Source organism: Bos mutus, chromosome 19 (assembly GCF_027580195.1).
Source record: "Bos mutus isolate GX-2022 chromosome 19, NWIPB_WYAK_1.1, whole genome shotgun sequence".
NCBI lineage: Eukaryota > Metazoa > Chordata > Mammalia > Artiodactyla > Bovidae > Bos > Bos mutus.
The window spans coordinates 31,577,186-32,153,901 of record NC_091635.1 but is presented as its reverse complement, the minus strand read 5'-3'; the positions used below and the strand labels follow the sequence as shown (position 1 = coordinate 32,153,901).

General features: G+C 45.9%; 7 protein-coding genes, 1 long non-coding RNA gene and 1 other non-coding gene across 11 annotated transcripts; 4 read left to right on the top strand and 5 right to left on the bottom strand.

Annotated features, from left to right (window-relative positions):
- Positions 1 to 72,245: 72,245 nt before the first annotated feature.
- LOC138984057 (U6 spliceosomal RNA) lies at positions 72,246 to 72,352 on the bottom strand. Its single transcript, XR_011461412.1, has one exon. It is a non-coding gene; the product is annotated as a U6 spliceosomal RNA (small nuclear RNA).
- A 67,613-nt stretch (positions 72,353 to 139,965) lies between these two features.
- On the bottom strand, positions 139,966 to 163,632 carry LOC138992028 (uncharacterized). 2 transcript variants are annotated; one of them, XR_011467832.1, is made up of 3 exons: positions 162,640 to 163,632; positions 151,579 to 151,705; positions 139,966 to 140,094 (listed from the first exon to the last, which is right to left on the bottom strand). It is a non-coding gene; the product is annotated as an uncharacterized lncRNA (long non-coding RNA). The 2 variants fall into 2 exon arrangements; XR_011467831.1 differs by lacking the exon at positions 139,966 to 140,094 and adding an exon at positions 148,089 to 149,859.
- Positions 163,633 to 171,682: 8,050 nt separating this feature from the next.
- Positions 171,683 to 190,155, bottom strand: LOC102280438 (ADP-ribosylation factor 2). Its single transcript, XM_005905949.3, has 5 exons — positions 190,017 to 190,155; positions 186,721 to 186,887; positions 183,145 to 183,255; positions 176,351 to 176,475; positions 171,683 to 173,473 (listed from the first exon to the last, which is right to left on the bottom strand). The coding sequence occupies exons 2-5, from the start codon at positions 186,866 to 186,868 to the stop codon at positions 173,150 to 173,152; spliced, it is 708 nt and encodes a 235-aa protein (XP_005906011.2). The 5' UTR covers positions 186,869 to 186,887; positions 190,017 to 190,155; the 3' UTR covers positions 171,683 to 173,149.
- A 14,030-nt stretch (positions 190,156 to 204,185) lies between these two features.
- Positions 204,186 to 354,486, top strand: NSF (N-ethylmaleimide sensitive factor, vesicle fusing ATPase). The gene is made up of 21 exons (XM_070389994.1): positions 204,186 to 204,255; positions 222,799 to 222,884; positions 224,830 to 224,929; positions 227,499 to 227,538; positions 235,079 to 235,245; positions 238,405 to 238,512; positions 238,838 to 238,913; positions 241,353 to 241,508; positions 280,776 to 280,975; positions 298,066 to 298,231; positions 299,248 to 299,322; positions 299,509 to 299,696; positions 306,826 to 306,921; positions 313,816 to 313,972; positions 317,197 to 317,330; positions 328,084 to 328,150; positions 330,124 to 330,203; positions 347,866 to 348,000; positions 349,039 to 349,152; positions 352,315 to 352,370; positions 352,827 to 354,486. Exons 1-21 carry the CDS (start codon positions 204,244 to 204,246, stop codon positions 352,870 to 352,872), a joined length of 2,259 nt encoding a protein of 752 aa, XP_070246095.1. The 5' UTR covers positions 204,186 to 204,243; the 3' UTR covers positions 352,873 to 354,486.
- Positions 354,487 to 359,699: 5,213 nt separating this feature from the next.
- WNT3 (Wnt family member 3) lies at positions 359,700 to 412,839 on the bottom strand. The gene is made up of 5 exons (XM_005905953.3): positions 412,760 to 412,839; positions 368,802 to 369,043; positions 364,732 to 364,997; positions 363,670 to 364,157; positions 359,700 to 359,872 (listed from the first exon to the last, which is right to left on the bottom strand). Exons 1-4 carry the CDS (start codon positions 412,837 to 412,839, stop codon positions 363,678 to 363,680), a joined length of 1,068 nt encoding a protein of 355 aa, XP_005906015.1. The 3' UTR covers positions 359,700 to 359,872; positions 363,670 to 363,677.
- A 28,433-nt stretch (positions 412,840 to 441,272) lies between these two features.
- On the top strand, positions 441,273 to 465,220 carry WNT9B (Wnt family member 9B). The gene is made up of 4 exons (XM_070389992.1): positions 441,273 to 441,364; positions 459,142 to 459,395; positions 459,946 to 460,211; positions 460,998 to 465,220. The coding sequence occupies exons 1-4, from the start codon at positions 441,285 to 441,287 to the stop codon at positions 461,469 to 461,471; spliced, it is 1,074 nt and encodes a 357-aa protein (XP_070246093.1). The 5' UTR covers positions 441,273 to 441,284; the 3' UTR covers positions 461,472 to 465,220.
- Positions 465,221 to 499,660: 34,440 nt separating this feature from the next.
- GOSR2 (golgi SNAP receptor complex member 2) lies at positions 499,661 to 520,244 on the top strand. Of its 2 annotated transcripts, XM_005905954.3 has the most exons (6): positions 499,661 to 499,762; positions 507,782 to 507,846; positions 509,488 to 509,596; positions 510,580 to 510,712; positions 513,673 to 513,813; positions 517,454 to 519,750. In XM_005905954.3, exons 1-6 carry the CDS (start codon positions 499,734 to 499,736, stop codon positions 517,613 to 517,615), a joined length of 639 nt encoding a protein of 212 aa, XP_005906016.2. In that variant the 5' UTR covers positions 499,661 to 499,733; the 3' UTR covers positions 517,616 to 519,750. The 2 variants fall into 2 exon arrangements, with proteins under 2 accessions (XP_005906016.2, XP_070246092.1); XM_070389991.1 differs by lacking the exon at positions 513,673 to 513,813 and having other exon boundaries at positions 517,454 to 520,244.
- A 24,337-nt stretch (positions 520,245 to 544,581) lies between these two features.
- On the bottom strand, positions 544,582 to 545,714 carry RPRML (reprimo like). Its single transcript, XM_005905955.3, has one exon. The coding sequence runs from the start codon at positions 545,467 to 545,469 to the stop codon at positions 545,104 to 545,106; it is 366 nt and encodes a 121-aa protein (XP_005906017.3). The 5' UTR covers positions 545,470 to 545,714; the 3' UTR covers positions 544,582 to 545,103.
- A 25,421-nt stretch (positions 545,715 to 571,135) lies between these two features.
- Positions 571,136 to 575,250, top strand: LYZL6 (lysozyme like 6). Its single transcript, XM_005905956.3, has 4 exons — positions 571,136 to 571,483; positions 572,425 to 572,583; positions 573,500 to 573,578; positions 575,181 to 575,250. Exons 1-4 carry the CDS (start codon positions 571,345 to 571,347, stop codon positions 575,248 to 575,250), a joined length of 447 nt encoding a protein of 148 aa, XP_005906018.1. The 5' UTR covers positions 571,136 to 571,344.
- The last annotated feature ends 1,466 nt before the right edge of the window (positions 575,251 to 576,716 follow it).

Here is a 576,716-nt window from a genome sequence, read left to right as displayed (position 1 = left end):
TTTCATCCTTATCTCAACCGTATGAGTTAGGTATTGCCTCCATTTGACACATCCTTCACAGAGACGTGAAATGTAAGAGGGAATCTAGTCAAATACTCCTGTTCACAGAGAAACTGAGGCTCAGAGAGGAAAACTGACTTACTTGAAGTCACACAGGCATAGCTGTGAATGATGTCAGGTTTGCTGACTCCCAGGCTGAAGGTTTTTCCACCCCAAAAGCTGCCAAAAATGATCAACCCTGTGCCTAACCCCTTCCTTCTAGGTCACATCACGGCTGGGGCTCAGGCCCATGGGCTCATAAGCATTGTGGGCACTTGGGATGCTGCCAAGGGGCACCTTCACCCTCTAAACTCCTCCTTTGCAGCTGAATCCCACTGGCTGCTGATGCTTGCCAAGGAGCCAAATGTTAGAGAGGGTGAGAAATGGATTTTCCACTTGAGTTCATCCTCACTGGTCGTTGGTCAATGTCCTGCTCCTGCTCAGTCACACAGTTCTGTCCAACTCTTTGCAACCCCATGGACTGTAGCCCGCCAGGCTCCTATCCATGGGATTCTCCAGGCAAGAATACTGGAGTGGGTTGCCATTCCCTTCTCCAGGGGATCTTCCCAATCCAAGGATCAAACCCTAGTCTCTTGTGCCTCTTGCATTGACAGGCGAATTCTTTACCACTGGGAAGCCCCTAGTGGGTGTTCTGCTGCTGCTGCTGCTGCTGCTAAGTCCACAAATCTATGCCTTCCTTAAGAACTGGATGGACCCAAGACATGCCCCTACGCAGGGCTGGGCATATCAAATCCTGACGGCTCCCCTCTCCTCCTCTGTCCCTGGACTGTGGCCATGCCAGCTGTCTCCATGCCCCACGGCTCACTTTAATATATACATATATATTTATTTGGCTATGCTAGGTTTTAGTTGCAGCATGCAGGATCTTCAGTCACAGGATGCTAACTCCTAGTTGCAGCATATGGGATCTAGTCCTATGACCAGGGATTGAACCTGGGGCCCCTGCATTGAGAATCTTAGCCACTGGACTACCAGGGGAGTCCCCAACACGGCTTACTTTTTTGCCCTCATTTCCCTTCTGCCCAGGCTCCCCTCAAAACCTGGCTCCACATTATTTGTCAAAGAAGCAATTGGGAAATGGCCCCGAAGTGCCTGGATACAGACATGGCAAAAGAGCCTCCCCTCACAGGGAACACAGAGATGTTGAGGTTCTCCCTCTCGAGGCCTTGGAACAACATGGGACGGACTTGGGCTGCGACAGTGAGAGGACTTTCCCAAGGGCCACAGCTGTGACCAAATGTGCGCTTGAAAAAAAAAAATGCTTGCAGGGATTATTTTCAAAATGGCAACAATAGCTGTGTTAGGAGGGAGAGGTTGTAATAATTTTCCCCTCTGGTTTTCAAACTTTGTGTAATACTGCTAGATTGCTTTTATGATAACAGCCATGAAACCAGCTCTCTCCGTGGAACTCACTTTCCCAAATAGCCCACCAGGCCTTGCTTTCTCCACTTCTCACACTCAACCAAACCCGCTGTTCTGAGTCACACTCGAGTCTCCCTTTGAGGACCTGTGGCTGTTGGGTTGGAGATTCAGGGTGCTCGGTCCCTGGCCCTCCCCTGGGGGTAGAGACCATATTTTACCTGTCCCCTTGGCATCCACACAGATTCATGCTCATCCTCTCTCCCTCACTGACATATACAAGGCCCCTCCCATGCACACGCACATTCTCACTCACGCACATGTGCACACACTCTCCCCCAGTTCTCTGTAATCAGTACAGTGTGATGCTCACAACAGGGGCCCCAGAGCGGATCCTTCCCACCTTTCCTGATACTGGCTGACTTGTTGAGGGTTAGAGCCGAATATTGGATGAACCCCACCTAGATTCGGGTTTCCCTGGTGGCTCAGCGGTAAAGAATCTGCCTGCCAATGCAGGAGACGTGGGTTCGATCCCTGAGTCAGGAAGATCCCCTGGGGAAGGAAGTGGCAACCCACTCCAATATTTTTTGCCTGGGAAATCCCATGGACAGAGCAGCTTGGCGGGCTACAGTCCATGGGGTTACAAGAGTCAGACAACGTAGTGACTAAACCACCAACCACGACCACCCACCTAAGTTCAGATGTTCATACTGACAAAACTACCTGAGTTATCTCTCATCTGGCAGAAGTCAAGGAGATTTTAGTGGCTTCAAATATTTTCTGGTAAAAGCTAACAAGAGAAAGTCTTAGAGTTGAAGTGCCTGAGTTTGAATTCTGGCTCCACCATTCACTGGCAGCATGACCTTGAGCAAGTTACAGAGCCTCTCTGTGCTCAGGAATAATTTCGGCTTCCCAGAGCTGTTAGGAGGACAGTATGACTTAATATTTGCAAAGCAGGTAGAACACTACCCAACAAGTTGTACATGCCATATAAATAAAAGAAGAAAGTAATTATTTAAATGAAACTGCATTAGCTGACCATTCATTCACTGCATCTTACTCATTCAGTACAAGTTTACTGAGCACCTACTGAGCTCATTAGGCCAGACATAAAGGGCACACATCCCACGACCTAGCAGGAAGCACACACACACATACACACACACAACGACAACAATAGGAGAAAATTTTTTTTCTTTTAGAAAAGCATCATAATTCTAAGCAGAAATTTGCACATGATTCAAAGAAAGTTCAGAGAAAGATCATTTACCTATTACCATATAAACTCAAAAACAAAAACCTACGGTTCAATCCTTTGAATCTGTTTGAAACCTTGAATTGTTTCTGTTTTGTAAATTTAGACCCATTGGTACACCCAAGAGCGACTTCTCTTTCACTTTTCACTTTCATACATTGGAGAAGGAAATGGCAACCCACTCCAGTGTTCTTGCCTGGAGAATCCCAGGGACTGGGGAGCCTGGTGGGCTGCCGTCTGTGGGGTCGCACAGAGTCGGACACGACTGAAGCCACTTAGCAGCAGCAGCCTTTGGGAAAATATTCCCGTTCAGTGCCACCTATTCTGGATGTTTTTCCTCCTGCTTCCCTCCCTGGGTCTCCCTGATCACCCAGAAAATAAATTCTGGGTTCGCCCCTAGTTCCAGTTAAGGCGTGGGGGAGGGGATATGGGTTTAATCAGACCAACCTTTACTCATTTTTAAAAAACTAACGTAACTATTCGGGAGAGGGACAAAGAGAATAGAGGAAACCTAGGTAACTAATAACGTCTCAATTGATGACCAGGCAGCAGTTGCATTTTTAAATCTTGGTGGTTTAACTCAAGTCACTTTGTGTGCTACATACGTACAGCTGGTTTAATAACTGATGGAAAAATGGAAATCAGTCAATCCGCACCCCTCCCCCAAATCCATTCTTTTGCGTGTAATCGCTTTTTAAATGCGCTGAATCCCGTCAAGCCGCTGTCTGTGCTCAGGCTGTCCACTCTGACCCTGCGGAGTCGGGATCGTCAGACGAGAGCCTCACACGGCTCCTGGCGGCGGCGCCGAGGCCCACCCACTCCTCTCTCCTGCTGCTGCCTGCGCGCCTACACCCCGCAAGGCGAACCGCTTTGGGAATCGCCCGGGACCTGCAAGTGGCGGCCGTCACTAGCTGCGGGCCGGGGTGTCGACCCCCCAGACCTTCCTCGGGGCCCAGGGGGAGCCCTCGTCACCCCCGAACTTCAGCGGACAGACATGAGATCTGTCCGGGCGAGAGATCTGTCCGGACGTGAGATCTGGCGACTTTCCTAAAGTCCGGGAGCAGGAATCGCGTCGCCAGAGCCCGGACAGGAGCAAGCAGGCACAGGGACCCGCGAGTGCAAAGGACCGGAGACCGAGCGCTGCGATCCCGCGAGCTGGCCGGCAGCGGTGGCGACGGCGACGGCGGCGGAGGAACGGTAACTACCGCCGGATGCTCGGTCGGCTCTCCGGAGATTGCGATATTGATCCAGGGCTCGCAGGCGCGGGGGACATTTATCTCCCCGGACTTTAAGGGGCAGGAAGGAGCTCCCAGGAACAGGGCGGGGGCGCGCTGGGGCAGATGGGGAATCTTCCGCCGCCTCCCGAGCTTTCTGTCCCGGGACCCGGGTCTACACGGGACGGGTGGGAGGAGGAACCCTGAGTCGGTTCCCAAAGCCTAGAGCGATTCCCCTCGCAGAGCTTGCTGCCCGGGTGGGCGGACCCCCCCCCCCGACCCCTACCCCCCAACACCAGCCAACATCCCCGCAGCTTCGCCACAATGATTTTTTTTTTTTTTTTCCCACCTGAGTTCTCCCCTTACCGCTCAACGCCGGCTCCAGAGGTCCAAGAAGAGGGTGTTGGCCTGCCCCTTAAACCCCGGCCGCCCCCGGACCTGGGCACAGTTCTGCTCAGTGACACCCAATCACACCCCCCGCATCACACCCACTGCCCACGGAGCCAGCCCTGCGCGCCCGGAACTGGGGGCCCCCGGTGCTCGAGGGCTGACTGGCTCGCTCTTACCTTGACAAGCCGGAGCTGCGGGCACCGTCCCATCCTCGGGCTCGCTCGGTCACCGTGCTGGATGCCTGGGTCCCCGGGACATCCCGGCGGGGGCGGGCTCGGGCTGCGCGGGGTGGGCGCCGAGCTTCTGTGTCGCCGCCGGTGGCGGAGGTGCCCGGCTCCGCGCTCTCCGGCTCCGCAGCCCGGCCCGGAGGGCTCTCGCTCTCCCCTTCCCGGGCAAGTCCAGCCGCCGCTTCCTGACTCAGCCCGGCCCGCGGCCGCCTCTCGCCCGCCGCGAGCCCGCCTCGCCCCCGCCGTCTCCCCCTCAGTCCGCGCGGATACTCGCCGCGGCTCCCCGCACCCTCGCCTGGGCGTCCCTTCCCCTCCTTTCCTCTGCCCTCCCCTCCGCTCCCTCCTCAGCGCCTCGCCCCTCCGCTCCCTCCCCCGCCCCGCCTCCTCCGCCCCGGCTCGTTCCGGGGGCGGCTCCCCGCGCCCTAACGGCGCTGACCCCCTTTCCTCGAGCCGGGTTTGCGGCAATCGGCGGGGTGCACTGGCAGCGCTGGCGGCCGCCGCAGCCTGGGGAGAAGCTGGGGCGGGGGGTGGGGGGGTGGTGTGGGAGAGGAGGCAGCTTCCCTCCTTCCGCCGGATTTCAGGTTGGGGACCGAGGAGTCCAGGAGAGTCCGAGGGGGTCCTGGGGGGCTCAGGTGAATCTATAAGAGAGAAGCTATTGGAGGCTGGGGAATAGGGAGCCCGGACTGAGCAGTGCCGCCGCGGAAGCCGGGTGAAGCTGGGCGCTGCGTTCGGGCAGTTCTCTCCCTGCCGCGGGGCGGGGAGAAAGTCCCCGCCGCCCCCACCTCAGCGGGGCGAGGGCCAGATCCCCGCGCCTTTGGCACTGACACGCCAGGAGCGCGCTGAGGTGTGACAGCTCTGAGGGAGGAACCCTTCTCATTCATTCATTCGTTCGTAAATTCATTCTACTAACTAAGCGCCTCCCCAGTTTGGTCCCGCCAAGGAGGTGAACCTAGGAACCCCAAGAGCAGGCGAGATGGCGGTGCCGGTCTGGACTAGCTGCCCTCTGACCGCGGAGGAGGGGGAGTGTCGAGCGCGCATTGCGCTACAGAGGGGATAGTGGCTGGGAATCCAATGGACTGGGCGAGGAGTAGGCCACAGCGCCCCCTCTCGGCCGAGCGCCCAGGGTAGGGTCAGCCGCCCTGCCAGATCTCCTGGCCTCCATCCACCTTGGCTCCCTAGCTCCCCATCCCGCCCCCAGCATTGGGAAGCAGCTCCCGACTTCTCCAGCCCCTTAAGACTTTCCCCTCCAGCTCTTCCAGATGGACAGAACTTTTGACTTCGATGTCTTCCTTCCTTCCACTAGAGCCGAAAGGCGGGTAAAAAAATGTAACTACCCGGCAGATCCTCCTGCAGCACCAGGAGCAACCCCTCACCAGGAAGCCTGAGCACCCAGGGTGGACCACACTCCCAGAATGGTGGTCCGCTGACTTTGCAACCCAACTCAGAATCTAACCTCCCTGGAGATTCTGTGCACTGCCGCGCCCACCCGCCTCCTTCCTTCCACCCACTTCTCAGCACATTCATGGGTCCAACTGCTTCTTAATTTAGACTGGGAGTTATTGTAAGATGCCTTGTGAGGAAGCTGAGGTGCATAGACGGGTAGTGGCCTGTCCACACTCACATAGCTAGTAAGCCTAGTTCTTAGCCTCCTGATTTCCAGTTCAAAGTGTCCCCAGGGCTGGGACTTGATGGGTCTGGGGCTCTGAAGTGGGGAGGGGCAGTGCCCAGGAAACCAACTGGTCACACTAGCTTAGCTACACTGGGTGGCACTTTCTAAATGAAGCTCGTGGTCCCGAGTCTTGAAAACACCCAGTTGGTTGTGTGTGTGCTTAGTTGCTCAATTGTGTCCGACTCTTTGTGACCCCATGGACTGTAGCCTGCCAGGTTCCTCTGTCCATGGAATTCTCCAGGCAAGAATACTGGAGTGGGTTGTCGTTTCCTTCTCCAGGGGATCTTCCTGACCCAAGGACTGAACCAGGGTCTCCTGCACTGGCAGGCAGATTCTTTACCATCTGAGCCATTGGAGCTGGTCATGCTGAGCTTGACACAGACTCACCCCAACCAATCCCAAAGAGATGGATGTACCAACTAGGTTGCCAATTTATTGTTTTCAACAAAAATGAAATGCAAGGTAGTCCAGTATTCTTTCCTGGAGAATCCCATGGACAGAGGAGCCTGGCGGGCTACAGTCCATAGGGTCGAAAAGAGTGGGATAAGACTGAAGTGACTTCGATGCATGCACACACTAGATTCTGGAGTCAGCCTGAGTTTGAGTCTTGGCTCTTCTGCTTACAAGCTGTATGAACCTGGAAACTTATCTAATACTGCCTCAAGTATCTCATCTCTATAATGGAGCTAGGAATACCTCCCTCATAGGAGGAATGATGCCTGGCTTAGTGAAGGTTAGCTGTCATCACCACCATCACCACCACCATGATCATCATCATCGAGTGGACCAGACGCTCAAATGCATGGCCAGCGAGGTCCCTCCCCCTAGGCAGCTCTTTGTGGAAAGTCGAATTCTTGATGAGATGGTCACAGCAGCGATGGACTGTGGAATCAGAGGAGAGGAAGCTGGCAGGTCCTAAGGGAGGTGTGCCCAGCCCTGCAGAGCCCTTGCTCCCCAGCCTTGCTTGACCTTGGAGCTGACTGTCCAAGGACCAGACAGCTCCAGATTTCCAGATTCTGTTTCTCTGTGCTTAATAAACACCATTTCGCCTTTCCGAGCCCCTTCTGTCCTCTCCTTGACATGATCTTTAAATATGCTAATGCCATCGATCAGGCTGTAATCAAGTCTTGCTCTTCCGGACTGTTTTTTGGCCTGGGATCCAGACCTTCTCTCTCTAAAGGGGAAACCACAGAGAGCACGGTTCATCCCCCTGCCCCTTCCCCTCCAGTTGACTGTGTTGGTTTCACTGACTTAACCTCCACACTGACCCCACCCCTGAGTGGGAAGAGGGGGCCTTCTGAATCTCTCCACGACCTACTTATTTATAGTTTTGACCACCTCAGGGGGGTTATGACAGCCTCAGGTTTAATACTCCTTCTGTAAAAGGATTCTATATCCCTTTTTATTTGTCCTGAGATTGCCTCCTCCCACTTTCAAGGGCCCTTTCTGCCCTTCCCCTCCTCAATCCCAGCTGCTTCAGCCAATCAGCCTAATGGCTCAGGCTGGTCTCCTTAGCAGCCTTTTCAATCCTCCTCAGGACTGCTTTTTGCTCCATTCTAGCATCTCCTTCCCAGACAGACCTTTTCCAAACTCTCTTTGGACCCCTCCCTTGTCCTCTGTTCTTCCTGTCTGACCCCAGACCGGAATCAGCTTTCATTCATTGAACCAGCCAGTTTTGGAAGACAAGAGAAATATGAGGAATCCAAACAGAAATAAAAGACAATGCCATGTCCTTCCAAACAGTAGGAGAGACAGATATGAGAACAGGTAGCGACGGGAGGGACCCAGTGAAAGGGGACTGAGCAAGCCCTCCTCTGCTGTTGGCTTAACCAGTGTGGTCCATGGTCTGGAGCTGTATGTCTCAGAACACTTGTGATGAAAAACCAGTTCTTGAATTTTAAATTTCTAATCTGTTGCAGAATGATACAATTGCAAAATATAGTAGGAATTGAATTATTAGAAAAAGGAAGCAATGAGAAAGACATACAAACCCAATATTCAGAACATAATAAGAATTCAGTAACTGTAATCTATTATAATTTCTGATCTCATGACTTACAAAAATAAGAAAAAAAATAAATAGAAAGGAAAAGCCCAATTTAAAAAATTATTAGATCCAATAGACATAAAACTACTCTATCAAATTGCTTAAAATTTTTTACATGCTTACTCTCAATTTCTACACCTACCTTGTCATGACTGGCGACAAATAGTTTGCAGGCAGATCATGCTTGGATAGCGCTAGAATGCTTCTGAAGTATGAGGTCAGGAATGTGGCCTCATGGAGGGAGCAGGTTATAAAATTGCATGAACATCGGGGGACATGGTGTTAATTACTCAATCAATCTGTGCATTCATTCAACAAACATTTAATGAGCAGCAACTATATCCCAGTTGCCATTAGATGCCAAAGCTAATAAAGATGAATATAACAGGGCCATAGCCCTTAAGATGTTCAGACTGGAAGGGGAGACAAGCTGCTTTGATGAATAATTAAAACCTAGTGAATTTAGGTCAATAATAGACCAGGCATCATGGGCATAGAGGGAGAAATATGAATTCTGCTCAGGGCCAACGGGGAAGGTCTATCACGTAAGTGATATTGTGCTGGGGTCTGAAAACGGAGAGGCAGGTGTTGAATTCCATGTAGCTTGCCAGCACTCAAGGGATGGGGGTGCAATGACTGGGTGATATTCATTCTCTCACTTAGAACAACAGATAATAACAATACTAATGAAGATTTGTGGGGCAGTTTGTGCCACGTAGCTCTTTTACAAACACTTTCTCATTTAATCCTTATCTGAGCTCAGAAGTTGATAGCTTGGCTGGGGTCACATGACAGGATTCCATCCCATGTCCCCAGCTTCCACTCCACGGAGCAGTTGACTTGAGCCTAGACCTTCAGGGAGCTGTGATATCACCTAGAGGAGGCCCTGGCTCCAGGAAAACAATGCTCTAAGACAAGTCTTTCCCTTTTTGTTTTCCAAGTGGATGGAAAAACAGAGGCAAGCTACATGACAGAGCTTAACAGTGACAGCAGACACTGTCTGCCAGGTGGGGCGCTGGGTCAAAGAGGCTCCTCAGGTGACCTGCCTACTCCTCCTCCTGACACTGAGTTTATATCAATCAAGGGCAAATGTGCTTACCGTGGACACCATTACCATATTTTTGCATGTATTAAGTGTGGCCAAGAGGGCCATTGAAGTTGTTTATTTTTAAAAGAAGTTTTTTTTTTTTTTTTTTTTTAAGGTGCACTGCAGTAAGAAGGGTTGACACCCTGGGAACATTCTGGAAGTGGAAACAGATCAGAGGTGCCAGTCATAAGTGCAGAGTCAAAAGGAAGGGCACATACTCACATATCTTTACAGAGGAATATCATCTCTCTAGCCTAGACCAGTGGTTCTCAGCTAGGAGGGCTCCTGCCTCCCAGAGGACATTTAGCAAAGTCTGGAGACATTTCTGGTTGTCACAACTGGGAATGTTGCTGACATTTGGTGGGTAGAGGCCAAATATACCACTAAACATCCTGCAAAGTTCAAGACAGCCTCCACAGCATAGAAATGCCTCATTCAACACACCCACAGTCCTAAGATCGAAGCAGTGAAGCCTAGACAAGAGTTTGGTACCATGGACAGCAGAAACCAGGCTTTCCATGGGGCTACACTCCAAATCCAGACATTTGACTCTGTCTGAAAATCATAGGAGGACAAGAGTTTCCTACTCTATACTTCCTGAATTCCATCATTTCCAAAACACTGAGGCCCCAAGGAAGGCACTGGGGTGAAACCAATGGTGGAGACATCCTGCTCAAGGCCACCTGGCTGGTAATTAGTAAACCCAGGATTTGAGGACTCTGGGGTCTTTGTGAATATTCCTCATCCCTCCACCACGTTGGCAGCCAGCCCTCCTTCTCCTCTGCCTCCCCTAATTAGGGGTTAGGGTCAGGGTTAGGGTTAGGGGTTAGGGGTTAGGGTTAGGTATAGTTTGTCCCTTTTTTCCTATTCATAAAATCCCATTTATACCTAGGAGAGTTCTCATAGAAACCTGCTGGTCTAATAAGTAAGGTGGTATTATTTCCATTTTACAGATCACTAATTCAAGTATAGAGGTTAAATATACAATGTGCCCATCTGTCCGCTGAAGAGCTCTGAGCTCCTGGAGGGCAGACAGCTTCCCCATTCATCTCAGCCGTCTCAGCCTCCAGCAAAGTCCTGTGTTCCAGCAGATACCAAAGGAAGTGTTTTCAGTTAATGGGCAGTTTTACCAGTGGATTAGACCCCAGGCTCCTGCATCCAGGGCCTCTGTAGCATCCATCCTCTTCTGAGTCCTTCTCATCACCAGTGAGGCACCCGTTCTTCTGAAGTTTGACCTTACCATTCCCCCTCCTCTCACAGACAGTTACATCTTCTTGGTGAGAGCCACAGAAATGAGCCTCAGTCTGGCCTTTTCCCTTAGAGGTTCAGGTCAGAAGAGATTCTCCCTCAGGGTTCCTAGGAATACCTTCACTGTCTCCAGAGAAGCACATAAAATCTGGCCACCCTGACCTTCACTGGCCACTTACAATTCACAGAACAAGACAAAACGGCTTCTCAATCAACTGCAATATGTGAACCTCATGTGGACCCTGATTCTAACAAACCGTAAACAAACACCCTAATAAACAATTGGAAATATGAATTCTGATGAGATATTTTAAAGTGTGATAATGGCACTGCGGTTATATACTTAAAATGAATCCTAATCTTTTAGAGATACAAACTGAAATATTTACAGGGGAAATGACATGATGTCTGGGATTTGCTTTGAAGTAATATGAAAATACATCATGAGAAACACTGGGCTGGAAGAAGCACAGGCTGGAATCAAGACTGCCCGGAGAAATGTCAATAACCTCAGATATGCAGATGATACCAATCTTATGGCAGAAAGTGAAGAGGAACTAAAGAGCCTCTTGATGAAAGTGAAAGAGGAGAGTGAAAAGTTGGCTTCAAGCTCAACATTCAGAAAACTAAGATCATGGCATCTGGTCCTATCACTTCAGAGATGGGGAAACAATGGAAACACTGTCAGACAATATTTTGGGGGGCTCCAAAACCACTGCAGGTGGTTATTGCAGCCATGAAATTTAAAAACGCTTACTCCTTGGAAGGAAAGTTATGACCAACCTAGATAGCATATTAAAAAGCAGAGATATTACTTTGCCAACAAAGGTCCATCTAGTCAAGGCTATGGTTTTTCCAGTGGTCATGTAAGGATGTGAGAGTTGGACTATGAAGACAGCTGAGCGGCAAAGAATTGGTGCTTTTGAACTGTGGTGTTGGAGAAGACTCTTGTGAGTCCCTTGGACTGCAAGGAGATCAAACCAGTCCATCCTAAAGGAGACCAGTCCTGGGTGTTCATTGGAAGGACTGATGCTGAGGCTGAAACTCCAATACTTTGGCCACCTCATGTGAAGAGTTGACTCACTGGAAAAGACCCTGATGCTGGGAGGGATTGGGGGCAGGAGGGGAAGGGGACGACAGAGGATGAGATGGCTAGATGGCATCACCGACTCAATGCACACGAGTTTTGGTGAACTCTGGGAGTTGGTGATGGATGGGAGGCCTGGCATGCTGCAGTTCATGGGGTCGCAAAGAGTCGGACATGACTGAGTGACTGAACTGAACAGGAAAGGAGGAAGTGGATGAGGATAGTGATGAAACAAGACTGGCCATGAGTTGTTAATTGTTGAATTTGGGTGATGGGCACATGGCAGGATATGGTAACAATTTTGTCTATTTTTCTGTATTCATAGCGTGTGAGAGCTGCCTGAGACCTCTTAGGGACTGTATGGGCCAGAGATTCCAAACCATTTTCTGTGCAACTCCCAAGATTCTAAAAAGTTGCCCCAAGGACTGATGCTTGAAATGGGGTTGGGGGAGAAGCTGGTGATAAGGAGACTGGATAGGGGGCTCTGAAACTTCACTTTTGCTTGAACCAGTTTTATACTGGGGAAAGGATTTCACTTTGGGAAAACGATTCCACCCAGAAGAAGCAATTTTTCTAAGACAAGCTATGTTAGGACAGGGCTGGACAGAGCCCAGTCTCCTGCTCTTGGCCTCCTTTGCTCTGTATTGATGCCCCACAGCCCCTGCAAGATACAAGGGGGAACCTGAAGCCTAGGTTTAGTGAGCCACAGCCCAGATAGGGGCAGGGCTGTACCATCCATCCCCCAAGGTGCTCGTGGGCATGCAGCCTCCGTGGGCCACGCATTGCCGGATTTCCAAAGCCAGGCCTGTGGCTCTGAGCCAGCCTCAGCTTTGCCGGCTGCCATCTGGCCAAGCCCCAGTGGTTCAGCTGGATGCCAGCCAGCACCTCCAGGCATGCCTGAGCCGGAGAAGTGCTAACCAGGGCGCAGCCCACCGGACACATGGCAGCAGCTCATTCCAGAAGAAGGCCTCACACTTGCTCCTTCCTAAGGCCCTACTGTGTGAGAGGACTGGCCTGAGACTGGCCAGACCGTTCTATCCCGATGTGATCAGGGGAAGGGGTGATAAAGGCTGGAATTATTGGATACCACCAGCATGCCGCTTCCCTGGTGGCTCAGTGGTAAAGAATCCATCTGCAATGCAGGAGATGCGGGTTTGATCCCTGGGTGGGGAAGATCGCCTGGAGAAGGAGATGGCAACCCACTCTAGGACTCTTGCCTGGGAAATCCCATAGACAGAGGAGACTGGCAGGCTACAGTCCATGGGGTTGCTTAGAGCTGGACATGACTTAGCAACTAAAGAAGAACAACAACAACTATAATCATCAGGCCACACAGGAAAGGAGAACAGAGGGCTCCTGAGTCATGAGGCAGAGGAGGGAAGAAAGAGAAATTACCTGTGAGACAGGTAGGAGATCCTGTCACAGGAAACAGAGCCTGGGAGGACTCGGGAGGGCATGAAGGAAGGTCAGAGATGAATGAGGCCAGGGCGGCTGCACAAGGGATCTCCCGTTTGCTCCTCCACACCCCACACTTTTCCCTCCCTGCAGAGCAGTCCAGGGCTGACTAGTGTGAACTGCACCAATGGGCTTCCTCACCCTCCCACTTCCTGTTGGATTTGGCCAATAGGAAGCCCCGGCTGAAGATCAAAGGAAAGGAGGCGGGTGAGTTGGGATATTTAGCCCACCAGCTTTCTCCCTGTGGGGTATCTGTGGGCTGAGTAAGTCCCTTGACTGAGGGTCCACGTGGCTCTCCTGGCAGCCTCTCTCTATGACTCTCCTTCAGGGTTCTGGTAACGTTCATCCACGGTTAACTACAAGAAATCCTATGGCTTCCCCACTCTGTGCAAATTTTTGTAAACAGTTCCTTTAATAATCCTTCTCACTTATCCAGATTCGGGTGGGCCATTCATTTCCTGGCTAAGACCTTGATCGATGCAGGCTGCTCAGAAGCTGACTTTGCAAATGTGATTGCACAATGAGCCTTTTTCTGCATGTAACCCTAGTGAACTGGAGGGATGTCAAGGCCTCCCCAGGGTGCCTGACTGGACTGAGGAGAGGGAAAAGGGTGAAGGAATGTGAGACAACCCAAAACAAAGGAGCAGAGACCCCAGTGGGGGGGCATCTAATTAGAGGTGTGGCTGGTGGAGGTGTCAGGAGCAGACCTGGGGGTCCCCCCAAACCTCGGTAGAAGGATGTTGTTATAGGGCAGGGGAGGGAAGGAGGTGGAGGGGTCCAGGACAAAGAGCCACAAGGCCAGGCTCGGCCCATCCCTCTCCAGCTGTGCTGAGGAAAAGAGCTGTGCATGGCACAACTCCAGGAGTGCCCTGGGTGTCTGGGCCCATGGCTGCTGGATTCCCAAGGATGAGCCCCTCTGACTGGACAGGAAACTCCTGCCCAACCTACCTTCCCACCTGGCTCTGGATTCTCCCTGGTAAATATCTGGAGGAAACCAGAATGAATCCTGGACACTGCCAAGCTCCCTACCTTGGCACTTTTCGTCAAGCTCTCTCTGCCGGCTTCCTGGAGTGCTCTGGCCCTCTCTAGGATGGCTGGATTCTCCTCTTGGTGGCCATAGCACTCCAGGCCCACTTCTCTCCTCCATCAGTTGCCATCTTATCTTAGGGTTGTGTCCCCAGACTTGCCTCCTAGCCCTGGCCCAGCCGTTCCCTTGCTGTGTGATTTGGGGCAAGTCACATTTCCTCTCTGGATCTTAGTTTCCTTGGCTGTGAAAGGGTAGTAGCAGCAGGTGGGTGGTATGACAGGGGACCTTTCCTGTCCCTTTGAGGCTTGCATAAATCCATGGATCTGTGTCTTTTGTCCCACTGATAGATGATGCAAGAGAGAGAGTATGCTTCACTCACTCATCCTTGTATTCCCCACAGCACTTAACAGAGGGCCCAGTCGGTAAGTGTTGGATGGATGGATGGGTGGGTGGGTGGGTGGATGGATGATAAATATCCCTGGAATGGAGGAAGGCAATTCATTCCGTGGTCCTAAGTTGATAGAAATGTCCCCTGGGAACTTCCCACCACCTCTGCCCACTCCCTGATTAATCCTGCGCATTCTCATTTGTAACCTCTCCTAAGAAAACCATCCCTTGACAGGTGCTTCGGGAACCAGCAGTAATTGTTATTCTTTAAAGAAACATGGGCTTCCCAGGTGGCAGAGTAGTAAAGCATCTGCCTGCCAATGCAGGAGACTCATTTTACTCCCAAGCTGCCCAAGCTTGGGAGAAAATAAAAGTATTCATTATATTTCCTTGTATTCTCTCTGGATTATTTTTAAATCCACAAGTTGCTTTTATAACAAAAGCTTTTTTAAAAGAAACTTTTTAAAAGTCATGATTTTTTTTATGACTTAAAAAGTTTTAATTCATGATAATTTTTATTTTGCTTCCTAGGAGGGGAACTGAGTCGGTGAGAATTGAGGCAAAGGTGGGGAGAAAGAAGAAGACTCATTGTTGATTTAAAATTCTTTTGTGCCTTTGGACTTTTGTACTATGCGCGTTTACCATCTATTAAAAGATAAATACAAATGTAAGAAATCACTAATCTGGGACTTCCGTGGTGGACTGATGGTTAAGAATCTGCCTTGCAATGCATGGGACATGGGTTTGATTCCTGGTCGGGGAACTAAGATCCCGCATGCCAAGGGACAGGTAAGCCTGTGTGCAGCAACTATCGAAGCCTGCGCACCACAAATAGAGAGTCTGTGTGCCTCAGCAAAAGATTCTGCAAGATGTAATGAAGATCCTGTGTGCCCAACTAAGCCCCCAAATAAATAAATAAGATAGACAAAAACAAAGCATTAACCCACGTATAAATATTCTTACAGAGAAATGAAATGGTTGGACGGTTGGATGGCATCACTGATTCAATGGACATAAGTTTGAGCAAACTCTGGGAGATGGTGAAGGGTAGGGAAGCCTGGCGTTCTGCAGTCCATGGGGTCACAAAGAGTTGGACACAACTTAGTGACTGAACAACAAAAACAGAGAAACGAGGCTCTTTTACATGCAATAGCTCACTTAATCCTCACCACAACTCTAAGCAGCCATGACTACTCCTGTTTTTAGATGAGGAAACCAATACTCATAGAGGATTAAAGGTTTGCCCAAGTTCCTTAGTTGGTATGATGTGGCACTGAGACTCAGACTCTGGGTCTCTGGTCCTAAAGCAGGCTGCCAGTGAGGCTTAGTTTGCCAAATATACTTCCCTTACAGAAAAACAAATTGGCATTTTGATGTATGACTCAGTCTCTGGGAGGTTTGTTTATTGTGAGTCAGCCCCACTGAGCTCTCTTCCATTGGAGGCAACTGAAATAACAAAGTTCCCAATGGTGCAAAGTTGAGACTGAGACACAGGGCTGAGGAGACCCCACCAAACCTCAGACACAGCACTCCCCGCACCAACCATCACACCTCAGCTCCTCACCTGGACTCCTTGGAAATTTTACTTTAAACCTTACTAGCTCTAGGAACCCCTCACCAGTACCCTAGGCTAGCTCTTTGGGCTTCCTCTGGGCACTCAAAACACCCCTGTCCACAGTCTGCTTTCCCTGCTCCACCCTCAGTTCTATGCCTGTTCACAAGTCCACTCCGGTGCTCCTATCCCTGAGCCGAGAACACAGCAGGGGCTCAATAGGTATTTGTCAAATGAATAAACCAGTGGCCAGGTCCCTTCTGCCAGGTCACCCTTCTTGTCTCCTTTTCTATGTCCTGCACCTGTGCTGGAGTGCAGGAATATAGGAGATGGGTCCAGATGACACCCGAGGACTCTGTGCTTAGAAACTCCAAGTCTATCTCAGGCCAGCGTGTGGCTCATCTGGTCAATGAAAGTGTCCTCTTTCCCAGGCTGTCCAGCCCCCGGTTCTAATTTCCCACAAGGCCCAGGGCCTTGGGAAGGGGGCGGGGGGCGTTCTCGTGAGTGGATGAGACACTGGCCCCTCTGTTCCCAGGGTGGCTGAGCTCGGTGGGGTCGTGGTGGTGGTGGAGTGGGGGTAGCAGTGTAGGGGGGGTTGCTGTGGGAAGCCTCAAGTGGCTCCAGGCCACCCTTGAGCAGCGTCGCCTCTGAAAGCCTCCAAATTGCTTATTTCTGCGTCTTTGCCTGCTCTTCTCTCTTCCTCTGCACCTCTTTGCCACTCCTCTCGGAACTCCCCGCCCTAACCCCCCAAGCTGAGCCACTTCTCCCAGAATGACAAGAGGAGACGAGGCAGAAGGAGACCAAGTTCTTTTCTCTCTGGAGCTTGTTCAGATTTCCATAAGCCGCATACCCAACACCCAGCCCCCACCCACTGCAGCCCCTGCCCACCATCCCTCCAACTTCCCCTCCCCAAGGGCTCCTCCCCTCTTCCACCCTCCTCTCCTCTCTCCACTGCCCCCACCTCAACCGCCCCCATCCCAGTTTGGCAGCGGAATTTCTGCACCCCAGCAATTTCAGCATGGCAAAACCCTGGAAAAGCCCTGCGCCGTTAATGAGCTCAAGCTGACCTGGTCTCCCGGCCGAGGCTGCTGCATTTAACAACACCTCGCTCCAGCACGGCCGTCATTGACTTCCCAAACACTTTTTCATCATTATTCCATGCAGCCTTTCACTGGGCACCTGCTATGAACGAGACCTTCACTGGGGGAGGGGGTGGCGGGACTGGGGACACCACCCTCTTCCTTGTGGATTTATAATCTTGCAGGAGCAGCTGCAATGCATGTGAGAGGAGAGGTCACCCCTAGGAAACCAACACAACTGCAGTCTGGTTTGGGTCATGTGGCCAGCCAGCTTTGTGACCTTGAAATAGTCCCTTTCTCTCTCTCTGGACCTTGGTAATTCTATTTGTAAAACAAAGAGTTGAATTACCTTGGCACCTTCCAAATTGTAGTTTTGTGATCCTTTATAAGATGGTGAAATAAATTTAGTGAGACAGAACCAGCATTCAAAAAAAAAAAAAAAAAAAAAAGGGAGCAACAACTATATTAGAATCAGAGTGATACACACAGTAGAGGTAAGTATTTCATAAAGAACTGGTCATATGTACCTGTGTGTATTTTGTATCCATGTGTGTTTACATGTCTCTATAGTTGATGCTTTTGAACTGTGGTGTTGGAGAAGACTCTTGAGAGTCCTTTGGACTGCAAGGAGATCCAACCAGTCCATTCTGAAGGAGATCAGCCTTGGGATTTCTTTGGAAGGAATGACGCTAAAGCTAAAACTCCAGTACTTTGGCCACCTCATGTGAAGAGTTGACTCATTGGAAAAGACTCTGATGCTGGGAGGGATTGGGGGTAGGAGGAGAAGGGGACGACAGAGGATGAGATGGCTGGATGGCATCACTGACTTGATGGACGTGAGTCTCAGTGAAGTCCGGGAGTTGGTGATGGACAGGGAGGCCTGGCGTGCTGCAATTCATGGGGTCGCAAAGAGTCGGAAATGACTGAGCGACTGATCTGATCTGATCTGATAGTTGAATATATATATGCATGCATTGTGTGCATATATACACAACGTATGTTGAGTGTGTGCATGCATGTGTGTGTGTTGGGTCATAATACAGAGTGGTTTTCTTATAATAGGTCACATCGAAGTATTTTGGCAAACACTAATGTATATGCTCCCTAAGGCTCTTCTGGCTTACATGGTTCCAAACGCAGTTAAAAGAGGAACATGAAGGATCACCATGGGGCACAGAAGGGTTCACAAAAGAGATTGTGAAATTTGTTCTTTCAAAAATGAGGGAGAGACCAAGAGAGGAGGCTGGGAAAAGTCTAGAAAATCTGCTGGATTCGGTGATGCAAGATCAAGCCCTGAGCCTTTGGAGTGGGAGCACTGACTCCAAGACCCTAGACTACCAGAGAACTAACCCTAGGGAGTACCAAATAGTGAGAACTCACACAAAGGAAACCACTTGATACAAAACCCGGTATCACCCAACTACCAGTAGCACCCTGTGCAGAATGCCTCATCTAAACAACAAACAAAATAAAAATACAAACCCAATCATCAGCAGACAGGATTACCACCTCACTCAGCCCTGACATAAGAGGAAAAACAAACAAACAAAAATTCAGCACAAATCTCATCCTATAAGAAGCTTACACAAACCACTGGACCAGACTTAGGAGGGCAGAAACCAAAAGGAAGAAAGAATTCGACCTTAAAGCCTGGGAAAAGGAGACCTCAAACACAGTAAGTTTAAAAAAAAAAATAATGAAAAGGCAGAGAAATACTACACAAACGAAGGAGCAAACTAGAAACACAGAAGTCCAAATAAATGAAGGGGAAATAGGCAAACTACCTGAAAAAGAATTCAGAATAATGATAGTAAAGATAATCAAAAACCTTGAAAACAAAATGGAGAAAATGTAAGAATCAATTAACAAAGACCTAGAAGAATTAAAGAATAAACATATAGAGACAAACAACACAATTACTGAAATTAAAAATACTCTAGAAGGAGTCAATAGCAGAATATCTGAAGCAGAAGAACAAATCAGTGACCTGGAAGATAAAATGGTGGAAGTAACTTCCGAAGAGCAGAATAAAGTAAAAAGAATGAAAAGAACTGAGGATAGTCTCAGAGACCTCTGGGACAATATCAAATGCACCAACATTCGAATTATAGGGGTCCCAGAAGAAGAAGGGGAGAAGGCAATGGCAACCGACCCCAGTGTTCTTGCCTGGAGAATCCCAGGGATGGCAGAGCCTGTTGGGCTGCTGTCTATGGGGTCGCACATAGTCGGACACGACTGAAGCAACTTAGCAGCAGCAGCAGCAGCAGAAGAAGAGAAAAAGAAAGGATTTGAGAAAAATTTTGAAGAGATTATAGTTGAAAATTTCCCCAACATGATAAAGGAAATAATCGATCAAGTCCAAGAGGCACAAAGGGTCCCATACAGGATAAACCCAAGGAGAAACACACCAAGACACATATTAATCAAACTAACAAAGACTAAACACAAAGAAAGAATGTTAAAAGCAGCAAAGCAGAAGCAGCAAGTAACATACAAGGGAAACCCCATATGCTTAACAGCTGATCTTTCAGCAGAAATTCTGCAGGCCAGAAGGGAATTGCAGGATATATTTAAAGTATTGAAAGGGAAAAATCTACAACCAAGATTACAGTACCTGGCAAGGATCTTATTCAAAATTGATGGAGAAATAAAAGCTTTTCAGTCAAGCAAGAGTTAAGAGAATTCAGTACCATCAAACCAGCTTTACAACAAATGTTAAAGGGACTTATGTAGTCAAGAAATACAAGAGAAGAAAAAAGATCTACAAAGTCAACCCCAAACAATAAAGAAAATGGCAATAGGAACATACATATCAATAATTACTTTAAATGAAAATGGATTAAATGCTCCAACCGAAAGACACAGACTGGCTGAATGGATACAAAATAAGACCCATGTATATGCTGTCTGTAAGAAACCACTTCAGACCTAAAGACACATATAGACTGAAAGTGAGAGGATGGAAAAATAAATTCCATGCAAATGGGAAGCAAAAGAAAGCTGGAGTAGCAAGCCTCATATCAGACAAAATAGACATTAAAGAAGATTACAAGAGATAAGGAAGGACACTACATAATGATCAAGGGATCACCCCAAGAGGAAGACATCAGATCAGATCAGATCAGTCGCTCAGTCGTGTACTACTATTTGCGATCCCATGAATCGCAGCATGCCAGGCCTCCCTATCCTTCACCAACTCCCAGAGTTCACTGAGACTCACCTCCATCGAGTCAGTGATGCCATCCAGCCATCTCATCCTCTGTCATCCCCTTCTCCTCTTGCCCTCAATCCCTCCCAGCATCAGAGTCTTTTCCAATGAGTCAACTCTTCGCATGAGGTGGCCAAAGTAATGGAGTTTCAGCTTTAGCATCATTCCTTCCAAAGAAATCCCAGGGCTAATCTCCTTCAGAATGGACTGGTTGGATCTCCTTGCAGTCCAAGGGACTCTCAAGAGTCTTCTCCAACACCACAGTTCAAAAGCATCAATTCTTCAGCACTCAGCCTTCTTCACAGTCCAACTCTCACATCCATACATGACCACAGGAAAAACCATAGCCTTGACTAGACGGACCTTTGTTGGCAAAGTAATGTCTCTGCTTTTGAATATGCTATCTAGGTTGGTCATAACTTTCCTTCCAAGAAGTAAGTGTCTTTTAATTTCATGGCTGCAGTCACCATCTGTAGTGATTTTGGAGCCCAGAAAAATAAAGTCTGACACTGTTTCCACTGTTTCCCCATCTATTTCCCATGAAGTGATGGGACCGGATGCCATGATCTTCGTTTTCTGAATGTTGAACTTTAAGCCAACTTTTTCACTCTCCACTTTCACTTTCATCAAGAGGCTTTTTAGTTCTTCTTCACTTTCTGCCATAAGGGTGGTATCATCTGCATATCTGAGGTTATTGATATTTCTCCTGGCAATCTTGATTCCAGCTTGTGTTTCTTCCAGTCCAGCGTTTCTCATGATGTACTCTGCATATAAGTTAAATAAGCAGGGTGACAGTATACAGCCTTGACGAACTCCTTTTCCTATTTGGAACCAGTCTGTCATTCCTTGTCCAGTTCTAACTGTTGCTTCCTGACCCGCATAACAAATTTCTCAAGAGGCAGATCAGGTGGTCTGGTATTCTCATCTCTTTCAGAGTTTTCCACAGTTTATTGTGATCCACACAGTCAAAGGCTTTGGCATAGTCAATAAAGCAGAAAGAGATGTTTTTCTGGAACTCTCATGCTTTTTCCATGATCCAGCAGATGTTGGCAATTTGATCTCTGGTTCCTCTGCCTTTTCTAAAACCAGCTTGAACATCAGGAAGTTCACGGTTCACATGTTGCTGAAGCCTGGCTTGGAGAATTTTAAGCATTACTTTACTAGCGTGTGAGATGAGTGCAATTGTGCGGTAGTTTGAGCATTCTTTGGCATTGCCTTTCTTTGGGATTGGAATGAAAACTGACCTTTTCCAGTCCTGTGGCCACTGCTGAGTTTTCCAAATTTGCTGGCATATTGAGTGCAGCACTTTCACAGCATCATCTTTCAGGATTTGAAATAGTTCAACTGGAATTCCATCACCTCCACTAGCTTTGTTTGTAGTGATGCTTTCTAAGGCCCACTTGACTTCACATTCCAGGATGTCTGGCTCTAGGTCAGTGATCACACCATCATGATTATCTGGGTCGTGAAGATCTTTTTTGTACAGTTCTTCTGTGTATTCTTGCCATCTCTTCTTAATATCTTCGGCTTCTGTTAGGTCCATACCATTTTTGTCCTTTATTGAGCCCATCTTTGCATGAAATGTTCCTTTGGTATCTCTGATTTTCTTGAAGAGATCCCTAGTCTTTCCCATTCTGTTGTTTTCCTCTATTTCTTTGCATTGATCACTGAAGAAGGCTTTCTTATCTCTTCTTGCTATTCTTTGGAACTCTCCATTCAGATGTTTATATCTTTCCTTTTCTCCTTTGCTTTTCACTTCTCTTCTTTTCACAGCTATTTGTAAGGCCTCCTCAGACAGCCATTTTGCTTTTTTGCATTTCTTTTCCATGGGAATGGTCTTGATCCCTGTCTCCTGTACAATGTCACGAACCTCATTCCATAGTTCATCAGGCACTCTATCTATCAGATCTAGGCCTTTAAATCTATTTCTCACTTCCACTGTATAATCATAAGGGATTTGATTTAGGTCATACCTGAATGGTCTAGTGGTTTTCCCTACTTTCTTCAATTTAAGTCTGAATTTGGCAATAAGGAGTTCATGGTTCAAGATCCTGGTCTTGTTTTTGCTGACTGTATAGAGCTTCTCCATCTTTGGCTGCAAAGAATATAATCAATCTGATTTCGGTGTTGACCACCTGGTGAAGATAGAGTCTTCCCTTGTGTTGTTGGAAGAGGGTGTTTGTTATGACCAGTGCATTTTCTTGGAAAAACTCTATTAGTCTTTGCCCTGCTTCATTCCGTATTCCAAGGCCAAATTTGCCTGTTACTCCAGGTGTTTCTTGACTTCCTACTTTTGCATTCCAGTCTCCTATAATGAAAAGGACATCTTTTTGGGTGTTAATTCTAAATGGTCTTGTAGGTCTTCATAAAACCGTTCAACTTCAGCTTCTTCAGCGTTACTGGTTGGGGCATAGACTTGGATTACTGTGATATTGAATGCTTTGCCTTGGAAACGAACAGAGATCATTCTGTCGTTTTTGAGATTGCATCCAAGTACTGCATTTTGGACTCTTCTGTTGACCATGATGGCCACTCCATTTCTTCTGAGGGATTCCTGCCCGCAGTAGTAGATATAATGGTCATCTGAGTTAAATTCACCCATTCCAGTCCATTTCAGTTCGCTGATTCCTAGAATGTTGACATTCACTCTTGCCATCTCTTGTTTGACCACTTCCAATTTGCCTTGATTCATGGACCTGACATTCCAGGTTCCTATGCAATATTGCTCTTTATAGCATCGGACCTTGCTTCTATCACCAGTCACATCCACAGCTGGGTTAGAGGAAGACATAACAACTGTAAATATTTATGCACCCAACATATGAGAGCCTCAATACATAAGACAAACACTAACAGACATAAAAGGAGAAATTGACAGTAACCCAATAATAGTAGGAGACTTAAACACCCCACTCACACCTGATGATCTGTTTTGACAGGTCATCAAAACAGAAAATTAATAAGGAAGCACAAGTCTTAATTGATACATTAGATGAGGTGGATCTCATTGATATCTTCAGGACATTCCATCCAAATGCAGAAGAATACACCTTCTCAAGTGCACATGGCATATTCTCCATGATAGACCATACCTTGGGTCACAAATCAAACCTCAGTAAATTTAAGAAAATTGAAAGTGCATCAAGCATCTTCTCTGACCACAAGGCTATGAGACTAGATACCAATTACAAGAAAAAAAACTGTAAGAGACACGAACACATGGAGATTAAACAACATGTTTCTAAATAACCAAGAGGTTACTGGAGAAATCAAAAGGGAAATCAGAAAATTTCTAGAAACAACAGTGAAAACACAACAAACTCAAACCTATGGGATGCAGGAAAAACAGTTCTAAGAGGGAAGTTTATAGCAATACAATCCTACCTTAAGAAACAAGAAAAACATCGAATAGACAACCTAACTTTACACCTAAAACAATTGGAAAAAGAAGAAAAAAAAAACCCAAAATTAGTAGAAGGAAAGGAATCATAAAGATCCGAGCAAAAAGAAATGAAAGGAACAATAGTAAAGATTAATAAAACTAAAAGCTTGTTCTTTGAGAAGATAAACAAAATTGACAAACCTTTAGCCAGACTCATCAAGAAAAAGAGAGAGAAGAATCAAATCAACAAAATTAGAAATGAAAAAGGAGAGGTTACAACAGATAATGCAGAAATACAAAGGATTATAAGAGACTATTATGAATAACTATATGGCAAAAAAATGGATAACCCAAAAGAAATGGACAGATTCTTAGAAAAGTTCAGTCTTCCAAAACTGAGCCAGGAAGAAATAGAAATTATGAATAACTCAATTACAAGCACTGAAATTGGAGCTGTGATTAAAAAAAAAATCTCCCAAAAAACAAAAGCTCAGGACCAGATGGCTTCACAGGAGAATTCTATCAAACATTTAGAGTAGAGCTAGTGCCTATCCTTCTAAAACTCTTTCAAAAAATTGCAGAGGAAGGAACACTTCCAAACTCATTCTACGAGGCCATCATCACCCTGATACCAAAACCAGACAAAGACAATGCACAAAAAGAAAACTACAGGCCAATATCACTGATGAACACAGATGCAAAAACCCTCAACAAAATTTTAGCGAACAGAATTCAGCAACACATCAAACAGCTCATACACCATGATCAAGTTGGGTTTATTCCAGGAATGCAAGGATTCTTCAATATATGCAAATCAATCAATGTGATACACTATATTAACAAGTTGAAAGATGAAAACCATATGATCATCTTAATAGATGCAGAAAAAGCCTTTGACAAAATTCAGCACCCATTTATGATTACAACTCTTCAAAAAATGCACATAGAAGGAACCTACCTCACATAGTAAAGGCCATATATGATAAGCCTACAGTAAACATTATTCTTAATGGTGAAAAACTGAAAACATTCCCCCTAAGATCAGGAACAAGACAAGGGTATCCACTTTCACCACTATTATTCAACATAATTCTGGAAGTCCTAGCTACAGCAATCAGAGAAGAAAAAGAAATAAAAGGAATCCAGATCAGAAAAGAAGTAAAGCTCTCACAGTTTGCAGATAACATGATACTGTACATAGAAAACCCTAAAGATAGTATCAGAAAATTACTAGAGCTAATCAGTGAATTCAGCAAAGTTGCAGGATACAAAATCAACACACAGAAATCACTTGCATTTCTATATACTAACAATGAAAAATCAGAAAGAGAAATTAAGGAATCAATCCCATTCACCATTGCAACAAACAGAATTAAATATCTAGGAATAAACTTATCTATGGAGACAAAAGAACTGTATACAGAAAATTATAAGACACTAATGAAAGAAATCAAAGACTACATAAACAGATAGAGAGATATTCTATGTTCTTGGGTAGAAGAATCAATATTGTGAAAATGACTATATTACCAAATGCAATCTACAGATTCAATGCGATCCCTATCAAATTACCAATGACATTTTTCACAGAACTAGAAAAAAAAAGTTCACAATTCATATGGAAACACAAAAGACCCAGAATAGCCAAAGCAGTCCTGAGAAAGAAGAATGGAGCTAGAGGAATCAACCTTCCTGACTTCAGATTATACTACAAAGCTACAGTCAGCAAGACAGTATGGTTCTAGCACAAAAACAGAAATATACACCCATGGAACAAGATAGAAAGCCAAGGAATAAACCCATGCACCTATGGGTACCTCATTTTTGACAAAGGAGGAAAGAATATACAATGCAGCAAAGACTGACTCTTCAATAAATGGTTCTGGGAAAACGGGACAGCTACATGTAAAAGAATGAAATTAGAACACTTCCTAACACTATACACAAAGATAAACTCAAAATGGATTAAAAACCTAAATGTAAGACCAGAAACCATAAAACTCTTAGAGGAAAACATAGGCAGAACACTTGATGACATAAATCAAAGCAAGATCCTCTATGACCCACCTCCTAGAGTAATGGAAATAAAAGCAAAAGTAAACAAGTGGGACCTGATTAAACTTAAAAGCTTTTGCACATCAAAGGAAACTATAAGCAAGGTGAAAAGACAACCCTCAGAATGGGAGAAAATAATAACACATGAAACAGCTGACAAAGGATTAATTTCCAAAATATACAAGCAGCTCATACAGCTCAATCAAAAAGTGGGAAAAAGACTTAAACAGACATTTCTTCAACGAAGACATACAGATGGCTAACAAATACATGAAAAGATGCTCAACATTGCTCATTATTAGAGAAAAGCACATCAAAACTACAATGAGATATCACCTCACACTGGTCAGAATGGCCATCATCAAAAAGTCTACAAACAATAAATGCTGGAGACGGTGTGGAGAAAAGGCAATGCTCTTGCACTGTTGGTGGGAATGTAAATTGATTCAGCCACTATGGAGAATGGTATGGGGATTCTTTAAAACACTAGGAATAAAACCACCATATGACCCAGCAATCCCACTCCTAGGCATATACCCCGAGGAAACCAAAATTGAAAAAGACACATGTATTCCATTATTCATTGCAGCACTATTTACAATAGCTAGAACATGGAAGCAACCTAGATGTCCATCAACAGATGAATGGGTAAAGAAGTTGTGGTACATATACACAGTGGAATATTACTCAGCCACAAAAAAAGGAATGCATTTGAGTCAGTTCTGATGAGGTGGATGAATCCAGAACCTATTATACAGGGTGAAGTGAGTCAGAAAGAGAAAGATAAACATTCTAATGCATATATACAGAATCTAGAAAAGTGGTACTGAAGAATTTATTTACAGGGCAACAATAGAGAAACAGACATAGAGAATAGATTTATGGACATGGAGAGAGGGGAGGAGAGGGTGAGATGTATCGAAAGAGTGACATGGAAACTCACATCACCATATGTAAAATAGATAGCCAACAGGAATTTGCTGTATGGCTCAGGAAACTCAAACAGGGGCTCTGTATCAACCTAGAGGGGTGGGATGGGGCAGGAGATGGGAGGGAGGTTCAAAAGGAAGGGGATATGTGTATACCTACGGCTGATTCATGTTGAGGTTTGACAGAAAACAACAAAATTCTGTAAAGCAATTATCCTTCAATAAAAAAAAAAAAGAGAGAAAATGGGTAGAGGGACTTCGTTGGGGGTCCAGTGGCTAAGGCTCTTTGCTCCCAATGCAGGGGGGCCTGGATTCAATCTCTGGTTGGGGAAATAGATGCCACATACCACAACTAAGAGTTCACATGCTGCAACTAAAAAAAAAAAAAAAATCCCCTATGCCACAGCAAAGATTGAAGATCTCGAGTGCTGAAACTGAGAATTGGTGCAGCCAAAATAATAATATATATATATATATATTTTTTTTTTTAATGGGTAGGATTTCTACCAACTGAGAAATGTAATTCAGGGACAAAGGGGAGAAGGGGAAATGGCATTCCAGGTGAGCAAAGGCCCTGCAGGTGGACTCTGCTTGGTCTGTGTAGGGAACAGGGAGTCCTGTGACTGTGGAGCAGAGTATGACTGGGGGGGTTGTGAGGTTGGACAGGTGGGCTAGGGTCACAGCTTGCGGAGGCCCTTGGCTTCCACATGGAGGTTTCTCATAGGGGTGGTAGGGAGCCCAGTGAGGCTTTCAATATCCTAACAGCCCCATGAAGGATCCCAAGACTCCATGTTCTTCCTCCTCTTCCAGGAAAGGACTTTCTGGACTGAGTTATACTAAGATGTGGCTGACTGACAAGACTTTATGAACAAGCTGTTTCATGGCATAGTTGGTGTTTTACTGTTGGCAAGTGGCCCTGCGACAGAGGAACTTTAGAATTTTTAGGTCCGGATAGGACTTTAAAGGGAATGTCAAACTTGTTTCTTTTTTGTTTCCCTTCAGGGGAAAAATTAGTACCGAGGGTCTGAAAAAGAATTGTCACTCTGCCTGATGGTCCCTAAGGGGTTTGCAGGGGGAACAGAAAAGCCTGGTGTGCTTCAGTCCACGGGGTCGTAAAGAGTCGGACACGACTGAGCGACTGAACAACAGAGGGGGTTTGCATGCTGAGGAGTTGGCATTTCAGGAACCCTGATGTTTGTGAGGATATTTGGGGTAAAATGCTGGAAATTGTGAGTCCACAGTGTCTGAAAATCAAATACCTAGGGCTCATTTAATTTCTCTTTCTGCAAATAAGGAAACGGCAAACCGGAGAGAAGGGACCAGGCCGAGGTAACACAGTGGATTAGAATCCCTTCCTGGTCCACTGAATGGTGGTGTCTGCTGGGCAATGGGTGGGAGCATGAGGTGGAGGAAGGGGTGGTATTTCAGGAGGCCAACCAGGGAGTCCTCTAAGAAGGTGGCTGCCTACTCAGAAAGCCTGCACACTTAAAACAGCTCAGCCTGGGTCCCCTCCCTCGCAGAAGGCGGCCCCGCTCCTGCCCTATGGCTAATTCTTTGTCACGTTAGTTAAAGGTCGGTGATAAGGGTTCAATTCCCTGATCAGGAAGAACCCCTGGAGAAGGAAATGGCAACCCACCCCAGTATTCTTGCCCAAAGAATCCCATGGACAAAGAAGCCTGGCAGGCTACGGTCCATAGGGTCACAAAGAGTTTGACATGACTGAAGAGACTTAGCATAATCCTTAGACCCACCCTGGCACCCACCAGGGCAGGCCCTGGACCCCAAGCTTGCTCCCTCCCTGGCCCCAGCAAAGATTGGATATTAAACAAGGAAAGGTGAACCCCCAAGCTAACTATTTTTAGTCCAAGAATTGGTTGCCAGGCACATTAAGCTAATTCCCTGCCGTATATCAGGGAGGTGACAGGGAAGCTGTTTGCAGGGTCTAATTGCAGGGATTTATTGTAAAATGCAAGTTGTCAGCTCTGCTCCCAGGATTCAGTCTCTTAGCTCTGGGAATCTGAGCTTTTTGCCGATTCCTTGGGAGGAGGGGAAGGACTAAGGTGGAGAAGGGGCAGGCCCTGTGCCCTAGAATCCTGGGCAACCGTCAGCTGACTTTGCACCAAGGGTTCTTAAGCCCAGGAAGGGGACAGAGAAGTTAAAACAGATGGGTCAAGCAAGAGGGGCTGGGGTTGCTGGGCCCACAGTTTAACAAGACTCAACCTTGACTTTCCTTGTGCCTTCAGATCTGGAAAAGCCTCCTGTAGGGACCACGCTGACAGCTTTCCCTCTTGCCAGTGGACCATAGCACAAGAGGCCACAGACTTGGGTCACAGTAGATGGGTTTTTAGTTTTTCAGAAGGAGGATCCTCTTGACATGGGCATGATTGGAGGCAAAGAGGTGACAATGTCTGGTCTCGATGGTGATTTTTCTTCTGCCCAAAGGAAGGGAGGGGGAGAGAACATATCCAGCAGAGCCCACTAGGTGCCAGACACATGGGGGGCACCCGGACAGGGTCTTGTTTAATCCTTTGCGTGCATTACACATTGCAGAGATAAGGAAACTAAGGCTCAGGTGAAGAGACTAACATGAGATCACATGGCAGCCAGAGGAGCAGAACTGAAATTGTAAGCAGATTGTTCAATTCCAGAGCTCTGCTCACTGACCTGGGATCCTAGGAGCCAGAAGGAGGGGATCCTTTTCCCTTTCGTTCCTCCATACCCGGGATTCTGGGGCAAAAAGACATCCATCCATCGATCCATCCACCCAGCAAATGTGTCAAGTGTTGTGCCAGGCCTCTCGAATATAGAAATAGAACATGACAACAGCCCACAAGGATGCCACGTGCAGAGGCTGCTTTTTTGTTCTAATTTATTTGGCTGTCAGGTCTTCATTCTAGCATGTGTGATCATGAGGATATTTCACTGTGACACAAACTCCCATGTGCAGTCTCCAGAGTGCATGGGCTTAGTTGCCCGACCAGGGACGGAACTCATGTCCTCTGCATTGCAAGGAGGATTCTTAACCGGTAGACCCACCAGGAAAGTTCCCAACAGGTCGTTTTATCTAGCCTCCCTCCTGCCTCATCTCATCCTCTCCAAAGAGAGCAGTCTGCATTTCAAATAGCTCAGGAAAAGGGCTGCAGACTTCCCTATGTCAGGAAGATTTAGGAAGCTTCTTTATCCCAGGTAAGGGGTAGGAGAAGGACAGCTTAGACTCAGCATTTTGGGGAAGGCTGGACTCAGGCCTGCTTTCCTCATTTAGAAACATGGACTAATGATGCAGAACCACCTTATGGGAATGCTAAATGAGAAAAGGAAGGTTGAATGCTGCTGTCATGGGTTCAACTTTCCTGAGACAAGCTAAAATCGGGTTGATCATTATAGCAAAATTCTGTGATCAGGCATCCAGGTGTATGGTTATTCTTTACAATTATTTTTAAGTTATACATATACATATATATATTTATAGCTACCATGCTGCTGCTGCTGCTGCTAAATCACTTCAGTCGTGTCCGAATCTGTGCGACCCCATAAACAGCAGCAGGCTCCTCTGTCCCTGAACTTCTTTTAATTTCTACCATGTTAGAAATCAAACAGTATACATCCTGAAAATTGCCATTCTTTCCCTGCTCTAAGCCTCCTAATTCCTCTTTCCAAAAGCTCCCAGGTTATCCATTTCTTGGCACACTTCCAGAGCGTGCCTATCTACATAAATAAGCAATTATGGCTGTATATTCTTTTTGTTTCAAACACGATTTTGATTCATACGAACATGATTATGTTGTGATAAGCATGATCACCTTGCTCTTTTCCACTTGATTTATCTTGGAGACTATTCTAAATCAGCCCATAAAGGGTGTCCCCATTCATTCCTTTTTATGGCTGCATAATATTCCACTGGTTGAATGCACCATAATCTATGTGTCTTGTCCCTAAAGCCAAATATTTCTCACTTTTGGGTCTTATCAGCAGTGCTGCCAAAAAATAATCTTGTTCATAAATCTTTTGGCATTTATAAGAGAATATCTATAGGATAAAATTCATGTCCATGGCCCACGAACATGTGTGTTTGTAATTTTGGTGCTTATTGCCAAATTATCCTCCAGATAGATTGTACCCATTTACTGTATCTTTGGGAGGGTTACCCCAGAAGCAGACCCTGGGAAGGATTTACAGCAGGTAGTTTATTTGGGGGATGTTCCAATGAAGCTGTAGGAGGGGAGGTGGAGAGTGAGACAGGAAAGGGAAGGAAGTTGAGCAAGTAACTCCTGTGGTGACTGGAGCTTAATCCCACGGAGGAACTTGGGGAGTCCGTGTGGGATGCCTGCCTCAGAGTTTTCCCAGTGGGGATGTGAGGGTAAGATTCCCCCAGAAACGTGGGTGTCCCATTGCCCCACCCCTTCACCAAAGGCACATGGCTATTCTGGAAACCCAGTCCTATTATCCTGGATGTCCCTCCCCTCACCCCGTCTCGCCATCCTATCCCAGGCTGACACTTGATCAGCTACCCTTGCAGGGTCCCTCCCACTCTAGTACCTTCAAGCTGTAAACTAAATGCCTGCAAGGGAAAAAAGTGTTTCCATGATGGAAAAGGTTTGGGAAGCAATGAGTTCAAATTAAACAGGTTCCCTTGCTGCAGGACTCCTCAGAGCCGTTACTGCATGCACCACATCGTGACTGTCTAGGGAGGGGCTAGAGACTAAGGATTTCCCTTCCTACTCCTCCTCATCTTGAGGAGTTCTATGGAGTCCAGTCCGGAAAGGGCTCTCCTGTGGGATTTCCAGGTGAGTGCAGATTCTGGCGGCCCCATGGAGGCCCGGGCTGGCTGCCAGCCCCCTTCCTGCCACACAGATGCAGCGGCATCCAGATGGTGGGCTATCCATCCAGCCAGACAGGCCCAGTAATCTCCAGGGGGCTCCTGGCTTGCTTCCCTCCCCACCTGCAGCCAGGCAGGAGGTCCCATGCATGCTAAGCAGGCCTGTCCCTCAGTAAGGCCCCAGGATGGAGAGCTGCGAGCTAGACAGAAAGCCAACGAGAAAGGCAAAAGCATCTTTCACCAGCCAGGTGTGCATATCCAGCCTGCTTGTGTCAGGAGGGCTGCTTTCTGCTGTCCAGGCCCCATGCCGCACCTGGCCATGGGTCATTTCTGATTCTACTGGGAAGCACAGGGCCTCTGGAGCAAAAGTCTCTTACCTGGAAGCCCCAACTTGCCTCAAGGGGAGAGCAGAGCTGGACAGGAAGGGAAGTTCAGACCAGGAGAAACACAGACTAATGCCATCTTCCCTCCCTCCCTTCCCCCTCTCTTTCCTCCCTCCTTCTCTTCGCTCCTTCGCTCTATTCTTTCCCTCCATCTAACCATATCCATCCATCCATCCATCCATCCATCCATCCATCCAATTCCAAGTGCCTTGAGCCCCTGTTCTGCACCAGTTCCTGTGGGATTCACCAGATGTCTATTGCTGACAAAGGATTCCTTCCTTTCCTCCCTGCCTGCACGATTTCTTTTTCTCTCCTCCCTCTATTGTTTCCTCCTCCCTTTCTCCCCCCGTCTTCCTTTCCCTTCCCTTCTCCTTCCTTTCCTTCCCTGCCTTTCTGGTCCCATCTCCCTTGGGCATTCACTGAGTGCTCACGACAGACAGAATTCCAGCTCTGACCCTTCAGAGGGGAACTCAAAGCCCCCCACACTGAATGCACCAAACAGAGGGGCGGGGGGCGGGGGGTGAGTAGGATGCTTGTTCCCAGGGTAAACGCTCTGGTATTTAAGTGCCCGGAGAGATGGAATGAAGGAACAGGGCATAGATAGGCCCAGAGAAAGGAATCAAGTATTAGTGAACATGTGCTAAGGGCTGTTACATACGCTAAGTAATTTCCTTAGCTCACAAATGCCATGGAAGAGGTGCCTGTATCCAGACTTTTACCCTGGAGGTACCTGAAGTCCTGAGGCTCAGAGAGGTTATGCTGTTGACCCAAGGTCACACAGGAGTGAGAGGAGACCAGAGGCTGCTGGAGAGGCTGATGAACTGAGACTGAGGAGCAAGAGTGAGTCTGAGGAGGCTGGCTTGCCTGGGGCTGCGGGAAATCAGTCCAGTTGGGGAACAGATATGCAATGGGAGGAGAGAAAAGCTTGCTGAGCAAAGCTGTTGGCAAGGCCAGAGGGTGGAGCTGGTTTCATTGGAGACCCCAGGACAGAAAGTTTTCTGGCCAAGGGAGTGGAAGGGACACCATGGAATCCTTGTAAAAGACACTCCGACTGTGAAACGTCAGCTTCTCTTATTTATCTGCTACAGGTTATGTCATGGGTATTGATTCTCTTTTAATAAAATTTCATTCTGATATTTTAAAAAAGGAAAAATGAGGAGGGTGTGTGGGGAGAGAGGGAGCCTGGCTGCACATGGTGTGAAGTGATGCTTCTTCATGGGCAGTTTGGCACCTTGCCCAGGAGGAAGGGGGTGGTCCCTCCACCAGTTGTGGGAGGGCACTGAGGGCAGCCAAGGGCGCCTGAGAAAGACACAGAGATTGGGAAGATCCCCCGGACTTCAATCCCTGCCTTCTCCCTTCTCTCGCACAACCCAGACAGGGTCAGATCAGACCCCAGTCACGACTCCTCTGCTCAGAGGCCTGCATTCATGTCCCTCTGCCCGATGTAAGGGCTCTTCCCTGTGCCACCTGGGACACCACATCACATCTGCTAATCAAGGATAATGCCCCTTGGTGGATGCTCTTCCTGTTCCATAAGCCTGTTGTGATCACAGAAAATAAAAGCACTTTGCTGAACCTGAAGTTTCCCCCAAAAGGCAAGGGAGGGAGGAGGGGATGTTGAATCCCACCTGTCTGCAAGGCATTGTCCCCCATCGGATCCCTCCCTCACTCAAGCTCTCTCCCCACACCATCTCCACGTCCTACCCATTTTCTGTTCCTGAAATGGGGGTGGCATTGGTGAGGCAGGATGAGGCCCTGGAGGGGCTGAGTAGTTTCCCTTTGGTTACTAGTTTCCAAATCAAGTAGCCACCCTCACAGAGCCTAAGTGAGAGAGGTGGTTTGTTTCTCAAGGACTGCCCCAACTCATGCATTTCTATTTGTATTTAGATCTTAATTTTTAAAAATTATTTTTGGCTATGCTGGGTCTTCATTTCTTTGCAAGGGCTTCTCTCTAGCTTCAGTGAGCAGGGGCTGCGGCTCTTCGTTGCAGTGCTCAGGCTTCTCATTGCATCGGCTTCTCTTGCTGCGGGGCACAGGCTTAGTTGCTCCAAGGCAGGTGTGATCTTCCCAGCCCAGGGATCTAACCCGTGTCCCTTGCATTGGCAGGCAGATTCTTACCCGAGGAGCCGCCAGGAAAGTCTTAGATTTCTTTTCCATAAAGCAGCAACATTAAAACAGGGATACAAATTCTTATCTAACTCCTTTTTTTGTCCATTAAATTTAAAATAAAATTTCATTTGGAGCAAGATTTAAAGTACCCTCCACCCCCGAGTACAGATGGGTGCCTTCTGTCAGCAAAACTCTTTATCAATCTCTGCTTAAATTGATTCTGGCCTCTCCCTTAGCCTCTCTGGAAATACTTTAGTGTTCACAATCCATGGTCTGAAACTATTCATGGACATTTGTAAGCAGTTTGCTGTTCTTCTTTTAAAAAAGCCTTTCCCAGTCCCTCAGCTGCTATGCTAACCGAACCATCGAGTACTAATTATCCAGGCAGGAATTCACCTGCTTTCCTCCCTTCTGTACCTAATTCTGTCTTCTCAGGAAAAATTTGGCTTAAAAAAAATAATCATATCTGAAAGATCTATCATCCCAGGTCTACAGTCTTCTATTATTCAAGCCTTTCGGCTGAGAACCCTCATGGGCCCGTAAGATGGCTTCCTTCCAATCCTCTGTGCGGAGCTGGAGCCCTCTCTTTTCCAATCTCATCTCCCACCGCACCCTTCTTGAGTCAGCCTCACCAGCTCCCTGCCACGCCGTTGCCTCTGCAGTGTGCACAGTCTGGAATGGCCCTCCCCACCATGCCCCATTCAAGGCTCAGATAAGAAGTCACCTCCTGCGTAGAACTTTCCAGAGCCCTACAAATGACCTTGAATCCTCCTTCTGTTGAGTTTCTTTATCCTCTGTTTAATTAAGTGGTTAAGGATCAAAACACCTGGGTCACCATTCCTTCTCAGCCACTGCTCTGTATAAACTTCATGAGCTGCCTAACCTCCACCAGCCTATTTCCCCCCAAAAGATGGGGGATCATAATAAGAGTACTGACCCCATAAGACTGTTGTGAAGATTAAATATAGAAGTTCATGCCTCTGACCTGACACATGGCAAGGGCTCCCTAAGTACTAGCTGGCTACAGTGGCCCTGGCTATAGATAACGTGTAACTGTCCATTCCTTCCACTGCACAGGGAGTTCCTTGAGGACATGGATCAGTCCTTGTTCATCTCACAGTCCGTTCACTATCCATCAGGACAGCTCAGGTCCCACCTCACCTGTACAGTTGTCCTTGAATGCTCTAATCTTCAAGGTCCTTCTGTTCCTACCGTCATTCATCCTGCTCTATTTATTAGGATTAAGTTTGAGTACAAATAACAAAAAACAAAAATAGCAGTGGCTTGAAGGAGATGAAAGTCTATTTCTGATGCAGAAATTCATGCAGATAGATCAGGGCCCATTCCAGGACCTCACACCCTCTTGCTCTACCAGGTGTGACTGCCATTAACTTATGACTCCCAACTTCATGCTCCAATATGACAGCCCCCCTCCTACCACGTACTCCTGACAGCCAGTAGAGGAAGGGACAAAGAGGAGGGATAAAGTGTGCACTTGTGCAATCTCTTTAAAAAGTCCCAGAGGCACTCACAGGACCCTTCCACTTATATCCATTGGCCAGAACTGTCACGTGGCCACACCCACCTGCAGAGGATGTTGGGAAATGTAGTCTTTATTCTGGGCTGCCTTGCACCCAGCTAAAATTTCTCTTTCTATCCTAAAAGGGGAGAACGCACTATATTGTAAAGCAATTATCCTCCAATTAAAAAAAATTTCATTGAATTAAAAAAAAAGAAAGGGGAGAATGGATCTGAGGGGAAACTAACAATCTTGACCAGGTACTTCCATACAATCAATGTAACACAATTATTTTTATATAAAATTTTTTGAAGATTGTTTTAATTGGGGTAGTATACACATAACCTGTAATGTAATCTTACCCATTTTTAAGTGTATAGTTTGGTAGTGTTAAGTACACTCACATTGTTATACAATCAAGCTCTAGAACTTTTTTAATCTTGCAGAACTGTTACTCTGTACTCATTAAACAATAACTCTCCATCCCACCCCAGCCCCTGGTAACCACTGTTTTACTTTCTGTCTCTGTAAATTTGACTACTCTAAGTACCTTGTTTTTGGGGGCTCCAAAATCACTGCAGATGGTGATTGCATTCATGAAATTAAAAAATGCTTACTCCTTGGAAGGAAAGTTATGACCAATCTAGATAGCATATTCAAAAGTAGAGATATTACTTTGCCAACAAAGGTCCATCTAGTCAAGGCTATGGTTTTTCCAGTGGTCATGTATGGATGTGAGAGTTGGACCGTGAAGAAAGCTGAGAGCCGAAGAATTGATGCCTTTGAACTGTGGTGTTGGAGAAGACTCTTGAGAGTCCCTTGGACTGCAAGGAGATCCAACCAGTCCATTCTAAAGGAGATCAGTCCTGGGTGTTCATTGGAAGGACTGATGCTGAAGCTGAAACTCCAATACTTTGGTCACCTGATGTGAAGAGGACTCATTGGAAAAGACCCTGATGCTGGGAGGGATTGGGGGAAGGAGAAGGGGATGACAGAGGATGAGATGGCTGGATGGCATCACTGACTCGATGCACATGAGTTTGGGTGAACTCTGGGAGTTGGTGATGGACAGGGAGGCCTGGCGTGCTGTTATTCATGGGGTCGCAAAAAGTCGGACACCACTGAGCAACTGAACTGAACTGAACTGACGTAACTTGTAAGTGTGAATCATACAGTATTTGTCTTTGTGACTGGCTTATTTCACTTAACATAGTGTCCTCAAGGTCCATTCATGCTGTCATATGTGTTAACATTTAATTTTTTTTTAGTACCAATAGTCATTTCTGCTGTTCCTTTTTTTCCCCTGGCCACACCATGTGGCTTGCAAGATTTTAGTTCCCTGATCAGGGATTGAATCTGGGCCCCCTGCATTGGAAGCTTGGAGTCTTAACCACTGAACTGCCAGGGAAGTCCCTCTTTTGTTGCTTGGTATTGCACTTGCCCTCCCACTAGAACTGAAGATCATTATTCATTTGACAAAATTGTCTAGGAAGATTAATATAACAAGAATGGTAGGTACTAGAATGTAGGCTTGGGGCAAAGATAATGTTTATGCTCCTCTTTGCCCTACGACACCTTTCCAGGGCAGTATTAGTTCATATTACTGCTTAATAAAAATTTGTTCAATGATTGAACAGTCATGCTAGTCTACCATCACTATGATAGACCAGAGACCCTCTAGATCATTTTACCACTTTCTCTCATGCCTTCCAACTGTCTGGCTTCCAATTTTAGACACCCTGTCCCCAACCCCCTCCTGTGTTCCCTGCAATTCTCAACAGTGTTTTTCTTGCTTTTCCTCACTGCAGGGTGGAAGGTAGGGGAGGGCAGGGTGGTGGAGGAGGTGAGCTTGAGAAGAGTTTGGCTTCTGGCTCTTGACTGAGGAAAGGACAGATGGGGGTGGGGCCAGGGAGTCAGATGTGCCCCTCAGGGAGACCTAACATCCCACCACCATCCACTTCCTCTCTCTGCCTTCTCTCCTTAAGAAGATTAAGTGGGCCTACCGGAGGTGTACCTGCCTACACCTGGCCTTGTATCTGAACCTCCTGGGGGAAACTGCTAAAACAAGCAAATAAAACTAGATTCCTGAGCCCTTCTCCAAACCTACAGAATTAGAATTTCTAAGGATGAGTGACCAGAAATCTTAATTTCTAACAAGCTCCCCCTATGATTCTGATGTAGCCAGCTTGGAACTGGGGACCACTCATCTACAGAAAATAATGTCTGTGGAATTGCCCCCCGCCTACGTCTAATGTCAGTCCCAGCTCTTATTTGCCATGCAGCCTGGCCAAGTTATTTAACCTCTGTGAGGTTCATACCAACACCTGTCTTGTAAGGTGGTAGAATTACGTGAAATGATGCACGCAAAGTATTTAGCACAGTGCTTGGCATGTCCAGACCCCTAAGAAATGGGGAGCTGATGTTATTGTTATTATTACATTATTAATTAGTATTAATAATATTATTATTACCCAAGCACCTGACATAACCTAATTTTGAAGACAGTAGTTCCGAAGAATGCTGTTGCCAAGCAGGGCCCCTGGAGAGGGTGTCTCAAGTTGAAAGCCAGCCAGATAAAAGGAGCTATTTGCTAGAGGCTTGGCTCAATGATAGTGAAAGCACCAGGGAGACCAGCAAGATGAAAGGAAGAGACTCACCATTTGGTGATATTACCCCATGTAGTACACGTGCGAGTTTCATTCGCCCCATGTTGCTCCAGCGGCTGCCACCCAGCAGCTTTCTGCAGCAGCAGAAGAGAGTGGGAGGAGCTTCAGGGCAGGGAAATCATCTGGGGGATGTTCCTCTGGGCTGGAGCAGAGTGCAGCTGATGCCACTCCGGAGCCCCCTGCTCTTGGCAAGAAAAGGGAGGGAACTGGAGCCAGGTCCATGATGATAGAAGGATGGAGGGCCATGCAGGACTGGAGAGCGATTTGGGAGTGCAGTATCAAGATGTGGTGCTAATTTGCCTCCTTCAGGCTGAGTTCCCGGCTTCCCTGCCCATTCCCATTTCCATCACAGCATTTCCCACCAGCTCCCAGTATTTACTTGTCTGCCTTCTCCCACTGGAGGGCAGTGACTTGCCCAACCTCATCTTGCCCTTTTCCTCTGTCCTGCAGTCCTACTGGGCTCATCTTTCTGTTCCTCAAACCCACTGAGCTGTTCAGCCCCAGGGCCTTTGCATTTGCTATGCCTTTTCGTGGCTCTTTCTCCTCAGTCTTCATGTCTTCAGGACAGTTTCTCCCTAGACTGCCCCTATGCAATTAGGCCACCTGACTGCTCTCCATCACAGCACCTACATATTTCCTTTACAGTACCTACACAATCTAGAATCATCTTTTTAATTAAAAAAATTTTTATTTATTTGACTGTAATAGGTCTCAGTTGTGTCAGGTGGGATCTTTTTAGTTGCAGCATGTGGAATTTCACTTCCCTTGTGGCTCAGCTGGTAAAGAATCTGCCTGCAATGCAGGAGACCGGGTTTGACTCCTGGGTTGGGAAGATCCCCTGGAGAAGGGAAAGGCTACCCACTCCAGTATTCTGGCCTAGAGAATTCCATGGACTGTATAGTCCATTGGGTTGCAAAAAGTCAGACATGACTGAGCGACTTTCACTTTAGTTTCCTGACCAGGGATCAAACCCAGAACTCCCTGCACTGGGAGCACAAAGTCTTAGCCACTGGACCACCAGGGAAGTCCCTTATCTTGCTTATTGATGATGTACTTGCTTATGATCTGTCTTCTGTGGAGGGGAACATATGAGCTCCATGGAGGTGCGAGCTCCATCTGTCCTGTTCACCTCCATGTCCAGAAGCCTGTACAGGGTTTGATGCAGAAGGAGAGTTTAATGCCTGTTGTTGAATGGTTTCACTGTCCAGTCCTTAGCATCTCACAGTGCCAGGAACCTGGAGTTGCCTGACAAATAAATGGTCACCAAATCAATAGATGATACCCCCAGCCACTTCTGAATGGGTTTATGACCAAGAAATTTTCAGTGTGATTCTAGGGCTAGAAAAATCCACGTATTCAATGATATTTATTGAATAACTGTGACATGCCAGGCACTGCACTAGGCTCAGGGAACATGGTAGAAATCAGAGCCCCTTCATGGTCTAAATTACAGAGGAGAGGAAGTAAGTGGGGCAGTGAGGGAGCGGGGGGTATTTTTCTGGGAGGTGAATACAGATGCTCTCAACATCCAATTTTCCTCCCATCTTTTTTTCTGTATCTGGGATGTTCCAGCATCCCATCATTGCTGTGGTTTTGGTTTGGGGGTTTGCTGATAGGTTTTGAATGTTGGAGGAGGAACCCAAGGAAATTGCTCTTTCCAGGCAGAATCAGAGCAGGCAAAGCTCAGTGACAAATCTTCTCCCCCTCCCTGTCCCTGCCCCTCTGCTTCTGCCCACTTACAACCCAGCCTGCAATCAGGCACCTTCATTATGAAGACTGATGGTACATGGTTAGGGATCTGAGAAAGCTTCTGCTGTGTCTAACTTCCATGGTGTTCATTTAGAGCCTTCAGTAACCAGGCTGGTGCAACCCTGTTAATCGGTGCCAATCAGCCAGGCTGAATCAAAGGGTTCCTAGCAGGGATTGGAATGGGTCCTGGGAGCCAAGGACAGCCAGCTGGATGAGATGTCTTAGAGTCCAAAGCCGAGCTTTCCAACCAGCATGTGGGACACTGAGAAGCAGACCCCAACCAAACCAGTCTGTGGTGGAAGGGAAGCAGGGAAGACAGGGCAGGAAATGGTACAAGAAAAAGGAGCCTTGGAATTGCCCAAAGACACAGTCTGCCTTTGGAGGGGGTGAGGAACCAGAAAGGGCATCCAGTCATTCTATGCGCTCCAAGGGCTGAGCGACAAACCACTGTCTCCAAAATACTAATGCCAAAGGCTATTTGCTATAGACTGAATGTTTTTGTTCTCCCCCACTGCCAAATTTTGTATGTTGAAACCTAAGCCCCAGTGTGGTGGAATTAGGAGATGGGGTCTCTGGGAGGTGATGAGGTCATGAGGGTGGAGCCCTCATGAGTGGGATTAGTGCCCTTATCAAAGAGAACCCAAGAGCTTCCTCACCCCATCCACCAGGTGGTACAGGTGGTTTTTCGTGGTGGTTTAGTTGCTAAATCACTTTGCGATCCCATGGAATGTAGCCCATCAGGTTTCTCTGTCCATGGGATTTCCCAGGCAGAAATACTGGAGTGGTTTGCCATTTCCTTCTTCAGGGGATCTTGCTGACCCAGGAATAGAACCTGGGTCTCCTGCATTGCAGGCGGTCTCTTGCATTGCAGGCAGATTCTTTATCAACTGAGCCACCAGGGAAGTCCCAGGTGAAGATCCAGCAAGTAGACAGACATCTGGGAAACAGGATTTGCTGGTAATTTGATCCCGGACATCCCAGCCTCCAAAACTGAGGATGTTTGTTGCTTAAGCCAGGGGTCCCCAACCTTTTTGGCATCAGGGACCGGTTTTGTGGAAGCCAGATTTTTCACGGACCGGGGTGGGGGTGTGGGGGAGTGGTTTCAGGATGATTCAAGTACATTACATTTATTACGTGGCCGCCAGTCTGACAGGAGGCGGAGCTCAAGCGGTAATGTGAGCGACGGGGATTGGCTGTAAGTGGAAAATTCCCTGCTAACCAACCTGCTGCTCACCTCCTGTGGGACCAGGTTCCTAACAAGCCACAGACCAGTACCAGTCCATGGCCCAGGGGCCTGGGACCCCTGGTTTCAGCCGATCAGAATGTAATACTTTGTTACAGCAGCCCAAACAGACTAAACCACTGCTGCTTTGACTGGTGCCTGCAAATCTCTGAGATACAACAACCAAACACACAAATCCCGCTTGAACTGATCCCCCTGCATTTCAGGGTCATCTCATTCTTGGAAAGCAGGCTTTCAGCCTGTGGGAATTGGTGATAGTGATGCCCATGACCCTGGCATCCTTCTGTGTCCCCTCACCCCTCTATAGTGTCTGAACAGCCCCTGGGCTCTAGGAAACAACCTCTTCCTGGAAATGAGAAAGATTTGCCCAGAAGATCCACCCCGAACCCTGACATGCCAGAACTGGAGGGGGGCTTGAGATCTTAAGTCCAACCCCTCATTGTACAGAGGGGAACTGAGACTCAAAGAGAATAGAGACCTACCTAAGGGCTGGTGTTGGAATCTGGTTTTCCATACTCTCACCTCACAGTTCTTTTTATTTATTTATTTAAAAAATGTTTATTTATTCATTATTTGTATTTCTTTATTTATTGGCTGCACTGGGTCTTCATTGCTGCGGGTGGGCTTTCTCTAGTTGCAGTAAGTGGAGTTTCTCTTGTTGCAGAGCACAGGCTCTAGACGCACAGGCTTAACTGTTCCATGGCGTGTGGAATCTCCTGCATCAGAGATCAAACTCATGTCCCCTGCATTGGCTGGTGGATTTTATCCACTTCACCACCAGGAAAGCCCACAGTTCTTTTTATTTTTACACACTGCGCACTACACAGTGGGTGCTCCGTATTTATTGACTGAACAACTGAATGATTCAGAGGATGAATGGATGGCTGGATGAATGGATGACGGAGGGAGAGGTTGTTTCGTATCTTTAGAAAAGGAACAAGGACATCCTCCTGATTTCCTGTGGTGTACTTAGTACCACAGACTGTACCTTAGAAATTTATCAGGAAGCTAACTGATCAATTAGACGCCACCCAGAAGTGCATAACGCACTACACAGCGGTGACCAAATTGACTCCGGGAACAGCAGACTGTGCCAGACCAATTTAATTTCCTCTCCAGTGATAGAGTGACGGGCTTCATTGGTGAAGGGCGAGAAGGAGCTGTCATCCATCTTGATTTCAGGGTGGCTGGTGGTTCTGTCCTACATGACATTCTCATCAACTTGCCAAGGAAACGCTGTTTGTTCCAGCATCCCCCAGGGGGGCGGGGGACAAGCAGCCTGAGGCTTCACGCCCAAGGTCTTGTCCCCATGTCAACTCCTCTGAGGCCCTGGGTTCCCACCTAGATAGACACTGGCCTGAGAATACCTTCACACAGGGGGCTCTCCTGGCTGTTCACACACTGAAAGCATAGAGAGATTTGGATGCAGATGTGCAATTCACATACCTGTGGGGAGGGACACGTGTGCACTCGGCCTCACAGATACACACATGTTCTTTGCAAACATGTGTGTCCTACTGAGATCAGCATGTCAGTATGGCCCGTCCATAAACCCAAAGTCGCTGGCATTTAAGCCTGAGGGGTAGGGGAGGGGAAGATAGGATGGGCTGAACTGTCAATCAAGTGTTAGATCAGTGGCTTACATAAGTGCTGCCCAACAGAAATAGACTTCAAGCCACATGTATAATTTTACATTTTCTAGTGAATTTAGAAGTTAAAAAAAATATGATGCTAAAGATTTTTCTCTCTTTACTCTCTGTATCAACTTAATATATCCTAAATACAATAATTTCAATAGGTAATCAGTTTTTAAAATTTAGCTATTTTATTCTTCTGAAATTTTTGGCTTCTTCAAAATCCATTGCGTATTTCACACTTACAGCACATCTCAATGTAGATGCTAAATGCAGACATAAATGTAGTTCACTGGCTATGTTAGATGTCTGTTTGGATTTCATTAAATGTCCAGTTAAAAAGGTAGTTCTCATACCCAAATTGTTCCAAACATTCAAACATTTAAATTGTTCTAAACATTAAACATTTCCCAATAACTGAATACACTATCAGTTTTTAAAGTTTAAATTGATGTAAATGAAATTAAAAATTTAGTTCCTCAATTGCACTAGCCAGTTCCAAGTGTTCAACAGGCATTGTGGGTAACTGGCTTCCAGACTGGACTACAGGCCTGAAGCCCCAGCAGACTTAGGGTCTGCAAAGGCAGGGGCTACTGCACAGAGGGGCTCAGGGGCCCTAAGGGGAGGCCGGAATGGCCGGAACCAGGAGCTCGTGCTGGGGACCCATGGGAAGGATAGGCAGGGGTCAAGGCTCTGGGACCACTGGGCCATGAAGGGGCTTCATCCCACACGCAGTGGGAAGGGGTTGAAGGTCTTTGACAGGTGAGTGCTATGATGAGAGGGAGAAGGGTGACATAGAGGCAATGCCTGGGCTAGAGGAGGCAGGGGACCAGAGAGAGACCAGAGCAAGGGATGAGGTGATGACAAGCTGAGCCAGGGTCTGATAGGGCTATGGAAGGGAAAGGAAGGGGTCAGGAACCCCAGAAGCAGGAACCTGCAGTGTTGCTTGATGACTGCTCCAGAAGCAGCAGGAGGTAAAGAGAGGAGATTCTAAGACTGGAGATGGGATTGTTAGCCTCCTGTGGGCACCTTCTAGCTCCTGGACACAGCCTCAGGACCCCTTTCCTTTCTAGGAGGAACCCTATGACTTTGACAGGGTTCTGCCCAGATCCTGAGCAAGTCTTTCCATCTCGGCCCATATTCAGAAGCCCTCCCACCCACACCCACACCTTGGGGTCCCTAGAACCAACTTCCAGCCATTTGAGCAACCTCTTGCTGGCTCTAGCTCTTGCTGGGCAGGTCCTGTCCCTGGAGGGTTGGCTGCCCACCCCTGACTGGGCCCAGGGACTTCTGCATTCCTGGCAGCCATGGGGCAAGGCAGGAAATAGTTTTGGGGTGGGGGAGATTAGAGAAGACTCTGGTTTGGGATGTGCTGAATTTGAGGGACCTGAGGGAGGTTCTGAAGCCTTCCCAGTTAGCACTAATGGTAAAGGACCCACCTGCCAATGCAGGAGATGGAAGAGACTAGGGTTCAATCCCTAGGTCAGGGAGATCCCTTGGAGGAGAGCACGGCAACCCACTCCAGTATTCTTGCCTGGAGAATCCCATGGACAGAGGAAACTGGTGCGCTACAGTCCATGGGGTCTCAGAGTCAGACATGACTGATGCGACTTAGCAGCAGCAGCAGGAGTTCTGGAGGGGAGGCAAGAACGAGCTTTCATTATTGAGGAATGATTGAGGAATCATTTCCCTGGAGGAATCACATAGCCACTGTGCATACAGGACTCACTCTCTGTCACTGGCCAGTCCATGGGACCTACCCCAGAGACAGGCCACAAAATCTCTGCCCTTCTCCCCGTGTTCCCTAGTTCTTCCCCAAGAAGCAAATTAATTCCCAAATTGGGCTTCTATAAGGAAATTTGGTAGGAATCAGGATTGGTCCTGGGGATGGAAGTTCCAGGGCTTAGGAGGGCCATGACAGAGGAAGGCTAGGGGTGCAGAGGGGATTCAGACTGTCTTGAAGAGGGATGATTGGGTCAACAGTGATTCTCGGCACTTACACATGTCCCCTCCCTGGGTTCTTGTCATTTATTGATGCAAGACAAAATCCAAAAACACAGTGGCTTTAAAAAGCACTTTACTGTTATCATACCTCACAATTCTGTGGGTCAGGAATTTGGACAGGGCACAGAGGGAACGGTTCATCTCTGCTCCAGAAGGCTTATGGCTCAGGACAGGTGACTCAAATGGCTGAGAGCTGAAACCTGTGAAGGTGGCCTGGCAGGTCTCCCTTTTCCTGCTCAGTCTCCCCATGTGGCACCTTGGGCTTCCTCCCTGCATGGCAGCCTTGGGGAAGCTGGTCCTACACGACAGCTCAAGATCTCAAGTCCTTCAAGGCTCAGACAAGAGCTGCAAGATTTTTGGTCTCTTGCCTTAGAAATTCTGAGTGTTGCTTCTGTCACATTTTACGGGTCAAGCAAATCACTAAGGAAAGCTCAGATTCAAGAGATGGGGATGGGACACAGAAAAGGAGGGGTGGACGGCAGCCATCCTGGGGACAAGCTACCTGCTACCTGCCCGTCCACTAGGGCACCCCAGCTGCGTGTTTTACCAGCTTACACACATTTGTCAGCCCAACAACCTTTCTGTTACTGTCACTGCCTTCTGCATGGAGGCCACAGCCTCAGTGACACGTTGAAAAGCTTGTCTTACATACTTACCAGTTCTTTGAGGGCTAACCTAGAACTTAAGCCCTCAAGGAATTGAGATGTCTTTTTTATGCTTTGCAGCCCTGCCCTTGACATTTTGAGTTCTTTGCTTCCCAAATCAGTGCTCTTAACCCGGTCCCGTCAGCCTTCTGCTGCCAGCCACACACCACTCCTAGAAACATCTATCTTTATTAAGTATCCTGGGCCTCCCCCTCCCCTCACCCCCCAGCCCCGGGGTGGAAAGAGGTCTTCTTGACTCATCGTCACAGCTCTGGTGCTGGGACAGAGGAGGAGGACAGAGAGGTGGGCGGAGGGAGAGAACAGCGCAGGGAGCTGTGACCATCACCGTGGCAGGCCAGGTCTGGGGGAGACATGGGTGCTGGCGGCCACTTGGACTTGTGCTCTCGTCCTGTACACATGCCATCTCTGCCTTCCAGGCTTTCACTTGTTATTGTTGTTTACTCACTAAGTCATGTCTGACTCTTGCAACCCCGTGGACTGTAGCCTGCCGGGCTCCTCTGTCCATGGGATTTCCTAGGCGAGAATACTGGAGTGGGGTGCCGTTTCCTTCACTGCTGCATTTCAATGCAATGTTGTTGTGGCTTTACAATGCAAACTGTGTTGGAGCATTGCACCCTTCCCAGGAGAGGGGAAAAAAGATAAACGACAAAAGGAGTGGAGGGGAATAGCAGTATCTTTAAAGAATTATTTGTCAAAATAATTGTCTAAATAATGATGGCTAGAATAGATCTGCATTCAGATCCTTGTGCACTTGCACTGAGAAAGCGGTGTATCCGAATGTATTCTTCTGGCCCCCGGTGGAATGCAGGGGAACAATGAGGCTGGTCTATGCCAAGCAGAAACTGGTGATGGAAAAGATGATTTCTGTACAGGAGGGCAGGGGCTCGCCTCTATCTGGATCCCTTTCATTGCTCCACAAAGAGCCCTTTCTTCCTTCCAGGCTGTACTGAGTAATAACAACCAGGGACTTTTTCTCACCTCGATTTCTAAGCCTCTTCAAGTGTCACTTGGTTAGCAGTCAAATTCATACCTGGAATAGTGTCTTTGACCTTGGATGAGTCTGCCTAAGTGCTTGGCCCTTTTGTGGGATTTTGGGAGAAACAGCTTGGTTTGGAAATATGATAAGATTGAGAGCTCCCTAAAATATGGGTCAGTCATGCCTAATGTTGGGTTTTTGTAGAGTAAATAGCTTTTCCTATTGGCTGCTGTCAGATTGGAAAAACGTGTTGTCGCATAAGCCTCCTGCCCTGAGCTCCCACCAGCCACCACTGCCCAGGCTTCTCGGTGTTTCCTCATTCCCATGGTCACAAGGTGCTGTTTTGCTTGGCTTTCTCTCTGCCTGTCTTCTGATCCAGTCCAGGATCCGATCTTGGGTCCCAGGGGCTGTTTGCCCGGCTATTGGTCTCTGTTCACCTGAGCATGCCTCACAGCCCTGGCCTTGCCCTTGGGGTATTTTGCTTCTAGCATCAGTGCTCCTCACCTGGTCTCACCAACCTTCAGGCCCCCACTGTTTGAGTGACACTGTCTCACAGAGAGGGTGGTGGGTGGAGAGAACCCAGCCAGCTTGGAAATGGGCACTGGATTCGAATCCAGGCTCTCCCTGTCACTAGCCCTGGGACCTGGGCAGGGGATTTAGGAAGCTAGAACTTCTGTTTCCTCATCTCTAAAGCAGGGATAATAAACCCCACCTTGCAGGGCTGATGTGAGGTTTACAAGTTGCAGGGCAAGGGTCTGGCCCTCGAAGCACTCAGTTAAGTGACAGGTCCTGGTCCCTCCTCATCTCTGTTGCTGATGGTGGTAGTGGGGAACGGCTCTGTGCACCTTAGCTGCCTGGGAGGGCCTTTGTCAACAAGCCCATTTAGCTGCACAACCCAAAGAGCTGATCTGGAGGAGTAAGGGAGTCTGAGCATTTTGCTGAGAGCTCTGGTTTTCTCACTTAATCCTCAAAGAGCCCTGGGAGGGAGGCACTATTGTTATGATCATTTCACAAAAGAGAGAAGTGGGACTTGGGGCAGAAGGTAGTTGTAGAACTAAAGGCTGTAGGGCTGGGATCCAAACCCACAGCTGGAACTGGGCCCAGGATGAAGGTTGGATTTCAGTGGAACCAAGTAGATAAGAGGTGGTTTGATTTTTGAATCCAGGGACCCTTTAAACCCTCAGTCTGGGAGCAGGGTCAGAAGCAGAGCCTCGGGAGTGGGCAACCTTGCAGGTGGAGGCTAAGCAGCCCCCTTGATGGGGTTGGGGGATGCTGGAGATGCAGCAGGATTTTGGAGGCCTGGGGGGCCTATTTCACAGTGGTTGGCACAAGTCCTATACATCAACCCATCTGTCAGCTCAGAACAGGTCCCTGCACAGCAGCACCCAGGCCACCAGGAAGGAGGGGGAGACAGTGCTGGAGGCCAGTGGGAGGAATGGGTCCTCCAGCCTCTGCCAGCCCTACACTGGAGCCCGTCCTGTCTCGCCCATCACGTACTTCTCAGTCCCCCTCCTTCTTCCCTCCGACCTGCTGCCACCTCCCCAGTCACTCTTACCTCTCTCCCCAATACTCTGTCCCCTCATCTTCCGAAATCACTCCCTCCTTCCTCTCACTGGGCTCCGAGGTCCAGAGAGGGGCCTCACTGGCCTGGAGACACACAGCCAATCCACTGACAGGAATGTCTCCAAACACCTCAAGACCCTGTTTCCCACGCCAGTACTGCCTCATCCTGAAGTGGGAGTCTAAGCCTGTCTTCTTTTTCTTCCCCCGCAGGGGAGATGGTTCAGCCCCATAAAATGACAATGCTTGTCCTCCATTGATAGGCAGGGGCACTGCCTGGCTTTTATAGAACATTCACAACTGGTCTGCTCAGGGGAATGTGCCCTATCTCCAATCTCCCCAAGCTGTGAAACCAAAATGCAGAAACAAAAGCCCTTTCTCAGGGGCCCTTAATCTCCCGGCCAATCGTGGTCACGGAGGCCTCTCTCCCTGATCACACTTGCCGGGTTCGGGTTTAAAGCCGAGGGCACAGAAGACAGAGAGGGCAGCAGGGCAGGTGAAGACAGAGTGATTGTGTTGCCTGTTTAGTCTTGCCGTCCCAGCCAGCTGGGAGGGACGGGAGGTCTGTTTCACTGAGGTTAGCACAAGTTCTACACATCAAGGCTTGTTAATCCACCTGCCAGCTCAGCATGGGTCTCCTGGGCCAGGGGCACCCATGCTGGAGGAAGGAGTGGGAGCCAGTGGTGGTGGTGGGAGGGAAGCATAATAAAGTAGCAACTTTAGGGGACTTCCCTGGTAGCCCAATGGCTGAGACTCCAAGCTCCCAATGCAGGGGGCATGGGTTCAATCCCTGGTCAGGGAACTAGATCCTACATGCTGCAACTAAGACTTCGCATGTTGCAACTAAAGATCTCACATTCTGCAGCAAAGATCAAAGATCCTGTGTGTTGCAACTAAGACCAGGAACAAATAAATACTTTTAAAAAATAAAATAGCACCTTTAGCATCATATGGTACCCACCCCACCCCCACATCCCCCGATGGTGGTGGGGCTTGGAAATAGAGGACAGAGACACTTCAGTCTTGGATGCCCTCCGCAAGAGCAGACCCCAAGCCCAGGCTCTCCCACCCTGCATGGAAATTCCCATGCTGCCTGGTGACTGGGCAGGCTTTCCCGGAGTCCTCTGGGAGTTCCCAAATGAGCACGTGGGCCTCCTGGGTTGGGTTAGGCATTCTGCTCTGGTATGCGTTATTAATGAGGATGTCACAACTGGAGATCTATCTTTGGTGCTGAGAAACTCCCAGGCTTGAGGACAGTCATTTGTCACTCTCATTAACAAGTGCTGCCTGGTCTTGGACACGTGTGACAAATACAGTGGGTATGCCCACCCACAACCCCAGGCAAGGGACTTCCTGTGGGGCTGGAGGGGACAGAGAGACAAGACTTTCGGCTGGATGAATTCCCACCCAGCCCCGCTGTCCCTCCTGGCCGGCACTTGCTCTTGGCAGAATGAGTAGGGAGGCAATATGGCCGAGGGGTTAGCACCAGGCTTTGGTGTTGGATGATTTGGGTTCAAATTTGACTCTGCCACTTCTTGCAGGTAGCTTGATCTCTCTGAACTTCCATGTCCCCATCCGTAGGAAGGTGAGAATAAGAACAGTTTGACAGAGTTTCCAGCGGATCAAGTGAGGACACACTGTCAAGTCCCCAGTACCCAGGGCCACCTGCACACAAGGTGTCACACAGGGCAGAGCCAGAGGATGGCGGGCAAACGTTGCCTCACAAGGATGAGAAAATTCTGGGCTGATGGCACTGCTTCTGACAACCAGGGCAGCCTCTCCCTCTATCACTATTTTCGGAAAGACCCTCAGAGCATCTCTGGAATTCCAAAGCACCTTACCTCCCAATGCAGAAAGGGGGACAGGAAAGGGTGCGGCTTCATGCACTCAGGAACCCGGGCTCCCAGCAGGCCCCTAGCAGTGGCAGCAGGGGTGGTCTGCTGATATGCCCTGGGCAGGACACGGACGCTTCCTTGGAGGTGCTGGAAACTGCCAGGTTCCTCTCGCACAGACTCTGTAAGGCTGTCTGGAGCAGATGGCAGGGGTGGGTGTTCCCAGCTGGGGTGACAGAGCCTCATTTGCCTGGAAATTCCCTCCAGTTCCAGGGAATCCCTTCCAGATGTTCTAACCCACAGCCTGGCTGAACGAGAACAGTGGGGAGCTAAAGAGCCAGGGCTGGAAAACTGAGCCAGCCTTCTCTGCAGAGAAAGCAGCCACCCATAAGGTCAGGTCAGTGGCTCTACTGCCCTCAAACACTTGCCTACCACCACTTATACCAATCCCCAGGGCTATTTGATAGCCATTCCTTTGGATAAGTCATTCCGTCTCAGGGAGTCCTCTTCCGGACTTTAACCCCCCTGCAAGGGATACCTTGCCAGCAACACTGGACCACACTCAGGCCACCCCAGGGCCACTGAATGAGATTGAATTCTAACAAGATGTTGCACGAAATCATTATTGTCCCTTAAATATCCAGAATGCAAATTCTCAGGAGGCAGGGGGTTTTGTTTGTTCTGTTCACTACTATATCATCAGTGCCCAAAGAGTTCCTGGCTCAGAACACGTTGAAAGTTTTTTGAATAAATGAATTAACACTATTCGGAGCCTAGTTCCCCATAGCCCTGAGGGAGAGGTATGAAGGATGGCTAAGTTTTGATGTGGGGGGAAGGGGAAGGAATTAGAAGAGGAAGGTACCAGGGAGCAAGGCACTAGGAGGAGAGGGGGGCTGGAAAGAGGGAGAGGACGTGCCAAAAGTGTGCTGCGCTTAGTCCCCCAGTCGCGTCTGACTCTTTGTGACCCCATGGATTGTAGTCTGCCAGGCTTTTCTGTCCATGGAATTCTCCAGGCAAGAATACTGGAGTGGATTGCCATGCTGTCCTCCAAGGGATCTTCCAAACCCAGGGATTGAACCCAGGTCTCCCGCATTGAAGGCGGATTCTTTACCTTCTGAGCCACCAGAGAAACCCAAAAGTGTGGGGGCTTCTAAATAATCTTGATAGATACTCCCAGAGCCAGAAGGGAAAATACAACTTGGGAGGAAATGAGACAGGAGATGAGGAAATGGGATAAGTCCATTCTCCCGCTTTGAGGTCCACCTCCTCTGTCTCTACCCTCAATCTGATCCTTCCAGGGCACCTCCCCACACGTGGCTTCCTTCTTCAGGAGCCTCCCTCGAAATCCCTGACCCCCTCAATGCCTGCTAGGCACGCCCTATGTACCTTCTTCCTCTGAAGTAATGTTTGGACCTTCTGATTCCTTGTGTAGGCTGCTCCCTCCGTGTCCCCATGAGGGGCCTTGGCCAATGAAGGTGGGTCCTTGGAGGTGGCAGGCCCCACCACTGACCACCTAGTGATTGGCAAGTGGATCCCTTCATCAATAGCTGAGATCACCAAGGACCAATGAGATAAAGCAACATGGCCAAGTTCATTCAGGTGGAATGGCAGCCTAAGCCCCAGGGCTCTGCCTCTTGTACTGTTGCTACTCCTGTCCCACCTTTTTTGCTGTTGTTTGTTTTTTAAAATATTTATTAATTTACTTAGCTGCATCAGGTCTTAGTTGCAACAAGCTGGCTTAATTGCTCCAAAGCATGTGGGATCTTAGTTCCCCAACTGATCAAATCCACATCCCCTGCATTGCAAAGCAGGTTCTTAACCACTGGGCCACCAGGGAAGTTCTTGTCCTAACTTTGGACAGCTCAGGTGTCTCTCCTCTGGGTACTCTAGTATCTAGGACCGGGCAACTAGTAGGTGAGAGAATTGTAGAACGAATGAGTGAGACGCAAAGAGCCCCACAAGGAGCCAAGAAAATGACAAGGTGGGTAAAGGCCACTGTTTATCAACTCTCCCTCCACACCAGGCACTGGGCTAAGTGTTTTTCTCGGGTTATTTCCCTGAATCCTTAGAGTAACCCTATAGGGGAGCCACTATTGTTAGCCCCGTTTGCAGATGAAGAAACCGAGGCACAGGGTAATTAAGACATGAACCTAATCTTGTTGGAGCTAGGATTTCAAAATGGCTCTGCCTAAAATTCTAAAGCCCCCGTCCTCATCAGGAGGCTCTGCTGCCCTCTTTTCTGGTCAACTCTTTTCTTTGAAAGAGGCCACTGCTGCCTAGATGACTTCAGCACAGGCTCTGGGCCAAATGAGTTTTTAATTCACTTTGATGGTGAGCAGTGTGTCCCCACTGGCTTGTCCAGGAGTCTGAGACTTCAAAGAATTTTTCTGAATCCCGCTGGCCACCTGGGATGCTCGATTCACTCTCAATGGCAGTTTTCATTCAAATACCAACTCTTTTGGGGGGCTTCATGGACCCTTCTGTCTAAAATAGGATCCCACTGACCCCACCTCTTTCCTGTCATCTCCCCCTGCTTTATTTTTCTCCATGTTGTTGTTCAGTCTCTAAGTCATTTCTGACTCTTTGTGACCCCATGGACTGCAGCACACCAGGCTTCCCTGTCCAACACCATCTCCCGGAGTTTACTCAAACTCACGTCCATTGAGTCAGTGATGCCATCCAGCCATCTCGTCCTCCCTCATCCCCTTCTCCTGCCCTCAATCTTTCCCAGCATCAGGGTCTTTTCCAGTGAGTCAGTTCTTTGCACCAGGTAGCCAAAGTATTGGAGCTTCAGTTTCAGCATCAGTCCTTCCAGGGATTTTTCTCCATAGCATAGAGCATTGCCCGAGTGGTATTTTCTTCTTAACTGTCTCCGCCCTGGGACGTGATCTTCATGTGATCAGGGACATTGGTTAGTTTCCTGCTCTCTCCCCCAGTGTCCTGGGACATAGTAGATGCTCAGTACATATTGATCGATGAATAAATCATCACAACATGATACCGCAATTTCTAAATTGGAAGTCGCAGTGATCTGGTCAGAGCCGTGCCTCTAGGAACTTGTTAGTAAGAGTAAAAACCCAACATTTGCCAGAGATTTACGTTAAAGAAGGCTTCCCAGGTGGTGCAGGGGAAAAGAAACTGCCTGACAATAAAGGAGACACAAGAGACTCAGGTTCGGTCTTTGGGTTGGGAAGATCCCCTAGAACAGGAAATAGTAACCCACTCCAGTATTCTTGCCTGGGAAATTCCATGGACCAAGGAGCCTGGCAGGCCACAGTCCAGGGACTTGCAAAGAGCCAGACACGACTGAGTGACTAAACCACAACAACCTGCGTTTTGGGCCCTTGCAAAGTATGTCACCTGCTCTGATTTCAGACAAAGTCCTTGACCTTCGTCTGAAGGGGTTGGGCCAGCAGTATTACAACGGCAGGATGGCCACCCCAGGGCTTCTCTGGCAGCAGGGGCCTAGGCTCCCTTTCCTTCTCTTCCTCTCTGGCTCACTTTCGCTCTCCTTCCCACCGGCTGTGGATGAACCAGCAGGGCCACTCCCTCCATGCTCTGAGGTGACCACGCACCCTCAGGCTTCCTTGACAGCCTCCAGCTTCTCACTGACCTTGCAGGATTACGACTGAAGGCAACCCCTCTGGCTGTCCTGGGACAAGAAAAGACACAAGGAATTTCCAAGATCAGGCCAAACAGCATGAGAGACAGGCAGTGAAACACTGCATGTCAGATAAAGGGGTGACTTAATTAGATCTCAGATGTAAAATCTGGAGTTAAAACATCTTGCTTAAAGATATGACATTGTGACACTGTGTAAAATGAGCCATACACACACACTCACAAAATACTGTATATTTTCCATAGGCTCAAATATTTTTAAGTGTGGAAGGACCACACCAAATTCATATAGTAGTTGTTACCCCTGAAAGCGTGTGTGTGCTCATCGCTCAGTAGTTTCCGACTCTTTGCGACCCCATGAACTGTAGCCCCCCAGGTTCCTCTGTCCATGGGATTCTCCAAGCAGGAATACTGGAGTGAGTAGCCATTTCCTCCTCCAGGGGATCTTCCTGACCCAGGAATTGAACTGGTATTTCCTGTGACTCCTGCATTGGCAGGTAGATTCTTTTACCACCGAGAAGCCCTATCCTTGAAAGTAGAGCGTCAAAGGGGAGATGAGCTGTGACTATATAACAATGTACCAGGAGTTGGCCTGTGTGTATTTTTTTTAAAGGACAGACACTCCAAGTATGGGGGCCGAAGAGTGAGGTCAATTCCATCTTTCCTGCGGTTCTGTTAGCGCTACTCCCATGCTTCCAGTCACACAACACTATTACCTCTCTTATCGTAGATGGTGCCCACAGTAACGCCATGAGGGGTTGCGCAGGTGTAATTATTATTCCCATTTTACACATGAGGCAACAGAGTCAGAAAGCTTGAGGGACTTGCCCACAGTCACAAAGCCAGGAAGCAGCAAACCAGGACTCCTGGGTCCGCTGAACCGAGTCAGGTACCCCGTGAGGGTGAGCTGGTCCAAGCAGCCATTTATTCCCCGGGGCTATTCAGGCTTTGCAGGATTTAGAGAGTCCTTCCAGGCAAAGGCAGCTTCTCCTCGACTTGCTCAGAATCTCCAGAAAGACATGCATGGTGCCCCCCCTTGCCCTTCCGTCCCTGTCCTTCTCCTCCTGAACTCCAAACGTGATCCCCTTCTTACTGTTTCCTGATGCTAGATAGTCACACCACGACAGTAATAGGCAAAGTACTTCAGTTTCTCTTGACAGCAACTTCTCTTTCTGGGTGCCCAGCCAGGCTGTCCTTCCATCCAAATTAAATCTTTTCTCTCAAAAGATGAATCCTAGATCTGACACATCTGCTTCTCCTGATTGGCTCCCCCCTCTGGCTCCTCCTCCCTCCTGGTCAGTGATTGGCTTCCCTTTTCTGGCTCCTCCCACCTCTTTGGACAGCTTCCCTAACTTCGGCCAGAGACTGCTTCAGGCTGGACTTCCTGGTCTACAGGGTCGTGGTTCTGGAGATGTTGGTGCCTAACTGGCCATGCCAAAACCCACCAGAAGAACCTTTAAACACCTGAAGTGCTGACTCATTACGTCTGGGGTGGGGCCCAGAAATCTGTAGTTTATTTTAAAAATCCCGGGTGACGGTGGTATTCAGTGAAATTTGGAAGTCACGGGAGTCCAAACCTTTGAATCAGAAGTTCAGGGAAACCAAGACCCAAAGAGGTTAAGTTACTTGTCTAAGGTCACACAACTAATAAACTGAAGGCAAATATTTGGAGGCTACTTGTCCCTCTCCCCTGCACCAGGACATTCTCCCATGCTGTAGATACATATCACAGACACACCTATACACCCCACACATCCTATCCAAAACCAAGTTTCTAGGCTCCTGCCCTGGGGCCTTGACTTAAATGTTGTCTCTTTTCTTCTAGGCCACAGGACCCAAAGTCAGGGCCGGAGTGGTCCCTGTGGAGCAGGGAAAGGATGGCGGTTTCTTGGTGAAAGGTATCACTCTGCAAGGGCCAGGCCCTGACATCATTCTGCTGCCTGGTTGGGGCCCAGGTAACACACTAAGCAGTGGTGAAACCTGAGCTGCCTCTCCCTGTCCCCAGCTGTCCTGGGAGGCTCCAGTGGCCTGGTCCCTCAGCCACTTTCTCCAAGATTCGGGTGTCACGCAGCTGGGCCCCAAGCCAGGCTTCTGGTTCCCAGGCGCCCTCCCCCGCCCTCTCAAGCCTGTGGGATCCCAGGAGATTTCCAGTTCTCTCTGTAGGAAATGGCTGGGAGGCAGGGAGGGCATAGGAGGGTGCTGAGACAGTGGGGCCTCCTCCAGGGCCCCAGGAGGCCTTTCTATCTACCAGCCAGCCCTGAGTGGACAGGCTGGGTGGTCTTCCTGATCCAGTCACTTTGAACTGCTGCCCCCAGGCCCTTCACTGCCCCTCCCGCCTTGGCCCTTGTCCTGGTTCTCTCCTTGACATACCTGCCAGCGGTCACAGCTTCCTAAAAACTGCAGTCCCTGTGGCCCAGTGGTTAAGACTCTATGTTTTCAATGCAGGGGTTCGATCCTTGGTTGGGGAACTAAGATCCCACGTGCTCTGCTGCTGCTGCTGCTGCTAAGTCGCTTCAGTCGTGTCCAACCCTGTGCGACCCCATAGACGGCAGCCCACCAGGCTCCCCTGCCCCTGGGATTCTCCAGGCAAGAACACTGGAGTTGGTTGCCATTTCCTTCTCCAGTGCATGGAAGTGAAAAGTGAAAGTGAAGTCGCTCAGTCGTGTCCGACTCCTAGTGACCCCATGGACTGCGGCCTACCAGGCTCCTCAGTCTATGGGATTTTCCAGGCAAGAGTACTGAGAGTGGGGTGCCATTGCCTTCTCTGGATGGCCAAAAAAAAAACACCTTGCCCTCCTGAACTTTCTGGTGTCCAGGGGAATTCTGAGATCTAGTCCTTCTGTTTCTCTGCATTGTGACCACACCTGTTCCTCAGTGGGACCCATGTAGGGGAGGTGGAGAGAGCAGGCAGCAGAGCAGAAAGAAGGGCTATAAAATTTTGAAACTCACGGCTTCCCACGTGGCACCAGTGGTAAAGAATCTGCCTACCAATGCAGGAAACTCTGAGATTCACACAGAAAAAGAAAAGAATGGCTAAAATACCAACAATAATAATAATAACCCGACAATACCAAGGCCTGGCTGAGTGAACCAACTAGAACTCACATGCGTTGTTTGGAGGGGATGCAAAATGGGAAAGATTGAAGGCAGGAGAAGGGGACGACAGAGGATGAGATGGTTGGATGGTATCACCGACTCAATGGACATGAGTTTGAGCAAGCTCTGGGAGTTGGTGATGGACAGGGAAGCCTGGTGTGCTGCAGTTCATGGGGTAACAAAGAGTCAGACACGACTGAGCAACTGAACTGAACTGAAAATAGTAGAACTGAAAATTGAAAACAATTTGTCAGTTTCTTATGAAGTTAAACAGACACACACCATTCAACACATTGAACCAACTCATAGGTATTTATCCAAGAGAAATGAAAACTATGTAGATACAAAAACCTGTGTGTGAATGTTTATAGTGACGTTTTTCAAATAATCAAAAAGCCCCACTAAATGTCTTTCAACTGTAAATGGATAAACAAACTGGCATAACCATACAATGGGCTACCCATGCGTGTGTGCGTGCCAAGTCGCTTCAGTCCTGTCTGCCTCTTTGCAACCTTATGGACTGTAGCCTGCCAGTCCATGAGATTCTCCAGTCAAGAACACTGGAGTGGGTGCCATGCCCTCCTCCAGAGGATCTTCCCGACCCAAGGATGGAACCCACTGTCCCTGTGGCTCCTGCATTGCAGGCAGATTCTTTACCACTGAGCCACCAGGGAAACCCTGGACTATCCATATTCCACAATAAAAAGAAATGAAGCCTTGATTCATGCAACAACATGGATGAATCTCAAATGCATCTTACTAGATGAAAGAAGCCAGATCCCAAAAAAGTACGTGTCATGCGATTCTATTTATATGGCTTTCTGGGAAAGGCAAAACTGTGGGGATGGATCCATGCTTGCCTGGGCTGAAGATGGGGGAGGGATTGACTACCAAGGTGTGGGCGGGAATTGTGAGGAGAAGTGGAAATGTTCTGTGTCATGATTGTGCTGGCGATTACATGACTGTGTGCACTTATCAAAAATTTTTTTAAGTTTATTTTTGGCTGCGCTGGGTCTTTGTTGCTGTGCATGGGGTTTCTCTAGTTGCAGAGAGTAGGGGCTACTCTCTAGCTGCGGCATGCAGAATTCTCACCTCAGTGGCTTCTCCTTTTGCCGAGCGTGGGCTCAGTAGATGCGGCTCGCAGGCTTAGTTGCCTCACAGCATATGGAACTGTCCCGGACCAGGGATTGAAGTGTCCTCTGTATTGACAGGTGGGTTCTTAACCACTGGATCACCAGGGAAGTTCTGTGTGCACTTACCAGGATTCAAAGACATGTACACTACAAAGGCTGAGTTTTGTTGTTGTTGTTTAGTTGCTAACTCGTGTCCAATTCTTTTGTGACCCCCATGGACTGCAGCCCGCCAGACTCCTCTGTCCATGGCATTCTCCAAGCAAGAATACTGGAGTGGGTTGCCTTTTCCTTCTCCAGGAGGTCTTCTTGATCCAGGGGTTGAACCCGTGTCTCCTGCATTGGCAGGAGAGTTTTTTTTTTTTTCCCCTTACCACTAAGCCACCAGGGAAGCCCAGCCTAAATTTTACTGGATGTAAATTACACCGTAGGTTTTTTTTTTTTTTAATAGGCTCTCTCACTTCCCCACCTCACCTCCACAGTAGCTTTCTGCCACATGCCTGAGGCCATAGTGTAAAAACCATAAAACTAAACTATGACTAAATCCAGCGTGGGATCCAAGATTGGGTCCTGGACAGAAAGAAGGAAATTGAATGAGGAGCATAAGGAGACTATTAGTATTATCTTTGCAACTTTTCTGTAAATCTAAAATTCTTCCAACATAATTGAATAATTAAATTACACATCCAATATAAATTATATATTATACATATGTAATTTTTAATCATTTTGGAGTAATTAGTCCCAGCTTCTTTGCATAGAGAAATGAAGACATAGTCACACAAAAATCCATACACAGTTGTTCATAGTAACTTTAATTATAAGAAGCCCAAACTGGAAACCACCCTGTTGTCCTTCACAGGGGAACGGTTAAATAAACTGTGGCATATCCTACCATGAAATACTAAGCAATAAAAATGAATGAATTATTGATACACACAACAACCTGGATGAATCTTTAGAGAAATATGCTCAAGGAAAAAAACCATTCCTCAAAGATTACACACTATATGAAACCATTTATATAACATTATAGAGATGAAAACAGTGGTTGCCACCCATTAAAGAGAGACAAGGGTGGAAAGGGATGTAGGCGTGGTTATGAAATGACAACATGAGGATCCTCGTGGTAATGGAGATGCTCAGTGTCTTGACTGTAGCAATGTCAGTATCCTGGCTGTGATATTCTAATATGGTTTTGTAAGATGTTACCATGGGGGGAACTGGATAAAGGGCACATGGGATTTCTCTGTATTCATTCTTACAATTGCATGGGAAGCTATGATTATCTCAAAATTTAAATTTAAGTAAATTTAAACTTGGGAAAGGGAGAAAAAGGAAAAACAGCTGCTGCCTTTCCAAGATGAAATAAGAATGGCCAAGGCGTCCAGACAGGCACCTGGACTGACCAAGGATGGACTCATTGAATCAGAAGAAAGATCTGCTTTCTCACTCTGCATCCGGTCTCTTCCTTTCTCCAACACAGCCTAAAGCAAGTCCTCTCCCTCCTTTCCCCTTTTCCAAATGGGAAAAAGGGAATAAAGCCTCTAGTACTAAATCACAGATAATTGTTCACATGGTCAGTGCCTGCTCACAAGAGAATATGCATTTTAATGGGAACAAGCTCTTTTAAGCTAAAAAGCACATCTCCAATGGTGAAATTGCTGATGCAGCAAATAAAAGAGGGAAGACATTGAAGACAGTTGGAAGAAAGGGAGGACTCAGGAAAACCCATTAGGTTTGTCAGCTACGCTGATTCATAAGGCTAGCTGTGCCCAGCGAGCTGAAAGCAGAGACCTAAGCATGAGGGTAGGAGACAGGAGATGGCAGAATGTAAATTTCATATACTGGTACTTCCGTATTGGATGGGAATGATTAGCAGCAGAGAGAACTGGGATTTAAAAAAATAAAATACATTTATTAATTTGCCCAGAACCATCATCCGTTTTTGTTTTATTTTTTTGACCAAGCTTTGTCCGTTCCTGCTCTAGGTATGGGATCTAGAGGCGGGTGGCCATCTTGTTAAAAATGATTGGCCAAGGTGTGATCACCTGATCCAAGCCTGGCCATTCATGGGAGTTTCTTACTTCTGGGTCTCAATGATTGGTTGAGAGGTGATGGCCAGTTAAACTCCTTCCTTGTTTGTGTGTTTGGAATTGGAGAGGAATTTTGCCCTCAGGTCTTGGAACAGCAGCATGGGAAGAGAAATCGAGGAGATGGAGATGAGCAGGAGGAGATACCCACAGGTTCAGAGATAGACCGTAGGAAGGAGGCTGGTGGCCCCAGAGGCCCTGGTTCTAGTTGCCCTTGAAGCTGGCTACATTTCCTACGCAGCCAGTGGTTGGGCTACTTGAGCTGTTAAGTGCCCTTCCTCCCCTTTTCCAGAAGCTGGAGCAAAGCTGGGTCTATACTGGGGGTGGTGTGTGGCTTGTGTGGATGTGTAGGTGGCTTCGCATCGGAGAGTTCTATCCCAGGCAATGAACTCTAACAAAAAAGTTGCCAGGAGCCACACTGAGGCTCTGAAAGCATGCACACTGAAGAAGAAGGTGCTGAGCAAGCCATAACGTAGGGACAGCCTTAACATTTACTGAGTATCTGAGCTGAGCCAGATAGATATTATTAATCCATTTACAGACAAAAAGCAAAACAAAAAACTGAGGCTCATAAAAGTACAGCAGTTTGCTCAAGGTAACACAGTATAATAAGAGGCAATGCCAGACTGGTAATCAGTTTTTTCTGACTTCCAAGCTAGTTTCTTTCCAGTTTTCCATCCTGTTCTCCATAATTACCAGGATCACTATCTAAGCAAGTCTCACTTGCTCGGATTAAGCTTTTTTTTTTTTTTTTACTGTCTCAGACATCTTGGTTACTCTGAACCACAAAACCAGGGGGCTCCTGATAGCCCAGCAAGCCTTAGTGGGTAGTATTTGGTGTCAGATGGATACCAGATTGGGCTTTTCTGGCGGCTCAAATGGTAAAGAATCTCCCCGTAATGCAGGAGACACAGGCTCAATCCCAAGTTGGGAAGATCCCCTGAAGAAGGGAATGGCTACCCACTCCAGTATTCTTTCCTGGAGAATCCCCTGGACAGAGGAGCCTGGCAGGCTACAGTCCATGGGGTTGCAAAGAGTCATCAGATAGTGTCCAGCCTGAATATGGGGCCCTGGGAAAGTTCATTTACCTCCCGGAGTCTCAGTTTCCCTATCTTCCATTGAGTGAATAATAACACCATCCTAGGGTCGTCATGTGGATTAAACGCGACGATGAATGTAAGGTTCTTAGCGCAGAGCAAGTGCTCTGGCGAGCTCCAGGAGCGACCTCTGATCATTATGAAAGAGGAACCCAGGGCTAGAATCGGCTGTCACCCTGTCAGCGGTCTGACATCCCTCTTCCCCCAGGCTCTGACCTTCTCCCTCCTCTCAAGCTCAGCCCTGCCCAACCCTTGTCTAAACTTTCCCAATGGCACCTTGCCTAAACTTTCCCAAATGTCACTCTTTGGGTTTTTTTTCTTCTTCATGCTCTGTGTCTTTATCTAGGTGACATTTTTCTTTCCTTCCACAGGGACTGTTATGAGAACAGGAGCGAAAATAACAGCAGAGCCTCTGGTCAGGCTGCCCCCAAAAGCCGGAGGGCAATTTGGCCTGGAGGCGCCCAGAGGGAGTCCCCAGGGACGGGAGGGATGGCGAGGGGAGAGATCGAGCTGAGGGAACCCCGCGGGCAGCTCCATAGCTGAGTCGCAGGGCAGACGTCCCTCTCTAAGAGAAACTCCACTGACAGAATCTTTTGCTTTTTATTGGAGAATAACTGCTTTACGATATCGTGTTGGCTTTGCCATACAGTGCGAATCAGCCGCAAGTACACACACGTGCCCCCTCCTTCCTCAACCTCTCCCCCACACCGTCCCACCCTTCTGGCTGTCACACAGCACTGGGTCGCGTGCCCTGTGCCCTTACAGTAGCTCCCCACTGACTCTTTTAGACGTGACAGTGTATATATGTCAATGCCACTGGCTTAATTTGTCCTACCCTCTCCTTCCCCTGCTGTGTCCAAAGTCTGTTCTCTATGTCTGCATCCCTAGTCACGCCCTGCAAATGGGTTCATCAGAACCATTTTTCTAGTTTGCATATGTATGTGTTAATATACGAAAATTGTTTTTCTCTTTCTGACTTACTTCACTCAGTTTAACAGGATCTAGGTTCATCTACCTCACTAGAATTGACTCAAATGTGTTCCTTTTTATGGATGAGTAATATTCCATTGTCAGAGAAGGCAATGGCACCCCACTCCAGTACTCTTGCCTGGAAAATCCCATGGACTGAGGAGCCTGGTAGGCTGCTGTTCATGGGGTCGCTGATGGTTGGACACGACTGAGCGACTTCACTTTCACTTTTCACTTTCATGCATTGGAGAAGGAAATGGCAACCCACTCCAGTGTTCTTGCCTGGAGAATTCCAGGGACGGCGGAGCCTGGTGGGCTGCCGTCTATGGGGTCGCACAGAGTTGGACACAACTGAAGCAACTTAGTAGCAATATTCCATTGTACATATGTACCACAACTTCTTTATCCATTCATCTGTCGATGGACATCTAGGTTGCTTCCATGTCCTAGCTATTGTAAATAGTGCTGCTATGAACATTGGGGTATGTTTGTCTTTTTCAATTATGGTTTTCTCAGGGTGTATGCCCAGTACTGGGATTGCTGAGTCATATGTAGGTTTATTCTTAGTTTCTTAAGGAATCTTCATACTGTTCTCCACAGGGGCTGTATCAACTTACATTTTTGACCCTGCTGCAGTTTGCAGGATCTTGGTTCCCCAGCCAGGGATTGAACCTGTGTCCTCAGCAGTGAAGGAGCAGTGTCCTAAACACTGGACCACCTGGGAATTCCCTCCACTGACAGAATCCCAATATGGTGAGTCAATAAAATCCAGCTCTGGAATTTCTGATAAATCTGACACCTTCTACAGGAACTTGGGGAGCAGATGAAGATACCTTCCTGCACTTTCTGTCCACACATGACTGTGCTGGTTGGCTCAATGCTAGCCTCCCCTGGCTGGAGGAAGAGATCAAGATATGGAGCTGACAGTGGTGGGTCTCACCATAGCCAGATTCTCCCCAGGCTCCTATGTTGCTGTGGTTGGTGGACTCCCCGGTCTTCATGGCACTTGGTGCCCATGATTCATCAATTAGAACCTCCATGAAGGTTGAATGAAGTGACACAGACCCCTGCTCTCTGGAAAAATGAAGCACAGGACCTTCTGAGAGGAGGTGTGACCGATGGCAGGCACCCGCACCTGCCCATCCTCCAGGAACTGGCCACCCTCAGGCCTGGCTCCAGAGTGCTCCCAGCTTCCTCCTCACTCCTGGCTTTAGCTAACTGAAGCAAAGGAGGACACCTGACTGGAGTTAGCCAGCCAGATTCTTTCTGCCAGGAAGTCGAACTTTCTACCTGAGGGAGTAGCAGGTGAGAGGCACCAGAGTGGCCCCTGGGTTTCTTACTCCTGCTGTCTGTCCACAGTCCGTCCAGTGGGGGCTCCACTTCTGGTTATCGGCACCCCAAGGCCTGGGATGACAGAGCAGCCATCCTCTGGGAAACTGCCAGTTGGCGGTCAGTGGGTTGTCATGATGGCAGGAAAGGGGAACATGGCCTTCTAGAAATGGACCCAGAAACAAAGATGTGCATACCGAGAGTTTATTCGGGAGGTGCAAGGAACGCTAGTGTAGAGTGGGAAAATGCAACAGGGAAAGGAAGGCAACGGGTGAATGAGCTCAATCCCCAAAGAAAATCCCAGAAATGTGGTGAGCAACCTGCACACTAAGGGTGAGACCACCTGCGGGCTGAGAGAACTGGGGTATTTACATCTCAGCTCCCCAGTCATTGATGGAGACTAATGGGGCTGAAAAAGTGAAAGTGAAAGTGAAGTTGCTCAGTTCTCCGTGGGATTCTCCAGGCAAGAACACTGGAGTGGGTTGCCATTTCCTTCTCCAATGCGTGAAAGTGAAAAATGAAAATGAAGTCGCTCAGTCATGTCTGACCCTCAGCGACCCCATGGATTGCAGCCTTCCAGGCTCCTCCCTCCATGGGATTTTCCAGGCAATAATTGCCTAACACTTTGCAATTTTCAAACTGCATAGGCATCCTCTGTTTCTCCTCCTCATCTCATATGAGGGATTCTATCTTCAGTTCAACAGATAAGGAAACTGAGGCACAGAGGAAATAAATGACCTGCTCAAGGATCCAGAGTCCATTGCAGGCCTGGGTCCCCTGGCTCCTAGTCATGGCTTTTCTGAGGTCAGCTCCTGACTCTACCCACCATCCTGTTGTTCAGTCACTCAGTCATGTCCAATTCTGCGACCTCAGCAGCACACCAGCCTTCCCTGTCCTTCACCATTTTCCAGAGTTTGCTCAAACTCATTTCCATTGTGTTGATGATATCATCTACCCATGCATATCTGCTATATTTCAGAGGGTAAAGAATCTGCCTGCAATGCAGGAGATCTGAGTTCAATCCCTGGGTTGAGAAGATCCCCTGGAGAAGGAAATGGCAACCCACTCCAGTATTCTTGCCTGCAGAATTCCATGGACTGAGGAGCCTGGTGGGTTCCAGTCCATGGGGTCACAAGGAGTCAGGCACGACTGAGCAACTAACACTTTCACTTCCAACCAACAAGAGCCTATTCTATAGCACAGAGAACTCTGCTCAACGTTATGTAGCAACCTAAATGGGGAAAGAATTTTAAAAAGAGTAGATACATGTATGACTAGATCATTTTGCTGTATACCAGAAAATAAAACAACATCGTTAATCAACTGTATTCCAATATAAAATAAAAAGTTTAAAAAAGAATGTAAAGTTCACATTTTCATATGTTTATAGAAACACAATAATAAATAGCAGTTGTGATAGTAAAATATTAAAAAATAAAAGAACAAAATAAATGGAAAGACACATATCTCATATTCTTGGATTAGAAAAGTTAATATTGTCAAGTTATCATCAAGGTGGCAATATTGCCCTGTCCTGGGGCCACCAGTGCTGCCTCCCTCCTGCCATCCTAACCAGCAAACACTCCATTATTCTGTTATTTCACGACTCCATGCCTTCGTGTGTGCTATTCTCTCTTTGAAAACCCATCTCCATCTCCAACAACCAGGGGGTAACCTTGAAGTTGTCATCTCCCTCAGGCCACAAATACAAGAGGCCTGGGTCTCATCCCTGCAGGCTGGGAAGGCTGGCAGGTGAATTCCTTCCACCTGTGGCTACAGCTGCTCAGATTCCCAACTCCGTGGCTTATCGCCTAAAGTGCAGCCTAAACCTCCTCCTTCCCGTCCGCTTACTCCATTAGTTCAGTTACCTGCACTGGTGAATCCCCACATGCCTGTCAGCAGTGGCAGCTGGCAGCCAGCCCAAGGATCCCAAGCTTGCTGGCTCAGCCCCACTCCTTCTCTCTTGGGAGGGCCAGGACAGGAATCTTTCTGCCTAAAGAACCCTCCTCGGCCCTACTCCAAGTAGCCCCCTGTATGGGTCTGGGTCCCCTGCACTGGGTCTATCTGGATTCTCCATCCCCACCTCAAGGCTCCAGACTTCTGATAGCCAGGCAGAGGTGGGGAGGGGACAAGACAGGGGTGCAGGTGGGCCTGAGTAAAAATTTGAGAGTCAAGGAGGAATTGGATATCCTGCTGCCATTGCACCATTCAAACCTTTCTATCTGCAGCCTCCACCTTCTACATCCCTAAGGACACTAGAAACTGCACTTCCTGGGGCATCTGTGCACAGATTCTGTGCCGCACACTTAACCTGCATCGTCTCCTAGCAACCTCAACACACAACCTCCATCCTATGGACAAGAAAACGGAGAATGAAATAGATAAAGAATCAGAGAGAAGAGAGTCCATGTATCCATTCAAAGTGAAAGTGTTAGTTGCTCAGTCATGTCCAACTCTTTGCGACTCCATGGACCGTAGCCCGGCAGGCTCCTCTGTCCATAGAATTCTCCAGGCAAGAATACTGGAGTGGGTTGCCATTTCCTTCTCCAGGGGATCTTCCCAACCCAGGGATCAAACCTGGGTCTTCTGCATTGCAAGCAGATTCTTTAGCATCTGAGCCACGAGGGAAGCCCCACTCATTCACAGACTATTGATTAAGTCATTATGATGTGCCAGTTGCTGTTCTAGGCATGAGGGATAGACAGGCACAGGAGGGGGATAGATAATAAATGTCAAGTGATGGTAACTGCTCTGGAGAAAAATAGAGCAGTCAGGAGATGGGGAGTGATGGCAGAACTGCTTTAAAAGGGTAGCCAGGTGTTCTCACGCTGAGGAAGTAATATTTGATCAGAAACCTGGAGAAAGACATCATGCAAAGCTTTGGGAGAACATTCCAGGAGAATGGAGCAATGGGTAACAAAGGCAGAGGGACTCAGCCATTGATATACGTGTATCTATTCTCCCCCAAACTCCTCTCCCATCCAGGCTGCCACATAACACTGAGCAGAGTTCTGTGTTCCATACAGTATGTCCTTGTTGGTTATCCATTTTAAATATAGCAGTATGTGCATGTCATTCACAGTGGGAGTGATCTTGGAGTCTTTGAGGAGTGGCAGGAAGGCTGATGGCCAGGATAGAGTGAGGAAGAGGGAGGGAAGTGCAGAGGGTGGAAGGGGACAGGATGTACAGAGTCAGGGTTAGCCAGCTGCTACAACACATAGTCACCCAACTTAAAGATTTTTTGATGTGGACCATTTTTAAAATCTTTAATGAATTTGTTACAATACTGCTTCTGTTTGTTTGTTTGTTTTGGCCCCAAGACATGTGGAATCTTAGCTCTCCAACCAGGGATTGAATCCACACCCCCTGCACCAGAAGGCCAAGTCTTAAGCACTGAACTGCCAGGGAAGTCCCTCACCCAAGTTTTAATGGTATAAAACAATAAAGGTTCATTTTTTGGCTTCTGTAACAACTCAGTTAGTATCGTCAGAGTTGGGGTAAATGGTGCTTGTTCCACACACCCAGGAACCCAAGCACCTCACATCTGGGGGTTCTGTCAACTCCTCAGACACCTCACCAGATACCCTACATCCAGCTGGCAGATGGAGAAAGTGGAGAGAGGGCACACCCCTCTCAAATGCCTCAGCCAAAAGGTACACGTGTCACCTCCACTTGATTTCTATTAGCAAAAAGCAGTCTTACGTCCTCCCCATGACAGGAGGCTGAGGAAGGCTGCAGTGCTGAGTCTAGGATCAAGAGAAGGATGGAGGCTTCCGTGAGCGCTGGCAGCCTCTGCCATGAGCCCTGGGAAAGTGCTTGAATTTTATTTTTAAAGTGATGAGAAGCTGTTGGAAGATTGAGACCAGAGGAGTCAAATGATCTAGTTTGTGTTTCAAAGGCTCACTCTGGTTATTGGCAGGGACAGACTAAGGGAGGAGCTGGAGTAAAATTTATCCAAGTCACTTGGCTAGTTCAGAGCTTCGGCTGGCATTTAAACTCAACTGCTCTGACGCCTGAGCCCTGGAGCTTCACCCCTGTGTCTGCTGCCTCCTAAAGGCTGGTGCACAGATGTCAGCTTTTACCTGCATGGTTGCAGGAGCCAACCTGCCCATCCATCTTTCGGCCTCTTGGAAACAGCTCAGCACGGAAGGAAGGGGCCAGGTTTTAGAGGAAATCAGGAAGTGATGGGACCTTTATGACCTCACTCACTTTATGGTTTCCTATAAAATGATGATAATGTCATCTGTTCATATGAGCTTTAAATGCAGAGACATTGCATATGATGTGAAGTGCTGGGGCACAGTGACTGCAGTAAAGCATCCAGAATCCTGTAGGTCTAGTTCTATTAGCCTTGGGAGGAGGGTCCTTGACCCCCACTGTTTGGCTTTCCTTGTCCTGGAAGTCTGGGATCCTGTCCCCTGGTGTAAGGCTTAGCCTCCTATTACCATGCAAAGTCCCCTGAGAGAGGTGGCATGTTCCCAAGTTCCTGTCAGTTCCCCCTGGGGTAACAGCTTCAGCAAATCCTCCTGGAAGCCCGCTTGACTGAGGGTCTTCGGGCCCAGTCTTGGGGAGAGGGCTGCCAACCAGAAGGAAAATGACCCTCCAATGTGGGCCAAAGATTCTCTTTCCCTCTCAGGCAGTTTGTCTGGCTCTCCCACGCCAGGATTCACTTACATTCCTTGACTCCATTCTGGGGAGGAGAAGTTGGCCAAGTTCTGGCCCCTCTGGACCCGTAGTTGGACCTCACAACCTAGGACCTTGCCCGTGAGATGAGCTGGGACTGAAGGCTTGGTGTTGATGTCTGGGGCTCTGAGCTCAAGACTTTTGAGTTTTTCGGATAGATAATGTTCACAGAGATTCAAAGGAGGAAAGCTCCAAACAGATTATAAAAAGCTCTAGCCAAAACCTGCTCCTGGCGGGGTGCATTTTGACATGTTGAATAGTGATGGGCTAAAGAGCTCTGGGTGAATAAAGAGAGATTCTGACAAGTCTGTGCAGAAGATAAAGCTGGAGGGCACCGATGGGGGTAGTGGTTGTTCACGGGCTACATTAAGGAGCTGGAGTTAGAAAACCAGAGGGAGGAGCAGGGGAGAGTCAACCAGGAGCATTGAAGACAACCTGCCAAAATGTCCCCTTAGGACATGCAAAGCTAACCATTGCGATCTAGCAGTCAAGCGTGCCTTCAGTGTGGACAGAACGAGCCAGAGACTAGAAGCAAGACCAGAGATAAAAAGGAAAAGAGCAAAGGAGAAGGGATTGCTTAAAAAAAGGGTGAAAGATGCGGCATTTGAGTCTGCTAGAAAGTGAAAGTGTTATTTGCTCAGTTGTGTCTGACTCTTTGCGAGTCCATGGGCTGTAGCCCACCAGGCTCCTCTGTCCAGGCAAGCATACTGGAGTGGGTTGCCATTCCCTCCTCCAGGGGGTCTTCTCAACCCAGGAATCGAACCCAAGTCTCCTGCATGGCAGGCAGATTCTTTACCATTTGATCCACCATGGAAATCTTTTGGCCATCATAAAAACTGCTCCCACTATACAGCAGTATGTGTGGGGCAAAATACCACAAATACTGTGTCAATAAAGCCTTGAATTCACAGGCAGGTGAGGGCATTCCTCAAAGGCCTCAAATGAAGACAGAATAGGAAGTAAGAACACTGAGATGAGATTGAAGGTGGCAGCTCCCCTCAGGGCATTAGCCTAACTCCTTAGCATAGGGTTCTTTTTTTTTTTTTTTTTAAGCATAGGGTCTTGAGTTTTAAAATCCACATGAGGACCCAAGCAAGGTGGGAAATTTTAATTGAGATCCTAACATAAAACCTAGATCCTTGAAGGGCTAAATCTGAAGTGAAAAGGTGGCCCTATCAGTGAAGACAGAGAAGGAGATGGCAACCCACTCTAGTACTTTTGCCTGGAAAATCCCATGGGCGGAGGAGCCTGATAGTCTGCAGTCCATGGGGTCGCTAAGAGTTGGACACGACTGAGTGACTTCACTTTCACTTTTCACTTTCATGCATTGGAGAAGGAAATGGCAACCCACTCCAGTGTTCTTGCCTGGAGAATCCCAGGGACGGGAGCCTCATGGGCTGCCGTCTATGGGGTCACACAGAGTCGGACACGACTGAAGCGACTTAGTAGTAGTAGTATCAGTGAAGACAGACTACAGGAAGCACATCTGTCTTGGCCTGGGCTCTGAGTTAAAAAAAATTAGTCTCTTCCAAGAATTTAGAATTGAAACTCCTCTCCTCTGCTGGTTGAGGTTCACATGTACACTGGTTATGTGATTTGGATGGCCCAAACCAAGTAATTTACTGGGACCAGATTAGTAGTACCTTGGGGATCCTCTTTGGAAATGACACTCTTAATCCAGACCTCCCAGGATTCCCACAGATAAGAAAAGCCCAGGTGAACATGAGCTCATAACCTGCAATTATAAGATACATAAGAAAATAAGCTGGTCCAGGTGAAAATCAGCAGATAAAACAAATAGCAGACTAGATGTCCAGAGGACCTCAGATGCTGGAATTGTCAAATTCAGACTATAAACAAGCATGTTTAATTTACTTAAAGAAATATACTTTAAAAGATATAAAGCTCTCACCCAAATATGATTTTGTGTTAGGCTCACAAAACCTCTTTGGGGCATGCGGGTGAAGTTGCATTTAGCTACTTTTTTTTTTTTTTAATAAAGATTCAGAGCAGAGGCCAGGAGACCTGCTTAAGACCCCACAATTAGAACTGGCAGAATCGGGACATGAAATTCAGGTCTCCTGCCACAAAATCAGTACTTATTCCCCATATAGTCTACCTGTTTCTCAAATGCATCCTCAAGGGCCTTTTGCATCGGGGATGGCTAACCACAGGTGAAGTGGTCATGGGCAGTGGGGGCAGGGATGCACACTGGCATCCTCTGCTCTGATCATCTGGGGCATGGTTGTGCAATCTGACCCTTGGTACCTGGAGCTCCATCCTACTTATTCTAGTTCTGTATCAAGTGAGGAAAGACTGAGGAGGAGAGGTGTGGTGAGGATGAGGAGAAGGAGGAGAAACAAGAGCCAGGAAGTGGGAAGGATAGTGGTAAACGGACAGATGATTCAAAAGGCAGAGCCTGACATGAAAAGGACTGTCAGAGGGAGAAAAAAGTTTAGCTTGACATCACTTTCAGACATCAAAAATCTATTTGTGATCCATTGAATTGTATATCCCCTTCTTCCTTGGTAATAAAGTTGTATTTGAGCACATGAGAGCCTAGCTAGGAACCGCCATAACCAGCTTCTCTTACAGTTAGGTGTGACCTTGGGGCTGAGTTTTCATCAACAGAATGTGAGCAAAGAGAGGGGTTTAGTTCCCAGATGGAGCCTTAAGATGCAGGTGTTTCCAGGAAACCGAGTCTCAGTTTTTGACCCTAAGCCTATGGGTCAACAGAGGCACACCACAGAAGGAATCCGGGTTCCCATACGCTGTGTGAATAGAGCTGCCCACTGATCTGGACTGTTCAGCTCATTACAGGAGAGAGAATTAAGCTACTATCTTCTGAGTTGTTATTGGGTCTCTTTGTTACAGCAGCCTGCCTTACCCTAACTAATACACCCAGGCAAAAACACAGCCCATTACTGCTGTAAAAAATTGAGGGCGAATCAGAAATGTGTGTGCTGAGTGATGCAAAGTTCTGCAACACTTTAACATGAACCAAAGTTCATGCAGGCAGCTGCAAGGTCTAGCAGAGATGCTATAACAAATGTTTTCATGTTTGTTATGCATGGTTTTTCTTAGTTTGGGTTTTCCTTGAATTTTTTTTACACAGTTTCATTACAGATGGAAATTTGGCTTTTGTTTCAAAACTTACATAACTGATTGAATGTACTTCTGACAATGCTCACGTTTCTGTCATGAAGCATATTTTTCCCTCTGAGGAGTTGCAAGAGCAAAAGCTCTTTCTGGGGCACCCCATGCTACATTGATGGAGGGAAGTATGGGGGGCAGGAGGTACCCACCTGGCACTGGCCTGGCAGTGAGGAGTGTTTCTGCTCACTGGCAGTGTCCATCCTGGGCTGTCTCCCTCTGCTGGACTGTCTCCCTCTGCTGGACTGTGCCTCACGCCTGGTCCCTGGGAACCTCATGAGCTGCTATGTTGCTTCTATGTTTTTTTTTTTTTTTTTGAGATTTTGACTTTTTTTTTTTAAACTTTACATAATTGTATTAGTTTTGCAAAATATCAAAATGAATCCGCCACAGGTATACATGTGTTCCCCATCCTGAACCCTCCTCCCTCCTCCCTCCCCATACCATCCCTCTGGGTCGTCCCAGTGCACTAGCCCCAAGCATCCAGTATCATGCATCGAACCTGGACTGGCATCTCGTTTCATACATGATATTTTACATGTTTCAATGCCATTCTCCCAAATCTTCCCACCCTCTCCCTCCCCCACAGAGTCCATAAGAGTGTTCTATACATCAGTGTCTCTTTTGCTGTCTCGTACACAGGGTTATTGTTACCATCTTTCTAAATTCCATATATATGCGTTATTATACTGTATTGGTGTTTTTCCTTCTGGCTTACTTCACTCTGTATAATAGGCTCCAGTTTCATCCACCTCATTAGAACTGATTCAAATGTTTTCTTTTTAATGGCTGAGTAATACACCATTGTGTATATGTACCATAGCTTTCTTATCTATTCATCTGCTGATGGACATCTAGGTTGCTTCCATGTCCTGGCTATTATAAACAGTGCTGCGATGAACATTGGGGTACACGTGTCTCTTTCCCTTCTGGTTTCCTCAGTGTGTATGCCCAGCAGTGGGATTGCTGGATCATAAGGCAGTTCTATTTCCAGTTTTTTAAGGAATCTCCACACTGTTCTCCATAGTGGCTGTACTAGTTTGCATTCCCACCAACAGGGGGTGGGTGTAAGAGGGTTCCCTTTTCTCCACACCCTCTCCAGCATTTATTATTTGTAGACTTTTGGATCGCAGCCATTCTGACTGGTGTGAAATGGTACCTCATAGTGGTTTTGATTTGCATTTCTCTGATAATGAGTGATAAAAATATGGAACGCTTCACGAATTTGCGTGTCATCCTTGCACAGGGGCCATGCTAGTCTTCTCTGTATCGTTCCAATTTTAGTATATGTGCTGCCGAAGCGAGCACGCTATGTTGCTTCTAAAACTGAGTTGTGTGTGATGTGCCTGGTGAATAGACAGTAAGGCCCATTCCCATGACCTGCTGAGCAGAAGGTGCAGGAGTTGACCCCTAGGGAGGCCTGAGAGTGTCCCATGCAAATCATGCATGATTTGGCATGATTTGCAGTAGGGGGAAACTGAGGCCCAGAGGGAAGAAGTGATTTCCAGATGGAGCTTAAATCTCGGCTCGTCAGCAAGAATTTATGTTCTACTAAACCCCGCCACGGAGAAGGCACTGGCGACCCACTCCAGTACTCTTGCCTGGAAAATCCCATGGGCAGAGGAGCCTGGTAGGCTGCAGTCCATGGGGTCGCTAAGAGTCGGGCACGACTGAGCGACTTCACTTTCACTTTTCACTTTCATGCATTGGAGAAGGAAATGGCAACCCACTCCAGTGTTGTTGCCTGGAGAATCCCAGGGACGGGAGCCTCATGGGCTGCCGTCTATGGGGTCACACAGAGTCGGACACGACTGAAGTGACTTAGCAGCAGCAGCAGCAAACCCCACCAGCTCCCTACAGGTTTGTATTGTTGGCCTCATATCCAGGGCATGTATTTTGCATTAAAAAAGCAAATTGCAAACAAACATTCTATCCATTCTAACTGAAAATAAGCACAGCCCCGCAAAACACTGAACCCTAAACTTTTTTTTTGCCATGCAGTATGTGGGATCTTAGTTCCCCAACCAGGGTTTGAACCCATGCATCCTGCACTGGAAGCACAGAGTCAACCACTGGACTTCCAGGGAAGTTCCAGAACCCTGAGGTTTTTGAAACCAAGGTGTCCCAGCCCTCTAGAAGGAAGACCACCCCCCTATGCCTAGTGCAGGTAGATTCCTCCAGGATGGGCTCCTGGGTGTGGGGCCCAGAGTAGGTGGGAGACCTGCAGCTAGAAACCAGTAGCCTGGATTCTGGCCACAACAACAATGATTTCGTTTGCTCTGTGGCTACAGGACTCTCACGTGCCTCCTCTGGGCGTCGGTGTTTCAGGTGGGGGGCTGTTGGATCTGAGGACATTCTGTGATTTGAGCTGCTGAGGAAAGAAAGGATCTTATTGTATCCTCGGGCAGGCAAGCAAGACTCTGCTCCCTGGCCAAACCAGCCTAGAAGGGAGAAGAGAGAAGAGTCGGCTTTAGGATGGAGAGCAGCAAGAGGTGGTCCCAGCCACCTTGGACAGGGGCTCTGAAGGTGGCCACTGTAGCAGGGCAAAATCAGCTCATTGCACAAGTCTACAGCAGTGACCAGGCTGCTGGGAGCCGAGAGGGTCCTCACCCAGAAAGGTCTTCCTGGAGTGAGAGTTCCCCCGGTTGGGGGTGAGCAAAGCCTTGAGCAGAGAGAGAGCCCTCTGGGCTCATTTCCAGCCATGCATTTATTTCCTTCCTCATCCAACCCCTTCCTGGAAGCTGATAAGGCTGTGAGGGAAGCCCAAGCTCAGATTCCCCCTGCCACCCTTCTTTCCCTGGCACCAGCCATCTCCCCATCGTGGGGGCATTTCCGGCTCCCAGGACTGAGCTCCTGCCGCCTACTTTGGTCTGGAGAATCACAGCTTCTCATAAAACTGCAACACCCCCTCGAAGTGCCTCTGTCATAGCCCAGGATTCACAACCCCATCACAGGTTCTCAAAATCCAGCTTCCGATTCCCCACCAAGAGCAAATGCACCACTTGTTCACAGCAGTCAAGCCCAACACCCATGTCTGGTTCCCCTGGAGGAAGGGACCCTGTGTCACCAGTAGGAATGGGAGGCAGGGCCCCTGGGAGACAGCGGGCCTGCAGGGGCCGCTGGGGTTTCTTGCTTCCCCCTTCTGTTTCTGCCCGTCGCCTCCATGCAGCCTGGGCAGCTGGCTCACTGAAGGCCTGCCCCGTGACTCAGAGGCTGATCATCTCTCTCTAACCATGTATTTCATCAATTCCAGGCCCCCCCCGACCAGGCAAGAGCCCCCCAGCTGGCCTCCACCTCCTCGACCACCCACTCATTTCCAATCTCCCTGAAGCTTTGATTTTAGCTCCTCTTCCAAGAAGCCTCCTCTTGTTGTTTTCTTCTCCCCAGAAAGTAGTGCCAGGAGGCCTCTTTTTCCCCTTGCTCCGAGATTCCTCTTCCACCCTTCCTTTTCCTCCTGGTCCTCCTCTGCTTCCTTTTGCTCCTCTTCCTCCAGAAAGCCCTCCTCGATGAAGGGAGAGAAAGGAAAGAAGAGTCACCCATAACTGTCCAACACCATTGCATCGTCTCTGCTGGGCAGCATGCCCTGCCCACACACGCCACCACCAAGACACCTTCCTTTATGGAATCAGTGAAGCTTGTTCTGAAGTTTATACAGAAAAATCACCAAGCAAGAATAGGCAGAAACCTAAAACAGTAGTGAGGGGGTTTAGGATATTTAAAATACGATAAAGCTACAATGGTTAAAACAACACAAACAGGTCAACGGAACAGAAAAAAAAAAACTTTATAATGAAAACAAATTGCCACAGCAATTTGGTATGTGGTGAAGATCGTGTTTCAAATCACTGGGGATGAAATGGATTATTTATTTATTACATACCATGGAACAGCTGGAAATAAAAGTTGGATCCCTGTCTCACACCTTATAGTAAAATAAATGTCAGGTGCATCAAAGGCTTAAACATAAAAAAAAAAGAACAATAATATTAAAAGATAAAAAATTTAATTTGGAGGTTGTTATTGTTTAGTTGCTAAGTCGTGTCTGACTCTTACAACCCCATGGACTGTAGCCCGCCGGGCTCCTCTGTCCATGGGATTTCCCAGGTAAGAATACTGGAGGGGGTTGCCATTTTCTTCTCCAGGAGATCTTCCCGATCCAGGGACCAAACTCATGTCTCCTGCATTGGCAGGCAGGTTCTTTACCACTGAGCCACCTGCTGCTGCTAAGCTGCTTCAGTCGTGTCTGACTGTGTGCGACCCCATAGACATCAGCCCACCAGGCTCCCCCGTCCCTGGGATTCTCCAGGCAACAACACTGGAGTGGGTTGCCATTTCCTTCTCCAATGCATGAAAGTGAAAAGTGAAAGTGAAGTCGCTCAGTCGTGTCCAACCTTCAGCGACCCCATGGACTAGGAAGCCCAATTTGGAGGTAGGAAGACCTTTAAAAAATGTGATACAAAACCTAGAAGTCATAAAGAAGAGATCAGTGATTTTGACTACATAAAGGTCCAGAATTTCTGCCTTGGAAAAAAATACCCTAAGCAGAGAACAACCTGGCATCTCTTAGCCCCAGGCAAAGGGGTTGTTTTCTTGATATGTAAAGATTCCTCCAAATCCATAAGAGAAAAAAGCAACAATCCAGGTGCAAAACTAGCAGGTAAAGAACATAAACAGTTTTCAAGGAAGAACAAATGGCTCTCAGACATGTGAAAAAAATGCTCAACTTCACTCATGAAAGACATGCAAATTAGGCTACAAGAAGATAGCAATTTTTTTTTCACCTATCAAATCAGCAAAGATAAAAAACATTTGCTAACACACTTTTGTATATCTCCAGGGAGAGTGTAAATTGGTAAGATCGTTGAAGAAGGCAATTTGACCCTATCAAAATTAAAAATTCTTACCACGGTATACAGAAGCTTGGAAATATTTGATTTGGTAATATCATCATATATTTATTTATAAGATATATGATTCTTGTATTTCATAACTTCAATTCAGCAAGATATGGTATATCGTTTATTTAAATGCAGTATGAAAGTGAAAGTGAAGTTGCTCAGTCCTGTCTGACTCTTTGTGACCCCATGGACTGTAGCCTATCAGGTTCCTCTGTCCATGGGATTTTCCAAGCAAGAGTGCTGGAGTGGATTGCCATTTCCTTCTCCAGGGGATCTTCCCGACCCAGGAATCGAACCCGGGTCTCCCACATTGCAGGCAGACGCTTTACCGTCTGAGCCACCATGGAAGCCCATAAATGCACTATGCCCCCCCAAAATTCACGTGCCCTCTGACATAGAAATTCTATTCCCAGATATTTATCTTGTAGATTAAGTATAGAAGTGCATACTTGCAGGACGACTGTATTGAAACACCTCTTATAAAACAAAAGGTTGGGAAATGATCCAAACGGCTAACAGAGGATTAACTAAATGAACTGTCCAGAATATGGAATACCAGCAACTGTTTAAATATGGTTTAAAACGTGTGGCTCCTGGGGGACTTCCCTGTGGTCCAGCAGTTAAGAATCCACCCTGCAATGCAGGGAACTCAAGTTTGATCCCTGCTAAGAGATCTAAGATCCCACATGCTGGAGCACTCTGGAATCCACATACTGCAAGATGCAACAAAGATCTCATGTACTACTAACTAAGACCCAACACAGCCGAGTAAATAATACACAAATATACATAGTACCATTATTTATTTACTTTTTTTTTAAATGTGATTACTCTGCCAATCTGGAAAACTGGAAAAATCAAGGGGCAGAAGAATATGTATAGTATGTTACCTTTTATGGAAGAACATGAGTTATCTTCCCCCTACCTGCACTGACTGGCCTAGATTGTCTCTAGAAGGTTCTGTAAGAAAGTGGAGTGGTGATTGCCTCTGGGGTGGACCTGCGGATGTGAAGTGAAAGGAGCACTTTTTTTTTTCTTTTACAGGAGATCATTTTTGTAAGTTCTGGATTTTTGTTCTGATTCTAACAAATAAAACACAGGTTTTTTTATACAGTCTAATAGCTTTCCTGTTATGGTTGACCCTTATTTCTTGATCATCTTGTGTTGTTCTCGTTTCAAAGGTCACTCTGGGACTTCCCTGCTCGTCCAGTGGTCAAGACTCCGTGCTCCCCATGCAGGAGGCATGGGTTCAACTCCTGATCAGGGAACTAGGATCCCTCATTCCCCCTCATGACACACAGCACAGCCAAAATTTTCAAAAAATAATTTTAAAAACAAAAGGCCACTCTTATGGTCCATGTCCATCACTCTAAAAAACACATTTCCTGTGAGACGCCCACGGCCACCCCCATAACAGCTACAGGAAACCACACCTCTCAGGAAACTAATGAAGAAGTCTAGCTGCCCCTCCCCCGACCCAGCCCTGCTGCTGCTGCTAAGTCGCTTCAGTCGTATCCGACTGTGTGCGACCCCAGAGACGGCAGCCCACCAGGCTCCCCCGTCCCTGGGATTCTCCAGGCAAGAACCCTGGAGTGGGTTGCCATTTCCTTCTCCAATGCATGAAAGTGAAAAGTGAAAGTGAAGTCGCTCAGTCGTGTCTGACTCTTAGCGACCCCATGGACTGCAGCCTACCAGCCCTAGCAAATTCCAAACGCCCAGCTGTTTCAAAGCATGGGTAAAGTCAAGGCCTGGACAGATGAGGTTCCTTGGTAGATGTGTCTGGGGTGGGATTGTCTGAGGAGAAATCGGAAAGGGAATCTAACCTCTTTGGCATGAATCGTCCCTTCCCATGGGATGAGGTACCTCATCCCAGTAAAAGTGGGAACAGTTCCCAGCGAGCTTGTGATTGCCCCAAGGCACATGGCAAGATTCCTGTTTGATGTGGGAAGTCATTCCTGCTTCCACCCAGCATGTCCTAATCCCTTGCTTCACTATCTAGCCCAGGCTGGGGTGCAGGGTAGCCCCAGACGGTGGAGAATACACAGACAGAGACAGCACAGTCGCTACTTGGAACCACAGGGAGTTGAGAAACTAGGCTGATGATTCCCAAGCCTGACTGAGCAACAGAATCACTTGAGGAAACATTTAAAAATACAGATTATAGGACTTCCCTGGTGGTCGAGTGGTTAACACTCTGTGCTTCCACTTCAAGAGGCCCAGTTTCCATCCCTGGTCAGGGAACTGGATCCCACATGCCGACACTGAAAAGATCCTGCCTATGAAGATCAGAGATCCCACGTGTTGCAACTAAGACCTGGAGCAGTCAAATAAATAAACATTTTTTAATACAGATTTCCAGGAACTATACTCAGTACTTTAGAATAACCCAAAAGGGAAAAGAATCTGAAAAAAAAAAAGAAAAAGACACATATGATATATAACTGAATCACTTTGCTGTATACCTCAAACTAATACAATATTGTGAACCTACTATTTGTTGTCATTCAGTTGCTCAGTTGTATCTGACTCTTTGCGACCCCTGGACTGCAGCATGCCAGGCTTCCCTGTCCTTCACCATCTCCCAGAGCTTGCACAAACTCATGTCCACTGAGTCAGTGATGCCATCCAATCATCTCGTCTTCTGTTGTCCCCTTCTTCCCCTGCTTTCAATCTTTCCCAGCACCAGGGTCTTTTCTAATGAGTCAGCTCTTCAAATCAGGCGTTGGAGCTTCAGCATCAGTCCCTCCAATGAATATTCAGGACTGATTTCCTTTAGGATTGACTGATTTGATCTCCCTGCAGTCCAAGGGACTCTCTAGAGTCTTCTCCAAAACTACAGTTCAAAAGCATCAATTCTTTGGTGCTCAACCTTCTTTATGATCCAACTCTCACATCCATACATGACTACTGGAAAAATTATACTGTACTTCAAAGAAAAAAATCATACCCTTTCATCAGATAGCAAAGAATCTGCCTAAAGTGCAGGAGACCAGGATTTGATCCCTGGGTTGGAAGATCCCCTGGAGAAAAGAGTGGCTACCCACTCCAGTATTCCTGCCTGGAGAATCCCGTGGACAGAGGAGCCTGCAGGCTGCGGTCCATGGGGTTGCAAGGAGTCAGACATGATTGACTGACTAACTCTCAATCTTAAAAAAAAAAATTTTTTTTAATTTTAAAAGAAAAATACAGATCCCCAGCCTCCATTCCACCTACTGAAGCAGATCTTCTGAAGGATGGGGTCAGGAATTTGTATTTTAAAACATTTTTATAGATGATTCTGACGCGACCCACCATCTAAGACATGCTGACTGGGGCCCTTATCTATGCCAAGCCACTTATGGGACAGTTGGGGAAACTGAGTCCCATACAGTAGTAATTCACCAAGGTTCCCCAGAGAGGTGGTAGGGTGTTACCCACAGTTGAGCTTGTGCTGTGTGAAGGTCCCACACAGAAGTGCCTGGGAACTGATCTCACTTAGAACCAGCACCAGGTATCAGCAGAGTGGGAGGTGTCCTGGGTGGGGTGTGACTGGAGGGACCTCCAACCCCAAAACCCTTTGTGGAGCAGAAAGGGGAGTCCACATTTCATGAGCACCCACTCAGTGACCTGCAGTGTTCGTGCAATGCTCATCACAGGCAGGCATTCACACCTGTTACACGGAGGAGGAAACGGGGGCTGAGTAATGCCAAGAACTTTTGAAGGCCCGGAGGCAGTAAGGCACGAAGCTGGTTGTCAACCCAAGTGGTATAGCTCTGAGCTCCATCTTTTCATGGCCCCACCGCTTCTCTCCAGATGGGGTTCCACCTTGGCCACCCAGGAGACATGTGTTCCTTCATTGACACAGAGCAGCTTTCCAGGGCTATGAGCTTTGAAGCCAAACAGAACTGGGCTCAGCACCTCTTCTTTGTTGTGTGACTTTGGGCAAGTGGCTTAACTTCCCTGAGTCTTTACTTCCTCATTTGTAAAAGAGGGATAAATGCAGCTATTTCTTAGGTTATTGGGAGAAGTGATTTCATCATCAAAGTAGAATGATATCTGACAATTCTTGAGCTCTTCTGATGGTCCAGTCACTGCATGGAGCACTCTATAAACATTTACCTCCTTCTGTCCTCACCACAGCCCTAAGAGCCGGTGCTACGACTGCCCCATTTTACTGATGAGAAAACTGAGACTCAGAAAGGTTAAGTAATTTGTCCAAGGTCACACAGCAGAGTTGGGACTCAAGCTCAGAAATGGAGTTTTTAATCTACCACACTTAGAACTACATTTCAGTGCCATGCCTGGCACAAATGAACACTTAGCCAATCCTAGCTATTAGTAATATTAATATCCTGCTGCTGTCCTCGGAACAGAGAGAAAAGTCCAGGACGAGAGGATGAGGGCAGGTGAGGGCATGTGGGAACAGAGAGCATGTCCAAGACCCTAGGAGGCTGATGTAGGTCACTGTGGCCCAGTTCCTCAGGTGAAAATATGAGATCTGTGCTAAAAATAAAAAAATAAAAATCTCATGGTCCTTACTTCAACAAAGCAGTCCTTTTGCCTTGTTTTGTTCCTGCCTGGTAGGAGATTCTATTTCCAGATGCCTTTTGAAGAGTGATTGAGTAACTTAAGTGAGAGCCTGGCCATGTTATAAACACCAGGTGTAGACACGCTGACCCAGCCTGGCCTCGGGGAGCGCAGGCAAGTGTGAAACTGGCAGAGGTCTGAGAAACCCAGGCTGTCACTCACTGCTGAGCACTAATTGCTTTAATTAAGGTGCAGGAGCAGCTCAAAGGAGCACATGATCATGGTGAAGGTGTATAAACAGGATCTTAAATCAATTTATGGTTAGGGCTTCTCTGTATTGACATCAGCTGTTGGGTCTTTAGCTTGTGAGGAATGCATTCCTAGAGGAGAGCTTTTTCCTAAAGGAGGGTTAGGAGCAGAGCTGGGGTGGGAGGGGTCTTTGGAAAGCTGTTTGGAGAAGGTGTGACTTGCACACAGTCATGAAGAAATGTTATGTGGGGATGGCAAAGAAGAAAGAAGGGAGGGAGTTCTCTGGCAGTCCAGTGATTAAGACTCCATGCTCCCAAGGTAGAGGGCACTGGTTCTATTCCTGGTTGGGGAATTAAGATGCCACAAGGCACGGCTGAAAAGAAGAGAGGAGAAAACTATTTTTAGTACCTACTATGGTCCAGGTTCATTCAAATCCAGAACTCTGGATCATTCCCGAAACAATACTCTGAGATAAGTATGTGCTCCCATTCTGCAGGTGAGAAAACTGAAGCCAAGAGCCAGCTCTAAATCTCGCCCAAGGTCACACGGCTAAATAAGGGCTAAATAAGCAGCAAGACAGAACAGAACGAAGGAGAGATTTAGCCAAGCACTTCCCATGTCTGCTAAGTGCTTTGCCACTATTTTCATAAACTTCATCCTTATGAAAACACCACAGCACAAGTATGTGTATCACCATTTTCCAGAAGAGAAAACTGAGATCTAGAGAGTTTAAGTGGCTTGCTGGAGAGTAGTCTGTGTTACAACAAAATTCACCTTCTTTACCCGGTACCTCAGAGTCTCAGACTGCAAGGAAGCCATGAATCTCTAGTCTATCACGCAATGACAGAATAAATACAGAATAAAACACGTTTTCTGTTTGTGTATTGCTTTTCAAATGTTCATAAACTGCTGTTACATTGGATTAAAAAAGTCAGTCCTAAAGGGTAACGAATTCATGGTTGCTTTTTAAGCACCGTGTCCCTCATCGCCACCTGGTCCCAATCGATGGCTACCAACATACAAGCACTGAACCTAGGGGTGGGGGCGGGGTGCAGTCTGAGACATGGGTTGATGCTGTGAAAGGGTTTTCATCATGGGAAAAGTTGGGAAGTTTGCTTTACTCTTTTCTGGGAGCATGTCTGAGAGGAAAGTGGGTACTCTTCAAAAGGAATGCATCTGACAACTGGGGGTGGGGATGCCAGGCAAAGAGGCAAGATGTTTCTCCAACAAGGGTGGAGACAGAGGGGTGGAGAGGGTGTGTTCACTTTCCTGTGACGATGCTGATTCTGTGACAAACCACCCCCAGCTCCCAGTGTCTTATAACAATGAGCTCACAAACTTCCCGGTGGTCCAGTGGTTAAGAATCCGCCTGCCGGTGCAGTGCAGATTTCCATCCCTGGTCTGCGAAGATTCCACCTGCCCGGGGGGGGCAACTAAGCCCTTGTGCCACAACTACTGAGCCTGTGCTCTGGAGCCCACAAGCCGCAAATACTGAAGACTACGTGCCCTACAGCCCTTGCTCCGCAACAAGAGAAGCCACCGCAATGAGAAGGCTGTGCACCCCAATGAAGAATAGCCCCTGCTCGCTACAACTAGAGAAAGCCTGCATGCAGCAACAAAGACCCAGAGCAGCCAGAAATTAATAAAATTTTAAAACAAACAAACCAAAAAACCCCCAGTGAGCTCCTGAGTCAGCAGCCCAGCCATGGTGGCTGCTCCTGGCTGTGATGGGTTCAGCTCTGCCCCATCTGTTTCTTATCCCAGGACCTGGGTTGAAGGAGCAGTGGCTGCAGGAGGCGTGCTCTTCTCAGGCTGCAAGGCTGAAGCCGAGGAGGCCAAGTCATCCAAGCAAGCACATTTGAGACCTCTGCCTGGATGTGGACGAGCGACATTCCATCGGTAAAGCCACGGTCAGGGTGGCAGAGAGTGGTCAGCTGCACACTGACTTGGGGAGATAACACCTATTGAACATCACACCGTCTTCCATCCCACACCAGGGCTTCCCTGGTGGCTCAGATGGTAAAGAATCTGCCTGTAATGCAGGAGACCCAGGTTTGATCCCTGGGTCGGGAAGATCCTGTGGAGAAGGGAATGGTTACCCACTCCAGTATTCTTGCCTGGAGAATTCCATGGACAGAGGAGCCTAGAGGGCTACAGTCCACGGGGTCACAAAGAGTCGGACACGACTGAACGACTAGTGAGAAGGCTGGGAGGGCCATTCCAGGGGAGCAGGTCCCAAGAAGCCAGAATTTAAAAACCACAGTAGAGGAACTTCCCTGGCTGTCCAGTAGCTAAGAATCCATGCTTCCAATGCAAGGGATGCAGGTTTGATCCCTGGTCAGGGAACTAAGATCCCACAAGCTGCGAGGTGTAGCCAAATGAATAAATAAATAAATAAAAATTAAATTAAAAATTTCAAATTCACAGTAGCTTTAGACCTGGACATGCGTAGCCTTCACCTAACAAGCAGCAGGGATGAAGGCAGTTTGGAGTCCTTTGCTGAGCCCCATTCTGAACCTGCTCTGCCCTTTGAATTATAGCTTCAGGTCTGGAGCCGCAGGACAGCTTAGTCAGCCCCAGTCCAACCCTGCCTCCTGCCTTGCCACATGCCCATCTCAGGAGACTGCTCCCCGCCACCCCGCCAACTCGAAAAACATTCATTTCCCCCAATTCAAATATTTTCACCCTCTAGAAGACTTGTTAATATTGTATCTTCAGGAGCATTAAAAAAAATCGCTCTCTGCTCTGGCTGGAGCGGTAGTTCATAAATTATTGATTTCTGCTGGCAGGAGATGAGGATTCTATTCCTTCTTGAACAGAAAAGATATTGCCCTGGCTGGGGTCTCAGGAGAGGCACGTGGGGGCTGGTGCAGGAAGAGGGTCTTCACCCCTACACAGGACAAGGGAAGGAAGAAACAGGCTCCATTTCATCCACCCTAAACTCCCATTCCTGGCTTTCTCACCCTGGTTTGGGTGATGGGTCTGGCAGAATTCCTGGCCATCTGTGTTGCTCTGGGCCAGTTGCTTGGCATCTCTGGGTTGTAGGCAATGTCCCTATAAATACACTAGTACTGCCTGCAGTTCGGGGATGTTGGGAAGCCAGGTAGGAATAAGATGATGCTTGAAGGAGTCGCCTTTACCCACCAGGTCCTAAGAAGAGTAATTTTCTTCCTTCTTCCCAGGGCTTTAAGCTCCATGGGAATGGAGTACCCTGCACTTGAAGCCGCCACATTCAGGCTCTGAATTCAGGGCTGGATTGAGCTCAGGGCAAGAAAGATTTTCCACCTGGGTTCGCCAGGGAGGCCCCTCTGTGCTGCCTAGAGGCCCCCACAGGGCAAGCCAGCAGTGCCCCTGAGCTTGGCTTGCTCACACGAAAGCAGGAATGACCTCGATCAGGGTGTCTCGGCAGTGTTGGAGCCGGCACGGCCCGCTGGGCTCAGCCTCAGTACGGGAGCTGCCATGCCGTCTGCCTTCTCCATGCCAGCCGTCGCCCCAGTCTGTCATCCCCAGGGAATCTATTAGCATCTCTCGACTTGCACAAGGCTTGGTAAATCAGGCTCCCTGTGTGGCAGTATTCACTGGAGACCAGAGAAAGGGACCCGGAGACATGGGAAAAGGCAGCTCAGAGCCCCAGGGACGAGGGCTGGGGAGCACGATGAGCTCAATCTACCCGAGCCTGGCGGAGGAATCTGGACGTTTAACCCACTTTCCCTGCCACTGGCCACGGTCTGGCGTTCATGCAGGGGGAGGTAGCAAAGGAAGGACACAGCAGCCCCTGGTCAGTGAGGGGCTTGCACGATGGACACCCAGCCCTGGCCCAGCCTTGCCTCTCCCTGAGTGAACCAGTACTTGGGCACATCAGAAAGCCCAGAATCCGGGCATCTTAGCCCCCTGAGTGGAGAGACCTTGGAAGCCTGGAGTTTCTCAAGACAGTAACTCAGTGCTCAGTAAATCATTCCTAAATATCAAGTGCAAAAGCTTTGAATTTTGTGATGTAAATTAGGTCAGATGCAAGGATAACCCTGCAATGCCATTTTTGGTCATCGTTCTGATGAGCTTTGGGGGAAGGGGATGAGGGTTTACAACTACAGGCCCAGGAGTCATCCTGGAGCAACCAGAGGGAGAAGCAAGCATGTGTGCTCATGGGTGGAAAACCATAGACTGAAAGTCATTAATCTGGTTCGGTCTCCACCACTGAGTGAAGAAACCCAGACAAGGTAAAAGGTTTGGACAAAATCACACAACGAGTTAGGACCCAAATTCTTACCCAGTTCCTTTTCTGCTTTGTCATTCTCTTCCCACCCATGCAGCCACTTCAGGCCTTACTCTTCCCACCTGCAAAATGGGGACAATCACTCATCCCTTTCCTGCCCTCAAGGTCATCCAGGAGAGGGCGGTCAGGGGATGGAGTGACTAAAGAAGTATTCTGGCAGGAGGTGGGGCAGAGCTGAGCTTCGAAGGATGGGTGGATTTCAGTCAGTGGAGAAGAGCCAGTGGGGAGACAGCATGGCCAGAGGTGGGCATTAGAGAGTGAGTGAGTGAAGCGATAATGAAGGTAAATCTCAAAGTTCAGGCAGGGTCACTGTGGGAACTTCTCTGTTTCCTTTTCCCAGAATCCACAACTAAAGATTGTGGAAATCTTTGCAAAATGGTATTGAGGACTTGTCTTCAAACCCAGTCATTTGATGTTCTGTACCTGACTGCCTTTCTAGATTCCTGCCCCTTGACATTAAATGGGGAAAGCCATATCCCCTCTGCCATGCGCCGTGTGACTTTGTCCCCCCTACAGGCCACAGGCACTTGGATGAGGGGTGGACAAGCAACTGCTTCATCCCTAGGCTGACTCAAGGTCACCAGAAATGCTCTCTCTTGACAACATCATGGAGACACATAAACTATAGTGAGGACTGAAACCAAAAGCTATGACAGAGAGAGAAGGCAGAAGCAGTTAAAATAGCTCTGTGCAAAGTGGGCAGCCACCAAGGCCTGAAGAAGGCTAGAGTCCCTGCCTTTCAGCTCAGCATCTGAGGCCCATCTCTGCTACTCTGAGGCTGCCTGATTTTGTTTTTCTTTTTTTTAAAAAAAAAAAAAATTTATTTGTATCTATTTGATTGCACTGGGTCTTATTTGCACACACAGGATCTTCCATCGTCATTGAGACATGTAATCTTTAGTTGCAGAACGTGGGATCTAGTTCCCCGACCAAGGACTGAACCCCGGCCCCTGCATTGGGAGTACAGAGACTTAGAGATTGCCTGCTTTCTTTGACAAACAGCAACATACCCAGGTAGTCGGTGGGTCACGGTTCCTTGTAACAAGCATGCTTTGAACAGAACACAGCTCAGCTAGGGCAACCGGTCTGTAAAGCTGTGGCCCTGGCAGGGAGAAGCTTCCCTAGTGTCCCGAGTCTTGAATTAACATCAGAAACAATCTCCACAGAGGCCCTGCTTGTCTCCCACCCCAAACGCCTTGCTCCTTTTGACCTTCGCCATTGTTGTTCCCTGTACATTTAGAGCCCAGATCAACACTCACTGCCTCCAAGAATCTCTGATTACACCAACCTCACCTGACCACACCATCATTCAGCCCCAGATAAAAAGTTAACACCAGGTGAGGGGGACCATGAGAGGCAGCTCTTTATAACTGACTTTTACTTCCGTCAGCTGGCCTGAGTTCCATGGCTACCCGGAGCGATGCGGAGGGCTACCTTGTGTGTGCTAGGTCTCTTCAGTCGTGTCTGACTCTTTACGAGCCCATGGGCTGTAGCCCGCCAGGCTCCTCTGTCCATGGGATTCTCCAGGCAAGAATACTGGAGAGGGCAGCCATGCCCTCCTCCAGGAGATCTTCCCAACCCAGGGGTTGAACCCATGTCTCTTGAAGCTCCTGCACTGCAGGTGGATTCTCTACTGCTGAGCCACCCAGGAAACCCAGGGGTCTACCTTATCTCCCCCTTACTGCTGGGTGTGGACTCAAATCCAGCTCTCCCAAATCCCACTCTGAGACCTTGTCCACTTCATCCACTACAGTAGATAATTCATTGCTGGACATATAACTTCTCATAACAGCACTCAGAATTGTCTTCATTAATTCAACTGATTTATTTATTTTTTAAAAAATTATTTCTTTCTTTATTTTTTGGCTGTGCTGGGTCTTCATCACTGCTCGGGCTTTTCTCTAGTTGGAGAGAGCAGGGCTACTCTCTAGCTGTGGCGCTTGGGCTTCTCATTGCAGTGGCTTCTCGTTGCTGAGCACAGGCTCTAGGGTTTGAAGGCTCCAGTAGTTGTGGCACTTCTTGGCCTTTCATATAATATTTATTGAACACCTACTATGTGCATGGCTGCCTACCAAAGAATGTTCACATTCTTGGCCTTGGAAAAAATATGACAATAAACGAAGAAGCGCACCCTAGTAGCAGTGGGGTGAGGTAGGAGGAACAGCAGTGGGCCTGGAGAGAGCCGACCTGGGTGAGTACCAGATCCGGTCCACTAAGAGCCTGCAGAACCACAACTGTGAGATACATTAAAGATAATATATTATTTGCAGGATAAAGAGGCTCAGGAGGAAAATAATTTTGAAAAGCGCTATATAACAGGAGATATATTTAGACAGTTGGGGTTACATGTACCTATACACAGTTGATTGACAGTAAAAAGACTGTATCAAGCTATGATATCGGGGCTGTCACAGTTTAGGAGAGAAAAGAAATTGACTGAAATGCTGTTATATGGGGCTTACTATGCTGGGTACTTTCACCTGCGTTGGGCGATGTGTTATTTAGGCAGTGTATCAATTAGGATGGAACTTGGTGGGTTCCTGCAAGAAACCCCAAATAATAGTGGCCTAAACAGGATAGAAGGGCTTTCCAGGTAACTCTATCAGTAAAGAATCCTCCTGCCAATGCAGGAGATATAAGAGATGCAGGTTCAATCCCTGGGTTGGGATGATCCCCTGGAGGATTGTAGAAATCCACTCCAGTATTCTTGCCTGGAGAATCCCATGGACAGAGGAGCTTGGCGGGCTACAGAGTTGGGCATGACCAAAGTGACTTAGCATGCACACATGCAAAGAGAGAAGACAAGATACACAGAAAAGCAGCAAAGAATGCAGCTGGGACAAGATCAGGAAGACAATGCCATATGCCCGGGCGACCCAGAGAGACCTGAGGATGCCAGATCATCAGGACAACACCCAACACAACATCAGTAGTACCAGCTGTCCCCACTCCAAGATCCCTGGTTTCCATATTTCCTTGGGCAGGTAAGGAGGTGCAAACCCCTTGCCTTCACCCACATTGTATTCCCTTCACTGAGTCATAGTTTCTTTGTCATCTGCTCCCACTCAGAGTGACTCACCCATGTCAACAAATTCAACACACTTTCCCCACCCTTCCTGCCATTCCCAAGACTGGTTCTCAGTGCACTTGGGGTCGATGGGGGCAGAGAGTGGGGAGGACCTAGCTTTGGCTCCAGTGCTGACGTTGCTGGGGAGGGAGGAAGAAGGATACCTAGCAACAAAGCTTCTGGAGCTCCCGAAAGGGAAGACTCTTGGATTTCTGCTGAAGGCAGTGTAACATCTGGAAAGCAGTGTAGAAATTGGACTGGAGGCAAGAAATGAAGGAGGGTTGGATCTGCATGGTTGGCTTTCCTCTGTGAGGGCTTCCCTGGTAGCTCAACTGGTAAAGAATCTGCCTGCAATGTGGGGGACCTGGGTTTGATCCCTGGGTTGGGAAGATCCCCTAAAGAGGGAAAGAGCTACCCACTTCAGTATTCTGGCCTGGAGAATTCCATGGGCTGTATAGTCCATGGGGTCAGAAAGAGTCAGACACGACTGAGAGACTTTCACTTTTCCTCTGTGAAGGGCTAGACTCTCCCCCAGCTACTCCTCCCAGCATTTCTTCTTCTGTCCCCAGCCACGCCAAACGTGACAGAGTTTTCAGGGATGTCTAGGGGATGCGGAGTCCACAAGGACAGCAATTGAGAATAACAAAATTGATGGACTGAAGAGAAAAAAATTCCATTTCTCTTCCCCAACCCAATATTTACCAAACACCGAAGCCCCATTCTCCTTCCTCCCAGCAGGAAAGCAATTACACAACCTGACAGCCAGTCCCTGGGGCCTGGGCTGAGCTGGAGCTAATTACCAGTTACTAATAAACATTGAATTAATACTCGACCAAATTAGAACTAATTTGGATCAAACCATAATGGCCCAAAGAAATTCCCTCTCCATGGTCTCCTCCATACATATTCACACATTCACATCAACTTATATCTGAGTCTTAAAGTCTTGGCAAATTCGGGAATCTCAGGACAAAAACCCAACCCTTCACTGGGGCCCTCTGGAGCCCCCTCAGCTCTACTGCTCCCCAAACGCATTCGACTCACCAAGTTGAGATACATTGTAAAAAAAGATCTTCTGTCTTGACAATGTATGCGTATCCCCATCTCTCTGCAAATTCTGACTCAGTTCTGCTTCTGAAAGCACTTGTGAAAAAGCCTTCCTGGGGAATCCTTATCACACACAGAATCAGGGTTTATGTCTTATCCCACCTGCACCAGCCTTCTCTTGGCATCACTCAGGCCCTTCTTGAAGGCTTAAGTGTGAAACCTTTGTCTGGAGGAGTGAAAAATCTATTCTTTCTTCTCTCTTTTCTCCTTCCAAGGTAGTAAGGCTTTGGGGCTGGTCACACCTTTTCTCTTGAGAGTTAATATAAATTAAAGGAGGCTCTTGTTGGTGAGGCTGGCTCTGGTTAAGGTTTCGGGAAAGAGATGGTTGAAGGGTTCCTTTACAGTCCACATTGTCTAACCCAGTTCCACTGGTAGGAAACCAAATACAATTGAAAGCAACAGTCCCATGTGAGAATAAAGTATGCTCATGGATGGAGCATTTCCTGAGAGTATTTTCTCTCAGGAAGTTAAGACCAGGGAGTGAGGTGGATGAATGGGGTCCATATATGTCCAAGGTGAGTAAGGACCTAACCAAAACTTTTGATTCAGAGACTATGAGGATAAATATGCAGGAACTATGCTCAACCATCCAGTCAATTCTAGTTTAAATGAGAAACTGAGACCAATAGACATGAGACCTCCTCCTCAAGTAGCAAGTTAGTCAGGGATCAGTGTATTGGTGTGATAAAATATTAACCTTTCTAATCCCCATGATTGTTGTTATTGTTCAGTCACTAACTCATTTCTGAATCTTTGAGACCCCATGGACTAAAGCACACCAGGCTTCCCTTCACTATCTCCCAGAGTTCATTCAAACTCATGTCCATTGAGTCAGTGATACCATCCAATCATCTTATCCTCTGTCACCCGCTTCTCCTCCTGCCCTCAGTCTTTCCCAGCTTCAGGGTCATTTCCAATGAGTCAGCTCTTTGCATCTGGTGGCCAAAGTATTGGAGCTTCCAATTCCAGTGATAGAGCTAAAGCAATTCCTTTCCTCTGTGAGTAGAAGACCTTCACAAAGATACAGATGAAGGCACAGGCAAATTGCCTCCTCTTATCCCTCCTGCAAATGAATGGGGAAGGCAGAGAGATCTCTAGTTAACGGGAGAGTCCCACTTACAGCCTCTTCCCATTCAAGACAAAGAAGACACATGCTGAGAGCAGAGAAGGGGGGATGGGCATGGTCCCAACAGACCCAGGTCCTGAGAATGCAGAGGGCAGAGGAGGGACTGAGGAGGGACAGCACTTTCTCAGCAGTGACCTTCTGGAACCCCTGCTGAGGGGGCAGTTGGGTGTGACTATGACAAGTAAAAGTTGAGACCATGGCCATACAGTCTGGGGCTGGGCACTCAGACAAAAATTACTCACCAATCCTTTTTAAAGACACAAGTGAAAAACCAATCATATCCTTACATTTCAAACATGGCATTTGCACTTAAATTTAAACTGCACTGGTACAGTTAGGTTAACTGGTTTTTATGCAAGACCTTTAGGCTTTAAATAGTCTAGGGAAAGACATGGTGATTAAAGAAAAAAATTTTCATTATAAAGTGTTTTTTTCCTTAAAGGGCATAGATCTTAAAATGGGGCTTGTCTCAGGGACCCTTTTATCAAGGCAGCCAGAACCCTTTCCTCCTGTGCAGTTTTCTGAGACCCATCATTATACGGACTGTTTAGGATTATTCCTACGTGTCCTCACATGGGTGTTTTATTGTCTCCCATTTGATTAAAAGACACTTTATGGCAAGAACCAGGTTCCCTGTGTCCTTTGGGTTCTTCACAGTGCACAGCTGAACCATGAATAGAAGCTCAGCAGCTAATTATTTCTGGGACTGTTGTTCAGCACCAAGGACAGAACCTCTCCCCCTCTTCTCCTACTCCTGGGCCTTTTCCTGTTTCTCCTGTCTCCCTTCTGATTTCCTTCGAGACAAAGCTTCCAACTGCCTCACTGAGGGCTCAGCTCCATTCAAACCTACCTTTCTCCTGGGGGGACTGCATTAGGAGCCAGAAGCCACACAGTACCAGATGGGAGATCAGGTCGGAGAAGGACCCTGGAAAGGAAGCGATTTCACATTTCTTGCTGTGCTTGGAGTGAGAAGACTGGGCTTCCCTGGTGGTTCAGTGGTAAAGAATCTGCCTGTCAGTGCAGGAGATAACAGGTTTGATCCTGATCCAGGATGATCACACATGTCGAGGAGCAAGTAAGCCCCTGTGCCACAACTATTGACCCTGTGCTCTAGAGCCTGGGAACTGCAACTACTGAAGCCCTTGAACCCTAGAGCCCGTGCTCAGCAACAAGAGAAACCACTGCAATGAGAAGCCCATGCACCGCAACTAGAGAGTAGCCCCCACTTGCCACAACTAGAGAAAACCCCACAGAGCAACAAAGACCCAGCACAGCCATAAATAAATAGAATAAATAAACAAAATCAAAAAAACAAACAAACAAACAAAAAAAACAGCTTGGAGAAAAAAAGAAAAAGAAGAAGTCCCTGGATAATAAAAAAGATTAAAAAAAAGAGAGAGAGAATGAGAAGCCCACCTGAATTTTGTGCCCTAGACAGAGCCACAGTCCCCAAGCAGCCCTAAGAGCTGCAGCCACCCTTGCCAGTAATGCTGAGCATGTCTGTAGTCATGGGGTTATAGGCCAACAGGACACCTGGCCACTTGGGGTGATACTGGAATAGAGCCAGGACTGGTCTGAGCTGGGGAGACCCTTGACTTGGCAGGAGACAGACGGGATGAAGAATGTGTCTGGACTGCAAATGAGGACAGAGTCAAAGGCTGAAGATTTGGAAGGCAAACTCAGTCATGAGAGTCTGCAAAGCCCTGGACAGGGACAGGACAACAGCAGCCACTGAGACCTGCAGAGACAATTCAGAGAAGATTCAAAGTGAAAGAGGTGGTAGGTTCAAGATAAAGGTTGCTAGTAATACTATGGGACTGGGAATTTCCTCTGGCTTTCTGATACCGACTGTGCAGTAGAGGCGGGTCACCACTTTTTAAAGAGGGCGTGCCAATGGGACACAGCGCATGGGAGGAGCAAGACAGAATTTTCAGTGGGCAATAATCCAGCACCCATTAGAGGTCAGACAGTATGACTCGAGACCTGGAATTAGTAAGTTGGTGCTCAATCACTAAGTCATGTTCGACTCTGAGACCCCATGGACTGTAGCCCCGCCAGTCCCCTTGCCTGGATTTCTCAGGCAAGATTTTTGGAGCGGGTTGTCATTTTCTCCTCCAGGGGATCGTCCTGATCCAGGGATCAAACCCATGTCTCCTGCATTGCAGGTGGATTCTTTACCACCAAGCCACCTGGGAAGCCCCATGATAATTTCAAAAATCCATTTGCTTATTGTATCTCCATTGTGGTAGATGCCCCATGGGCTGAGATAAAACAATAACAACCAGCACAACACACACAATAATTCCATTAAATTTATTGCTTTTCCTCCTCCTTTCACATTCTGTCTGCCCTTCAGGCCCACTTGGAACCCTTCCTCATTCAGGAAGACTTCTAGGACTAAAGTTATCCTGGGTGCCAGACACTGGTTTGCTGAATGAATGTATGGATGGCCCTGGTGCTCATCAAATCTAGTGATCCTTAATTTTGTTTTGAACTGTATTGTCTTACGTTAGGTTACCTGGGAAACAGTCTCTGAAATGGAGATTTACACGCAGGAACTCTATAAAGGGTGCCTTTGGCATCAACAGGTGGGAATGAGGGCTGGGGAAGAGAGTGAAGGAAGTGGGATTCGGCAGAGAGAGGAGTTGAACTGGGCTGAAGTTTCAACAAAATTCTCTTCCAGTTCTACATGGGACCCAGGAGCTGGGATGAACTGATTTGTCCCATCCTGAGGCAAAAGGAATGGATATTTACACTCCCACACTCATAGCTGGATGCTGGCTGCCCTCAGGAAGCAGGAAGGTGGCATGACCTTGAGTGAGATGGCTGTTTCGGCTGAGGGCAAGTCCCAGAGAGGGATTCATCTAACAGTCATCATCTGCCAACACTGCCAACAGGTGGAAGAATGAAGGTCCTGAAGGTCACAACCACAGCACCCACTACAAAGACCAACAACTTAGATCACATAGGGTGGAAGGCACATGTCAAAATCCCAGGACGGGGGATAGTTTAAAGAGTTGTCCAAGATGTTCTGTTACAGCCTCCTCCCCACCCCCACCCCCCATACGCAGAGGCCATGATGATTAGGAACTGTCGATCTATTCCAACCTGCCCTGAGACAAAGGAGGCGATTTGCCCAGAGACACACAGCAGTGTGTGAGAGCTAGTATGAAAGGAGCCCACATATTTGTGGGCTGCTCTCTGTTGTGGTATGAACCCCGTTTCCCAAGTGAATACAAAAAAGCAGCGCCTACGCTGCATCTGCTACCCATCCCCCATAAGGAACAAAGCCCAGCAGACACCTGGTCCAGAGAAGATGAGGAAGATGAGGATGTGGTTGGCAGGTGGAGGTCAGAGAGGGGGTGTTCGTGTCAATACATGCATGTGGAATTGGGTTGGTTTTTTAAAAGCATTTATCGTGTATAGATATGACCTTTGTGCTGTGTATAGGCTACTTAACATGGAGAACAAATCTTCTGATTCTTAATTAACCTTTTCACTTGAACCTCTTGACCAAGCAGCAAATGGAGCAGCTGGTGAATTGGAAATGACAGCCTCACCCCCCGCTCCCATGCCCCAACCTGGCCAGCCACCTAGGCTCTAATTACCTCGGCCAAAGCTGGCAACTTTTTACAGGCTGATGAACAAATAATCTCCCGCTAATAGCTGTGATAACCACAGAGCCCAGACCTAACCACCTTTCTTTCCTGATTACCTTCTGTGAAGCCAGAGGGCAGACTGTAATAATATTTCTCTCTCTCTCCCTGCCCTATTCCCTCCCCTTTACCTCGCCCTCTCTCCCATTTCCTCCTTTTAATAAAAAGGAGACCATGTGGACTGAGGATCAGAAAAAATGACATAAGGAAGGGAGGCACTTGCCTACAGAAGACTCTCCCCACCGGAAACACCAGATGCTCTGGCCACATCCTTTAGCAGACCTGGTGAACAGCTGATATTTCTGGAGAGTGCACCTCAGTGGATTTCAAAGCATTTTGCAAGGCTGGCTCTTGGCCCACAGTCACGTGAATGGGTGGGAAGGTGTCATCTAGGTCTTTAGCCCCAAGGGCTCCCGGTAGAACTGAGCAAGGAGCTCCCTGCAGGGGAGAAAGGGAAACATGAGGGGACAAAGAAAGGGAGAAGAGAAGGATGGCAGAGGGATGCAGGAGAGGAAGCAAAGGTTAGGTAAGGGAATTTTTTATAGGGAGTCTGGACATAGGAAAGAGGTTCTTACAGTGCCCGGGTCTCTGCTCATCCCCCTGGGTTGGCTCATTGTTTCTGCACAAACTCTCTTCCCTGTGTCACTCACCTCAAAGTACAATAGTAACTGTAAAATCATTTAGCGAGTGCTTACTTTAGGCTGAGCACTTGAAATGCAGTATCATAAATGAACCTCAGGAAGCCCTATGAGGACTTTCCGTGGTCCAGTGGTTAGGGATCCTCCTGCCAATGTAAGGGACAAGATTCAATCTCTGATCCAGGAAGATTTCACATGCTGATGAGCAGCTAAGCCCACACGCCTCAACTACTGAAGTCCATGCGCCTAGAGCCTGTGCTCTGCAACAAGAGAAGCCACCACAATGAGAAGTCCACTTGCCGCAAGTAGAGAGTAGCCCCCACTCGCCAGAACTACAGAAAGACTGAGCACAGCAACAAAGACCCAGTGCAGCCAATAACAAATAAACCCTACAAGGTAGGCATCATTCTTACCATTTTACAAGGAGCTAAAGCACAGAGCAGAGACATTACTTTGCCAACAAAGATCCGTCTAGTCAAGGCTATGGTTTTCCAGTGGTCACACATGGATGTGAGAGTTGGACTGTAAAGAAAGCTGAGCACCAAAGAATTGATGCTTTTGAACTGTGGTGTTGGAGAAGACTCTTGAGAGTCCCTTGGACTGCAAGGAGATCCAACCAGTCCATCCTAAAGGAGACCAGTCCTGGGTGTTCATTGGAAGGACTGATGCTGAAGCTGAAACTCCAATACTTTGGCCACCTCATGCGAAGAGTTGACTCATTGGAAAAGACCCTGATGCTGGGAGGGATTGGGGGCAGGAGGAGAAGGGGATGACAGAGGACCAGATGGCTGGATGGCATCACTGACTCGATGGACATGAGTTTGAATAAACTCCCGGAGTTAGTGATGGCAGGGAGGCCTGGCATGCTGCAGTCCATGGGGTCACAATGAGTCAGACACGATTGAGCTGAACTGACTGAAAACACAGAGAGGTTTAGAAACTTGCCCATGGTTCATACAGCTCATTGGAGATGGAGCTGGGCTTTGGAGCCGGACAGTCTGACTTTAGAACCTAGTCCTTAACCATTCTGCCCAATTCTGCATCCCCCAGAGCTCTGGGTACCTCTTCTGTATACAGTTGATGTGACAGAAAGAGCACTGAATTTGAGTCCCAGCTCTATCTGACCCAACTGTGCAGCTGTGAGTCAGTTAACCTGCTTGTGTCTTGGCTTTCTTATCTTTGAAATGGGTATGAGAATACGTGTCCCACTTAATACACAGAGCAGGTACAGGGATCAAATAAGATCATATTGGTGAAGGCTCTTCATAAGCCCCAAAGGGCCCTGCACATGTCCACTGGCACCCTCCTCCCTTCCACTTTGTGAGGTCCTGCCAGGCCCATGGGTGGTCTTTACATGTGAGAGACCCACTCACATGTAGTAGGTGATCAGAAATTGCGTGCTTCCTGTTGAGCAAATGAAGAAAGAAATGGAGCACCCAGGGGCTTCCCTGGTGGTCCAGTGGTTAAGAATCTGCCTTGCAATATAGGGGACGTGTGTTTGTTCCCTGGTTGGGGAACTAAGATGTCACATGCTGTGGGGCCTGTGTCACAACTAGAGAATCTGTGCCACAATGAAAGACCCCAGCATGACACAGTGAAGATCCTAAATGCCACAACTAAGATCTGACGCAGCCAAATAAGCAAAGAAATATTAAAAGAAAGCACCCAAATCCTGTCTCCCTCCTCTGTCTCCCGACCCCCTGGTGCCCTCTACAGGATCTTTGCTCTCTTCCCCTCCACCTTCCTCCTGCTCTTCCTGCTCCTCTTTTTCTCCTCCCCAAATCCCAGCCCTGCCCAGGATTCACATTCTAATTTGAAGACACATGCCCTCTCTCTCCGACCCATCCCACACTTTGCTTTGAGATCAGATTTTCAAAAGCGCAATTGAGACCGCATCACAATCTGCTCAATAATCCTTCAAAGTGCCCAGAGGAGATGGTCTGAGCTTCTTAGCTTGGCTCTAAAGCCTCTGCAATCTGGCCCCACCTCTCTTTCCTGGCCTCATTTCTCATGACTTTTTTTTCTCCAGGATATTCCAGTCCTTGCTGACTTCTACTGTCAGTTTCTTTACTTGTAACACCCTCATGCTGCTGCTGCTGCTAAGTCGTTTCAGTCGTGTCCGACTCTGTGCGACCCCATAGACGGCAGCCTACCAGGCTCCTCCGTCCTTGGGATTCTCCAGGCAAGAACGCTGGAGGTAATGGCTAATGGCGCCTGCCATGTGGCTAATGCTCAATAAATGTAACCTATTGGACAGGATGTTCAGTGAGGACTTGCCCTGCTCTTGTGGAATCTCACCTGAGGCCCCAAGGCTCAGGACTTTAGATGTGAAGTATCAACACGTTCTGAAGGGAAATGCCGGGCCATCTAAGACGGGCTTATAAAGAACAGCCACACATCTCGGTCCATGTGGAAGAGAAGGCTAGATAGAAACAGAGATGATGGAAGGAAGACAGGTCATTTGAGACTCCTCAGCTAGTGGTAGGGGTTGGGGTAACCCCCACCTGTCTCTGTTTCCCCAAGCCAAGGAAGGGCATTCCACTGGCCAGACACCACTGTGGAGCTGGAATGAGAGAGATCTTGGGAAAACTTGACCTGTGAACCACATGGCAAGAAAATACAGAGACTCGGGATCAATTCACCTCTGAAGATGTCTAAAGTCAAGAGACCAGCTGGAGCAGGGTGTGTGGACAGCAGAGAAAAGACAGACGGTTGAGCAGAGAACAGTCCCCACCTGCAGGTTGGGTGGGGGAAAGACGCCAAGTTTCTCCGAGGATCAGGAGGTTGCAGTGGGAGATGGATGGGCTAGAGCTGTGTTGAGATGACCCACCCAAAGGCCCCGAGGACCATGTCCAGCGGAGGGCAGCCCTGGCAGGAGGAGTTTACGTGGGTGACAAATTGAAGGAAGGGGAGCACAGGGGAGGAGCTTCTGAGGGGTCACAAAGTGGTCAAGGGGCCATACTTCACCCAAGGTGGTAGGGTCCCTTCCTGACTGGTTACTGTTTATTTTTATTATCTTTTCCAGCCCTAACTCTCAAACCCCCTCCAGAGGAGGGCTCCAGGCCGATTTCCCACTATCTTCCCCCACACTGAGTGCATTTCCCTCTGCTTATATTCTTTCCCCTTCCTGGAATGCCCATTCCATTCATGTCAACCACTTAAAACACAATCAATTTCTTCAAGGCCAGGCTCAGTCCTTCTCCCTTGATGAAGCCTTCCCTGATATGGCCACCCAGACACCTGACCTTTCTGTGAATTTGCTACTTACAGCAACCATAGGTAGTTGATTCATTGTCTTCTTCTTTAAAAAAGTGGAACCTCTTAGTTTTAGCTGGGCTCATGGCCACTCAGGATAAAGATTGAATTTCATAGCCTCCTTTGCTGCCAGGTATGGCCTAGCAATAAACATACTAATGTTTACAATTAGATGTAAACATCAGTATTTAGAACCAGTTTGTAAGAAAGTTTCTTAAAAGTCTACTGATTTTTGTTCTTTGGCCCTCTTCTCCTTTGTTCCTTCCTCCTTTAAGATGCCTGGAATGCAGATAGAATGGTCGGGGGCTTAGCAGCCATTTTGGACCATGAGGTGACCTTGCAGATTGGGAGCTACATGCAAGGATAATGAATCCGATGGAGAAGTATGGGTTCTTGACACCGTGGGGCTACCCTACAAGTTCTGGGCCACCTACCTGTTCATTTTAAAAGAGAGAGAGACATACTTCCACCCCGTTTGCATGGGTGCTCTGTTGCTTCAGTCGTGTCTGACTCTTTGTGACCCCATGGAGTGTAGCCCACCAGGGTCCTCTGTCCGTGGGATTCTCCAGGCAACAATACTGGAGTGGGTTGCCATGCCCTCATTGAGGGGATCTTCCCGACCCAGGGATCAAAACTTCATCTCTTACATCTCCTGCATTGTCGGGCAGATTCTGCACCACCAGTGCCACCTGGGAAGATCTTCTATCGTGTTTAGGCCGCTGTTATTTTTGGTTTCTTGTAGGAACCTGCCAAGTCCAATCCTCATTGATCCACTGCCTAAATATTACACACTCTAACACAGGTGAAAGTACCCAGCATACTAAGTCCCATATGACAGAATTTCAGTCAGTTTCTTTTCTCTCCTAACCTGTGACATCTCTGATATCATAGCTTTATACAGTCTTTATACTGTCAATCAACTATGCATAGGTACATATAACCCAACTGTCTAAATATAGCTCCTATTATATAGTGCTTTTCACAATTATTTTCCTCCTGAGCTTCTTTAATCCTGCAAAGAATGTATTATCTTTAACATATCTCACAGTTGTGGTTATGCAGGCTCTTAGGGGCAACAGGTCAGGTACCCACCCAGGTCTGCTCTCTCTAGGCCCCCTGCTGTTTCTCCTCCCTCACCCCACTGCAACTAGAATGAGCTCCTTCATTTATTGTCATGTTCTTTTCATGGCCAAAAATGTGAACGTTTTCTGGTAGGTGGGTATGCACACAGTAGGTGTTCAATAAATATATGAAAAACTCCAAGAAGTAATGCATCAAAGTGAGTTTCTGAGATTCATCTCCACCAGGGACTGGCCAACTGGCCTGTAGGCAAATCTGGCCCACAGTCTGTTTTTGTAAAGCCCGTGAGCTAAGAATGGTTTTTATATTTTTAAATGGTTAAGGAAGAAGGAGAAGAAGAAAAGAGGGGCAGGGGAAGGGGAAGGAAGAGGACAGAAACGTGACAGAAACCAGCTGTGTGTCTTTAGCTAAAGCATTTAACCCCTCTGAGTCTTGGTTTCCACATCTATAAAATAAGAATGTTAACATTTACCTTGTAGGATATACAAAGTACTCAGCACAGCACCTAGCCCTGAAGTGCTTACTAAATGGAAGGCATGGATTTGATATGATTACACTGACCCCATGGACTGTAGACCATCAGGCTCCTCTATTCTAGCTGGGATTTTTCCAGCAAGAATTCTGGAGTGGGTTACCATTTCCTCCTCCAGAGGATCTTCCCGACCCAGAGATGGAACCTGAGTCTCTTGTGTCTCTTACATTTGCAGGCAGATTCTTTATCACTGAGCCACCTGGGAAACCCAGAGTTACCATATGACCCAGCAATTATATTCCTAGGGCTATATCCGAAGAAATAAAAACATACGCCCATACAAAAACCTGCACACAATTGGTAGATGTGAGGGGCTGGGGGTGGGGTGGGGTGTGGAATGGGGAGTTAGTGTTTAACCGGAACAGAGTTTCAGTTTAGGAAGGTTAAAAATTCAGGAGATGGATGATGGTGAGAGTTACACAACCATGTGAGTGTACGTAATGCCTCTGAACTGTGCAGTTAAATATGGTTAAAATAACATGCTTTATATTATGTGACTTTTAACACAATAAAAAATTTTTTTAAACTTGTACACAAATGTTCATTAGCAGCGTGATTCGTAATAGCCAAAAAAAAAAGGAAACAATTCAAATGTCCATCAACTGATAAATAAACACAATGTGGCACACCCAAATAATGGAATATTATTCGGCCATAAAAAGGAATGGAGCACTAACGCTACAGCATGGATGAGCCTTGAAAACATCATGCTAAGTGAAAGAAGCCAGACAAAAAGATCACATACTGCTTGAATCTATTTATATGAAATGTCCAGAATAGACAAATCCATAGAGACAGAGAGTAGATCAGTGGTTGCCAGGGGCTGGGGGAAGGCGCGTAAAGTAGGAGTGATGAAAATGTTCTTTTTTGCAAGGGGTGATGAAATGTTCTAAAATTATGTAGTAGTGACGGCTGCACAAGTCTGGGAATATACTGTAAACCATTGGCTCGTGCATTTCAAAAGGGCGAATCACATGGTATGTGAGTCTGAGTTCAATAAGGACATTATTTTTTTTACATGGGGTGGGCAAGACCTCCCCACCCACCTCGCAGGGTCACTGTGAGGCTCAGAGAAAGATGTTGTGTGGGGTTTTGGACATACAGTCATGTTAGTATAAACAGGAAGGCTGGGGCCATGGCTCTTCTTTACAGATGGAGCCGTTTTCTGCCCTCCCTTCTTTTCTGCTCTGACTTGGGACCCCTCAGGGAGAGAGTTGCTGGGGAGTTACATGCCATCTGGCAATGACAATATGTCTATCCACCCCAGAGCTGGGGAGGCAAGAAGGGTCTCCACTCGGGTCTCAAACTGGGAGGGACCTGACCCCTCCAGGATATTCTTTGGCGACCCTGTGCTGCCTTTCTCGAAGCAGAGGCCCTCGGGGCTCAGATTCCTGCTGGGGAGGAAGGGGCCCATGTAACTTCAGGTTTGGGAGTAACTGGAAGCAAGCTAGGGGAGAAGAGGAGGGCAGGGGGTGACAGACCATACTTTTGTTGTTGTTCTTGGCTGCACTGTGAGGCTTGTGGGATCCTAGTTCCACAATCAGGGATTGAACCCAGACCCTTGGCAATGAGCGCACAGAGTCCTGACCGCTGGACCACCAGGGAATTCCCAACAGATCATACTTTAAAGAAAAGTGACTTCAGCCCTTCCAAACCTTTGTGCTATGCTGTGCTTAGCTGCTCAGTCGTATCTGACTCTTTGCAACCCCATGGACTGTAGCCCACCAGGCTCCTCTGTCCATGGGAATTTTCCAGGCAAGAATACTGGAGTGGGTTGCCATGCCCTACTCCAGGGGATCTTCCCAACCCAGGGATCAAACTCAGGTCTCCCACATTGCAGGCAGATTCTTTACCATCTGAGCCACCAGGGAAAACTTTAGCAAACACCAAATGCTAAAATGAAATGATGACAGGGGACTTCCCTGGTGATCAAGTGCCTAAGATTTTGTTATTCAAATGTAGGGGCTCAGGTTCGATCCCTGGTTGATCCCACATGATGCAACTAAGACCCGGCACAGCCAAATAAATAAAAATTTTCAAAATGATGATGACTAATAGCTATCATGTCAGCATTTACTAACCACCAGGTACCATGCCAAGCATATAAACATGTATGTAATTATCACAAAGATCACAAAGACCTTATAAGGCAGGAAAATGGTCAGTTCCCTTTTATGGAGGAAAGGATTGAGGCACAGAAATTTCAAGTAAACTGCCTAAGCTTGTGGTAAAAATGACAGAACCTGGATTTGAACCTAGCAGTTTGGCTCTACTGCCTGTCCACTCAATCACTCTGTTATACTGTGTTAAACCCTACAGGTTACCCACAGTGGGAGACCAGGGTTATTACTAAGCCTGTTCCATGGCTCTCCCCTCCAGGAAGTAGGTTTCAAATGTAACCAAGCATCAGAATCATCTTGGAGGAAGAGGGGTGATGTGAATGTATAGAGTCTTGGGCCCACCCCTCTGAAACTGATTCACTGAGTCTGGACAGCTCAGGAATCTGCATTTGTGACCAGTATCCTTGATGAAAGCTGTTCGGGACACACTCAGAGACACTTGGCCTCCCTGAATCAAGAACCAACTTTGGGGCCAGCTAGGTATCACCCAGGACGTGGAGCCTCCCTAATGGGGCCATGCCACACTTAACCCAACTCCACTGTCCTCATCCAAGTCCCACCCGCCTTGAAAGGCCCAGGTCAAGTTCTGCACTATGTCCTTAGCCCTCTCCTGGAGTAGGAGACCACTCTGATTTTCCCATCCTGAAGCCCCTAACCCCTTATAGAGGAACCTGCTCTGTTTCCCAACCTCATTCTAAGCTGCCTGATGTTTCTACCTCGGCATCCTGTGGCTGCAAGGCCTTTTCTGGTGAACCAGATCATTGCACGTACCTTAAATGTAGAAGCTTTTCTTTTCCTTGTGTGTGTCCCCCACAGCTCACAGTAGGTTAGCATTTAGTAGTAATCTGTGGATTTGGTTGCAGACCACACGTGCCAATGTGCTCCCATGGCAATGATCAGCATTACCACGTGCATAGCTGGCCAGTTCAATGTCTGACTGCCCATGGGCCCAGTCCAGGGGTCTGCATTCTCCCTCCACCGGATCCAGATGCCTTTTCCATACCAGGCACCACTCTAGCACCAAGGATCCAGAGGATGTACCCTCTCTAAGGGCTGACGCACCCAAACAGCTCATTCTGTTATAGCATCTTTAGGTTCAATTTTGCTCCCTGGGGACATTTAACAGTGGTTGGAAACATTTTCAGTTGTCACAACTGGGGTGGTGGGGATACTGGCATCTAGCAGGTAGAGGCGAGGGACAATATTAAACATCCTACAGTGCACAGGAAAGCCCCTCAACAAAGCAACCCCCAGCCCCAAATAACAGTTCCAAGGTTAAGTCTGTTTGAACAGTATATGCCAAGACCGCAGCGTAGCAACGACTGATAATAATGATGAGAACCCAGAGAAAGGAACGATTAACTCCCAAGGAGCAGACGGTGGTTGGAAACGGATTCCCAGAGGAGATGCTCAGTACGTATGAATTGCTTGATGATCAATGGATGAGAAGACTTTACCAGGCAGAGGCAGGGAAGAAGGAGACTGTGTTCCTGGTAGCAAGGAGTGAAGGTGGCCGGCAGGTTTGGGAAGCTGTTGCTGAGTACGATGTGGCCAGAGTAGCTGGTGCTCATCATTCCCCAAGCACATCTGCTTCTGTCTTATTTTATCACTCATTCGATCAGCCAGCATGGCCCAGAGTGGCACAAGCAGCTCTGGCCCTGGTAGAATCATACCTTATTCCAAATTAGGGATTTCTGGGCAAGCAAGTACAATGTCGAGCTGAGACTGACCATTTAGGCGCAGACCATTTAGTCACATTGAGAGGTGAAACCCCCCTATGTCTGAAGCTGTGGCATCATCTGAGGTGGAAGACTTCCACCTAAGCTTCCCTGGTGGCTCAGTGGTAAAGAATCTGCCTGCCAATGCGAGAGACACGGGTTCAATCCCTGGTCTGGGAAGATTCTGCATGCCGTGGAGCAACTAACCCCAGGAGCCATGACTATTAAGCCCATGACTGCTGCTGCTGCTGCTGCTGCTGCTGCTTCTAAGTCGCTTCTACTGAGTTGAAGCTACTGAAGCTGGAGTGCCTAGAGCCCATGCTCTACAACGAGAGAAGCCACCGCAATGAGAAGCCCGCCCACCACAACTACAGAGTAGCCCCCACTTGCCACAACTAGAGAAAAAGCTCGTGGAGCAATGAAGACCCAACACTGCCCCCAAAATAAAGTAAAAATAAATTAAAACAAACAAAAAATAAAAGGCTACCACCTGAGGCTGCTGTCTTCTTTCCAAGAACAATGAATGAGGGGTTTTCTGCTAAGACATGTGATGGGCTTCAAAGAAACTTCATGCTTTTCAAAGTTAGGTAAGAATGAAAATGCATTACAAAGAATTTCTGAAAAAAGAAAAAGAAGCTATTCTGGTCATGTTTGTCTCTTTAGAGACAATAAGCAAAATAATAATAACCAATCTAGATAACCCAGTTTATTTTAAATAGATGGTTTTCCCGAATAAACTCAATCTTTGCTGTCTCCGCTCATATCTCTCTGTAGATGTCTCTCTCTTCCTCTGCCTCTCCATCTCTGTCTCTCTTCACATTGTCTGTGTGATCTGAATTTTTGTGTTTCTTTGAATGTGAATCTGTTGCTCGCCCTCTCTCTGCCTCTCTCTCTCTGTTTCAGTATTTTCCTGCAGTCCTGTTTCTGACCCTGTTTCTCTCCCCATGCCTTGAGCCTCTTTCTCCACCTCTGCCTTCAGCCTCTCTCAGTAACTGGCCACAGTTGATAACTAAAGTGTATTCTTATTATTGGTTATATTTACCAGCTAGAGCTACATGTTCCCCATTCTTGATTTTTAAAAGTAAATTGATGGAAATGCTTTCTATTTCTCTCCCCCTAAAGCTCCCTGGACGAAGCTGCATTTTATTTTCATCTCCCTCTGATTGATTTATTTTTCAGTTCTGTAGGTCACTCCTTTGAAAGGAAAAAAAAAAAAAAAAAAGCTTTCCACCGTCCTTTTACTGTATTTCAGAGATGGGCTGGCCCAGGCAGTGTGGGGGCATGGAGGTGGGTGGTGCTGGGGAGAGAGCAGCGAGGTTCTGGGTTGGGGATGCCCCAGTGCTCTGCCATCAAAGGTTTTCTTGGTTGAATTTATTTTATCAGAGCCAAAACCTGCTTTGAGTTTAATAGGCAGCTCAAGAGGAATATCTATGGATTCCTAATTCATCAACACGGATTTCTTCTCCTTCAGCATTGTCTGCAGTGGCTGGAAAGGGACAGAATATGATTGAAGACAGTCTCAGAGAGCAAATCTTTTACATCTTTAAAGGAGAGAGATTTTCAGCCTGGCAGGAACATTGAAATAGATCCAGAAACTCTTTGAAGCTCTGTACTTTCCTGCTTGGCTCAGACCTCGGATAACGCGGAATGCATTTTTTGCTTGATTATCAGGTTCGGCACTCCGACCTCTTGATGGAGGTGACTCTCTATCTTTTTGCCCTGGCCCTCATCCTGCCACTCCTGGACCCTCCCAGGGGTCATGATAAATAGAGTCACAGGACATGGAATGTCGGGGATCAAAGGGTCTAGTTTAATTGTTTTGCCCGATAAAGGAGAAAATGAATCTCAGAGGATGGAAATGATTCACCCAAAAACACAAGGCTATTTGGTGGTGGTCAATGTCCCCAGACCCATGCCAGGCCTGTTTGAACATCTATTAAAGACAATGCTACCTGACTGGGGTCTGTGGACTAGTTCCATCTCTGCTGACAGCTCTAGGATCTGGGGCACGCGGCCAACCTGGCAGCATGAGTGGGTCCATATGGCAGCCCTCGGGGACCATCCTAAGGCACACAGGACATCACCCCCCCTGCCCAGAGGGATCACAGATGAACACCTGCCAGAGTGAAGGGGCAGCAGGAGGGGGAACCACTGAAGCAATCACACCTGTGTCCACTTTCAGTCTCACTGAATTCAATTTCCTTTATTGACCTATCAGTGTAAGCCATGACATTTGCTGGAGCTGGGGACAATAGGAAGTTCAGAGCTTTAGGCTATAATACTGAGGTATGTGTGGGGTGACAAAGGGGCAGAGAACAAGTCCTTCCTCCCAACTGAGCTGAGCGGGGAAGGGGGTGAGTCCAGGAAGGTTTCCTGGAGGAGGTGATGTCAGGAGAAATAACTGGACTAACATTCCATTGGACCCTTCTTCCCTGAGCTCCCAGTCAGGGACTTCTGAGGAATGCCATGGAAATGAAAGTCATTTTGATATATTAGCAGTTCAGATCAAAGCACTCAGTGTTTTCATCTCAGACTCCTGACTCACTCACCAGCTGGCTGCTGGAGGAGTCACGTGACCTCTTGAGTCTCCCTAGAGAGGAGACTGGGGCTGGGGGAGTGTCCAGTGATTTGTGATCCGGGAACACAATTTGCACACTTTAAAGTGCTCCAACATTGTGGGCCATTACAGCCCTTAGGATTCCATTCAAGTCCTCTGCACTTGGAATACAGCTGAGATCAAAGCCATACCCTCTTCCTCGAGGGCACAACAAAGGATAGAAGCAGTAGGTCCTCAGATGATGTTCTCAGGCTCACACTGAGCCTCTCTTGGCCTCAGTTTCCCCACCTGAGAAATGGTAGTATGGGCCTTTTCCTCTAAGTTTTCTTCCTGCACTGATGCTCCTCAGGCCTGTGATGTTAAAACAGCAGCCAAGGGACTTCTGTGGCAGGCCAATGATTAAGAAACCTCCCTGCAATGCAGGGGATGCGGGTTCAATCCCTGGTTGGGGAACTAAGATTCCCACATGCCTCAAGGCAACGAAGCCCACGAACCACAAGGAAAGATCCTGCAAAAGATCCTTCCTGGCGCAACTAAGACCTGTCATGGCCAAAAATATAAATATGAAAAAAAGAGAAAGAAAAAGACAGCAGGTCAGGGGCTGAGCCTGTCAAATGGCCAGTGCTCAACCCGGACAAGTACAGGCAGATTTTACTTCTTTGCATGAATACCTTCTATATTTTGCCTGGCCTAGCTTGCCCTCAGGCAGGGACTGGTATGACCTCTGACCCCGTCTGCCACCTCAAGCTAAGCCCCTTGTTCTACCTCTCCGGTGCACCACAGCAGAGGTGGAGCCTTGCTCCATACAAGAACCGAGATGCTGGAAATGAGCTTCATCCCCAAAAAGAGAGAGCTAAGAAAAAAAAAAAGGTCTGCCATCTTCCTCAAAATAAAAACAGAGGCAGATGGCTGGGAGGGTTTCCATAGTTAATTAAATATGCTTTAGTCTCTAAGTTAATTACGAAATGATTCCTGCAGGGGGAAGCTCTGCTTTGCATGGAGTGAGTTCAGGTAAGTAGCCTAGGGAGGCTTCCTGTGGGACCCTTTGCATTTCTCCCCAGCATGAATAAAAGATCCTCATTCTCCCATCCTGGTCTGAGAGGCGACAATAAAGGCCACCAGTTCAGGAGTTGACAGGAGCCACTTACTTCTCCAGAGCATCTGTAAGGCGAGAGGTAGCAAACAGCAGAGTTGAGACTCTGTAATTTCCCGGCTGTGGATTTCTTCTAGGGACATTGTCAGAAACCCAGATAAAGATTTCCTGGACAAGGATATTCATCGCAGCATCATTTATAATCATGAAAACTAGGAAACCGCCTCGATGCCTGCAAATAGAGAACTGGCTACATAAATTCTGTACAACTAGACAATGAAATGCCATGTAGTCATTAAAATGCCATTTTTGAAGACTAGATAATGACATGGGGGAAAAGCTCCGGTTGTATAAAATGAAAAATGCAAAATTATATATAACACACTACCTAATCTTATAAATAGTTGTGCATGGGGCGGGGGGTGGGGCAGAGGCAGAAAGATGGCATGTTAAATGCTAATAATGATTATTGCTGAGAGAGAAGATTCTAGGGCATTTTATTTATTTCCATGAATACCTTTCTGTATTTTCTTAATTCTTCTCAATGAGTATGTATTACTCTCATAATAGGGAAAATAATAAAATATTGTAAATGCCAAAACCCCTTCTAATGGATTTCTGGGTGGACCTGAAAAATTTTTCACACCTCCTTAGGAGTAAATTAGCTTTACAAAAATGTGAGTTTCCAGGATCGATAAAGCCGGGCTAGAGTTTGTTTTCTAGAACTCTTGAGGGCAGGTGCCTTTCCAGTGGTGGAAAGAATGTGACGTGGCATCCGGCTCTGTCAGCCATGACAACTGTTCAGGGGTCTGGGAGAGAGGAGGCATGCAAGAGTTCCTGGAACCACCTAATCTACGCACCAGATGAGCCCTTGGGGCTGATGAGATTGACAAGGACACAGCTGAGATATTCCGAGGTAGGAGAAACCTTCATAGTCTGGAGAAGCATAACAAAGTGAAAGTGTTAGCTGCTCAGTCATGTCTAACTCTGAGACGCCATGGACTGTAGCCCGCCAGGCTCCTCTTTCCATGGAATTCTCCAGACAAAAATACTGGAGTGGGTAGCCATTCTCTTCTCCAGGGGACCTTCCCGACCCAGGGATCAAACCCAAGTGTCCTTCATTGCAGGCAGATTCTTTACCGTCTGAGTCACCAGGGAAGCCCTGAGTCAATAGTGAAATCCCAGTCTGGCCTCGTGACTAGACTCTGCTTGGTCTCTGGGACCTCCTTGGAATCTTCAGAATCTTATAAGGACAGTGGTAGCCAGGCTGACCTGTAGAAGCTGAGATGGTATGATTGACCTCACATGCCCACTGGCAAGACAGATGTAGGGGATGGACATAGAAAGAACATTCACAAATGTTCATAGGATCCAAACACCACTTGACATAGCAGTTGCCATCCCCTATCAATTTAGCAAGTTCCTGTGACCAAAACAACTCCCATCCCAGAATTAATAAGTAGGGGCCATGACCACGAGAGAGTAAGGAAGGAATTTAGGGATTTGTCCCTATGAAGTGCTGTCTGGTGATGGTATTATGTTGGCCCAAAAACTTGTTCAGGTGTTTATATGATCGTATGGAAACCTGAATGAACTTTTTGGCCAACCCAAAACTCCCTCTCTGTGGGCCATGGTTGCTTCTATATACAGAGCCACCCCATGAACAGGTGATAGTCTCCATCAGCGTCAGGCCTCTCTTGATGCTTCACTGTCAGACATGCTGCTCAGAGTTACATGTGTCCTCTCCAACCGCTAGAATCTAACCCGCAAATTAAGGAGAATACCAAGATTACATAAACACTAATTGTAAGGAGAATGAAGAACTCCAATTCTATCTAACTAACCACAATCACAAAAGGAATCAAAGAGGGACTTCCCTAGCCATTCAGTGGTTAAGACTTCACTTTCCAGTTTAGAGGGTGGGGTTCACTCCCTGGTTGGACAGTTAAGATCCCACTGGCCTCCCAGCCAAAACACCAAAACATAAAACAGAAGCAATACTGTAACAAATTAAAGAAAGACATTTTTTTTTAATTGAAAAAAAAAAATCAAAAGGAGTCAAAGAAATGTGGGATTAAAAAAATTGGGGATGTTCGTGAGAGTTATCAGCTATAATGCAAGACTCTCTCCAGAGGAACAAAAGAAGGGAGAGATTCAGGCAATATTGAGGAGGCAGCCTTGAGAACCTAATGCTCCCTGTAACTTCTTAAGCAGGGTACACAGCAGAATTCACTGCAATTCCATTTAAGAATCACCTTTGAAGCTTCTGCTACAGGAAGGAACAGCAATTACTAAAAGCACTCTCAAATCTCTCTCTCCCCAAACGCAGCATGACATAGTCCTGGCCCCATCACCAAAACTTCAAAACCATCTTTTCCTGTGAAGGCCATCTTAATTTTAAAAGTGAATTTAAGGAAAATATGACTCACGTTATGAATGGATTCTTTATAGCTAGCTCTCTTGGAATGGGTCTGTTATTAATGTGAAGCATGCCTCTCTCCAACTTCATGGTAACAAACTGAACTGTCCTTCCAACAAGCAGATTGTGACCTGAATCCAAAAATATGTGCCAACCTCAATGGCCTTTGGCTTTCGACCCATTCCATCACCATACACTGGATGTTGGCATTCCTAAATTGATATTCCTTCACCAGACTTAGACTTTTGCACACATATTGGCAAACATGTTGAGGTGTTGTAAGGTGATACAGACCACCAGCCAACAATCTCATTCTTAGAGCATTGCCATTCCATTTGACCTGCCCCGTATGACACGTTGGTGCAGTTGTTTGATGCACCAATTGGTTGCATTTATTGATGTAGAAAGTGAAAACAAAAGTCCCTCAGTCATGTCTGACTCTTTGAGACCCCATGGACTATACAGTCCATGGAATTCTCTAGGCCAGAATACTGGGGTGGATAACCTTTCCCTTCTCCAGGGGATCTTCCCAACCCAGGGATCAAACATTGCAGGTGGATTCTTTACCAGCTAAGCCACAAGGGAAGCCCAAGAATACTGGAGTGGGTAACTGATCCCTTCTGCAGCAGATCTTCCCCACCCAGGAATCGAACTGAGGTCTCTTGCATTGCAGGCAGATTCTTTACCAACTGAGATATCAGGGAAGCTGAAGGGAAGCAAAACCAGGAAAGTAAAAGTGTAAGTATTATTAATAAAAAACAGAAGTTTTCACAAACTTCATACAGTTGAGACTAAAATGAAAATCATCAGGATGCTGAAAGCAGCAAATCTCTAGCTTCAGTGAGGGTTCATTGGTCCAGAGCCCATTAACTGAAAGTCTTGGGAATTCCCCGGTGGTGCAGAAATTAGAGCTCACATTTTCACTGCCAGGGCCTAGGTTCGATCCCTGGTTAGGGAAATAAGATCCTGCAAGCTTCTTGGCACAGCCCCAAAAAGAGGGGGAAAAATCCAAAAATAAATTGTCATGAATTGTGTCTAAGAGGCAAGATATATTATTTAGGGAGTCCATCATTATTTTCAGCTCTCTGAAGTAAAGAACCACCTTAAAACATACAACAACAATCATTAACACATACAATGCAATAAGATTTTGTTCTAGTGCTTTAAATGTATTCAGTCACTTAATTTGCCCAAGAATCCTACAAGGTAGTTACTATAAATCATTCTCATTTTCATGTCTCAGGAAACTGAGACACAGAGAGCTCTTAGCCGTATACCAAAGAGCGGCCAATTTATGCCCATGAGACCAGGGTGGCTGTCTACATTCTTTTTTTTTTTTTTTTTTAATATTTATTTTTATTTATTTGGCTGCATAGAGTCTTAGTTGTGGCACATGGGAACCAGTTCCCTGACCAGGGATCGAACCCAGCCCCCCTGTATCGGGAGCACAGAGTCTTAGCCACTGGACCACCAGGGAATTCCCGGCTGTCTACATTCTTAACCACTAGGCCACACTGTCTCTTGTATAAAATAAGGGCATCATTCAATTTGGATACATTTGATATTCATAGATGCTTTCAGAGATGCGCTACATGTGAAAAATAATAATAATAAGGCAAAGTTCTACCAGCACAGTGTAATCCTTGAGGAAATCTTTGCTGCACTTGGCTTTCCTAAGAATGCTGTGGTCAACTTTCAGACCTCACATTAAAGCAGAATCGAGGAAGAATTTAGACAAGACCAAGACAAAAATCATTTCTGCCATGATCAAGGCCATGAGCCAATGGACAATCCTGTTTACACTTCAAGCTGAGTTCAGGTCCAGGAAATATGCAAACACTCCTACACAGGGCAGAACCCATGTGTTTAAATTAAATCTCTGAAAAAGTCTTCGGGAAGGGGCTGCTGGGAGGCAGGATGCCTGCCTGGGGCAGATGACTTCCCTGTTGCCGGGAGCATTTCCTGAAGCCTGGGGTGTGGCTGGAACATGAGGCTGGTCCACTTTGAGGATCAGGGAAGCCCGTCTACCCAGGAGGGTGAGAAGGATGAAGGATGTATCCGCGCCCCCAGAAGGTCTGATCTCAGATCTCCTGAAACAGGTGTTAGGGCCTCAGAGTGAACAGGTGATCCCTTCTTGAATATGAATCCTAACAGCCCTTCAACTTGGAAAGCAGATTGGCTAATAGTAAATATACATGGGGCTTCCCCGGTGGCTCAGCAGTAAAGAATCTGCCTGCCAAGGCAGGAGATGCGGGCTTGATCCCTGGTCTCGGAAGGAGACCTCCTCCAGATCCCTGGAGGAGGAAATGGCAACCCACTCCAGTATTCTTGCCCAGAGAATCCCATGGACAGAGAAGCCTGGTAGGCTATAGTTCGTGGGGTTGCAAAGAGTCAGACACAACTTAGCAACTAAACAACAACAAAACATACATGGGTGCCCAGTCTGGATAGCCTGGTACCAAGGTGGGTTCTTTCATGGGTCACAGACCCCTTTGAGAAGCTGCAGACACTCTGAGGGGAATACACTTGCATAGGTTTCTCATGTACCATCCATCCCAGAACCAGCACCCCCTCGCCAGGCAAATCCATGTCACTCCCCCAGACTAAAGAGTCCCTGCAGAGTGAAAGGGTATTTGGGACGTAAGCCAGGACAGCCAAAGGTGCGGAGCAACTTGGGTCACATGACCTGTACACTGGCTCAACGCCAGGTCCGGAAGGTTACAAAAGGTCTCCTCACCAGGCCTGTCCATCAGAGCCCCTCGCAAGCTGTTCTCATTCACACTCTCAGCATCTTGTGCGAGGCCTGGGGCGGCGACCTCATTCCTCCCGTGGCCATTCAGGAAAGGGGAAAGCTGGAGGCCTTGTCCATCTGCCCATCCTGGGGCCCGCCCTACCTGCTTGTCTCCGCACCTTGCCCCCCAAGCTGTGCAGACACCCCTCTCCATCTGCCTTTCCTCTACTCCTAGTGTGGGGGTGGGAGCAGGGGAGCGGGGGTGTCCACAGAAGGGGTTTCAGTCCTAGGAGGGACCCCCGACTCAAACCACTTGGAGAGAAGACGGGGAAGCGGACATTAGGGCCAGGGAAGAGTCTGGAGGGCCTGGAAGAGCAGGAGAAGAAGCCTGGGGGGAGGTCTTCAGGAAGAGGGTGGGGTAAGGTGAGGGTGGGGCTTCAGGAAGCCCCCTGGGGGAGCTCCACTACCTGTGCACTCAGTAGCTCCGGGGGGCTGTCAGCTGAGGCCCTGGGAATGTGAACTGTGAGAAGAGCACAGAGGTAGGGCCTGGGGTCATGGCCAGGATGGAAGCTGTGGATCCGAGAGATGTGGCTGAGGAGGGTCCCACAAAGGCCTGAATGGAGCTGTGGAGAATGGGTCCTGGAGTGGTATCTGTCCTGGCCTGCAGAAGGAAGTGTGGAAGAAAGAAGTCACATCCTGGGACTTCCCTGGTGGTTCAGTGCTTAAGAATCCGCAGTGCAGTGGACACAGGCTCGATCCCAGGTTGGGGAACTAAGATCCCACAGGCCTTGGAGCAACTGAAGCCCTTGCACTGCAACTACTGAAACCCACATCCCGCAACTGGAGAGTCCATGCAGCTAGAAAATCTGTGTGCTGCAAGGAAAGATGCCAGTGATGCAAGGAAGGTCCTGCATGCCACAACTAAGACCCCAGGCAGCCAAATAAATAAGTATTTTTTTAAAAAAGGGCAGATGCCGAGGGTGATGGCCAAGGCCCCAGGAGAATGATGGGAACTTCTGCTAAGCGGTCAACTTCCTAAGTCTGCTCCAGACGCGTGTGCTTCTTCATCTGACTCCTGGGGAAAGCACCGCCCCTGGGGGCTGGGTTTGCCCCTTGGCCGCTGTATCTGCCAAGTCCTTGTAAGTGGTGAGCACCTCACAGCTGAGGCTCCAGGTGATGGGATGGCCCCAAGGTTCATCACCCCAAGAACATGTTTCTTTATATATATATATAAATATATATATATATATACTTTTTTTTTTACTATGCTGGATCCTTGTTGCCACACAGGCTTTCTCTAGTTGTGGCGAGCAGGGGCTACTCTTCGTTGTGGTGCATGGGCTTCTCACTGCAGCGGCTTCTCTTGTTGCAGAAGTGGGCTCTAGAGTGTGGGTTTCAGTCGCTGTGGCTCACGGGCTTAGCTGCTCTGAGGCATATGGGATCTTCCCGGCCCAGGGATCAAACCCAAGTTCCCTGCATTAGCAGGCTGACTCCCATCCACTGTACCACCAGGGAGGTCTCACGTGTTTCTTGAACAAGTGTCTGCTGTGGACTTCTGCGTGGGTGAAGATGACCAGAGGAGCTAGGCCAAGGGCAGGGCATGATGACAGCGTAATTGTAAACAGGCCTGGCTGTGTGTGTCTGTGTGTCCAGCAGGGGCATTCATGGGGTGGGTAGAGTGCTGCCCAGCTTTCTGCACATTTGCACAGGGGCCCCCAAAACCAAGGGGCCACAACCTCATCCTTAGCTCACTTGGTCTCCAGCCCACAGGGTTACCCTCCTCCAGAGCATCTTCTAGAGCAAAGACTGTGGGAGCCACGCTCACACACCTTATATCAAAGCATTGAGAGCCAGGGATCACTAGCTTAAATCTTCTCCTGGATGTGCTAGGGGCCTGCCTGCTCAAATTCTGTGCAAAGCCCTCAGAAAGGCAGGCACTTGGACTTTCCTGGTGGTCCATGGATAAGAATCCACCTGCCAATGCAAGGAACACAGGTTCGGTCCCTGCTCCGGGAAGATTCCACATGCCGTGGAGGAACTAAGCCCGTGTCCCACAGCTGAGTCCACACTCTATAGCCCTCAAGCCACAACTACTGAGCCCAAGTGCTGCAACTACTGAAGCCTCGGCCCCTAGAACCTGTTCTCCACAACAAGAGAAGCCACCGCAACGAGAAGCTTGCTCACCGCAACGAAGAGTAGCCCCCACTTGCAGCAACTAGAGAAAGCCGGTGAGCACTAGGATGACCCAGTGCAACCAAACAAATAAATAAATAACTAAAAAAAAATAGGGAGGCACTTGCCCAACGTCACCAAGATCATGGAGGTAGTGGGAAAACATGGCCAAAGGCAGACAACAGACCGCTCTTAAGTCCTGGCTTCCTCCTGGAAAGTCTCTGATTGTCCTCAGCAAACATCCCCCTCCCCCCTCAGGACACAGCAGAACTAGTGAGGGCGGGGGCAGCGGGGGGGTGCACCGGGGTAGGGTAGAGACCCCACCCCACCATCCTTCCCTGCTTCTTCCTGATTTCCTGAGTGGGACTGGGAGGGAAAATGTTGCTACATGAGTAGCAAAGCTCAGGAAACTCATCCAAGTTCCAGGGTGCAGTTATTACAATTTGCATAGCTGAGGCAGCCAGTCAGCATTTTGCACCTGAAAGGAAGGAGAATCCTTGTACTCTATAGGGGTCTCTCTTTGCCATCATTCTTGATAATGAGAACCACCCGGGTCCCAGCTCTAACTTCCTGTTTCAGGATTTTCAGAGCAGAGGACTAGTGATCCAGAGAGTTGACAAGCGCGCCGAGTGACTCATTTAGCTGCACCAGGGCTTAGTTGTGGCACACAAGATCTCCGCTGTGGCATGCGGGATCTTTAGCGTGGAATGTGAACTCTTAGTTGCTGCATGCGGGATCTAGTTCCCTGACCAGGAATTGAATCCCAGTCCCCTGCATTGAGAGTGCGGAGTCTTAGCCATTGGACCACCAGGGAAGTCCCAAGTGCTACCCTTTGGGAAATTATAGCACTGATGTAAAGAGGACAATCCAATTAGGAGGCACAGCTAGCTTCAGTGACGGAATCTGTGAAATGGGAATCACCAGGATTATGTCAGTTGCCTAGAGGCAAACCTGGAAGAAATGGTTTTTTGAGGTTCTTTTCAGCTCTGGACCAGAGCAGAGAGGAAGTGAGAGAGGGGTTTTGGCAATTGGAACCAGTACACTCCCTCGGGGGAAGAGACTGTAGTGAAGGCAGATGAAACAGGCATGCTCGTCTTTCCCTTGAGTGCTGAAACTCATCTGGGGACTTGGTGTCATGAGGCCCCTGGGGCTCCTGGGGGCTGCCCACCCACTCAGCAGCTCTGGCAGGGGGAAATCTGTCAGCTGGGTTTGGCAGCTCTCCCAGCATCAACCCAAGAATGCTCTGAACTGAAATAAAATCTGCCTCCTCACTCCAGAGGATGGGCTCGCCTCTCCCCCGTGAGTCAGCCACACACGTGCAAAACCAGAATATGCAGGGTGGGCAGATGAAGGGAAGATGGGAGGGCCACCCCTGCCTGTGGAGTAAACTGGCTAATCCAAAGGCTTTAGTGGCAGAGAGACCTGAATCCTACCTCTATCACCTCCTGGCTCCATGACATTGAGCCAGTTTTATGGCCTCAGTTTCTTCATCTATGAAATGGGAAGAATAGTATCATTGTGGCTATTCTGAAGAGAGGTAACAGAGCATAGCAGCCAGCAGCTCAGCTCTGGAACTAGACTTCCTGCGTTGAATCCCAGCTGTACTGCTTACTACCTATATAATCTTGTGTGGATCACTTCACCTCTTAAAGACTCAGTCTCGCCACCTATAAAATGGGGGTAGTGATAACTCCTACCCGAGATGGTTACTGTGAGGATCCATGTAAAGCAGTCGGAGTACAGGCACACAGGAAGCGCCATGCACGTGCTCTCCATACAGAGGAAGGCTTGGGGGCACATAGAACTGTTCTTTGTCACCCTAGAGCAGGGGTGGGGAAGGGAAGTGGCTTCCCCCAAGCCCCAGCGAGAGGCCACTGTGCTGGTGCTTCCACGTCCAAGTCCTCCTCCTGCGGTCACCTCCCTCCTCTTCCGGTTGCTTTCCGTTCCCCACGAATTCATCCCCTCCTCCTGCTGCCCCACTCCTGCCAGAGATGAATTAGTTTGACAAGTCTGAACCAAGGTCCTCCCATACCATGAAACCCCATACAGAGTCCCCAGGAGGGGCCTTGGGAGGTAGGACAAAGGAAGAGGCTGAAACCCAGACCTCAGGGAGCACAGGGCACCTCCCTGGAGCAAGGCAGGTGCGGTAGCAGGCCAGGTGGCAAGCCAGTGACCATGCAGATGGTAACAGCACTTCTCCATGCTGGCTGCACCTTAGCCTCGGCCGGAGAGCTTTAAAAGTGCTAGTACCAGACCTTCCCCGGTGGTCCAGTGGTTAAGAGTCCACCTTGCAATGCAGGAGACACTAGCTCAATCCCTGGTCCAGGAACTAAGATCCTACATGTCCCAAAACAACTAAGCCTGCAAATCTGAGCATTGCAACAAAGATCCCATGTGCCTCAACTAAGACCTGATGCAGTGAAATAAATAAATATTTTTTAAAATACTGATGCCTGACTATGTATGAAATAGATAACTAATGAAAACCTATTGTGTGGCACAGGAAACACTACGCAATGCTCTGTGATGCCCTGAATGGGAAAGAAATCCAAAAAAGAGGGGATATATGTATTTGTATAGCTGATTCACTTTGCTGTACAGTAGAAACTAATGGATGTGAGAGTTGGGACTGTAAAGAAGGCTGAGTGCTGAAGAATTGATGCTTTTAAACTGTGGTGTTGGAGAAGACTCTTGAGAGTCCCTTGGACTGCAAGGAGATCCAACCAGTCCATTCTGAAGGAGATCAGCCCTGGGATTTCTTTGGAGGGAATGATGCTGAAGCTGAAACTCCAGTACTTCGGCCACCTCATGCGAAGAGTTGACTCATTGGAAAAGACTCTGATGCTGGGAGCGACTGGGGGCAGGAGGAGAAGGGGATGACAGAGGATGAGATGGCTGGATGGCATCACTGACTCGATGGACGTGAGTCTGAGTGAACTCCAGGAGTTGGTGATGGACAGGGAGGCCTGGCGTGCTGCGATTCATGGGGTCACAAAGAGTCGGACACGACTGAGCGACTGAGCTGAACTGAAAGCAACTACAATAAAAATTAAAAAGAAAAAAATGCTGATGCCTGGGCCCCAATCCACAAGGTCTAATGTAACTGCCCTGGGATGTACCTGGGCATTGAAAACTTTGAAAGCTCCCCAGATGATGCTCCCTTGGAGCCGGGGCTGGGAGTCCGAACTCCGGAACAGAGGTTCTTACAGTTCAAGACATATAAAAATCACCTAGAGGGCTTGTTAAAATGTAGACCACTGGGCACTACCCCCAAAGTTTCTAATTCGGTAGGTCTAGGGACTGGCTTAAGATATTGCATTTCTGGGCTTCCTTGATGGCTTAGTGGTGAAGAACCTGCCTGCCAATGCAGGAAACATGGGTTTGATCCCTGGTCCAGGAGGTTCCCACATGCCGCAGAGCAACTAAGCCCAGGTGCCGCAACTACTGAGGCTGAGCTCGACAGCCCGTGCCCTGCAACAAGAGAAGCCACTTCAATGAGAAGCCCGCACACTACAAGGATGACAGCCCCCCGCTCACAACTGGAGAAAGGAAACCCATGCATGCAGCAACCGGGCCTAACCAGGAATAAACAAATAAAATTATTAAAAAAGAAGCAGCTTTTTAAAAAATGCTGCATTTCTAACAAGTTTCCAGATGCTGCTGGGTCCCTGGGACTACATTTTGAGAAAACGTCTATGCTAGCGTGCCTCTGCATGCTCAGTCGTTCAGTCACGTTCGACCCTCTGTGGCCCCGTGGACTATAGCCTGCAAGACTCCTCTGTCCATGTTATTCCCCAGGCAAGAATTCTGGAGTGGGTTGCCATGCTCTCCTCCAGGGGATCTTCCCGACCCAGGGATCAAACCTGAATCTCTTACATCACCTGCACTGGCAGCAGGGTTTTATTACCACTAGCAGCACCTGGGAAGCCCCTATTCTAGGGCAGAGGTCAGCAAACTAAGGCCCTTGGGCCAAATGCACCCCGAGGCCTGATTTTTAATAAAGTTTTATTGAAACACAGCTATACCCATTAATTCACATATTGTCTGTGGCTGTTCTCATGATACATGTGTATATATATATACATATATATATATCAGATATATATCAGAGTTGAGTAGTATAACAGAGTAGTTGAGTATAATATCATATAATATAATATATCTATGTATATATATAAAACAGAGTTAAGTAGTAAGGACAGACTCCATATGCCTTGCACAGTCCAAAATGTTCATTATCTACCTTTTTAAAGAAAACGATTTGCCAACTCCAGCTGGCTGGATCTATGAAATCACAGGTGGGATCCTTGACCCATGAGTGGCTGCCTGGAGGACAGCTTCCCACTAACATTAAGCTGTTGCATGAGAAAGAATATCACCATTCTTAAAGCCACTGTATGCTGAGGTCTCTTTTTACATTGGGTTCAGTTACATTCTAACTCCTGGTTCCAGCATTTCCTGGCTGTTCCAGAGCCTCTCTGAGCCTTAGTTTCCCCATCTGTAAAATAAGAATGGCTTCCCTTGTGTTTCAGTGGTAAAGAACCCACCTGCCAATGCAGGAGAGGTGGGTTTGATCCCTGGGTCGAGAAGATCCCCTGGAGAAGGAAATGACAACCCACTCCAGTATTCTTGCCTGAGAAATTCCATGGACAGAGGAGCCTGGGGGGCTATAGTCCCACGGGGTCACAAAAGGGCCAGACACGACTTAGCGACTGAACAACAACAAAAATAAAAATGATAATATCAACCATATGGGTTTTTGGAAGAATTTAAAATATGAATCCCTGGTTCATAGAAAGGGTTCAGCAGATTCTAGTTTCCTTCTCTGGTGCCCAATCTGCGTGGGGGGAGGAGCGCACAATCTGACACGTCAGAGAAAAATTGCTAAAACCTCTACAGGCTTGTTTTGCTTTTAAACCAAAACCCACTCCATTTCCCCACCTCCTGCTGCAGATGAATACAGTTTTCTTTTATTTGGAGGCTGGCACAGCTGTTCACTTGGAGAAGTGTCCCTCTCCACTCCAATGAGCTGGTCTTGGAGCTACTTTACAATAACAGCCTCTCCAGGTGGGGAACCCCCTGATTGGGCCAGAGGTGGAGGAAACTGGCTTTTTAAGTGGCCACCCACAGCTCGGGAAGGGGCTGCACAGGAACACTTCACACCAAGGTCAGTAATTACACAATTTCTGCTTGGTTCCACTTAGTCAGTCATCAAGTGGGGTCGCCTCTCCCCATGACTGGTGGAGACTAGGCTGGTTAGTTCAAAAGCATGCTTCCATCATCTGCTGAATGTTGAATACCATGCCTCGGAACTAGGAAGGAACAGGCAGGGACACAGTAAGGAAGAGATCAAGAAACATCACCATCAGCAGCTCTTCTCAGGACCCAGCGAGAAGCCAGGAAGTAGTCATCGTGAAGACTCAAGGATGCCAGGGACCCTGATTTAAGTCCATTTCACACCTGGCTGACCACCTAGTCACCTGGAGAGTTGTTGAAAATACAGATTGCCAGGTCTACCGCAGACCATTGAGGCAGCATCCCTCAGTGAGGACCCAGGACTTATTTTTATCACACTCCCAGGGTGATTCTGGTGGTGCCAACATGACACTGGTCTGAGGATAGATTTTTGAGGAAACACTACACTGAATGTAATAAGAAGAAGGACATTGATGCCCACAGATCTGGCTTCAAATTCTGGGTCCAAGGCACACACAAAAAAAGACCTAGCATAAAAGAAAAAAATTGATAAATTGAACTATATAAAATGTCTTAAACTTCTACCATTCAAGGGATGCCATTATGAAAATGAAGAGACCAACCACAGACTGATATCTGTAACAGCATCTGCTCTGTGCCAGGCCCTCTTCTACAGGCTTATTTAATCATCACAACATGATGGGGTGGGGTAGATACACTTATTGTCTCCACTTTGAGGAAACTAAGTTCCAAACAAGGTTAAGACATGTGTTTGAGGGTGACAGCTAGAAAATGGCAGAGCACGGGACTTCCCTAGGGGTCTAATGCTCTGAGCTCTCAATGCAGAGAGCCCGGGTTCAATCCCTGGTCAGGGAACTAGATCCTACATGCCACAGATAAAAATCCTGCATGCCACAATTTTAAAAAGATCCTGTGCACTACAACTAAGACCCAGCGCAGTGAAATAAAAATAAATATTTTTTAAAAAGAACGAAAAGAGGCAGATCTCATCACCAGTACTATACACTGCCTTCCAACTCAAGCATAATTAATAACCAGAGCAGCTCATAAGAAACCTCTGGTCAGGATTGGCTGACAGTATACTCCAGTACTTTCTTTGACTGAAGTAGAATTTGCTGTTCAGTTTGCAGACCTTGGAACTCCTCTGGGGCCCCCAAGTCACTTTCACCACACAGGAAATTTGGGGTTCAGCATGTCTCCAGCCCTTTGTTGCTATTTGCAGACATTCTCACCTTCTGTTTGCAGCTGCTCAGAGTTCACCTGAGTGACAGATTCTTTAGCAACAATGTTCCTGAGAGGTTGGTGCCCTCTGAGATAGAGTCTGCAAGACACCAGCTCCTGGTGGATGCCGAGGCAGTGGCCCCGTTCCTGATGCCCACACAGTGCCCTGTGCCTGTTCTTCCTTCAGCAGTAAGTCATCACGGGGGGACTGGCCGGCTTCCTTGGGCAGCAAGAGTAGCTCTGATAGAAATAGATCTCCACTGGACAGAAATGCGAATGTCTCACTCTTCCTAAGTAGCATCATTAATCATCCTCCAGTGTCAACAACCCAGAAATGTTCAACAGCCTGAGAACATCCTTTCTCAGCCAAGAGTTCCACACTTGGAGAGCAGTGCTGTCAGTCAGGTTAAGACTACGATACCACTGCCAGCAGGGGTGCGGGTTTGATCTCTGGCCTGGGAAGTTCTGCCTGCCGCAAGGTTTTGGCCAAAAACAAACCAAGAAGGGCAGAGAGGGGTGGGTATATCTGAAGTCCTCTGAAACCTTCATAACAGCATGAGCAGCAGCCAGCTGAGAGTGATCCAAGGCACTGAGCAAGGGAAGCAGGCTGGATAAGAGGGTGGTACTATGGAGGGGCAGTTTGGAGCCACTGCCTCCAGAACCTTCTCTGGCCCTATGAAAAGTAGAAAGGAAGGGGGAAGAAGCCTGCTCAGGGAAGGTTCAGAGGTTTGATTGTGCCCCCACCATGGCTGATGCTGACGCTGAAGCTCCAATACTTTGGCCACCTGATGCAAAGATCTGGCTCACTGAAAAAGATGCTGATGCTGGGAAAGATTGAGGGCAGGAGGAGAAGGGGACTGCAGAGGATGAGATGGTTGAATGGTATCACCAACTCAATGGGCATGAGTTTGAGCAAACTCCAGGAAATAGTGAAGACAGGGAAGCCTGATGTGCTGCAGTCCACAGGGTCGCAAAGAGTTGGACACGACTGATTGACCTATGAAGGTTGGACACTGCTTTTGATAGGTTGGGCACTGTTTTATGTCCTCAGGATACAAAGGTTTACTGGCTGTGACCTCTCTTCTTGAGCAGGGCCAGGTCTAGGGGGAGAGAGGCAGACAGCAAGAAGGCAAAATAAGAAGTTAATCACTCTCAGGGCCAGCCCCATTTTCTTATGACTCTGAGCACAAGTGCCTCCTGAAATTTTGCTCCCTGGGTACTTTACTCATCTAATCCCATCTGGTCCTGCTCCTTGAGGTCTCATAGTCTAGGATGAGCAAAAGCCTGAAGGTGGGGTGCTGTGACCTCCCTAGCATGACATTCAAGGCCCTCAGGATTTAGCCCCATCTACCTGGTGGTTCAGTGGTAAAGAATCCACCTGCCAGTGCAGGAGATGCAGATTTGATCTTTGGGTCAGGAAGAACCCCTGGAGGAGGAAATGGCAACCCACTCCAGTTTTCTGGCCTGGGAGATCCCATGGAGAGAGAGGAGCCTGGAGGCCTACAGTCCATGGGGTCGCAAAGAGTCGGATACAACTGAGTGACCTAGCACACATGCACACAATTTAAGGACCATCTCTTGTCCTCTCTCCTTTAAGCCCTTGCCCAGATAAACCATGTTTATCTTATGAATAGCGTGCGCTTTCATGCCTTCATCCCCACCTGGGCACCCTCCCCTCCCCCACCATCCTAGCCAGGTTCCCCAGCTAGCCTCCAGGACTCAGCTCAAGCAGCACCAGCTCTCTGGTGTCCTCTCCACCACCAGAAACACAACTGGCTACCACGATGCCCAAGGCAAGGACAAAGATCCTCTTGGTAGTGCCAAGTATGGCTCAGGGGTGGGGAACAGATTATTGTTAAGTATGCACCTGGAAATTTCCTATTTTAAATAACCATTCTTCCTATCAGGTGTCTCACTGTGTAGGAGGCATGTCCTGTCATCAGGTAAATGTAGCAACATTTTTCATTACAAAATCTAAAACCTTTTTTTTTCCTCCCAAATGTCACAGTCTCTATATTTGACCAGCCTGGAGTTCCAGGTCTGCCAATCACTCCCCACGAGAGATGAGGGTTTCCCTTTCTGAACCCTGAAGCCCTCTGTGCATTGCACCATTAGCCCCAGCATCCTGGGTCAGGCTTGGAGTTTCCCCTCCCACCCAGGGCAGCCAGCTACCTGAGGGCACAGGGTATCCCTGTGATCTGTGGATCTCCAGACAGCTAGGGCTGACTCAGGGTCAGAGTGGGGATTGAGGGAAGGTCAGGGTGGCATCAAGGAGACCTCCACCCTCCCCCCGGCTCAGACCATGTCTTGTGACCAAGACAAGCATGCTAAGTCATTTCAGTTTTGTCCAACTCTTTGCTCCTCCTTGGACTGTAGGCAGCCAGGCTCCTCTGTCCATGGGATTCTCCAGGACAAGAATACTGGAGTGGGTTGCCATGCCCCCTCCAGGGGATCTTCCCGATTTAGGGATTGAACCCGGATCTCCTGAGGCTCCTGAATTCCAGGCAGATTCTCTTCAGCTGAGCCACCAAGGAGGCCCATGACCAAGACACAGGCAGGTGCCATTCAGAATGGAAAGGGCTGGAGGCTGCGTGTGAATCAGCCAGAGAGGGAGGGAGAGAAAGACACAGGCCCCTGAAGGGCTCCCCTGATGCAGAGCAAAGTCAAGTGCCTCTGGAAGGCGGAAGGGGCCATGAGGCTCAGGCATGCCCTCCAGGATGGCTCCAGACACAGGCCCTGTCTGCTCAGATGAGCATCTCCTCAAAGCATGCCAACAGATGTTTCATTGAGGAGAGGAATTGCAGAGAAATTACAACCCCTGCTGTGACTTCTCCCACGGAACCAAAAACAGCGCATCAATCCTACGCTCTCTGTCTCCAGATGGATTTCCCCTCCGCCCTGAGGGGGCTAGAGATGGGATGGACACTCGCCTGGGGAGGGGTCCTGGGGAGGACAAGCCCAGGAACTCCCGAGAAAGAGGCTCACCCCCAGACTGGATCTGCGGCTTTGGGGGAGAATCACAGTGTGTTTCCTCTACTGCCCCTATGACACTTCAACCCCAGGGGGTGGAGCACGGGAGACCCAGGGCAGGGGGTCCTTCTGCCCCCTTTATTCGGATGGGGAAAGTCAAGCAGGGGGAGGTTAGGGGTCATCAGCATCAGCTGAAAAGCCAACACTTCTTTCCCAGGGGCGCACCTGGAAAAACATCTCCGAGCCCCCATAATATAAGTAGAGAGGCTAAGACATGACTTGAGAAGCCTAAAGGAGAAAGCATTTTGTCAACACAATTATACTTTACAGATGCAAAGGGCGACATCAGGATTCTAAATACAGCTCTGATCACTTGGGCTTTGGTGGACCCAAATCGCCTGTAGCTGGCTCCCTTCCAGATCCACTGGCTCTCCCATTGCTGAGACTTGTCTGTGAGGACACAGAGGACCCCTTGCCTCTCCCTAGCCTGTCCCCTCCTCCTCTGCCCTCCTCCCAGGGCTGTGGGCAGGCTGCCCAGCACTGTCAGGCAGGGTGGCTGCTGCAGGCTCAGACACCCTGGGCCCAGGCTTGGCAGTGGGTGAGGGACAGATTGCAAGTTCTGGGGGAGGGGTGGCTGCATTCAACACACGTGGAAGGGTGTGACCCTGATGGGCAAAGGATGCTCCCAGCCCAGGCCAGGACCGAGACACCACTCCACCCAGAGCAGCTGGCCTGAGGAACTGAGCAGCACAGGGTCCCCAGGATCCCCCAAGGGGCTCCTATGTACAAGTCCCAGCTTGGTCAACCACGGCTTCTTGTTTCCCACGGCATCGGATGGAAGCTCTTTAGCCTTCTCGCCATGGCCCTCACTGCCGTCTCTGATGGTTATCAGTCACTTTCTGACCATCCAATAGTTAAGACTTTGCCTTTCAGGGCAAGGGGTGTGGTTCAGTCCCTGGTGGGCAAGCTAAGATCCCACATGCCTCAAGGCCAAAAGAACCCCAAACAAACCATAAAACAGAAGCAATATTGTAACAAATTCAATAAAGACTTAAAAAGAAGAGGACACATTCTTTTCAGCCTGACTGACTGTACCTACTGTGTCCATGCAGGGGACTAGGCACCTAGTGCGTTACCAATGTAAACAGTACACCTGCCCCCACGCAAGCAACAGGATGCTGCGAGAATGCCACCTGCAGTGGAACAGAGCTTGGGAGCTGGGATGGGGAAGAGGTTCTAGGAGGCAGAGACTGGAGACTGGCAGGGCTGGTGACATCTGTATGGTCCTCAGAGCCAGATCCCATCACAGCTCAATCACTCCCACCTCAATCACTCCTTTCCTCACTCATTCACCGTGGCTGAAATGCCCTCTATCTTCCAGTCGCTGCTTGCCTCTTGCTTTGCCAAGAATACCACCCACACGATTCTATGGAAGGCTCAGAAGATGAGAAAAGAATATTGTAATAGCACCTGTTGATGAGCACTGGTTCTGTGCCAGGAATAAGGTGAAACATTTACATGCCTAATCTCTTCTAATTCTACAACAGTCTCACCAGGAAGGTATTTTTGTCCCCACCCTATAAATAAAGGAAGTGTGTCTCAGAGAGGTAAAGTAACTTGCTCGACGTCACACAGCTGGTCAGTGGAGTTCTATTTCCCTCTAAAGCCTACATTTACAACCGTTGCTTATGCTGTGTCCCCAAACAGGTAAGCTCAAAACTCTGCTCCCCTATAGAGACCTCAGGATGTCCCCTACATCAGGAGCCCCCAACTTCTGGGATCTAATGCCTGATGATCTGAGGTGGAGCTGATGTAATAATAGAAATAGAGTGAACAATAAACGTAATGAGTTTAAATCATCCCCAAACCATCCTCCTAAGCCCCTGCTCCATGGAAAGATTGTCTTCCACAAAACTGGTCCCTGGTGCCAAAAATGCTGGGGACCACTCACATCTTCAACTTAGTTCATAGATGGGCTATCTAAACCATAGCAGTTACCAGAGAAAGACGCCAGATAGCAGGTGCCCTCTTTCCAGCCCTGAGAGGCACCCCGGGTCATGAACAGAGGGCTGACTAGAGTCAGAAGACCAGACCCTGATGCTATTCCATCATCTGGGATGAGGCCGCCTACTCAGACTGATGGTGTGGATTTGGACAACTTGTTTATTCTCCCTGGGCTCTGGTTTCCAAACCACAAAATTCTGTAAAACAATTATCATTCAACTAAAAAAAATAAAGTGGCAAAAAAAAAAAAAAAAAATGATGCTGTTGGTTTGGGGCAGCGGTTCTCAGGCAACACTGCTTCAAACACACACATCTCATGGGGCCCAGACAAAGAAAGGTGCCTTGGCCCCCAGCCCGCCTCCCTCCAGAGCCCCCAGTATCCCCATCTGTAAATTCATGAAAATGTGAGCAATTCTCTCAGCAAGGCAATTTCTTTCCACATTTTGCACCACAGGGTTTTTCTCCACTGAATGTGCTTCCCAAGCCCCAGCTCAGTGGGCGGGATGGGGTTTGGAGAGGAAGCTGTACTGGAAGGGGTCCCTTCTCTCAATGGGATCAACGGATGACAGTGATGGGGGAAGGGCACCCACCGAGTTTCTTCCCCTCCTGCTGGGGACAGTGAGAAGCATACAGTCAGGCAAAAGGGTGAAGGGCTTCCTTGTGACCACCACCCCCTCCCATATATATTCATAAGAGTTTTTCTATTTTAAGGACTCTCTATGAAGTTGACGTTAGTGGTAAAGAACCTGCCTGCCAATGCAGGAGACACAAGAGACAGGTTCCATCAGATTCCCTGCAGGAGAAAATGGCAACCCATTCCAGCATTGTTGCCTGGAGAATCCCATGCACAGAAGAGCCTGGTGGGCTACAGTCTCAGTTCAGTTCAGTTCAGTCACTCAGTCGTGTCCGACTCTTTGCGACCCCATGAATCACAGCATGCCAGGCCTCCCTGTCCATCACCAACTCCCGGAGTTCACTCAAATTCATGTCCATCGAGTCAGTGATGTCATGCAGCCATCTCAACCTCTGTCATCCCCTTCTCCTCCTGCCCCCAATCCCTCCCAGCATCAGAGTCTTCTCCAATGAGTCAACTCTTCACATGAGGTGGCCAAAGTACTGGAGTTTCAGCTTTAGCATCATTCCTTCCAAAGAAATCCCAGGGCTGATCTCCTTCAGAATGGACTGGTTGGATCTCCTTGCAGTCCAAGGGACTCTCAAGAGTCTTCTCCAGCACCACAGTTCAAAAGCATCAATTCTTCGGCGCTCAGCCTTCTTCACAGTCCAACTCTCACATCCATACATGACCACAGGAAAAACCATAGCCTTGACTAGACAGACCTTTGTTGGCAAAGTAATGTCTCTGCTTTTGAATATGCTATCTAGATTGGACATAACTTTCCTTCCAAGGAGGCTACAGTCTATGGGGTTGTGAAAGTCAGATATGACTGAAGCTACTTAGCATAATAGAATAGGGTGAAAAAATATCCACTTGATCCCTGTAAAACTATGCCCCTCGCCGCAGCACAGTCACTGATTAAAAGTGGGAGTTCTGAAGTCAACCTGTCCAGTTGCCCAACTACCCAACTCTCTGACATAGCTGTGTGACCTCAGGCAAATGACTTTACCTCTCTGAGCCTCACTGTCCTCACCTGTAAAGGGTGATAATTGTACAGCTTGGCAAAATGGCTCAATGAATAGTAGCCTCAGCGATTGTCTCACTGCGGGGGACACAGAGACGTGCTGCCCACATCCCCTTTCGAGAAGGGGTTTGCCACCAAGATTCAGGGGGCTAGGAGGGAGGGGCTGTGCAGGGTCAGCACACAGCCTCAGTTACAGAGAGCCACTTTGCCAGGTCAAGCCCTCCCAGAGCAGCCATCGTTGGGTGGCTGAGCAAGAGGGAATAAAGGTTTCATGGTGTGCCCCATTCCCAGGGTTGGCTGAGCTTTAGTTGGGACTCACAGTTCCACTTCTCCCTCTGTCCAGCCCCGCTGCTTCTCCTTCCCTCCACTGTTGAACTGAAGTGAAAGTCATGTCTGACTCTTTTCAACCCCATGGACTATAGTCCATGGAATTCTCCAGGCTGGAATGCTGGAGTGGGTAGCCTTTCCCTTCTCCAGGGGGTGTTCCCAACCCAGGGATTGAGCCCAGGTCACCCACATAGCAGGAAGATTCTTTACCAGCTGAGCCACAAGGAAAGCCCAGGAATACTGGAGTGGGTAGCTTATCCCTTCTCCAGTGGATCTTCCTGACCCAGGAATCAAACCAGGGTCTTTTGCATTGCAGGCAGATTCTTTATCAACTGAGCTATGACAGAAGCCCTCCCCCTACTGTTGATCCCCAGTAAAACCTGTTCCAACCTCTGTTTCTGGAGACCCCAACCCATGACACATTTTTCATTATTTTATGTGACTATAACCAGTGTAATAGGCTCTGGGTCCAGACATGGCCATGGCTCCCAGTTCCCCTGGGTTATCCCAGCAGATCCAAGATGTCTGCAAGCCACAGTGTTGGGGCTGAGGGGACCAAGGCAATGCCAGGGTTTGGTCAGCACTCCAGGTGGTCATTGCCTGCCCCAGAAATGGGCACCATGTGCCAGGTTCACCATCCCTTCAGCAGGGTTCAGTGGGATCCTTCCTGCCCTCTCTCCCTCCTTCCCTTTCCCTTCTCTCTTCTTTCCTCCTTCCTTCCTCCCTGTCTCCCCTCTCTGGCCAGGTGTTATGCCAGATGTCAGGGCTCTGGGATTATCAGAACAGGAAACCTACAGTCTAACATGAAAACAATGCAATTCACCATGGTAAGCGTTCAGCTGGAGGGTGCCACCAATGCTCACAGGGGCACCCAGAGCACGAGGGAAGCCTTCTGGGGAAGAAAATGTCTTGTTTTCCTCAAGACCTGAAGGGCAGGTGGCAGTTGGGCAGCCAAAAGGTGTAGAGTGAGATGTTCTAAAGAAAAGGGGGAGCTCACATCAGCCTGAACCAGGAAACCACGCACTTACTGGCATGTGGCAGGCAGCTGCCAGTGTCCTTGAAAACAGCTTTGCTTCCCAAGGATTCAAGTTTAAGGACTTAACGAAGAGCAGCCTTTGGACATGGCCCCTTGTTTCCTGAAGACAGTATTGAGTTGCCACCCCCTTTTTTTATTTGGCCATGCCATGTAGTATTTGGGATCCTAGTTCCCTGACCAAGGATTGAACCCATGTCCCCTGCATTGGGAGTGTGCAGTCTCAACCACTGGACAGCCAGGGAAGTCCTAAGGCTCCTTTTGAGCTCACCTTCTCCAGCTCATAACCCAGTGCCTTTCATCTTTCCCTATAGGTACAGCCCCCATAGGTCCACTCTCATGGTCTAGCCTGTCCTCTTTCCACACATTCTGCCCCTCAAAACACAACAGAACAGAAGCCCTTAATGCCCCTTTCAGCTGGGGTGGCAGGTGATGGGTCCAGGACTTTGCTCCAAAATATGGCACCTTGGCATATCGAATATTAAAAGAGCTTGAGAAAATGTCAGAAGCAGGCAAAGCTCTCCAATCTTCCCCTGTCCTTCTCCCCTGAATCAGGTCCTAAGACTCTCACACAAGAGGAAGGGTCTATACCTCTGTACACAGAGGAAAGGAAAATCCTTGTCTCCAATACAGAGGGACACTGAGAAGAATCTGGAAAAATGGGCCTCGCTAAGTTTCCCCCAGTTTACAACTCTCGCTCATACTCTTTGATTATATTTCAATATGGCTGTCCACTCTTCAGCAAACCTAGCATGAGAACACCCAGGCTTAAATTTCTATTATTATTATTATTTATTTCATTTTACGTTTATTTTTGGCTGCTCTGGGTCTTTGTTGCTGCGCAAGGGCTCTCCCTAGTTGCGGTGAGTGGGAGCTAGTCTTCACTGAGGTGCTCAAGCTTCTCATTGCAGTGGCTTCTCTTGTTGCAGAGCGCGGGCTCTAGAACTCCGGCTCAGTAGTTTTGGTGCAAGGGCTTAGCTTCCCTGTGGCATGTGGAATCTTCTCTGACCAGGACCAGGAATCCAACTGTGTCTCCTGCATTGCAAGGCAGATTCTTAACCACTGGACCACCAGGGAAGTCCACGACTTCCTTATGAAGGCACAGGTATCATGTAAAATGCAGGTTAAATAATCCGTGTGCTTTTCTCCTGTTGTCGCCTTTGTCGGTTGCATTTTCAGATCCAGCCAGGAACCCTAAGAGTTTTAAAGATTTTTTCCACCCTCCACAGTGTGTGTGTGTGTGTGTGTGTGTGTGTGTTAGTCGCTCAGTCGTGTCCAGCTCTTTGCAACGCCACAGACTATAGCCCACCAGGCTCCTCTGTCTGTGGAATTCTCCAGGCAAGAATACTGGAGTGGGTTGTCATTCCCTTCATGAGATCTTCCCAACTCAGGGACCAGACCTGGGTCTCCTGCATTGCAGGTGGATTCTTTACTGTTTGAGCCACCAGGGAAGCCCTCCACAGGCCTGGGGCTAATGTCCCCACACTTCACATGGTGCCTATAAAAAGCCACATCTCACATAACCTGAGAAATCCCACCCCCCTGCCCCAGTCCCTCTTCAGGCTTAGGGGGCTTGCTGTCCTAAAGCTGGCCAGGCAGTGACTTGCTATAAACAGAATCTTAACTTTCCACACAAAATTGAATATAAAGTCAGAGATTATTTCCAAGGATGGTAAAGAAAACCTTAACAAGTTGGTTTTTCAATGGTTACCCATGGTGGTGCCCTGGTAGCTTTACAGGAAGTGGGAGACTCAGCCCACCTAGTGATTCCTGGCTCCTCTTCATAATCCAGGATCATCCCTCCTTCCCCCCCTTTTAAAACAGCTTTCTTGAGATATAATTCACATACTTTACAATTCACCCATTTAAGCTGTATGGTTCAATGGCCTTCAGTGTGTTGACAAAGTTATGTGCCCATCACCACAATCAAGTTTAGAACATTTGGGGGGAGTTCTCTGGAGGTCTAGTGATTAGGATTTGAAACTTTCACTGCCGTAGCCAGGGTTCAATCCCTGGCTGGAGAACTGAGATCCCACAAGTAGTGCAGCAACCCCCAAAACTTTTAGAACCTTTTCATGACCCCCAAAAGAAACCCTGCACACCTTAGCTGTCAACCCTCCAAAGACCACGCTTCCAATCCTAGGTAACCACTAACCTATTTTTTGTCTCTATTTGATTTGCCTATTCTGGACTTTTCATATAACATTCCTCTTTTTTTGGCCATTGTCTAAATCACCATCCTCATTATCATGGTCTTCTGTAGAGCCCTCTACAAAGTCCTTTCATGTATATTGTTGTTGTAGACTAATTGCCAGAAAGGAAAACAAAGACAAAAAGCTGGCCCAATTTTTACCCCTTCCCTTTGTTATGCAAAATAGGCTCCGTTGTGGGTGTGGTGTCCTTATTCTGCCCCACCCCCTCATATTGGCTACAGCGAAGCTGCTTGCTTTAGTCAATGGGATGTTAGGAAACAGGAAGGAAGCGGAGGCTTGAGAACTGCTGCGTGCTTCCACCTCCTCCCGTGCCTCTAGCGCCTCTACTGCTCTAACTGCGCTGCCCTGTACAGAAAGAGGTACGTGGTCCAGCTGCCCCATCACCTCAGCCAGCCAACCACCAGCCCTGTGAAGGAGCCAGTTTACATCACAAAGGCACAATCTTGGGAACTAAAGAAATGTTTATTGTGGTATAACACTGAGGTTTTGCGGTTATCTCTTGCAACAGCGTTATTGTGGCAATAAATAACAATTATCTCATTTGTTTCTTACCACAATCCTGAGAGGATGGTAGAGAAGGAAAAAAAAAAAAGTCTAAAATTAAGACGTGAAAATACAGAAGAGGGAGGAAACTAATACGCACTGAACACCTACTCTGAGCCAAGTCCTAGGCTTGGAGTTTCCCCATATATTATTATCTTATTTGATTCTCACAACAACCCTGAGATCCCTGTGTTATTGGAAAGAATGCTGGGACTGTAGGTTACAGGGTGTGTGCTAATGTCTTATGTAATAAAATTTCTTCACCAGATCAGAAAAAAAGTCTGGAGGGATCTTAGGGTTGATGCAACAGCTCAACAAAGTCATCAAAAACCCAGTCTCCTATCTTTCTGCCCCACAACCCATGGGGTGTTAGCCTTTCTTTCCCAGGCTTATTACTTTACGGTTGCAGGATGTCTGCCACAGCTCCAAGCATCACATCAGCACTCAACCTCATTCATGGCAGGAAGATGGGAACACGACTTCTTGGCATGTAAAGAAAAACATATCCTCCCAGAAGTCCCCCAAGAGCCTCCCCTTTATAGCCTATTGCCTGAAGCTGGGTCACAGGTGCACCCTGAAACTAATCAGTAACAAAAAGAAATTACATGATCACGCTTAAATTAGACCACCTGTACTTTATTCACTGAGGTTTCAGGAGGGGCCCTCCCTCCCAGATCACGTTTCATCTAAACAAAATTGTTAGATGAGGCGTCCTGCACAGGCTGCTACTGGTGGTTGGGTGATGCTGGGTTTTGTATTCAAGTGGTTTTCTTTGTGTGAGTTCTCACTATCTGATACTCCCTAGGGTTAGTTCTCTGGTAGTCCAGGGTCTTGGAGTCAATGCTCCCACTCCAAAGGCTCAGGGTTTGATCTCTGGTAAGTGGTTTGTTATGGCATTAAGGGAGAGTAAAACAAATATCCAAAAACAAGAAATCAAAGATGAATCCCAGACAAATGGCAGTTACAAAATCAGGCAAATAATAATTAAAATAATGGAATATACACATATACACCCATGAGCAAACGGAAAACAGTCCAACAAAAATAAAGTACAGTAGATTGATCTGGTGAACAAAGGAAATCAAAAATTATATTTACCAATTAAGAACAAAACTAACTTAAGCACAAACTGGAAAACAAAACTAAAGCAAGGTGCCAAGTGGGGAATAAAGCAATAAAAACAAAACTAACAAATATGTTGAGAGGAAAGGAAAGAAAAGAAAGAATAGATATGCAAAGTTAAATAGAGGTAGATGAAGAAGATTTATATACATTAAAGATTAACTGCAAGGGGAAAAGAACAGCAGGAAAAGCAAACAAAGGAATAAATGTAGAAAAAATATAATTGGTTTAAAACAATTAAAAATTAAAATTATTTAAAAAAGAGGAAAAATTGGAAGAAGAAAGAAAAAAGGGGGAGGGGGGAGGAAAACTCCACAGAACTGCAAAAGCCCAATGTAGAGGCAGAGGTTTATAACAACAATAGAAAGTGTGACAATATACACATATACATATACACTCACAAGCAAAATCAAAACAGTCCAGCAAAAATTAAGTACAATGGATCGACCTGGCAAACGAAGGAAACCAAAAACTACATCTACCAGAACAAAACTAATTAAAGCACAAACTGGAAAACAAAACTAAAGCAACGTGCCAACTGGGGAATAAAGCAATGAAAATAAAACTAACAAATATGTTGAGAGGAAACAAGAGAAAGAAAAGAATAGATGTTAAATAGAGGTAGATAAAGAAGATTTATATACGTTAAAGATTAACTGCAAGGGGAAAAGAACAGTAGGAAAAGCAAAGGAATAAATGTAGAAAAAATAATAATAGGTTTAAGAAATTAAAAATTTAAAAAGAGAAAAGAAAAAAAGAGGAAAACTCCACAGAACTCCAAAAGCCCAATGTAGAGGCAGAGGTTTATGATAACAATAAAAAATGTGACTGAGGGGAAAAGAAAAGCTCAAAAACTTAATTGGATTTCTTAGTGCCAATAAAATCGACAACTACAACAGAGCAGGGGATAAAGGGAGGAAAAAAAGGGGAAAAAATCCAAAAGAATCTACAGAACAAGTAAAAACATAAGACTAATAAATGTTTTTCTTGAGTCTCTGCTGTCAGAGTCCTTTCCCCACTGAGAATCACAGTCCACCTTAGCTCCCTAGGATGCCCTCCAACAATGTACTAATGTCTGGACCTGCTGTGGGGGCAGCTCAGATTCGAATCTGGTCCTACTCCTGTGTGTTCTTGCCTCCAACGTCCACAGCCATCAGAGTAGCGCTTTTTCTTTTGTGGGAGCTCTCAGTGGCCTTTTGTATGTTCTATAGACACAGTCTGCTTAGTTGATCATGTGGATTTAATCTGCCACCTGTACAGCTGGTGGGAAGGCTTTGGGTCTTCTTCCTTAGCCACACTGCCCCCTGGGTTTCAATTGTGGTTTTATTTCCACCTCTATATGTGGGTCGTCCGTTGGGGTTTGCTCCTGAGGCTGCCCTGGAGGGCTTGGGTTTGCCCCCATGAGGGCCAGGTGTGGAGGTGGTGCAGCTGCTTGGGTCACAGGGGTTCTGGCAGCACCAGGTACTCAGGGGGGTTGGTGGCTGGGGCAGCAGAAAATACAGTGCTCTAGAAGGGTATGGCAACCAGTATTGGTCAATATGTTCCAGTATTCTTGCCTGGAGAACCCCCTCTCTGACAGAAAAGCCTGGCAGGCCACAGTCTGCAGGGTCGCAAGGAGTTGGACCGAAGCGACCCTATGCGCATAAACATAAGACTTTTTTCTTTTTGCCTGTGGCAGCTCTGCCTCAATGAGACTTGAACATGAAGATGTTGCAGCTGCTTGACTTGCAGGGACCCTGGCAGTGCCAAGTGTTCAGGGAGTTATGGCTCGTTTTTCGAGCCTCTCGTAGCTGGTGATCAGAAGGCCTCTTGGCCAGTGTTTCTCTGTAGCTCTGCCGGTTCAGGCACTTAGAGGGCTCCCTTGCCTGGGGTCCTTCTTGTTTGGCAGGTCAGGCACTTAAAGGAGCTCCCTGGGTGGGATCCTACTCTGTAGTTCAGTGCGTCTGGTGTTTGATGGGCCAGTCTCTCTGTTGTTCAGCTGCCAATGCTGGTGTGTGGGAAGATAGAGGCTATGGTGATGGCTCCACCCCCTACACATGACTCAGCAGTATCGCCTTGCTTCCATGGCTGCCTGGCTTTCCTCCACAGGCATCTCCCACCACGATCTCCTAGCTTACACCGCTGATCCGTCTTTCTGCAGTCAACAGCAGCCCTCACACTGGGATTGTCACAATCCATAAACTCCAGGTCCTATCCGCTGCCCCTTCCAGGAGACCCCCGTTGCTGTCCGGGGTCTGTATGGCTGTGGCAAGGACTGTCTGATCCTCATTCCATTTAGGCTGCCACTGATCAGCTGTTTCACTCTTAGCCTTAAATGTTTCTCCTCTGACTCAGACAATTGCCCCAATGTGGGGATCGGACCCCTGCTTCAGTTCCCGCGCCCACCAAGGGTAGTTCCTGTCCTACTAATACTCCTGTTTTTCCCCCCTAGTTCCTTTGTCCTCCCGAGTTTTGTGTGGTTCTATATATTCTTTTCCACTGGTCAGGCCCTCCTGTCTACTCTCAGCTCATGTTCTGCATGCACTTCTGTGTCTGAAGGTGTATTCCTGATGTATCCGTGGAGAGAGATGTACTCCACGTCCACCTACTCCTCTGCCATCTTGTTCTCCCGCATCGAAACAAAATTGAAGGAGAAAGGAGAGATTAGCTTTTGGCTAATCTAACAAGAGCGACGTCGACTTGTATTATTATTTCCCACTTTACAGATAATGAAACTGAGACTTGGGAGTTCAGATAACATGCCTGGGGTCACCCAGCTGAGAACTGGTAGAAATAAGATTCACGGGGCTTCCCTAGTGGTTCAGTGGCTAAGACACCTCTTTTCCAATGCAGGGGGCCCGGGTCTGATCCCTGGTCAGGGAATTAGATCCTGCAAGCTGCAACTAAGACCCAAGGCAGCCAAATAAATATGGGGAAAAAAAAAAAAAATCAAATCCAGCTCTGGCTGCAGAGCACTTTCTTTTACATGGTAAGGGCCTTTGACCAAATGGCCATGGAATTTGGGAATGCCAGGGCAGGGCTAGAACCTGGGTCCCAGCCAGGAGTGTTATTGTTACCGCAGCTGCCTGGTTCTCCCTTGCCTGGGCACATCACATGCACATTTCTGTCATCCAACTCCCTTCCTCCTTTTCCCTTTAAATATTTCCAGTGTCTCCAGAGTGGCCATGGTGCCACGATTTATGGCAAATCACAGGAGGTGCTCCCTTCCGTAATATATTCCAGCCTGAGAAGCCTCCAGTCACGGCTTCAGGGTCCGTAAAATGATTGAGAGTCCTACCTCTCTCTTTCTCACCGTAAATCCAGAAGCCCGTGCATCACATGCCCAGGAGTAAGGATATGTGTACCTGAGCCTGGTAACAGATAGCCCCCATCTACCCACCCCAACCCCTGCCTACTCGTCTCCAGGAGAAATGGCCTCAGCTCCTCCAAGTCAGCCAATTTTACCCTCTTCCTACCACCTTCCTGGCTCTTGGAGAAGTATTCCATGGATGTTTTTCTGTCCTGATGGCAGCTCATTAATCATGCTTACTGGTTGCCCTGGACCAACTTCAGTCGAAGGAGGTCAATTTGATATCGAGAAAATACCCTCATGGGTGGCTCCCTCTTGACCTTCATTCTCATCATCCCTGGGCCTGGGAATTGGTCAGTTTTACAAGCGCCTGTCACAGGGACCATGAAATGGGGTCCTACTCTTTGCCAATGGCTTCATCTCAGCAGAAAACACCCACATACACACACACACACACACACACACACACACACACCCTGATAGGTTCTTGGTGTCCACTCTAACCTCCTTCCCAGCTACCCCAGCCCCACTCACCGGGCCTGGAGAACTCCTCCCCTACCCTGCTGCTGCTGCTAAGTCGCTTCAGTCCTATCCAACTCTGTGTGACCCCATAGATGGCAGCCCACCAGGCTCCCCCGTCCCTGGGATTCTCCAGGCAAGAACACTGGAGTGGGTTGCCATTTCCTTCTCCAATGCATGAAAGTGAAAAGTGAAAGTGAAGTCGCTCAGTCGTATCCGACTCCTAGTGACCCCGTGGACTGCAGCCTACCAGGCCCCTCTGTCCATGGGATTTTCCAGGCAAGAGTACTGGAGTGGGTTGCCATTGCCTTCTCCGCCTCCCCTACCCTACCCCACCCTAAACAGATGAGCCGACTGGAACAGCGGCCAACCTGCTGGGCCTTCCTCCCACCTCCGTCCCAGAAGAAACCCACATCCTGAGTGCTGAATTTCAGAAGTTCTAGGAAAATTTCAAGGCTGAGACACACAGTTTGGACTTGAAAAAGACACAGAGACCAAAGAATTACAGAATGTAGAAGATAAAACCAGAATCGGGAGAATCTTTAAGGTCATCTAAACCAGTGATTTTCAAGCTACTTTACAGCAGCAGAAATCTGGTCTTCTGGGTGAGATTGAGGCAGGAGATAGACGGGCCCCAGGCTGAGCAGCTGGAGTTTGCTCCCTGTGAACAGACACTCCAAAATGAAGATAATGTAATAGCAGGAGCCCTGCCCAGATAACAGACTGTGTATTTCTTATTCTCAAGGTCAAGGAGACCTTCCCGACTATATATGCATAGAGAGCCTCCTCAGAGGTCAAAAGGGAGACGCTGTCTCCCCATAGTAAGTGATGTCAATCTACCCAAAGACCTCTTTGCTAGAATCCACCTTGGCTAAGAGATGCGTGTGCACGCACGGGAGGACCCTCTGAGAAAAACCAAATACTGATTCGGAACTAGGCAAAGCAAGATAACTGGCCAGAGAAAGCTGGGAAGAAATGCCTCATATAAGTGATTCAAACTGTTAGGACAAGCACAATGACTGGAACCGCCCACCCTGGCCAGGCACCATAGTAACCATTTGCATGAGTTGTTTTAGGTCAGGAGGTCCTGGTAAGGAACGTGGAACTAATAAGCCACCACCAACCGGAAGCGTTCTGGAAAGGTCAAAAGAGATACTACATGTGCAACCACCTCCCAGAATCCTTCTCGCTGGCATCCATCTTGGTTGAGCAAGGCGTGCACCATCAGGAAGGACTCTGAGTCAGAATGATTGGCTAAAGACAACCTAGAAACTAGTCCCATCACCATAAAACCCGAGACTGCGAGCCAGTGGCAGAGCACTTCTCCTGTGTCCCTTACCCTACTGCTCTCCGCCCGGGCGCCCTTTCCCAATAAAATCTCTTGCTCTGTCAGCACATGTGCCTCTTCGGACAATTCATTTCTGAGTGTTAGACAAGAGTCCAGTTTCGGGCCCTGGAAGGGGTCCCCGAAGGAAAGCTACATGGCTCAAAACAGTCTGGAGTTAAAGCCCCCCTCCAGGTCCTCCCCACCATTCTACACAGAAAAAAGAACTTTCTCCCCTAAACAAAGAAATGGACATTATTTTGATTACATTCAGCCCCCAGCCGATGCCAGTCTCCGGCCGGTCTCAGGAAATCCTTACCCCAGTTGTTGAAAACTAATCAAAAATAATCTTGAGGAAAAACAGACCCCCTCAAAACAATGTATCTCCGCATACATATGTTTTCTATACATACCTACTCTCTTGACTTGGTGCAGCAGCCCACTGATCTGACTGCTGCCCCTTCTTGCCTCACTAAAGGTGATCTGTTCCTGTAAAGTGCCAGTCTTATTCTTTTTCGGAACCTCGCCTTCTCTAACTCCCTTACCCTACAGTCCCCCTTCCTGCAACAAAACTACTACAAGGGCACAACGCTCTCTGAGTTGTGTGAGTTTATTCACACGTACCCTTTTTCCTCCCAATAAACACTTTACTTGTTTCAGTACTTGCTGTCTCTTTGTGAGAATGGCTTTCAGGGCCTTATCACGGGTCAGCGTGGTCTAGTTGCTGGGTCTCAGTGCTCTCACTGACCTGACTTCAATCTCTGGCCAGGAACGAAAATCCTGCTTCAAGTCACTGCAGGCTGAGGCCATCTGAGATCAAGATGTTTAGATAGGGGACTTTCCTGGTGGTCCAGTGGTTAAGAATCTGCCTTGCAAGGCAGGGGGCAAGGGTTTGAGCCCTGGTTAGGGAACTAAGATCCTCTATGCCTCATGTGAAATGAAAATATCTCCTGCCATATTAATAAACAAGAAATGTCCCAGCCATCAGCAATTTCTGGCCTCCTAATGTGAATAAGGGCTCCCAAACCTGCGATCCAGCAGATGCTGCCACCCCCCCACGGTGATTGCTGAGGAGCTGAGAAATGCAAGAAGCAAGATGAACAAGGAAACAGGATTGGCCCCAGATAGTTGAGGTGCACAAGAAAGGAATGAATTCAGTGAGCCCAGAGGCTTGCAGCTTCCGAAACATAGAATGCGAAATTCCTTAACTTGATATCAGATCTTTGATGTTCAGAGTGCCTGCTCCCTTTGCCCCAAACTTGTAAATAGTCTGACTTCCTGTCCTACCTCCTTGGAGCAGTTTTCTCTGAGTTACTGAGTGAGATGCTGTCTCCTGGGCTCAGAGTCTTAAACATTCCCACTAAATAAAATAACTCTCTACTTTAAAGTTGTGGCTATATTTTTCAGTTGACACTCAGAGAAACTAAGCCTGCTTGTCACAACTAAACAGCCACAATCCCATGTGTCGCAACTAAGACCCAACACAGCCAAATAAAAATTCTTTTTTAAAAAACAGGTGTTTAGATAGATAGAACCCAAAGACCTCAAGGCAAGCGAGACCACTGTAACGAAGCAGAGGTGATAGTTTTGGTGGACACCTTCGGAGAAGGCAATGGCACCCCACTCCAGTACTCTTGCCTGGAAAATCCCATGGACAGAGGAGCCTGGTGGGCTGCAGTCCATGGGGTCGCTAGAAGTCGGACACCACTGAGCGACTTCACTTTCACTTTTCACTTTCATGCACTGGAGAAGGAAATGGCAACCCACTCCAGTGTTCTTGCCTGGAGAATCCCGGGGACGGGGGAGCCTGGTGGGCTGCCGTCTATGGGGTCGCACAGAGTCGGACACGACTGAAGTGACTTAGCTTAGCTTAGCTTAGCTTGATCCTCAGCAGAATGCTGGACTCTGTGGGACACACTTTGAAAACCATTGCTGTAGTTGAGTCTTTCATTTTACCAGTGGGGAAATTGAGGCCCAGATAAAGGAAGTGACTTGTTGTGCAAAGGAGGCAGTCAAGCTGGAGCTGAGATGTTGAGCTCTGTTAGCCAAATTCAGGAGCCAAGGGTTGGTCAAGATCTCCATGCTAGAGTTGGGAGGAGGGGAAAGGGACAGACAGTTGGCAACTGGCTACCTTGAATAGAGCTTCAGTGGAAGGTTCTAGAGCCCAAAGGAGAGGTCAGGCTTTCCTTCTTTTTGCCTCACACCAGGCCTTGAAACAGTATTCCCAGGGCAATCTTTTAGCACATTTAACTCCCATCAGCCATTTCACACACTGAATAAAATATCAGTCTCTCACCAAGAATAGCTCCAAAGTGGAAAGTCAATCAAAGCTGATCCAAGGCGACATGAGGGCCTCGTTGCTATGATGCTGTCAGCCAGGGTACACTCACTTCCCAGAAGGAGCAGCTCAGATGGGCTGAGGGTCTGAGAACTGAGGAAGAGAAAGAATCATTGTCCTTCGGTCTCCCTACACCCAGCCTCAGGAGGTTTAGGGGAGGGAGAGTTTAAATTGAGGTGGTGTGGGGTGCTATTGTTATGCAAATGAGGAAGGGAAAGACCCACACAAGGGACCTCCTAAGGGCAAAGCCTACAGCATCTCAAAGCCAAGTTCTCAGATTGGTCTCCAGACTGTAGCTTGGGCACCCATTGGGAATTTGTTAGAAAAGTGTTTTCCAGGGCTGCTCCCAGACCAACTGAATCAGAAACTGTGGGGGTGGGGCCCAAAGGCCTGTGTTTCAACAGCCCTCCAGGGGCTTCTGATGTGCAAAGTGTGAGAACTGCTGCCTTAACACCTTGTTCCTGAGTTACTGCTGTGGCACTTGGGCTGAGGAGCCTCGCAAGTGAGAACGGGCTCATCATTTGTGATCAGGTCCTAAAGAGAACAGAATGAGCTGGTGAGGGTGAGGCTGCCAGCAGAGAGGGAAAAGACTCTTGTTTTCAAAAGAACAGAAGTTGGCCAGGATGTGAAGAAATTGGAACCCTTGTACTTTGCGGGTAGGCATGTTAGATGGTGCAGCCTCTGTAGAAGACAGCTTAGCAGTGTCTCCAAAAAGCAGACCTAGAGTTACCCTCCGATCAGCAATTCCATGGGCGTCCCTGGTGGCTCAGGCAGTAAAGAATCTGCCTGCAATGCTGGAGACCTGGCTTCAGTCCCTGGGTTGAAAAGATCCCCTGGAGAAGGGAATGGCAACCTACTCCAGTATTCTTGCCTGGAGAATTCCATGGACAGAGGAGCCTGGTGGGCTACAGCCCATGAGGTCACAAAGAGACATGACTGAGCAACTAAGCACTCTTCAGTGCTAATATGGAATTGCATAGCTATATCACTGCTAGGTTCATCCCCAAAGGATCAGAGGCTAGATGCAGGAGGGTGGGAATTTGGTCCCTCACACAGGGCTGCAGTTTCCATCACTTCACACATCACCGTTGCCATGGCACCCGACCTCGTATTCTGCACCCCCAAGACCTGAGGTGGAGCCCTGGAGAGGCCTGGGCCTCCCACGTCAGCCGCCTGATCTAAGGGGAAACCGGGTGGCCTGGGACACTGAGGACAAGGACCACTTGAAAAGAGAGTGACCCAGATATGAATCTGGGGAGCCTGTGGACACCCAGAGTATCACCAGTCTGACCTTACCCGGAAGACCCCCACCCCAGATCATGAGGACAGAAAATACAGGTTGACCCAGGCCCTCTGCCTGGATCCATCCAGCACCAGCTAGGCTCAGAGACCTTTCCCTCTGGTCTAGAAAACATGTCCCTTCCTTTCAGGGGCTTTAGTTTCCTACTCTATATATAAAATGAGGTGCTGACATGGGGCGTTTCCAAAGCCCCTCCTGGCTCTGACCTAGTGTTTGGAACCTGCTTGCCACTCAAAAGTTGTTAAAGAGGCCATGTGGGTGGAAAGGAAATTTGCTTCCTTTTGCATGCTGGCAACCAAGTGTGTGTGTGGCAGGGGAGGGTAGACGCCTGTTCAAAGGCCAACTCCCCACCCCTCAACCCTACAATCAGGGGGCAAGAGCTGTTATAGACAAAGGGAGGGGGCTACATGCAGAAACAGCAGAGTCAGCTTTGACAGTCATTTTGAAATTGGACATGCAATGGTCTGACCAGTGTCATCTTGATTGTTTTAGGTACAATTTATCTTCAGTTCCATGGTCAGTTTATTCCTATTTCCTTGAGGACAATTCTCAGAATATTCCTTGAGGCCAGTTCTCAGAATGGTGGCAGCCCATGTCATGGCTATGGTGTGGTCATCATACAGCTAACTTCTCCACCTGGTGCAAGTTTCAGGATGTATAAGACAGCTCAAAGCCTGGTTTGGAAAATTATCTATAACCCCTGAGAAGGAAATAAAAGTCCTTAGCTGTGCTTAATGTCTCAGTTCAGATCAGTTGCTCAGTCATGTCCAACTCTGTGACCCCATCGACTGCAGCCTGGACCTGATGGACAAGCTTCCCTGTCTATCATCAATGCCCAGAGCTTGCTCAAACTCATGTCCATTGAGTTGGTGATGCCATCCAACCATCTCATCCTCTGTCATCCCCTTCTTCCACCTTCAATCTTTCCCAGCATCAGGGTCTTTCTCAGTGAGTCAGTTCTTCACATCAGGTGGCCAAAGTATTGGAGTTTCAGCTTCAGCATCAGTTCTTCCAATGAATATTCAGGATTGATCTGCTTTAGGATGGACTGGTTGGATCTCCTTGCAGTCCAAGGGACTCTCAAGAGTCTTTTCCAACACCACAGTTCAAAAGCATCAATTCTTTGGCACTCAGCTTTCTTTATAGTCCAACTCTGACATCCATACATGATTACTGGAAAACCATAGCTTTGACCAAACGAACCTTTGTTGGCAAAGTAATGTCTTTGCTTTTTAAATATGCTCTCTGGTCATAGCTTTTCTTCCAAGGAGCAAGTGTCTTTTAATTTCAAGGCTGCAGTCACCATCTACAGTGATTTTGAGCCAAAAAAAAAAAAAAAAAGTCAGCTGCTGTTTCCATTGTTTCCCCATATATTTGCCATGAAGTGATGGGACCGGATGCCATGATCTTAGTTTTCTGAATGTTGAACTTTAAGCCAACTTTTTCAGTCTCCTGTTTCACTTTCATCAAGAGGCTCTTTAGTTCCTCTTTGCTTTCTGCCATCAGGGTGGTATCATCTGCATATCTGAGGTTATTGATATTTCTTCCAGCAACCTTGATTACAGCTGTGCTTCATCCACCCCAGCATTTTGCATGATGTACTCTGCATATAATTTAAATAAGCAAAGTAACAATATACAGCCTTGATGTACTCCTTTCCCAATTTGGAACCAGTCTGTTGTTCCATGTCCAGTTCTAACTGTTGCTTCCTGACCTGCATACAGATTTCTCAGGAGACAGGTCAGGTGGTCTGGTATTGCCATCTCTTTCAGAATTTTCCACAGGTTGCTATGATCCACACAGTTAAGGGCTTTGGTGTAGTCAATAAAGCAGAAGTAGATGTTTTTTTGGAACTCTCTTACTTTTTTGATGATCCAGCGGATATTGGCAATTTGATCTCTGCTTCCTCTGCCTTTTCTAAATCCAGCTTGAACATCTGGAAGTTCACGGTTCACATACCGTTGAAGTCTGGCTTGGAAAATTTTGAGCATTACTTTGCTAGCGTGTGAGATGAGTGCAATTGTGTTGTAACTTGAACATTCTTTGGCATTGCTTTTCTTTGGGATTGGAATGAAAACTGACTTTTTCCAGTCCTGTGGCCACTGCTGAGTTTTCCAAATTTCCTGGCATGTTGAGTGCAGCACTTTCACAGCATCATCTTTTAGGATTTGAAATAGCTCAACTAGAATTCTATCACCTCCACTAGCTTTGTTCGTAGTGATACTTCCTAGGGCCCACTAGACTTCGCATTCCAGGATGTCTGGGTCTAGGTGAGTGATCACACCATCGTGGTTATCTGGGTCATGAAGTTCTTTTCTGTATAGTTCTTCTGTGTATTCTTGCCACCTCTTCTTAATACCTTCTGCTTCTGTTAGGTCCATACCATTTCTTTCCTTTGTTGTGCCCATCTTTGCATGAAATGTACCCTTGGTATCTCTAAGTTTCTTGAAGAGATCTCTAGACTTTCCCATTCTATTGTTTTCCTCTATTTCTTTGCATTGATCACTGAGGAAGGCTTTCTTATCTCTCCTTGCTATTCTTTGGAACTCTGCATTCAAATGTATATATCTTTCCTTTTCTCCTTTGCCTTTTGCTTCTCTTCTTTTCTCAGCTATTTGTAAGGCCTCTTCAGACAACTATTTTGCCTTTTTGCATTTCTTCTTCTTGGGGATGGTCTTGATCACTCCTGTACAATGTCATGAACCTCTGTCCATAGTTCTTCAGGCACTCTGTCTATCAGATCTAATTCCTTAAATCTGTTTGTCACTTCCACTGTATAATCGTAAGGGATTTGATTTAGGTCATACCTGAATGGTCTAGTGGTTTTCCCTACTTTCCTCAATTTAAGTCTGGATTTGGCAATAAAGAGTTGATGATCTGAACCACAGTCCGCTCCTGGTCTTGTTTTTGCTGACTGTATTGAGCTTCTCCACCTTTGGCTGCAAAGAATATAATCAGTCTGATTTTGGTGTTGACTATCTGGTGAAATCCATGTGTAGAGTCTTTTCTTGTGTTGTTGGAAGAGAGTGTTTGCTATGACCAGTGTGTTCTCTTGGCAAAACTCTGTTAGCCTCTGCCCTCCTTGCTTCATTTTGTACTCCAAGGCCAAATTTGCCTGTTAGTCCAGATGTCTCTTGACTTCCTTACTTTTGCTTTCCCGTCCCCTATAATAAAAAGGACATCTTTTTTGGGTGTTAGTTCTAGAAGATCTTGTAGGTCTTCATAGAACCATTTAACTTCAATTTCTTCAGCATTACTGGTTGGGGCCTAGGCTTGGATTACTGTGATATTGAATGGTTTGCCTTGGAAACGAACAGAGATCATTCTGTCATTTTTGAGATTGCATCCAAGTACAGCATTTTGGACTCTTATGTTGACTACTCCATTTCTTCTAAGGGATTCCTGCCCACAGTAGTAGATATAAGGGTCATCTGAGTTAAATTCACCCATTCCAGTCCATTTTAGTTTGCTGATTCCTAAAATGTCGATGTTCACTCTTGCCATCTCCTGTTTGACCACTTCCAAGTTACCTTGATTCATGGACCTAACATTCCAGGTTCCTATGCAACATTGTTTTTACAGCATCGGACTTTACTTCTATCACCAATCACATCCACAGCTGGGTGTTGTTTTTTTCTTTGGCTCCTCTTCTTTCTTTCTGGAGTTATTTCTCCACTGATCTCTGGTAGCATATTGGGCACCTACTGACCTGGGGAGTTCATCTTTCAATGTCCTATCTTTTTGTCTTATCATACTGTTCATGGGATTCTCAAGGCAAGAATACTGAAGTGGTTTGCCATTCCCTCCTCCAGCGGACCACATTTTGTCAGAACTCTCCACCGTGACCCATACGTCTTGGGTGGCCCTACACGGCATGGCTCATGGTTTCATTGAGTTAGACAAGGCTGTGGTACTAAAACTAACGTGATTAGTTTTCTGTGATTGTGGTTTTCAACATCTGCCCTCTGATGGATGAGGATAAATAAGAGGCTTATGGAAGCTTCCTGTGGGAGAGACTGACTGAGGATGAAACTGGGTCTTGTTCTGATGGGCAGGGCCATGTTAAGTAAATCTTTAATCCAGATTTCTGTTGATGGGCAGGGCTGTGTTCCCTCCCTGTTGTTTGACCTGAGGCCAAACTATGGTGGAGGTAGTGAAGATAATGGTGACCTTCAAAAGACCCCAAGCATGCCCTGCCACACCCAGTGCCCCCAACCCTGGAGCAGGTCACTGCTGACTCATGCCTCCATCCGAGACTCGTGGACACTCACGGCCAAGTCTGGGTCAGTCTCTTGTGGGGTCACAGCTCCTTTCTCCTGGGTCCTGGTGCACACAAGGTTTTGTTTGTGCCCTCCAAGTGTCTGTTCCCCAGTCCTATGTAAGTTCTGGCAGCTCTATGGTGGGGTTAATAGCGACCTCCTCCAAGAGGGCTTATGCTATACCCAGGTCTGCAGCACCCAGAGCCCCTGCCCCTGTGGCAGTCCACTGCTGACCCATACCTCCACAGGAGACACTCAAACATTCAAAGGCAAGTCTGGTTCAGTCTCTGTGGGGACTCCTAGTGCACACAAGGCTTTGTTTGAGCCCTCGAATTGTCTCTGGCAGGTATGGGGTTTGATTCTAAATGCAATTTCACCCCTCCTACCATCTTGCTGGGGCTTCTCCTTTGCCCTTGGACATGGAGTATCTTTTTTTGGTGGGATCCAACATTCTCCTGTCGACAGTTGTTCAGCAGTGAGCTGTACTTTTGGAGTTCTTACAGGAGATGAGTGTACATCCTTCTACTTTGCCATCTTGTAGACTTCTGCTAGTCTCCTGGAGACATGGTAGTCGCCTGTGGCTCACACTGGGGACATGGATGCTGGCAGCTGCCCATCTTGGGAGCTCAAGCTGGTGTGGACACTTAATGTCTACACTATTATTATTTGATCTGCTTTGACTATTTTCTTTTGTTTCAGCATGTCCTCACTTCTGTGATTAAACTTCTTGGTTGCTCAGTCATGTCCGACTCTTTGTGACCCCATGGACTACAGCCTGTAAGGCTCCTTTGTCCATGTAATTCTCCAGGCAAGAATACTGGAGTGGGTTGCCATTCCCTTCTTCAAGGGCTCTTCCCAACCCAGGGACTGAACCCAGGTTTTCTGCATTGCAGGCATGTTCTTTACCATCTGAGCCACCAGGAAAGCCCTTGATTAAACTTATTCTTTGGCTAACATTTTTCCACAGACAAAAGGCAGGCAGAGGACATGGGAGACAAGGTCTCACTCACTTTCACCAGGACTTTCAAGAGAGGATCAAGGCTTATGGGGGGCAGGGCTGTGGAGGGCTGAGTGAGAACAGAGGCAGGGCAGGAATGAACTGGAACTGAGGGTGACAGGAGGCCTCCCGTCCCCATAAGGGGATTGTCCCAGTTTCCTCCCTTTGCATGCTCAAAGAATGGCGAGTCTATCCACAAATACCATGGGAGGCCTGGCATATAGGAAACTCTCAATTATTGTTAAGGACAATCATTAATGATTGTCAGCAGCCCTATATTATAAGTAGTCCTTTTGCTTAACCACCAGGATGTGATGAGATGTTTCAAGTGCTACATCATCAAATCAAGAATTGCTGAGTCACTGAATCTACCTGGGACAGGACCATCCAAATGGAGCAGTCTGGGACTTCCCTGGCTATCCAGTAGCCAAGACTTCATGCTTCCAAAGCAGGGGACCTGGGTTCAATCCCCGGTTGGGGAACTAGATGCACATGCCAGAACTAAGACCTGACAGAGCCTAAATAAATAAGTAAATAAATAATTTTTTTTAAAAAAAGGAGGGACTTCGCTGGTGATCCAGTGGATAAGACTCTGCACTTCCACTGCAGGAGTGAGGGTTCAATCCCTGTTCAGGGAATTAAGATCTCACATGCTATGCAGTGTGCCCCCCCCAAAAAAAGGGTGGGGAGCAGTCTCCCTTAATCACTGAGTCAGTACAATGTACCCTCCCGAGTCATGCCTTTACCCATGCTCCCCTTGCAGTTTCTAGATTTTTCCAAAAGTCAGATCTAAGGTCCAATCCATGGAGATGCTGTGTGACCATTATTTCATCTGCCTCTCCTAACAACTCTATGAGTAGTTCTCAGCATATTGTATAGAAGAGAAAACTGAGGTTCCCGGAGGTCACACAGCCTGGTCTCACACCCCAGTCTTTTAGGTCCTAGGGGCCCATTCTGCTCACCTTCTGGGGTAGCCTTCCAGTTTTCAGATCAGTGCAACTTCCCTCCCTCAGTGCAACCTGACCTTCCTTCACCGTCCTTGATAGCACATGCCACACTGCATTGTCATTTCTCAGGACACCTAGACTCTTAGACTTGGGAGTCCCACAGACAGAGATGAGCCATGTCTAATCTTCTTCCTGCATCCTGCACCCACTGCAGGGCCAGGCTTACCTTGGGTGCCAATCAGGGGCTCCACATGGGTCCATCTATTGGAGGCACTTGCTACTTGCCGGGGATCATAACTGCCACAGAGACAGACTTCATAAAGGAAAGTGCATTCTGAGGTTCAAGTTTCCATCTTCCTTTGGGTACCCAGCTGTCTCTAAAGTTGGGAGTGGTCTATTTTCCACCCTCCCAGTGATTCAGCTGCCCATCTTCTCCTGTCCCCCAGCATGGTCTAGAAGAGCAGTCCCCAACACTTTTGACACCAGGGACTGGATTTGTGGAAGACAAGTCTTCCACGGACGGGGGTGGGGTGGGGGATGTTTTGGGGATCATTCAAGTGCATTGCATTTATTGAGTGCTTTATTTCTATTATGATTACAGCAGCTCCACCTCAGATCATCAGGTATTAGATCCCGGAAGTTGGGGACCCTGGTCTAGAGTGAGGGCTTCTGTCCCGGGTCCTGAACCCATGGGAGAATCAGGAGAAAACTCAGGCCCATCTTCAACTTTTTCACACACAAACAGTGTTGCCTATATCAACAGTTTGGCATCTACAAAAGTTCATACTGCTGCTGCTGCTGCTGCTAAGTCGCTTCAGTCATGTCCGACTCTGTGCGACCCCATAGACGGCAGCCCACCAGGCTCCACCGTCCCTGGGATTCTCCAGGCAAGATCACTGGAGTGGGTTGCCATTTCCTTCTCCAATGCATGAAAGTGAAAAGTGGAAGTGAAGTCGCTCAGACGTGTCCGACTCTTCGCGATCCCATGAACTGCAGCCTACCAGGTTCCTCTGTCCATGGGGTTTTCCAGGCAAGAGTACTGGAGTGGGACCATGAAGAAAGCCTAAAAAGGCATTTAGACCCCAAATTAGGTATCACCCAAGAAGTTTGGGAAGCAACTAGTGTGAAGAGCAGAGGGCAGGGCTCTGGGGTTTCTTGGTAGAAATCAGGGTCATAGTGAATCCTGGAGGGGACCCCAAACCAGCCCTCCCCAGGCCTTCCCTGGCCACCCTGATATCGCCCCTTTCACCCCAGGGTCTTCTTCAGCCTACTTTTTTTGTTTGAGGCAACCTCTGTTGCCCCCTAATAGTCTTCTCTGCCATGGAGGTATATCTCATATGAGTTGTTTTCCATTTGCCTCATTAGAAAGCCTTTTAAAATGTGTTTTCAGGCCTGTGTTCAGTACAATATGTCTCCATATAAAAATTTTCAGGAAAATCACTGCGATGTTGATTATTTTTATTCCCTCCATCCAGCCTTACCAGGCCTGGCCCAATGCAAATCATGCAAGAACATCACAAACCATAAAGCAAATTCGGAGCTTCCAAGAACCCTACCTGCCCAATTATCTCCATTCTTCCTCACTGACTGGGACCCCTGGCTAGCAACTGTGTGGCTGGACCAGCGGATAGACTGTGAGATATCAGTGTGGCTCAGACGGTTAAGCGTCTGTCTATAATGCAGGAGACCCGGGTTTGATCCCTGGGTTGGGAAGATCCCCTGGAAAAGGAAATGGCAATCCACTCCAGTACTATTGCCTGGAAAATCCCATGGACAGAGGAGCCTGGTAGGCTACAGTCCATGGGGTCGCAAAGAGTCGGACACCACTGAGCGACTTCACTTTCACTTTCTCCCCTCTCCTAGACCCATACTGACCTTGACCACAGTGAAGGTCACCCTTCAGAGGGGTTATTTTCTCAATTTTACAGATGAGGAAAAAGAGGCCTGGAGAGACCAAAGTGTCCATCAGGGTTGCCCAGCGCATCCATGACCTGGACTCTGGACTAGAGAAGGGGCTTCAGAAATCACTGTTGGTGTGTGACTCTCTTCCATTAAAAAAAAAAAAAAATCCAAGAAAAAAAAAAAACTCTTGGAAGATGTATACAGGACTTAACATTGCTGTGGAGTTTTCCAGATGCTGCAGTTCGATCAGCTCAAAAAGTTTCCCAGAGGACAGAGCCAGGGACAGCGACGAGGACAGGGCTGACAGCTGGGCTCCAGATCAAGTGTCTGAGCTCAGACTGCTGACTCTTTGCAGTGACTCCAGCTCCCGGAGAGGAGTGATGTATCTGACGGAGGGGTCGCAGGAAACAGCCGAGCCTCCCGATGCACAGCAGGCTTCTGCAGGAACCTTTCCTTTTAGAAGCAAGACAGACAGCAGCAGGGATTTTTCCTCTGCACATAGGAGCTTGACGTCCACAGATGACTGCCCCCCATCCCCCAGCCATGTCCTCAGGTCATACGTGGCCCTGTTCTCCCCTTGGGCTTTCTCTGCCCATCCTCCTCCTCTGCCCTGATGCTGCCTGCACAAACTCAAGAGCATTTCAAATCAGGACTGACAACCCCTGGGCTGGTCCCCAGCTCAGTCCTGTGACAGAGGCAGGTACCAATGTGCCCAGGCCAGTGCCTTGTTTGTAGTAGGCATTCAGAAGCTTTTTGCTGAGTTAAATCATGGTTGGCATTCAACAAGTTTTTGGCTGAGAAAAAAATCTTGAGGGTGATCTCAAATCTGGAAGAGCAAGTCTGTTGGAAGAAGATGTGTTGGAATCTGTTTGTTCCAATGAGCAATGGACCTTTCCCAGCAGAGGAAAACTTATCAGAAAGCTAAGACGTTTATACTTGAGGCCCTCTACTTGCAAGGGCCCCTTCCAGGTCCTGCATCTAGTTTTGTGTCCATAAGTTTGCATTATGTTTCTTACAGAAGCCATCCAAAGTAGTGTAACCTTCAGGCTTCACAACACCTGGATCCACCCCTGGTCCTTGTCCTCCATCTTTACAAACTCTGCCTATTTGAGAGCAGAATCCAAGAATTGGGTGGAATCCTAAAAGAGTATCTGGTACATCCCTCAAGCAGGTAGATCCATCAACTCCCAGGAAGTCTTTTCTAAGGGATCTGCAAGGGGAGATGTTACCTTCACATTGCCCATTCTAATGTCTGACTCCCATAAAACCAAGCAAGTTCTCTTTATGTCTGACTGCTGCCTCCTCCTTAAAAAAAAAAAAAAATTTATTTGTATGTGTCTGGTCTCAGTTGCAAAATTTGAGATCTTTTGTTGCCATGTGTGGGCTCCTCACTGTGGCATAAGGGCTCCAGAGCACATGGGTTTAGCAGCTGTGGTATCTGGCTCTGCAACTGTGGCACGCAGGCTTAGTCCCCCTGCAGCACGTGGGATCCCAGTTCACCAACCAGGGAATGAAGCCATGTCTCCTGTATTGGAAGACTGATTCTTAACCACTGACCACCAGGAAGTCCCCACCTCCTACTGTAACTGAACATCATTTCCTCTTTTCAGGCACTGTGGATATAGAAACCGTATTTTTCCTTTCCCTGAGAATACTGGCATCTCCCTCAGAAAACCTAGAAGACAGATGGCGGAGACAAGGCAACATCCTTATCACACTGCATTCTCCTCCAGGAAGACTGTCTTTCCTATCCTCCCTTAAAGGTAATTTGGGACCATGTGACAGTGTTCTGGCCAATGGGTGGGTAAGAAGTGATATAAACCTCTTCCAGTCTTGGCCTTTACAAACATCTCGTGTGATCTTCCAGTCCTTCTCCTCTCCTGCAGAACCTTGAAAACGATGTGTTCCAAATGACATAGCCATGAGATGGATGTAGCCTGGGTCCCTGAGCCACTTTTGGAGGAAGCTACCAAGCAGGGACAAGATGGTGAAATGAAAGAGGAATGAACCTTTATGGTGTTAAGATACCGAAATTCCACCATTTTGTTGTTACTGCAGCATAGTCTAACCTACCCTGATTAATACGGTCTTGGTCTCTCCCCTATCCACCTCTCTCTCAAGTTTAGGATGCCTCTTCCACGGTAATTTGTTGTGTTTGTTTGTTTTACGTACCATGGTAATTTAGAAGTTCATATTGGGACTTTCCTGGTGGTCCAGTGGTTAAGACTCCATGCTTCCAATGTAGCGGAGGAAGGTTCGATCCCTTGGTTGAAGAACTAAGATCCCACATGCCTTGTGGCTTAAAAAAAAAAAAAAGAATTCTTGTTAACACAATAGGAGAGTGGGGAATGGGGCATAAATCACTTTAAGGAAAATTAATTCAGATGAATCACTAAACCATCCCTGAGTCTCCTCTCCCAGCTAAACATCACCAACACCTTTCAACTTTTCCCTGGATTCAAAGTCCATCCCTCTGATTAGCTCAGGCTCCTTTCTCAGGATTTCCCTGTTTCCCAGTTTCTCTTTAAGAACACGTGACCCAGATTAGAACGATCACTCTGATAAGAAAAGAATCCATAACATATTTGGTATAGCATACAGGAGACCTCCTCTTGTTTTTCCTTATGTTTATAGCTGAAAAAACACCACATTGCATGAAAAAATCTTTAACCCCACAGGTTAAACTTGGCAAATTGAACAGATGGATTTATCATTGTTTCTGAAACTCCACTAAAATGTGTGTCAAGGTATTAAAAAAGTTATAAGGCCACAAGAAGGAAAAGAATGAGAGAAAAAAAAAAAAAAGATGTCAACAGAGTTTTGGAAGATGGAAAGCAGGTGGAGGAATTATCAGAACTGAGAAATCTGAATACCATGTGCCTACACAGGGGGATGCTAATAAGAACAGAGCCAATTCAAGCTGTGGAATTTTGGCAAGACACAGGAGTTGTAGCACTGACTGGGAACTGCAGAAGACAAGGATGAGCTGTAGAACTGGAAACAGGGCATGCTCGGGCCACCTGGAAACTGGGGGGTCAGTAGAAAGATGCCCCAGGTCCCCACACCCATTTGGTACAGCCAAGTGATACCTTTCCCCACCCCAGCAGGGGGTTTATTCAGTAGAGAAATGGAGAGTCTAAAGCCCAAATCAACAGGAACAGTAGAAGAGCACCAGAGGGAAAATAGGAGAATTAAATGAAAGCCTATCTACAAATGGTTTTACCCCCTCCAGCCCCCAGCGGCACATAGCTCCAGGGATATTGGCAACTGACCTGCATGACCCCACCCATTCATCCACCTCCACCCCAGAGAGGCTGTTGCTGGATTCTTCTTTGAAGAAAGTCAATAGCCCCTAGAAAAGACTGGCTCCTGACATTTGGGGAGACCCCAAAAATGGCCCCTATATAGCTCCTATGGTGAAACTCATCAAGTGACAAATGACATCCATACAGAATGGCTTCTTAAGACTTTACTCTTAAATATTAGTGGACTGCAAAGGACAACCAAGAACTTGAGAAATGTCTCCAACATGAAAGATAGGAATTGAAACCAGCGGATCCACAACCGAAGAGAGGAAAGTGGAGGAAATAAAACATCAAAGGATTGACCATGCATATCTTTAGAGAGATGAGAGATTTCACTAGTGAAACTAGAACAAAAGATAATACGAGAAGGAAAAATCCAAAGCAGACAGTGGTGATGGCTACACATCTCTGTCAATTTACCAAAAATCACTGCATGATACACTTAAAATGGATGAATGTTATGTTATGTAAATTGTACTCCCAAAATACTGTTATAAAAAAGGGAATAATCAGGGACTTCCCTTATGGTCCAGTCGCTAAAACTCCATGCTTCCAATGCAGGGGGCTCGGGTTTGATCCCTGGTCACAGAGCTAGATCCCACATGCTGCAACTAAGACCTATTATAGCCAAATAAATAAATAAAAACATTTTCTTAAGGGAATCATCAGAAACAAAAGGAGAAAACCTTCAGATATTGGAAATATGATAGCAGAAATAAAATAGTCAATGGAAGGGTTTGGAAGATAAAGACAAGGAAACCTTTCAGAAAGTGGAAAAAAAAAGTATGGAAAATAATGGAGAGGAAAAAAATAGAGAAAATAGAAGCTCTACCTAGAAGGCACGACACAAGAAAGACAGAATAGAGAGAATGGAGGGGAATTTATTATCAAAGACATAATACCACAAAATTTCCCAGGATTGAAGGACTTGCATTTCCAGGTTTAAAGCCCATTGAGCATCTAACACATGAATGGATGGAGGCCAACACTGCTTTCATGGTGATGCGCATGAAGATAAAAGAAAATATTAAGAGTTTCCAGAGTTGGGAAAAGAAGAGATTTTAAGAAAAGGAGATCAATACAATGAATAGCATCAGACTTCTCACTGACAACTTTTCACTCTAGAGGTCAGAAAACAACAGAGAAATAAGTCCCAAATTGCCTCCTTCAATGGTAAAAACAACAAACAACAAATTTTAGACAGTCTGTCCTTGATGAGATCAAGCATTGTGCATGTGTGTGTGGGTCTGTGTGTCTATGTGTCTGTATATCTGTGTATGTCCGTGTCTTTGTATCTGTGTCTATCTGTGTCTGAATTCTGTGTGTATGTCTGTGTGTTTGTATGTGTGTTTGTGTTTGTATGTCTGTGTGTGTATGTGTCTGTGTATCTATACGTATGTGTCTGTCTGTGTGTCTATTTGTGTGTCTGTATTCTGTGTGTGTGTCTGTGTGTTTTCTGTGTGTGTAGCTATGTGTGTTTCTATGTTCATCTCTTCCGGTGTTCTCAAAGACCCTCTCTCTCTGGGCCCCTCTCTTCTTTCATGTCATGATTTCTGCACTCTCCCCTCCTTTCTTTCCTCTTCCTGCAGAATGAGAGGGATCTTTTCCCTAATTGCTTCCTTCATTTATTGTCATTTTCTGTTCTCTCTTCTCCATCTTAAGAGCAAACATGTGGAACACTTTGTGTCTCCGATTACAAAATTGAAATGAAACTGATTTCTGTTTTCCCCCTCTGTGGTCTGTGGGAGGCCTCCCTAGATCTCTGCCTGGGAAACCCTGTCTCGTTTCCCTGTTCAGTGGGTGCAGTTCACGTTTTGCGGGTCACCTCAGAAGGGAATAAGAGGTTTAGCTAGCTCAGAGCTCAAATCCATCGTGCACATTTGGAGATAATTCCAAACAGTCTGTCCTGGTTCATTAGGAAAAGAAGAGCTTAGAGTGGGTCCTCACTAGGAAAATGCCCCCTCATTCTAGATCCTTCTATCCAGTATGGCAGGAGGAACAGACACCTAAACCAATAACCATCACTCACTGTGACCACTGTGGACGTCACAGCAGCGTGGAGGAGGTCGGAATGCCTTCCATCCTGGGGCCCTGAAGAAGGCATCCCAGAAGAGGGGTCCCGGGAACTGAGTCTTGAAGGACGCCTGAGATGTCGTCCAATGGAGAAGGCCCAAGGCAGGGGAGAGCAGGCTCGGCAGAGGGAATGGCCTGTGCAAGGGTGCTGGGCTGTGTCAGGACATTTCTGTGTGACCCTGGGAGTTCACACAACTGTGTGAGCCTGAGTTGGGGGAGGGTAACCCAGCTCTCCCCTCAGAGCTCCCCGGGCCCCCGTGGCAAATGTCACCCTGTCAGAGAAGAGACAGCAGTGTCTGGTCCTGCAGGTTCCGTGGTGTCCTGTGAGTGACAGCTCTGTCATCAGCAGAGCAGAGGCTCACGGTCCCTGGATGAAGGACTCCTGAGCTGACAGCCATGCTGTCAGCCACCAGCCCCAGTGACTCCCAGACAGACTCCCAGATTTCCTCTACAGCCCCTCTCCCTCCCCTAGAACTGCCAGCTGTCCCTGGAGGCTGAGGGCTGAGGCAGCTCTGTCTCTGTGGGGGCTGGGTTGGGCTAGTCTTCAAGGCCTGAACCACTGTCTCCATCATCACGATGGCACAAAGAGCAGCAGGATGGACAAATCACAGCTTTGGAGAATCCCGTCCAGGGCTCACTGTATATCCCAACTCTGTGTCCCCAACACTTTCCTCTCCCCAGTGCCTGGCATGTGGCAGGCCCTTCATAACATATTCATTTAATGAAAACTATGCCAAGAAAAGTAACAGAGAAAGAGACAGGGAGATTGATTTTCAAATGGGAGATGAGATGTTGGGGCCCGGAGGACCCCAGGCACACACAGTGTCCCAGATCACACCTATAGGCACGTGGTAAACCCCAGGCCCTGTTGCAACACCTTATATATTAACTTCGTGGACCCTCATAACTCCATTTTGCAATTGAGGAAACTGAAAGAAAAGGGGCTCAGAAACTTGCTCCAAGTTAATGTGCTAATGGACATGGCAGCTGGCTGCGAACCCAGAAGAACCTGCTCCTCTAACCATGCAGGGTGGGAAATCCCACAGCCGGGGGAGGGAATATCTTCAAGGGACACAGAGGAGACAGAGTCCCTGGGGGACAGGGATCACTGACCAGGAGGGTGAGACGGAGCCCATCCCCTCATGATCTGCTCTGCACAGGCTCTGGCCCTCCAGACTTTGCATGGGCTTTCTGCAGACGAGACCCTGCGCCCATGGGCTCCTGCAATGTGCTGGCCGGAGAACTGTCCATATGGAGGGTGTCAGTTTCCAGGGGGCCTTGGTCTCTGCTGTCTGCTACAAGTCAAAGGAGCTCAGCTCTCAAAGGCTCTGACACCATCTCTTTTTTGTTGCAAAAACAGCTGGACAGACAGTTGGCTCACCATGCCCCGTGCCCAGATCCCAGCCATTGGCCCCCTACTCCCAGAGGGTCAGCTGAATGAGGCTGGGTCCCCACAGTGGCTTTCAAAGGCCACCAAGGACTTGCCTCTCCAGAACCCACCATAACTTCCCTCCCAGTCCTTGCTCACTAGCTAGCCTTGTCTTCTCCCTGGTCAGAGGTCCCCAACCCATCACCTCTACTCTATACTGAATAGTAATCACCCTCATGTGAATATCACCTTGTGCCTGACACCCTGCCAAGCCCACTGCTCAGCTCACCCTGTTGAGTCTTTGTTACTGCATCCTAGAGGGCAGGTCTTATTCTCTTCTGTGTGTGGGAGGGAAGGGAGGCTGAGGGCATCCCCCGGTCACACAGCGCTAGCTGGTGGGCTGGGATTCTGGTCTGACCTCCCCTGTTGGAGCCAAGCCACGTCCTTCAGCCTTTGTCTTCTTAGTGACACACGAAGCCTGGAGCCCCTCTCTTTTGGCCCTGGCTTAGATGCTTTCTCAGACTGCATAGCTCCATCTCATATGAGAAACAAGATCAAAATAAGGACGTTTCCAAGAGCAGAGATGGCAGCCTCCATCACAAGGGAAGAGGCCTGGGGAGTGACCTGAGTGCTAATATGCCCCAAAGGGATTGAAGGAGCTGCAGAGGCACTGCCTGCTGCAGGGGTCAAAGGGCATGGGCAGGCAGGAGAGGCCTGGGCAGAGGAAGTGGTGAGACCCACTGCTCCGTCCACTGGAAAGGGCAGAAAAGGCAAAAAGGAGGATTCTTGATTTAGTAGGGAATTGGTCCTATGAGACGGCTTCCCAGGTGGCTCTGTGGTGAAGACTCTGCCTGCCAATGTAGGAGCCACAGGAGATGCGGATTCGATCCCTGGGTCGGGAAGATCCCCTGGAGAAGGAAATGGCAACCCACCGCACTGTTCCTGCCAGGATAACCCATGGACAGAGGAGCCTGGCGGGCTACAGTCCGTGGGGTCACAAAGAGTCAGACACGACTGAGCAACTGAGCGCGCACACACGGTCCTATGAAAAACCAAATGCGTCGGTGGGAGGCCTTTTGTGGGGCACGCACTCAGTACGCACAGGAAGTGGAAACTCAGGACATACAGGAAGTGGAAACTCAGGCTGGACCCACCGACTGTCAAACTCCCAGTGTGGTCCCACCTGCCCCGTTTATCACAAGCAGGATTCTGCGGGCCAGAGCGCCATCTACAGGGAACACGGCTTCAACGTGGAGGCTTCTGGGGCTGGTCCTAATGGCTGTCAATCATCAGTTAGTGTCTGGTAATGGCTGTGGGCTCCACACCAGCACCCAGACTGCTCTATAAAGCTTAGGTGAGTCACATAGGCACCGCCCTTTCCAGAAACCTTCTGAGTGCTTTGGGAGGACATTGTTGTACCCATTTTGTAGACAGAGAAACTGAGCCTCAGAAAACTAAAACCTAACTAATTGGCAGTGGAGCCAGATGAGATTCCAGCTCAGGCCCTTTGACAAAAAACTCTGTGTACTTTCCTCTCCTGTCACGGAAGAAACAGAAGAAGTGTGGTGGATGGGATGGAATGAATGAGGTGAAAATCTGCTGGTTGGAGGGGTCAAAGAGCAAGAATTCGTGGCTGTCACAGGCAGAGAGGACCTTGAACCTGTCAAACCATATCCATCCCAACCAGGGAGAGCAGACACCCCCAGACAGCCCGTCCTCCTGGATCTGTCAGCAGATTAAAACACAGGAAATTGAGCTATTTAAATGGAATTGTTGGAGTGAGGTGGGTTTAAAAAAAAATTTCAATAACTGGCAAGATAATTGAGCATCTTATTTTTTCAGTCCCTTTGGTGCCGGTCTTCACAGCAAGTCCTTGTCAGCCAGAACTTGGAGGCTGAGGCTGTCTGCCCTAATGAGGCAGAAGACACTTGAGCTGCCTGAAATCACTGATTTTTCTGAAATTGAGAACTTCTCATTTCCTGAGCGCTGTTCTGTTAATTGGCCATCCAGATTCTCCAGCTTGTGTTTAAGTGTCATTGATACAAAACAAAGTAACCCAATCAAGTGTACAAAGACGGTTGGCTTCTATTAGCCACGCGGGGAGGGTTCACTCAGAAGTGGTTCCTAGTGAATTTATTTATTCCTGGGACAACTTGTTTTTACCACCCAACCTAAAATCCCCCAGGAGTTTGTTCTAAGAATAGAAGATACCTGCTCTAATATCCGAGGCTAATTGCAATATTATCCTAATTGAAGTCTAATTACTAGGAAGATCTGCCTTGCCAGCCAATGTTTCCTCTTCAATACCCAGAGCTCAGGTAGATCCTACCATCCTGAATAACTTCATTATTTGATTATCTATAATGCAACTCTCTTCCTTTCTAATTTACATTTTACATATTTATACTGCCTAATTAGTCACCAAATATTTATCTGCTGCCTTCTGCATACTCATCCCTACAATGTTTGCTTTGCATTGGGAAGCCTTAAAAAGAGTAATATTTGCTTCTTTGGAGTGTATTAGTCTCTTCTGGAGTCTCTGTTTAGATGAGCAAGTAACATATATTGAGCAGTCTTTGTGTGTAAATCATTTGCCTGGAAATCCACATATCTGAGACCAGATGAATCATGGAGAATTCCTAAGATCAGTGAAAGGAGAAAGAACTAGACATGATATTGCCCTGGGACTTTTCTCTACATGACCCAGCCAGAAAAGCAGAAGGGGAGCATTTTGATTTCATTCACGAACTCAACACATATTTGTTAAACACCTACCCAGCATTAGGTCCTAGGAGGCAATTTTGAAAAAAAAAAGAAAAAAATCCCTATCTTCAAGAGTTGACAGCACAGTGAGGAGGCCATATATATATATATATATATATATATATGTATATATGTATATATTAATATATATATATTTTTTTAATGCAAGTCACAGCATGGAACAGGGTCAAGGTTCAGGAGTGAGGAGAAAGTTGGCTGTCAGGAAGTCATAAGAAAGAACCATTCTGCTAAAAGAAGAGTGTCCTGTCAGGTCCTACCTGTTTGGTGCTGGCCTCAGTCCTCAGCAGGTTGAGAAAGTGGTGGAGATAGGCCACTCCTCTGGACTCATTTCTGACCCTCGTTGTTGAGAAAAAGAAAAGATGGTACCTCGGGGTTCTCCAGAGGAACAGATTCAGTAGGATACAAAGTGATGTATGAGAGGAGATTTATTGTGAGAAATGGTTTACTTGATGATGGAGGTTGGGATAGGCCATGTTCTGCTGTCTGCAAGCTGGAGGACCAGGGCCTGGCAGCATACAGGAGGCCAAAGGAGGGACAGCTTGGTTTAAGTCCTGGAGGCCAAGGTCAAGGACCAGGAGCTCCAATTCCGATGTCTGAGGGCAGGAGAGATGGATGTCTCAGCTCAAGAAGAGAAAGAATCCGCCCTTCCTCCACCTTTTTGCCCTGTTATACCCCTTGTCGGGTTGGATGATGCCAGCAAGCCCATGTGGGTGAGGATGAATCTATTTTACTCAGTCTACTGAGTCAAGCACAAATCCTTTCTGGAAATACCCTCAACAGACATGCCCAGAAATACCATTTTATCAGTTAGCTGGGCATTCCTTAGCCCAGAGAAACTGACTCTTAAAATGAACTTTCGTAGATCAGTTCATACTGGTACAGCCCCCACCTGGAAGGACTTCCTTCCCTCGGCTTCCTGACCAGATCCAAGCTTCCCAGACTTTAACCGTCAGACTCCTTTCCCCTGCATTCTCGGTCTTGATGCTCAGTCTGCCTGTCCACCTTTGGCACCCTTCCTTGGTTAATTTTTAGCTTCTTCCTTCCCTTACAAAGCTAGTCAAAGCTATGGTTTTTCCGTAGTCATGTATGGATATGAGAGTTGGACTGTAAAGAAAGCTGAGCGCCAAAGAATTGATGCTTTTGAACTGTGGTATTGGAAAAGACTCTTAAGAGTCCCTTGGACTGCAAGGAGATCCAACCAGTCCATCCTAAAGGAGATCAGTCCTGAATATTCATTGGAAGGACTGATGCTGAAGCTGAAACTCCAATACTTTGGCCACCTGATGTGAAGAACTGACTCATTAGAAAAGACCCTGATGCTAGGAAAGATTGAAGGCAGGAGGAGAAGGGGACGACAGAGGATGAGATGGTTGGATGGCATCACTGACTCGATGGACATGAGTTTGCATAAGCTTTGGGAATTGGTGATGGACAGAGAAGCCTGGCATGCTGCAGTCCGTGGGGTCACAAAGAGTCGGACAGGACTGAGTGATTGAACTGGACTTCCCATACAAAGGCATCAGTTACCCTAAGTCAAGACTTTGCATCATCCATCCAGCCCCAGGGAACCACCCCTGCTGCAGGCAGGTCTTGGAAGGCAGGACTCCTTTGTACCTGGGTCATCCCAGCTTCAGAGGCAGGACCCACCCACCCAGAAGAAAATAAGGAGGTACAGCTTTTTAATAAATGCAAGGGTTGCACCAGGAGCTTGTGACTAGACTCAGATTTTAAGAGGATGTGAATGAACAAAACTAAAGGACAAAGTATAAGAATGGATCATTTCAAAAATGTTTATTAATGAGATGAATATGTGTAAGACATTTAGCACAGTGCCTAGAACACAGTTAAATATTCAACAAACATTAATTCATATTATTATCAGTAGTAAGTAGTATTGTATCTCAGAATGTTGAGAGCTTGTAATAAAATGTAAATGTAGCAAAGGCAGGCTTTCAAAGCTAAATTTTGTCAGGGCAAGAATAATAGTTCAAGGCAGATGACGTGATGGTAATAAAAGACTGAAAAAAGTTAAAGCCTTATTTCTCCTAATTTTCTTCCATTTCCTTTGTTAAAGAGAATAATATTCAACCTGGAAAGGTTAACAAACATGACTATGGAATAATTGGGACCAAAGACAGACAATGCAGTACCCAAGGAGAGCTCTACTGCTTGGCATGAGCTCTTGATGCCAACTAAATGTTTCTTAAAATTTTCCAGTCTGATTGTAGAACCTCTACTGGTAAATATTGAGAAATCATAAAGCTGAGAGGGATGGGAAAAAACTGGAGATGGGGGAACATTGCTCAGATTTGACAGAGAATGGATTCTGGAAATCACAGATTGGTATGTCTGCTGTTGACCTGTAGTCAGCTAGGTTTTGAAAAAAAGAGTAAAAAGTATTAGTCACTCAGTCATGTCCAACTCTTTACGACCCTATGGACTGTAACCTGCCAGGCTCCTCTGTCCATAGAGGTCTCCAGGCAAGAATACTGGAGTGGGTAGCCTTTCCTTTCTCCAGGGGATCTTCCAACCCAGGGATCGAACCCAGATTTCCCGCATTGCAGCTGGATTCTTCACCATTTGAGCCACCAGTTTTGCATTCTTATCAAAGATAGCAGATGTTACTCATGGCCAATGTGGCTTATTAAGGATAATTGGTCAAATTGACCTCATTTCCATATTGACAGAGTGGTACATGAAGACATTGCTATACAAACTGTCTACTTAATTTTAGCAAAGCATCTGACAGAATTTGTCAGGATTCCTGATGGGTGAGATGAAGGAAAAGGGCTAGATTTAAAGTGTGACTAGCCAAAGTGTGGGTGGCTGAATATCCACATCTAAAGAATCAAATGGTGCCCTCTCCAGGGCACATTATAGGAGCTCAGGAAATATTTGTTTGTACAAATAAGTCAAGCCAGAAGGAGGTTTCTGATGGCAGGAAGCTAGTCTCATGCAATAGGTCTAATAATCAATTGAGATGGTGACTCCCAAGTCATGATATAAAATTTGCAGAAATCCAAACTTGGCAGGAGAATTGATACATTCAATGACAAGATTCAAAATGAAGCCAACAGTTTAGAGCGATGGGCCAAGGCTTAGATGAAATAAAGAGACAAACGTCAGTTATTAGTAATAGGGTCCACATGGGGTCTCACTGATAAGACAGCTCATTATGCCAACCTCGCAAACAAAGAATAAATCACAGTGATCCTTGAGACTGACCATATTGCCCAAATGGCATCCTGTTATCTCACTGGTGCCTATCTTCTCAGAGCTGTGAGACCACCAGATTCCAGACCTCTGGCTACATAACCATCCCTTCAGAGAATTTTTCACTGGTAGGGTATAAGAAGGACTCTGTCAGAAAGGGAGGACGCTGGTTCTCCTTAAGTGCCAGTTACCCTCTCTTTTCCCTCTAATAAATTTCCCTTTCCTTGCCTGACTGCCTGGCTAGCTCTCTTTTTCTTTGCACTCGCCTTACATTCAGGTTCCTAAAAGTAGCTGCACAGATAATGTAGAAGAGGGACACGGCTTCACCACGGTTCATAGAAGAGATCTGACAAAGAGACTGGAAATGTCAGAAGCTAATGAGCCTTATTAGCATGAAGTGGCTGCCAAAGCACAGTGACAACCTTCAGCTACACAGGAGGATGGAGGAAGAAGTGTCCCCATGCTGCATCAACAATAGTTCATACTTACCGAGTGCTTACTGTATGCCAGTACTGTGCTGTGCTCCCATGTTTTCTTGATGCTTCTTGTGTCGTTTTGATCAAAAAGGATGTCTACTGTACCGGAAGAGGGAAAAGTACGTATGTAAGATTGAGTGGAAATATAATGTGTGGAGTCAGTGAATTGAAGGAAATATCGTAAGACACAAACAGCGCTGGTGGGAGAATCTGCAGGGTGTTTACATTCCTGGGACCTGAAGAGAGAGATGAGCAGTGAATCAGGTTAAATTTCAACCCAATGAAGCCTTTGACCTGACTAAGGCTGAATTATGTAGACCAGCTAGGCTGTCTCAGTGTCTCTTTCTCAAGAGAATGGATTGCAAATGAAAATGGCTGGAATAACAGTAGCTAGATTGTGGAGTCACAAGACATCCAGTGAGACCTGCCCTGGGGGTTGTTTGACGGAGGGGTTTGTGCTGTGAATAAAGGGTGAGATTAAGAGTCTACTCTTGAAAAAAATGCCCTGGGGAATTCCCTAGTGGTCCAGTAGTCAGGACTCTGTGCTTCCACAGCAAGGGGGCACAGGTTCAATCCCTGGTAGGGGAACTAATATCCTGTATGCTGTGCAATGTGGCCAAAAGAACGAAAGAAAAAAAAAAAAGCCATTAAAAAAATAGGTGTATACGATTAAAGAAACATGAACAAATATTGTGATACAATTTTGGGGTTAAAAAAAAAAACTGCTATAAAAGATGATTGATAGATATCCCTGACCAGGGTTCAAATCCATGGCCCCTGCATTGGAAACACCTGCTTAACCACTGGGCCACCGGTAAAGTCCCAGTTGAGGACATTTAAATATGAACTAGCAAGGAGACGATATCAGGAAATGAGTCCAGCTTTTCTCAGATGTGATGATAATCTCCTGTTTATGTTCAGAATGTCTTCACATGTAGGAGATCTGGGCTGAAGTTCTTGGGGGTAAAGGGTCATGATGACTGCATTTCATTTTCAAAGGACTCAACAAAAGAAGTATATATAGAAAGATCTAAAGAGCCAGTGGAACAAAGTGAACAACTGTGGCATCTAGGTGAAGATTTTCTAAATAGTGCTTTCAACTGTGTGTTTAAAATTTTTCAAATAAAAATGTTGAAGGAAGGAAGCAGAGACTTGGGCATGAGCCCATCAAGCTGATGTTGGCTGCCACCCCATTCCCATTACCACACCCCCTCTGCCAGGGACCAAAGCTCCATGAGGAAAGCCCTGTAGGCAGAGATGGCAGAGACCCTTCCTCTGAGGGTTTGTGTGTATCTGCTAGGCTGACTGGGCTTCCCTGGTGGCTCAACAATAAAGAATCCACCTGAGATGCAGAAGACTCAGGAGACCTGGGTTCGATCCCTGGGTGGGGAAGATCCTCTGGAGAAGGGAATGGCTACCCACTCCAGTATTCTTGCTTGGAGAATCCTATGGACAGAGGAGCCTGGCGGGCTACAGTCCATGGGGCTGCAAAGAGTCGGACATGACTGAAGCAACTGAGCATGCACACACTAGACTGATTAGCAGTTGTGACAGCTTGCTATTTCGGATTGTTTTCCTGTGCTCTAGCCAACGCCAAGCCCACCTAAAGAGGCTGGACAGCAGAGCCCCTCCAAAGGTGAGACTCAGTATAACCCTGACGATAACTCAGACAGAGATATGCTGCTGCTGCTACTGCTAAATCGCTTCAGTCATGTCCGACTCCGTGTGACCCCATAGATGGAAGCCCACCAGGCTCCGCCCTCCCTGGGATTCTCCAGGCAAGAGTACTGGAGAGGGGTGCCATTGCCTTCTCCACAGACAGAGATATAGAGGCCCAGAAAAGTTTGTACTTTAAGCATGGTTACACAGCTGATCTGTAACAGCAAGGATTTGAATCCAAAGGGCCTTAATTCTAGGATCCAATCTGTTAACTATAACATTGGGCTGCCATCTGACAGAATATTGGGCCCACCGCTGGTCCCCACGTTTTAGGAAGGATGCTGAACAGATCAAAACGAATATGGCAGGGAAAGACCAGGAGAACAGGAACACTGGAAATCTTGTCCTGTGAAAAACCTTAGGGATTTCTGTATGGGGTAACAATGACTTAGGGAGAATGCAGTGACTGTCCTTGAGTGGAGAAAGAGATGGCACATGGTAAAGCAGAGAGATTTATTCTGCATGACAGGATAAAGACAAAGACAGACTTCAACTTTCAAGGGGTTAGAGTCATCCCAAGCTAGAATGGGCTGCTTTATGAGGTACTGAGCTCCCTGACACCCAAAGCATTCAGACAGACCCTGGACAGCCATCGATGAGCCTTTCTACTCTGAGACGCTACTCACCCTCTCCTCTCAGTGCCTAGAGCACTGCTGAGCCCCACGGAGTCGGCACCCTCGTCGCTACTGGTTTCATGATTATAAACTTCATAGCTTTACTGAATATGCACACATCCCACAATTCACCCATTGTAAGTGAACAATTTGCTGGTTCTCAGTAAATTTATGGTTATGCAACCATTGCCACAATCCCGTTTTAGAACACTGTGATTATCTCTTTTACTTCCCAGGAACATTCATCATCAGCCTCCAGGGTCAGTCCAGGTCTCCACTGGCCTCAGCGCATCTCAGTGCCCTGGCTCTTCCCCTCCATCCCCTCCTCATTCCCAGGGCGTGTCAGCTGACACAGTTCTTCGAGTGCTGCTGTGTCCCTCCCCAGTGTCTCCACTGGGCACTTTTGCTGCCTTCCCTCCCCCTCCCCTGACCTCTGGAGGCCAGAGCCTATGGCAGTCGTGTGGACTGGAAGGACAGGACCCTGGAGCCCCAGACCTGCATTTGAATCACGACCATGCGGCCACCATCAAGTCACTTTGTATCCTTGAACCTTGGTTTCCTGCTTTGCTGGGTGTGACAGTTAGAGATGATGTGTGCACAGTGTCTAGAACAGGACCCACCATGCTCAGTAAATAGAGATTAATTCTTCACAATCAACAACTGTTGCTGCCACCTTTATTATTATTGGCACTCACAATTCCTGTTTCGTCTTTCTCTTCCAGGCATATTCCTAGCCGTAGTTTTCTGGGTCATTCTTGGTGACCAGGCAAGAAAATGATTCGCCCACGCTTGGGAACCCGCGTGGCCCACTCCAGGGCTGTGTCAGTCAGGTGGAGCAGCAGCACCACCTAGCGGCGACGGGTGCAGTAGCAGGCCGCATGCATGCACTCTCAGGGGTGTCCAACTCTTTGTGACTACATGGACTGTAGTCCATCAGGTTCCTCTGTCCTTGGAATTCTCCAGGCAAGAATACTGCAGTGGGTAGCCATTCCCTTCTCCAAGGGATCTTCCTGACCCAGGGATCGAAGCTGGGTCTCTTGCATTGCAGGCAGATTCTTCCACCGTCTGAGCCACCAGGGAAACCCTCCTATGCTGTCTATTAGAGTACCATAATGAAAAACAAAATAGGAGGAAAGTTCTTAGAGTGATACACCTCAAAGACCAGCTGGTGGTTAAAAAGTAAAGTTTAAAGTGTCCAGTGCTCTTTGCCTGGAGAACCCCAGGGACGGGGGAGCCTGGTGGGCTGCCGCCTATGGGGTCGCACAGAGATGGACACGACTGAAGCGACTTAACAGCAGCAACAACAGCAGCAAATCTAGATAGAAAGGAGACCAGTGGCTAGTAATGGCCTAGGGTTGACAGGTATGAAAAAATGGGAGTGACTGCTACAGGCTGCAGGGTCTCTTTTCAGAGTGATGAAAATGTTCTAAAGTTGATTGCAGGACTTCCGTGACGGTCCAGTTGTTAAGACTGTGTTTCCAGTGTATGGGGCGTGGGTTCCATTCCTGGTCAGGGAACTGGGACCCCATGTGCTGCATGGTATGGCTAAAGAAATAAAATAGGACTTCCCTAAACCATACTCACAGAAAACTAGTCAATCTAATCACACTAGGACCACAGCCTTGTCTAACTCAATGAAACTAAGCCATACCCGTGGGGCAACCCAAGATGGGCGGGTCATGGTGGAGAGATCTGACAGAATGTGGTCCACTGGAGAAGGGAATGGCAAACCACTTCAGTATTCTTGCCTTGAGAACCCCATGAACAGTATGAAAAGGCAAAATGATAGGATACTGAAAGAGGAACTCCCCAGGTCAGTAGGTGCCCAATATGCTTCCAGAGATCAGTGGAGAAATAATTCCAGAAAGAATGAAGGGATGGAGCCAAAGCAAAAACAATACCCAGCTGTGGATGTGACTGGTGATAAAAGCAAGGTCCGATGCTGTAAAGAGCAATATTGCATAGGAACCTGGAATGTCAGGTCCATGAATCAAGGCAAATTGGAAGTGGTCAAACAAGAGATGGCAAGAGTGAATGTCGACATTCTAGGAATCAGCGAGCTGAAATGGACTGGAATGGGTGAATTTAACTCAGATGACCATTATATCTACTACTGTGGGCAGGAATCCCTCAGAAGAAATGCAGTAGCCATCATGGTCAACAAAAGAGTCCGAAATGCAGTACTTGGATGCAATCTCAAAAACGACAGAATGATCTCTGTTCGTTTCCAAGGCAAAGCATTCAATATCACAGTAATCCAAGTCTATGCCCCAACCAGTAACGCTGAAGAAGCTGAAGTTGAACGGTTCTATGAAGACCTACAAGACCTTTCAGAACTAACAGCCAAAAAAGATGTCCTTTTCATTATAGGGGACTGGAATGCAAAAGTAGGAAGTCAAGAAACACCTGGAGTAACAGGCAAATTTGGCCTTGGAATATGGAATGAAGCAGGGCAAAGACTAATAGAGTTTTGCCAAGAAAATGCATTGGTCATAACAAACACCCTCTTCCAACAACACAAAAGAAGACTCTATACATGGACATCACCAGATGGTCAACACCGAAATCAGATTGATTATATTCTTTGCAGCCAAAGATGGAGAAGCTCTATACAGACAGCAAAAACAAGACCAGGAGCTGACTGTGGCTCAGAACATGAACTCCTTATTGCCAAATTCAGACTTAAATTGAAGAAAGTAGGGAAAACCACTAGACCATTCAGGTATGACCTAAATCAAATCCCTTATGATTATACAGTGGAAGTGAGAAATAGATTTAAGGGCCTAGATCTGATAGATAGAGTGCCTGATGAGCTATGGAATGAGGTTCGTGACATTGTACCGGAGACAGGGATCAAGACCATCCCCATGGAAAAGAAATACAAAAAAGCAAAATGGCTGTCTGGGGAGGCCTTACAAATAGCTGTGAAAAGGAGAGACGTGAAAAGCAAAGGAGAAAAGGAAAGATAAAAACATCTGAATGCAGAGTTCCAAAGAATAGCAAGAAGAGATAAGAAAGCCTTCTTCAGCGATCAATGCAAAGAAATAGAGGAAAACAACAGAATGGGAAAGACTAGAGATCTCTTCAAGAAAATTAGAGATACCAAAGGAACATTTCATGCAAAGATGGGCTCGATAAAGGACAGAAATGGTATGGACCTAACAGAAGCAGAAGATATTAAGAAGAGGTGCCAAGAATACACAGAACTGTACAAAAAAGATCTTCACGACCCAGATAATCACGATGGTGTGATCACTGACCTAGAGCCAGACATCCTGGAATGTGAAGTCAAGTGGGCCTTAGAAAGCATCACTACGAACAAAGCTAGTGGAGGTGACAGAATTCCAGTTGAGCTCTTCCAAATTCTAAAAGATGATGCTGTGAAAGTGCTGCAGTCGACATGTCAGCAAATTTGGAAAACTCAGCAGTGGCCACAGGACTGGAAAAGGTCAGTTTTCATTCCAATCCCAAAGAAAGGCAATGCCAAAGAATGCTCAAACTACCGCACAATTGCACTCATCTCACACGCTAGTAAAGTAATGCTTAAAATTCTCCAAGCCAGGCTTCAGCAACATGTGAACCGTGAACTTCCTGATGTTCAAGCTGGTTTTAGAAAAGGCAGAGGAACCAGAGATCAAATTGCCAACATCTGCTGGATCATGGAAAGAGCAAGAGAGTTCCAGAAAAACATCCATTTCTGCTTTATTGACTATGCCAAAGCCTTTGACTGTGTGGATCACAATAAACTGTGGAAAATTCTGAAAGAGATGGGAATACCAGACCACTTGATTTGCCTCTTGAGAAATTTGTATGCAGGTCAGGAAGCAACAGTTAGAACTGGACATGGAACAATAGACTGGTTCCAAATAGGAAAAGGAGTACATCAAGGCTGTATATTGTCACCCTGCTTATTTAACTTACATGCAGAGTACATCATGAGAAACACTGGGCTGGAAGAAACACAAGCTGGAATCAAGATTGCCGGGAGAAATATCAATAACCTCAGATATGCAGATGACACCACCCTTATGGCAGAAAGTGAAGAAGAACTAAAAAGCCTCTTGATGAAGGTGAAAGTGGAGAGTGAAAAAGTTGGCTTAAAGCTCAACATTCAGAAAACGAAGATCATGGCATCGGTCCCATCACTTCATGGCAAATAGATGGGGAAACAGTGGAAACAGTGTCAGACTTTATTTTTCTGGGCTCCAAAATCACTGCAGATGGTGACTGCAGCCATGAAATTAAAAGACGCTTACTCCTTGGAAGGAAAGTTATGACCAACCTAGATAGCATATTCAAAAGCAGAGACATTACTTTGCCAACAAAGGTCTATCTAGTCAAGGCTATAGTTTTTCCTGTGGTCATGTATGGATATGAGAGTTGGACTGTGAAGAAGGCTGAGAGCCGAAGAATTGATGCTTTTGAACTGTGGTGTTGGAGAAGACTCTTGAGAGTCCCTTGGACTGCTAGGAGATCCAACCAGTCCATTCTGAAGGAGATCAGCCCTGAGATTTCTTTGGAAGGAATGATGCTAAAGCTGAAACTCCAGTACTTTGGCCACCTCATGTGAAGAGTTGACTCATTGGAAAAGACTCTGATGCTGGGAGGGATTGGGGGCAGGAGGAGAAGGGGACGACAGAGGATGAGATGGCCGGATGGCATCACTGACTCGATGGACGTGAGCCGCAGTGAACTCTGGGAGTTGGTGATGGACAGGGAGGCCTGGCGTGCTGCGATTCATGGGGTCGCAAAGAGTCGGACATGACTGAGCGACTGATCTGATCTGATCTGGTTGTCCGGTGGTTAACAGTCTGCCTGGCAATGTTGGGGACAAGGGTTCGATCCCTGGTTGGGGAACTAAGATCCCACATGCTGTGGAGTAACTAAGCCCTTGCACCCCAACTACTGAGTCCGTAAGCCTGTGGCCACAACAGAAGATACTACATCTTGGCAGCAAAGATCCAAGTGCTGTGACTAAGACCTGACACAGCCAAATAAGTGAATAAAATTGATTGCAGCGATGGTTGCACAACAGGATATGACTGAAGAAAATCTGTGAATTCATGGAAATGTATCTCAATAAAGCTGCTGCCAAAAAGGGTGAAGAGTATCAAAAATTTCAAAGGAAAAAAGTCTCCAGAGCACGTTGTCAGATTTTATGTGTACTGTTTGACAGCCTCCAGATACCTGTGGATAAAGAACTCAGGTTTTCTCAAGTTATTACACTTCATGTCACTTGAAACTGACCTCCACAGGAGTAAAAAGCCACCTGTCTTCAATCAACTCACATGTGAATATTCTTAGCTCTGTTAAGGTATTGTTTCAAATAGATCACATCACATATATAGAATTGACTCATGGATCCCCCAATTACCCCTGTATTCTTGGAACCCACACAGAGCTGTCTCCCAGGTAAGCCCAGGAACTTCCTTACAGGTGCGGATATTGGGGGGGGGGGGGGGGGCAGTGACTTTGATTCCAGATTCAAAGCTCTCTCCATTCTGAGAGGGTAACCATACATCCCCGGGTATGCCTTGTGCCCCTGCATAATTATTAGAAGCACCCCTTTCCGTCTCAAGGTAATAAATTTCAGGGTCACCTGTGAGGCAGTCTCTTCCCTGGGGCTCTGCCTCACCTGTCTACAGGTTGATGCCTCAGGACTGATACTGTGTTCAAGCCAACAGCACCTCAGGGCTTCAGGAAGCAACTGCCTAGGACCCACACCTGCCCAGAATAGGCAAATCCACAGACACAGGAAGTAGATAATGGTGGCCAGGGGCCATAGGAAAGGGAGGATTAGGGAATAGATTCAGGTTTTCTTTGAGGGGTGATGAACATAGTCTAAAATTAGTAGTGCTGGTCACACAACTCTGAATATGCTAAAAATAAGAAAATTTAAAAAAAAATAAGTGTGGGACATAGCAACATGCTTTTTTAAACAAGCATCCCAAGTGATCTTATTATCACTTCCCAAGTTAGAAAAGGACAGGGGATTCAATGGGATTAGAAGGTGAACAGAGTGGGAGAGATTAAATATAGTCCTATCCCATCTCACTTAACGGCTCCTATAAATAATGCTGATCAGGCAATTTCCTGGAGGTCTGGTGGTTATGACTGTGTTCTCACTGCCATGGGCCTGGGTTCAATTCCTGGTTGGGGAACTAAAATCCCACAAGCCACATAGCACAGCCAAAAAAAAAAAATGCTCATCAATTTGTGGCCAGCACTGCTGTTCAGACTTGAGACATCAAAATATCCTCAGGGAAACACGAGGCAAGGAAAACAAAGGTCTGAGACATTTCGTCCTCACAGCCCTATGAGATAGGCATTATTATGCCCATTTAACAGTTAAGCAAACGGAGGCTCAGGGATAGGGAGGCAAAGAATGACAAGCCTGCTGCCAGGCAGGAGTGAGGACACAGGTGGGATGTGAATATGACTTTCAGGGACCCAAGCCTTTGCTCAAAGGCACTGCACTGAAGTGCCTCCACTGATCCACTAACCATAAATCATCAGCTCCAGATTCAGAGAAAGACCTCAGTACTTCCAAGAATCATGGAAGGTAAGAATGAGGAGCACTGCTGAAGGCAGGAGGGCCCAGACAGCACTCTGGGATGTTTTGCCTCTTGTACAAGTGCCCTGGGGTTTTTAACAGCAAGTCTGCTGAGATGGAGAGGGGAAGGAATTTTAAAGACGCTCAAGACATCCGCAAGCACATGGCTGTCCTCTCCTCCTTCCAAAGCAAGTCTTTATTGTCCAACCAATCAACAAGTATTTGATGAGGCCCAGCACGGTACCGGGCACACGCACTAAGCATAAATACAAAAGTGTAAGACACACTCCCTGCCAATTCGAGGCGCACAATCTAAATATTTCTCAGGACTTAATTGCATGGTTTAAAAAATCAAATCTGGACTTTGTTGCCAGTACTGCAAGGAACATTCTTTAAAGTCAATGTCTTAAGGAAAAACATTACACTCACATTGATCACATCATGACATTTCTTCCGAGTCATAGCAACTTCGTGGTTATCAACAAGGTTTACTTTTGTTAAAATTCATTTTACACTCTCCTCCTCTGTAATTTAAAACGAAGAGTTTTTGTTTTTTTTGAAAAAGCAACTTTAAAAGGTAGGAGTGGAAGAGCTTAGGTACAAATTTGGGCAACAGCTGTCTGGGCAAAACAGCTCTAGACTACTGAGCAAACCCAGCTCGTTTCCGGGCCGTTGTTACCTCTATTTTGAGGATAACATAGAGCACGTTTCCACGTTTGCCATGATTCCATGGCATGGAAAATTCCATGATTGCCAACCAGAAGAGGGAGTCCCAGTGCCACGGAGAGTGGCCTGGATGAGACATCCTTCATGGCAAAATTTAGCACCAACCAACTTGGCTGCCGGGCGTCTCGTTGCCCAAATTTAACCCCTTGATTCTCTCACAAACTCTCAGAACTCCTCGGTGTGTGGTTCTACAAAGAGCAGCTAACCCAAACTGCAAGTTGGACTGACATACTGTACATGGTTCTGCTTCCATCTGGGGAGCCAAGCTCCTGCTTCAGGCGGAGAACATTCGGTGCAGAGCAGAGGAGTCTGGGCAGCAGCCTCAGAGAGGTGACGAGGAACATGAAGGCATCGCCCCTCCTTAACCCAGCCTGGGACGTGGCGGGGCATCCCTGGCAAAGAGCCTTGCCACGCGCTGGGTGCCCACCCCAGAGAGTCTCCATTTGGCAAATAAGAGTCAAAGGAAGGAAGGATTCAATGATTTTCTAGTGTTACAGGGTCTAGTGTTATGGGTTTTTTTTTTCTTCTCATAGAATAAGATCATTGATTTCTCTCAGTAACGTACATTAAACCAAGACCTCTGGGCTAGAAAATAAGTTCAGATCTGAACTTTGTATCTGTGGTAAGCAAGGGCCTTTTTAATTTGAGCCTTCTTTTTTTTTTAACAAAAGGATGCCAGAGTCTAACAGGATCCCCGGGTGTGCAGAGACCCCAGGCCTGAGCCAAGATCACACAAGTGAAGGCAGTCCACAGCCCACCCTCCCCCAACTTGCCCGTCACAAAGACCAGTCCGGCTCTCGGGCATGGGGGAGCCCTTGGGACGCCCCCATGGACTCCCCCATGAACTGCAAAACTGGTCATCAAAGCTACTGAAATGGAAGGTAGTGTAGAAAATGTAACACTGGTTGTTCTTAACATGTAAGACTGGTTTCTTTAGAGCGTGTATAAGGCACTATGTGAGAAAGCTGCTCCCACGCCCGCCACACACCCACACTCGGCTCCTCACACGCACACACGCACACACAAGAGGCCAGCTGACTTTGCCACGACGCACGGGGAGCGCGGCACCTCCCGTCACTTCTGGTTTTGAGCTGGTTGGAGAGCCAGTCCAGGCCTTCATAAAGCCCATCTCCACTGGTGGCGCAAGTAGCCTGAATGTACCAGTTTCTCTGGCGGAGGGAATGTAAGCCAAGCTTGTCTGTTATCTCTGCTGCGTTCATAGCATTGGGAAGATCCTTGGAAGAGAATATTCAGAAGTCAGTTCAGCCATGTTCCGTCCACGTAATGAAATACCATGCTCTTCCCCAACACCTGCCCTTAACCCACAGTCTTATCTCTGGCCGCCTAGAAGCTCAGGCCTCAAACCTTCAAATAGCCCTTAATTTTTCCTTCCCTCTCTTTCTCTCCACTCTCACAGTTCCACGCTGGGAAAGACCATTGGCTCTACCTGCAAAACATATTTAGAGTCTGACTGCTTCTCACTTGGAGTACTGAAATTACTTCTGAGTTGGTCTCCTCGATTCTGCTCTTCCTCCCTGAAAAGTCTATCCTCAACCTGGCAGTCCGTGAAGTCAGATCAAGTCCTTCCTTCTATTAACACCCTTCGACAGCTTTGTCTCTCTCAGTGTAAAGAGCCCAAGTTCTCAGGACGCTCTGCAAGGTCTTTGTGCCCCCGTGACCCCTCCTGATGGTCCTGCTTCATTGTTTTAAATATAGCCCTCACCGCAAGTTTACTGTATTACAAAACTGACTGACTTAGTATGTTTATTACCTGCCTCCTGTAACTAGAATGCAAGTTTTACCGTGGAAGCAATCTCTGTCTATCTTGTTCTCTGACGTATTCCTAGTGCCTAGAACTGTGTCTAGCATGTAGTAAGCTGAAACCGAATTTTAATAAATTAGCATGAAAGAACAAGGTAGATCTGAGGACTTTCCTGGCAGTCCAGTGGTTAAGACTCCAAGCTTCCAATGCAGGGGCTACAGGTTTTGATCCCTGATGTGGGAAATACGATCCCACATGCCACGAAGCACGGCCAAAAAAAAAAAAAAAAAGAACAAAGTAGATCTAGACAATGATTTGGAAGGACATCAAAGATATGCTAAGAAGCAGGTTGCAAAACAGAATGCAGAATAAGCTCTGGAGAGAGATGTAAGGAATTTAACAATGGTTTTATCCTGAAAAGCGGGGCTAGAATGTTTCACTCGATACTGTGAGTTGTCTGTGGATCTATACCCTGAACGTGTCCTGGTTCTATAATTAAAAAGAACAAACGTTTTCTTTTATCAAAGTCCACGTGCACTAATGAACCTCAAACTGACATCCAGTCTAACGGTGGGGTAATGGCCAAGTGAATGATGATGCGCCCACCATTTAAAATAGTGCTTACAAAGAGCTAGATGAGAGAACATGCCTCTGATAAATCTGAAATGATGAAACAGGACGCAACACTGTCAAAATGGTAAGATCTCAATTACATAACGAATGTATTCGTGAAGGAGAAAGTAGGGGGAAATGCATCAAAACCTGACTGTTTATCTCAGGCTGGCAACTTCCACAGGATTCCACCTTCTTCTCCACCCTTACTTCAGCTTCTTGTCCTGAGGCTGGATGGTTCCACATCTTCCTCCCAGCCCCACTTTTACTGCTTTGTGTTATTTACACGGAAGCCGAGTTTCCTCAAGGACTGGCCCCATATCATCCAATTTCATCTCCCCCTTTGCTGACCCCCACCCCACACCACTCCACCCCAGCTGCACTGGCTGCCTTGCTCTTCCTAGAACAGTCTGGCTCCCTTCCTGAGGGCCTTCAGGGGTCGTCTTTTTTTTTTATTAAAATATAGTTGATGTACAATATTATATAGCTTGCTGCTGCTGCTAAGTCGCTTCAGTCGTGTCTGACTCTGTGCAACCCCATAGACAGCAGCCCACCAGGCCCTGCCATCCCTGGGATTCTCCAGGCAAGAACACTGGAGTGGGTTACCATTTCCTCCTCCAATGCATGAAAGTGAAAAGTGAAAGTGAAGTTGCTCAGTCGTGTCCAACTCTTAGCGACCCCATGGACTGCAGCCTACCAGGCTCCTCCATCCATGGGATTTTCCAGGCAAGAGTACTGGAGTGGGTTGCCATTGCCTTCTCCGACTATATAGCTTGCTGCTGCTAAGTCGCTTCAGTCGTGTCCGACTCTGTGCGACCCCACAGACGGCAGCCCACCAGGCTCCCCAGTCCCTGGGATTCTCCAGGCAAGAACACTGGAGTGGGTTGCCATTTCCTTCTTCAATGCATGAAAGTGAAAATTCAAAATGAAGTCGCTCAGTCATGTCTGACTCTTAGTGACCCCATGGACTGCAGTCTACCAGGCTCCTCCGTCCATAGGATTTTCCAGGCAAGAACACTGGAGTGGGTTGCCATTGCCTTCTCCGATTATATAGCTTACAGGTATACAATAATTCACAATTTTAAAGTTATACTCCATTTATACTTATTATAAAATATAGGCTGTATTCCTTGTGTTGTACAACATATGCTTATAGCTTATTTATTTTTTAAATGGAGTGTAATTGCTTTACAATGTGGTGTTAGTTTCTGCTGTACAATGATATGAATCAGCTGTATGTATACATATATGCCCTCCCTCCCACCCCACCCCCACCCCACCCCACCTTCCTAAGTCATCACAGAGTGCTGACCTGAGCTCAGCTCCCTATGCTATATGGCAGCTAGGTGTCATCTGATCAAACGTCCTCTTATCAGAGGGGCCCTCTGATCCTTCTCCACACCTGCCCCTTCTCCCTTGACTCCCCCCCAGACATAGGACATATCTGTTACTGACTGACACTGACGCTCTACCCACTAGGAATGCAAACTCCATGGGCTCAGGGATTTCTGTCTGTCTGGTTCACTGCTGAATCACCAATACCCCAAACAATGCCTGGATCTTAGTGAATGCTCAGTGGATGTTTGCTGAGCGAGTGAACGAATGTAAGACCCAAACTAAAAAGGAGGTGAAGGGGAAGGTTATGGGCGGGACTGGCGAGAGGAAGGCAGGCAGCTAATTAAATATCTCTATTTTTAAAGCGAATCCAGTCCCAGGATTCAGAAAGCTAGTGACATACCTGTTTATTTACAAACACCAATAAGACCGCATCTCTGAGCTCGTCTTCAGCTAACATTCTGGTTAGTTCTTCTCGGGCTTCATTGACCCGCTCTCTGTCATTACTGTCGACCACGAAAATCAGACCTGAATGGAAAGCAGCAGCGTGTTAGTAATCTGAACCTGGGGAGGGTAGCTGTTCACACGTCCTGACAGCCTCTGCCTGCTTACATGTGTGGCTTCACCGAAAGCAATCAATACGGAAGCATATATAGAATCTCCAGAGTTGGGGAGCCTGCTGGACACCCCACCAGCCTTTTTCAGAGGCACCATGGCCCCTCAACAGATCAACAGTAACAAGAGTAGACAGAGAATACAGCCACTATGGAAAACAGCATGGAGATTCCTTAAAAAACTAAAAACAGAACTACGATATGACCCACCAATCTCACTACTGGGCATATACCCAGGGAAAACTGTAATTTAAGACACACGTACCCCAATGTTGACTGCAGCACTATTTACAATAGCCAGGACATGGAAACAGCCTAAATGCTCATTAACCCAGAAAGGGATAAAGAAGATGCGATATATACATACAATGGAATATTACTCAGCCATAAAAAGGAATAAAACGGGCTCGTTTGTAGAAACATGGACCTGGAGGTTGTCATATAGAATGAAGTAAGTCAGAAAGAAAAACAAATACTGTACATTAATGTATATATGTGGAATTTAGAAAAATGGTATAGATGATCCTACTGGCAAGGCAGACATAGACACACAGATATAAAAAACAAATATATGGATACCAAGGGGGGAGAAGGGGCAGGAATTGGGAGGTGGGGGTTGACACATACACACTACTGATACTATGTATAAAGGAGAGAACTATCGAGAACCTACTCTATAGCGCAGCCAACTACTTAATGCACTGCGGTCACCCGAACGGAAGGAAGTCCAGAAGGGAGGGGATGCAAGTCTATGTACACATTTTGCTGTACAGCAAAAACTAATACAAGGTTGTGAAGCAACTACACGCCAATAAAAGTGTTTAAAAGAATAAAGAGAGAAAAGGTTAGGCTCATGTTTAGTTACTTCATTTCTACATCATGCCTACACGATAAAGACCCAATAAAAATCTACGAACATCCATGTTCAGACAGTCTTCCCTGGTTGGCAATGCTCTGTGTATGTGGCACCTCTATGGGCCACAGGGTAACAGCCCTGACCCCACGGGAAGAGGAGACACAAGCCCTGTGAACCTTGTGTGCCCCCGACATCCATCTCTTCCTTTGGCTGGTTCATCTGTATCCTTCTGCTATGTAATAAAACTGGAGCTCTAAGTGTAGCGATCTGAGTCCTGCGAGTTGTTTTAATGAAGACCGAATCTGAAGGGGGACTTCCCTGGTAGTTAAGACTCCGGGCTTCCAATGCAGGGGGCCTGGTTTCGATCCTGGTCTGGGAACTAGATCCCACATGCCGAAACTAAGACCCGGTGCAGCCAATTAACAAACAAAAAAAAGAACCTAAGGGACACTGCTGCTGCTGCTGCTGCTGCTAAGTCACTTCAGTCGTGTCCGACTCTGTGCGACCCCACCAGGCTCCCCCGTCCCTGGGATTCTCCAGGCAAGAACACTGGAGTGGGTTGCCATTTCCTTCTCCAATGCATGAAAGTGAAAAGTGAAAGTGAAGTCGCTCAGTGGTGTCCTGGGAACTGCCATATTTGTGAACAGCTGAAATAAAGTGAGGGTGGTCTGGGGAGCCCTGAATTTGCAGCTGGCGTCTGCAGTGAGGGCGTCTTCTGCCCTTAACCTGTAAAGTATGGCCCAACCCCAGGCAACTGGTGTCAGAAATCTTTGCAGCATCCCACACTACAGCCCAGAGAAATCCCAGGAAGCAAGAGATGGGTCAAAGAACGGGACTGCCGCATCGTATCTAAGCAAAGGTGGCTGAAGCCTGCACAGACCTGGTCACTGCCACACTGGCTGGTGGAAGAGCTGGGGCCACGGGGTCTCTAGAGGCGGTGCCCAGGAGGAACTCAGCACACAATCCACATATAGGAAGGGGAAGACGCTCTGAGCAGTGATCCATGTGACATTAATGGCGGTAAGAACCGGGTGGTTAGCTGACAATAAGCTCTTTGGCAGACAAAAACAGGAAGTGGCTGCCAGAAGAACCATTTAATAATAGTGACCCTAGGCTGTATCAACAGAAGAGAGAGCAGCTCAGTCTCTAAAATATGGGCAAAAAAAGCCTAGGCTACAGTGCACCAGTCAGAACATCCTGGGTGTGTTACGTGGTCGGTGCTGACCCCACACTCTAAGACACAGACGAATTGGAAGGGTAAAGACTGACGAGGACGGCAAAAGAATTAGATACTATGTCATACGAAAAACAATTTATATAACTGGGAGTACTTTGCCTAGAGCAAAGACTCACCGAGGGGACTGATGGCTGTCTTCAAGTATCTAAAAGCTATGACATAGACAGGTTCAACTTGTTGGAAGTAGATGGAAGATCAGTGGGTACAACTCCAGGAGGTTGAGGTGATAAAGAGCCAACAGGGGACTTGCCTAGTGGTCTAGCGGTGAAGAATCTGCCTTGCAATGCAGGGGACTCAGGTTCAATCCCTGGTTGAGGAACTAAGATCCCACATGCCACGGAGCAACGAAGCCCTCTCGGCATGACTAGAGAGAATGAAAGACCCACGTGACGTAACGAAGATCCCGTAAGCGACAACTAAGACCTGATGCAGCCAAAGAAGTAAATAAATTTTTAAAAATTAAAAAAGTTTAAAAAAAAAAGAGTTAACAGAACTGCAGGTGCCGTGGGCTGCCTCAAGAGGCCTGCCCCTCACTGGAGATACTTGTGAGCAGCTTCAGTGGCCACTTGCAGGAGCCCACAGAAGGGACTCTGCTGGTGGGAAAAGGGTAGTGGAATGAGATGACCTCCGGGTTCCTTTTCACACTGAGACCTCACCACTGTGTCTAGGAGGGAAAACTTGTGCTGGCCCTCGGCCCTTTCCACACACCCCTTCCCCAACCCCTGACACCCCCACGCTTCCCAGGCCCACCCAACAGCTGCCTGACCAGCTGCCCGGAACAGCCCATTCCAGCAGACGGGAGTGCCCACAGCTTCTGTCTGGGGCTTACATGAGAGTCAAAGTCATGTCCGTTACATCACATCAGACCCAAAAAATGCAGAATGTTCAAAACTCCCCTCAAAGACTTGATAGGCTGCCAGTAAGTCTCTGGACTCCGATCACAGCTGAGCAAAGGCGGTTTTCCTGAATTCTTAGGAGACCCTTAGTCTCCCATGCAAAACCGACAGGGGAGAAGCTGACATATGATTCATTGGCCATTCCCAATAAAAAATAAAGGTTTATAAATATTAGGTCCCATTTTATATTCTTTTTATTTAGATCCTTGTGTGAGAAACAAAAGAACCAGCACCAGACTCACTACACATCTGAACTAAGAAAACCTAAAAAAAGGTAAAATTACCAATGAATAGTGTGCTGTGATTTGTTTTTAGAAGTGGGTAGAAATATGTATCCACAACTGGCTGTATACGCATAAAATATCTTTGGACAGATAAACAAGAAATAAAAATGGGAAGAGGAACCGGGTGGTTTGGGGGCAGGAATGAGGTGGTGACTCTGCACTGTGTATTTTCACTTCTTTAAATTTTAAACCATATAAATACATTGCTATTTAGCAAATTCAAATACCTGAACCTAAATCAAGGAGAAAAATCTTTCCACATCACAACTAATGGCCTATCGAATGCACTATTTTATGCCTTCTCTAAGAAAATCCACCTGCCAACGCAGGAGACACAAGCGACACGGGTTCAATCCCTGTGTCGGAAGATCCCCTGGAGCAGGAAATGGCAACCCACTCCAGCATTCTTGCCTGGGGATTTCCATGGACAAGGAAGCTGGTGGGCTACAGTCCATGGGGTCACAGAGTTGGACACAACTGAGCGACTGAGCACACGTGATAAATCAACTAAGAAATCCCATAAATAGTTCACATTCCAATCTACACCTACTTAACTATCTTAATTGAGAGCTAAGCTATCATTAAGTCTGTTCTGCTCAACATACTGATGGAGAAGAAAATTTAAAATAAAAAAGTGAGCCTGTCTCTTGCAAAGGTGCAGGAAAAATAAGGGCAACATCTAAGATTACTAGTGGCTGCAATGTTTGAACTCACCAACTCAAACAGAAAATCCATTCTTCAAAGAGGCCCCATTTGCTTATTTTATCAAGAGTCCAAACCACCCACTCGAAGGTCCTAGAATATAGCCAGTTCCCTACCATCAAAGCAATGGCTATTGAAACTCAATAAAATTAGGCTTGCTATAAATAGAAGATTGAAAATAAAAAGGCATTTCTACTTGTTGACTGAGTGTGACAACTTTTAAAAGGGTGGGAGAAGGGAACCCTTCAGAGAATGAGGACATGAAACCTCTAATATTTTGGACTCTGGATAGTTAATTTTATGTGTCGACTGGACTGGGCCACAGGGTGCCCAGACATTTGGTCAAACGGTATTCAGTAGTAAAGAACCTGCCTGCCAACGTAGGATACATGGGTTCAATCCCTAGGTCAGGAAGATCCCCTGGAGAGAGGCAAACCACTTCAGTATTCTTGCCTGGGAAATCTCACGGATAAAGAAGCCTGGCAGACTACAGTCCATGGGGGTTGCAGAAGAGTTGGACACAATTTAGTGATTCAACAGCAACAACTAAGTGTCAAAACGTATACTGTCTGCAACAGATTGAAGCGTAAAACATAAAAATCTAAGCGTCATCAGGGAAGAATTCCATGCCTGGAGAATTCCATGCACAGAGGAGCTTGGCAGGCCACAGACCACGTAGTCACAAAGACTTGGACACTACTGACTAACACTAACATCATGGAAGGCTGCTACGGTCATCAAACTGTTTCTCCGAAAATCAATAAAGGGAAAGAATTATATCTTTTTTCTGCCTTTCTTATATAAACTATATTTCAGAGAAACCAAATATTTGATAAAAGAATTCTTTATTTAGAAGGATTTCAGCTAATAAATGCAGATGGAAAGACAGAAAACAGTGGAGGGATAAACTGCTGTAGAATAAGAGACTAAAGAGACGTGACAATGAAATGCAATGTGTAAACTTTGATTCCCAATGCAAACAAGTCAAATGTGGACTGGAGAAACCTGAACAAGGACTGGGTAAAAGTGAAGTCGCTCAGGCGTGTCCCTCTGTGACCCCATGGACTACAGCCTGCCAGGCTCCTCCACCCATGGGATTTTCCAGGCAAGAATACTGGCGTGGGTTGCCATTTCCTTCTCCAGCAGAATCTTCCCGACCCAGGGATTGAATCCTGGTCTCCTGCATTGCAGGCAGACCAGACTCTTTACTGTCTGAGCCACCAGGGAATCCCCCAAGAGCTGGGTACCAGACAGTAAAGAAAGGATATTAATTTTGGAAGTGGGATAATGCAAAAAAAAAAAAGCTTTAGGGACTTCTATGGTGGGCCAGTAGCTAAGATTCCATGCTCCCAATGCGGGGGACTGGGTTTGATCCCTGGTCATGGAACTAGATCCCATGTGCCACAATTAACAGTTTGCATGCTGCAACTGAAGATCCTGTGGGCTGCAGGAAGACCTGGCTCAGCCAAATAAATATTGAAATCAAAAACTTTTATCAGTTTAAAATAAACACTGAAGGACGATGAGTAAGAGACATCATTTGCTATCACGCACTCTGGGCAAAATGCTGATAACTTTTGAAGCTGGGTGTAATGGGTACATGGGGATGTGTTATGTATCTTCTTTGTTTTTTATTTTCAATTTCCCACTAACAAAAGTGAAAAAAGAAAAGATAAATGCACTATTCTGAGGAAAGACGTTCTAAATCTACAGGTTGAGGCAATAACTACAAACAGACTTAAGTGTTAAAGGTCATCACTAAAATAATGATATACAATATAAAGGGGTGGTCGACCTGGGTATTTGGACTGAAAAGACCGACAAATATGGGTCATTACTATGAAACATATGCACTGAAAACACCCACTATCAGTAGTAGAATTTTCAAAATGAAAAGACTCCAAGTAAATTCTGAAATGAGTATGTGGATGCCAGATGGTTTGAGAATGAGGGTGTAAAAACTATCTGAACAGCTTATGGATCTCTGGATAGGCAATATCTATAAGGTTATCCAAAATATAATCAATGGAAAAACTCAGAGAGACTGACATGGGACACATTAAAACTCCAACGTTTAAAAATCCAGTAATAAGGAAACAAGGCATTGATCTAGGATATTTGTGCCTGTTCATGTACTTGTGGGATAACAGGGAAGCTGGGAGGGACTATGGCCACACAGGATGCTGGGTTGGGGGTTCCAACCATCACTGTCTATCTCTTTCTCTCCTTAGGCATGATTTTTCAGATATGCTCAACCGGCTTTAAGGAGTTTACAGAATTCAAATCCTTTAAAAATTGGTACTTCATCTAAGGCACTTTCAATTAACCAAAAGATGGAACTCATCAGGACAACCATTTTATAACTGTTCTGGATTAAGAGGAGATGCCTGTGTAAAGCATTAAAGCCCAAGTATTTTTCCAAAGAAGGCAGGGACCACTTCTCAAACCACCCCCACCACCCCCCGGTAAATTTAAGTGGGTCATCGAAAGAGAAGGAATGACTGAAAGTCCAGATAGAGCAGACTGCCCCAAGGTTTTGCTTCAAGTACCCATCTTTAGGTGCGTTTAACAGAAATGGTTGCAAGGCAAGAAACTGGATAATCTCTACCTTGTGTGTTCTGGAAATAATGTCGCCACAGAGGTCTGATTTTGTCCTGGCCGCCGACATCCCAGACTGTGAAGCTGATGTTTTTATATTCTACTGTCTCCACGTTGAAACCTACACGGGGAAGATGCGGAAAGTGTTTAATGCAGACTTTTGCTGGCTCAACAATTCAAAATAACTTCAGCTAACATTTGGACAGTATTTTTCGTTTATGAAGCAGCTTGCCAGTCAAAGATCTACAGCTTACACAACACACCGTGTTAAGTCAGCTTGCTCTCTGTGCATCTTGACAGGTGTCTCCCACCTGATGCCTCCTCTCCCTCTCCCAGCAGCTCTTCCAGCAGACTTCAGAGCAAACAGAAGCCATCAATAGGGCTGCTTTCTGCCTCCCACCACACACCACAGAAACCCACTTACCGCTTCATCCACACTTCTCTCCCTCCCTCTTGAACAAGGAAGCAGCTAATGCTGATTCCATCCACCCATGTGCTGGATCTGGTCCACCCGTGCTGTCTGGAACCTTCTACTACTGCTCTTCTCTGCCCCATTTGAAATCTCCAACCTGTTCTCCTCAGCAGGCTTAGGATGTAAAAGTACATTCTTCAAAGAAACCCTTCCTTGACTCCACGTCATCACCTGCAACCACCCCTTTCTCCCTTTTAAAGTCAAACTTTGTTACCTCTCAGCCGTTACACCTTAGTTCTGCTTCACCATGCTTTATGGTTTCACTGAGGTCAGCAAGGTTGAGAAATCCATCAACAGCTCTCCAGTGCTTACATAATTTGATTTTATATCTGACACTACTGTTCATTCCCTCCTTGAAACTCTTCCCTGGCTTCCCATTTTCCTTATGTTTCTCTGGCTGTACCTTTTCAATCTCCTTAGTGAGCTCAGCCACGTTTGACTGGTCTTCGAATGATCAGGATCGTTTACAGAGAACTGTTGCACATAACCTAATCATCCATCAGTGGAAATTTGTTAAACACAGAGCCACATACTATCTAGTTACTAAAACTGGAGGTTGATCTGTATTGGTTATTATTTAGAACAATGATTTATTTAGAACACGGCTTAGAACAATGATTCTCCCCCCTCCCCAATTCAGTAGGTTGCCTGGGCTTCCTCTTGCAGAGTCCTCTGGGGGGTAGGCTGGACTTCTCTTCTCCAGGTGATCTTTTTATTTTCAAGAAGCACTGAGCTCCCTCATGTGGTGGTGGTAGTGTTCCAAAAGGGCAAACCCCAAGGCACAAGCTCTTATCCAATCTCTGTGTGAATCACATTTGCTGATGTGCCCTTGGCCAAAGCATGTCATATGGCCATGCCCAGTATCACTGTGGAAGGGGACTGTGAAGGCTGTGGCTACTGAGGGGCATGATTCACTGGGGGCCATTAGTTCAATGATGTACCGCAAGACCGGTATTCAATCCATTCACCAAATGTTTACCGGACATCCACCATGTGCCAGGCAATTTGCTAGGCACTTGAGAACAGCGGTGAACAAGGCAGACATGACTCCTGCTCTTATTTACGCTTTTGGAAGAGAGGCAGTGAGTGAGCAATGACAAATGTGCTGAGAGTTACTCAGAAGTTCAGGTTGCTATGGAAACTTACAACAGGGGAAAACCATCCAAGGGACCAGAAAAGGGATCCCTGAGAAATGCTGCTTAAACTGAGACTGAAAGAATAAGCTGACATTTAGCTACATAAGCCGTGGGGTCGGGGTGGGCGGGGGTGGGGGTTGTGGGTGTGGTAAGGAAGAAGGTAGGAAAGCATTCCACAGAGAGGTAAAGACATAGAAGAGAACCAAAGATGCTGTGTAATGCAGAGGAAGCTGGAAAACAGCACACATATGACTTCACAGAGATATTCACCAGGACTTCCCTGGTGAGAGGGTAACAGGTAGGGAGGCCAGAGGTTCCTGTGCGGCAGGAGGAAATAAACTGCAAGTGGCAGACTTTTTTTTTCCTTCTCTGTTGATGAAACTGGTTCTGCCTAAGACTAACCTTTTTTTTCTTTTCTCAAACCTTGGGTTGATAATGGCTCAACAAACCAGTATTCATGTCAGTTATTTATGATTGGGGATGACATACCTTTTGCCATTCTATCTCAAATATGCATACTGTGGGACAGGGGCCTGGTGAAACTCCCTCAGCCTTGAGGTGTCTCTCTTATCGGATTAGAAGCTTGCCAACAGACATAAAATGCCTTGCTAAAAACTAGCAAGGGGGCACTCTTTCTGTCCCCTTCTGATATCTATGTCAGAAGCTTTCCCTGTCTCTGTTATACCTTAATGAAACTTTGCTACACAAAAGGCTCCAAGTAGTCAAGCCTTGTCTCTGATCCCGGATTGAAATCCTCTTCTCTGGAGGTCACGGATCCTGGCATAACACACGGCTTACAGTAGCAAACTTTCAGTGGTCTAGAGGTTAAGAATCCACCTGCCAATGCAAGGGTCGTGGGTTTGATCCTTGGTCTGGGACAATCCCACATGCCTTGGAGCAACTAAGCCCACGTGCCACAACTACGAAGCCCATGCTCCAGAGCCCGTGCTCCGCGACAAGAGAAGCCGCTGTAGTAAGTCCGAGCACCACAACCAGAGAGCAGCCCCCGCTTGTTGCAACTAGAATGTGCTCAGCAATGAAGACCCAGTGCAGCCAAAAATAAATTAAAACAAAAAAAGATATTCACCAAAATCACAGGTGTTTTGTTTTTTTTTAACATTTGTTTAAATTTTTTCTGTATGTATGACATTACAGAAGGATGAATTATTTTTATGAAAGGAGAAAAACAAGTAATTATCCTATTTCCTTTTTGGACTAATAACATTTTTTACAGCTATGGGTATGAGCATTTTCTCTGTTTGGTTTCCTCCTCATTTAAATGTTGCAATCTCTGAAGTTGCTCAGTTGGTTCCTGTGCCTAATCCAACTTTCAGAACACTAATGACATTCACATGCCCCCCTGGGGAGCCCACTCTCACTCAGGAGTTTGGATTTAGAGGCAGCTCAGGAGGCACAGACTAAGTTCTGCCAAAACTGCCTTTGCAAAAGCTGTAAATGGCCGACAAAACACAGAGCTGGTTTGCAGGACTAACTACACCGTCAGACTGTCCTCCAGCAATGGAACAAGTCAGATTCATCGGTGGGCCACCACCTCAAGTAGCTGGTGTGAGCCAAAGTGAAGGGGAAAAAAACCATGCCATGTCCTTCTCTTTTTTCCACACTACATCTTTAAATGCCAGGAACATACTTGGCGTGGAGAGACGCTTCCACTTGGAAAGGCTCCTGGAAGAAAGATTGATTTTAATCATCATTCTCTTTTCCTTTTTTTTTTTTTTGGTCAAGTCGACAGGGTTAAATTTGTTCCACCTAAATCTGTTTGTATGACTCTCCTATAAACCTAGCAATGTGCCAGAGATACCAGGAAGCAATTAGGAAATCGTATATTACCCGGTTTTGGCCTCAAGAAGTTTATGAGGCGGACAAGATTCTCTAAAGTAAGAATTCAGCAACACAAGAAGCTTGTAAAAGCACAACATACTGCAGTGAACACTGGTCCTGTCTCAGGCCGTTAACATACCTATCGTGGGGATGGTAGTCACAATCTCTCCCAGCTTCAGTTTGTACAAGATGGTGGTTTTTCCAGCGGCATCCAAACCCACCATAAGAATCCGCATCTCCTTTTTCCCAAAGAGACTTTTAAACAATTTTTCAAAAACGTTCCCCATTGTTACTGAATTCTGTGACCTGAAGGAAAAGAAAGGCAAGTCAAAGAATGGTTCTTTGCAGAGATATGGACACACAAATACGAGACATACACACGAAATACGAGCCTCCACTGGAGGTGGCTCCTAGCAAAACTTCAACAATTTCAAGTATAGTTTGGCTAGGAAGGAGCTGAGTATCTTGGTTTCATAGGGGAAACTCAACTAAGCCGTTTGATGCCTTGCCAAAAAATTCACTTTTCCACTGCAGCATCCAAGTGGGGTATGGGAAGCCCAGTCTCAATGGTGGCAGGCTTTTGTCACCCTAAGTATGGAAGCAATGCCACCACAGATACAACTAATACTTCTGAAATGAGAACTTATGAAGCAGAGAACCAGTCTATTCTACACACAGTGAAGCAAACTCGTTAAGGCAGGTTAGATATCAACACCTCTTAGAAATCTAATAGTTGCCTTTGGCCAGTAGACAGTATCAAGACCCAAAAAAGAACCTAAAAAATTTCAGAGGTGAGGAAATAACAGCACTGGGAAACTGCATGGCTAACAAAGAAATTAATCAGGTAAAGACTGGGGGAGAGGCCACAGCACCCAGTGTTGACCATCGCCTCACTTTTTAAAAAATTACATTTTCTTTTTTTAGTAGAGTATAGTCGCTTTACAATGTTGCATTAGTTCCTGCTGTACATATATATTCCCTCCTCTAGGGCCTCCCTCCATCCCCCATCCCATCCCTCTCCATCATCACACAGCACCAAGCTAAGCTCCCTGTGCTTTACAGCAACTTCCCACTAGCTAGCTATCTTACACATGGTACATATGTCATTTCAGCCTCCCAACTGGCTCTACCCTCCCCTTCCCCATGTGCATGTCCATTCTCTAAATCTGTGTCTCTATTCCTGCCCTGCAAACAGATTCATCTGCACCATTTTTCTAGATTCGACATATATGCATTAATTTACAATATTTGTCTTTTTTTTTCCCAATATTTGTTTTTTTGCTCCTTCTGACTTACATCACTCTGTATAACACTCCAGGTCCATCCATATCACTAGAAATGACCCAATTTCGTTCACTTTTATGGCTGAGTGATATTCCATTGTATACATGTACCATAGCTTCTTTATCTATTCATCTGTCAATGGACATTTAGGTTGCTTCCACGTCCTAGCTATTGTAAACAGGGCTGCAATGAACATCGAGGGAAGATGTGTCTTTTTCAATTATGGTTTTCTCAGGGTATATGCCCAGCAGTAGGATTACTAGATCATATGGTAGCTTTGTTTTTAGTTTTTTAAGGAACCTCCATACTGTTCTTCATAGTGGCTGTAGCAATTTATATTCCCACCAACAGGATCACCTTACTGTTAATTATTAGCTTTTGAAACATAATTTACATAGATATAAACATACATGATAACATAGAGTTCAGTGAAATGTCATGAACCAAATCAAAAAAAGATGATTATCATCGACCCAGATCTCCTTGTGCATCTTCCCAATTATCACTCCTCCAAAGATAATTGCAATAATCAACCCTGGTTATTCAAAGGAAGGACTGATGCTGAAGTTGAAGTTCCAATACTTTAGCCACCTGATGCAAAGAGGTGACTGGTTGGAAAAGACCCTGATGCTGGGAAAGATTGAGGGCAGGAGGAGAAGGGGGCAACAGAGCATGAGATGGTTGGATGGCATCAGGGACTCAGTGGACATGAGTTTGAGCAAACTCTGGGAGACACTGAAAGACAGGGAAGCCTAGCGTGCTGCAGTCCATGGGTTCAAAAAGAATCAAGACATGACTTAGCTACTGAACAACAACATATTGACATATAACTGTAAAAATGTTCAATATTTTATTTTTCAGTAGAATACATGAGAGACTCTATAAAGGAAGGCAACAGTCAAGACAAATTTGTTGTTCAGATTAGCTTTGCAGAAATTTACATCTTTAATCTCAACAGATCAGCCTATTTGAAGTGTGGGCTTGACATTCTAATTACAGACTTAAAAGTAGTACTGTCCAATACTGTAGAGCAATTATCCTCCACTAAAAAGTAGTACTGACTACAACTCTAACCTTGTTACTGAAGTCTACAAAGATTCTTCAAAGAAAAATAAAAAATCCTGTTTCCCTTTAAACTGCTAATTATGGGGAAATTTTACTCCTTGGCAGAGCAGAGGTGAGAGGGAACAAGGACAGTCCATCTCCCATTCATCAGTTCCCTAGGGACCTTAGAGGTGAGGTCACCAAATTCCAGAAGCCCCACCTCTGAAATTTAGTCGTGTCCTACAGTTGCTAAACTTCATGGATGATGTCCAAGCACACATTTAATCCTAAGACATGAGAAAAGGAGCAGAGCATTTAACCTGAACAAAAATTAGATACAGGGAAGCTGCTACAACCAAAGAATGATAATAAATGCTTTAGTTATTCATAGGAGGCCATACAGAAAGCATACAGAAGTCCAATGCATTGCAGCACTCAAAATCCTGTGGGCGACAAAGTTAAAGATTCCTTGTCTTTGTTTTAGAGAAAAAGACAAATCTCACAGATGTGAAAAACCGTGAGGAACATTTTGCGGAAGGGGAGGTACATTTAAGATGTCCTATGAAGCAAACACTCGATTCCTCCTCCCAACAGCACAGTACACATCCTAGCTTCAGACGCCCAAAGCCCGCTGGGCTGCTAGAGACCCTCTGGAAGACGCCGCCGACCCCGGCGCCTCTCTGGCACGCTCGCCTTCCTCTAACACAAGCACCAACTGTCCATCAGGGAGAACTGCGGGGAGATCTCCAGGACGCGAACCAGCGCGGGTGACCAAGTGGGCGTGCGCAGCCGGCGGGCACGCGCGCTGGGTCCCCCCGGGGAACGCGCCCGAGTGTCCTTTCTGCCCAGCTGCTAGGCCGCTTCCTCTCGACCTGCGGGCCCTCGAGAAAGCGAAGGCGCCTCCTCACCACGACCCCCCAAACCCCATAGCGGACTAGCCAAGCCTCTAGAGTCCCCCAGCCCCTGCCCTACAGAGTGCGAAGAGACAGGGAGACCCACCCGTTTCTGCAGGCAACCCGCTGCTCTCCAGCCTCCCTTTCTCTGAAGCTGCGAGAACCCACCCAGCCCTTGAGTGCCACAGCCCTCTCGCCCGAGCCCACGACTCACCAATCGCCCAACTGACCACCGGTACCAATACCACTCCCTTTAAGGTTTCTGAGCCCCTATGTAAAATGGCGACAGGATCGGGGCGGGAACAGTAGCCAACCAATCACCCACCGCTTCTTGGAGCTTTTGTACCAATGAGTTCCAGGTTCCATGAGTGACAACAAGTCTGGCCAATGTAAAGGACAATAAAAGCCTGGGAGGGAGGAGGCCCGCCCCTTGCGACCTAGGCGACGGCACGAAGCTCTGGAAATGCCGGTTTCATCTTCCAATGACAGCTCACCGCGTCCCGGCGAGACACGCCCATGTGCCCCGCCCCAAGGCTGCGTGCGACCAATCAAAAAAGCAAAAAGATTTCCGATTTGCTCCGCCAATCAGCTCGAAAAAATTCCACGGATTGAATTAACCCCGGGAGCATTCAGACCAACTGGGTGGGGCATGTGGGCGGGACCACGCTCACAGAGATATTTAAGGAAATTTGCCCGGGTTGAGCTAAAAGTAGAAAGTAGCTTGAGGCGGACTTCTGTGTGGGAAACGTCCAGTCATCGGCACCGAAATTAGGCATAAGGAAGATTTCCTGTTCAGTCTGAAGCTAAACAGTCGCCTTGATTTTGAACAGATTTTCAACAGTTGGGGAAAATACTAGCCACCTGCACCTTCCTTCAGACGCACAGAACCAGAGTCCTCACTTCCTGAGAAATCCAGTCGATAACTCAGCCCCCAATGCCATCTTGTTTCACTAATGCCCGTAAATAGTTGTACCTAATGGTACATAATCTGGAAAACTAACATCTACTGAACACGTGAAATTTGTCAGGAAATATATCAAGGACTTGACATGTGTGACCAAAACGCCCCAGTGTGTTAGTTGGAGTCTACTATTATTTCTATTTTATAAAGGAGCTGGGCAGAGTTTTAAGCCTAGGTCTGTATAACATCTTAATATTTTTAACCTAATACTTTCCTGGTCACAAAGTATGTGCATGTGTGCTAAGTCGGTTCAGTTGTGTCTGACTCTGCGACCCTATGGACAGCCCGCTAGGCTCCTCTGTCCATGGAATTCTCCAGGCAAAAATACTTGAGTGGGTTGCCATTTCCTCCTCCAGGGGATTTTCCCAACCCAGGGATCGAACCCACATTTCTTATGTCTTTTGCACAGGTGGGTGGGTTCTTTGCCACTAGCACCACCGGGGAAGCCCTAATGACTGTATGCTGTGCTGTGCTGTGCTTAGTCGCTCAGTTAGTCCTCCCTACTCTTTGGAACCCCTTGGACTGTAGCTAACCAGGCTCCTCTGTTCATGAGGATTTTCCAGGCAAGAATACTAGAATAGGTTGCTATGTTCTCCTCCAGGGGATCTTCCCAACCCAGGGATCAAACCCAGGTCTCCTGCATTGCAGGCAGATACTTTACTGGCCTGAGCCATCAGGGAAGCCCAATGACTGTATTCAGTTCAGTTCAGTTGCTCAGTTGTGTCCAACTCTTCGTGACCCCATGAATTGCAGCACGCCAGGCCTCCCTGTCCATCATCAACTCCTGAGTTCACTCAGACTCACATCCATCGAGTCAGTGATGCCATCCAGCCATCTCATCCTCTGTTGTCCCCTTCTCCTCCTGCCCCCAATCCCTCCCAGCATCAGAGTCTTCCAATTAGTCAACTCTTCACATCAGGTAGCCAAAGTATTGGAGTTTCAGCTTTAGCATCATTCCTTCCAATGAACACCCAGGACTGCTCTCCATTGGAAAGGACTGGTTGGATCTCCCTGCAGTCCAAGAGACTCTCAAGAGTCTTCTCCAACACCACAGTTCAAAACCATCAATTCTTCAGCACTCAGCTTTCTTCACAGTCCAACTCTCACATCCATACATGACCACTGGAAAAACTACAGCCTTGACTAGATGGACCTTTGTTAGCAAAGTAATGTCTCTGCTTTTTAATATGCTGTCTAGAAGGCAATGGCAACCCACTCCAGTACTGTTGCCTGGAAAATCCCATGGATGGAGGAGCCTGGTAGGCTGTAGTCCATGGGGTCATGAAGAGTCGGACACTTACTGAGCGACTTCACTTTCATGCATTGGAGAAGGAAATGGCAACCCACTCCAGTGTTCTTGCCTGGAGAATCCCAGGGACAGCGGGATGGTGTCCCTGGTGGGCTGCCATCTGTGGGGTCCCACAGAGTCGGACACGACTGAAGCGACTTAGCAGCAGCAGCAGGTAGGTCATAACTTTCCTTCCAAGGAGTAAGCGTCTTTTAATTTCATGGCTGCAGTCACCATCTGCAGTGATTTTGGAGGTCAGAAAAATAAAGTCAGCCACTGTTTCCACTGTTTCCCCATCTATTTGCCATGAAGTGATGGGTCCTGATGCCATGATCTTAGTTTTCTGAATGTTGAGCTTTAAGCCAACTTTTTCACTCTCCTCTTTCACTTTCATCAAGAGGCTCTTTAGTTCTTCTTCACTTTCTGCCATAAGGGTGGTGTCATCTGCATATCTGAGGTTATTGATATTTCTCCCGGCAATCTTGATTCCAGCTTGTGTTTCTTCCAGTCCAGTGTTTCTCATGATGTACTCTGCATATAAGTTAAATAAGCAGGGTGACAGTATACAGCCTTGACATACTCCTTTTCCTATTTGGAACCAGTCTATTGTTCCATGTCCAGTTCTAACTGTTGCTTCCTGACCTGCATACAGGTCTCTCAAGAGGTCAGGTGGTCTGGTATTCCCATCTCTTTCAGAATTTTCCACAGTTTATTGTGATCCACACAGTCAAAGGCTTTGGCATAGTCAATAAAGCAGAAATAGATGTTTTTCGGGAACTCTCGTTTTTTTGATGATCCAGCGGATGTTGGCAATTTGATCTCTGGTTCCTCTGCCTTTTCTAAAACCAGCTTGAACATCTGGAAGTTCACGGTTCACGTATTGCTGAAGCCTGGCTTGGAGAATTTTGAGCATTACTTTACTAGCATGTGAGATAAGTGCAATTGTGTGGTAGTTTGAGCATTCTTTGGCATTGCCTTTCTTTGGGATTGGAATGAAAACTTTTCCAGTCCTGTGGCCACTGCTGAGTTTTCCAAATTTGCTGACATGTCGACTGCAGCACTTTCACAGCATCATCTTTTAAGATTTGGAAGAGCTCAACTGGAATTCTATCACCTCCACTAGCTTTGTTCGTAGTAATGCTTTCTAAGGCCCACTTGACTTCACATTCCAGGATGTCTGGCTCTAGGTGAGTGATCACACCATTGGGATTATATCAGTCGTGAAGATCTTTTTTGTACAGTTCTTCTGTGTATTCTTGGCACGTCTTCTTAATATCTTCTGCTAGGTCCAACCATTTCTGTCCTATATTGAGCCCATCTTTGCATGAAATGTTCCCTTGGTATCTCTAATTTTCTTGAAGAGATCTCTAGTCTTTCCCATTCTGTTGTTTTCCTCTATTTCTTTGCATTGATCACTGAGGAAGGCTTTCTTATCTCTCCTTGCTATTCTTGGGAACTCTGCATTCAAATGGGTATATCTTTCCTTTTCTCCTTTGCTTTTGGCTTCTCTTCTTTTCACAGCTGTTTGTAAGGCCTCCTCAGAGAGCCATTTTGCTTTTTTGCATTTCTTTTTCTTGGAGATTGTCTTGATCCCTGTCTCCTGTACAATGTCACGAACCTCCATCCATGGTTCATCAGGCACTGTCTATCAGATTTATCAGATTTAGTCCCTTAAATCTATTTCTCACTTCCACTGTATAATCATAAGGGATTTGATTTAGGTCATACCTGAATGGTCTAGTGGTTTTCCCTACTTTCTTCAATTTCAGTCTGAATTTGGCAATAAGGAGTTCATGATCTGAGCCACAGTCAGCTCCCAGTCTTGCTTTTGCTGACTGTAATGAGCTTCTCCATCTTTGACTAAGAATATAATCAATCTGATTTCAGTGTTGGCCATCTGGTGACGTCCATGTGTAGAGTCTTCTCTTGTGTTGTTGGAAGAGGGCGTTTGCCATGACCAGTGTGTTTTGGTAAAACTCTGTTAGCGTTTTGCCCTGCTTCATTCTGTATTCCAAGGCCAAATTTGCCTGTTACTCCAGGTGTTTCTTGACTTCCTACTTTTGCATTCCAGTCCCCTATAAAGAAAAGGACATCTTTTTTGGGTGTTAGTTCTGAAAGGTCTTGTAGGTCTTCATAGAACCATTCAACTTCAGCTTCTTCAGCGTTACTGGTCGGGGCATAGACTTGGATTACCGTAATAATGAATGCTTTGCCTTGGAAACGAACAGAGATCATTCTGTCATTTTTGAAATTGCATCCAAGCACTGCATTTAGGACTCTTTTGTTGACTCTGATGGCTACTCAATTTCTTCTAAGTGATTCTTGCCCACAGTAGTAGATATAATAGTCATCTGAGTTAAATTCATCCATTCCAGTCCATTTGAGTTCGCTGATTCCTAGAATGTTGATGTTCATTCTTGCCATCTCCTGTTTGACCACTTCCAATTTACCTTGATTCATGGACCTAACATTCCAGGTTCCTATGCAATATTGCTCTTTACAGCGTCGGACCTTGCTTCTATCAGCAGTCACATCTACATCTGGGTGTTGTTTTTGCTTTGGCTCCATCCCTTCATTCTTTCTGGAGTAATTTCTCCACTGATCTCCAGTAGCATATTGGGCACCTACCGACTTGGGGAGTTCATCTTTCAGTGTCCTATCTTTTTGCCTTTTCATGCTGTTCATGGGGTTCTCAAGGCAAGAATACTGAAGTGGTTTGCCATTCCCTTCTCCAGTGGGCCACATTCTGTCAGACCTCTCCACTATGACCCGTCTGTCTTGGGTGGCCCCACAAAGCATGGCTTAGTTTCATTGAGTTAGACAAGGCTGTGGTCCATGTGATCAGATTGGCTAGTTGTCTGTGATTGTGGTTTCAGTCTGTCTGCCCTCTGATGACCTCTCTCAGCGCCTACCATCTTACTTGGGTTTCTCTTACCTTGGACGTGGGGTATCTCTTTATGGCTGCTCCAGCAAAGCGCAGCCGCTGCTCCTTAGCTTGGAGGTGGGGTACCTCCTCTCAACCGCGCAGCTGCCATTCCTGTGCCAGCCTTTCCCTTCTCCAGGGGATCTTACCAACCCAGGGATCGAACCCAGGTCTCCGACATTGCAGGCGGATTCTTTACCAGCTGAGCCACAAGGGAAGCCCAAGAATACTGGAGTGGGTAGCCTATCCCTTCTCCAGGGGATTTTCCTGACCCAGGAATTGAACTGGGGTCTCCTGCATTGCAGGCGGATTCTTTACCAACTGAGCTATCAGGGAAGACCTGATACTTGAGACAGAGACAGAGGGCTGTACATTAAATGATATTAAAAGTTTACACAACCCAGGTTTACATGGACAAAGGAATTAGCGGGTCATGGGTCACCGTCACCCGTTACTAAATTAGTAGACAGGTTATCTTCTAAGGCATAGTCTTGGTGATGCTACGAGACTGTTGCTATTTATGGTTGAGCAGGTATTTCTGTTAATAAGGAGGTTTGATGCATGCCTAATCCCTGGTAGCTCAGACGGTAAAGCGTCTGCCTACAATGCTGGAGACCTGGGTTCGATCCATGGGTCAGGAAGATCCCCTGGAGAAGGAAATGGCAACCCACTTCAGTATTCTTGCCTGGAAAATCCCATGGACTGAGGAGCCTGGTAGGCTACAGTCCATGGGGTCACAAAAAGTCAGACACGACTGAGCAACTTCACTTTCACTTTACTTTAATGCAGCTACACAATCCACAGTAAAGGGGAGAGAGCAGGCGAAAGGGCAGAGAAAATTTTCTATGCTTAAATTTCCTTTGACTTGCCTTAGAACTACAAATTTTTATTTCATCATAGTTCAATATTTAGATTTTTTAAAGCTTTTCCCTTATGGATTATGCTGTAGTGAACATCTTTTTTTCCCTTTTCTACATTTTTTCCTAGTTAAAAAAAAATTTCCAACAGTGAAATCACTACATCAAAACATTAAGATTTTTAAGGATCTTGATATATATTACTTGCCAAACTATTCTGAATAGATTATACAAATTTCCATTCCCATCAACCAAGTGAAAGCCGAACTTGCTTTATTATCTGGTAAGTTCTTTTTAAAAGGAGGGGTTTTAGTGTCTTTGTTTTCTTTTCCAATTTGATAACCAAAAAAGGTGTCTTATGTTGGTTTAATTTTCAGTTCTTTGGTTACTTGGTTTATTTCCCCCCAAATGTTTACTAATATTTTTATTTCCTGTACTAAGAATGAGCAACTTGTGTCCTGATAACTTGCAAGAAAAGATGTAAAGTGGTTTTGCCGTCAACTATTCAGTTTGTTTATTTGAATGGAATTATCATAAGCTGAAAAAATGATGAAATAGCAAAGATTAGATTTTTTTACCTACCACTGTTTGTGCCTATGGAAGGAATGTTTAGGCTGGTAGCTTTTTGCCTCCAGTGCTCACAACTGGAGAAAATGCATTATTTTCACAAGAGCTGCGTCCAGAGTCCTAGCCTGTATGGCACTCAATTGCTAAAGGTCTACAACTATATAGATACATATATACACATATCTTTATATATATTATATATATGCTTCATACATATCTATATGCTTCATATATGTAAGTAGGCAGTCCCCAGTTTACAATGGTCTGACAATGTTTTGACTTTATATGATAGGGAATCAGTATTCATTCAGAAGAACCATACCTAAAATTTTGGGTTTTGATCTTTTCCTGGGCCAGTGATATGTTATCCATTTGGGCAAATTCATCTAACATCAATCCCCCCAGGTCTCACAAGTTCTATGGTCAGCCACACATTCACGAGGGTAAGCAGCTGTACACCTAAAACCATTCTGTACCCATACAACCATTTTATTTTTCACTTCTAGTGCAGTAGCCAATAAATTCCATGAGATAGTCAACACCTTATTTCAAAACAGGTTTTGTGTTATATGTTTTTGCCCAAATGTAGGCTAATGTAAGTATTCTGAGCATGTTTAAAGTAAGCTGTTGTTGTTCAGTCGCTCAGTCATGTCCATTTCTTCGATCTCATGGACTGCAGCATGCCAGGCTTCCCTATCCTTCACTACCTCGCAGAGTTTGTTCAAACTCATGTCCATTGAGTCAGTGATGCCATTCAACCATCTCATCCTCTGTCGTCCCCTTCTCCTCCTGCCCCCAATCTTTCCCAGCATCAGGATCTTTTCCAGTGAGTCAGCATTTCGTATCAGGTGGCCAAAGTATTGGAGCTTCAATATCAGCATCGGTGCTTCCAGTGAATATTCAAGGTTGATTTCCTTTAGGATTGATTGGTTTGATCTCCTTGCTCAAGGGACTCTCAAGAGTCTTCTCCAGCAGCACAATTCGAAAACACCAATTCTTTGGTGCTCAGCCTTCTTTATGGTCCAATTCTCACATCTGTACATGACTACTGGAAAAACCATAGCTTTGACTATACGGACTTTTGTCAGCAAAGTGATGTATCTGCCTTTTAATACCTTGTCTAGGTTTGTCATAGCTTTTCTTCCAAGGAGCAAGTGTCTTTTGATTTCATTAAAAGCATCTTTTCAAATTAAAAGCATCTTTTAATTTAAGGTAGGCTAGGCTAAGCTATGATGTTTGGTAGGCAAGGCATATTATTAATAAATCCATTTTTAACTTATGATATGTTCAATGTATGATGAGTTTATTGGAATATAACCCCATTGTTGGGCAAGGAAGAGCTATATATATATTTTTTTAAATAAGAATACATATGGGGCAAGTCCCCTGGTGGTCTAGTGGTTAGGATTCAGCACTTTCACTGCCATAGCCTGGTTGGGTTCAATCCCTGGTTGGGGAAGTGAAATCCTGCAAGAAAATATATGCGAAGAGGCTAGAAGGGAAAGAGACCCAACTTACTAGTGATTGTATTCACGAGTTGAGGTTATGACATTTTAAGATTGAGAGAAAATGTTGTGCTAACTTTATGATGCAAAACTCAACTTACTTTTTAAAAAAATACAAAATTTTGACAATTAGGAAGAAAGTATAATAGAAATCATGATTGCTGCTCAGGGAAATTTAATAAACACAAACTGTGGCAACTCCATAAATTGCTTATGACAGTAATGGTTGAGTGGGGTTTTTTTCCTTAATAGAATACACGTCTCTCTTCAGTGTTACTTGTACAGCATGGAAAAGTACAAAGTGCTCTTGGGAGAAGCAGAGGGATAATTTCACCCAGAGAAATATCTTATTTGGAGATAGCTCCCCACGCCACCCCCGTTAGACTTTAAAATTGGTTAATAGTGTGATTAGTATTAGTTCCAGCAGTGTTGGTAGTGGTAGTTCACATCTGCCGTATAACTGCTGGGTCAGGTGCTTGAATGTATTCGGTACTATGTGAAAGTTATTTAATTCTCACATGAAAAAATTTCAGTTTAGAGAGTTTAAATGTAACACAGTATTCCTGGACCACCTTCCCCCAGTATCACTAAACTTATCCCTCTGTTCTGGTCATGATCCTGCTCAAGAGATGTCTTCTCCCTCCCTTGAAAAGCCCTGCTATACATATTCCTTACCCTGGAAACAAACTTCTCCAGAAAGTCTCCCTTAGATGAAATCTTAAGACACACCTTCAGTTTTTCACAGGAGCCCTCTGGAGACAATACAGTCATCTCCAATGTAATTTGTGGGGTTTCTCCAGTGGCTCAGTGGTAAAGAACCCATCTGCAATACAGGAAATTTGGGTTTGATCCCTGGGTCAGAAAGATCCCTGGAGAAGGAAGTGGCAATCCACTCCAGTATTCCTGCCTAGAAAAATCTGATAAACAGAAGAGCCTGGAGGGCTACAGTCTATGGGGTCACAAAAGAGTCGGACACGACTCAGTACTAAACAACAACAATATAGTTTGTGGGTCTTGGGTCTTTGGCGTCTCAAGGTTCTAGGCAACTCAGCTCCGCCCAGGAGACTGTAAGTTCCTTTTCTTCAAGATGCATAAAAACTCATCAGACCCCAGTGTCTGAATGATTCCTTTTCTGAGAGATGCAGGCACCTCTCTGGACCCATGTTGTTATTATGCAGGGTTAGGCAGCCTGGCAAGTGCACTGGGGCTTGCAATGAAGGATGGCTGGTTTCCATAGCAACGTTCATCCCTTTCCAAGGAGGATCCTATCATCTCTCCTGCCCACTCAGACTTTCCAGAATGAATTGATTTTTTGTGACTCTAGGTGTTTGTCCTTGATCCTCCAAAGAGAAAAGACTTATTCATCAAAAAAAAAAAAAAAGAAACCAGCAATAAAAAACACCTGACTGCAGTTAAAATGCTGCATTGCATCAGCTGGTCTTCCTTTCTCTGAAAACTCTGTATCCTTTCTCCATTTTGTTCTGTTCTCTAGCCTTATCCATCATTTTGAGAAATAGGTTTCTCTGACAGAAAACAAACAGATGGCGACTTCATCTTCCTAAAATTGGCTATGATGGGGCCATAATAGGAAGTTTTCAACAAGGCTTCCTGAAAGCCTGGACTGAGGACATGGGGGGCTGACTGATGGGCTATGATTGGAGGGGCAAGAATAAGGATCACTATCCACAAGAAGATGTTACAGTCTCCGAAATTTTGCCCTTAGAGATTTGTTTCTTTATTGCTTTCCTGGCAATATTCTCCTAAACTGCATACAGTCCTGAAAGGAGGAATGTTATTATGTTACTAATACTGAAAGTACTTGGGAAAGAAAGGAGGAGCTGTAGAGGGAAGGGTATTAAAAGTTTTATGAAATTCACCTTTGTCTGCTTCACAAGGATCTTTTTCTTGTGCAAGGGGGCAGTGTAGGTCCTTCTTTCTGTCACACACACACACACAAACACACACACACCCTGAAGATAGCTTCTGACAGTCACATTGCACAGCACTGTTCCCCAAAACACCTGCATACAGTCCTGTTGGAAGATCTCTGAAACCCACACCTTGATGTGACTAAAAACTCCTTTCTGTCCCCAGTGCCATTTGTTTAGCCCCAGGATTCCAGACTAAAGTTAGTTTTCCCTTAACTAATGTGGAAATCAGCAAAACATCACATTCTTTGTTAAAGAAACTGGATAACAGAGCATCAGTTCACTTTATGTAGCTCACTATTGCTCTCATTCCTCAAAACACAGAACATGTTTATTTCCCCCTGGTTAAGTTGTTAGCATCACTGCTACAACCACAATGTCCGAAAGTTACTCAGTCCCATTCTAAGGAAGCAATTATTAAGTGTTGTTTAACTGGACATAATTTGAACATAGAATTATATCCATGGAGGGGCTTCCCTGGTGGCTCAGTGGTAAAGAATCCACCTGCCAATGCAGGAGACACAGGTTCGATCGCTGGTCCGGGATGATCCCACATGCCATGAAGCAGTGATGCCCGTGTACTCTAGAGCTTGGGAACCTCGACTATTGAGCCTGAGTGCTGCAACCACTGAAGCCTGAGTGCCCTAGAGCCTATGCTCTGCAACAAGAGAAGCCACTGAGAAGCCCTCACACGACAACTAGAGAGCAGCATGCCATCTCCACAACTAGAGAAAAGCCCACGCAACAATGAAGACCCAGCACAGCGCCCCCAAGCCCACGCCAAAATCCAGAAAATTAAATATGTATATATATTCATGGAGTCTCCAAAACTTTGAATCAGGCCTCCACCTCTAAATGCTGGTTACCTATCAGGGAGCAATGAGTAATACCAAGTTTACAGCGTAAGAGTTTGGAATCACTTCCTTGTTATCAGCAGGAAACATGGTGTATTAGTCAGGCTTCTCCAGAGAAACAGAACCAACAGGCTGTGTATATATAGGGAGATTTATTTTAAGAAATTGACTCATGTGATGCCAGAGGCTTGGCAAGTCCAAAAATCTGATGGGAGACACTGGAAAACTGGAGATTCAGGAAAGAGCTGCCATTCAAGTCCAAAGGCATTCCACTGGAGAATTCTTTTTAAGTGGATATGAGCCTTTTGTTCTATTCAGGCTTTTAGTTGATTAGATGAGGTTCATCCACAGTATGGAGAGCTATCTTACTCAAAGTCCACTGATTTAAATGTAGATCTCGTCACCAAGTACCCTCATGGAAACATTTAGAATGATGTTTGACCAAGTATCCGGGCACCATGGCCCAGCCAAGTTAATATGTAAAATTAACCATCACGGTGGGCCAGAGAGTAGCTGATCAGCAAGAGCTGACCTTCTCCCCACTTACCTCACTGTTCTCTATCTTGGGTATCGCTACCTGCACTTCAGCATGACATCTTCTCTTCTCACCCTTCAGGTACCTGGTCCCCCTTTCCTCTCTGAGCCTATCCCTAGTCCTCTCTCCCACCTCCTCTCACCTGAAAAAGCCCCCTAGACCTTAGAAATTTACCTTAGTTATTTACATTGTAGGTTAAATTTAAATCATTGTAAGCTGTCATACCTAGTTTCTCATTGAAAGGAAAGCATATTAAAAGAGTTTCAGGAATCAATGACAAGCTGATGGAGATTTTGTTTTTTGCTTTTGAGGAGAGGAAAGACTAAGTAACAGAAATCAAGACAAAGAGAGACAAACAGATTTTACCAAAGACAGAAATCAGGTGGGATGTCACTGGTGGTCACATGATTAAGAATTTGCCTGCCAGTGCAGGGTACACATGTTTGATCCCTGGTCCAAGAAGATCCCACATGTCATGGAGCAATTACTGAAGCCCGAGCACCTAGTGCCCGTTCTCCACAAGAGAAGCCATCGCAATGAGAAGCCAGAACACTGCAATGAAGAGTAGCCTCCACTTGCTGCAACTAGAGAAAGCCTGCTAGCAGCAACAAAGACCCAGCACAGCCAAAAATAAAAATAAATTAAAACATAAAATAAGAGACTGGTGCTTTATTTAAAAAAAAAAAATAGAAATCAGGTAAATTCCAGGGGGCTAGATAATCAAGCAGATGGCCTTTTCAGGATATCACCATTGGGGTAAATCAGCTCTTGCTTTTTTCTGTCTTTCTTCCTCAGGATGGTCAAGATTCTAGTTGGTTGGGAGAGAGAGCATCTGACTGACTGAGTCTGGGTTTTGTGATCCTTCCCAGGCCAGGGGAATGCTGGGTACTTTGTCTGACAATGCTTTTGAGGCTACGTGAACCCAAGTACCTGTGACCAGAAAAAAAGGGGAATGGATTTGGGGCAGAAAAAATGTGTGCTGCCTATCAACCCTGATTGCAAGGATTGCTCAGAAGGTGACACAGAATCACCAACAGTCCCACTGTTTCTAGGATGACCCTGGAATATTAGAGCAAGGCACAGATGGAATGCACAGACATGTGACAACCTGGAGTGATATCTCAGAACCCTCACTCCCCTGCTGGAGGCTAAGCACCTCAAGGACAGGAGCTCATGTCTGCCTGTTATTTCTTTGGTGGACCCTGCAGAGAGCTGTGCACTTGAGTCCCGTGAATTGATACCCTTTGTGAGAGGATACAAAGAACCCCCTATCATGGGTACATATGCTTGCAAGCTGACACACAGGAACCTTTCCAAGCATCCAGCAAGACTATCTTTCCTAGATGAGAAACACTGCTCCTTGTTGGAGAGACTGAAGACATTTTCACTTGCAATCTAGCTTACCCAGCAAAACAACACAGCAGTGGCGTATATAAATACAGTTGCTTATTCTCCCGCCTTGAAAATAACACCAGATCAGTGTACTGACAGCCAATGTCATCTTTTGGATCTGGTAATCATTTTGGCAAAATGTCTTTGATTTATACATTCAAAGTATCAAAAAATGCAAAACAACCTGTTAAGCTCATTGAATTATACCTCTCACTTCCTAAATAAGGAACATGGGGCTCAAAGACGGGGAGAGAGTAGCAGAGCAAGGAAAAGTACGAGAATCTAAGACTTCTGACTCCCGAGTCAATTCTAACTATTTTTATAGTTTTTCCAAGTTAATAGGTCAGAGTTCAACCAGTTCCCTGTGTTTCTTGATGAACTCTCTGATCTACCGATGATTAGTTAACATCTAATTTGTCCAAGAGCACAGTCTGGTTCTCAAGTGCAGTGTGAAAGTTTATGACACTCACCTGATTTTTTTCTTCTGCCCTCCCATCCCCCACAATCTTATTGTTATTGGTTCTCTGTTTCAAGTCGCTAAAGCATGGCCAGCTCTTATAATTCTTTCCTTTCCTCAAGTTGGAAAAAACTATTTCTTCTAATTAACTATGAAGGGAGGTAGCAGGGCACAGTGGTCTAATTAACTGTGAAAAAGTTAAGACATCATTTCTTATTGTCTTGTGTAAATATAAAGAGAAATATAGTGGAGACATAAAAGCATCAGAGTCCCTATTTGGGAGAATCTCTCTTCTTACAGAGCGCTGTTATTATTACCTGTTCTGAGGAAATATTGTGGTAGACAGAAGACGTTCAAGGTTTAAAAAAAAAAAGACCGAATTTCAGGCACAATTCATTCAAATTCCATATTTATACTGTCTAAAATGAACACCGGGTAAATGACAAAAGGTTGTTAAGAGATAAACTTACCTTTATACATAAACATACTTAATAATAAAATTATATAAAGACATAGAAACTATCACAATTCACTATACATTTGAATGAAATCTTAAATCTGAGCTTTCCAGGCAAAACAAATTAAATGTAAACATCAAGGTCGATCATTTCCAGGTGCTAGGAAACAAGTGCGCCCACAATGAAAAGCCTGAATTCACAAAGAACTTGAACTCAGAACCCGCTACACATCACTGATCTTCCCAGGGGGAAGGCCAGTACCTGCGCTGGGGGCTCTTCTGTACGTTTTCACCCAAGCGGGTCTGGAAGCATAAAGTTAAAAGGTCATTAAAGGGTAGAGATAAGCAGGAGCTCAATGGTTAAAAGTATCAAAATCTTTGCTACATAGTCCAGAGCAAACAGCCAGCTGTGATGAGATTCGCAAAAGGAGCCCTGCTGAAAGTCACCAGCAGACACGTGCTACATGGACAGTCACTGGCCCCCACCGCCCCCGGCAGCTCGAGTCCAAAATGGCGCCCCGCCCGCCCCTGACAGCCGCCGAACCCGCGCGCGTCCGGCGGAGCGGGGGCGCCGGCGCTGGGGACGCGGCCGGGCGCGCGCGCGCGCGCGTCAAGGCGGCTGCGCGCCTGCGCGAGGGCGGGCGGCGGGCGCGCGCGGCGGGGGCGGGCTCTGCCTAGTGCCGAGCTGCAGCGACGGAGCCGGACGTGTCCGCGAAGATGGCGGGCCGGGTGAGTGCCGGCCCGGGAGCCGTGGCTCGAGGCGGGGGTGCCAGGCTCGCGGGCAACGGGAGGTCCAGACGGCCTCAGGGGAGGGGAGTGAGTCTGAGCAAATGGGGTGTTGGAGGGAGCGGCAGGCCAGAGAAGGTGGGAAGTGGGGAGTGGTGGCAGGGGACTAGCCCTCCTCAGAAACTCCTTCCCCCTTAGGAAGCTCGAGGGGAGGAGACCCCCTAGCAACCCAGGTCTCCCGGGTCTCCTTTAATTCTCCCATTCCATCCCTTGGGGCTTGTCCCCTTAGCTTCTTAGGGTAGTCTCAGGCTCGTGGCCGTCCCAGCCCGGGTCGGAGGGCTCGAGGGGTTTCTCCGCACCCTTTTACGAGGAGGGCTTGTTAGGTGCCTTCTCTGGAACAACTGCGGGGCATCTGTCCGCTCCACTGGGTCAGGGGCTGTGACAGGGACCATTAGGAACCCCATTCCTGGTTGTTCACAATCAGAGGTCTCGGGAAAGGAGGAGGGGGGTGCAAATGACTTTGGCTGTTAACCCTCGGCCATCAGGGGGACGTGTCACTGCCGGCTGAGGCAGAAATGCCTTGAGCTTGGAGTGGGGATGGATTTGAGGTGTCACGTTTTGCTTTTATGAATGACAGTCGTTTTGAATGCAGCAGGGTATGTTGTAGTTTCAGGGTTTTAAATTTTACTTCCTCCTTTAGCCTCTGAGATCGCGGTGTAGTATGGGTTTGGCTAGGGGAGATAGGACCGGTTCTGTGCTGTACTGCAGTGTGCGTTGAGCAAAAACCTCTCTGAGGGATGGATCCTGCCTAGAGATTACTGGTCATAAACCTGGGGACGTTAACTGCGTCATTAGGGGATAAGGATGTGTTTGACTGATTTATTTCTACTGGAATATTTGAATAAGTTTGCATAGGTTATGCATACATGCAAATAGACTCCCTGAACACAGTTGTAAGTCAGGAGATTCTAGAGTGCGAAGAGACGTTAAAGGTCATTTAATTAGGTCTCTTTCTCTTTTTTCCCCACAGCCTTATCTTTTATCTGCAGCTACTTCCTTCACAACAACTCCCTCCACCTGTGCTTCAGAGTCTGTCTCTCCCCATCTTCTAAGGAACCCCATTCCTGTGTGTTCACCTGCTCCCTTTTAACAACAAACTCAGGCTTTTTCCATCTCACCCCCACAGCTGTCACCTTTTCTCTTCCCGCCTTACAGCCAGGAATCTTGACAAGAATTGTCTTATGTATTTGTCTCCCATTTGCCTTTCTCCCACTCATTCCTCAACCCACTGCAGTCTGATTTCTGGTCCCATCATCCCAGTGAAACATGCCTCTAAACTTAATTGATGTTTTTCATTCCTTGTCTTGCTGGATGTCTCAACAGCGTTTGACATTGTTGACCGTTGCCTCCTTCATGGAAAACGCTCTTCCCTTGGCTTCAGCCTCCCTCCAGTTTTTAGTCAGACCACTCTTTTGCAGACTCACCCTCCTCTACTCTGTTATTCAATGCAGATGTTCCTCAGGGCTGTCTCCTCAGTCTGTGCTTTCTCCCTAGGCAGTCTCTTCTAAGCCCAGTTTCAACTACTGTCTATATGCCAGTGATACTCAGTGTTTTACTCCCAGTCCAAACCCGTTCTTTAAATTCCGGATCAATATGCCAAACTATTTAAAACCAAGACACCTCACACTCATCTTGTTCAAATAAACCCATGGTCTTATCCCATCTAATATTTTTACAGTTTCCTATATCAGTGAATGGCATCACAATCCATCCATGTATATAGGTTAGAAGCCTGGCAGATGGGGAGTGGGTCATTCCTTATGCTTCTCCGTCACCATATCCTTTGTCCCCAAGTAAAATTCATCACTGAGTTCTGTCCCCACCCCACGCCCCCCCCCCCAAAAAAAAGGGAATTAATTATTAGAGCCAAAGAATCTGGCTTGGGCATTGCTGCTTTAAACCGTATCCAAACACCCACTAGACTAGTTACATGGGTTCTGTCATTTTAACATCCTAAAAATCTCTCCAGTCTATCCATCCACCTCTTTACATCTTCATTTCCACCTGCTTTTCCCGAAGCACTATCATTTCTGGCCTGGACTACTGCAGGAAGCTCCCAAGTGGTCTCCTTATGCCATTCACCACATTGATTATTCTCTCTGATGCAAATTGCTACTTAATCCCCCCTTTAGTAGCATCTCATTACTTTTGGGAGAAGACCAAATCCTTAACTGGGCCTTTAAGGCCCTTTGTGGTTCTGCTCCTACATCTCTACTCACTGCCTTACTCTCTATGCTTGGGTTATATAAGCCTTTCCAATCCTTGAACCTCTTATCACAAGGACTTTGCGTGTGCTGTTTCTTTCTTTATGATGTTCTGCTCGCAACCGTTTACCTCCTACTCACAGATCACTCAGCTACTCAAGGGAGGCCTGTTCTGATCCCATACCAAGTCAGATCCCGTGTTAATATGCTCTTCTCTCTCTTTTTAAACTTTTTATTTTATATTGGAGTATAGCCTATTAACAATGTTGTGATAGTTTCAGGTAGACAGCAAGGGGACTCAGCCTCACATATACATGTATCCATTCTCCCCCAAACTCCCCTCTCCATACGTTCTTGAAGAACTGTATTCCTTTCCTTAGAGATTTATCTGACATTTAAAACTTTTTAGCGTGATTACTTGTCTCCACTGCTAGACTTTGCTCTCCACGAAAGCAGAGACCATATTAGTTTTGTATTCACTGTCGTCATCAGTGCTTTGTATCTGCCTGGGACCAAGGTGCTCAATACATTTTTGTTGGAAATGAATCTAATCTCTGTCTTAATACTTTAGTGATAGAGGGTGCTACACCATAAAGCTAGCCCATTTTAGTGTCATATTAGAAAAGTCTTTTTTGTATGGGGTTCCATGTAATTTTTATACATATGATTTCTGCTGTTTGAAACTGTAAAACTAAACAATTCCTTTTTCATATGATAACTCCCTCGCTGTTTGAAAACAGGTTACATATTCCCTTAGATTTTTCTCTTTTGCAAATTAAACATCCCCAATTTCTCAAATATCCTCTATTCTAAATCCTTCATGATTTAGGTGACTTTGCTTCGGAAATGTTCTTTTTTGTCAGTGTTTCTTCTATTGATAAAATGTGCTCAAGAGTCTAACATGGTGATCAGTGAAGAATCTCCTTGAACTAGTATTCTCTGATGCTGGACAATACCATTACTAATCCAGGCTAATTTGCTTTTTTTCCTGCAGTAAATCACACTCTTGGCCCATACTGAGTGCTCAGTGCTCAGTAGTGTCTGACTCTCTGCAACTCTATGGACTGTAACCCACCAGGCTCATCTGTCCATGGGATTTTTCAGGCAAGAATACTGGAGTGGACTGCTATTTCCTCCTCCAGGGGATCTTCCCTACCTAGGAATTGAACCCATATCTCCTGCATTGGCAGGCAGATTCTTTACCATTGAGCCATCTGGGAAGCCTGGCCCACCCATACTGAACTTAGAATCAGTTACAGCTCCAGTGTTCTTTTAAAATCAGCACCCCCCCCCCCCCCACCATACCCCTACATTCTAGGTATTGTGCAGTTGTTTTATTGAACCTAAGTGTGAGACCTTACATTTATCCCCTTTGCAGTTCACTTTTTTGGGGTCGGTTTCTGCTGCCTATTGAAGGTTTCTTTGATTCTTTCATTTTATGCAACACAGTTGTGCTCTGTTCCAGTGTTGTTTCATCCATAGATCAGTAGGTTTAATGACCCTGCTTTCTGTGCCTCCATTCTAGCCACTGATAAAAGGTAGGATACAATGGGGTCAGAAGCAGGCCTTGAGCATGCTGCTAGAGACCCTCTTCTAGGCTGGCACATGTCAGTACATTTCAGGTACCATTGCTTAACTACAAATGTATCTCCTTTAATCCGGACAAAACCTCCCTGCAAAGTAAATAGTATTAACTTTGTTTTACTCCGAGAGAGGGGCTTAGTAACTTGCAGGTTCACAGCCCGCAAAAGGCAAGGTTAGGATTTGAACTCAGGTCACTTCCCCAATTTACTTGAAGGGTATAAAGAGTAGATTTACCTTCTTACCTAAAACATTTTAGAGTCTCTGTCAAAGTTTAATTTTTTAAAACTACCTTCTACCTTTTGGAAAATCTAAACCCCTTTGGCCCATCTCAGATTGTCTTGTCTTCTCTTCCTGTAGCCATAACTTAACAACCACCCATCCATGTTTAACAAATAGGGTGAGCCTTGTAATTCTCTTAAAATGGGTTCTGTATTTCCTCTTTGTGGGAGAAAAGCTATCTTGAGTTATTACTGCTTTGGGTTGGTTTAGTTAATTTTGGCATTCTGACATCATCTTGTAAACGGTATTTATGTTCGCTCTATAACTGAAGATTTGTTGTATCACTGTTGCTGATGATAGCATTAGTAATCTGTATTTCTTTTCCTTTGCTTTTGCTGTCCAAAAAGAAAGCATCATATTTAGTCCATCTGGGAAACTGAAAAATAAACTGTGTGATGTTATTCAATATATAGCTCCAAGGTCATCAGAACTTGGTTAATCCCTAAATTACTTTGAAGCCCCTAATCTTAAAAGTAAAGAACCTGAAAGAAAATAATTTTTGTCTTTATTGTTTTACTGTATTTGTCATATGAGAAAAATATGGAATGACAAGTTGGATACATTTTATAATACGATCAATTTAAACATATCTGGTTCCTTTTGGCTTTTCGAAAGATTCAATTAGGTAATAGATTTTCTCAGCTCTTTTAAATTTTTGCTCGTAATGAATCAAGATGCTAACGTTGTAATTCTTATTACTGACATTGACTGTAGACTCTTATTTATAAATGACCTCCATGTACAAATGGCTGCCACTGCCTCCGGCCCCCACACTGATTTTCAGAACTCTCATGCTGCAACTGCTCTGGAATCATGGAATGAGAAGCAGAGAAAAGAATCTGAAATGTAGCCTTTATAGCTAAGGAGAGCTGACTCTAGGTAGGGGGAGGCTCCTTAGTGACGTGCCTCTCATGTTACATGCCAGGTCCCTTAAACTACCACTCAAACCACTCCTGAAGAAAAAGGAAAGGGAGGAAGATAGGCTTTCCACATTGCCTGAACTTTTCTGTACTCTTCTTCTTTTTTTTTTAGATTTTATTTATTTATTTAGCTGAACTGAGTTTTAGTTGTGGCATGCAGGAGCTTTCAGTTGCGACTTGTGGGGTCTAGTTCCCTGGCCGGGGATCGAACTCGGGCCCCCTGCTTTGGGAGCACCGAGTCTTAGACCCTGGACCACCAGGGAAGTCCCCTGTACTCTTATCTTTTAAAATTACTAGACATCTCTCATATTGGAGATTTAGCAGTCCCATTCTGAAAATATACATGCGTTAAGGAGAATAAAACCAATGGATTGTCTTCTTCATGAATCCTTATATCTGGTGGAGGTAATTTGTTTTAAGAAATAGGAGCAAGACGACGTTAAATAGGAATTGAAGGGAGAGAACACTCTTAGGTGTTGAAAAGGGTTTAGAAAGATGTTAGAAGTGAAATTTACCTCATCTGGCTGTTGGTCTGGGTCAGGCTAGCATATTGAAAAAGCTCTTGTAGTCTAGTCCAGAAACCTAACCATTTATAACATTTTATGGGTGAATGACATCTTTACTAAAGACCAGCCTTCAGATTAGAACACAGTGGTAAATTAGGGACAGTTCATGGGCAGTACCACAAGTCAAAACAAATAATTTTAAAAGTCTCCTAGTTCCATTTCTAAGTCAGGGTTTTGCAATCTTGTGTGCAACAGTTACTGTTTTTGTGTGTCACTCCTGTGATTTTATTAAGTATTTTCAAAGGCAGTACATTTTAGAAAACAGAATTGAACTCTTTACAGCACTATCAGATAGCTTCTTTCTTTCTTTTTTTTTTTTTTAATTACTGGTTTACTTTTATTTGTATAAAACAATGATTTGTGAAAATAATATGGTAGAAATTGAACCTCATGATTTTTAATGAAAAATTAATGCTAAAAGGAGAAATTCCATCTTTTGGCTCTTACTTCAGCTCAAAAATTGCTCTTAATAGGCCGATTTCACACCCTTGGACAATATTTTAGAAGACATTTAAAATGCCAATAAAACTGATTGACAGTTTTAAAATTATATATATGTATGATGGCTGGATGGCATCACTGACTCGATGGACCCGAGTCTGGGTGAACTCCGGGAGCCGGTGATGGACAGGGAGGCCGTGAAACCCAGAGGAACTGATGATTAAGGTATTCTTTATAAGTGTTTAAGTCAGACTGCAAAGGTGTAAGGTGAAAGTATTATTTTACTGTTGGAAATTCCTGAATTGGTGGAACAGTGAACTCTTGGAAACAGCTGTGTTGGCAGTGCACTAGGTGCTTGCTGTAATGCTATTCTGAAAGGTCCATACTCTGGTTACGGTGTATCAGGGAAAATCTCGTAATGAAGTCCTTGATCATTCAGTGTTAATGCCCTTGAATGGGCTCTGAGACCCACCTTACATTGCCTTCAATTTCCTAGTGATTCAAAGTCATGATTTCCTACTTATTTTTTTTATGATGCAAACTAGATAGTCCTTGTATGACTGTAACTATTTCTAGCTCTGTGCATTTTAAACAAGAATAAGTCATATATATCTTAAGAGATTTCAAGTATGCTATATACTTACATCCATGTGCTCACTGCCCAGGTTGTAAAAGTATTTACATATTGTGATATTTGCTTTATATCTTTTAATCCCCCAGAATAACCACTAGTCTAAAGCTGGTATAAATCCTTTCTGTTCACGTCTATGTAGGTTTGTGTCCCTAACCAATATATTGTTTTGTGTGTCTTAAAAATGTATATAATGGTGTTATATTGGGTATCTCCTTCTGCAACCTGAATTTTTTCATTTGAGATTGTCATGTTGGAATTATATAGAGTTAGTTAAGTCTGTTTATTGTGTAGTAGTCTATTTTGTAAATATACCGCAATTATCTGTTTTCTTAGAGGACAATTTAGGTGGTTTTCAAATTTTATTTCTTCTGGTATGCACAGGAGAAAATACTCATACATACAGAAATATACTTTTTTGTCTATATCTCCTTGCATATGTATGTTGAATTTCTTTAGGATATGTCTAGAGATATGGATCTATACCCTGTTTGTAGAATTGCTACATAGAATTGCTGGGTAATCAGTTACCTTTATCTTTACCTAGTTATACAAGTTTGTGTTCTTACCAACAGTGTATGATTACCTGTTCCTTGTGTCCTCTCCAGCACTTAATATTGAGATATTTTAAATTTTACAATATGATAGGTATAAAATAATACTGTTGTTTAAATTTGCAATTTTCCCTAATTACTAGTGAGACTGAGCATTTTTCATATTGATTATTAGAGTTTCCTCTTCTGTGAATTACCTTTGCATATCCTTTGCCCATTTTGTTGTTGTTGTTGAGCTGTTTAGTGATGATCTTTTCATGTATGTAGAGTTTTAGATTTAAATTTTATTGTAGTTATAACTACCCATTTTTAACCTCTGTGTATTAGTGTGCTTATATGTTTTAAGATCTTTTCCCACTTTGAAGTCAGAAAGATTTTCTTTGAAAAGGTTTAATGGTTTGCTTTTCATATTTTGGTGTTTGATTCATCTGGAATTTATTTTTGTGTTTGGTGTGAATTAAGCTAATTTTATCTTTCCCATATATATAACCAGTTGTCTGAATATCATGTACTGAGTCCATCCTTTTTCCCACTGATCTGTAATGCTACCTCTGTTTTATATCCGTTCTAAGTCCAAACTCTTTTCTGTTTCATCGTTCTATTTGTCTGTATGTGCACCACTACCAGTGTCTTAATTGCCATAGCTTAAAAATTATTCTTGCTATCTCGTAGGGTTAGCCACTCATTTTTCTTCATTTGGCATTTCTTGGCCCTTTTCCATATGAATTTTAGGAGCAACTCAGTCTCTCCTCCTTTAAATTGTTTTATGTTTAAGTTTATTGCCATTGATTTTGACTTATATTTTTTCCTTATATATCCACGGGGCAGATATAAAGATCATTTCAGTAAAACTGAGCTGAATTACTCTAAGAATTTGATAAGCTGATTTCTTTCCTCCCTCTCTTCCTCTTTCCTTCCTTTTTTTAAACCATGAAGCCAAAAAGTGCTAATAATTTATTGCAACTTTGTGCTCTATAGATTTGAAATCAAGTGAATTAGCATCAGCTGTTTATGAGTAACGCAGAGTGTTTTGGTCCTTTGCTAAATTCGGAATGAAGTGTTAAGTTCTGATGTATTTTGCACTATCTGCCATGGGGTCCCTGAGTGGGACACAACTGAGCGACTTCACTTTCACTTTTCACTTTCTTGCACTGGAAGGAAATGGCAACCCACTCCAGTGTTCTTGCCTGGAGAATCCCCGGGACAGGGCAGCCTGGTGGGCTGCCGTGTATGGGGTCACACAGAGTCGGACATGACTGAAGTGACTTAGCAGCAGCAGCATGTAGATCTTTGGTAAGAGAAAATGGGAAAATTATTAAAGTAACAAATATGTTGTCATTTTTGAAATCCAACATTCACTTTTTTTTTAATTTAAAAATTATTATTGTTATTTTTTGGCCAAGCAACTTGCAGGATCTTGTTCCCCCATCAGGAATTGAACCTGTGCCCTGAGCAGTGAAAGTGGGGTGTCCTTATCACTGGACTGCCAGGGAATTCCCCTCACTGGTGGATTTTTTTTTAGTGTAAAGTGTTTTTTAGTGTTATGTGCATATGAACGAACGTTTTCTTACTTAGACAAACAATGAAACTAGAAATTATCATTCTTGGTCTTCCAAAAAATATCAGTTTTGGGGAGATTAAAACATTTTAGTTATCCTAGTTACTTTTCTCCTGGAGAATAGTACCAACAAAATTTTGTGAGATGATAGCAAACTTAGATCCCACTGTTTAGAACAGAGCCTGGCATGGAATGATTGTTGAATGGATGAATGACTATTTCTGATTAACCTAGTAACTTATAATTTTGGACAAGGTGTGTAGTTGTATTTTAATGTTATGTTCTCTGCCAGGCTACTGAAGTCATTAGTAATATAGCATAGATCTAATTTTAAAGAGCTACTGGCCTCCAATACAGTCCTTTTTCTTGATCTTCATTTATGAAGTCTAAGTTTTTTGTTTATATAGACTTTGAATCAGTTTACTACTTATCAAGCATCAAAATAAACTTAATTATAAACTTTTATCAAGGTAAAGGATGAAATGGACCAAGAGCATTATTGAAGCCTTCTTTCCTATATTTTCTTCTCTTCTATTGTAGAAGGAAATGAACCTTTTTTTTTTTTAAGTTTGCTTCTCTTGGTGCATTGATTCTCAAAGTAGAATCTGTAGACCAGCTAATGAGCATCACCTGAGAACTTGTTAGAAGTACAGATTCTCCCCCAACTTGATTTAATTAGAAACTCTGGGGGTGGGGCCCCTGCAATCCCTTAAGAGTTCTGTACCTGATTCTGGTGAATGCTTAAGTTGAGGACCATGGACTTAGGATTGTAAGCTCTTGGATTCAATTTCTTACAAATTGTTGACGATTCCCCCCAGATTTCCTTCCAAATGTATACTCAGCCTTGTTATTTCTACATTTCAGGGTTATTGAATTGTCTTTCCTTTAATACCTTCACCAATATCCAATTTTCAAACATTTAAGAAAACACAAGTTATTTCCTACAGTATCAAGAATCAGGTACCCTGACTGACTTTGATATACTAGATAGCATAGTAACTACAGTTAATTTTAAAAATATTGTATTCTTGAGATTTGCTAAGACAGTAAATCTTAAGCGTTCTTACCACACACACAGTGGTAACTCTGTGAGGTGATGGGTCTGTTAATTAGCTTGTTACCATAATCATTACAAAGGTATACTTGTATCAGAATACCACATTGTATACCTTAGGCACAATTCCCATAAACCTGAACTTGTGCATGTATGCCTGTGATCCAGCTGTTCTACTGGAGAGGGTAGATGTAGGGGTAGAGGAGTGTGTGTATACATGTATATATGTGTGTATATACGTGTGTTTGTGTATAGTATAGATATCCAATAGAAATGCATAGACATGTTATTCAAAAGACATGTATGAACATATTGTTAGCAGCAGTATTCATGATTAAGAACTGGAAACAACTCATGGATAAATAGTAGTAGCATATTCATATAATTATACACTATAAAGAAAAAGCAAAGAAAATGAGCTATTGCTACATGCCAAAACTTGGATGAGTCTTGTAATCATAATATTGAAGGGTAGAAGTCAGACATGGAATAATACATGGTATGCTAAGTTGCTTCAGTTGTGTCCAACTCTGCGACCCTGTGGACCGTAGCCCACCAGGCTCTTTTGTCCATGGGATACTCCAGCCATGAATACTGAAGTGATTGCATTTATATAAAATTTTCAGCAGGCTGAACTCATCTGTTTGATTTCTGTCTCTGGTGGTAGAAACAAGAGAGTGATTTTTTTTAGATAAATTGAACTTCATCAAAATTTAAAATTTTGATATATCAAGGGATACTACCAAGACATGAAGAGAGAGCCAACAAAATGTGAGAAAATATTTAATAATCATATGTCTGATAAAAGTCTAGCATCCAGAATGTATAAAGAACCGTTACAATTCAACAATAAAAAGAAACCTGATTTTTAAATGGGCAGAGGATTTAAATAGATACTTCTCCAAAAAAATATGTGAAAATAACCAACAAGCACATGAAAGATACGTGTTCACCATCATAGTCATTAGAGAAATAAAAATCAAAACCACAGTGAAATGCTACCTCACACCCACTAGGATGGCTATAGTTTAAAAAAGGTGACGATGTAGAGAATTTGGGACGCTCATATACTGCTGGTGGGAATGTGAAATGGTGCAGCCATTGTGGGACACAGTTTGGCAGTTCTTCAAAAAGTTAAACACAGAATGATCCAGCAAGTCCAGCAAGTGACTGAAAATGTATGTTCATAGATAAACTTGTACATGAATGTTCATAGCAGCATTATTCGTAATAGCCAAAAAGTGGAAATTATCCATCAGCTAGTATAGATAAAACAAATGTGGGTTATCCATGTGATGCACCGTGATCCAGCCCTGGAAAGGGATGGTGTGCTGTCACGAGCAACAGCATCGATGATCTTGCGAACATTATGCTGAGTGAAAGAAGCCAGTCACAAAGATGACAGATTGTATGATTCTATTTATATGAAATGTTCAGAAGAGGCACGTCCATAGAGATAGAAAATAGATTAGTGGTTGCCAAGGGATGAGGGAGGCGAGCATCGGGACTAACTGATAATGGGTATAGGGTTTCTTTTTGGAGGGCTGGAAGTGTCCTGGAATTAGAGAGAGGTGATGATTACACGGCATAGCGGATATACTAAAAACCACTGAAGTGAGGGTTTCTACCTCCTTATACATTTGAGATGTATGCCTTAAGATGCTTCTGTAAGCTTAAGAATAGGATGCTGTGATCCTTAAACAGGACCAAATGGAGCTCCAGTATGTACTTGAGTCAAATTCGAGGTAGCTGTGGGATTAAAACACAGTCTTTTAGTTTATTCACCTAGAAATCAGACTTTTTTTTCCTCTTCTAAGTGTACAAAATTCAGAATGAGTCATGTTTAAAAAATCATTTAGAGAGAAGTAATATTCTTGTGTTATGAGAAAACAAAAATGTTAGCTAGAGTGAGGCAAATAATGTTCTTTAGATTTTGGCAGTAGGAAAGAGAATTGTGAGCTAGGGTGTTTGCAGGTGTGTAAAGCTTTTAAAACAGTGCCTCGCAGGAAATAAGCTCTCAAAACACATTAGCTATTATTATTGACACTGTCCCCCGCCCCCAGCCACCAAGTGGATAATCGGTTGTCTCAATGCCTTTTATTGAATTGTTCAGCTTTCCTCTACTGTTTCTAAATTTTACCTATTAAGTTCTTGCCTGGTTCTGTTTCTGGATTGCTTTTTCTACTTCATTGAACTGTTTCTATACTAGTACTATGTCGTTTTTTGTGTGTTTTTTTGAACTGTACCAGGCAGCCTGTGGGATCTCAGTTTCCTAACCAGGGAGGGAACCCAAGCTCTCAGTGAAAGCCCAGAACCCTAACCACTGGACTGCCAGGGGATTCCACTACATTGGTTTAATTACTGTTTGTGGTGTGTCTAGTAGGGCCAATCTCATTCTTTCTGAAATTTTGCTTGGCTGCTTTCACAAGTTAGAAAAGACTTTGTTCCCCTCTCATTTTGCCTACTACGTTTACTTTGCCGGTTACAGTTTAGATTGAGTTTGCTAAAGTCCCATTGGGATTTTCTGATAATTACATTAAATATATAGGTTAATTTGGAGTTGATGATATCCTTACAGTATGTGCTTCTGTTGGTTTTCCTCATATGGATCTTATATTGATTAACTTTCTAGATATATTTCTCAAACTATTTTTTTAATTCCAGAAATATTTATTGAGTGCCTGTTATATTGTTCCAGGTACTTCTCCAAATTTTAAAGTAATGTATTTTGAGGCATTAATGAACTTTCCCAAATTAATGCAGTCATGGAGAGGAAATTATTCACAAAGCCAAGGACTCAGTTAACTAGTTTATGATTTGGTGTTCATTTTAATGCTGAATCATTGGTTAATCCACCCAGTATAAACAAAATTTTAACTCTTTGTATATTTATCAAAAGATTCTGTGCTTCAGAGCATATTTTGTAATTTCTTACTGAGCTTATTAATAAAAAGTATGTTTTCTTAATTTATGGACAAAAATCCTTGTCACACTGTCACACTGTAGTCAAAGAAAACTAGATTTAACCAACATGGTTTAATTATGAAGAAAAAACACAATAAGCAAATTATGAGACCTTGTCTTATATTTTCGTGAATAATGACAGTATCCTTACAGTAATTTTCCTGATGTGTGTGAGGTCATCACTGTTTGTGCAGAAACAAAGATCTGAAATGACATATACCATCAATTAACTTTAATACAAAACTTTTAATTTGGCTAGTAAGGTAACACCTATTTATTTTTTAAGTTGGAAAATGCAGAAAAGAGGAAAATTAATTAAATCACTCATAGTCCCATTTTCCAGTCACAGTTGTTTTTTACATTTTGGTGTGTTTTTATTTAATTGCTTTGCTATACTTAAAAAATCAAACTGTAAAGTAAAATTTATATACATGTGTATATATACACACACACACACGTATATGTATACTGTCCTGTGATTTGAATATTGTGAACATGTATGAAGTAGACATGTTTTACGTAGCTATCATTTTGAAATAGGACTTTTAATTTGCTTCTAATTCATCACTGTAAAGTAATGACATAGAGGACAACTTTGTACATAAAAGTTCTCTATATTTTAAATTATTTTCCTAAGATAAGGGTTATTTATTGTAAAAATAGTTCCAACCATTCAGAACTCTGAAAAGTGAGGATGTTTCACTTATACCTTCTTGTTTCACCTCAATGATAACTACTGTTAACAATTTACTATGTCTTTTGTAATTAAAAACCGTGCTCTACATACTATTTTTAATACTGTTTTATACCTTTTTAAAACTTAGCACTATATTGTGGATATTCCCCTTGTCAGTATGTACAGAGGTACCTTGACCTTTTAGATTGCTGCATACTTGTAATGCTTTTAACCATGGTGCTATTCATGGCATTTATTTAGCTTTAGGTTGTGAATTTTTTTTTCTATTACAAACGATTATTGCATATCTCTATGATGGTCATAATAGCTGAGGTTTATTGAGTATTTACTCAGTACCAGGTAAATCATAGTATCTCCTTTAATCCTCTTGTGTATGTTTGGGTAGGTGTGGATTTTTTCCCATGTCCTCATGTTTCTGTTCCTGTCCAGGGGGAGAGTAGAACTTTAGATCAAATTTCTTGCCTCTTAAGGAAGAATTATTACAGAGGAAAAAAAAGTCTTAACTCTTCTCCAGAGGAAGAATTGCCAATCTTAGTATGAGACACACACAGGAGTGTAGGTTTTATAGTTCCTTCTTTTACATTCTGGGCCCAGGACTAGCAGGCCAGTATGGTCAGTAACCTTAGACTGGCCTTTTAGAGGTAGATCTGGCCATTCTCCTAGTTTGTGATTCCTACAGTTGAGATGAGACCTTGTTGGAAAGTGAGCTGTCTGTCCTGGAAACCTAGCTATCTCTCTTTCAGTAGGCAAGAGATTGGGTCTCTTGATTAGGTCTTTGTTGCATGAGTGTAGGTACCTTATGGGAGAAGGCAATGGCACCCCACTCCAGTACTCTTGCCTGGAAAATCCATGGATGGAGGAGCCTGGTAGGCTGCAGTCCATGGGGTCGCTAAGAGTCGGGCACAACTGAGCGACTTCACTTTCACTTTTCACTTTCATGCATTGGAGGAGGAAATGACAACCCACTCCAGTGTTCTTGCCTGGAGAATCCCAGGGATGGGGGAGCCTGGTGGGCTCCGTCTATGGGGTCGCACAGAGTCGGACACGACTGAAGCGACTTAGCAGCAGCAGCAGCAGGTACCTTATATCCAAACTATATTTTGTAGTTTGAACATTTATACTGTCTTTTCAATGGGAATTATTGGAGATTGCCCAACCATTAAAAAAACCAGACTGTCATTTCTCAACTTCACTGAGGTATAACCTCTGCACAATAAAATCTGATCAAGACATAGAACTATCTCAAAAAATTACTTCTTGCTTTTTTGCTGTCCATTTCACCCCCATCCCAGTTGATCACTGATTCTGTGTGTATATGGTTATTCTAGATTAATTTTGCCTCTTCTGAGATTTCATCTGATTATAAGATGAGGCTTAAATAACTTAAGCACCTGGCTTTACTCAGCATTATGTTTTGAGGTTTACGCATGCCGTTACATATATCAGGACGTGGTTTCTTTTTAATTGCTGGGTGGTGTCTATTGTATGCCTGTGCAACAGTTTGTTTATCCATCGACTGTTGGCAGATCTTTGTGTTGTTTCCATTTTTGATTTATGAATAAAGTTGCTGTGGACATTTGTGTACAAGTCATCGTTTTCATTTCTCTTGACTTAAAACCTAGGGATAGATCTGCTGGGGCACACTGGCCTTTTAAGAAACTGCCTCACACCTTTGCCAGTATTTAGTGCTGTCAGCTTTTTACATTTTCCTTTGTGTGTTTGTGTGTGTTTCTTTTGAATACCAAAACGGGAAGTCTTTTCTTTTTTTTTCCAATATAATTTTGTAAAGGAATTGTAAGGCCTTACAGGATGTCAGGAGGTTCATCTATGTGAATAGTTACTAGTCTGAGATGCATAATGTGAAGGGTGTTCTTACAGGCTCTCCTCAAGATTACTATAGGACATACAAGTTTGACTTATTTCTACCTATCACTTTAGTCCTGCAGAACTTCAGAATTTTAATAGAAATTATTATTTCAGGAGTCATAGCAGAGTGATTCCGTAGGCCTGAAGACAGGTTATTACTGATGGCCTTTCTCTCACTGCTTTAGACTAGCAACGTCCAATAAAACTGTATGCAGTGATCCCTAATAGCCACGTGTGGCTCTCGAAATGTGACTAGTGCACCTGAAGAACTGAGTTTTAAAATTTTAACTAGTTTTAATTTTAATAACGTGTCTAGTGGTTATTTTATTGCACAGTACATTTCTAAAATGTTATTTTTCACGAAACACATAGTTGAGCGAGACTTATTAGTTGAGCTGTCTCTGGAGCAGGTTCATATAGGTTGTCCTACTTCCCTTTCCTGTGGAGGAATTTGTGTCTCTGGAGACATGTAACCTAGGCCTGAAGCACCACAGAGAAGACCAGTGGATTCATGAGTGTTGCAGTTATTTGTAATGAGGTCTTTTAATTCGGTACTGCATGCTTTTTTTTTTTTTTTTTTTTAATTTTGCCCTACTAATTCTTCAGTAAAAAATAAAGCATATACTTAAAAATCTAATTTTTAAAGTGAACCTTTGAATGAAAGTATGTTATTTAAATTTGAAAAACGGCAGTGTTGTCCAGAGGGGTCCTGGTTACACCCCTCTCCCATTTTTTTGAGGGATGAGAAGAAGCCAGTTCTCTTCCTATACTTTAAAGGCTCTCACATAAGTAATGATGTAATTAGTTAGTCACTCAGTTGTGTCCGACTCTTTGCGACTTGATGGACTGTAGCCCTCCAGGCTCCTCTGTCCATGGAATTCTCCAGGCAAGAGTATTGGCATGAGTTGCGTGCCCTTCTCTAGAGGATCTTCCTGATGCAGGGTTTGAACCTGGGTCCCATGCATTGCAGGCAGATTCTTTACCATCTGAGCCACCAGGGAAGCTCAATGATACAATTACTTCTGCTAAAGTTTCCTTTAAAGGTTTGTTGAGATTTTCATACTTTTGAGAAGCAATGAATTAATTTTTTACATTTCAAGTTATTAAGGAAAACATTTTATAGTCTTTAGACAGTTAATTGTTCTAGTAACTCAAATAGTTAAACCTATAACTAAAATTTCCTGTCAGTTTCAATCTGTTCATTTCATAGTAGTTATGTGGACATTGTGGCTGGGCTTTTGTCATTGTTTCCTAGAAGCAAGGTCAGTATTAGAAAAACTGTGGAATTTTCCTTTGCCATTATTGTGATAAGTAAACAGCATTTATTTATAGGGACTTATATTCTGATGAGAAAATGAGATATCCTGCTTGGCTTGCCATAAAAACACAGATGCTTCTAGATTCCAGTAGGGAGGCCTTTTGCTCATAGCATCTGTTTCAGTTACCCAGCCAGATGACTTCTACAGACTTTTTCGCTCTTTTAAAGGACACCAAATCTTTGACAAGAAAGCAAGTTCACAAAGGAATAGGTTAAGTTAGCGTTTTGTAAATTTTTAAATAACTTTGGGTGTATCGATTCTGTGTTAGTTAAATTGTATCACTTCCTAAATAACCTTGAAATGTCCTTTGCATCCATGTTCTTTGAATTGTTTATTCTGCTGTTGAGGTAGATTGTATTGATCCATAAGTTCTTCTGTTCAACAAATGTTTGATGAGCGCTGACTGTATCCAGGCCCTGTCTTAGCCTTGAGAACCGTAGACATGAACAGGGTACAGTCTCAGTCCTTGAGAGTCTTATGTCTTTCATGCAGTATAAACAGACAGTGAAAATATTCTTCCATTTGACATTTGTCTTTTCAGGAGGGGAAGGTGTTTAGGAAGGTCTTCTAGAATACGTAATTCCTGAGCTGAGAAATTGTGGGACGAGTAGGTGTTGACTAGGCAAGGGGCTTGGAGTTAGGGAAGAGAGTAGAATGTAAGAGAAAGAAGCTTTTGTAGGTGAGAGAGACCCCCGGGGTGAGTGGGAAGCAAGGTCTGCACATTTGGTCAGGTGGCTGGTCAAACTGTGACTGTGGGCAGAACTACTGTCTCATTCGGAAAGCAGACTTGTGACCTGAACCTTATTTGTGTCGTGTTCTAAATTATACCCCGAAGGATTATCCTGCAAACCCTTCAGGTGCACATGCCCCACTTTAGAGTCCATTGCTCTGAACGGCTGGGATAGCTGTGTTGAAACTAGCCTTCTAGTTTCAAACAAAAGCAAAGCAGAGTAATTTATTTCCCTCTATAAATTTGTATTTGGAAGACAAATTTATGGAGAATCAGCTTTGGCTTGATGTTTGAAGAATGAGCACGTTAGTCATAAACAGACTACGAATGTCATATCTCACTAACTAGGAAACCCTAGAGGATGGAGGAAAGATTATTGGTTACATACCTTGTATGAAGGAATGTTTTTCTCATTGCTGTTGGCCAAAAGGACAGTTAATTGCCATTTTATATTAAATATACCTGTAATTATTTTTGTTGGGAGATACTTGGAAGATAGCTTTTATTAGTCTATAGGAGATATGGTTCATACTACTTGGAATCTCTTATGAAGAAATGTTTTTTCATGATACACTTTATCAAATTTATATCATCGCATTTTTATCAGTCAGAATCTTTTATTTTTTGAAGAAATGGAAAACCCAACCCAAGTAAGCTTGAAGGAAAGGGGATTTATTGACTCAGCCAACTTTCAGAACTGGTCTCCAGGGCTTTAACTTCTTTGTCATGTCTGAGTTTCAAGGTATCTGTCTTTCTCACCTTTGCTTTCTCTGGGATAGTTTTATTCTTTCAGAGCAGAAAGTCCTTCTTCATGTGGTAGTGATATAAGGGAGAGTACCTGCCTTCTAGCACCTGTCTATGTAAAATCCTATGGATGGATTAGGACTCTGATGATGGCCTGTGTGCTGTGATTGGCAGGCCCACAGGAGCGCATGGAATGGGAAAGGAACAGTTTCTGAAAGGCAGGATTTGCTATTACCACAGAGGAAGGGGTGCCAGGAGTCAAAAACATTGTGTTTATTACAAGTAATAGGAAATAGAGAACAGGAAGGCATAACATATTCTTTAAGGATATAAAAGGTGATTTAATTTTGTTTTCCTAATCATTCATTCTTATAGAGTATGCAAGCTGCAAGATGTCCTACAGATGAATTATCTTTAACTAACTGCGCAGTTGTGAATGAAAAGGATTTCCAGTCTGGCCAGTGAGTATCTGACTTCATTTTCTTCTTACCTGCAAAGTGGTATTTTAGAAACTTGTCAAGAGTTTTTTTTTTTTTTTTTGAAACCTTGGAGTGTAAGTTTTTAAATTCCTCTTGCTGAATTGGAAAATGGAAGAGATGAAAAAGAGTTGTATATTTACTGCATCAAATTTTGGTAAATATAGTGTTTTCTAAGTCATGCATAATTTTTTATATGTAACTTTATTTTTCCATTGGTTTTCTTAGCAGAGCTAAGCATACTGGTTGTATGACTCATTATATAGCGTAGTCATTAGGTTTTTGGCTCTGGAGCAGATGGTCTGCGTTTGGATCCTGGCTCTGCCTATTACAAACTGGGTGACTGTGGGTAGGTTATTTACCCTGACTGTGCCTCAGTGTGTCGACCTGTACAATGGGGATGACGACACCATCTTCCTCAGGGTATGTGTGAATATTGAGTTACACAAATAAATCACTTAGAACAGTGCCTACCACATTAGTAGGTCCTTAACAAATATTAGCTGTTTGATCATTGTTACTCTGACAACCCAAGAGACAAGAAAATTGGAAGATGATCAACTGTAGAATCTTAACAAGCATTTTTCATGGTCATTTAAAAAAATACACATATTTATTTTTTAATTGAAAGTTAATTGCTTTTCAGAATTTTGTTATTTTCTGTCATACAACATGATTCATTGTCATTTATTTCAGTTCATTCACATCACCCACTGCCCAAACTTCTAAATACCATGCTACCAAGTTCAGTGCCATCCACAGTGCTTCTAAGGTTGGTAGAAATAAGGACATGAAGGGGCAGTACCAGAAGGCAGGCTAGGGAAATGAGGAAGGAAGTGGGATTTTAGCTGAGCCTTTTTCTGTTTTTAAAACTATCTTCGAAATACGTAAGTCTCACAGAATTAGAATTGCTGTTTGTGGTTTTTGTCCTCAGAGTAGAGGGCTACATTACGTGATAGTATTACCATTCTTTCCAGTCCTAAAAGTTCTGTGATGTAAAACTTTCTACATATAAACTGGACTATATATTATATATAATCAGTGTGAGAATTTGCTTATGGAATTCTTTTACATGTCAAGTGTTTACTACACATGATGGGGTTACTTAAAATATAGTGGCTATAAGGAACTTGTGTCCTACTGACAAAATGGTATGTATAGAAATGTTAGCCATTAATATTTTTTAAAATTATAGTATTCTAATAAAAAAAGATAGTGTTGCTGTAACAAGAGTTTGAAGCTTCTGTCTCCTACACAGTCTTCTGAGTTTCTTGGTATAGGAGATTTATCATAAGATAACTATATTTCATCTGTTTACTTGCTGTGTTTACTTCTGAGCAGGGTGAATTAGAACAAAATGCTTTGAAATAGTAAATATTGATATCTATATGAAAGCTGATATATTTCATGAAAATTTTTCATTTTTACCACCTTTTAAATTTTATAGGCTGTTTTTCTTTCAACCTGTTGTGGAAATCTGCAAAGAGATTTAAGGAATAGTCCTAAAAACTTTTTTTGGACTGCCATATCCATGGCTCTTCTATCTCTGGTTCTTGTTCCTTTAGTCTAGTTAGTGTGTGAAATAATTCTCAGGAGAGGAAATTCATCTAATTTTTACTTAGCATCAAGTAAATCAGTGCCTTCAATTTTATGTAAACTGGAAATGTAATGAGGTTGATGTTTTGAACGGCATGTACTGTCTTGAACTTGGTCTTGATTCTGCTTGATGTCTGTTTGGCCCAAGGTGGTCCTTACACCTAGAAAACATTGTGAATTGCTGACAATTTGTGGTCCTATTTCTTCAGGACTCATATAATGCCATGCTTTCACTCGGTCCTCATCAAGCATCATCTGTTGGAAATGAGCATATTAGAGTTGATGTTCTTTATTTCCTTTGACATGGAGTGTTGACTGTGTTTCTGTCTTGTAGGCACGTGATTGTGAGGACCTCCCCCAACCACAGGTACACATTTACACTGAGGACACACCCATCTGTGGTTCCAGGGAGCATTGCATTCAGCTTACCTCAGGTAACTAGGAAGTGAATTTATTCTCCTCTAATCTTGAAAGTTGTAGAAGAATCAATTCATTTAAAGCAAGCTGTATCACCCTGTAGTGGTATTGATTCATATTGATGAAAACGATCTAGGTGTTATATAAGGAATTTAAAGATACGTTCTTAATTGCCAATTTTTACTGTATCTGTATTTTATTGCCTTGATTTTTTTCCCCTAATTAAAAAAAATAATTCTGCAGTGATATCAGTTAGCTATCAGTGTCAAGTTATTTTAATGTTAGCTCTCAGGGTAATAGAGAATATATAAAAATAGCACTTACATCTAAAATTGACGTCTAAATAGCATTTTTAAATACAATGATGTTAGACTAAAGAACATGATATGAGTAGGGCTTCCCTGATGGCTCAGTGATAAAGAATCTGCCTTCAGTGCAGGAGACACAGGAGCATGTGGGTTCGATCCCTGAGTCAGGAAGATCCCCTGGAGAAGGAAATGGGAACCCACGTCAGTATTCTTGCCTGGAGAATCCCATGGACAGAGGAGCCTGACTGGCTACATTCCAAACAGTCAAGTCGAACATGCCTGAGTGACTAAGCATAGTTGTTATATCAAATTACAGCCTAACTTGCTGGGCTTCCATAATAAGTGGAAGGATTATGATTAAATTTATAGCTGTTGGTAGAGTCTGTGGAGGAGAAATTGCCTAACACTCTTGCAGGCACATAATATGTAATATAGGAGCATTGGAAGTACTAGTCTGTGTCCTTTTCCTCCCTTGTCATCTTACTCAGGCTGCTGATCTTTAGTCCTAAACAGTGCAAATGCAACCCATACCTCCTGTACTATGCCAGTTGATTGCTGCCCTCCCACCTCTGGAGGTTTAGGGAAAGAGATCAAAAGGAGAATTAACTCCTTAAGGAACTGTTAAAGATCTCTTGAATTCCTCACATGTTATGGGAAATCTTCATTTGCTATTCCCTTTCCCCCTTTTGAATGCCTCTGCAGTATCAGGACTGCTTTTTGCATTTGTTTATATAGATCAAAGGTTTGGAATGTTCTAGAGCTTACCAGCTTTCTCAGAGCTAAATTTGGGACTCAGCTGGCCAGAAATGGGATTTCTAACCATTTTTCCTTGTCTGTCTGCTTTAAAAAAATTTTCCCCAACATTTACTACAAACCAAGTACTACTCTTAAGTGCTTTTGCATGTGTTCCCTCATTGAATTCTGTCAACAACCCCAGATGATGGATAGTATTCTTATCATCCTTGAGGCTATCTCTGGGTGTAGAGCCTAAATGTGGCTGCTTTGTGACCCCAAATCTGGGCTCAACCAGTGTGCCTCTGCGTTTCCGGTTGGCCGAAAGTGGAATGGAGTATGACAGAAGAGAGAAGTGAAGGGTGGAGAGGAAGTGAGAAAGCTGGGAGGGAGAGCACTTGTTGCATGTATTCAAAACGCAGCATCTTCTTAACCCCTCATCACCACAAAGTTCACGAAGTTCAGATGAGTAGACAAACTTGTTTTTCAGCCAAAGATTATTTTTCTCACTGTTCTTTGAAGTGTTGTCAGGAAGTACTCATTTTGAATCTATATCAAGCCAGTCCTGAATTCCTGCCTGAACACAATCTGTCCTGCCTCTGTATATTCTTGCCATTGTAACCGGTCAGTACCTAGGGAGAAGCTAAAAGCCTTGTCACAAATGCCTGACGCTTCTTTGGCTAGTACACAAAGAGTAGTCATGACCATCTAATGATTTGAATCCCTGCTTGGTTTCATTATTGTCTATCTGATGAGTTCTGATTTATTTTTCATGAATTGAACATCTTTCTTTTTGTGCTACTGTATCAAACAGTATAACTGTCCACAGTACATTTAGAATCTGAAATGTCTGATACTCCGAAGGCCTTCAGGAGCGTTAAAATATTATGCAAAGGAGCATCCTACTCAGTGGTGCCGGCTTTACTGTAAAAAGGCAAACTTTCTACATTTTGAGGACAGATATTCAGGTATAAATAAACTCTAGCATATGTTTGCTAGGGCGGCTGTAACAAAGTACCACAAACTAGGTGGCTTAAAATAACAGAAATTTATTCTCCCACAGTTCTGGAGGCAGAAGTCTGAAATCAAGGTGTCAGCAGGGCCGTGTTCTCTCTGAAGGCACTAGGAAAAAATCTGTTCCATGCTTAGCTTCTGGTGTAGCAGACAGTCTTTGATGTTCATTGACTGGTGGCTGTGTCACTTTAGTCCCTGCCTTCACTGTCCCATGACTTTTTCCCCATTTGACTGTGTCTCTCTTTTCTTATAAGGAAGCCATATTGGCTTAGAGTCTATCTTAATTCATTGTGACCTCATCGTACCTTGATATCATCTGCAGAGACCCTGTTTCCAAATGCTGTCACATTCATTGGAGCTGGGGGCTAAGGCTTTAATGTATCTTTTTTGTGGGACACGGTTCGACACTTAACAGCCATGGTTTAGTCTTGGAATGTGTACATGAAATTCACAGAAATCCAGTTTTCCTCGTTTCTCTAATTTTGATGTGGTATTAAATGTCTTTTTTTCCCCCCTCTCTTTTGTTTTATAGCGAAAATGGGCTGGACTTTCTATTGGACAAGAAATAGAAGGTAGGTATATTTTTTAGCTATCTGAGGTAGATTCTCTTTACAATTTTCTCATAGAGATCTGTGCAGCTTTCTTTTCATCCATGTTACAGTTAGGTGTATGAGAATGGAAAGTAAGTAGTTAGTTACTCTGTCTACTTGTTATATGTCTGGGTATTCCTGGGAAAGGAACAGCCACATATTCATAGCTCACAGAAAAGGTACAAGGTAAATTTTTGCACAAATTACCTTTAAGAGCACTGTGTAAAAGTGCTGAGACAGAACAGGAGTGGAGGAATTGATTGGAGACTGGATAATTAGCCAGAGAAATCTTTCCAGCACTGGAGTTTTGAGCATGATTATGAAGTAGGAGAAAAGCATGACATGATAGTGACAAGGAACAAAGGCTCTTCAGATGAGAAATAAAACAAAAGGCACTGGGATGGGAGCAAGCAAATTATAGGCATCGCTCATAAGTGTGTTTGGTTGAAAGGTTTTGCCTGAATGGGTTGTATTAAGTGATGAGAGGTGGAGTACGCAGTTAGTGGGCGGCCTGGAAATACATACTGAAATTTTTGGATTTTACACAAACACACTTAAAAGTCTTGAATAAGCCCATCAAAATCCTACCTTTAGAAAAGAGTTCTAATGTCATTGTGGAGTATATAGCAAGGAGTGGGAAGAATACAGGAGTGAAGGACAATTGCTGGGAGGTTATTTGACTTGCCTGGAATTAAGCTGAATAGGACTTTGTGAAATTATGGCTATGGAAAAAATTTTTAAAAGTTGAAATTATGTTAAAGAGGAATAATTGGTATTACATGGTGATTCCATTTTACTGTATACTGAGATGTATTTTCTAATGTCTTTGTTTAAAAAGATAAATCAGGTTTAGGGTAAGGAGAAGAAAGGGTAGCAGTACTTAAGAAAACTGTGGACTTTTAAAATGTGTTATAAAGTCATCATAGTTCATTAGGGAAGGATATGGAAAGCAATTTATGACTTAAGGGAAAAAAAAAAGACTAAGCCACTTGTGGTTTATAAACCAAAGAGCTAAGTGAAAACTGGCATTGTTTCTTAGTCATTGTGGCAAAGTTGGGGAAATGAAGTGTGAAGTGTTTTTTAAGACCTAAAAAAATTCATATTATGGAAAGGTTACAAAAACAATACAGAGATATCTTCTAAAAGATACCATTTGACTCTAATCTATACAATAGTTAATCTTTATATTCTGCCTTCCTCTTTCTCCTCTCATTTTGTAATTAATTGCTTCCTTTTTTTTCAAGTTTTAAGTCTTTTTTTTTTTTTAGTGGAAGAAGCAACTTTTTAAAAGTTGAGATATAATTGACACATTATATTAGTTTCAAGTATGCATGACTGCTAAGTCACTTCAGTCCTGTCCGACTCCATGCAACCCTATGGACTGTAGCCTGCCAGGCTCCTCTGTCCATGGGGATTCTCCAGGCAAGAATACTGGAGTGGGTTGCCCTGCCCCCCTCTAGGGGATCTTCCAGATCCAGGGATCAAACCCTCGTCTCTTGTGTCTCCTGCACTGGCAGTCAGGTTCTTTACCACTAGCACCACCCTGATGCTGGGAAAGATTGAAGGCAGGAGGAGAAGGGGACGACAGAGGATGAGATGGTTGGATGGCATCACCGACTCGATGGACATGAGTTTGAGCAAGCTCTAGGAGTTGGTGAAGGACAGGGAAGCCTGGCGTGCTGCAGTCCATGGGGTTACAAAGAGTCGGACACAACTGAGCGACTGAACTGAACCATCTGACATAATGATTTGATATTTATATACATTGTGAAATGCTTACCACAATAAATCTAGTTAACATCTGTCACAAGATTTTTTTTCTTGTGATAACAACTCGTAAGATCTACTCTATTAGCAACATTCAAGTGTGCGATACAGTATTACTATAGTCACCATGATGTACATGTTGGTTCATTTCTTTCTATGGTATTTATACACTGTGCTGTGCTGTGCTCAGTTGCTTCAGTCGTGTTCAACTCTTTGCGACCTCATGGACTGTAGCCCACCAGGCTCCTCTGCCCATGGGGATTCACTAGGCAAGAATACTGGAGTGGGTTGCCATGCCCTCCTCCAGGATTTACATGCTATTCTTCCACAAATGACCCCATATTTGTTTTAGTCTCAGTTCTACAATAAATCTCTTAAATGATCATGATCAGTCCTTTTGCCAGTTTCTACTTGGTTGGATAAAACCTATCCTCTAGTAGATTCTTCCAGGAAGTATATATGTGTATAGTGTTTCCTAAGTTCTTGGATATTCAAACTTTTTTCTTTTATATCTTTGATGCCTTTAAGGGAAACTTAGTTGGATATAAAATTTTTGGCTTTTCTTTCCTTGAATTTCTTGAAAATACTGTATCACATTGCCTTATTTTGTATCAAACTGTTGAGAAATCTGATGGCAGTCTTATTTTCTTACCTTTATAAATAATTTGATTTTTTTGCCTGGGAGCCCTGAGGGGTTTTCTGTCTTTAAATTCAAATATCCTTATTAGAATATTGCTTGGAATTGGCCATTCTGGGTCAACAACTCAGCTATACATTAATGTGTAGATTTAAATTTTGTCTATTTCCAAAAGATTTTCTTAGGTTTTGGTTTAAAATATTAGTTCTGACTGAATTGTTTTGATTTTCTTCTCCAGGGCTCTAATTATATATGTATTTTAGGCCTTATCTCTCTTACATCTCAGCTGCTTTCTCTCTATTCTTTGTAAATGCTTTATTTTTATTATCTTAGTTGTTTTCTTGTCTTCATTCACTGCCTCTTATTAAATATTAACTTGAATCTATTCTTCCATGGACACTTTGTAATATATTATTCACTTCTGAGTAATTTTGTTTTTCCTCGATTTCTTTCCTGTGTTTGATAAATTCATTGCATTTCTTTTATTAATATTTGTCTGTTTCTGTTCTTAGTTTTTAATCTTCTGACTTTAGGTGTTTTGTTATATGTCTAAGTACTTGTTTGAGGATACTTAATTTAGTTTAAAATGTTATGTATATTTTCTATTTCATAATTGATCTTTTAGAGAAGACAGCTGAAATGCTGCAATACTTTGTTATTTGTTATGTTTTCTTTACAGAAACTTTGTGGAATTATTATTTTTTTTGTTTCATATGATTTTGTAGGCAAAATTATTAGTGCAAGAGCATTCTTTCCTGTTAGTGTAGAGAAGGGCAGTTTCTTTAATAATGGTGAGGTGGGGTAGGTAGAAAGGTTGGTTGGTATAGCTTATTTCTGTTTGGTTTCTGTGTGATCCCTAATTTTCCTCTCTTCCTGTCTTCTTTCCTTTATTGCCATGTCTTGAAGGGCACCACCCTTTCTATTTCTGTCTGATTCTTCCCAGTGATTCTTTGATGTTACTACTTCCAGTTCTACTTACTTTCAGGTCCCTTCTGGGTACCTAGCGTCTTGGATTACCAAGTCCCAAACCTGTGTATAGTGTTTTGGCTTTTGCTATTACACTTTCTCTTTTGAGGGGTGATTTTTGTTTGTATTTTCCCTATGTACTGCTTTCCCTTCTATTTTTCCACAGTGGGAGCTCTGTCTGATCTTGTTACATATTTCTCTATTTTCAAGTAATTTGAGTTTTGTGATATTCTGTGTCTCTTAGTAATGCTGACGGTGTGGACTGTGCGTAGCATTATTTGTTCTCCTTGCGGTTCCCACAGAGTTTTAGGAGGATGTGTGGGAATGTTCAGATTCACATTCAGATCCTCTGGATCCAAGCTTTTGGAGATATTCAAAGATACATTTACTTTAAACTGGTTGAAAGAAAGCAATTACTTAAAGCAGTTGCCTGGAACACATTATGAGCCTAGTCTGTAGTCAAGATGCCTGAGAAGAGAAGTTGGTAAAGTGGAAGGAGAGAGTATCCTCTTTCTCATTTAGGAACTTGGCAACTTACTGTTTGTTTGTTTGTTTTTTCTGAATCAGAAGGAACTTAAATATTGGGATTGTCTTTATTTGGTCTTTTCTTTGTAGAAGTAGGATTAAAGATAACATTTTTCGCCTAGGGGTGAAAATAAAGGAAATTAGATAAGATAACTCGTAGTGAATGTTGGAGAATTAGTGCTTTCTAAACTTGCCTCACAGAAACACCTGGGGAGTTCTGTTTTTTTTTTTGTTTTTTTAAAGATTCTCAGGCCCCTCCCTTGGGGAGTCTAATTCATGAATCTGTGTTTTTAACAATCACCCTTAAGTAGTTGTTATCAGTCACATTTTTGGGAACATTGACATAAGTGATTCCCTTAACTGTCACCTCCTCACTTGAAAGCATAGCGTGAATTTCAGCTGAGGCAGTGCAGGAGTTCGGCACCAAAGGGAAGTAGGTCAGTGCCTGAAGCCAGGGTTCCCTGTTTGTGGACACTGTCAGAGATAAAAATGAACACTTGTTAAATCTAATGAGAAGACCAATGTGTATGAGGCTTAGGTTTCTAATTTTCTTAAACTTACTTTTCTAAATATGAATGTTCTTAAGTTTTAATGCAGATAAATTCTGTTGTGAAAAAGAAAATTCAAGATGAAATGAAAAAATGTGTTTTGTGGCCTTAAATTGTGTTTAAAGCATTCTCCTGCTACCAGAAATGCTTACCTTGAATGTAAAATCAGTTCTTTAAAAAGGCAAATCAAACAGACCTAATTGGCAGAATTATAAAACTTAAGTGTTCAGATGGGACTAAGGTGGAGTAAGCTTGAGGTAAGGAAGGGTTTGGGGGCCTGATTGTTGTCATGATGTAGCATAAAGGTACAAAGCTTTTTCAGTGTAAGTAGCTGCTGCTGCTGCTAAGTCGCTTCAGTCATGTCAAACTCTGTGCAACCCCATAGACAGCAGTCCACCAGGCTCCTCCATCCTTGGGATTCTCCAGGCAAGAACACTGGAGTGGGTTGCCATTTCCGTCTCCAATGCATGAAAATGGAAAGTGAAAGTGAAGTTGCTCAGTTGTGTCCGACTCTTAGCGACCCCATGGACTGCAGCCTACCAGGCTCCTCCGCCCATGGGATTTTCCAGGCAAGAAAACGAGTGGGTTGCCATTGTCTTCTCCGAGTGTAAATAGAGGTGTAGACAAAGAGAGAATAGGAAGTTTGGTATGAAGGGGAGTGTTTATTCAAAGATTCTAAAACAGGAGTTCTGTCTGTAAGCAGAATTTTTTAGTCAGGTCAGTGATTTTAGTTCTCAGACTAAATCTTCTACAAGAATCATTTAGTTTTCTCTCTGGAAGTACCATGTTTTAAGTATTGCAGACTGATGTTCATTCAGTTAACACGTTTTTTTGAACCTGTCTTTGTAATGCCTGTTCAAAGCACTGGCTGTAATTTTTTGTTTATAAATTAATCTTTGATGTTAAATTACTATTGGTCATAAAATAAACATTCTTAACCTTTTGGCCCTTTGCTCCTTGTTGAAACCCTCAGGGCATCTGTCCCTTTGGGGGCTGATGATGGCGCTGACCATGGTGCTGCCTGTGAAACTGTCCATGGTACTGCCGTAGCATTTGAAATTGTAACAACTTAGTCTTTTCTGTTTAGGAACATTGACCTTAAATTAAGATGCATTTGAAAACTATAGTCGGTATTGATGATATTTTAATAACGTATTCAAATTTCTTGGTATAAGAATGGTTCAAACACCTGTACATATCCATGCATATATGTATACACACACATGGTGATGCCATGAAATTGTTTTGGAGTCTTTAATGCACAAAATTGTGTTATACTGTGCAGCCCTTTCTGAATTATACTTTTTTCACTCAATATTATGTTTTAATGGACCATTCATCTTTATTAAATATATATCAGATTTTAATTTTAAGTGCTACACATTATTCTACATTATGACTATGCCACATTTTATTCATCATTTCCTGACTGATAAGCATTTTTAAAATGTTTGACTATTAGAAATAATGCTGCAATGAACCTCCCTGTAACTTTCTTTTTAGACACATGTTTAAGAGTCTTCTGGGGACAGACCCCTGGAAATGAGATTGTTGATCAACTTATTTATTTTCCATTAATAATTCATCCTATAAATATTTCTTATGGAGAAACAACTAAGCTCTCTTATGAAAATCACTCAGAATGTAATCTGTACTTCCTAGGAAGGACACAAAAATAACACAACATGCAGAAGTGGAGGCCAGAGAGTATTCTGAAACTCTCAGCTGAGATTTGAGCTTATATTTGATCTTCAGCAAATTTTCCAACCCTCCATCCTGGCTTTCTTTGTTATTTTGCTTTTGAAAACATATATCAAATATGTGTGTCCCCTTTATGATGGCAGACCAAAATACAAAAATATGATTAATCAAGCAATTTCATTCAAAGGATTTACAAAAAATCCTTGTACGTAACTCAATACTAGACTCAGCTAGTCTGTAAAAAATAAGTTGAGAACAGAAATTGGGCATGAAAGGACCATAAAGGTTTATCTAGCCCAGTCTTATTTTATAGGTGTGACAAATCAAGGCACAGAAAGTTTTTTACATTCGTCCATTTACTAATAGATTGAAACGCAGTTTCCAGAGTCCCTTTGTTTTGCCTCTTTTGTTACTAGTATGGAAAGTACAGGTGTTTTGCTGCTGTTGTTTCATTTAAACAGTTCGTGAATATATTAAGCATCCTGCTAACACCATTGTTTGTTTGCTGTGCTCGGTCATGTCTGACTCTTTGCGACCCCATGGACTGTAGCCCACCAGGCTTCTCTGTCCTTGAAATTTCCCAGGCAAAAATGCTGGAGTGAGTTGCCATTTTCTCCTCCTTGGGATTTTCTCAGCCTAGGGATTGAACCCACATCTCTGGCATCTTCTGCATTAGCAGGCAGATTCTTTACCACTGAGTCACCTGGGAAGCCCACAGACGCTGTTAATACAAAAATGAGCTAAAGGTCTGGTCTTTGTCCTGTTATGCATGTAGAACTTACTGAGGTTCCCTGAAATCATAGGTGCTCAGTAAATATTTCTGTAGTATTAAAAAAAGAAATGTCAAAGTCTTGAGTTGCTCTGGAGGAAACCCCTCTAGGAAACATTTTTTTCTCAAAGGTTTTTTTGGTTTTGTTTTGGTTTTTGTTTTGGTCCTACACTATTAATTTGCTAAAGCAAGAGTCCACACACCTCTGACCTTAGCTCTTTCTTGTGTCAAGCAAAAGTCTTGTTTGGAAACAGCATGGTATGCCATCTCCACCAGGATTTCCCATTCTGTCACTTCATCCTCTGCCTAATGAGAAGGAAGGAAGAAGGGGACAGCTGTAATTTCCCCAGAACAGTCAGGTGAGGGGTAAAAGTACAGGAGATTGCTGTTTAGTATGTTCCAATTAAGTCAGGGGGAAGAACATCTCTAGTGGTTATTATTGTGTTTAAAAAATATTGGTGCCTTATGTATTCCTCCAATGAACGTCATGAAAAATCCCTCTTTGGTCACGTTCTAACTCATTTATGTGAAACTTTTAGTTACTTGAAGCACAGCAAGGATTTGGTGTCTCTGTGATTAAAAAAAAATGCTCCTTTGTTTCCTCCCTAGTGTCCTTATATACCTTTGACAAAGCCAAGCAGTGTATTGGCACGATGACCATCGAGATTGATTTCCTGCAGAAAAAAAGTATCGACTCCAACCCGTATGATACTGACAAGATGGCCGCAGAATTTATTCAGCAGTTCAACAACCAGGCATTCTCAGTGGGTCAACAGGTAGTTTTAAACTTTCTTTCATTTAGAGACATTCTAATCTCTGTACTTGTCCAAAATTAATTGTTTTTTAAAAGCTGAGAGGAGCTTTGCATATGAATAGCTATATCTAAGGTGAGTGATAAAAAGTGAGGGAAATATATTTGCTGAACCTCTAGCAGACTGTTTAGAAAAATTATAAATTAGGTTACAGTGTCATGTATAAGGACAGAAGCTTTTCTTTCTGTAAATTTGGGAACACTGTAGACATGTATTTCAAATTTCTTTTCTTGTCATGGGACATTTGGGGATGTCTTTCTGTTTTCCTGATGTATTTCTGTAGAAAAGTAATTCTTAACTTTTTTGGTTATGAGCTTCTTTGAGAATCTTAAGAAAATTACATGTAACTATATATTCAGTTTTTTATGGAGCTTTTGAAGCCCAGATTTTCTCTTCTTAAAAATAATATTGCTTATAAAGAAGATGAGGGTCATATATACAATGGAATATTACTGAGCCATAAAAAAGTGAAATAATGCCATTTGTAGCAACAATGATGAACCTGGAGATTATCATATTGACTGAGTGAAGTGAATCAGATAGAGAAAAACATATCCTGTGATGTCACTCTTATGTGGAATTTAATTTTAAAAAAGAAGGGAACTTATATATAAAACAGAAAAGACTTACAGCTATTGAAAACAAACTTACAGTTACCTAAAGGGAAACATTGGGGGAAGGATAAATCAGAAGCTTGGGGTGGACACACACACCCACACACACACACACACACACACACACACACCACACACACACACACACCGCCCCCCCCCCACAATGTTTAAAATAGATAACCAACACAGACCTACTGTATAGCACAGGGAACTGTACCCAATATTTTGTAATAATCAATATGAGAAAAGAATCTAAAATAAAATGAATATGTGTATAATTGAATCACTTGGTGTACACCTGAAGCTAACGCAACAGGGTAAGTCAACTATAGTCCAATAGAATAAAAGAAAAAAGTGACCCTGTTTATTATTGCTCCCTTCTTTGGACTTCAGTTAGTACATTGTTTGGTCTCCTAAGAAGAAATTCTGTGTGCTTTTGTTTTTTTTTTTACCTAAAAAAATGTGTGAGTTCATAAATTATTATTTGTTTTTCTACATAAATAATCTCTGCTCTTTTGCCCTTACCATTCCATTTGTCTCTTTTTCTGTGACTTTTCTGAATCATTAACTCCTTCCTCCTCCCATAGCTCCACAGCAGCTGTTCTCAAACTGTGGCCTTGAGGCCGTTTCAGGGGGTTTGTGAGGTCAAATCTAATACCAAAACATTTTTTAAAAAGGGTGTTATGTGCCCATTTCATCTTATTCTCTCACAAGTGGAGTTGTGCATAGTTACACTGCCTGCTGAGGCAAACATGAATGCTGAGTGGTCTTCCATTAAGCAAGAAATTAGAGATTTGCAGAAATGTCACAGTGCCACTCTTCTCACTTATGTTTTATACCTTGGGAAATTGAAATATTTTAAAATAAATTATAACTATGTTATTTATGTTAATATATAATATACTTAATTATTGTTTTTTTAATTAATAAATTTTCTTGTTCTAATTTCTAATACAGTGAATATCAACAGATTATTACAATCCATATAAACAAAATTTGGGGGTTTAGGAATATAAAAGGATTCTGAGCCCAAAAAGTTTGAAAATTCCAGCTTTATAGTGTTCTGATCTCTCATGAGTTACATAGACTGTCCTTGTGTCTCTCCTGTGGGAAGGCCTGTAAAATGGAAGAAATGGCAGAAGGAGGGACCTGTGGAAATGAGTGGAGTGTATTACCTGGAAAGACGAGACTCTTAAGGATTTGGTTAACCCATATATCGTAATATCAAACTTTCACAATTGAAAACTTGAGTTACTGATAGACAGGAAAAGGACACAGAACACATATTATTGTTTTTAAGAGTACTGGAATTGGAATGAACCTCAGAGGTTATCTTGTCTAACCTCCTCATTTTGCACATGAGGAATTTTATTTAGGTCCAAAGACGACCTGTGAGCTGCCCTGTGTAGCTGAGACAAGAACCTTCTAGTCAGTTGATCCATTCATTAGCAAATACTTATTGAACACCTAGTACAAGTTCAGTAACTACTATTTTAGGCCCTGTAAATCTTTGGTGAATAAGACAGACACAGTTCCTACCTTTGTAGAGTTTCCTTTCTAGTTGGAAAAGACAGAAAATAAGAAAGAAACGCCATGTACTGTTAATGTCAGTCAAATGGGATGATGCACTAGAGATCCGCTGGGCTGCTCCTTGGAATTAGATGGATTGAGGCGGCTCCCCAGGGTGATAGGTAGCTGACAGTTTGTTGATTTACCTGCCCATTGCTTTTTGGGCTTCACCATAGTCCTTCTGGATTCCTACACTTTCTGATAGTTGTGCTCAAATTGCCTAACTAAAACTTCATTGTTTTTACCTTCTCTTTTAGCTTTTGTATTTTAATAGAAAATGCCTTGGTATTTGTAATAATTTAAAACCCAGTGACATGCAAACGTCTACAAACCCACGAAAGAAAATCCTCCATAATACAGAGAAGAAATAAATATCTTAAATCATTCTTCTTAGTATTTATTCCCATTCTTGGTAGTTAGTAGTGGCAGGATGGACAGTCAGCCTTGTTTATTGTATTTTTGTTGTACCCCGGAACCTCAATGAGGGCCTAGCTTGTAGAAGGCACTTAATAAATATTTGGCGAGTGAACGAGCATTCAGAAGCTGTGTCTGCACTCGCATGGGAGGCACTTAGTGTTGATTGTAGAAAAGCATGATGTGGAGGCACACAACCCAGGCTTGCATCCCGGCACTGCCATTTGCTGTTACTCTAGGCCCCATTTAACTCCTCTCTGAATCTCAGCATCCTTACTGGTAAAGTAGGACTGATTTTTTGCAAGAGAGTTACTGAGTATTACAGAACATCCTGTAATGTTTGTTTGGCACACAGCAGACACTCAGTAAATGTTAGTTCCTTTGTTATGTGGGTAGTTTGCCTTGTGGAGAAGAGTGATATACAAGAGAAAGCTGCTTGCCTGCGTTTGAAAAACATTGGCGATTATGTGAAAATCAAACCATTATATCATGCAGTGATTTTTTTTCCCCCGTCTTTTCTACATAGCTTGTATTTAGCTTCAATGAAAAGCTTTTTGGCTTACTGGTCAAAGACATTGAAGCCATGGATCCTAGTATCCTCAAGGGAGAGCCTGCAACTGGTAAAAGACAGAAGGTATGCTTTATTTCTGATAATCTGTATGATGTGCCTTGTACAAATTAATACAATTTTCCTAGCCATTCTCTCCCTCAGTGATTTCTTTTATATTCTGTACTCTTCTAAGATAGTAGGGAAAATTTGCCTTTAAAGCCAGCATAGTTATTAAAATACAGTATAAAACAGACTCATGTGAAGATCTAATAGTAATTTGAAATAGCTGATAGTTTGAAAAATTTGCTTTGCTCATGGAGACTTCATTTCTCTTTTGTTTTTCACCTTGCTTTGAGAAGTCCAGAAATCTGCTGTAAGACTAACTACTAATTATTGTCTTTCTTTATAGATTGAAATAGGGCTGGTTGTTGGAAACAGTCAGGTTGCATTTGAAAAAGCAGAAAATTCATCACTCAATCTTATTGGTAAGATTTACAATTTTTAGAAGATTCTGAGGGACCATCTGTTAATAATGGGCTTCCCTGGTGGCTCAGACAGTAAAGAACCTGCAATGCAGGAGACCTGGATTCGATCCCTGGGTGGGGAAGATCCCCTGGAGGAGGGCCTGACAACCCACTCTAGCATTCTTACCTGGAGAATCCCCGTGGACAGAGGAGCCTGGTGGGCTACAGTCCTTGGGGTCACAGAGAGTCAGACACGACTGAGCGACTAAGCACAGCACATCTGTTAACAATACGTGACTCAACTACAGTGATTAAACAGGGAGGGAGAACAGAGACACTTGCCTTGAAAAGGCCAATCACAGAATCATGGAGTATTTCCTATCTTTCGGATGTACTGATGTAGAAAAAATTTAAAACCTTCACTAAATCAGTTTTGTCCAATAGAAATATAATGTATGTCATTTTAAATTTCCTAGTAACCTCACTAAAAAAATAAAGGAAAAGATAGATAAAAATTAATTTTTAAACTTTTAATAAATATGTGCAGGCTGACAGAAGATTCATGAAAGATATTTCAGAAAGTTCCTGTATACACTTAACCAGCTTCCTGTGATGGTACCTCTTAAGTAACCATAGTACACTTTTCCAAAACTAGATTAACATGTTTCCATTGCTGCTAACTGTTTTAGAGACTTTATTTGGATTTTGTCAGTTTTTTCATCATGTCCTTTTTCTGTTCCAGGATCTAACTCGGAATTCCACGTTGCATTTAGTGGTTTAGTCTCCATAGTCTTCTCCAGTGTCTGACAGTTCCTCAGACTTTCATTGTCTTTTCATGACCATGAGAGCTGGTCATGTATTTTGTAGAATGTCCCTCAGCTGGATGTGTGTTATATGTGATACTAGCATTATTTCCATTAGTGACTGAGTTAAACGATCAGTGTACAGGTAAAGAAAGTCTTTCCAGCAGATTCATAGTTCAGTCCTACTCTTGTACGTTAACCCCACTTTTATTATATTAAAATAATGCGGATTGGGCTCTAAAAATAGTAAGTCATCAGCATAATGATGCCATTAACTGTATTTACCTGTGTTGGTGTCTATCCCAGTACAAGGTAGAGGATTTTCAGTGGTTACACACTTATATCCAAAGTCATTTAAATTTGAATGCGTGTCCTTTTCTCGAGAGCCATAAATTATCATTCCTCTTTTATTGTTTTTCAACTGTAAAATATTTATTTCATGAAATATGAATAAGCGCTCAAAAACAGCTCACTCTAAAATTTAAAATATTTGATTATATCTTCATAATGTTTTATAGTTTGTTCTTTTTGCTTAACATATTTCAAGCATCTTAATAAATATACTTCTACAATATTGTTTCTAAATGACTAATATATTGTTTTATGGCTTCCCTGGTGCTAAAGCGTCCACCTACCAAGTAGGAGACTAAGGTTCGATCATAATTAGGATATATCATAATCTCCTGTTGTTGATCCAATATGTTTCTGGAGTGATTTCTTTGTATATTATATGGTATATTATTCCAAGAGAGTTGCATGACTTTTGTACAATGGAGGTAATTTCTAAGTGTGATGAATAGTTTTCCCCCACCATTGGAAAGTAAAATTGTACAATTTCGCCACAAGAGGGCAGTAGAGTTTAAGAAAAGTATTTTTGGTTACTTCGTAAAGGAAGTGTTAAGTCCACAAAACTAACCATACAGTTAGCATCTAGGGTAAACTTTTTCTAATGTGACCTGTTATTCCCTAATTAAAAGAAAACTATAGTACTTTCTTTTTTTTGTTTATGTGGGCTGTACTAAGGCACTTTTATTCTTTGTGTTTGAGAGAGTTAATGTGGTTCTCTTGAGTTTCTTTAGGGGGCACTATGACATTTAAGTTAGATAATTTTCTTCTTTGTGAAAGAATTTGAAAACATGAATTTTGAAATCATCCAAGACTTTAGGATAATTTTAGATTATTGTGCAAATGAAGAAAAAGCAAATAAGACATTAAACTTCATACATCTTTTCAGGCTGAAGAGTTAAATTCCTGATTATATACTTAATTTAGATAAGTATATGTATTTTTAAATATTGCTTTAGGAGCCTTGAGGGACTGCTAGATTTCAGTTGCATGTCTGGCAACTAGTGTTTTCTTCATCAGATATGCACATGGTGTTTCTTCTAATCAACCAAGTTAGTTAACGTGGTTAGGAGTTAGAGGTCAATAAGACCAAGCTTCATGGATTGACTACACCATGAGTGACCCTAAATGGGGACCAGACAAACTAGCGAATATAACAAAACTCATCCTTCTTAAAAAATCAGCTAAGAAGGTGTTTTCATGTTTGATAGCTTTTCTTTATTCACTGAGGATGCCCAGGGAGTTCTGACTGTTTTTTTACGCTTAATGATGAAGTTCTTCTCTCACATTTGATTATCTTTGTTTGAAATAGGCAAAGCGAAAACCAAGGAAAATCGCCAGTCCATCATCAATCCTGACTGGAACTTTGAGAAAATGGGAATAGGAGGTCTGGACAAGGAGTTTTCAGATATTTTTCGACGAGCATTTGCTTCCAGAGTATTTCCTCCAGAGATTGTGGAACAGATGGGTGAGTTTTAAAAAGAAAAATTGGATAAAATCTTGTATTGTTTTTAAAAAATGGATGTGATAAAATCTGTTTTCAGTAATGTTTTGAAATTATTTTTCAGTCCTGACAAACTGTTTCTGTTTTCTTCCTCTTTTAAAAAAGCTTAAAAAAACTTTTAAAGTTTTAGGACTTTTAAAACTACATTTTAATTTTATGGGAAAATCATAATAATTGTGGTTGCTTGATTTAATTTATTTATCCAAGTATGTTTCTCTATAGGACATATTTAGAAATTTCATTATATTTATGAATTTTTAACAGGGCCTATTTAGAAATGTCATCTGACTCTAAAGATTCACTAAAGGTCAGATTTACTGTGCCGAATAGTCATTATCTATTAGACTATGGATACTGTTCTAATATTAGCTGTTGCTTTTTTTAAAAATTGTATTACCCAGTTAATACATCTTCATACCTGGTAAATGGATACTTGGCATGTTTTAAATTTATGCAAAAGGACAAATGCAGAATATACATAGGAATTTCCACATTGCATACAAAGAAATGCACTAGTCATTTATCACTTCTTTCTTGAAGGTTTATTTAATTTATCTATGTGTGAAATGCTTTATTTGCCCTGGTGGAAATGCTGTCATGACTGTTTTCGTATGTATATCATACGTTGGATTGGAATGTTAGCTACAGAATATCTGAAGAAGGAATTTATACCATAACAGCTTCTGGCAGACTATTCGTGTTAAAAACTGTATCCAAAAAAACTGAAGGAATACAAATATATTACTCCCTTCACCTCCATCACTCTTTATCTTTAAATTGCTACTAGGAGATAAAAGTATATTCATCATGGTGGGGCTGAGAACTACTTTCTAGGCACTAAGTGCTCGGTTCTCTCAGCCTCCTGTTGTTGGTAGCCGTTTGGCCTAGTCGCTCACTCTGATAAGTTACACACAGCACACACCTGTTCACTGGCTAAAGGTCGAGCTTGAAATTGGATTAAGAGAAAATGACAGAGACCCTCATCACCTGAGTTTTATACACCTTGAAATGGCAATAAGATACTTTTTTTTATCTGAAAGACACAAAGGCCAAGTCCATAAAAAAACAGAATTTTAATTTGGAAAATAGTTAAAAATGTGATAGTTCACTACCTTGGTAAGGTGTATTTTGAGGCACAATAAATCCATAAAACTTTAAAGACATGGAAATATTGATTAAGTATGTTTGAGATATAAGATTCCAAATGTTCTAAGTTATTCTTGTGCAATATCTTTTTACATATTTTCAAGCCCGAGCCCCATACAGAGAGTATGATGATTGTGTCTTTGAACATGTAAACTCCCCCTGGTGGCTCAGCGGTAAAGAATCTGCCTGCCATGCAGGAGACGTGGGTTTGGTTCCTGGGTTGGGAAGATCCCCGGAGAAAGGAATGGCAACCCACTCCAGTATTCATGCCTGGGAAAGTCCATGGACAGAGAATCCTGGAGGGCTACAGTACATGGGGTCACAAGAGGCAATACAACTTAGCGAGTAAACCACCATCCCTCTACAGCCAACAAGTAGAAAAACAGCTGCTTCTATAAGTTATATCTTTTAACTATATTAAAATACTTTCTCAAGGTTTAAAAGCTTACGAGCATTCAGATACTAGTTTCCTGTTTGTGCATTGTCCAAGCCTTGCTCATTAGGGCCTCTCTCTGAGGTTGAGAGAACAACCTATAAAGAAGTAAACCCGTTTCTGTTGGTTTGTGACTCTGTCAGCTCTTGAAGAGTTTGAAATTAAAACAGATTTGGAATTTCTGAGTGACTTTAATCTGTTTCTGCAGTCCATACTGAAATTAGTTGAGTTGTACAGTATGCTTTTTGTTGTTAACGTGCTTTTTGACCAAGGACCTTGAATTTCAGGTTTGTTTGTTAGTACTACTACCCATTACATTTTTTATGGATTTATTTTTCTAATATTTCTATTGGTTTACTTAGGCATAAATGAGTTCTTTTTAAAAGCAATACTTCTTTATCTTTATGGCTTTTTGTTATCAAGAAGCATGTGTTGTCAATTTGACTTAAAAGAATAAATTGGGGTGGGAGGGAGGCTGAAAAGGGAGGGGATATATGCATATATATAGCTAATTTGCATTGTTATATAGCAGAAACTAACAACATTGTAAAACAGTTATGTTCCATTTTAAAAATAAATTTAAAAACCGGGTAGGGGGAAGGCAGTAAGTCTTAAGGTACCTTGGCTTTTGAGCTGAACTGAAAGACATTTTTTTTTCTTTTTTCTGAATGAAGACTCTCAGTGTCCTTATGCTACTTCTTTAATGGTGAAATGGCTGAGAAAGAATTCTCTTGCTGTGCGTGTATCATTCCTTATCTTCCTATAGAAGCTTCTTTTCTCATTTGAATTTTGGAGAAATTACGTAGAAAAATTTCATTGCCTTCTGAGTACAATGTGGTTAGAAAGTTCTCATTAGGCTTTGATAAAGGCATATAGAAAGTACAAATTGCTACATTTAATTTAACATTACATGCATCTTGTTAATGTATATCCTGTGTTCTTTTACCCTGCCAAGTGGGAACAAAATTTGCTGATTTTTTTTTCCTTCATTCTTTGTTAATGAAATAGTCAACCTGCATGGGATCTCACTGGACATGGATATGATTGGTTAAATCAATTCAAATGAAAAAAAAAATAAGGATTAGAAAAGAACAATTAATGTAGGTTATGAGACTGTTTTATTTAAACAGGGAACATTTTTATTTTGGCTTGAGACCAAATCATTGTCTTTACCATGGAGTCTAGAGTTACGTCTACTTTGTAAACAGGAATCTTAACTAAATGGATCTTCTTGCCTATATATCAAGGTTTCAAGTTCACAAAGTGATGAATTTAGAATTCTCTTCTGTCATTGTGTTTATAAGACTGATAATTATGCTTCTTGGTAATATAGTTCTTTCTTCTTGCCTGTAAAACTTCATGTTGCTTTTCAAAATTGCATATATAGTTTGATACATACAGAATTTTGCTGATGAGATACAAAGAGACTAAAGAATTAACCAGAGGCCCACAATTACGCAGGAAAAAATAGGGATCAGATAATGTAATAGACATGAAATAAGGGTCCCAGAGTTTCCCATAGGTTAGTTTTTCTCTTGAAACACTTGCAAGTATGTAATATACACCTTCCTGTTTTTGTTATAGTATTTTAAGAGATAATCTTTTAAAATTTTTATTCATTCATTTTTGGCTATGCTGAATCTGCATGGGCTTTTCTCTTGAAGTGAGTGGGGCTGCTCTCAGGTTGCGGGGCGTGGGCTTCTCATTGCAGTGGCTTCTCTGTTGCTGAGCGCGGGCTCTGGGGTGTATAGGCTTCACTAGTTGCAGCTCCTGGGCTCTAGAGTGCAGGCTTCATAGTTGTGGCACATGGGCTTAGTTGTTTCAAGGCACGTGGGATCTTCCCAGATCAGGGATCCAATTCATGTCTCCTGCATTTGCAGGTGGATTCTCTACTGGTGAACCACCAGGAAAGCCCCTGTTAAAAAAATTTTTTTATATATAGAATTAAAGTCAAGGAAGGTCTTTAAGGGGAAAAGAGGTCACATACAACCAGCCCCACAGAGAGTGGAAGAAAGCTCATATGTAGAATTAGGAAAAGGAGTTACTTTGGGGGAATGCACTTTGGCTTCTGTTGTTCTTTTCTGCATCATTGTAACTATTTACTTTTTCCTTGTCTGGAGCAGTTGGACTCACCCCAAAACCCACATGGGGCTGCTCTTCCTTAAAAGCACATGAAAGCATTAGCAAGGAAAACTAGACCTAAAGTTTGCACTTAGTGGGTACCCAACAGCCTCTTAGTTAGGATGTCCTCCAGCGCCTACAGTGATATCCGTTTAGTTAGGAAAGACCTTAAATCCTTACTCTGTGGGATAATAGAAGTACCTTTTGGGTCCCAGATAGAAACCTTGGCATCAAAAACCAGCCTCGTTAAGTAAGGGTGAATAAACGCCTCAGCCCTTGCGTACACTGAGGTGTCAGAGGAATGCCCTTGTGCTCCTGTTCAGCCCTTCACCACGCTTACTGCCTGGTGTGCAGTTGTGTGGATAGTGCCCTGGACAAAGGATCACCTCCATTCTCATTATAGCTCTTTGGTTGGAAAAGATAGTTTGTACAAAGAAACTTCCTTTTTTGGCATCCCTGGCAGTTACCTCTATACCATAAATGTCAGAGCAAAAACAACAATTTTTTTTTTTCAAAGAACAGTGAAATAATTGTTAAAGAATTACTGTCTCTTAATATAATTTTAGGACTAAGTTCACATGCATCAAGCAAAGTGGCTTTGGCAGAAGTTATCTGTTTCAGAGCTGGAAGAAAGAGTGTAGTGACTTAAAGGCCTCAAGCCTCATCCTGTCCTTGGGTGGACCTATACCTTGTAATTGGGCTTCCCAAGTGGCTCAGTGGTAAAAGAAATCCGCCTGTCAATGCAGGAGACCGTTGAGACACAGGGTGGATCCCTGGGTCGGGAAGAGCCCCTTGAATAGAAAATGGCAACCCACTCCACTATTCTTGCCTGGAAAATCCCATGGACAGAGGAGCCTGGTGGACTACAGTCCATGTGCTCGCAGAGTTGGACACAACTGAGAGCCAGCACTATACTTTGTGATAGAAATGCAGGCCACCCCGTGGGGGGTACAGCCAATAGTTAGCATCTTGTGCCCCCTTTCTTTGAAACTGACACTGTGTTCTTTCTTGTCCCCCTTTCTCTGCCTCCATCTCTAAACCTATTTTCAATCTGTATTTTTAAAGTCTCTCTTGAAATTCTAGAGGAAAGCAACTCGTTTCTGATATCACCAGTGAAACTGCAGTTACTCTACCAAGTCAGTTGCCGAGAAGATAAGGAGCCTTTCAATCACATGCAGACATCTTTCACATGCTAAAAACAGTGCAAATAAAATACGGAGGAAGAAAGGGCGCTGAGGTTTTGTCCATGCCATATTTGGGAGAGAGGGAGTTTTTGCTAAGATTAACATAAACACTGACACTCTTAAAATGCATTTTCACACCCCCACACATGAGGAGAGATTGCAATTTAAATGGGGGTTAAGACATCTTGCCGAACTCTAGGGCTCTGTAAAAGGAACCCTAAGGCTAAAGAGCTTATCTGAAATTTGAAAAAAAACAAAAAAAAAATGAAGCTTTCTGACATTCATCTTTTTTCCTTGTATTAGTCATAACTTGCTTTTCAGCTATATTTTAGGTTTTGAATGCCAACCTGACATCTGTTCAAGTCTGCCTGTAATTTATTAGGAAAGGAAAAGAAAGCAATTGCTCACTAGTTAGAGATGCAAAACTCACCCCTTCTGCTTTTCCACTGAGTACTTATAGATGATACTTGAATATGAAGAATGTGATAATTTACTAATTCTAACTTCAGGTTGGGGAATTTATCTTATTTTTTTAATTAGAAGAAGAAAATGGCCTTATGACTGTGTGATTTTCAGAAACTGTAGAGCAGGATATAAAGATAAAACAGACACCCTGAGAAATATTATGGGTGCCTTTTTATATGCTGAAAATTTTAACCTAAAATTAAATTTTCATTGGTTTTAATTTTTTAAGTTAAACTTATTTATGTTTGAATATAAATGTTATAGTTATGCTTTTATCTCAGAGTCAAATTATATGTAAATTCAGTTGGCATTTTTAATTTATAAATAGACTTTTAGAATGATTTCTTTCTTTGAGGAAGGCAGAACTATCTATAGAATCACCACTGGATTTTATTTGCTGGCAACTACAATTGAGTTACTTACAAATCAACAGTTGTGTCATTGTGAAGTTGAAGTCTGAAGTTTTTACCTAAATGTCCGCCAGTGAGGAAATGATTAAATAAATTAGGCTGCATCCTTCCCAACCTACTGTGGAATACAGTGAAACAAATCTTAAAATGATATAGCTCTAAACATACAGATACGTTTTAATAATTAAACATACTAAAGTAAATGCTGTTAGAAAAGTCAATATGAACTCACATTAAATTGAAAAAAAAACTTGCCTGCTTCCGTGAAAGGGAAATAAGGATGGGACATAAAGAGAGACTTTGTTCCTTCACTCTGTGTACCTCTTCTCTGAATGTTTAACTGTGATATTTCTGCTTGTATAATTAAAAAACAAAAAGACAACCATATAGGCTCTGTCTGTCTCATGGCAGCTCCCCTGACGGCACATCAAGGGAGCTGGGGGACAAGGATGTCCCTCTCCCTGGTGAAGTTTCTGTGGAGAAGGAGAGCTCAGAGACAGGCCTGGATCCCAAGAGCTACGATGGCAGCCCCTTGCTAAGCATAGGCAGTCCTTTTCTCCTGAAAGATAAAAACAGTTTCTTGATGTGTAACAGACCACTTCCTCCAGTTAATTTCTGCATTGTAGAATGGATATACTTTTTGTATTATGGAATGGGTGCAAGTAGCTTGTATTCCCTCCCAACCGTGAGAACATTTGCACCCGAGACTTTAGAGACTTTAAGCAGCTGTGGAAGCATGAGAGAGGAAGGAGTGGGAGAAGGGATTGGGGGAGAGCAGAGTGTCTGCCATGTGAGCAACCATGCTTGAATCCCTTTGGTCTTAAAAACCTTTCCACTCAGGAACCTAATTCATGTGACTCCTAAAGTAAAATGGTTGGTTTTTTTTTTTTTTTTTCAATTTTCCTTCTGTATTCAGGTGGTAATGGTGATGTTAGCTGTTAATTATATAGGGCCAGGCACTGCTCTAAATGCTTTACATCTATTAATTTATTTAACCCTCACAACAACGTTATGGGGTACATACTGTATTGTCCTCATTTAATGGAAAAGGTAAGTGAGTCTCTAAAGGTTGAGTAACTGGTCCAAGACATATAGCTAGTAAGTGGTAGATTTGAACTCAGTCTGGCCTTCCTCAGCAATCAATGCAAAGAAATAGAGGAAAACAAAAGAATGGAAGAGACTAGAGATCTCTTCAAGAAAATTAGAGATACCAAGGGGACATTTCATGCAAAGATGGGCACGATAAAGGACAGAAATGGTATGGACCTAACAGAAGCAGAAGATATTAAGAAGAGGTGGCAAGAATACACAGAAGAACTATACAGAAAAGATCTTCATGACCCAGATAACCACAATGGTGTGATCACTTACCTAGAGCCAGACATCCTGGAATGCTAAGTCAAGTGAACCCTAGGAATCATCACTGCGAACAATAGTGGAGGTCATGGAATTCCAGTTGAGCTATTTCAGATCCTGAAAAATGATGCTGTGAAAGTGCTGCACTCAATATGCCAGCACATTTGGAAAACTCAGCAGTGGCCACAGGACTGGAAGAGGTCAGTTTTCATTCCAATCCCAAAGAAAGGCAATGCCAAAGAATGTTCAAGCTACCACACAATTGCACTCATCTCTCACACTAGCAAAGCAATGCTCAAAATTCTCCAAGCCAGGCTTCAACAATACGTGAACCATGAAATTCCACATGTTCAAGCTGGATTTAGAAAAGGCAGAGGAGCCAGAGATCAAATTGCCAACATCCATTGGATCATCGAAAAAGCAAGAGAGTTCCAGAAAAACATCTATTTCTGCCTTGTTGACTACACCAAAGCCTTTGACTGTGGATCACAACAAACTGTGGAAAATTCTGAAAGAGATGGGAATACCAGACCACCTGACCCATCTCCTGAGAAATCTGTATGCAGGTCAAGAAGCAACAGTTAGAACTGGACATGGAACAACAGACTGGTTCCAAATAGGGAAAGGAGTACATCAAGGCTGTATATTGTCACCCTGCTTATTTAACTCATATGCAGAGTACATCATGCGAAATGCCAGGCTGGAAGAAGCACAAGCTGGAATCAAGATTGCTGGGAGAAATATCAATAATCTCAGATATGCAGATACACCACCCTTATGGCAGAAAGAGAAGAACTAAAGAGCCTCTTGAAGAAAGTGAAAGAGTGTAAAAGTTGCCTTAAAACTCAATATTTAGAAAACTAAGATCATGGCATCCGGTCCCATCACTTCATGGCAAATAGATGGGGAAACAATGGAAACAGAGACTTTATTTTTTGGGCTCCAGAATCACTGCAGATGGTGATTGCAGCCATGAAATTAAAAGATGTTTGCTCCTTGGAGGAAAAGCTGTGACCAACCTAGACAGCATGTTAAAAAGCAGAGACATTACTTTGCCAACAAAGGTCTATCTAGTCAAGGCTATGGTTTTTCCAGTATTCAGGTATGGATGTGAGAGTTGGACTACAAAGAAAGCTGAGCACCAAAGAATTGATGCTTTTGAACTATGGTGTTGGAGAAGACTCTTGAGAGTCCCTTGGACTGTGAGGAGATCCAACCAGTCCATCCTAAAGGAAATCAGTCCTGAATATTCATTGGAAGGACTGATGCTGAAGCTGAAACTCCAATACCTTGGCCATCTAATGTGAAGAACTGACTCATTGGGAAAGACCCTGATGCTGGCAAAGATTGAAGGCAGGAGGAGAAGGGGACAACAGAGGATGAGATGGTTGGATGACATCACTGACTCTATGGACATGACTTTGAGCAAGCTCTGGGAGTTGGTGATGGACAGGGAAGCCTGGCGTGCTTCAGTCCATGGGGTTACAAAGAGTCGGACACGACTGAGCGACTGAACTGAAATGACTGAATCTAGCCTGAGAGTGCATGTCATTAACTCTTATGTTGTTGTTTTCTCATGAAAGCCCATAATATAAAACTATTAAAATGGGCTTCTCAGCCTTACTTCTAGGGGACCTCTGAGGTGACCTTCAAGGGAGCTGAAGCCATAGGTTTTTCAGTTGTGGCACCGTTGACATTTTGAGCTGGATATTTATTTGTCCTGAGGTACTGGCTGTCCTGTGCATTGTAGTATTTTCAGCAGCATCTCTGGCCTCTACCGGCTAGAAGCCAAGTTGCACTGTCCCTCTCAAACCTAGTGGTGATAATCGGAAATATCTCAAGACATTGTCAAATGTCCCCTGGGGGCAAAATCACCCTTGGTTGAGAACCACTGATCTAGTACATCCCCTGGTGCCTTCTCCTTACAGGTGCAGAAATTGTGGCCCAAGGTCACTAACCAGGTCAATGGTGGAACTAGTACTAGAACTTGGGTCTCTGGTCCAGGAAGCAGGGGGAGGAAAAGAGGAAAGGAAATGACTCACTGAGTTTGTACAACTAGTAACTGGCAGTGTTGCAACTGGGAATCAGGATGCTTGGCTTCAGAGTCTGTATTCCGAGTTGCCTCTGGATATTGAGGAGATGAAGTTAAGAGTCAAGTAGTCAATAAAGCCTTGAATTTTATGTCAGATAATATCCTATGATGAGTACATAACTTTCACTTTTGCCTTTCTTCCTGAATTAATTCTCAACCTTTCCATATATATAAGGTTGTAAGAGCTTAGACCTAATAGATTTGGGGGGTGAAAAGGGAGGGAGGAATTATTAAAGCACTGCAGGTCTATAGGTCTGGCCTCACCCACTACCATTTCCTGTACACACTTATAAATGACAGTCTTCACATTCAGACATTACCCAGTACTTTGGTGATTTGGTAGAATTCTGCATACTGAGCATATATAGAGCTGGTTAATAACTATGGAAGTCTGACCTTTTCATTTATATGTCAGACAACTGTTTAAGCTTTTTGCCCTCTATTCCTCTGCTAAAGAGTTAAACTACCGCCGCCTCCTTCCTCTTTATCATACTCCTTTTCGTCTCCTCCTCCTCCTCTTTTTCCTTGCTTCTACTCCTTCCCCTTCTTCCCACCTTTTTCTAACCATTTTTGTTTTTAAGAGTAGAGATATTTTCTAAAATCTCAGATTGTTGTCTGGGCAGTGAGTGTCTTGACTGAAAGCATAAAGAAGTATCTGTTTGGGTTTTAAAATTTGAATGGAGGAACTGTCTTAATTGGGATTCCCTAATTTTCTTATTTCTAGTAGATTTTCTGGAACTTGAATATGGCAGAAACCTGAGGACTTACCTTGGCCTGCAGTAAGAAGTATAGACACTCAGTCTATGAATCCGTAAACTTTCTAAGATACTAAAGTTTGTAGATGTTACTTTTGCAGTAACCTGATATATTCAGATTGTCATGAGCTCAAGACATGTGAAGAACTGGTGGTAGGACTGTGATGCCTGCTCCCCAGTAACTCTAGTCCCCGTGCTTCGTATGCTTTGGGTGCTCTTTGTAGCACACTACAGGAAATGGGTGGCTGCTGGGGCTGTGTCAGAAGCTCTCTCTTAGTGAGCTGTCAGCTTAGAGATGGCACATGAATGTGAAAATCAAATAATCATTTAGGAGTTAAACAATATAACCTAACAAATGTCAATAGTATCAAAAGCCAGTATGTGATAGAATGCTAAATGAGTGGTATAGATGGCAAATCTTTAGGAATTTTGAAAGAAAGGATCACAGAAGACTTCTTGGAGGAGTTAGCCCTAGAGTGAGGCCTTAAATGCTGAGTGATTTGGGTAGGGGAAGGGAAGGGATGGTGGTTTGTATCCTTGGAACTTGACAGTAAGCAAGGCATAGCACTCACAACTTTGACCAGTCTAGCAACACTGTTGTTGAAAAGTTAGGCCGTGGTTGGGTTCTGGAAAGCTGCGAGTCAGGAGATGAGGACTTTGGTAAGTACTGTCCATTTAACCTTCCAGGCAGACTCAGGTGCTTATGTGTCTGTTCTTAGCCTTTCTTCTAATTATTCATTTGCATTACACTTGTAAAGCAGAGTTTCTCAGCCTTGGCATTTTTGACATTTTAGGCTGGATAAGTCTTGGTCGGGGGGCGGGGGCTATGCTGTTCATTTAGGTTGTTTAATAGCATCTCTGGCCTCTATTCACTCAGTGCCGGTAGTCCCTCCTTCCTGCCGTGTGACAATCAAAAATGTCACCGCTGAATGGCAAAATCGCCCTGCATTGAGGGTGCAACTGTAATGTGTTTTTTTTTTTTTTGACGTTCTTCTTTTTTTTATTTTATTTTATTTTTAAACTTTACATAATTGTATTAGTTTTGCCAAATATCAAAATGAATCTGCCACAGGTATACATGTGTTCCCCATCCTGAACCCTCCTCCCTCCTCCCTCCCCATACCATCCCTCTGGGTCGTCCCAGTGCACCAGCCCCAAGCATCCAGTATAGTGTATCGAACCTGGACTGGCAACTCGTTTCTTACATGATATTTTACATGTTTCAATGTCATTCTCTCAAATCTTCCCACCCTCTCCCTCTCCCACAGAGTCCATAAGACTGTTCTATACATCAGTGTCTCTTTTGCTGTCTTGTACACCGGGTTATTGTTACCATCTTTCTAAATTCCATATATATGCGTTAGTATACTGTATTTATGTTTTTCCTTCTGGCTTACTTCACTCTGTATAATAGGCTCCAGTTTCATCCACCTCATTAGAACTGATTCAAATGTATTCTTTTTAATGGCTGAGTAATACTCCATTGTGTATATGTACCATAGCTTTCTTATCCATTCATCTGCTGATGGACATCTAGGTTGCTTCCATGTCCTGGCTATTATAAACAGTGCTGTGATGAACATTGGGGTACACGTGTCTCTTTCCCTTCTGGTTTCCTCAGTGTGTATGCCCAGCAGTGGGATTGCTGGATCATAAGGCAGTTCTATTTCCAGTTTTTGAAGGAATCTCCACACTGTTCTCCATAGTGGCTGTACTAGTTTGCATTCCCACCAACAGTGTAAGAGGGTTCCCTTTTCTCCACACCCTCTCCAGCATTTATTATTTGTAGACTTTTGGATCGCAGCCATTCTGACTGGTGTGAAATGGTACCTCATAGTGGTTTTGATTTGCATTTCTCTGATAATGAGTGATGTTGAGCATCTTTTCATGTGTTTGTTAGCCATCTGTATGTCTTCTTTGGAGAAATGTCTATTTAGTTCTTTGGCCCATTTTTTGATTGGGTTGTTTATTTTTCTGGAGTTGAGCTGTAGGAGTTGCTTGTATATTTTTGAGATTAGTTGTTTGTCAGTTGCTTCATTTGCTATTATTTTCTCGCATTCTGAAGGCTGTCTTTTCGCCTTGCTAATAGTTTCCTTTGATGTGCAGAAGCTTTTAAGGTTAATTAGGTCCCATTTGTTTATTTTTGATTTTATTTCCAGTATTCTGGGAGGTGGGTCATAGAGGATCCTGCTGTGATGTATGTCAGAGAGTGTTTTGCCTATGTTCTCCTCTAGGAGTTTTATAGTTTCTGGTCTTACGTTTAGATCTTTAATCCATTTTGAGTTTATTTTTGTGTATGGTGTTAGAAAGTGGTCTAGTTTCATTCTTTTACAAGTGGTTGACCAGATTTCCCAGCACCACTTGTTAAAGAGATTGTCTTTAATCCATTGTATATTCTTGCCTCCTTTGTCAAAGATAAGGTGTCCATATGTGCGTGGATTTTTATCTATTAGCAACAACCAGGCAGTTTGGAATACAGTCTACAGATCATTGCTGAGCCATGAACCGTTGTTACCAGTCCATCATGAGAAAAATATCAAAATTGATAATAAGAATTTAGAAACTTTTTTTAGTAATTTAAAAATTATTACTTTTTTAAATCGTATTTTTACGAAAACATTGGTCTGCAATGGATTGAAAACTTAGAAGGAAAAAAAAAATAGGTCTTAGCATAGTTGGAAAAGCATTGCCCTACATCAGTATTTGCCAAATGAATGTAATTTTTGAATAAACAATCATAATGGGAAGTCATGGGGGAATTTTCAATAGGGGAACAAAGCAATTAAAGTTAGTGTCTTAGATAATTAATGTGATTATGCTGTATGAAAAGCATTGCTCTCGAGAGGAGGTGAAAGATGAGATAGTGAGAGACCAGAAGACCATAATTGTGCAGTTGTGTGGTACTAGAAACCTGGGTTAAGGTGGTGACAGTGGGAATGGAAAGGGAAGAAAAGATTGAAAACAGTTACAAAGATGAAATTGGCAGAATTTGGTCATTAGTTACTGTGGTAACAGAACTAGAGGTGAGACTCAGGTCTCCGTGAGAAAATATTAGAAATAAGAAAATCAGGAGGACCTTGGGGGAGTAGAAAATAATCATTGCACATGTATTCATCACCATGAAAAAACCCCTGGAAGCTGAATTGAGGATGTGTGCGTACTAAGTCGCTTCAGTTGGGTCCAACTCTTTGCAACCCTGTGGACTGTAGCCTGGCAAGCTTGCTGTCCATGGAATTCTCCAGGCAGGAATACTGGAGTGGGTTGCCATGCTCTCCTCCAGATCTTCCCTGTGTCGATTCCCTCCAGGGATGGAACCTGCGTCTCTTACGTCTTCTGCATTAGCAGGCAGGTTCTTTACCACTAGCACCATCTGGGAAGCCAGGTGCAGTGGATTGAAAACTTACAAGAAAAAAAAACAAACTGGGTTTTAACATAGATAGTTTGAGAAGCATCGCCCTGCATAAATATTTGCTAAATGAATGTAATTTCAGTCCATTGAGGATACAGGGAAGTTGAGCTTCAGTCACTCTATGTACATTTAAGAACACACCATGGACCACTCTTTTTTGAAATAAACTCTTAACTTGGTTTCTCTCCCTCCAAGGATTTCTCATCTTCCTTTTTGCCTTTCTGGCTGTCCCTTCTCAGTCTCCTTTGTGTCCTTTGCAATAGAGTTCCCCTGGAGTCTGTCTTAGAGCTCTTTTCCTCATTCTGAAATTGTTCTCCCCTAAATTGGTCACATCCATTTCCATAGGTTCAATTAGTGTCTTTATGCCACTAACTCTCAAATATGCGTATTCCATTACAGTCTGAAATTAGAGCTCTGGACTTCTAGCATCATAACCTCTTGGCTATCTCATGGATATACAGTAAATGCACAATCAAACTCATTCATCTGCCCCCTCCATCCTCTCCCCTATACATACTTCTGTTTTATAGCACAGGCAATGCTCTGGCAGAGAATCTAGGCACCCTGTTTAACTTCACTCTTTCCCTCCCCTCCCATTTCCTGTCAGTACTGCCTTCTCCTCCTAATCTCAAATCTGTCCACTTCTCTCCATCTCCCCGCCACTGCCTTCCTTCAGGCCACCATTATCTCTTGCCTGAATTGCTCCCTAAGCCTTCAGCCTTGCCCTTCTCTAATCCATTCTCCACACTGTAACTGGAGTGATTTTTATAAAAAGGCAAGTCTGATCCTGTCACTTCACTGGTTAAAACTCTTTAGTAGCTCTCCTTAACTCCTTCCGTGGCTTACAAGCCTGATGTGGTCTGGCCCCTGCCAAACTTTCCCACCTCCTCTCTCAGCCTGTACCCCCCTCCCCCATGCTCTGGGTTCCAGCCAACTTGTGCTATTTTAGGCTCCACTAATTTGCCATGCTACTGTCTCTTACCTCAATATCCAAAGGTACTTTTTCACCATCTTTTAATCCAACCTTCTGTTCATCCTCCAGGCCTCAGCTTTGATCTCACTTTTTACAGAATGCTTTGACTTTAGTGTTCCTCCAAGGTGTTCTAGTAATTCCATGTTCTTCTATGCATTATTACCTTGTAGCATAATTGCTTATTACACCCTGGCGGGTAGGCCCTGCCATGCCCCTACCCTGCATAAGCATAAGATAAATTCAGGAAGGAAGAGACCTTCTTTATTTGGTTACTAGTGTATGTTCTGCTCCTGTGCTGGTGCCTGGCTCACAGTGTAAGTTTTTAGAAAGTGAATAAACACCAAGAACTTGATTAACTCAGTTGTAGACCACTTAGTTAGATCCAAATCCTGCCCTGAAGATGCTTATGGTGTATGTGGGACTAACACAGCATACCCAGAGTAGTATTGTGTAAAGTATAAGGTACATTGTAGTAGATAGTATGAAGAAGCAGCAGATGCCCTGATGAATGCCTTGTCTTTAAAATGTTATTAAATCTATGTTGATCCTTTTAGATTCCTTCTTAATCTAGGAAAGACCTCTTGTATTGTTCCTAAATGGAACTGGACTACAAAAATAAGAAGGGGGAAGGTATTTTACTTAGGTATTTATACACGTATGTATTTTTGACTGGCTCTACACTTTTTCTCTTTAAATAGAATCATACACTGGTCATTGTGATCAATGTCATACTGGTCATATTGTGACATTTTTCTTTATTAAAGAGTGTATTGAACAGACTTCTGGACTATGTGGGAGAAGGCGAGGGTGGGATGATTTGATAGAATAGCAATTGAAACATGTATATTATCATATGTAAAATAGATGACCAGTGCAAGTTTGATGCATGAAGCAGGGCACTCAAAACTGGTGCTCTGGGACAGCCCAGAGGGATGGGGTGGGGAGGAAGCTGAAGGGGGAGTTCAGGATGGGGGGACACATGTGCACCTGTGGCTGATTCATGTTAATGTATGGCAGAATCCACCACAATATTGTAAAGTAGTTATCCTCCAAAAAATAAAGGGTTGAGTTCAGTTCAGTTACTCAGTCGTGTCCGACTCTTTGCAACCCCATGGACTGCAGCATGCCAGGCTTCCCTGTCCATCACCAACTCTCAGAGTTTACTCAGATTCATGTCCATTGAGTCGGTGATGCCATCCAACCATCTCATCCTCTGTCGTCCCCTTCTCCTCTTGCTTTCAATCTTTCCCAGCATCAGGGTCTTTTCAAATGAATCAGCTCTTCCCATCAGGTGGCTAAAGTATTGGAGTTTCAGCTTCAGCATCAGTCCTTCCAATTAATATTCAGGACTGATTTCCTTTAGGATGGACTGGTTGGATCTCCTTGCAGTCCAAGGGACTCTCAAGAGTCTTCTCCAGTACCACAGTTCAAAAGCATCAATTCTTCGGCACTCAGCTTTCTTTGTAGTCCAACTCTCACATCCATACATGACCACTGGAAAAACCATAGCCTTGACTAGATGGACCTTTGTTGGCAAAGTAATGTCTCTGCTTTTTAAAATGCTGTGTAGGTTGGTCATAACTTTTCTTCCAAGCAGTAAGTGTCTTTTTATTTCATGGCTGCAATCACCATCTGCCGTGATTTTGGAGCCCCCCACAATAAAGTCTCTCACTGTTTCCACTGTTACCCCATCTATTTGCCATGAAGTGATGGGACCAGATGCCATGATCTTTGTTTTCTGAATGTTGAACTTTAAGCCAACTTTTTCGCTCTCCTCTTTTACTTTCATCAAGAGGCTCTTTAGTTCCTCTTCACTTTCTGCCATAAGGGTGGTGCTATCTGCATATCTGAGGTTATTGATATTTTTCCCAGCAATCTTGATTCCAGCTTGTGCTTCTTCCAGCCCAGCGTTTCTCATGATGAACTCTGCATAGAAGTTAAATAAGCAGGGTGACGATATACAGCCTTGACGTACTCCTTTTGCTATTTGGAACCAGTCTGTTGTTCCATGTCCAGTTCTAACTGTTGCTTCCTGACCTGCATACAAATTTCTCAAGAGGCAGGTCAGGTGGTCTGGTATTTCTGTCTCTTTCAGAATTTTCCACAGTTAAAATAAAGGGTACTTTCATTAAAAAAAAAAAAAAAAGAGTGTGTATCATGGGCTTTTTCCCAAGAAAGAACACATATAATGACTTTTAAAAAAATATGAATCATATTAGCAAAACTATATCAAGATAAGCTTGTACTGGTAAATTAGCATCTCTTCCTCAGCAGTAAGAAGGCTTTTTGGGCACACCAACAGGCCTGGCTTTGACATCACCACCTATCACTTGTATCCCCCAGGGCATCTTAGTACTTCAGGGCCCTGGGCCCTGAACTTTCTGAGTTTTGGTATCCTCACCTGCAAAATTACTTACTTTGTAAGTTCATTGTCAGTAGAGCATTAATGTGTAAAAATTTCCTAGCATAGTACCTTGCTTACTGTGAAACATTACATAATGGTGGTTGGTATGATTATATTGCCAAAAAGTGCTGTTATAAAAGACAAAAATCTTTAATCTATTCCCTTTAATCAAATGTTTAGGTATATCTCCTTATCTTAAACTTTTGTTGCTGTTCAAAACAGTTTACGCCTGAGATTATCCTCTTGATATTTTGTAATTATACATTTTGAACAGTGTTTGTTGATAAGGTAGTCAAGGGACACCTGGAAATATGTTTTCTTTGTTTATGAACTCATACTTTGGCTGATCTCTATTTACTTTTTATCACATTCCATCAGAAAAGAGCTGATAAATGCTCTCTCACTTCCTTATATAAATCTTGTCAGTTTCTTCTTCTATGTAGTATACTGACTTAGAAAAACAACAACCATCTTGAAAGACACTATAGAGAACAGGATGTTGTAGGAAGGGAAGTGGAAGAAAAAATTAACTATAATGTTAGCAAAAAACTGCCCAGAACATAACACATTACTGTTCAGAAGAGGAAGAGGAAGAGCCTTGATACTTCTACCATGATTCAAACAAGGCTTTTCTCTGAGGTCCATATGATTTGTTATCTTGAGTAATCTACCTTTGATATTATGTTCATAATTTAAAAAAAAAAAACCTGCCAGCAACTAGGGTTTTACATTTACTTTTTAAATAATTAACATAGTGTTCTTTCAGGTTTCTTAAAGAAATTACCGTAGACGACAGTAAATCCCTTCCACGTACCATTTTACTAATAGTGTTAAACTTTGACATTGAAAGCCATTGTATTTAATGAATCTTTTACTTCAGAGATTTATTTGTGACTTTGAATACTTCACTAATACCTCTGGTCTTAATACAGTATCTTTTCTCTAAGCAAGTAATAGTTTGAGTTCTGTTCTTATTCCAGAGTGACTGAAAACTGATATATAAAGGTGCACACATCTGTAGCTTAAACTTCTGAATTATTTATACATATATTTACTCAGATTTACCCACAATGATACAGTTTTTTAGAAGTACTTTGATTTTTGAAAATCTACCTAGAATCCTGTAATGAGGGAGAAAACTTAGCAAGACTTACGAGTCTTTTGATAATGAATGGTTACTAGAGGATAAACCTATAATTAGTATGCTGCTAATCCACACACATTATATATATTCAGTCACATCTCACATATACGTAGGAGAATTACCCAAATTGCAGATTGTTAATGCATTCCAAAGACATTTCCATAGTGACCCACAACTACTACTTTTTTGCCTGACACTTTTCTTCTTTTACTGCACTTCTCTTTCTACAAAACTTCTCTTTATTGGTTCTTCTTGCTTTCCTGTATGCTACTTGGTTGCTTTGACTTCCTCTCGTAACTGTTCAGTTAGGCAACCAACTGAGGCTGTGAAGAGCTTAGAAAAAGGGAGAAAGGAAGACCACTTTATAATGTTATAAATTCTCTGTAGTCTGATCTTTCTTTATCTGGCTATGGAAGGCTGACCATATGTCATACTAAATGACATAGAACTCAGCTCTTCAAAGTTCATATTCATGTTATATGCAGTTGTGGCTCCAGGTGAGACACTGTAACATAAAGAAAGATGATAGTTTATTCAGTTCAGTTCAGTTCAGTCGCTCAGTCGTGTCCGACTCTTTGCAACCCCATGAACTGCAGCACCCCAGGCCTCCCTGTCCATCACCAACTCCCGGAGTTCACTCAAACTCACGTCTATCAAGTCGGTGATGCCATCCAGCCATCTCATTCTCTGTCGTCCCCTTCTCCTCCTGCCCCCAATCCCTCCCAGCATCGGAGTCTTTTCCAATGAGTCAACTGTTCGCATGAGGTGGCCAAAGTACTGGAGTTTCAGCTTTAGCATCATTCCTTCCAAAGAACACCCAGGACTGAGCTCCTTTAGAATGGACTGGTTGGATCTCCTTGCAGTCCAAGGGACTCTCAAGAGTCTTCTCCAACACCACAGTTCAAAAGCATCAATTTTTCGGGACTCAGCCTTCTTCACAGTCCAACTCTCACATCCACACAGGGCTATTGGAAAAACTATAGCCTTGACTAGACGGACCTATGGTGGCAAAGTAATATCTCTGCTTTTGAATATGCTATCTAGGTTGGTCATAACTTTCCTTCCAAGGAGTAAGCATCTTTTATTTCATGGCTGCAATCACCATCTGCAGTGATTTTGGAGCTCAAAAAAACAGTTTCCCCATCTGTTTCCCATGAAATGATGGGACCAGATGCCATGATCTTCGTTTTCTGAATGTTGAACTTTAAGCCAACTTTTTCACTCTCCTCTTTCACCTTCATCAAGAGGCTTTTTAGTTCCTTTTCACTTTCTGCCATAAGGGTGGTGTCATCTGCATATCTGAGGTTATTGATATTTCTCCCAGCAATCTTGACTCCAGCTTGTGCTTCTTCCAGCCCAGCGTGTCTCATGATGTACTCTGCATAGAAGTTAAATAAGCAAGGTGACAATATACAGCCATGACGCACTCCTTTTGCTATTTGGAACCAGTCTGTTGTTCCATGTCCAGTTCTAACTGTTGCTTCCTGACCTGCAGATAGGTTTCTCAAGAGGCACGTCAGGTGGTCTGGTATTCCCATCTCTTTCAGAATTTTCCAGTTTATTGTGATCCACACAGTCAAAGGCTTTGGCATAGTCAGTAAAGCAGAAATAGATGTTTTTCTGGAACTCTCTTCCTTTTTCCATGATCCAGTGGATGTTGGCCATTTGATCTCTGGTTTTCTGCCTTTTCTAAAACCAGCTTGAACATCAGGAAGTTCACGGTTCACATATTGCTGAAGCCTGGCTTGGAGAATTTTGAGCATTACTTTACTAGTGTGTGACATGAGTGCAGTTGTACAGTACTTTGAGCATTCTTTGGCATTGCCTTTCTTTGGCATTGGAATGAAAACTGACCTCTTCCAGTCCTGTGGCCACTGCTGAGTTTTCCAAATTTGCTGGCATATTGAGTGCAGCACTTTCACAGCATCATCTTTCAGGATTTGAAAGAGCTCAACTGGAATTCCATCACCTCCACTAGCTTTGTTCGTAGTGATACTTCCTAAGGCCCACTTGACTTCACATTCCAGGATGTCTGGCTCTAGGTGAGTGATCACACCATCGTGATTATCTTGGTCATGAAGATCTTTATAGTTTATTGCCACAGTCAAAAGATTGGATTCTTTTCTCCATTTTGTTTAAAAATGAATTTTTAAAAAATCAAACTGTTTGAACTTGAGTGATTCTGTTTTTAGCAACTTGTCTAAGAATTTGAAGGAAAAGATCATTTAGGATAGACAAACAGAATGAAAGATATTATTTACATGCAGTACTTTAATTATTCAGTCCTTTCTCAGTTTCTTCATCTCTTGCTCTTAGACCCTTTGCTTTCTTCTCTTAGTTGCCACTGTCAAGGTATGAAATTTTCTTGAAAGGATTGTCACCCATTTTGCATTGTTTAATACTTCTATGAGATAATTAAAAGAATATAGTATATCTGTAGATATATTAGATTTTAAAATGTTAAGATAGCTATATTTTGAATCAGAATTAGACGATGTTAGAGTAGGAAACCATAGAAATTATCTAGTCTGACATTTCTCAAATTTACTTAAATTTACTTAACAAACATACTTACATAATGATATAACTGTTAATGTTTCAAGGAACACAAGTTTGAGAAAAGCTTATTTAAAAACTTGTGTCATTCTGATTTCATAGATGAGGACACTGGGGCCCCAGGAGGGTGAACAGTTTATTTAACCTAGACTCACAGGAGGGGCGAGGATGTAGGTAGCCTTGCCCCGTAGGGCAGGAGCATGTGTAGCACCTGCTCCCAGCCTGGTGCTCTTTAGACCTCTTGATTCGGCATTTTAAATAAGTTGGCTTATTATTGGGGTTTTTTGTTCTTTATTTCACAACTTGAATGTGAAGCCACACTCCCCATTCGCTAGACTAAGCTTCCCTATTTGCTGGAGACTGGTTTCCTTCTATCAAAGCATCTAGACCACTTTTACTGGATGTAGTATATGACTGTATCTGCAGATGCTTTCACCATCTCTCATTAGAATTCTTACTGAAATGAATTCTTGAAATGTTCAAAACTTTCTTACATTGTTAAACATTTTTTCCCCCACCCCACAAATGGTTCTTTCTTCCAGTTACCTTTTTTTCTAGGTCCTTAGGGTCATGTTTTCTCCCATTTTTCCTTTGCTTTGCATGGTTTTTGATTTTTTTTATCAATTAGCCAAAAAGTTCATTTGAGTTTTGCCATAAAATAGTACAGAAAAACCCTAAGGAATATTTGGCTAACCCAGTACTTTTTATTATTTTTATTTTTTCTACTTTTTAAATACAATTTTTAAAGGTTACTTTCCATTTACAGTTACTACAAAATATTGACTATATTCCTCATGTTGTAGAGTACACCCTTGAGCCTATTTTATACCCAGCAATTTGTATCTCCCATTCCCCCATTCCTATGTTTCCCATCCCTCCCTCCCTATTGGTAACAACTAGTTTGTTCTCTATATTTATGAATCTGCTTCTTTTTTGTTATATTCATATATATAGTTGTATTTTTTAGATTCCATCTGTAAGTGATGTCATGCAGTATTTGTCTTTCTCAGTCTGGTTTCACTTAGCATGATGCCCTCCAAGTCCATTCATGTTGCCTCAGATGGCAAGATTTTGTTCTTTTTTATGGCTGAGTAGCATTCCATTGTGAGTGTGTATCTTTTCAAATTAGTGTTTTCATTTTTTTTTCAGATGTATACCCAGGAGTGGAGTTGTTGTCAGGTCATATGGTAGTTCTACTTTTAGTTTTTTTTGAGAAACCAGCATATTGTTAACAGTGTTCAAGGGTTCCCTTTTCTTCACATCCTTGCCAACATTTTATTTGTGTTCTTTTTGATGATAGTTGTTCTGACAGATGTGAGGTGATATCTGTTTATGGTTCTGATATGCATTTCTCTGATGCATTGTTGAGCATCTTTTCATGTGCCTGTTGGCCATCTGCATTTCCTCTTTGGAAAAATGTCCATTCAGTTCTTCTGCCCATTTTTCAACTGGGTTGTTTGTTTTTCTTGATGTTGAGTTATATAAGCTGTTTGTATACGTTGGATGTGTGTGTTTAGTCACTCAGTCGTGTCTGACTCTTTGCGACACCATGGATTGTAGTCCATCGGGCTCCTCTGTCCATGGGATTCTCCAGGCAAAAATACTGGAGTGGATTGCCATGCCCTCCTCCAGGGGATCTTCCTGACCCAAGGTTCAAACCTGGGTCTCCTGTGTCTCCTGCATTGGTAGGCGGGTTCTTTACCACAAGCACCACCTGGGACTATATATGTTGGATATTAATCCCTTATTGGCCATATCATTTGTACTTTGCATGCATTTTTTAATTGATTTTTTTTTTAGAGCAGTTTTAGGCTCCTAGGAAAATTGAGGGGAAGGTACAGAGATTTCCTGTGTACTGCCTGTTCCCACACGTGCACAGCCTTCCCCACTGTCACCATCCTCCACCAGAGTGTTACCGTTGTCACAGTTACTGGACTGACTTTGACACATCACTATCACACAGGTCCCGAGTTCACATTACATTTTACTCTTGGTGTTGTATGTTCTCTGAGTCTGAACAAATGTATTGATATAGTGATGTGTATCCATCATTATGGCATCATACAGAGTATTTTCACTGCCCTAAAAATATTCTGTCACCCTCTTCCCTGGCAACCACTGATCTTTCTACTGACTGCATAGATTTGTCTTTTTCAGAATGCCATATAGTAGCTTTTTCTGATTAGTAATATGCATTTATGCATTCTCCATGTCTTTTTGTCACTTGATACACCTCATTTCTTTTTAGTCCTGAATAATATTCCATGGTCTGGATGTTCCACAGTTTGTTTATGCGTCACCTACTGAAGGACATCGTGGTTGGTTCCAAGTTTTGCAGTTATGAATAAAGCTCCTGTAAACATCCATGTGCATGTTTTAGTTTAGACATAAGTTTTCAACACCTTTGGGTAAATACCAAGGAGTGTGATTGCTGGATCAAATGGAAAGAGTAGGTTTGTAAGAAGCCATCATACTGTTTTCCAAAGTGCCCAAACTATTTTGCTTTCCCACCAGCAATGAATGAGAATTCCAGTGCTCCACATCCTTACCAGTGTTTGGCGTTGTCAGTCTCTGGGCTTTGGCCATTCTAATAGCTATGTAGTGATATCTCACTGTTCTAATTTGCATTTCTCTGATGACATATTATGTAGAGCATCTTTTCATATGCTTATTTGCCATCTGTTTATCTTATTTGGTAAAATGTCTGTTAAGGTCTGTGGCCCATTTTTTAATTGGGCTGTTTTCTTATTGTTGAGGTTTAAGAGTTCTTTGTGTATTTTGGATAATAATGCTTTATCAGATGTGTCATTTGCAAATATTTTCTCCCATTCTGTAGCTTTCGTTCTCATCCTCTTGACATTGTCTTTAACAGAGCAGAAGTTTTTAATTTTCATGAAGTCCAGCTTATCAATTCTTTCTCTCATGGATCATGCCTTTGGTATTGTATCTAAAAAGTAACTGCCATACCATAAGTCATGTAGGTTTTTTTCTGTGTTATCTTCTAGGAGTTTTACAGTTTTGTATTTTACATTTAGGTCTGTAATTGATTTTGCATTAATTTTTGTGAAGAGTGTGAAGTCTGTGCCTAGATCAGGTTTGTTGTTGTTGGTTTGGTTTTTTTTGCATGTTGATGTCCATGAATTCTGGCACCATTTTTTGAAAAGACAGTGTTTGCTCTACTGTGTTGCCTTTGATTTTTGTCAGAGATCAGTTGGCTGTATTCATGTGTGCATGCATTTTCTCAAATCCATTATTGACTACTCTTAATTTTGTTTCTGCTTTTTTTTTTTTTTTTTTTTGGGGGAGTGGATCATTCCTCTTATCTTTTTCATACTTTCAGTAAATTACACATGAATTACAGCAGTAGCCTCTTTATCATCTTCCTAGCCTTCCATCTCCTTCTTTGTTCCCATCCTAGAATATTTATTTCAAATATTATTGCAAAACTAGCTGGTTCTACCAGAGAATATCAAAGGAATGATAGAATCTCAGCATTGCAAGGGATCTTAAAAGTAATTTAATTTACATACTTGTCTTTTGTTTAAATTTTCTATTTCTGCTGAGGAACTTCTGCCAAGTTCCTTAAGCTTGAATTCCTTCAGTGACAGGAAACTCATTCTCTCTGAACACTGCCTTCCATTGATTGGGTCAACTATTGATTTTTTGGACAACCATTGATTGAGTCTTCCTTAACTTAAGGTGAAACATAGGTTCTCATAGCTTCTGCTGCCAGCTGTAGTTCACCCCCTAAGACTATACAGAAAAGGGTTCCCTGCTTCCCCCTGAAAGCCCTTTAGGTGTGTGAAGAAAGCTGTTCTGTCCAGACATAAACTCTCCTTGCATTTATGTTTTCCCTGAGCTAAAACTCCCAGCTTGATTCGTTCTTCTAGAAAATCTCTTTATAACCTGATTTTTAGCCCTCTGCCATTCTATTCTCATTTCTCTGAACTTTAGTATCTGTTCATATTTGCATTGTGAAACTCAGCAGTCAGTGGAATACTTGGAGCACTGCAGGCATGGCCCGCGTTAGACAGTAGGCAAGAACTGTCCGTCCTGTGTTCACAGCTTCAGTCTTCTTTTAATGCGGGCTGAAATTGGGTTATATTTTTGACATCCACATTCTATCTTGATTAATACCGAATTTACCTTTTTTTTTTTAGAGTTATTTATTTATTTTTGGCTGAATGAGCTTTTCTCTTTTTTTTTAAATATAAGTTTACTTATTTCAATTGGAGGCTAAATACTTTACAATATTGTATTGGTTTTGCCATACATCGACATGAATCCGCCATGGGTGAATTTACTTTTAAGTAAATCTCTCCCACTGTGTCATCTCCCATAAGCCTATATCTCCCCTAGCTGTACTCAAGTATAGAAATCTTACATTTATTCTTTTTTATTTTTAATTTTTGGCCAAGCCACATTGCATTTGGGATCTTAGTTCCCTGACTAAGAACTGAACCCAGGCCTGCTGCCGTGGGAACACAGAGTCTTAACCAGTGGACCTCTAGGGAAGTCCCTTACATTTATTCTTGATAACTTTTATCCTGTTAGAATAGCTCTTTGCTCTTCTATATCTGCAACTTGTCAAGGAATTAAAAAAAAAAGGTATTCTTATTAGCTTATGATTTAATTGAAGTAAATGTTATAGAACATTTACACTAAATAAAAACCTAAGAGCTCTTAGAAAGCAGCTTAATGTAGTGTCAGTTATAACTATGAATGATGTTTCTCAAAGTGTCTGTGGCTCGCATTAAAATCACCTAGAGAGTGCTTGTTTTATAACTTCCCCAGCTCCACTCTAAACTTAATGAATTCAAATTTCTAGGATTAGTGCTTGGAAATCTGAGTTTTTAGATGCAGAGGAGGTTGGTGCATGTTAAAGTTTGACCGCTGCTACCATTGTAAGTATTAAAGAATAGAGCCCAAAGATGTGGTCAGAGCTTAGTAGTGTTAACAGAATTAGATGTGATCAGTCAGGTGGCATGCATTAAGGAGGTGACTTCTGAGAAACAGAAGAACATGAACTGATACAATAGAAGGTCCAGGTATAAGTGAAGAAAGAATAAGCTGTCTGCTAGAGAAAACAAGGTATTTGCTAGTCAGAAGCAGAGGCCATATAGAACAGCAAGTAGAGTGGGTTTAAAACAGAAGGACAGAGGGAAAAAAAAGAAGACAGGAGAAGCTGTAAAATTCTGAAACTAGTAAAGATACGTGCTGCCAGATGGCAGCAAGGCAGGACCTGCTATATAGTAGAAGCATGATTTTTGTCATCAAGAATTTGTGAAATACCAGGCCACTCCCTCTGAGGGAGTATAAAAGGTGGAGGTGTCAGCAGAGATTAGTTTGGAGCGTTGCTACACACACCCCATCTTTAGTTGTGGGCTATCTAGTGAGAAGATCTGTACTGAATCTCAGGTGACTAATTTGGATATAGACCAGTCAGGCATCCTGCACTGCTCGGTGCTCAGGGCACAGGCCCGTTTCACTTAATCATAACGGAACTCAGAGTGCTCTCAGCATTTTAAAATTGTTGGGGGCAACAGTGGGTCTCTACTAGACGAAATGATACCCAGAGAATGGATGATCAAAGACCTGACTGCTTAAATGGGGTCCAAGTTGTGTTTCCATTCTTAACTATTTCCTTTTCTTAAAGATTTGGTAAGTGCCCAGCTAAGCAAATGTAGATGACTTGTTTTAGAGGCTGATTGACAATCTTTGAAACAAACAGAAAGCCCTCCTATATTATGAATTGATGGAAGTTATGCTCCAAGTCCTCCTTGTATGGATGGAAAATTGAAGGATAAGTTGAACAGAACTAAGAAAATACTCATATAATTCTAGAAGTTGGAACTGCGCAAACTTTAAAATAAAAGACTAAATATTAGCATTAATTTGTGATTGTGTTTTCTGCAAGTGCGTGCACAATTTAAAAATAAGCATTCAAATCTGGTTTGCACAACTGCAGAGAGCGGCTTGCAAGACTTGTGAATATGTCCTGACTCGCCGCTATTCTGTTGATAGCCTCCCTGTTTTGGCAAACATGGCAAATCTGTCTGCATTTGAACTGGAAGTTATGTGGGATTCCCCTTTAAACACCACCAGACCGACTTCACACTTCTCTCTCTCTCTCTCTCTTTATGGATCGTGTTTCCCCACGAAATAAACACTCTTTATCCTGATGCTAATTTGACAGCAGTCCTAATTTATTCTTATTCTGCTTACTCTTGTGTAAAATTAGCGTTTGCCCTAATTTTTTTTCCTCTTTTGGTTACCTAAAAGTTGACAATTTTTCCTCAGTGCGGCTTGCTTCTGATACAATCTCAGGAAAACAAAGAAAATTCACTGCTTTTTAGAATTGAAGAGATTAATAAATGCAGATTTTTTACATTTATGGGTACTATTTCAAAGATTATAAACAGCAAACATTACTGTTTATTAATTTTATTGTAGAAACAGGCTGTTCTTTTTCATTGAACTATCTTAAGAAAAGAGATTATAGTTAGTACATTAAGATATCTTACACATATTTTCATGTATTATTTTCATCAGAGGGGCTACATAAGCTTTATTATAGTGGATAAAGTCTTACTCTGTTTAGACTTTTAGATCAAAAGTCATCCATGCTAATCGTAGCACACACCTTAAAGCCTCTTAAAGTTGTCCCCACCAAAGTTTGTATGATTATAATCACTGAGTAACAATACGTGGGGCTCAAACAGTGTTACACATTTGTACGTGGTTGGAGAATTGCTCATTTAACTAAGAGAGTGAAAGTTAGAATCAGAAGTGTATATCATACTGCTGCTGCTGCTAAGTCGCTTCAGTCGTGTCCGACTCTGTGCGACCCCATAGATGGTGGCCCACCAGGCTCCCCCGTCCCTGGGATTCTCCAGGCAAGAACACTGGAGTGGGTTGCCATTTCCTTCTCCAGTATATCATACTAAGCTACCTCAAACTAAGAGACAAAGGATGGGCAGTGGTTATCTAGCATTGCAAATGTCCTTTTGAGTGAAATACCCAGAAATAGCCCAAGCTCATCTTAATAGAACCAGATCATCCCAGGTGAGTGCCACAGAGTGGCAGCTTTCTAATATCTGATAGTTAAGGACTGTAAGAATCGGTGCAATTGGGGTGATAAGGGGAACTTTGAAGAAGAAACATGCTTATTGTAATAGAACAGGTTGGGGAGAGAGATGTTAGAAAGGTGTATACATGTGAAAGTGATAGTCATGGTAGCTTGATTTTTATGGATGGAGCTACATATTGACCCTTAATGAGGTTGGAAGGCTTGAGAAATTGGTATGAATTGAATCTTGCTTAAGGCATAAGAGGAGCAGGGAGGATTGACTCTGATAGTAATCCACCTGGAAACAGAGGCTAAAGCTACAGAGAATCTTGCCCTGCTGAACACTAGCAAAATCTTTGTGAAACTGCTGTTACAATTCATTTATTACAGTGTTAATTTGGATTTTGAGGTTCATCAGTGGAATGAGTCCTGTAATTTGCAGTGTCCCAGTGACGATGGTGTTTTAGATAAAGTGTTTAAGGGGCCAGATGGTCACAGTAGTCAGTCTCAGAAAGAATTTCACAAGCAAGATCTTCATTTATTTTCAGGCTTTACAGTCACCTAATGGCACCCCACTCCAGTACTCTTGCCTGGAAAATCCCATGGATGGAGGAGCCTGGTGGGCTGCAGTCCATGGGGTCGCCAAGAGTCGGATGCGACTGAGCGACTTCACTTTCACTTTTCACTTTCATGCATTGGAGAAGGAAATGGCAACCCACTCCAGTGTTCTTGCCTGGAGAATCCCAGGGATGGGGGAGCCTGGTGGCCTGCCGTCTATGGGGTTGCACAGAGTCGGACACGACTGAAGCGACTTAGCAGCAACAGTGATTTAATTCTCACCTACCAGTTGGCAGTCTGGTTGGATCTCATAACTCCTGCGCAGCAAGGTGATAAAAAAAAAAATAAGCTAATATTAATTAAGCCTATTTATGAGCTCTTTCTTGGAGAAGGAAATGACAACCCACTCCAGTGTTCTTGCCTGGAGAATCCCAGGGACGGAGGAGCCTGGTGGGCTGTCGTCTGTGGGGTCTCACAGAGTCGGACATGACTGAAGCAACTTAGCAGCAGCAGCAGCATGAGCTCTTTCTAAGTGCCTTAATTGTCATAATATTCTGATGTAGTTGCTATTATTATTTCCAGTTATAAGTGGAAGAACCAGGACTTGAACCCAGACAAGCTGACTCCAGAGCACTCACTCTTGAGTCTAATACAAAAAACTCTTATTCATTCTGAGATTATATGTCCATCCTACCTTTTGATAGTACAATATATTTTCTTAGATTAAATGGTGGTGATAGAAGATGTCAGGTTTAATATTTTTGTTTGCTTAAGAAATCTTTACCTTGCAAAATAAAAGCTAAGCAACCCAATGACAACACTAATCTCCAGTTGTTGTTTTTAAAGAAGTTGTTTAGCTACAATAGCTTTAGAAATCTAAGTCTGAGAATCAATGGTCAGAAAAATGGGACTCTGAGTTAGTAATTTTTAACGTTCTGTTGAGATTTTTCACATGATTTATTTTCTAACGCGCTTAAACCAGTCATTCTTCACCTATCTGGTGCCTGACCACAAGCTGTACTTTCATCCATTTGACAAATATCCACTGTGAAATATAATTGAAATTCAGCTTTGCAGTTCATATTCTAGCAAATCATTAAAAATTCCTTATGACAAGAGCTCTAGAATGAGATACAAACCATCCTTACACTAAATTATTTACAGAATATAGTCTTACAGTGAGTTTCCAGTGTCATATTTGCTTAAATCCTTAGTAAACAATGGCATTACCACTTGCTGTATTTATGTTACTGGCATTTAACATTATTTGTACCTTTATTAATAGCTTTTACATAATGATGTAAAATAATAGACAATAATAGGCATTAATTTTACAATAATAGACATTGATACTTTTCATTGTCCCTAACATATGGAGAACAAAATGGAAGAGAACAGGAATAGCCCTGCTAGAGAAGAATGAACAGGGGGGCCAGATAAAGAACTTGTCTGGCTTACTTGCTCCTCTAACTGTAATCTTGATTGTTTTATTTTTCTGTGTGTCACTGGTGACTTTAGTATCCTTGTTGGTGATTTGTCTAACAGTCTGTCTTCACAGTTCTCCATTTAACTTTTCTTTGACTCCATCTCAAACACTCACTTTGGTCATACCCAAGACTGCACCATGACTAATAACCACGACTTTGGGGGTCTCAGTTTTAAGCCTCTTGCTCTCTAGCCACCTCCCATTTCCTCCTTGCTTTCTTTTAGCCTGTGTCTCACCCCTACTCCAGCAAGTTCAGTCCTGTGGGACCTTCCAGTTAATTTACTCTGTCACCTCCCAGCTGTTTTGTCATCTCTACCCAGCTTAGATTCCGTGGTCTACCACCTTTACCCGCCTGTGTGTGTGCTCAGTTGCATCCGACTCTTTGCAATCCTGTGGACTGTAGCCCGCCAGGTTCCTCTGTCTGTGGGATTTTCCAGGCAACAATACTGAAGTGGGTTGCCATTTCCTTCCCCAGGGGATCTTCCTGACCCAGGGATTGAACCCACATCTCCTGTGTCTCCTGCATTTGCGGTGGATTCTTTACCTGCTGAGCCATTGCAGAAGCCCTTTACCCTCCTACGGTACGCCCTTAACAGCCTTGCTCCTCATGTTCTGTGTGTCAAGTGTTTCTCAGCTATCTGCTTACTCTTGAATATGGCTTCAGAAAAACACAAAACCATGATGTTTGACCTCACTTTAAATTTAAGAACCAAATATCAAGCAAGCATCAGTATATCTTGGAATCAGTGTTTCCTGGCATTCCTTCTATATCCCCTTAGTCTACACCTGGTCTTAGCCAAGAGGCCTAGAAGGGATGTATTTCCTTAGTCTTGTCAATTTCCTTCCCCCCTCTCTGAGAGGACTAGTTCATCTCCTTTCTCCACAAACATCCAACATTACCTCTTGCTTCATTCCATCCTCACCAGCAGCTGATAATTTGGAATCTTTAATTTCACTGAGAAAAGAGAAATAATCAGAAGAGAACAACCTCATCTTAATGTCACACTTGTTGAGTGAGTCAAAGAACACAGTCCCAAAACTTCATTTACTCCTATATTCAGATATAATTAGCAACTTAAATTCCAAAACCAAGTATATAAAGCCAGTTTTGGCCATTCTGAATTATGGTTTTCACTACCACCTTCCTTTATGGTACAGTAACCAGGAGTGTTATATTTGTGCCTCATCCAGATAAAAATTAGGTGTTTTTAGGAAGAGATTAACAGAAGCAGTTATTAAAATAAGCAGTTAATTAACAACTCAGGAAATGAAGAGAAGAAATGCTTTGGCACTATTTTTTTTTTAATTTAATTTTTTAACTTTACAATATTGTATTGGTTTTGCCATATATCGAAATGAATCCGCCACAGGTATACATGTGTTCCCCATCCTGAACCCTCCTCCCTCCTCCCTCCCCATACCATCCCTCTGGGTCGTCCCATTGCACCAGCCCCAAGCATCCAGTATCGTGCATCGAACCTGGACTGGTGACTCTTTTCATATATGATATTATACATATTTCAATACCATTCTCCCAAATCATCCCACCCTTTCCCTCTCCCACAGAGTCCAAAAGACTGTTCTATACATCAGTGTCTCTTTTGCTTATACTATTAGTCCATAAATTATGGAGGAAGGAGAAAAGATGCAAATGATTTAGAAATGAAAATTAAAGCCTCAAAATTTGTGGAAATTAAGAGGGAGAGTGGTGAGAACAGGCCACATGGTAGTTTTGGATTTGGGGATAGTTTTGGGTTTTTTTGTGGTAATTTTATTTACCCTGCAATGCTAAAGTTTAAGATTCAGTTTTGGAAAAAACAGTGGTTAAAACCCCAAAAGTCAAGATTCTTATGCCAGCTTTAATAAAATTTGTATTTACAGAACTGAGTAAGAACCTACACCTTACCTCACACTGTAAGTTGCTTATATAATTACAACAAAGAGGAGAGTTCCTCAGCGACCTGACTTTCCTATGCTGAGTTCACTTACCCAGTGGCATCTGTCTGCTCAAGCCCACTTTCTCACACGTTTCCCCAGTTCCTCACGTTCTTTCCAAATTTTCACATGTTTACCAGTGCCATCTCCTCATCCTGCATTCTTTAGATGACCTCAGCCCCTACTTCAGGTGATAAACAAAACCCAGCAGGCGGAACCTCAGCTCACTTCCTCTTCTCTTTACTTCACTAGTCTCAGAAGAAGTTTCCTTGCACCTCTCCTTAAATCCCCTCTCTAGGTTGCCAGAGTTCCAGAAAGTGTTACCTCTTGTCTGTTCCTGCCTACACTACTTGACTTCCTTCTCCTACCTCAGCCCCAAATGATCTGACCTAGATCAGCATGAACCTCCTGATTTTTACATCACATGTTCTCTTTCCAGGCCTCATCCTCTGTCTCTGGAGCATCTGTCCCTCTTGTCACATTCCTCTGCTTAAAGCTTTTGGAGGCTTTTCATGTGCCCAGAGCAAACATTCAAAAATATTGAACCAGGAGTTCTGATACCTTTTCTAAGCTTTCAACAAGTCCTTTTTTTTTTTAATTTTATTTTATTTTTTAACTTCACAATATTGTATTGGTTTTGCCATATATCAAAATGAATCCACCACAGGTATACATGTGTTCCCCATCCTGAACCCTCCTCCCTCCTCCCTCCCCATACCATCCCTCTGGGTCGTCCCAGTGCACTAGCCCCAAGCATCCAGTATCGTGCATCGAACCTGGACTGGTGACTCGTTTCATATATGATATTATACATATTTCAATGCCATTCTCCCACATCATCCCACCCTCTCCCTCTCCCACAGAGTCCAAAAGACTGTTCTATACATCAGTGTCTCTTTTGCTGTCTCGTATACAGGGTTATTGTTACCATCTTTCTAAATTCCATATATATGCATTAGTATACTGTATTGGTGTTTTTCTTTCTGGCTCACTTCACTCTGTATAATAGGCTCCAGTTTCATCCACCTCATTAGAACTGATTCAAATGTATTCTTTTTAATGGCTGAGTAATACACCATTGTGTATATGTACCACAGCTTTCTTATCCATTCATCTGCTGATGGACATCTAGGTTGCTTCCATGTCCTGGCTATTATAAACAGTGCTGCGATGAACACTGGGGTACACGTGTCTCTTTCCCTTCTGGTTTCCTCAGTGTGTATGCCCAGCAGTGGGATTGCTGGATCATAAGACAGTTCTATTTCCAGTTTTTTAAGGAATCTCCACACTGTTCTCCATAGTGGCTGTACTAGTTTGCATTCCCACCAACAGTGTAGGAGGGTTCCCTTTTCTCCACACCCTCTCCAGCATTTATTGCTTGTAGACTTTTGGATCGCAGCCATTCTGACTGGCATGAAATGGTACCTCATAGTGGTTTTGATTTGCATTTCTCTGATAATGAGTGATGTTGAGCATCTTTTCATGTGTTTGTTAGCCATCTGTATGTCTTCTTTGGAGAAATGTCTATTTAGTTCTTTGGCCCATTTTTTGATTGGGTCATTTATTTTTCTGGAATTGAGCTGTAGGAGTTGCAAACAGTTGTTGCCTCTTCCCATTTCTGGTCTCTTGTCTGGATTACTTCTGTAGTACTCAGGGATTTTTAATTTGAATTCCATGCCTGGACCTCAGAGGATATAAGAATCTTCTCAAAACTGCATACAAATTTTTGTACGTGGGCATTTTTCTAGGGAGGTCCACTAGACTATTCCATGGGAAAAAAAGTAAGGGATAGAATGAGAGAACATGACATTTTAAACAAGTCAGTTCCACTGATTTCTCCTTCCTCTGTGCCTACCCTTTGCTATGTAGTTCCCTAACTCAGGGAACTGATCTCTGAGTAGTGAGGGGGCATGTAAGACATAAAGGGGAAAAAAAGTAACAGCAATCAGTACAGCTTGGCAGTCAGACAGTCTAGCGGTCAGAGATCAGAGGCTCCCAGCATCAGTGCTAGGCCTTCATGTTCTGGAGAAGCTCAGGGGAAAGCTGGGGCATCAGTAGGGAGGCAGCCTTCTGAGGCCTCTCGACCCAATTGTTCATGTGCTTCCAAAGGACTTGGAGGGATAGGAAGGCTTAATTGGCAAAAAACCCAAAGCCAGACAGTGAGGCAGTGTCCCCAGAAAAAGGTTAAGAACATTCCTCCAGCTAGACTCCCACCCTCTGGTCTTTGTTCTCTAGTCCTTCCTCCGCTCTGCCACCAGAGTTAGCTTTTAAACACACATCTCATTATGTAGCCTCCCTGATTAGAAACCTCTGGGTTTTTACAAAACAGATTAAAAACTCCTGGCATGGTGTTGAGGCCTGTCTTAGTTGGGAACCTGTCAACCTTGTATTCAGGCACTCACCTCCAAGGCTCCCAGCCACGGAAGGGATGACTGGCTGTCTTGAGAGGACAGCTTCTAGGTCCATGCCGCCGTGCCTGATCTAGTGCTGGTCTCTGTCTTTAGGCTGCCATTTCCCTTCCTTTGCCCAACTAGGAACCTCAAGCCATCCTCCAAGGCCCAGACTCTGTGTTATCCCTTCCCCTGTGTCCATCCCTAATTTTCTGCCATCACCCTGGCAAGATCAGTCTCTCTTGGCTAGGTTCCAAAAACATTTCATGCACATCTCTGATAATGTCATATTATATTATAGATAACTTATTTTTATTTCTGTCTTTCCTACTAAATCAGAAATGCCCTGCAGGTATGGACTGCCTTTTTCATGTTTGTATCCCAAACACCTCGTTTCGTGCCTAGTCCAAACAGGAGCTTAATACACTTTTGTTGAATGGAATTACTTATGAAGAGTTTTATGACTCATTTAAAATTAGAGACCAATGCTTATTTAATAAGTTGAAAAAGCTATGATAATAACAGTAATAACAAAATCCCATTTCCACTGCTTATTCAGGTAACTGCTTCCTTTGTGGAAGTGGATTTTTTAAAATCTTCACATGTAAGTGTATATTTTTTGATGTGCTTTCTTGGCATCCTAAAAAAGATGGTAGAATGATGGTTTTAATGCAGATTAGAGCTTTTATGACGTTCCTGTTGATGTTATATTGAACAGATTCTATAATTTCACAGATCTGTATTATAGATTATATATAAGTTCCATGGATGTGCGTTTTATCTCTTTCTTTCAAATTTCATGGTAATATCTTGTGGGTTATTCGTTTCATAACATCTGAGTTAATTTAATTCAAAACATATTAAATTGAGCATTTCCCACGTACAAAAACAGAGTTACAGAGTTAAAAATCTAGTACTTAGATATTATGTAGTTTGGCCAAATTTGTAAAGTCCCAGTGTTTCCAAAGGCATTTTTTTTTAGGTATTTAAATTATCTTAGCCATGAAAGTAAATACTTTTGTGGAGAGCTTCAAATACAAAATAAATACTTTCAAACAAGAGCTTCAAATAATTTTTTTAAAAAAATCATCTTCTTGCCCCCCATTTTCTCTGAGTTTTGTAGGAAAGATGTCAACAATTTACTTGTTCACCTATTTATTGAGTATATATTATGTGCTAGATATTAATGCTGAGTGTTTGCAATTCAGAATTGATGAGACAGCACCTGCCTTGAATAGTTCACAGTCTAGTAGAGAAGAAAGTATAAAGACAAATAATTGCAATTTAAACCTTGGAGAAGAGGAAGGAAACTCCTCCTCTGAGAACAGTTGCTGAAGTTGAGAATGGAGATGTCTGCAGATAAATCTGTAGATGAAGAAGCAGGGATGCAAAGAGAGTCTGGATATGTAATTAAGGTTACTAATAATCATGTCAAAAGATAGATTAACCTGAATTATCGGGGTGGGCCTAACATAATCACAGAAGGTAGCTTAAAGCAGAAGAGGAAGGCAGAAGAGAGAGATGTGTCAGAAAAAGAAGCTCAAGAGATCTGAAGCATAAGAGAAACTCAGTCACTCACTGGAGGGAGACCACGTGGAAAGTATCAAAAGAAAACAGGCAGCCTCTGGGAGAAAAGATGAACCCCCAGCTGACAGCCAGCAAAGAAACAGGAATCGCAGTGTTACAGTCACAAGGAAATGGATTCTATCAACAACCTGCCTATACTTGGAAACTGATTTTACCCAAAACCCCACTGACTCACACCTTGATTTCAGTCTTATGAAAAATGGATCTGAGCTACCCAAATCCACTCAAACTTATGACTTAAAGAACTGTTAGATAATAAATTTGCAGTGTTAAAAAAAAAAAAAAAAGGAAGCAGGGAGCTAAACAGAATTCATTCTTGATAGATTTTTTTTTTAATGTGCAAAGTAGAAATCTAAATCATCCCTAAGAATTAATGACATGGGTAGCACTTGAGAACAGTGACGATCTGGATAATTACTAAGGAGAATGGGAGATTAACAGAAACGAGTGAGGGGTGGCATACAATACTGAGGAAGCAGTGAGAGTAGAGCTGAAATCAGATAGCATGAAGCTCTTAGGATATCAGTCAGCATAGTGGTGTAATTTTCTCTGGTCTTGCTCTGTGGCCAATGTTTAGGTGCAATAAAGTCATATTGTGTTCAGGGCTCCTGAGATAGGTATAACAGAAATGTAAGAATGCCGAGGAAGCAAGAGTCCTTGAAAGAAAGTATGGCTTAACTGGAAGGAAGTGTGGTTAGGAGGAAGTTGAGGAACTTGGAAAAGGTTAAGAGACTGGAGATGGGGCTAAGCTCTGGTACTTTGTAGGTGTTAAGCATGTCTTTGTTTTCTCCTTTCTGGGTCTTCTCCCCTTGTGCCTGTTTCATTCCCACCACCTCCATTTTCCTCTGGTATGGTTTTTTACAAATAGTTTTAAGTCAAACAGTAGTGGTTGGCTTGGAGTGGAAGATTATGAGCCAGTTTCCAGAGTTCCCAAAGAAAGGCAATGCCAAAGAGTGCTCAAACTTACCATACAATTGCACTCATCTCACACTCTAGTAAAGTAATGCTCAAAATTCTCCAAGCCAGGCTTCAACAGTACATGAACGTGAACTTCCAGATGTTCAAGATGGTTTTAGAAAAGGCAGAGGAACCAGAGATCAGATTACCAACATCTATTGGATTATCAAAAAAACAAGAGAGTTCCAGAAAAACATCTACTTCTGCTTTATTGACTGTGCCAAAGCCTTTGCCTGTGTGGATCACCACAAACTGTGGAAAATTCTGAAAGAGATGGAAATACCAGACCACCTGACCTGCCTCCTGAGAAATCTGTATGCAGGTCAGGAAGCAACAGTTAGAACTGGACATGGAACAACAGACTGGTTCCAAATAGGGAAAGGAGTATATCAAGGCTGTATATTGTCACCCTGCTTATTTAACTTATATGTAGAGTACATCATGAGAAACACTGGACTGGATGAAGCACAAGATGGAATTAAGATTGCTGGGAGAAATATCAATAACCTCAGATATGCAGATGACACCACCCTTATGGCAGAAAGCAAAGAAGAACTACAGAGTCTCTTGATGAAAGTGAATGAGGAGAGTAAAAAAGTTGGCTTAAAGCTCAACATTCAGAAAACTAATATCATGGCTTCTGGTCCTATCACTTCATGGCAAATAGACGGGGTAACAGTGGAAACAGTGATAGACTTTATTTTTGAGGGGCTCCAAAATCACTGCAGGTGGTGGCTTCAGCCATGAAATTAAAAGACGCTTGCTCCTTGGAAGAAAAGTTATGACCAACCTAGACAGCTTACTAAAAGCCAGAGACATTACTTTGCCAACAAAGGTCAGTCTAGTCAAGGCTATGTTTTTTCCAGTAGTCATGTGTGGATGTGAGAGTTGGACTGTAAAGAAAGCTGAGCACCTGAGGAAAAAAAAAGCTGAAGAATCGATGCTTTTGAATTGTGGTGTTGGAGAAGACTCTTGAGAGTATCTTGGACTGCAAGGAAATCCAACCAGTCCATCCTAAAGATCAGTCCTGGGTGTTCATTGGAAGGACTGATGCTGAAGCTGAAACTCCAATACCTTGGCCACCTGATGCGAAGAACTGACTCATTTGAAAAGTCCCTGATGCTGGGAAAGATTGAAGGTGGGAGAAGGGGACAACAGAGGATGAGATGGTTGGGTAGCATCACCAACTCAGTGGACATGAATTTGAGTAAATTCTGGGAGTTGGTGATGGACAGGAAGGCCTGATGTGCTGCAGTCCACGGGGTCACAAAAGAGTTAGACATGACTGAGCGACTGAACTGAAGTGAACTTCCAGAGTTCACTTCAGATGTGTCCCAGTAGATTGGATCCTGAGGGTGCCTGGTGGTGTTGGCCTCTAGGAGAAGCTCAAGGCTTATCCCCTTATCTCCTTACCCCTTATGCCCCAAGGGTGGGACAAGGGCAAAGACATTTTATAGGCTACAGTTCTTGAAACATGAACTTACTCTTGATGAGAAGGTTAATAATCTAAGCCTTCATATGTTTCTACCAAGTTCCCCTTGTCTCTAAAAGTCTAACCATAAGCATAGATCTCATCACTTTCAAGAATTTAAAAGGGAGTCCCTTTTTGAAACAAAGAAGCAATGGCCATACAGGCAACACCAAGTATCTTCCTCCTTAGAATCTAAAATTTCTAGTTAGAGTTGGTTGAATCTTGTGGTTTTCTTTATGTGAGTCATTAAATATATTGTCATAATTTTCTTAAAGATACAGTTTTTTAAGGTTTCATTCCAAATGAGGACATTTTCCATAAAAACTTAACTATATTCCATTTCCAGAAAATTTCCTGTTCACCTGTAGTTTTGAGTGTAACACTTGAAATCTAAGAATTTATTATTTCACAGAGTGCTTTTTTGGTGTAGTATAAAGAAACTCATAAGAAAAGAGTCAAGCATCTTAAGTGTGAAACTGCAAGATAGGTGAGAATTCCTAGAGTGAATAAACAGAAACCAAAGTTCCTCTTAATTTTCAGAAATGGAGTAAATGCTTGCATAGAGTGAGCTCAAGAAATTCTAGGGAGTCTTAAGTCATTCAGTCTTGCTATTTTTTGTTGTTAATGATACCTTTAATGCATTTAGCAATGGTTGCCTCAAAAAGAGTTGAACACTGTTCTTTGGAAGCTTCATTTTCTTCTTGGTGGTTCTGAAAAGCAGGTTTCTCACTTGGCATAGTCCTGTGAAATAGGGCATTCAGCTTTATCCGCAAAGTCTGTAACATCCATCTGGATCCTGTGGATTGCTCAGTCCCCACCCAACTCAGACATGTCTGCCCTTTCTTCCAGTACTTGTATTGACAGGCAGACCTGTAATTTCTATGACTAAGATATAGTTTCCATAGCTATTGTATCATAATAGATTTGTGTTGAGTTAAATTTGCCTGAAAACAGATCTCTTTTTCCCCTGCTAGCTTTAAAGTGAAGGATAATGAAAAAGAAGTAATAGTTCCTAATTAGGTATTTAAGTCAAAGAGACATTTTCACAGTTAAAAGTATTTGTTCTAAACTAAATCATAATTCAGATATACTTTTCCAAAGACCTTTAATTGGCAGCTTTCCCCCTCAACTATTGGTACTGGTGTAGGAATTGTTTGTGGAATATTCTATTTTAAAAAGAGCTTTAGTTCATTCTTGTTATGTTTATAGCACCTGGATATTAATGTATGTTAATGCGATTGCTGTATTTTTCCTAACATGCATATGAAGAAAGGAAATCTTGATGTCTTACTTACTTAGTTGATGTAAGATTGTTCTCTTTTCCTTTTAGGCTGCAAACATGTTAAAGGCATCCTGTTATACGGGCCTCCAGGTTGTGGTAAGACTCTGTTGGCTCGACAGATTGGCAAGATGTTGAATGCAAGAGAGCCTAAAGTGGTCAATGGGCCGGAAATTCTCAACAAATATGTGGGAGAGTCAGAGGCTAACATTCGTAAACTCTTTGCTGATGCTGAAGAGGAGCAAAGGAGGGTAATGCTAATATAATTTAATAAAAGTTTGTTGTCATTTATGTGATGATTGAAACCCAAAGTTCTGGTGTAAAACATGTTGCCATAATTTACAGTTTGAAGAAATTGTAAGTAAAATTTATTTAGAACCGAGTTATGTCACTAACCTGGGATTATGGGAGAGTTACATGTTGTGAGCAGATGTCAGTATCCACATGTTTAGAATACAAAGATGGATGGTGATATAAGCCAAAAGTTTTCCCAAAACATATCATGAATATCTTTTTAAGTGACACTTTTGTTTCACATTACTTCTAGAGTCTTGAACTCATTTATCATAAAAGAGAGAAGTTAAATCCATAAAGAGACTTATAGAATTATGTATGTGTAAAGTTCTTGTGCAGAAAGCTAGTTTACTTACCACTGACCCAACTCAGCTGTAGAATGACAGGTATAAGCTGTTAGGTCACAAAGGAAAATTTGATTTGGATCTTAGAAAAATAAAATAAAATTAACTAAAAATCAAACCAGAGTTTACTAATTAGGATGGCTAATTTTGTGTTAGTTTTCTGGGCCCTAGGGTGCCCAGACATCGTCAAACATTGTTTTGGTTGGGTTGTGTTTACCATTTGAATCTGTAGACTAAGTAAAGCAGTTGTCCTTGCTAATATGCCATCAGTTGAAGACCTGAAAAGAAGAAAAAGGCTTACCCTCACTTGAGTAAGAGGGAATTTCCTTTTGCCTGACTGCCCTGAGCTGGGACATCAGTTTTTTTCTGCCTTCAGACTCAAACTGAAACACCCACTCTTCCTGGCTCTCAAGCTTACAGGCCTTTGGATGAGAGAGCCACACCATTGGCTCTCTTGTGTCTCCAGCTCACCCAGTACAGATAGTAAGACTTGTCAGTTCCCATAATTCTGTTAACAAGTTCCTTATAATTAATCTCTGCTGCTACTGCTACTGCTACTGCTACTGCTACTGCTACTGCTAAGTTGCTTCAGTTGTGTCCGACTCTGCGACCCCATAGACGGCAGCCCACCAGGCTCCCCCGTCCCTGGGATTCTCCAGGCAAGAACACTGGAGTGGGTTGCCATTTCCTTCTCCAGTGCATAAAAATGAAAAGTGAAAGTGAAGTCGCTCAGTCGTGTCCGACTCTTAGCGACCCCATGGACTGCAGCCTACCAGGCTCCTCCATCCATGGGATTTTCCAGGCAAGAGTACTGGAGTGGGTTACCATTGCCTTCTCCAATTAATCTCTAGATAGGTAAAAAGATAAATCTAGGTCTAGAATAAATATATTTTTAAAAGCACCAATAGAATAGATAGAATACATCTATAGATGTGTTGATTCTGTTTCTCTGGAAAACCTTGACTAATATACTAGTATTAATGTATTTGTTTCATTAAAGAAAAGTTGAAAAACAATGTCATGAGATTTCTGGTTCTGGAAATACAGTAGACTAGAAAGCATGAAAACATACAAAAATCTTCAAATGCTGGGTAAAATATAATTAAAATATTTTCAGAAGAACAATTGAGCTCTCGGGAAAGAAATGTCTTCAGAAATTAAAAGAAAACTGGAAATTAAAGTGCTAAAGATAATGAGCTTCCTTTTTTGGTGCTGGTAATGTGTGCCTTTGAGTTTTAGCATCCACTAGCTGACTCATTGGCAAAGTCCCTGACACTGGAAAATATTGAAGGCAGAAGATGAGGGCGTCAGAGGATGAAATGGTTAGATGGCGTCACTGGTGCATTGGACATGAACTTGGGCAAACTTTGGGAGATGGTGAAGGACAGCGAGGCCTGGCATGCTGCGGTTCATGGGTTGCAAAGAGTTAGACATGACTGGGTGACTGAACAACAACAAGGGGGCATAAAATGAGCCCTTGAACTTACTTAAGATGTGGACTAGGAACTGGGACCTCCGAAGTGACGGTATCATCAGTGGAGAGAAATGACTAGAAATTATTTCCCTACCAACAGAGAAATGACAGAATTGTTCAACTATTTGCCTGGGTTCTAGAGTGGAAGCTAAGGAATCTCACATTCTAAACCATGGGTCTTTGGCTCATGCTTAGGAGGTGGCGGGGGGAGACGTACATATGCACACCACCAATATACTTTGAGATCCCCAAATTGGGAAGTTAATTTTAAAATGAATCCTGGATTAATGATCCCACATAGAGGTGTTAGATAAAAGAACACCCCAAAGGGTCCTCCACCAAACCCAGGCTACAGGAGCTTCTCACAGGGAAAGCTAAAATATTTCCAATAAATAGAAACATCATCAAAATTTATTTATTTTTTTTTCTCGCCCTCCCCTTTTTTTTTTATTTTTTTTATTTTTATTTTTTTTCATCATCAAAATTTAAAACTCAGCAACTAGGTTCAGCTGGAGAAGGCAATGGCACCCCACTCCAGTACTCTTGTCTGGAAAATCCCATGGACAGAGGAGCCTAGTAGGCTGCAGTCCATGGGGTTGCTAAGAGTCGGACACGACTGAGCGACTTCACTTTCACTTTTCATTTTCATGCACGGGAGAAGGAAATGGCAACCCACTCCAGTGTTCTTGCCTGGAGAATCCCAGGGACGGGGGAGCCTGGTGGGCTGCCGTCTGTGGGGTCGCACAGAGTTGGCATACGACTGAAGCGACTTAGCAGCAGCAGCAGCAACTAGGTTCAGCATAAGCAGTAGCTTCAGCTGAAGAGAGAAGTGATAAACAGAAGAATAGATCTAAAGAAATCACCCAGAATGTGGCACAGAGAGATACAGAGATGGAAAGTATGAAAGAGAAATTGAGATAACAGAACTAAAATAAGAAACCCAAATAGAATAGTATAGAGGCAATATTCAAAAATAGAGTGGCTGAAAACATTCTAGAATTGATTTTAAAAAAACTTAGATTTATAAATACCTAAATTCATGTAGCCCATGAGTTCAAATGGGAAAAGTAAAAATTAACTTATATGTAGATGCGTTGTAGTGAAACTGGAGAATGCCAAAGCAAAAAGAGAAATGTCTTAGTATTAGCAATGAAGAAATGATGATGACATCCGAAGAGATATCCATTATGTTGACAGTAAAGTTTTTAACAATAGCAAGAGAGATCAGAAAACAGTGGAAAGATATCTTCACAGAGCTAAGTGAAAATAACTGTCAACTTAAAATTTTATATCCAGTTTAATTCTCATTCAGGATTAAGATAGAATGAAGGTATTTTTTCAGATAAAGTCTAATAGAATTAACTATTAGAAGCTTCCAACAAGTCACAGAAGCTTGTTGGAAGAATGTGAAGCAGGATGTACTTGAGACTGAAAAATATTGAACCCAGAAGGAGTGGATTGGGTACTAGAAACAATGGTGAGCAATGAAATTGGTGAAAATGTAGATAAAAATTTGGAACTTTAACTTCTGGTAGTTGCAGATTAGGTAATTTAAATTGTGCCTGCCACTGAACACTACCAGAAAGGCTCAACGAAAAGTTTTATTTATTTATTTTTTTGCTTGGAGGCATCAAGAGCGTACAAGATCTATGGGGAGAATGGAGGCCCAGGGGGAAAAGGTCCCAGAGTATGGGGTCACTGTTCCTCTGGAGAAATGAGCCAATTCTGGAGAGAGTTGCTAAACAGCTCTGTAACCCTTTTGACTGGCTAGTGAGTGAATGTAAGGGGAAAAGAGATTAGAGCCCATGGCCCACAAAGAGGGGACTCTTGATGAACCTGCTCACTTTTGAGTTGGGACCATGAAAGGCTACACCATAGGAGCAAATGTTAACCAGAAGTAGACATGTTCTAATAGAGGCTACAGATAAGCTTTGAATTGTGTCATTCTCTAAAACTAGTCTGAGGGTTCCTAAACGATTAGTGACCCCAGCATTTGACAGAATTGTACATCCTTCCTGGAGTAAGATAGTGTCATGTAAGGTCATAAACTGCTTCTGTAGTTTGCAAATGCAGTGCCAGGCTTATAATCAAAAGGAATCAGATACACAAAGACGTGAACACACACAAAGAAAAACAAAAGATGATAGAAATTGGGCCTCAAGATATTGGAATTCTCAGATATAGTATTTTAAGTATACTTACCACATTCAGAGAGAAAAAAGATTGAAAATTTTGGCAGAGCATTGGAAAATGTTACAAAAAAAATCAAGTGGAAATTCTGAGAATGAGAAAGTAAGTAAATTAACTCACATTGAAGCAACAGATTAGACACATCCAAAGAGAGAATTAGTGAACCAAAAGATGTTAAACAAAAATAACCAGAAACAAAGGATGAAAGGCAATAGAGATAAAACCATGACAAGGTCTAGTGCACATATTTACATTTCCAAAAAGTCAGGAGAAAGAGAACAGAGCAAAAGCAGTATTTGAAGAAAAAGAGGTTTAGAATTTTCTAAAACTGATGAAGAACATCAGTCCATGGGTTCCAGCATATGAACCTCAAACAAGAGAAATACCAAAGAATTCTGCATGTATAGATGATCATTATTAAACAGCTGAAAACAAAAAAAAAGAGAAATCTTAAAAACAACTAGAGGAAAAAAGTGAATTATTTTTCAATAAGCAGAAGTAGATGGCACTTGTCTTCTCAGTGACTTAGCTGGTAAAGAACGTGCCTGCAGTGCAGGAGACCTGGGTTCAATTCCTGGGTTGGGACAATCCCCTGGAGAATGGCTACCACTGCAGTATTTTGGCCTGGAGAATTCCATGGACTGTATAGTCCATGGGATTGCAAAGAGTCGGACATGACTGAGTGACTTACACTTTCACACTTTGTCTTCTGAACAGAAACGATGAAAATCAGAAATCAGTTAAACGCCTTTTTTTAAGAGAGTAACTTGTCAACCTAGAATTCACAGTCATATAAATATACAATAAATTACTGTATTATAATAAAAGTAAACAGACTATGGCAACCTATGGACTATATAGTCCATGGAATTCTCCAGGCCAGAATACTGGAGTGGGTATAGCCATTCCCTTCTCCAGGTATCTTCTCAATCCAGGGATCAAACCCAGGTCTCCCACATTGCAGATTCTTTACCAGCTGAGCCAACCAGGGAGACCCAAAAATGTTGGAGTGGGTAGCCTGTCCCTTTTCCAGTGGATCTTCCCAACCCGAGAATTGAACCAGGGTCTCCTGCATTGCAGGTGGATTCTTTATCAGCTGAGCTACCAGGGAAGCCTGGCTGTACACATAGCTATTCATATTTGTAGATATCACAAATGAACGTTGAGCAAAAGAAATCAGACAAGAAAGGATCATCTGTGCTGTATGATTTCATTTATATAAAGCTCCACTAAAGTATAGTGTTTAATGATACGTGTTCCTTACTTGGTAAAACTATAAAGGAAAGAAATAGTTACCATAAAAATCAGACTGTGGTGCCTTTGAGGCATGATGGGTGAGGGGTGTTGGGGAATGGTGGTAAGGAGACACTGCCAGGATGCTGGCACTATTCTAGTTCCTGTTAAGGTTACATGGATGCTCATTTTGTGACAATTCCTTCAGACATACATACACATTTGGGGAACTTTCCCTCTGGGTATGCCTTATTTCACAATAAAAAGGTTTAAAAGAGGAAAATTTAATAAGCTTTCAGTGTACAAAATGATAATGATGATCAGTACATATATATTTTAAGGATAGAGCTAAAATACAGAACAAACCATGTGGTAAGTGGGTTGAATTCATATAGGATCCTTGTATTGTTTGGGAAGAAGATGCTGATGTTAATTAACATAAAACTTAAGTCATATGTTTATATGAAAATTGTATATAGTTCTCAAGCTTTTCAAGGCATGAGGGGGACCTGAGGAAGGAATAAATATAACTCAAATACTTAACAAGCAGGAAGGGAATAACATGACTCAAAGTGTGAAGACACTGAAAATGTAACTTTAAAAAAAGGTTTAACTTACAACAGCAGTCAGAATGATAAGGTAACTAGGATTAAATCTTAACAGGAAAAATAAAGGGTAAAATTATAAACAGTTTTGAATTTTCAAGAGCTAGTAAATGGTAAGATAGAACATGTTCATATGGGAATCCTAACATATCATAAAAATGACAGTTCTGCCCATATTAATCTGTAAGTGCTTTTCCAGTCAAGTGTAACATGAATTTTTTGGAATTTAACAACTTTTTAATTTGGATGCTTGAAGTGTCATGGAAATTTTGGAGAATAATGAAAACTTACTTATTCAGGTATCAGAACTTACTGGAAAGCTGTAGTAATTGAAACAATTTCTTTTTTCCTACATTTTTCTTTTGGGGGAGGGCTGTGCTGGGTCTTTGTTGCTTCAAAGGCTGTTCTCTAGTTGCAGTGCATGGGCTTCTCATTGCATGGCTTCTCTAGTTGTGGAGCGTGGGCTCTAGGCATATAGGCGTCAGTAGTTGCAATCCCTGGGCCCTAGAGCACGGGCTCAGTAGTTGTGATGCACAGGCTTAGTTCCTCCACAGCACGTGGGATCTTCCTGGACCAGAGATTGAACCGTGTATCCTGCATTGACAGGTGGATTCTTTCCCACTGAGCCACCAGGGAAGCCCGGTAATTGAAAACAGTTTTATATATGCATGTAAAAACAGACCGAAGAAACTGAGGAACATAAGAAGAACTTATTATGTGAAAAGTGGCAATACAAATCAGAGGGGAAATAGTATACTGTTCCATAAATGGGACTGAGATCATTGTCTTTGTGGAGAAAGATAAAGTGTAGTCCTTATCTCACTTCATACAAAATTACAAAATGGATTTGCAAAAAACAAAATTAAAACTTACAAAAGAAAAGTTTTAGAAATATAGGGAAAAGCTTTAAGAATTGATGCTAGGAATGAATTTCTTTAATACAGAGAAATCAAAGACATGGAAAAAAATGTTAATTTGGTTACATTGATATAAAGAAAATTCTTTGTCAAATTACACTAAATACAAATGTCTCAAACTAGAGAAGATATTTAAAGTCCATATAATCCACAAAGAATTGGCATCTTCTATAATGAATTCTCTGTAATAACTCCTATATAAGAAGTAAGAGGCTCTATATAGTCAGTAAAAACAAGACCGGGAGCTGACTGTGGCTCAGATCATGAACTCCTTATTGCCAAATTCAGACTGAAATTGGAGAAAGTGGGAAAAACCACTAGACCATTCAGGTATGACCTAAATCAAATCCCTTATGATTATACAGTGGAAGTGACAAATAGATTTAAGGGACTAGATCTGATAGACAGAGTGCCTGATGAACTATGGATGGAGGTTCCTGACATTGTACAAGATACAGGGATCAAGACCATCCCCATGGAAAGGAAATGCAAAAAAGCAAACTGGCTGTCTGAGGAGGCCTTACAAATAGCTGTGAAAAGAAGAGAAGCGAAAAGCAAAGGAGAAAAGGAAAGATATAAGCATCTGAATGCAGCGTTCCAAAGAAGAGCAAGGAGAGATAAGAAAACCTTCCTCAGTGATCAGTGCAAAGAAATAGAGGAAAACAACAGAATGGCAAAGACTAGAGATCTCTTCAAGAAAATTAGAGATACCAAGGGAACATTTCATGCAAAGATGGGCTCGATAAAGGACAGAAATGGTATGGACCTAACAGAAGCAGAAGATATTAAGAAGAGGTGGCAAGAATACACAGAAGAACTGTACAAAAAAGAGCTCCACGACCCAGATAATCCCAATGGTGTGATCACATACCTAGAGCCAGACATCCTGGAATGTGAAGTCAAGTGGGCCTTAGGAAGTATCACTATGAACAAAGCTAGTGGAGGTGATGGAATTCCAGTTGAGCTCTTTCAAATCCTGAAAGATGATGCTGTGAAAGGGCTGCACTCAATATGCCAGCACATTTGGAAAACTCAGCAGTGGCCACAGGATGAGAAAAGGTCAGTTTTCATCCCAGTCCCAAAGAAAGGCAATGCCAAAGAATGCTCAAACTGCCACACAATTGCACTCATCTCACACGCTAGTAAAGTAATGCTCAAAATTCTCCAAGCCAGGCTTCAGCAGTACGTGAACCGTGAACTTCCAGATGTTCAAGCTGGTTTTAGAAAAGGCAGAAAACCAGAGATCAAATGGCCAACATCCACTGGATCATGGAAAAAGGAAGAGAGTTCCAGAAAAACATCTATTTCTGCTTTATTGACTATGCCAAAGCCTTTGACTGTGTGGATCACAATAAACTGGAAAATTCTGAAAGAGATGGGAATACCAGACCACCTGAACGTGCCTCTTGAGAAACCTACATGCAGGTCAGGAAGCAACAGTTAGAACTGGACATGGAACAACAGACTGGTTCCAAATAGGAAAAGGAGTATGTCAAGATGCACAAACCCCATGACCCATGAGTGCTCTACTTCAAGACAACTACCCTAGAGAAATACTCTTGCACTTATGCACAAAATTACACGTATCAGAATGTTGGTTGTACTATATGCAGTTGGGGGAAAAGTAGAGACATCTTGATTCTTCCCAGTAGGAAATAGAATATCATCTTAGACATTAAAATAAATAACAGATGTATGTGGGCCAATATGAATAACACCAGAAACATAATAACATCGTTTTTTTTTAATCTAGTACTATTAAACTGTCATTTTCTACTTTTTCTGATTTTTGTTGGCGGTAAAAATAAGTTTTAAACATTGCCTTTATAACAGCCCTTCTACTGCTTCAGATCTATTTGCTGGGTGTTTAATCATATCAGTTTTACCCAAGGTGGTTTTCTCCCCTGCATTCCAATAAGTTCTTGTTCATATTCAGGTTTCCAGCTGTCTCAGCTGCATTGGGTCCTAGTATATTACTGCAAGTCTAATAACTGATCTCAACTCTTCGGACAGTCCCGGAGCCAATTCAGTTTTGCGTTCATCCCTTGTGTCCTTGTGTCATTTGCTCAGTCGTGTCTGACTGTTTGCGATCCCATGGACCATAGCCCCCCAGGCTCCCTGTCCATGGAATTCTCCAGACAAGCATACTTGACTGGGTTGCCATGCCCTTCTCCAGGGGATCTTCCTTACCCAGGGATCGAACCCAGGTCTCCCACATTGCATTCAGATTCTTTACCGTCTGAGCCACGAGGGATTTCATTCCTAACACTACAATAGTTTTTGTTTCAAATATCTTTGTACAGCTCAAAATACCACAAAAAATAGTCATTACCATTTCTATCTGGATTGAAAGAACTCCTTTTTAAAAATTACTTGTAAGTTGATTTACAGATCATTTACAAACATAAAAATAAAGGGAAGCAAAGACTATTAAACTATTTAATAAGAGCTTAAATATAGAAAACTAAATTTTTATCCCATATTTTCTTGATTTTGGAGACATCTATTGACTGATCGATAGATACTAATATATATCCAAAATGGGCAGGACCCTCTGAATGTAACTGTTCATCAGTTGTCATGCATGAACTTGTACACTGATTGTAAATTTCAAATGATATCCCTCATAGATTATAGTTTATCATTACTTCTGGTTCTTCTACTTGTGTCATCAAGACAATACTTGAAGAATTTTTTTTAATTTGGCTTATAATTTTTTTGAAAAGAGGATGGCCATCAGACACTATAATTGCAAAATATTTTTATTTTTAGGTTTGTATACAGCTTTTTAATGACCAGTCTAATTTTTTAATGTCTACATCATCTATTTCTTCTTGGTATTTTGTAATACCTGCCTTCAGCATCTGTTGTTTTATTCATCCTTGAGTTTGAGACAGTTTATTAGGATACCATCATCTAAAGGTACATAGTCAGATTTACTCAGATGATCCATTTCATCATCTTTCTTAGCATCTCAGGTGCTGCTATCTCACTCTTGGTATTCATCTAGATTTATCCAATAGCAGAATGTTTTCCTCTGTTGATTTTCTTTTCTTTGCCGTTACAGCCATAGAATAAAAAAATCTGAACTGTGTTCAGTTAAAGCTAAAATCATGCAACAAAGATAGTGGATGGTGTCTAGACTTCTTTTATACCTTTTTGAAAGCAGATATAATACTTTGGGCCACACAGTAAAAATGCTGAAAATTGATGTTATCTGATATTTATTTCACTATTGCATCATCCTTCAGAGAAATACCTCATTCTTTCATTTTTTTATTATTTTAATCTTTCTTTAGCATAATTAGGACTAATTGATGAGTAATGATGACATAATTTCTAGAATGTTGAAATAGCATAATATATCTTGTTGCTAAGTCACTTCAGTCGTGTCTGACTCTGTGTGACCCCATAGACGGCAGCCCACTAGGTTCCTCTGTCCCTGGGATCCTCCAGGCAAGAACACTGGAGTGGGTTGCCATTTCCTTCTCCAAAGCATGAAAGTGAAAAGTGAAAGTAAAGTCGTTCAGTCATGCCCGACTCCTAGCGACCCCATGGACTGCAGCCTACCAGGCTCCTCTGTCCATGGGATTTTCCAGGCAAGAGTACTGAAGTGGGTTGCCACCGCCTTCTCCATAATATATCTTAGATTTATAAAAAAGATCCAATGGATCCATACAATAATTGCAAGATAGAATGAATTTTATTTTATTTTATTTTGACTGTGCTGCATAGCTTGTGGGATCCTAGTTTGCCTATCCAGGGATCTCACCTGGGCCCAGTGAGTGCAGAGTCCCAATCGCTGGACCACCAGGGAGTTCCCAGAATGAGTTTTGTTCTATTTTTTAAAAAACATGATTTCTGAAACTTCTCTGGTGGTCCAGTGGTTAAGACTCTGCACTTCCAGAGCATGGGGTACAAGTTCAATAACTGGTTGGAGAACTAAGATTCTACATGCCATGGGGCATAGCCAAAAAATAAATAAATAAATTTCCCCCCTTTTTGTTCCTGTAGCAGACTTCTAGGGGAAAAAACATGCGATATCAATTTTTATAAATACTAATACTGCTTAATAAAGAAAATTAAAAATAAAAATTGTGTTTCTAATGGACTCTAATGGTATACTGAGGATTAAACATCAGGTGCAGGTGAGAAGCATTTTATAAGATCTGTTGTGAGAGTTTCTACATAACCATGTAGGTATCATTGTTGCTGATTTGAAACTTGCAGACAGTTTAAATATGACACTTAATAATAAAACTGAGTTGGCAAAGAATTTCTAGGCAGGTATTAATCATAGCTAGGTTTTTCTGATATACTTTTCTCAATTCTTACACCCAGAAACGGCTTGGTGTATTCAGCTAATGACCCCATGGAGAGTATATATGTGTTACATAATAAAGAAAAGCATCACCTCTGTGATTCTGGACGGACCAGGCTGACAAAGACGAACACTTGCATATAGGTCAAACTAGCTAAATATAGAACAGCCATTTTCCAAGGCTGTTGCCAGGGGCTCAATGGCATCAGCTGTTTCTGTGGGGGAAGACTTTGCAGATAAGAACAGAGCTAGAAGTCAGTGAATTGAAGAGGATTGCATTATGGAACTTTAAACTTTTTGGTAAAGGGTTTATTGATGATTCAACTATATTAATCTGTGAACATTAATCTTGACATCTTCCTTACCCAATTCCTAATTTATTACAATAAGAACTTGCCTTTATTTAAATAACGCACCTGTAGAAATTGATGTTATTGTACTCCCTAGGTTGGGGGAGGGGACCTGATGACAAGTCTCAAGATTAGCAAGGTTCTGAAAAGGTCAGAATTGTACTGAATTATGTTTAGGGAAGATTGCTCCTGTGATCATTAAATCAAGCACAGTGTTCTTATTGTCTCTGGCTTCCCTTCCATACAGATGATTTTTGAGGTTGGACTGAGAAGGAAGTCATGATTCCAGTGGTAACATAAGGCACATTGACAGCAAAATTCATACATTATAACAGCTTTTTGTTTTATGCTGTATTGACAGACAACCTTGAATAAAGGTGTCTTTAAAAAAAATAGCATAAAATCTCACAGCTTTTCAGTCACAGACAGGAGTGTCCTTGTCTTTTATTGAAGACAACAAGAATTAATACTGTACTGTCTAGAATTTTTTGGCAAAGCTAAGACTGTAGTTTCAATTCTTCATTCTCTATTTTCTCTACAGATAGAAAGGTGAATAGGTTTTGGTGTTGAAGTTTTTTTAAGCAACAAGCTATCATTTATCTTTAGATAACTGTTCAATAAATAAGGCAATAACTGAGAAATTAAGTTATTTTTTCAGACTTTAGTTTTAAAACATTGTGGAAGGAGAACAATTTGTAAGTTATATTCCGGAAAAAAAATATAATGAAGCTTAGTTAAATTTTGAAAACCTTGATGAACACATGACTGTCATCTTGCATAAGAATGCATTAAAGAATGAACAGTATTCCAAATAATGAATAATAGAATGTGTGATAAGATGTTATATTTTTTATTATGAAGTAAAACTAACTTTTCTGAATTTTATGAATTTTGATGTGTCCCCTTTTATGAATTTTGACGTGTATAGTTTCATGTAATCACCAAAATCTAGATGCAGAACATGTACATCACCTCGCAGGATTCACCTGTGCTGTCCCTTTGCTAATAACTCTTGGTAACTACTAATCGGTTGTCTATCCCTATACTTTTGTTTTTTCGAGTGTCATATAAATGGGACCATAGTATGTAACCTTCTGAGAATGGCTTCTTTCACTCAGCATATTGCCTTTGAGCTTTCATCTTAGTTGTCACATGTATCAAACATCCCTTTATACTCTTGAGTAATATTCCATCATGTGGATGTACCATAGTTTGTTTATCCACTCACCCGCTAGAGGGCATTTGGGTTGATTCTAGTTTGGGGCAGTTACGAGCAGAGCTGTTGTAAACCCAGGAGTGGACTTGCTTGATCATACTATGTTTTATCTGGTTTTTATTTTTTTTAAGTATATATTCAGGTGTGTTTTAGATCCTTTCCAATTTCCTTCAGGTCATTTTTAGAACCATTTTTCTTCCTCCTTCTGATACAGCATTTCATCTTTCATCTTTGTCATGTTTTCCTGATCCTGTTTTCTTTGGGTTGACTTTACTGGAATCATCTTCTGGTACTGTAGCCCAGAATCTGTCTGGCTTTTATATTCCTCCAGCTTAATTATATGATTCATCTCCTTACAGAATCTCATTTGCTGCTATACTCTGCCATTTGTAGGTGACTTTCACATCTATCTTTCTATCCTCTTTTGTTCAGTTTATATCTTGTTATCTGGAAGACATTTCTAACTAGATGTCCTGTTAACACTTCAGTCTTCTCATGGTAGAAACTTAAAAAAGAATTTTTTTCCCTTCCATCTTTTCCCTTCTGAAGCTTTCTTATCATAATCACAGGTAATTTATTAACGATTGCTGTTACTTCCCCTTTCCTCTTGCAGGCAGTAACCAAACCTAAGACTTTTGTTTTTCAGTCATCACTGCTCCTGTCACCAAAAGTCTCTTAAAGAGTGTGTTCACCTCATTTACGTTCCAGTGTTTCTCGCTGACCTTCCAGCTGCTTATTTCTCCTTTTCCGTCCTAAAGTCAGGATTAAAATCATCTTGTATAAAGAGCATTCTGCTTTTGCAGTTGTGTGTGTGTGTGTGTGTGTGTGTGTGTGTGCGCGCGCGCGCATGTGTGTGTGTGTGTTTGATCTTCTCTGCTTCATTAGAAAGGCCTGTTTCTGGATTTTAGTCCCTCTTGTGACAGTACTGTAATTATTGTTTCTCATGTTAGGTAAATTTTATTATCCCCTTTATAGGGCCTGGATTTCCCCCTTAGCCTTCTGCTCAAGTGGCCCTGCATGCATCTGAATTCTTATCTGTTAGTTCCTCTCTTTCTCCTTCTATTTGCCTTTGCTCAGGAATAATTTCTCATACCCCACAAGAAGAATACCTGTTGTGTAGGAGGGCACAAAGTTGTGCTTGTAGATAATATGATTGTCTACATAGAACATTAAAAAAAAATCAACTAAAAAAAGCATAAATAAGAGTAAAGTGTCAGATATAAAATAAATACAAAAAATTATTATCATTTCTACATATATACTGTTTCTGAAATATAATGTGAAAAGCCCATTTCATGATTGTAACCAAAAACCATAAATAGGAATCTTCAAGAAGAAATTTATATGACAAAAAGTACAAAACTTTATTGGGAGACATAAAAGCCTTAAATAGTTGGAGAGATATATTTAGAACTGAATAAACATGTCAGTACTTCCTAAACTAATTTAGAGATTAAATCCAATTTCAGTCAAAACTTGGCTTTTTGTTTGTTTTTAGTTGGAGAACGTATTTTTACTCTAGTAGAAGGATTCTAATAATCATGGGGCAGCAAACATGGTTGAAAGTAAGCAAGACAGTTATAATAAAGAAGAAAAAGGTATGGAGAGAAAGAGTTTGCCCCAGCTGCTACTGTCCATAGTATAGGCTGAAAATACCTATCATATGTAAAAATATAAAGCCTGATAGAAATAGTGTCTTGATGAAGAAAGGATTATTGAGTCAACAATTTTGGATCAGCTAAATATTTGAAGAATTACTTGGATTCTTGTGTGTGTGTGCTCAGTCACTAAGTCGTGTGCAACTCCTGTGACTCCATGGACTGTAGCCCTCCAGGCCCTGCTGTCCATGGGATTTTCCAAGCGAGAATATTGGAGTGGGTTGTCATGTCCTTCTCCAGGGAATCTTCCCAACCAAGGGATCGAACCTGCATCTCTTGCATTGGTGGGCAGATTCTTTACCACTGAACCACCTGGTTTGTATCATATATAAAAATTAAACTTCAGATAGATTAAAGAATTATACATAAAGTAAAAATTTACAAGAGAATAAAATGTAGGTGACTACCAGTGTCTGTAATAGGGGAAGATTTTAAAGATAAAAGTAACAGAAAACATCATAAAAATAAAAATTGATAATGTTGGCTGCTTAAATAGTAAAAATACATTTTTAAAAACCCTTTCATTTATCAAAAATATACCATGAGTGAAAGTCGTTCAGTTGTGTCCAAGTCTTTGCTACCCCACGGACTATACAGTCTATGGAATTCTCTAGGCCAGAATAGTGGAGTGGGTGGTCTTTCCCTTCTCCAGGGGATCTTCCTAACCCAGGAATCAAACCAGAGTCTCCTGCATTGCAGGTGGATTCTTTACCAACTGAGCTATCAGGGAAGCCAAAATATACCATAAGTAAAATTAAAAGGCAAATGGCAAACTGGGATAAAATATGTATAACAAATACAATAATACCCTTAAATGTATAAAGAATTTTTATATATTGATAAAAAGTATTAAATCCCAACAGAAAAATGTGCAGAGGACATGAGCGAGTAATAAGAGAAAAGTTGACAATGGTAAAAATATATATATATATGATTTTAAAAAGTACCAACCCCATCAGTAATTAGACAAGTGCCAATTAAAAATGATTGAAAAATACCATTATTCATCTGTCAGTTTGGGAACTACTTTTTACTTGTGGGGATATATCAAGATAGGCAGTGTTATATACTGTGGTAGGATTATTATAAAATGATAAAACCTATCTAGAAAAGATTTGAAAGCCTATTTCAAGAGCATTAAAATACTCAACACACCTTTTAACAATTTGCCTTCATGAAGTATTGTCAAAGATTTCAATATAAAAATGTTCATTGCAACAGCTTTTATAATGCAAAAAACTTAGAAATTACTAAGTCTGTGACAATAAAGAATTAATGTGGAATAGAGGAATTATGAAACCAGTCATACGATGAAATATAGGGGCATTAAAAATTGTATAGTTGTATACATTGTAATATAAAAATTATAATGTATACTTATAGGCATGGGAAAGAGCTTAAAATACTGATACCTGAACTGAAAAAAGGAATGCAAACTTTGAAGTAGTACCAAATTAACATCAGTTATTTCTTGCTAGTTGATTTTGGATGATTGTGATTTCTTTACATTTTTTGGTATTTTTCCAAGTTTTTATAGTGATCATGTATTTTGCAGTTAGAACCAAACATAATAAATTTAGATTTTTAAAGAAGAAACAGTTAATGTTCAAGCAAATGAAAGATGTAATGAGTTTCCAATTTTTTAATTAAGATAAATTAAAAACAAATCTAAAGAATGTTAACAGCATTTATCTTTAAGTGATATATTGATAATTTATTTTTAACTTATTTCTATTTGTTTTATAACTTTTGCTTAGTTAATATCTAATACTTTCATAATCAAAATTTTGTCTATTAAAAAAAATGATATCCTTACTCGAGGTTTAGTGAATACCAGTCATATTTAATTTTGAATCTCATGGCCATCATTGATTTTGTCCATGTGTTGTTATATTTAGGTTATGTTTATTTTCACCTGTTTGTTTTACTAATTCCTAATGGTTTTAAAAAAAAGTCTCTACAATGCACTTCTGCCTTTGGTTCCTGACAAGAGACTTAATTACTTAAATATAAATTGCTAGAAGGTTCGTGATAACTTAACCTAATCACTGTTGGCATTTAAAAGTATCTGCATCTATTAGAAGTTCAAAATATATAAACCGATTTCTTTTTCATCATGACTCTATATCCAACAAAATAAAACAAATCACGATGTAGAGGAAACAGCACCTGCTTGACTGTGTTCTTTTGATAAATCATGTCGCTTTTCTCACTTCACTGTTCAGAAGAAGCAATCTCTTTTCATGTGATATAACTGGGTATGAATCAAGTTCAGTACCTTCTCCCGTTTGTCCAATTTCCAGTCCACCTCTGAGTGGAGTTCCTCTTTAGCTATATACTATGATAAACATTAAGCCTACTGCTTTGGGGGCTATCCTCTCACCAAAACTCAGGGAAAATGGGAATGAGTTGAAATTCATGGAATTAAGAAATGTTTGAGAGTTCTTTCAAAGAATGAGGTAAGAAATGTGTGTGAATGAATAGGTATGATGGATATTCACTTATATCAGTATATAGTGTATGTTTTCATTTTATTTCTGTTAAATATGAGGTCTGGAATGCCTTTTCATTTTGCAGAATTCTTAGACTGCAGTTCCACCTTTGAGAGGGCAGCAGCCATGATTATACTTGCTATATTTAATAGTCAAATGGAGTGAAAGCTTTGTTTTGCTTTCTTGATTGCCTTGTTTAATAATATATTCAAATTATGACCTTTAATGTAATTTCTTCCCTTACTAGCTTGGTGCTAACAGTGGTTTGCACATCATCATCTTTGATGAAATTGATGCCATCTGCAAGCAGAGGGGGAGCATGGCTGGTAGCACAGGGGTTCATGACACCGTTGTCAACCAGCTGCTGTCCAAAATTGATGGCGTAGAGCAACTGAACAACATCTTAGTCATTGGTATGTTTGCTTGATTAAAAAAATAAAGTACTGTGATTTCAAAAATATTAGATACACAGGTTCTAAATTCAGATTTGTGTAGCTTGTAATTTTATATGTAATTTTTGAGTGTAATTTTTATATGTAATTACATATAAAATTTACCTGCAATTTTATACAAACATTTTGGCCAATGTTGCCAAATTAGAATCAAGTGATATTGAAGAATTTCATTGTTTTAATGTCTAGCCACAATAAACAAACTCTGGGCAAACTCTAGGCAAAGTTGGGCAAACTCCGGGAGATAGTGAGGGACAGAGAAGCCTGGCATGATGCAGTACATGGGGTCATAAAGAGTCAGACGCAGCTTAGCGACCGAACAATAACAACAAGTCACAAGAAGACAAATGAAAGATGAGTTCTAGTGACTCATGGCTTTAAACTTGTAGTTAACAGATGAAAAAGGCAGCACTGTGTAAGTGGTGGCTTTCACATTGGTTTCTGTGGGCCTCCAAGGGTCCTCAGAGGTTCTTCAGGTTCTGTGCAGGCCAGGGCAGATCGTGCATCCCTATTATAACTTACTTTTAACTGCTTATGTACTGAAGTTCTTCTTAAGTTGACTTTGAAAAAAAACACAAATTATGCTATTTATGAAGGTTGAACACCTTTCGCCTACAAAAAAGGGAAGGGATCTTGAGGTCAGATAGATGTTCACATTGCCCCCCTCTCACTTTGACAGCTTACCTACGCCGTTTGAACCTAAAGTTTTCTTTTTAAATATTTGATGCTTTCATTACATTTATATTCCACTGGTGTATACAGTAGTGAAATACTAAGGCAAAGTCCCCAGATATATTTCTTAGGTTAAGAACAAATGGTATTTTTGAAAATCATTGCTTTTCTATTTGACTTTTTTAAAATTGTCCTCTTAGCTTGTCAGGGAAATTCTTGCAACTATTCTTGCATATGCTAAAAGGGCATTTTATCTTATTTTTGAATTCTGATCATTTGTGTATTGTTTTAACACCTGTGCTCAGGAATGACCAACAGACCAGATCTGATCGATGAGGCTCTCCTTCGACCTGGAAGACTGGAAGTTAAAATGGAGATAGGTAAATAGCTCTGTCACTGATTGGGGTAGGGGGTTGTAATTAGAGTTCATTAGCAGGAGCAAAATCATATACCTTAATATTTGTTAGAAAACTTGTATATCATGAAAAGCAGATATTTATATACTTGAGTGGCTATAAGAAAAGCATTAGGATTATAATTATCTATTTTATTTCCAATGTTATCAGGCTTACCAGATGAGAAAGGCCGATTACAGATCCTTCACATCCACACAGCAAGGATGAGAGGGCATCAGTTACTCTCTGCTGACGTAGACATTAAAGAACTGGCCGTAGAGACCAAGAACTTCAGCGGCGCTGAACTGGAGGGTCTGGTGCGAGCAGCACAGTCCACTGCTATGAATAGACACATAAAGGTCAGTAAATCAACTGCCAGATTAGGAGTCTACAGCCCTGTAAGTCCTGTGCTAGTATTCTTCCTCTTCTTTCAAGCATTCCAAGGGCCAGACTAATACTGACTGACTTTTGATGGAGAACAGACATGATGAAAGGTATTAATTAATTGTCAACTGCTACGTCTTCAGAGTAGTTGGAAAAAAGATAATGGTAGCACCTGCCCCGTGGAAACTACTGACCCATTTAACTTAGGTTGCCCCCATTTGATGCAGATATGTGAAGATGGTGATTCTGAAGAATTGTTTAAAAACTTGTGCTGTGTTGACTTGTAACATGTCATAGGAAGTTGGATGTCCTGCATGCTAGAATTATATTAAATACCTGCTTGCTGTTTTCAAAGTATTAAGCTGGAGACACAAAGGTAATGAAACACAGCCTCTTCCCACAAAGAATAGACAGGGAAATGGATGTGTTTGCAAATTAATACAATAATGTTATTGATGCTTTAGGAGAAATACATACAAAGGATACTTTTATTTTGGTAAATAAAGCTTGATAAAGTGCATTTAATCCTTTGTCATCCCTTCTCTTCAGGTTTTACTTACCCCTGTAGTTTGATGACTCCCAGATTTGTGTCTCATCTTTTAAAAGTGTATTTCTCCCACTTTCAGTTTTATACCTGGATGTTTTATCAGGTCTCAGATTTAATATTCCAAAACCAAATTCACTTTTTTTTTTTTTTTACTACTTTCCTTCCTGCTCCTACTTCCCTATTTATCCCAATTTCCTAGGCTTAAAAATCCAAGATTATCTTTGATTTCTACCAGTCTACTGCATCCTCTTCCTGACCCAGGGATCGAACCCAGGTCTCCTGCATTGCAGGCAGACACTTTAACCTCTGAGCCACCAGGGAAGCCCCTACTGTGTCCTACCTCAAGTTATTTGCCAGATTTTGTCTGTTCTATCTTGACAGTATCTTTCAGATCTCATTGCACCACTGATCTTCTGTTTGATTAATCTTCCTGTTTCATAGCATTCTCTTCAGAACCTTTCAGCAACTAACCATGATCTACAGAACAAAGAACAGATGTCTTAGCCTGGTCTTTAAGGTCCTTTTAGACATGACCTTAAATTGGCCCTTCTTGATGTGTTCTCAGTTATTCTTCATACACTTCAGCCAAGCTGAAATATTTACCAGTCATCATATAGTAATGTATTTTACTACTTCTCTGATGTTGCTTTTTTTTTTTTATGCTTTACTGAGAATCTTTACCCTCTATGTTGCTTATCTTTTCTTTCGTTCTTTTTTGGCTGTGCCACAAAGCATATGGAATCTTAGTTCCCTGACCAGAAATCGAACCCACACCCCCTGCATTGGAAGCACAGAGTCTTAACCACTGGACAGCCAGGAAAGTCCCTACTTATCTTTTTGATACCTGACTCATGTACCACCACTTTCTTCAAAAAATTTTCATACCTGACTCATGTACCACCACTTTCTTCAAAAAAATTTTTTTCTCCCTTTCAAGAATGATGTGTTCTCTTCCTTCTTGAACTAGTAATGTATCAGGAATTCCCTGGTGGTCCAGTGATTAGGACTTGGTGCTTTTACTGTCATGGCCCAGGTTCAGTCCCTGGTTGGAGAGCTGAGATCCAATAAGCCCCATGGCATGGCCGAAAAAAAAAAAAAAAGAAATATTAATAGTAATGTATCATTTATGATACCTTTTGGTGACTTTCAGTCAATGGATTTATTTAGCCTACTGTATGCCAGACACTATGCTAAGGGTTACTGCTCCCATTTCCTCCCTTGAGCAGCTCACAGTCTAATCCTCCACATACAGTAATAGAAAGTACATTCAAGGTAAGAAAGCGAAAAGGTGTCAGGTGCGGTCAGCTTATCAAGTGAGAGGAGCTTTCACAGAGGAATTTCTGGGTGAACGTGTTTCCTGGTGGGGCAGGCATTTTAGGCAGAAAGAACAACATGTGCAAAGGAACAGAGACACAATAGCATGGTGTGTTAAGGATAATTCAGTATTGCTTCAGCATAAAAGGTAGGGAAGGGGAGGTAGAGATGTGGTGGGGGATAAGTCGGGAGGCTAAAGCTGGGGATGGAACACAAAGAGCCTTTTATATTGTGCTCAGAAGTATGGACGCCTTTTCTATGAGTAGTGCTAAGTCACTGAAGAGTTGTAAGAATAGCAGTGGCATAGTGTTAAAACATAAGCTCACTCTGGCAGCTGTGTTGAGTGGAGTATTTAGGGGAGTGAATTTGGCGACATGAGACAAGAGAGGGGAAATTGTGTAACAGTTCACTCAGGAAATAATAAAAGCCTAACAGTCGGGTTGAGTATGTTTTGTTTGGGTATACCCTAGCAATGGTTTTAAACCAAGGGTCGGTAAACTATGGTCCACGGGCCATATCCAGCCAACTGTCAGTTTTTAGAAATAGAGTTTTTGGGAACACAGACCCACCTGTTCATTTATGTGTTTTCTGTAGCTGCTTTCATGTTGCAGTGGCAGAATTAAGTATTTGCAACAGAAACTGCGTGGCCCACAGAGCCTAAAATATTTACTGTCTAGCCCTTCATGAAAAAAGGTTGTCGACCCTTGTTTTAGACTTGAAGTCCTTATCTTACTCATTTCTGAATCTCTCACAGTATCTAGGTCTTGATACTGAGAATATGGTAGCTGCTTAGTAAATATTTTTTAAATTAGTAAATATGCATTCTGAATCAAACTCTATCCATAAATCATAATTAATTCCCTTGCATAACATAATTGACTTTGTTCTCTCCTAAGAATGCCATAATGCAAGGGTCCCCAACCCCCTGGGCCAGGGACTGGTACTAGTTCATGGTCCATTAGGAACTGGACCACAGAGCAGGAGGTGGTCAAGGGAGCAAAGCTTCATCTGTCATTCCCTGTTGCTTACAGTACCACCTGAACCCTCTCCCATTTGTGGAAAAATTGTCCTCTACAAAAGCAGTCCCTGGTGCCAAAAAGGTTGGGGATGACTGCCGTAATGGAAGAGGCCACTTTAGACAAGGTGTTACACGTGTTTAAAATACTGGAGACCCACCCTGTGGCGAGGAGGATAGTGGTACTACTGCTTTAAAAAACAAAACAAAAGACCCCGAGAATGCAAGACTAGATAGTGCTGGAGCCTTTATAGGTGGATCTACTCATTTCATTCATCCATTCTTCCTCCTTGCTGTAAGAAATGTCTTAGGAAAAGTGATAAAGTGACGGTGACTTCAAGAGAAATTATATAAATGTTGTGGAAACTGCTCCCTGCTGTACTGATCTTTCACCTCAGTTCACCATCAGTGCTTCTTGATACTGTAATCCACAATTACTAGTTTATTAGTTATCAGATTTTTCATATGCATTAGCTACTGGATTTTTATCTTATTTAGTCATTTGTCATTTTTATCACAATAGCCTTATCCCCAAATGTCTCTAAAGCCGTTCTTAAGAAACGTGCTTTCTTCCAGCATGTATTGGATTTATTTACACACAAGGCAATGAGGAATGGTGGGATGGTGACAGGTTTTGTAGTCAGAAGGTGTGGTTATGTGTTACAGTTCTTTCTACATTTTTGTTTCTGATTTGTCAAGAGGAAATAACTATTTCATCAAGTTTTTGTGAAAATAAAATCAAATACTGTTTGTGAAAGTGCCCTACAGACTATATAAATGTTTGTTGTTATTTCCATTTTTGTTATTATGGCTACTTTGAGAATATATATATATATATATTTGAGAATATATAATATATACCCTTTTCCATATCTGAGTTTTTAAAAATTTTTGTTAACTATTTGTAGTTATAATATTTCTAATTTAAAGCTAAAATGTTTAACCACCACTGTACAGAATGTATTATCCTTTAGATTTGCAAGTAAGAAGTAGTACAAATAGTGGACATTATTTCCCTCACTTTTTCCATGTGGATAAATTATCTTTAAACTTAAGTGATGCATATAGCCTTGTGACCAACACTTTTTGTACCAAACAGCTTTTGATTATTTTGAGTATCTGTGGAATATCCAATGCAAAGGACTTCATAGGTACTTCAGGAAAGGGAGAGATGTGTAAGACACTAAGCTCAGAAAAGAAAGCGTACTATTTGCTCTCTTTTCTGCATTTAAAAAAAAAACTGCACTGCCCAGGTCTTTAAACATTGTTTTCCCAGCTGGACTCTTCCTCACTTGAACAAAAAGCACGCAGTTTTAGTATTCTCATTGCTGTATAAATTCAGAGCTTTATTAGTAGTAATTGATGAATAGGTATTTAATTTGAAACTTAATGACTTACAGTTGGTGTAGAACTTACGCACAACATTCCTCTGTTTATTATGACGTTCTTCCTTTGTATTATAAAAAGCCATTGAGAATTTCCTGGCGATCCAGTTGGTTAGGACTCAGCGCTTTCACTGCCAGGGCCTGGGTTCAGTCCCTAGTTGGGGAACTAAGATCCTGTTAACTGCATGGCGTGGCCAAATGAATAAATAACTGAAGCCATTACTAGTGTTATATTGCTGCTTTTTCAAAATAATCAGACTTGACAAAGTCAGATGGAATAAACTAAACACGTCTTCCCTGTTAACCTGTTTTTTTCAGGTTTTCTGAAACAAGTGGAAGATCCAGTCACAAACTCCTGATGTTCATGTCATTTATACTTAGACCCATGTTTGTGGTCACCTAAAATTCATGTGACATCTGGTTGTTTTTAGCTGAAAGGAATTTCTGCTTCAGGTAGAGAAGATTCATAACCCAAATTTCTTCTGTGCTGATCTGTTATAAGGAAATAAATTCAGGACACACGTGCACCTTATAAAGGAATCAAAACTGATTTATGTTTATAGAATTTCAATAAAATTATTTTTTATTTTCTGTAGAATTTTGATTGATTAAGGTCATTCTACCCTTAATTTAAGAGGAATGATAAGAACTTTGAAAGGTCAGATTTAAAAGGTTATTAAATTTAAGGGTGACCACTGGATATTTGCTAGTGTTGAAATACAAGTTTATTAGTTTCTGCAGGTATAAGCTGAAAGATGTTGCCTCTTCTATATTGATTAGCTGTTATAAATAAAATTCAGAAAAAATTGATCTAATTCAGACAAGTGAGAAAAGTTTTGCTGAATGAATAAAAATTCAGAATTGTAGATTTTTAAAGTTTTTTAAATTTTTGAAAAAATAGTAAAAGTAAACCAAGACAAGTCCTTAAGAAACTTATTTTAATGAATAGGTAGAAAAAGTTTATAACTGTAATATTGCTTACGTACAATTAGGTAACTTATAAAATTCATGGAGGCCTGAAAACAGCCTGTTCTAAAATAACTGTCCCTCAACCATCTTAATTCACCTTAGTTCATTGAGTGAGTCCTTTCTTAATAGTAAAAATATGAGTTTCACACTTGTTGCAGTCCTAGAATCTCTTATTTTTCAGCAAATGCCAAAAGATAGACAAGATTTTCCTTTCATATTGCTATATGTTTCTGTCATTTGAATGCAGGTTCACTCTAAGAGGAAATCATAATAGTATTTCATAACACTGCTACGAAAACACTGGCCCATGCCTCCCTATGTACACACGAGAATCATTTTCTGGGGTAATGATAATCAGGTAGATTTTTGAAGGCATGGTTACATTGTCTCCTAGTTTCTAGTGTTTATTTCTGTTCCTTTTATAGGTGAACTGTTTTTGTCTCTCAGAAAGGTTCTAGAAATTTCTCTTCACCTTTGGTGCTCTGATAGCTTGCAGTAGTGTGTCTAGACAGGTGTAAGTCTCTTCCTGTTTACCCTGATTACTCATTGAAACCTTTAAACTGCAAAGGTACACCTTTCTTCAGCTAGGGAAATTTTTTTCTTCTTTTATTTTTTTTTTCTCTATCATTCTTTCTCTCCGCTCCTCCCTCTGAGACTAGGAATCTAATTGTCTTAGATTAGGAAGTTAAAACTTCCAAATTGATGTTCCCTGCTTTTGAACCTTTCTCTCTCACTTTCTGTGATTTCATGGGATTTGGGGCAGGAAGGGAGATAAATAAGTGTATTTTGTTTGCTGTCTTGTTCCAGTTTTCTGACAGTTCTTTTTATCCCATAAGGCTGAGATTTTATAAAATGTCATTTTATTTGTCTGAGCAGTCAGTTTCTAAGGGACATGACTCATATTTTAAAATAATCTTTAGAAGGTTGATATTGCTTAACATAGTTTGGTTTTATAGTCAGATTTTTTGAAGATAGGTTTTTAAAAAAACAACAACAACAACAAAAACCCATAGTACCATTTTAAAAATTAGACTCACTTGCCTTGTGCTATTGGGAGTGAGCCCAGTCACATTAAAAAGTGTGTTGGTATCTCATTCACTCATCAGGTACAGGCAGCTCCAAGTGCTGATAAAGGCCTTGATGCTTCTCCAGACGTCTGTTCTGTGTAGGAGCTCCAGGTGCAAAGAGCAGAGTATTTGGAACTGGCACACAGAGTCATGAGCACAAAGTATGAGTAAAAACCAAAGTCGCAGGTCCTTGGTCTCCCAGGGTAATGGTTCACAAACCACTGAGCATCAGAACCACCTGTGCACTTTACAAAAATATATTTATATATTTTTATTCCTGTACCCTCTTCTGGACCTGTTAAGTCAAAATCCTACAGGTTTGAACTGGGCATCTGTGTGTGTGTGTGTGTGTGTGTATCATTCTGATAGGCAGCCAAGGATGAGAACCACCTTCTTAGAGACCCCCCCCCTTTATATTTTCTTCTCTTCGTGCCTCATTTTGGGGGAAAAAAATGGCTATCTAATGCTCTTCAGTATAGATATGTCATAATTCACTTAACTGGTACCCTCTCCATGGACTTCTAATGTACTTCCTGTCTTCTTATAGCTTCTTTATAGCTCTTAGAGATTGCTATAGTAGATCTCCTGGTGCATCCAACTTTGTGCACATTTGTGAGTATATTCATGGGATAAACACCTAGAAGTGGAACCGTTCGGGCAAAGGACGTATATATGTTTGTGAATTTGTTTTTTATGTTTTTTATTATGTGAAAATAGGCCTTTTAAATCCTCAGGTGTTATACTCTTAGGCTGAAAATATTCTTTAATCTTGGAAGTCCTTTACACTTTGTTTTCATTTCTCATTAGGCCAGTACTAAAGTGGAAGTGGACATGGAGAAAGCAGAGAGCCTGCAGGTGACAAGAGGGGACTTCCTTGCTTCTTTGGAAAATGATATCAAACCAGTGAGTACAAATATCAAGTGATGCGTAAGTCAAAAAAATAACAAATCAGGAGAAAAATAAGTGCTGTTTTACCCTGTATTTTGGAAGATTATATCATGTAGTTTTTTTAAAAAACATAAAATCTCAATAGTGTAACTGTCCAGTGTAAGAAACATCTGTTCAGTAACTCTGTGCTGTTCTGTTGCTCAGTCGTGTCTGACTCTTTGCAACCGCATGGACCCATGGACTGTAGCCCGCCAGGTTACTCTGTCCATGGAGATTCTCCAGGCAAGAATACTGGAGTGGGTTGCCATGATCTCCTCCAGGGGACCTTCCCAACCCAGAGATCGAACCCAGGTCTCCCACATTGCAGGTGGATTCTTTACTGTCTGAGCCACCAGGGAAGCCAAGACTTACTGAAATATTTCCCATGATAGGGAGCTCACCATCCTATAAGTCAGGCCATTCAGTTTTGAGACTTTCTAACAGTTAGTTCTTAAATTGCTTTGAACTAGTTTTTCTTTGGTTCTTTGTATGTCTGAAGCTACAGAAAACTAAATTCATCCTGATTCATCCATCCTTCATATATGGTTACTGACATTTAAAATTAACTCTCATCTCTTTTATACCTTTCCCCAACTTCTTCTAGGGCATTCCTTTCTCTTGCTCAACATCTCTAGTTCCTCTCACTATTCTCGGTTCTGAAACTTTTAATTATGCCCAGTGCTCTTTTTAAAAAAGGTCAATTTTCTTAAAATATACTTAAAACTCAACAGTCATAGTTGGAGTTATAGTCGGAGCATATATTATAAGGTACATTAACCTGTTTCTGTAAAACAACCACTCATATTTGAGTAACTATATTAGTACAAAAATAAATTGTAGAAAGGCCTCTTAAAAAGGTGTGTATGCTTTTCTCTTTCTTAAATGGACCTTGGGTGCACGGAATTGGATTCATCTTAATCTTTAATTGAGGACATACAGTCATTAGTCTACAATGTATAAAATAAAATGTAGTATATATCAATTTTCTGAGACTTTCTGTTTTGTTACATATTTTATTATCAGGAGTCATCTGTATGATTTTCTGTGCTATATTTCATTTATTTTCATTGCCGAATAATATTCCATTGTGCGACTGCCATAGTTTGTCTATTTTCCTGTCAATGGACAGTTGGAATATTACCAGTTTTTTGTTATTTCAAACAGGTGCTGCTAAGGCATCCTTGAGTGAGTTTCTCCTAGACATATATTTAGGAATAAAATTTCTGGGTTATTGGAAATATGAATGTCTAACCTTGAACTAGGAATTTCAAAATGTTTTCCCAGTGGTCAAACCAATAAACACTTCCTCCAATAATGTAAAGAAAAGTGAAAGTTGCTCAGTCGTGTCTGACTCTTCGCAACCCCATGAACTATACAGTCCATGGAATTCTCCAGGCAAGAATACTGGAGTGGGTAGCCATTCCCTTCTCCAGAGGATCTTCCCAACCCAAGGATCGAACTCAGGTCTCCTGCATTGCATGCCAGTTCTTTACCAGCTGAGCCACAAGGGAAGCCCCTGATAATGTAAAAGAGATCCTATTCTCTACATCCTGTACAGCAGTTGGTATTGTCAGACTGAATTTTTGCCATTCAGTTAGATATAAAAATTGGAGAAAGAAATGGCAACCCACTGCAGTACTCTTGCCTGGAAAATCCCATGGACGGAGGAGCTACATTCCATGGGGTCACAGAGTTGGACACAACTGAGCGACTTCACTTCCACTTTCACTATTCTTTCTAGATATAAAAATGGGATCTCATTTTTGTCTTAATTTGCATTTCACTGATTACCTGTGAATGAATTATTTCTTCATATGTTTGTCAGCCATATGAGAATCTTCTATGATATGCCGTTCATGTCTTTTGCCTATTTTTCTGTTGTTTGTTTTTATTTGATTTGTATAAATTCTTCATATATTCTTGACAACAGTTATTTGTTGCACTTATCTCCTTTAAAGACAGAAGTTAACTTGTTTTAGCCCTGTCTGCTTTTTTTTATGACTGTTGTGACTTTTAAATATAAAATACTTTCAGCAGTGGAAATGGTTTAATATTTTGCTGTTGTTATTCATAATAGTTACCAAAAATATTACAGCCCTGCATAACCAAACTATCTTAAAATTTTTTAAAGCAAGTAATTTGGCTATAAGGAGGAGGCAATTATGACAACTTAGTTAAGTAAGCAGTAACTTACTTTTATTTATTCCAGGAGTCGGGGGGATAAAATGAAAAGTGAATGACAGGATAAGTAAGGATGACTATATATGTTATGTAATAGTTAAAGAGGGTCACTGTTTTCTGGTTCAGGTATCTTAACACTGCTATGAGGCTTGGGAGTATATATCTTGGGTAATTAAAGACAAAAACCAGCCAATATACATATTTTCTACAACAGCCTTCCAGTCAGTATTTATTAGGCTCTTCCCTTGTAACTTTTTATAGGGCCATTGAATTTACCATATCTGGAACAGGGAGTACTCAGGAATCAAAGCACTAGTGTATGAAAAGACCAAAGAGTAGTCTGAAAAGTGATTTGGTAGCAAGGTGATCGAGTGATGAGACCACTGTATACTGTTTAGAGACAATATTACAAAGGAAGACTTTCTATGAGGAGCATGTTCTAAAGAACTGTTAAGATTTTTCCATAATTGGGGAATGAAAAATTAACTTGAGGATTGTGATAATTTTTTTTAATTCAAAATTCTCAAGGTATATGACTTTTACATTACACTGGGTTTTATTTTCCTACTCATTTCTTCTCTTGCTAACCTTATGGAAGTGCTATTCAATTAAGTAAATAGCTACTAAAGTTTTAAACTGCTTTTGGCAGCTGGTTTGATGGGAGTTGCAATTTGAGATTAGAAGCTGAAAATGAAGAGGGATGTGATTTAAGCCCCAATATATAGTGCAAATAAAGTTATAATATATAGCAATCACTTACCTTTCCTTACCCTTCAGTCTTTCATTACCTCTGCTCATTTCTCCTGCTTGCTAAATCTTACATTTATACATACACTTACCTTGGTGAAATTGACTTATGTCCTCTACCACCAGACTCATGTGGACAAGATTGCCTCATTACCACTTCACACTTTTAAAAGTTTTTACTTTTATTTATTATTTTTTATTGGACTGTAATTCCTTTACAGGGTTGTGTTTCTGCTGTACAATGAGGTGAATCAGCTGTCAGTTCAGTTCAGTCGCTCAGTCATGTTCGACTCTATGTGACCCCATGGACGCAGCACGTCAAGGCCTCCCTGTCCATCATCAGCTCCCGGAGTTTACTCAAACTCATATCCATTGAGTTGGTGATGCTATCCAACCATCTCATCCTCTCTCATCCCCTTCTCCCCCTGCCTTCAATCTTTCCCAGTATCGGGGTCTTTTCAAAATGAGTCAGTTCTTCAGATGAGGTGGCCAAAGTATTGGAGTTTCAGCTTCAGCATCAGTTCTTCCAATGAACACCCAGGACTGATCTCCTTTAGGATAAACTGGTTGTATCTCCTTTCTGTCCAAGGGACTCTCGAGTCTTCTCCAACACCACAGTTCAAAAGCATCAGTTCTTCAGCACTCAGCTTGGTTTATAGTCCAACTTTCACATCTATACATGACTACTGGAAAACCATGGCTTTGACTAGACTGACCTTTGTTGGCAAAGTAATGTCTCTGCTTTTTAATGTGCTGTCTAGATTGGTCATAACTTTCCTTCCAAGGAGCAAGCATCTTTTAATTTCATGGCTGCAGTCACCATCTGCAGTGATTTTGGAGACCCCCAAAATAAAATCTGTCACTGTTTCCACTGTTTCCCCATCTGTTTTGCCATGAAGTGATAGAACCAGATGCCATGATCTTAGTTTTCTGAATGTTGAGCTTTAAGCCAACTTTTTCACTTTCCTCTTTCACTTTCATCAAGAGGCTCTGTAGTTCTTCTTTGCTTTCTGCCATTGAGGTTATTGATATTTCTCCTGGCAATCTTGATTCCAGCTTGTGCTTCATCCAGCCCAGCGTTTCTCATGATGTATTCTGCATATAAGTTAAATAAGCAGGGTGACAATATACAGCCTTGACATACTCCTTTACCTATTTGGAACTAGGCTGTTGTTCCATGTCCAGTTCTAACTGTTGCTTCCTGACCTGCATACAGACTTCCTGCAAGAGGCAGGTCAGGTGGTCTGGTATTCCTAACTCTTGAAGAATTTTCCAGTTTGTTGTGATCCACACAGTCAAAGGCTTTGGCATAGTCAATAAAGCAGAAATAGATGTTTTTCTGGAACTTTCTTGCTTTTTCAATGATCCAGTGGATGTTGGCAATTTGATCTCTGGTTCCTCTGCCTTTTCTAAAACCAGCTTGAACATCTGGAAGTTCACGGTTCATGTACTGATGAAGCCTGGCTTGGAGAATTTTGAACATTACTAGTGTGTGAGATGAGTGCAGTTGTGTGGTAGTTTGAGCATTCTTTGACATTGCCTTTCTTTGGGATTGGAATGAAAACTGACCTTCTCCAGCCCTGTGGCCACTGCTGAGTTTTCCAAATGTGCTGGCATATTGAGTGCAGCCCTTTCACAGAATTGTCTTTTAGGATTTGAAAGAGCTCAACTGGAATTCCATCACCTCCACTAGGTTTGTTCGTAGTGATGCTTCCTAAGGCCCACTTGACTTCACATTCCAAGATGTCTGGCTCTAGGTGTGTGATCACACCATTGGGATTATCTGGGTCATGAAGCTCTTTTTTGTACAGTTTTTCTGTGTATGCCACCTGTTCTTAATATCTTCTGCTTCTGTTAGGTCCATACCATTTCTGTCCTTTATCGTGCCCATCTTTGCATGAAGTGTTCCCACACTATCTCTAATTTTCTTGAGGAGATCTCTAGTCTTTCCCATTCTATTGTTTTCCTCTATTTCTTTGCACTGATCACTGAGGAAGGCTTTCGTATCTCTTCTTGCTATTCTTTGGAACTCTTCATTCAAATGGGTATATCTTTCCTTTTCTCCTTTGCCTTTCGCTTCCCTTCTTTTCACAGCTGTTTGTAAGGCCTCCTCAGACAACCATTTTGCCTTTTGGATTTCTTTTTCTTGGGGATAGTCTTGATCCCTGCCTCCTGTACAATGTCATGAACCTCCATCCGTAGTTCTTCAGGTACTCTGTCAGATCTAATCCCTTGAATCTATTTGTCACTTCACTGTATAATCGTAAGGGATTTGATTTAGGTCATACCTGAATGGTCTAGTGGTTTTCCCCACTTTCTTCAATTTAAGTCTGAATTTGGCAATAAGGAGTTCATGATCTGAGCCACAGTCAGCTCCCAGTCTTGTTTTTGCTGACTGTATCGAGCTTCTCCATCTTTGGCTGCAAAGAATATAATCAGTCTTATTTCGGTATTGACCATCTGGTGATGTCCATGTGTAGAGTCTTGTGTTGTTGGAAAAGGGTGTTTTCTGTGACCAGTGCGTTCTCTTGGCAAAACTCTATTAGTTTTTGCCCTGCTTCGTTCTGTACTCCAAGGCCAAATTTGCCTGTTACTCCATATATTTCTTGACTTCCTACTTTTGCGTTCCAGTCCCCTATATTGAAAAGGACATCTTTTTTGGGTGTTAGTTCTAGAAGATCTTGTAGGTCTTCATAGGACTGTTCAGCTTCAGCTTCTTCAGCATTACTGGTCGGGGCATAGACTTGGATTACTGTGATCCTGAATGGTTTGCCATTGTGTCGTTTTTGAGATTGCATCCAAGTACTGCATTTTGGACTCTTTTGTGAACTGTAATGGCTACTCCATTTCTTCTGAGGGATTCTTGACCATTATATCTTGTAGATATAATGGTCGTCTGAGTTAAATTCACCCATTCCAGTCCATTTTAGTTCGCTGATTCCTACAATGTTGACATTCACTCTTGCCATCTCCTATTTGACCACTTCCAATTTGCCTTGATTTATGGACCTAACATTCCAGGTTCCTCTGCAATATTGCTCTTTATAGCATCAGACTTTGCTTCCATCACCAGTCATATCCACAACTGGGTGTTGTTTTTGCTTTGGCTCCGTCTCTTCAGTCTTTCTGGAGTTATGTCTCCACTGGTCTCCAGTAGCATATTGGGCACCTACCAACCTGAGGAGTTCATCTTTCAGTGTCCTATCTTTTTGCATTTTCATACTGTTCGTGGGATTCTCAAGGAAAGAACACTGAAATGGTTTGCCATTCCCATCTCCAGTGGACCACATTCTGTCAGAACTCTCCACCATGACCCATCTGTCTTGGGTGGCCCTACGTGGCATGGCTCATAGTTTCATCGAGTTAGACAAGAATCAGCTATATATTTACTTAAATCCCCTCCCTCTTGGACCTCCCTCACACCCACCCCTCCATCCCACCCATCTAGGTCATCACAGAGCCCCAGTACAATTTCATATTTCCATTTTAATCCCTGACACCTACAGTCGGTGTTAGGGTAGTATCTCTGTGTGCTGAGTCAACCATTTTCATTTTCTAAATCCATATTCTGCCTTTTTCCCTTTGTTCTTAACAGAAACAGCCCATGTCCTCCTTACAAAAACAAGCACGTTGGAACATACCCTATCTCAGAGATTGAGAGGGCTTGGGCTGTCATAGAATCTGAGCCTAGAATCTATTTCTTATTCCAAATCTATTTCTTATTCTAAAATTTATTTCTGTTTCCCCCTAATTGGGTAAAAAGTTGAGTGAGAAATTATAAAACAGTTTTGTTTTTGTTTTGCTTTTCAGGGTTTTTATATTAATATGAGATATTGTTACAGCACTAGCATGTAGGAATTATTACTCATCCTTTATGCCTTTAAATATTTAAATCTTAATACTAATGCTGAAAATGCATTAAACTGTCCTTTTCCTTCATAGGCATTTGGCACAAACCAAGAGGATTATGCAAGTTACATTATGAATGGTATCATCAAATGGGGTGATCCAGTTACTCGAGTTCTAGAAGATGGGGAACTTCTGGTTCAACAGACTAAAAACAGTGACCGCACACCACTGGTCAGCGTCCTCTTGGAAGGTGAGAAAAAGTGATGAGATGGCATCAAAAGTTTTCTTTTTTTTTTTAAAAGCACTTACACAAAACCGTTTAGCACATTCCAGAAAACTGAATTTTCAGTTCTAAACTTGTTCATGATCTGAAAATCGCAGTCCATTCTGTGTTCCAATATTGTGCACAAATTTAAATTTTCTTGGAGTAGAATGTTACTGATGATTGATAGCAACTCATTTTCTTATAGGACTGTATCTAAATTTCTGTGTTACTTAATAGACTCTTTGATACACATAGTACTCAAAAGAGTTAAATAAATATTCACTGAGTACTTACTATGTTTTAGGCGTTGAATTGGTTGTGGGAGACACAAAGACATTCACAGGGATCAGTTTGGTCGTGAAAAAGGCCTAACTACTGTGTTTGTGTGTAAGGGTATCTGAATGCAAGTCATCTTGCCCAGAAGTGGTCAAAGAAACTGTTCAGTGTAGACTTTGAAGGATCAGTGAGGATTTTACCAGGTAGACAAAAAAAGGAAGGACATTCTATTCTCCAGCTATTTTTTATGATTATTAGTAGAACAACAGAAAAGTTCAACGAGTCCACATGACAGTGGATCTAGCTCTTTCCAAAGGTCTGAGGGTGAGGGCTCCCTGAGAAACACATTAAGCCAAGACCTGAAGGGTGAGGAGAAACTGGTTGGGCAGAGTAACTGGAGACAGTGTTCTAAGCAGAGGGACCAGTATATGAAAAAGCCCAGGGTTGGAAGGAGACTGAAACAGAAAGGGAGACTGGCTAAAATGTGAGACTGAAGAAGTAGACAGGAGCCAGTTCGTGCAAAGCCTAGTAGACCACGTTAATGATTTAGACTCTTATCCGAGGGGCAATGGGGAGGCATTTGTAGGGTTTTTAGCACTGAAGTGACATGATCAGATTTGTATTTTCAAAACATCATGACCACTTTGTGATAGAGATTGGATTGGAGTGGTAAAAATATTAATATATGGGAAAGACCAGTGGTAAGAAGCAGTTGCAGTTGTCTTAATGAGAGCTGATTATGGTTTGAAGCTACATAGTAGTAGAGGAAATGGAGTCATGTAGACTATTTTGAGGAATATTTAGGAGGTAGAATAAAAGAGACTTTATAATAATTATTAAGTATTAAGCATAATGAAGCTAACATTCTTTGAACTCTTAACTGTTTGCCAGTCACTCTACTAGCACTTTACACATACCTTCTCATTTAAACCCCACTTCAGTCCTTCAAGGGTAGATGCTGCTGGGTCTGTATTTTGCAGATAAGGAAGCTGAAGCTTAGAAATAGTAGCTATATTGAATATGGAGAGAGGTATCAAACATGATCCCCAGGTTTCTGTTATTCAGGGCTGGTGAATGATGTTGTTTACTAAGAGTGGGAGCTCCAGTAGAGAAGTTCATTTCAGAAACAAAGATCACAAGTTCATTTCTAGACACATAAGTTCAAGGTTCCTATAGGATGATTGAGCTTCTCTGATGGCTTAGCAGTAAAGAATCCATCTGCAGTGCAGAAGATGTGGATTCAATCCCTTTGTTGGGAAGATCCCCTGGAGAAGGAAATGGCAACCCACTCCAGTATTTTTGCCTGGGAAATCCCATAGACAGAGGAGCCTGGCAGGCTACAGCCCATGGGGTCCTAAAAGAGTCAGACACGACTTAGCGACTAAACAACAAATATCTTCCTTAAATACCCTGAGTCACTGAATCAGTTCTATTCTATGGGATAATTGAATGGAAAATGTTGAGTAGCCCACTGGATATGTAGGTCTATGCTCAGAAGACAAGTCTAGCTAGCAGTATACATTCATGAGTTGTCAGTGTGTAGACTATTGTTCAATCCATGGGAGTGGATGAGTCACTTAGAGAAAGGGAAGGTTGAGAAGGAAGAGGGGTCTAGGACTGATCTCTGAGGTGTGTCAATGTTGAAGGACTAAGTAAAGCAGGAAGAGTTGACAAAGGAGATTGAACAAGAATAACCAGAGTTAAGAGAAGGAAAAGAGAACGTGCTGTCACAGAAGCCAAGAAAGGTATTTAAAGAAAGAAGAGAGCTGTCAATTGTATCAAATACTCTTAAGAGGCCAACAGATTACAATATTGGATTTGGTGAGATCGAGGTCGTTGGTGGCCCTGATGGGAGCCTGTGCCATGTAATAGGAATGGAAGCCATGAGGTTGGTTTGAGGATGGTTGGACGGTGAGTGAAGGCAGCTGGAGTAGATGATTGTTTAGGGACGTTCCATTTTGAAGGGACAAGGCAGAGTAGTGTTGAAAGTAGTGAAGTCAAAAAAGAGTCTTTTTTATTAAACTGTCAGTAGCCTGCTGCTGCTGCTGCTAAGTCGCATCAGTCGTGTCAGTAGCCTAGAGCATGTTTAAATGCTGTTGGAAAGGCTCCAGGGAAGAGGGAGAGGTGAAACACAGGGGGAGAGGGTACAGTTGATAATGTCAGGTTTCTGAGAAGACGGGAAAGAATAATTGATCGGTTTATGGGTGGGAGAGGGGAACATCTTTTATTACACAGAAGGGAAGGAGGAGTTGTCTAAATACAGGTGAATTTATAGATTTGGTTGCCTTCATGAGAAGACCTGAGTCTTTAGTTTTCTAGCCTGGTGGCTCAGCTATAAAAAATGTGCCTGCAATGCAGAAGACGCAGGAGACCTGGGTTCGATCCCTTTGTGGGGAAGAGTCCTTGGAGAAGGGCATGACAACCCACTCCATTATTCTTGCCTAGAGAATCCCATGGACAGAGGAGCTTGGCAGGCTTCAGTTCATAGGATCGCAGAGTCGGACATGCCTGAAGCAACTGAGCAGGGGCAATTTTCCCTACCCCTAATATCATCTCCAAAGAAGATTGTATTTTTTTTTTGTCAGACAAATGATTTGATAGAACTAATAAGTACTGATATGCATTTGAATGCTTTCTTGTTCTCTTTTTTTAAAAGAAGCAAAACCCTTGCATTTTGTATATGTAGCCAAAACCTTGAAAGATTAAGGTTATGTGACAAAGAAGGAATATATTTCATCATACTTTTGAGAAATGCTAATCAGTCTGTTTAGTTGCTAATAAGAGAAAACATGTCTGCCGTGAAATTGTGTCGGGAAATGTTAATGAGCAGCTGGTTGAGGCCTCAGTACTTTGTGGATAAAAGTTTAAACTTGTTTGGTTCTCCTTTGCTTAGGTTGGCTTTTTTCCCCTGACTTGCTCCTGTCGTTATGCAGGCCCTCCTCACAGTGGGAAGACAGCTTTAGCTGCTAGGATTGCAGAGGAATCCAACTTCCCCTTCATCAAGATCTGTTCTCCTGATAAGATGATTGGCTTTTCTGAGACAGCCAAGTGTCAGGCCATGAAGAAGGTATCAAGATTTTTACTTTCATTTTGACTTCCTACCTTTTAGATGTATGTGTATGTGTGTGTATACATACACATGTACATATATATTTATCTTTGCACATGTATATATGTAGACACACACACACACATGTGTATATATATATAAGCCATAACAGTTATGTTCTTCTCAAGTGAAATTATCAGCAGAATTTGGGGGGAGGGAAACAGTGACTGTTTTAGATATAGTATTTAACTTTGTAATGTATTTTTATTAAAGTACCTTTATCTTCCAGATTATGCTTTACTTAGTATGTATTAGGATTATTTTTCATTTTTTAAGTTTGTATCAACTGAAAGGCCTGAATTAAGTGTGTTTGAGTAGAGTGAAGCAAATTCATTTAGGATTTTTTAAGTTCTCTTGTCAATCTGCAAAATCAGACTGCGGTCAGTTAAGTTGACTGTATTGTTTGGGAAAGAACAAAGTTATATCATTGGAAAGATATTCTCAAAACCCCTACAGAAAGATGGTGATGTCTCAGATAATAATCAGCGTCCACTCGGCAGACCTGGGGCAGGTGGTCCTCGTCTCTGCGTTTCTCCAAGTACCATTTGTCACCTTCCTAGCATGGCTGCTTTGAACCACCGGTGAAAGTTACAACAGCATAGACTAGGATCCTAGTGCTGAAAGGCCTCTTAGATCGTCTGGTTCATCGCTCTCACATTCAAGCAAGTACCGTGTAAGGTATTTGGATAGTAGGTGGTTGCTCATTAAAAACAAAAACAATAAAAATCAGTGCTGAACACTCTTAATGCTGTTTCACCTCACTTGATTTTCACTGATATTCTGATTTTGCATACTCCCAGACTGAAGAAAGGTTAGTTTTTATATATCTAGTTGAAGTATATCTTTTACTTAAACTTTTTTTTCAAGCTTGATTTTTTTATAGATAAAAAATGACTGTAAGTTAAAAGTTAAAGAGATGTGAGAAAGCCAGGGGCCTTCCCTGGTAGCTCAGCTGGTAAAGAATCTGCCTGCCAGACTACGGGAAAAGAATCTTGAGAATGGGACTGCTACCCAGTAAAGGCAGCTCAGATGTGCTTTTACCTTGTTCCTAGGCCCTCACTTTATAAAGATGTAGGATAGAATTACCTAAGTGTTTCTTTAGGGAGGAGATTGAAGAGGAAAATACATTTTTTCAAAAGCAGACTCCCCAGAAATGTAAGTTTGAAGAGTCTCATGTTTGTGCAGGCAGCAGAAAATCATTTGTGTCGACTCCTTGAAATGGATGGAGGAGGCAGAGCTTGGAGCAGGATTCCAGCCCTGCACACTGAATCGTCGAGATAAACATTCTGCACAAGGTCGTTAAAACTGAGTGTGAAAGTGAGGGAAATGTTGTTGCCTGACACAAAAAGAACTTAAATATCATAAGACACAGGACTGGTGTCTGAGATGAAACCGGTAGTATCTATCATTCCTGCGAAGACCTGGACAGAATCTCTAGGACCAGTAACCTCCCTTATGTAGATGGGGTTGCTGTTCTTTTTGTTTTTTTGTATTTTTATAATGTTTCCCTCTAAAGGGAACCCTTAAACCATTTCTTTTGGTGAAAATTTAAACAGCTCTTGGACTCGTAGCCACTGAACCTCCCATTTAATTGAATAGCTAATTCTGTTTGTATTTTCCTAACTCCATCTATCTCTTATACTTGTTTAAAAGTAGTCTTCTGTGCAGATGGTAATTTACTCCATTGCTTTTCACCAGCTGCCAGGTTCTACCTCAGATGTACTCTGAGATGTGGGTGGATGGTGCTAGTCTTTTCTATAAAGTTTTTTTAAAAGTATTTTAGGCTCCTGCACATCAAAGCAGCTTTGTAAGTGTGAGATATTATCATTTTTATTATTTCAATCTCTTGCAAATTGACTTGAGGGGGGAAGGTAATATGTGCTGATTTTAGAGGCTTAAATGGTTAAATTAATGACTTAATAACTTATGATTTAATCTTTAAATTGTTGTAGCCTTTCAAGGTAAGGTTTCAGATGAGTGGAAGGCTAAGGAGTATAAAAATGTGTCTATACCAGCTTACTTAAAATCATTTGGATTCATGATTCACTGTCTGGATCAGCTGTATACTCTTAAAGTTGCAAAAAATATTTCTGCTTCAGCAGTATAGTAAATTCATATTTAGACTTTTTGGGTTTTCCTTGGAGAAAAATATTATTCTCTGTGACTAAAGAACAGAATGGAGAAAAGAATGAAGCAGAGGTGTCTTAGAAATTTATTAGAAATACTGCAGAGTCTTTCCCTGCAAATAGTTTTCACATTGTTGCCTAATGATAGCTTGACAAAAGCCTGAGGGCTCAGACCCATCTGAAGGTGCTCAGTCTTCCAGTTTGCTTTTGAAAATGAAATATAAATGCCATTCTTTAGACGTTCTAGTCTACCTCCCACCATTGTTCTCTTCCCTTCTTTTTTTTTTTTTTTTTTACTGTGAAAATGGAAAGCCGGTGTCTTTTTTTCCCCCAAAGCACAAATAATTTATAATTTTTATCATTCTGGAGAAAGTTCTTTCCTTTTAGGTATATCCTTCCCACGCCCAAAATGTAGCTTTTCCCAATTTCAAAAATAATTTAGAAAATGCAGAAAAGAACACAGAAGAAAATAAAGTCCATATTTGTTCTTCCATCATCTTCTCAGACACACATACACACAACGTATTATGTATTGGTGATCACATTGGACATACTGTTTTTTTCCACTTACTATAAAATTTTTTCATTCTCATTAAAATTTATCCGAATATTATGTTGAATTAATATCTGTGTAATGTCCATTTAAACATTCCTTTTTTGTTGAACACTTAGGTTGTTTCCAAGTTTTCTCACAATTATAAACAGTATTCTGTAGAACGCTCATTCGTGGCTGTTTAGTCACTAAGTCGTGTCCGACTCCTTTGCAGCCCCACGTTCTGTAGCCAACCAGGCTCCTCTGTCCATGGGATTTTCCAGGCAAGAGTACTGGAGTGAGTCGCCATTTCCTTCTCCAGAACTTCAGTGACTGCCCCCATTTGCTTATTACATTTTTATGAGAGTAGCATCAAAATTTACTGGCTGAGAACTTGGACTTCAGTTTCTAATAGACCTGAATTTGAATCCCAGGTCCGCTGCGCTTACCAGCTCTAATAGTCACTTAACCTGTAAACCTCTGTTTTCTCATCTACAAAATGAGGATAATATCAATAGGTGCCTCATAGGATTGTTAGGAGAATTAAATGAGATGGTGATTTTTGTGCTGTATCATACAGTGCCTTGGGATATAATATGTGCTCAATAAGTGGTTATTCTTACTTATCATTATTATTGTACATACATTTCTGGTTATTTCCTTAGGATGAATTCTTAGAGCTGAGATTGCTAAGGTAAAAATATTAATGGGTGTAAATTTATGATAAATATTGCTATTAAAACATGTAAAAATATTAATGTTTATAAAACCTTCTTAAGAAAGTTGTGCCAATTTATACTCGCAGCCCCATCGTATAAGAATATCAATTTCCTTGGACTCTTGCCCATAATATCTTTATATATCATTTTACTGCTTGGTTTTGTTACGTAAACCAAGAGTTTTTGTTAGTGGAGAGAGCTATTAGGCTTGCTATAATGAGTATCTAAGATTAAGATACTTAACTTTCAGACCTTAAATTGCAATTAAGCTATTGCTTCTTATTCACATACAGATTCTGGTGCTAAAACATATGAAAGTAGTTTATACTCGATTCAATTCTGCTTCTTAATTTGCTTAATAAATCCTTTCTCTGTGTAGGTAAACTCCTGAATACTAGCAAACTCTGTATGAGGTATTGTTCTCACATTCTGTTGGGGAGGAGACCCTATATGTTCCCTTAAGATAGTTGAAGTATTTACAGATCTTTCTCTTCTCCCGTATTTTGTTTTTGTTTCCCCAACATTATTCTGTTTAAAGAATTTAATTTCTTTATCCATTTTTGCATCTATACTTTAAAAAAAAACCTATTTTCTAGTTCTGTTAATGGCATTAAATGAAAAAAAATAACAATGCAGTAGATCTTGATGCCTTCTGAGTATACAGTCAGTATAGAGATGAAGTAGGACAGTCTGATGTGATTACATTGTTTGAACAAAATCGAGTAAAAGATTTGTGATTTCTAAAACTATACCCGTTAGTAAGGTCATATAGTCTCATTTTTAAAAGGACTGAAAATTAATGGAAGACATTTTCCTTTCCACTAGCTTTGCAAGAAAGAAATAATCTTCTTTGAATATCCTCCTGTAAATCCCACTGCAAATTGTAGTCTGCACAGAACAGAATCATGGTGCCTAATCCTCCTCTTTTCATGGTTTAGTCCATACAAAGAGCGGAACTGGAAATTGGATCTTTTGACAGCAGTTACTAAGCAACAGAATTTGGATGTTTTTGGTTAACATCCTAATATATCATGTAGCTGATTTGTTGAAGAGTGTGCTTGCAGTAACTGACAAGTGGACACCCTGTAAGTGACCACAGGTCCCTGTACTGCTGGGGGTCGGGGGGCGGCAATACTTGTTCTTTTTGTTTAATATACTTTGTCTTCTGACGATTGTATCTGTCTGGCACGCAAAAGAGGATTGTGCAGCTCTTCAGTAGAACTTAACTTTCAGACCTTGTGACTTCTTATGTTATTAAAGATATCCCACTCAGTCTGTCTCTCATATTTTGTGAAACTGTAAGAATTTTTCCTGAAAAGCAGGGAGAACAAATAAGGGAATTTGAGGTCATTTCCAGGAAGCTTGAGCGCTTTGCCAGAAGTTTAGGTCCACTTCCTGAGTCAGTTTCATTAGAAGACAGCTAATGTTTGCTTGGTCTACTCCCAAGTTATTTTTAGAAACGAGAGATTATTACTGATAGCACCGATTTGAATTTGCTCACTTACATTTTTATGTGCTACCAAATATGATTAGAGTATGCTTTCAACTAATTGCTGACAGATTTACTACATTGGGGATTTTCTAAGTCATCAAATTCCTACTGTCAACAGATTCCTACTAACTCAATACTTCATGCCAACCACTTCTGAATTGAGTGAACTCTTTCAGCCCCGAAAGAACCAGAGAATTTGGCTTCACTTACCTCAGAGCCTTAAAGAGGTTCTAGAAAATGGAGGTCAGACTCTATTTGGAGTACGCTTTGCTGGGGTTTGTGATTCTAAAAGACTGGGATTAACGTGGAGCTAATGCTGGCATGTTCCATCTGCATTCATATAGACTCCAGAGGCTGCAGCTGCTGCCCCTCCCCTATACACAGGTGGTTCCCAGCTCATGTGAAGATTCCAGGAGTGGGCTCAGGGCCTTGAGAGCTCTTGGCACCCTCAAGGTCCATGACCAGACCTGCTCCCAAGCCCTCGGCAACAGGAGCTCCATACCTCCTTTCCCAGTGCATCCAGCATGCTCCTGCCACCGGCCCAGGCTCCCCACGTTTTAGGTCGTCTCTCATGACCCACAGCCTGCCTTTGCACACAAGAGAGGAGGCACCAAAGAGGTTCATGACGACAGTCCCCTTATGTCCACAGCTAGGTAGACTGTGGGATTTTGTGATTTCATCTTCTAGAGTAGACCTCTCGTTTTTGCCCTGTTGACTGTTGTCACTCTTCGCCACACTTTTTTTCTTTCTTCCATTCTCCCCATTCTTTTCTTCAGCCTTCTCTTTCAGACTTCTCACCTGACTCTCAGAATACAAATATTCTGATAAGTTTACATGCTCTAGGAAACTCCCTGATAGAGCTGGGAAAACTATATCCTCCAGTTTGCTGTGTGCAGTCATGGTTTTTCTGTTTTTCCAGCCGCTCCCCTCTTTCAGGTATCCTACTTTGCATGATACCTTCTGTGATCCCCTCCTGATAACCTTTCCAGCAGGAAAAACTTGAGCATCGTACTTTCATCTTACTACATGAAAGGATCAGAATTTAAGTTAATTTTTTAAAGAGTCTGTAAGATACCAGCAGTAGCCCCAGCTTCAGCCCACCTGGCTAAATGTTGTTTTGGCTTTTGGTCTGGAGAAGGCAGTGTGTATTCACCGGGTGCTGTTACTGATGGCAGGTTCAGCACTTTAGTTGTTGTGTCTGAGCTGGGGCAGTTTGTGCAGTTTTACTTTTTCTACATCTCTCCTCCTTTTGGGGTTTATCTGTCTGCAGTTATGGTAGAACTTCCCCACTCAGTATGTATATATCTCAGATTTTAGTCTGGCAGCCAATTGCATACACTTGCCAATGGAATCCTGATATCTCCTTATTTAGCATAGGGCCAGGAAGCCAAGAGTGGGAGAGGCTGAGGCGACTAGGCAGAAACATGGGTTCAGGAGAATAGTGGTGACCTTATCTTACACTTGTGACTACCTGTGGGAAAGAATGTGTGTGAGAGAAGTGAAAGATGTGTGTGTATTTAAATTAAAGCAGAGTCAACTGAAACTGGTCAAGTTACAACTGGAATTGCATAGCCTTTGTCATGGTTAGTATGTTGTTAAGAGAGTTAGCTGCGAGTACTCCTCTCCCCATGGTAGTAATTAGTACATTAAGAACTGTCTGTAAAAAAACGAAAACAAACTACATTAAAGGCTGTAGGTATTTTCTTCTAAAATGTTAGAGGTAGCCCATGCAGTCAGCTGTGAAATGATTTGAAATGCTTTGTGAATCACAGTATCTGAGATAAATTGGTGAAAATTTATCATTAGTTCAGACCCCAGCAATGTCCTAAGTAATGTTTATAAGCTCTATAAGCTTTGAGGAGGAAGAGGGGCTGATTCAGAGAAAGTGTAGAACTACTGCAGTATCCCATCCACAATGTCCTGGGCCCCTGTGACTCAAATCCACGATATTACAGTCTGTCAGACAGAATGATATGCTTGCATCAAAGCCCTTCATATCAGTAGGATTCTGAGCAAATGTTTTAAAAGAGCCAAGCATTATTTTTAATGACTTCTAGAAATCACCTGAGTTTGCCACATTGGCTGCTATTAGTCCAGTCTTCAAAAAAGAGCAGAGAACTGCAGTGGAACAGCTTCTAAACTTTTCCATGTCTCTTCCATTTCTCTTCTGTTTCATCTCTCACCCGCCACTCTCCATACACACAGCACCAATGCTGACCCCTCTTCCTTTTAGTTCTTACAGACTGTGTTAGTTCCTGCAGTGCTCCTGGATTTTCTCTGTGCCTCCTTATAATTGATATGCACTGCTTAGAACACTTTCTTCCCTCTTTCCTAGTGAATTGTTCATCCTTCAGTTCTCAGCTTAAATGTCACTTCCTGAATTTAGGAGACCATCATCAACTTCATAAGCTCTTATATCAGTCACAATAGGCTAAATTATGCTGCGATAATGAATAGCCCCCAAAATCTCAGGGGCTTAACACTACAGAGTTTATTTCTTGCTCACACTACATGTCCACCATAACTCAGAGAGGAAGCTCTGTTGCAGCTTCTCAGAGACTCAAGCTGATAGGTAATAGTGGCTCCATCGCACGTGTGATTCTGTTGATAGCCAAGGCAGGAGAATGAACCAAGCCATGGCTCTTGAAGCTCCTTTCAGAAAGTGAAATACTCCACTCCCATTTCAGTACCCAACGCAAACCCCATAATCATCCCTGACTCGAGGGGTTGAGAAAGTGCAGTCTGACCACGTGCCAGAAAGAGTAGGATGTGCGTGGTGTCGCCCCGGGCCCCACAGCTCCTGTGCTGTGTGCCACCACATCCTCTGTGTCTCCGCTAACATCAGCATGCTGTGCTTCATCATAGTTACACGTGACCTTAGTTATTACTCTCTCCATTGCCTTCATTACTGCTTGACACACGATATGAATTTAAAAATATTTGTTAAATGAGTTAACAGAACAACGCTCCAAGATTCAGTCCTCAGCCCTTTATTCTACTTCTACCATTTCTCCTTGAAGATTTCTTCCCTCTCATGGTTTCAGCCTTACGAGATGTCCATACTCTCTGACTTCAGTCATGCATCTCCAACTACTGCCCTGATATGTCTACTTGACTTTAATGCATAAATTTCAGTGTATTCCTTCAGTAAGTATTTATTGACTACTTTCTGATAAGGCGTCATATTAAGTGACATGGATACAGAGATAAATACAACAGTACTTGCCTTCAAAGAGCTAGCAGTCTGGTGTAATATAGGGAAGAATACTATGAATCCGTAATATATACACAGTACAAAATGCTATACCGAAGGAGAAGAGAGGCAAGTAACCTATGACAAGGTGAAATTAGAACTTTGTGTCGTTTCAACCATTGAATCCATTGAGCAGATAAGATTACTAAATACTCTTCTGTGCTGGGTGCAGGGGGGTAACATGAATAAAGGTTTTATCCACCTCCCAATCCAATGAGACAGATGGCTAAGGATGAAAGGGTAGATGACTGACGGGTACAGGGGATGGTGCAAAGGAAAGCAGCAGAGGCATTCTTGCCCACGTGTATGCAGCAGATGTTTATTAGGCACCGGTGAAGCATCAGACCCTGAACACATAATGCTAAAGAAGACATTTCCTACCTTAAAGCATATACAATGTGTGAGGGAGAAACTTACCATGTAGATTGTCACATGAGTTGACATTTTGCTTTTGGGTTTATTTTTGTTGATGAGTTTTTTGGGGGTTATTTATTTATTTATTTTTGCATCTTTGAGAGTGACTTTTGAGCATAGAAAAGACCATGTGTAGCTAGTTAGAGGTCTAAAAAATTAACATTAAACATAATAAAATTATATAATTTAAAATCTAGTTTTTCAACACAAAAGAAAACTTAAACTTTTAAAAATCCACTTATTTTATTCTATTTATAAGTCAAGTAAAGGGTAGCTCAAAAAGAGATTTTACAACTTCAGTTTCTTTAAATATTTTAAACTGTATTTAGACATTTAAAATGTTTTATTTTCTCTTTGAAGTACTTCAGTTGTTTAACAAAACATTCTAAGTTTCAAAGTAAATCTATAATTACATTTATTTAATAAAATTAACAATATGGTGGCATAGTGGTAAAGAATCTGCCTACAAGTGCAGGAGAAGCTAGAGACATTGGTTCAATATCTGGGTTGGGAAGATCCCCTGAAGTAGGAAATGGCAACCTGCTCCAATATTCTTTCCTGGAAAATTCCATGGACAGAGGAGTTTGGCGGGCTACAGTCCATGGGGTTGCAAAGAGTCAGACATGACTGAGCACACACACACACAGACACACACACACACAATAATATAATTATGGTGAATCTCAGATTACTATTTGCAAGGCTTATTAAAGTTATACTTCACCTTCCAGCATTAAAGTTTATCAAAATTAGTCAACTGCATGTTTTAAATTGAACTAGCAAGGCTAATCTATTAATCTAATGTAGTAAATTTTCTTAATTGTCACAAATGCTTTAAAGACCACATATTCACAGATTGTCTTTAAACATAATATGAAAAAGATTAATATTGTAGGTTTAATTTACTTTGTTCCTATACCTAATTCTTAATCTTCTATAGTTAAAAGGTACCCAGTAAGGAATATCATGCTACTACCAAGCAAAATCAGGAGAGTGGTGGTTACCATCTTGGTGCATTGAGGTTACTCATCAGTCAGACTGGACTGGAATGCAGGGTTTAATTCTTAGCGATGACACCAGTGGGCTACACTGAGCGCTGGAATAGGAACCGCCAACATTTACAAAAACGCTGGTCTCAAGGCTTTGAGTGCTTATATTCAACTTAAAAAAGAATTAATTATTCTGTCTGGCTTGAAATTGCTACTTCCCTGCCAGGATATAACAACCTCCTTCACTGCTTGCTTAATTTCCATTTATTTGGCTATCTTAAAATAATGCACTGTCATCTTTTGTCTAGTTCTAATGATGCCTCTATCTGATATTTTATACCTAACTTTAATTCTTTTGTAGACACTTTGGCTGTTACAGTCTGATTTGAGCTGATAGAATTCTCTGCTTTCAATGTTATTCCTGTTTGACAGGGCCACAGTTCCTACTACTAATAAAATGACATTCAGTTTTACCCTGCACATTCCTGTGGCTCCATTTAGCCCTTGAGTCACAGCACTGAAAGTCGTGCCCCCGACAGAGAGAGGAGAGACCATTGTGATAAAGTTGATGGATTTGTCAGTTGATTAATTCCAGTTTTTCCTGAGCACGCCCCAGTGTGACGCATCCAGCCCTTGGCGCTGAAAGTAGCCTTACCCTCCCCCATGGTCAGCTGTGATCCAGCTGTGATGTCCTGGGCAAGTCATTTAACTGCTTCAGGTCTCCATTTCCTCACTTTTAAATTTGTAAGAACCCTTGAATTTCTAAAGTCCTATTATCTACTAAAGTCTAATTTTGTGTAGTCAGAAATATTGCGTGGGACTTCCCTGGTGGCACAGTGGTTAAGAATCCACCTGCCAGCGCAGGAGACATGGGTTCAATCCCCTAGTCTGGGAAGATCCCACATGCCACGGAGCAATTAAGCCCCTTTGTCACACAACTAAGCCTGCATGCTGCAACTGCTGAAGCCTGTCCACCACCCATCCCCTCTCGCTGCGGCTAGAGAAAGCCCTCACAAAGCAACAAAGACCCAGCGCAGCCGTAAATAAATAAAACTTTTTAAAAAGAATGTGTTTTGGGACGGGGGGGGTGGGCATTGGTCAAGAATTAGCTAAATGTTATCTTCTTGGAAATTCTTGTAATTTTTTGAGGGCAGTGAGATAATCCATGGTTTTGCTTTTCTTCTAGATCTTTGATGATGCATACAAATCCCAGCTCAGTTGTGTGGTTGTGGATGACATTGAGAGACTGCTTGGTGAGTCATCACTTCTGCCATTGTACTATCCTTGCCACATTACAGCTAGTGTCTCACAAATTACAAGAGAAAATACAGGTGTTTATAATCCATAGGGCAATAGAAATAGCTTTATCTAATAAGGAAATATAACTTCTCTTATATCTGAAGTCAGCAGTGATATCAGTGGTAAATATGCCTTATGACATAACGATAAGGGTCCATGTCTCATATTTTGTATCTTCCACAAAGTTCCCTGACCATAATAAATAATTAGTAATTTTCATTGATGGATATGTTTGCTATATTCTATCTCAGAGCTGCCTGTAGCTCAGAGGTTCCATTTGCTAACTGGGTCAGGACTAAGGAAAGAAGAGCTTAGGGTTGGAATGAAATCTACAAGTTAGCAGTAACACTTGGGGCAGAAGTTGTCAGCTCTTTGTCTCAGTTTCCATTCAGATGAAGCAGAGACTGTATTCTCTTCCTTAGTTATCCCACAGAGTAAATGTAAAGACAGAAATGAGATAATGTTGTGAAAGTTAAAAACATTCCGAAAGTTACAAGTGCTCTACAGTAATTTTTAAGAATACCTATTAAACATTTCCTATGTTTAAGTGCACTCCTATAGAATACAAAGATAAATGAAACAGTCCCTGTACTCAGCTCATAAGGTGTATTCCACAAATAAATGCCGAAACAGTGTTGTTACTCTTATATTTTATTTCTTCACACAAACTAGATAAATCTGGGATAAATTCATTGTAACAATGGCTCAGGATGGTGTAACAAAATTGATTGAAATTGATCCCATCTGGTAACTTAATAAATATCTGAAGATACTACCAATGCCTGGTTAACTAACACCCTTCTTCCTTAAGGGGTCTATAATGGTGTAGTAATGATTTCGTATTAACTGTTACTACATTTCCCCCATGATTTTGAGACTTATTTTATGTCCTCTATGATCTGTTATCCTGTTTCCTGAGGCAGTGTTTGTTACAAAACAAAGTAGGTATATGTAAGAGGTCTTCTTAAATAGTTTTATCTGGTGACCTGGGTTTTGGATCTGCTATTTTTTGAAACATTTCATCTCAGTTTCTGGGGTTATTTCTTTAAAAGCTTTTGGGCACATACTCATAGCCCTGCATAAATTCCTTTACCTAAACACAATTGAGATGTGTGGTCATAGCAACAGTACTATGTCAGGAATGTTTGCCCTCCGAGTATATTTTCACTTGTATGAATAGTTATTATCCGTTCATGTTGGTTCATTTATTTGGTAAGCATTTGCTGAGCCCTTACCACTGGGCTAGAATCATTAGGGCTTCAGAAAAACAGTAAGATGCTGTCATTATGACATACATCAGCAAAAATTAATATAAAGTAGAACGTGCCATGTGTTCTGGGTATTCAGAAAAGGGAAGATCACTTTTGACTTCAGAGGGCTGTTGCTGGAAGGCAGCTCTAAGCACAGGGCAAGGGTGCACACGCGGTATGCAGAGAAAGCAGAGGGGGTAACATTTGTGCGGAATCCTGAAGGATGAGTAGGAGCTTAACAGAAAGCTCTTTGAGAAATTCACTGTTCTTCACCATCTGTGAGCCAGTCTTCACGGCTTTGCCATCATTTCAGTTGTGTCAAAGTACCTTACTTCCATTATTACTCCTTGTTACTTCCCCTTCTCTCCATTTTCTAGTATCTTGTTTTGTTGCCGTGTGTAGTCATCTGTATTGCCAAGGTTTGCAGTAGCTTCTTGGAAATGTTTAGTCAATAGACCTGGGAATTTTTTTTTCCCCTTTAAAAAAAACTGTCTCTGAATATCAAAAGATGTCTACACAAGCACAAAATGGATATTTAGAAGCTTTTTTTGTTGTTATCGTTAGTTACACGACTTTTATTTAGGACTGTTTTCACCCTTGATGCAGAAAAATCTGTATGTTTGGAATATGTGCATATGTATATTGAATCCCTAAACACAGTAATGTTTCTCTTCCAGATTATGTCCCTATTGGCCCTCGATTTTCTAATCTGGTACTACAGGCTCTTCTTGTGTTACTGAAAAAGGCGCCTCCGCAGGTAAAAATAATATAAGGAACATTTTCACAGAGTTGTTCCAGTAAATTATATAATGGTGCACTCTCTAAATAAGCAGATTATCAAAAACTTGTAAAATTCTCTTGTTGAAGGGATTTTGCAAGGTCATCCAGTCTGGCCTTCTGTCTTAACGTAAATAATTTTCTTAATCACTTCTCTGAAGCAGAGAAGTTTTCCATTTTTTTCTGAAAATCTCAAAATTCCAGTTTCAGTTAGTATTCTGTTTTGTTCCTTTATAAGTTCACCACCACATTACACATCCCTTCCCACCCCTTCTCCCATGAGCGATATTAACACATGATATTAATGTAGAAGTGATTAAATATATGTTCCCATTTGTTCCATCTTTCATAGATTTTTCTAAGAATTTGTATTTGGGGAAATTTATGTCCTGCAGGGAGTTTTGTTTTGTTTTTAGTTTTTACAGATGAATTTGCCTTTTTCTCATGTCACGTGGCACTTTTGAAGGGTGAGTTTATAGCCAGGCTCTTGGTTCCCGTGGTTCCATTTTTACTGATGTGGCTGTTGGAGACTGGTGATTTTGATAGCTTAACACATTTAAACTGACCTATGACGGTTGGTTAAATATGTTAATTATGGAGAGGCTGCCAGAGCATGTTTGGCTATGACACAAGACATGAATTCTCTTGGTTGATTCTGCATGTTATAATCTTGAAGAAATGCCAATCAAAGGCAGATACAAAGGGGTGAAGTACTAACTTAAAAAACTGTATGGGAATTCCATATTTGAAGTTAGAGATATAAAGTAAGTTGTATGGAAAATATTTAATGTTAAGCTGGTGAATCTGATATTTAAGTTAACAGTTAAAATTGTATGTGTGTATGTGTTAGACCTAAAGGTAGAGGACTTGTCTTGATTTTCTAGGGTTTATTTTTTTTCTTAGATTAGTGAAAAGGAATATAACCTACAACAATCTTGAAAACTTACTGCATATTTGCACTGTGAAGGATTTTTTACATCATTTTTCTGTAAACTGTTACTCCCAATAGTTGAAGTTTTAGGTTGTATTAAAGCTGAAAATAGAGAAGTGAGTGTTTCTAGAAATAAACAGAACATATTAACAAATGACTTCCAAAATCTTGAATAAAGACTTAGGAATAACTGTTTCTGTTTTATAAAAATGATTGTAAGACCTTTGAGGAAAGGAACATTATCTTATTACCAAAATTAAAAAGTCAGGGGAATTCCCTGGATGTACAGTGGGTTAGGACTCTGGTCTCTCACTGCACCATTCGACCTTGGTCAGGAACTTAAAAAAAAAAAAAATCCCACAAGCCATGTGGCATGGCCAAGGGAAAAAAAGTCAATAACAAGTGTTGGCATGCAGATGGAGAAATTGGATCCTTATACACTGCTGGTGCGAATAGGTAAACTGTGCAACCTTTGGGAAACAGTCTAGCACTCAAAAGGTTAAAGATAGGGTTACCACATGCCCCAGCAATTCTGTTTCTAGGTATATACCACACAGAAATGAAAATATATATCCACACAAGAACTTGTACATGAATGTTCATGGAAACATTATTCATAATAGCCAAAAAGTGCAAACAACCCAAATGTTCATCGAATAAAATACATGTGGTATATACATACAATGGAGGATTATTTGGCATTTTACAAAAATGCTGAGTACTTGCTATAACATGAATGAACCTTGAAAACGTGATAAGCAGAAGAAGCCAGTCACAAAAGACTACATATTGTGTGATTCCATTTATGTGAAATACCTAGAACTGGCAAGTCTAATAGAGACAGAAAACAGATCAGTGGTTGCCTAAGACTGGAGGAGTGGGCGAGGAGAATGAGAGGTGACTGCTGGTGGACACTGGGTTTCTCTGGGGCCTGATGAATATGTTCTAAAATGGAGTCCAGCGGTAGTTGCATGTATCTGCCCAATAACTAACAACCATTGAACTGTACAGTTTAAGTCAGTGAACTTCGTGTTAATAGGAGTTACATCTTAATAAAATGGTTACGATAGTTTCAGAAGCTTAAATGAAGAAAGGAGGATTCTATGAAGAGCTGAATGTAAGTACATGGCCCAGCTTGGGAGAAATCTTAGAAACAGGAGTTGGATCATTAGAAAGGGATGTGGAACAAATTTCTGTAAGGATTGGAAAGGAAGAGTACAGGAACATGTAAGAAGTAAAAGGCAGATCTGGTTGCCTTAGTGATCGGAAGTGGCGGGGATTCTAATAAAATACCAGCCTGTCCTTAATCAGAATTGGGTGGCTCTGAGCTGGACTGCTAGATGACCTGCTATGTAAGCGAATCAGTGGCAGAAGAAATGAATGCTTAAGATATTTCTAGTTGGCATATATTTAACAAAATAAAAATGTGGTTTCTCTGTACCATCTTACTTTTTAAATTAGTTTGTATCCTCTGAAGAAAATAAGGGAGAATTTTTCAAGGTGATCCAGTGTCAAGACTATTTGTCATTCTGAAGTAGAAGCCTTCACTTTGCCAAAGCATTATCATGTAGGCTTTTCAGCTGTTTGCAGTTAAATATTAAAAGTATATGAATCCCAATGTTATAGGGATGCGTAGACTATTAGTAGAAAGCTATTATTTTATCACTGTCAAGGAAACAGAAAAGTTGTAGGCATTTTTCTTTAAAAAGAGGAACTGTACATGCATACAATACAGTAATCATTATCAGTCACAGAATCTTTAATTTTGCATTTGTTGTAATTCAGCTTTCACATAGAAAAATTGTGTGTGCATGTGTGCACATGCTGAAATAAAAGGATCCCTTCAAGGGCACTGTGTTGTTATGGATCAAGATATTCTCTTTTCTACTTCTCCCCATCCCCCATCTCCCCTCCCTCATTGTAAATTGGCTTATTAAAACTGGTTCACAAGCCCTCCTTTTTTCCTTTTGTGATTGCTTTGGTCTTGGATTTTCAGTGTAGGACTAAAAATTCAAGTCAGATTTCAGTTACTAGGATAATTTTCTTTGAATTTTAAATTTTTGTAAGTAAATGCATAGATTTTTAATGAACTCGGTATTCAGTGGATTTGCTTTCAATTTAGCTGGAGAGTTAATTTCATGATTGATTTATTAGCCCTTTGAAAGTATAAAAAGTATCTGTAGTTCATGAAGACTGAAAAACATCATCACATTTTGTTTAGCATCTTTTTAAAACCAATTAAAAGCTTTTCTAAAATGGATTGAACAGGAGAAAATAAAACATGTTCCCGAGGTCTTTATTTCAATCAAGTTTCCCTGTGTTCTGCAGGAGAAGAGATCGAGGGGGGATAGAAAAATTGAAAAGGGCTGTCCCAGCAGGGAGCCACGCCGGAGAAAAGGGCTGCTCTGAGAACTCAGCAGCAGCAGCTAAGAAAGCTCCCAGCCTGCTTCATCTACATGCAGAGTCACACAAGGCACGGGGGTGCTCACCGTCACCACAGAGGTTTCACATGTGCTTCCCTGCTGATTCCTGTGAAAAGCTAACAATTGGCTTGGAGGGGAAAAGACCACTGCAGTTCACCCTCCCTGAGCTGGACGTACAATTTGTCCAGTGTTAGGAAATGTCCGGCTTAGCAGTGAGAGGCTCGAAGACACCCCTCCTTCCAGTAAGATTCCTAAAGCCGGCTCTTTTGCTCGATGACACTGGGGCTCTTTTCAAGTTTTGCAGATTTATGGAAGTCGAGGGGAATGTGCTTTTCAGGATCAGGAGGATGAAAGCCTTAGTCTCTTCCTGTCAAGAAAGAGGCAGTAAGGCCAGGTAAACCTTCTTGCAAACTGTAACACGAATGGCTTTGTTACTTTCCTCCTAGATCTCTTCTGGCACCTTCTTTTTTTTTTTCCTTCCGGGAGACAAAGTGCCTGAAAAGGAACTCCTCAGCTGTGAAATGACATGACTTCCTAGTTTCCTCAACAAGTGTGAGAGCAGTTAAGCCCATTAACCCGACTGCCTTAATGTTTACCTGACAGTTTTTGCAAATCAGTTTGGAAGACCTCATCCATATGTACCAGAGTAACCTTGTACCTTACAGAGAACCACTGCTTTTTCACTTCAGTGCTTCCCAGCCCTTTTCATATCACAGCATATAGAAAATAATAACATCTGATGATATAGTTGGGTAAGTGGATGAGGCCAGTCACAGCTGGCCAGAGGTGCATCCCCACCAGGTGCTAACCCCCTTCCCAACGGCTAAATAGTACTGATACTATAGAACACTTACAGTTTATTCACAGCATTCCAGCTGGCAGAATCTTTGGAAACTGTGAACTTTTACAAAAGAAGACCACTCCAATAGCAATATTACTGAAGTAGGACTCAAAAGATCTCACAGTTGTTAAGACTTTTAGCTAAAAAATAAAGTTGTTGAGAAAAATTCCTTCCTCACTGCTCTGGCATTTAGAAATATTAACCTGAGAAGAAAGAAGTAGGGCTTAGAGCTGGGAAGGGTGTAATATGTGAACCAATAAGACTTAGTAAATTCCTGATGGGAACTCAGGCAGACATGTTTGTTTCTCCATGGGTTTCATTTAAGGTCACCGATCTCTAGACAAGATTGCTTTTCCTGTAATCCTTATATGATCTCTCAGTGCAATCTTACTTCAGATATGTTATGAGGAAGTCTTGGTGATATTAAGCAGCTCCTCAGGCTTTGGGTTGCTTTAGCGAAATAAGCAAATAATGGAAGAGACTCCAACTCACGCAGGCCTAAACACGAATATCTCTCTGTCTATCTGTTCAAAATTAACTCGGGCTAATGACTATAATATGACTCAATAAGATATATAACCACTTTAGGAAAGAGGTTTAGTCATTTTGCCAGACACATTAATTGTAATCACTGATGTGGTGACTTTTGCATTAGACTTCTTTATTGAAAAAAATCTGGGTGATGATTGACAGTTCAGTAGCCCAGTTTTCCCATTTAACTCAGTGATATTAGATGGCTACCATAGTTTATAAATAAATTCTCTAAAAGTATACTTCGCTTAGTAGATTATCTCAGACAGTTCTGTGTAAGTTATATATAGAGAGAGAGAGAGAGAGAGAGTTTTAAGTTCATCAAAAGCAGTGAAAGAAGTTTGGTGAGTCCTTTTTTAAAATATTGCTACAAATATCTGCTAAATAAAACCATGTTTTTTTTTTTTTTTTTTTTTTTGTATTTTATTTTTTAAATTAGTTTATTTATTTTAATTGGAGGCTAATTACTTTACAGTATTGTGGTGGTTTTTGCCATACATTGACATGAATCAACCACAGTAAAACCATGTTTTCTAAATAGAGTTTTTGTTTTGTTTTTCAGTAGAGCACATCTATAATACATATTAATTAATACAAAAATTATAAGCTAGATATATACGTACACACACACCATTTATAGGTAACTCAAAATTCGATCTCTAAATTTTAGTCATCGAGAAATGCTAATGTTGTTTAGACAAAATATTTTCTCATTGCCTTAAATATTGATATATTACTGTGACATGACATCAGCATTAGAGAAGTGTTGATTCTACCATCCTAGTGTTCCATGAGGCCATGAATCTAGTTATGAGTGTACTCTCTGCACAGCTTACTCACTGTATTGGACTTGGAGTCAGAAAACCTGAGTTTGAGATTTAGCACAAACACCTGGCCTTATAGTCTTCAACTAGCCCCTTAACATCTTTGTGTCTATTTCTTCATCTGTAAAATGGTGATGATTCCTCCCTACCCCCGCCATGGACAGCCAGCGAACATCGTGTAAGTTCTGTGTAAACCTGCGGGCTGCACAGACGTAAGATTAATGCCTTATTGTGAAAAGCACAGAGTTACTGAGAAGTTGGAGTATAGTGTTGTCCACAGAGAATGTAATTTGTAAAGAATCTTATCCTTAAAAAAGGATCAATGTTTCTCTTGAGTGATTTGAATGTTCCCATTGCTTGGAGTTCAGTGTTGACATCTAAGATTCTGTTTCTTCCTGTTTTCTTACTGTTTTAAAGTTCTTGGAGGTTTAGTATTTTATTAAGGCTGTTGTTTAGAACTGGAAATATATCTCCCAGTTATTGTTTTAAGAAAAGAGGTACCTTTAGATAGTCCACAGAACTTTTTAGCATGTAAGTTAGGAAAAATACAGAGTGTAACTGCTGTATATGGCACATTTCCACGGAAAGTGAGTTCAGCATTCCAAGTTGGAATGCCCAGGTTCAAATTCCTTCACTAGCAATACTGGCGGAAAAGGCGATGGCACTCCACTCCAGTACTCTTGCCTGGAAAATCCCAGGGACGGAGGAGCCTGGTAGGCTGCAGTCCATGGGGTCGCTACAAGTCGGACATGACTGAGCGACTTTACTTTCATTTTTCACTATCATGCATTGGAGAAGGAAATGGCAACCCACTCCAGTGTTCTTGCCTGGAGAATCCCAGGGACGGGGGAGCCTGGTGGGCTGCCATCTATGGGGTCACACAGAGTTGGACACGACTGAAACAACTTAGCAGCAGCAGCAGCAATACTGTCAAAAGAAATAGAGACACTACTTCCCCATCTCCCATTCGCTGAAATTCAGAAGCTTCCTGAGTCCTAAGACAAATACTTTGGTCTGGGGATTGGAGATCCCTATTATAAAAGGGAGAATGAAGTAGAAACAGGAATTTCGGAGTTCAGCAGCATGAGGAGTAGAGACAGGGTCAGGGCTTCTGGTGGATTGTGGGGTCCTGAGGACACTGCCCATTACACTAGTCCTTGGCCTCCAGGGACTGCCCTCCTACTGCCTTTTTCCCTACAGCTGCTTGTGACTAAAGTTCCCCTTTTTTCCTTCTAATCCAAGTGGTACAGAATAGAGCTTCACAGCTTCTCTCCTACATTTCTGTCCCCAAAGCAAATACACAGGCCTTTGGAGATTCCTTGGGGTTTATACTATTATGGCATAACAGCTATTGGGTAAGAAGAACCACTAAGGAGGACCTTACAAAGGTCTGTCAATATTCCTGATAGTTATTAGAATATAGGTGGAACAAGGCCTTGATCTTTTTAAGTCACAACTTGGTCTATAACCATTTTTCATCTTGACAGTCCTGCCTACCTCTCACACTGGGGAATGGCAAGACTGCTTTTCACAGGGAAAGCTCCAGACTTATCTGTGTGGACCCACGCTTCCTCCTTGCCTTCCTCCCGCCCTCTCTCCTTCCCTTCCTCTCTTCCTTCCTCTCTTCTCTCTCTTTCCAGACCTATTTAGGCTATATAGATAATACTATTTGTTGAATGGACATCTTGAAGCTGGAGGGTCTTAACTACACATAATAATAGAACTGGCATTGGCAATGTAAATAAGAGCTCAGGAGTTAGAAAGCTTGAGTTTGAATCCAGTCACTTAGTTTCTGAGCCTCAATTTTCTCACTGTAAGTCGGTAACAGTGGTAATACTTAATATTTAAGTCTTAAGAATTAAATAAGATAAATGTTGATTATAATTCTTTGTAAACTACAAATCACAACTCAGTTTAGTATTCACTTTGAAGAAAACTCTGACTCTTGTCTTTCCTCATACACAAAAATAGATAAAACCAACAGAGTAACTAATCCATATCAAAGGAGCTAGGCTCCAGATAGCCAGAAGCCAGCCCTATAGACACGTCAGCAGGAACGACACCTTCCTTGGCCTCTACCTGCCAGCCATCACGCTCCCACAGACCCTGCCAGGGCCAGCCCTGGAGCAAGTGGAAGAGGGTGCCGGTTCCCTGAGAAAGGAGTAATCATGGGGAGGGAGGACAGGGAGGAACATCAGCCAGAGCAGGGAGATGAGAAGCTGGGTGCTGTCTGCTGTGACCCCCAGTATCTGTATAAACGGGGCCAGTGTCAGAAACTGCCTGCCTAATGATCACATCACCTTCCACTTAATCCTCCGTTATTCTCTAGGTGTGATTTCAGCTATAAAGAAAAAAGGCCTGGAGGAAATATGCCAGAATTGTTTTCTGTGATTGTCTTTATGGCCACCAAACTTTTTGAAAGAAAAGTTTTCGCTCAGCCTCCCAATATTTTAATGCATTTATTATTCTTTAATTGATGTTCATTTTAAAATGCACAAAAGAATGTTTTTAAAAGAGTGAAATGAAAAACAAAAGTAAAAAGGAAGTTCTGTTTCTCTGTCTTAAAGATAACTGCTCTTATCTTAGATGGTGGATTATGGGTGGGTTTTTCTGCTTTATTATGTCTTGTATTTTATACATTTTCTACAGTGAGCATTTATTACTTTATAATCAGGAAAAAGAAAAACTTAATGTGTATACAGTTGTATTCACTTTTAACTCAACACTATAACTACCAAAGTTCCAATCCTTTGCAGCTGATTTGCTGCTTGACTAATAGTAACAGTCGGACATGACTGAGCAAGTGAACTGATGCATATAGCTGAGTGTCTTCCCTGTTCACCGGAAACTGTTGTAACATTTTTTGTTAACTGGGTATATCCCAATACAAAATAAGAAGTTAAAAAAGTCAAATGACTTTTTTAAATTAAATTTTCTCCTGATGTATAAGTTCTGCTGGCAAAGGTCATCTCTACAGGTAATAAAGCCTTACGACATTTATTAAATCAATTTTTCCCTTTATGTCCATCCTTTTCTTTGACTTGACATTCTTTTAGTATTAATTATTGGTAAAGCTTTAAAAAATATAATAACTACTAATGAATTCTGAAACAAGCAATAACAATCACAGGGCTTCCCTGGTGGCTCAGTGGTACAGGATCCACCTGACAGTGACGGAGATGGGTTCAATTCCTGACTCCGAAAGATCCTGCACGCTGAGGAGCAGCTAAGCCTGTGCGCCACCGCTGTTCAGCCTGTGCTCTAGAGCCCGTGCTTTGCAACAAGAGAAGCTACAGCAATGAGAAGTCCGCACACCAAAGTAGAGACTAACCTCCACTCTCTGCAACTAGAGAAAAGCCCAGGCACCAATAAAGACCCAGCACAGCCAAAAAAAAAAAAAAAAAAAACCCAGAGGTAGAAATTAAATGAGAAGGAAGAGGAAAAGTGACCTGATTAGAGCACAGGGGACATTTTAGGGCGTCTTGAGGTAAAAGCAGAGGGAGGGAGGGAAAGTCTACCATAGGTGCCAGGTGGAGGAGTCTGGATTCCCTGATGAATCAGTGATCATTTTAGTTAAGTTTCTAATGAAAGCACCTACAAAACTGTTCCGTTTGGCACTGAGAATACTGTGGCATGGTCATACATCTTTATTTCCTTAAATTTATTTAACCTTTTCTCCTTAGAGGTCATAATTCATAATTTCTAGGTGGTACCTATCTAACTCGTCATTAAGAAATCAGCCACTGCTGATAGAATTTTAATATTACACAAATAAAAATGGATGGCAAGGCATAGTGGGAATATCCATGAGGCCTGAACTCTAGTTTTAGCTCCCTCCCTGGATGTAAAAGCTTACCCCAGTTTCTCACCTACAAAATAGCCAGGAGAGGAGAGAGGGAAGGAGGGAACTTAGATAAGTTTTCAGAGCTGCTCTGAGGATAGTCTGATGATTCCATGTCTTTTTCACAAACTGGTACTAAAATATTCTTTAATATCTCAAAGTGGTCTGCTCTTGCCTTTAGTAATTATTTTAAATTATTTGGGGTGAAGTTGCATATTTCATAGTCAGTGTGCATCATGAATTCCCCTCCCTGTTGTCTTCTTTCCTACTGGCAGCACCAGGAGGATGGTTACAAAGCCAGCAGACTAAGAATTTGCTTCAGGGTAAAAATCTAATGGAGAGTTTAAGTGTAGTTGTCTGCCTCGTTGTAGCTTGATTTATTTGAAACATCCTTCCTTTGGTATTCAACTGAAACATTTAACTACCAAAAAAAGAAGTTACAGACGTTTGAGCATCGAGAAATCAAATACATGCAGGATATGCAAAGAGGCTCCATTCCTCTCATTTCACTGTCCAGACTCTTGGTTGTTTTTAATAGTAGTCAGATTTTCCTCTGGATCAAATACATGCAGGATACGCAAAGAGGCTGCATTCCTCTCATTTCACTGTCCAGACTCTTGGTCGTTTTTAATAGTAGTCAGATTTTTCCCTGGATTTGGGGAAACCAATAGGAGATGCGTAACAATACTTACCTTGCCAGCTTAAAGTAATGGCTTCTAATGAATCTTTTCTCTGTGAGAGTAGTCTGTATTATGAATAGTTACAACTTAACTTTTGACAATCAGTTGATTAGCTAAAAGAAAGTGGTCTGACATCCTTTGCGTCTACTTATATTGTAAATGAAGCATACATGCCATTCATTCTAGATTCTTTTCTTTAAAACTTGTTGACTTAGTATTCAACACTTGGGACTCAGCGATAGAGACACTGTAACTGTAGATACTTATTTTCCTGTTGAACATACCATATAGTGTGTGTTATTCCAGGACCAGAAGAGAAAATGTAACGAAGAAGTAGGGGAGTGGTCTGTGGCCCTTGACACCTACACTGAGATCACCATTCATTCATTCAACACAAATGTATTTAACGGGTCACCATGGACCCATCAGTAAAACCAGACAGAGACAAGTCCTGTCCCCACAAGGGAGGACCAGCAATAAGTAGAATAAATGCGTTAAGTATATAGTATGTTAAGAGGTGATCCCTACTGTTGGGGGAGGCGGATAGAGCCTGATAAGGGGAGATGAAAAAGGGTCTTATGGGAAAGGTGGGCCTTATGGGAAAGGTGACACTCAAGCAGAGCTCTGACTCTGAGGCAGGGAACCACGTGGCTGTATCAGGGAAGAGCATTCTAGGCAGAGGGAACATGGGAGTGTCTTCCGTGCGCCAGGCATGCTGTGCTCAGAACCACAAGGACGGAGATGAATCAAGCATGGCCCTGCCCCCAGGGAGTCGACAGGCTAGAAACAAGATTCAGGCTTGCAAATAAAAGTAGTGGTAAAGTTGTACAAGCTCTATGGTAGGTAGAATTTTTTTCTTTTAATCTGCATTGAACTAAATTAAAATATGAGTTGTTACTCGCATTTCAAGAAGGAAACTAGTATATGGGATGAACTGAAACACCTCTTACCGGGAAAGCTTCGCAAGCTCTGCCCTGAGCTGATTTCTCCTCCGAGTCACTGCCTCTTGTCAAGGTGCCTGACTCTTGCCCACTGCCACAGCTACTTCTGAGGGGTATTTGATCTTTAGCTTCAGGCCTCGTCTGGGCCTCGCTGTCACCCTAGTTAAGCTGAAGATTGGCGCACTCATCTCCCCTGAACAGAGTGCATCTTGGCCCTCTGGGAGAGTGCTCTCTCTTGGAATCTTTTGTGGCCAGTGCCCTGCCTGCCTTGTTAGAGGAATTCTCAGGTGCCCAGTGCTTGTCCACCTGACCTGAGGTCACAGATTCCTGACATCCCAATCCCAGGCAGACCATCTCACTTCCTTCCCTTCCTGCCTCCCCTGACAGTGATGGCACAGGTCCCCCTTCCCCAAGTATCCTTTACCTCCTGCTCTACTCTGAGAGGTAGAAATAGGATTTTTAATCCCATTTTTATGGTTGAGGAGGAGACAGATGCTGAGAAGTTCAGTAATCTAACCCACATCACCCAGCTATGAAGGACGGAGCCTGTACTTGTTCCATGGCACCAAGCCCCTACCTATCAGGGAACTTGCCTCTCCTTCCTTGCTTTCTGCCCACCCCGGGCTTGCATTTCAAAGGGAGGCATGTGTGTGCGTCACTAATGAAAAGGTGCAGATCCTCCCTGGGCGCACATGCTCCGAGACCTTATTTCAGAGATGCCTCTCTCATAGCAGCCTCCTCACAGGCCACTGGACCGCCCGGCATGAAACTGCTAGGATCCTCTTTCTCTCCATCACAGTTCTTCCTCCTCCAGCACCTTCTTTAGCTTCTTGTTGCTTTTTATACTAAACTTCCTTCCTTGGTTTAGCATTCAGAGTCTTCCTTTTTTTTTAGGCTACCTACTCCCCTCCGCTCTAAGAAGACTCTGTTTTCAGCCCTCTTGGTGCTCTAGTTCAGCTGCCTCCACCACCCACGGGGGAATTAGGAGACTCATTCCATCTCCTCCAGGGCCTCCTCTTCACCAGCATCTCTGTGATACTTCTGGAATCTTCCCGGAAGACCCTCTGCCAGTGAAGCTGTGCCCCTGTGCTGTATCCCCACATCCATTACTCATTCGTGTTTGCTGATGTGTTCCTTGGTCTCTGAATATTTACTCATTCTCCCCAGCTGGATCGTACTCACTTTGGAGGCACAAACCAAATCTCATAATGCCATACATACTTGAACAGAGTCAATTCGTGCTCATGATCTGATTAGCTAATCTATTTTATCTTTTACTTCCCGGGCTTATAAATTCCAAATTCAGAGAAACTTCACTTTTATTTACAAAAGCTTCAAATTCTAACAACGAGAAAATAAAGTTTAAGGCCCCCGACACACACACTTCTTAATCCATTTCAGGGTTTCCAATTGTTCCCAGTTCATTCTTCTTACCCAGGGTGTATTGCCCTTGCTCAGCACTGAATGATAGGGAAAGAATTGGCCTTTCTTTACTGCATAACTGACTTCACTTTTGTTAGCAGGTTAAAATCAGCCCTTCCATTTCACTGAAGTATTATATTGGTGGCATTTTTATTTAAGGGAGAAAAAAAAAAAGAGCTTTCTTCCACATGAACTTTTGTTACAGATCAGTTTATTGGGGCCAATCAGTGGGCAGGACCTATGAAAGGGTGTGGATTATCTGGTTAGTCCTTTGTGTGGCAAAAGGCTTAGATACTGCTTAGTACTTGGCTCATTCTTCATCGTGTAAAGAAGTGTTTTTTTGAAGGATCAACACCTGACTGAGCCCTGCCTTTTTCATGGTAATGTTTTCACCTGAGTTGCTTCTTATAGTAGTAAGAATTAGTTAACTAATACTTATTTAACCTTGGAACAATGTTTATCATAATCCGATTGGCAGATAGTCATTTTATTTAGGCCTTTTCTTTATTGCATCAGAACTGGAAAATCTCAGGAAAGAGTATTCTGGGAACAGTTTTTTCCCAAGTAAGTTATCTCTCTGCCTCTTTTTTTCCCATCAAGGGGCATGTTTTGGCACTGTAGATTCAGACTGGTAGCCACACATGAACAAGTTGGATTTCTCTTTCTGGGTTGAGCTCTACTTCTGTTTTTAAAGCCAGCTTTCCCACCTCATGCTGCTGGCAACTTTTTCTCCAGAATGTTCTCCAGTGTGATTTAGGATATTAAATATATTCAGAGCTGGTTTTTCATGATAAAGCTGCCTCATGAGTACTACCACTAATTAATATACAAAATGACCCAGCACAATTTAATTATTTGGTAATGTTTTTCGGTGTTTTCTTGAAGATGATGCTTACAAGTCAAGGCCCAAACTTGCCTGGGTCATGACCTCTCTGCAGTGTTTGCAGTCTTGTTAAACAAGAAGAAAAGCAAAACATAAATTAGCGTCTCCATTATAAGTTGCTCCACATTTCCCAGTCTTTCAACACTCTGAAGTGCATAGTCACTGGTAATGTAAGACAGAGTTTCACTAGGAAAATGGCCATTCCAGCTTTTAGAATGGTTAGCAAGCCGTTCTTTGAGGGTCAGTGTTGTCCTTTGTAAGAGAGGAGCAAAATGAGGGAGCTTTAATTATGGACTTAAGAACATTGGAAACCTAAAGAAAAAAAAGCAAAGTAACAGTTATCTTTTTTTTTTTTTTAATTTTGTTCTTTTTAAAAAATATTTATTTGGCTGCGCCAGGTCTTAGTTGCAGCATGTGGGATCTGGTTCCCCGACCAGGGATCAGACCTGAGCGCTCTGCATTGGGAATATGGAGTGTTAGCCACTGGACCACCAGGGAGGTCCCAACAGTTATCTTAATTGTAATGAAGATGTACCAGCCTATGTGGTTTTGAGATATGTTCCCAAGTTTTCAGAATTTAATGTTGAAAAATAGCTTGAATGTAAAAAGCACCACTTTACTGTTACATAATAGAAGTTTATATGTCTTTAGTTAGTGTTAGTCGCTGTCATATCCGACCTCTTTGCTACCCCATGGACTGTAGCCCACCAGGCTCCTCTGTCAGTGGGATTCTCCAGGCAAGAATACTGGAGCGGGTAGCCATTCCCTTCTCCAGGGGATCTTCCCAACCCAGGGATCGAACCTGTGTCACCTGCACTGCAGGCAGATTCTTTACCATCTGAGCCACCAGGAAAGCCCTTCTGTGTCTTCATGTGTTTTTAATTACCCCCCACCGACATCTCAGTTTTTGTTATTTTGCCTTTGGATTTATCTGTTTCTGCTCCTTCAGACTTGGAATGTCCTTCCCCTTCATCTCCAAGTCAGCCCACTCATTCGTTAAGACAGTTCAGATATTGTCTCCTCCAGAGGAAAGGGAGGTGTTTCTCTGCCACACATTTCTTCCCTCTTCCATGACATCCTGTGCCTTTACCTCCACCTCTCCATATTGTATTGTAATGATCTCTTTTGTATCTGTCTCTCTGTATGTGTAAGGTCTATTCCAGATTCATCCAGTAGCTTGGTAAGGGTCTGTTGACAATGTGTTTGATTTTTAGCAAGTTGATTTCTTGAATAATAACAATGATTGCCCTTTAATCTCTATACTTCATAGGTATACTTCTCTCTCATAGTCTTTGCACAGGCACTTGATATGCCAATTACTGCTTATACCAGAAAGCCTCAACTTTGTTTCTTTGGTGGGCCATTGTTTATGTTCTTACAATATCTATTCTTGTCACAGTAGATGGACAAAACCAATCAATTAAGACTGAGAAAAGCTAGCATGCCTTATTAGCAATAGTGGTTTAATATTTACAAAACCCAAAGGGTAATTGTTTGGGCACCTGATCTTCAGTTTCTTAAAATATTTAATTTTCACATAATAATTTTTTTATTCCCTCATTTATTTTAATGACCTGAGTTTCTGAGATCTGAGAATAGGTTTAATGATTGAATTAAAGGCCTATTTGTGGAATGAGTGTGTATCATAAATCTAGTGACATAGTTTAAAGTCCATTCTTCTTCCATTTTCCAAGTAAACATTTTTAAAGTGTGTTTTTCTTCCTGAAAAAAAGTCAGTATACAGTTTTGGATTCTGGATTTGGTTTCCATTCCATTCCACTCTCTCATTTATTATTAGACCTTGAACAAATTAGTCAAATCTATAAGACTTAATAGCTTCCACAGTAAAGTGGAGATAATACTGATACTTAATTCTTGGGAGCATAATGAACACTGAATGAGAGATGTATCCAAAAAGGCACATGCTGCAAATAGGAGTAAATGGACCTCTTCATGTTGAGTGGTGAGGTACCCAGACCCCTTCCCTCATGGATTCCCATGAAGTATGTTGGAAATTAGGCTGTATAGCCCTCAGGAAGGAGACTGAAAGATTCTCTGGGGAAAATGTACACATCCTGACCTTTGAGGGACCCCCAGTAATCAGCCAAGTCTTACCATCCTATCGTGAAACCCTCAGATTCAGAGCTTCCAGTTATTAGTTTAACTCTTAAATATGAGTAGTCATCTCAGAGGAAACAAAGACAAAACATAGAAAATAAAAAAGCATTTTTAAAAATATGTAATATTGACAGAGCTCTAAAATAAGGTAGTATCCATGAAATATAACAGTATGTGATTTTTAAAAAAAAAAAAAAAAAAAAAAAAGATACATTCAGGAAATAAAGAGTGACTTACCTGAAGGTTTGTAACTTATAGGACATAGAGATAAAAGATTTTTTTAAGTTATATATTTTTTAAAAGTTAGAAGCAATGAGTCAGAAAATCAAAATGGCATCAGTCTTTTAGTCAGCAGCACTGAAAATTAAAAGACAATAGAACAATGACTTGATAATTCTGAGGGGAAAATTATTTCTAGCCTTATTCTCTATACTAGACAAACTTATCAAGTATGAAATGTACAGTATTAAGGATGGAATAAAGGCATTTCCAGGTCTTAAGTTTTTACCTCCTATACACTTTTTCTCAGGAAGGTTTTGAAGTCTGTGTACCGTGGAAAAGAGGGAATAAACAGGCGGGGGGGGGTGGAAGGAGGGCTAGGAGACAGGGAATCTCAGAGAGGAGAGAGGAAGATTCTAGAGCTATAGCTTGTGCAGCCAGCATAGAGAACAGTCAGTTCAGATTGAGATTGAGCTCTGAGAACAGAAGACTCCACGAGGGGGATGCCCTCGAAAAAACACCCAAGGGGTTTCTCTGATGGCTCTGTGGTAAAGAACCCGCCTGCCAGTACAGTAGACACGGGTTCAATCCCTGATCCGGGAACACCCTACGTGCCACAGGGCAGCCGAGCCTGTGCACCACGGCTGTCGAGCTTGTGCTGTAGAGCCTGTGCTCTGAAACAAGAAGCTACTGCTGTGTGAAGCCCATGTACCACAACGAGAGAGTAGCCCCTGCTCCCTGCAACCAGAGAAAAGCCCTCATGGAGCAGTGAAGACCCAGCACAGCCAAAAATAAATAAATTTTAAAAAATACACCCCAAACTTTAAAATTCCCTAACATGTTAGGACATATTGGCATGATATTTGTGGCTGTATTTGTTTGGGGATGAACTTATGATAAGTACCTGATAAACTAAGCAAAGGAGGGAAATGGCAATTATTAACTCTTAACAAGAACAAAATGTTGCCCAAGAAAAGATACTACATGGCTTAGTCATAAATCATATTTATATAATCATAATAAATACTCAGTATAGATTTAACCAGAGACTGTGAAATCATTATATTGAAAGGATGAGAAAAGGGACATATTGGAGGTGCGGGGTTATTGCAAAATTAGTATTAAGTCTCCATCTTCCATAATAGGAATTCAGGAAATAATATTTAAAGCCGAAAAGAAAGATCTAAAAATAACAGAGTGCTATTGTTACTTAAAGATAAGGAAGTAAATACAAGAAGAAAAACCCAAAGAATAGAAAATGGTTGCTTCTGGAATGTGGGAATCAGGAATGGTGGCCTAAGCCTGATATAGTTTTTAAACATTCCTTGTTACATTAGGAGGCTAAAAATTAAAATGAACTTAAAAACATTAAATGAGACAATTATGTGAAACATAGCACCATGCCTTTCACTGCTGCATAAATGTAAACAATTATTATTACCTGAGGACCTCTCCTAAAAAGCATTAATAAAGTCTTGCTAAGTGGGCGGCAAGGACTTTCATTCTTTTTTTTTCCCCCCAACCATACATATGTTGAAATATGTATATATTGGCTGTAGAGATGAATTACAGACATATATTAAAGTATCTTTCTGTTTGGTTTGTGTATCTTCCTGATTTACTGACCCAGGATGTTACTGATGTGGATGAGGAGAAAGAACAGTTGCTTCTTTCTGAACCGCATGCTGAAGAAAGTGTCGCTTTTTCTGAATCATGTTGTTGATAACATTTTTAAATGATTTTTCAAGAGACTTCCCTAGCAGTCCAGCAGTTAAGATTCCCCACTTCCACCGCAGGACAGGAAGCTTAAGATCCCGCATGCCATGTGATGTGGCCAAAAAGAAGATTTTTAAGAGGATAGTTCTGAATTTTTTCCTTCTATTTTGCCTAAGCGTTTGCATTTCTACAATTAAAAAAATGGGTGTTGAGTCTAGTTTCCTAATGAGTTCTTTCCTTTATGTTTCAACACCTTTTTTTCCTATGATCAGGGTCGCAAGCTTCTTATCATTGGGACCACGAGCCGCAAAGATGTCCTTCAGGAGATGGAAATGCTTAACGCCTTCAGCACCACCATCCATGTGCCCAATATCGCCACAGGGGAGCAGCTGCTGGAGGCTCTGGAGGTGAGGATGAGGAAGTGGAGTGCGCACTGCCCAAAGAAAGGAGCTACGGGTGCCCCAGGCATCGCACCTGGTGTTTAGTTTCTGTGTTAACACAGAACACGGGACCCAGGATACACCTCCAGTCACTTTCAGGAATTGGAGGAAAAAGAGAAATACAAGTGAGAGTGAAGCAATTCTTCATTCCTCAGTGGAAGCAGCACGCAAACTGCCAGGAGTGAATTACTCTGCGCCCAGCATGACTAATGCATGTAGATTACTGGGCCAGAAGCTTTGGCGGGGGGAAGGAAGTAGAATAATCAATATATAGAAAACTCAGTTCTTCATACTAGCATTCAGTACATTTACTTGCAGTTAATCAATTTGAGCAATAATTAAAGCCTTAAAGGAACCTTTTTATTAACAAGTTCATAATATGGAAATGTTTTTTTTTTTTGAGGATGACATAGTCTTTAATTTTTAAAAAAATATATATCCTTTATTAAACTTTTGATTAAAATTAGTGTTCACAAATGACTTGATGAAGTGTTAAGAAAGATTATTTAGTTACTTGTTCAGCAGCAATAGAGTCAGGAAGGCTTCTTAAAATCCTCAAGACCTGTACAGATGGGCATGCTCCCAACAAAATAGAAGCTATATGATAAATGTTTCCAGCCTACCTGTTTGAGCAGTTTTTGTGCCGAGGTTGAGTGAGAGAATTAAATTTAGTCTGCTTTGACATATACAGATTATTCTTAGAATGGAATGTTAAAAATTTTAACTGATATTTATTATGGATTGGAGCTATTTTTCCCCCAGCAAACATATCTCTAAATTATACTGAAGGTCCATAAGAAAATAGGGTTTAAGATTCCAGTTTTCATTTTCATAATTGCACTTAATGGATTCAGAAAAGTCAAGTTGGATTTTAAAATATGAGATAATTCCATCAGCTTGAACCAGTCAGGTAGTTCTTATCACTATTCTTTTAAGGGTAAATGTGGGAATTAATGTTGTTGATGTCCTTATATAATGCTTTCCTTACTTTTATTGTTTTCGTAGCTATTGGGCAACTTCAAGGATGAAGAACGCACCACAATTACACAGCAAGTCAAAGGGAGGAAGGTCTGGATAGGAATCAAGAAGTTACTAATGTTGATTGAGATGTCCCTACAGGTAAGATGCTTCCTTCTCCATATGGTTCAGACACAGAAGGTTCACAATATTATCCCAACAGGTGTTATCGTTCCCTCTCATTAAGGTTTTAAGTTGAAAGTCTCCTATATTATTTCCAGAGTCAAGTTGGTGTTAGTAACCTGCTTCTGAGATCAAGCAACAACTTATTGGTACTTTCTTTCCTACTTCTTAAAATTCAAAAATAGAAGAAAAGATGATAAAATTAAATTTTAATTTATGGAGTCACTAGGTTTTACAGTTAGAAAGGACTTGAAAGAACAATTTCTGCTGCCCCCTCATTTTAGAGGTGAGGATCCTGAGAGTCCCACCAGTTGTCAGTGAGTTAACCAAGGTCGTAGCTAGTGATCCAACAGGGTGGAGGTGGGGGACCTGGCATTGTCTATCAGAAGTCAGGAAGCGATGCACAGATGCCAGAGGAGGCCTGGGAGACTGTTTCAAGGGACAAGGTGATTGAGTGTAGAGATTAGACAGAGGCTGTATATATTCTCCCCTGGCAGGGCTCCTAGAAATTTCACGCAAACTACTGTAAGGCTGAAGCATCCAGGATCACATAGAAAACTAAGCCCCAGGCTGCTGCCAGGGCAAAAACAGATGAAGCTTCTTTGAGACCTTCTCACATCTACTGGCAGCTTACCTCTCTTCTTTTTGTAACTCCACCCCTCCCTGTGCCTATCCTGTGTCCTCTTGTCCTTATCTGACATACTAGTTAGATACTAAATGTGTCCCTTCGAAGCTGTATGAGTTCAGGGATCTTGGCTCTCACTCACTAGTAAGTCCACAGCTCCTGGAACAGAGCTGGACACATAGTCAGGCCCTCAGCCAATTTCTGTTGAATGAATCTCTCCTGGGTCCTCAGTGGACAGACTGGCTGCATTCTGAGCATCATGCATTAACGCTCAGTCCTGTTGTTCCAACAGTGTGAGCTGTGGGTGGCAGAGGTGAAATTTACTTCATTCATTGCTGAAATAGGCTCTTAGACCAATAACAAATTGCAATCACAAGTGAATGCTTTTTTAATCTTTGCTGGTCAATTTATTTTAAAATTGTGGCTTTGAGAAACCTTCAGCTGGACTATTTTTAAGCCAATTTATTTCTATTTTTCCTTATGAGCAGTAAGTTAAAGTTCCAGACTAATCACTTTGCTGAGGATTATTCTTGGTAAAGGTGCACATACATTTGTATTGGCTCTTTCCTTGGAAGAGATAAATCTGTCAGACAGTCAGCTCTATGCTTCATTTCTTTAAGTTTCAGCACAATTTTTTTTCAATAATTGCATAGAAGAAACTATGTGGGTTTTTCTCCCCAATCCCTACCCCTTCCTCTCTTCCTTTGATGCCCGCAGGTCAGTGATCAAGTTAATGCCTCCTCTGTTTGTGGGGTGGAAAGTGAGAGTGGGGCACTCAGACCTAATCTTCAGCGACTGACACTTCATAGGCCTCTGAGTTTGAACCCCTTCACGTCAAATGGATTTCGTGCAGCTGAGTGAATTCTCTTTAGATCTGCCTTAGAGAGACCAAGTCTCAGTGAAGAGGCATGTAGTTTAGCTGAATATAAGTCATGTTACCTCTCTGTTCACCATACACAATTCTGTTAAAACTTGCACAGTGCTGAGGATCTGCTCTGACTGGATGTCACCTGAGGGAATAAAGTCATTTATCTAGATTACTTTTTTCCTCCCTTTCCCTTGACTTTTAATTCCATAGCTACAGGCAAGTCAGTAAGTCGTTGCTCACACATATTAAATATGTTTAATGGGCAAAGACCTGCAAGTACTGACTACAGCAGAGCTCCAGCCAGTTCCTTTTTTTTGAAAAAGAACTTGACAATTGATTCATATGTAATTCTATTCCCAAAGAGGAAAAATGTTTCTCTTGTTAACTATTCACACTTTTTCTTAGTCCTTTGTAGTCTGACCTCTTAACTTTGATACATTCGAAACTTGATTTTTGGGGGGATAGAAGAGATCTTAAAAAAAAAAAAAAAGTGGTTGGAGGGGGGAATCCAATTGCACATTTAGCCACAGCTGCGCCGAGCATTTGAAAGCTATTCCTGGAGGGCAGGGAGTTCCCTCCTGGGGAATAGACTCTTGCCCTGGAACATTTTTTCAAAGTTAGGTGTGTTTCTTACAATAAAAATTCATCTTCAGGAATTAAAGCTGTTTTAAATGATCTTTTTTTTTTTTTTTTAAACAACTTCACATCTCTGGTAGACCAATGAGAATAAAACAAAATTAAGCAAATTCATAGAAATATGAATATGAGGAACTTCCCCAGTGGTCCAGTGGATAGGACTCCATACTCCCAAAGCTGGGGGCCCAGATTCGATCCCTGGTCCAGAAACTAGATCCCACATGCTGCACCTAAGACCTGGCGCAGCCTAAACAAATAAATAAAATTAAGAAGAAAGAGAAAAGATATATGGTGAAAATTTTTTAAAGAAATATGAAATGAAAATGAATGGGGGTAATTAATAATAGCAACCCAGACCCCTACAACCTGAGCGAGAACTGAGTCCCCCATCTTTTCTTAGACTTACAATGCTGTCCTCAGTCCCAGGAGACCCGGATTATCCAGAGAGCATGTCAGAGGAATCAGCCCCACTGATTTTCTTTTTTAGTTCCAGCACAACCGTTATTGTTAATTATGAAGAAAAAACTATGCCAGGCACACCAAGATTAAGAAAAGCTAAAGAATCACTCATAGAGTTAATAGGCTACTTTTTCACTGTTTAATCAGCATCAATTGGCTTCTTCCATTTTGGCCCCACCTTCGTGCCTTGGATGAGCCCTGTGAATTGGATGCCATTTGCACCCCCTGAATGGCCAGCCCTGCTCTCACAACGTGCCTCTCAGGGCCACCTCCTCACCCGGCCCCAGCTAAGGGGTCGCTGGGCTGAGGTGCCTGTGGATGACCTCATGCATAGCGATTCTCTGTGCTCCAATATCCCTCCTCACTTCCCTTAAGTGACACGGTCCACTTTGCTGTGTAGCAGACTACTGGTTAAGGAGCAGGTAACACATTTCCGTGGCTCACCAAAGCCCTGAGAAAGTATAAAACCAGTCATTTTCTTGGCCTGAAGTAAGTGCATCATTTTTAGAAGGTACCACTAACCTGTCTTCTTTATTCCTTCTGATGTATTTAGATGGATCCCGAATACCGTGTGAGAAAATTCTTGGCCCTCTTAAGAGAAGAAGGAGCGTAAGTACATACGACACTTGAGACCTCCAGCCAGACTCCCCGGTCTTGTAAACCCGTGTGCCTGTTCTAAGAGTTGCTGTACAGTGCCTGTGAATTTGAATTCTCAACCTCTCTTGGACAACTTTGTTTCCATTTATTAGAATTCTCCGCTGTGTTGTAGGTCTAGGAGACCCAGCAAGGAAGTGGGTTGTACTGTTGGTTTGCTCTCCCTGTCCTGCTTCGCAAAACTTCCTTGTCACAAGGCAGGAAAAAGCACGATGGTACATATTTATTGGAACCTGCTTTTAAATGCATGGAGTGTAAACATTTTCTTTTGTGAAATGCTCTTCTAATGGCAAATGCATAGTGAAAAATGTAGATAAACCACTAAGAAGCTTTTAGTGTGGTTTTGTGGTGAAGGGCTTTTTGCAGACCCTTCATCTGTTTTTCGTTGTGTTTCGGTTCTTTCTTTTTCAGTAGCCCCCTCGACTATGATCATGAACTATTTTCAAACGCAAAGTGACCAAGCAAAGTGACCAAGGTGAAGACGGCCTGGGATCATCACTCGACCTCCTCGAGATACTGAACACAGTGAAATGAACCCTGCCTTCGACACGTGCTCACACTGCATGACGAGTGCAATGAAACTCCCTTCCTTGTGCTTACTGAGATACTCCCTCTTGTGGAAGGTGTAAATTCGCTTTAGAATGCTGTGCTCACCTCTCCGTATAAGCTGATTCCTTCTTGCTCAATCTTAAATGTGGGAAACATACTGTACTTATGAACACTACACGTTCTAAGCTCCCTACCACCACCACCCGAAAACTCTCAATAAACATACTGATGTTGCAAAACAGCAGTTGGCCTAATAGAAGGAAGACTTTCCACCTGTAAGCTAGGAGCCGTGACTAGAGGCACCGGGTTCAAAGGGATTCTCTCACAACTTCCCTGTGCTAACTACACTATAGGTCATTGGATATTTGGTTCAAGTTTCTCCCAGAAGGCTAGTTATCTTTGCCTGAAGTGTTAGGGCTATGAATTTCTAAGATGCTGTTCTCGATCATTTTCAGAGGTGTTTCTAGGTTGCAATCAGGAGATCTTTCTTAATAGGAAGTCAGATTATTACCGTGTTGGCTGTGCCATCCCTTTAATGCAAGTGATGTGCTCAGCGGTAAGAGAGAACGCTGGTCATTACTACTTGGTAGATGTTGTTAAGAACCTGTGAGAGATGTGTATGGTAAAAGCATACACCCCAAAACAGAAAGGTGTCAACTCAAGTAACTTCCAACCCTCTCAGCACTCATTAGTGCCCAGGTCTAAGTGGGTCCATAGTACTAAAGGCTTCTTTAGTATCACCACTTTTCTTCTGTCCTTAGCTTAACGACTTACTTAGAATGTATCCTTCCTTTATTTTAAATTATCTGTACTCCCTAGCATCTAAATAAAACACTATTTTCCGGAAAAAATAAACCACTTTCTAGCACGCTGTCCTCAGTCCTTTAACATCCATTCCAATGTACTGAAGATGTCTCCTTCCCCCTCTGCACGCTTCTTCCAAAGGGAAGGAGAACAGTAGTTTAAGCTGAGTTGGAAGAAATGTGATCAGGTCGTTATGTTCGGTGAGAAGACTTGCAGAACATGTGCCCCTCCCCCGCTGCTGCTGCAGCTTCAGCTTGGAGGACAGGCACCACCTGAAGGTACTTAATGCAGGGCTGGCACCAGGTGGCACTTGGGTGTCACCACGGTGGTCCGTGGTGCAGCTCTCTCATCTGTCCCTGTGGTAGAGGATAAATTATCTCCAGATCTTGCTCTCTGTATATTTTTGGTAGATTTATATGTTGCATCTGCTTTCTTTTGGGTTTTCATCTCTAGCTTATTGTGCGGCTTAAAAAAAGTGGATTGTATTGTAAAAATTCTGTGGTTCCTGGTGGCCAGTATCCCGGATCCCCTCATCTGTTTTAGATCTTGCCTCTTTCTTTGCTCCCCGTGAAAGCAGCATACATTGTATTAACTTATGTCTCTTGTTAAATAAGGTTAATGTCTTTGTGTTTTGTCCAGAACTATATTGAAGAAATGCAAATATTATATTGTTTAATGCAAATGAAGGAATGCAATAAAGAGTACGTATACTTGAAAACATCCTGTAACAGACCAATATTTTGTACAAGACAACATGCATAACTGACCAGAGGATATGAAGAAGGGGTTCAGAAAAGCCCCTCATTGTTTTAACTAGTGTAGGGAGATGAAGATTTTTATTTTAAAATCTCTGACTTTAATTATTTAGAAAATATAAATTGACAAATACAGTTTGGTAGCCAGTTTTATATAAAGTTGGCACACAAGAAGAATCTTTATACCCCCTTTACTTATTTCCTCTTATTAAAAAACTGAAGTACACCAAAGCCATAAGCGGGTTAGCAGTAAACCAGAAAGGAAGATTGTTTCCCAAGTAGAATTAGTCCTTCCTGTGACACATAACAAACCAAAAGATGCGAACACCCTCAGTGAGCTTTCTTCACATGGTTCATTTTGGTATCCTTCATCCATCTGGCATGTTTCTGAACTCTCACATCTTTAGCCTAAACCCTGATGCTTAGAGGTGGCTCAGGGTAGGACTAACGGCCACCCAGAAAACCAGCAAGACTTGTGGGGAGAGGTCGGCCTTAGAGCTTCTCTGACTGCAGGGTCAGCCCCCTGGGAGCTGTGCACACCTTCCTGCAAGGAGGCCTCTGAAGATCTTCCTGGTCCCCGTGTAACCTTGGGATTGAAGGGCTTCAGCCTTTCCAGAACTCTTCAGAGCTGATGCTAGGCAGAGCGAGTATACAGCACAGCCTGGTGATAAAGCGATGGTGACTCCTCTGGCCACTGCCTTAATTTCTGCAGATGAACTGTTAACAGGCTACTTTTTGTCAGAAGATATAATTGAAACCTCAAAAAAGGGGGTTATTTTTTTCCTTCCTAAAGTTTTACAACTTTACCCAAACACTTTTTTTTTTTTAAGTGTAACACAGAAAAACTGGATCATGGTAGTTAAACCTGAAATATGTTTTAAGGCTGCCTTTTCATTTCCTAAAGGGTTTCCCTTCTGGCTCAGCTGGTAAAGAATCTGCCTGCAATGTGGGAGACCTGGGTTCAATCTCTGGGTTGGGAAGATCCCCTGGAGAAGGGAAAGGCTACCCACTCCGGTATTCTGGCCTGGAGAACTCCATGGACTATTGTAGTCCATGGGGTTGCAAAGAGTAGGACACAGCTGAACAGCTTTCACTTTCATATCCTAAAAATTACAGTGAACAGCCTAAGTTTCAGCAACAAGTCTTAAAGTAGATTCAAGTGTGTCTAATAATCAAATCCTGGTAAACAGACTTGTTGAAGCACTGAGTCAGCTATAAACAACCAACCCAGCCCAAACACAGAAGGTAAAGATTTCATTTTCCTTGCCTGACAACTTGATCCATCAGCCTCTTCAGAGAAATGACTGGGAGAGGTGTGTATGAGAGTTCAGAAAAGCATGTAAATTTCAGAAGTTATTGCAAAATGACCCGAAGTTTCTCTTCAGCTTGGCAAGCGGTGCCAAGACTGGAGCCGGGCCCACGGAGGGCGTGTGCTGTGTGGACACCGTGGCATTAAGATGCAGGAGATGGCGCCTGCGATCGGCTGGAATCCCAAGGAGTGGAGACAGTTTGCAAGGAGGACTTGGGTTTGAAATTTTCCCAACATACAGTCGTCACACAGCTGACTCTCTCACTCTATTTTCGGGAGTATAAGATGAATGCAGAGATAATGTTTTGCCTCCTAGCAAGTTCTCTGTTGAGCTAGGAGAAATGATGACACTGTACCAACCATAATTTTGCTGAAATTTCAACAACTTCACTGGCGTGTGTGTGTGTGTGTGTGTAGATCAACCTCTCACATTAGCACACTATCCTCGAACGCACCTAGAATAATGTCACCATCATCGTTCCCCACTCTCTGCTTCTTCCTCCTGCCTTTATTTGTATCTTATCCTTGAACTGTCTCTCAGACCTCTCTTCTTCCTTCATAAACTAACACTGCTTTGAAAAATAATAATGCTCAACTCATTACATTATCTTCTTCTTTGGGACTTTTTTTTTTGGATCTTCCTCTTGTTTTTAGATGTTTAATAGTATTTATGCTTCTGGATAAACTAAATGTTCAAGCACTGCTATAAACTGTGTTCTCTTTAATCATAGAACATAATTAATCATAGAAAGGATTACAAATGGGCTTGGCGAGTGTGACTAGGGACCATTTGAACATTCAGCAGTTTTATAGGTTAAAAAACAAGTACCCAAAATACTGGGGTCGATGAGTATTACTAGCTGTATGTAAAAGTGAAACATGAAGACAGGCAGCCTCATGAGACATGGAGATCTGTATCCTTTCCACGTCCCATTCATTGCACAAATGAACCATTTTTGTGGGTTCAGCTTTTCAGGTACTAAAGACACGTCATGGGCACAAGAAAATTCATGAACTTCTAGGAACCCTCCCTTATCTGAGGTTAGAGCCCAGGCAGCCCACCTCCACCACAGAAGGCAGATTCTTCTGTTTTCCTGTTATTTCTTCTGTGAAGTGAGATGAATTTACTTAATTCCTAATAAAGGTAAATAAAGGGAGAGAGAACCTTTTTGCTGTGCCAGATAAACTGAAGGTGACATTTTATGGGCAGGCCTGAAGACCAAAGGATTGTCTGTGGTCATAAAACTGAGTTACAGCATCTGGCTGTTGAAAAGGTGTTACCTGTAAGCTTTGGGTGAGTCCTTTTGAAGCCGCGGTCCAAGGAGAGCATGCCCTTCCTAGAGCATGCCCACTGGTGGGTCTGTTCTGCCCAAATAAGTCTAACCCTTCCAGTGACGCCCATTCTAGAGGCCAGGGCACACCAATTCTTCCTTCCCACCAAGCTACCCCTTCCAAAGCTTGGAGTGGAGCTAGCAGGGGAGAGCCATTTCCACTCAAAGTGTAATTTTCAGGAGGGCAAATTCTATTTTCCCAATAAATAGAGTTGAAAACATGGGTTTGAAAGGGATTAAGTTGGTGGCCAACCCCATGGTCCATTAGCCTTGAGCCGTATCTCTTGAGTGTCTGTGACATTAATTTGTGCATTGGAAGTGCTGGAGTCTATGAGATGAATTATTGCCCAAGTCACTCAGGTATAAAAGTGGAAATTCTTCTAGAAGCTGACTTAGAACAAAGTAAGCCTGTGAGAAAGCCCTTGAGTAGATCAGACCTATTGTCCATGACATCTCAGGTGATCTTGCTGAGAAAACAGAGGAGATGACCTTAAGTTAGGCCCCTCATTTCAGAGTGAAAGTGGAGGCTCCCACATTTAGAACCTGATATTCTGGACCTCCTGAGCATGACTCTGGAAACTCCACACACTGTACAATGTATCCGTTTTCAGTTTGTTTACCTTCTCTTTAATGACTTAACAGAAAAAAACTGCATGATGAAATATATTTTCTCCAAATATATATATATTTATATAATATATAATCTTAGTTAACTCAAAGGTATATACATTGTATAATAAATAATATTTATAAAAAGAGACTTTTGAATATAAAATCAAAAAGATCAACAACTTCTACAGCTTTTTACAAAACTTTGGATACAGCAGGTTGGTAGGAAATTTCTGTTGGATACTATGACCTGACTACGGCGAGAATAATTACAGTGCACTCAATGTACTATTATTAAATAATTACTTGTCAGCTACTTGAATACGCCCCAGAAACATGACTTTATCACTTTTAATATAGAATACATAGATAGGAAAAGACTGTTGTGAAAATTGGTATCCATTCTGCCAAAAGAATTCTCACATAAAGCAAGCATTATCTGGTTGACATGATTTAAAACTTTTTCAGTCTTAAGAGATGAGATGGGGAGGGGCATTTCAGACTCTCTAGAGGGGGTGGCATGTGGATCTTGAGCAGGGCTCGATGCCAGCAGATTCGGGTGTGCAGGCACGGCTTCTAGACGATCGTCTTGGGCGAACCTGCCTGAGCACGTAGGAAGATGGCTTAACCTGGTATCTTAGGTCAGTGTTAGGCAGACCAGAGAGAGAAGGGGGAAAGGAAGGAGTCACTTCATTCTAGCCTAGGCCCCTACTGCGTCTCTTCTTTCTGATTCTCCTTAAGGCAGAGCCATTTGCCACCACTGTGCTCACTTCCCCTAAGACCCTCCAGAGGACCTGCGTGCATCAAGGAGAACTCAGCTGTGAGATGCTCTACCCCAGGGAGCAAGTGACGGCCTGCCCCACTTTGAAGACCTAATCCTGATCCTCGGAGACTGCATGGACTGATGCTATCGGCGCACAGGTGAGGCCGGAAGACCTGTGTGAAGGAACTCTGCGTTTCTGCTTCCTCACACAGACCATAGGAAGAAAAGGATGCAGGACAGTGTGTCCTCAGAGGAGAGCAAAGGAAGGAATCATTTGTATCCTCCCCATCTACTGGCCACAGAGTCGGAACTTGAGGAACAGACGGCTGCTCTCCCTCTGACCCTCTGTCTCATTTATACTCAGGTGACCTACAGTCCAACCGCTCAACCTGGAGTTTGTATGGAGAATCTGCAGGTGAGCAGGGCTGGGAGGGGCAGAATGGTCCCTTTAAAGATACCACTTTCTTCAGGAAGCCATCTAAGCTGGAAAAGTCTTGCCCCCTACACATAACCTATTTACAACGTTCACTACAGAAAGGAAAAAAAAAAAAAAAAAGTACTGCGTTAATGGTGGAAACCGCAGAATGGTAGAAAAAGATGTTTGAGATCTGACTGCAGTTCACAAGAGCCTCTCGTGCAGAACAGGGTTACAGAGAAAAGGGGACTGAGAAGAACATACAGCTGCTCTTCAAACGCCCGGAACTCCCAGTTCTTCAAACTCGAAACCTGACTCTAACGATGGCCGTGGCCTCCCTACCACTTGATCCCAGCTAAACTTATGGCTTTTATCAGAATGTGAAAGTCTATCAGATTCGAATGGGAGTAGACAGAGAAAGAGAGACTGCAGGGCTTTGTCCTACTTCCTAACTCCCACCTCACAGGCATCTTGGAATGTCACCGGGAGAAGCCATCGGGAAACAGAATGTTGCCCACGTCGATGTCTTTACCACCAGGCAGAGCAGCTCACCTGAGCCCAGCCTGTTCTGTTGGAGTAGAAGTGGGGTTTTGTTTTCTTTTTCCATTTTTATTTTCTTTAACATGTGCAAAGATAAGCCTCGGGTCTGTCCCTATCAGACCCTGGAGAACTAAAAAAGAAAGCCCCTTCTTTAAAAACCACACACCATCCAGAGTAGGGTGAGAAACTTAAGATGAGAGAGAGGGAGGGAGGCCCCCCAGGCAGCGGCGGGTTGGGTCCAGGTCATTTACCACACGTGCGTCTGGCAAGAGTCCTGATTCCATGCTGTCTGATGCTCAGGGCCGAGCCCAGCTCTGGGTCCTGCTTCCCGTAGGGCTTCGGTGAATCTGCCCAGCCACACACTTCACCCGTTCCCAGTGCCCTTTGGGAAGCAAAGAGGAAGAATTAGGAAAGTGGTTGTTTTCCCAGAGGGACCACCCACAGGAAGCAAAGCACAGAGGCTGTTGGGTCCACGTCTCACTCAGCGTTTCTCTTGAACCGGGAGGTAACGGGGCGGGGGCTGACCCATGCTCCTTACTCTCCCTGGGGTAAACCACTGAGGAAGGGCGTGTGAGCTGTAGCAGGGCTTCAGTGTCTACACACTGGGATCCAAATCCTGCCTTCCCACCTTGTAGCTGGACAATAAAAAAGGCTGAGTGCCTAAGAATTGATGCTTTTGAACTGCTTTTCGAAGACTCTCTTGAGAGTCCCTTGAACAGCAAAGAGATCAAACCAGTCAGTCCTAAAGGAAATCAACCCCGAATATTTATTGGAAGGACAGATGCTGAAGCTGAAGCTTCAATACTTTGGCCACCTGATGCAAAAAGCCGACTCATTGGAAAAGACCCTGATGCTAGGAAAGATGGAAGGCAGAAGGAGATGACGGAGGATGAGATGGTTGTATGGCATCACCGACTCAATGGACATGAGTTTGAGCAAACTCTGGGAGATGGTGATGGACAGGGAAGCCTGGCGTCCATGGAGTTGCAGAGTCAGACACAACTGAACAACACCACCCTTCTAGCCGGGGCTGGGGCAACAGAAAGCCCAGTCTAGGTAACTCGCCTGACAGAGGAACCTGCCTTGCATAGATACTAGGAACCCTGTGGATCTAGGGCCCAATTCCCAACTTTGTAGACTCTTGTCTGCTGTTTCTGTATCAAGCTGTCCACGCAGAAGAAAGCCTATTGCATTATGAAAAATTCCTCCTCATGGGCGCACCAATGTGTACCTTCTCTTCATTTGTGTATGTATTTCAAGATACGTGTGTGTGCTCAGATATGTATTTACCTGTCACAAAAGATTTGAAGCCCAAAGGACTCTGATGGGCGTTCCCCATCAACCCCGAACTCCTTGGTCAGTAGGAGACTTTTACTCAGCGAGATTCCAAAGACATGTCCAAAGTCTCGCAAGGACTCAGTGACAGAGCCAGGACTTGGGGTTTGCCAGGCCACCTGCCTCTTGTGCAGAGCCCTTTCTAGCTTGCTGCACTCACAGCATCAGGATAACAAAAGCACAAAACTGGTCCTCGTGAGGTGGGAAATCAGTGGTTCGCCTGAGACACCGGACACAATCGACAAGCAGTGGAGAGGTTTTCTCCTTAAGGAAGGCCCTTACATAAGGGAAAGGCTCGAGCTCCTCCTCGAGCATGTGGAGGGCATGCGTGCTGCTCGGGGGCGCCCTGCCCTCTCCCATCTGCGCCAGCCTGTCTCAGAAGTTCCCGTCCTGCCTGCAGAGTGTCAGGTGGATAAAAGGACAGGAGGGTAATGGTCTCAGCCTGTGGCTCTGAAACAGCAGCAAGCCGGGGGGAAGCTGCTCCTGGAGGCCAGGCTTTGGGGTGTTCCCTCCTCCTTGGACCCCGTGTCAGGGCTCTTCGCGTGCACAGGGCTCTCATCCGTACAACAAGCCTGTGAGGATCACGGTTCTTATCCCCCAGTTAACAGATGAGGAAACGGGGGCTCAGAGAGGCAAAACCACTTGCCCCAAATCACTCAACAAAAACTGTTCATCAAAAGGGCACCACATGGGGAGACAAGAATCCACATGTCCCAGAGCAAGGGCTCCGTATATGAGAGGCCCAGGGGCCACCATCCTCCACATCCATGTAATATGTTCCATAGGGGGAAATGCCATTCCGTTTCAGAAATGGGGAGTGTTGGCTCTTAGGATCAGTATCAGATCGCAGGTGGGGGGTTTTTCTGGACACTGAGGGCCCACCCAGCACACCTCCTTCCCACTCAGCAGATGGCTTGGCTTCACTCAGCTGCCCTCAGAGGGGAAGAGAGGAGAGGAGCTGGAACGGAGCTGTGACATCCTGGAGCCACTGCCGGGGCCTGGGCTGCTGCCAGAGTGGCCTCTGCAGGACCCACAGATTGGGGCTTTCTGGAGGCAGGGCCCTGGGCTACAATGGGCAGGCTACACAGACAGCCTCCCTGTGCCCCCTCCAGAGCTAGTGTTCTGAAGCCTGGTTTCCCCGTAGCCTTCTCATAATGGCCAGAGCTGTGTCCTGCTTGGCAGAGTAGATGTCAGGGCAAGGAGGCACCGCAGTTTTCAGACTTTGCTGACGTGCGGAGTGAGCCTGGGAGTTCTCGCCTATGCACTGATTTTTTTCCATCATTCTGAAAAGCAGTTAAATGTAACTGCCCAAGTGATGCCACCACTTCTCGCAGGGTGACTGCCCTCGTGTCAGGGCTCTGATGGCATTTATCACTTTCTGTTATTACTGTATTCAGACCGGCATTCACATCTGCCAGCTTGCTCAAACCTCATAAAACTCTTGCCAGGCTCCCATCATTCCCACGACGTGCAAGTGAGGGAGCTGGGTTGCAGCTGGGAAGCGGTGGGGCTGGAACCACCCGTGCACCCTCTCCACTGCCCACGCTGCTTTTATTCAGGCACCCAGAGAAGCGGTGCCTCCTGCTGTCTCTCTGGACTCCGTCCCTGCCAGGATGGAACCTGAGCTACATAGAGGGGCTCCCCAGACGGGCTGAGTCAGGAACCCCTCAGTCAGAGCTCTCCCCTGCTCGTGCAGTCCTTCCCTGTTGCAGAGAAGCCCGACCCCTCCCAACCACATTGGCCAGTGGGGTGCCCTTGCCAACACAGCCCCAGGCAGCGATAACCCAGGCAGATGAGTCCTCAATGAACCGAGCACTGTCCCCAGTGCCCTTCACTCTTCCTCACCGCAGCTATGGGGAGGACGACAGAGCAAGAGACAGTCTTGTTGGGGTCACACAGTTGGCAAGTGGTGGCAGCTGGACTGGGTTGCAGATCCCTATGGACCAGGCCCTTTCTCAGGCCAGAGAAATAGAGAGGGCACAGGGGCCTGAGAAACCCTCCAAGAACAGGACCACCACATGCCCAGCGTGACCTGTCCTGGGGACCCATGGACCCCAGGGCTGGGCAACAGTGTCTCCCACGCAGGCCACCTCTGGGAAGCTTGGGAACATACTCTAGCAGTCTTTGATCCCTCGATTACTCACCACCATCACTCTGAACTTGACTCCTTCCTCCTCCCCATCACCGGCCATAAACGCGGTGAGAGTGCACCCCGCTCCACCCAAGCCTCAGATGTGCCGGGATACGGGCTTACACACCGCTTCCCCCCACCCACCTCCTGAGGGTGGTAGGAGTTATGCTTGTGCAAAATCCTGCCTTCTAAGTTCAAGGTGGATGCAAAATGACTCTGCCCCAGGGGTACAAGAGACTTTGGGGCCTGCTATTCCAAGTATTTTAACCCCCTCACTTTACAGTGAGAAACCTGAGGCCCAGAAGAGTGAAAAGAACAGGAAGTCAGGAGCCAAGTCAAGACCAGAAGTCAGGGGGCCCAGCTTCCAATCCCACAATACCCCCTGCTCTGGCTCCACGGATGCTCGATCATGACAGCTAGTGTGTGAACTGGCCTGGCTCATAATTTATTAACTTGTACATGCACTGAATCAACTGCTTGGAGCCTCATTTGCACAAACTTGGTTATTATCTGTGCTTTGTGTAATCCACCAAGACACTGCCCAAGGACCATTCCCACTGAAGCCGGGGAAAGCCTGCCTTCCTACTGCAGCCGTGGAAACACACATGTCCAGGGTCACTCAGAAGTAGACGGGGTGGTCAAGAAGAGAAGACAGGCAAGCCCAGGGCCCTGCACCAAGGCCCCGCCCCAGCCTCCGCATGCAGCCCCCCTACCTGGCTCCCTACTTGCAGGTGTGCACGTCATAGATGCGGATACACTCCTGGCAGCTCACGTAGCAACACCAGTGGAAGATGCAGTGACACTTCTCCTTCCGCTTCTCCGTCCTCGTGTTGTGGCCACGGCCGCAGCAGAGCAGGTCACAGCCGTCGATGCCGTGGGAGGTGACATTGCAAGTCCGGTCCCTGGTACCGAAGGAGCCCGTCTCGGGGTTGGGCTCGCAAAAGTTGGGCGAGTTCTCGTAGTAGACCAGGTCCCTCTCCGTGGGCGGCTTGAAGAGCGCATACTTGGCGCGGAGGGTCTCCACCCAGCCGCGGGACTCCCGATGCTTCTCCACCACCATCTCCGAGGCGCTGTCATACTTGTCCTTGAGGAAGTCGCCGATGGCGCGGAAGTCGGGCTGGGCCCACCAGCAGGTCTTGACCTCACAGCTGCCTGACAGCCCGTGGCACTTGCACTTGAGATGCATGTGGTCCAGGATGGTCTGGGAAGAGGAGCCGCAGCTGGTCCCCAGACTGACCCCACCAGGCCCTCCCACCCCCATCGCTGAAACCTCCTCCATTTCTCCCCTATGCCAGGATGAGAATGGACTGGGGATTGAGACTCAAGCCTAAGAATGGTGACCACTGCTTCCCTGCTTCCCTCTCCTTCACACCTCGGCATTGGCAGAAATCACATTCATTTCTCAAAGCCCTGGGAAATAAGGATTGTGACCCCCATTTAACAGATAGGGAAACTGAGGCTGGGAACTTAAGTGACTCGCCTTAAGTCAAGTAACCTAGGAAAGCACGGAGGCTGAATTCAAAGCCAGGCCCACGGGTCTCACAGCTACACAGGCAGCTAAAGTGCCCAGGATGGGCTGTTTGGTACCCGCTCCCTGGGGCTGCCACACTTGTGGGCTGACAACATCCTCAGGGCAGGAGTAAGCTGGGGGCTGGGAACAGTCCAAGGAGAAAGGAGGGCAGGGAGCCCAGCACGCACATGGGCCACCGGGAGGGACAGGGACAGGTCCGGAAGGGGTCTCGGGCAGGGCCGTGGGGAGGGCGGCCGGGGCTCACCGTACGGCCAGCCTCGTTGTTGTGCTTGTTCATGGCCGAGCGCGCGTCTGGCCTGTTCTCGCGTGCATCTGCAAACTCTCGGGACACAAGCACCCCGAAGTCAGCATCCTCGCTGCAGCCGCCCCATTTCCAGCCCTCGCCAGGCGGCCCCTTATGATGTGAGTCGCAGCCACAGATGGTGGAGGTACCCTCCGCACAGGAGCGCGTGACTGCGAAGGCCACACCGGCTGAGGCGATGGCGTGCACGAAGGCCGATTCCCGGGTGGCTGCAGGGAGGCCACAGGGAGGCACTGCTCAGACTGGGTCCTGAAACAGGCCGCCCCCCACCCCTGACTTCCCCAGCTGCCAAAGGGGGCTCACCAGCCCCAATGGAAAGGAAGGAACCCAGATGCCATTCCCTCTGGTTGGCCCAGCCCCTAGTGGGTATCCCCACTTTACAGATGAGCAAATGGAGGCCCAGAGTCACTAACTGGCAGAGTGGAGCCTGTTAGAAATGGGTGGGAAGACAGCTCTGGCAGGTTGCTGAAGAGATAAGGTGCCCTTGATCTGTCCGGGTCCCAGGTCCCCCTACCCTCTGCCTATCTAAAGTGGAGATCCAGCACAGACCTGGGCCCTCCCATTCCCGACAGCCTGAGGTCTGTGGGGAGTGATGCCTGGGAACCAACAGCCTAAACCTGCCCAAGTCCCCCCGTTCCCTACTTGGACACACCTGGGCAGATGCTTTCCTTTTTTTTTTTTTGCCAGCACCATATGGCATGTGGGATCCCAGTGTCCCTTCCAGGGATGGAGCCCCTGCCCCCTGTGCTGCGAGTGTGGAATCTAAACCACTGGACCACCAGGGAAGCCCTGACGCTTTCCTTTTCTGAGCCTCAGTTACCCTTTTTGTAAAATGGGTACAAATTCCCTCTGCCACCAAAGTTCCTGACCAAGAGAACAGTGGTTGGCATCTCAGCCTCCCCCTTCCATTTTCCTTTCCTCTACCCAAGACAAAGCCAAGGTTTTGGACTAAGAAGGTCAAGCACCTCTCAGGAGGATGGAGGGACACAGGGCACATGCCCTGCCTCTGTCCCAGGATCCAGCAAACGGGAAGAGAAGATTCTCAGGGTGCTCCCCCAAATTTGTTACAATGATAACCACCTTGAGTGGTGGGTATTCACCAGGTTCTACCCTTCATGTGCTTTATCCCATTTAGTCCTCTTACCCTATGAGGCAGAAAGCCTTCTTATAGGCCCATTTTGCAGATACAGACATAGACGACTAGGGAGGCAAAGGCGTGGAAGACCTGTCCAACCATTTCTCCTTACTGGTGAGGAACCCGGGAACCGGGAGGCGACCTGCCCAAGGCCAGGCAGGCTGCAGAACACCGGGCTGCTGGCCTGCATGTCTCCTTTCCTGGGCTGTGACTCTGGTCTCGGCGGACCAGGGAGCCCGGTCCCCCCTCATGGCCACTGCCGCCTCTGTAGAGGCCCCGGGGCCCTCGTGGACCACCGGCAAAGGAGGACGCGCCGCCTTCGCGGGCAGGCTGGCGGGGAGTGGGAGAGGCCCGCCCGGGCACTGGACCCGCTCAGCCCGGGCCGATTGCGACGGGGGCGCCCGAGGCCTGAGGCGCGGCGCCCCGGCTCCGACCCCGGCCCGGGGCTGCCCACCCCTCAGCGCCCCGGAGGCCGGGGGCGCCGAGGGCGAGCGCCTCGCTTCCGGCCGGCCCGCGGCCTCTCGCGGCGGCGGCGGCGCCCGGGCCCCGGGCCGCGCTCGGTTCCCAGCCCCGGGGACGCGGGGGCGGCGGGGGCGGGGCGGGGATTAGCCTGGGAGCGGCGCTGACAGCCCCGCTGTGCCGGTCCCCGTCCGGCGGGGCCCGCTGGGCCGCTCAATCCGCCTTTGTTCGCGCGGTGTCACACCGCATTACCCGCATAATGCGGCCGCCGGGTCCGGGCCGCCGGGCCGGCCGCCACCGCGTAGCAACGGGCGGCTCCCGCGGCCGGGCCGCGCCCCCGGCCCCGGCGCCGGCCCGCGAAATCCCCATTGAAGCGGCGCCCCCCGCCCCCGCGCCGCGCCGAATGGCCAGAGGGCGTGTGAATGGCGCGGCGGCCGCAGCGGGCGCGGGGCCGGGCCGCGCGGTGGGGGGCGCCGCTCGGGCCCCTTTCAAGCTGCCTAAGCCCCTCCGGGCCGCCAGCCCCCGCCCCCGCCCCGCCCGGGGACCGCGATCCCCGGCCGCCCGCACCCCGCCTTCGCCGCCTCGCGCCTTCCGGCCGCCGACCCCGGCGCCCCCTGCCGCCGCTCCGGGCGCGCCGGCCCCGGGGAGTCGGTCCCCGGCGGCCACGGAAGATGCGCGCGCCCCGGCACAGACCGCCTCCCTGCCACCCTGGGTCTCAAAGCCGGGGGCAGAGGTCTACCCTGGCAGCCCTCCCGGCGCGGGTAGGGAGCTCGCCAGAGGCGGGGTGCGAGCGTGGAGCCTAGAGCGGGGTTCGAACACGTTCACGCCAGGCTTCGGGCACTGGGGAGCGCGTGCGGGCGCGGGGTTGTGGGGGCCCTCCTTCCGCAGACCGCTGAGTTCCCCTTTCTCTGACTTGGGAACCTGAGCTCCCCTCACGTTCCTTTCTCTGACATCCTACCCACGCCTCCCCATCACAAAACTGTCCTGCAATTTAGGGATGTGGGCAAGTCCTAGAACCTACAACGGAGATTTAAAACGTTATACACAGACTTGAAGGGATAATAAGCTCAGAGACCCGGTTTTCACAGGTTTTCACGTCCCGCGCGGAGAAGAGCAATCAGAAGATAAGTTGCTTTGGGGAGCGCGTCTAGACGCCAGGCTGTTTTATTAAGCGCAACCTGGCCCGAGGTGGGGCACCGGAAGGTGGTGAGACTGACACGCCGGCAAGATCAAGTTTGAAATGCAAACCGCCGCCACTTGGCCCCAATTAGAGGCCAAACCTTTTATGTAAACAGGGAATAATTAGCTTTGGTAATAGAAGCGTAAACAGAATCATCATCCATTGATTCGCTAATTGCCCTTCTGTCCCGTGACAATAGCCTGTAGGTCGGACTAACAAGGCGCACCAGAGGCGCAGGTAAACGGGGACTGCACTCCCAAATGGGGGGTCGGCTTCCCGCACTCATTCCCTGCCATTCCCCCCACCAACCCTTCCCCAGGTCCAGCTGGTTCTCGGGTCCCTTTTCTTTCTGGCTGTAAATGCAGCTCTTCTAAACGGAGGGAAGGCCAGGTTCACCGGTTTGGGTGCCAAAGCCCTGGTGGTGGCTGAGAGGCTTCAAGTTGCTGCAGAAAAGAAATGGTAGCTCCCAGGAGGGCAGCAAGGGTCACTGCATTCCTAGATACAGCAATTGCTCAAAGAGCTGCCCATCTTCAGCCCAGAACTCATCAGCCCCAAAGTCTCCTTCTTGGGACCAGTCGCCCACCTTGTCCCTTTCTCCCAGTGCCTTCATATTCAAAGTCAAGTTATGTGAATCCCATTCATTTCAGACACAACCTGTGAATCTCCATGATGGCTGGAAAGTTACCCAGAGGCCAGCAGGTTTTCAAGTCCCACCATAGTCCACAGGCACAGCCAGCCTGCTGGAGGCACAGCGACCAGCAGAAACTACTCACAGGATGCCATGCAATGCCACCAGCACCAGGCAGCCTCCAAGGCTCCAGAATGTTCTATGTAAGAGAGAGAACTCGGGCTGGCGGTGCTTTCATCTCACCCTAAAGCTAGATTTGCATAGCACTTAACACAGCACTGGGAAAACGTCACAGAAGTCCACATCAAAGCCTGAGGCCATCCGCTGTGCCAGCCAGGAGGGAAGAACACCCACAGCCTCCTAGCCCGCCCTAGGATCTCAGGATCTCTAGGCTGCTCAGCACCCCCGGAAGCGCCTGAGAAGGTGTGGCAGCCACAGTGACAACCTGGGTCAGGCCAGAGAGGGACCTGGCCCACTTTGTGTGGAGGTGACCAGCTTTTCTGTCCTCCCCTGGGGACCCTGGGCTCAGAGCTGAGGCACCCTGATATGGAAGAACGCCTGTGTCCTGAGCCACACACCCCCCCACCTCCTATCCTGCCCAGAGACAGTACCTTTGTCGAGGACGGGCCCGAAGATGGCCAGGCTGTCGTCGATGGTGGTGCAGTTCCAGCGGCGGCCCCGAAACTGGTGCTGGCACTCCTGGATGCCCAGCTTCACGCCCTCGGCCACGCTGGGCATGATTTCGATGTAATTGCGGCAGAAGCGCAGCTGCTTGGGGACCAGGCCTGGGATGGAGCCGCAGAGTAGGGGCTGTGAGCCCAGGGATGTGTACTGCTGGCCCAGTGCCAGGGACCTGCGGGCAGACAGAGGGTAGTGGCACTGTAGGCACCAAGCACATGGTCCATCGTGGGCATCGTTTCTTCTTGTGAGCACTCAGGGGAGGTGGAGCCGCTGAGGGCCCATGAGGCTGAACCCCTAGTCCTGAGAAACCTGGTGTCTGAATGTGCTGCCTTTGGGCAGCAGGTTTCCAAAGGTGGGTCAGTGGTTAAGAATCTGCCTTCCAGTGCAGGGCACGTGGGTTCAATCCCTGGTCAGGGAACTAAGATCCCACATGCCGAGGAGCAACTAAGCCCACTCACTGCAACTACTGAGCCCGTGTGCCTCAACTAGAGAACCCACGTGTGGCATACTACACAGTCCACACACACTGGAGACTGTGCGCCACAACCAAGACCCAACACAGCCAAATAAATAAAAAATAATGAACGAACGAACGCGCTGCCTTTGACCTTAGCTGTGCACTGTCTCTTGAAGTGCAGAGCACTGATCTAAGGCAGTCAGCCCTCTGCTGTGGGCATTTCCAGCTTTCAGGGGCACCAGCGGGCAGTGCAATGCTATAAAAAGGACCCTGGATGGAAAGATGGTATTAGGGGCCCAGGTCAAGTCTCTCCCAGGCTCTGGGCCAATTTCCCTGACAGGGAAGGGGTCAGGCTGGGAGTTTTGGTTTCTAGGGCCACATGGGAGATTACCAGTGATCCATGGGAAAGAAACAAAATCTACAGAAAGGAAGATGGCAGGAGCTGACTTGACCCCCATCACATTTCAGGGAAAGCAAAAAGTAGAGAAGTGTCGGTCCCAGCAGGGAGCTTGTGCGTGCACACACACAAGCACACACACATGCACACACACATGCACACACACGCATATACACACACGTGCATACATAGACACATATGCACACATACATGCACGCACACACATGTGCCACTCATGGCCATGCTCCGCAGCCTCTTCTGAGGACGATGCCCACCTAGCCCAAAGCCTCCCAGCATCTCTCCCCAGGTCCTCTGTCCTTTGTCCACCAGGGCCTCCATGACCATCTTTGCAGCTCCCTAGAAGTTTCCAGAGCTCCGTCTCTTCTCTGACCAGAGACTGAAGCTTGGCTTTGTTTCATGAAAGTTTAGCTCAGGGTGAGGAGGGAGAAGACCTCAGATCATAGCCCCCAATCCAACACAAATAACCTTGATCAAATCACGTCCCTCTGCTGCTGCTGCTGCTGCTGCTAAGTCGCTTCAGTTGTGTCCGACTCTGTGTGACCCCAGAGACTGTCCCACTATTCAATCAATAGTCTGTCAACCTCTTGGGTTTTATAAAGAGTGAACAGGGGGAAAGGAATAAAAGGGAAGAAAAGAAAGACAAAAAAAATAAGAAGAGTGAATGGGGGAAAAGGTCTTGTGGGAGCTGGAGGAGGAGGAGGAACAAGAGATTAAAATACTGGAAAACCAAGGGGCTCCTCCTCCACTCTCCTCCCCAGCACAGAACAGGAGGAATGACATTTTGTGAGAGAAGCTGAGAAAGTGATCCGTGGGTCTCAGTAGACTTCAAGGCCAATTTCAATCAGTCCTGTCTGTGATCAGGGCCAGCATGAGCTGGAACAGGGTAGGCATCAGGACCCACCTCCTCTCTCCCTGTATACAGCACTGACCAAGGCTCTGGTCTGGCAGTGGCCTCCATCAAGTCCCCAGGATGAAATGAAGATGAGGCCTTGGGAGGAAGGTGCAGAAGACCCGAGAGGCAGATCAGGGAAAAGCACACAAGAGTTTTCTGGACTAGACACAGGGATGAACCAAATGTCTGCCACTTAACAGCTCTAATCATACACTCGTGACGGGCACCGTGGAGGGGCATGGTGCCCTCCACCTGGAGCTGGCTCTGGGCTCCATTATCAGAGAGACAGTCAGGCCCTCATTTTTCCACTGGGGAGGGATGGGGGACCCATGTCTGGGAGTCTGGATGGTAACATTTATGAGAAATTTCCAGATCTTGAATGCCAAACCCTTTCAAGGAGAAGGAGGGATATGCTGCAGGCCTGACTTCCCCCTGAGATTAGCTAATTAGAGGAGAATTCTGTGCCCCACACAGGCCAAGCCTCTTCCTCGGATCTGCGTCATTTAGTCCTTGTAACAACCCTAGGACCTAGGAGGGTTGTTACAGCAGCTCGTTTCCCATGGCTTAGCCGGACAGGTGGAGTAACCAACCCAGACCACGGAGCTTCTAAGGGATGGCTCCCTGGAACCCGTTCACCTGACTCCAGAGCACATGGGGCATGTACGACCCTCCTCTGGGCAGTGCCTGCCTGGGCCCTGCAGGGTGGGGGTGGCTGGAGGCCTGGCCCGTCTGCACCCTGGGCCTCCAGACTGAACCCAGGTGATAGGGTGGGTCAGCCCAGAGCCCCACGATGGGCACCAGGACACACACAGCATCTGCTGGGTCGCCCTCCCTGCCCCTGCCATTTACAGTTAGAAACTGGTTATTGTGACAATAATCATAATCAATATATATTGTGTGTTTAGTCATGTCCGACTTTTTGCAACCCCATGGATTGTAGCCCATCAGGCTCCTCTGTCCATGGGATTTCCCAGCCAAGAATACTGGAGTGGGTAGCCATTTCCTCCTCCAGGGAGGTCTTCCCGACCCAGGGATCAAACCTGCATATGCTGCATTAGCAAGCAACGACAGACCCTCTAAAGGAATATGGTGATTCTTTGCTCCCTCCTTATACCCTGGTCTGGCCCCTAACTGTCCCAGAGCATCATGGGGAGAGAGACCTGGCACCCACTGCCCAAACTCCATGTCCCTTCCTTTGGCCAGAGCCTTCCCCAGCCTCCCACCGCAGGCGCCTCCATCCGTGCCTGTCCCGGAAGGGTGGACTGGCCTTGCGGACCTTATGCTGTCCTTCAACCTGGCTTCCTGGCCCCACTGCAACCTGCAACCTGGGCAGGCCTGTGGCACGACCACCTCTGGCACCAGGGAGTTCTGTCCCATGTCGTGCCCCACCCCCACCCCCATTTACTGGTCTTCTCACACCAGGGCCCCAAGGCTCCAGACTCCCTTTGCCCAGAGGAATGAAGGGAGGACCTGAGGGGCACTCAAGGACCCTTCCTTCACCCCTCCTCCACCCCCCCATTCCTTGCCTCCTTTCTCATCCTCTTCCCATACCTGTTGGCGCTTCCACAGGCTGGCGCACCCTCAAGCTAAGCTGGTTCAAAATAAGAACCTATAAGAGGTGCCTTTAGAGAGCACAAAGCCCATTATACAGATGAGAAAACAGAGGCCCACAGAGAGAAGTGGCTTGTCCAAGGCAAAGCTGGACCCACGAAGCCAGGTGAGGCTGGCTGTGCTGCAGGGAAGGGCACCGGGGTGTGGGGAAGCCCTGCTGGCTCCTCATTTCCACTCAGCGAGGATGCTCCTCATCCCAGCGTTCTGAGGGGCTCTCTGCTCCCTGATTGCACCAATCTCCCCTACCCCCCTGGGTCCCCAGCAGGCCTGCCCAGCCCAGCAGCATGCCCGAGCCCCACGCCCTGGCAGGGCTTGGCTGGCCGCAAAGGCCAGAGCTGCCCCACAAACATCTCTCAGAAGGGGATGCCATGGTGTGGTGCCCTGTGCTCCCCTGAGGGCACCCGCCCTTGCTTGTGAATTCTTCCTCCCAGACAGCTGCCGTTTCCCCTCCAGCAAGCAGACTTCCTCTTTCCCCTGCAGTCACGTGTAGCACTAGAGATCACAACCACCATCACTTATTTAGCACTTCTATGTCAGGCACTTCACAGATACTATGTCGCTTAATCCTCAGCAACAGCTCTGTGACATGGCTGCTGTCATCTTGGTTTTACAGATGAGGAAACGGAGGCAGAGAAGTTGGGCAACCATAGATTTTGTCTGACTCCAGGATGGATGGCCTCAGAGAGCACGCCCCCACCTCGGAGATATGAGTTCTTTACCCTCCTCCCACCAAACCCTGTCTCCTTCCTGCTTTCCATGTCCAATCCATTGAATATCTGGAGCCAGGCTGCCTGCATTCAAATCCAGCTCTGCTGTTCCCAAGCTGCCAATCTCAAGTGGTTTATTAACCCCTCGTTTCTCACTTTCTTCATCTAGAAGACACACGTGATGGGAGAGATGAAGGACATAAAGCTCCTGGCATATACGAAGCCCTCTAGTCGTGATGGCTGTGGTGGTTACTGTGTGTTTAGGGCCGTCCCCAGCACTTTGTCCCCTGGTATGTCATCAACCTCATTCCTGAGCCCTCCCATCCCTGACTTGACAGAACACACCAGAACTTCCAGAGCCCCTTCCCATCCATCACTGGGAAGGATGCTTCAGGCCAGAGCAAAGCTGGCCCCTCTCCAAGCAGCTCAGTCCTTACCAGAGTGGCCAAACAGACATCTGTGGTCTGGCCGAGTGTGAAAGAGAACCCAGAGGGCAAGGGCAGAGGGATCTTTCCAGGATGCTCCATTCAGGGATTTCAGCTCAGAAATGGACATCCTGCCAGTAATGAGCCAGGGCCTCTGAGGATGGGGGTTTAGCTCTACGGGCTGGCGCTGGGGCCAATGAGGCTGTGGCCGTGGGACTGATCTACAGGATGGCTGCCCTCCCCCAAACACGCCTTGACACCTGGCCCGAGCCTCCTGCCCACACACGCTCATGTCTGAGATTCCACCCACCACAGATGCATTAACTTGCATTGACTCACAGCTCCTTGTCCCCAACAGTGAAGTGCATGTTCCCCGGGCAGAGGTCACACTGTGAGCCTCAATCTCCATTCTTCATACCAAAGTGCAAGCGGCCTGAAGCGGATGTGTCTGGCAGCCACCCACCCGGAGCACCTCTCCACTGCCCAAGCCCGGCAAGCATCTCACCCAGCCTTCAACCTCCAATTCCTGGGTTGCCTCCGTTCTGAAGACTCTTGTGGGCTCCCAGACCGAAGTAACCTCTCCTCCCTCTCTTTTTTCTACCTTACTCAGGCCTTCTAATCTCAAAGGGCTGAAATGATGTGTTTCCATTTCCATGGCTGTGCTGGTGTGAGTTCCCTGAGGACGGAGATGCACACACACACACGAACACAAGCACACACGAACACAAGCACACACGAACACAAGCACACTTGGCCTACGAAAGGGCCAGCCGGGCCGGGCCCATGACAAACACTCGCTGATTCTCCAGGCGAGGAATTAGAGAACTCCTTCCCGAAGGGCCTGATCCCCTCCCGCCATTTTGCAGCCCCTCAGCCCCTTTCCCCAGGCTGCCAAGCATCCGGAGGTTCCACCTACACACAGGACAAGACTCCTCGGTTCCGCTGAGGAAGTTCCTCCATTTAGGACCTGAGACGATGGCTAGGCTCCCAAGAGAGGTGGGGACCCGCCTGGCATCGGCAGCTGGTGAGGGGGAGGGCAGAGGGCCCTGCCAGGCCTTCCCAGCTGGGCAGGGCTATTTATACCAACTCCTGCCTGGCCCGGCCCTAGGGCCCTGCCACCCTCCCCTACAGACAGCTCACCCTCCACCCCAACCACCCACCGCCCAGCTGGGCTGAGGACAGACACAGGCAGCCAGGTGGATGGGGTGGCAGGTGCCAGCGGGTGACAGGCGGCTCCTGAGGCCTCGGGGTTGACCTCTCAGGATGAAAGACTTTCTCCAAACCAGCCGGGCTTCAATGCCACGCGTGGTCTCATCAGACTCCCACCCTCACCAAGCCATTCACCAACCCGTGGCACCTCTGTCTCCAGAAGCTGGAGGTGGGTCTGCCTGGTGAGCACAGGGCTGCCCGGTGCTGACCCGGCTGAGGTGGACGGCATATAGTGTGAGGCCCCCAAGGGCCCCGTGACGGTGGTCCTGTGGACCCACAGACTCTGTGGTCCACCCAGCACTGCCCTGCCCTGCAGGGACCACGTGCCGTGGTGACGGGGGCACACCATGCTGTCCCCCACCCTGCTTCCCTTAATGGGCCATGTGAGTTGGGGTCCCTCACCCAACCAGGTGGCCTCCCTTGCAATCAAACTTACCTACATTTTTTACCTTAGACCCTTCTAACATTGTAGTATTCGATAGATTAAAGAGGCCTCAGGAGTCATCTAGTTTAGGGTGTTTTTTGTTAGCTATTTTTTTCCAAATATACACCCCCCTTGCCTCTCCCAAGTACACAAAACAGAAAAAAAGAGGGACTGTTCCTCCAAAAGCTAAATGTAGAATCATCATGCATGCGCGCTCAGTCACGTCCAACTCTGTGACCCCATGGACTGTAACTCGCCAGGCTCCTGTGTCCATGAGAGTCTCCAGACAAGAATACTGTAGTGGGTTACCATTTCCTTCTCCAGGGAATCTTTCCAACCCAGGGATCAAACTTGGATTCCCTGCATTGGCAGGAGGATTCTTTACTGCTGAGCCACCTGAGAAGCTCCTATGACCCGGCAATTCCACTCCAAGGTAGGGCCACCCAAGGCGGATGGGTCACAGTGGAGAGTTCTGACAAAGCGTGGTCCACTGGAGAAGAGAATGGCAGACCACTTCAGTATTCTTGCCTTGAGAACCCCATGAACAGTATGAAAAGGTATAGACCCAGGAGAACTGAAAGCAGGGATTCAACCGGATATGTGTTCACCAGTGTTCATGGCAGCACTATTTACAGCAGCCAAAAGGTGGAAATAACCCAGTGTCCATTAGCAGATGAATGGATAACAAAATGTGGCAAATCCATACAATGGAATATTATTCAGCCACAAACAGGAAAGACGTTCTGATACATGCTGCAACATACATGAACCTTGGCAACGTTATACCAAGTGAAATAAGCCAGACACAGGACAGATATAGTATGATTCCATTTACATGAGGTACCAAGAATAGGCAATTTCATAGTGACCAAAAGTAGATTAGAGGCAGCTGGGGGCTGGGAGGGGGAGGATACAGCTTCTGTTTGGGATGATGAAAAGTTCTGGAAACAGCGGTGATGGTTGGACAACACTGCAAACATAACTTGATCCCACTGTACTGTACACTTAAAAGGATTAAATTGAAAAAAGGAGGGGGGTAGGGACCCACAGGCCCACCCCTTCACCTTCCCCTCACTCCCCATCTATGGCCATTCTGCAGGATGCAATCTGAGAACCACTGGTCTAGTCTGCTGCTGCTGCTGCTGCTGATTGCTTCAGTCATGTCCGACTCTGCGTGACCCCACAGACGGCAGCCCACCAGGCTCCCCCGTCCCTGGGATTCTCCAGGCAAGAACACTGGAGTGGGTTGCCATTTCCTTCTCCAATGCATGAAAGTGAAAAGTGAAAGTGAAGTCTAATCACTTCCTTTTCTGGATGGGAAGACTGAGACCCAGAGAGAATTTGTTGTTTTCCCAGGTCATGCAGCCACATATGGGCAGGGCTGTGGAAGGCAGGTCCAAGGGTGTACCCCAGGAAGAGGATCCAGGGTCCCTGCTTAGGCTCTCCAGTCTTGGGGTGGGCTCCGTGGCCGAGTCTCCTGGAGTCATGCCTTTCTTGGAGTCTTGGCCCGCCCCCTCAGCTTTTTCAATGGCAAGGACTACCTGTCTCTGCTGGCCCCAGATAGGGCACCCTAAGATTCCGACCCAAAGAATCAGTGCCTCTTCAGCTGACTGGCATGGGTTCTGGGAGGAAGTGGGGGAGATGGAACAAGGAGGGAGCCAGAACACCTCCTGTGTGGTCCTTTGCTCTCTCCTCCAGCATGACCACCATATTTCCGGAAACCCTACAATGGCCCAGAGCTTGGTGGTCCACCTGCTGGTTCCAGGACAGATGCCCTTCCTGTTTCTGGGTCCAGAGGGGCCCAACTCTGGCCTGGGGAAAGATGGGAACTTCCAGAAGGGGAAGGAAAGTCTTGAAAATGGGCAGAAAGAAAAGAGTCAAGCATTGGCCTTGGAACAAGGCCACTACCTTTCTACTTAGCTCAAGAGGCCACTCGGGGCCGGTGGACATCACGAGGGGAACGTGACAAACTCAGGGACACAGGTACCCTGTGGGTGGGGCAGGGCAGGGGCAGGGACCTAGTAGACCCAGGTGCACCCAACTCCTGGAACTTCCAAAGAGCTTAAACATGAGTGGCACGGGCCGCTTACCCTGGTGCTTTGGCAGGGAGCTCGTGACAAAGCGAGAGGAGGGACCTAGGTCAAGAGTCACAAGCTACTACTTTTTTCTACCTATCCGGTCAGCCTCCCTAGAGCACACTTGGGCTGCATGGGTGCTAAGCACAGCTCTATGCCCTCCCGACCCAACCCTGAACTTATCTCAGGGCGAGCCAAGGAGAGGGAGTTGCTTCAGAGTCCAAGGGGCTCACATGGCCCATAGAGCAGACCTAGATACCCCAGTGGTCGCCTTTCATCAGGATCTACCTGAACCTTGCCCATCAGCAGCTGATTCATTCGCTCAGTAGGCATGAATGGGTCCTATGGTTCTCACCAAAAGTTGATTTGGGTGGCTTCAGGGTCAGCCTTATTTATACCCAGGAAGGGAAAGGTGAAGGTAGAAAGGGTCCACACGCTGAGCTGGGACCCAGGGTCCAGAGAGGAGTCAGTGAAGAAGCAACTGCAAGAGCCTGGGAGCTGGAAGGCCCAGGGCTCCTGCTGCTTTCCCATCTTGATTCAGCCCCAGCCATCCAGCCTGGAGCCCTGTGAGCAATAAGCACGCGGAGCGCACTGAGGTGCCTGCCCTTAGGAAAGTAGGTTAAAGTCTTCCCTTGGTAAACAAATTCATTTCCTGCCTATTCACTCAAAACACGTTTAAGTGATGATTGAACTGGGGAGAGTGCCAAGCACTGGAAACATGGAGATGAACTAAGCCACAAACCACGGGGCACCCAGACCAGGAGGCATGTGTCAATTACAGACCAACAAGCATTTCTGTGGCACCTACTAGGTCTGGGTGCCGTGTGTGCCATGAACAAGTGACAGAGGGTCCCCAGGCACCTGTAGCTTACCACCCAAGTAACCCTCATGCCAGAGAGCATATGGTAAGAGCAGGGGCATCCTGGAAGAGAGCAGGTTCCAGGGAGTGGCGACCAAGAAGGCCCGATGAAGGAGCAGGCACTGAGCTGGTAAAGGATGGCTGGGCTCCCTTGGGGGGTGGGGGAGGGCTGGGGTACCAGGGAAGAGCTCCAGACAAGAGGTGGGAGACAGAACAGCAGTGGGTCCACTCCAGCTAGAGTCCAGGGACCGTACAAAGGAGCAGAAGAGGGAAGGGGGCCCTGAGTGCCAAGTTTTACTCCGGGGACCTGTGCAGCCATTGAAGGTTCCTGAGCTGTGATTTGGAGTGTTAATCTGTTAGACATCATCTGGAGAATGGAACAGCAACCCACTCCAGTATTCCTGCCTGGAGAACCCCATGGACAGAGGAGCCTGGTGGGCTACAGTCCAGGGGGTCACAAAGAGTCAGACAAGACTGAGTGACTAAGCATAGACATCATCAAACTGCAGAATGAGGCTAGGGGGTGGATACCAAGAGACTGAAGGCTGGGAAAGGAGTGGGGGGAGGGACTGGGGGGACAGTTTATGCTAAAGAGAGTCTCAGGCCTGTCTGTGCATTATGACTGCACCCCCCAGAACATGGTATCCAGTCCCATCGTTTCATGGTGAATAGATGGGGAAACAATGGAAACAGTGACAGACTTTATTGTGGGGGGCTCCAAAATCACTGCAGATGGTGACTGCAGTCATGGAATTAAAAGACGCTTGCTCCTTGGAAGAAAAGCTATGACCAACCTAGACAGCATATTAAAAAGCAGAGACATTACTTTGCTGACAAAGGTCCATCTAGTCAAAGCTATGGTTTTTCCAGTAGTCATGTAAGGATGTGAGAGTTGGACTATAAAGAAAGCTGAGCACCAAAGAACTGATGCTTTTGAACTGTAGTGTTGGAAAAAACTCTTGAGAGTCCCTTGGACTGCAAGGAGATCAAACCAGTCAATCCTAAAGGAAATTAGTCTTGAATATTCATTGGAAGGACTGATGTTGAAGCTGAAGCTCCAATACTTTGGCCACCTGATGCAAAGAGCTGACTCAGTGGAAAAGACCCTGATGCTGGGAAAGATTGAGGGCAGGAGGAAAAGGGGACGACAGAGGGCGAGATGGTTGGATTGCATCACCAACTTGAGGGACATTGAGCAAACTCCAGGAGTTGGTGATGGGCAGGGAAGCCTGGAGTGCTGCAGTCCATGGGGTCACAAAGAGTCAGACACAACTGAGCGACTGAACTGAACCTTGGAACAGGTTTCATGGGTCTGGGGTGAGCCTATTTGAGCTGGACCCCGAGCACTTCCCATCTAGGTTAGCAGGGCCTAGGTTAGTGGCTGTGGGTCTCTGGACAGTGGCCTTAGGAGCAGAGGAAGCAGTGAGCAAGGATGGGTCACATGGAGACAATGGAAAGGAGGAAAGGATGACCAAGATTTTGAGCCAAGATGATCAGAAAGATTGAGATACTGTCAACAAAGAAAAGGAATGTAAGAGGTTAAGTAGTTTGGGGAAAAAGACAGAGGAAGTTTGTGGGACTGGTGAGACCTGCAGGCTCCCTGGTCCAGACAGTGTTGGAGAAGCAGAGCTGAGCCCAAGAGAAAGGCGGAGACTAGACGTTCAGATCTGGGGAATCCGTCCTACAGCTAATGATGCTTGAGGCCTCGCCTCCCCCAGGGGGCACCAGGAAAAAGAGTGAGACAGTGGGGGAATCTCATCGTAGGGGTGTTGGATGCCACGAGCCAAAGGAGTAGGGCACAAGGATGGGGGTGGGGACCTCACTCCAGGGGCACTAGAACTTCAGGCCAAGAGGTGGGGAGGGCCTTCCGGAAACCAGCCGGAGGCAGGTGGGCCGGGCTAGGCTCAGCCAACGTTGGCACCCAGTGCCCAGGTCTGCTCTGCTTCCTGGTTTCCTGATCAGGAGAGAGGAGATGCGAAGCCAGTAGACTTGGACAGAGTGAGTCACCCTACCCTTCCTTCTTTCCTCTGCTCCTTCCCTGGGCCACTTTCGTCCCCACCCTCTCCCTGGGTGAGCACGTGGATGCATTCTAAGCCTCCAGTCCAGACCTGTGTCCTCCTGGGGGTGTGTGTGTGGGGGGTGGGGCGGTCCCTCTCTGCGCCCACAGTGGGACTTCCCAACCTGACCCCCACCTGGGAGCTCGTCTCTCTCGCCCTGGGACCCACAATCTGGGTCTCTCCTTCAGGTGGTCTTGGCTGAAATCTGGGCCTTTGGACTTTGGTCAGCCCTGTCTGGATCTGTCACTGTACTGTGTGACCAAGGTCACCATCATTGTGGCAGGAACCAGAAGGTGGTGGCCTGGGATGAATGGTGGCAATGGGTAACAAGACCCGGGTCTCTTGCATTGCAGGCAGATTCTTTACTGTCTGAGCCACCAGGGAAGCCCAACAAGACCCACACATCTCCCTAAAAATGGAACCAAAGTAAAAAGCTATTCCCTCCTGCTGGCAGCAGCCACTGAGGATGGTTTGGGTGTCTCTCTGCATCTCCCTCTCCCTCCCTAAAATCTCAGGGCTCCTGAAATACAATTCAGGGCTCTACTGGCCAAGCAGCCCCTGGACATTCTGTGAGTGCCTCTGATGACTCCCTCAGCTCCCCAACTTCTAGAAGCCACCTTTCAGGACCAAGTGGGCACCTCAGACCACCTGAGAGCCCAGAGGGGCCACAGCTCTGGGTAGCAGTGGGAGGGAGAGAAAGATGGGGAGGGGGTGGGACATGCAAAGCCAAGGGTCTCGCAGAGTTGCCAGTAGAGGGAGGGGTGAGCCCTGTGGGCTGTTTCTTTGGGAAGAGGAGGGAGGGGAGGCAGAGGGGTGCGGAGGGTGGGGCAGGGCCGGCTGGAATGTTACAGCTTCTGTTCTCCAAAGCAGCTCCCAGAGTGCCTGGCCTGAGGCTCCTGGCTGATCTGATAAGATGTGACAAGGCGGCCTGAAAAATGTTGAAACCTGTAAAATGTTGAAACCTGTTTTTTGCTGTGTTGTGAGCATGGGGTGTTTTTTTTTTTTTCCTCCTTCTCAATTTCATAGGAAAGTGGAGTTGATCGGAATGGAGAACGGGAGGGGGTAGGAGAGAGGGATTGTCCCCTTCAGGCAAACCGAGGAGTGGTGGGGGGGTGGGGAGCACAGAGCAGGATGGTCAGAGCTAAGGGGGAGGAAAAGAGGGTAAGAACTGGGAGGAAGCGGGGAGACCAGAGGCCTTGGAGAAGCGGGGAGTCGGGGGAGAGAGGGGAAGGAGAGGCTCCTGCCTCTCTGGCCTGTCAGCAGCTCCAGCTTGGGTCCCCCGGGCTGTATCCCCCCCCACCCCCGGGACCCAGAGGACACACGAGCTCTGGGCATCTTCCTTGAGACAGGTATGAGCCCAGGAAGACTGGGCCTGAGCCAGGGAGTGTCCACTGAGGAGAAAGGAGGCAGGCCCAAGGCCTCCTCCTCAGACACCCGAAGGGTCTCCTGAGGGGCACCAGGACCCCAGGTGGACAATGTGTCCCAGGGGGACAGGCTCCCAAGTGCGCTGGCTTTGCTGAGCACTTTGGAACTCACACGTGAGCCCTGAACACCACGTCACACTTGGTCCGTCGAGTCCTAACTCTTCAGAGCTAGAAGCTGCGGCCCAGCCTCTGCCTCCAGACCTGTACAGAGTGGTTACACCGTTTCATGGATGAGCCAACTAGAGCCTGAAGATGCTAAGTGACAGGCTTGGGGGTTTATGGTACTCCGCCAAATGGGTTCTCTCCAGGAGTCCAATCTTATCAACCTGAGAGATGCTGTGTGCGTGCATGCTAAAGTTGCTTCAGTTGTGTTTGACTCATTGCAACCCTATGGACTGCAGCCCACCAGGCTCCTCTGTTGATGTGATTCTCCAGGCAAGAATACTGGAGTGGCTGGCCATGCCCTCCTCCAGGTAATCTTCCCGACCCAGGGATTGAACCTGGGTCTCTCATGTCTCCTTCATTGGCAGGTGAGTTCTTTACCAATAATGCCACCTGGGAAGCCCCTGAGAGATGCTGAGCATTCTAGAAACCATGGTGGGACCAGGGATCTCTGGGGTGCTCCCTGGGTACAAAGGTAGATGCTTAATAAAAGCCCAGGGAATGGAAGTGTCAGCCTGAGAAGGTTCCTGCTCCAGTCTCTTGCTAGTTGGGAGTGGGGGGTAGGGAGCAGTGAGACATAAGATGTCCTGGAGGGGCTTGACATAAGCCTTCTGTGGATGGCCACAGGCCTTAGCCATTCTATCACAGTGTCAGGGCTACACAATGTCCAAGCCTTGGGACCTTGGCTATTATCTAGTCCAGCTCTGGGCTGAAGGCCAGACTTGCCCAGGTTGCCGCCACAGTTGCGGGGAGTATAACCCAGGCTGTGTGATCCCACCGGCCACAACACTGCCTCTGTTCCACCACGTAGCTCCTTCTCAGAGGCTCCAGTCCTAGGATACACGTCCATCACCTGCCCGGTGTGTATAAATACAGCCTCCACCCCCTCCTCAGGGTGCCCCACCCTAGTGCCTGAGAGATATTCCCGAAGGTGACCACAGTCAGTAGCAGAGTGTGAGAAATCCCATCTCACTCTGTGCAGTGGACCCTGAGGGAGGGGAGGGAGACTGAAAAGAGGAGGGAGGAAGAGGCAAGCTCTGAGTGGAGCCTTGAAGGTAAGTTCAGCTTGGACATCTTTTATACCTGGACCTCTGCCATTTTTTTTTCACCTCCAACTCCACCAATAAGAATTCTGATCTAATCTTTTCATAAACCATGTCAGCATCTTTAGCTCATTTTAGTTGTATAAGATTTCTCCCCTACCCAGCTCCTCCAGCCCCTAAGTTATATAAAACTGGGGTTACTTTCCCATTTTACAGATGGAAAAATGAAGCCCGCAAGGTTAACTTGCTTGTTCTAAGAAGGCAAGTCTGCTGGTTCCCAAACTGGGATTTTGCTGGGTTCCTAGACTGCTTTACCCTTCAAGCCCAGTTCTGGTAAAAGACAAGACATAGCCTACCCAGCTGTCTTACTCATTTTGGGCTCTTATTTATCCATCAGGGTCCAATTTTAAAATCCCCTCTGGGCCTCCCTAGTGGCTCAGTGGTAAAGAATCCACCGACCAATGCAGGAGACACAGGTTTGTCCCCTCATCCAGGAAGATCCCACATGCCACAGAGCAACTAAGCCTGTGCACCAGACCTACTGAGCCTGTGCTCTGCAACAAGAGGAACGACTGCAATGAGAAGCCCATGCACCACAAGGAAGAGCAGCCCCCCTCACCACAGCTAGAGAAAAGCCCATGCAGCAACGAAGACCAGCACAAATAAAAATAAATAAAAACTAAAAGCTCCTCTAAATGTGTCCAGTTTAAACCGTTCCCTCTGGGTACTTCCCAGTTTTTATACACACCTCAGGGGGAAACACTTTTCACTGAATTATCCATTCACTCTCTGTTTTTCCTCTGAAACAGTGTTTTTGAGAGGAGGAACCATTTCTTTCATTTCTGTACACTGGGCAGAGTGCTTGGTTCACCAAGAGGCCCAGCACACCTGCCTCTCCTGCCACACGGAACGACTCCACCTGGTTACCACAATCATTCGCACCTCCCCTGCTGCCACCACGACAAGCTAAGGGCCCCACTGGTTCTCTGGGCCTTATCACACAGCTGCGGCTTCCACAGGCTGGAAATCCTTTATTTGAGTCTTAGGAAGGAGTCCAGGAGGGAACATGGGAAGAAGAGCTGCTGGGCTGGGAGTTCACACTCACAGCAGCTCCCTAAGGGCTCCTCTGAAAGCCGTGTCTTCCACTCAGCACACATCACGGGAGACATGGCCCTGTGCCGGGCACTGGGAGCATCAAGAGGTCCGTGGAGGCACCTCTGGTGCTGCAACAACTCCCACCTGAGCCTGGGAGCTGCCCCAGGTAGCCCAAGCTCCTCCCTGACAGGGGACAGGATCCCTACCTCACACTCAGGCAGCAGTGACCACCTGCCCTGGTCAGGGCTGGGCCCCAAGGGCTTCACCTACCTCTACCATCCCACCCACTCCCTTCCACCCTGCCTTCTGGACAACCAAGATCATGACTTTACCAGCTGGCTGCTATTCAGGGATGCAGGCCACAGCACTAGGGCATTCAGCTCACTTGGGGTGGTTTTGAAAGCTACAGACAGCTGGGCTCCAAAGCCAGCCCCGCTGAATCAGACTCTCTAGGGAGGAGTCCAGGAACCTGATCATAAAAACCTTCCCAGAGTATGACAATAGCACAATGCAAGATGATGCAATACGAAGTGCCCAGCATACCCTAGAAAGTCCTTTGGCCCAAGACGTTTAACCTGAATCTCTGCCTTTAGAAGTAACTTTCAGCTGTCAGGAAACACAAGGGATAGAGGAACAAACCAAATGACACTATGGGGAAGCAACCAGACAAACCCACAAAGCTGCAGGCCTGAACTCGCCAAAAGTCCAGGTCATTTTTAAACAGTGTGTGGTGTATGTGTTCAGGAAAAACAGTGGAGGGGTGTTTCAGCGGGTAAAGAATCCATCTGCAATGCAGGAGACACAGGAGACGTGGGTTCAATCCCTGGGTCAGGAAGATACCCTAGAGGAGGAAATAGCAACCCACCCCAGTATTCTGGCCTGAGAAAGCCCATGGACAGAGGAGCCTGGCGGGCTACAGACCATGGGGTCGCAAAGAGTCATATGACTCACCCACCACGCACGCACACAAACCTATGAGGCATAATCATATAATTGGAAACCGGTTTGAAAATCCTAATCATGAAGTCATTTGGGGGATTACTGGAGAAACCTGAATCATTAGGAATCCATAGTTCTGTTAAGAGGGATAACGGTATGTGGTCATAGGGGTCAGCCTTACATTTTGAAACTCAGTGGGTGAAGAGTCAGAATGAGGAGAACTTACTCTGAAAAGGTTCAGCAAATCACTGTGTAGCTGGGGCGGGGGCGGGGGCTGGTTGTTGGGAGGAGCGAGAGGGGAGCAATTACAGCAAAATGCAAAACACTCGAGCTAGGAGGTGTGGCCCCGCGTGCTCCTTGAATTGTTTTCTCTGCTTTCCTGATGAACAATGTTCATAATAAAACTTAGAAGGAACATAAGAAGCCCAACCAACTCGTGGGGCCTTGTGGACACACCCCGCGCGGGGCTCGCACCCGGCTTTGCCCGCGCGAGCACGGAGGGCGGTGGAGTCTCCGATCCGCAGTGGCCCCCGGCCGGGCAGCTGCAGGTGCGCCCGGCGGGGCGGGAGCTGGGGTGGGCGGCGCTGCGCAATCGCTGGGCGCTTAGGGCGCCGTCTGCTCCCCCCTTTCAAGGCGGGTATTTCCACCGCATTCCCAGGAGCGCTTCCGCGCGCCCCGTCCCCCCACGGCGCTGAGCACGCGCAGGTGAAGACAGCCCTGCCCGGCACCTGGACTTGCCCCCTCTGTTAAGGGTGGCTCCACGCAAGTTCAAAGCGGCGGCTGCCCCTCCTCCCGGCCCCATCCCCATCCGCAGGCGAGGCTGCCTGAGCGAGCCTCAACATCTTCCTCTGCGCCCCTCCAAATTCATCAGTCCCAGTGTCCCGCCGCCCATTCCTCTGCTGGGTCTCCACATTCACTCTCCCTGTCCTTTCGCTCGAGGGCCCCCTCGCCACAGGCGCCTGGTTTTGCCAGCATCATCTCAACACCTATGGGGCGTCCCAGGTGGCTCAGTAGTAAAGAATCTGCCTGCCAATGCAGAGAACCCCCGATAGATCGCTGGGTCAGGAAGATCCCTAGAGAAGGAAATGGCAACCCACTCCAGTATTCTTGCCTGGAAAATTACACGGACGGAGGAGCCTAGTGGGCTACAGTCTATGGGGTCTCAAAAGAGTCAATCACGACTGAGCGACTGAGCGGCTGAGCAGGCACGCAGGCCCTCTCAATGTTCCAGTACTCAGAGTTGTGGGTCACTGGCTTTCAGCTTTGGCTACCCTGTCACATGGCCCCAGGGGAGCTTTAAACTATTGATGCTGGGGTCCCATCCCCAGAGAAATGGATTTAACTTCTCTGGGTGCCCCCTCCTCTCTGTGGTGGCCTCTCTTCCTCCATTATAAGAGGAGAAGCCAACATGGAGAAACACTGTCCTGGATCACAGAAAAGAATCTGCTCACGGGGCGGGGGAGGCCCAGCTGAGCCCCCTCAGCCTCTGTCATCCATCCCCAGGGGCCCCACCCCCTCTGGCTCCCGGCACCAGCCCATCCTTTCCAGCCACAGTTTTGTCCACGTCCTTTCATGAAGTAGCTCTCCTCTCCCTCATCGTCTCTCTCCTGGCCTTGCAACAAGTCTCCATCTTTACGGGAACAGAAGCAAAATGTTTTTGATCCAGCAACGCATCAGTAAAAAGTGTTCGGGCATGCCCCTCTATCTCCATATGCTTAGGTCTAAATCACAAGCCAGCCAGCCACTGTGTTCTCATTTTAGGTGTGTTATAAAACACAGGCTAATGTGCACAGGAAAAAGACAAGATAGAAAGTATATTTCAAAAGAAATAATTTCCTCCTACAGCCTAATCTGATGACACCCTCCCCACTGCCACCCAAACCTCCAGTCCCGTGTCCTCTGGTTTTTTCAGCTCCTCGTTCCCCCTCTTCCTGATTTCCAGCTTACTTAGCCTTCCGGGGGGGGGGGGGTACGTGTCTCTTAAGTGGTAATTCTGTCTGCAGAAATGCAGGCTGCCACCAAACGCTCTTGGGGTTCAAGGTACCGAGGCCTTTCTCCTTTCTTCCCAAATGTATTTATTTGGCTAGAGAGTGGTTAATAAGGTCACGAGGAAGTAATTTACTGAACTACGTAGGGTAGTAAGGGGACCAATTTACTGGGACACTCAGAACGGTTATTATTATTATGAATGATAGCTAACAAGAATCTTTCTAAGTTCTTGCCCACAGCTACTTTGTGTCTAGGATTTCGAATTCCCCACTTGTCTCTCACCAGAAATGCCTTCTCTCCACACGTCCATGGTGGAGCCCTTCTGTCCACCCACCACCCCTGGGTCTAGCCTCACTTCCCGCTCCCTCACTGCATATACCATTGTCTCAAGGGACTAGCTGTACACCCCCCCCTCCCCCCCACACGAGTGCTGGTACCGCAGGCAATTTCCGTATTTTCAGTCCTGTGTTCCAGTTACATTTCTTACAAAAGTGTTTCTTCCAGGGGAAAAACACTTTATAGACAGAAAAGATAAAATCAACACAGATGCACTCACATATATACACAGCAAACATTCAAAGTTAAAAAAAAAAGAATTACCAACCTCTCTACGAACAGGATGTGTATTCACCATGAGGGGCAAAAAGTCAGCATATTAGCTCCAGTTATGGGCCCTTCATAAATCACCTAAGGCCCGAGGGCCACAAACCGGAGAAGGTGCCCATGACACACAGGGGGAGATATACTGGGAACACACAGGGCTGTCAATGAAATAAAGGGGAAGGCTTTTATGGTGCAAACCCAGGGTGCATAAGATAATGTGAATGTATTTATTTGGCTAGAGAGTGGTTAACAAGTTCATGAGGAAGTAATTTACTGAACTGCATAGGGTAGTGAGGGGACCAGTTTACTGGGACACTCAGAACGGTCATTATTATTATGAATGATAGCTAACAGTTATTGAGCCCTGCCTAGTGCCAACAAGGGGACGACAGAGGATGAGATGACTAGATGGCATCACCGCCTCAATGGACGTGAGTTTCAGTGAACTCCGGGAGTTGGTGATGGACAGGGAGGCCTGGCGTGCTGCAGTCCATGGGGTCGCAAAGAGTCGGACACGACTGAGCAACTGAACTGAGTGCCAAGAGCCATGTAAAGCACTTTACATGGAACATACCTGTTAATTTCCCAAAGAACCCTAGGAGGGTATTATTACCCCCATCTAATGTGGGTTCAGAGAGGCTAAGTAACTTGTCTGGGGTCACACAGCTAGGAAATGGTGGCGCTGAGGTAGCCAGTAAAGCAATGAGGTGAGACATTTAATAGTACAAGGTCTGTACGGAAGTTGGTGGTGGAGCGCTGATGGGGAGGGGGTACTCAGGTCTGTCCTGCTACTCGGGCTGCTCTCTGGGTTCACAGACCTGTAAATTCAAGTACCGGGGCCCCTGCCTACTGATCTTTCTTCATGACAGCCATGAAGGCTGTCATGGATCTTCCACACTCTGTATCTCAGACAAGGTCAGACCCACACTCAAGGCCTCCCTGGGGGGAGACCTCCACATGAGGGTTCGAGGGATCTATGTGTGACACAGGGCGCATGAGCTGTGTCATGCGCAGACACACGTTCTAGAAGACACACGTTCTAGAAGACACACGTTCTAGCACCTTCCAGTTTGCAAAGCCTCAGCAGCGTCTCAGTGAATCCTCACAACAGCCCGGGAGGTAAATCCTGTCCCTTTACAGATGAGGAAACTGAGGCTCAGACAGGGGGCCCACAAGCCAGTAAGTGGTGGTGGGGTGGGGGGTCTGACCCTCGTCTGACTCCAAATCCTGCATTGGTGCTATTTTGCTCTACGTCTAGATCCCACCCACGGATGATAACCGGTTCATCAGAGCAGAATGTGTTTATTCTTGGGACTTTCCTAGTGGTCCAGTGGCTAAGACTCTGAGCTCCTAATGCTTGGGACTCAGGTTCCACCCCTGGTCAGGGAACTCGATCCCACACGCCGCAACAAAGATCAAAGATCCCAGGCATGTGAATGTATTTATTCAACTAAGACTTGTCACAGCCAAATAAATATTTATATTATTATTATTAGCCATACATATATATGTATATATTTTTTAATGTGTTTATTCAGCACCCACTGTGTGTTCTGCATGGAACCGGGCACAGAACAGTGTCGCGTCTCTAACCTGGAGGGCGGTATAATGGAATGGGCAGGCCACATGCACAGGCAGAGAGAAGCAGCCAGCTTACAGGCTGTCCTGCTGGAGGCAGGAAGACCAAGCAAAGGGAGACACAGAGCAGGGTGGGCTCAGGTGACCCACAGACCTCAAAGGGCTGCGCCCTGGGGAGGGTCTTTACGAGACAAAAGGAAGAGGAAGGGCACTTCCGGGACAGAGATGTGACTCAAAACACCAAAACCCGAGGAGCAAAAGAGGGAGGAGGCCAGGGCTTGAGGTCCCAGCCGACGCATTTAGATCCCACAGGCAGTGAAGTGGGGACCAGCTGGGGACAGACACAAGGCCGGCCCCCCCAACAAAGGAACTCTTCAGAGCTGGAAGGAACACTGCTGGCGCGGCGGGGGCGGGGGGGGGGGTTGGTCAGCTGGCACAAAACAAAAGCCCACAGGAGGCTCCATGGCCCCAGGAAGGGGGGTGTCTCATGCAGGATCCCAGGGGCTGAGGGACCAAAGAAATCAGCCGGGGTGGGGGTGCTTCCAAATCTTTAAGGCATTCAGACCCTTCTCTGTTCACAGAACACACTGCACCGCAAGGAGTGGATCAATGTCTAACAGTGGATACCACATTCGTAGCCCAATCAATCAGCTGATTTCTGGGCATTCCCTCCTCTTTCCAGGCCGGGAAGATCTCAGCATCCTCCCGCTTCCCTACCCACCCCCCCAGCTGCCAGATTCACCGGCTGCTTCCAGTCATGGGTGCCTCTGCCTAGTGACACCTGATGGGAGACCCTCCCCATTCACTCCAGCCCTCTGGCCACCATGTGGAGCCCTGGGACCTGTGCTCAGATGCTGAGGGAGCAGGCCCTCACCTGCCTGGAAGGAAGACCCCAACCTTCTCTGCTCCAAGAGAAACAGCCTCCGATTGGGCATCATAAACCTCCTACCTTCACATCACCACCTTCAGCCCCTCTCCCAAGGCCCCCACATTGCACTTCTCTTGTGTGGCCAGACCTGGGAAGGTGCTAGAATAAAGCCCTGGCCAGGATGGAAAGAAGACAGTCAAGCCCCTGGCTTCTAGGGATGGAATAGAGTCAGTCTCGGGGGTCTGTGAAGGCCAGTGGAGACGTAGGACAAGTGACTCCATGTTGTTCATCTCAGAAGTCAGGGATCCGCCCCCCAACATCTGGAGGCCCCTTTATAACCCTACCTAATCTTCGGCTGCTAACCTCAGAAATCTTTCTTTCACCGGATAACCTACCAAGCTAAAAGCGATCACAGGTGTCCTGCCTGCAAACATTTCCCAGCTCACACAGGGAACCCAGCGAGGTCTGGAGGGCAGTGATACCAAGCAATTCCAGGATCTCGCTGGCTGTTTGGAAGCATTGCTGACTCACGAGTGATTGTTCTGCTGTGTATTCTCAAAGTCCTGCCTTAATATCTTGGTCTTTCTGGGTCTACCACGGAGGTGCTGGCAACCGCCCTGTCCTGAGTTTCGTCTCGCTTACCTGGGTTCCGTTATGCGCATGCGTACACGCTCTCTATTATGTACACGCGCACACCTAGAACCTAACCCTGCCATGAATTTCCATCTCTTTGGGAAGGGTAGAGGATAAACCAGGTTCTCACTGGGGGGTAATTATAGGTGACAAGAGGTACAAGAGCTGCCCCATCCCTGAAGAGTGAGCAGCACCGCCTACCACAGGCTGATCTGTCTGACCTGAGTCCTGGTCCCATTGCTGCTGCCACTTCATGTCCTCTTGGGAGGACTTAGCTTCCTGACCCCAAAACTGTAAACATCACCTACTTAATTTTTTGGCCCCACCCTGCAGCATGCGAGGATCTTAGTTCCCTGACCAGGGATGGAACTCGTGTCCCCTGCAGTGGAAGCCCAGAGTCCTAACCTCTGGACAGCCAGGGAATTCCCAAACATCATTTACTTTACAGAGACTAGAGGGAGGTGTAGGAGGTAGGTAAAGACTTTATCATAATCCCTGGTATAATAGACAGCAGTTGCTGTTATAAGTGCTAACACAGACCAGTGCCATTCTCCACTCCAGGTACTGTTTCACATCAGTTCAGTTCAGTCTCTCAGTTTTGTCCGACTCTTTGCGACCCCATGAACTGCAGCACACCAGGCCTCCCTGTCCATCACCAACTCCTGGAGTCCACCCAAACCCATGTCCATTGAGTCAGTGATGCCATCCAACCATCTTATCCTCTGTCGTCCCCTTCTCCTCCTGCTCTCAATCTTTCCCAGCTTTAACTCATTTAACCCTCCCAACGACCCTGTAAGGAAGGTATTGCTATCATTACCCTCATTAGAGTGGGGAAAAACTGAAGTATAGAGATTAAGTAATTTGCCTGAGGTTACCCAGGTAGTTTGGGGGCTCATCCAGTCTGGCTCCAGAGCCTGCCGTCTTAACCACCAGCTCTCCGGGTGCAGTTGGTGGAGAGGTTCATTATTCGGTGTTCAGTGGGGACTGAACACCCGCTTATGGGAACCCAGAGAGGTGAGTGTGACATGGTCCTTGCCCTGCAGAGGTTCCCAGACTCACAAGGAGACAGATGCCTAAAAAGAAAATTATAGGAAGCCTAATGGAAGAGATGCAGTTTACCAGGGGTGATGGAATTAGGCTTTGTAGAAATACCATGGGAAAGTCTAACACTGGCCAGAGACACTCATGTCCCCAGGCTACAGTGAGCAGCTGGGTCTGGTTTCTGCCAGCCTTACAGGAAAGAGGATTCAACTAAATTGACCAGTTGATTAGCTGATGGCTTCATTCATTCATTCAACTCAAGACCCTCTGGGATGGGTGCTCTGGACTAAACTAGTTCACAAAGGATGATTTTTAAAAGTCAGAGGAATTACAGTCCAGTTGCTGAGAAGAATAAGATCACAAGGACAAACTGACATATAAAAGGGGCTGGAGGTTCTTCTAGATCACACCTTCCAAACAGATAATAAGTTTTTACTTGAGACAGTAAATATTTTTGGAAAACAAACCAAGCAAAGATCATCCCTGCAAGCCTCTCTGTGTTGCCAACATGCTGAGAAGATACTAATATGCTAATGAGCACCATAAACACCAAGAGTCTGGAAGTAGCAGGTGGCACTTCCCAAACTTATTTGACCCCCAAAGCCCTTCTCAGCAGGATTCTGTGGGACTGGTGTAAGAAGCACAGTTTGCAACTTCCTGTTGTGACATAAAAAAGGTATGCAGAAGAGCTGAGAGAGAGGGTGGAAGTTAGACTGGGAAGATTCCCAGAAGATGACAGCTCTGAATGGAGTTTTGAAAAATTCCAGGAAGGTCATGGCCAGTTGGAGGAGTGATAGAAAAGAGTTTTTTGATCAGGAAAGGGACCCTAAGACTACTTTATCTTTAAAAAATGGAGGGATTCCCTAGTGGCTCAGATGGTAAAGAATCCACCTGGAATGCAGGAGACCTGGGTTCAATCCCTGGGATGGGAAGATCCCCTGGAGGAGGGTATGGCAACCCACTCCAGTATTCTTGTCTGGAGAATCCCATGGACAGAGGAGCCTGGTGAGCTACAGTCCGTGGGGTTGCAAAGAGTCAGACATGACTGAGTGGTCAAGCACAAGGAAGTACAATTTTGCTCCAGGACAGGAAGAGAGGATGAGTAAGGACCAAGCCAGGAGGACAGAGATGCCAGCAGGTGATGGCAGCCACATCTGGTCTCTGATGTGCGCTGAGGAGCTCATGGCTTTTCTCGCAGAAGGAGGGAGTCCCAGCAGTTTGGATAAAGGCTCAGGAGAAGAAGTCACCTCCGGTCTTCCCTGAAGTGGCACCTGAAAGATGTTATTGCTGTGACTCAGGCAGGGTGATCCACTGGGACAGAAGGGCAGGGAGGGAGCCAGGAGAGAAATGTGCCCTGGCTCTGATGGGGCTAGGGGAACATTAAATCACAGAAGAGAAGGTACACAGCATAACACTATTTTTATAATGCTTAAAAATAAACAAAAATGAGGGAAGAGGGACTCACTCCCTCACTTTAGTGCTGGGACTTAGTAATTTGAGGACTTGCCTAGTGGTCCAGTGGTGAAGAATCCACCCGCTAATGCAGGGGACATGGGTTCGATCCCTGGTGCAGGAAGATTCCACATTCGGCAGGGTAGCTGTGCCTGTGCACCCCAACTAGCGAGCCCGCATGTTCTAGAGCCTGCGCTCCACAATAAGAGAAACCACCGCAACGAGAAGCCTGTGCGCCCCAACTGGACAGTAGCCCCTGCTCACTGCAAGCAGAGAAAGCCCGTATGCAGCAGTGAAGGCCTAGCAAATAAATGCGTAAATTCTTAAAAAGAATCTGGGAGTAACACATACACACTGCTGCTGCTGCTGCTGCTAAGTCGCTTCAGTCATGTCCGACTCTGTGCAATCCCATAGACGGAAGCCCACCAGGCTCCCCCGTCCCTGGGATTCTCCAGGCAAGAACACTGGAGTGGGTTGCCATTTCCTTCTCCAATGCATGAAAGTGAAAAGTGAAAGGGAAGTCGCTCAGTCACGTCTGACTCTTAGCGACCCCATGGACTGCAGCCCACCAGGCTCCTCCATCCATGGGATTTTCCAGGCAAGAGTACTGGAGTGGGGTGCCATTGCCTTCTCCGACATACACACTACTATGAATATATATAAAGTAGCTATACAACAAGGACTTACTATATAGAGCAAGGAACTATAACTCAGTATTTTGTAATAAACTATATGGAAAAGAATCTAGAAAAGAATATCTATGTATAGATCACTAAATAATTTTGCTGTAACCTGAAACTAACACAATATTGTAAATCAACTCTACTTCAAGTTTTTAAGGTTTTAATAAAATAATAAAAATAAACTATATATATATATGTACATTGTCTAGGCATTTCTAGCTGGGAAAGCTATTTAAAGTGATGGAATAGGGAATTCCTTGGTGGTTCACTGGTTAGGATTTGACACTTTCGCTGCTATGACTCGAGTTCAGTCCCTGGTTGGGAAACTAAGATCCTGCAAGCCAGCACAGCGTGACCAACATAAATAAATAATTAAATGATAGAATAAATACACAAAATTCAGGATGTGATCCTGCCTGGAGGGACACAGGGGGATAGGACGGGGAGTAGAACACAGACGGATATAATGACCTTGATCATATTCTGGTTCTTTGGGGGTGTGGCCAGGCCCTGGTTTTCATCTTGTTATTATATCCTGTATTTATGGTATGTTTGGGGCTTTCCAGGTGGCGCTAGTGGTAAAGAACCCACCTGCCAATGCAGGAGACACTAGAGACACAGGTTCAATCTCTAGGTGGGGATTGCACGGCAGATGTGGGTTGCATGGCACACAAGAGTAAGAGTAAGTACATGGCAGTAAGAGTAAGGGGACTCTTACTGCCAACTTCTTACTTTTTTGTCTGATTATTTATTTATTTATTGGCCTCACTACACAGCCTATGGGATCTTAGCTCCTCGACCAGGGATCGAGTTCGGGCCCTTGGCAGTGAAAGCGGGAGTCCTAACCATTGGACTGTGAGGGAATTTCCCCACTTTTTCCTTCAAACAGGTTAATTCTCCAACCTGGAGAATCCCCATGGGCAGGGGAGCCTGGCGGGCTATAGTCCATGGGACCACAAAAGACTAGGACACGAGTGAAGTGACTTAGCACTCAGGCATGGTATGTTTACTCTCTTGTATGCATCAAGTATCACATAATAGAAAATATTTTGTATCAGTCTGCAATCAAAAATATAAGAACAGAAAACATTACATGGCCTCTGTGCCTCGGTTTCCTCACCTTCCTCCCTGTGGTCCAGCAGGCTCTTCTCCCCTGGAGGATGGAAGGGCACAGTGAGTGCCATCCCTGGGTCAGCCTGCATCCAACCCAAGGCCACCTGGTACCCCAACCAAACTTCCTCACTGCACTTCGCAGGGATGAAATGGCCAGTGCTGAGCTGTTAACCAGAGCCATAGTACACCCACAAAGACCAGTCCTTGGAACCCCCTAAAAAACTCCAACAGTCACCACCTTTGATTGATGCTTCACTTCCTGAGAACTGGAGGCCTTTATAAGTTTATTGCCTGAACAGGACACCAGAACACAAGGTCAGACTGGAGTCCACATTGCCTTAGCTCCACCTAGTCGCAGACTTCTGCCACATGCCATCACCCACTTTTTTTTCTGCACGGCTTGTAGGGTCTCAGTTCTCTGACTGGGGATTGAACCCAGTCAATCTGCATAGAAGTAGAAGCCATGGAATCCTAACCACTAGGCCACCAGGGGACTCTTACTGCCAACTTCTTGCTTTTTAATCTTATTATTTATTTATTTATTGGCCTCACTACACAGCCTATGGGATCTTAGCTCCTCGACCAGGGATCGAATTCGGGCCCTTGGCAGTAAAAGCGGGAGTCCTAACCATTGGACTGCCAGGGAATTTCCCCACTTTTTTCTTCAAACAGGTTAATTAGTTGGGACAAACCAACATAAAGCAAATGGCTTTCCCTGAGTATGGCCTTTCCTGTATTGGAAAGAATTCAGATCTTTCTATTTCAAAGAAGCCTGGTCTGGGATAAAATATTTTATGACCTTTGGTGCTTAAGAATGACCTTCAGAACATCCTTAATTTATTCAATTCATCTTCATCATTAACTTGGTTCCTGAGTATTATTTCATTTTATCTTCACAACTGCCCTGAGATAGTAATTTTAATCCCCATTTTACAGATGAACAAATTGAGTCAGAGATTTTTTTTTTTTTAACAGCACAAACAGCTTTTAAGTAGAACTGAGATTCGCTCCAAGGCTGGTTTGACTCCTCTTTCTGAAACACCGGGCTGCCTCTGTGCACAGAGGCTAGAAGCTCAGAGACGGACTCTCTAGGAAATCACAAAGTGAGGGGAAAAGCTGTCCCCGAGAGTGGGAACCAGCTAGCCCAGCTGCGAGCTTGCTAAAAGGAGCTCAGTGTGTCGGCCAACCAACCATCACCGTTACCAGCTGGGCTCCTGCCACATTCAGGACCACGTGTGGGGCTCACTAGGGATATGAAGACACAGAGCAGAGTCCTGCCCTCTGCCAGTCAGAGGGGCTGACTCTCTAGTTGGGAAGACAAGACAGATCCTTGGAAAGAGGTAACCAGTGACAAGGGCCCCAGGTCTTCCCGGGAGGGCCTTGCGGAAGCGATGGGAATCTAGTCTAGCAGACTGAGCCTGGGACTGGCAGGTGACTCTCAGTGGGGTCCCTTCATCCTACAACCCGTCTTAGAGGATAACATGTGTGCCCTGTGCTATCCTTGTGATGTGGGCATAAAGGTGAAGGAGACCTGGTCCTGCCTGCAGGACACCCACAATCTAATCAATGAAATGGATGCGCCTGGAAGGGGCTGAGTCGAGTGTGAAAGAAGGCAGCAGAGAGAAGGCGGTGCCTGGACTGTGCTTCCAAGAACGGACAGGAGTTCACGGAAGTCATTCCAAAGAAGGCGGGGAAAGAGCACAGGCCAGGAGATGCAAGATCACGTAAGAACAACCCAGATGATGAAGCAACACCGATGGCAAAGCGTGGACACCTCAAAATCTCTCACATGTTGTATCCTTTCCTTTTTATTTTGCAGAGAAAAAGCTTAGGTTCAGACAGGTTCAGGTCACCCAGATATTAAAGGCAGAACCATCCGGAGTCCAGGACTGTATCACCCAAAGTTCACACTCTTACCTGTGCAGCTGAAAGTAGGTCATAGGGTGAAAATGTTTGGGTGGGAGGTGAGTTAGGGTGGAGAATCAGAAAGAGGCTAGATCATTCTGGATTTTACAAGCCATACTAAAGAGGGCAGAATGAGACAAATACAACACTGAAAATCAACTATATTTCAATAAGCATTTTTTAAATTAAAAAAGTGTAAAGAGGTAAAAAAAATTAAATATAATAAAAACAGGAGAGTAGAACATCGGTCAGAGCTGCTGGCTGAATGCTCTTGGTTGGGCCATTTAAAATGACAAAACCGCACTAACATATGCAAATAGTTAGCCAATGGGAACTTGCTGTAGGACTCAGGGACCGCAAACTGAGGCTCCGTAATAACCTAGATGTGTGGGAAGGGGTGAGAGGTGGGAGGGAGATTCAAGAGGGAGGGCATAGAGGGAGGACATATGAATTAACCTTGGTTAATTCATGCTGACGTATGGCAGAAATCAAACCAATATTGTAAACCAATCATCAATCAATTAAAAATAAATATTTTTTAAAAAAAGAAAAAAAAAGACAAAACCAATCAAATATGAAGGAAAAGCCTTTGAAGCCAAAAGTGGGTGAGACAAGATCTCAAACAAAAGGAACTTGAAGGTAAGAGGTGACCACACATGGTCAGGCAGCTAGAAGTGCTTCCAATGTATTGGGTGGGCCAAAAAGTTTGGGTTTTCCTGTAAGATGTTACAGAAAAACTTGAACAAATTTTTTGGCCAACCCAGTAGAAGGATGTCAACCCACCAAGTCAGGAACATAAGATAATGCAAAGACGGACAAAGCAGGGCTTTTCCAGATTCTGTGCTAGTCACACCCTGAGGGACTCCACTTCCTGCCCAAGTCCCCAGGCCTGGTTGGTTCACTTACAGGGTCTGGGATGAGAGTATTAAATGAAATCTCATCTACCAGGTGCCCAATATTTAAAGGATCCATGTCAGGTTAACAAACTGTTAAATAAAATATATTTTCTGTATATGAAATAGGTTAATTACAAGGTTCTACTGTATAGCACAGGGAATTACACTCAATACCTTGTGATAACCTATAATAGAAAATAATCTGAAAAGAATATATATGTATGTATGACTGAATCACTGCTATATACTTGAAACCAATACATTGTGAATTAATTATAATTCAATAAAAATATATATTCTATCCACTCAGTGTGCTGTACACTTATAATTCATGTACTTTTCAGTAGATATACTTCAATAATAAGCTTAAAAAATTCTATCATCTTATCTTGGTAAAATCGGAGAAGGCAATGGCAACCTACTCCAGTACTCTTGCCCGGAAAATCCCATGGACGGAAGAGCCTGGTGAGCTGCAGTCCATGGGGTCACTAATTGTTGGACATGACTGAGCAACTTCACCTTCACTTTCATGCATTGGAGAAGGAAATAGCAACCCACTCCAGTGTTCTTGCCTGGAGAATCCCAGGGATGGGGGAGCCTGGTGGGCTGCCGTCTATAGGGTCGCACAAAGTCAGACACGACTGAAGCGACTTAAGCAGCATTTTGGTAAAATACCTTATTCACCACTTGGAAGGCTAGGTTCTCCATGGCATTCTGAGCTAGAAAGTGACATGGAAGCTCAAACCTGGGGCTCTGTGACAACCTAGAGGGTGGGATGGGGTGGGAGGGGTGAGGGAGGTTCGGGAGGGAAGGGATGTGTGTATACCTATGGCTGATTCATGTTGATGCATGGCAAAAACCAACACAGTACTATAAGCAATTATCCTCCAAAAAAACAAATTTTTTTTTAAAGGAAACAGAAGAAAAAGAGAAAGTGACATGGAGAGAGCCAGTCCCCAGCCCACAGCCAGCAACTTGCTCATTCCTGCTCCAGCCACACTGGACACCCTGACTGAACCTCCAAGCTCCACCCACAGGCCCTGCAGATGGCCTCCCATTGACCACCTCCCAGCCCTAAGGGCACACCCACCCATCAGCATGGCTGCCCTGATGGGACAAACCCCAGCTGAGGTCTGCCCAGCCCAGAAGTAGATTCATAGACAATGGAACTAGGCACTTCCAGGTGCCTTGGGTATATTTCTGAGTACCAAGAGCATGGCTAAGGGTGAAGTGTTGTGGGTATGACCCCTTGAACCCCAGATACCTGGCCCTGCAGGGAGGGGTGTAGCCTTAAGACACGAGAGTGAAGCCCCCTAATCTGAAGGGCCTGGCAGGATCCCTTTGCCCTGGTCTAATACAGTGCTGTGGGTCACAGCACTTGCAAGAAGATGTAGAGAAGCTGGAGAGAGATCAGGAGAACAAGATGGCTAAAGGTGTGCAGGAGACTGGGTCATCTGGGAGGGAAGACTCACTGAGCAATGCACCCTCGTCCTTGAGTGCAAGCTGAAGTTACCATGATGCTCATGACCCTAGAAAACTAAAGGAGAGAACCTAGTCTTGGACTAAGTCAGGAAAGACTGCAGTCAGACCTGAGGAGGAAGTTCCTGGCTGTCAAGATGTGGTGTTACCGACTGTAAAGCCTGGATTCAGGCAGTCTATGTCATGGTTGGAGTTCTGGGCTTGGCCAGCTGTGGAGCCAATGGCGTGGCTTCCTCAGGGCCTCAGTTTCCCCATCTGTAGAATGGAGATAATAAGAGTGTCTGCCTCCTGAGGCTGTTGTAAGGATGCAGTCATGTGTGTGGCATGTTTCCTTAGCTGGCTGGTAAATCTTGCCTCCCCCATTGGCTTCCCAGCTCCTTGCATGGGCTCTGTGAGCCTCAGTTTTCTCACAGATAAAATGGGGATGAAGGGACCACCCTGGTGGTCCAGTGGCTAAGACTCCACACTCCCAAAGCAAGGGGCCTGGGTTCGATCCCTGGTCAGGGAACTAGATCCCACATGCTGCAACTAAGAATTCATCTGCCACAACAGTTTGTATGTTGCAACTAAGGATTCCACGTGCTGCGACGAAGATCAAAGAGCCAACACGTGACTAAGACCCAGTGCAGCCAAATAAATAACAAAATATTTTAAAAAATTTTTAAGTGGAGGTGAAGATGCTAATCTCATGGGGCTCTTTTAGCTTCAAGGACAGTGTCAAGGTCTTAGACTCCATCCTTACTGATATCTGAGGAAGGCTCCAGAATTTCTCCTGCAGAAGCTTCAGTTAAGATAAAGGACCACCACGCCTATGCTTACACATTCTCCTTCCTGAAGTCCAGGGGCTGAGGAGGGTGGTCTCTAGAGATGCAGAAGCAGAGAGGAGGTGAGAGGCCGAGAAAACACCTTCTTGGCGGGTGGGTGAGGCCAGCTTGGCATCCCTCACCAGCCATTCTCTCTCTGTCCCTCCTTGAGGTTCCATCCTTTGGATGAGGGCTTGGCATTTCCCAGGTCAAGCCAGTGCCCCTCTAGGGCTTTGCTATTGGGAAGGGCCTGGCTGGCAGCAAGGGATCTGGTGTTTGTCATGCGTGATGTTCATTCGGCCAGCCTCCTTCTTCCTTCCCACCTGTGCCCACAGTGACAGCGGTTCTCGCGATGGCTGGGGGTGGGGGTTGGAAGCAAGCCATCCGGAGAGGCAGGGAGGATGCTACCAGGGCACCCCGCCACCTGCAGAATGGCCACAGTAGCACTGGCTGGCTTGAAGGAAAGGGAAGCTGGGAGAAACCAGGTGTGAAAGGAGCCAGGGAATGGGAAAGCACAATCGTTGGCCAGAAACAAGAGCTTCCAAAGAGAAAAAATATGTACCAACTTCAAGTTTAGAATGAAGTAGATCTTATGAATAGATGGTGACTTCCCCAAAGACAAGGCTTTTGTAGACTTGAGGGGAAATTCTGAAGATAAAGAAACAGAAACTAATCAGAATTCTTGCAATCCAAAACTATTAATATCTGGTCAGGGCCAACTCCATGATATAGAAAGATTTTTAAAATTTATGTATGCCTTACCTCTTTCCGAAGAATTGATGCTTTTGAACCGTGGTGTTGGAGAAGACTCTTGAGAGTCCCTTGGACTGCAAGGAGATCCAACCAGTCCATTCTGAAGGAGATCAGCCCTGGGATTTCTTTGGAAGGAATGATGCTAAAGCTGAAACTCCAGTACTTTGGCCAGCTCATGCGAAGAGTTGACTCATTGGAAAAGACTCTGATGCTGGGAGGGATTGGGGGCAGGAGGAGAAGGGGACGACAGAGGATGAGATGGCTGGATGGCATCACTGACTCGATGGACATGAGTCTGGGTGAACTCCGGGAGTTGGTGATGGACAGGGAGGCCTGGCGTGCTGTGATTCATGGGGTCGCAAAGAGTCGGACACGACTGAGCGACTGATCTGATCTGATCTACCTCTTTCCAGAAGGATTTGTTCGTTTGTTTTTGTTTTTGGCATGGAGAATCTTAGTTCCCTTCAACCAAGCACTGAACCCGTGCCTACTGTAGGGGAAACATGGAGCCCTAACCACTGGACTGCCAGGGAAGTCCCTCCAGAAGGATTTGAATTGCCTGACAGCAAATATTCATTCTAACAACAACAAATATTTATTGAGTATCTACTATGAACTTTCCCAGCATAGAGAAGGCTGTGATGTGGGAGACAGAGCCTGCCCTCAAGGAGCTGGTAACACAGAACACATGGATTGAATAACAAAATGAAAAGAGAAAATCAGGATCAAGGTGAAGATGACAACAAATAGAGGTCAATGCAGGTGCAAGGATTGAGTTCATGTTTGAGTTTTCTGACAGTCAGGACTTAAAGGGAAACATACTTTAACAACAAGGAGAAATCACACTAGTTCCTCAGGGAGAAATCTCGGTGAATACTGAATTGTAAAAGTCAAGTAAAAAATCATCTGTATCAGAAACATGAACATAAGGATTGGTTTGGGAAAGAGAAGATTCTGATTGTTTTCTAGTATGTGTGATGGGATTGGATGCAAAGGAGCATAAGGGATTAAAAAGAATGAGAACTTTTACTGCTGAAAGTAATGTGAGAGGTGAGAGGCCATGACTCTACCTCCTTCCAGTTTAATAGGTGAGAAAACAGAGGCCCAGGAAGCAGTGACTTGCCCGAGGCCACCTCCCTCCACCCGTACCGAAATGGTCACAGAGCCACTACTGCCAGCTTCGTACATGTAGAAAGCTTGCCAGTGGCTGGCACAAATGCCCAAATAAGAAACCTCCCAGGGACTTCCCTGGTGGTCCAGTAGTTAAGAATCCGCCTGCTAATGCAGGGCACATGGGTTCCATCCCTGGTCCGGGAATATCCCAAGTGCCTCAGGCAACTAAGCCCGTGAACCGCCAGAGAGGCCACCTCAATAAGAAGCCCATGCACCACAATTAGAGAGTAGCCCCCGCTCGCTACAACTAGAGAGAGCCCAGACTCAACAACGAAGACCCAGTGCAGCCAAAAATAAGTAAAATAAAAAAGAAAACTCCCAGAGGTTCGGAAATAGTATTAACAAACCCAAGGCAGCAGCTTTCAAGCTGAAGGTCAAATGTAATCTTGACTGAAAGTCATCCTTTGAGGACCAAGCTAGAATACGAATAAGTAAACTCTTGGTCCATGTAGCAAATGCAGAACTCCACTTCTGCATCTGGATGGCAGTGGGAGGGAAAAGCTCTGGCCCCAACAGAGCTGAGTTCAGAGCCCAGGCTTTAAGACCTGAGTCCTCATCTATAAAATGGACAGTTTCATTCTAACTCATGATGTGTATACAGACACCGGCACATACACAGCATTACCAAACATACTGACGTGGTCCTTGATGGGGAAACAAGTCACGCCAAATGAGATTTTTAAACTAAGACTCAGACACGTAAGCATCGTATGACCTGTTGAGGAGAAATAAAACAGTAATAGGAATTATTTGCAAATGGAGTCAGGATGGAAAAAATTCTCTGGGAACTGAGACCATGGAGATGAGGCTCACATCAGCCCCTGGGATGGCAGCCCACTCAGATGAGGGGCTGCATCCTCTTGGGTGTGCTTTGAACCTCGGAGCTGTTAGCCACTTGGGGCCTAAGTGAGCGACAGGACCCAGGTTCGGCTACCTTTCAAAGTCAGCAGAACAATGTGCCCAGAGCCATGGGTCACACCCAGGGATGAGGTTTTAATTCATTCTGCTCCTTAGGTCTGCTCATGACACTGTCGTGATTCACATGTACAACTGGCACTCTTAGGAACCTCTGTTGCCCACTTGCCTTTACCCAGTGTGTTATACATAGCATGGAGTTATGTTTTTGTTTACTGACCCCCATCATATGCTTGGCACTGGGGGAGGCAGGCACCAGGTGACGAGAACTCATGTGTGAGACTTCTCTGGTGGTCTAGTGGCTAAGACTGTGAGCTCCCAATGCAGGGGGCCTGGGTTCAATCCCTGGTCGGGGAACTAGAACCCACATGCCACAACTAAGAGTTCGCATGCTGCAACTAACGATCCCGCATGCTACAAATAAGACCTAGCGCATCCAAATAAATAAATAATAACACATGTGTAGTCTAGAATAACACATGTGTAGTGTAGAAGATGCCCATGGCCCATGAGAAAGGGCGCTGGGAATATAGGGCGTAGCTGTCCTGGGGAGTCGATGGGAAGAGAAGGGAGGGATGACATATTCTCTGCTTGTTGGACAGTAGATCTGGAATCTCAGACTCAGAGAGAGAGGATTTTGATCTGGGTCTCAAAGGCGCTAGTGGTAAAGAACCTGCCTGCCAATGTAGGAGATGCAGGTTCGATCCCTGGGCCGGGAATATCCCCTGGTGAAGGAACCGGCAACCCACTCTGGTATTCTTGCCTGGAGAATCTAATGGACAGTGGAGCCTGACGCGCTATAGTCCATGGGGGTTGCAAAGAGTCAGACATGAATAAATTAACTTAGCAAGCGCACACTCAAAGGCAAAATGGAATTTGAGCAGCTGCGTGAGAGGAGAGAGGAGATAGCAAAGTGTTTCCATGAACATGCACAGAGGGACTCCTGGGGACTTATGAAAGGTACACCTGATGTGGTGGTGCCTTTGTGCCCACAGAAGTGCGGAGACATGGGAGGTTTTAGAGCAGGGGAGAGACAGCCTCAGAAAGCCAGGTTAGGGGGACTTCCCTCGTGGTCCGTGATTAAGAATCCACCTTCCTATGCAGAGGACACAGGTTTGATCCCTGGTCGGGGAACCTGGATTTCATGTGTTGCGTGGTGCAGCCAAAGAAATAAAGAAAGACAGCCAGGTTAGGAAGATACGTGGTGAGAAGCTGGACAGGATGTGAGAGGCTGGCTCACTCCTGCCGCCATAGTCCCTATTTGCATTCCTAATGGGCCCTGCGTGGAGATTGGCTTTCCTCGCTGGCCCAGCTGGCTCTGACAGATAAGTGGGACTCTGTGCCCAGGGGCAGGGCGCTTGGTCCTGTTGCTCCCATCCCCCTCCACACACACACACACACACACACACACACACACGGTCACACACACATGGTCATACACACACACACACACACACACACACACAGTCCTTCCTGTTTTTCCAGCCTAGCTGGAGTGAATTGTCTCCCAGTGTGCTAGTCTCCATCCAGGTGACAAGGATTTCCTGATGGCCACAGGCCTCAGAAGAGCCCTCTGCCTCCTGGCCCTTTACCCTCCCCACTCCTCGCCTCGCCTCCCACCTTCCATCACCGTGTCCCTGCTGAGGAATCCCATGCCTGGCTGAGCTCAGGTCAGGTCTGCAATGTCTGCACTAGTTCAGGTGAACCTGGGCATGCTCTGTGGTCACTTGACCTCCGACCTCTGCCCCCTCCCCTCGGTGCTTCCTACTGAACCGTAAGACCACCGCAAGAAGGGGCTGAGAACCCCCCTGTCTGGGTTCCATTCCTTCCTCCTCTGCTGGAAATACCAAATCTCTAAGCTCAAAGGCTCAGAGACTCCTGGAGGGTCCATCATCAGCCCTCTTTGACCAGGGACTGTATCTTACTCCTCTTCTCTGGTAGGACTAGCAATGATAGAGAGGTTTTCTGGAAAGAATTTGATGCTTCTCAAGGACTTTTGTAAAAATCCTTCCTTCTGAAGCTCTTAACAGCCCTGCAGGTGGGCAGGGCAAATGGCTTCCTTAGCATTGCCCATTTTGCAGATGAGAAAACCGAGGCCTGGGGGAGGTTAGAGACTCATGCGTGATCTCACAGCTGTTGAGTGTAAAGTTTTGTGCTCAACACTTCCCACCCTGCCCTGAGGTCACCTCTCAATGACACCACCCGCCCAACCAGATACGGATAGTCCAAATAGCTAGCAGTCCAAGGCCAGCAGCATGTCCAGCTGGGGCCCAGAACAGCGGAGGGATTTGCATAATGTCACACCGCAACCAGTGGCAGAACCAGGTCTCAGGTCCCCTAACTCCCTGCTCAGAAACCTCCCACCAGCCCACACTGCCCCATCTTGTCTCCCAACATACTTCCCCTAGATGTATGGGTGAGCCTGACATCGCTGGAATTTACTCCACACACATAATGAGGCCATTTTGAGAAGGTCCGCCTCAGGGGGAACCAGAGAGCTGTCTAGTGTCCCCATGCTGACCCCTGCCAACTCCTCCCGGCTGTGCATGCCAAGCTGCAAACAGATAAACAGAGTCCATCAGCCTGCGCTCCCCTACCCTCTGCCCCCGATACACCTTGCTAGCCTCAAAAACGAGAGGCGGAGTTTGGGGTTTCAAAGCTGTGAAGAAGGCTGCATGGGAATTAAGAAGTAGTGGAGAGATGTCGCAGACTGTGCTGCATGGATCAGCGTTCATAGAAAGAATCCAGACGTCACCACCGCCAGTAACCGACCGAACGAGAGGCTGCTTGTCTACAGCACCGAAGAGATTTTAACTTTAGCAGTTGAACTATTTGAGCAAAGGACAGGGTGAGTGAAGGACAGGGAAGCCTGGCGTGCTGTGGCCCATGGGGTCGCAAAGAGTCGGACACGACTGAGCGACTGAACAACAACAACAAGTTGAATTGTAGTGACTCCCTAAGGTATCAGTTTAATGTGAGGAGAGGAAAGTGTCTCTCCCTCCAACGCAAGGCTAACCCGGCCTGGAGAACCTTCTGGATCTAAGGCAACCGCTGTGCCACGTACCACAGGTTGCCTGATACCAAAGAAGTGGGTCTCGACCTCTGAGTACAGAGGCAGGTCCCCAGCTTCCCAGCCCACGGCCCACTGAAAGTCAAGCAACAAAAAGGAGTCAAGGTGAAGGAAGAACCCAGAAGCAGCCATAGGATAGACCCCTGGAGGGAAAGTATGGGGTTATGGCCTCAGGAAGACTCTAGAAACCCTCTGCTCAGGTGGGTTAGCTATATTTGGCTGCCCAGGAGCTGAGAGGAGACCAAGTGATCTTCCCAAGGCAGTCACGCTTCCCAGCCCCCTCTGCATCCCAGACCCCCCTGCAGGAGTCCCAGGAGATAGGACTCTTCCCTTTTCCTCCACCCCCTCTCTCTCAGAACTCTTCCTGCTCCCTGTCCTAGTCTCCCACTGAGAACAGGGAATTCCCTCTCCAGCAACAGGAGCCACAGGGACTGGCCTGGAGTTGGGGCGGCTCCAGGGACAAGACCTGGAGGGGGAGGGGGTGGGAGGTGCTCCCCTGCTGCTGCCCCCCTCGTACCTCCACCCCCCAAAGAATGTAATTAAGCAGCAGGCCTCTGCCAGGAGCCAAGCTTTCTGCCTTCCGTCTATAAATCACCTTCTGAATCATCTCTCAGCTCCTGGAGGAGTAACTTCTCCTCAGGCTGCTCCAGGCAGCCCCATTGCCACTCCCCCCCACCCACCCTCACCAGCCCGGGAACCTGCCTCTCCCACCCCTCCCTGGTCCAGCCCAAGGTGGCTCCAGTCGCAGCTGGAAGTGGCAGTGGCTTAGGAGTCCAGCAAACTGTGGGACGGGAGGAGGAGGATTAGGGGAGAACACACTGCCCTCTCCGCCCCCTCTTTCCTGGGCAGGCAAACAGCAGAGCCTAGGTTAGCCTAGCCTAGCTTCCTCAGGTTAAGTATAGAGCCTCAGGCTCCTGGTCTCCAGTACCAAGTTAAAGGGGCAAGTTGGCTCTGAGGATAAGGAGAAAACTGGCTCAGATGGTAAAGAATCTGCTGGCAATGGGGGAGACCCGGGTTCGATCCCTGGGTTGGGAAGATCCCCTGGAGAAGGGAATGGCAACCCACTCCAGTATTCTTGCCTGAAGAATTCCAGGGACAGAGGAGCCTGGTGGGCTGCAGTCCATGGGGTCGCAAAGAGTTGGACATGAATGAGTGAGTAACACACAAATACACACACAGGTAGAGTCAACCTGGGAAAACTTCTTGGGAGAGGCAAGTTTCGATCTAGAACTTGAATCAAAATAGCTTGCAGATAGGGATAAAACTAACATGTATATAATACTTCCAGTATGCTAGGCATTATTCAGAAAGCTTTACCTGTGTTCACTTATTCAATCTTCACAACAACCCTATGAGGTAGAAACAGTCACTGTTCTCATTTTACAGATGGGGAAACTGAGGCTCAGAGAGATGAACTTGCTGCAGGTTACCCACTACTACAGGAATGTGAATGCAGGCAGTCGGGCTCCAAGAGGAATGTGAGTGTTCGGGGAAAATGAGGTTTGGAGGTGTAAGCAGGTGGACTAGGCAGCTTTGGGAGTTAGGTCAGAAGGGGCTGCCTACGGGAGGCTTTGTCTGCACGGGTGGCCTGGAGGGGTGAGGGAGGCAGGCTCTCTGGGGAGTGCCTTGGGGCCACCTGGAGCTCCCTGCTTCACAGCCGTGAATCACGTCCCTGTCACAGCCCTGCAGACTCCAGGAGGCAGAAGAGGTCCCTCCGGCTGCCTAAGAAAAATGAAGCCTAGAGGGAGACACAGAGAAGGAAAGGGACCCATCCTAGGTCACACAGCCTGTCAGTGGTAAACTCCGTCCTCAGACTCAGTCTGTGCACTCAAGCTCTGCTCACTTCCAGACACACAGTAATGTGAATACGTAGGTGTAGCATCAGGGTGGTACTAAGCTTTGAGGAAGGGGTTAGGCTCACCTGCTTCCCTAATTAGGAATAGGGAGTAGAGAATGTCCTTTCCCTCCTGGTGGCTTTACAAGTATTCTGTGGCTCATGGCAGGATGAGTGGAAAAGGCTAGAAGGCCAGATGCCCCTCAATCTCTGGGCTGACCACATTCTGAGACCAGAAAAGTCTTCCTTTTCCCTCACGCTCCCTGGAAGGATCTGTTAGCTATATCCTCCTCTGAGAAGAGCTGCCTCTCCTGCCCCAACCCCAGGCTCCTTGTCTCCTGCCCAGACTCAGGAGAGATCTATTCAGAGTCTAGAGAGAACTTCCAGGTCAGAGACCCCTTCCCCTGCCTCACATCCATAACATCTCGATCATACCTCTGCCCGAGCACCACCATGTTTATTAGCATTAAGTTCTGTAGTGGGCAGGATGGGAGATGCTTGCTTGGCTGAGCCTGTTCTTTGGGGATTTCTACCTAGAGCCCTCGTTATTCACCTCAGTTTCTGAACCAGCGATTGAGCAGGCACCCCAAAGCCAGACAGTGTGAGTGGCGGCAGATTCTAGCTGAGTTCGCCACTGGGAAAGCTGCAGGGAGGGAGGGAGCATACCCGCTAGAGAACTTGGCACCCCAGTCCAGCTCCTGCCTCTTTTGACCTCCATCCAAAGTTCTTCCCACCAGGCAAGTGTTCCAGATCCTTCCCAGATGACAGGTCCTCAGATTACCTGGGGTGAGGGTGATGCTCAGGGCCCAGATGCACCCATCACTCACCTCTTGGCCCCACAGATGTTGACAAAATACTCTGAAATTCTGGGAGAACTTTCCCTGACTGCTACCCGCTTCCCCATGCCTTCTCGCCATATATTAAAAAAGGTTCTTCGGAGAACATAACTCAGCTCCATTCTCCTGTTTGTGCAATGCAGTGCTCAGTCGTGGCCGACCTTTGCAACCCCATGGACTGAAGCCCACCAGTCTCCTCTGTCCGTGGAATTTTCCAGGCGAGAATCCTGTGGTGGGTTGCCATTTCCTACTCCAGCATTATAATAATATTTGACATGGGTTTTGCTCTTGTTGCCGTTTCAATGGTTGTTGGCCTTTTTTCTTTATTTTTTCAAGCAAAATGTGGTCCCATCAGAAGACAAACAGATCAACAACCACTTTTGCTCCCCTTGGACAGCAGGCTCCGCCCACAATGGGGGTGGGGTGGGCAGGAGGGTGGTGAACTCACTTCCAAGAGACCCGGATTAATTTCCCACTACCTCCCCCGAGGGTAAGGCCTGCCCTGGAAGGGAGACCACCCGGTTACAGCCTGGCCATCCGATCTGGTATCTGCCCATCTGTCTGTCTGTCTGTCTGTCTGTGGGATCAACAGCCTCCAGCCAGCTCAGCTCCTCGCCAGCCCCAGCCCCAGCCAGCTGTAATTCCTGCCTGTTACAAGTGTTAACACCTGGCCCGGGGGCCTTCCTCCCCCGCAGTCTCCAGGTGCCTCTCTGAGCCCCGCCCACTGACCCCCACAGGGTTTGACTGAACATGTTCACAAGCCTCTGAAAGGCAGTTGGAGGTGGGAGTGGGTGGGGGAGGCAGCAGCACATCTGACAGATGGGGAAACTGAGGTAGGGCTTAGGGCAAGTGCTCGAAAGGGGAAATGGCTCCCAGGATGGTGGAGAGAGCTCAGCTGTTCTTATTTTCCCTATCTCTGCCCTCGACTTCTGCTGAGCATTTTCACCCAAGCTGAGAAGCAGAGGTAGGCTAGTGATTCCTGCGTTAGGAAACAGAGGCCCAGAGGGTTGTGTCCCACAGAGGTGGCTCCTGACCCCCAGCACAGGCCCCTTCCATCAGGGCGTCCGCCTCTGGAATGCAGCAGGCACTAGGCTGGGCTCTAATAAGACTGTTCATTTTTTTCCCCCAAGAAGGAGAAGAAAGACAAGTTCCTCCACCAGGCGCTAACTGGGACTGACAAGAAGAATTATAGAAATCAGTGCCGCTGCCACTTCTTCCTGTCCCAACTCTTCCACTACCTGGCTGCAAGGCCCTGGAACATCTTTTCCTTTCATGAACCTCTATCTGATGACCCTCCTTGTCTCTTGGCCTTCTGGTCTACCTTCTGGAGGCTTGGGCCTGAACGGTGAGGAACACTGCGGGTGGGGTGCTCTCCTTGATGGGTGGCACAGACAGAAATCCCAGCTGAACAGTTTCCCTTTAAAGTCCCTCCTAGGGAATGTGTGAGCTGGGTGGGCCGAAGAGGGCAGGCTGTGATGGGCTAGAGAACTGGAATCTGGCTGCCCTGGGGGCAGAGTAGAAACAGGAATCTGAGGCCTGTCTACTCTACTGTCCCTGTCGCAGCCTCGGCCCCCTGCTCCGGCCCTGAGAACATAACACGCTCTGCCCTAGCTCCAAGACCAAAGACAAACGGCGTAAGAAGGGAGGGCTGGTGACATAGTCCTCGGGCAGACAGGATGAGCTTGTGCCAAGCAAGGCTCTGCACCTCCCCTTGCCCATGCTGCCCAGCCCCAGATCCCAAGTCCCTGAGACCCTTTCAGCTTCCTCTCTAAACCCTCGTCTCCTGCAGGACTATCCCTGCAGGACCATGGATGCCCACCAAGCCCCCAAGCTTAGAATGTCATTCACACTTACAGGTCATATGACTGCAAACATATCCACAGCCACTTACAGGTCATACCCCTGCAAACCTATCCATAGCCACGGGCCCAACCATGGTCACTGCCACCTGAGGACGGGGTCACAGGCAGACCCGGACACAGCCCTCACACTCATACTCACAATCAGGTCATGGCCATGAGCACTGATATCCATGCACAAAGACATATGGGGAGCTTTCCCCTTATACGGTCATGAAGGCATGTGCACACATGCACACGCACACACACACACACACACACACAACACTCACATGCCCAGTCATGAATACAGTCATGCAGTGTCATCAGCAGACATGGGTGCTGACCTCTACATGGGCACAGATACTTCTAGACTTTCTCTGTCACACACACACTTCACAGAATCAGCCGCTTGCCAACACTTGTATGCAAAGACATAATACACCCTGGGCTATGGATTCCCCCAGGCACATTTCACACAAGTTCACATCCACAGTCTCCCATCTGCAGGCACGGATGCTCCTTCAAACGGAGGGACGCTAGTATACAGATGACACTCCTTAGGGTCTTAGACCTGAACACACATACACCTCTCTGCCCAGACAAAGCAACATCTCTGTCCCCATCCCCAACCCCAAATAAGCCATGTGTCCAGCAATTATATTAGGGCCAATGTCCTGGCTTTCTAGGTTTTTCCAGCATCTTCCTATTGGGTGGTCCCTATCTGAATGATCCCCAATACACCACTACACAGCAGACCCCCCACCCCTCCCTACCAGCACTGCCCCCAAAAAGTGCTCTTGTCCAGCTCATAGGAGAGGGGAACACGGTCTTTCCCCCTTGGTTCTTACAGCCTATCAGTCTCCAAGCCTTCTCTTTCCACCTTCCCCACCCACCCCGAGGTCCCTGGGAAAGCAGAGAACAGCATCCCCTTCCCAGAGGATGGGAAAAGGGTCAGGAAGGGCCAGTGAGGCAGGACTGTTTTCTGCAGCAGCATTCCCGTCAACCAGCAAAGCCCCCAACCCGGAATTCCTGGCTGCCCCCGCCACCCTGGGGACTTCTTTATGTTCAGGAGGCCTCGGGCCAGCCCACCAAGATGGGAAGAAATGGCTAGGCAGAAGAAAGATTTCCCCTTGGGTGTCTGTCCTGGGAGCAACTCTCAGCACCCTCTCTATGAAGCCCCTTGGCCCATGCCCTGCTCCTACTCCCATCCTGCCCTCCCGAACACCCAGACACAAATGCTGCCACCCCAAACAGCTGGAGACAGGCTCAGGGTGTGACCCCAAATCTCCTGGCTCTGCTCTTCCTATCCCAGGCTGGGCACGGGGTGGTTAAGAAGGGAAAAGGGGACATGCAGGTAGCACGCCTCTCTGACTTTCATCCTGGGGCCACAGACCCTCTGCTCACTCACAGATCCCAAATTCTTCCTCCTCACCTTCCACCCCACCCCACCCCCCCAACCCCCGGGCCGAGGCTCTCCTACATCCAGGAGGGGAAGATTCTTTAATTAAAGTTTTCCGGAATGCAGGGGGCTGGAGACTGAGGAGAGGCGGGGTGTAATTTAGAGAGCTGGTTTCAGTGTGTCTTTCCCCTCTGGCCTCTGGGACCTGCCGGGTAGCAATGAGGCCGCTTGGAAAACAAGGGGACTCCCTGGAACTGGGGCTCCCAAGGGGCTGTTTATTCCATGGCCAGTTCCCCCATACAGGCACAACCCCCACCCCAAAACACCGCGCCTGGTTTCCCAGCCTTATTTACTAAAAATGTCTTTTGTATCCGCATTTCTCAAGGACTGAATCCTCCTCTCCCTCTCTCCCTTTCTCTTCGGTCCTTGGTTTTTCCAAAAGGAACGAATTTGACATGGAGAATTGGGTTTTTGGTCAAAGAACAAACCCACACCCCTCCCAAACAACTACATTTTCAAGGAGCCCTGCTTTTGCCAGGATGGACAAGCAAGAAATGAATTAAATCCGAATTCAATGGCATCTCGGATCAGCACATACCATATTCACTTCTGAGGCTCAAGATTAATCTAGAGCAGAGTGGGGAGAATCTGATGAAATCCACCCCCCACCATTACCCTGCCCCAGGGATCCCTGAAGCCATTGGGGTCTAAAATATGAAGGCACAGAGGGGGTTATTGTGGGGAAATCTCTTGATGGAGGCGCCGGAGGAGATGGGGGTGGCAACGAAGGAACAGGATGATTTTGCCCATGAAGACCCCAAAATGGAGAAGAGGAGTGGCTGCGCCCCAGGGACCTCTCTGGATTTCCAGAAACCCAACTGCAAGCAAATGGAGGGTCTTCAGGGGGCCCCCAGATTGGGACGGGTTCAGGGTTAGGATCTAAGAATAAGAGACCTTCTGAGATGGGGAAAGTCCTCAAGCCTCTGCAGCGACTAGCAAGGAAAATGGTGCTTATCAGAGAAGCCAGGAGTTGGATTCTAAAGGCGACACCAGCAGAAAATCCGGGGTGGGGGGCGGTGGGCGAGTGGGGAGCTGGAGGGAGGTAAGAAGAAAGGAGCCCCAGCCCTGCCGCAGCCCACCCCCGGCTGGCGCCCCCCCACCACACACACACCTCCCTGGGGCTCCGTGGAGAAATCGGGCCGCGGGCAGATAAGAGGCGAGTCTTACCACCAAATTGGGTAGCCGGCGAGGACCCTGGTGCCACAGAGCAGGAGGCCGAGGAGCAGCCGGAGCAGGTGGGGCTCCATTAGAAGCGGCGCCGAGGAGGAAGTTTGCCCGCGACCATGAAGAGGGGGAGCGACGCCCCCCAGTAGTTGGAACAAAGTCCACTTGAGATTGGAAATGACTTTCGGGCTTGTCAGAAGCGCACCTCCACCCGCAGCTGCCCCCTTCCAGAGCCCAGCGCGGAGCAGCCGGGTTTGAGGATGTCAGCGAGCAGCCAATCAGAGCCCGCGGCCTAAGGTAAGAGATGAGTCTGTAGTTCAGCCTGTCAATCACGCGCCCCTCCCGCCCGGCCCACGAGTCTGGCTCGGGGAAGGGCATCGCCCAGCAAACTTGGGCAAAGCCCGCGCCCCGGACCCAGTGGGAACTTGAGGGGGGACACGGCACCTACGGACCCTCCGCTGGCCCGGAACCGCCGCGGCCCCCCGCCAGCCAGGTTTAGGGAGCCGGGGCTGTGACTGGGTGTTGACGTGGAGCCGGGTTGGCGTGGATATTGACGGGTGGCTCCTTTTCTCTCCGGAGACCGTGACCTCTTGGGACTTGGGCCCGTGAGGAATCGAGAGTAGAAAGCACAAGGATGTTTCCAGAAGCTTCGCTCGGGCAGGACAGGATCCAAGGGTCTCAGAGGGGGTTGGGAAATGCTACCCCTCCCAGCCTCCCAAGCCCGCGAGCGGGCCGGGCCCCTCGACCCGGCCGCGGGAGGTGGCTTCCAGAGTCTTCAAGAGGCGAGCGGAAAGGTCCACGGAGGCTCGCAGGTCTGGCTGCGGGCGGCGCCGGGGGACCGAGCCGAGTGTCATTTGAGTCTTTTGTCAGGGATCAGATCGGTATCGGGACCTCCTGCTGCCTTTGCATTTCCTGCAACTGACACCAGCGGCCAGTTGCATTTCCTGCGCGCGGAGCCGTGTCACTTTCTCCTCCTTGAGGGGTTCAGGCCTGGCCTCAAGCTCAGGTCAGAAGGACACCCGCAGTCCCTTTTGAATCTTCTGGATGAACCATTTACCACGCGTGAAACGCAGTAGCCCCACCAGGGAAGCCGCTGGGGTCCTCAGGGGACCTTGCTGCCAAGAGACCCCCTGCCCTGCCCACCTCTCCTGCTTGAGGCTCTCAGCTCCAACCTGGGACTTGGTGATAATGCCCCCTTTCCTGTATGCACACCAAAGGAATCTAAATACCCCACCCCTGGCCATAAGAAAAGTCTTTCCAAGGCCTCCCTGGGTTCTTTCTCTCCTCTCTTTCCCCAGAGTCAAGGAATTAAGTCTGCCTTGAGCGGTGCTGAGATTGAAGCCAGATTTGGGGGCCCTTGACCCCTATCACTGGGATGCCTGCCCCCCAACCCTGCTCCCAGGCCCCTCGAGGCCCCCACAGGCACTCTGGGTTGGGGCAGGAGCAGGGCTGGAGCATCCCTGGGCCTGGGGCAAAGACAGTGAGGCCAATAAGAGGGGTTGAGGACAGTGACTCCTGGAACTGCATCAGGAGGCTGACCCCAGCGCTGGGAGGCCGGGAATGGTAGAGTCTCCACCGGGTGGGGGCTTGGCTGGAGGAAGTCTGTGCCAGGGGGCCAGGCATTCCTGGCCTTTGATCTGGGCCACCCATGCCTATAGCTTGAACCCACTGCCCCTGCCCATCCTGAGAGCCCTCAGTGCACAAGGCTGTGATGGGTGCAGGGAGCTTGGAAAACTGGCCCGGGGGCATCAAGGGTCGGGAGAGCCGCCTGGGCTTGTCACGGCTTCTGGCGCGTTCCTAGCCCGGTGCTCGACTAGAGGGCGGGGGCGGGGGGGGGAGGGTTGGGGGGCGCGCGGTGTGCTGGTTGGAGATGAAAGAGAGGAGGGGAGGAAAGGGGAGAATAGGGAAAGACAGAGTAGTGAAAATAGCGCATCAGTGAGGGCCTGAGAGAGAAAGAGCAAAGAGCACGAGAGACGAGAGCGAGGGGAGATTAACAGAGGGAGCCCAAAGAGAAAGAAGGGGAAGAAACGGGGAAGGAGAGGCAGATATGGGGAAGGGTGAGAAAGGCGAAGAGAAAGCCCCAACCTGCCCAGGACAGTGGATGGGGGTGGAGACTGCAGAGATGGGGACCTTAAGAGATGGCTCCGTGGCAGGCTGATTTCTGATTCACCTGGAAAGTGGGTTGTGGGGAATCTGCCATTTTCCCTGACCTTGGAACCTCAGGGCCCTGACTCTAGAGGGCAGAGAGCCCTCTGCACACACCCTTCCTGGCCTGCTAAGTTCTACCTGGAGCTCTGCCCTCCCCAACGGGGAGCTCTCCGATGGTTTTTCTGCCTGCTCGAACTCCAATCCTGCCTGATAGTTTGGGAGGCTCCGGAACCCCCCAATCGTCTTTATTAGAGCTGAGGAGGACTGCCTTTCCCTGGCCACCAAGACACCACTGTGGATACAGTGTGGCCAGGACGGTGTGTGGGGGGTGGTGTGAGGGGGAAGAAGGATTAGATAGCTTCTTTGGGGTCATGTCTGGGTCCCAATATTCCATAGGTGCCAGCCTGGGAGGTGGGGGCAGGAGATCCCGAAGGCTGTGGGAGGGGTGGGGTGGGGGTTGACTTGCCCAGCCAGAGAGCCCAGGTCGAGCAGGCAAGCCTGGCCATTCCCTGAAGGGATACAAGTATCCTGATGCCTCCTCCAGGCAGCCCGGGAGCACCGGGAGACCTGGGGCGTGAGCCTGGGGAAGAGGATGGAAGCTGAGACAGGGTCACAAGTGGGCGGTAGGGTGGAATCCTGGACTTGCGCTGGCCTCACAGCCCAAGGAAGGAAGGAAGGAGAGCCCTGGAGAGGCGGTGTGGGAACCTGCTAGAGGAGCACAGGCGCCCTGGAGGATGGAAGCTGTGTGGGGATTTCCCCCCACTTGAAAGCTCCCCAGAAGAGGGGATTCCTGAGCCTTTTCCCCTCCCCTGCCAGGTGTCCTTCCTTCAACACAGGCTTAATTTCCTTCCTCCCGCCGGCCCAACGCTGCCGGTGGGAACGCAGGAATGGTCCCTGCCCGGGAGGGGGAGGGCACCCCCGAGACACGTGTCACAAACGGAAACACCCGCTGTCTCTTGGGCACCCGAACCGCACTCGATAGGGAAAGGGTTAAATTCACTCCAAGGCCAGCCGGGACGGGGTGGGGGTGGGAGCGGCGGAGGCGTCCGTGTTGGACCCCGAGGCCTCCGCCTGCGTGGTAAGGTGGCCTCTTGAAAGCGGCCTAGGGGCTGAAGGCTGGCACGTGGGAAGCACTCTGGGTTGTGTGAGGACGTCGGGAGTGACTGCCCGTCCCGGTCCCACCCCTACCGCTCTGGCTGCCCCAAGGTTCACTTCGACGTGCGCTCCCCGGGGGCATGCCGTCGGCCGGTGTGTATTCAGCACCCGCTCGACCCGGCTCCCTGCGGAGCTACGGCGGAGACAAAGGACAGGGGGGCCGGGTCCCCGCCCGCCCGCAAGCACGCCCGCCCGCTGGGGGCTACCAGTCTATCGCGGGGAGGGAGAAGGACATCGTCGATTCAGCCTTCTCTGCTTCACTTGTGCTGGGAACATGCTCGAAGGCCGCTGGGGCCCAGGAGCCGGGATCCCGGACCAGCCTGGGGAGGATGAAGGGAGAGAGGGCAAAGCCGCTGCGGGGCGGGGCGGGGTGGGGTCGTGGGGGAGATGCAGCAAGTGCCGATGGCCTGCAACCTCGCGACTCTTGCAGGGAACCGCACGAAGAGAGCGCGTGGGGGCTCTGTACCGGAGGGAGCTCGGGGATGGCGAGGGGCTTTGAACTTTACCACCAAGAGCTACAGGAGTCTCTCTAAAGAACAGTATCAAGCGAGGTTCTCCTTGGAGGCCTCTGGAAAGCTAGACAACCGGAGAGGGCAACCTGGTGGCAGGTGGTTCCTAGTGTGGATGATGGGTCCAGGACTTAATCGAACAAGATTTCTTTCAACTGCCCAGTATAGAAGTCGCGCTTGGAAACGCCGGAAGCCTGCACTGGGTAAGCACATAGGTGAGTAACAAACGCCTACGGAAGCGGGCGTCTCTGTCGCCCAGCCCCGGCGCGCCCCCTGGCGGCGGTGCTGATAATAAGGCAGGAAGTCTGTGGCCGAGGAAGGTCGCCCCGCCCCGCCCCGCGCGTGCACCCGCCGGCTGGAAGCCGAAACCTTTGTTGGTGAGCAGCCCGGATCTTTGGGGATCCCAGTTAAGTAGGCATCCTCGTGAGTGAATGCCTTTAATCTACTTCGCAATCCCCGAGCTTAGCTAGGGATCAGGTGTGCGTGGCTTTAGGCTTCCCTCTCCTCCCCACCCAGGCGGCTCCCTTGGGAGAGCAGGCCGCGCCCCAAGAAGCAGGACGCAGACTGGCCGGTGTGATGCCCCGGGCTTCCACTCCTGGGCACCAACAGGCAGTGGCCGTGTGGCTGCCTCAACCTTATGTCGAGGTGTGGGAGGCTGCAGACAGCCGGGTGATGTCACTGAGTCCTTCCTGGCCTGGCCCACCCACTGGCACCCCTAGATCACAGGTGCCACCTGTGGGACCATAAGAGGTTTTCCCTGTCACAGTAGTTCCTCCTGTCTTAGTCCTCTCTAGTTCCCTAAGGGCATTTTGGAAAGTGATTTGGGGTCAAAGTCCTTTAGAAGGGAGGGAGCTACTGCAAATTGGGGTGAGGGGGGCACTCCTGGCCAGCTGCTTGTCATCTCTGAGCCTCCTTTCTTCCATCCAGGTGGGTAATACTTTGTATCTCATAGGGAGTTGTCAGCGTTAAATGAGAACCGTGCTGACAGAACGCCAGACCGCGGATGGTGAATAATAAATATTGGGTTTCTTTCTTCTCCTCTTAGGGGCTAAGGAATCAGAAGCTGTCTTGGATTGCTCCTTCTGCCCCTGTCAGCCTCAGCTGAGCGGCTCCTCAGGCGCCCAGGAGCCTCCTCTGGACAGATTTATCCAGGAAAATCTTGTCTGACCTCCCAACTTGAGACCTACCTCACCATCTCCTCTTCAGAGACCGCCGCCCCCCTCCACCAAGTTCTTAGCTGCTCCCCATCTTGTCCCTCTGGGCCTCTTATTCCACCTTATTTTTCTACACAGCCCTAAACATTGACCTTATATTCCATATATTCCATGTCGAATGTGTCTGTCAAATTACCCACTTAATGTTGTCTATTCTCTACTTTAAAATGAAATTCTTCCCAAGCCCCAACACTCAGAGCAGGATCCTGGACAGAGCAAGCCCCTTCTATATATTGCTGATGACTGGCTGGGGGAGCGAGGGAGGAGGCAGAGGCTGAGGCCCCAGATGAGGGGACCGTTGTCTGAGACCCTTATGGCCCTCTGGGGTTCCCATCTTGAGTAGATCCTGGCATCGAGAATTACCCACCCACCCTAGCTACCCCACTCCTATGTTTCGGCTCCTGTCTCCTGCCCAGGTGACATCTGTACTGCTCCAGGTGGGCTGAGATCAGGGGTTGGCTGGCTGTCGAGAAGTTGCCTTCACACAGGACACTCGAGGCTTGATGGGCCTTGTGCTGCCAGACCCGCTCTCTGCCCCTCTTTCCCTCCCTCACTTTCCCTTTTCTTCCAACTCTTCAGTCTTTTTCCATCCTTCTTGATTCTGCCTTTGCCTCGGGGCTCTGAGCCCCTACCCGGACATGACTGGCCTGCCCGAGCGAGGACCTGGGGCCCCAGGTCGGTTCCTGCCCAGGGAAGTGCTCCTTCCCTGGGCAAGTAGAGCCAGACCTCTGGGTGGCTGTCTGGGTGTGGCTGACTTGGCTTCTTGTGGTCAGGACTGTTGCTCCCAGTTTTCCTTCTAATCCCCGATGGGTGGGACGTAACCAGGAAGGGGAGCCCCGGATGCAACCCAAGAGCCATCTCTGCTTTCTTCTGTCTCCAGCCTGAGCCAAACTGAGGCCCTCTTTCACCTGGGCTCCAGGGCAGGAAGGTGTTTCTGTTTTTCCCATCTCCCACAAACATGTATTTCGTGCCTGCTGTGGGCAAAGCCTGGGGCTGAGCTCTGGGGCTCGATCCTCAAGAGGACCCTAGGAGCATGGTAGGTGCTCTGTGTGCACAGGGTCAGAGGATGACTCCATTCATTCACACATTTTCGTAGAGCACAGAATATTTATTGGAAGGACTGATGCTGAAGCTGAAGCTCCAATACTTTGGCCACCTGATGGGAAGAACTGACTCATTGGAAAAGACCCTGGTGCTGGGAAAGATTGAGGGCAGGAGGAGAAGGGGGCGACAGAGGATGAGATGGTTGGATGGCATCACTGACTCAATGGACATGAGTCTGAGCAAACTCAGGGAGATAATGAAGGACAGGGAAGCCTGGCGTGCTGGAGTCCATGGAGTTGCAAAGAGTCAGACAAGACAGCAACTAAACAATGATGAAGGATGAGCATTAATGAACAAAAACTGTCCTGGTGTTGGCCTTGCCGTCTATGGGGGAGACAGTCATCCGGGAAATGATCAGATAAGTGTTTCCTTTACACCAAGATAGGAGCTGTGACAGTTCTTTTCATCCCAGAGATCTTGAGGGGGAAGACTTTTGTGGGGGCACGTTAAGGCGATAGGATAGAACAAGCCAGAGATTATTCTTGGAGGTGATGCAGAAATCACGGATCAAATCCTGGTTTGTACTCTCCTGAGTTCTGCCAGCTAATTATGCTCCCCACAAACCAGTGCAGCCAGCAGCAGCCATTGCTGGAAACTCACATGGGCCCAAGCATTGGCTCTGGGTCCAGGGAGCCTGGACACATGGATGTGTACCCAGTGGTGAGAGCTGCCTCACTAGGCATCCAGGAGCAGGTGGCTGTGGCTGGCACAGGTGCAGGCGAGTCCTTGTGCAGACCAGAGGCACCTGTCTGGCCTTGTCCCACATCTGGCATAGCCCATCCCCTCTGCCCATTTGCCTTGGCTTCCAGGTGAGGCCTGAATGGGGTTTCAGGTCTGGCTGGAGAGACCCTCTGTCTGAGTGGTTGTCTTAGAGCCCAAATCTCATGCCAGCACCCCAACCCCAGTGAATCCAAGTGCTGCCTCTCCCTGTGTGATACTGGGCACATTACCTACCCTCTCTGAGCCTGTTTCCTCATCTGCAAAATGGGTGTAATAACACCTGCTTCAAAAGGCTGTTGCTTGTTCAGTGGAGTGATTTCTACAGTGTCAGAAAGGGCACCTCGGGCACGTTAAGTGCCCCTCCATCCTTCGTGATAGTTAGCCAATCTGTCTCGATGGCAGCCTTCTGTTAGGTTGTAGTGTAGCTCACACTGACGGTGGCCTCTTTCTTCGCCAGTTGGTTCTGGCTCCCCCACCTGACTCAGAGAGAAATTCTGATTGGTCTGAGCCAGTCATGGAAACCCAGTCCTCTTGCTTGGGATTCATTTAAGGGTAGATACGGGATCCAGTTTAGGCTAATGAGACGTGAAGGGAGGTCTGCTGGAGGGTACAAAAACTTTTCTGCCAAAAGTTTTTTTTGGGCCCTTAAAATGATACTGTTCCCATCATCACTTCATGGCAAATAGATGGGGAAACAATGGAAACAGTGACAGACTTTATTTTTGGGGGATCCAAAATCACTGCAGATGGTGACTGCAGCCATGAAATTAAAAGACGTTCCTTGGAAGAAAAGCTGTGACCAACCCAGACAGCATATTAAAAAGCAGAGACGTTACTTTGCCAACAAAGGTCCATCTAGTCAAAGCTATGGTTTTTCCAGTAGTCATGTATGAATGTGAGAGTTGGATTATAAATAAAGAATTGATGCTTTTGCACTGTGGTGTTGGAGAAGACTCTTGAGAGTCCCTTGGACTGCAAGGCGATCCAACCAGTCAATCCTAAAGAAAATCAGTCCTGAATATTCATTGGAAGGACTGATGCTGAAGCTCCAATACTTTGGCCACCTGATACGAAGAACTGACTCATCAGAAAAGACCCTGATGCTGGGAAAGATTGACGGCGGGAGGAGAAGGAGACAACAGAGGATGAGATGGTTGGATGGCATCACTGACTCTATGGACATGAGTTTGAGTAAGCTCCTGGAGTTGGTGATGGACAGGGAAGCCTGGCATGCTGCAGTCCATGGGGTAACAAAGAGTCGGACACCACTGAGTGACTGAACTGAACTGAACTGAAAATGATACTATACACATTGCTTTTTCCTGCTTTTGGACATTATTATATCTGAGTGTGATGCCTGGAGCAGCAGCAGCCATTCTGTGCCATGAGGGAAGCTGCCTGAGGATGAGGCTGACTAATAGAGGAAGAACAGAACAAAAACAGAGAAAGAAACTGGGTCTCTGATACCACTGCTAAGATATTAGCTGACTGCAGGGGAGTCCTGCCTCAGAAATTCTTGTTATATGAAATAATACAGTTTCCTTGTTGTTTAGGCTACTTTAGTCTGTTACTTTCAGCCAAAGCCCTCCTAACTGAATTCTGTATTCTCCTGCCTGGTATAGGGCAGTTAGATAAAGTGTTACTGATTGATTTACAAATTGAGTTGCTTTAAAGGTTGGTCACTTTTCTTTTTCTTGGTTTTGGGGGCTTTAGTTTGGGAATGAGGTTGCAAATTGGAGCCTGGAGCTGGGAGACTCACTCTGATACAGTTTGGGGGAAGAAGGAAATAACAAAAGGGAGGTGTAGGGTTGAGGTGGAGCTTAAAGTTAATCCAGAATAAAGTTCCATTTGGTGTTGCTTTTTCCTTAAACAGCTACAGCTTGTCTACTAACGAGTATAGAGTATCTTCTAGAGATGATGAAATGTTTTGGAGTTAGATAATGGTGTTGCCTACACAACTTACTGAATGCAGCAAAAGTCAGTGGTACACTATAACATGGGGAATTTCATGGTATGTGAATTATATCTTCATGGTTTTAAACAGAAAAACAAGCTTTGGCAATTCACCTGCATTTCTTCCATACTGTCTCCTCCACCTGTGATCTTAGCCCTGTAGTCACTGGCCTTCTCAGGCCCCCCACTCCCACACATCCACGCACCACTTTCTGAGGTTGCTGCTCAGAGGGGCTGGAGGAAGGCTCCTCTAGGGACAGAGGGTGAGTTCTGCTTTCCACCCACCATTTTAAGGCCTCTGTGCATCCACCTGAGGAGCCAGGATCTCCTGTCCCTACTGGCCATATTGCCTCAGGTTGGGGGAAGGGTGTCAGAATGATACTGTGGGGGCACACGGGCTCTGTGATCAGACAGGGCGATTTCCAACCTGGGCTCCACTGCTTAGCTACTGCCTCTGCTGCTGCTAAGTCACTTCAGTCATGTCCGACTCTGTGTGACCCCATAGATGGCAGCCCACCAGGCTCCCCCGTCCCTGGGATTCTCCAGGCAAGAACACTGGAGTGGGTTGCCATTTCCTTCTCCAATGCATGAAAGTGAAGAGTGAAAGTGAAGTGGCTCAGTCGTGTCTGACCCTCAGCGACCCCATGGACTGCAGCCTTCCAGGCTCCTCCATCCATAGGATTTTCCAGGTAAGAGTACTGGAGTGGGGTGCCATTGCCTTCTCCTTAGCTACTACTTCGGGCAATTTATTTAGACTTCCATGTGATTGTTTCTTTATCTGGCAAATGGGTACATGTACTAATGCCACAGCTCACAGGGCAAATGGCATAATTTATCCCCAAGACCTGGGCATAAAGTGAAAATGTTAGTCCCTCAGTCGGGTCCGACTCTTTGCAACCCCATGGACTATAGCCTATCAGGCTCCTCTGTGCATAGAGTTCTCCAGGCAAGAATACTGGAGTGGGTTGCCATTCCCTTCTTCAGGGGATCTTCCCAACCCAGGGATCACACCTGGGTCTCCTGCATTGCAGGCGGATTCTTTACCTTCTGAGCCACCAGGGAAGCCCAATAGTTGACAACAAATGCTGGTTCCCTAAGACATACTATTAACTTGGGACCAAACAAATGGCAAAACCTTGACCAGACTGTCTCATGATTGATGTTCCCAGCTTTTCTGCTTTGTCTGGCCCAAAAGTTCACCTTCCCCTCCTTCTCCTCACCTACCCTGACCTTGACCCTCCTGGGTCCCCTCTGCCTTTTGTTGTACACATTTAAGAGGGTAGTACTAAGAGGAGAAATCATTTTCTGAAACCCACATCAGAGAATGTGGCATAACCAAAATATTTTTCTTTAACTTTATCTTTTTTTTTTCCTGCTCCAGAATTTAAGAAAGTCTGATGTATAGTTTGCCTAAAAGTTAGAATTCCAAGAGCCTTTCTGTGGCTAATGGTAGTATTTCTCAGAGGCTGGAGAGGACCATGGATGCCCCACAATATGAAACATGGTGTTAATTCACGTGGGGTCACATGTGCGAAAGCTCATTTATTCATATGTTCTATCCTGTTTTCCTTCACTCTTCCCGAGTATTGTCGAGGGAGGAGAAAGTCTGTTTGATGTTAATACAACACTTCCTAAGATTCCTTTGTGATAAAGAGAGAAGGTCACACATCCAGCCTTTGGAGGGGCATAGTATCTTGTTCGGAGAAGGCAGTGGCACCCCACCCCAGTACTCTTGCCTGGAAAATACCATGGATGGAGGAGCCTGGTAGGCTGCAGTCCATAGGGTCGCTAAAAGTCAGACACGACTGAGCAACTTCACTTTCACTTTTCACTTTCATGCATTGGAGAAGGAAATGGCAACCTACTCCAGTGTTCTTGCCTGGAGAATCCCAGGGACGGGGGAGCCTGGTGGGCTGCTGTCTATGGGGTCGCACAGAGTCGGACATGACTGAAGCGACTTAGCAGCAGTATCTGGTTAGAAAGACATTGTTGAAAATGATAGTAATCTACAGTTTCCTTTGTAATCAGACTTCCCTGGTTGGCGCAGTGGATGGGACCCCACTTGCCAATGCAGGGACACGGGTTCAATCCCCACTTGGAGAAAGTTCCATATGCCGTGCCACAGAGCAACTACCTGTGTGCCACAACTACCAGAGCACCGAGAGCCCACACTCTGCAACAAGAGGAGCCACTGCAGTGAGAAGCCAACTCGCTGCAACTATGGCCGTAGCTCGCCGCAACGAGAGAAAGCCTGCACACAGCAATGAAAACCAGCGTGGCCAAAACAAAATAAATAAAGTTTCCTTTGTAATTGAAGTTATTAAAAGGAAGGCAAATCAATTTAAAGAAAAGTGTTAAGAAAATAGCAGAACACCTATGGAGTGAAGGTGACATGGAAATGCCTGGAGTCTGGAAAATACTGGATCATGCGGATAAACAGAGCTGAGTACTTACAGTCAGGGTGCCCTCAAGTTCCACTGTGTGGCCAGGGCACCTTAGTAATGGGCACCTGCTGGTTGGTCAGGGCCCCGGGGTGACCTGAAGCTGGCAGAATGGAAGGGCACTGGGGTTGTAACAGGCAGTCACCCCAGCCATGAGCTGAGAATCACCCCAGCATCGTTTCTGCCTTAAGGTACAGGCAAGAGCCTTGAGGCCAGACATCCAGCCTTAGGACTGTGTTGGATGGCAAGGTGGCCTAGCACGAGGCCTCGGTGACCCAGATACTCCTACTAGGGGTGGGGTGATGGTTGCTGCTGTTGTTTAGTCACTAAGTCGTGTCCAACTCTTTGTGACCCCATGGACGGTAGCTCGCCAGGCTCCTCTGTCCATGGAATTTCCCAGGCAGGGATGCTGGAGTGAATTGCCATTTCCTTCTCCAAGGGATGGAACCCATGTCTCTTGAGTTGGCAGGAGGATTCCTTACCACTGAGCCACCAAGGAATCTCAGGGATGGAGGAGGAAGCTTAATGGTGTCCCAGTTGCTCAGAGGGGCTGAGTTTCCAGTCTAGGCCCAGGAGAGACAGAGGGACTGGAGGAGGTGGTAGGACGAGGCCCAGAAGGTGCATTGGCATTGGAGAGCCACTCGTCTCCCTCCTATGAGGAGTGTGAAGAGCCGCAGAAGCGGGAGACCAGAAACCGGGGCTTCCGCCTCAGCTTTCTCTCAACTGGCTGTGTGTCCTTGGCAAGGCACTTACCCTCTCTGGGTCTCGGTGTCCCTCTAGGTTACAGCAGCCAAGTGAGGAGTCCTTCTATTCCCGACATCATAGATTGGCTGGTCCAGCTCCCCAGGACCCCTGTAAACACCCCTCTGTGTTCCTGTCCCTTTCAGGGCAGACCAGGACAATAGCCAGAGCTGGCTACAGGCTCATGGCTGGGGCTGTTCTTCTAGGTGAGGGGCCACTGGTGTCCAGCCCAGTGAGGCTCTGGTAGTATTGGGCAGTGCCCAGTGGCCATGTTGGCAGGCTTAAGGCGCTAATAGAAGAGATGGGGACCTGGGAGGGAGGGAGGGAGGGAGGGGATGAGAGAAGGAAGAGGTGCCTGGGTGGGGGCGGCCCCAGTGGCTGCCCTCATGAACATGCCGAAGGTTGCCAAATTGAGTTTAAGCCTTGGTTCCAGAACATAAAGCCTCATCTCTGGGGGCTTGACCCCTCGGAGCCCCCACCCCCAGGGCCGGCTGGATGAGCCGCCCCAAGGGAACTGGCCCCAGAAGGGCCCGGTTGTTGGCTGCGAAGTGGCTGGGAGGGAAGTTTTAATGATACACAACACAAGACACAGGGGGGAAAGAAAGAAGGGGGTGGTGGAGGAGAGAAGGGAGGTGGGGGGGTGGAGAAAGAAAGACCTCCTGCCAGGCCTGTTGCCAGGAGACGGCTAGGCAGCCAGAATCAGCCCTGCTCTTTTCACAGTTGCCTTTAAGCAAGGAGAGAAAGCCCTGTCCATAAAGGGGGACATGTGTTGCTGGGTGTGTAAGGCTAGCCTCCGCAGTTAGGGGAGCCCCCCAGCCCCGCCCCCGCCGCTGCCTAGAGAGAGCCCCTCTCGCCCCCAGCCCTGCCCCCCGCTCCTGAGGGTTATGGATGAATGAGACTGGGCTACAGAGCAATGGAAAAGGATTCGGGAAGGCCGTGGCCCTGGCCACCAAAATGCCGCAGCCACCTCTGGGGTGAAACTCACCAGCTGGGGCCCCAGGAAGTTATCAGAGCCGGCAGGGTTGGGGTGGGGGAGGCTGGGGGAATCTAACAAGGCAGGTCATCGTTTTCTGTTGGCTCAGGGTGAGCTAAGCAGTGCCTGGAGGTGTCCCGGTGTCTAGGAATCCTTAACAGGGGACTTAGAAGGGTGGGGCAGGGGGCTGACAACTCCCCCATCCTTCACTCTGCCCCCCTGGTCCCTGTCCCATGGTGGGAACAGCTGTTCCAGAAGGATGAGATGGTTGGATGGCATCACTGACTCAATGGACATGAACTTGAGCAAACTCCGGGAGATAGTGAAGGACAGAGGAGACTGGCAGGCTACAGTTCATGGGGTCCTAAAGAATTGGACATGACTTAGTGACTGAACAAAAACAGCGGGCTGTGCCTTGGTACTTGGGGACAGTGTTTTTGCAGCCTGGTCAGTGACTGTCTCTATTTCAATGAGGAGTCCACCACACAGCCACGGGGATAGGTGGAGGGTGAGGGATTTTGGTAACACAAGGACCCCTGTGTCCCTGGCCCCGGCTGTCAATAGACGGATGTCAACCGTGCGGGTTGTGCACGGTGCGCTCAGCGGAGGGGCTGTCAGTAAAGGAGACCAGGGCGTCCTCTGCCAGGCATGCCTGGCAGCTGGGCTGGAGCCCTGACCAGTCCTACTGGACTTGAGTGTGAGCTCCCTGGTTTAAAGGCTCCTTCAACATTGTGTTCTGACCTGCTGAAAACAGGCTGCCATATCTGTTGTTTCATGTAGCAGTCAGATTAGAGAAAGAGCAGTTTCTTTTACTCCTCTGGCAGCCTTTAAGGTCTGAGTTCTAGTCCTGTGAGCATTTCCAACCTGCTTCAAAGCTTCAAAGTGTTAGTGCTGGAAAGATGCAGCCAGCCAGCTCACCCCAACTTCGTCTGGGAGGTTCTGTTTGAACTTCAGGGGCACTGCTGGAGGTTCCCCTGGGCTCAGACACCTGTTTCCTGCCCCGGGCAGTGGGCAACCTGCATCCCTACTGCCCCTGCCTCGGGCTGGCCTTAGTTGCTCAGTTGTGTCTGACTCTTTGTGATCCCATGGACTGCAGCTGGCCAGGCTCCTCTGTCCATGGGATTCTTCAGGCAAGAATACTGGAGTGGGTTGCCATACCCTTCTTCAGGGGATCTTCCTGATCCAGGGATTGAACCAGGTCTTCTGCATTGCAGGCAGACTCTTTACTGACTGAGCTACCGGGGAAGCCTGACCCGGGTAGTGAAAGGAGGAGTGAAATAGCTCAGCAGAGGCCATTTCTGGACAAAATGGAGAAGTCATTGCATCTTCTAAGAAATCTCTTACTCTGCACACATGTGTGCACTGAGATGTTTTCCATGCAAGCTGATGTCCAGGAAAACAGGACTCCTGGAGGAAGCAGGTGGGGGTGGGTGTTTGTCCAGGGCTTCTATTGGGAAGGCTTGCTTTTCTTCCAACTTCTTTTGCATCTTGTTTCTGCTGAAGTATATGTTTTAACTAGTTCTGGCTTTTCTTTTCCTTTAAAAAAATTTTTTTTTTGGCGTGTGAGATCTTAGATCCCCAATCAGGGATCAAACTCCTGCCTTGAAAGTGAGGAGTCTTAACCATTGGACCACCAGGGGAATCCCGCTAGTTCTGTTCTTTCCTGGCCCCCTCCAACTGAGGCCAGACCCCACCCATCTGAGGCCAGGCCCCACCCCAGGGGTCAAGACTTGCTTCCAGAAGGGCCAAATCCCCATGAGGTGATAACCAAAAGGGCAAACTTGCCAACACTCAGGGAGGGGAATGAGGTGTGCGTGGGGGTATCTTGGACAGTGGCTGGAGGGGTGGGTGTTCACCTGAGGCCCTCTTGGGGAGGCAGGTTGGCTGGGCAGGGAGGCAGCACGGCTCTGTTAGAGGTGGAGAGCTGGACTGTTAGGGAACTGGAAAGTTCTGCCAGGTCCTCAGAGGTCTTTTGGGGTTTTTTGTTTTGTTTTTAAATACTCATTTATTTATTTGGCTGTGCCAGGTCTTAGCTGGGGTACACTGGATCTGGGATCTTTAGCTGTAGCACATGAACTCTTAGCGATGGCATGTGGGATCTAGTTCCCTGACCAGGGATTGAACCCAGGGGCTCCTGCACTGGGAACTTGGAGCCTTAGCCACTGGACGACCAGGGAAGTCCCCTGGTTTCTGTTTTACAGTAGGAAGTATTGAGGGTCTTTCATAAAAAAGCCCGTCTCCCTGGCTTGTCAATGACTTTCCATCCCAGGGAAGGCCATGGCTCAAGGAAGCACACTTGCCTGGTGGCAGCGTTGTTCTCAAGGCTGGGCACAGGTTTTGTCCTGCCTCCCGCCAACCCAGGCTGTCACACCCCTCCCTCATTCAGAGGACCCAACTTTTAGCCTGGAAAGAAAGACTCCCTCTCCCCTTTCATAACCAGGCATGCTGTTTTCCCCTTATAACTCCTGGCCAGCTCCTCCCATCCCCTCACACTCTCTTACTCTGTGGCTCCTGCTTCTTTGACTTATTGGGGGAGAGTCCCTGGAAGCCCACCCTGACCCAAGAAACATCTCCCCAAATGGTCACTGATGAACTCACATCAGCACTGAGACAGTACTGAAGCGCGTAGATTGGCTCCTCAGCCTCCTTGTTCTCAATGTGGGGCAGAACCATGAATTAATCTCTTGGGTGCACACTCACCTCCTCCAGGAAGCCTCCCTGACTTACAGCCCTCTTTGTGCCTTGCGGCTCCTCATCAATGTAGCGATTCCTGACCCTGAGTGGCCCTCAGCAGCCATAAAGATTTGTCCCCAAAGCTCGGGGCTGGTGATCAGGTGGGTTAAAAGAGAGTGGGGGTGGGGGTCGGGGACTCTCTACTAATGCAACGGAAGAAGAGGTCCAGCTGGGTTGGAAGGAAGGGAGGAGGGTCTAGATTCCCTTGGTTCCCTTCACTCTCCACCGTCTGCACCCTCAGCCCCTTGCCCATGAGGTTGAACCTTCACTGAACCACAGTCCTTCCCTATAATGGTCCTGGGAGAGACCGAAGCAGAGACAAGGCCCTTCTCTCTGCGACAAGACCCTCCCTGTGGGACTCCTTAGAGGTGAGGTCGCACTTCTGAGAGCCTCCAGGCCACAAACGTGTTGTGTGCACGGACCCAGGACAGGGGCCTGCGAGGATGGTCAGGGTCACAGTGACACCTGCTGGGGCTTCTAGGAACAGCAGCTGGGGAGTCACAGACAATGAATGTTGGTGGGGGGTGGGGTGGTTAAGGGCAATTAGTAACATCTCACCGCAGGCCTTGAAATTAGCCTCAGATTGTTAAACTCTCATCTCCTTTGCAGGAACGAAGCACAAGATGCACAAGCAACGGGGCCATTGGAATTCCATCTAGGGCTCCTAGGGACATGAGCTGTATTTCTCGAATGGGTGGTATTTTTTGAACTTCATTCAGAGTCTGGTTTCTACGGAAGAAACCAGAGGAAGTCTAAGATTGTTCTTTGCATTTCTCTGTGGGATGGAGTTTTAAGGGCAAAGAACAAGGACATGCCTTGTACATTTCTTTGTTGTATCGCCTCCATAAGAGGAAGAAAAGTATGTAATACTGCCAATGTCAATGAGTAAAAACAGTCCAGGTGATCATTGTAATGTCAATATGAAGAAACTGGGAGGAATAAAGAATATAGTGAAATGAATTAGTGATAAACACTTAATATGTTAGGGCAATTCCTTGATAAAAGGAAACCCACAGTGGAGGGTCATCAGCCTCCCTGGTGAGCCAGGCTGGAGGGGTGCAGAAGTGCCCAGGGCACAGGGCAATGTCTTGGTTGGAAGCCCTCCACTGACCTCAGTAACTTCCCCCAAATAAATGAAAAGCCAGATATGCAAATAAAGAAATCCAAGGGTGGAGTTCCCTGGTGGCGCAGTGTATAAGAATCTGCTTGCCAATGCAGAAGACATGGGTTTGATCCTTGGTCTGGGAAGATCCCACATGCCTCAGAGTAACAAAGTCCATGCATCGCAACTACTGAGTTGGCAGACCCTAGAGCCAGCAAGTCACAACTACTGAGCCCGGGTGCTGCAATCACTGAAGCCCGTGTGCCTAGAGCCCATGCTCTGCAATGAGAAGCCACTGCAATAAGAAGCCCATGCACCACAAATAGAGAGCAGCCCCGTGCTCTGCAACTAGAGGAAGCCCTCCTGCCGCAATGAAGACCCAGTACAGCCAAAAGTAAATAAATAGAATAAATAAATAAATAAGAAATCCAGGGGTAAGTATTTCAGTTTGCAAAATAACCCGTTACTTCAGAAAGAACCCAGTCAAGGACTCTTGCAAGTATTTCACATATCATCTGTTTTATCCTTACACCCCTTAACTTGGATAATTAGACTCCACCAGCGATGACGGGGCTATAGAGAAAACCTACCCATGTAGCTAGGTGCTGATGTTCCTTCCTTGGGCAGAGTTTGGAGTACAAATTGGGATTTCCCATTGGGAAAACTGGGGGGGATGGGACGATGTTGGGGGCTCAGCAGGCCAGACCCTGGTCTTGGTGGGTTTCATTTGCTTTCCCATCTAATCCTCAATAAAGCCCCACATGAGAGCTGGCACTGCTCTCACTTCACAGGGACACAGGCCTAGTAAGTGTTGGAACTGGGATATGCATCCAGGCCCACCTCACTCTGAAGCCAGGGAGTAAGGGGTAACCCCAAAAGGCTGGGGCTGGGTACATGGAAAGATGGTGGTGTCCCCACTGGGAATGGACACGGAGGAAGATTTTGGTGGGGGGATAGATAGCTAATGGTCAGCAAGACTCAGTTTACCACTCACAGGATGGAGGATGCCTGGGTATACACCATTAGGACTGCCATGTACAGCTGCTCAGGTTGTGCACTGCAAAAGGTTACTCTCCCCCACCTAGGAGGGCCCCATCTGCATCACAGGCATATCTGCATATTCTCTGACAGTTAGTAGTGAAATGCCTAGAGGAGGAGATAGTTGTTTTTAAATCATTCAAAGGGGCTTAATGGTGGGTAGGCAGTGCCTTGCCAGCCTTTTCCACATGTATTTGCATCATCTTCCTTGAGACCTCCACCCAAGGGAGTGAGCAGGTATTGGGAGTGGAGGAGCATTTCCTGCCCCATCTCGTTTCTCCCAGCAGTCATCAGAGGGGTAACAGGGAGCAAAGCTGTCACAGTACCCCTGTCCTCCTGTTTCCTCTCAGAGGTCCCTGGCTAAAGGTTCAGGCTTTTGCTCTCCTTGCTGGGGCAGGACCTCTAACCGGGGGGAGGAGGAGGGGAGCTAAGGAGAAAGAGGAGAGAAAGAGTCTGGAGTCCCATGGGTGAGCTGAAGGAAAGATACAGAGCAGGGGCTGTCCTTTTTTTTTTTTTTCTCCACATCACAAATTCATCACAAATTCGATAACATCAAAGGTCATTCAGGAAAGAGGAAAGTCCTTCTCTCAATAGACTCAGTCAAGTTTGGGGACCCTGGAACAGTTTCCTGGAGCAGTATTTGCTGTAACAAGCAAATGAGTATATCAAGCTTCAGGCTGAAGCAGTCCATAAAAGTTTGGGCATGCAAAACAAATCATTTGTCAGGAGGTCTGTGCAATAGAGGGGATTATCCACCACACAGAACAGCTCACAAGAGGTTGTTTCCTTTATAATGAATTTCAAATGAATTTTCATCAACTTCAATTGTAGTTATTATTAATAATACCAGTGTTTATTGAATTTTTATTCTATTAAACATGGAACTATGTTTGTGGTCATGCTTGTAGCAGATACTCTGTCCCTATGATCACAGCCAATTAGACCAATTAGACCTGACCCTTGGGCAATCAGTTCACAACTGGCCACAGCCTTTGACAGGTCCCGAAGTGCCAGTGTGGGGTCCCCTTCTCCCCTTCAGACTCATGTTAGGATACACAACAGATGCCACTGGGCCCCAGAGCTGAATGCCCATCGCACCATGAGGGTGTCACGGCAGCCATGATGGGCCACGTGCAGGCTATACCCTCTGAGAGAAGCAGTAACCAGGAGTTAATACAAGCAGAAAGACATGTCTAGAAAGCGCGCAGGGGGAGGAGGCCAGCACAAGGAGGGGAATGAGAGAGGCAGACCCCAGTGCCTGAGAGCATCAGTCTAGCTGTGTGATTTGATTAGCTCTCATTACAGAGCCTTTTCTGTCTTCCAACAGCATCCTCCTTTCCTATGATCCTTCCATAGCCACTGTGAGGGTGGTGGAGGAGGTTTAGGCTTGGAAGGTTTGCATCTGGGAAAGAGGGTGCCCGATGGAAAGGTGAGGTCAGAGAGAGCAGCCAGCCTAAGGCTCCCTGGAAGTCTGACTAATCGACCTCGCCAATTATTGAGCACCTACAATGTTCCAGGCACATTTTACATGTTATCTCATTTAATCCTCACATCCTGCCGGAAGAATAACTATATTACTGATTTTACAGTTGTGAAAATGAGAGCTCTGAGAGATTTTAAGTGACCTAACCAAGGTCACTGGCTCAGAAAGAGAACTCCAATGCGGGCACAGACATCCTGGCTGTCTAGGGCCACAGACACTGCTGGACTGCTTTGTAGCGGAAAGAAGAAGAAAAAAAAAAAACATTTATCACTCAGCGAGGTGAGCCCTACACCAGGCACCTCTGGGTGGGGAGCGGCTGCGTGGGTGAGTGGAGAATTCCAAAGGAAGGAAGCCTCATCCGTGGTTCCCATGGGCTAACAAAGCCATGTCTCCGAATTGAAAGTCATTTAAACTCGCGATCCTGGAGATAACACGGCTTTGGAGAAGAGAGGTCTCTGGTGCTGCAGTCCGGGAGGATTCCTGGAGGAGATGAACTTGTAGAACAGGTGGGGACTAGAGAAGAGGAATCGGGGCTGGCCAGGCGCAGTGCACTGAGGAAGGGGCCCTCTGGGCTCAGGAAGGCGGAACAGGAGGGGAGGGGAGATGGACGTGTCTGCGGTGTCAGGCGGAGCGTCTAAGAGACCCACATCCTGCTGGCTCGCTGAGAGCCCTTGAGCAAGTCACTTCTCCTCTGAGCTTTGCATTTGCCATGTGTTAAGTGAGGAGGTGGGGGCGACTCCCCTGGGCCCTCCCTGCTCTTCTCTGGGGAGAGAAAACAGCCCGCCAGAGCTGAACAGCCTCTTGCACCCGCAGCCTCCGCGACCGGCTGCGCCGGTGACCAGCAGGGGGCGCTCCTGCAGAAGGCTGGCTGCCGCGGCCGCCCTGTGCTCCGTACGCCGGGCCTTCCTTTGCTGTCCTTCCCAGTCAGCTCCGGTCACTCCTCTTCCTGCACTGCCCTTTCCCACCCCACTTTCTGGGATGAGCTGGTGGAGGAGGTTCCTGGAATCCAGATTTGGGGGCAGGCCACTTCCCTTCTCTGTGCCTCCGTTTTCCGGGTTATGTGAGGAAGAGATGAGTTACTGGGTGGGAGAGGTTTCCAACCATACATAGTAGGTGTCCAGGATGAGTCCTGCCATTTCACACCCTGTTATCTTTCCCAGAACAGGGGATGTGGCTTTTACTGCCCACCAGGGAGAGCCAGAGCCTCCTTGCTCACTGTCAGGGTTACACTTTGCTTCAAACTTTTACTCAAAGTCCTTTCGTACAAAGGTAGAAATGACTTCTGGGTGTTGTATGACACCTGAAACAATGAGTGACGCTTGACAGGTAGCTGCGGAATGATTGGGGTTTTGAAACCATCTAGACAGGAGCTATGGTCTTTCCTGTAGTCATGTACGGGTGTGAGAGTGGGACCATAATGAAGGCTGAGTGCTGAAGAACTGATGCTTTTGAACTGTGATGCTGGAGAAGACTCTTGAGAGCCCCTTGGACAGCAAGGAGATCAAACCAGTCAATATAAAGGAAATCACCCCTGAATATTCATTGGAAAGACTGATGCTGAAGCTGAAGCTCCAATACTTTGGCCACCTGATGCGGAGAGCCGACTTACTGGAAAAGACCCTAATGCTGGGAAAGACTGATGACAGGAGGAGACGGGGGCAGAAGGAGAAGAGGATGAGATGGTTGGATGGCATCATCAACTTGATGGACATGAGTTTGGGCAAACTCTGGGAGATGGTGAAGAACAGGGAAGCCTGGCGTGCTGCAGTCCATGGGGTTGTAAAGAGTCGGACATGACTTAGTGGCTAAACAACAGAGAAGAGCTGTGAGAAAGTGACAGGAGCTGCCTCTTCTGCCGTATTCATTTTCATCCTCACATTTCTGACCACTGTTGTGTGAGGAAGACAGACAGAAGTGGTATATTTAGTTTATGGATGAGGAAACCAAGGTCACAGAGGGAACCAAGGTCACAGAGGAAACCAAGGACAAGGTTAACTTGGGACCCGGAGATCTTTCCATTCAACTACAGTTGTCCCATCCCTTTGCTCAGCAACCCCCTGTTGGAGACATGTGGTATTACATGCAGGTAGACACAAAGCCTGGTCAAGAGAAAGGCAGGCACAAGCAGGGTGCGAAATCCAAGAGGGAGAGGTGGAGGTGGACCGTTTCATCGGAGCTGGAGGCTAAAAATGAGATTCCAGAGTCAATAACATAAAGCAGCAAGGTTCAGCAAATCTCAGAAGCATTTCCTATTCGAAAGTACCCAACACCCTGTCAATCTACGTCTCACTCCAAAGGTGAGCTCAGTATAGCAAAGGGATGCGCCATGGGCTCATCTGTTAGGATTATACCAACAAATGGTGGTAACACTTGATTCCTTCTCAAACATTTATGTGGTAAATTAGAATGAAGTGTGCCATTTGGAATGTGAAGAAAGATGGATTGAAGAGAGTCACTCTGCAAAATCCAGCTCAAATATTACTGCATCTCAGTATTGCCCCAGACACACCTTCCCTGGAACAGTGAATGGATTGTCCTCTCATGTGGATCTTAGTTCCCTGACCAGTTATTGAACCCAGGCCCTCGTCAGTGAAATCACAGAGCCTTAACCCTTGGATAACTAGAGAATTCCCAGCACTTTCTTCTCTTTCTGCAGCTCAGTGATGAAACACATACCCGCTCCTTGGGTTCTAGTCCCAAGTTTACTAGCTGAGCAGTTACTTACCCTCTCTGTGCCTCCATTTCTTCATCTATAAAATGATGTGAGGATGAAATGAGCTAATATGCCTCTAGGACTTAGACCAATGCTTGGCATGTAGCAAGTACCCAATATCCAGTTTATACTTATATAGAAATGTCAAAATATTATATGTATTTATGTACATGTCTTTCCCAACAAACTGTGCTTCTCAGGGTCAGGACCTAGTTAGTTCATCGTCTCTTACTCCCAGATGCTCAAAGTTTGTTAAATTTTATAGTATATAATCATGCTTTCTATGAAAAGGAAATTTTGTAGTAAAATTGAATTAGTCATTGTGTGTGTGTGTGTGTGTGTGTTGTTAAGCCTGAGCTTACTATTTCCCAGAGGTAAACAAAGACTTGAGTCTCTCCCCAGTTTAAGGAAAGACAGCTTTCTGGGCCACTGAACTACATATCAACTTTAGGAAAACATGCTATGGTCCAGTTATCTCCTAGTCAAGACTTTGTTAACAAGCACTTCCTACCTGTGCCTATGATTGTGCAAATGTGACCAGGAGGAACTATGCAAGGGACTGCATTCCTCCAGGCACCAGCTGAATGTTCTGCACTTCAAAATGGGGACCCTTTCCTCTTACCCTTCACTTTCCGGAGCAAGAAGTTACTCAGATGGAAACACGCCAACAAGAATATGCCAAGTGTGCCTCTGTTCACAATCCAATCTTTAGAATGTTGTTGATAGTCAATTATGGATGATTCTTCTATTTTCTAAGAAAGTTATTCTTCTCGCCTTCCTCCTATTCTTCCTTCTTTGTGTTCTTTCTTTTGAACCGTGCTAGTGGTTGCAGCGTGTCTGGAACACTTTTCTGTTATAAGAACCTGAAAGTCGCGTCTTTCATTACTGCTTGGCCCGTGGGGTGGCTCTAGCGGGGGGTACTTAACAGTCAAAGGCAGAAAGCATGCTGCTCAGTGCTGCTTGTCTGGTCATCTCACTGTGTTTTAATGTTTTTAGAAGTGGGAATCCAGAGGGTGGGTGTGTATACTCATGGTGACCCCACTGCCCAGGCAGCACACAGGCATATGTGTCGCCTGACAATTCTGAGTTGATTTATGTGGACAATGGAGCAGGCTCTTTGAAACTGGGATTGTCTATCCACATTGCCATTTCTCTACCTACCTCTGTGTTCAGCCTCCCTTGGCTAAGCTCAAACACCTTTGGACTGGAGAAGGGCTCAGGCAAGCAAGGGATAAGGAAGCATCGTATCACCTTCCATACAACACAGCCTTCACGCAGAGCATTGTTCTGGAGCAGAGAAGGCAAGAAAGGGAGGGAGGAACAGAGACAAGAAGGTTTCGAACTGGAATTGCCATGGATGGGTGTGCTCTGCCACTGTAGGGGGAGCTCCCCGTAGAGGACCGGGGTCCTTCCTATAGAAAAATAGGTGGATGGATGACATAGGAGATGTCCAGGAATACATCCCTTGTTTTCTCCCAAATATCTTCCCTGCTAAGGCTTAAAGTTTTACCATTAGAGATTTTTTCTTGTGTCCTTGTTGCCTCTCCCTTTGAAGAAAAATTTTTTTCATTATAAATGTTAAATTAGAAGATTCAAAGAAGATAAAAACATTTTTAACACACCCTTACAACCTCCAAAGCACTCACTTCTTAAAATAATAATCATGACCTCTATTTTGGACTGTATGGCCCAAGGCACCCACTTTCCCTTTCTGGCCGTGCTGGGTCTGCACTGCTGCACAGGCTTTGCTCTAGTTGCCGCCAGTGGGGGCTACTGTCCAGCTGCAGCAGGCTTCTCAGGGTGGCGGCTTCTCTTGCTGTGGAGCTGGGTTTTAGGGCACACAGGCTTCAGTAGTTGTGGCGCATGGGCTCAGCAGTTGTGGTGCACAGACTTAGTTGCTCCACGGCACGTGGGATCTTCCTGGACCAAGTACTGAACCCACGTTTCCTGCATTGGCAGGCGAATTCTTTACCACTGAGCCATCAGAGAAGCCTGCAAAGCACTCACCTTTTAATACATATTTTGATATGTTTCTCTCCCATCTTTTCTGTTGTTTTCATGCATAGCTGTAAGTCCCCCCTGTGTGAGAATCTGTGACCCACTTTCCCTGGTTAGCTTCCATCCTAGTTCGGTCTGATGCTCTGAAAAGGCCAAGTATATGCCACCAAGTACCAGTGAATTCCACGATGTTGAGGAAATTACCTACCTGTCTAAACTTCAGTGTCCTTCCTGTGGAGTGGGGACAGTGATGCCCAATGTGATAACTCACGGCACCCTGGAGCCAAATCAGAGAGAGAGTGAGAGTTAAGGCCAGTTCAGAAGAGCACGGATAGGACGGATGGGAGTGGTCAGAATAGAACTATTTACAGTGAGACCGTAGCCAAGAAGGCTGGGTCACAGGGAGTGGGGGAGCCCAGGCAGAGGGACAAGGGAGCACTCCCACACCAGTTTTGTTGAGTCCTCCCTGGGACCAGCTCTCCTGAGCAGCCATGCCTCATGCCTTGGGCTTGGCCTGGGCACAGGTGCCTTCCCTTGGAGCCCCCAGGCATCACCTGCCCCACTTCCTGTTGGGTCGAGTCCATTTCCAGTGCAGCCCTGAGGGTGATCAGAGGGAGATAGCCAGCCTGGAATTCCTCATTTCCACTTGCTCACAGCCAGGTGGTGAACTCAGAGGATTGTGTGAGTGTTGGCCTCTGCCTGGGGCCCTGGGCTTGACTTGGGAGCCCTTGGGACCTGGGGCCAGACAAGGCTGAATGGCTCCTGGGGATTTGCTTCTGGAAGGGTGGCCTGGTCTGGGGGCAGGGTTGGGGGGAGGATGAAGAGATGTGGATCTGGATTGGATACAGCCTCCGCAAGTCGTTCAGATCACTCATTTGTGATCGCCACAGTGTGTGCGCATGTGCGGGACGGGTGGGGTGGCGAGGGGGTAGCGGGGCAGGGGGTAGGGTAGGAGAACTGCATCCCTAAGCCGTGGCTGCCTTGGGCTGGCTCATGGAGACAGGTAGCTGCACGTGGATGTCTAAGAATGCTCCTCTTGCATACCTGTGTGAACGTGCAGGTCTGGGAGCATCTGTGGGTCTGCCTAGGAATTTAGACAGCCATGGGGGAGGTGTGGGGGAGTCTGTGTGTCACTGAATGCCTGGACTTGAGTTGTAGAGTGTCAAGGGGTATGTGTGTGTGTGTGTGTGATGCGGCATGTGTCTGGCTATGGGAAGGATTGTGTCTGTGAACATGCATTGTGTCAGAATAACACAATCTATTATTTCTATCTCTGCAGTCCCATAAAAAGGCCAACAGATCCGAGTTACAAGCTGGCAACAACACATATTACCTGAGCACCTACTATGTGCTGGGCCCTGTGCCAGGCCCTGGAGATATAGAAAGAAAGAAAACTCAGGACCTCCACCTGCCCCCTGCCTTGAGGAGCTCCCGGGCAGAGGGTGAGGTGGGAGGAATGAATCATTATGGTCAAGGCTCTAAATCCCGAGGGCTGCCCCTCGTGTCCTTCCTCAGGGGTCCCACAGTATCCCAACTGTGGAGATGATCTGTTTTCACTGCCATCTCCTCCTCCAGACTAGAGCCCCGTAATACTCTGTAAGGATGAATTATGCCAAAGCCCCTGTGAGTCAGGGTGTCTGGGTGGCCCTCAGCCAGCCGTGACCAGTCATGAACCACAACCAGTGCGACAGTCCCACTAGGCTGGGCTTAACTCTTGCTTCTACTACTTACAGCGGGGTCACACGCACCAGCTACTTAAGTGTCGGTTAACTCATCTGTGCAATGGGTATAATGATGGCTCACTAACCTCACAGGAGGCCTGAGACTTCAGTGAGACATGTGCTGGGCTCAAGGATGGCATCCTAAGCACTGACTGGTGGAGGCTCAAGAATTTTCTTCTGAGTCTGGGATTAACAGATGCAAACTATTACATTCAGAATGGATAAACAAGGTCCTACTGATTAGTACAGATGGGCTTCCCAGATGGCACTAGTAGTAAAGGACTCACCTGCCAATGCAGGAGACAGGAGACTCGATTTTGATCCCTGAGTTGGGAAGATCCCTTGGAGAAGGAAATGACAATCCACTCCAATATTCTTGCCTGGAGAATCTCATGGACAGAGGAGCCTGGCAGTCTACAGTCCATAGGGTTGCAAAGAATCAGACACGACTGAAGTGACTTAGCATGCACGTATAGTACAGGGAACTATATTCAGTATCCTGTGATAAACCATCATGGAAAGAATATGAAAAAGAATGTACATGTATCTAGAACTGAATTACTTTGCTGTGCAGTAGAAATTAATACAACATTGTAAATCAACTATACTTCAATAAAATGTTTTTAAAAAAGAGAGAACTTCTTTCTGGATATTTCCATGTGTATCTCAGCATCCAGTCACTGATGTCCTTGGTGAATCTTTAGTGTTTTCTCCAATCTCCCTGCCTTACAGCCTTAACTGTCAACAGGTAACTTTTCTGAAACATTGAAAATGTGTCACTTTGGGAGAGTATGCCTCACCCCGCCCTTGCTCCAGGCAATTGCCTGCTTGTGTGTGCCTGTGTATATGTGGGGGCCCATGGGCCTAAGGACAGGAGAGGCAGCTGGGGCAGCTCTCTCCTCATCTGCCTGAACTCAGGTGCCCACTGGGGTGGTTGGAGCCTGGTGGGGGTCCTTCGTCCTCTCTGATTCACACTGGTCCAGCTTGAGCTTCGTTGAGCCTGGTTCAAGGTCTTACCAGTGGTATGCTGGAGCCAGTTCCAACTGGTTTGCACAGCCACCTGAGCAAATCTCTCCCTAACTCCTTAGATCAAGGATGATGTCACATCAGTAACTTGAAATCACCCACGGTGGCAATGTTTGCAGCAGAGAATCGGCAGATGCTATTAGCCAGGCTCCCACCTATGCGGCAAAGCAGCACAGCTTGTCTACAGTTTTAACAACCCCTGATATCGAGTGCCAGCACCTGTTGGGCATTTGGCATCACTTTTTTTGTTTTGCTTTTTTGGCCACGCCACACTGCTTACAGGATCTTAGTTCCCCCACCAGGGACTGAAGCTGCGCTCTTGGCAGTCAAAGTGGGAAATCCTAACCACTGGGCCTTCAGGGAATTCCCATGGCATCACTCTTATTTGCACAAAAATCCTGTAAGCTATTTATTATCGTCCCCATTTCATATCTGAGGTTTATAATTTCCATGATTTGAATTCAGGTCTCTGCCCACCACACTGGACTGTATGCCTCAATACACAGAACCGTGAGATGCAATATCGCTGGCAGAGTTGTTGAAGATTGTCGATTAACCGCTGCCCTTATTGGACAGGGAAACTGAGCTCAGAGAGGCTCACTATAGCCGTTAATATGGCAGCTGTTAATATGTTAATGTGGCAGCTCCCATCTTCCCCCAGTCTCCCAGCGCCTTTGTGTTCACAAAGCCAAGGTCGCTGTCACCTGATGTTCTGCATACATGGATGATTCTTTGGAAACTTTACATTCAGATCTTGACATTCAGTGTGAGTTATGTTTTGTTTTGCTCGATTTGACCCAGTATTCAACACTCTCAAAAACATATTAAACCTTGACGGGGCGATTTGTTGTGTGTCTCCCTCCCAGATGGGAGCCACCTACTGCCTTGGTCACTGCACTTTCACTGCAGGAATTGGGGTTAGACTTAAAAAAAAAAAAAAAAAAGAATAAGCAAGGCAGAGCTTTATGACCCAACACTGAACATATCCATCCTGTCTGACAGAAGTTCTGGGGTCTATGCACTTTGGAAAGTAAGTTCCTTTCCACCCCGTCCCAGGCTCTGCCTGCCCCACTGACCAGAGAACCTAGATTTTTGTTCCATGAACATCAACTAATGCTCAGTGAGGCCTCCTCCCCGACAGACTCTAGTTTAGAAACTGGGCTCCTTATCCCGCTTCCGCTCTGACCATGAGTATCCCCATCCCAGGATACCCTTAGCATTTTTCCTGTGTCCACAGCCGGCCCTCCTTCAGTGTCGCGGAGCTGGGGCAGAGGTGCCCGCACCGACCGGCTGGAGAGTGGATGAGACACGACTTCTCAGACTCCAGGCTCCTTTCTCCTTTTACGCCCCGACCCCTTCCTGCGGGTACATCCACCCCGCCCGGAGAGGCAAAAGCTCCCTGGTTCCCACTTCGTATCCCCATCCTTGCCTCTCCAATGCCGGGGTCCTTCAGCCTCCCAGTCCCCCGACAAGCACTACATCAGGTGAGCTCTTACCTGGGGAGGGTGGGCAGGGGGCCGGGAGGCGGGGCGGGGCGGACCTGGAGAGGTGGCCCCACCCTCAGGGGGCGGGGCAAGTCGGCAGGGCCAATGAGGCGGGGGGCTCGCCGCTCAGGGATGGGTGCCGCCAGCGCCGCTCCCTCCCCACCTCCCCGCTCCGCCCCGCTTGGGTTTAAAGCCCTGCGGGCTTCTGGTGGCTGCGCTGCGAGCGCTGCGCGGCGCGAGGAGATGCGACTGGGCTCCGCGCCGCCGGCATCATGCGCCCCCCGCCCGCGCTGGCCCTGGCCGCGCTCTGCCTGCTGGCGCTGCCCGCCGCCGCCGCCGCCGCCTACTTCGGGTCAGTGCCCGCCGCGCCCCGGCCCGCCTGCCTCCCCCTCCTCCCTCTGCAACAAGGCCAACTTTTCCCTTCCGCTGGCCCCGGCCCCGGCGAGATCTCGAACTCAGACCTTAGTACCCAACCCCATCTCGGGGTGGGAGTTAGTGCCCAGAACTCCTCTGGCTTCCCGGACTGGTCCCGGAACGCACCTTCCAGCGTCCGAACTCTGGTCCCCTTCACCTCCGCTTTTCTCACCCAGTCCTGTCCGAGACCTCGTCCCGCCCACTAAGCCGGGTCTCGGATCCCGGCTCAAGCTCCGGGACTCTGCAGGCGTCTCGGACCTGGTGCCTGTGCGCCCCGTGCTCCCTGTCCCTGCCCGTCCAAGGAGTCCCTCCCGCGCTCGGACGTCCTCTCCGATCCTCACTTGTGCCCTGTCCGTCCCCATCCTGGGCTCTGTCCAGTCACCAATCCTTGCCTGGGGCTCCCTTCACACCTTCTGCCTTAGCCCTGCTGAGCTGAGACCTGGAGGGCTGGCTGGATGGGTAGGATGGGTTGTTACCGAGGTCGGGGGAGGGGATCGCACTGATCCAGAAGGGATGGAGGAACCTTCAGACCGTGCGGAGAGTAGAAGGGAACCGTCTGTAGGGGAAATCCAACCAAATCTCAGACCTGGCGTCAGGTGAATTCTCAGGAGAATGACGAAGAGAGTAATGGGGAGGTGGTGTACATGATTGGAAAAGGAAGCTCCGAGCTGAGGGTGACATCTGGGGAGAGAATGGGTGGGACCGGGCAGTATTTGGAGAGCAAGTTACAGGGTAACTGACCCTCCTTCTCTGAACCTGAATTGCAGGGACTTGGTAGAGGAGTTGGGGTCGTGGGTGTGAAGGGACTTTCCTGACCTCCCCCCAAAGCCTGCTCTAAATATATACAGTCTGTTTCTTTAAATCAAGGCACTTTTTGTGATCCACACCCAAATCAAGGTGCGGCTTACAGTCTGACCCAAGCAAAGGCAAAAGCAAGCAAGCCAACAAAACCCCAAAAACATAAACCACCAAGCAAGTGACCTGCCAGAGACTGGTCTTATGGACCTGGCAGGGAGGGGCAAATAAGGGTCAGAGAAGGTCTGAGAGGTCCCGCACAGGAATAGGGCTGTGGGCTAATTTCCAGGTCATGACCCCTGGTTAAAACATGCCTTGGCTGTGGGCAATGGCCTCTCTTGAAATATATAGGGGGTGGGGTGGGAGTAATGTCAGCCCAGACCCTAAGGCTCTGGGCTCAGCTTGCTGGGAAGACCACTTAGTCTCTGGCCTCAGTGTCCCGTTTTGTACAAAGAAGGGGCTGAACTTGGTGTGACTGAGCCCCTCTATCTGCTCTCTGTCAAGGGCACTGCACATTCATTTTGTTTCCCAATGATTTCAGGCTTGGAAAGGCACTGTTGCTGCTTCAGCAGACAGGATAAAATGGTCAGGCACAGTCTCTGGGTTCAATCCCCAATTCATCTACTTGCTAACTGTGTGAGTTTGGCCAAATCACTTAACCTCGCTGTACTTCAGTTTCTTATCTGTAAAATGAGGATAATAGTGCTTATTTCATATGAGTGTCATGTGAGTCGGGCTTCCCTGGGGGCTCAGTAGTAAAGAATCCATCTGATCCCCTGGAGAAGATGGTAGCAACCCACTCCAGTATTCTTTCTTGGGAAATTCCATGGACAGAGGAGCCTGGAAGGTCATAGTCCATAAAGTCGCAAAGCAGTCGGACACAACTTCGCGACTAAACAACAGCAAATCATGTGAGTTAGTACATGTAAAGCACTTAGAACAAGGTCTTTGTTGTTGTTTAGACCCTGACCCAGGGTCTCCTGTGTTGCAGGCAGATTCTTTTGCCACCAGGGAAGCCTGAACAGGGTATAGCATATAGTAAATGCACAACTAATGCTACTAATTATTAAAAAGATGAGGTAGAGTGTCTTGATATTTCAGCCCTGACAGAGGTTTCTGAGCTGGAATGGAGTAGGGTGGTGAATAAATGGTGCCTGCAGCCTCTTGGATATCAGCTCATTTTCACAATCCTTTTGTTTGCTTGGGCTCAAGGGTTGAGGATGGGGCAAGGGCCAGGAGATGGGAGGAGAGGGCTCCAGGAAGCTGAGACCACCCAGGCTGGTGTGGTTGGAAAGGAAAGGAGTTTGTGGCAGTGCCCAGGGTTAGAATTTGAGGGCTGTAAGCAATGGGGCAGTCTTGGAAATGAAAAGGGAAATCATAGACCGAGCATGAACTGGGGGTGAGATGGATCATATGAGTGTGAGTCCCTCTTCCAAGTTGTGAGCTCCACTGGATATAGCTGGCAAAATGCACTCAAGCCACCATCACCCCAGTCTGGGGAGGAAGACACATTCTCAGAGATTAAGATAAAACTGGGGGTTCGTGCTGTTATGTGTTTGGAGAACAGAGAGGAATGAGCCTAAATTCTCCCTGAGGAAGCCCTGTTGTGACTCAGTCAGGCCAGGTTTTCCATCCTACTATTTGAATTTGCTCTCTGGAAGTAATCTGTAGCAGTCATTCACACTGTAGTAAGAATAAGAGGTAATGTGCTTCTCCCTTCAGATTATTTGCATTTGAAATCTCATTTCTGACTATAAGATCAAGTGTTTTGTCATCCCAATAAAATAAAATTCAAACATCAGGAGAACAGGTAAGGCCAATCTTCTTGGGGGTTTTTTAAATCATAGAATCAGACTTAAGAGTTGGAAGTGACCCCCAAAAGTTTCTCTGGTCTAACTCCCTGCTTCAAGCAGGTCATGTATTATTCCTATTTTTCAGATGAAGGGGCCATCATCCTCAAGTCAGTGAGCCAGCAACTGCTTCTGGTGCTTTTGCATGAGTCTAGCACCTAATTCTGGTGTTGCTGATAGTATTAGTATCATTAGTATTACAGTTTACAAATAATTTTCTTATTCAGCTCCTCCATAATCTGATCCTCAGACCTATTCTTGAGGTATACAGGATGGATGTAAATAGTTTTCAAAAGGAAACTGAGGGTGAGAAAGTTTCAATGACTCACTCTGTGTCACACAGCAAGCTAGTGGGAGAGGCAGCATAGAAATCAGGTCCTGTTGCCAGTCTGGGCTCTTCATTTGACAGAAAGTATTAGCTACCAGAGCTAATACTGTGTGGTCATCCAGGAGAGCCACAGCTGCAAAGGAGATGCAGAGGGTGAAGTAGGTAGAGGGTTACTCCCCTCTCCTATTTGGTTAACTCTGTTAGACACTCTTGGCTGTTGTGGGTTGGGTGGGGCCCCAACATTCTCTTCTGTCCTCAACAGTGAGATAGGATGCTATGAACTCTGCTCAGGTATCAGGTAGGCTCCCATAGATGGCATGATGACAGTGAGATGGGAGGTAGAAAGGTTTGTCCCAACTCCAGACCACTCCTCTGTGCTGTCCATGATCAAGTCACTTGCCTCCAAGGTCTTTAGCATCTGGAGGGCCTAAGGTTCCCTAACCAGACGGCTTTGGCTTGGAAGTCTTGGATTGCTCAAGAGTTCATCTTTTAACTCAGTTGGCTTGGGAATTCTGAAAATATTAACCTCTGTGGTGGTTTTTTTTTTTTTTTTCCTGTGGTGTTTTATAAATGAATACTCACTGTATTATGTGATGAGCTGAGAATATGATAAGGCTGGTCATCCAATTCAGTCTGTAAGTCATGAATTTTGTGTTCAGAAATAGTTAATGTGGATGCAATTGTTAAAATTGTAGTTGACTCTGGTGCTGCTTTGTACATGTATGGCCTCTGCACTGTTTGTGTTTCCTTCCTGTCTAAGGATGGTATAGATAGGTTTAGGAAAGCACAGTCTTAAGTAGTAGCTCAGATGGTAAAGAATCCGCCTACAGTGCAGGAGACCTGGGTTTGATTCCTGGCTCAGGAAGATCCCTTGGAGAAGGAAATGGCAACCCACTCCAGTATCCTTGCCTGGAGAATCCCGTGGACAGAGGAGCCTGGGGGGCTACAGTCCATGGGGTGGGAAAGAGTTGGACATGACTGAGCAACTAACACTGATAACTGATCTTTGCCTCTTGCCAGCTGTGTGACCTCAGGCACATGTCTTCACCTTTCTGAGCTTTGGGTGATGATAATACCCATCCTAAAGGCTGGTGTGAGGCTTGAGACAATGAATGAAAGGGTCTGACATGGTGCCTGGCACATACTAAGTGCTCAGCACAGGCTCACTCTTGGTGGCTGCTGGCATTCTCATTATCTTCTTGGGTTGTAGAGGTGTCATCATTGTGAAGAAGCAAGATACGACCTTAATTTTTTTCAAAACCAACATCACACACAATGAAATACATGCATTCTAAGTGCACAATTTGGGTTTTAACGAATGTATGCCTCCGTGTAAGCACCACTTCTATTACTATATGGAACTGTATCATCATCTCAAAGGACTCCTCCTGTTCGTTTGCAGTCAACACTCCCCCACCAGCCTCAGGTCACCACTTCCCTGCTTTCTGTCACTTGAGATAGTTTTGCCCATTGTAGAATTTCATATAAATGGAATCATAGGGTATATAGCCTTTTGAATCTGAATTCTTTTGTGCAAAATAATGTTTTTGAAATTATCCACATGGTGGCATGTATCAGTAGCACTTTCCCTTTTTTCTTGCTGAGTAGTATTCTATTGTTTGGATGTACCAAATTTGTTTATTCATTCACCAGTTGATGGACATTTGGATTGTTTCCAGTTTGGGGCTCTTCCAAATAAAGCTGCTGTGAACCTTCGTGTACATCCCTTTTGGTGGACAGATGTTTTTATTTCTCTTGGATATGTATCTAGGACTGGATTTCTGGATCTTATAAGAAATGGTTGAATAGTATTCCAAAGTGGTTGTACCACTTTACACAGTAATGTATGAGAGTTCTAGTTGCTCCATATTCTTTTCTGCTGTCAGTCTTAATTTTGGCCATTTTAGTGGGTATGTATTGGTGTCGCATTGTGATTTTAATTTGCATTTTTCCACTGATAAATACTGTGCTGAACATTTCCTATGTGTACATTCATCATTTGAATATCTTTTTCATTGAGTTATTTGTCTTATTATTATTGAGTTGTAAGAGTTCTTTACATATTTTGGATTTAAGTCCTTTATCAGAATTTATTGGCAATATTTTATCCCTGTCTGTAGCTTGCCTCTTCATTTTTCTTATTGTTACCTTGCAAAGAACAAAAATTTTTAAAAACTCTTTCTAGACAGAGGAATTTTATTTATTTATTTTTTGGCCACACCATGCAGCATGTGGGATCTTCCCTGACTAGTGACTGAACCTGTGGCCCCTACATTGGGAGCACAGAGTTTTAACCACTGGACCACCAGGGAAATCCCGGAACCAGTTTTTAATTGTGATGAAGTACAATTTTTGAACTTTTCTTTGTATGGTTTGTGCTTTTTTGTTTCTCTCATTCAAGAAATTTCTGTCCATTAGAGGTTGCAAAGATTTTGTCCTATGTTTTCTTCTAGAAACTTCACAGTTCCAGCCCTTACACTTAGGTCTATGATTTTTTGGGGGGTTAATGTATATGGATGGTGTGAGGTAAGCATTGAAGTTTACTGTTTTCCATGTAGATATTAACTTGTTACAGCACCATTTGTCCAAAAGGTGATCCTTTCTTTATCATCATCTTTATTGCAACTCAATTGACCCAATATATGAGGGCTTGTTTCTGGACTCGCTATTCTATTTGGTAAGCTTATGGGCATGAACTTGAGCAAACTCCAGGAGATAGTGGAGGATGGGGAAGCCTGGCCTGCTGCAGTCCATGGGGCTGCAAAGAGTTGGACATGACTTTGCAACTGAACACCACCAACAAAGCTTATCTCTGGGCCAGTACCACAGTCTTAATTATTGCCACTGTGTGGTAAATCTTGAAACCAAGTACTATACATTATGTCCTTTTTCAAAATTATTTTGGCCATTCTAGATCCTTTATGTTTCCACATAAATTTTAGTATCAACTTATTGATATTTGTAGGAAGGCCTGCTAGGATTTTGCTTGGGATTGCAGTGAATCTGTAAGTCAATTTGCCTTCTGACAATATTGAGTCTATTGGTTTATAAACTGGCCATATCTCTCTTAGGGGAGCTTTTAAAATTTCTTTCAGTAGTGTTTTATAATTTTCAGTGTATGGATCTTACAAACATTTAAAAAATTATTCCTAAGTGTTTTATGTATTTGGATTTTTTTTTTGAACAGTGCTAGGAATTGACTGGGTCCTGAGGAAAACAGGGTTAGAGAGAAGAAAGGAAGAAATTTTACTGCTTTGGGGTGGTAGATTGCAAGCCAAACATCACTGATAAGAATCATTGAATTTGGGGAAGGAATTTAGACTAGCTTGTCTCTAGCTCAACTCTAACTCTTGAGAAGCTGGGCTCTAGAGCTGAGGTCAAACCAGCCTCCTCCGTGGATGGTGGTGAAGTTTCTGAGGCTGATGGAGGGAAAGAGAGGAAAGAGAAGCAAGGGGTGGGGAGGGACTCCTGGGCTGGAAACTTCTAAGGAAGAGAGGTCCTGGTGCCTTTAGGCTTGTGTGCTCAGGTAGAAGTTGGGCTCAGGAGGAGGTGGGCCAGGTGCTGTGAGGGTCACCCTCACTTTGATATCAGCCTAAGTAGGATGGGACACAGCCTAAGGCCCTGCTTTAGTATAAGGAGCACTTGGAATCACACGGATAGAGTGCAAATCCTCCCGCCAACCACTTACTAATGGTGACCCAGGACAAGTCAGTTAGCTGCTCTGACCTCAGTTTTCCCATCTATAAAATGGCTAATCTTTACCTTGTAGGGTTGTTATGAGGGTTTTGTGTATATAAAAGTGCTGAAATGCTATCCACATATATGGAGTCCAAGAAATCTAGTGGTCTGTCTTAGAGAATCCCAAGTAGAGGAGCATCTTTTTGACATTTGTTGCTTCCTCTCTTCCTCTTTTATCCCAGTCATTGTATAATTTGAATCCTTCCTATGCCCTTTATGTGCATAATCTCATTCAACCAAATGACATCCCAGGAGGTAGGTGATGGTGGAATTCTCTTCCTTTAGAGGTGAATAGCGGGGGAAAGCTCAGACAGGCCAAGTGCCTTGCCCAAAGTCACAGAGCTACTGACTGGCAGCACCTAGACTTGAATTCTAGTCTGTTAGAATCCGGAGCCAACTTCTTCATCCCTCTCACCTGCTGATGCCCAGCTGAGACCTGGGCAGCTCTGACCTTCTGAGTCCTCTGCCCTGTAGCCTCTTTCACTTGGCATACGTCATAGGTATCTCTGGCACTACATGTCTTCAACTCTAGGTATGTTACCTAATTTTTTATGTGCTCATGTTTCGGATTCATGCATAGCATCCTTTAAGCAGAAGTCTTGGGACTCCATTGTTGGTCAGCTCCCCCCACAATCCCTAGCATTGCCTCCTGGTCCATAGTGACCGTCGGGGTGGGTAGTCCCCTTTCCTTTCCGCTGACCCTTCCTTGCCCCCTGAACCTCCCTCTCTGCCCTGTCTGTTGACTCTTTCTGCATGGCCCTCTCAGCACAAGCTGCCTGGCCATGACCTGGCCTCTGCCTGGACAGGAGCGAGAAGCAAAGCAGTGAGCCCCTGTCAGACTCTGGAAGTCAGCCACACCTGACCTTCTGTGGGAATCCTGGGGGCAGCAGAGATGAGCCGGGGTTGGGGCCAGACACTTCCAGCCCAGACTGTCTCACTGGGAGACTTTCAAAGAGCCAAGAGAAAATCAAACCACCATATTCAGTCAGTCCTGGAAATTCCAAAGAGTCTAGTTTAAGGGTAAGCGCAGAGAAGTTCTGCTTTCCCCATAGTGACCATCCCTTTGAGGCCAGATGCATATTATATTATTTTTATATTAAAGATAATATGTATACCATGTATCACATAACATCCTTAACAATTTGGAGGGCAGCACCCAGTAATCAGACATGATTATTTTTGCAGAAAAACATCTACGCGTTGAGATAAAGACCATGAGTATTCTCATTTCGGTTTAGGTCAAGTCTTGCTGCCACATGAGCTCACCAGAACCATAACAAAAAAACTGTAGTTGTCTGAGCATCCTGGAGTCCTGAATCATGGAGGAAATTTTGTGAACCTGCAGTAAACTTATAGAACATCATCATGAGAGGAGGTGCAGGTTGTGTTTTAAAGAAATACCTGGGCCAAGTTCTCACTGCGTATCAAGGGAGGCTCTGGCTGACCAAGCATAGCTTGTCCCCAGAAACAGGTTCAGAGGGGCTGAGCTAGTTGGAGGAGTCAGGGTCTGACTGATCTGGTAAGTGATAAGCACTCTAGTTCCCAGCCTGAGGGCTGGGGAGGGTGTGGCCACAGGGCAGCTCCTTCATAGCCACGCCCTTCCGAAGCCACACCCTTCCGGAGCCACGCCCTTCCAGAGCAAGGCTTGAGTTTGGGAAGATTTCTTGGTGGGATTGGGGGTCACTGGGTGACCCCTGCAGCCTGGGACTGAGACAGCAGGGAGGCCAGTGATTTGGGCCTGGAGGGCTGGGAAGAAGCTGAGGAAGAGCCTGAACGTATACTCTTTGATTGGTCCTCTGAGGGATGTATGCAGTCAGCAGGTGTTGGGCTGGGGCTGGGGGACCTCTGGGGATGAGAAACCAGGACCTCTCCCAAGGGGGTTACAGGCTACTTGGAGAGAAACTCTCTACAGCCCTGGGGAAGAAGGAAAAAAAAGTGTGAACCATGAAGAACTAATGGTGCTATAATCCCAAAATACAGAGAAGTCAGAGAAGTTGGATGGTCAGAGTGGGATGGGGCTGGCAAGTAAGGAGGACTTCTGGAAGAGGCAGACAAGCATCTTAGCCTATTAAAGCTGGATGGGGCCTCAGGATCACCTTTCCCGTTCCCTGCATTTTTGAGTCAAGTGTTGAAAAGGCTGTGGTTGTGAGTCCCGGGGATCCATGAGGGCTTTTTGGACTGGGGAAGGCAACCTAGGTAGCGGTTATACCATGAAGAAAGGCATGGAGGCTGGATTACTTTAGCCAAGGCAGGAGGACAAGAAAGAGCCTGGCCTGAGAGGAGGGGCCCTTTGCTACAGCCCTGGTTGGCTCTGCATCCAGAACAGTCCAGCACGGGAACTTGCTCTGGTCCTGCTCTGGAAGACCCTACTCTCTTCCCAAGGAAGCCTCTTACAACTCCATCCATCCCCCGGGGCTGTCCTGACCACTCTGGCCCTCACCAGGCCTATTCGGGGAAGGGTTTCTTGACGAGGTGGAAGTTCCTGCCATCTTTAGAGAGGAGGGGTGTGGAGGGGCATGGGCTATTCCTGTGTCCTGCCAGCAGGTGAATGGAAGCTGCATGGAACCTGCAGCCTGGGACACCTCCTCCTGGAGCATCTGCAAACAATGGAATTGTCCTCATCACAGGTGGTTGCGCATGGGGCATTCACCAGGGGCCAGGCTCTCAGGGCCCACAGCCCGGCCTGAGCCTGCCTGTCCGCCTTGAGGAGGGTGACCACCCAAGAGCCTGCCAAGCTGGTTAGTTGGTCAGCTTAACCATGGTTTAAAAAAAACTTGGCAGAAGTCACCCAGCCCATGAGCCAGGTCCCATGGTTGGGGCAGAGCTGGTGGGGGTGTTGCTTGCCCCATGGTGATACAGCCTCAGTGACTACTTGCTTTTCTCTGCAGTTGCCACACTGTGTCTTCCAAACTGTTAATACTCCTCCGCTGGCTCAAGGCTGGGCCTGTGAACCCAAGAAGCTGGGGAAGTTTATCTTAAGCCTTCCAGCCCCCCTTTTCCCTTCCCGTTCCCTTCCTCACCCCAGGCTTCCCCTTTCTCTCTTCTCTTCATGATCCCAGACTCTCTCCTTTCAGCTTCTCTTGTCTAGCAAAGTGCGTTCTCAGGCACTAGCCTTATTATATCAGACTGTCACACTTTAGTATGAATTGGCAGTCCACTTCTCTAAGTTTTATTTTTGACTCTTGGCTGAAGAGAAACTCAGTTTTCTGAGGAGGAGACCTGACCAGGCTTCCATTCCTTCTATCCTACCCATCTTGTGGTCCTATCACCCTGGACATTTACTATGATGATGGCTGATTCTGTTTCCCTGATATATTAAAATGGCAAGCAAAAACTGTCAGTCTTGATAGAAGCAATCAGGAGAACTGGAGTGCAGACCCAGGCTTGCCATTAACTCAGGGTCATATGAGACAAAAAAAAAAAAAAAACACAAAACCCTTAGATGAACCTCCAGGGCACCAGAGAAGTCAAAACAGAGACCTATCTACTTGGTAAACCTCTGGCCCTTCCTGCCTGCCCTCAGGAGATTCTGCCTCCCAGGAGGCATTAGGGCAAAACTTCTGAACTGGGTGATCCTGAAGGGTTTCCCGAGTCCTAGAATGTACTGATTCAAATAATGTACGTCTGGACACGGCCAGGGAACTGGGGGAGATGTTTATCACCCCAGACTTGTGTGGGGCTGGGAGGCCACCCCTCCATAGCCACTATGCCACCTGATTTGTACAGTATGTGCCAGGGACAAAGACCCCTTCCTCATCTCCAGCCTGAGCCTGAGTGGAGTGGGAGGGAGACAGGAGGAGGAAGCGGGAAGCATTTCCTCCACAGATGTTGCACCAGCCACGCTCTAAATATCCAAGATTGTTGAGATGCAAAGCAAGCTGGTTGGGCGGGCTGCTTGCTGCCCACTTAGCTCCTAAGCACATAGTCCATGATGCCATCCTCCGCAGGCATCCCCTGGAAAACAGGAAGTGGAGCAGTTCTTGGAGAGACAAAGCCCACAGCTGGGCCAGGCTCTTTTCTTTCTGAGCCAGGGGTGGGCTCCAGGGTGGGGCAAGGGGAGGTGTACTGATTCAGTCCTAGAGTTTCTGAGACAGAAAGCTGGGGAGGAAAGGAAGGCTGCGACCCAGACAGGGATGTTGTGAGCAGTCTGGTGGCTTTTGGTTTTCTTTGGCCTGAAGCTGATGCTCAATACTGAAATTTAAATAAATGAGTGAGTGAAAGGAGTGGGGAGAAGGACTTGGAATAAAGGTGGGAAATGGTACCTGCCAAATTTGCCATTAAGGCTGCTCACTAAGGACATCTTCTTGGAGGAGGTAAGAGGTGACAGTGAGTCTTGTCAAGGAGAGAGGAATGTGAAGGATGGAGGGAGGGAGGTGCTTCTCAGGAGCATAAACCTCGGGGGCCCCTCAGATGACGAGAGGGGAGAGGAGCCAGGGGTGTTGAGGGTTCCCCCCAACACTGCTCTGAAAAAGGACTGCCTGGAGCCATGTGCCCTCTTCCTGGGCCAGACACTGCCCTCACTAACTCTCCCCTTCTGGGAAGAGGTGGGAGTGTGTGTGTGTGTGTGTGTGTGTGTGTGTGTGTGTGTGTGTGTATTTAGGGGGCTTAGTGAGGGCAGGAGAGGTGGGCTGAGATATTTGAGATGAAAGCACAAAAGGCCCACTTACCATGCAAATGGCCCTGCAGCGGAAACCTGTTATCAGGAGGATCTAATAGGGTTTTTGAGGGCCAAGGCCAATGCTCCAGGCAGGACAAGGCTTTCCTGGTTCCCAGGTAACTGCCTGCAGTTGGCACCGGCCCGGGTGCCAGGCACACCTCCTGGTCCCTCCAGCTAAGGGTCCAGACAGGTTGGCCTTACCCAGCACCCTGGGAACCGCCAGTCTTGTCCTGTGGCACCTACCTGCTCACCCACCCACATCCTGGGGGTGGCCTCCTCTGGAACCATCGGACCCTCTCAAGCAGAGACATGGATGGGGGTGGGGGTTGGAAGAACAGAGCCAGGCACTCCCAGTGATGGGAAATGCTCTCCCCCTGCTCGGCCTTCTCCAGCGAGCTCCTGAGAGCTTCCTCCTGCTCCCTTGCCGCCCCAGGCCTCCCACTGCAGGCAGGAGGAGCCTGGCTGAGGTCAGGTTTTTACCCTGATGGTGTTAGGAGATCTGATCTGGTCCCTGAGCAGCTACGGATGGTTTCCCCAGGAGCTGGGCTGGTTCAAAGCCTTCTCCTTCCCCTGCCCCCTTGGGATCTGGGGTCCCCACAACCTAGAGGTTGTGATGGCATGTCCCAGCACCCAGCACGGCACCTGGCACATAGCAGATGCTTAAGAATAACACTTTTGGGACTTCCTTGGTGGTCAGTGACTGAGACTCAGTGCTCCCAATGCAGGGGGGCCAGGTTTAATCCCTGGTCAGGGAACTAGATCTTGCATGCCACAACAAAGGTTGAAGATCCTGTGTGCTGTAACTAAGACCCAGGAGAGCCAAATACATAATTTTTTTTTTTTTTAAGGAAGAATGACACTTCTTATAAGCTTACACTTCTTGTAAGCTCCAATGACCTGGAGCTTACTGTGTGCCAGGCACTGTTCTAAGAGCTTTACAGATGTTAATTCATTTAATCTTCACAATATGCTTATTTGCTCAGTCCTGTCTGACACTTAGTGACCTCATGGACTGTAGCCTGCCAGGCTCCTCTGTCCATGGGATTCCCCAGGCAAGAGTACTGGAGTGGGTAACCATGCCCTCCTCCAGTGGATCTTCCTGACACAGGTATGGAACCTGGATCTCCTGCATTGCAGGTGGATTCTTTACTGTCTGAGCCACCAGGGAAGCCCAGTCTTCACAACAACCATGTGAAAAGTCCTGTGATGTCTGCATATCACAGGTGAGGCACAGAGAGGTGAAGCGCCTTGTCCAAGGTGGCACAGCTAGTAAGAGGTGGAGGTAGGATTTGAGCCAAGGCAGTCTGGCTCTGGTCTGGCTCTTCTGCTAGACAAGGTGTATTTGTTGTATAGAATGAGCTTGGGGCTGAGAGGGCATCCCTGGGGTCACCAGTGAATGAGGGCAGACCTGGGACCAGACTCCCCAGAGCTAAACAGCCTTGAGGGTCCTTGGATCCCCACACTCTAGGAGATTGTGGGTGATCATTCCAGGGAGAACTTCCAGTTCTGCCCATGGGTTTGGTGGTCCCTGGGGTCCTGTTGATGCTAGACCAATGCTTCCCCCAAAGCCTGGGGGAACCTGCTTTTGCTTCCTTCAAGGTCATCCCAAATGGAGCAGCTTTAAAAAACAAAAAATAATTATGTATTTATTTATTTGGCTATGTTGGGTCTTAGTTGCTGTGTGTGGGCTCCAGAGCATGGGCTCAGTAGTTGTGGCATATGGGCTTAGTCGCTCCATGGCATGTGGGATCCTAGCTCCCTGACCAGGGATTCAACCCACATCTTCTGCATTGAAAGGTGGATTCTTAACCACTGGACCCCCAGGGAAATGCCCTAGATGGAGCAGCTTTAGCCAAAACTATGGATGGGGTGAGCCTTGGACAAGGCGAAAGGAGGCAGGGGTGGGAAAGGCCGGGTGATTGGAAGGGGAGCTTGGGGAGGTGGGATATGAAGTGAAGTCCTGAGGGGCACCCTTGACTTTTCCCCACTTTGGAGGGAGACAAGGTAGCCTGGGAAGTGACTGGAGAGTTTCTGGGGTCAAAGCCAATGGCATCTCATTGTGTGTGAGTGGGGCTTCTGGTCTTATCATCCTGAGCACCAAGGGCCATTGGCTGAGGGCGCAGAGGGCAGAGGGGCACAGGCTGGGGACAAAGAGGAGAAGAGAGTGGAGCTGGTCACATGGGGTCGCTGCTTTCCTAATGGGACGTGAGAGGCTGCAGTCAGCCTGAGAGAGCCCAACAGGAAACAGGAATGGGGGAGACAGACCAGCTGGGCCAAAGCAGGTACAACCGATGAAGGCGGGGTTGTCCTGTGTGGCTCAGGGGCACTTGAGTCAGGCAGGGGCCTGGAGGCCCTCTTGTTCCTCAGTCTGGAAGGGCAATTGGCAAGTTCACAGATTATCCATCCTCTGTGCTTCTGTTCTGAACACTGGTCACTTGCTTGGTTGATCGCATCTGACCTGACCAGGGGGCAGTGTCTTCATTACAACCACAGGTTTTGTCTTGATGCTTACTTGATCTCTGATTGTTCATCTGAACCTCAAGGAGCTCAACTAACGTGTGGGGGATGGAGATTTTTGCAGAAGGGCCTGGTGGATGGGGTTCTCAGGCCTGGGGTGCCAGAAAAGATGGTTTCTTAAAGGAGAACTGGTCATGCCCATGGACCCTGGAACAGACTGGAACCGCCAACACCTATAATTCTCCTGAGGTCCAAGAAGAAACCATCTCTAGCAGATACCTTGGCATCCGTAGGGCATGTGTTACAGCATTTACTAGCACTGTTTAAGGAAACCAGCTGAAGTATATTCCAAGTTTAATGTCACAGTACTCTTTCTTCAAAGGAAAAATGATCCCAGACTACAACATAGAAAACAAATATTGGGTGGGCCAAAAAGGTCATTCGGGTTTTTCCATAACATCTTACAGTAAAACTTGAACAAACTTTTTGGCCAACCCAGTAAAAGAGAAACTGGGTGGTATGTCTCTCAACTGTCTTCCTAGGCCCTTAAGGGGGTCCCTGAGGCTGTGAGGGGGTACTTTTTGAGAGCAACCCTGGGCAGACCAGAGCCCGGTGTGGCCTGAGGCTCCTGTGCGGTTGACTGCCTTTCCTGACCATTAATCGCTACTAAGTGTCATTACTGCTAATAAAATTAACCGACTTTATACTGGACTCCTGGGGCCATCAATCACAGGGTCAATTACACGAAATTAAAAAAACAAGGAACCGTTGATGGGGGAAAAGGTGTTTGCTGAACTGAGCTCACAAGGACAGCCCAGGGAGTGTGGTACTCCACAGCTGTCAGGAGGTGGGTGATCAGGGATGACACCCTTAATTAGACAAATTGACTCCCAGCCTTGATGTTGTTCTACAGACAGAAGTGTCTCAAGCAAGAACAGTGATGACCACAGGAAGACTCTGGGGCCAGGGACTGAAAAGCTCCCGAAATTCTCCCTCCCATTCTTACTTCTGCTTCTCTCTCTGTGTTTGAGTCACTTTCTCTCTCTCTTCGGATCAGCTTTCTCTTTGTACCTCCTGAGTTACAAGCCTAGTCACCCAAAGAAAGAGAGAGAAAGCAACTGTGTGCTTGCTCTAAGTCAAATTCCAAATTCCCAGAGAAAGAATGGATTGGCCCAGCTTGGGTCATGTGATCCTCAGTGGTCCAATCAACAGGCCAGAGCAAGGTCACATGGTATAAAATGGCTGACAGGGTAACCATGGCGGTAGAAAGACCAGGTAGGCAGCCAACCCAACAGGTGTCTGCAAGAGTAATTTAAGGGACTTAGTAATAAGCACTCAAAATATGGTAGATATTGGAATTCCCTGGTAGTCCAGCGATAAGGACTCAGCATTTTCACTGCCGGGACCAGCTTCAATCCCTGACTGGGAACTAAAATCCCACAAGCCATGCAGCACAGCCAAAAAAACCCAAAACCATGGTAGATAATATTGTGTAGTAGAATATAAGTTATATAATATAGGTCTAATGATATAAAAATAATATGCAAATGTCATTTGAGACAAACCCTGAAGGATGTGCAGCCCTGTTGGCCCCAAATTCCCAGCATTCCCTGTTTGTCCTCTTACCTGTCAATCACTACTACAAGGGAGGTCCCAATTTCTGAAACACAGGAACTGCCTGAGCAGAAATTGTCCTTCACACCCACTGCTGGTGTGGGGAGGAAGACATTTGAGGGGTTAGATGGCTGCTGTGCCCTTTGCTCCTGCAGCCCCCAAGCTGCCCTCCACACCGGAGGCTGGTCAGGGTGGGGCCTCCTGGGCTGGAGTTGACATCAGGTTCTGCTCTGGACTTGCCAAGGGTCGAGCTCTGAGGAGGGTTTCCTGCCAGACTGCAGGGAGGGGTTTGGGTGTAGACCTGGTGGACTGGAAATTTATCCATTTGCCCCCAGATTAATGGTTAACGGGTCCCTGCCCTCACCCTGTCTGGGAGGGGAGCCCAGGGCCAGGCTGGACCGGGAGGAGCCTGATAGCATCTGTCTCTACTCAGGAGTTTCGGAGATATGCTCCACACTGGGTTGGCTGCACCTGATGGATTTGGAATCTACGGGTACTCTCTGGGGGCAGTTGGGGCCTGGCCAGGACCCACACCCTCCCTGGGGCAGACAGGCAGGGTGTGGCATCCAGCCAGATGTCCTGGCTGGGGCAGGTGGCTCCAAACAGGAGAGCCATGCCCTTGGCTCTGTGGGATGTGGGCTTCTCTGACCACTCAGGGCTTGGCCACAGGGCTTGCCTTGGCTGGTGGTGCTTGAGCACGAGTGACAAGTCTCACATCCAAGCAGGAGCTTAAGAGCCAGCACTGCTTCCACCTTTGATCTTTTCCCGTGGTTATAAGGCCAGCATATTCCAGAAAGGGGCTGCATCCTGGTTGCCACATTGATGTATATGTTCCACCCACACCGAGGGCCACCAGGGTCCAGGAAACAGCAGATAACTTGAACTGGGAGAAACATCTCATGGATCGCTTCTGGGGGATGGAAGGTGAGCTCTGTTTGTAGTCCTCACCTTGCTGCTGATCTGCTGTGAAAAGAGGGCTAGTCATCACCTCTTTGTAAAACCTAAAACCTTTGTTTCCTTATCTGGACAATGGGAAGATTCTGGCCAGGTTAGAGAATAAGGCATCTTGCAAGAGGAAAGAGTTGAGAAACTCCAGCCGGGGGAAAGTGAAACAGCAAGTCCAAAACTCTGTGGTTAGTAACTTTTCATACAATCCTCCCAGCAGTGCAGGAGGTGGAGAGGATCACTCTTTCCACTTCCCAGAGGAGAAAAATCAATCCTTCTGGATGACACAGCTAGGAAGTGACAGTCAAGCCACTGGAACGTGGCAGCCTGACTGAAGCATTCCTGGACTTCAGATACAGCAGAATAAGAATTCAGGGGCTGATAGCCTGATGGAAATGCAGCTTCTTCATCTGCGTCCACCTGTCAATCCATCCACCCATCCTTCTTCCTTCATCTCCCCATCCTCCCAATCTTCCATCCATTCAGGTATTCCCCAAGTATCTCTTGGTAGCAGACATGGAGTGTCCAGATGGTTAAAGATCTATGGGGATTGTGGAGACAAGTTAGCTTGGCCTGGTGTTACTTGGGCAGCTACCTAATGTAAGGGGGAGAGGGATGCCAGGGCCATTGGCCGGATACCTTCTCAGTGGCTACATCCCTCTGCCACCACCCCCCCTTAGCAACATGGCTCTCCCTTCCTGGAAGCAGCTGATAACTACATACAGTATTTCCCAAACTGCCCTGATTCTCAGCACTGCCCAGGGAATGTGGTAAATGTACAGATTCCCAGGCCCTATTCCAGACCAAGAGAAGCAGAACTGTTAAGTATAGATCCTAGGCATCTGTATTTTTTTTTTTTGGAGTTTAAAAGAAAAAAATTTTTTTAATTAAAAAGGTTTTTTTTTTGGCCATATTATGTGGCATGTGGGATCATAGTTTCCTAACCAGGCACTGAACCCATACCCCCTGTGTTGGAAGCATGGAGTCTTAGCCACTGAATCACCAGAAAAGTCCTGGGCATCTGTATTTTAAATAAGCATGCCATATGATTTTTCTGATTCGGCAAGTTTGGGAAACAAGGTGGATAAGAAGAGCAGGGACTTTGGCTTCCAGAAAACTTGAGTTTGAAATCTTGTACTCACCCTTATTTTAAGCACCTTGGTTTCTTCCTCTGTAAAATGGGGTCAGCCTCCCTCCCAGAAGGCCAAATAACGCAGCCCCCAAGAAGGCCCCCTTCCCCTCACCTGCCCCCCATCCTTAGGGATTGTCATCTTTCACCTTCCATCACAACCCCCAAGGGTCACTGGTCTCCCTTCTCTTGCTCCCTTTAGCCTGACCGGGCGGGAGGTCCTGACGCCCTTCCCCGGGCTGGGCACCGCTGCCCCAGCACAGGGCGGGGCCCACCTGAAGCAGTGTGACCTCCTGAAGTTGTCCCGCCGGCAGAAGCAGCTCTGTCGGCGGGAGCCAGGCCTGGCTGAGACCCTGCAGGATGCCGCACACCTCAGCCTGCTCGAGTGCCAGTTTCAGTTCCGGCATGAGCGCTGGAACTGCAGCCTGGAGGGGAGGACGGGGCTGCTCAAGAGAGGTAGGGAGGAGGGTGGGGAGGAGGGTGAGGAGAAGGAGCCCGGGGAGGAGAACAGGGAGGAGGAGGCTTGGAGCAGGAGGGTCGGGGGGGGGGAGAACCGAGAGGAGGAGGGCTGCTTTTCCCACTCCCCAGGCCCCTGTCCCTAGTCCACGTTGCTTTTATGAACCCAGCTCAGAAACAGGTTGGTCCAACTTGCTCACGCATCACCTTGGAGTCAAGATCAGTGGTTTAGCCCAGCTTTAGCGCTCACCAGGCGCCTAAGTCACTTTTCTCTGCATCTGTGTTTTCATCTGTTCAGTAGAGGAAGCAGTCCCCCATCCTGCCGCCCTGAGAACCTGGGCACACATCCCGCAGGGAACAGGAAGCTCCATTTAGACAGCAACTTGCAGCCTGAATTTAAGGGGTGGGCGACAGGGCAAGTGCCCTGAACTGTGTCCTTGGGGTAACACGCCCCTCCCTCCAGCCTGTCTACCCTCAGAGGGCAGCTCACAGCCCCTGAGCCCACTCTCCTCCTCCCTCCCGATCCCACTCCCCCCCCGGCCCGGCCCAGGTTTCAAGGAGACGGCCTTCCTGTATGCGGTGTCCGCAGCCGCCCTTACGCACACTCTGGCCCGGGCCTGCAGCGCTGGCCGCATGGAGCGGTGCACCTGTGATGACTCCCCGGGCCTCGAGAGCCGGCAAGCCTGGCAGTGGGGTGTGTGTGGTGACAACCTCAAGTATAGCACCAAGTTCCTGAACAACTTTCTGGGGCCCAAGAGAGGAAGCAAAGACCTGCGGGCGCGGGCAGACGCCCACAACACCCACGTGGGCATCAAGGTGAGTGTATCGCTGGTTGCAGAGCCGGGGAGCCGGGTCTCTAGGAGGCCAGTACCCACCCTACCCCCCTGCAGGACACACACAGAGGCCGTCCAGGATGAACCTCATCCTTTCAACCAGTGTTCCTTAGGCATCTACTCTGGACTGTTATCAAGTACCAGGTGGGAGCCTGGCTTGGTGAGGCAGGAACGTGTTTGGAGAAGGGTCTCCATTCCAAGCACTGCCCTTCCTGGAGGCCCTAGGAGCCAATGGTGTTTGAAAACTGATCTGGTACAACCCCTGGCCCTCCTCCATTTTACAGATGGGAAGACAGAAGGGACTTAGCTGAGGTCACACAGCAGTGGGAAGACTGGATGGTAAAAAGTATCCAGGTCTGTTGGGACCGGGAAGCTGGGAGAAGCTCGGGCTCCATTTCTTTAAGAGACTGAGTTCTGTGTCCTGTGTTCCCATCACTGAGTTGATGTAAACCAGGGCTGCTGTGTTCAGTTGTGCAAGCTGTCTGCTCCACAGGAACTTTGGGCCCGGGGAGGTGCTGGGGTGAGATCCAGCCCCCGCTGCTCTCACCAAGGTGAGACGGTCCTCAGACTGTCTCTGCCCAGGAAAAGGGGTGCCTAGAGCTAGTTTGCACTAATGTGCCACATGGGCCAGCTTGAGTTTTAGCTGCCCGCCTCATGTGGGCCTCCCCTGTCCTCTCCCATCCTCCTGCGGCTCCCCGGCCACAGTTGGCACTCCGGGGGCTGCAGCCTGGAGGCCCTGACCACGCCTCCCTCCTGCCTCTCCTCGCAGGCCGTGAAGAGTGGCCTCCGGACCACGTGTAAGTGCCACGGCGTGTCAGGCTCCTGCGCCGTGCGCACCTGCTGGAAGCAGCTGTCCCCGTTCCGCGACACAGGCCAGGTGCTGAAGCTGCGCTACGACTCAGCCGTCAAGGTGTCCAGTGCCAGCAATGAGGCCTTGGGCCGCCTGGAGCTGTGGGCACCGGCCAGACCAGGCAGTCCCAGCAAGGGCCCGGCGCCGCGGCCTGGGGACCTGGTCTACATGGAGGACTCGCCCAGTTTCTGCCGGCCCAGCAAGTACTCACCTGGCACAGGGGGCAGGGTGTGCTCCCGCGAGGCCAGCTGCAGCAGCCTATGCTGCGGGCGCGGCTACGACACCCAGAGCCGCCTGACGGCCTTCTCCTGCCACTGCCAGGTGCAGTGGTGCTGCTACGTGGAGTGCCAGCAGTGTGTGCGGGAGGAGCTTGTATACACCTGTAAGCACTAGGCCCGCTGCCCAGTGTGCCAGCCAGGCGCTGCCAGGACCTCCCATGGCACCGGGCCACCTCCAGGCCAGCCGGCTGTCCAGCCGCTCCCCCCGCTACTCCCGCTCCCGCCAACCCGGGCAGGAGCACGTGTCATGCGCATGATCACCCACGTGCGTGCCAGCACACTCATGCGCCTCTCCCCATTGGCTCCCATCAGGCTTCCCCTCTCTCAGCTCTCAGCAAGGAGAGCCCCACCCCTGAACCTGAGGGTCCCCAGCCTGGTTGAGGACTTGGAGCAGGAGGGCAGAGTGGAAAGGATGTGGAGGGAACTAAGGGAGACCCAGAGGAGGGCAGGACTGAGGTTTTAGAGAGGAGAGCGAGTACATCTCGCCATCATGAATCCTGGGATTAGTGGACTAAAGCCAGCCAGAGGTTGGGAGGTGAACTTCTGGGCCAAGAAGGCCCAGGGAGGCAGGGTCAGCTGGAAGCTAAGGCTGGAGTCAGGCTGGGATGGGTCAGGTCAGCCCTCAGGCCCCACCCAGGTGATAGTCAACCCTGGGGGTCATATGCCTTCATTTCCCCACCCTGGAGCTTTGCTGTGCTAGAGATGGGAGGAAAGGCCAGGTGGTTGGAGCCGTTGGTCTGGAGAAAGGAAAGCAGGAGTCAGCTATGTGCCCTGGATCCTTGTGTTTTGGTTTTTAAAACATGCCTCCACCAGCCCTCATTCTCACCTTGAGAGCTGAGTAACCCATGCCCAACCAGCGCTGCTCAGTAAAAACACCAGTGGACGCGAGCCCAGTAGACGAGCCAGTCCCCAGGGTGAGGCTCAGATAGTACACCGAGGTTGCCCAGGGAGACAGAGACCCCCTCAGTTTCTCAGCCCCACCATGAGCCCACTTGGGTCAACTCCCAGTAGCTGGGGTCGCCCTGTGCGGTGAGGCCCTGCACAGCTGGCGTGATATACGAGAGCTGGTGTATGAGTTTTGATTCAGTTACATTTCTACTTCTACGGCTACTCATCTAATTCAGGCTTTTGCTTGGGCGGGAGTTATGAACATGGGAAGTGTTTGCTAAGCTGGGCTCTTTGGGGGCCCCTTTCATTTACTAAGGGCCCTCCACCTTGGCTTTTACCTGAGGAAGAGAAGTGGCTGCTAATTCCTTCCGATACTGTGGATATTTCCAGGGCTACCTACTAAGGCCCTGGGAGGGAGGCGAGAGGAGCTGGTACTACCCATGGGTACACACAGGCCTCCCCACTCCAACATGCAGGCACGCCCCTGGGACCTGCCAGGCTGAGGGCTCTCATTCAGCAGCACACACCTCTCTGGATCAGGATGCAGACCTTGCAGGGGTCACTTTGCTGGAAGCCATGTGCTTTCCCAGAGCAGGGCCTGATGCCAGCCGGGAGGAAGTGACCTCCTTCGGGACGCCCTTGGCTGCTCTGCTGGCCCTGCCGCGCCCTCTGTCAGCTTCCTTTCTCCCTGAACCCAGAGTTGCTGACCCTTTGCCGGGACAGGAAACTTCAGAATCAGCCAAGTGCTGAGAAACCGTCTGTGCAAGCCCCAGGAAGCAGCTCCTGGGGGCTCCCTGTGATCTCTGAGGGCAAGGAGACCCTGCCCTGTCTTCGGTGGATCATGCAGCCTCCTGAGGGATGCTGGAAGGACTTTGGCTGCAGAGGCTCTGATGAAAAGCCCTACTGACCTGAGACCCCTCCCGAGAGTGACTTTGCTGACCCGAGCAGCAGGCCCACATCTTGGCAGGAAGAGAAGAAGGAGAAAGGGCTGTCTCCCGAGTTCCCTCCATGCCTCCATTGCATGAAGACTTTCTTTCTGCCTGCCCAATCCATCCTTATGAGACCCAAGCTCTGCCTCTGCCATGGCTCACCCTGAGGCATGAGGCAGCAGGAAGGGGGAGCCTGATTCTCCGAAATGCCATTTGCACCCCAGGCCCATGGCCAGCAGTGCAGGGGTGGCAGGAAGATAAAGGGTAGACTCTGAGGGACTGAGGCCACGGCCAGCCAGTAACACTGACCCAGCCCAGGATGATGCGGTTCAGGGCCCCTCGGCCTCTCAGGTCCTCGCTGTCCAGCTGTCTCTCCTCTCTTCCTCCCCTGCTCCCACCCCTTTCTCTTCCAGTTGCCCCCAAAGGTCCATCTCAGCCCAACTGGGGCCCCTGGGACCAGTGGCCACTGACCACTCATTCTATAGCATTAAGGGAAACATTCACAGGGTATTTTTTGTCTACCTCGCATATATATAGAGTTTTTAGGGCAAAAGAAAATAATTTATATAGCTAAGATATGTATGAGAAAATATTTATGTTATTTATATAGTTTCTATATTTTATGGGCAGCATCTGTGGGGGTTGTGTATTCTGCTGGAAGCCTGTGTATATCTGGGGAAATACAGCTGGCGTGATTGGGGTCCCCACGAACTGGACACCAGGTGGCCAGGGAAGAGATCTGGTGGACTCCATGTCCCTTGGGTGGCTCTGTCCTGGAGCTGGTGAGCAGCATCTTCTCTGAGCACAAACTCCGACGGGCTTCATCCGATCCTCCTTGTGAAGTCGTTGTATATTCTCGGCTCTTCCGGGTCCCAGGCCCCTGCTTCTGCTCTGGAAAAACTGTCCTGCTTATGATAATAATGATAACAAGGATGACCACACTTGGCATTTGTAAAGCACTTTTGATCTCCGGAACGACTTTGGTCCCTCTAGTCTCCCTCGATTCCCCACTCTCCCTATGAGGTAGGTGCGGCCACATCACGACCCATTTTGCATATGCTGCTGAGAGGTGGAGGGCTGTGCTCGAAGTCACACTGAAGAGGTCCTTTCACTGAATATTTCCTGAGCATCGACATGGGCCAAGTGACGGGAGCTGATCTATCCTGGACCTGGGAGCCCCAAAGTCTGGATACACCCGGACCGATCTAGACAGCATGTCAGCATTTTCTGTGTCTCAGGGGTTGGGACTGCCTGAGGGGCCTGGAGAGTTGAGGACCCCGTGGAGGCTACTCCAGGGGCTCCACTGGGCCCTCCCTCCCTTTGCCCACACCACCTGAGAGGGTTTGGCTGTACTGAGGGCCCCTCCCAGCCCAAAGATGGGTTTTATTTGCTCTTGTTTGTGTTTTTCTTTTCTTTTTTTTGGCCACACTGCACAACCTGTGGGATCTTAGTTCCCCCATCAGGGATCGAACCCTTGCCCCCTCCACTGGAAGCACAGAGTCTTAACCACTGGACTGCCAGGGAAGTCCCTGTGTTTTTCCTTTACAAGTGATTTGTTTTCCTTTGGATTTCTGGCTTCTTTTGTAAAATCAGCTGCACGGGCATGGTGGTCCTTCATTCCCACCCTGCCCACAGTCAACTGGAGAGAGGGAGCCCTATTAGACAGGATACATGGGGGCTCCCTAGTTTGCCAAGTACACCTCAACACACACACCTCACTCATGCATGTTGCTGGCTCTTGTGGGCACATCATGTCTGTCCCTGGTTTGGATAAACCCAGCTTCTCTGGTGTCCTCTGCTGGCCAACAGACAGACAGACCAGCCCTGAAGATTACTTCTTGCTTCCCCGAATTTACTTTCTCAACAATCATGAACTCTGAATGCTTTATGTCTCAGCACATTTGAGAACCACAGAGGGAGCCATCACGTACCAACCACCTGTTCTGTCCATCCAGGCAGTCAATGGTGGTTTAGGGAGCTCCCATTGAGCACCAGGCACCATCCGGGGTGCTGGGGTGTAAGGGAAGGAGAGGAAGTCCCTGCCTTGTGGGGCTGCCCCTCTAGTGGGAGAGAGAGACAATAAATCAATAAACCACATGTCAGCTCTTGGTACCTATTTTATTTCACTTTATAGCAATGACCTTGGGTGTTGGACATGACCACCCCCATCTCATGGTCAAGGTAACAGAGGCTGTGAGGGGTGAAGGCTCCTAATGACCAGCAATGGCATCAGGATAGAACATAGAGTGCATGAATGCCAAAGGATGAGTTCTTTTTTAAAAAACTTTTACTTTGTATTGAGGCATAGCCGATTAGCAATGTTGTGATAGTTTCAGGTAAACAGCAAAAGGACTCAGACACACATACGTGTGCAAAGTATGACTTCTTGCCTCTGCGCTGTTGCCTCCCCTTGGAAGGAGGGAGCACAGAGATGGATCATCCCATTGTATGGATCCTGGGTCAGCCGAGGCCCAGAGGAAGGAGGTGACCCACCAAAGGTTATACACCAAGTAGGACCAGGCCAGAGCCCAGGTGCCCTCCTGGAGATGACAAGTATTTCTAGGGCCCACAGCCTGTGGCCAGCCATGCAGGGTGGGGTGGGGGCAAGTTAAGGCAGAGCAGGAGCCTTCAGGGACTTGTGGTCCCACAAGAGACACAAGACACACGACCATGCGGAGGTTTCAGTCACTTACACGTTGGCCTCAAGTCCCTCCCTGGCCACTGCCTTCCCAGCACGCTTTGGGATGTGCAAATGCGTGTCTTCCACCAGCTGCTGCTGGAGGGCTGATGGGAGAGGAGGCCCCTTTCAGAACAAAGGGCAGCAGAGAAGGCTTGGCCCTGCCTGCCCTGGCTCTTCAGCCTTCTGGGATCCACACGGGATCCCCGGGGTGGGAGGCAGAGTGAGGTCCACACCCCTGCCTGTCTTAACGTGTTCCCGCTCCCTTGTGTTCTTGGGCCCACAGTAGTGACAGGCGTGTCCACACCCACAGCAGCAGGCTCCAGCCCACCGAAGGGTTTCTCACCTGTTTCCTCACCTGAGCCTCATGAGGCAGGCGCCTTCCTTCCCTTTTTACAGAGAGGGAATCTGAGGCACAATATGGTTAAGTGACTCACTGCAGACCCAGGTCTTAGCCTCTAAACCCTGTCTTCTGTCTACCCTATACTGCCTTTAGCCTCTTCCCACTCATATCGGAGCCTTTCACTTCTCCAGCCCCCAGACCAGCTTCCAAACAGGCCCTTGGGCCCCTCCACCCTTAGCTGCTCAGGGCCACTACTTTCCCTGGGGATCAGGACTTGCAGAGTCAATCACCAGGTGGATAGACCCCCTTTTAAAAGCATTTGGCCATATTTTCTCTATATATAGTTAAATACATGTATAAATAAATATATAAATACATGTATATTTATTTTGTTGATCCACATGTGAGGACACTGTAGACACCAAAGCATTTAAATACTTTATCACTTGTTCTCCAAAAGAATGACAAGGCCATAATCACATCAGAGAGATTTAACATTGACACAAGATTGTCTAATACACAATCCCCATTCAAATTTCTCCAGTTGCCCCTCAAAATATCCCTCATAGCTTTTTTTCCCTGATCCAAGGTCCACTCAAGAATTGGGCATTGAATTTTGCTGTCATGTCTCTCTAGCCCCCTCTCTTCTAGAATAGTCTCCTTGCCTTCTTTGCTTTCACTATATTGATATTTTGAAGAGTTCAGGCTGGGTGTCTTGAAGAATGCCTCTCAACCGAGATCTGTCTGATTGTGTCCTTATAACTAGATTCTGATTAAACGTTTTGGCAAGAGATCAGCTTGGGGGTGTGCGCCCTTCTCTGTGAGTGCTGTCAGGAGCCGAGGTTTATCAGCTTTACTTGAGATGCTCAATTTCATCGCTTGGTTAAGGTGGTTTCCTCCAGCTCTCTCCCATATAAAGTTACCCTTTCCTTTTGTGGGTCATGACTCATCTGTGGGAGTTGATACTTGAAGATTCTGAGACCATCTCGTTTCCCAGCAACGTTTTACCCAATAGTCTTAGCATCCACTGGTGATGATCCTTGCCCAAATCAATTGCAAGTGAAGATTTTTTAAAATTCCATCATCCCTTACGTATTTTTTAGTTGGCATTCTTCGTAAAGTAGAGCTTCTCCACTCTGCATGGTAAGAAGTGATACCCCCATTTTACAGATGAGGAAACTGAGGTTGGGGAGCTCAAAACATTCACTGCGTGAGTGGCAGAGCTGGAGTTCAAACTCAGGCCCTTGACATGCCTGAGTGCATACCCATTGCCTTCTATAATCTTCTCCAGTCCTGGGTTTCTTCTCTGATGACTTAGCTCTGAGCACATGGTGAGAAGCCATGCCTTCTCCTGGTGGAATTCCTGTAGCAAGTGGGGAAAATGTTTAGAGCAGTGCTGGTGGGGAGTCAGGGAGGGAGATTTTCTCTCCTGAAATCATGAGACAGCCTTGCTCCAGCTTCCCCAATCTGCTTCCCACCTTAGAGGCTCTGGAGTGCCTCAGCCTCCCTCTTTGCTGCCCCTGAGGGCCCCTCACCCCTGCCAACCCCAGTCCATCCTTGCTTGGTCCCCAGAGCTGTGGAACATGACTGTGGTGACCCCAAGTCCAGGAGGTGACCCCCTCAGATGGGCCCAAGGTCGACGACTCTGCCCCCCTGACTCCTAAAGACAGGTGGAATGATCCCCTAGGTTCGATTTCCATTGGGGAAATAGGGTCACTATCTGGCCAGCAAGCATATCACGCCTACGCCTCGCTCTAGAAAGGTCAGAAGGATGACCTATGATTGGAGTGGGACATCCTGGAGGGAGAGAGGCAGCGGGGTCCCCTGCCTACCCGGACCCTTCCCTTTCACTTTCCGCTCTTTACTTACGCACCTCACACCTGGTCCCTTCATGGAATCGCTTGCTCAGCAAACACTGACTGGCTGCCTACAGTGTGCCAGGCATGTGCGGAGGTGCTGTGGTGCCAAGACTCACTCCCAGCCTTCAGGGAGCTGCAGATAAGGAGACAGACAAGGAAAAAGATCCCTGGGGATTAAGCACTGTGAGAGGTGCTTGATTGCACCAAAACTCTAGTGTCATCTCCGCAGATCATCTCATTTAACTGATATGGCAACCCTAGGGGTGCACACAACAGTGATCTCATTTTATTTTTACTTATTGGATTGTGTTGGGTCTTAGTTGCGGCATGTGGGATGTTGACTGGGTCATTCAGGATCCTTTGTCGCAGCCCATAGACTCTCTAGTTGTGTTGCATGGGCTCAGTAGTTCTGCCATGCAGGCATGGTTGCTCCAAGGCAGGAGGGATCTTAGTTCTCTGAACAGGGATCGAACCTGAGTCCCTTGTATTAGAAGGCATATTCTTAACCACTGGGACCACCAGGGAAGTCCCCATGAGCCCATTTTATAGAGGAAGAAACCGAAGCTCAGAGAGGCTCCCGATCATGCTCAAAGCCTTACAGTAAATAGCAGGGCTGGAAATGAAACAGCTTCATCATGTATATTTTCCCACAGTGTAGGGCATGACTTGTGCAAAGGCCTGGGCACCAGGGAGAAAGTGGCATCGGGGACTTGCCAGGATCCAGCGTGCCCGGTGGCATCCTCCTCCCTCTGCCTTGGGCCTCCTGTTTTTCATGCTCCTCTCCTTCCCTCTGCCTCTCTCTCTTCCCTGCATACCTGCAGAGCACAGGCTCACTGCCTCTTGGGTGTCTTATCCCCTCTACTCCCATCCGTCGTCCTCGAGTCCCCAGGGGCTGTGGGGCCCACATTCCTCTCTGGCTCTCTCGGGCCCATTAGTGTGTTTACGCTGGAGCGGGTCCCAGGGGAGCTGAGCCTGGACTCACCCGCCCCACCCCCACCACAGAGGAGAGTGGACACTTGTGAGGCTGTAGCTCGTCACAGCCACAGGAGAACTGACCCAGGGTCCGAATTCCTGCCCCCCTGTCCGAACAAGTCCAGGGCGGCCACAGGTAGCCCCTGGGGTCCCCGCACCCCTTCCCGCACAGCCCCTCCCCTGGCTGACAGGCCCTAATCTCAGCTGTCTTCGTGCAGCCAGCCCTCCAAGCCCAGGGTCACCTGACGCCGACACATTTTAATTCAGAAGCTGATTTCTGCTTGTTGGCAACATGTCATTTCTGAAATTGCTTTCTCTGCCCAGAGGCAGGAGATGTCAGAGCCGCGCAGGTGTTACGGCGGTGCCGCCCCCACCCTGCACCCAACCCCCCAAGTTCAGGAAGGATTAAGGGGCGTGGGGGGGCACACATTAGATCCTCAAGCTCTGCTTCTCATATTTCCCCAAGGCCTGGTGGAAGGGTGAGGGGCCTGTGGTGGGGGATGATGGGAACAGCCTCTGCTTTCCTCTCTGCCCAAAGACAGAGGCCCAGATGTGGGAGAACGAAGTTGATGTGGCTGCTGATACCGACTGTACATCAACAGCGGGTCATTTCGAGTGTGTTCTCTACAGAGGCCGGGCACCCTTCAAAGTGACTCTCATGCACTGTCATATTTAAGTCTCATGACAACCCTCCAAGTCGGTGTCATCCCTACATTACAGCTGAGAGAACGGAGGCTCAGAGAGGTTAGATCACTTCCCTGAGGTGACACGGCAAGTATATAGCAGTGCTTAGGCTCAAACCCAGTCGGGGGGACAACCTGCCTGGGATTTAGAGGTCTGGGAAGAAATGGGCCACAGAGCTGGGGAGGACTTGGGAGCTGGTTTTTTCCTTTGCTTGTTTCATGGCTTGACCTAAATATCTTCAGTGAAATGTGCCTGTTTCCTAACTTCCCCACTCCTGCCACCCACCCAACAGTTATTTGCTCCTTTTTTTTTTTTTTTTTACATTTTCTTAGCATTTTGCCTACACTTGTATCTTGAATAGCAATTATCACAACATGGGCATCCTTCATTTTATTGGACGAGTGAATGAAAAGATGAAGAAATGAAGGTTTGAATCTTGCACTCTGTACTGTTCCCCCATTTCACTTTCCCTCTGCAGTAGCAGGCTTCCTGGCACCATGTGCCTCCTTGATACATTGACTCTTCACTAGCCAAGCTCCCTGCCTTTTCCTCTCCTCCTTTTCCTTCCCCTCATTCCCTCTTGCCTCCCCTCCCCAACCTTGGACTTCCTGGCTGCTTCAACCACCAAGAACAAGGCCATTCAGAAGCCTGAACAAGACGAGGGCTGCTCGCTGAGTCCCCAGGCAGGGCATGAGCTGATCCAGATGGAAAGCCACCCGCCGGTCTGGTGGTAACATGGTGCCGGGGCCTCCCCCAGGTGGTCCTCAGACTCCGCTCCACCTGCTTCCCCAGGATCAATTTCTCCTTCCTGTTTCTCCCTCCAGCTCTTCGGAGGAAGGGTGGCTGTGTGTGCTTGACCCTTGACCTGGGCCAGAGCTAGGGACATGGGCAGATCAGCTAGTCCTGACCCACGTCATGCATTTGTTGTCTTGGTATCAAATATTAGTTTTAATCAAAAGGCTTTCACAGGACTTCCCTGGTGGCACAGTGGATCAGTGCAGGGAACATGGGTTCGATCCCTCGTCCGGGGAGGATCCCATACACCTTGGGGTAGCTAAGCCTGTGCACCACAGCTACTGAGCCCTCAGTCTAGAGCCCATGAGCTGCAACTGTTGAACCTGCACGCCCTAGAGCCTGTGCTCAGCAACAAGAGAAGCCACAGCACTGAGAAGCCCCCGCACGGCAACAAAGAGCAGCCCCTGCTCGCCACAACTAGAGAGAGGACTCACACAACAATGAAGACCCAGCACAGCCTCCCAAAATAAAGAAACAAATAAATATTTTAAAAAGGCTTTTACAGTTATCATTTCATTTAACGTTGGCACAAAGCAGCATCAGCCATAAGGGGTAAAAATAGAGACGATATCAAAAATCAATAGAACTTCAGACCTAATGGGCCCTTTCCCATTTTGCAGATGAGGAGGCTGAGGCCCATGGTGAGCAGCAGCAGCTGCAGCAATACCATCCTGGGGTTGTGCCACTGGGGCCAGCACTGGGCAGGATCAGGGGGAATTCTGAAGTGTGATGACCTGCTGTTTCCTGAAACATGGTTCTTTGTTTTGTGAAATTTATTGAGGGGTTCTAGTTCTGTTCCAATTTAAAAATTAAACTTAAAAAAAATGAAATCATTTCACAGAGGATGGTCAAATATCCAAGAAGGGATAGGTGGTCTTTATAAATCAGATAAGCAGAGGATTCCCTCAAGGTCCACTGGTTAGGACTCCACATTCTCACTGCTGAGGGCCTAGGTTCAATCCCTGGTCAGAGAACTAAAATCCCATAAGCCATGTGGCATGGCCAAGAAAAAAAAAAAAGTCAGATAAACAGAGTCTTTGGGTAAGCACTGCCTTGAGAGTTAGAGCCAAACAGCCAAGTTAACTTTCTTCTCGAAGTCTCATTCATGAAAACAAAACAAAAACAGAAATCTCTCTATTGGTATCTCTTGAAGAGAGACAGAGAGATTACATACATAGAACTTTTACTATATGCCAGGCACTGGGCCAGGCCCTGGGGATGAAGCAGTTAACAAGGCAGGCCCAGTTTCTAAAGCACAGAAGACAGATAAACAAGTCATCACTATTCGGTGTGATGAAGCTGACAGCCCTGGGCCCCAGGCGGCTGAACTCAGTGGTGGGGAAACGGGTAGGAGAGCCGGAGGACTTTTCCTCTGCATCCCTTGTTGTGGCTTTTGGATTCTGAGTCATGTGAATGCATTGCTTACTCCCTAAATGAGTAAAATTTAAAATGGAATAAAATTAAGTGTGATGAGGGTTAACAAGGGGTAAGTACAGGCTGCCGATGGGAACCGTGTTGGTGATGTGGGCGGACCTGCTGAGGGGAATTGAGACGAGACTCTGCAGATGAGCGATAGCCCAGCTTCAGCCTGAAGCTTCGCGGGGTCTTGGCCAAATGAGGGTTTGGGGGGATGGGGGATGCAGGTGTCAGCAGAAATGTCACGGCATGGGGTGATAAAACCAACCTTGCAGGGTCATCGGGAGCGTTACAGGGTATCTCTAGAAAGTGCTTGGCACACAGGATGTGTTTAATGTATTGTAGCCATTGCTTTTATTTAAGTTTATTTATTTATTTATGGCTGTGCTGGGTCTTTGTTGCTACACGGGCTTTTCTCTAGTTGTGGCAAGCGGAGGCAACCCTCTAGTTGCTGCAGGAGGGCTTCTCATTGCAGTGGCTTTGCTTGTTGCAGAGCACAGGCACTCAGGCTTCAGTAGTTGCGGATCCCAGGCTCTAGAGCATGAATTCAATAGCTGTGCCACATGGGCCCAGTTGCGCTGCAGCATGTGGGGTCTTCCCGGACTAGGGATGGAACCCGTGTCCCCTGCATTGGCAGGCAGATTCTTAATCACTGGACCACCAGGGAAACCCACCACTGCTGTTAATTTTCCCCAATTACGATTGCTGCCATTGGCAGGGGCTAGGGAGAAGGGGCCCTCATGCTGCCATTGACTCTGATACACTTCCGGGTGTCTGGGGGTCTCCTGGCAACAGGAACTAGGTACTGCTGCAGTGTGGTTTGGTTTATGAGGCTCCAGCCCCAGGAGCAGGAAAGCCCAGAGAAGGTCTGAGTTCAGGGTGCCGTGTTTGTGGGGAGGCCATGGCTCTTCTAGAATCTGCTCCTCCTCAGACACAACACCAAAACCAATCCGAGCTGTCTGATCAGGGGACGGTTGCCCAGGTTGTTTCACCTCACGTCACAGACCAGGAGACCTTCCCAAGCTGGGAAGAGAAAGGACTCTGTCCCCTCCCAGCTGCAGGCCCAAGGCGGTACAAAGCATAGCAATTCGAACCAGTGTTGTGAGCATGAACGACGTACGAATGAACTCCTCATCCTCACAAACACCCTCCCAGGAGCGAGATACTACAATCACTGTCCCCATTTCACAGATGAGGACACTGAGGTGTACAAGGGTTAAGGAACCTTCATGTCACATGATCAGAGTTTGACACCGCCTCCCCCCAGGTGGCCTCTTAGCCACATGCTGGCCCCAAAGCAGAGCCCCCACTACTTCAAATGTTCTCTGCTTGCCTGCTTAGGTCTCCCCTGAAACAGGAAGGAAACCATTTCCTCCATCTCAGGAGAGCTCACTAAGCATAACCGAAACCTTCTCTGTGTCCCGGACATAGAACCCATGATGACATCAATAAAATTGTGAACATCTGATTTCCAGGGAGGTCAGATGGTCAGGAGGTGACCCCATCAAGATGCAGGATGGGGTGGGGGTGCACTGCTCACTCAGGGGTACTCCCTTCAGAATCAGGCCCCAAAGGGTGGGATAGCCTTAGCCCAACAGGAAGTGCTTCCCTCAGGAGAGGGGTCAGCATGTCTCCACTGGCTGGGGGCCAGAGAGGAACCACCTTGACCCTAGGGAAGCCATGCTGGTTACTATGTCCCCTCTCTCCTCTGTAGAAGGTGGGAGTTAGAGCTTTTATTTTATTTTTTTGGTTGCACTGCCAGGGCATGTGGGATCTAAGTTCCCTGACTGGGGATCAAACATGTATCCTCTGAAGCGGAATCACAGAGTCTTAACCACTGGACTTCCAGGGATGTCCCAAGTGGGAGTCATGTCTTAACCTATCGTTTTATCATGGCTTCAGCAGATGTGACTGGCCATGGCCTCCAGCTCCTGGTTGACTACATGAACCTCTGCCCTTCAACCCCTAAGGGCTCATGAAGACCTCTGATCTCTGTGTTCCTTCTCCTTCCTCTCCCTGTACTCCCTTGGCCCCCATTATTCATGCCTGGGTGGTGGTTATGAGCACATATCCTTTGCAGACCCTGCAAAGAGTTGGACATGACTGAGCGACTGAACTCAGTCGTGAACTGAGCAGAGAAGCCACACCTGTGGCTGAAGGAGCTGGACCCCAACACGACTGCTAGGACTGGTGGCTCTGCCAGGAGCCTTCCAGGCACAGAATTCCACGGCTCTGGGACTCTTCTCAGACTGAGAAACCAAGACAGTCCTCAGTGTGGTTCCATCTGTCATAGGACACTGGGCTGGGAGTCTACACCAGGGCAAGGAGGCTGAGATGCTAAGACCTCCAGTTCCTTGAAGTCTGGAGCACAGCCCAAGAGGGACCACTCCTCCTGGTGCCCCGCCCCCTCCCAACTCCAGCCGCAACCTCCAACAGGCAGGAATCCTGGAAAGCCCACCTGGGGAACTCACAGACTCGCATTCTTCCTCCCAAAGCTTCCTCCAGCTGGGCAGCCCTTGCCCCTCGAGGAGCATTTTGGGCAGAGCTGGGAAACCACAAAAATGTTAAGCTGAGATGAAGGAACGTAATGGGCTCTAATCTGAATTGACAGTAGCGTGATTAGCCAGCCCAGGGCTGCAGGAGCCAGGACAGCAAGGAGGGAAGGGGAGAGAGGAGGAGGAATGGAGGACAAAGACAGAGAGCAGCCACAGGCAGGCCTCAGGGAGGGAGACTGGAGGGGCTGACTGACATGGTGCAAGAGGGGCTGCCCAGGAATCTGGAGGACAGAGTCTTACAACAACAGCAATGATGATAATAATAATAGCAGCAGCAGCTAATGCTTCTTTGGAGCTGCAACAATCCAGACTCTGTTCTAAGCTCTCGTATTAACGAATATCATCCTCACGATGTAGATAAGGTGTTACTATTACTACCCTGTTGTACAGATGATGGAGAAATTATGCAACAGAAAGGTCCATCAATAAAGAACACCCATCCTAACTACAAGGCTAGGGTCTGGCTGTTCACAGAGGCCATCTTCTTCCATTTAAAGGTCAGAAGTCAAAGACCTACCTCAGGAGTCAATGAGATGCAGCTACCACGTACTAGGCTGTGTGGGGCCCCCTGTCCCCACACAGGGAGCCCTGGGGAATCTGGGAGATGCTGCCAGAAAGAGACAAAAGTGGGAGCAGAGGAATGGAAGGGGGCTGAGCCTGAGGAGGGGGCTGATCGTGAGGCAGGAAAGAAGACAAATGACCCCTTTGATGAGCACTTTCAGTGTTGGCGGTGTGCCGGGCCTCTGCAGGCTGTGTCTTAATTCCCGCAACTGGCCCTGGTGTAGACACCCCTGTCACTGCTGTATAGGTAAGGAAACTGAGGCACAGAGATGGGAAGTGACCTGCTCAGCATCACACAGCTAGAAGGGGAAAGCAGGATGGGAGTTCAAGTTGCTTGGTCTCCACCACAGAGCATGAGGAAAGGAGAGACAGGAGACACTCCAATAATAGCTCACAGGGCGAACAGGGACTTGTCACCCCAGTTTGCAAAGGAGGAGCCCAAGGCTCAGAGAGGTGAAGACCACCTTGCTGAGCTCACAGGTGGAAGGTGACTGACCCAGAACTCAATCCAAGGTCTTCGGTGTCCAGGTATGCAGGGTAGGGACACTGCACCCTGATCTCCCCACCCTCTGCAGAGTTCCCAGCTTTACTGCCCAAGAGCTGAGATGTTTCCCACGGGTACCCAAGCAGGGGCAGGATCTCATCTGGGCACCTCAAATCTTCTCCTGTCCCAGTCCGTCAGTTCAGTCAAGAGGATGTCAGTTTGCCTGTAGAGAATGCCAGGGGGAAATTGCCAGGAAATGTCTCCCTGTCCACCTGGCCCAACAGCTTTCCCTCCAAAACATCCTCATGTGGCCCCATCTCACCCTGCTGCCAGGTTCCAGCCCTTCTTTGAGCCCTGTTCACACAAGCCAAAGGACCACCCTCTGCAGGGGCCTCAGGGACCCCAGAGCTTTCTTGGCTCTAAACAAAATGATCTCTGTTTTTCTTTATTTATTAAATTTGGCTGCACCACTTAGCCTGAGGGATCTTAGTTCCCTGACCAGTGATCAAACCTACAGCCCCTATATTGGAAGCTGCTACTGCTGCTAAGTCGCTTCAGTCATGACCAACTTTGTGTGACCACATAGACAGTAGCCCACCAGGCTCTGCTGTCTCTGGGATTCTCCAGGCAAGAACACTGGAGTGGGTTGCCATTTCCTTCTCCAATGCATGAAAGTGAAATCGCTCAGTTGTGTCTGACTCCTAGCAACCCCATGGACTGTAGCCTACTAGGCTCCTCCGTCCATGGGATTTGCCAGGCAAGAACACTGGAGTGGGTTGCCATTTCCTTCTCCAATGCATGAAAGTGAAATCGCTCAGTTGTGTCTGACTCCTAGCAATCCCATGGACTGCAGCCTACTAGGCTCCTCCGTCCATGGGATTTGCCAGGCGAGAGTACTGGAGTGGGTTGCCATTGCCTTCTCCGTATATTGGAAGAGTGGAGTCTTAACCACTGGACCACCAGGAAAGTCCCAAAATGGTCTCTGTGTTTAGTGAAAGTTAATTTCGGTCCTCAGAGTTTCAGAGTACCTCCATTTACACTTCTTGGTAGCTGGTCATGTCACACCCCTGCTTGAAATCCTTGGCTGTTTTTCTCGAGGTGAGTTCCTCAACCTCCCCCGCCCTCCCAGGCTAGGTCTTCAGATCCTGCTTGAAATGTCCCATGCCCCATTTAGCTGAGTCACCTCACCTCTTCCTGAATGTGGTTCCTTTTCCCACCTCTGTGCCTTTCCCATCCAGTCCTGCTGAGAATGACCCTCCTCCCTTTGTCCACCTGACTCATCCTGATCCGCCTTAAAGACTCAGTTACAGAAAACTTCCACTGCTCCCAGAGTGAATCACTCTCTCCTCTGAGCTCCCACCATCAGGCTGTATTTTCTTTTCCATTTGCACCAACCACACCACATTGTGGGCAAGTGTGCATCCACCTCTCTCTCCCCCGCCCCACACTGGACTGTGAGCTTCTTTTCTTGGAAGGAGAAAGTTCTGAAAAAGTTCTTCCCCATCCCTCCCTCTCTTCTCCCCTCTCTCCTTCAACACATATATATTCAGTCTTGCAATGTGCCAAGCCACGTGCTAGGTGCGGTTCAGGGGTGAATAAAAAGACACAATCCTGGTAGTCATGGAGTTTGCAATTTAGTGGAGGAGGTAGATAATCAAATATTCATACAATTAATCAAAAGATTAATTAGCACTGTGGTAAGTGGCCTGTTGAAGATGTTATATGGGCTAGGAGGACTAGCTGAGCTTCTTTGAAGAAGCATCTGATAGTGAAGAACGGGTTGCTACCTTCAAATCTTTCCTAGCAATCCAGCATCCTGTTGGCTTGACTCTCAGAAGACCTATGTGGCCAGTGTAGTTTCAGCTTGTGGTCCTTTATGAACCCCAGATCCTTTCTATCTATTCTTGCTCAGACTTTTTCATTCCCCCAACATGGCATTAATAGGGAATCTCCTAGCCTGGTCTAGATCACATCAGTGGAACCGTGTATGGGAAATGCTGGGAAGGCCAGGGTCTCTTTGACTTGGACAAGTTTTTACCTACATGTCATTTGTAGGATTTACTCACCAAAGGCCAGGGTCTCTTTGACTTGGACAGGTTTTTACCTACATGTCATTTGTAGGATTTACTCTAGATCACATCAGTGGAACAGTGTATGGGAAATGCTGGGAAGGCCAGGGTCTCTTTGACTTGGACAGGTTTTTACCTACATGTCATTTGTAGGATTTACTCACCATGGGGAGAGGTAAGAACAGTATCAAGTTTGAAGTTGAGGTTAGAAGCCTGAAGAAACCAAACTGGAAAGGCTCTGGCTTCTAGAGGCTAGGAGGAGAGAAAGAAGCAAGGGCTTTGCAAGGGCAGATCCTCAGAGCCCTGTTGGCCAAATGGAGCTGTGGCTCTCCAGTGGGGCCAGATAGGGGACATCATGCTTCCAGGGTCTCTGTGGGGTGGAGGTGGCTTAGTGGACATCTTTGCCAACACACACAGTGAAGACTAGCACAGCAGGATTGGCACAGCTGACTGCTTGACACCAACTGCCTACAGTTAGTCTGCCTGTGGCATCCAGCTACTCACTCCCCACTGGTACCTTGGTTTGCTCTGGTGACTCCAGACCATGGTTCTCACCTACATCCACTCTTCATGGCCAGTGAGTTAGCCCCCAAGATTTGGAGAATATTCCAAATGATCATTGCACTTCTTAAGTACAAATGTTTTTTTAAAAAATTATTTATTGGCTGTGCTGGGTCTTCATTGCTGCTCAGGCTTTTCTCTAGTTGCAGCAAGTTGGAACTACTCTCTAGCTGTGGTGCGTGGGCTTCTCACTACAGTGGCTTCTCTTGTTGCAGAGCATGGGCTCTAGGGTGCACGGGCTTCAGTAGTTTCAGATCCCAGGCTCTAGAGCGCAGGCTTAATAGTTGTGGCGCATGGGCTTAGTTGCTCCACGGCACGTGGGATTTTCCCACATCAGGAATCAAACCTATGTCTCCTACATTGGCAGCTGGATTCTTTACCACTGAGCCACCAAGGCAGCCCCAGGTACAAACTTTTTATCATCCACACAAGCAACAAATGCTGACTGAACACCCAGCATGTCCCAGACACTGTAGGGTTCAATGGCATAATGAAGTCACGCTGGCCTTAATTACTTTAAGCTAATCACCCCAGTTCCCTTAACCCCCATACTTCAGGTATTAAGAGAATTAGAGATGTAGTCCTGAAACTTTCCTGATGGTCCAGTGGTTAAGAATCTGCCTTGTGATGCAAGGTATGCAGGTTCAATCCCTGGTCCACGAACTAATATCCCACATGCGGTGGAGCAACTAAGCCTTCACAATCCATGTGCTGCAAGGAAAGATCCTGCCTGCCACAAGTAAGACCCAGTGCAGCCAAACAAATAAATATTTTCTTTAAAAAAAACATGCAGCCCTCATCTTTGAGGGCCTTACAACCACATGGAACTAACCGCAAGGTAACCTGACTGCTAGTCCCTTTTCTTCTCTGGGCCCTGGGCTCCGGCTCTGTAATAACAAGGAGGATCAGACTCCCTGACCCTGAGTCCTTGGAGGTTCCACACTTAAGGTCACTGGGTGATGTGCAGGAATCATTTAAGTTCCCTTAAGACAGGTGCCAGGAAACCTACCAATTGGATAATTAGACTTGCCCCGACCCCGCGTCCCTGGAGGGATTTCAGCTGCCCTCCCCGCAGAGGCCAGGGCGGAAGCGCTGGGCGCCGCCGGGGTCCCCTGGTGGAATGTGGCCATGGTGGGCGCTGGGACCGGGGGCTCGGCTGACAGATCTAAGGCCGCCGCCTGCCACCAGGTCTCCATGGGGCGGCCCGCCGGCCTCCCTCCTGTGGAATGACGAGCCCCGCTCCCCCCTACCTGGCGTTTAATCTTTAATGCAGCCCCAGCTGCCCTCGGGCAGGACCCATCAACCCACCCGCTCTGATAAAAGCGATAATTAGCTCTTTTTCAACTTTTCACTTCTACCCCCCCTTTTCCACTCTGATGTGTGAGCAGTTGGGAGAATTCCAGCTAATGGGCCTGCCCTCAGCCAATTCTCGGGTCCATGCAGGCCGGAATGTGCGGGGTCATTAGCCAGGCCTCCCGGGCAGGGGCCCGCACGCGGGACGTGCTCGCTCGGGGGGGTGCCCCAGCCACCCGGGAGAGGGCCCGGCCTCGGCGGAGCAGACCTGCCCGGACCTGTTGTGTCCCACCTTCCTCAGCCGCAGCCCCTTCCGGGACCTCGGCAGAGCCCACTGGGAGGTCGCCTCAGGCTCCCACGGGGCCAGGCCGAGAGGACGCGGGGCCATTCGTCCCCAGGCATCGCTCTGCTTCCAGGGCAGGGAGCCCAGCCTGGGTTCAACTACCGGTCAGTGTGGAGGCTGCTGGCTGGGATGCCCCCCACCCCACCCCACCCCACCCCATCCCTGGCCCCGCCCTGTCAGTGCCTTACAATAACTAACTTGTGCGCAGGGTGGGTCCCTGATGAAATGCTTCCAAATCGCTCCACTCAGACGCTCCACTCAGCCCTGCAGACCAGGACTGAACCATGTAGTCTTAGGATCTGCCCCCTAGGAGCAGGGGGCAATTCTGGCTAAGCTCCCTACCCTTTCTCTCTGACCAGCACGAGCTGATGTCCACAGACTTGTCGGTCACTTAGTGCCAGAGGCTGCCAGCACCTAGAACCATGAGGCCTCTGTCACTAACACCACAGGGTCACCAGCACCCAGGTTGCCTAGGACTCCCAATGGCTAGAGCCATTGCTTCCCAGGGTCATAAACAGGCCAGTGATGCCTAGAACCAGAGGTTACCATTAGCCAGGGCCAGCTTCACCTAGAAACCAGGGCTCCCTTTGCCTGGTGGTATTGACACCTGGAGCCACCTAGACCCACAGAACACAGGCATCTGGAACCCCAGAAGGGCCCACCCAGAGCTGCCATAAACTAGAGTCACCATGAGCCACAATGCTGAGCTACAGATTTGTCAACGTGTCATCCATCCTTGGACACGTGTAGGATTGAGGAACTTTGTAGTAAGCTTCTGTTGGCACCTAGTGAAATGGCTTTTCTCAGATGTGTGCTTAGTCACTCAGCACTGACTTTGCAAAGCCCACAGACTGTAGCCTGACAGGCCCCTCTGTCCATGGCATTCAATTCTCCAGGCAAGAATACTGGAGTGGGTTGCCATTCCCTTCTTCAGGGGATCTTCTCGATCCAGGGATCAAACTGGATCTCCTGCATGGCAAGCAGATTGTTTACCTCTGAGCCACCAGGGAAGCCCTTTCCTCAGCTAGGCTCAGGGAGCATTTCCCTTTACTGACTGCTCAGCAATGAAATAGCCCAGAACCTCTCGGGCCACTTCTTCCACTGCCTGAACCAAAGGGCTCCTTGCCCACCGGGTGCTGGATTCTCACTGTGAACTTTCCAGAGGGGAAAGAGAGGTGGATCCTATACCCCCAGTATCCATCCATGAGTGGGGCCTGCTCAGCAGGAGGGAGAGCATGGTCTCCACCAACGTGTTCTCCTCTTTTTACAGAAAGTACCTTGGAGAGTAGGATCTAAGGACTTCTCGGAGGAGGCTGCATTAATGCCCCAGAGACAGAGCAGAACATCATCAGAGAACTGGTCACTGGGGCCAGGACCTCCCTAAGCCACACCTTCTCCATCCCACCCACCCAAAGACCAACACTTCTCCACGCTGTTCAGCCTTGGACAGTACTGTGACCTCCCTGAGATAACCCCAGACAAAATGTGGGAAAGGACTTTTACCACCTCCCCACCCTCCCCCAGCCAACAAATGTGTGCATGCTAAGTCGCTTCAGTCGTGTTTGACTCTGTGACCCCATGGACTGTAGTCTGCCAGGCTCCTCTGTCCATGGGATTTCTCAGGCAAGAGTACTGGAGTGGGTTGCCATTTCCTTCTGCAGGGGACCTTCCTGACCCAGAGAGTGAAACTGCATCTCCTGCATTGGAGGATGGGTTCTCTACCGCTAGCGTCACCTTCAAAATGTCACAAGTGTACACAGTAAAAGTTTCAAGCTCTTAACTGAAATCTTAGTGATAGTGATTTAAAAGTTGTACACTTTAAATAATTCCCATGGGGTGCCTTGGCCTGCTATGCCAAGGGTTTCCACTGCCGAGTTCAAGGGTTCCGTGGGGAGTGGGCTGCTCAGCTGCTCTCCTCCCACTCTGGCCATGGTCCATGCCCATGGCTGTTTTCATGAGGCCTGGTTTCATCTCCAGTCCACCAGGGCCTTCAGCCACCACGTGATGTGTGAGCAGGGCAAAGGTGAGAATCGTGGGGATAACAGGATCGGAGAAGAGTTAGAGATTAGGGCAGAGAGGAAGGTAAGGAGGCCATGAAGGGAAGAGACAACTGAAACAAAAGTAAAAGTCATGTTCATGTACACACTGCTGTATTTAAAATGGGTAACCAACAAAGACCTACTGTACAGCACAGGGAACTCTGCTGCATGTAATGTGGCAGCCTGGATGGAAGGGGAGTATGGATACATGTATATGTATGGCTGAGCCCCTTTGCTGCCCACCTTAAATGATCACAACATTGTTAACTGGCTATACTCTAATATAAAATATAAAGTTAAAAAATTAAAAAAACTGAAAAACCAAACAAAAGTCATGCTGGGGTTTTTTGCCTTGTGGAACCTCAAAATTCAGGATTCTCTAGCCAACTGTACAGTTTAACAGTAATAATAACAGCACCCTGCATCCCTTAAGGATTGTAACCCTCCTCCGCTGCTGGTGGGAACATAAAATGGTGCAGCTGCTTTAGAAAATACTTTGATGATTCCTCAAAATGTTAAACACAGAGTTACCATTTGACTCAGCAATTACACTCCTGGGTATTTACCCAAGAGAACTGAAACACATGTCTATGCAAAAACTTGTACAAAAATATTCTTAGCAGCATTATTCATAATAGTGGGGACCTGGAAACAACTCAGAGTCCACCAACTGGTGAATGGATAAATGAACATGGTCCATCCATATGATGGATATTATTAGGCCATCAGAAAAAGAAGTACCAATGTGTGCTGGAACATGGTGAGCCTTGAAAACATTCTGCTGAGTACAAGAATACAGATAATGTCACGAAATACCACCTATTGTATGATTCCATTTATATGAAATGGCTAGGATAGAAAAAAGTCTATAGAGGCAGAAAATAGAGCAGTGGTTGCCTAGGATCAGGGGGAGGAGGAAATGGGAGTGATTGCTAATGTATAACTTCAACTCCTTTTGGTCCCTGGGTCGGGAAGATCCCCTGGAGGAGAAAATGCCAACCAACTCCAGTATTCTTGCCTGGAAAATCCAGTGGACAGAGGAGCCTGGCCAGGCTACAACCCATGGGATTGCAAAGAGCTGGACATGACTGTGCAACTGAGTATGCACACAACCTCAACTCCACCTTCTTTGTGTTCAGGGACCTTGAATAAGTCTCTTGACCTTCATGAGACTCAGAGTTCTCATCTGTAAAGTGGGCACACCGATCTGTATGTTACACACAGAGCACAGTGCCTGGAGTGCGTAGGCATCATCACCATTAGAAATGCTCCCTTCACACTGTCTTCCACTCATTTTCTATTTCTGAAAATAGAAAGCCCCTTGACGTGCCATCACCCTTAGAGGAGAAGGAGAAGCAGTGATGAGTCAGACTTCCACCTTCTTCTCTCTGTCAGCTCACTTCTGCATGATCAGTGTTGCCTGGTGGGGAAAACTGCAGTTGTAGCTACTCTCTCTCCAGCACTTTGGAAGGAGATTTATGTTTATTCATTTTTGTTGTTGTTGTTTTTGGTTTGGTTTGTTTTGGTTCATTTCATCTCAGAAAAGTGATCCCGGCGGGAGATATCATTAATTCATTCATTGTTGACCACTATCGGCAGCTCAAGCTCTGTATTCCAGGGACCAAGCGAGTCAAGGGTCTGGCCCTCATGAGGCTTTTATTATAGTAGGGAGAGGCGGATAAGAAAGAAGAAAGCCTAGAAAGAACACATTTTCTGATTAGCTATAATGCAATTAAAGTAAGACAAAGAAAATTAGAAGGACTTCCTTATTATCTAGGTGCTCAAGGAAGGTTTCTCTGAAAAGCTGCCTTCTGAGCTATGATAGGAAGAGGGTATTTGAGGTAGAGGGAACAAGCCTGGCACATTTTAAGAAGAGCATGAAGGCCAGAGTGGCTGGAGCTAAGGCAGGGAAGGGGAGTGAGGGAGGGCAGGGTCTCAAGGTAGGCATGGCCCCTGTCACACAGCGAGTAGGTTTGCATCAAGAGCTTGATTTTGTATCTAGTGTGCTTGACTGCCATGGGAAGGTTCTCTTAGATTTCTTATAACAAGGAACCAGAAGGCAACAGTAGCATCCCATGGACTACACTAGGCTGGTGTCTCTCTGCTTATGCTTACTGCTTATGGCAGTGAGGTAAAAGGCTTGAGTCGTTTGCAACAAAGCTTTGGGTGTTTTTTTTTTTTTTTGCAATGTCTTGCTGCCATGCGCTGTCTGGGCTCAATGGAGCAGGGCTTCTACCCCTGAGATTCCTTCCTGTGCCTGCTATGGACCCACCTGGCTAAGCAGCTTCCCCGCTGAACGGATCACATGGAACACATGAGGTTAGATGTCATTTTTCCTTTGCTTTAGATCAAGCCCAGTCTTTGGCTGTGAATTGTTTATGAAGAAATGTGGCTCAGAGATGCCTGCTTATGCAGTCAGAAATGGATGGTGCTGTCTAAACTGGGCAGGGGGCAATGCACCAGAATAGGCGTGTTCCTCATATAGATGTAGGATTTAGAGTAATCCAACGGACACCTAGATAGTGCGTGCGTGCGTGCGTGTATGTGTGTGTTCTAAGACTGAGATAGAAAGAACGCTGTGACAGGAAGTTTTCACATGGCCAAGTTTTAACAACAAACAAAGAGCAGTTTGTGGCCAAGCAGTCAGTCTAGAGAAAAAACAAACAGACCAGGGGGCTGAGAAAGGCAGAGATGGATTTCCCAACTGCTGCTGGGGTAGAGGACGAGTTACAAAGTGCTAGGATTTTGTTGTCTGGTTGCCAACAGATACTGTGGGTAGCCAGCTCCCCCTTCTTGGTAAAGAGAACCTGAGTTCTGGTGAGATAGCCATCCTCCCTAAGGAAGGGGGTCTCGACCTCTGGAGTAAATCTTGATTTGCCTAAGCCAGGTGTGGTCATCTCTGGGCAGGTGAAAAAATGGCAGCCAATGAGAGTTGAAGGCGATTTCTGCTGGGGCTTGTGGGAAATGTCTCCTGTCTTGTAAAAAGGGATTCAAGAAACTGTTCCTCTTATGCTTCAGTTGTTTACAGTATTGGCCTGCAGTCCCTGGGTGTGTGGCAGCCATTCTGACACCACAAGGTGAACTGACTGGCTCTTGGAGGGTAGTCAGGTGGGAAAATTTTTTAAAATTCAAGCTCTCAATGACATCATTGAGTCCCTAAATTGACCAATCCCAGAGCCTCCTCCCTCTGTCCTTCTTCCCATGTGAGATAAGCTTTCCTTGTTATTTGAGCCATTTCAGGCAGGGCTCCTAGGTACTTCTATCCTAATCAATGTTGTCTTCCTCACTGGAAAACAATTTGAAAGTAAGGATCGTGGCTTCTTCACTTCTGAATCACCAGCACCCAAGGCCAAGTCTGGCTTATTGTAGGTGCTCAGCAGATGGAAGGATGGATGGGCAGACGAATGGATAGACCTCACCGTCTCTCACCACATTTTGATTCTAGCATCTGCTCTTCTAGTTCATGTTTTATCCTCAGTCAAGTTCAGAGGGCATTGAAGAAGCATGATGTCTCACACTCAGGAGACTGGCACAAAGCCTCCACATAAACATAGCCCTGAGCTGTGCCTGGGGCAGCCAGGAAAATGGTGATCTTCCTAGCAAAGATATCAGAAAGAGCTCTCTGCTCAGAACGCTGCTTCTCCTGTGGAGGTGAGGCACTAATATTTCCTTGGAGTCCCCTCTCAACATGCAGAGCAGGAGCCACCCACCCCATCGCTCGTGGACGAAGGAACCAGCTCTGGGATCTGGGAGCTGGTCTCCAGGTGTCCCAAAGCCTTCATGGCCACTTGGATAATGGGCGAAGCCACAGAGGTCCTAATGAGATGACCTTCCTTGATAGCCTGCATCCCAGCATCTCCTGCAAAGAGGATTCTTGGAATAACCATTCCCCACAACCACCCACCCAGCCAGAGTAGGGAGTAGCAAGGAGACAGTTTTCTCCTTCTGCTGAGTCTTGAGTGGGTCCCTCTTGGACCTGTTGCTCATGTGTGAGAGAGCAGGCTCTGGTGCAGGGTGACATCTGTGGCTAAGAGAAGGAAACCCATGGTCCTATCTAAGGATTGACCCATGACCTTGACCTCTTGGGCAATGAGCACTGACAGCTGAGCCATCATTCCCAACAGCCCATCTTGCATCCGGGTTGTAGGGCCTTGCAGCCTGGGAACGTCAAGCAGATGGCCAGGTCAACAACTGGTTGCTTCATCCCACAGCGCCAGGACTGTGTGTGTGTGTGTGTGTGTGTGTGTGTGTGTGTGTGTGTATGCGCGCCTGTGTGTGCCTAGCCCTGCAGACCAGGGTCCTCCAAAGGGCCTGCCCCCGTGTGAAGGGAAGACCCCTCCCAGCAATGACGAGGTGGCTAGGACATCTTTCCACAGCAGCTGGGAGGAACGGGCAGGGCCGGATGCAGGCCGCTGACCTTCTCCCTTCCTCCTGGAGAGGAAGCCCCTCCTGCGGCCACCTTTGTGCTGACCACTGGGCGGGTACAAACGCCTTCCCTGCCTGTCGGTCTCTTCCTGAACTGCAAGAAGCAGCTTTTCCAGCCCCGCCCAGCCCCTACTCGGGAGAACACCAGCCCAGGGAAGGAGCTGCAGGTCCTGGCTTCTGCCCAGCACTGATGGGTGGGGTGGGAGGCCAGGACCCGAGGCCAAGCCAAGGCCTTCACCCGGCCCCTTCTGCAGCTCGACTCCCTCTCCATCCTGTAAGAAAACAGACACAGGGACAGAAGGGACTTCCCTGAATAGGACAGGTTCTGCAGAAAGGCCTGAACTGGGGTCAGCAGATACCTGGTGAGCATCTCTGGGCAGGGAAGGTGGTCAATAAATTTCATTTGACAGAACACCCCTGTAGCATGTATCACATGCCTTTTATAATTATTACCTATTTAAACCCCACAACCGGGACTTCCCTGGTGGTCCAGTGGTTAAGACTTTTCCTTCTCATGCAGGAGGGGCAGTCCCTGGTTGGGGACCTTAAGATCCCACATGCCTCACAGCCAAAAAAGCAAAACATAAAACAGGAGCAATATTGTAACAAATTCAATAAAGACTTAAAAAATGGTCCACGTAAGAAAAAAAAATCTTAAAAAATAAAAAACCTCCACAAGAACACTGTGAGGAAGGTGGTATCATTATGCCCACTATACAAATGAGGAGGCTGAGGCACAGGGAAGTTAAGCAACTGGCCTGAGATTGCTCAGCCAGTAAGTGGCAGAGCCCAGATTTGAACTTGGGCTTCAGAGTTATGCTCTAAGCTAATATGCAGTGCTACCTCTCAAAGGGATAAAAAGAAGAGCACTGCCTGGACACTACCTGTGTACTAGGTACTGTCACATGGTCCTGCCTGGAGCCCACCACTTGGGAGCCCAGTGCAGAACTATGCCACAGCTGCACTGTGGTTGGGGTGATAAGTGTGATCAGAGCTATATCGTGAAGGTATCAAGGGAAGCTGGAGGGCAGGAAGCAGAAGGATGAATTCCACCTGATGGCAAAACTCGCTATGTATTGTGCCAGGTAATTTCTTTTATATATATATATATAATATGTTATTCTTTTTTATTGGAGCATAATTCCTTTACAATGTTGTGTCAGTTTCTGTAGTACAACAAAACGAATCAGCTATATGTATATGTATATCCTTTTCACACTGAAAAATATACTGACCTACCAGAAGCAGAAGATATTAAGAAGAGGTGGCAAGAATACACAGATGAACTGTACAAAAAAGATCTTCACGACCCAGATAATCACAATGGTGTGATCACTCACCTAGAGCCAGACATCCTGGAATGTGAAGTCAAGTGGGCCTTAGGAAGCATTACTACGAACAAAGCTAGTGGAGGTGATGGAATTCCAGTTGAGCTATTTCAAATCCTAAAAGATGATGCTGTGAAAGTGCTGCACTCAATATGCAGCAAATTTGGAAAATTCAGCTGTGGCCACAGGACTGGAAAAGGTCAGTTTTCATTCCAATTCCAAAGAAAGGCAAGGCCAAAGAATGCTCAAATTACCGCACAATTGCACTCATCTCACACATTAGTAAAGTAATGCTCAAAATTCTCCAAGCCAGGCTTCAGTAATACGTGAACCGTGAACTTCCAGATATTCAAGCGGGTTTTAGAAAAGGCAGAGGAACCAGAGATCAAATTGCCAACATCTGCTGGATCATTGAAAAAGCAAGAGAATTCCACAAAAATATCTATTTCTGCTTTATTGACTATGCCAAAACCTTTGACTGTGTGGATCACAATAAACTGTGGAAAATTCTGTAAGAGATGAGAATACCAGACCACCTGACCTGCTTCTTGAGAAATCTGTATGCAGGTCAGGAAGCAACAGTTAGAACTGGACGTGGAACAACAGACTGGTTCAAAATAGGAAAAGGAGTACATCAAGGCTATATATTGTCACCATGTTTATGAAACACTGGGCTGGATGAAGCACAAGCTGGAATCAAGATTGCCAGGAGAGATATCAATAACCTCAGATATGCAGATGACACCACCCTTATGGCAGAAAGTGAAGAACTAAAGAGCCTCTTGATGAAAGTGAAAGAGGAGAGTGAAAAAGTTGGCTTAAAGATCAACATTCAGAAAACAAAGATCATGGCATCAGGTCCCATCACTTCATGGCAAATAGATGGGGAAACAGTGGAAACAGTGGTAGACTTTATTTTGGGGGGCTCCAAAATCACTGCAGATGGTGACTGCAGCCATGAAAGTAAAAGATGCTTACTCCTTGGAAGGAAAATAATGACCAACCTAGACAGCTTATTAAAAAGCAGAGACATTACTTTGCCAACAAAGGTCCATCTAGTCAAGGCTATGGTTTTTCCAGTAGTCACGTATAGATGTGAGAGGTGGACTATAAAGAAAGCTGGGCGCTGAAGAATTGATGCTTTTTGAATTGTAGTGTTGGAGATGACTCTTGAGAGTCCCTTGGGCTGCAAGGAGGTCCAACCAGTCTATCCTAAAGGAGATCAGTCCTGAACGTTCATTGGAAGGACTCTTGTTGAAGCTGAAACTCCAGTACTTTGGCCACCTGATGCGAAGAGCTGACTCATTTGAAAAGACCCTGATGCTGGGAAAGATTGAGGGCAGGAGAAGAAGGGGATGACAGAGGATGAGATGGTTGGATGGCATCACTGACTCCATGGACATGAGTTTGAGTAAACTTCGGGAGTTGGTGATGGACAGGGAGGCCTAGCATGCTGCAGTCCATGGGGTCGCAAAGAGTCGGACATGACTGAGCGACTAAACTGAACTGAACTGAATTGATATGTATATCCCCTCCCTCTTGAGCCTCCCTTCCACCCTCACCCTGTGCCCCAGTTACTTTCAAATGTGTGATTTCACTGAATTCTTGCAAAACTCTCTTAAGGAAAATGAAGGTCAGAGTAGTCGAGTGACTTATCCAAGGATGCACAGCTAGCCACTGGCCCAATGCACATCTCTCTGCTTGCAAGGCCAGATGACTTTCCACTGTACCAGTAGCACACTAGGAGCACTACTAAGGAAATGGAGCTCAGAGAATTCAAGGAGCAGGAGGGGGCTGGGTCAGGATTCGAACCTAGGCCTTTCTTATGCTTCAGTGAGCAACTGCCAAGGCTAGGGGGGTGGTGTTTCTTGGCCTTGCTGTAGTCAGGACTACAGTCCCCCAGTCGGGGGCTCCCTTGGGAAGAAAGGAGAGAAGGGAAGTCCACGCTCTTGTCTCACCCGACAGGCAGTCTCTGGCCATGAGTACTCAGTTCACCTGAGGCCAGCCGACCCCTGGTGCGTCAGGAGGGCGACCCAAGTGCAGGTGTTAGGCTGGTGGTCCTTTGCTCTCTCATCTGAGGGTCCGTTCTCACTCCCTTGGCCTGAACAAGGCTTTGGAGAAACCCCCACCCCCGCCACCCGGTGCCAGTCAACTCTCCTGATTTAAAAAGAGAAAAGAGAGTCAAGATCGCCTCTCAATTTGTGTGCTATTTTCTTAAAAGCAGGGGCAGACAACAAGGCCCCACCAATTTCGATCTTGCCCTGGGCCCCTTAACCGCAGCTCTGGCTTGGGGGGAGGGGGACAGGAGATGGGTCCCTGCTCTGTGGGTGAGCAGGAAGGAGTTGGGTGGGGGCAGCCCAGCCTGGGTTGCCGACCCCTTAATCTCCCACCAGTGGAATGTGCTTGATTTCAAGAGGCTAAGGTTTGGGGGGTGTGGGGGGGAGCTGCAGAAGGCCCCTTTAAAACAGCCAAATGTTCAGGCAGGCCTGTGGCCCCGCTGTTTGACGGTTCTTGATGGATGAGCCCCCGACCCTCCTGTCGAGCCCCCTCTTCCCCTCCTCACTCTGTGAGGTCTGGCTTGTGCGAGGAGGCCTGTCGGTGTCGGGACACGTTGGCCCCATGGCCTGCAGCAGGACGGAGGCCTCTGAGGGACGCCTGCCGTCTGGCCCTCTCCTCAGAGGGCTCCTCCAGCCCCAGGCCTCTTGGGTTTTGGGTGCTTCCCTTTCAAAGCTGCAAAATTATCGCCATTAATGCAGCTTGTCTCCTGAAGGCACTGGAGGTAGGGCAAGGAGGCCCTGGCTACTGAGGAGCCCGGGCTTGATCCAGCTTCTCTGAGGCCAGGGAGGTGGCTGTTGAGTGAGGTTTTGCCCTTGGGAGACGGGGGCTATTAGGACCACCGTGGGACTGCACGGAGTTCAGCTGCAGACCTCGTGGCAATCCCACTCGGGTCCTCCTGGAGGGACCATGTTGGAGCCTGACAGAGCTGGGAGCAGGGCGAGTGGCAAGCAGGGTTCCTGGGGTCACTCCTGCCCCATCCTGAGAGTGAGTGCCCCTTACATTGTGTGCCTGGCTTGCCTCATCCTGTCCTGAAGCCCCCTTCACCTCCACCAGGAAGCCTGCCTTGACTGCCCTCATACCCCATCTCTGAGATTCTCTGGATCTAAGGGACCTCAGAAGAGCCCATATGAAGGGGTGTTCGCTCTGGAGAACTGGGGACCCAATCTGTGCATCAGCATATGCCAGGCCTGGGATGCCAAGCTGGGAGGGGGTGTGTTGTATGGAGGAAGAACTACCGAATCAGCTCTCTGCCTTCAGGAGCCTGCAGTCTCCTACGGAAGCCAAAGGGCACCCTCTAGATCAGCGCCATCCAATAGAAACACAGCACAAGCTGCAAAGATGGGCTACATAGTTAGGTTTTTAGATATTAATGTATTCAATTCATTTATCTGGCTGTGCCAGGTCTTAGCTGAGGCACATAGGATCTTCCATCTTTGTTGCGGGCTTTGAGCTCTTTAGTACTGTTGTCGTTTAGTCGCTAAGTCGTGAAGGACTCTTTTGTGATCCCATGGACTGTAGTCCGCCAGTCTCGTCTGTCCATGGAATTCTCTAGGCAAGAATACTGGAGTGGGTTGCCATTTCCTTCTCCAAGGGATCTTCCCACCCAGGGATCAAACCCACATCTCCTGCATTGGCAGTTGGGATCTTTACCACAGAGCCACCACAGAAACCCTTAGTTGATTATACAGGATCTTTTTTTTTTTTTTAATTGTGGCATATGGGATATAGTTCCATAACCAGAGATCAAACCCAGGCCCTCTGCATTGGGAGCATGGAGTCTTAGCCACTGGACCACCAGGTCCCTACATATTGAAATAGTCTAGAAGTGATAATAAAGAAGGAAAAAGAAACAGGTCAAGTTCATTTTAATAGTATATTTTATTGAAACCAAGACACCCAAAACTTTATCATTTCAACATGAATCAATGTAAAAAAGCATTGCAGTACTTGGCATTATTTTGTACTGAGTTTCTGAAAGCCAGTCGATATCTTACACTTATAGCACAAGCTGCTTTGCACTGACCACACTTCAAATGCCCAATAGCCATGTGTAGCTAGTGTATTGGACAGGGCAGCCCTGGACCAAGTGGCTTGGGCTACGGTGACTGCACTTTCCTTTCAAGGGGAGAAAAAAAAAACAAAACAGATAGGAGTCGAAGGTTTGGGGGCATTGGAGAGGGGCTTAGAGACTCCTTCTTGGAAACTTTTCCATCTGGGTGGGCCTACTCCACTTCCTGGCAGGTTGAGTGCAATTGCGATGGAGCGGGGCTGGTTCCCAGGACTTTACTTCCGGAATCCTTGTCTGCAGGGCCTTGACCTGTGTGTGTTGCCTGGGAGCTAGTGTGAGATAGGGAGCTGGGGTTGGGACATGCAGGTTCCAACCCCAGCTGGGCTTTGACCTCTGTGTGATGTGGGCAGGTCACACCTGTCTTGGGGCCTTGGTTTCTCTCTAGGAAGATAAGCAGCCTGAATGGTCATCAGTTCATTGGTTATCAAAGGCATGGGAAAATTCCTCCATATTCCTGCTTCCTACTCCACCCCTGAAACCCTGAAGACTCACTGAATGATGGATATGAAAGGGGATGACACAGAGGCTCCTGTATGCTCAGGGTAAGCCCTGTGGGGCTGTAGAATAGAGTGCTTCCAGGCTGGTCCTCTTGGCCAGGTCCCACAAAATGACCACCTGCCAGAAACAACACCCACCTCTACCTGGCCTGCTGTGTCTCGAGTCAACTCATAGATGCACCTTGAGCCCTCCAGGAAGCCAGATTCTCAAAGCACCACTGCCCAAGGGGCTCCTGGGACAGGTAGCCCGCTCACTCTTGACTTGTAGAATTCCTGAGGACATCCTCTTTAGCCCGCTGTCTCTCTAGCCTAGATCAGTTGAGCACCTTAACTGAAAGACACAAGCAGGTCTTTGTCCTCAAGAAGTTTATGATCTAATGTTGAGACATGAAAAGCCAACACTCCCAGGAGGTGAATACGAAGGCCCGGAGAATGATAAAGACAAGAGGGTGGAGAGGGTGAGACAGGATGGGTGGTCAGGAAGCCTGCCGGAGGAGTGGTTGGGAGTTGAGCCAACTTGGAAGAGGGGACAAATCTCTTCAAGGAGCCAGCCCAGGCCCACAGGTACGAGAACACACAGAATGTTTAGACCCTCAAGTAGGATCCGTGACTTGAGCCCAAGGTGGGGCAGGGGAGCAGAGGCTCCAGGTTTGGGAGTGGGAGCTAAGCCAGTTCTGGAAAGGTGAGCACTGGATTCAGGAAGAAGTAGCAGGGAGTCACTGATGGTTCCTGAGTAGGAGACATGCATAAGGTTATATTTTAAGCAGGTGAATCTGAAGGCAATATTCCTGGAGAGGCAGGTGGGCAAGGGGGTGAAAACTGGAGGCAAGAAATTCACTCAGGAAGTTCCACAACAATCACTGTGAAATTAACACTCAAACCGTGTGCACAGCCCATCTCATTTCATCCTCCTTCAACCTGGTGAAATATCTAGGGTGGATATTAGTGTCCCCAGCTAAGCGATAAAGAAACTGAGGCTCAGAGGAATTGATTGATTTGGCCAAGAGGTCATCTGAGTTGGAAAATCAAACTTGGGCTTTCTGTATCAAACTCTTAACTTTTTCTATCCCATGCAACAGGGGTCCAGGAAAATGGGGGTCTGAAAAGAAGAGGCAGAGACCAAGGAAGGCTCCCTGGGCGGGGGCAGAGTACACTCAGGAAAGGTGAACTCTCTTCATCTAAGCATCCCTTGGAAGTCTTCACACTTAAACACTGAGGAGGTACATCGGGTCCAACCAACACTGAAGTGCCCACGCTGACAGTCAGCGACGCAGGGCCTGAGTTCAGGTCTCAGCTGGTCACTTACCTACTGTTTACTTTGGACACTTAACCTCTCTGAACCTCAGTTTCGTCCTCTATGAATTAAGATACCTGCACACAAAGGGGGTTGTAAGGAATGAATGAAATCCCTACAGCCCAGAGAGACCAAGCCCTCAATCTCTCAAGTCTAAATTAAGCCAACCCATTGCTCCATGTGCTGATCCCCAAGTCTCCTTCTCCCCCACGGTGACGAAGAGACCACCACTGTCCCCTGAAACTGCTGCCAGCCTCCAGCTACATCTGCCTTCCTCTGACCTTCTCACCTTCCAAAGATGCCCCCACATGCTCCCTGCTCCAGGTGGCCCCCGAGAGCACGGGGCTCAGAAGATGTTTCTCCAGTCTCGGAAGGGGCTTCCTAGAAACCATGTTGAGCTCCACGGATGCCACCGTGGAAATCACTTAGTAAGAGGAAAGGCAGACCTTTGCCCCGGCTACACTCACAGGTGATGGGGTTAATCGGGAATTTTCTTTCACTCCCTCAGGGCTGCTGGTGGGGGTCCAGCTCCCCGATGACCTGGGGGCACATTAGTCAGTGATAAGTGGGGCTTTGCAGCCCCTTTTATCCTGTTTACAATACAGTGGCTCTCCTAGGACCAAACCCCACTCCCCTCAACCTTGCTCCTGGCTGTTATGGCTACATGAGACAATTTGCTGATGGACTCTCTGTGGAGGGCGGCTTCCTGGAGAACTCTCCCCACCTCCTATAGGACCCGGGGCAACATCTCCTCCACCTGGTGGGTCCTGGAAGGGGCCACAGATGCTTGTTTTTCTCAACTCACTGCAGCTTCTGAATTCAGAAATGTCATCCTGTATGCTCAGCTTTAATCGAAGGGGCTGGGGAGAAAACCCAGAGGCGATGAGATTATGTTTCTCCGGCTTTGAGGGGGTGGTGACTAGGGTTTTGTTGCTGTCCAAAGAAGAATCCTTCAGAGGTGTTTTACTTATCTGTGCAAGGCCCTCTTTGAGTCAAAAAGGCAGGATGACAGAGCAGCTCCTTGGAGGGCAGTGTGAGACCACAGCCTGGACCTAGTTCCCCTCTGCCACAGTCAGTTTAGGCAAGCAAGTTAACCTCTGAAGCTCAGGATGCTTGTCTAGAAAAGCAGGATGGTGATGCCTGTCCTGCCTCCAACCGGGTGGTGACAAGCGCAGAATAAGAAACTGTTGTGAAAGTGCCTCAAGAGGAGGTATTTTGTTTAGTACTCTGCACCAATTTCAAGTGATGAGTCTTTCAGCAGGAATGGCTCCTCTGAGGCAGACTGTTTGTAACTGCCTAAAAGTCAACTTTCAGACAATTCTGAAATGGCAGGCAGATGGAATAATTAGGAGAAGTGAAGTCTCTAGTCATGTCCGACTCTTTGCAACCCCATGGACTGCAGCCTACCAGGCTCCTCCATCCATGGGATTTTCCAGGCAAGAGTACTGGAGTGGGTTGCCATGTCCTTCTCCAGGGGATCTTCCCGACCCAGGGATCAAACCCAGGTCTTCTGCATTGCAGGCAGACACTTTACCACTTGAGCCACCAGGGAAGCCCATAATTAGAAGAGTGAGTTGATTAAATGAAGTTTATTTCAAGGCATTAACATTAACAAGCACCTACCTTATAGCAGTCAGGGCTTCTCATGTGGCTCAGTGGTAAAGAATCCGCTTGCTCATGTAGCAGGTGTGGGTTCGATCCCTGGGTAGGGAAGATCCCCTGGAGAAGGATATGGCAACCCACTCCAGAATTCTTGCCTAAGAAAGCCCATGGACAGAGGAGCCTGGTGGGCTATAATCCATGTGGTCACAAACAGTTGGACACGACTGAGCACGCATGCACCCTATACCAGTTATTGAACTGGAGTCTAGGAAGATACAAGGATGAAAGACACAACTCCTGCCCTTGGGCTGGTGGGCAGAGAATTGAGATACGTGTGAAAAGTGCTGAGAAAGAGCACCAGGTGCCACAGGAGTACAGGGGAAGAGTCCTGATCCGGCACAGGTGTCAGGGGCACTCCCCAAGAGAGGTGAAACCAGAATGAAACTTGAATGATTTCATCAGGCTTGAGGCAGAAGGAAGGGTGTTTGAAGCACAGGGAACAGTGCATGCAAAGGCCAGAGGACACAAAGGCACTTCAGAGGAGAACTACAATTACTGTAGTTAGGATGGGGAAAGTGGCCATAGATGCAACCAGTAAGGAGGGCTCTGTCTGCCAAGATAAGAATTTATTACTGTGTTCCTGAGGCACCAGGGAGCTATCAAAAGGCTCAACATTGAAGAGAATGATTGGAAAGGGGAGGGAAATGAAGGCCTCTCAACAGGCTCTTAGGTTTGGTAGGTGAGACGTTCAAAGCTGGTGCTAATTGTGCGAGGTGCTGAATGGACATTGGTACAGACGAGATAGACAGCAGGGGGAAGGGGGCTTAGGAGACAACAAGATCAGAAGGTACACTAGGAGTGGGGTAGAGACCAGAGTAGGGGGAGTATAGGGAGCAGGGATGGTTTGATAAAAAGGGTAACAGAACTGTTCTAGTCCATCTAATTGACCAGAGAGACACAACAGATTCACGGTTTCCGAGAAAATAATTACGTTCTGTCAAATTGGACAGATCAAAAATACTCTTCATGGACTCCCCTGGTGGTCCAGGGGTTAAGAATCTGCCTGCCAATGCACAGGACACAGATTCGATCCCTGGTCCAGAAAGATCCCACGTGCCACAGAGCAACTAAGCCTGTGCACCACAACCACTGACCCGGCGTGCTGCAACTGCCAAAGCCTGTGTGCCGAGAGCCTGTGCTCTGCAATGAGAGAAGCCACCACACTGAGAAGCCCACACACCACAGCTAGAAAAAAGCACATGCACAGCACTGCTGCTGCTAAGTCACTTCAGTCACGTCCAACTCTGTGCGACCCCATAGACGGCAGCCCACCAGGCTCCTCCGTCCCTGGGATTCTCCAGGCAAGAACACTGGAGTGGGTTGCCATTTCCTTCTCTAATGCATGAAAGTAAAAAGTGAAAGTGAAGTCACTCAGTCGTGTCTGACTCTTAGCGACCCCATGGACTGCAGCCTACCAGGCTCCTCCGTCCATGGATTTTCCAGGCAAGAGTACTGGAGTAGGGTGCCACACAGTCTAAATAAATAAATAGATACATAAACTTAAAAAAAAATACTCTCTAGAGTATTGAAGTTTATCACACCACGAAGGGAACAAACAGGCTGACTGTAGACTAGTTTACCAAATTCTATAACTGTAGAACTGTAGGACACCTCTTAAAGTTCAGATAAAAGGAGAGAGCATGAAGTCATCATACTGATTTTTCTGAAATATTATCTTGTTCCGTTACCCAAGGCTCCCCTGGTGGCTCAGATGGTAAAGAATCTGACTGCAATGCAGGAGACCTGGGTTTGACCCCTGGCTCAGGAAGATCCCTGGAGAAGGGAATGGCAACCCACTCTAGTATTCTTGTCTGGAGAATTCCATGTACAGAGGAGCCTGATGGGCTACAGTCCATGCAGTTGCAAAGAGTCGGACATGACTGAGCAACTAACACTTTCATTTTCACCCAAGGCTCAAAGCCCTCCAGACGTTCTACAAGATGGAGGCAAAACATCTTTCCTGTCTGAAGCATCTTCCTCTGCTCTAGCTAAGAGGAAACACACAGACTTCCTGGGACTACCTACAGCTTTTGAACTTTACCTCTCTGCTTGCCAAGAACCCTCTATGCCTGCTTCTCCAAATGTCTTAATCCTTCTTGTACTTCAAGGTTCCACTGAAATCTCATCTCTTCTGGAAAGTCTTCTTTCATCATCGAATTGAAAGGAATCTCTTCCTTCTCTACATTATGACATACCTGATTGTCTTTACTACTCATTACACATTCATACATTGTCTTGCATTGTTACCTTTTCATAATCCCTTACTCCTTGGAAGAAAAATTATGACCAACCTAGGTAGCATATTGAAAAGCAGAGACATTACTTTGCCAACAAGGTCCGTTTAGTCAAGGCTATGGTTTTTCCAGTGGTCATGTATGGATGTGAGAGTTGGACTGTGAAGAAAGCTGAGCGCCGAAGAATTGATGCTTTTGAACTGTGGTGTTAGAGAAGACTCTTGAGAGTCCCTTGGACTGCAAGGAGATCCAACCAGTCATTCTAAAGGAGATCAGCCCTGGGTGTTCTTTGGAAGGAATGATGTTAAAGCTGAAACTCCAGTACTTTGGCCACCTCATGCGAAAAGCTGACTCATTGGAAAAGACTGATGCTGGGAGGTATTGAGGGCAGGAGAAGGGGATGACAGAGGATGAGATGGCTGGATGGCATCACCGACTCGATGGACATGAGTTTGAGTGAATTCCGGGAGATGGATGGTGATGGATAGGGAGGCCTGGCATGCTGCGATTCATGGGGTTGCAAAGTCGGACACGACTGAGCGACTGAACTGAACTGAACTGAACTGTACCCTCTCTAACTAGCTGACAAACTTTTTGAGGTTGAGCATCTCTTCCTGAAAAACAAACAATCCCAAAATTCAGTGGCTTAAAATATCATCAATTTTACTTTATCTCTTGATTTCCTGTTCAGGAATTCAGGCACAGCCTCAGTTGGGCAGTTCTTCTGTTTCATGTGAAGTCTACAGAGATCTGTAGAGGTCATTAGGTAGGAGTCGGCTAATGAATAGACTACTATTGAGGGGACAAGATAGTTTCATTTACAGGTCTGGTGCCTTTGCTGAAAGATTGGGCTCAGCTGGGCATGTTGACTAGACTACATATAGACATGGCCTTTTCAGCATGATGGCCTCAGGGGAGTCAAACTTTTACCAAGGTGGCTCAGGATCACCAAAGTGAGTGTTCCTTTAAAGGGCTGAGTAGAAGCTGCAAGGCTTCCTGTGACTTGACCTTGAAAATCCTAGAATTTCTCTTGTATTACATTCTATTGGTCAAGCAAGTCACTAACGCCAGCTCAGATTAGAAGAATTAGACTCCACCTTTTAATCAATTTTTTCCTTTACAGTAGCAAAAAAAACCCAAAAAAACAAAAAACAACGAAATCCTCTTTATTCTACCACACAACATTATTCTAGGGACCTAGGCAAGCAAAGTCCCTGGATCTCAGGGGGTCCTACACTTTGGAGCGCTAGTTTTGATTTTTTCTAAGTCTTCCTTAAGTGACTGGGATCATTCTAATCTGCTTTTCTAGTGTAGTGTCTTACTTGTGTTCCATCCCCCCACCCCAATATCTGTGCCTGATAACAGTAGGTAATCATTAAGAAATAAATATTAGAATAAATGGGCAAGTGTTAAGGAAAGAATGTACATGGGTGGACAGTCTCTTGGGACACAAAACTGGGTGGGATCCAGGATACAGGAAAATAGAAGCATCAACTTGTCAAAGGAAGAGGAACATCACCTCCCTTGGGAGGAACTGTAGATAAGTCTGGGAGGATGGAAACGGATTAGGTCTACGTGTTGTCCAAATCCTTCAAGTGTCCAAATCCTTCAAGTCCTAACTCAAATGTCACCTCCTACACTGTCTTTCCTGAATCTCCCATTGGAGCCGACTCTAACTCGCTTGATGTCTTTAGACCGTCTACCCTTAGACGTGTATTTGTGCACACATCTTATTTCCTTTCCTATACCGAGACCTCTTTGAAGACAAGAAGAACCGGTTTGCCCCACAGCATATGTGATACATGGTAACCGCTCATTTACTCTGGGTTTTATTAGATGAATGGGGGGGCGGGGGAGGCAAGACAGGCGATAGTTGGGGGGTGAGACAGGAGATGCTTGCACCAGAGACTCCAGCGAAGAGAGAAATCTCCAGACCCACAATTAAATAGTTTAACGCGAAGCCAAGCAGCAACTCTTCCAGCCTGTCTCCAGCAAAGAAAAGCTGTGGTCCGCTGACCTCCAACCTTGCTCTGAGGACCCCAAGCCGATACACTGCGACTGCCCTTACCAAAGCCTGACTCGATGTTGCAGACAGCCTTTTGCCAAAACCTATACTTCCTCGTTCCTCATCTGAAGCAGAACCTCTGATTACACTTAGCCTTCTTCAGGCCTCCTTACTCGTTCCCTTTCTCCTTTCTCGCAGGCGTCACCAGGATGGCGCGTGTTGGGACAGCCCTAGCGGGCAGGGGAGGAGGGTCCTGCGACCGGAAGCCGGAAGCCGGAAGGGGGGCTGTGAGGACGTGTTCAGTGGAAGCCGGAGCGGGACCCGGCGGGGCAGGCAACATGGAGCCGCTGTACCAGCAAACGCACAAGTGAGGGACGCGTCGGGCACGGGCTGGGACGAAGCCAGGCTGGGCGAGCCCTAGTCCCCTGGGCTGGGGCCTCGGTCGTCTGCCAGAATGGAGGCCGAGTCCTTCCTTACGGGCGCTGCCGTGGGGACCAGCTCGGAAGGGCTCAGTCTTTGGCCGTGATGCCCAGGTCTGCGGCGGCCGGAGGGTCCTACCTGGTGCCCGGCGACATTGGGCCCAATGCCTTCCGGGATCTCCGAGGCCGTGACTAGCTGTTGGGTAGACTAGGTGAAGGGAAAGTCTCACATTGTTCAGCTCCAGCCAACGCTGTTGTCCGGATTGCTAGAACCGGTGGGGACTGAGGACCCCTGCACATAGGCGTATTACTGTTTAGTTGGAGAGCCAGGGTGTTCGAAAAAAGGTCTAACATGGGGCACCATGAGATGGAAGGTAAATGAGCATTACCAACAGGATCTCCTTAAGCAACTTAGAAGGATCCATCACTGAGCTAAGGTCGTCAGAAAACGTTTAAAGACTCACAGCCCCTAAATGATACCAGTCCTTACTCTGGATTGGCCCAAACCTTGTTGCTGCTACGCTGTGATTTTTATTTTCTCTTTTATTCTGATTTCGGTGTACACTAAAAGACCATATTTTTCTGATAAAAGAAATTGCTCAGAATATCTGGTTCCAGGTTACCTTTAAGGAAGTTGAATTTTGGTTTAGTTTCTCATAAAATTCCTTGGTAGTGTTCCTTATTCATACTGCCCTGCGTTTTTGGAGCTTGCCGAAATATATAATTGAATAGGGAAATAAGATCATACCTATCCTGTTTGGGGGGAAATTATTATGGTCAAACGTAAATAACATGAAGTTTACCTTTTTAAAGCTAACCATTAAATTTTTAATTAAGTTACCAGTATCATGTAATTTACTATTTAAAATGATATTCATTTCTAAGCGTACATCTCAGCGGCATTAAGTACATTCACAGTGTTGTGTAACCATCATTATCTATTCCCTGAACTTTTTCATTATCCCAAACAGAAACTCATGTACCCATTAAGCAGTACTTCCCCAATTCTCCCCAGATCCCTGGTAACCTGTTCTACTTTCTGTTTCTGAATTTTCCTATTCTAGATATCTAGATATCTCATATAGTAGAATAATATATTTGTCCTTTCGTGTCTGCCTTATTTCACTTAGCATAAGGTTTCCAAGGTTCATCTGTGTCATAGCATGTATCGTTCCTTTTATGGCTGTATAATATTCTTTGGCAGAGTCACACACACACACACACACTGTTTTGTTATCCATTCCTCTACTGATGGGCACTTGGGTTGTTTCCACCTTTTGACTATTGTAAATAATACTGCTGAGAACACTGGTGTACAAATGTCTGTATGAGTCTCTATTTTCAGATTTTTTGGGAATATATACCTACTTACACCTGTCCTGTTCTGACACCTTCAACTCACAGTGTAGTTTTGTGCTGATGAAAATTCTTAAAATCACGCCCCCAAGGCCTGGGAAAGAAAGGAAATGGGAACCCACCTCTCTTAATGAATTCACAATAAAAGAAATACTTTAGAGCACTAGAATAAGAGGGAGAGGATCCTCTTGTTTCATTTTCATTTATGTTTCATTAAGTTACTGTTTCATTTTCTACTTCTTTTTACTTTACTGATTGAGCAATTGGTTTGGGCAGGTGAAAATGTAGAGCCTACTTGGTAATAGTATTGAAATGACAGAATTGGTCTTAAACTATTATATGAGCCCTATTCTCATGTAAAAATTATAGGAAGGACAGCCAAGGGACAAAAACAGACAAGGGGCTTTAAAAACTGGATCTGTGAGTCAATTGGAGAAGAAATGAAGCAGAAAATTATGCCCATGTTACTAAGAAAGGGCAGATCTTTTACAGTAATTAGGCTCAGTGGACTGAGTAGTGCTTTGAAATTGATATTGTGTACAGTCTCATCTGGTGAGCTAATTTGGTTAAAGGATAGTCCTAAGGAGCTTGCAATCCAGTTTATTTTTAAGAATAATTTTGTTCACAGTGTCTCATGCTACCTGTTACTGGTGCAGCAGGCAGCTGATCACAGAGTAAACTCGGAAGCTCAATTATAGGTCAACTTAGAGGAGGAATTCTAAACAGTGTCCCAAGCAAGATTTGTGGAGCATAGATGAACTCCTTACCTATGCAGGCTTTCAACTACCTACCCTCAAGCTCTGTAGACCCTTAGACTGTACAGCAGAGCTCACCAACTTTTCCTGTCAAGAGCCAGATAGTAAATATTTTAGGTCATACAGGCCCTTTGGTCTCTGGCAGCTATTCAGCTCTGCTATTATTAGTGCACAAGCAGCCTTTAGACAATGTGTAAACAAATGGATGTGGTTGTATTCCAGTAAAACTTTATTTACAAAAACAGACAAGGGACAAGATTTGACGAGCCACTGCTAGGCCTTCTACTATGTAGTCATTCGTTTATTCAGTGAATATTGCTTGAGCACCCGCTAAGTGTTAGGCACTGTTCCAGTGCCGACAGTAAATTGTTTTGTGCTGCAGTATGTTCGTCATCATCATCATGATGATTATTAGTGGTGCAGTATGTTCTGAGCTGCCTCCTTTCCCCTCAAGGACTGAAACAGGACTGAGGATTCTGGCTCTAGACCTCATCACCTTGTTTTCCTCACCTATAAAATAAAAGTTTGAGGCTGATTAAACTGTAAGTCTCCTTTCAGTTCCATAACACTGGTGATTAAGTGTCTTAAAAAGGAGACAATCCTGTGCATATCTGCAGTTTACTTTTGGAGTTGCAGAAATTAATGATTGCAGCTGAACTGATACAACAGTAACTGAGCATATTAATTTTACTGGAACTTTGAACCCAGTTTGTGGTTATCTCTTGCTGTGTCCCTGAAAGTACATTGGAATTACATCAGCATTTTAAAGTTGCATATCTTGAAAATGCCTGAACATTGGGGGAAAAAACAGATGAAAAGCAGGGTAAACATTTTACACTGAAATAATACTGTGTTAGGGTGAACTTTATAGAGGAGCTAATAGCCAGGCTTCTATTTTTGAGATCCCAGTGCTTGTAAAGCTGCCCATATTTGTCCAGGATCATTCAGTGCCCTGGACCTTATTATCACTAGACATTCTGATTCAATAGGTTTGGAGCACAAGAAGCTCTATTTTTAACAAGCTCTCCAGGTGATTTTGATGAACAGCTGGGTTTAAAGACTGTTACCTTATCTCAAGACCAGTTTCCCCCTTTTTTTTTTTTTTTTTGATTTTGCCTTCTGATGAGAGGCTAAATATAGGGAAGGCAAAGTGGGTGAGGTGAAAGTGCCCAGATGGTTCCGCTACTTTTAAGTAAAGCAAGCAAAGTAAAAACAACAGACTTTGCTATGGTGCTGTGTGGGTTACCACAGCAGTTTCATATTGCCTTTGGATCTATGACCCCTTAAATAATTACGATGATCAGTGCCCCATTTTGGAGTTGAGGACACTAAGGCACCAAGGAATTAAATGAACTTGTTCAGTGCCCCTCAGCTGCTGCATAGTGGAACTTTAACTCAACTCACATCTTTTAACTCCGAAACCCTGTTTCCTGCTCAGGTTAGGCAGAAGCAGTATGTGTGCAAAGTGGGTGTATATGGTGGGGATCCGGTAGTTCCATGGACTTAAATTTTTTTTTTTTTTAATTTGGTGGTGCCGGGTCTCAGTTGTGGCACGTGGGCTCTTTGATCTTCGTTGCTGCGTGTAAACTCTTAGCTTCGTCATATGAACTCTTAGTTGCAGCGTGTGGGATCTAGTTCCCTGGCCAGGGATCGAACTCCGGCCTCCTACACTGGGGAGCCTGGCATCTTAGCCACTGGACTACCAGGAAGGTCCCTCCATGGACTTACAAAGAGCAGTTCTGTTTTAAAATTCTTCCAGGGACCTCCCTGGTGGTCCAGTGGTTTAGAGTCTGCCTTGCAATGCTGGGGAAATGGATTTGATCTCTGGTTGGGGAACTAAGATGCCACGTGCTATGGAGCAACTAAGCCCACACTGCATAACTGGAAGGTCTGTGAGCCCATGCAACCAAGACTCGACGCAGCCAAATAAACAAATAAGCTTTATTGAAAAAAAATTCTTCTAGATCTTCTACAGACATTAAAAAAAAAAAAAAACTCAGCAATATTGACACTTGTTTATTTGCTACTGGGTCTCTGCTTGGTTATGTTTTCACCCACTCCCACCATGAACCCCACACGAGTCAGGGCGAGGACTTCGGATTTCTAGTGTCCACATTCCCATGTCAGATTTGCATATCAGCTGTTCCTTATTGGCTTCAAATGTGTTGTCTGAATTCCCAGATCCATGTAAAACAGTTGCCACTTTGCATATAGTAGTTCTCGCAATGCCATTCGTCCTTGCTCTGTTGTTTTCATTTATTTCCTCAGGCCTGGCATGTGCAGATTGGTATCACTTTATTGGCTCTTATCTTTTCTAGTTCATGTAAAGCAAAAAGAGATTGGTTGGGAAAAGTCATGTTTCGCTGCAATTTAATATCCATTTTCACTTAGAAAATAGTAAAAACCAGCTGATGAGCGGTTATAGGGTTTCGTGGGTATTGACATCATCTCTCCTGCTGCTGTCGTGGAATTTAAAAATTGAAAGTGACTGGCAAGATCTTCCATTTCAATTCACTTTGGTCAGGAAGATCCTTTATAAAGCCCAAGACAGTTCATGTATTCTGTGTGTAAACATGCCAGAGCCCTTTTTTTCCCTCTTCTTTGAGAGTTTGTTCTTGTTTTTTGCCCCTATGTTCAGCTGATATCTGTCATCTTGAAATTTGTACCCTTTGGTTCTGGGGCTCCCTTAAGTGGGGGCTTCCCCGGTGGCTCAGTGGTAAAGAATCTGCCTGCAGTGCAGGAGACGTGGGTTCAATCCCTGGGTCCAGGAGATCCCCTGGAGGAGGGCATGGTAACCCACTCCAGTATTCTTGCCTGGGAAATCTCACGGACAGGGAAGCATGGCAGGCTATAGTCCATTGGATCACAGAGAGTTAGACACGACTAAGGCAACTGAGCACGCATGCACGCACTCCCTTCAGGAGCAACAGAGAACAAGCCACTCCTCTTCCTGTCGTCTCTAGATGCTTGAAGAGCCCCAGCTGCCCCATTGGTTTTTCCTCTCTTTTCTCAAAGGATCATTATCGCTAGTTCTTTTGGCTGTTCCTCTTTGCAACTTGACTTCTAAACTTTCCCAGTCATCTTGCTCATCTCCCATTGGGGGAAATCTTGGCTTGGTAGGGTTTCTTTAGCAAGTGACCCAAACCTGAATGCCATTCTGTGTTGTGGACTTGGCTTTTTAAAAAAAATCTTAAAACGCTTTTTATCCTCGACAAATTTTATTGTATTCAGTTCAGTTCAGTCGCTCAGTCGTGTCCGACTCTTTGCGACCCCATGAATTGCAGCACATTAGGCCTCCCTGTCCATCACCAACACCCGGAGATTACCCAAGTTCATGTTCATTGAGTTGGAGATCCAACCATCTCATCCTCTATCATCCCCTTCCCCTCCTGCCCTCAATCTTTCCCAATATCAAAGTCTTTTCAGATGAGTCAGCTCTTCGCGTCAGGTGGCCAAAGTACTGGAGTTTCAGCTTCAACATCAGTCCTTCCAGTGAACACCCAGGACTGGTCTCCTTTAGAATGGACTGGTTGGATCTCCTTGCAGTCCAAGGAAGTCTCAAGAGTCTTCTCCAACACCACAGTCTAAATGAAAAACGTTCGTATTTGCTTTGTGGTTCAATATCTTAACCAGTCACTGGAGCGCAGAATTTTGTGCAGATTTCATAGTCATAAGTTGATTTTTTAAAAAAATACCAGAACAGAACATAGAGCCAAAGGCAGTCCTGTGATAGAACCTGGAAATCTTCCCCAGAACCCCTTGGGTACCATTGTTATACCTGCCAGGGGTCCCTCATCCTTAAAGTTTAAAATATTTGTCAATCACATGGGAGAAATGTGATGTTATTACTTTCAATATGCATTTTCCTGATTACTAGAAGAGTGTTTCTTCATATATTTTTGTCCATTTGGATTTCCTTTTCTCTCAGTTGCCCTTTGCCCATTTTAAAAACTGTTTTGTTTTATTTTTCCTATTTGTAGTAGTTCCTTATACATTCAAACATATTCCTTTGTTATCTGCTACAGGTGGCTTCCAGTCTTTCCCTTTTTTTTCCCCCAGGTGTGCCTTTGGTGTAAAAAGGTTTTGTTTTTGTTTTTTAATGTGCTCAGATCTATCAGTCTTTTCTTTTGTGATTTGTGGGGTTTGGGGGTAGTTTTGGTTTTTGTCTTGTGTAAGAAACCCTTATTTAACCTGAAGTCATAATATGCACGCCTTGAGTTTATCTTTGTGTGTTATACAAGGTACCTTTTTTTCACAAGGATAACGAACTGAGCCATCAGCGTTGATTGTAGTCCGTTCCTTTTGCGCTTCTGTTAGAAATTTGCCTCACTGCCCATATCCAGGCCTTCGGGAAAGTCCTCGTTCTCTTTTCCATCAGCACTGCCGATCAGTGCTCTCTAGCTGTTTGCATCATTTCCCTGATCCAAATATCAGTTTCTTCAAGTTGCTGTCCTACATCTGCCTCCATATCTCCATGTGTCTCCATTCTAAAGCATCTGGACTTACCTTCCTGAAGTAGCGATCTCATCCCTCAGACTCTAGGAGTGATTTCTGGTTGCCTGTCAGGACCTTGGGTCTTGCCCAGGAACCTCTGAGGGTCTGCCTTGCTTCTGGAGCCACGGGTCATGTTTCGAGACCACAGGGAAGCCCTGGAAAAGACTCGAGGCAAGTTCAAACCAAATTTAGGCTCCTGGCTTGTGTTGGTAAATTTGGGGTCACAGTTTGTGGTGCTCACGGTAGAGGCTGGTTGCTGACGTTTCTTCAGGGCTTGGAGATGATAGAAGAGCTCACAGGCTGCCTCCTTGACTCTCTGTGAAGAGACCAGAAACCCCAGGAGGTGGTTGTTGGGGTAGGATAAAACATCCCCAGGATTTATCACAGAGGACTGCTTGGAAGGCTCAGACGGTGACTTTGGCCAAGCCCTGGGAAGCCATCGGGAAGCGCCCTGGGCCTGGTGTCAGGACCGGCCAGAGGGCCCGGGTATAGTGCTGAGTTTCCAAATGGCCTCCTGTTGCCAAGGAAAGAGGTTTACCAAACAGGAGATCCCTGTCTCTCTGGACCTTCCTCTGATGGCTCCCTCCCACTAATCTGCCTCCTGCCCTTCTCCTCTCTGACCCCAACTCTCAGGCAGGCCAGCCTGCTGGTCACCCACGTGACAGGCCTTGCAGGCATTTGTGCACGTCGTTTTCTCCACATCTTCCTTTACCAACTCACATTTTGAACTCCCTCTGCCCACGGAGCTGCCCCCAGCTCAGCCTTCCGTTTTCTTTGCCTTTGCCCTGCTGCTCAGAGCTTGCTTTTTGTTTACGCTTGTGCGTGTTAGTGTTGTCTTAATTCTTTTTGGGACTTTTCGCGTCTATCTGGCCTGTTGTTCCTAATTATACTGTTTCTCAAGGACAAGAATTCTATCTCTCTTGCCCTTTGACTCTCTCTAGTACAGAGCAGCACTCAGCACATTGGGTCAAAGAACAGAGAGTGGGATTGGCCGGGTTCACATCGAGGTTTATCACTTGGTGTGTGACCTTGAACAAGTTACATAACCTTTCTGGGCTTCGGTTGTCTTATTTACAAAAAGAGGGTGATAATAGTTCTTTCCTCATAGGGTTTTGACCTTGCAGAACGTCTCAGATGCAGTGAGCGCTCACTAAATGCCGCTTGTCTGCGTTGTTATTTAACGTTAAAATACTAGAAACCGTGCCAAAACATGTGACCTGAAGTGCCACATACAAATTTCACAGTTCAGCGACATTGTCCATTTAGATCAGTTCTATGCCGGCATTAGAAAAATTGTCTTTCCTGACCGAAGCTCTGTTGATTACGCATGTCTCACTCATTTCCTCCCTCTCCCTTTGATAGGCATGTCCATGAAATCCAGTCTCACATGGGACGCCTGGAGACGGCAGACAAGCAGGCTCTGCACTGTGAGTAATTAACTACGGAGACCAGAGTCCTGTCTCTGATGACACGCTGCTAATGGGCTGGGTTTCCTGACTGTGTTTCTGCCTCAGGGGCTGAAGGAGTCAGCGTGGAATGAGTTCTGTTGTGAGGGTGGACAGAAAAACCCTATGGCAAAGTCACTGGTTTCCCTGACCGTGCCCTCTGGAATCCCACAAGTCTTATCCCCCATTACCCCTCCACTCAACCTGACAGGGCCGATGGGAATGGGAGTGCTTGCCTCCATCTGTCTTAATCTAATTACCCTGTCCGTAGAGGAATGTGGTCCATAAAGATTCAGAGATGTTTAACTGAAACTGGGCGTTTCTTCTTGAGCTGAGAATGCTGCAGCTTTCTAGGAGGATTATTCAGAAACGAAGGGCAATATTAATTAGTTCAGTTCCCACACCATGATTTCTTTTGAGAAGAGTGCTGCTTTGGGTTTTAGTTTCTTTTCTGTTATAAGAAAAGGTCCTGAAACTTCCCTGCTGGTCCCTTGGTTAAGACGCCATGTTTCCAATGCAGGGGGTACCGGTTCGATCCCTGGTCAGGGAACTAAGATCCCACATGCTGACGTGGCATGGCCAAAAGGAAAAGAAAAGGTGCTTTTTCTGAGTCTGTCACACAGACACTGCTGGTCCCCCACCACCACTGACGCTGTCTCCTCCTCTCACTCCTTGGCTGGCGCTGGGCCCATTCTTCCTGTTTTCTCAAGTCTGTTTTCTGCCGCTCCCAGGCACCTCTTCTCTCGGTCCTGTGCCCTGCCTTGTTCTGAGCTGTTTGTTAGCGCTGGGCTCCTCTGAGAAGGTGACACTCCGTCTCTACTGTCACTTCCTTATTGGACACAAGGCAGTCTGGATGCCTTTTTCTGTGCACAGTTTAGCTTCTGACCGTCGACTTTGGCTTTCCAGCAATCTCATTGATACATGATTAGAAATGGAAACGAGGTCATTTTGACTGTTTAGCAAAGGAGCTAAGGAAAATGACTATATTTATCATATTATTACCTCTGTGGATTCTTTCGTGGGCCTTCCCTGTTGGTATTTTGTCTATTCTGGTGACTCCAGCATCGGCCTACCTATTCTTAAGGGAATGCTTCTCTGTTTTTCACATACTAATCTTTCCCTGTGCGCTTTTTTTTTAACCTCATTATTTTCTGTAAAGGGTTCATTTGGCAGTCTTTTTACTAGTTATTTATAACCCATATCTGAGAATAATCTCAAAGGAAAAGAGGCCTCATTCTATATCAGAAAATACTGCATTTTGCTGAAAATATTTATTTGGGCAATCTTTGAATGTTCATTTTATTTTCAAAGGCAGGAAATTTATTTCTATAGATTTATCTTTAGGGTTTTTTTTTATTTTAAATAGCATTGTTATGGCATTAACACCTATATATACGTGTGTGTATATATATATATATATATATATACACGTATATATATAAAAACATTTAGAAAGTCACTTAGTATAATTTGAATTTTTTTCTGTTCTCATTAGTGCATTTTTCTTTTGCAATATATATTTTTGAGTTTATTGGATATAGAAAAAAACATGTTTGATTTATCATTCTAATTTAAGTTCACTATCTCTTTTCTAGTAATTATTCTTTTTTCTCTTCTGTGCAGTAGTAGAAAATGAAATCCAAGCAAGCATAGACCAGATATTCAGCCAACTAGAGCGTCTGGAGATTTTGTCCAGCAAGGAGCCCCCCCACAAAAGACAGAATGCCAAACTGTGAGTGCTCTGGCCCTGCCAGGCCTTGCTTCCGGAGGGGTCATCAAATATTCTGAAAATCCACTTACACGTTGAAAAACTGAGACTATGCAAAGATAAAGTCCCATAAAGACCACAATTCTACTCGCATGATTCTCCCTCAGAGTGAAAAGCCTGTGTTGTACACCACAGGGAGTATAGCCAATATTTTATAGTAACTGTAAATGGATTATAACCTTTGAAACTTGTGAATCACCCTATTGTATACCTATAACTTATATAATATTGTACATCACCTCTACGTCAGTTAAAGAATAAAAAGCTAGTGAGGTTAGCAGCTCAGAGGCCTGGCGTCTCCTCTCCTTGTTGGTATCATTTTGAAATTTTGCCCCCAGCACTGTTTTTCTGACCAGACCCATGGCCACTTGAAACCTAATGCCACCAGGGAGTTTCACTCTGTTTTTTGATTCCCACTTCATTCTTGGGTTGAATTATCTTGCTCTTAATCACTCCAGTCAGTGTATTTGTAATAAAATACTGATCTAATGTTTGATACACCCCCATGAAATTAAAGCGAAACCACTCTCACCACCTCTACCCCAGCCTCTGTTTCCAAAATGTTTATGAAACTTCATTGATGCTCTACTCCACAGATGCCTTGGGCTTCTTCCAGGAGAGCAGTAATAATCTCTAGAAGGTCAGGAAGAGGTCATCGAACCTGCTTCCTGTCACCTGTTCCCTGTCATGCATCCAGAATCAGAGACCAGCAGATAGTTAGGGAAATCTGCTGGAATCTCATTTGCTACCATCCTGCTCTAACTACAGGCTCCTTTTTTAGTTTCAACATCATTTATCAAATCAGATTATTTGGGGTTGGGGGGGTGGATAGCATGGATGGGTACAGGGAGAAGTAAGGAATTGTCTTCTTCCCTGAAGACAAAGTCCAGCCACCTCCAGTTGTGCTCCTCTGGGCTCCTGGAATTTAATATCTCTGTCAATTCCAGCCGTGTCGACCAGTTAAAGTACGACGTCCAGCACTTGCAGACTGCTCTTCGAAACTTTCAGCACCGGCGGTATGCACGGGAGCAGCAGGAGAGACAGCGAGAGGAGCTTCTGTCTCGCACCTTCACCACAAATGTAAGCCCGGCGCCTGGGCGGGATTGGCAGGAACTGGGGGGTTGGTTGGAGCTGGAGCTCAGGACTCTTGACAGTAGCCCTCTGGGGGTCCTGAAGCAGACCGATGGGATGGGAGGCGAGCAACTGGAAGTGATGCTGACTCTGCGTTGCCACAGAGACTAGACCTAAACACTGCTTGCATCTCTTTTTCTGTCACAGAAACCCTCTGAGGAAGTAGTTAAAATGAGGGGACAGGCAGAGGTGAAAATTACCTGGTTTGACTGGTCGATGCAGAGAAGTGGACTTTCCCATGGTGGAAACATTTTCCTGATCAGATCAAGAAGGATAATTAGAACTTAGACTATTTGTAACGAGGGCAGCTTTCAAAGCTGCCTTCAGGCAATTGTCTCTGTGTGTGTGTGTGTGTGCACGCGCATGCATGCACACAGTTCCAGTGTTGGATGTGTTAAAATGTTTTTGCATGTGTGTGCATGTGTGCATGCGTGCAGTTCCAGTGTTGGATGTGTTAAAATGTTTTTGCCTCTTGCTAGTGTGTGTGTGTATATGTGTGTAGTTCCAGTGTTTAATGTGTTAAAATGCTTTTGCCCCTAGTCTGAGCGCCAGTTAGGAGGGATTTGTTAACAGGTATTTCGTTTTAGAGGGACTACTTGACTTGAGCCTGTTTGAAAGTTGCCTGTTGGTTTGCATGTTTGATTTCCTAGGATACCCATGTCCCTGTCCTTTGGTCTCAATGGGATCATTTCTCACACGTGGCTGTAGAACATTACTGGCTTTTCCTGTGTCCTGCATAATGTATTCCACCAAATAAGGTGGGTCTCAGGGGCTTTTTGTTTGGTTGGTTTTTTGTTTTCTTACAGAGGTTCATTTTCTAAAGTGGGATTACGCTTTCTAAGCCCATCATCAGAATTCAAATCCGTTCCCACTTTGCAGATGTTGAACCTTCTTTGCTGTGTCCACATGTGCAGTAAATTTCCCCAGGTGCTTCAGAATATGCCTACATAGTTTGGTTTCTCTGATGCAAGCAGTCAAGTAGTAATGATTAACAATTAAAAAGGTCAACAAACATGTGTTGGTCGGTAAGCAGAGCTTCTTTTCAAAAGAGCAGGGAGCTATATGACACATTTAAGGTGTTGTGTGGGCTTTTGATAGCTGTGGTATTGGTTACACGGCTTTTTTAGGCCAGGGATGATAGCTCCGAATTACTTTATGTCTTACCAGCCTAGTGTGATGCTGTGCGTACAGTGGGCCCTTAATAAAAATTATCTGGCTGAATGAACTTCTTCCTGCTCTTTTTATGATCATGAGCTATAGTACATTTTTCTGAGAAATAACAGCCCATCAGCTGTACCGAAACACTGGAGTCTTCACCTACCAAGCATCAGCTTGTGCAGGATGCTATTTAAGGTGCTGAAAGTAAAATGTGTTTAAATTAAAAACCTTGACTCCCACCCCTGAGAAACTCCCATGTTAGCAGCGGGGGGATTGAAAATATATACCTGAAAAAAGATTGTGAACTTGAGCAGCGATGAAAAGGTGGTTTAACTTCTTCATGATGACAGAAAGTGGTAAAAGTGGTACTGCTTGGCAGAAGGGTTTGTAACGGTCAGGGAACTGGAAAGGGGACAGGGCAGTGACTGGGCGAGCCACGTGCCTGTGTCCTTCCCGCTTGCAGGGTGAAAGTGGAGCGCTGGCACTGGTTTTGATGTTTCTCCCTACAGGACAGTTACCCAGCACGGGGATTTGTGCCCCTCTGGACGTCTCACTGGCGGGGTCTCACACAAGTCATTCCACCTCTCTGGGCTTCTGTTTCTTCATCTAAAACGAGGATAATACCATAACCACAGCATAAGCTTAGAGTGGGGCCTAAGCGAGCTTAGAATGAAGAGTTTGCAAAGTGGAAAGCATTGATCAGTATTAGTTCTTTCCTCCCTTCAGTTTTTTACAGACTTTGCTTCCCTGCTCAGGTGGATAGTCCCATTGTGATCACTGTTGGGCCTTTAATAGAAACCAGTCTCTGCTCTCCGTAGTCAGTCTGTCTAATCGGAGGGAGGAATAAGCTGTAGATGAAATAGCCAAAGGACAAAAGCAAATCTTCCCCACTGCACCAAGGGGAAGCCAGGTAAAGGAACATTTGGAAGAAGGTAGATTAGTAAGGAGTTAGAGACAGCCTTTAGGAGAAGCCTAGGGAGAATAGTATTTCCAGGACTTCCCTGGGGGTCCAGTGGTTAAGACTTTGCCTTCGGAGAAGGCAATGGCACCCCACTCCAGTACTCTAGCCTGGAAACTCCCATGGATGGAGGAGCCTGGTGGGCTGAAGTCCATGGGGTCGCTAAGAGTTGGGCACGACTGAGCGACTTCACTTTCGCTTTTCACTTTCATGCATTGGAGAAGGAAATGGCAACCCACTCCAGTGTTCTTGCCTGGAGAATCCCAGGGATGGGGGAGCCTGGTGGGCTACCGTCTATGGGGTCGCACAGAGTTGGACACGACTGAAGCGATTTAGCAGCAGCAGCAGCAGCAGCAGGAGTGAGTTCGATCCCTCATCGGGAGCTAAGATCCCGCATGCCCCGTGGCCAAAAAACCAAAGCATGAAACAGAAGCAATATTGTAACAAATTCAGTAAAAGACTTTACAAATGGTCTACATCAAAAAGTAAAATAAAAAATTTTTCCTGAGTTGGGGGCATGATGCAGAGGAGGCAGGGATGAACAGACTTGTGTGGTAGAACCCATTTGGAGACTGAGAAGTCTGAGAATTGTACTTCCTCTGAGTGAACAGAGGCTGCCCCAGGTCTCCACTTTGCTTTTCAGTCTCCGTCAGGTTCCTTTGATTCTTGAAGCATTTCCTCTAGCAGTTCTTCCAGCTCGACCTTGACCAAGAGGCAGAGTGGTCAGTTGAGGTGGGGACACCAGGAGCTGAGCAGCAGCAAAGTTAATCAAGTGCCTGCGTTTCTTTCACAGGACTCTGACACCACCATACCAATGGATGAATCACTGCAGTTTAACTCCTCCCTCCAGAAAATTCACCACGGCATGGATGACCTCATTGGAGGCGGGCACAGTATTCTGGAGGGACTGAGGGCCCAGAGAGTGACCTTGAAGGTGGGGGCCCTTGTGGGGGGACAGGGAGAAGGCCTTGTGTTTTGACTTTAGCCAGCAGTGTGGGACCTGTATTTACCTTTTGGTCACGTAGCCCTGAACTGTGATGCTGTGGTGGTGAGACAGAGCCTTTGAGTTGGGATCCTTTCTGCTGGAAGTGGGTTATTATGAGTCCAGAAGTAGCCAAATTCCCCTGCCGGTAGGTGTTTACTGTGCTTACAGTGAGCCATAATGTGGCATCTCTCAGTGTCCAGGTGGTTTTCCATTTCCTGAACTGAACAGAAAGTGACTGCCACTGTGAGAGGAAGCAGTAATGGGCTGAGAAATTATGTGATAGAATTCACTCTCGGAAGAAGGAAGACACAGCTTTACTTGGCTTCTCATTCACTCTTGGGTGTTTTCCGTGCGGCCCCTGTGGTGGGCAGTCTTAGAGCCGAGACCTTTGTTGTGCAGCAGCTGAAGCCCCCCAGGGGAGAGTCTTAGTGCTGCCCGGGTTGATTGACAGTGGCTCCTGGAGCACAGGCTAGTGACCCCCAGTGACTCTGCTTCATTCTCTCTTTAGTAACAGGTATTCCTAGAAACCCTGCCCCATTGGCTGAGACTCAGACCTCTAGGGAGTGGTTTACAGAAACATTACTCAGCCTCTGATGTCAGGCGTGATGTTGCAGCCTCAGCCCGTTTCCTGTATCACCCTGGTGGGCCATGGGTGTGAACTGTGCCTGCTATCAGGGTGTGTCCCTTGTGCACAGAGCCCTCCCAGCTCCTGAGCTGGGAGGAGCAGTCACTCGGAAGCGTGAGCTTTATCTTAGTTTTTGTTGGACCATGTCGAGCCTGTCAGCTCTGCAGGACTTCAGTATGTTTCTGAGCATCGCCTGCCACCTTTACCTGGGAGGAGGTCAGGCAGGCCTTGAGTGACACGTACCTTGCTGATGGCCGCGGCGCTTCAGACAGTCTGGAAGTGTGGTCTCTGACAGCTCCACGGGCGCCCCCTTTCAGGACAGCCGCCTGCAGTTACCTAAACTGGTGTGTGTGTGTGTGTGTTTGGTTGCTCAGTCGTGTCTGACTTTGTGACCCCTTGAACTGTAGCCCACCAGTTTCCTCTGTCCACAGTTTTTTTTCAGGCAAGAATACCGGAGTGGGTTGTCGTTTCCTCATTTCCTCCTCTAGGGGATCTTCCCGACCCAGGGATCAAACCCACATCTCCTCTGTCTGCTGTATTGCAGGCGGATTCTTTACCCACTGCACCATCAGGGAACCCCAGTCTAAGCTAATACATGAGGGTTAATCCTCCCTTCTTTAGAAAGCTGCTGGCTTCCTAGCCATATCTCAGAAAAACAGTCAAACTCTTTTTAGGATGAGACTCAGCCTCAACACTCAACGTCAACCTGGTAGGGCTCAGGGCTTATTGTTAAAGCAAATGTCAGCTTCCTACTGAAGTCTGGTGTCACCGAAGAGCCCAAACAACTTTTGCCCTAACACTGTCCCCAGAGATAAAGCCCTGGGAAGCCTGGTGGGTGGGCAGTCAGGGGTTGGAGTGCGAGGTTTCTGATGTTTCCTCTGCACATCTGCTGTACTGATTCCTTCTGCCTGCCCACTTCTGTCAGGCAAGCTGCTGCCTCAACCATTTGAAAAGAACATAGGAAGCATGAAGGAGCCGGGCCTTGATTTGGGGAAATTTGTGGTAGAAAATGAGTAGTGTTTTTGAGATGTATGTTAACTTTCCAGTGATTTTTGAGGTTGATATTTGAATTTCATAGTGATGGAATAATCTCTTCTTTCATAGCTAAGCAGAGTCTTGATTGAGAATCTAATGCTGATCATCACTGTTGTGGCGAAAACATGTCTCTGATCTCCTCTGGCAGAGACGAAGTTTGACCTGAGAGACTCTTCTCTCAGTTGCCCATTACTGTGTTCATACGGGACCTTAGGTTAGATGCCTCCATAAAAATACAGTGGGTGACGTGTAAGTAAGTTGAGGTCCGCCCAGCATTCATCTATTACTTCATATAAAATTGAATATGCTTAAAAATGAAAATTAGAAAGCAGGGAGAAAGGGCGGCCTGGGTGGTATGGACTGTTGGTTTAGGAATAAAGTACCCTTTTGTTTTGGGTGGTGGGAGGTGACATGTATTTGTGGGGTTTTAGGTCGTGGTCCTGGTGTCTGGCAGCTGTGTTTCTCTGGTTCCGCCTTGCCTGCTTCAGACCCTCTCCTGAACCTGGACATAGGCTCTGCTCAGCAGAGTTCCTGAGGTGTCTACTGTACAGCGTGCACAGACTGATAGCAAGCATTTTAGAGCCAGGGAGCAGAGAAAAAGTTTCTTTGATGTTGCCTTTTATTTTTAATATGCAAAGTGAAAGTGTTAGTCGCTCAGTCGTCCGACTCTTCGCAACCCCATGGACTGTGGTTCACCAGGCTTCTCTGTCCATGGACAAGAATACTAGAGTGGGTTGCCATTCCCTTCTCCAGAGCATCTTCCCAGCCCCAGGATCGAACCCTGGTCTCCCGTATTGCAGGCCAATTCTTTACCATCTGAGCCACCAGGAAAGCCCTTTTTTTTTTTAATATAAAATATTCTAATTTAGAACTTCTTTGTGGAGGTATGATGGGCATACAGTGACGTGTACAGATCTTAACTTGTACAGGTCATGGGGTTTTGACAAATGCCTACATACACCTTTGTAACTCTCCCTGCTGTCAAGACATAGACTGTTTTCATCACCCCTGAAAAAGCTCTTGTACCCTTTCCAGGTTAGTTTGCTCCTGCCCACCCCCCGCCACGCCCCGCCCCAGGCAACCACTCTTCTTATTTCATCATAAATTAGTTTTGGCTGTTGCTGACCTTAATGCAGATGTTCACATTACTCTTGTGTGTGCCTCCTTCCTCTCAGGAGTGTTCCAGGCTCTTTGATGTCATTACACGGTGTCCTCGGGTCCTTTGTATTGTGCATCAGTATCTCATCGTGCACAGAACATACATTGTTAATCCATCCTCTTGTTGATACGCATCTGGATTATTTCTGGTTTGGGGATATTCTCCTGTTTTCTTCTAGAAGCTTATAGTTTTAGTTTGTATGTTGAAATTTTTGTGTATAATATGAAGCAGTGGTCATTTTTTAACACACATTCTTATGCATTATACATATGGACATACACATGTGAAGTGAAGTGTTAGTCTCTCATTCATGCCCGACTCTTTGCAGCCCCATGGACTGCAGCCCATCAGGCTCCTCAGTCCATGGGATTTTCCAGGCAAGGATACTGGGGTGGGTTGCCATTTCCTTCTCCTGGGGATCTTCCCCACCCAGGGATTGAACCCGGGTCTTCTGCACTGCAGGCGATTCTTTACTGACTGAGCTACAAGGGAAGCCCACGTTTATATATATGTGTGTATATATGCTCTGTGCACAAGATGCCCATTATCCAACCATTTGTTCCAGCACACTTGTGGAAAAGACTTTCCTGTCCCCTTGCTTTGCTCTGCGACCTTGATTGAAGGAGCCTGATGTGTGTCTGGTTGCTGCTGCTTGTATACTTTGGGCGTGACCGAGAGACTGTTTGTCCATCGCAGCTCATGATGACATTCACCCACCCCTGGCACAAGGAGGTGATCACGGTTTTTCGTTCTCCTCTTGTCTGCCCCAGGGGACCCAGAAGAAGATCCTTGACATCGCCAACATGCTCGGCCTGTCCAACACGGTGATGCGGCTCATCGAGAAGCGGGCCTTCCAGGACAAGTACTTCATGATTGGTGGGATGCTGCTCACCTGTGTGGTCATGTTCCTCGTGGTGCAGTACCTGACCTGAGCCAGCTAGGCCCCGCGGCTGAATGCCAGTCCCAGGGCGTGAGTGTGTGAGTGTGTGTGCGTGAAAGAGAGGGGGCCCAGGGGCTGCCCTCTGAAATGTGTGTGCCCATCTTAACTGTGAAGAGCCCTTGGAAATAATTGTGACCTGTGGCCTGGTGGGAGTTTCAGACCTCTGTTTCTTGTGACATCTTGGAGGGAAAGCTCATGCTACCAAGACGTGCAGTGCTTAGGAAATGAAGGAAGTACCAGTTGGCTTGCTCACGCTCGCTCGCTCTCACTGGGGGAAGGAAGTGAAGCCAGGGTGAGGGAGGAGGAGGAAAAGGGGAGGAAGAGAGTGGCCTTGGCAATTTTGTCCTTGTAGCTGATACGCGCCTGGGAAGCTACTCAAGCTTGCAGACAAGACTCCATGCTCTGTCGTCCTCCACCCTTTCTGACTCCTAGTAGGTAGTCGGAACAGAAGCAGACAGGAGAGGGAAAGGGGCCTTCTTCCTCTACACTCACTGTAGTAGGTAGATTCATATGCTCTTGCTACTGGCCACTGTGCCCACCCCCCGCCCCCCCCCAGATGATCTGCAGACGGCTGACTGCCTATACTTGTCATCCTTACCCGGAAGCCGCCCCCTGGAGGAAGCAGAGGCACGGGCACTGTTGCTGACAGCAAGTAGATTTTCCACAGCACGGTCGCTGGGTGCTTCTCCTTTATAAAGTAAGGCCAGTGTTACTCCCTGGTCTGTCTTGAAACTGAAAACCCTAGGCACCGATTTGTTTCAGCAGTTAATAGAACAGTTGACTTCTAAGACTGGAGCCTGGGCCTTTGCCCCTTAGAAAGTAGCTGTGAACAGAGATTAGTGATTGGTCTATTACAGTCTCATCTCGAGTTTTAGCGTCTTTAATTAATAATAGACTGTTTTCCCTTTGTTGAAATGTATTAGTAGCTGCCAGTCAAGCCCCATTCTGTCCAGCCAGTGAGGGCAGATGCCACCCCAGGGATGCTCCTGGTGTGTATGTCCTTGTAAGACTCTCTTTTAAGGGACCAGCACCTTTTGCTTCTCTGACCAACCCTGGATTAAGGCTGTACCAATACCCAACATGTTGTGAGATTTATTATAAAGCCAGTCTGTTCAAAGAGAGTCATCAGTGAAAATACCAGGAAGACCTGGTTAGCGTATTTTTTCATCTATCACAGGCCCTCCCAGCCATAGGCCTAGTAGGGCAAGACAGAAATATCACTTAGAATTTCCCAGAGGAACTGTGAACCTGGTCGGTATTAACCCCACCTTTGAACATCTTGCCCTAGCTACTTCCTGTCTTTGTTGCTTGTCATTTGGACTATCTTCTGTCACCTTTCCCTCCTCTTTCCTTCTTTCTGAGTGTTCTCGTCCACCTCCCTTTTTTACCCTCCACCTGTCTCTGTAGCAGTATTGTCTTTTCAGGTACATCTGTGGCATAGATCCCTTTTGGGGAAAGGTTTCTTAATTGTCACAGATTTTTAAGTGAGTTTTCTGGGTACTGATTTCAGACTTTTGGTTGGATCTCCATTGCTCCTGCTCGTCTGGGCTAAACAGGGGCCCTGGGTTTCCGAGGAAAGGGAACTCTGATCAGAGTCCCTTCATAAAAGGCTGAGGGCCCTACCAGCGTGAAGACTGGCCTGGTGGACAGACAGAGGGGTGGGTGCATCTTCCGACCTACCTGTGACGTGGGGAGGCCCAGTTTGAAATGTCCCCCATGTCAGCACCCCTGTCATCCCAGGGACCCGGCACAGGGTTCTTACCAGTCCACAAAATGGGTCTTTAAACTGCACAGACTTGGCTGCGAGCCTGGGCACTCGAGGATCCCACCAGACAGTGCGCTTTGGAAGACGTGCAAGGAGCAGCTGAGCCATCTGGACTTGAACTCAGGGGAGGCAGAATCGCCCCCCACCCTCTGCCCTCTGGTGGCTGACGTGACATGTTTGCAGTGTACACCCGTGTATTTCCACACTTGGCCTTCACCAGTGATTGTTGCCTCAGTGAACCAGAAGTAAGGTCTGCACCTTCAGTGCCATTCTTCCTGCTTTGTAATACAAGTGGAGGAGACAGTTTGTGGGTCTTCACCACTGGCGGGGTAAGGAACAGCAGCCACTGTATGTCGCAAGGTCCTGGGGCGCTGAGCCCTCGTGTCCTCCTGTGCTTGGCTTCGGTGATCTGGGAGAAACACACTTGTGCCTAACTGGGTGCTCTGTCTCCACAGTCCAGAGTACAGGGAAGGGTCCCAGAGCAGGGAAGGAGCGCCCTCTAGTGGAGATGGGGTGAATTCTTAACATAAGCTCCAGCAGCAGCCTCTGGGATCTTGTAAAGAATTTTGGTGTTCCTGTTGTGGTTTAAGAGAGGTGGGTTGTCCAGAAACTTGGAAATAACTTTCATTCCGCGGATGTTTACTCCGGGTGTGATCATCTTAAGAAAAGCCAAACTCCCAAGACCAAGTAAGTAGGAGAGTCTTGATTTTATAGAAGGCTTCAATGCTGGGTTTTCTCTTAAGACCTTCACCCTGATGAGTTTAAATGGGTTTGACTTGCAAATTTGGCTTTACGCTCTTTGTTTTTGAAACACATCAATTGAATAAAGTTGCCATTTATTTTATTTAGAAAATGACATTTTGTAAGGGAGTTTGACATTCATCTTTATAACTAATGGCCCCCTTTTTCTCTCCAGCCAGAGATTCTGAAACACTGTTCCGAGACCAGAGTTGGGGTTGGTTGCCTTAGCAGCAGCGGGGGAACTTTAAAAAAAATTACAGATTACTCTGGCCTACTTTGGACCTTCTGAATTAGAATATTTTTATATCTCTAAAGTTATTCTGATGTGTGTCTTAGAAGATTTTCTCTTAAAGACTAGAGCATTTGAAAACTTGCCGAACTAATTCAGCATATATGAGTGGAGAGCAAACTTGCCAGGTCCAAAATAAAGTTTTGATTTGTTTCTGTCTTATTCCAGGAAAGATTTGAGGAGAGTTAGAAAATATAACCAATGGCAACCCACTCCAGTACTCTTAGAGTACTCTTGCCTGGAAAATCCCATGGACGGAGGGGCCTGGTAGGCTGCAGTCCATGGGGGTCGATAGGAGTCGGACACGACTGAGCGACTTCACTTTCACTTTTCACTTTCATGCACTGGAGAAGGAAACGGCAACCCACTCCAGTGTTCTTGCTTGGAGAGTCCCAGGGACGGAGAGCCTGGTGGGCTGCCGTCTATGGGGTCGCACAGAGTCGGATATGACTGAAGCGACTTAGCAGCAGCAGAGAAAATAACTAAGTGAATAAAGAAGTGAAAACTAGGAACAAGTCAGCAGAATGTCAGTGCCAAGAAAAGGACACTCACATGCAAGTCGTGAAACCCCACAGGAGGGCTCTGAGGGGTCCCTGACTTGGCCTCGAGGCCCAGGAGGCACAGCGAAGAGAGAAGCATGGCCTTTTCAGTCTGTGGAGGGGTAGGATGTCATATTTGCTCAGAGGAGGGCCTAGACCTTGACGACTGCTCGCTTCCCTGCGGCCCTTACTGTAAGTTGGACGTGGTTGGTTTCTGGGTCACCCGTGTAACCTTTGCAGACCTTCCCAGTTAGGTTGGGAGTCCTTCCATTTGTGCACACCAAGAGGCTGAGCTTCAGGGACTTTCACAAAGCCCCACAAGGAGTCCTGGAGGAACCGGCCCCTCTGACCTCACAGCCCAAGCACGTAACCTTGGCACCTGCCTGCCTGCCTCCCGTGCTCGGGACATGGTGCAGGAGACTGGGGCAGCCTGGGTAAAGAGCTGTAGCACATTTGGTGCACCTTACATGGCAGGTTCTCTGCTCTGAAATATTTTCCTAACTTAGAGGGTGGGGGTGGAGAATTTGAGGAGGACCTCCTGGAAGGAGAAGGCAATGGCAGCCCACTCCAGTACTCTCATCTGGAAAATCCCGTGTTCGCCGGAGCCTGGTAGGCTGCAGTCCTTGGGGTCGCTAAGAGTCCGACACGACTGAGCAACTTCACTTTAACTTTCCTTAAGTGGTGAATGGAGTTGTACTCAATCTTTCCACGAGGGGGAGACATAAGCCTTTCGGGCTGGTCTGCCCAGCACTCCACTCTGCCTTAGGCCTGGTGCATTTGGAAGAGGAGGAATCATCTTCAGATTTAGTTTGTTTCCTTATAGAAATTCCTGCTGAGCAGCGGCTTGTCCCTTGTTGCTCTCAGGGTATGACCAGCAATGCCTTCTGAAATCTCAGTTCATTCTAATTTCTAGGGCTGCCCTCACTGTAAGTCTCACAGCACACGGGTATGTTGCAAACAGACACGGCAAATGCCCCCCGGTGCATCAGTCCCTTGCCCTCTCTGTCTGTTCACATCATGCAGCACATTGGAGCCGAGGGAAGGGGGATGGCAGAGGATTCTGCAGTCCCTGGCCCCCCTGGGTGCCATCGGTAATCCCCCCACCATAGAACCTTCGTCGTATGCACCTCCCTGCCTCATCCCCACAGCCCACTGGCAGTGGGCTCCCAACCTTGGCTTCATGTCAGAATCCTCTCCAGACCTTTTAAAGACACCTGTGTGTGGGTCTTACCCCAATCCATTACTATTTGACTGGCTTGGGTTGTAGCCTGGATATGGGGAATTTGAAGGGTTGCCAATGCAAGAGACTTGGGTTCAATCCCTGGGTTGGGAAGATCCCCTGGAGGAGGACATGGCAACCGACTCCAGTGTTCTTGCCTGGAAAATCCCATGGACAGAGGAGCCTGGCAGGCTATGTTCCGTGGGCTCTCAGAGCTCTTGTCAGTGACTAAACAGCAATGTCCATCAGCCTGTGACTGTCAAAGGCAGTGAGGGAGAGCTGGTGGGAGGGCTGCCTGTTGGGCTCACAGCTCTCGTGCGTCAGCTCCAGGCCCATCTGAGAAGTGGTTGCTGCTCAGAGTCTCAGGAAGCCTGCAGTGGAGCTGAGTCCTGGTGGGCAGTTGCTCCGTGTGGGCTGTGCCTAAGGAAGGCGCTGCCGCCCCCCTTCCCCCTTCCAACCCAAATCATGGCCCCATATTCTTTCACCTAAGACAGCTTGGGCAGATCCTCTGGCTCCACTCCCCTCCTGGCACCTGCTGGCAGGTTTGTTTGTTTGTTTGCATGCAGTTTAAACTTACGAGTTGTTTATTTCTGGAATTTTCCATTTAATGTTTTTAGACTGAGGTTGAACAGTTAATTGAAACCATGGGAGGTGGAACTGTGGATGGGGGGAGGGGGCTGTGGGGACACTATGTATAGAATTTTCCTAAGTTCTGTGACTCATTCCAGCCAAGCTGGATAGAAGTGCCAGTATCTTGGGCACTCCATTGCAACTGGCATCTGAGGTGGGGAGCAGGCCTGTGAGACAGAACCCTTAACCTGTGGGGTCTGACGTTAAATCTGGAAGTTAGTGTCAGGACTGAACTGAAATGTTGGACACCCAGTTTGTGTCAGAGAATTGGGAAATAGATATTCATTCATTCATGATCCTCAGCACTTTACTCAGGCTTTCAGTTTGGGATTTTGAGTCCACCATCCCTTTCCAAAATTAGCCATTATCATGATCAGCCAAAATCTGTAGTAATGTTAGATAAACTTAAAAACGTCTTTGGCTGCACCAGGTCTTAGTTGCAGCACACGGGATCTTTGATCTTTAATTGTGGCATGTGGGATCCAATTTCCTGACCAGGAATCAAACCCAGCCCCCTGCACTGGGAGCACAGGGTCTTAGCCACTGGACCACCAGGGAAGTCCCAGATACCAGACTTTTATCTTGTAAAAACTTGACTTGGTCACTTCTCTGCTCTGCTAAGAGTTTCTCACACCAGGGCCTGTGCAAGGATGGGGCAGTGGGCTGGGGAGCTGGGACCTCCATAGGAACAGAGAGTAATCATTGTTGACCCTCAGACCTCTCTCCATGTGGTTGTGAACTTCTAAAGAGAAAATCCTGAACTCTCCTTCATGTTGCCTGAGTTCTTGTTGCAGTATGCCTGGGTGGGCACACAGTCATGTCTAGGAAACCATTTCTTCCCCTCCTTCACTGCTGTGGCAGGGAGCGGCCTCTTTCAGGGAGCTCAGCACAGAGGCCCTGGGAGACCCTTGGCAGGCAGCCCCCAGAGCAGAATTCTGGAATGGGAAACCATGGCCACCTTCTTGAACAAGAAAACACCTTGAAATAAATTTTCTGAGATCATCTATTTGGAGGCAGTAGCCGTTAACTAAAGATGTAGAAGGCCTGGGATATTCACTTAAGGGGGAAAAAAAAGTTCAACCCTAGTATTGTACCCTTTTAACATTCCACTCCAGTATTCTTGACTGGAGAATCCCATGGACAGATAAGCCTGATGGTCTTCAACCCGTGGGGTTGCACAGAGTCAGACACAACTGAGCGACTAAGCACACCACACCCATCACTTGCTTATGCTCTCTTTCTCTCAGCCTCAGTGTCCTTGTGTGTCAAATGGGGATGATGATAACGACCTACTTCTTAGAACTGTGGTGAGGACAAGAAGATCGATCAATCACGTGGATCAATGAGGGTGCTCTGGGCTGCAAGCACCAGCAGCTCACTGCTGGAGCTGTAGTGGGCTGCAGGGTTTATCGATTCAGGGCTCTGATGTCACCCAGGGCAGGCTTGGGACTGTGTAGGTTCCTCAAGAACAGCAGAACTCTGGGGAGACGATATAGGAGAGGTGGGAGTGATGGTTGAAAGGTCAGACTGGAATTGTCACCTGCTGAAGTTCATGGATTCATTCGTTCAGTAAGCACTCATTGGGCACCTGCTATGTACCCCGTCATGGAGGCGGGCCTTGGAGTACAAATGTAATTCACAAGGTCCCACCTGCATTAGTTTCGAATAATGTGTCACCACAAAACACAGGGGCTTAGAGACTCCTGGTGGTCCAGTGGCTAAGACTCTGCTCCCAATAAAGGGAGCCCCAGGTTTGATCCCTGGTCAGAGAACTAGATCCCATATCTAGTTCTAAAGATCCTGCATGCTGCAACTAAGACCTGGCACAGCCAAATAAATACATAAAGATTTAAAAGCGAACAAACAACACTGCTGTATTCAAAATGGATGACCACCAAGGAACTTTTGTACAGCACGTGGAACTCTCCTCAGTGTTGCGTGTCAGCCTGGATGGGAGAGGGGTTAGGGGGAGAATGGATACATGTGTATGTATGGCTGAGTCCCTTTGCTGTTCACATGAAACTAACAGCATTGTTAATCGGCTGTACTCCAATACAAAATAAAAAGCTTAAAGTTTGAAAAAAAAAATGAACAAAAAATCATAGGGACTTAACAACGCTCAGTAGTAGTTATCTCACCGTTTCTAAAGACTAGGACAGGGCGTGGTTGGGATGCTCCATGATGTCTGAGGCTTCAGCTGGGAGGTTCCAGGGCTGGGGGAGGGAATCATCCTAAGATTCTCTCGCCGGTCTGGTGCTTGGTATCCGCTGAACTCCTTGGCTGAGGCTGTCTGCAAGAACGCCTTATCGGGGCCTCTGCATACGGCCAGGGCTTCCTCACAGCATGGTGGCTGGGTTCCAAGAGTGAGCAGCCCAAGGGAAAGAGCTGGTGGGAGCAGTACTTGTTTATGGCCAAGCCTCGGAAGTCCCACGCAGTCAGTTCTACCATGCTTCTTGGGCAGTGGCAGGCACAAGCCCCCACTGCCTCAGAGGGAGAGAGGTGTTGGTCACAGTGTTAAGAACAGGCAGGAGGGGCTCAAGCTATGCGTGTGGCCATCTTTGGGTGGTACAGTCTGCCATGCTGCTTCGTCGCTGCTTCGTCGTTGCTTAGTCGCTCAGTCATGCCTGACTCTTGACAACCTCATGGACTGTGGTCCGCCAGGCTCCATGACGGGATTCTCCAGGCAAGAATACTGGAGTGGGTTGCCATTTACTTCTCCAGGGGATCTTCCCGACCCAGGGATCGAACCTGCGTCTCCTGCTCAGCAGGCGAATTCTTTACCACTGAGCCACCTAACTACTCCCATAGTCTGCCAAACTCTGCAATAATGTGCACGTCTAACTCACAACAGTAAAATACACAAACTCTATTACCGTGGCTACCGGGTAGTGTCTACTCACCTGAGACACAGGAAGAGGCCTTTGAGCTGAATCTCAGCTGAATGACTTGACCAGATGCAGCCTGGGAGGAAAGTCTCCGCAGGAGGAGTAATGTGAAAGGGTTATATCCTGAAAGCACGAGTGTCTGTGACTGGGGCTCAGGCTTGGGGTTGAGGGCTTGCTGGGGCCAGACATGGTGCCAGAGAACAGTCTCATGACTCTGCCCTGCTTCGTACCCTGCCTCTCAGCACACAGTACACACTTAATGAATATTGATTGAAATTGGAATGAACAATACGTGTCGAAGAGGAAACCATATCCCAGAGCCGTAAGATGGGGCCTCTGGAGGAGGCGTGGGCTAAAGACAAGCCAGAAGTCACTGTCTTCCTGTAGGAACTTGGGGTCTTTTTCCTTAATTGCCAGCCTTCCAGTATTTGTCAGTGTTTCTGAGAGAGCCTGCAGGAGCTGGTAGCAGTGCCCGAACCACTTCCCTTTTGTTTCCCTTGCTGCCAGCAAGATTCTTGGGGTCTCTTCCCTGCCCGGGAGACCCCCATCACACTCTGCCGCCCCTCATGGATTAAGAGGTGGGGATGGGGATGGCAGAGGAGGAGTGGAAGGGCCAGGAGGGAGGTGATGGAGAGGAGGGGAAAGAAAGGAGAAGGAGGAGTAGGGAAGAGAAAGTTGAATCCTTGTGTGTACGTTCAGGGCCAGAGCCAAGGTCCCGCACCACAAATTGCTTTTTCCTTCACACTCATCTCAGGGAAATGAGCAATTAAAATAGCACCTATTGGAAATGGAAGCGTAATTGCAACAGGCAGCTTATGAAACCCGTCTCTGGGAGCATGCGGGAGCAACCAGGAGCTATGGGAACATCTGTCTGCGTGCTCAGACACCCCAGGCTCAGGGGCAAGGTGGCCCCAAGCAGCAAAGGCCTGTGGCACGGGGGCCGCCGTGTCTTGCCTGTCTGAGAACCTGTGCGACAGCCTCAGAAGAGCCTGGGCTGGCCTCGGGGAGGACACCCTGTGCCGTGGTGGGTGGTGCTGAGATGAGGGGCTGATGAGATCCAAACTGTCAGGTTCCAAATCCAAGAACAGAGCAAAAGTGGAGCTGAATGGGGTCTTAGGGACCTTCTGGGAGAGAGTGACGTGCCAGGGGGTCACTCAGCCAGCTGGTAATATAACAGATCTGAAATCAGAGTGGAGGTGTCCTGCTCCCAATCCAGTGCTCATGCCATTTCACCCCTGCCATGGGCATTCTCACCTTGCCAGCTTGTCCTAACCCTTGTCTGTGGCCTTTACCCCACCTAGGTCCCATGACCCGGTGCTCTGCCATACTCTTGCCAGGCGCGGCTACCTCAGGGTGGCGGAAGCCATGCCGGGTCTTCTCTGATTGGGCATATCTCCCCAGGTCCCTTGGAGAGTGATATGAACTGGCACACGCATTGCCAGATGGTGATGTCCCTAAGAGGACGCAGACAGAGGTGGACAGAGCCCACAAACAACAGCTGAAACGGTGGCTTCCAGAGGTGCCTGCTTGCCACCCACGGTGAAAGCCTGGTGGGGGTGGCGTTCTCCCCTCGGGTTACCCATTAGACGATGTCTCATCCTCCCAGAGTCAGTTTCCATGGAAACAGCAAGTTCCTTACCCATCATTTTCATCCTTAAAGATTCCCACCCCAGCTGTCCGTGCCTGGGCTCCTCGCCCTGCTGCCGCACCAGCCGGCCCCAGATCCCAGGTTTAACGGTGAATTGTCGAGCTGCCAGCAAAGCCTCCTGGGATGTGTCTGGTAACTGGCATAGCCCTTGAATATGACTATATAATCACTTCTCTTATTTTAGACTTTTGATGTGGACCATTTTTAAAGTCTTTATTGAATTTGTTACAATATTGCTTGTGTTTTATGTTTTAGTTTTTTAGCCATCTATGGCCTGTAGAATCTTAGCTCCCTGACGAGGGATTGAACCCACACCTGCTGCCTTGAAAGGCAAAGTCAGCCACTGGCCCACCTGGGAAGTCCCATGATCACTTTTTTAAAAAAAATTATTTGTTTTTGGCTGTGCTGGTCTTCATTGCTGCACAGGTTTTTCTCAAGCTGTGGTGTGCAGGCTTCTCGTTGCAGTGGCTTCTCTTGTTGCAGAGCCTGGGCTCTAGGGCATGCGGACTTTGATAGTTGTGGCTCCTGGGCTGTAGAGCACAGGCATGTGGACTTGCTCTGTGGCATGTGGCATCTTCCTGGCCCAGGGGTCAACTCATGTTGCCTTCGTTGACAGGCAGATTCTTAACTGCTGAACCACCAGTGGTTCACCAGGGAAATCCACCACAGTCACTTACCTGTGTTAGACACTTGCTCCCTTATCAGAGCCACCTCCCTCCTCTCCCCTGGAACTTAGCATTGAGGGTCTTCCCCATTCCCCTTTGCCCACCCTCCCAGGCCAAGACAATGCTCATTAGGGCTGTGTGAAAGCCAGGCACTGACTCAGGAGGAAAGGGGAGCCTTCAGTTTTCTGGGGCCCAGGTACAGGCAAGGAGGAACTCCAGCCTCCACAGCCGCAGGGTGGGCTGTCCACCCTGCCTTCCCTCCTAGGCAGCTCTGTTCCTGGCCTCTGTGTAGCACTTAGCCTTCTGGGTTTTGAACCTCCCTTCTCCTCCTCTCTAGCCATCAGCTCCTTCACACCCGAACTCCAAGTTCACTTGCACCAGGATGTCTTTCTAAACCATTTTTCTCAGCATGGCTATATTTGGTTCCTGCAATATAACTTTGCATATATTATGTCATGGAAAGGAGATTCCTGAAGCTATTTTTTCTTTCTAAAGCTATTTTTTGGAATATTTTCTTTCTGTACTGGAGAATTCCTGTCACGGGCATATGTTGTGGATTTGCCCAGCATCCCCTCTTCAGACTACAAGCAAGTATCCCCTTCAGCTGGTGGCATATCTTCCCTTCATATGGAAAAGTCTCTTCCACAGGATGCAGCCAGGGCTGCCTTCTCCAGCAGCAGGCAAGCACGTGGAGTAGGCCCAGCCAATTGGAGAACTCTATCCATTGGCCCTAGTGGTTGGTTCAAGAATGACCACGTGACCACACAGAGCCAATTGGAGTCTTCCTTGGTATTCCTGGAGACAGTGCTGGCTCGCAGACCAATGTCCTCTCTCCCCTTGATTCTCACTCACAAAACCCTACTTTTAGTGGAAGCCCAGTAGAAAATACTGTAGTCTCCAGGTTTTCTTGTTGCTAGGGGTAAATCATGACTGTTCTAGTAAATCCCTGTTCTAGTCAGTAGGAGGTGGGAAGAAGTTGCTGGAAGGGACTTATGGGAAAGACTTTGAGAAGGAACAGACTCAGACTGGCATGGCCCCTTGAGCACTAATTCTAACTGATCACTGGCTCCGTGGGAGCAAGACTTCTTAACCTGGAGCTTGAATTCCAGCCATGTAGAGAGGCTGCCTGAGAATGAAGCCCTCCAAGAGGAAAGCAAAGCTGAGAGGGAGAGAGGTTGAGAGAGAGAGATATGGAGAGGGGAGGGAGAGGACAGTGTCAGTTAAGCCCCTGAATTGAGCCCTCAAAACTTCCCAATTTCAGGAACCAGGAAATCCCTTTCCTACTTAAGCAGGTTTACACTGGGTTTCTGTCTCACTGAAGGCTCAGAAGGAAATCCTCTACAAGACCAAAGCCATGCCTTTGTCTGTCTCTGTTCTCACCTCCCAAGCTATTAATATTTACATTATAAGATGCTCCATGCCAAGCTAGCACACAATATACATGAACTCAAGTAGACCTTGAGCCTCCCCACCCCAATTTTTTATCTCATCAAGCGTCAAAGTAGAGCTTGAAAGGACTTGATTTCTGAACCAAACTCATTAGAAGACACACACCCATCTTTCCTCTGGAGATGTCTCAGGCCATGCATGCTTGCCTTCTTCTCTTGGAGTCCCTTCTCCTCTTCATCAAACCATTCCTTCAGCACTCACCTCCTCCAGGAAGCCTTCCAAACCAGATCTTAACTTCGTCATCCTGCCTACCTTTGCGATTCCTTGCTTTTGCTAACATTTTCGTCCAGCTGTTCTTGGTTAGATATATCATTTGAGCGTAGCTGTGTGTGTGTGTGTGTGTGTGTGTGTGTGATCCCTCCTGCCGCCCCACCCCTTGCCAACTGACTCAGAGCTTTTCAGGACAGGGACTGTGTCTCTACCATCAGACTAGGCATCTTCTGGGGGCAGGACTCCCTTGCTAGTCTGGGAACCCAGATGCTGCTTCTCACAGCAGATGAGGCACTGCACAATTTAGAATCATCTCTCCATGCCTCATGAACCTCATCAGCAAGGCAAGAAAAACCCAGTCTGAATCATATTATAAATGGAGAGTGGGAGGAAGACAAGTAAGAGTGACCCTCCTCATTCACAGGAGGATCCACCTTAACCTTCAAGGGAAAACTGTAAGAATGGCCCACAAGATCAGTCCCAGAGCAGAATCTGCTGTTCACCAGCTCCTGCTCTATTCTAACTCAGATCCTGTTCCCTCCTGTGTAGCAACGTAAACAGAAGTCTCCCCACACGAGGCCAGAATTCTGCCTTACAGGCGTTCTTGCTTCCCTTGTTCCTTGACTGTTGGGTAGCAATGAAGCCTTCATTGGGAAGCTTGTCAAATCTGCGTAGACACCGAGGGGGTGGCCATATGTTTTCCGTCTCGTGGCTCCTGTTGGACTGCAGCCCTGGAGTAGCCTGTGTAGCTGACAGTGCTGGGGGGACACGATACCACCCTCCTGCTCTCTTCAACACGCCCTTCTGTCTTGGCACCCCCTGCCCCCATCCCAACACTCAAGCCTTTTTAGCAGCAGCTGTGCAGTGAACCATGGTGGAGAAAGGATGCTAAGGTAGGGTCTTGAAGAAGGTGATGGATTCCCAGTGAGAGTCAGAGAAAGTCACTGGGGGAGGACAGAACCTGAGAAAAGGCAGTGTGTGTGAGGGGGTGGCAGGGGGTGGAAGAGGCTGCCCTTGGAGAACTGACTTGGAACTACAGAGAGCAGGGAGCCAAGGTAAGGAGGGGTGAGGCAGAGAGGACATGAAGGGCTGGTTAGTTTGGTGGGAGAGGAGGGAATTGATGAAAGCCCTTCAATGCAAGTCAAGTCTGTATTGGGTAGAAAAAGCGATGAGGAGACGAGACTAGATCTTGAATAGGAAAGAGACATGATAAAAATAGTGCTGGTGATCAGTCATCTGCTTGTGGGAGGCTGAGCACTTGGGGAAACGGAGGCGAGGCGCTAAGCCTGGGTGCTGCAGCGGGATAGGTGTGCGTGGCAGGGATTATGGAAGTGGGTTGGAGCAGGGGTCAAGGTGAGTGATTCCTCAACTGTTAGACAGGCTTCATCTCTTGGATGAAGGTGCTAGGAGCTCAGGCTTAATTCCCCAAGGGGATGATAGCTCCAGGAATCTGGGCCACTACTTTGGAGATCAGTTGCTGCCAGAGCTCACCAGATCTGGACCATCACATTCAACCCATGGAGAGCAGATCTCCTTGTCCTCAGCTGTCCAGGACTTACTTTCCATTGGCAGCAACTGGCCAGGGACCTTGAAGAAGGCAGGGATGGGGTACAGGCTACCAAGAAGTGTGGGCCCAGGTAAAACAACTTGCATGGCAAAGGAGAAAGGTGAAGGACCTTCAGCCTCACTGTTTTACCCGCATTCCTATCACATACCAAATAAGGATAAAGATGGGATGCGTTTGCCCAATAACTCAAGACAGGGTCTCCATGGCAACAATTACCCAAAAATCCACTCCTGACAGTCGCAACAGCAGGAACTAGCAAAGAAGACTCTGGGGGTGGGAGACAGGCGTGGGGACTCAGAGGATGGCTTCCTTTTATTCTTGAACTGAAGGAAATGCTGACGGCAGAAACCAAGGCATCTCAGAGCTTGACTCAGCCAAGAACACTTGGAAGGGCAAGCTGGAAGGAGCCTTAAAGATGAGGCCTGGCTGCAGAACACCATCAGTGTCCTGCAGGGGATGTGTCAGCTCAGGGGTGAGGGCTGGGCCATCAGTGCATCACCCCCACCCCACTACCCACTTCGGGTGGACCAGAGTTCTCCCTGCCTCCCGGAGGTCGTGGGATGGGGACAAGGGGCGGACCCAACTTCCTGGGAAGTGAGGGGCTCTGGGGAGTTTGAGCCTGCCTGAAGACTGAGTCCAATCTATGAAGATTCCACACATGATTGGGATCTAGCTCACCCCACCTCCCTCTTGTTTCCCCAGAAGTGAACGTACAATCTACCTTGAAGAACCAGTACAAGACTGAGAGAGTCAAGTGAGATGGGAAATGCTTTACCAAAGTCAAGTCCAGTGCAGAGACAAGGTCTCCATGTATCCATGCAGAAAAGCTTAACAAACTCTGACCGAGACTCTCCTCCACAGTAGAGTGTCCTAGGACAAAGGAGTCAGTATCAGAAATGCAAGGGGGCACCTAAGTGTGGTCAGAGAGCAGCATCAGGAGCTGATGGGAAGATGAGAGCAGAGGGTATCTTAGCAACAGAAGCATCATCTGCTTCCTACCAGCAGACAGGTGGACAGATGGACTAAGGGCAGGCAGCAAAGTGCGTGACCTCTATCTAATCTTTAAATTTTTAAGAAGAGGTTTGGATTAAAAGGAAAAGTATTCTGGTTTCTTTTTGGAAAAAAAACTAAATCCACTAGCAGCCCCCCACACCCACCCCTACTTCTAAGGTTGTTTCTCTTTGTCTGGTAGTGCTCAAGAGCCATTAACTATTTTTCAGATCCTGTAGATCAGGCTGCACTAAAAACCCTGGAGAAAGGAGAGGTTCTTCATCTTTCTTTTGGGAACAAAGAAAAGAGACAAATTGGCTCTATCTCTAGAGCCAAGAAGGCTCTGCTGCATTTGGACTTGTCTACCAGCCCCTATGGATAGCAGTTCTGTTACACTGAATTATGGTGAGAAGGGATTAAGCCAGAGTATTTCCTGAGCCCTCGTTTGGGTTGGATGGCTCTCTCCTTTGCCATCCCATTTTCCACCTGCAATATTTTCCTTTTCCTTTTTTATCTCCCTACCTATGGAAAGTTCTTTCATCCCTGGAGGTCCCCAGAAGTCAGTCTTTCCACTCTGGGATGCACGCACGCGCGCGCACACACACACACACACACCGCCTTCTGGACTGAGCAGGGAAGAGAGAGATGCAAGAGCGAGGCCATCCGAGAAGTGTTGGCTGGGCCCTCAGGCAGGACTTTACAGGGTGGAATTCAGAGTGATCACCAAGGTCCAGGCTTCAGTAGGGACCAGAAATTTGACCAGGACACTCAAAAGTGGCCAGTCTCTCAGGACTGACCAAAGTCAATGTAGAGCAACCAGAATGCCACTTCCTAAACTCAGGATGGAAGGGATGGAGGCTGCCTTTTCAGTCACTGGACTGCTCATGCTCCGCTGCTGCTGCTGCTAAGTCGCTTCAGTCGTGTCTAACTCTGTGCGACCTCATAGATGGCAGCCCACCAGGCTCCGCCGTCCCTGGGATTCTCCAGGCAAGGACACTGGAGTGGGTTGCCATTTCCTTCTCCAGTGCATGAAAGTGAAAAGTGAAAGTTAAGTTGCTCAGTCATGTCCAGCCCCATGGACTGCAGCCTACCAGGTTCCTCCAGCCATGGGATTTTCCAGGCAAGAGTACTGGAGTGGGGTGCCATTGCCTTCTCCGACTTATGCTTTAGTAGCTCCCTTTCTTGGAGTCAGGAGACCAGGGAAACCAAAATAAAGGTCAGGAAGCCACTTGTAGAACAGAGAGCCAGAGCAAGAAGGCAATAGGAGGGAAATCAAAAAAAAGAGGGGATACATATATATGTGTAGCGGATTCACTTTGCTATACAGCAGAAACTACCTTAACATTGTAAAGCAACTATTGTTCAGTCACTCAATTATGTCCAGCTCTTTGTGACCCCATGAACTGCAGCACATCAGGCTTCCCTGTCCTTCACTATCTCCTGGAGTTTGCTCAGACTCATGTCCATTGAGTCAGTGATGCCATCCAACCATCTCATCCTCTGTTGTTCCCTTCTCCACCTGCCCTCAATCTTTCCCAGCATCAGGGTCTTTTCCAGTGAGTCAGCTCTTCACATCAGGTGGCCAAAGTATTGGAGCTTCAGCTTCAGCATCAGTTCTTCCAATGAATACATAAGGTTGATTTCCTTTAGGATTGACTGGTTTGATCTCCTTGCTGTCCAAGGGATTCTCAAGAGTCTTCTATACTTCAGTAAAAATTAATTTTAAGGAAATTCTATTTTTAGAAAATGCAATAGACCTCAGTGATGTAAACCCAGACCAGAGTGAGTCACCTCCTCAGTAACCAGAAGGCTCAGCTCCTCCATTCACTCATTGCATCATCCACTCAACAGATATTTGTGGTGTTCCTACTATGCAGGCGCTAGCTAGGTACTGGGGACACAGTAGTGGTGAGAGTGGGCAATGGATGGGAGAGGTGTGGAACTCTGTGAGAGACTCTGTTAATGAAAAGACAAGGCCTAGGCTGGGAGAAAGTATTCACAAATCACACATCTGCCATGAACTCTCAAAAATTAATGAAAACCAACAACCCAACTTTAAAAAATGAGCAAGACACACTTCTCTAAAGAAGATATTCAGATGGTAAACGACCCCATGACAAGATTTTCAACACCATCATTCCTTAGAAAATACTAATTTAACTCACAATGAGATATCTCAACCTACATACTAGGAACAACACACATACAAAGAAACAAAATACAAAAACAAGCAACAAATAAAACGCTGACATTGCCAAGTGCTGTGAGAGTGAAGAGCAGCCAGAACACTCACACGTTCCTCATGGGGATGCAAAATGTGACAGCCAGTGTTAGGAACAGTTGGGCAGCTTCTTGTAGAGTTGAAAATATTTATGACCCAACACTCCTAGGTACTGAGAAGGGAAAAGGAAGCTTCACTCATCCATACATCCTAAAACTGTACATGATTGTTTATGTTGAATTTATTCATAATCACCAAATACTGGTACACCCCAAATGTACTTCAAATGAAGACAGATAAAAATCAAAATTTAATTGAAAAGGTCTGTGATAAATTCATGTAGCAGAATACTACTCAACAATAAAAATGAATGAGCTACTGATGCACAGAGCAATGTGGATGCATTAAGCTAGATGTATGTAGCCAGACTGAAAAGGCCACACAATCATGGGATTCCACTGATTTGACATTCTGGGAAAGAAAATCCCTAGGGCCAGGGAATAAATCAGTGATTGTCAGGTGCTGAGCGGGGGAAGCAGCATGAAAGGATGTGTGTTTGGCACAACTGTTCTGTATCTTGGTTGTGTTGGTGACCACACAACTCGAATCATTTGTCAAAACTCATAGTACTATACACCAAAAAAACATAAACTTTATGTAGTTTTAAAAATAAAAAGGCATATTTGTGGGGATTCCTCGGCAGTCCAGTGGTTAGGACTCTCTGCTTTCACTGCCAAGGACACTGATTCAGTCCCTGATACAATCCTACAAGCTATATAGTGTGGCAAAAAAACCAAGACATATTTATGACTACTTTGGGGAGAGTTAAAAAAACAGGGTGGAAATAAAATATTAGAGAAGAAAACTTGGTAGATGGGTGAGGTAATCAGAGTTCAAACATTTGAAGTCTTTGTTTTGCCCAGGATGAAGACAGAGATATTGATTAATTTCAGACTCTTTCATCAAAGATGCTATTAAAACTTGAAGGTAACTGCTATCAGATCAGATCAGGAATAAAATGCATAACTTCCAACCCAGTAGAAGGCATGAAAGAGGGGGGGGGAAAGGAAGCAAATAAAAAGAGTAATAAAAACATAACACTAAATAAGATGATAGAAATAAATCCAAATAGATTGGTTATCACAAGAAATGAAACAGGAGAAAACACACCAGTAAAAAGATCATGTGTGTTTTAATCCAGCTGTATTTTATGAACCTAATTTATACTGCCAGAGAAACCCGCAAAGAAAGGATTGAAAAAAAAGATACACAAAGAAAATATTAACCAAAATAAAGTTGATAAAATATTAATATCCAACAAAGTGTGAAGCCTTTATTTAATACCTGCTGTATGCAGAGCCCTGTCCTAGGCCTGTGGGGTGTGATATGTGAGAAGCAGAATGTGACACGTATCCTAGGGAACTAGTTAGGGCGGTAACCACGTGACTCTAGATTATATAGTTAACAAATACTTGTTCAATGACTCTGCAAACCCAGTAAGAGGTGATATGTCTGAGAATGAGATAAGGTAGTGGCATACTTGGAATTTCAATAATAAAAATCATTTATTGATCAATGTAGTAGTTGGTTTCCAAAAACATCCACCAATGAGCCGTGCCTCCCGGATTTGATGCCCTTATATAGTCTCTTCTCCCATAATGGATCTGGACTGGCCCTGGAACTCAACAGTGATAAGTAGGATGTGGCATAAAATATGCCAATTCTGAGCCTAAGGCTTATGAGGGCTTGAAATCTTCTGCTTCTACATTCTTGGGAAGAAAGCTGCTATGTGTCAATAGTAAGTACAGCCATCCTGCTGTAGAGACCGTGTGGAGAAACCACATGGAAAAGAAGATGCCATAAGACTATTAAGAAAGAAGAGGAGTCCCATCCCATCTCAGCCATCCCAGCTGAGCCCTGACTTCCATCTGTCCCCACCAAGGCACCAGACTTGGACACTCTAGCCAGATGACCCCTAGATGGCTGCAGCTCCTGCTGATGTCACATGCAGTTAAGGAACTTCCCAGCTGACCCATGGATGCCCAGTCAACCCACAGAACCATGAGAGATAATACAGTTATTTTATGTTTAGTATTTCTTTATTCAGCTGCATTGGATCTTAGTTGTGGCATGTGGGTTCTTTTGTTGTGGCACACAGACTCTAGTTGTGGCACCTGGGCTCCAGAGCACGTGGGTTCAGTTGCCACATGGTATGTGGGATTTTAGTTCCCTGACCAGGGGTAGAACCCCTGTCCACTGCATTGCAAGATGTATTCCTAACCACTGGACCATCAGGGAAGTCCCAAAATGGGTCATTTTACACCATAAAGTTTTGGGGGTAGTTTTTTATGCTGCTATAAATAATCAAGACAATAACTTTCAATGTGTGCTGACACTGTGCTTGCTAATCATTTTCATAAATGATGTTATTTGATCCCTTCAACAACACTTAGAGGTTTGTGGCATTAACCCCCATTTTACCAATGAAGAAACAGAAGCTTGGAAAGCGTGTCTTATAGCTAATAAGGAGCATAAGCAGGGCTTGTATCAAGGGCCCTTCTTGATTACAGACTCCACACTCCCAACCATCCCTTTATGTTGACAAGTGAGGGCGTTGAAGAGTGAAAAACACAAGGTGTTTCAGTTCAATTTGTGGTGTCTGTGTCCCTTAGAGGGTGAGCTCGCTCTGAGCTTTCCTTTCTTTGTCTTTTTCGTCCTGTGCTACTGTAGAGTGAAGCAGACTCTGGAAAGATGATCAGATAAGTAGGCAGAGGATATAAGTTGGAGATTTTATTATAGTTTTAACACATAACAAGCACCAATCATCCTCAGTGTTCAGTTGTCACTTGAGAAAATGTAAATGCTACATCTGCTCACTGCCTGTCTTTTCTTCCAGATGAAAGAACATACGTTCCTAACAAGGGAGTGTGCTTTGTTCCTCATCCTCAGCCCCACTAGAGAAGCCCGAGCCTTGGGACAGATGGAGAAGGGTTGAATCTTTATGGGCTGTCCTCTCCCCCGTAGCCCAGGCAAGCTTCTGGGCCCATCAGGTGTTAGGGATTATCTTAGTCCCCATCTTAGCTTCACTGATGAGAAAACAAAGGTCCACAGAGAAGGCGTGACTTCATAAAAAACCCACTGACAGCAAATATCAGAATTAGGCTAGGACCCTCTCCAGATTCCTCTTCCAGTGCTCTCTGAACTCCAAGACTCTCTGGAGTCTCTCTCCAGCTGCAAGCAGGTCTCCCAACTCCTGATAGAGGCCTCCTGAGTCCACCAGATCCTAGAAGTGCTGAGAATAACCAGGATCTATTGACAACAAGACATGACCCAGGAGCTCCACAGACAGGTGTTCAGCACCACAGACAGCTCCTCTGACCTATTGAGTAATTTACTTGAGAGACCAGTTGCCCCTCAAGGCAGAGTGTCATGGGAGAGAGAGAAAAGAATTGGAATGATCTTAGAGTCCAGCCACTCACTTTGTATGGGAGAAAACCCAGGAACAGATAGAATAACTTGTTCAAGGTCACATGACAGGTCAATAGAAAGGAGGGCCAGCAGCCCACTTCCTCGTACCTCTTCAGGGCCCTCAGATACCTGATTCTCATGACTTACTAATGATACAGCCAGAGCTTGAATCCAAGTCTTCAAAATTTAAGTCCATTGTCTTTGGGGATGGTAAGAAAAGAAAAGAAAAAAGGAGAGGCAAAAAGAAACTGAAAGAGCACCCGGCCCTGATGGTAAGGTTTGTGATTTGGCCTCTAAACTTCAAGTCTTTGATGGGAGCTCACTACTTCCCCAAGGTGATGTGGCCTTTTAGAAACAGTTTCGTTACCATGGCAACCTCATTCCAGGTTTCATTTCCATGGCAATTCATTGGATCACTTTACAGATCACTCTTCTGGGAAAGTACACATGTGACTGCCGATACATACATTGCAGAAAAATTAATGTAAAACCACATTTTTAGAAGCATCTCATATTCTGAGTATGCAGTCAGGAGTATAACAAGGCAGGTTTCAGCATAGATGGGCCACGGCATCAAGGACCCAGAGCAGTCTTTGGGTCAGATATGCCCTCTGACTGTCATTGCAAACCTCTTCTAAACTTTACAGATCAGTGTATCTTAAGCTCACCATGGCCATAAAAAAAAGTCTCCTTTTCTGTATTGTCCCTAGTGTCCTGTGAATGACAAAGCCTCAGACTTGCCTCTGATTGCAAGAAGTGCTGGGACAAGGAGAGAGGGGGCTGATTCTTCTGACTGCAACCTCTGCAGTACCCCAAGAGTGTCCTCCTATTTCTCTTGTCTGTGCAGCCCAGTTTGGGGCACCCCTAGAGCTGTTCCCCTCTTTGGTGGCAGACCTTAATTAACTTGCGTGATCTGTGGGTTGTGGGCACCCCTTTCAATATGACCTAATCTACCACCTATCTCCCAGGAGATCTTTGTGGTTTCTAGTCCATGAGGATACCCCTTCTGTTTCCCAGCAATGCTATGGATTTTCTTTACTATCCTGATGTTTATGATGACATCGAGCTGGCTAGAGTGAGTATCTAGGAAACCACTAAGACCTAACCCTCTTTCTCTTTCTACTTTTAATGTTTTGGGTAGCTTTCCTTGTCAACTTAAAGTCTGTTTAATGATGGCCGTGAGTCATTCATTACTTCCTCATTATTTTCATCATCAGTAACAATACTATTTCTTGACTAAGGAGTCACCATCACATTCTGCAACAAAGAAAAGTAAGAAATGCTCACGAAAATCCCCATATCCTGAACGATGAAACAGAAAAATCAAGGCATGGTTTAATTTCAGAATTTTAATCAAAATCTTGAAATAAGCCAGCTTTTCACCTTCCAAATATCTTTATTTTAAATTTTTTTATTTTGTATTGGGGTATAGCTAATTAACAATGTTGTGCTAACTTCAGAGAAACAGTGAAGGGACTCAGCCATACATATACAAGTATCCATTCGCCCCCAAACTCCCCTCCCATCCAGGCTGCCACATAACACTGAGCAGAGTTCCATGTGCCACACAGTAGGTCCTTGTTGGTTTCCATTTTAAATATAGCAGTGGGTACATGTCTATCCCAAACTCCCAAAGTATCCTTTAACCTGTCAAATATCTTTTGATCTCAGATAGACTTGAATTTAAGGCTTCCCTGGTGGCTCAGTCAGTAAAGAATCCACCTGCCATGCAGGAGACCCGGATTTGATCCCTGGGTCAGGAAGATCCCCTGGAGAAGGAATTGGCAACCCATTTCAGTATTATTGCTTGGGATTTTGAAATCCCATGGACAGAGGAGTCTGGTGGACTACAATCTGTGGGGTCGCAAGAGTTGGACATGACTTAGCAACTAAACAACCACCACCAGATTTGATTTGGACTCTGGTTCTATAAATTCTTTTTTTTTTTTTAATTTATTTATTTAGATGTGCTGGGTCTTAGTTGTAGCATGCAAACTCTCAGTTGTGTGGCATGTGGGATCTAGCTCCCTGACAAGAGACTGAACTCAGGGCCTGTGCATTGGGAGCCCAGAGTCTTAGCCACTGGACCACCAGGAAAGTCCCTGGTTCTATGGATTCTTAACTGTGGTTTCAGAGGAATGACCTAAACAATTTGAGCCTTGTTCTCTTAAGCAGAGATGACAGCAATCTCTGCCTTGCAGGAATGATTAGATCTGGGTTATGAAAAAATCAGGATTATGAGATCAAATGTGAGAAGTACTCCTCACTATTCCTGGCATGTGGAAGATCTTCACTAAATAGCAATATTAGCGCCTAAATGGGGAATCGTTACTGTGAAATTTTATTTGAGTCTAACTGAAGTGAGCGCTCCCCCGCCTTGAGTTTTGTTTATTTGATTATATGTGTTTGATCCGTATGAGCCATGACACTCTTTGAAAGCAGAGGCTGTGTCTTCAGTTCAACCCAGTTTTGTGCTGTCCCTAAACAAAATAAAGCATCTTGCTTGCTGCCACAGAAAATGCACACACAGAGAAGACAGCTGTGATCCTCAAGGGTAGTGTAGTGATGGAGTTCTGTCACTCCATGGAGCTGCAGCGGTAAGCAGGTACTGCCTCAGGAAAACCCCCTCACTTTTCAGCTGCCCTCTCAGAGTCCTGGACACTTGCCTGGTTTGGCATGGCCTGAGCTGGGGTTCGGGTTCTGGACATCCCATATACCCGGTCAGATCTTGATTGACAAGAGAGGACTGTGAGCTGCGTTCAAGGGATGCTACTCAGAGAGCCTACTAAATTCCTTTGCATTGAGTTGACCAAAAAGTTCGTTTGGGTTTTTCATACAATCTTATGGAAAACCCAAATGAAATTTTTGGCCCACCCAATATAAACTACACACACACACCCTTTTCCCCCAACACTGGAATGCTGGCTTTGGCCATTTTTGTCTGTGTCCACCACTTCTCACGTTTCCCTCTCCCTTCTAAACCTCCCTAACACTCCAGATTGCTCTTGGTCTGCTGCCAGTGGGTGTCTCGGGAGAGATCAGGCAGGGCAACTCCTGGAAGCCAGCCCAGCCTGGCTCTGTGTGAAGGCGATTCAGACAAACAAGTGGGAAGATAAGTGGATGCTGTGATGTAAGCCCTTCCTACTGTTTCCCACTCCAGGGGACCTCTCTTACTAGTGAGGGCATAACTGACCCCAAATATTCCAGCCCTGACTCAAAGGAAGGAGGAAAGTGAATGGTTTGACCTCATCCCCAAGACCCTTAGCTTAGTACCCGAGGGCTAGCTGCCCTGAGGAGCGCGGCAAAAATCTGGGGCTTCCGGGGCTGCAGGCCAGGCTAGACTCCAGCTCTGCCACCCCCTTGCTTACCCTGGTGCCCACACAGTACCTGGCCCCGGATTCCCAGTAGACACGGGTACAAAGGATGAACGGGGGAAGGCCCTTAAACAGAACCTTAGTTTCCGCTCCTTAAACTGGCACACGAGAGAGTGTCTGCTCTTACTCACCACGCTATTGTGGACAGCAAACAAGAGCATGCAAAATGGGAGCAGTGATGAAATCGTCCCCTGCGGGGTGGGCGCTCAGTGCTCGCTCTGCAGGCTAGACATGTGATACATTGTTTTTATCCTGCTTATGAGAGTGCTTTGAAAACAACAAATTACATTGCAGATATAAGTTACTGGATTTCTGTCCAGGATCCCTTTTCAGAGAACCAAATATATCTTGCTGGGGAAGCATTCATACCCTAAACAAAAATCACGACAGTCACAGTAATTATCTTTATTTGCTGTTTATTCCATGCTAGGCACAGTGTTGGCTAGCTAAACTCATCATCTCATGGGAGCTATGGGCTTTATGGCTTCCATTTTATGTTTATTTATTTATTATTTATTTTTGGCTGCGCTGGGTCTTCATTGCTGCCCATGGGCTTTCTCTAGTTGCCCTGAGTAGAGGCTACTCTCCAGTTGCAGTGTGCGGGCTTCTCATTGCGGTGGCTTCTCTTGTTGCGAAGCACAGGCTCTAGGGTGTGTGGGCTTCAGTAGTTGGAGCACATGGACCAAACTACCCTGAGGCATATGGAATCTTCCCAGACCAGGGATGGAACTTGTGTCCCTCTGCATTGGCAGGCAGACTCTTAACCACTGAACCACCAGGGAAGTCCCTGGCTTCCACTTTACAAATGGAAACTAAGGAAAACGAAGGCACAGAGAGGTTGAGTTACTTCCCCTGAGTCACAGGGCTAGGAAGCAGGGTGACTAGGATTTCAAAGAATAGTCCAGGACATCTTTTCTGAACCCAGGATCCCCAGAGACCTGGCCCCTCAAACTTGGGCAGCCTTTGTTGGAAGATCTTTCTCTGCCCAGCAATGGGGAGTGGGGGGACGGCATTGGAGAACTAGACCCCTTCTCGATCTAGCACCCCATACCCCAGCCTCAGGATTCTGATCTAGTCCTGCTTTTCCCCCCAGAGCATGATGCTTCCTCTTACGTAACTAAGTGTGCCCGCCCCCGAGGTTTATATAAGACAACTCTGGTAAACACACTGCAGGACATCAGGGCTTTGGGAGAACTGAGATGGACAAAAAATGAGATCTTACCCTCCACTCCTTCCCACTCACACTTGCTGTTTTCCTCTTTGGGGCTTGAGCCTGGCTTTGTGTGTCCCTACTTGTGCACGGGGGCATGCCGGTCATGGAGGGCACAAACGGGCATGTTGGAAGGCATGTCTTCATTGTCCTTTTTCTTCTTTACAGTGAGAAAATCCTGCAAAGCTTCCCCATTAAGGCTTTCCTTCTTCAGCAAATTCAGGAAACTTAAATCTTAAATCCCCTCCTCTTGCCCCAGTCGTAGATCCATTTCATTAGAGGGAAGTTCTTGTAGTTGTTCGCTCCAACTTTGTCATCCAGAAAACTAAGTTTCAGTGTCCCTCCTGAAACTATCGTTTTCCGGTCATTTGGGTTTTCCGTGAATGCCTGCAGCTCTCTGAACCACATTCTCCAGGCCATCTCGTCACCCTGGGCTTCAGGCACCTGTGCTTCAGAAAGCTACATACTCAGGTTGCCCCCATCACTCCAGGCTGCGCTCCCCAGATCAGGCCTGCAAATCACCCAAAGCCATCAACAGAACATTGTAGATCAAATGGAGCCATCTGAATTTGATCCATCCAAAAGTATGGATCAAAACTATTTATAAACTATCCTTTATAAATAGTTTCTGGCCCCTAGCCTCTACTGGACTGGCCTAATTGGATGAACTTGAACTCTCCCAGGTCTGAGATTGGGGTGGTGGGGTGGGGGTGGGTGGGAAGGTGACATATCCTGATGTTGATGACTGTGGTTACACAGGAGGGCTTAGGAACCAGGAAGATACTGGGTCCTTCATAATCAGTGAGCATCTACGCTTTTGTTGACATGCCCTGCCCTCCCCCAACCTCATATGGAACTAGTGTTGAAGACATGAGGCAGTGTGCCCTGTGTGTGTGTGTGTGTGTGTGTGTGTGCTAAGTTGCTTCAGTCGTGCCCGATACATTTCTTCCCAAAGCCAAGTAAGGCTTCAGTCCCCTTCCATCTCACTCATCTTTACTTCCACACATGGTGAAAAGGAGAAGAGAGAGAGAAATCAACTAGAGCCCTCCCCTCAAATCTTCCAAGCGCCAGGGTGCCTGAGTCAGGCTGGCACTAGGGTTCAGGGGGATACATGGGCTACAAAGCCCAGCTTTCTCTCCTTCTGTCCCCCCTGACCCCAGGCTCAGTTCTTCCCCAGACCAGACACTTGCAGTCAGCAGAGCCACTCATTCCCCCTTGGCTGGTGAGTGCCAAGATTCTAACTGCTTAACGTGGCTTTATGGAAATTCTGCACCTGTAAGAGATGCCAGGGTTCTAGGCAGCAGGGGAAATCTCATAATGGCAGGTTCCAAATTCCCCGAACCCAGCTGCATTGGAGGCCATTTGCTCCCTTTTAAACATCCTGGGTGTGGACTTCACTGGTGGTCCAGTGGTTAAGACTCCACCTTCCAGTGCAGGGGGTGTGGGTTCAATCCCTGGCCGGGGGGATTGTGGTCCCACCCCATGCCAAGGGCTGCAGCCAAAAAAAATTTTAATAAATAAACATCCTGGGTCCTTCAAACCACAACACCCTCTCCCAAGCTCACATCCCCCTTCCCCCACACCCTCCCTCCCCATAATGCAAAGGCAAATCTTCAGAATCTGCTCACCTACCCTCTACAAGGGTGAGTCAAACAAGCCCTGAGCTGGGGCTTTTGGCCCTATCATGAAAATTTTACCTCCATCCAGACCTCTCCCCACACACCAATTACATTTCATTTGTCCATTCTCCTGATGTACTGTTTTTGCTATTTTCTCCCTTTTGAATTCAAGTCGTTGATTTATTTATTTTTTCCATCTCACAGAATAGATTCAAATTTCCCAATGATTTAATTTACCTCACCAGCTGTCCAGCCGTCCTTGCAGGACCTGCCTGCCCGGGTTGGCAGCAGTAGAAAACGGGCACTTTCCCCCCCTTCCCGGCTTTGAAGTGGAGTCTCAGGAGACCCCGACCATCCCCCATAGCTGCCCAATACGGCAGCCAGGCGTCCTGTGACCTGCTTAAAGTGCTGGCTCCTAGGTTACACACCGCCCCCGCCGCCAACAAACGCCTCAGCATACACACAACACCCCACAGAGGAAGCCCCCGACGGCTGTAGCTTTATTATAAGATCTCTTCTCAAATGCGAAATCAGGCCAACAAGCCCAACAAGCTCAGTGACTCAGATTCATCCACAACTGCACTCTCCCCCACCTCGCCATGCTGCTCGGAACTGGCCCCCACTCCACCCCACCTACATACACACAAAATTCCCACGCAGGTGACCTCACCCCAAGCTGCTTCCCACAGCCTCTCCCACCACCCTGTCCAGAACTTTCCAAAAAAAAAAAAACAGTTTAAGAACCCCCATCCTGCCCACCAAGGCAGGACCGCACGCAGTCTGGTGTGGAAGTCCCTTCCCGTGCCGCCGCCTGGAGTCCTGCAGTGTCCTGGGGGCGGGCGCCCCGTGGCGCTTTGCGGGTAGGGGGTGGGGGAGCCCCTCGAGCTGCCCTCCCGGAGGCGGCGGCAGAGCTCGAGAAGGAGGATCTAGGGTCCTGGGCTCTCCTCGGTCTTCTTCCAGCCGCGCTGACGAGGGCGGGCAGAGGCGGCGCTCAGTACAGCCCCAGGATGGCAGCGCCCACGTCCTTGGAAGGCCGGCGCTCCTGCATCAGAAAGTTAATCATGCTTTCGGACTTGATGAGCAGGTTGCAGCCCAGGAAGAAGACGCCGAAGACCACGGTGAGCGACAGCACGCAGAGCACGGCGATCTGCGCCACGCGCGACACCCACAGGCTGCGCTCGTCCGGTGCCAGCCCCGCGGGGACCCCGTCGCTGGCGGACAGCGGCGCACCCCCGGGGCAGCAGCCCAGCCACGTGCCCAGCCCGTGGCTGCGGTTCCCCAGCGCAGCCCCGCCGCCGCCGCCGCCCAAGCCACCCGCTGTCTCCAGGCCGCTGTGGTTCAGGAAGGTCGAGTTCATCGCCGCTCGGCGCCCGGGGACGGGGGGGTCTCGGCGCGCGGTCCGGGGCGCACTGGAAGGCTCTCTGGCGTCGGAGCTCTAGGAGAAGCCCGGGTCCACTTGTGCGCGGGGAGAGGGAGAGGGCGGAGGGCTGCCGGCGCGCCTCACCCCCTCCGGCCGCCGGCCCCGGGGCACCTGGCGGGAAGCGGTGGCCCGGAGAGGCGAGCAACAGGCTTCGCGCGAGCTGGAGCCGCAGAGCCCAGCGAGCCTCTAGGCACCGACTGCGCTCGGCGCCCGCCCAGCCGCCCCTCCCCTAGCAACGGCCCCGCCCCCTCTCCTTCCTTCCTTCCCCCCCCAGCTCCCCCAGGCCCAGCCGCATCCATGGGGAGGTGGGAGATCCCGCAGCGATGGCATCTCCGCCTGTGTCCCAGGGTTGGAAGGGGTCGGGAGATCAGGGCAGCCCCGCACTCAGTCGGCGAAGCTGGACACCCTCAAGGCATCCTTGGTCTGTTCCAGCCGGGAAAAATCGCCCCAAGGAGCCCCTTCTGGGATTTGATGCTCTCTGCAGTTAAGTTCTTCCTGAGTCTGCCCTAAATCTCTTCTCTGCTCTTTACTGAGGTCATGGTAAGCCTTCCCAGATGTCAGAGGAGTTGCAGAGAACACCCACCCCACCCCTCATCCTCTCCCCGCAGGGCGGCCTTTCCTTTCCGCTGTGCCGTATCCCCCCCTCCCCTCATCACTGGGCCGTGGCCGTGGGTGGCCGCCAAACCCCACTGCCCCGACTCAGGTCGTCCCAGCCTCGTCCCCACCATGAATATGAGGAGTACTCTCGGCCTCCTTCCCACCTCGTCCCCACCCCTCCCCATGTGGTTTTTCTTTACTTAAAAATAGGTTATTGCGTTTTTTTCTTTATTCCTTTTTACAAAGCCACATTACTGTAAACTAGTTAGAAAGCACACATTCGGAAAACGGAGAAAATCTAAAAACTCATAATCCTACTATCCAGGAGTGTCCATGTTACCGCCTTGCTTCAAAATCTTCCTGGCCTTTTTCTATGTGTTTCTATATATGTATTCAGAATAAGGATGCACTGTTCATACATACTGTTTTGTACATGCTGTTTTGTAATCCTTTGTCATTTAACAGGTTATTCTTTCGTAGTGATAAATATTCATCTACAACAGGAGCTTATTAAAACCCAGATTCCTGGGCCCAGCCCAGAGTTTCCCAATTGGTAATTCTGGGCATTTCAAACAAATGCTCTTTCTGCTCTTCCTGGACTTACTTTGAGAATTACTGGTCTGCGACATCATTTTCAGAGAAGGAATTGGGTTTCAAGGTATAGACTGTTATACTGTTACAATTTTTGGATATTTGATTAGTTTCTATTGCTTCTTTCTCTATTTTTGGATATTTGATTAGTTTCTGTTGCTTCTTTCCTTTTTTTTCTCCCTCTTTCTTCTTTCTCTTTCATCAGTCTCTATTTTTGGATATTTGATTAGTTTCTGTTGCTTCTTTCCTTTTTTTTCTCCCTCTTTCTTCTTTCTCTTTCATCAGAAACAATATTACCATAAAGAACTTGGTAAGAAATCTTTGTACAGGACCTGTAATTTTTTATTTCTATCATATTTTGAAAAATGGACCTGCAGAATCAGTAAATTACATCTGACTAAATTGCCCTCCAGAAATGCACCAGTTTCCACTCCAGCCTTCCACTGGGAGAAAGAGTGCATTGCTCCCAGGCCTGGTCATTGTCAATATTTTAAAAATCATTGTGTGAATTCAGGGGATAGGGGATAATTTCTCACCCTTGTATTCTTTTGTTGTTGAATCAAAAGAAAATCGGAAAGCGTTTAGGACTTGTTGCAACAGTCTAGGCAAAAGATGGCTGGCTGGAGGCTTGGATTCCAGGGATGGCAGGAGAAGGAGAGAAATGTGGATGGAAAGAAAGAGCCTGGCAAGTTGGAGGGAGGGGATTCACGCTGTCTCCAGTAGGTGAGCATCTCAAAGTCACCCCCTCATTATTAGCAGAACACTAGTTTGTGTGTCTGTGTCCTGCGAAGCTATTGAATTTTTCATTTTAAAGATGAAACTGACACATGCATAGACACACATACACACACACAGAGGAGAAATTAGAGAAAGACCCGATCACCTCCTCAGTCCTAGGAACACAGCCTGGCACAAGGGCACTCAGAGTTTTCTGGGCAGGAGTCTCCCTGCCCTGACTACCCCTCAGGGCCAGGACAGAACAGAATGAGAACGGTATCTGGCTTGGACACTTTCTCTTCTGCTTTTGACCAGTTGGATTTCTTGAGAGAAATACTTTTATGCCCTTTGTCCATCCTTCTTCTGAGACACACCTCTGACCTTTGATGTACCCTGGACTTAGCCCATGACTGACTCCATCCAGCTGAAGTCAGTCAAGCTGCCAGAAGCGCAGAAAGGTGGGGGAGAGTAAGTAAAGGTGGGGTACGGGGCCCTGCCTACTTCAGGAAGAGGCTGTGAGGCGGCTGACGGCTGGCCTTTTCTGTGTGTTCGACTCTTTGCAACCCCATGGACTGTAGCCTATCAGGCTCCTCTGTCCATGGAATCTTCCAGGTGAGAAATACTGGAGTGGGTTGCCATTTCCTCCTCCAGGGGATCTTCCCGACCCAGGGATCGAACCTGTGTCTGTCTCCTGTATTGGCAGGCAGATTCTTTACCACTTGTGCCATCTATGAAGTCTGCCCTTTCCTTTATTAAGCACCTATTGTATGCTCAGTGCATCAAATATATTACCTCAGTGAATGTTTTTTATTTTTGGACCACACCATTCAGCATGTATGTGGGATCTTAGTTCCCCAACCAGGGATCAAACCCATGCCCCATGTGGTAGAAGTGCAGAGCCTTAACCACTGGACCTCCAGGGAGTCCCTCACTGAATTCTTAAGTGAACGTATCTTTGACGTGAGGAAATAGAGGCTCAGAGTGGTTGACTTACTTAAGCCCAAACAGCTAGTTAAGCATCAGAGTCACAATTTGAGCCTAGATCTATCCTGTTCCAAAGCTACACTTTTCTTTTTTTAAATTTTATTGAAATTAGTTGATGTACAATGTTGTGTTAATTTCTTCTGTACAGCAAAGTGACTCGGTTATACATATACATATAATATATTCTTTTTCATATTCATTTACGTTATGGGTTGTCACAGAATGTTGACCGTAGTTCCCTGTGCTATGCAGTCGGACCTCTTTGCTTATCCATCCTCTATATAAGTTTGTGGCTGCTAATCCCAAACTCCCATTCCTTCTCTCCTCTACCCCCAAGTCTGGTCTCTACATCTGTGAATCTGTTTCTGTTTTGTAGACATATTGCTTTGTATCATCTCTTTTAGATTCCACATGTATATTATACCATATAGTATTTTTTTTAACTTTTTATTTTGTATTGGGGTATAGCTGCCTAATAATGTGATAGTTTCAGGTGAACAGCAAAGGAACACAGCCATACATTTACACGTATCCATTTTCCCTTAAACTCCCCTCCCATCCAGGCTGTCACATAACATTGAGAAGAGTTCCATGTGCTATACAGTAGGTCCTTGTTGGTTATCCATTTTAAATTAGCAGCATGTACGTGTCCATACCAAACTCCCTACTATCCTTTCCCCCCCATCTTTCTCCCACTCTGTAGTCATAAGCTCCTTCACAAAGTCTGAGTCTGTTTCTTTTTTGTCTATAAGTTAATTTGTATCATTTCTTTTTAGATTCCACATATAAGGGATGTCATAGATACCATATCATAATCTCTAGATCAATCCATGTTGCTGCAAATGGAATTATTTCATTCTTTTTGATGGCTGAGTAATATTCCATTGTGTGTATATACCACATCCAAAGCTACACTCAATTGTAACTGTCCCCTGTCATCCCTGAGCAGCTTTCTCTGGACACCTAGTGGGAGAGAAAGACGTTGTCTATGACCTGGGAGAAGGAAGGGAGAGAGGGAACTTGGTCTTGTGGAAATAAGCAAAGATCACCCAAAGGAGAATGAGCAAAGTCTATTTTTCCAGAGTTTGCTACAGTGAGGGAGTCAGCCATACTTACTTGAGTTTGACAGACACACAAAGGCAGGCAGAGGAGTGGGTAAGCTTTATAGTCGGGGGGGGGGGCGGGCGGCGGCGGGAATGGTAGCCTTCATATATGCCCTGATTGGAGACTGCTGCCTTGGAAAAGATGTAGGTGGGCAGACTAGATGGGGGGCGTCCCGTGTGATTGGTTAGGGGAGCATATTTAACTTTCTCCAATTTGTACTATGTTGAAAATGGGGGCAAAATTAGAGAAGCTTGTTATTGAGCAATGTCTGGCCGTTTGGGGCTGGTTGCTACAAAGGTTGTGGTTTGGCTTCCCGGGCTGTTGGTATAGGTAGTGAGTCAGAGCACTGTTTTTATATACAGTCTGGCCATTGTCTGTATATTCAGTGTGTCAGACTCGTCCCCAGAGTTCAGGAGTGGGGACCTACCTAGCCTGGACCCAGCCAGGTACTCCCTCCTTCTGCTTCTCCCTTCTGCCCTTTCTGGAGGCGCTGGTCCCAGAAAGTCTGGTTGCCATTTGATTGGCTTTTTTTTAATCTTTTTAAGCCATACCATGTAGCTTGGGGGATGTTAGTTCCCTAACCAGGGACTGAACCTGTACCCTTGCAGTGAAAGCTCAGAGTTCTAACCACTGGACCACCAGGGAACTCCTTGCATTAACTTTTTTTTTTTTTAAGGTCTTTGGCGCCCTCAATTCTTTTTATTATTAATTAATTAATTTTTGGCTGTGCTGGGTCTTCACTGCTGCGCGGGCTCTTTTTCCTCTTGTTGCAGTGAGCGGGGCCTACCCTGCAGCTGTGGGACATGGGCTTCTCATTGCGGTGGCTTCTCTTGTTACAGAGCACAGGCTCTAGGTGCATGGGCTTCAGTAGTTGTGGGGCTCAGGCCTTGCTGCTCCGTGGCATGTGGGATCTCCCCAGATCAGGGATCCTGCATTGGCAGGCGAATTCTTTAGCACTGAGCCACTCACTAGGGCAGTCCTACGTTGACTCTTAATTCATACAATAACCCTGAAAGGTAAGTATGTTACTTATTTATCTCTGCATCACAAATCACGCTCAAATTTAGCAAATATTTATTATCTTGCAATAATTTCTGAAGGCCAGGAAACCAGAAGCTGCTTCGCTGAGTGGTTCTGGGTTGGGGTCTCTCATGAAGTTGTAGTCAAGGGGTTGGCTGGGGTCACAGTCACATAAAAGCTCCATGGTGGGGGGTAGAGGATTGACTTCTAATGTGATTCGTCAGCACAGCTGTTGTCTCGAAGGCTCAGTTCCCGGCTGTGTAGACCTTCCCTAGTGCTTGAGTGTCCTCATGACATGCAGTTGGCTTGCCTCAGAGCCACTCTTGAAGAAGGTGCTGGAGGGACTTCCCTTGCATTCTAGTGGTCAGGACTCCATGCTTCCAATGCACGGGGGTGTGGATTCCATCCCTGGTCGGGGAACTAGGATCCGACATGCCACAAGGTGAGGTCAAAAAGAAAAAAAAAAGCATGTGCAGGAAGGTGAGCAACTGGTGGAAGGGAAAGAGGCAGAAGAATGAGGCTGCAAGATAGTAGAAATTGTTATTTAATCTTCACAGCAAGCCTTACCGAGAGAAACCGTGAGCCTCTTTGGATAGATGAGAAAATGGAAGCTCAGAAAGGAGAAAATTCTTGCCTGAGGTCACAGAGCTGGTAACTGACACAGCCAGAATTTCAGCCCTTAGCTACCTTATAACCCAGCCCAAGCTCATTCCAGTTCCAGCAATTTGTTTGCTCATCCGGGCAGGGAGGGCGGGGGGACGAATGGTGAATATAGGAGAGTGCTTTGATATTAGAGAAAAGCTCCCCCCCCCACCCCCCGCCATCCAGGCCCCAGGATTCGGGAGGGGCCTCAGGAGCCCAAGAAGGTGCCTGTCTGCAGGCTGTCTCCCGCCCTAGAACCAGGAAGCCAGTGCCTCTGGGCCCAGCTGCCTCCCACACAGCACTATTTTTACCCTCCACCTCAGTGACAAGCCTGCCTCTCCCAGATCTGGAAAGGCCATCTGGGCAGTCTGGCTGCCCCAGGAAGAACCTCCACCCAGAGGCCACTGTTGTCCCTGCAGCTGTTTCTAGATGAACCTTTAACTCTCAGGCCTGCCTTGGCCATCCAGGATCGGTGAGACACCTCCTCCCCTAGATTCAGAGATTAATCACATCTCCCCAGTTAGTATCACTTGCCAGGTGGACCTATCTGAACTAAAATGTTTAAATCCAAAGGTATTTTACATTGTCAACCTTTCCAAAAAGGTTACTAAAGTGCTCCCTGCATTTTAATGAAGAGGTCAGAATGATTTTATTTGCATATTCAACTGTACACATGAACATGTTGTTCAGTTGTTGCTCAGTCGTGTTTGACGCTTTGCAATCCCGTGGACTGCAGCACACCAGGCTTCCCAGTCCTTCGGTACCTCCTGGAGTTTGCTCAAACTATGTCCATTGAGTCGGTGATGCCATCCCACCATCTCATCTTCTGTCATCTCCTTCTCCTCCTGCCTTCCATCTTTCCTAGCATCAGGGTCTTTTCTAGTGAGTTGGCTCTTTGCATCTGGTAACCAAAGTATTGGAACTTCAGCTTCAGCATCAGTCCTTCCAATGAGTATTTGGGGTTGATTTCCTTTATACTGACTGGTTTGATCTCCTTGCTGTCCAAGGGACTCTCAAGAGTCTTCTCCAGCACCATAGTTTGAAATCAATTCTTTGGGGCTCAGCCTTCTCTCTCACATCCATACATGACTACACACACACAAAATATCAATAGGTGACCCTTGTACCATAGCTTGTTTCAGGGAGGCCCAAGAACCCTTGAAAGGAATTTATTTTCTGAAGTGGTTTCAAACAGCTGCCCTGGGGCTCCTGTTTATGCTAGTTATTCATTTGGCAAACTCTTCCTGGAGCGGGCAAAGGTTGCTTTATGCCCAGGTCCTGTCCAAATGATCTCACGTTTCACATTCGCAGAGGGGAAGTTAATAATGATTTCCTGCATCTGGTACAGAATTTAAATAAACATGGACTGCCCTGTTCAGCCTTTGCCCCTCCAGAGATTTCGAGTTGGCCCCTACTCTGTTCATGCACACAGAGTGGAGGACAGAGGAGCCTGACTGTTCATGCAAAGGTGGCTTTTCCCAAAACAGTGAGAGAAATGCCTTGGGGGGTGTTCGTGCCATAGCAGAAAGCGGGAAGTATTTTTTTAAGTATTGTACAGTGGAGAACTTGTAAGCAGATGTCACAGGTATCAGGAACTTCACATGTCACCTCCTGCCACCTGTCTGATTTGTGTTTCAGAGAATACCTGGTTTTTGGAGATCTATTTCTGGTTTTAGATCTAGAATCTATTTCTGCCCCTAATTGTCTGCGTGACCTTTGACAAATCAGTTATCCTCTCTGGGCTTTGATTGGCTCATCTGTAAATCAAGGGAGCTGAATCTAATCATTTTCAATAAAACTTTATTTATAAAAACAGGAAGTGGGGGCCAGATGGGTCATGGTTTGCGTTTCTCCACTCTATCTTTTCTGGAAGGGGTGGGGTGGATGTGCAGAGAGCATGGGGCCCAAAATCTGTGCCTGGTCTGTACCTCAAGCATTACCCGGGCCTTTCTTGTTGATGTCATTCAGTCACTCAGTCATGTCTGACTCTTTGTGACTCCATGGACTGCAGCACGCCAGGCTTCCCTGTTCTTCACCAACTTCCAGAACTTGCTCAAACTCATGTCCATTCAGTCGGTGATGCCATCCAACCATCTCATCCTCTGTCGTCCCCTTCTCCTCCTGCTTTTAATCTTTCCCGGCATCAGGCCTTTTCTATTGAGTCAGTTCTTCGCATTAGGTGGCCAAAGTATTGGAGTTTCAGCTTCAGCATCAGTCCTTCCAATGAACATTCACGATTGATTTCCTTTAGGACTGACAGTTTTGATAGTTTGATTGATAGTTTTGATAGAATTGATAAAATGCAAGGAGCACTTTATTAACCTTTTTGGAAAGGTTGACAATGTAAAATACCTTTGGATTTAAACATTTTAGTTCAGATAGGTCCACCTGGCAATCAATACTAACAAAAAACTGAACAAACTTTTTCTTTTTACTACTGTGTACCACTCAGCACAGTTTGGACTGGTTTGATCTCCTTGCTGTCCACGGATTCTCAAGTCTTCTCCAACACCACAGTTCAAAATCACTTCTTTGGCACTCATCCTTCTTTATGGTCCAACTCTCACATCCATCCATGACCACTGGAAAAACCATAGCCTTGACTAGATGGACTTTGTCGGCAAAGTAATGTCTCTGCTTTTTAATATGCTATCTAGGTTGGTCATAGCTTTTCTTCCAAGGAGCAAGTGTCTTTTAATTTCATGGCTGCAGTCACCATCTGCAGTGATTTTAGAGCCCCCAAAAATAAAGTCTGTCACTGTTTCCATTGTTTCCCTACCTATTTGCCATGAAGTGATGGGACCAGATGCCATCATCTTAGGCCTTTCTTACCCCATTTGTAAGATGAAAAGCAAGGGTAAGATCTGCATTCCCCAAACTGTGTCTTCTGATCAGCAGTCCCAGTGAGGTACCCACAGAAGTGACACTGACCCCAACAGGTTTCTTTACTACAGGACTTCTTAGAGCCTTTAGAATACTGATGTGTATTGTGACTTTCCCAGGGTGATACAGGTTGTGCTGTGTAACAGTGGGATGCTTTTTTCCTCACCAGCAACTAATATTGGTTGGCCAAATAGTTCATTTGGACTTTTCCATACCATCTTGTGGAAAAACCTGAATAAATTTTTTTTTTTTTTTTTTTTTGCCACTGTGTACCACACAGCACAGTTTGGGAAATGCCCTGTAATCTCCTGAAAACCTTTTGTTTCCTTCCCTGCAGAATAGGGGTGATGATGGTTTCTGCCTCCTGGAATTGTTGGGAAGGGTAAGCGAGGTAATGCCTGGAAACAGGCCTGGCACAGGGCCTGGCACAGAGTAAGTGTTCAATAAATGCTGGCAGCGATTATTTATAATAAGGTTCTTCCTTTCCAGCTCTGACATTCTGTGCTTCTAACTGCAGTGTGTAATTAAACCCCAAAGCATCTGGCTTCTCAAGCCTAAAGAACAAGCCTGGAGGAAGGAAAAAAGGAAGAGAAAGATCCTTCTGGGTTGCCCATTTGGCACCAGCTTCAATGCCAGTCGTCACAACAAGGGGAATGCAGCAAAATGCCAGCTCCTAATGACAAGGCTCTAGGGAGTCGGTGGTTCCCTGTTTAGCTCAGATGCTGTGGGGAATATCGCAGACTGTGGAGAGGAGAAGGGGAGGACCAGGGCTGCTTTGGGGTCAAGTGGAAGAACCCCACAGAATCCCACATGAGTCAGCCACTCCTTCCCACTGTCCAGGCACAGTGATCTTGGCCACTTACAGTTCTGTATGATGTGCTAGGGGAACAGTGGCAGGAGAGCTGAGTCAGAAAAGGTACATAGGAAAATTCAGACAGAAGGGGCAGGAAGAGCAATCTGCAGGGGAAGCAGCATCTGCTGTGGCTCTGAAACCTGAGGGAGTCCAGGGCTGTGGTCGCAGGGACCCAGGGGTGAGGCTGCGGCGTTGCGGAGTGTCGAGAGAGAAGGCTGAAGAGTGGGCAGGGAGGGGACTTGCCTGGTGGTCCAGTGGTTAAGAATCCACATTTCCAATGTTGGGGGCCTGAGTATGATCTCTGGTCAGAAAATAGATCCTACATGCCCCAGCTAAGACCTGGCAAATATTAAAAAAAAAAACCCACATACACGCAATATTAAAAAATATTAAAAAACAAATATTAAAAAAGGATAATGAAGTACTAAAGATGTAGTGTACACCATTATAAATATAATTAACACTGCTGTATGTTATATATGAAAGTTGTTAAGAGGATAAATTCTAAGAGTTCTCATCACAAGGAAAGTTTTTTTTTCTTGTTTTTTTTTGTATCTATGTGAGATGATGGATGTTCACTAAACTTACTGTGATAATCATTTCATGATGTATGTAAGTCAAATCTCTATGCTGTAAACCTTAAACTTATGCAGTGCTGTATGTCAATTATATCTCAGTAAGACTAGAAGAAAAAAGAGAATAAGATGATCATTTTATTGATTTTCTGAAAGCCATAATGAGCATGTGCAATGGGAGAACCTTGGAGAACCTTCTACAAATCATTGAAAGGGATGAGACAAGGGAAGGAAGTGATTCACACCACACTAGGAACCAGTGTCTAAAACATTCACCCTGCAAAGCCAATTGGACAACAGGAAGCTGTTCACACCTGTTTGAATATTAGAAACATGTCTTTTTTTCCCTTTTTCTTCAGGGTCATTTGACAGCTGAAATGACATACACAAGCTGCTTTTATTTTTTTTTTAAGTTTTTTTTTTTTTTTTTATGTGGATCATTTTTAAAGTATTGAATTTGTTACAATATTTATTCTGTTTTCTGTTTTGGTTTTTTGACTGCAAGGTATGTGGAATCTCAGCTCCCTGACCAGGGATGGAACCTGCACCCCCAGCATTGGAAGACAGTCTTAACCACTGAACCGCCAGGGAAGTCTCCATAAGCTGCTTTGAAATGGTTCAGGCCTTCCACCAGCTATATTTCCAAGAATTTATCACATTGCAATGGTTTTCAAACTGTATTCCTTGTGGAGCACTAGGGTTTCATAGAGACATTTGGTTGGTTCTACAAAACTTTGACTTGAATGCCACAGGTGCTGAGGCTGATCAGAAGCAAAACCAAAAATAACTATGATCTACAACCCCTGACTTTTTTAAAAGAAAATGTACATTTGAATTTATAAAATATATGTAACTAACAAGATGCCCCTCTTACCTGTTGTTTATATGAATTCTAGTTCAAGTTTTATTTGGAAGGGGTCTTACTTCTAAAAGTAAACGGTATCACCATCCCAAGAAAATAGTCATTTTATGCTAGAAGGTGTAGCTTCAAAGATACTCACTACAGCATTGCTTATAGCAGGAGCCAGCAAACTATGGCTCAGAGGCTAAATTGGCCACTGCTTGTTTTTGTAAATAAAGTTTTATTGGAACACAGCCACGCTCCTTTTATGCATTGTCTGTGGCTGCTTTCATGCTATAAAGGCAGGGTTAAACAGACACCTTATAGCCTATAAAGGCTAAAACATATTATTCGGTCCTTTACAGAAAAGGTTTGCTAACTCCTGGTTTCTAATATTGAAAAAAATGGAACCAAATTGAGTGTCTAAGGAAGGGAGTTGGTCAAATTACAGTATATCCCTTCAGTAAAGTAAACGCAAGGCCACCATGGGAAAGCGAGGCTGTGGCAAGGAGCGCTCCAGCTTGACTGCACATTGGAACCCCCGGGGAGTCTTAAAAGTCCCATGGACCAACCCCATCCAGGGTCAATTAAATCCGCCTGAGAGTGGAACCCAGACATGAATATTTGTTAAGCTTTCCTTGGGGCTTCTAACAAGAGCTACTGTTGGAGAAAAATATTCGATGACATACAGATACGACCACTCTTTGCAGTCGTCCCTCTATTTCCACAGGGAATTGGCCACAGAACCTGCTTCAGATACAAAAATCCCCAGATGCTAAAGTCCCATAACCAGTCCTCCATATCCACAGATACGGAACCTGCCTTGTTTTGAAAAAAATATGCAATAAATGGACCCACGCAGTTGAAACCTGTGCTGTTCAAGGTCAACTGTGTTGTTAAGTGAAGAGAAGCAAATTATCTAACAGAGTATACCTCATGACTCCTTTTTGGTCAATTTCTACCTATATACTCACACACACACACACACAGACTCACACAGATGAACGACAGGTGTGAAACATAGATGTGCTCATCTCTGTGTAAGATACTTTAATATTTTTCTTTTATTTATATTTCCTATATGTTCTAAAGTGAATATTATATCTTGTAATAAGTACCAAAAAAAAGATAAAGTCATCAGCTTAAAAGGTCATACACTTTTCATTTCAGGAAAAAAAGAGAAATGAGCATCTAATCAAGGTATTCACAGGTCATTTGTGTACACACCACACCCATAGGGGTGATGCAGCCCAGTGGAGAGGCATGTCCCAGCCTCTTGTGACAGCTGGGTTCTGTTGTTAGGTAGTCGCTGCTGCCTCTAAGCCTCAGGGCCCTCAAGATCAATGGGATGCAGGCTTCCCTGATGGTCCAGTGGTTAAGAATCTGCCTGCCCTTGCAGGAGACATGAGTCCCATCCCTGGTCCTGGAGAATTCCACATGCCACGCCTGTGCACCGGGCACCTTAGTGCCCATGCTCTGCAACAAAAGAAACCACAGCAATGAGAAGCGCTGCAACAAAGAGTAGTCCCCGCTCACCATGACTAGAGAAAGCCCTCACTCAGTAATGAAGACCCAGTGCAGCTATAAACAAATCTAAAAAAAAAAAAAGATTAATGGGATGAGTTTGTCCACCTCATGAGATTAAAGACATGAATGTGCAACGTCTGGCACAAAGCAGGTGCTCAACAACATTGCATTTTTCTCCATAAGCAGCTCTCAGAGTCAGCCTGCAGCCAGTCAGCTCCTTGTTCATCTTGCTGAAGGAGAAGGGTTAGTTTAGCCCAAGTTCGTCTACAGTTGCTGGTCCCCGGTGCTGTTGATGTTGCAGTTTTGCTAACCGGGGGCCACCTCTCACTGGCTTTAGCTTGGGATCTCTGCTGCCTGTGGAATTTTCCTGGACTCCCTAGAAAGACACGGGCTTCTTACCAACCTGTTGACCCTCTTATCAGCATAGCCTGTCTCCACCATCCCCAGATGGGGTCCCATCTGCATACAGAAAGAAGGGCTTTCAATTTTCCTGGGGCTGCTCACCTTTAATAAAAATGACAATGGTAGCTGCCATATTTGGACCCTACATCCGCCCAGGCTTACCTCCTCTGTCTCTCAGCCTCAGCTCTGTTGGGCATGGGATGATGCTATCCCCATTTCACAGGTAAGGGAGGTGGAGAGACTCAGTCAAGGTCACACAGCTGATAACTGGCAGGTCTGTCTGGTCCCCAGGTTTCCCCACTGCACCACACTGCCTTCTAGCAGCTGTTTCTGTTCCCTTTTCTATCCCAGTGGATTCTAATGAACAGCCAAGTTAGAGAACTGTTTTTACAAAAGCAGTGATTCTCAACATTAACTATGGAATTGCCCAGAGAGATTTTTAAATGCTAATGATAGGGATGGACACTGAAGGGTGTGGGGTGGGAAGGGTGGAGGTGGGAGGAGGGCGAATGGGGAGTCACTGGAAGGGACCCTTCAGGTCTTCCGTGGTTGTGGTAAGGTTCTACTTCTTGATCTGGAAGCTGGGTGCTTAGGTGTGTTCGTTGTGTGTGTGTGTGAAGATCACTTATGATTTGTGGACTTTTCTTTGTCCATGTTATTCCATAGTAAATTTTTAAAAATTATTTTTTAAGTAAAGAAATAAAAAAGGCAGTTGTCCTCAACCACATGGCCGCCTCCTGGGAGAAGGCAGTCTGTGACCCTTGGACTCATCTTGAGAATTCCTTTCACAGCATCAAGCGGTCGTTGGCCTTTGAGTCTGTGCCGGTCCTTGACAACGAGCAGACGATTCTTCCACGGCTGATGCTGCACTTAGCTGTAAAAGGCCCACTGTTGCTGCAGTGGCAGGTACTGAGGGACAGTCAGGCCCTGTGGCTGGGTTCAACACCTCCTCCCTCCCCACAACTGAACTCATGTGACCCCATTCCACCCAAGCCCTGGGACCTAGGGCAGCAGAGATGGAAACAGCTACACCCCAGCACCTGGGTCTAAGGGTGAGCCCCCTGCTCACTTCTGCCTTATATCGTAATTTGAGTCCCTGAAACATGTTCTCTGATTTTCACTTATAGACTCTCTGATTTTTAGTTGGGCCAATCCGTGAATGTGTGAAACTAAGACTGTATTTCCCGTTGTCATTTGCAGCTAGGTCTGGTTCTGGCCGATAGAATGTAAGTGAAGTAGTCTGCATAATTCTAGGAAATGCCCTAAAAAAGAAGACTGTACTTCTCCTTTCTTGTTGCCTGGAATATGGCAAGGAAAGGCTGAGTCCTAGCAGCCATTTTGGGCCAAGGAGCAAAGCCATGACTGAAGATTGGAGAACAAGACAGGGGAAACTAGATCCTCTCTCTCTTTCATCTCGTTGGCACGATGGGGCACCCTGTTGGTAGTAGACTGACTCCCTGGGGATGTCTTAACATGAGAGAGAAGTGAGCTTCTACTCTGTTTGAGCCAGTGATATTTGGGGTTTTCCATTCCTCTCAACCGCAATTTAAGCCTAGCTAACACTCAGTGCTTCTGATTAAACAAATATATATACTTGTTATTGATTTACTTGGCTGTGCCAGGTCTTAGTTGCGGCATGTGGGTTTTAATTCCTCGACCAAGGACAGAACCCACGCCCCCCTGCATTGGGAGCACAGAGTCTTAGCCACTGAACCACCAGGTAAGTCCCAGGGCTTCTGAGTTTGATCCTTGGCCTGAGTTCTAGCCTTGGTCACCCGCCCAATATGAGGATGAGGGTCCTACCTTTCTCCCCCTGGGCACTGGAGTTATGCCCCAGTCCCACCTGAGTGGTTGAACCCTGCAACCTGCTGGTGCTCCCTATCCATGCTGCCTGCAGGATTGTGTTGGCCAGAGTAGCGTACAGCCTGCTGCTCCAATTGCTTTCCTAGAGTGAGCCCTGCCACTTCCCTCTTCCCTCTCATCCCCTTACCTGTGGCTCCTGCCCTGTACCTGTCAGGCTGGCTGCTCTCTGGACGTCTACAGCAGGACCAATGCCTGCTGTACCTTCCCCAGGGGGCAGACAACAGCCAGTTCCTGAGATGTATTGAGAATATGCAGCTAATGCAAAAGAAAAAGTACAGCTAATAAATAATTTTTTGTTGTTGTTCAGTCTCTCAGTCATGTCAGACTCTTTAGCACCCCATGGATTGATTAATGAATCAATCAATTAACTTGGTACCCCTGCAGCCCCACTTCCTGTACAGGGGCCGTTGCTGGCCCCTAGTGGCCACAGGATAACTTGCACAGAGAGTTGGCCTGAGAAGCGGAATGTGGGAAAAACTCCCCCCCCCGCCACCCGCCCGTTTCTGAATTTTCCTGATGCTGGGGGTTTCAACCATGACAGACCCATAACTCCTTCGTCATAAAATATATTTTGTGTAATGATAATAGTTTTTAAAGATTTTAAGCACTTTATTGAGGTTGTTGTTCAGTCGCTAAGTCACGTCTGATTCTTTGTGACCCCATGGACTGCAGCATGTCAGGCTTTCCTGTCCTTCACCCTCTCCCAGAGTTTGCTCAGATTCATGTCCGTTGAGTCAGTGATGTGCTGTGCTGTGCTTAGTCACTCAGTCGTGTCCCACGGTGACGCTATCTAATAAATGACATATTTGTAGGGTGCAATTTGATAATTTTTGATTTTTGTGAATATCCATGCCCATCATCACAGTCAAGATGGTGAACATCTCCATCACTCCCCCCAAATTTCCTTGTCCCCCTTTCTACCCCCTGTCCCCAAGCAACTAATGATTGCTTTGTGCTTTCTATAATTTTTAAAATATTTTATTTATTTATCTTTTTGACCATGCCACAAGGCACGTGGGATCTTAGTTCCCTGACCAGAGATCAAACCCTTGCTCCCTGCAGTGGAAGCATGGAGCCCTAAACACTGAACCACCAGGGATTTCCCCCCATGCTTTCTATAATTAAAAAAAACATATAGATTAGTCCACATTTTTAAGAGTTTTCTATAAATGAAATCAGTATATACTTTTTTTTTGGTCTGGCTTCTTTTACTCAGCATAATTATTTTGACATTTATCCATTCAACGAATTAACCAATGGTTCTTCTCTTTTCGTTGACGTGTTTATCCATTCAGAGTGATGGTAAATTTAAAAAGCAGCATTATGCCCTAACTATCATATAGAAAAGAAACAGAAGGAAAGTAACAAAATAATAGATAAGTCCCAAGTAGATGCTCATGCATGAGAACTGTAAAACATACAGCGATGTGGTCACAGGCTTTACCTACACATGAAATTACACGAACCCAGTTCTTTGCCAGGAACTTTGGCTGGTTTGGCTCCAAAGGCCACTCCATGCAGGAGAGTACATGCTGTGTGGATCACACATGGGCGCTGAGATTGAGCAGAGGAGGTGGAAACAGGCAGATCTTAGTTCAGTGGATTCATTTCTCAGAGGACTGATCATTAGGGTGGCATGTTACTTTTTGAATTATGTGAGTGGTGTGTTCAGTGTGGACCACTGTGGAATTTTCTGCAGTCTATTAATTACTCAGGGACCTCCCTGGTGGTCCAGTGGCTAAGATGCCGCACTCCCAATGTAGGTGGCCCAGGTTCAGTCCCTGGTCAGGGAACTAGATTCCGCAAGTTGCAACTAAGTTTGCGTGCCACAACTAAAAGAACCCACATGCTGAAAAGAAGGTCAAGGATCCATCATACCACAACTAAGACCCGGTGCAGCCAAGTAAGTAAAGAAACGTTAATTACTCCGGCTTATGAGCTCACTGAGGTCCGTACTTGATTTTTTTAAGGCATGTTTGTATTTGATTCATCTTGTGTTTCACAGTGCAATCTAGAAGCTTCCTTTGCACTTTCCTGAGCAGAAACAGAAGTCTCCTTCCGTGACCCATGCTCTCAAGGCCAGCAGCTGGCAACGGTACCTCTTTGTCCCACTGGAGGCCTTCTTGAGACAGAACATGATTTTATGAGAGAAAATGTTTGGCAATGGTTTTCAAGTAACAAAGCTTTAGAACCCTAAGTTATTCTACCTTCTTGGATAATCAACCTACTGAGTTTTGTGGTGACCTGTAGCTTCAGAGTGACCTGTCCTTGCAAGGAATTTACTCCAGAAACTTTGAAGAATTTAGCTTACACTGCACTAGTACCACAAAGAAGAATCCCAAGTCCAAAGTGGGACACATAATATGCCGGTTCTCTCGTTGCTGTTTCTTAACTCCATTTTTAACTTGTCACCCAACATTTCCCCTGAATCCGATTCAGCATGAAAGTGTGAAAGTGTTAGTCACTCAGTCGTGTCCGACTCTTTGTGACCCCATGAACTGTAGCTCTCCAGGCGCCTCTGTCCATGGAATTCTTCAGGCAAGAATACTGGAGTGAGTAGCCATTTCCTTCTCCAGGGGAATCTTCCCCACCCAGGGACCAAACCCAGGTCTACTGCATTGCAGGCAAATTCTTTACCATCTGAGCCACCAGGGAACCCCTCATTAAATATATTATGCTTTTATTCTTATGCTTTGCTTCCTTCTGTTTTCCTTGGGAAAGTTTTTCTTCTAATTTTTCTAACTTCTTGAGTCAAACACTCAAATTTTTTTACTTGAATGAAAGCAGTTAAGACTATGAATTTACTTCTAAATAAATTTCAGATACGATATATTAATGTCATTTTCATTTTAGAAAGCTGTTACTCCAGATTTTACTAATAATTTGCCAGTGACCCAATAATTATTCAGGGGAGAAAAAGTGTATGTGTGTCTGTGTATGTTTTTCTTTTAAAGTTATAAGAAATTGAGGTTTTTAAATTGTAGCCAGAGTATGGAGCTGATATAATTCCTCCTTTTGGGACAATTTGAGGTAATAGTTTTAGCCTAGTTTATAATCAGTTTTGTAACTATTCCTGAAGTTATTTGAGAAGGTATACTTTCTTTGGGGTAAAGTGAAAGTGAAGTCGTGTCTGACTCTTTGTGACCCCACGGACTATAGCTTACCAGGCTCCTCCGTCCTTGGGATTTTCCAGGCAAGAGTACTGGTGTGGGTTGCCATTGCCTTCTCCAGAGGATCTTCCCGACCCAGGGATCGAACCCAGGTCTCCTGCATTGTAGGCAGAGGCTTTACCATCTGAGCCACTAGGGAAGAAGTACAGCCTAAATATAGAATAAAAAACTCAGTCTTGGACTTCCCTGGTGGTCCAGTGGATAAGAATCCATCTGCCAATGCAGGGTACACAGGTTTGATCCCTAGTCTGGGAAGATCCCACATGCCACAGAGCAACTGCTGAAGCCCATCTAAAGCCTGTGCTCCACAACAGGAGAAGCCGCCTCCGTGAGAAACCCGCGCACTGCAACCAGAGAGTAGCCCCAACTCGCTGCGACTAGAGAAAGCCCACACACGCAGTGAAGACCTAGCGCAAAAATAAGTAAATAATTTTTAAAATTCAGTCTTATGAACATATGGTTTGAATACGTCTCATTGTGACTGCCTTTTCATGTCAGATCTGCAAACTCACCTTTTTCAGCTCACTTGCCTTTGTCCCAGGTTAAGTCTCTGATCTTTGTCATCCACATCATCCTTTTTGGTCTCATCGTTTTCCGCATGCCTTTCTGCTCAGGATTTGGAGGACTTCCAAGTGTGTGACAACAGCCTTTTTTTTTTTTAAAGATATTTTTATATGGACCATTTTTAAAACTTTATTGAATGTTACAGTATAGCTCCTGTTTTATGTTTTGGTGAAAGCTTAATGGCTCTTGCTAGGCACTATTATGAAGTTCAGAGAGGCTTTGAGCGGAAAAGTATTTAGGTAAGAGAAAAGACTAATAAATTAACTCTTCAGAGCTTTCCTCTCAGGTAGCCTGAAGGCAATAGATTTGAACACAATGAGATATCATTTGCTAGTAGTGCTGAGTGTACAGTTTCTTATTCTTGTGTTCCTATTCTTGGTTCTGGAAGTATCCATGAATTAGTACAATATTTACCTCAGCTGTAAAAAGCTGAGGAAATGTTTGTAATATTGCAAAACTCACATTACACATTACTCTTACGTTTTCATATATGTCTAGACTTTAGACATGATATAATACTAATTCTTTACATTGGGAACAAGATGGACATTAAATGCCAGACTTATGAATTTTAACATTTTAATTTGAAAAGTTACTTTAAGTTTTAAATTACATTTATAATTTAAATAAAATTTAAATATTAAAATTCAAAGTTACTTAGTAAAGTGTAGTTAAACTTTGAAAGAGTAAAATAAAATGGATCTCTGTAATTTTGATATAAAAATTTAATATACATTCATTCTAATTTGCATTTTGACTTTTAAGAAAATACTTTTATTTATGTATTTATTTTTGGCTGTGCTGCGTCTTTGTTATTGCTCGGGCTTTTCTGTAGTCTCGGCAAGTGGGGGCTACTCTCACCACCCCCACCACAATGAGGATTCTGTGTTGCAATGCACAGAATCCTCATTGTGGTGGCTTCTCTTGTTGGGGACCACAGGCTCTAGGGTGTGGGGGTTCACTAGTTGTGGCGCACAGGCTCGTTAGTTGCAGCTCCCAGGCTGCAGAGCACAGGTCGGTAGTTGTGGTGCACAGGCTTAGTTGCTCCATAGCATGTGGGATCTTCCCGGACCAGGGATCGAACCCGTGTCTCCTGCATTGGCAGGTGGATTCTCTACCACAGAGCCACCAGGAAAACCCTTGACTTTCAAATTATTAGCTACTTTTTAATATTTGAAAGAAACTAACATTTTGGAAAGCAGAAAAAATTAGTACATTTTTTACCTAAATTTATATTTTTGATGAAAATATATTTTAAATTATGTACTTTGAATATAATTATGTTTTTAATTCTTAAATATATTTAAAAGTTGATCATAGAAATATAACTAGTGTTTGTGCGGAAAGGAAGATAAGAAAATAAATTTCATGAAAGTTTTAATCCTTTATGAATTATGTATACACTTATTATTCATCCCAACATTATTAGTCCATTAACAGAGCTTCCAGACATGTGGAATAAAAGTTAAATTCATTGACCTTGGGCATTTTGCTAACTTTCAGTCATATATTAATATAATGGGCTGTAGCTTCATATGGGCTTCCCAGGCAACATTAGCGGTAAAGAATTCACCTTCTAATGCATGAGATGCAAGAGACATGGTTCGAGCCCTGGGTCAGGAAGATCCTCTGGAGTAGGAAATAGCAATCCACTGCAGTATTCTTGCCTGGAAAATTCAATGGACAGAGGAGCCTGGCAGGCTACAGTCCCTGGATCCGCAGACTCAGACCCAACTGAGCACACACACACACATAGCTTTATACACATTTTAAAATTTTATTCTTTTAAAGGAATGTTTGTCAGAATATGAGGATAGAAAATATTTTACTTAACAGCTTGTTGCTGCTGCTACTGCTGCTAAGTCGCTTCAGTCATGTCCGACTCCGACTCTGTGCGACCCCATAGATGGCAGCCCACCAGGCTCCTCTGTCCCTGGGATTCTCCAGGCAAGAACACTGGAGTGGGTTGCCATTTCCTCCTCCAATGCATAAAAGTGAAAAGTGAAACTGAAGTTGCTTGATTTATAACTTGAACATGTTTATTTAGACAAGTGATACGTGGAGTCCGTGTCTTCTTACCCCAGGCTACAACTTCCAGACTTTATTCATGGGTCCCAGGTTGGATGTGCCAGTTCCTTGAATGGGTAGGAATCCATCCAGGGCTCATGTGTACCACAGTTGGGAGTGAGTGGGGCTGGAGAGTCCCTATGGTCCCCTTCTGAGTGCTGCCATCATTTCCTCTAAGACTTCATGCTGCAAGGAGACCCTCGCCTGCAGGTCCAATTTCCAGCATGTGGTCCTGGACTATGGAAGCCTTTCCTGTCACCCAGGGCTCTAATTCTGCACAGGTGAGGTTACTTGGATCATCTGAAGTTATCTGGGTCATCCGTTTTGGCCACAAATAGTACTGCATAAAGTGATACCCAGAGAATGCCCTCCTCCCAGGGTTCAACCTCCACCAGAGCTTCAGAATTGATGCTTTCAAGATGTGGTGCTGGAGATGATTCCTGAGAGTCCCTTGGACTGAAGGAGATCAAACCAGTCAATCCTAAAGACAGTCAGTCCCGAATATTCATTGGAAGGACTGATGCTGAAGCTCCAATACTTTGGCCACCTGATGCAAAGAGCCAACTCATTAGAAAAGACCCTGATGCTGGGAAAGATTGAAGGCAGGAGGAGAAGGGGATGACAGAGGATGAGATGGTTGGATGGCATCACTGACTCAATGGACATGAGTTTGAGCAAGCTCCAGGAGATGGTGAAGGATGGGGAAGCCTGGCGTGCTGCAGTCCATGGGGTCGAAAAGAGTCAGACACAGCTGAGTGACTCAACAACAAGAGAGCTTCTGCTGTCTTTACCTCCCAAGATGCAATGTGCTGCTGCCCCGGTAGGGAGACAAGTCCAGAGACAGAGGGTACAGGGCATCACTGCCCACTTAGAAAACTCCTCCTACTTCCTTTCTGGTAGACTCTATCACTCTGTCTCAAGGGTGAAGTGAGCATCAGTAACAAAACTTTCTCTTGCCTCCTTTTTGCTACGCTTCTGCTGCTAAGTTGCTTCAGTCATGCCTGACTTTTTGCAACCCCATGGACTGTAGCCTGCCAGGCTCCTCTGTCCATGGGATTATCCAGGCAAGAATACTGGAGTGGATTGCCACGCCCTCCTCTGGGGGATCTTCCCAACCCAAGATCTTTGTCTTTTATGTTTCCTGCATTAGCAGGCAAGTGTTTTTTGTTTTTTTTTTTAAACTACTAGCTCCACCTGGGAAGCCCTTCCTTTTTGCTATAGTTGGTGGAAATGTCTCCTAGACTTCCTTGGTGACAAATGACACTCAGATGTGTGTCCTTCATGGGGAGGTGACAGGTTGTCAGGTCACCATTCCATGGATGGTTAACTCTATCCTACCTGTACTAAGCAGGTCTCTTTTGGTTGTATGGGTGACAGAAACTCAACTCAAATGTGTTTATACAAGAAAGGACATTTATTGAATCACAGGGTTGCAGTGAGGGCAAAAGTGAGTTTAGGCTGCAGAAGTGGTGGATGCTGGGACAAGAGTCCTGTCTGGACTCTGCTCCCTGTTCAAGGACGCTTATTCTCTCAGATGGGCTGTATCTATGAGATTCCAAGCAGTCTCAGGCCCCACACCTGAAGGCTTCCTGTGAGAAGCTGAGCCTCGCCACTTAGTTTCAGTTCAAGATACACGGTTTGGGGCGTGAACAAACCCTCTCATCTGGAGGGCAGGGCCCTGAGACCGGCAGACCGCCTAAAACCCATGGGGGAAGGAGTTCCCTCAAAGGTGTTACTGTGCCCAGAAGGGAAGGGGGGTGGTGCGCCCTCTCGCGCCCTCTCTACCCTGTCCCACCAGTGGTCCTCATCACAGTTGTCACCAATCCCTCCAGGCCCATCTGCCGCTTCTGCCTCAAGATTGGCCTCAAGACTGAGCCAGTTTGCAAGGTTAAGACCAGAGTATTTCCAGGAGAGTGATGACATCACAGAACTGAGGTTCCAGAAGGCGGGGGTGACTGAGGGCTCCCATCTTCTTTGGAACATGGAGAGCAGTAAGCTGGGCGGGGCTAAAGGATAGTCCATGAGGAAGAGGAGGTTCCCACTCAAAAGGCTTTGTTCTATAGATTCTCACGGAAAGCCCTGGGCAGGCTGGGACCTGGGGTCAGCGAGGGATAGGAGAGAGGTAAGCTTCGGGAGTGGGGGTTGGGGTGTACCTGCCCGAACCACTGTCTTCCCTGGAGAACCCCAAGAGGGGCTTTCAGGGGCAGAGATGGAGCTCCCTGCTTTCCAAAGCTCAGTGATATCTGTCTCTGAAGGATCCTACTGAGTCAGGGCCAAGTAAGGCTGTATGAGACACACTTATACCAAAAAAATAGCCATTGTTTGTTTGAAATTCTAACATAATGGGACATGCTGTGATTTTATTTACTAAATCTGGCAACTGTAGGGTGGGAGAGAGAAGCAAAAGAATGGTCCCAAGCTCAGGCTGCTAAGGAGTGAGTATCAGGAGACAGAATAAAACATTCGTGAGGAGACAGACTGTCAGGGTAGCCATCTTGTCCAAGAAACTGCCAGACTCATGAAGCCAGTGGATGGAGGAACCTTCAGGAACATACACCTAGTTAAGGAAACCCACACACATACACGAGGCTTCCTAGGTGGTGTAGTGGTCAAGAATCCGCCTGCCAATGCAGGAGACATGGGTTCTATTCCTGAGTCAGGAAGAGCCCCTGGAGGAGAAAAGGACAAGCCACTCCAGTATTCTTGCCTGGGAAACCCCATGGATGAAGGAGCCTGATGGGCTAAGTCCATGGGGTTGCAAAGAGTTGAACACGACTTAGGGTCTAAATAAGACAGCAGCAGTATGATCACAGGGCAAGACGTTTTCCCTTCCTCCTCTCCATTTCCAGCAAAGGGACATGTATCCATTCTCCCCCAGATTCCCCTCTTGTCCAGATTACATTGAGCAGAGTTCCCTGTGCTATACAGTAGGTCTTTGATGGTTATCCATTTTAAATATAGCAGTGTGTATGTATGTATATATATGTTCATCTCATCTTCCCTAATTATCCCTTTCCGCATCCCATCCCCATCCTTCCCCCCTGGTAACCATAAGTTCTTTCTTTAAGTCTGTGAATCTGTATCTGTTTTGTAAATAAGTTCATTTTTATCATTTCTTTTTAGATTCTGCATATAACGGGTATCATAAGATACTTCTCCTTCTCTGACTTACTTCACTCAATGTGACTGAAGTCAAAATGCTGTCTTGTTTCTCCACTGTTTTTCAACTGTTTTTCTCATGCAACTAAGATGCAATCTGTGGGGAGACACGTTAGGACCATGAACATACTCAGTTCTTCACTAAGCTTCCCACTCCCTCTGATTTAGCACCCACTGTTGATTCTTTCTTGCTCAGATCAATCTATGATGGTTTCAGGATGGTGATTTTTCAACTTCATGCCTACCTCCACATTTATCAGTCAGCATTTTCTTGTCAGAAAGAGCCCCCGCCCCTTGATCCCCATTATGAACCTATTTGTCTATCTATTACTGTTATGAACTCATGGATTCCTATCTCACTCAATGGGTTATCATCATTTGATAGAGTGAAAGTTATCACAGATAATAATTATCATTTATTTTGATGGCCAAATTGTTCTAGATTATCATGGAATCCGTTATTCATTGGTTTCACAGATATGATACCAAAGCACATGCAACAAAAGAAAAAAATACATAAATCAGTCTTCATCAAAATTTAAGACTTTTGTGTTTCCAAGAAACACTGTCAAGAGAGTGAAAAGTGACCCATAGAATGTGAGGAAATATTTGCAAATTACATATCTGATAAGGTTCAGAATATATAAAGAACACTTACCACTCAATAATGAAAAGACAAAAAACCCAACTGAAAAAGTAGGCAAAGGATATGAAAAGACATTTTGCCAAAGTCATACAAATGGCCAATGAGCATGTGAAAAGACAATCAACATTATTAGCCATCAAGCAAATGCAAATCAAAACCACAATGTGATACCACTTCACACCCATTAGGATAGCTTTGCTCAAAAAGACAGTTAATAACTGTATTGGTGAGGATGTGGAGAAGCTGGAATCTTCATACATGGTTAATTGGAATGTAAATTGGTACAGCCACTTTGGAAGTTTAGCAATTCCTCAAAAGTTTACACTTTAAGTCACCATGTGACCCACTGTTTGATATATATCCATAGGAATGTAAATATTTGTCCACACAAAAACTTGTACATGAATGTTCACAGGAGCATTATTCCTAACAACTGAAAAATAGAAACAACTCAAATGTCCACAAACTGATGAATACATAAACAAATTGTGATATATCCATACAATGTAATATTATTCAGCCATGGTTTAGTCACTCAGTCATGCCCAACTCTTGTGACCCCATGGACTGACGGTAGCCCTGCCAGGCTCCTCCATCCACAGGATTCTCCAGGCAAGAATACTGGAGTGGGCCTCCATTTCCTTCTCCAGGGTATTCAGCCATGAAAAAGGAATAAATACTGGTACATGCTATGACATGGATGAACCTTGAAAACATTATGTTAAGTGAAAGATGTCAAATGCAAAAGACCAGATATCGTATGACTTCATATATATGAAATGCTCAGAACAGGCAAATCTATAGAAATAAAAAGATTGCATGCATGCATGCTAAGTCACTTCAGTTGTGTCCCACTCTTTGAGACCCTCTGGACTGTAGCCCATCAGGCTCCTCTGTCCATGGGATTCTCCAGGCAAAGAGTATTGGAGTGCGTTGCCATGCCCTCCTCCAGGGGATCTTCCCCACCCAGGGATCGAACTTGCATCTTTTATGTCTCCTGCATTGGCAGGCAGATTCTTTACCACTAGCTCCACCTGGGAAGCCCAGAAAGTAGGTTAGTGGTTGCCAGAGTCTGGAGGGAAGTGGAACAGGGAGTCACAACTAATGGATATGAGGTTTCTTTTTGGGTCGATGAAAACAGTATAAAGTTGACTGTGGTGATAGTCACACAGAACTGCATTCTGAAAATGATTTTCTGCGATCTGAAAATGATTGAATTACACACTTTGACTGAATTAAGTGTATAGTGTATGAATTATATATTGTCAATTATATCTCAGTAAAGTTGTTACCTCAAAAATGTTATTCCAGATTTGGCTAGTGGGTACCCCTTTAGGCCAGCTCACATGTCTATTTGACATGCCCCAGCTCTGTTAATTTTAAATTGGGAATAAAAAACCAAACAGGAGACCAAAAAAAAAAAAAGTGTTTATAGAATAATACATGAAAGGAAAGAGAAATAGCCAGGAGGGGAGCAGTGAGTGAGTGAGGACATTTGGCTGCCCTCTCCAGATTCCCCAGGAGAAGACCAGCAGGCAGTCTGGGAGACTCCAGGACCCACAGGCCCTCCACCTCTCACCCTCCACCGTGCCTCCTCCCCTCCAAGGATGACAAGCCCACTGCTCATCTCGTTGGCCAGCTGCCTCGTTGCTGTGAATCAAGCCAGCCTCATTGGCCGCTGTGACTTGGCCAAGGTGCTGCACCAGGAGGACTTGGATGGGTTTGAGGGCTACTCCCTGACTGACTGTGAGTGACATTTTCTCACTCCCTCCTCCTTCCTCCTCCCATGGTCGTGCCCTCAGTGGCCATCTTTCTTTCTTCTCTTATTTGTTTTTTCAAAGTCAAGTGAACAAAGCAGCCCTTTTCAAGAAGTCTTTCCCAACATTCCATATTTGTTCAACCATTATTAACTGAGCACTTACTATGTCCCAGGAATGATTTTAGGTGCTGGGGGTGCAGACTTCAACATAGCTCCTTTTCTTACAGTATTCACATCCTAGGGGAAGAGGCAGCAAGAAACATACACACAGATACATGAAGTGCTTCCTGGTGGTGATAATGTTATGCAGAAGAATAAGTCAGGGGGGTGATGGGTGACACTGTTGTAGAAGGGGAAGTCAAGGAAGGCCTCTCTGAGGAGGTGACTTTGAGAAGTGCTGAATAGAAAAAAGGATCCAGTCCCCCAAACATCTGGAGGAAGAGCATTCCAGGCAGAGTGAACAGCCTGTGCAAAGGCTCTATCCCGCTCCTCAATAGAGATAGCTCCTTTTGGCCCAGAATTTGTGTATATCTGCCTTACAACACTCTCTCCTTTTATTTTGCCTTGTGGGTTTTTTAGGTCCATAGTTTCATTCTTACTCTATAGGCTCCTTGAAGGCAGTATCTGCATTTGACCCAGCTAAATGTCCCTCTCTGAGCTTTGCACAGTTTCTGGCACACAGCAGGTGATCATTAAGTGCAGAAAGGATGGATGGACAGATGGATGCATGAGTGGTTGTACTGATGGGTGGCTGGCTGAACGGACTGAAAAATGAGAGGAGAAGCTGATGGATGTTTCTGGCCTGCCAGCCCCATCTAGCCTCTCAGTCCTTGCTCCTTTCTTCCGATTCCTCATCCCTTTCTCCTCCATCTTCCTTCTCCCTCAGCTTGGCCACCCCCTCTGAAAACCCTCTTCTCCCTGTTCTAAGGGCTGTGCCTGGCTTTCGTAGAGAGTGATTTCAACATAACAAAGGTAAATGAAAACACAGATGGCAGCTTTGACTATGGCATCTTCCAGATCAACAGCCACTACTGGTGCAACGATTACCAGAGTCACACGGAAAACAATTGCCAAGTGGACTGTCAAGGTCTGGCAAGGGCCCCAGGGTGGGAGAGGTGAGAGAGATGACCAGCCTCTACTCACGGGACTTCCCTTCCCATGCACAGCCTGGGAATGCCCCCAGAGGGATGGCTCAAGGAATCAGGGAATTCCTTTACTGAGCAGGGGGTTAGACTGTGTCCCTGGATACCCACAGGAGGTTCTGCAGGGTGCTCTCAGGATGCAGAAAGGCTCTGCACATTCAGTAGAGCAGAGCAGTGCAGCAGCCAACATTTATTGAGTGTATTACATACTCAGTACTTTGCACACATGGCTCATTTTACCCAACTTGCTATGTGATAGAGACTAATATGATCCCCACTTTACAGATGAGCAAACTGAGGCTCATAGAACCAGTGCCAGATGCCACACTAATGGCCCTGAAGGCTCAGCTCTTGCCAGCAAATAGTGCTGTCTTTGCCTAATGGTCTGACCAAAGGTCAAGTGCAAAGTCCCCACCTCAGGGCTAGTCCAGAAGATTCCACAGGTCCATGACTCTGTGATGAGGAGGAGACCTCATCTCCTCCTTTGAACTCTGATGAATGGCCCTCGGCTCTTCACCTGAAGAGCCTCGCTCCCTAGGCAGGAGTTCACTTTGGTCTCTGCAGCCTGTTTTGCCTTTTTCTTTCCCTAGAAACCTCCACACTTGGGGTGAACCACCATCCACTAGAGAGTATGGCAGTAACACTCAAATATCTGTCCTCCTGACCCTCCTGCCCCTACTCCCCCGCCACCCCCAACCTCCACCAGCCATTGTATGGATGTCCAGATGGGCCTCTGAGAGGGAGGCCATGCCTCGACTGGAAGTTCTCAGCCTCTGGGTGGGAGGTGCCTCGCAGGGAGAGCCAGTCTTTGGGACTGTCCCTGGCACTTTCATGGGTATTCTCTTTCTCCCTTTCTTTCAGAACTGCTGAGCCCCAATCTTCTCGCAATTATCAACTGTGCAAAAAAGATTGTGTCCGGAGCTGGGGGCATGAAGAACTGGTGAGGAGGTCACTTTGGGACGAAGTTAGTGGGCAGAGCCTTAAGAAAGATGTGGTGACAGAGAAAGGGACAGTAGGTCAGGACTTTCTCTACAGTCTAGAAAAATGGGGGCTGCGGCAGGAACTCTGTCTTAGTAGCAGCTGGGATCTATCTAGCTCTTTCTCTGATGCTATATTCAGCAAAACTCTTTTGGTTGCAGTAACAGAATGACTTTAGCTAGCCGGGAGTAGGGTGTGTGTGGGGGGAGGGGTGGATTTATGCTGAGAGGACAAGGTGTCTTGCTGGGCCCACACGAGGGGTGCAGTTAGGCCTCAGGAAAGGGATGGAAGCAGGGCTGGGGACTTTCCCTGGCAGGTTTCTGCTTTTCTTGGTGCCTTGGCCTCACTACTCCCTCTGCAGACCAGCTTTCTCTAATCCACAGTCCACCAGACAGACTATGTCTGCCCTGAATCTATGGGCTAATGTCCTAAATGACCATAGAGACCCGTGAGGCTCAGTCCTAATCCAGACAGAGGGTCTGTTAGGTTCAACTTGGACCTGGTGACCCGCCTCCATTCAGCTGTCGGGATGGAAGCAATTAAGCAACATAAACATGGCTCCCATGGGACCCTCTCTCCATAACTGGCAGCAACATTTCTATAAAAAAGAGAGTTGTTCATCAGCTGGATGAGTGTTGCAGATCCAGCTTAACTATGGTGGATGTTGAGTTGATTATTTAACATTTCTAAGCCTCAAACTGCATATATAAACAATGTAAATGGCTGCCTCTACCGGAAACTGAAAACAGGAGTTAAGTGCCTTGCATGCTCCAAAGTGAAGTGAAGTGTTAGTCATGTCCAAGTCTTTGCAACCCCACACACTGTAGCCCGCCAGGCTGCTCTGTCCATGGAATTCTCCAAGCAAGAATACTAGAGTGGTTTGCCATTCGCTTCTCCAGGGGATCCTCCCTACCCAGGGATTGAACCTGGGTCTCCTGCATTGCAGGCAGATTCCTCATCATCTGAGCCACCAGGGAAGCCTGAATGCTCCAAAAACACCATGCAAAATAAGGGGCACTGGGGCTTCCCTCGTGGTCCAGTGGCTAAGACTCCACACTCCCAAAGCAGGGGGCCCAGGTTCAATCCCTTGTCAGGGAACTATATCCCACATGTCACAACTAAGACCCGGCAGAGCCAAATAAATATTTTTTTTTTAATGAATGCACATAGCAACTTTATCAAAAGAAGAGAGAGAGAGAGAGAGGAGGGGGCATTGATGACTGTTAGGGCTGACCCTTTCTGAAGGGAAAGTCAATAGTTACACCTGGGATTTTTTTTTTTTTTTTTAGTAACTCTCAGCCCTACAAAAAAGTGCTCTCCCCCTTCAGAAGGAGGTGAGGATTTGAAAATGTGGAAGTATACTAAGTAGGGGGAAAGAGCAAACACTATGGATGACAGAAATTAAAGGAAGAATCAGAGGGGCCACAGGAGGACCCAGTAGAGAGCTGGGAATGAAGGGGTTTCTGGGCGTTGCTCTGTATGGAAAACTCACGTAACGCTGGGTCAGGTGTTAAGAAGCAGCTGCTAAGTAGAGAGCAAGAACCACTCTTCTTTCTCTTCATAGGGTAAAATGGAGGTTGCACTGTGCTGGCCGGCCCCTCTCCTACTGGATGACAGGCTGTCACCTGGCATGAGGCAGGGAGCAGGCCTGTGGTGGAGTCATTCCAGAACTCCTCTCCTCACTCAGGAATTCTTCAATTCTTCTTCCTCTTGCCTCCACTTCATGTTATTTTCTTCCCTTCCCATTTACAAATAAAACTGACCAGAGCCCCAGGAATAAATGGTTTTCTAGGGCTTCCTCCTTGTTCCCATCCAGGCCCAGGTCCCTGGTTCCTGACTGTCATTTGCAAACCAAGAAGACCACGATGAAAGAAGCTTCTCTATTTTTTTTTTTTTGGAATTATTAAACCATTCCTTGTGCAAAAGAATGTGTTAATTTATTCATGATTAATTCCACCTATATTTGAGTACCTAATAGATTATGAGTGTGTGCTAGGTACAAGAAGAAGGATGATAAATGGTAACTGTTGTTCATGTGGTGTTCATAATCCAGCTGGAGAAGCAGAGACATCTGTGAACAATGGATACAATGAATAAATGGACACATACAATGAATGCAAGAATAATGAAATAGATAATAAAATCTGTAGTTATTGGTTTGAAACAATATCAAGATGCAAGTTATTCCTCTAAGGTCAACTATTTTTGAAGTAAAAGAGCTCAGAAGTAGGTAATGAGTGAGGCTAAAGTTCTGATATATTGAAGTGGAGAAAGTCGTGGTAGGCTTACAGAAATATGGCAGGTGATTTGGGGGTACTTTAGGAAAACGGGCTAGAAACCAGCTTTTTAAGGATTTCAAACTAGACTGTTGATGGCTTTAGTAAGTTATACCTTGATTTGCATATTTTAAAACTCATGAAAACAAACACTCTTAAGTCCAAGTGTTGCATCTTTGGTGGTCATTTCCCACAGAGTCGGGACATCTAAAATTTTAAAGTTCAGTGGGTATTTACTGCTGCTGCTGCTAAGTCGCTTCAGTCGTGTCCGACTCTGTGCGACCCCACAGACGGCAGCCCACCAGGCTCCCCCGTCCCTGGGATTCTCCAGGCAAGAACACTGGAGTGGGTTGCCATTTCCTTCTCCAATGTATGAAAGTGAAAAGTGAAAATGAAGCCGCTCACTCGTGTTCGACTCTTAGCGACCCCATGGACTGCAGCCCACCAGGCTCCTCCGTCCATGGGATATTCCAGGCAAGAGTACTGGAGTGGGGTGCCATTGCTACTCTGGGCTTCCCTGGTGGCTCAGACGGTAAAGCGTCTGTCTGCAATGCAGGAGACCCCGGTTCGATCTCTGGGTTGGGAAGATCCCCTGGAGAAGGAAATGGCAGCCCACTCCAGTATTCTTGCCTGGAAAATCCCATGGACGGCGGAGCCTCGTAGGCTACTGTCCATGGGGTCGCAAAGAGTCGGATACGACTGAGCGACTTCACTTTCACTTAGTACTCTAGTCTTCCCTGGGAGTCTGAAGATGAAGCCAGCTGCTATAAAGTCCGCACCATTCGACCCAGTAAACTAACGCTTTGGACTCAATCCACAAAATA

Excerpts from the sequence above, each read along its gene's own strand:
- LOC102280438 (XM_005905949.3), bottom strand. The coding sequence starts at position 186,868 with ATGGGGAACGTTTTTGAAAAATTGTTTAAAAGTCTCTTTGGGAAAAAG. Across the intron at positions 183,256-186,720 it reads GACTACCATCCCCACGATAG|GTTTCAACGTGGAGACAGTA; the intron begins GTATGTTAACGG and ends TTCCCCGTGTAG. Across the intron at positions 173,474-176,350 it reads TGGTGTTTGTAAATAAACAG|GATCTTCCCAATGCTATGAA; the intron begins GTATGTCACTAG and ends TTCTCTTCCAAG.
- NSF (XM_070389994.1), top strand. Across the intron at positions 222,885-224,829 it reads AAGGATTTCCAGTCTGGCCA|GCACGTGATTGTGAGGACCT; the intron begins GTGAGTATCTGA and ends TCTGTCTTGTAG. Across the intron at positions 313,973-317,196 it reads GGTCAGCGTCCTCTTGGAAG|GCCCTCCTCACAGTGGGAAG; the intron begins GTGAGAAAAAGT and ends GTCGTTATGCAG.
- WNT3 (XM_005905953.3), bottom strand. The coding sequence starts at position 412,839 with ATGGAGCCCCACCTGCTCCGGCTGCTCCTCGGCCTCCTGCTCTGTGGC. Across the intron at positions 369,044-412,759 it reads GCCGGCTACCCAATTTGGTG|GTCCCTGGCACTGGGCCAGC; the intron begins GTAAGACTCGCC and ends GTCTGCCCGCAG. Across the intron at positions 364,158-364,731 it reads ACAACGAGGCTGGCCGTACG|ACCATCCTGGACCACATGCA; the intron begins GTGAGCCCCGGC and ends TCCTCTTCCCAG.
- WNT9B (XM_070389992.1), top strand. The coding sequence starts at position 441,285 with ATGCGCCCCCCGCCCGCGCTGGCCCTGGCCGCGCTCTGCCTGCTGGCG. Across the intron at positions 441,365-459,141 it reads GCCGCCGCCGCCTACTTCGG|CCTGACCGGGCGGGAGGTCC; the intron begins GTCAGTGCCCGC and ends TGCTCCCTTTAG. Across the intron at positions 460,212-460,997 it reads ACACCCACGTGGGCATCAAG|GCCGTGAAGAGTGGCCTCCG; the intron begins GTGAGTGTATCG and ends CTCTCCTCGCAG.
- GOSR2 (XM_005905954.3), top strand. The coding sequence starts at position 499,734 with ATGGAGCCGCTGTACCAGCAAACGCACAA. Across the intron at positions 499,763-507,781 it reads CTGTACCAGCAAACGCACAA|GCATGTCCATGAAATCCAGT; the intron begins GTGAGGGACGCG and ends TCCCTTTGATAG. Across the intron at positions 510,713-513,672 it reads CTCGCACCTTCACCACAAAT|GACTCTGACACCACCATACC; the intron begins GTAAGCCCGGCG and ends TTTCTTTCACAG.
- RPRML (XM_005905955.3), bottom strand. The coding sequence starts at position 545,469 with ATGAACTCGACCTTCCTGAACCACAGCGGCCTGGAGACAGCGGGTGGC.
- LYZL6 (XM_005905956.3), top strand. The coding sequence starts at position 571,345 with ATGACAAGCCCACTGCTCATCTCGTTGGCCAGCTGCCTCGTTGCTGTG. Across the intron at positions 571,484-572,424 it reads GGGCTACTCCCTGACTGACT|GGCTGTGCCTGGCTTTCGTA; the intron begins GTGAGTGACATT and ends CCCTGTTCTAAG. Across the intron at positions 573,579-575,180 it reads GCTGGGGGCATGAAGAACTG|GGTAAAATGGAGGTTGCACT; the intron begins GTGAGGAGGTCA and ends TTCTCTTCATAG.